Source organism: Lygodium microphyllum, chromosome 12 (assembly GCF_053477565.2).
Source record: "Lygodium microphyllum isolate KBCC chromosome 12, Lygodium_microphyllum_v1.1.10, whole genome shotgun sequence".
Lineage (NCBI taxonomy): Eukaryota > Viridiplantae > Streptophyta > Polypodiopsida > Schizaeales > Lygodiaceae > Lygodium > Lygodium microphyllum.
Window position 1 is genome coordinate 128,284,485 of NC_141146.1, and position 576,716 is coordinate 128,861,200.

General features: G+C 44.2%; 3 protein-coding genes and 1 long non-coding RNA gene across 8 annotated transcripts; 3 read left to right on the forward strand and 1 right to left on the reverse strand.

The window, feature by feature from the left end:
• Window positions 1-83,999: 83,999 nt before the first annotated feature.
• On the reverse strand, window positions 84,000-430,085 carry LOC148028254 (uncharacterized). Of its 5 annotated transcripts, none has more exons than XM_087690038.1 (54): window positions 429,960-430,085; window positions 429,679-429,838; window positions 428,166-428,284; window positions 427,896-427,990; window positions 427,622-427,768; window positions 427,321-427,476; window positions 395,161-395,254; window positions 394,575-394,855; window positions 379,771-380,010; window positions 378,394-378,673; window positions 337,495-337,746; window positions 337,183-337,367; window positions 332,687-332,781; window positions 332,138-332,322; window positions 321,699-321,944; window positions 321,224-321,577; window positions 320,857-321,120; window positions 318,831-319,220; window positions 304,961-305,188; window positions 304,750-304,842; window positions 304,411-304,572; window positions 303,402-303,533; window positions 261,872-262,129; window positions 261,065-261,333; window positions 206,295-206,481; window positions 205,790-206,077; window positions 205,500-205,643; window positions 205,006-205,197; window positions 204,506-204,925; window positions 192,961-194,007; window positions 192,106-192,267; window positions 191,761-191,997; window positions 186,986-187,153; window positions 169,672-169,980; window positions 169,233-169,583; window positions 162,557-162,808; window positions 162,297-162,461; window positions 161,861-162,034; window positions 160,628-160,930; window positions 160,274-160,432; window positions 145,825-146,121; window positions 145,306-145,503; window positions 144,632-144,757; window positions 144,240-144,512; window positions 112,773-112,877; window positions 111,776-111,991; window positions 111,516-111,698; window positions 103,888-104,040; window positions 103,419-103,769; window positions 103,220-103,324; window positions 102,388-102,888; window positions 84,989-85,141; window positions 84,234-84,549; window positions 84,000-84,135 (listed from the first exon to the last, which is right to left on the reverse strand). In XM_087690038.1, exons 2-54 carry the CDS (start codon window positions 429,731-429,733, stop codon window positions 84,014-84,016), a joined length of 12,237 nt encoding a protein of 4,078 aa, XP_087546164.1. In that variant the 5' UTR covers window positions 429,734-429,838; window positions 429,960-430,085; the 3' UTR covers window positions 84,000-84,013. The 5 variants fall into 5 exon arrangements, with proteins under 5 accessions (XP_087546164.1, XP_087546165.1, XP_087546163.1 ...); XM_087690039.1 differs by having other exon boundaries at window positions 337,495-337,599; window positions 429,932-430,068; XM_087690037.1 differs by having other exon boundaries at window positions 429,932-430,068.
• LOC148028255 (uncharacterized) lies at window positions 84,301-103,891 on the forward strand. Its single transcript, XR_015692709.1, has 3 exons — window positions 84,301-84,431; window positions 84,732-84,769; window positions 103,707-103,891. It is a non-coding gene; the product is annotated as an uncharacterized LOC148028255 (long non-coding RNA).
• A 46,482-nt stretch (window positions 430,086-476,567) lies between the features above and the next one.
• On the forward strand, window positions 476,568-539,609 carry LOC148028256 (26S proteasome non-ATPase regulatory subunit 7 homolog A-like). The gene is made up of 10 exons (XM_087690042.1): window positions 476,568-476,864; window positions 491,331-491,423; window positions 491,515-491,596; window positions 493,775-493,871; window positions 538,184-538,259; window positions 538,361-538,419; window positions 538,503-538,625; window positions 538,699-538,756; window positions 538,850-538,935; window positions 539,020-539,609. The coding sequence occupies exons 1-10, from the start codon at window positions 476,573-476,575 to the stop codon at window positions 539,086-539,088; spliced, it is 1,035 nt and encodes a 344-aa protein (XP_087546168.1). The 5' UTR covers window positions 476,568-476,572; the 3' UTR covers window positions 539,089-539,609.
• Window positions 539,610-544,807: 5,198 nt separating this feature from the next.
• On the forward strand, window positions 544,808-545,780 carry YCF37 (homolog of Synechocystis YCF37). The gene has a single exon (XM_087690043.1). It carries the CDS (start codon window positions 544,912-544,914, stop codon window positions 545,431-545,433), a length of 522 nt encoding a protein of 173 aa, XP_087546169.1. The 5' UTR covers window positions 544,808-544,911; the 3' UTR covers window positions 545,434-545,780.
• Window positions 545,781-576,716: the final 30,936 nt, after the last annotated feature.

Sequence of the window (576,716 nt, forward strand, 5' to 3'; positions counted from 1 at the left end):
GAGAGAGAGAAAAGAAAAGACAGTACAACATGTACACGTACAAGAGGATGAGGAAAAAGACGTCGTCTCATCCAATGCCTATCAATCTCTTGAAGGCAAAGCGCTCAGTAGTGAGGCTGTTCGTGAGCAAGTCTGTAGGATTCTGCTCAGTCAGAATCTTGACAAGGTCAACAAACCTGTCCTCAACCACCTCGCGAATGAAGTGATACCTCACCTCAATATGTTTCGTCTTCGCATGGAAGACCGGATTCTTGGGCAATTGAATGGCACTCATAGAATCCGAATGCAGTGCAGGTATAGCATCTATCATACCAAGGTCTGCAATCAAACGGCCTAACCAGATAGCCTCTTTACAAGCCTCTGTAGCTGCAATATACTCGGCCTCTGTAGTAGAAAGGGCCGTACACTTCTGCGCCCTGGACATCCAAGAGATAGCCCCTCTAGCATAAGTGAACACATAGCCAGAAGTGGACTTCCTGCTATCTGCATGTCCTACATTATCAGAGTTAGTGTACCCATGACTCATGTATCTTAGCTGCCATAACAAAGACACATATTTGCTATGCCTTTCAGGTACCTCATGATACCCTTCACGGCATCCCAATGTTTCTTGCCAGATGTAGCCATATAGCATGCCACGACCCCAATTGCAAAAGCAATATCTGGATGGGTGGCTATCATGGCATACATAAGACTGCCCTGATGCATAGGGAATCTTGGCCATCTGCTCATCTGCCTGTAGACAATCGGCCTGTGAAATCTTCACATGAGAAAGTGATGGACAACGAATAGGCTTAACATCCTACATGTGGAAGTGCTCAAGGACTTTATGTACGTACCCCCTCTGTGACAGATAGAGGAGTCCCTCAGATCTATCGCACGTGATGCGCATACCAAGTATATGAGAGGCCTGTCCCAGATCTTTCATCTCAAAGCTCTTCTTGAGCCGAGCCTTAAGAGCATCGAGCTCCTCATGAGCTGTCCTTGCTAAAAGCATGTCATCCACATAGAGTACCAAAATCAGTAAATAACCGTCATGGGCTTTCTTCGTGTACAAGCATGGATCCATAGCACTGTGGCTGTAGCCCTGTGATTGCATGAACGCAATGGTACCATTCCCTAGGTGCCTGCTTTAAGCCATATAGACTCTTCTTTAGCTTGCACACTAGGTGTTCCATGCTAGGTTCTGCAAAGCCCTTAGGCTGCTCCATGTAAATCTCATCATGCAAGTTCCCATGTAGAAAATCTGTCTTGACATCCATCTGGTACAAGTACAGGTCAAGCTGTGCAACCAAGGCCAAGATTAAGCATAGGGTGGTCATCTTGACCACATGATAAAAGACTTCATCAAAGTCAACACCATGCTCTTGCTTAAAAGCCTTAGCAACCAATTGAGCCTTGTATGCCGGCTTGGGGTGTCGAGGGCTACTTTTCAGCTTATACATCCACTTGCATGGCAAAGCCTTCTTACCTTGAGGCAAGGAAACCAAATCCCAAGTCTGATTCTTTTGTAATGAGTCAAGCTCAGACTGCATAGCCCTCTCCCAAGAGTGACAATCACCTCGACGCATAGCCTCATCATAAGTGAGAGGCTCTCCTACATCTATAACCAATACATAATCCATAGAGGGTGAAAAACGGTCAGGAGGTCGTCTATCTCTAGTAGAACACCTCAATCCAAGCTCTGTTGCCTGACCAACATCATGTCTAATATCAGCATGTCTAACATCTGGGCCATGAGCATCAGGTGATACTGCACGCTGTCTAGCTAGCCATGGAGCAGGCTGAACGGGAGCAGGTGGCTCCTCCTGAAAGATAACTTTGCGTACCTCAACCACTTTTTCAGGCTGCATATGCATTTTTTCCTCATGAAAGATGATATCATGGCTATGGATCACTTTCTGCGCATGCAGATCCCATAGACGGTAACCCATCTCTCCTGCATCTCCATAGTCAATGAAAATGCATTTGACACTCTTAGGATCCAGTTTATTGCATTTGTCCTTGGGCACATGGCAGAATGCCTCACAGCCAAAGACACACAAATGATCATAAGAGAGGGGTTTGCCTGTCCATACCTCCTTTGCAACCTGAAAGTCAATGCCACTGCTAGGCGACTTGTTAATGAGATGCACTATAGTAGTAACTGCCTCAGCCCAAAAGTACTGCGGTAAGCCAGCCTGGCTAAGCATGCTACGGATCCTTTCCTGAATGGTCCTATTCATGCGTTCAGCCATACCATTCTAGGGTGGGGTGTAAGGGGCGGTTGATTGACGCTTAATACCCCGCTCATCACAAAACTGCTCAAAAGCACGTGATACACACTCATCCCTATTATCTGATCTTAGACATTTTAGCATTTTCCCAGACTGGTTTTTTGCCAATGCAAGCCAATGCTGAAATGTGTCTACGACATCAGATTTTCTCTTTATGGGATAAGCCCAAACCTTACGTGAGTAATCATCTATGAAAGTAACAAAATACTTTGCCCACCACAAGTGACTGACATGGCATGGACCCATATACATCTGAGTGCACAAGAGCCAAGGGCTCACCCATGCGTTTCTTACCAAACTTTTTATGCGTATTTCTAGTCTACCTGCCATACAAACAATGATCACAAGAATCAAAATGTGAAGAGTCAAAAGGCGGAAGATATTGCAAAGCACGGAGCATTTTCATTCTTTAAGAGACATATGCCCCAAATGAGCATGCCAAAGGGATACATGGGGAATAGAACCCACAGACAAAACATGATCCAATGTAGCTCTAGATACAAGTAAGGGATAGAGACTGCCAGACTTGGCAACTCTTGCAAGTACAAGCCTGCCACGAGTAATCTTCCATGCACGAGTAATCTTCCATGCAAAGTCACCAAAAGACACAAAATACCCTGCATCATCAGGTTGTCCAGCTGACATAAGGTTGCATGTCAACGCAGGTACATGGCATACATCATGTAAAATAAAAGAGCTGCTAGAAGAAAACTGTAGCCTAACATCTCCAATGTCCACAATATCAAGATACATGTCATCACCAAGACGCATAGAACCAGACATGGTACGATAGGTATGAAACCAATCTCTACAGGGTGTCACATGAAAGGACGCACCTGAATCCAAGAGCCAGCACTGCGCATATATCGAATGTATCTCGGAAGTCTGTAAGGCATCACATGCAGAAGCTGCAAGTATGTAATCATCATCTGAATCAGTGGCTTGCATGACATTAACCTCTTCTATCTTTACACTAGACTTTGCAGGTACAATACTGCGCTCCTAAGACTTTTCTTGCACTTTTTCTTTTCCCTTTTCCTTGCGCTTATATAACATCACGCATTTTATGGCACTGCATCCTAATATGTCCTGCTTTCCCACAATAATGATAGGTAAGATCAGACTTCCATCCATGGAACTTACTGCTACCACGTGACTTGGACTTGGACTTCTGAGAGTCCCTACCCTTATGATCATTGTTATGCCTACCATGTTTGCCACCTCTAACAATCAATGCATGTGAATAGCGGAAAGCATCATTGTTTCTCCTGTTGATTTCCTCAGTCAATAAAGCACTCTCAATATCTTTGATTTTCAGCCCATCAAGCTTGTTCATGCATATGGTAGTACAGAAGACATCCGTTGATTCAGGCAAGGTGCCAAGCAGAAACAATGGGTGCAAGGTGTCTTTGAACTCAATACCTTGTAACAATAGACTCTTCCTAATAGCATGAAACTAAATGAAACGAGATGAAAGGGGGGGTCCCCTCCTTCATGCGAAGGTCCATTAACTGCTTCAGCCAATACATCTGTGACGTAGGACTCTGTTGTGCATAGAGCTCCTGAATCTTCTCCCATAAATCCCATACACTCTGATTCTCATCTTCAACAATATTATGATGGACCTCTTCTGAGAGTGACAAAATAATGGTAGACTTGCATAGCTCATCAACTTCCATCCAAACATCATCATCCATATCCTCAGGCTTGACACCTTTGAAACGCAAGGGTTTAATCTGCAACTTCTGCACCAAAACCTGCCATATTTGGAACTTCCAATACCCATAGTTGGTACCATCCAACTTGGCAATGTTAAAGAGAGTTGTGTCTTTCAGATGACTAGCCATAATGTCCCAAATCAATGCAAAAAGGCAAAATTGCAGGTTGTTGTAATTAGCAGAAATGCACTAAAACCATTGCTAAAACTGGTTGAAAGAGTGGATTTTACCAAGAGAAGAACCTATCCACCAAATATAACCAAGATAACATCAAATAGTAAGCATTACCCTCTGAGAAGTGCTCAAAATCTGCATATTTTAGCTTGTTGTAATAAATGATAGATTTTAATAAATGAGAGCTAACTGTGCAAGAAACGGATCCCAAGTCAATCATATATTGCCAAGACCATAACTAGCATCATGTGGGCTAACATAGGCATATGACAGTTGATAAGCATGAATCCAACACCCAAACATGTCATGAAATATTTGCCAGTGAGTAGGCATACCCCCCAGTCAACAAAGCAAAGTGTGCCTGTCACTACCAAGACTTGACACAAGTAGGTGCTCATAAGGAAAGGGACCCAAGTCAAAGAGTCATCTCATAAGCATCGAAAGGAACCAAGACATATGAACCATACATCATCCCAAAGGGTAAGAAATCCCAAATAGTCTCAAAAGCTCAAATAGCATAGATCGCCTGCTCAATGTCTGTCAAGCATCCAAAGATGCTCCCACTGGCACAAAAGCCGTAAATATCAAGCAACAAAGCTCGAAAAAAGCATGTACAAGCACCAGTGACAAGTGTCCAAGATCAAGCATCAATGATACATCCCGAACATGTAGGCGGTAGAGCATCCATAGACATCAAGTACATCCCAAAATAAACTCTGGCAATCCAATAAATAGCCCAAGTAAGCTCTGGGAATCCAAAGTTAAGCCAAGACAAAGCTCCAGTAGCAAGGGGCTCCAAACAATGTAACTAGCATGCATAGGTGACATAACTTATAATGGCGGTCATGCATAGACCAAAGCATACCATAATTGCATCAAAGATGGAGCATCCAAATGATTTCCAAAGCTGAGCTCAAGCTCAATCAATGATCCGGAGTGTAAGCCAAGCTCAAAGTTGGTCCCCAAATGTCAATACATCACTATGTATGCCCAAAACATAGCCCGAATAGCATAGGCATAACCAAGCATGAGTTAAATAGCTTTAGCCCACTTTATTACAACAGTAATTCACTGTGAAAAACTGAATATTTCAGCATCAAAATCAGCTCCAAAATGGTAGCAAATCAATAGGAATGCATCCCGGAATCAATAGGCATCAACCGGGACCAACCGGGCATCAAATAGCAATGCTGTGCAAGCATAAACATCAAATGTCACTATAGCACTATTATAAACTACCTATGGACTGTTATGGCAGTCCCAAAACTTTGCCAAATCAGTCTTGAATCAATGTCAGTGCTCAAACCTTCAATGCCAAGCATCAAAGCATGCTCATATGCCCGAAATGGAGCCTTTGCAAGTGCCCAATGCCTGGGAAGCTGGAGATGAGGAAGACCAAACTGTAGCTATTAGAAAGAGGCTGAAAAGCTCGCACAACTTGATATGGGGTTACTGCAATGCCACGTGGCCTAAATGGCAAGTGTGGGGGGTAGGGTAGGCACCAATGAATCCTAGGAAGAGGCCTCAACAAGCCACCATGAAGGGTGAGCAAGATATGAGCTCCTTGAACCTTGGATATGGCTGCCCTATTGCCTGCACCCTGTGGATTGAATAAAACGCAGTAAAGAATGAAGCAATACCTTTGTGTGAATGCCCTGAGGGTGCCTCAATAGGCCGGGAGGAAGCTCAGGAAGCCAGGGAGTGATGGGAGCTCAAGGGAGTCGGCTATGGCTGTCGAGATGGAGATCCAATGCGAGTAGGGAGTTGATGGGAAGTTGAGAATGCCATGAGCCAAGCTCAAGAGTTGGGAATCCAAGCTCTGATACCAGTTGAAAGGTGAGAAGGATCGAAGCTTGCATGCGAGAGCTATGGTGGGAGAGCAAGAGCAAGAAAGAGAGAGACAAGAAATGGGAACTCCAACAACCACAATGTGTGGCCGGGCCTTCCTTTATTCAAATTGTCACTAAAAGAATAAAGAATAAGTGACAGTGACGGGTGCTCGCCACCTGCAGTGTACAATGGTGAGTAATATGAATGTAGTAATACATGGGCGGCTAGCCGCATGCGCCTTTACCCCCAAGAAGGATAGCTTGGCTATGCAAAGACTCTTAATGCGGTCAGGAAAAGTTACTACTGGAAAAGATTAAAGCATGATGTACTCAGATACGTTATTGAATGCCTAAGTTGCCAATGGGTGAAAGCTAAGCGTGTTAAAATGTCAGGCAAGCTTCGGCCACTTGACATTCCACATATGAAATGGGAGTTCATTAGTATGGATTTCATAGTTGGCTTACCTTCTATTCAAGGAGGGTATAATTCAATCATGGTGATTGTGGATATGCTAACAAAGGTCACTCATCTTATCCTAGCCAAGACCAACTATAAAGCTTTAGATATTGCACGATCGTTTGTGAAAGAAATATTTAGGCTTCATGGATTGCCTAAACGGATCATTAGTGATCACAACTCTCTGTTTACGTCACATTTCTCGAGAAGCCTATTTGAAGTAATTGGAACCCAGCTTTCCATTAGCTCAATTTACCATCCCCAAAATGATGGTCAAACAAAGTGGGTTAATCAGGTCATTGAAGATATAGTGAGAACTTACTATTCGAGAGAATTGATAAGGTGGATATAGGATTTTCCCTTAGTAGAATTTTCCTACAATGCATCATATCACCAGAGTATTCAAATGACTCCATTTCAATCATTGTATGGGCAAGATTGTTTGGCACCATTGAATCTCTTTGATCCAATCCTAAAGGTTGAGGCTTCTAAGAAAATCCTAGAAGACATGGATGATCAAGTCAAAACTATCAGACAAGACATCCAAGTTGCCAAAGACCGTTAGAAACCTTATGCTGATCTAGGATGACAATAGTGTATCTTCCAAGAGGGAGACATGGATTTCATCCATGTACGCCCAAAGAAGAGTTCTCTGTCATTAGGGAAGTTCAAAAAGTTGAGTCCAAGGTATTGTGGACCATACAAGGTTCTCAAATGCCTAGGAGCTGATGCCTACAAGTTGCAACTTCCTAATCATGTGAAAGTCCACAATGTATTTTACGTTACTCTTTTGAAAGCTTATGTGGCAAATCAATATCATATTCTTGATGACCAACAAATTGTAATGCCTAGTCAAGGAGTCCTTGAACTCTACCCTGATAAGATTCTAGATGTAAAAGAGAAACCTCTAAGAAACAGAACCATTAGAGAGTATCTTATCCATTGGAAAGACTAACTTGAGGAGCATGCCACCTGGATAGAAGGGACAACTCTAGAAAAACAGTTTTCCCAGTTCTTTTCGAGATGAGAACATCTTGATTCCTCTAAGGAGGAGAGGATATAATATTCCCACTGCCACAACACTTCATATTAAGAAATGAATTCGGACTTGAGGTGTGTTAAAAATTACTCGTCGAGCTATCACATAAGTAATCGCACGTAATTTTCTTGATATTAAGTCTCGCATTAAATCAATTCCACAATCCGACATAAGAAGATGCCTCAATGTTCCCAGCCAACAAAAAGCAAAGATGCATTGCAAATAATATTACGATGTCTTGGTCATATAAAATTTTTCACATTATATTTGATTTGGTATTCTTGATTCCATATAATGCGTCGAGGATCGTATTGATTTCATAACCACTTTGCAAAAGCTTTAATTGGTAAATGAAGAACGTGCAAGAATGAGCATACTATTGAGTAAGTTAAGTATCAAAGAGTATGACATGACTTTATATACTAGATAAGTCATGAAGTAACTAGGCCAAAGAAAAAGACGTTTTTGGAAAAACATGCCAAAATATATGACATTTTTTATGCCGGAGAGAGAGAAAGCATTAAATAATCATCCCATGCCACCATCCAACAGGTAAGCAATCAAAATAAATATTTAATAAAGCTCAATTAGCTCTTGACAAGTAGCCAAATGAATCAGTTGACTATACACTCCCGCTCATGCCTATAAATACACCTCCTCTCCTTCACAAGAAAAGTAAGAATGAACACCTCTTGATGCATGCAAAATTTCTCTACTTCTCTTATCCATTGAAGCTTTGAGCTGCCTTGAAAGAGAAAAATACCCCCCCTTTCTCTTCATGTAGAGAGAGAGAGAGAGAGAGAGAGAGAGAGAGAGAGAGAGAGAGAGAGAGATTCATAGGTCATCACATAGTGGAAATTGGAGAGTGAGAGAGTGTGGGAGAGAGATAAACCTTCTCAAACGTATGGGTAGAGGCCATTTTGATTCCCTCTTGCTAGACTTCTACCTCATTTTCATTTTTCTCTACTCCCTACTACGCCTTCATCCCATACAACCATATCGCTAGGTGAAACAAATTTTTTTTGGACAACCACCAACTCCCCCTGAACTACCATGTCGATTTCACTTGACATCCGATCTCCGATGGCTCCGCGAGGTTGCAGAAATGCAAAAAGCACATTTGAAGCAAGGGAAGCAAGGAATGTGATCGATGGAGAAAATGACGCTGTAGGAATTGGCGAGACTCCCATCACAACAAATCAAAGAGAGGTAACATCTCATCGTTTGGAAAAAAATAAATATTTTATAAGCTTATTGCTTTATTTGGCTTTAAACGATTATAAACACATTTTAATGAAAATGCATATACACTACCGCTTAGGAAAATAACCTAAGTAATATAATAATTGAATATTCAATGAAAAGACTCTTTCACTTGGAAAATAGTTATATGATGTCATTAAGAAAATATTTTAATTATGATTTATTTTGTGATATTTATTGTTATCTAATTAAAGAGGCATGTGATCATAATAACAGAAAAATGGTAAACATTATTAGGAAAGTGAATATTTTATAAATTTTCCTTGAAAGTGACTATCTTTATTTTATTTTTCTAATGATAAAAAATGCATATAAGTTTTCTAATAATTTATGAAAAATCATTTAGATAATATCATGAATAATCAAGGCATTAAATCAACAAAAAATTATATAGGAAAATATATACTAGAAGTGCATAAATTAGGTGTATGAAAATATAACTCAATGTCTAAAAGATGAAAGAAAAATTGCACTTATGATTTTTGCATTGCTTGGAATAAAATATTCAAAAAAACAATCAGCATTGCAGTTAGGACATAACTAAATGAAAAGTGATGTTTCTAAATAACGTTGAAAGTTCGGGAATGGTCAGCCATCGTAGATTAAGCAACAGAATATGAGTAGAATAAAATAACGTTCAACATTGCACTTAAGACATAGTTAAATGAAAAGTGATCTTTTTAGATAACGTTGAAAGTTCGGCAAATGGTCAGCATCTAAGATTAAACCATAGAATATGAGTAGAATAAAATAAAAATTATTTTCTTGCTAAAAACATACACAATGTTAATATTAATGATTATATTAGTGAGACGTTAATAGCACGAGTTGACCCACGTATGAATCAGTAAGAAAACCTAACCTAAAATATCAAGAATGTTGAAGCGAAAACAACTATAAAATACTTGACAACCTTGAAACTATCGGTATTAAGAAATGAAATAAATATCACAAGTCTATAGGACTTGTTGGACATTGATAAGATTTTGTCGATACAAATTCTAAAGTCTAAACAGACTTGGAAAAGCATTTGAAATCTTGCTAAGCGCGGGTTAGGGCAGGGCAGCGCATGAATTGTCTGCCCATATTATCTTTTAGGGTGGAAATACCAAATTTTTCATAAGGATAAAATAGACTACTCATATTTAATTAGATTTGCGAAATAATTTGCAAATCCTGAAAAAGAGTTGCAAGTAGTAAGCGAAACCCTAAGAATAAGGTGGGGCCTTAAAAGAGAAACCCTAGATTTGGGTGGGGTTGCTTCCCATGCTAAAAACACTTGTTATTGTTTCTTTTTTATTGATGCCTGCATTGATGGTTGCACATGAAAGATTGGTTGTGCTTGCAATTGTTAGATTTGATTGTAAATATATAACCAGGAGAATAATAAAATGAAGATTGTGCTATGCCTCCCCCACGACTAGATGCAAAACCTTGCTCCAAGGGGGATTATTTGTACTGCTGTGAGGAGCTTTGGACCGGCCCCAACAATGAGAGGTTACTCGGTGAGAAATCCGTTAAGCAGGAGGAGGCGACAGTGCTAGGGGCCTCTTGCTGTAAATCTCTCGATCGCTCCTAGGAACTGCCTGACCCTCACACGAATCAGGAAGGGATCCTAGAGTCCCCGGTATTAGTGAAGAGATGGAGATCTTGGAGGGTTTCTTTTCTTTTGCGTAGAAAGAAGGGATTTTCCCATGAATTTAGGTTTTATCTTTTGCGTAGGAAGAAGGAAAAAATCATTGTAAATAACTTTGTGAAATAAAAAATAAATATGTTTTTCCAAAAGACTGTTTTCTCTGTCTTTGTCTTATGCCGTAAAATAGAATCTGTGATGATGGGTTAATTAACGAAGTTGCTTTTATATGTCATAACTTAATGTGATAGGTAATTAGAAAACTAAAGAAAACCATTTGTGGAAAATGGGTGGGCGAGATCCCTGACAGATTCATCCTACGGATGGGTGGTCCCGGTAAGCTGGGAGCTTCTCTCAAGAGATTGAATGAAATGTTAGTTAGGAAAAATTAAGGCAGAGCCAAGCATTGACTTACCTAGGGTCAGGTCTTAAAATTATCATAGGGGAAAGGTGTGGAGGTTGTGCCATAATTGCGTTAGGGTTCCCTGAATCCTAACCAACTACTGGAAAAAAGCATTGCACTCCATGAACCAAGGGTAACTACGATCGCTCCAATCGGATGAAAAGCCCTTGTGGGACACCTTCAATGGAGCTAGTTGATGTATAGAGACCTTAGTTATCAAATTAGGACCCCGAGCTTGCAGGTTGATCCTCACGGGGATGGTCGGTACCATCCATTATGGGGTGGACTTTGGGAAACCTAGACGATAGACCCCCTGCCTGTGAATTGTTAGGTAGGCATGTGACACCAGGGTGCATTGGTTGTTTGCCTTATTGCTAAATGTGTTTGATGGAAAACCCTAGATTGTCCTCATACAGTGTTGGATTACAGAGGTATTAACCATAGGTTGATGTCTCAAGCCATTTTCCATAATGGAGGAATCATGCTAGGCTAAGCATAAGATTAAGTCCCTAGCTTTGGAACTACACATGGGTTGGTACAAGACTCTAGAGGGTTGTTCTAAAAGAACGTGGATGGATTGGATGCACAAGTCTAAAAGGGGACGATTCAATTCAACTCATCCTCATGCTGTCTAAAGATGACCTTTTGGATGGCTTCTCCCCTTATGTGTAGATGCCAAAGAACACATCACTCTCTCTAGCATACTAGAGAAAAGGCCTCTAAAAATGAATTGGCATTTGGAATGATGATAGCCTTTTCTTTTTGTGCTCTAAAGAAATCAAGAATCAATAGGTGCTTCCAACTTTCAAATGGCGAGGCAAGCTGTATTAGTTAGGGCTTAGACAAATTGAGGAAGGAGTGGCCACTTCACATGTTACTTGCATAAAGAATCCTTTCATTGGCCACATGTTTCATATTGGGAAGGCCCTTCGTCAAGATCAAAGACAAGCGAGCCTCTTGATTCCCTTGCCATGGAGGAGATGAGAAAGGGAGGCATGGAAGGCAACTTCTTCATTTAGAATGAACTTGTTCCTTTGGAGGGTGCTGCTGGAAAAGAAAATATGTTAACTTTCCAAAAAGACTTGCTTTGGAGGAGTAAAGGCGAGGAAGTTTTTTTTAGCACATATCAATGAAAAAAGGAATGTTGCAGCTTATAGGGTGCAAGACTATGGTGGGTGGAAAAAGCTACATGTTGTGGTTCTAGGATCAAAGTAATGGAGGAAAAAAAAGGTTGGCAAAAGCCAAGGTTTGGATTAGTCTTAAATAAGGTGGATCCCTTCCTTTGAAAGATTATGTTTATGTGATAATGAAAAAACAAGAATTTATTGATGTTGTACATAACTTCTATGAAAACATGGTGCAAGCATAGGATAAAAATTCAATCACACATTACATGGTGTCCTAAGTTAAGATTTTAGAAGTATATGAATTATATAAATTATTAAGCATACTTTTATTCATGTATATTGTGTGTCTTTGTAGCATATCCTTGAGGCACATGGGCCATAGTTTGCAAAAAAAGGAAGCACATATTTTGGTCCACACAAGGGATGAAAATTTACATTTGATAGAATGTAGTGCATATTAAAGGAAAATCGATCGTGATAGAGGGTGAATGGCAACAATCCAATGATCCAATTGCTATCTTAGTAGTGTAGGATCATTGTTAGCAGATAAAGCTCAACTCTCATAGAAGAAAGCAAAGGAAAGTGTTGATGAATCATCTACAAACATAATTCAATTACATCATGTCACTAAAAGATCTCACTATGATGCCTCTAATGCCAAATAAAACCATGCCAAGTTGCTAGAAACAAGGATTGAGAAGGTAGCAAAATTGATAGTAAGATAAAGAATGCATTCAATGTGAACGCATTTCATTATTTGACAGAGAAAGAGAGAGAGTGTATTTATGTGAACGAGTCTTAAAGTTTAAGGACTATATACTAGGGTTTCACTCTATCTTGTTCATTGAGTTTGCAGATCTCTTGATATGTAGGAAAGATGGCTAGGCCTAAGGTGGTTGTAAAGGAGCTTGCTCTTAGAGCCCCATATCGTTTTAAGCTCAATGGAGTATCTATTGGCTCAGATGTTGTCTTAGACAATGTCACTTCACAGCCTCTTGCCAACGGACCACCCCTTCTCAACCTAACCTACTTTCCTCAACTCACCCTAAGAGGGGTCCTCCTCAACATCTCCACAAGCAATACAAGTGGAGATCAAGTAAAATGGCCCTAGAAGAAGTATTGGTGATCTTTTGATCTCACCATTCTAAAGGATAGTTTCTTATCAGGTACAATGTCTCAGAAAAATTAAGAAGTATCAACACTCTTTTGACGAGCGGATCCATGAGACTTGCTTTATAAGTTTTCTCAAAGATCTTCAACCTTAAACATATACTCTCATCACTGGACCCCCCCTTTAGGTCTTAGAAGACTTTGTGAGTACCATCACCACCTACACATACTCCATTGGGGAATCCAACATGACTTTGGGGCCTTTGGAACAACTCATGGTATTTCAAGTTGAAAATAATCACCAAAAAGTAGTGAATAGGTGTTTGGCACATGTGGATCCTTTGCATAGAGCATACATTATTCCCATGAGGAGTGCATCAGTAGGTATAACACATTTGGAATTCATAAAGCATGATTTTGCATTAGTGATCTACCTCCTTGCAATGAATACACCCATAGAGGAGGAGGAAAAAAGACACAACTCCAAAGGTTGTGGCTATCACATATAGGGGAGAAGAGCTAATAAATAATCAAGAGGAACATCACGTGGTGGGAGAGTAAGGGTTGGCTCTCATGGCGCCATCCTATTTAGAAGAGCCACAAGTTGACAAATCCAAACCTTGCCTCCTTGACACCAATTGAAACAGATGGATCACAATGCTTGCTTCTATTAGATGTGTTATAGTACTTGGAAATGAAGGAAGAAGAGTTGTTTTTTGTCCTAATCAGGGTCTCAATGGAAGGCTTGATTTGTTATAGTTATATGGATGCACATCCAATGATGGGGCAGAGACCAGAAGATATGATGGCAAAAGCTTAGATATAGTGAGTGCTATCATAGTAGCATAAGAGTAGATTACCATGACCGAGAAAGATTACCTTGTACTAGATATTGAGTTTGAAGCACTACAATTTAACCTATTTGGATAAAGACCCCAACTTCCTACCAAGAAATTTGTGGATTTTTTTGCTCAGAGGGGTGACTCCTTTGACGCACGAGAAAATAAATATATAATGTGAGTTAGAAAATGTGAAATTTCTAATTACTATACATTTGCGTGCAATGAAACTTGATTGTAGAGTGCATTAGGTCCTTGGAGTCCACCATACAAATATTGGGTCCAAATGATGCATGTAGTTGCCCTATTCAATGTTTGGGGCCACTTTTCTACCAAAAATATGGCCCCACAAGCCATACTTTAGATAGGGCGTAGTTATAGGCATATTTTTTATCCAACTTTTAACACATGGACTCCTAGGGACTTGATGCACACTAGGATTAAGTTTTAGCACATTTTGATAACTGTAGGTTAGTTACTAATCATGGTGTTGATTTGACCAAGTTATTTAGGGTATACTATATATAGATGAGTTTGCATTGAGGAAAGAAGAATCTCAGCATGCGGATTGATGGAAGGATTCATCTTTGAAGGAGTACATTGGCAAGCTTATTATCGATGTGGTAGTTTTCCACAAGAAATGCTCAGCATTAGGGAAAAAACAATCGTGAAAATTTGAGACTTGTTTGGACCTTTTTGAGCAATACCTGTAACATCTAGCTTGGAGAACATGGTGCTAGTCAAGTGGTCAAAGCTTCTTTGCTTTTTTGATCAAGCACATGGTGGAGCAATATATGTGCTCATTATGTTAGGGGAGCTTGAGAATGTGTTAGACTTTCTTCTATTGGAGGAAGAGTTGAAGGGAAAGTGTGTCATTTTCGAAGCAAAGAAGGAACTTCTATTTTCATCTGAACTTGGCCCCTCGAGGGCTCTTCAACGTCAAAAAATCCAAGGAACGAATGAAATTCCTTATTGGCTATTGGCTCTTTATATCAATCATTGTAGTCAACTACTACATATATGTTTCTTAATGAATGTAAGACATTTTGCAAAATTTATCCCAATAAATATAAACATATTGGAGAAATTTGTGTGTTGAAATGTGGCAATAACGTGTGGCACATGAATGTCACATTTCTATACATTGGCCTAATCAATTTACGGTTGGTTTCACAACAAGACACTAACTAGTTTATCTCCAAGGCTCTCTATCTGCCTTGTTAATTATCTAGATGTCTAAGTTAGTTTCAAATTAGTTCCGATGGACTAGTGGTTATACAGATTATATAATAAGGTCAAAGGTTCCATATGTCGATTCTAATTTTGAGGAAGATAGCCTTCTTATTAGTTGGTCTCATAGACGAGATGTTTACGCATCGATCCATGCCCACCTTGAATTGTGGTATGATCGAATGAGAGCTTGCATTCCATGTTGGATTTTGTGTCTACATCCGACCAGACTTGTGTAAAAGAATGCCAAAACGTAGTTTTTGGATACTAATTGGTCCATTTTAACCCTCAAAGTTATGTCTGGACTAGTTTCTAACCTCCCTTTTGTAAACACATGGTGCATACATTTATGATCATGTATAGATAATAATGTAACTTCTATCCATAACTATTAGTACTTTTAATGCTTGCATATGTTAAATATAAACTAATAGTTGTGCATTTCAAGAAATTGAAAAAAAAAAAACTTAAATTAAAAGAAGTGAGTACACATAGCATAAGATTATATATGTATGTGTGTATGTATGTATGTATGTATGTATGTACAATTATTATGGAGTATACAAAAGTTTTGGCTTTCCAAGCTATCATGCTATAGTGCTCATGGAAAGACCTTGCATCACTAGTGCCATAAGCCTATGGAGGGGTTCCCTTGTTGTGTTGAAGTTGAATAATAAAGTTCATATCTTTGTTGATTATTGTAACTTGCTTTGCATGGATGGCCACTCTAATAGTCCACTTATGTGGCAATGGGCAATCATCAATTCTTACCCAATACTTTCCCAACTCAGTTAACTTTAAGTCCTATATATGATTTTCCAAACCACCTTCTAAAAGGATGTTTTCGAGATAAGAAGCTTGTAGCCACATTGGATATGCCTTATTTTTTGTGGGGTAATAGTGCTTGGTCTCCATCTCCTCTTCTTCTATGGTGGTCTTTGTGCTCTAGGGGAAGCACATGCTGTTGCACCTGAGGAGGCTCTAGAGTGAAGGCCTTTTCCTTAGTAATTGTCCTACAACAAGGAGATTGACATTGAGGTCAAAGTAGTCGACAAGCTTGCACTCAGTTTCTACTGCTCGTATCCCTCAATATTCTGTTTCTAGTGGTCATGCATTGGCTAATGTTAAATTGTAGCACAAGTTGCCTCTAAAGAAGACACGTTCTTCTCTAGTTCCATATAAGCAGGAGAATTGAGCAAGCTCAATCTTGGCACATTGTCCATCTCCTCTTATGCTATTAGTTAACATCTTAGAGAAGTGCTTAAGCCTTATTTACCTAACTTCCTACCTTATCTATTATATCGAATTCTTGCTTGGGATAAGCTAACTCTAGTACTCCTCTTTGAAAGGATGGAGCAAGAGTGGAAGCATAAACAAAAGCAAGAGCTATGGAGATTCAAGCAAGAGAGAATAAGATTATGTGTAGGCACTCCAATATTCACAATGTGTGACTTGCCTTCTCTCATTTTATTGTCATGTAAAGAATAAATAATAAAATGACAATGATGATGAGTGGTGGCCGAGTGTACAAGTGTATGGGTAGTAAGTATAGATAAATATAAACAACTAGGCACATGTAGCCTTTAACCCCTAATAACCTCCCACTTAAAGGTAAATATGCATGAATGTGGAGAGAAAAAGAAAACAAAGTATAAAGTGTACATGTAAGTACAACAAGATGAGGAATAGATATTATCTTATCCTACACCCATCATCTTCTTAAGAAAGGTATAATAGTTCACAAAGAGACTTCAATGAGTATATATGTAGATTTCTTGTTATTGAGATCTTGACAAGCTCTATTTGCTTATCCTCAACCATCTCTTTGATGAACTGATAATAGACCTCAATGTGATCGGTCTTTGCACAAAATATCAAATTACATGCCAATTGAATGACACTCATAGAGTTTAAATGCAATGTAGGAGTCATAGTCATTGCCTCCTTTTGCAAGCCTTAGTGTGGTTAGCTACAATATATTCAGCCTTAGTAGTAGACAAGGTCCTATATCTTTGCACCTTGGCTATCTAAGAAACAACACCTCCAATAAGGGTGAAGATGTAGCCAAAGATAGACTTTATCTACTATCTGCATATCCTACATAATCAAAGTTTGGATAGTTGATAACTCCAATATCCTAGCTACCATAACAAATATGCATATCTATAGTCTCCCTAAGATATCTCATGATACCCTTCATAACATTCCAATGTCGCTTACCAGGTGTCACTATATAACAAGCCATAATTTTCACTACAACTGATATGCCATATGTAGTGGCTATCATGGCATACATCAAGCTTCCCACCATAGATACATACAAGATCTTGGCCATCTTGGCCCTTTCATCATATCTAATTGGGGATAATCTACATGAGAAGGTAACAGGTAGTCAATAGGCTTACCATTATGTATATGGAATTGCTCAAGGACTTTATGAATGTACTCCTATGACAAGTAGAGGAGTCCCTTGGAGTGATTGCACATAATATGCTTTCCAAGCACGTAATGCCAGGAGGCATATTTCACGGTGGATTCCGTGAGGTTTTGCGGTGGATTTCGTAAAATTATATTTATTTATGGGGCTCGTACACAAGGTGGATTCCTTATGCGAAAAGTCGATGGGGACGCTTGTCCTTTTTCGATGTCTCGTTAATTTAATGTGCAAGTGGGTGATTCCATAGCGAGTGATTTTGCAAAATACATATTTAAATTAATGGATGTTTATGAGTTTAGAGTGCGCACTTGTATTAAATTAAGGTTAGGACAGAGTTTCAACCTATTTATTTATTTTGTAGCTGAAGACTGCTAGGTATTCACTTTTGTCGGTTTAATTTTATTATTTTTTAACAATTGTGAATGCTTCAGTTGATGTGTAGAGCACGTGGCGGTGGCACTAGGAAGCACTGGGCAATAGCGTGTATTCAAGTTATTTAGAATTATCATTTTTGATGGGCGTGCATCTTAGGTGTGGCGTCAATATTTATTTTGGCGCGCTTATTTATTAAAGCGCTTGACATATATTTATTATTTTGTATGCACATGGACACACGATTTAAATATTCATTATTGGACACTGTATTTGGGCACAACTTAACCCTTGGGATACCCAACCGCTTTATTCTTTATTTGGAAAAAAGCAAACACAAAAGTTAAAGTGTGCTAATTGTAAATTTGGGCTATTTTTGAGCTTAGAGATGAATAATATATTAAATACATGCTTTGTGGAGCGCTCACACAAGGCATGGGGGGAGATTGTACCCAATTGGTCTTTTTGCTTTATGTCGTGCTAGTCTTCTCTCTTGATTTTTGAGCAAAAAGTAGAGTTCTTTGTTCTTGGGGACCTTCAGGTGCTCGCTACGTATGCATACAACATCCGATTTGCACATCAGTGGTATCAAAGCGAAGTTGAGATCAAGGGTTTCCAATCGCTTACCATCTCGTGCGAAGGCGAAGCTCCTGGAACGATCGAGCTCTACAGTCAATCTCATGACAATCCATCAATACCAGTGCGTTCCTGGCGGTGAAGAACCCCCTATTACGCAGTCGGATCGTGAAGGACCAGTCTCCACAGGCGGAGGACCACCCAGGAAGTTCTAGTGCTAAGTCTACTTCTTCTCAGAGAATTCTAGTTTGTTTAGTGTTTAAGCTTAATACTTAAGCTTTTAAAAAAAGCTTAACACTTGGAATTTCACGATGCTATGGCAGCAGGACACTACCGTTCGATGGCACCATCCGACACATATTGACGTCCTGGTCGTTTCAAATTAGGCAGACGATGTTTTTTTAAAAAGGTTTAAGAGTTAAAGCCTAAAGCTTTCTAAGCTTTAAAGCTTTAAATTCCCAAAGTTCTAAATTCTCCCATAGTTGGAGTTCGCACACAACAAGTCCTGAGCCGGTTTTTAACTTCTCTGCAAGCTCTTGTTCGCACCTGCGTTCTGAGAGACCTAAATTCCAGTACACAGATTGCTATACGCAGTTTACACAGATGAAGTATCTTCTTGGAAGAAGGCCGACATTAATTTCTATAGCTATAAAGAAGAAAGATCATAAAAAGCCACTTTTTTTTAAAAAAAAGCAAGCCTTATACAATCGATGCGACACTTGAAGCACAATCTATTCAGAAAGAAAGAAAGATAAGTAAAAGAAATTTCAAATTTCGTACTTTCAATGGGTCATGCGATGGAAAGATTGTACTTGCTTTTATCAGTCAGTTTGATGATTATTTCCATGAAGAACAGTATGCTGAAAAAGACAAAATTAAGTGTGTTACTAATCATTTAGTGGATAGAGCATCCTTATGGTAGATTGTTGTCCGCAAAAGCATTGATTGTTCTACTACTTGGGAGACTTTCCAAAAGAAATTTTTGCAGAATTTTCTTCCACCTCAATTCCACAAAAAAACAATTAAACAGTGGGATCTTCTGCAATAAAGAGATCGCGAGCCTATTTCTCAATATACCGAGTGTTTTTGGAATGCTTTATTGCAACTATGAATGCTCGACGATGTACTTGAGGCGACCCATAAGTGCAAGTTTATGTCTAGATTACTTGGTCACTTCTATGTGGAAGTGAACATGTTCAAGCCAATGACTCTCGAAGATGCAATTGCCTTGGCCTATGATGCTAAAGACAAAATTTGAGGACGAGAGAAGCGTCCACAACAATTCTCAAACAATGGTAACTTCGGTACAAAACAATTCAATTCTAATTTTGGAAGATTCAATCAAAATCATTTTCTTCCATCTTCATTCCGTAAATCTTGGACACGACCCCCTGCTTTACCATCAAACACAAATCCAAATCCTAAGCCATCTCTTCAGCCAAATCCTAATATTCCTAAACTTTCTGCTATTACCAATAATGTGTCTAAAGCCAAATCCATAGTTTGTTATAAATGCCATCAACCTGGACATCTAGCGGCGAATTGTCAATAAAAAAAGCCAACTGTTTACATCAACTATTTGGGAGTGACTAAAGATGAAGACCATGAAGAAATGTCAGATTTTACGGAAGACGAGGATGATAATGACACTACTTCAGATACTTTACGAGGTATACATAATTCCCATTCTTTATTAAAGATTAAATGTCTTGTGCATGGTAAAGAAAATACTGTTTTACATGATGATGGGAGTACACACGACTTCATTTCTGCAAAATTGGTTAAAGAATTGAAATTACGTACTGTTTTCACTTATTATTGCATCAAGGCTGGATTCTTAGGCACTAGATACAATGGAACACAAGAAGTCCATGACTTAGAAATTAAAATTGGTGATTATGTTGAACATAGAAATTTCCTAGTTGTGCCTCTGTAATCTAGTGACATTATTTTAGGAATGCCTTGGCGTCATTAGTATAATCCCGATATAGATAATTCCACGTATTCAATGAAGATTCATTCTCATGGGAAACAAATCACATTGCATGGTATGTATACTTTTGATAATTTTCCATTACTTAGTCATACACAAGCTAAATGTGCATTAAGAAAAGATTGCAAATCCTTTTTAATCTGGGTGAATGAAATTGAAGTTAAGAAAAATAAGATGCATCCTAGGCACACACAATTTCTTTCACAATTTAAAGACTGTTTTGCTGTTGACTTACCACCTGGTTTACCACCCACATGTCTTGAAGATCATAAGATAGACTTAATTCCAAGTTCTCAACCACCATTTAAAGCACCTTATCGACATAATCAAATTGAACAGAAAGAAATTCAAACTCAAGTTGAAGAATTGTTAACCCGAGGACTCATTAGACCCAGTAGTTCTCCATTTGGTGTACATGTTCTATTAGTTGAAAAGAAAAATAACACTTATAGAATGTGCATTGATTATCGTGCCCTAAATAAAATCACTATAAAAAATAGATATCTGATCCCTAGGGTAGACGATCTTATGGACAAACTACAAGAGTCTGTAATATTTAGCAAAATAGATCTTAAATTTGAATACCATCAAGTACGACTGGACACATATGATATTTTTAAAATTGCATTTAGAACTCAATTTGAACATTATGAATTCCTTGTTATGCATTTTGGATTAACTAATGCACTAGCTACATTCAGTCATATGATGAATCACACATTTTTGAAGCATCAACATTGTGTCATTGTTTTCTTTGATGACATATTGGTTTTCAGTAAGAATGAGAACGAGCATTATGAACATTTATCTTTGGTTTTCAAATTACTGAAAGAGAATCAATTATATGCTAATCCTGAAAAGAGTGAATTTTTCCAAACACAAATTGAATACTTAGGACATATTGTTTCATATGAAGATATTAAAGTTGATCCTAAAGATAAAAGCAATTTTGAATTGGCCGATACCTAAAAATGTGCATGAATTACGTTCTTTCTTAGGTCTTGCTAGCTTTTATATAAAACTTGTGAAAAATTTTCATTGCTTGCATCACCTTTGATAAAATTATTAAAGAAAGGTATTGTGTATCATTAGTCTGAAAACCAGTAAAAGTCCTTTGATTTATTGAAACATGCTTTAACTCATGCTCCTATATTGCAACTTCCTGACTTTACTAGACCATTTTTCCTAGTAGTCACTGATGCTAGTGGATCTGGAATAGGAGCTTTCCTTATGCAAGATTCCTATCCCGTAGCCTACTATAGCTGCAAGCTTAAACCCTTTGAACTTAAGTAGTCTATATATGATAAAGAATTACTAGTTGTAGTACAAGCTTTATGTCAACGGAAACACTATTTAATGGGATCTGAATTCATGATTAAAACTAACCAACAAAGTATTAAACATCTTCTTAGTCAGCCACAAATATCTAACAGACACATTAAATGGGTTTCTTTTATTCAAAGTTTTCATCCACTTATTCAATATCAACCTGGAAAAGAAAATGTTGTTGCTGATGCATTGAGTAGAAGACCAACTATTCATAATATCTTTGTGATATCATTTGATTCTCTTATCCCTATAAAAGATACCTATGACCAAGACCCTAGTTTTCAAGCTGATTGGAATAAATTAATTGTCAATAACTAGATTCCAATTGATTCATTGTCTTATATTGATAGATTTATGTTTTATGAGAAAAAGTTATGTGTAACTGTTCCATTTAGATAATTTGTGTTGCATGAAATTCATTGTCCTCCATATCAAGGCCATAGAGGCATTATTTCCACTTTATGTACTTTGATTGAAGATTTTTATTGGCCATAAATGGAATCTGATGTTTCTAACTTTGTATCTGAGTGTTTAATTTGTCAAAGAGTTAAGCAACACCATGGTAAGCAGTATGGTTTGTTAATGCCTTTACCAATTCTTGAAAGACAATGGGAGCATATCTCAATGGATTTTATTACTGGTTTGCCTAATACTCAAGCTAATCACGATATGATATGAACTATTATAGATCGATCTAGCAAACATGCATATTTCATTCCATGTAAGAAAACATTAATTGCATCTCAAGCTGCTCAATTGTTTCTGAAAATTATTTTAACTAACCATGGTTTACCAACAGTTATTATTTCTGATTGTGATTCTAGATTTTGCAATAATTTTTGGACTACTTTGTTTGTTAACTTAGGAACAAAGATTGTTTTTTCATCTACATTTCATTCTGAAACAAATGGATAAACAGAAGCTATAAATAGCACAATCTTAGATATTTTACGTGCATACACAATTTCAAAACCACAAACCTGGGATACACACTTGCATTTACTTAAGTTTGCATACAATAACACACCATATACAACTACATGAAAAGCACTTGGGATACACACTTGCATTTACTTCAGTTTACATACAATAACACACCACATACAGCTACACAAAAAGCACATATTGAAATCATTTATGGATATAGATTGCCTACACCTCTTACTTCATTATCAAACAAAGTTAAAGCTGTTGATGATATTGCCCACATACATGCTACTATTTTCGATGAAGTTAAAGATATGATTGCGAAAGCCAAGCAATCATATACTAAACAAGCAAACAAGAAAAGAAAAGCTATGAATTTCATAGTTGATGATTATGTCTGGTTACGAATTGGAAAGCGAAGATTACAAAGTGTTGAGAAACACACTGTTGTTAAGTTAGCTCCAAGATTTTATGGTCCTTTCAAAATCATTCACAAAACCAATGACAATGCCTTTAAATTAGAATTACCCCAACACTTTTCATAACAGTTTGTTACGACCTTTCAAAGGCCAATTACCTATTCACCCTGTTTATGAAAATCCTCCTTTGTTAGAAGAAGAAACTAAAATCCTTGAACCTGAGACTATTTTAGATACCGACTTTATGATCACTAGAACTGGTCGTAGGTATTCTAGATATTTGGTGAAATTTAAAAATCATCATGTTGAAGAGGCCCAATGGATGCATGCTTGTGATCTAAGTGCTTATCCCTCACTGCTTGCTCCACATTGAGCTAATACCAATTGAGGACAATTGCTATCCCACCCCGGGGGTATGATGCCATGAGGCATATTCCACGGTGGATTCCATGAGGTTTTATGGTGGATTCCATAAAATTATATTTATTGCCGGGGCTCGTACACAAGGTGGATTCCTTGTGCGAAAAGCCGATGGGGACGCCTGTCCTTTTTGGGCATCTCGTTAATTTGATGTACAAGTGGGTGATTTCGTAAAATACATATTTAAATTAATGGACGTTTATGAGTTTAGAGTGCGCATTCGTATTAAATTAAGGTTAGGATAGAGTTTCAACCTATTTATTTATTTTGTAGTTGAAGACTACTAGATATTCACTTTTGTCGGTTTAATTTTATTACTTTCTAACAATTGTGAATGCTTCAGTTGATGTGTAGAGCAGGTGGCGGTGGCACTAGGAAGCACTAGGCAATATCATGCATTTAAGTTATTTAGAAGAAATTATAAATTTTTATGGACGCGTGTCTTAAGCGTAGCACCAATATTTATTTTGACGCACTTATTTATTGCTTGACATATATTTATTATTTTGTATGCACATGGGTGTACGATTTAAATATTCATCATTGGACATTGTATTTGGGCACAGCCTGACTCTTGGGACACCCAACTGCTTTATTCTTTATTTGGACAAAAGCAAACACAAAAGCTAAAGCGTGCTAATTATAAATTTGGGCTATTTTTGAGCTTGGAGATGAATAATATATTAAATATATGCTTTGTGGAGTGCTCACACAAGGCATGGGGAGAGATTGTATCCAATTGGTCTTTTTGCTTCATGTCATGTAAGTCTTCTCTCTTGATTTTTGAACAAAAAGTAGAGTTCTTTGTTCTTGGGGACCTTCCGCGCTCGCTACATATGCATACGGCATCCGATTTGTGCATCAACATGTGAGAGGCATATTCTATATCTCTAATCTAAAAGCTCTTCTTGAGTTGAGTCTTCAAAGCATCCAGTCATCTCATAAGCACTCTTAACAATTAGTATGTCACTAACATATAGCACCAAAATGATCATGCTACCATCACAATCCTTCTTCATGTAAAGATATGGATGCCTATTACTGTGGCAATGACCCTTTGAATACATAGGCATCAAACTTATGATACCATTCTCTAGTTGCCTACTTAAGTTCACAATGACTCTTCCTAAACTTGGATGCTAGGTGTTTCCTATCCTTTTCCTCAAAGCCCTTAGGCTACTACGTATAGATATTCTCATGCAAGCCACGACGTAAAAAAGTCATTTTAATATCCATCTAGTACAAGTCTATATCCATCTATATAGCCAAGGCCAATACCAAGCAAAGGGTTATCATCTTGACTACAAGGGAGAATGTTTAGGTCACTTTTCTTATTTAAAAACCTTAGCAACCAAATGTGCCTTATATGTTGGCTCAAGGAAACCATGATTGTTCTTTGACTTTTACACCCATTTGCATGGTAATGAATGTTTAGCATCTAGCAAGGAAACCAAATCCTATATACAATTTTTCTATAGTGAGTCAAACTCAGACTACATCACCCTCTCTCAAGAGTGACTATTACCTTTACACATAGCCTCCTCATAAGTGAGGGGCTCACTAGAATCTGTCACCACCATGACATAGTGCATAGAAGGAGTCCCTTCTCTATGTAAAGGACCTTCTATATATATGCCTACTATGGTAGGTAAAGGAGTCCCTTAGAATGATTGGGTGTGATACACATACCACGAATATGTGAGGCATATCCCATGTCCTTCATCTTAAAGCTCTTGTTAAGCTAAGTCTTAAAAGCATCTAGCTCATCATGAGCTCTCCTAGTAATCAATATATCATCGAAATAAAGTACTAAGATAATAAGACTGCCAACATGAGCCTTCTTTGTGTAAAGTCACGTATCCATATCATTGTGAGTGGATCCTTGTGAATGCATGAAAGCATCAAACTTATGGTACCATTCACTAGGTGTTTACTTAAGGCTTTAAAGACTCTTCCTCAACTTACACACTACGTGTTCTATTCCCTTTTCCATGAAACCCTTAAGCTGTTGCATATAGATATTCCCATGCAAGTCCCCATGGAAGAAATTTATTTTCACATCTATTTAATAAAGATCTAGATCTAAATGCACAACCAAGGCTAGAACCAAGAGTAGGGTAGTCATCTTGACTATAGAAGAAAATGCATCATCAAAGTCAACACCACACTCTTACTTAAAACCCATATAGCAATTAATTTGGCCTTATTTGCTAGCTTGGGGCATCCATTGTACTCCCACTTACATGGCAATGCATATTTTCCAATGGAAAAAGGACTAAAACCCATTTATGATTTTTATGTAGTGAGTCACACTTAGATTACATGGCCCTCTCCTAGTAGTAACTATTACCTCTTTGCATGGCCCCCTCATAAGTAAATGGCTCATCGAAATTCATCACAATAACATAGTCCATGGAGGACGATGTAGAAAGCCAGATGAAAGGGAGCCAACTGATTAGGTTGATGTTTATCTCTAGTAGACCATCTCAAAATAAGTTGTGGGGTTTGTACATCTTATTCAACATCATGATCATGGGCCATTGGAATATCAATGGTAGGCCCTCTAGCTGGGCTGGTTGTATAGTAATAGGAGGCTCCTCTTGAAAGATCACCCTACATACCTTAACTACCTGCTCAGTCTACTTATGCATCTTCACATGGAAAACAACATTATGGCAATGGATAACCTTTTCAGCCTGTGGATTCCATAGGTAATAGCACATCTCATATGCATCTTCATAACCAAGAAACATGCATTTCACTGACTTACAATCTAGCTTATTGCGTTTATTCTTGGGTCCATGGCAGAAAGTCTCACATCCAAAGATTCTAAGATGAACATTTGAGGGAGGTTTCCCAAAGAATATATCCTCTACAACTTGACTACCAATAGCAATGCATGTGGATCAGTTTATCAAATGTACAGTGGTAGTAATTGCCTTATCCTAAAAATATTATAGTAAGCCTACTAAATAAGCATACTTCTTCAAACTCTTTCTAGAATTGTCTTGTTCATGTGCTTGCAACACCATTCTAGGGTGGGATGTATGATGCAGTTAGCTAACGCTTACATCCCTCTCATCACAAAACTTCTCAAATGCTTTAGAAACATACTCACCCCCATTATGAGACCTTAGGCATTTCAGCTGATACCCAGACTAGTTCTCAAACAACAAGAGTAAGCCAATGCTGAAAGATAGATAAGAATTTGATTTCTACTTAATAGGATATGCGCAGACATTATGCAAATAATCATCAATGAATGTGAAAAAGTACTTTGTGCCACCCAATGATTGATAGGGCATGGGACCACATATATCAAAATGCACAAGAGTAAGAGGCCCAAGGCAACATGCCATAAACATATATGAGGTATATCAACCACAACCAAAACATGATCAAGGGACCTAGATATGAATAAAATATAGAGCTTGAAATCCTTGGGACCTCAAGCGAAGACAAGATTCCCACAATAATCTTCCATGTGGAATCACCAAAAGATATATTATTACCTGTATCACATCTACCCCATACATAGAAGGCTCTTAGTCAAAGCTAGTATTATACAAAGTAAAAGAGTTGCTTGAAGGAAATATAGCCTTACATCCTTAATACCAATAATATCCAATGCCAAGTCATTTCTCAATTTCAAGGTGGGATTCTATAGCATGATTCAAACCCCTTTTAGGAATGCTTTTGCACATATCTTGAAAAACAGGGTTGCATCAAATGGATTCAAGCTTTGCAAATCAATACGATAGGGTTGCTTGATTGCACCCCTTATTTTTGTTCTAATAACCAGCCCTTTACTTGTAAACATAGATACATTAGTGAGGCAACAAGCCATAAGGGCTCAAACGTGCTCCAGGAAGACAAAGGGTGGGTGGATTCCCTATGGCTCTTTATGATCATTTTGCTTTTGTATCAAGCTCTATGGTAAGGAAAGCTAATATGGAGCTAGTTACATAGCTGTTGTGTTGCCTTTCTTAGGTCCATCTTGGAATAAAATTAGCAAAGTTCTTCAATCTTTTCTTTGTTCCTATGGAGGTAACCAATAGTGGCCTTTCGAGTAGCATGTGATGGTGTGGGTGTAAGTAAAAACCACTAAGTCTAAAGGGGGGAGTTGGCCTAGAAGAGGTGCATGCCAGGTGTAATATTTCTGCCACAACGCTTCATATCAAGAAACGTATTCGGGCTTGAGGCGTTTTAAAATTTACTCGTTGAGCTGTCACATAAGTGATCGCACGTAATTTTCTTGATATTGAGTCTCGCATTAAATCAATTTCACAATCCAACATGAGAAGACGCCTCAATGTTTGCAACCAACAAAAAGCAAAGATGCCTCATAAATAATATTACGACGACTTGATCATATAAATTTTCCATATTATATTTGACTTGGCATTCCCGATTACATTTAATGAGTCGAGGATCGCATTGATTTCGTAATCGCAAGACAATTTACTAAAGCCTCAATCGGTAGACGAAGAACGTGCAAGAACGAGCATGATATTGAGTAAGTTAAGTATCAAAGAGTATGACATGACTTTATATACTAGATAAGTCATGAAGTAACTAGGCCAAAAACCACTAGACGAAGTGGTTTTGAAAAGAAAAAATGGTTTTTGAAAAAATAGACCAAACTACATGACGCTTTCCAACAACTAAGCAATCAAAATAAACATTTAATAAAGCTCAATTGGTTCTTGACAAGTAGCCAAATGAATTAGTTGATTGCATACTCCCCCTCATGTCTATAAATACACCTCATTTTCTTCACAAAAAAAGCAAAAATGAACACCTCCCGATGTTGGTAAAATTTATGTACTTCTCTTATCCATTGAAGCTTTGAGCCTTGAAAGAGAAAAATACCCTCCCTCCCTCTTCATGTCGGCTGAGAGAGAGAGAGAGAGAGAGAGAGAGAGAGAGAGAGAGAGAGAGAGAGAGAGAGAGAGAGAGAGAGAGAGAGAGAGAGAGAGAGAGAGAGAGAGAGAGAGAGAGAGAGAGAGAGAGAGAGAGAGAGAGATTCATATGTCATCACATTGTGGAAATTGGAGAGTGAGAGAGTGTGGGAGAGAGATAGGCCTTCTCAAATGTCAGGGGCAGAGGCCATTTTGATCCCCTTTTGTTAAACTTCTACCTCATTTTTATTTTTCTCTATCCCCTCCTATGCCTTCATCCCATACAACCATATTGCTAGGTGAAATGCCTAGAAAATTTTTATGGATAACTATCAACTCTCCCTGAAATACCATGTCAATTTTGCTTGACATCCGATGGCTCTACGAGGTCCTAGAAATTCAAAAAGCACATTTGAAGCAAGGGAAGCAAGGAGTGCAACCGATGGAGAAAATGATGCAATAGGAATTGGCGATACCCCTATCACAGCAAACCCGAAAGAGATAACATCTCATCGGTTTGGAAAAAAATAATATTTTATAAGCTTGTCACTTTATTTGGCTTTTAACGATTATAAACGCATTCCAATGAAAATGTATATAAACTATTACTTAGAAAAATAACATAAGTAATATAATAATTAAGTGAAAAGACTCTTTCACTTGAAAAAAGATTATATGTATGTCATTAAGAAAATATTTTAACTATGATTTATTTTGTAATATTTATTGTTATTTAATTAAAGACACATGTGATCATAATAATAGAAAAATGGTAGACATTGTTAGGGAAGGAAATATTTTATAATTTTTTCTTGAAAGTGCCTATCTCTATTTTATTTTTCTAATGATAAATAGACACATATGAATTTTATAATAATTTATGGAAAAACGTTTAGATAATATCATGAAATAATCAATGCACTAAATCAACAAAAAATTATATACTAGAGGTGCATAAATTAGGTGAGTGTAAATATAATTTGATATCTAAAATATGAAAGAAAAATTACACTTATGATTTTTGCATTGCTTGGAATAAAATATTCAAAAAAACAATCAACATTACACTTAGGACATGTTAGCTAAATGAAAATTGATCTTTCTAGATAACGTTGAAAGTTCTTAGCCATCATAGATTAAACCATAGAATATGAGTAGAATAAAATAAAAATTATTTTTTTGTTGAAAACACATGTATTGTTAATATTAATGATTATATTAGCGAGAGCATCAATACCATGAGTTGACCGACGTATGAATCAATGAGAAAATCTAACCTAAAATATCAATAATGTTGAAGCAAAAACAACTATGAAATACTCGACAACCCTAAACTATCAGAAGTTTGTAGGACTTGTTGGACATTGATAAGAATTTGTCAATACAAATTCTAAAGTCTAAACAGACTTGGAAAAGCATTTGAAATCCTACTAAGTGTGGGTTAGGGCGACAGGGTAGCGCATGAATTGCTTGCCATAGGCATAAATGCCCAAATTATCTTTTAAGGTGAAAATACCAAATTTTTCATAAGGATAAAATAGACTTCTCCTAATTAATCAGATTTGTGAAATAACTTGCAGATCCTGAAAAGGAGTTGCAAGTAGGAAGCGAAACCCTAAGAATAAGGTGGGACATTAAAAGAGAAACCTTAGATTTGGGTAGGGCTGCTTCCCATGCTAAAAACACTTGCTGTTGTTTCTTTTTTATTTATGCACGCATTAATGGTTGCACACGAAAGATTGTTGTTCTTGCAGCAATTAGATCTAATTGTAAATATATAATCAAGAGGATAATAAAAGGAAGATCGTGCTATGCCTCCCTCACAGCTAGACACAGAATCCTACTCCAAGTGGGATTATTTTGTACCACTGCAAGGAGCTTTGGACTGGCCCCAATGGTGAGAGGTCACTCGATGAGGAACCCATTAGATAGGCAGGGGAGGCGAGAGTGCCAGGGGGCTCTGGCTGTAAATCTCTTGATCGCTCCTAAGAACTACATGACCCTCCCACGAATCAAGAAGGAATCATGGAGTCCCCGATGTACTAGTGAAGAGATGGAAACTTGGAGGGTTTCTTTTCTTCTATGTAGATAGAATGGATTTTTTGGTGAATTGAGGTTTTATCTTTTGCGTAGGAAGAAGGAGAAAATCATTGTTAATAACTTTTCGAAATAATAAATAAACATGTTTTGCCAAAAGATTGTTTTCTTTGTCTTTGTGTTGTGCGGTAAAATTACGCAAAGGACCCTGTGATAACAGGTTAATTAATGAAGCTGCTTTTATATGTCATAACTAAATGTGATAAGTAATTATAAAATTAAAGAAAACCATTTCAGGGAAGTGAGTGGGCAAGATCCCTGACATCCATCCTACGGATGGGTGGTCCATGTAAGCTGGGAGCTTCTCTCAAGAGATTGAATGAAACGTTAGTTAGAAAAAATTAAGGCAGAGCCGAGTGTTGACTTACCTAGGGTCATGCCTTAAAACCTTGATTAGAAATTATCTTAGGGAAAAGGTGTGACGGCTGTGCTGCCAGAACTCCATTAGGGTTCCTTGAATCCTAATCAGCTCTACTAGAGAAAAGTGTTGCACTCCATGAACCAAGGGTAACTATGATCACTCCAGCCGGGATGAGAAGCCCTTGTGAGACACCTCCGATAGAGCTAGTACCCCAAGCTTTTAGGTTGATCCTCGTAGGGACGACTGGTACCTTCTGTTTTATGGGATAAACTCTGGGAAACCTAGACGATAGACCGTGTGTATTCTCCTAAGTGCCGTGTGAAGCCATCTAGGATAGTTTCTCGATGAACCACTAAAATGTGCTACGAGAGAATTGCTATAGGCATGCATGTGACATGTGGTATCATAGTGTAATTGAAATTAAAAATATCTATGGTTTTTGAGAGCAAGTGTTCTAAGTAATAATCAGTCTGCTAATTGTTTAAGTGACAAACTTTGACAAAATAATGAAGCCTAGAACCAGTTCCTTGTTTTTCGAGCAATCTACACATCTGTGCTGAACTCCACGAATGACGAGTGGAGAAGAGAATTGAAGAGGATACTCGATCACCTATACGATCCATCCCCTATGAATCTTGAAAGAAGATGGTTCTGGGATAAGCGTTAATGTTACATCAAGGCCGATCGATTCTTCAAAATGGAGACTAATCTGAAACACTTTGAATGGATGAAAATTTTAAAAGTAGTTAAGACCTTTATATTTTATTCGCATCCAGAAGGAATCCACTTATGATTACCGATGGTCGGGAGATAAGTCTCATTATGTCTATGGCAAGGTACTGAAGGTAATCCTATGATTACCAATGGTCGGCAGATAAGTCTAGACCATTATGTCTATGCCAGGAGGGAATCAGCCCAGCCCCCTAAAAATGCGTCGCATTTTGCGCTAGCTACTTTTGGGGGCTGGGGGATCTCCTACAACCCTCAGGGGCACTTGGCAATGACGAGGGGGCTTCGATGCAGCCCAAGAAGAAGCCATTGAAGGTCCAGAAGCTTGGGGAGGAGACATGAGATCAAAACATACCTGCAAATGAAGATGCCATGACTGCCATTGAAGCTCGAGTTGAAGCTCTTCAAATCCGGGCTGAAGAGAATGCCACGCAAGCTCCAATGCCTTCGCTCTGATACCAATTGAAAGGGAAGTAGAACCTAGGAGGAAGAAGCTTGGCAGTGAGAGCTATGGCGGATGGAGAGCAAGAGCCAATAGAGAGGGAGAGAGACTCAAAAGTGGAAACTCCAACAACCACAATGTGTGGTAGGGCCTTCCTTTATTCAAACTGTCACTAAAAGAATAAAGAATAAGTGACTATGACGGGCGTCCGTCACCTGTAGTGTGCAGTGGTGGGTACTATCAGTGTAGTAATACACGGGCGGCTAGGCAGAGGCGCCTTTACCCCCAACAGGAAATATTGAAGGAGGATGAAATCATGAGTCCTTACTTCTTCTACGATGAAGAGGGAAAAGTATTCCTTAAGGATTTTAGATCCATTTGAGTGGTGATGTCAAGGTGTGGCTAAGGATGAGAAATGATCTCGTGGCTAAGGGTGAGAAATGATCCAACCCCAAGAGACTATTGAGCATTGGCATTGTGGCTAACCAAGACGATTGAGTGTTGGGAATTGTAGCTAACAAAAACATGTGTCATCTAAGTGAACATTGAAATATGAACTAATGTAAGAGAACAAAACAAATCAAAGATGTGATGAATGTAGAATAATCACCCATATATATGAAGATTTCTTGAGGTGTAAAGTTAGCACTAATAAGGCAAACATTTCGTATGTACCTTTGCACTTATTGGAGATAGAAATGATTAATAATGAGGAGACAACCCTGATTCCAATCAATGCAATAACTAGGGTTGTGCAAAGAAGAAAAGAAGGCATTAGTATTCCTAGTCCTTTTATGAATGATGGATTGATGATAAGGAAGAAAAACTCAAATAAGATAAAGAAGCACACAACTATTAAAGTTGCTTTGAAGAGCCATAGTGCTACCATGCTATCTAATAAATCAACCATTTTAAGTGTCAAAAGTGCTATCACAATAAAAAATGAAAAATGCTATGATCCATTATATTAACTTAAAGTGATTGATAAGGTCAAGGGCAAGGTCAATTACAGCTTCAAAATCAAGAGGCAAAAGGAGTTAACATGACTAGAATTGCACCTATGTCAAAATCCATAGATCCAATTGAAGATTTTTCAATTCAAAGAAAGTGATTCAAGCATTATTGAAACCCTAGTCTCAACCAATTTTATTGTACTAAGGAATCCAATTCTTTGGAGAACCTTCAAGGCATGGATCGAGGGAATTGAAGTGGAAGTAGATAAATCAATGTTTCCAAAGCCTTAACTAAGTTGATCCGAACTAAAATTCAACCTAAAACTTATGAACTTTGACCTTCAGGCTTCTAGAAAGGGGCTAAGTGACATGTTATCTTACATGTGAAAGCCCTAAGTAACATATGAAATCATAAAAATAGCTACAAGAGTTAGTATTATATGTCATGATGTGCTTCAAGCTTGGGAAAAGCCATCCATGGAGATTATGTACTTCAATTTAACTCTAGGTGATGATTCCAAGGTTTATCCAATGGGATTGCTTAAAGAATAGCTAGTTAAAATTATAGGAGGCATATTCTTGAGAAACTTTGTAGTCAATGAATAGACTACGATCTATTGCTCGATCAACACACATTTAAATGAAGAATGGGAGAATGGATTAGAATTTCTTGGAAAACCCTGCCATTAATAAGATATTCCAACAATGTTTAATTTCTCAAAACTTTCTCTCATTGCTTACTAACTACTTTTTCTGTCTCATAAATGATAAGAATACCATTGGACGTAACTCTTCCAAAATTGTAATGGCTGGACCCACATACTTCTTCAATTGAGAGACATGAAAGGCATCATGAATGCACGTTGAAGAAGGAAATTCAAGCTTATAATCAAGTTCTCCCACTTGCTTGAGGATTTGGTAAGGATCATAAAATCAATGAGCAAGCTTATTGTTGCCTCCCTTCAAAGAAGCATACTTTGACTTGAAAACTTTGAGAAAAACCCAATTCTTCTCATCAAATTTCAATGGCCTTTGTTTCTCATCAGCATAATCCTTCATGAGGTCTTGAGCTTTACGATATTTTCCTTGCATTGGCTCATCAAAGCTTCCATCTTCTCAAGTTCTGGGTTAACATCATCACGGAAAAGAGTATGAGATATTTGCAATTTGTACTTGTAAAGCACTTCAAAAAGTGACATGCCAATACTCATATTATGAGTGTAATTTTAACAAAATTCAACCAAATATATCCATTGGCCCCCCCAAGAAGTTTAAGTATCATGGCAAAAATAGCAAAGTTAGGCTTCCATACATTTATTGATGCACTCTATTTGTTTATCCATTTGGGGGTAGGCCGTACTAGGAGTCAACTTAGTGCCCATAGAAGAAAAGAGACTCCACCAAAAATTGCCCATTATTTTAGTATCACAAGTGGATACCAACTTTAGTGGCATTCTATGAAGCTTGAACACACACTCCATAAATTGATCAATCACTTGTTTAGTTATAAGTTGGACTTTAGTAGGGATCAAATGGGCGAAATCTGTTAACCAATCAATAACCACATAAATGCTATTCCAACCATGCTTCATTGCTAGCAATCCCATGATGAAATCCCTACTAATATTAGTCTATTTGCCTTGAGGAACAGGTAATGGCTAAAGTTATTCTCCAAGTAGAAGCATGTAATCTTTATTTTGTTGACACAGTTGACATTACATGACATAATCCTTAACATTCTACCAAATTCCCTTCCAATAAAAACTCTTAAGAATAGTGTCAAATGTCTCAAACAGCCCATGGTGACTTGGCAAAGATGATGAATGCATTTCTTGCAAAATGCAATGCTTGAAAGATGTTTGAGGCATCAAATAAACCTAACCTTTGTACCACAATAAACCATTATGCCATGTTAAAATTTGAATACTTTTCACCTCCTCTTTGCTAAAATTCTCTCATCATAGTGATTGCATTCTCATTAAGCAAATATTCTTATTGTATATCACGAACCCACTCTTTATATAAAGTAGAAATAAAAGAAAGTGAACATGCCCATATTCTTTACAAAGCATAAAAAACAACATTGTCTTTACCTGCCATGTAAGAGATATCAAAGTCATAGCCTTGAAGTGTAGACAACCATCACTTTTGTTTAGGAGATAAAATGAGCTGAGATAGAAAATATTTTAACACTCTATGATCGCCCTTAACCTTAAAATGGCTACCATAGATACAATGATATCACTTTTTGTTTGCATGTAGAATGGCCAACATTTTCTGCTCATAAACATGGAGTTGACATTCGTTTTCATCTAGTTTTTTGCTCTCAAATATAATTACTCCATGATCTTAATAGAGAATACCCCCAATACCTCTTTCACTAGTATTCACATATATAGTGAAGTTTTTGGAGAAATTTGGACACACTAGAATGGATGCTGAAACTAACATAGACTTCATCTCATTGAAGCTTTTGTCCATTATGGAATCTAAAAAAAAATATTCTTTTTTCAGCCTACCAATTAATGGAACTACAATATGAGCATAATTTCTTATGGACCATCAATAGAAAGAAGGTAATCCAAGGAAACCTCTCAAAGATATAGAAGTTGTAGGGGGGCTAATTTTTGACATATTGCATCTTCTTTGGGTCCACTCTAATCTCACTCTCACCAACAATGTGGCCTAGCTATTTCAACTCATCTTGCATAAAAGAACACTTGGATTCTTTGGCAAAGAATTTGTGCTTCCTCAATGTGTCAAACACCTCCCTCACATACTATAAATTCTCTTCCCTAGATTTACTATATATGAGGATATCATCGAAAAAAACAAGAACTGTCTTGAACAAGAATGGTTGTAAAATCTCATTCATGAGAGCTTGAAAAGTGGCCAAAGCTTTGAATAGACCAAAAGGCATAACAAGAAACTGATATAATCCCCTCTCAATCTTAAATGAGATCTTATACTCATCCTCCTCTTTCATGCAAATCCTATGGTATCTTGATCATGAATCAATCTTTGTAAATACCTTAGCACCCTTAAACTCATCCAAGCAATCATCAATGCATGGAATAGGATACCTATTCTTTATGGTATACTTATTTAGCTCTTTGCAATGTACATGTGAAAGGTACTATCTTTCTTTTTCACTAAAAGCATTGGAGAGGAAAAAGGTGACCTGACCAAGATGTATCAAACCCATTTGCAGCAACTCTTTAACCTATCTTTACTTTCCACCTCTTTACTCTCAAACTTTGACAATCTATAAGGATGTTTATTTATGGGCTTGGTATTAGGAACTAAGTTAATTGGGTGATAAACCTCTCTCTTAGGTGGCAATGAAGACGGGGGCTGAAATATGTCTTTGTATTCTTCCAAAAATTTATTCAATGCTAAATTCTTTTTTCTTCCATCTAGGTGTAGGCTAATCTTCATTCTCTTTAGAAAGAAGAATGGTGAATATACAAGACTTAGCATTGATTTCTCTCTTTAATTTCTTTATGGGAATGAGCTCCATATGCTTGTGATCCACTCTATGCAAGGTAAATGGCTGTCCATTCCAAGAAAATTCCAATTGCATAACATTTAAATCCATGGTAAATCTACCCATTTTTTTCAACCAATCACATCCAAGTACTCTGTTAACATGTCCCATTTCCAAGGCTATCAAATCAACTTGTACAATGCATAATGATGAAAGCTTGATATAGGAGTGCATGGACACACTTTATGGCTGGCTTCTTTAAAAACCCCATTAGCAACCTATACTCTCAATAGTGGATCCATATCTATAGGTAGTAGCTTCATCGCTTTCAAAGATTTAGTATTCACAAAACTATGTGTGTTGCCCCTATCCACAAGAATATAGACTACCTTGCCATTGATAAGCCCTTTGAACTGAAAAGCACTTTCACCTCTACTATTCATCCCAAGCATCATGAGATATCAAACAAATCATAGAAGGAACACCCAAATCAAAAGGAAACTTGACCATCGGATCATGAACTCTTCATTTCCAAGTTCTTCATCTTCATGTCTCTCCTTGGGTATAGATAAAGCTGAAACTTGAAAGAGTTCACTCTCGTTCACTTCCTCATCCAATCCTTCTTCTATGATTATGTTGATTTTTTCTCCTTTTAACTTGCAGTTTGACTTATGGTCAGGTGTTCATTTCTCCCCACATTTAAAACATAAACCTTTGGTATATATCTGCTTCAATTTGTCATTAGACATATGCCTTACTTGTGAAGTATTGGCTACAGGTTTCCCCCCAAAATCTATCATTTTAAACTTTGATTTAAAATTAGCATTATGCCTTAAATACATTCCCTATTTCGTACCATAAACTGTAGGAAAAGTTGGAACCTTGTTATAAGAACTTTGGAACCTACCCTCTTGTCTAAATGGCTCCCTTTATTGGACTAAATTGCTGTCTCAATCTAGAAGATAAATTTGAAATTGGATTTTCTACAATTTTGGGTTGAAATGATGACATGTCTCTACAATACTTTTAGATGTACTATTCAACAAGTTGAATTGCTTCATGGATATTCTTGGGTTGCATTGACCCACCTTTAAAGAGAGATATAAATTAAGTCTATAGATGTATTTATTCAGCTTGGCTACATTCGTGATACCTTCTACATACGTGGAAAAATTTAAGAACATATTGGAGTAATCCTACACGAACATCCCCCTTTACTTCAAGTCATATCATTTTCTTCATAACTTTTTCTTTTCCATTGGAGATACAAATACATCAAACATTACCCGCTTGAATTCAACCCATGTATCAAACTATTCCTCAATCTTTTGCATATACCTCTACCAAGTGTGGGCATAATCTTCAAGGTGAAGAGTTACGTAATAAATTTTGGCTTTATCACTCCTTGGGGGTAAAGGATAAAGTAAATTTCAAGCTTGTTGATCCATTCTTCTCATTTTGTATGCAAATAATTATCTCCCTTGAAGTTGGTAATACCAATCTTCTCTTTATACTCAGGACCATTGTATGGGGACTCGGTTGTCCAAAAGATTGTTGTCTCCAAGAGTCTTTATTCCATGAATGTTGCTTTTGATAGGACTATTCTTTTTTATTACTACTAAAACCTTGGTGAAACGACTAACTATTTTCTTGATTCGAGGATCTTTTAAATGGGTATCATTCTCTTGGAGGTTGATCATTCATAGATCCTCTTGCACCCTCTTGTCTATCATCATGAATAACCTTTACTCATCTTGGCATGGTAGGGGGCTAAGGATGGAGTGACTTGTAGAAGGGATCACATCAATGCTTTTCATCATCCACACATACATCCTCTTCATGCCTATCATTCCTTTGGTTGAATTGAGATCTTGATTTGTTCTTGGGCTGATATGGACTAGGTTGATATGTATATTCAATTTTAGAAGGTTCCCCTTTCTCAAAAATTCCAGGATCAAAAAGTGGAGTGGATATGGATTGGCATGGACTAAGTTGATATGTATATTCAATTTTAGAAGGTTCTCCTTTCTCAAAAATTTCAAGATCAAAAAGTGGAGTGGATATGGATTTTTTGGGGGTGGAACACCACCACCAACTGTAGGTTGTGTCTCCTCCATTTTGCTTCTTCCCAAGTTCTTATAATAACAACGATCAACTCATCAAATTTATTGTCCATTGACTTGTTAAGCATGTATATACCCCTTAGAATCCCATCATTCATGCTACTCAACTCCTTATATAGTAGTTGGTACTTGTTGCTACATTGAGATATAAGAAACTCTGCATTTTCAAGATGACTTTGTTGAGCATTGATAGCATTAGTGCCCTCATCATCTTCTTGATGCTGGTTTAGTTGTAATATCCCCACGGGGCATAGGAAAACCCCCCTAAATTTTCATTGAAAATAATTGAAATTTTTTTACATTTCCCCCCGTGTCGTCGCCGACAGGTGGCGGGGGGAAGATGAGATAGTTGCCGATGATGTGGGGGAAAGGAAGAAGACGATGGCAAAGTGGAAGAAGGAGGCCATGATGTGGAGGATGACGGGAAGGAAATAGGCGAGGGTGATGACGCGGAGGAGATGATGACGGTGCCAAGGAGGCAAAGGACGACATCAATGAAGAAGGAGAAGAAGGCAAGATGTAGTCGATGGGGGGGAGGGGCACATGTGTACCACCTCTTTTCTCCCCCACTATCTCTTTTCTCCCCTCTAAGCTCCATGGCAATGGCCTAGACTTAGGCCACCCAAATATAGGTTCAAGGCTCCATCACCACCCCCTCGGTGGTAATGGGGAGAAGGAGGCCTTGATACGGCACGCTGAGAGAGAGAGAGAGAGAGAGAGAGAGAGAGAGAGAGAGAGAGAGAGAGAGAGAGAGAGAGAGAGAGAGAGAGAGAGAGAGAGAGAGAGAGAGAGAGAGAGAGAGAGAGAGAGAGAGAGAGAGAGAGAGAGAGAAGAACGTTCTCGAAGGTTCTTCCTCTTTTCCCCTCCTTAGAGGATGGTCACACATATATTCTCCTTTTCCTTTTTCCCGAGCTTATCCCCTACCCCGCAAGCCGATTTCCCCCAAGTTGCCCCCCCTCTTCTCAAGCAAGTGGTTGCTGAAGAACCTATGGGGATTGCGCCTAGCAGCGAGGAAGATTGAGAATGGTCCCCAAGCGTAGAATGTCGAGTGCATGTAAAAAATCCCACAATTCACAATGAGGCCCCAGGCTAGGGCATCACCGCCAATACAATTACGGTACTGGTTGTAAATAATACATTTACTAAGTTGTTAGCTGCTTGCCTTGGTTTTGCATGAGATACATCAGGCCCACACTATGCGCACGAGAATGGGTTATTGAAAATGATAAATTCATCACAAATATTCAAAAAATGGAGTTTGTGAAGTGCATGTATCAAGGGAAGTTAATTGTGCCTAGTTGCATATGGCTTATTTGTTGATAGAGCAATTACAAGGAAGAATCGGTCAAGGGTTATGAATGGCATAATGGTTAGAAGAATGCCATTAAGAATTGTGCATATAAGTGCTAGGCTAAAGCATAGTCAAGGATTACCAATAGCATAATTGCTAAATAAATATCACATAAAGAACCAAGAATAGGAAGTCCTAGTCTAAAGTTTAGATACTTCAAAAGTACTTACCCTAAGAGCCCAAATATTAAGAAAACCTAGATTCTAGCTCAATGAGTCTAGTTACTTGAGATCATCTAGCACTTAAATGATCAAGTATTTACACGTTATTACTATAACATGCTTGATATATGGGAATAATTTCATGTTTGCTTCATGGCTTGATTAAGAGCTAGTATAAGAAATTAATCATAAGGATTAAAAATAAGATGTCTTGAGATCTGTCTGATAACTACGACTTCCACCAATCCAATTTAGGGTTGGGTTATCGATCAATGTAAGTGATCTATAAACCTTACGTCTTGTACAGTATTTGAAACCTTAACATATGCCTTAGCCGAAGAAAGGGAGTGTTAAGTAAATTTTGCATGGAATCGCTTAGATCCCAAGGGGGAGAGCAAATATGTGACGGAAATGTTATTGTGTCGATTCTTGCATTGTTTGGAAAAATGCAATTGGTTTTGTTGGTTAATTAAACAACATCCTAAATGCTTTGACATTCAACTGATGGTAAATTGGTAGGGGTCTGTGATGACAAGTTGCCATGGGGATAAAGGAATGTTTTCTTGGAAGATGATATTAGGCTAATTGCCTTGATTGTGCCTGATTCTTAACTAGATTAATTAAGGAAAGGATATTTTGCGCAGGTGGATCATCTCCAAGGTCACACCGTGCTTCAACCCGAGAAGGGCACTGCTCGATTCACGGGCCGAAGGCACGATCATTGGACTTTCATTGGTCGACCGCAACGACAACCCACGAACGCTAAACTCAGCCCATTTGGGGGTCAATCATATGCACTTTTGGAAAAGTGCAAAGTTGTAGTCTCTATTTGTTGAGATGTTTGCAATCACATCTACTTCAGTCTCTTTGAAAGGAGCAGTGATGGCTCAGGGCAAAAATCCCATAAGCACAGTAGGAGGATGTGCTACCTAAACTTTCCTATAGAGCATTGCACTTGTTTCCTTTTCTTTAATGATATGATAGTACTATTTTCTTTTCAATAAAGTGGCTATGTCATTGTCCACACATAGATTGTGTTTATGAGTCCAAGTCTCAATTTTGGAACCTAATTCACTTGTGTGACAGTTAGTATTGTCTGTGTCTATGTCTTCATGAGTTTGGTCTTCATCTTTCAACCTCCATAGCTTCCACATTGCCATGTCCTAGATCCACGTTTCAACATGGTATCAAAGCCCAGTTAGGCATGGCCTAGCTCAGCTCAGCTCAACTTCACTTATGGTTAGCTCATGACTTTACTTCCAGCTCTATTCTCACTCTACCTTTAGTGAAGTTTCAATGGCTACCATAGCCTGCAAGACCTACCTAACTTGGAGGGATGAGATCTCTTCAATCAAGGCACATCTCCCGTGCTTTCTTCTATGGATATCTTTTCTAGGTCAAGGCACTCCCTTTTGTCCTAAAAATCGACAAGATCCATGTGCGCTAAAACCGACATTGGATTTTTCCTCAGATCTGGCACAATTTTCATCAGTAGCATGTTGCGCAATGAATGCTACGCTTATGCTCAACGATTCTTCCCACAACCATAGGGCAATGGAAGGGCACTACATAAGCCACTCTCAGCTCAAATCTTTTGCAAGATGGCTCACTATATGAGCTACTGTAAGCAAAAAAACCAGGATCTGTTGTCCAAACCCTAACTATGGCAACCATAGCCATTTTCATGTCAAGCTCTTTATTTTAATCACTGTTCCAGTCAACTTAAGTTCCAACCTACTAAATCTAAAGTTCCCAGCATCAAACCAAGGAGGGGAAGATTTGGATTTAGAAGATCTTGAAGTTTTTTTGGAAGATCCAAGAAGATGCAAGCATAGTGTCTATTGACACTCATTCAGTGACTTTTGACAACTTGTGTCCTTTGACACAATTAGCTCATTTGCTAATCTGATCTGAGAATTTTTGTGCTAATTTATTGCTGCTCCAGCCACCCAACATGGGAAAAGACTCTCCAATAGCTCACTTCAAAGGAGTTGGGTTTCACACCTTGCAAACCCACATCAAACTTATCTTGATGAAGAAGGGCCTATGGGCCATTACCATTGGACAAGAAAAGAAGCCTTGGGATGCAAATCTTGTAGTTACTTGGCAAAAAAATGATGACAAAGCACATGCCATCATCAAATTGGAGTTGGATGACAGCTACATCCATCATGTAGATGCTTGTAACACGTCCCATGACACTTGGGATAGATTAGATACATTGTTTGGTGCACAATACAAGTCCTCAAAGTATGGTTTACTGATTGAATTCTTTCGACTTGATATGAAATCTAATACATCCCTGGCATCTCATCTAAACTACATGGAAAGTCTCCTAACCCAACTTGCAGGAATAAATCGCAAGATGGATGAAGATATTTGTATGGGTGTTTTGTTAAAAAGTTTGCCTTCTGAGTATGATAATGTTTCAACCACCTTAATTAACATGACAAACCCTAAATTGGTTGATATTAAAGCTTCTTTGCTAGAGGAGGAAAAGAAGATAAATTCAAAGGAAGAACCAAGCACCTCTAAAGATGAACAAATGTCGTATGTCAGTAACAGGAACAAAGGAAGAAAGGACCAGCTATTTTGTGACTTCTGCAAAAGGACGGGACACACTGAGAAGTTTTGTCATGCTAGGAAGATGTCCCAAAAGGCCTATCTAGTTGTTGTTAAAGAAGAAGAAGACCATGGAGCAAAACAAGAAGAAAAAGACCACTAGGAGAAGGACAAACTTCATCAGTCCTTCTATTCTAATAGACTTTTTTAGCCTTGTATTGCCTAGCCCTAATGCTTGTGATATAAGCTTGTAAACTCCTCATGTAACCTTGTACTATAGCCTCTGTACACTTTGTGAATCCCTTGTTACAACCTCTGATTGTTCATCATGTCTTTGGTACCCACACAACCTTTTCTACGACAACCTTTGGTGTTTACTAAGTTTGTGGTATGCCCACACTTTTCATGTGGTTGCTCACTAAAGCCTCTACACACTTTGTACTTCTGGTTGTGATTAAGGAGTGTTGAGATGTTTGCAATCACACCTACTTCAATCTCTTTAGAAGGATCAGTGAGGGCTCTGGACAAGAATCCCATAAGCACAATAGGAGGATGTGCTACCTAGACTTTTCTATAAAGCATTGTACTTGCTTCCTTTTCTTTAATGATATGATAGTACTCTTTTCATTTCAGCAAAGTGTCTATGTCATTTTCCACACACAAGATTGTGTTTATGAGTCTAAGTCTCAATCTTGGAACCTAATTCACTTGTGTGATAGTTAGTCTTGTTTGTTCAATGTCTTCATGAGTTTGGTCTTCATCTTTCAACCTCCATAGCTTCTACATTGCCATGTCCTAGGTCCATGTTTCAACACTATTGAGTCGTCTAAGAGCATACCAATGGTCTTTTATGTGTTGCCACATTCACCTTTCCATGGGCAACATACGCATATTGACAGCTTTCAACACGGATAGCATAGCTCCATCAAAGCCCATAAAGCCAACCGATAGATAAACCTACAACCAAGTTTAAGGATGGGAATTGTGACTTATCACAACCCCCCCAAGCCTCAATGCCAACAAACCGCTGAGAGTGTAACCAAGGCCAATGAGCCCAAGTTCAAATGGGTGTCTAAGCACCAAGGACCGCCACCTAGAAATAAGTAGGCACCGCCTTGTGCTGCTAGAAACTCATGCTCGAGATCTAGGAAGCAAAGAAGACATTATAGACATAGACGAATGGTCAAGCGATGATGGGTCCCCAAAACCCTATTGCAAGCACAATGCTATTATGAGGACAATATCTAGATATGGGTACCAAAAGCCACGATTGCCAAGGGCACCACTCAAGTGCCACCCTCAAACTTGTCTACTTAAGACTGCATAATAGTTAAGGAACTGAAACCATAGGAGACTCAAGCTACAAAGCCTATAGAGCCCAAAGTCACTAAGCCTGTAGAGCCTCAACAAGTCCATTGTTAGACACTGCAGCTCTCTGCATCCAAATCACCTGAACCTAGCATTGTTAGTGTCCCAAGGACATCACAAGCATCTAATGGCACAACATCAACATCACAAACCACACCTATTGCACAAGAGGCTAAACCACGCCCTTAGGATCAACCGAAGTCACAAACACCAGTTTGCTGAGCTGTCTAGTCCAGTCAAACCCCAACCTTCTGTAGGCCTTAAAGCCTCTTATGAGTGGCAATCCATCCTTAACTTGGCCTTTGACTTAACTGAAAATACAAGGGATGACTTGATCACTCACATTTGACGTTTGGATGCCACATTTACCATGCTTGCTAAAAGCTATAAGTGATTAGACTTAGGTCTTTTAGAAGAGCCTTTAGCAATAAAAGTGTGTACACTACCTTGCACCTAGGAGGAATCAGAATTTGTGTTCATTAAGGCCCCCATGATATTTGAAGAGTTAATTGCCAACAAAATTTCTTGCGAGCAAGCATGCAAACAACGACTCATTATATCTTATGACAAGAGCACGATCTTTGCCATAAACCAAGAAATCGAAGAGTTAAAAAACTAGCCAACAACGACTCCTCTTTCTTGCAAAAATGGTATGGTCCCTCTAGATTCAATGGGAGTAAGAGGGCTGCCAAATTATGACCAACCCTTAGTAGAGATGCGCAATCAAAACCTCTGAGTATGACCCATCTTATGTAGCTCCCACCTCCTATAGGGTATTGGCCATTACTCGCAACCTGACCTCACAAAGAGCATGCCATGACCCACTCCTGTTTAGATCACATCCTTACTAAGGAACAACTACACATTGCCAGCAGAATCAACTCTAGTGACTTCCTTTCTTGAAATGGAGTCATTTGAATACTCTAGTGATATGATGCATTGTAGGAAAATTCCACTAAGGGCAAATACTGTATCCACCTTATTGATTCTCTGGAATAGTAAGCTCTCAGTATGTCTTCAATGACTTAATTAACCCACTTTGTTTGACCATCATTTTGGGGATGGTAAGATGTGTTAGATATGATCAATGCCCCACCCTCATTAGGTACTACCAATGATCCATGGTGCTCAAAGTTGTAAGGCCCCCATTATGAGGAGAAGCCAAGTGTGAGCCCGGACATTGGTGGAGTCCTGACTTGTATATCAGATGAGGTCTATGTGACCGGATGGCAAAAAGGTGACCATTGTGGGTCTAATCTTTGGGTTAGATAGAGTGGTTAAGCTGGTAGCAACTCGAGGCACATTGCATTGAGTTGCGTAGTAAGGGAGTTAAAAGGGGCCCCTATTGTGGGGTCCGGGGGCCGCGGAAGCGGCCCCTGGCTGGGGGGTCCCAGGGGGGCCGGCCCCCCTGGCGGGGGTCCGGGGGCAGCGCCCCCGGCCCGATGGTAAAGGGAATATTCCCTGGAATATTCCCTGGCCAACTAGTGGAGGCTCATATGGTAGGTCGGTCAGCAGGCCGACCTAACGACCTTCGCGGGCTATAAAAGCTAAACCCCTTCGCAGCCATCTTACACTCATCTTTCACCCAGTCAGAGTTGTTGTTCCAGCTAGCCTTAAGCTCTTCACCTATCTTCTGTCTAGATCGCCATCTAAGCTTCATTTAGTTGAAGCGCACGGGTGGACAGAGCCATCTTTGTATCAGTTGTTTGGAGTTAAAGAATTTTACTGATTCTCCTCTTATCTGTTGTGTACTCTCTATCTCTTTCTCAGATTCTGTTCGCTGCGCCGTGTAATATTTTACATGGTATCAGAGCCCAGGGGGCTCTAGAGATCGGAGAGCGTGCAAGAGGCAAAGGCTTCAACAGCAAAGAGAAACGATGTCGACTCCGGGAAGCAGTTCTGGCGCATCAGGAAGCGGTGCAGGAGGTGGTGCTGCTGTACCGGCTATTCAAACACTGAGGATTCGTCCACCAACCTTCAGCGAAGGCAAGTTAGATGGTACAAACTACACCTTGTGGAAGTTCAAAATTACAACTATCCTTGATTCTTATGAGCTTCTGGAGACTGTGCTAGGGACTGACGCAGAACCACAGCCTATCCACGACCCATCAAATCCTAGTGTGATGATTCCTCCGAATGCAGATCTTCTACGAGCTTGGAAACGAAGGAATGCAGATGCATTGTGTGCCTTAGTTACAAGCTGTTCTGACAGTGTTTTGACTCTGATTCAGCATACAACCAAAGCGTCAGAGGCTTGGAATGTACTAAGGAGTCAGTATGAAACACGAAACCAAACAAGGATTCAAAACTTGGAGAATCAACTAGCAGCGGAGAAGTTTGCTGAAGGAGAGACGGTTGAAGCATTCATCACTCGGATTAAGAATCTGCGCGACCAAATGGCTGGCGCTGGGATACAAAAGACTAGCGAAGAGCTAGCTCGGAGGTGTCTTCGGATTTGTCCACAAAAGTTTGATGGACTAGTAACTGCCCTTAATACTCAGGTGAGACCTCAAGCTTTGACTTTTGAGGAGTTTTGTGCATTATTAATGGAGGAGGAGTTGAGGCTGAAAGCCCGAGAAGGAAGCAACAATGGAGATGCTGCATTCTCTGCCAATGCAAAAGGCAAAGGTGTTTCCTCCACCAAAAATGATGGTGACAAAAAGAAAAAGGGCGGCAAGAAGAAGTTTCAAGGAGAGTGCTTCTACTGTAAGAAGAAAGGACATGCAATTGCAGATTGTCGTGTCAAGAAGGCAGATGAAAAGAATGGTACCCTTAAAACTAAAGGGAAAGAGACAGCCAATACGGCTGAAGCAGAGTTGGAATTATTCATGGCGACCATTGAGGAAGTGTGCTCCTCGGCGCAAGAAGAATCTACCACTGACTCTTGGGTGTTGGATAGTGGGGCCTCCCGTCACATGACCAACAAGAAAGGTCTATACAGTTCTATGCAGCCTCTACAAGAATCCATCACTGTGACGGTTGGAAATGATGCTAAATGCCCTGCTGCGGGCACAGGTACTATTTCTTTTGTTGCTGCAAATGGTGAAGTCAAAAAGCTTTCAAATGTGTTGTATGTTCCCGAAATCAGGAGAAATCTCTTATCAGTTGCTGCCATAACTGATCTTGGTCATGAAGTGAGGTTCAAGAAGACAGGTGCAGAAATTATTGATAGTGCTGGCACAATTGTTGGCAAAGGAGAAAGAAGGAACAACCTGTATGAGCTAAGTGCTCTTACAGCCACCGCTGGAGTGGGCACAAGTAAGCTTTGGCATGAAAGGTTTGGACACATCGGATTTGCAGTATTGAAGGAGATGCAAAAGCAAGGTATGGTTGCTCACCTACCTACAATAACTGAATTGAAGGAACCATGTGAAGCTTGTATGATGGGCAAGCAACAGAGAAAGGCATTTCCACAAGAAAGCAAGAATAGAGCACATGCTCCTCTAGAGTTGGTGTATGCTGACTTGTGTGGTAAGATGCCTACACAGGCCTTGGGGGGATCTTCTTATTTTATGTTGATTGTCGACGACTACAGTAGGAAGATGTGGGTGTACTTCCTTCGTGATAAGGCTCAAGCTTTTGGTAAGTTTAAAGAATGGCTAATACTTGTTGAGAATGAAACAGGGAAAAGTGTGAAGAAATTTAGAACAGATGGTGGTGGTGAGTTCAACTCAAAGGAGTTTGAAGGCTTTTGCAAGAGCAAAGGGATCAAGCGTCAATTGACGACGCCTCACACACCTCAGCAGAATGGTGTTGTGGAACGCAGGAATCGTACCATTGTGGAGATGGCAAGATGCATGCTAAAGGGTAAGGGATTGCCTAACCATTTTTGGGCTGAAGCTGTTAATACTGCAGTCTACATTCTAAATCGGAGCTACACAAAGGCTCTCAAGGGAAAAACACCTCATGAGGCTTACACTGGTAAGAAACCATCTGTTTCACATTTCAGAATTTTTGGATGTGAATGTTATGCACATGTTCCAGATGAGAAGAGAAACAAGTTACAACCAAAAAGCAGAAAATGTATCTTCTTGGGTTATAGTGATGAGCAGAAGGCTTACAAGTTATATGACCAAGAGGCAAAGAAGATCATCGCAAGCCGTGATGTGGTGTTCAAGGAGGAGCCGCATACAGTGGAGGAGGAGAAGGCAAGGTCTTCCACTTTATCATCAAGCGAAGAAGTAGTCCACTATGAACCTGTCCCGAGAGCTATCCCTATCCTTAAGGAGGAGGAAGCATCATCTTCAGATGATGAGGAAAAAGTTCACCAACCTGACATCACCCCACCGGAAAAGCCATTGCCGCGCTAGGTGAAGCAGTTCTATGACCACAATAATCCTATGCCTGCATCTGTTGAGGAGAAGGCAGATGGACCAAGGAGGTCTCAGAGAATAGAGGAGCAAAGGAGGGCTTCTACTCACATAGTCAACATGGCCTTGATGGTTGAGATTATGAGAGAAGTAAAGGAGCCAACTGACTTAGAAGAAGCACTTGCAGATCCATCATGGAAGGCTGCTATGCAGGCAGAGTATGACAGCATAATGAAGAATGACACTTGGGAGCTAGTGGATCGGCCAGCAAAGCGGAAGATTATTGGCACCAAGTGGATCTGGAAGGTAAAGTACAAGGCTGATGGTACCTTAGAAAAGTACAAAGCTAGACTGGTTGCCCAAGGATTTTCACAAGTTGAAGGGTTTGATTTTCAAGAGTCATTTGCCCCAACTGCCAGAATGACCACTATTCGCACGGTACTTGCAGTGGCTGCCCACAAGAAGTGGCCAGTGTACCAAATGGATGTTAAGTCAGCGTTCTTAAATGGTGACCTCAAGGAGGAGGTGTACGTGGCTCAGCCACCAGGGTTTGAGGCCCCCCATTCTGAGAACAAAGTGTGTAAACTGAAGAAGGCATTGTATGGGCTGAAACAAGCCCCCAGAGCATGGTACTAGCGGATAGATAGGTTCTTTTTAAACCTAAACTTCAAAAGATGTGCCTCAGATGCTAACTTGTATGTTTACAGGGATGGTAAAAAGTCTGTAGTGATTGTCCTATATGTGGACGACCTTCTTATTACAGGTGACTATGAAGATATGATTAACCAAACTCGAAAGGCTTTGAGTTTTGAGTTTGAAATGACAGACTTGGGCTTGCTGCACTATTGTTTGGGGATTGAAGTCTGGCAAGAGCTAGGAAAGATCTTCATCTCTCAGAAGAAGTATGCATGGGAGATCTTGAAGGCATTTGGCATGACCGAGTGCAAGGAGATAGCTACACCTATGGAGGTGAATGTAAAGTTATCCGTTGAGGATACATCAGCACTAGCAGACATTGGGAGGTATAGGAGGTTGGTCGGCAGTCTAATCTACTTGTGTAACACCAAACCAGATATCAGTTTTGCTGTTGGTGTTTTGAGCAGGTTCTCAAACAAACCTCATGAGAGTCATTGGAAGGCTGGGATGCGGGTGCTCAGATACTTGAAGAAAACTCTTGACTATGGTATCACATACAGTTTCGGAACTTCTCTTGTGGGGAACTGTGACTCAGATTGGGCAGGAGACATTGATTCCAGGAAGTCAGTTTCTGGTTATTGTTTCTCTTTGGGTTCAGGAATTTTCTCTTGGATTAGTAAGAAGCAACCAACAGTGGCATTGTCTTCTACCGAAGCAGAGTACAAGGCAGCTTGTTTTGCTGCATGTGAGGCCGTATGGTTGAGAAGGATTCTATGGCATATGGGAGTGCAGGATGAAGAACCAATTGTGCTGAGATGTGACAATCAGAGTTGCATCGCCATTGCCAAAAATCCAGTGTTTCATGCACGCACCAAACATATAGAGATCCAGTATCACTATGTGCGTGATTTGATGGAGGATGGGATAGTGGAATTGGTCTACTGTCCAACAGAGGAGAATGGAGCAGATATCTTCACCAAAGCACTTACGAAGGATCTGCTTCAAGTTCATCTTCAGCGACTCGGCATTGGGTCGAGGAGATAGTTCACCTATGGGTGGACATTGAGGGGGGGTGTTAGATATGATCAATGCCCCACCCTCATTAGGTACTACCAATGATCCATGGTGCTCAAAGTTGTAAGGCCCCCATTATGAGGAGAAGCCAAGTGTGAGCCCGGACATTGGTGGAGTCCTGACTTGTATATCAGATGAGGTCTATGTGACCGGATGGCAAAAAGGTGACCATTGTGGGTCTAATCTTTGGGTTAGATAGAGTGGTTAAGCTGGTAGCAACTCGAGGCACATTGCATTGAGTTGCATAGTAAGGGAGTTAAAAGGGGCCCCTATTGTGGGGTCCGGGGGCCGCGGAAGCGGCCCCTGGCTGGGGGGTCCCAGGGGGGCCGGCCCCCCTGGCGGGGGTCCGGGGGCAGCGCCCCCGGCCCGATGGTAAAGGGAATATTCCCTGGCCGACTAGTGGAGGCTCATATGGTAGGTCGGTCAGCAGGCCGACCTAACGACCTTCGCGGGCTATAAAAGCTAAACCCCTTCGCAGCCATCTTACACTCATCTTTCACCCAGTCAGAGTTGTTGTTCCAGCTAGCCTTAAGCTCTTCACCTATCTTCTGTCTAGATCGCCATCTAAGCTTCATTTAGTGGAAGCGCACGGGTGGACAGAGCCATCTTTGTATCAGTTGTTTGGAGTTAAAGAATTTTACTGATTCTCCTCTTATCTGTTGTGTACTCTCTATCTCTTTCTCAGATTCTGTTCGCTGCGCCGTGTAATATTTTACAAGATGTGCTAAAGCAAAACTAGGTTCCAAATACTTCAAATAGGCTTCTCAAGAAATGTGACGTAAACAGAGAGTTGCGATCACTAACAATCAGTTTAGGCAATCCATGAAGCCTAAAGATTTCTTTCACAAGCAACCATGCAATATTTGAAGCTTTGTAGTTGGTCTTGATTGGAATAAGATAAGTGACCTTTGTCAGCATATCCACAATCACCATGATTGAATTATATCCTCCTTGAACAGAAGGTAAGCCAACTAGGAAATCCATACTGATGAACTCCCATTTCATCTGTGGAATGCCAAGTGGCTGAAGCTTGCTTGACATTTTGACACGACTCATTGACAACTTAGGCATTTAATAACATATTTGAGTACATCATGCTTCAGTATTTCCCAGTAGTAACTTTTTATGACCGCATTAAAAGTCTTTGCATAGCCAGGGTGTCCTGAGAACAGGGAGTCATGGGCTTTCCATAATATCTTCTTTTTCAGCACACTTGATTGAGAGGAATGCAGAGCCTTGTCCTGAAATAGACAAGTCCATTATCCACAGTGGGATTTTGGTATTTGACTTTGAGCTTAGGATCAATGTCCTTAACTAGGATTTCTCTAAGCATTAGCTAATACTTAGGATCCTTGTCTGCCTCTTCTTTGGCTAGCTCAATGACTGGATTGCTAGGCATCAATATCATGGTAGCTAAAGTCTCTCCTTTAGATGGCTCTTCCATGATAGGTGCATTCAGAAAAGCTTTATGACTTAATGCATTGGCTCTTCCATGATAGATGCATTCAAAAAAGCTTTATGACTTAATGTGTTAGCAATCACATTCTCTTTTCCAAGTCTGAACTTGATTTCAAAAGCTTTATGACTTAATGCATTAGCAATCACATTCTCTTTTCCAAGTTTGAACTTGATTTCAAAATCAAATTCTTGCAAGACTTCGATCCACCGACATTGCCTCATGTTGAGGTTTGGTTGAATAAAGATCCATTTGAGACTTTTGTAGTCAGTGGAGTGACCAAAGTAAACTTGCTTCCAAGAAGATAGTGTCGCCACAATTTGAGAGTATGTATCACAGCTAACACCTGAAGAACATGGGTGGCGTAATTCCTCTCATGGATTTTTAGCTTCCTTGAGGAATAGACTATCGGGATGACCTGTTACATAAACACACAACCTAGTGTAAGAGAACTTGCATCTGTTACGACCTCAAACTCTTGACTTAGGTCAGGTAGTTTTAAAATGGGTATTGTTACTAAACTTTTCTTGAGCTGCTCAAAACTAGCTTGCTCAATGGGCGTCCATACAATAGCAGTTTGCATTTTCAGCAAATTAGTGAGAGGTGCAGCTATTTGGGCATAATTTTTTTTAATGAAAATTATGTACCATCCAGTCAGTCCTAAAAAACTTCTCACTTCCTTAACTGTCATTGGTGATTGCCTCTCTTGGACATCTCTAACTTTGGATGGGTCTACAAAGATTCCTTTAGCAGATACTATGAATCCGATATATTCCATCTGTCTTTTGAAAAAGACACTTCTCTTTCTTCGCTTAGAGCTTGTGCGTCCTCATTATGTCCAACATAATGCACAATTGTAGCTCATGGTCTTCATCTCTCTTGGAGTATGTTAGGATGTCATCAAAGAAGACTAGGATAAACTCATCAAGATAAGATAAAAAAATGACATGTATTAATTTGTTAAATGTAGCAGAGGCATTAGTTAGATAGAAAGATATTACAATAAATTCAAAATGACCATATGTAGTATTGAAGGCAGTTTTGGGGATATCTTCTTTCTTGATCCTTATTTGGTAATAACCAGATCAGAGATCAATCTTGGAAAGGATTTTTGCCCCTTGCAGCCTATCAAGTAGCTCGTCTATTCTTGGGATCAGATACTTATTCTTGATTTTTATCTGGTTTAGTCCTTGATAATCTATGCAAAGGGGGAGAGTATCCATCATTTTTCTTTTGAAACAATACTCAGGCTCCCCATGGCGAATTATTGGGTTTGATGTATCCTTGATCCAATAACTGCTTGAGGTACTCTTTTAGGTCAATTGTTTTAGAGATAGATATTTTATATGGACTCTTGGCAATTGGAGCAGCTCTTGGTTCAAGTCTGATCTCGTGATTGACTTCTCTTCGAGGTGGTAATTCATTCAGCTCTTCTAAGAAGAGGCCATCATATTCCTTCAGCCAATATGGCTCTCCCTCGTCTTGATTATTTTGCTTAACCTTATTTAATTTTATGAGATACACATGTAATCCTTTTCTTAACCCTTTTATCATGCAAGTTTGCAAGTAGATATGATTTCTTTTCCATTGGCAAGTTTCACAAGCAACCTAGATATAGGTATTGTATCTACACCTAATTTCTTGGCCCACTTTGGTGACATGAACGAATGTGTGCTTCCACAATCAATCAAAAATTTAAAGGACTTACCCTAATATTCTGTTGGTGTTTGAATCACAAAAAACTGGCGATTTGGACCTTTCTTATGGAGGATGGCATGAACTGATGCCCTCTCCATACCAATTTTCATAGTTGGGTTTCTCTCTTCTTCAAGCTCTTTAAGAATTATAGCAAATTCTTTTTCTTTTGCAATTGAAGCTTGGTTTTGACCTCTGTACTATCCTTGGCAAGGAATTTTGTGTTAACCCCAAGCCAAGAAGGCGGAAGAATGCCTAAGTTGAGAAGGCGCAAGAATGAATGAAAAAGTAGAAAGAAGATGGAAAAGGAGCAAAGACACGCAGGCGGTCTCTAAAGTTAAGTTGGGGCCAAAAGCGTAGTTTTAAATAAAAGGCACCTCAAAAACTCCAAAAACTCCAAAAACTCTTGTAAAAGAGCGCCAGGCTCCCTCCTGTGCTACTTGTAAAAGCATAGTCGGATATAGGCTTAGGGCACGAAGCAAGAAGAGGGAATTGGAAAAAGGGACCTTGCCACAATGGCTGGTCATGTAAAAAGGGATGGATATCCATGGGGTTTTAGGGTTTGTATATATAAAGTTCAAAAAGTGAATGGAAGCTCATTCTTTGGTGTGTGGCTAACAAGAGCTCTTCTCTTCTTTTCCTCTTCTTGCTTGTGTGTGCTCTTGAGAGAGGGAGTGTGAGAGTGTGAGGGAGTGAGTATGTGAGAGTGAGAGATCAAGAGGGTGAAGCTCTTCACCATCTCCTATTCTCTTCTTCTCCTCTCTTCTCTTCTCTTCTCTTGCGCTCGCGACTATGGTGGATGGAGCTTGGAGATGGAGGAGGCTTGAGGATGCTTGAGCTAGCATCTAGGATCATGGAGCTACTAGTGTGTGTGAGAGATAAGGCAACTCCTATTGGCATCAAGGTAAGCTCACTACACTCGTAGGATCGACGGCGCGTTGGCTATATGAGAGGTAGCCATTAAAGCTCACTTCGAACGCTTGAAACAATAAGTGGTCCGTGGGTCTTGGCGGTTGAGCGAAAGCTTCCATATTTTGGTTCTGCTACTGGGGCCAATAGATTTAAGCTTGAGCGCTTGCGCGCCCCATATCGAGCATTGAAGTAAGGGATTCATCCCCGAAACGGAGCTTGAGATAGGTAGGAAGGTTGGGTGTTTTGATCTTCGAAACAAGTAAGTATTTTGGGTTAGTTTGTCTGTTTGATGATTGGAAAACAGGGAGGAATCATTTCAGTTTGTTGCTTTTGATTGTTGTTGCATTTAGTGTAGGATAGGATTAGGAAATCGAATCGGGCAAGGGTAGGGTTTACTGTTGCAAAACAGGGCATAAATCATGCAAAAAATGGCAAAAAGCTTGCTTGGGATGCTTAATGTCGGGGCTTTACCCGGGAGGGGGTTTAAGAGCCAAGAGGCCAAGGGAGAGCTCCTTTGCAACCATTGCAGAGAGAGAGAGCCCCGAAAATATTCGATTCAATCTCATCATCGGAGAGTCTATCACTCACCCCAAGAATACCAATCACTTCCCTTGGTGCCTTAGCCAGGATCTAGAAGTTTGTGCTTGGAATGATTGCCTGACTCATGAGATTTGATTGAAATTGTTGTCACGTGGCATTCGTCGTTTCGCGTTCGGCCCGTCCGAGCGGCCTTTGTTAGGCCGAGTCCCAGACTTAGCCCTTGGACCTGCCATTCAGACCTCGACCCAAAAACCCTAATCAGCCCTCGGCCCTTTGTCCACTCAGCCCGTCCGAGTGGCGGCACTCGACCTTTTGACCAACTTGACACTCGGCCTGAAGTCCACTCCGCCCCATTCACCAGTTCAGCCCTCGGCCAAGGACCCGACTCGGCCCTCGGCCCAACATTTGACTCGGCCCGTTCGAGTCACACCACTCGGACCTCCAGCCCGTGAAAAACTTTTTGTACTTGGACCAGTGCGATTCGGCCCGTCCGAGTCACCCACTCGGCCCCTGCAATTCTGACCATTTGGGCCGAGTGTGTATTTGACTCAATTTCTTAGAAATTTGACCTGATCGAGTTGGAGCTCAACAGCACAAACTATCGTAAGCCCTCCAGACGTTTAGATACTGATTCTGGCGCATGGAGTAGACAAAATTATAAGGCGCAGTCGCTTAGCAGTTTGAGTGGATTGTCGCGATACCTAGAAACCCAGGGACCTAGAGGCAACTTGCTGAGCCATAAAACCTTGATTGAATCCAAAAACGATAAGGCAACGTAACTGAAAAGCCCTAAATCTCGTCTAGACGGCCAGAGAATTGATCGAAAAAGCCTATCAGGCCCGAAACGAAGCGAGGGTGCGTAAGACGCTTAGAGGCAGTTTGCTACACTCACATTGAATTTCCGCACTTGAAGTGCACTTAAGAAAAACTGAAAGCCTGATTGAATACAAGTGCACCAGAAAGAACACACGCACTGAGTGGAGATAAATTTAGAACTATATTTAATAAGTCAAGGAACTCACTCAGATAAGCCACTCAAGGAATCCACAAATAGGAGAGAATCCACAGACAGAGACAACCATCAACACACAAAGTAGGACCAAGCAAGCGACGCGAGCGAAGGGGATTTGACAAACCCCCTCAACCTGATCGATAGCTTGGAAAAGCACGAGAACTCAACTATGGCAGAGGAAAGCTCAGACCACAGGTCTAACAAGGAACTCAACTTAGGTGTCTTTCCAAAGGCTATTCAGTAGCTGGTCAGCAGCTACGATGCGCACGCTCGGTATGAGCACCGCGGTCGGACAACGGATGCTATCATCGCAGACTTAGAAGAAGAGAGGAAGCTAGCCCACAAGGCATTGCAAAGCATAGCTGCATACAATAGAGACCAGTAGGCCAGGAGTCAAAGGCAAAGCACGGAGTTGCGTGAGGTGCAGTGAGTGCTGAACTTAGCCAGTAGAAACCAAACGGATCAGAGAGAGCCTAGAAGGAGACTTAACGCTGAGCGAGCTTCTTATGAAGCGATTGTTAGACACACCGCAGTAGAGCAAAGTGCTGCAACATTGGCGATGTCACTGCTGGCAGGGTTAGGAGCAACCCAAGGCTCTAAGAGCTAGTCTAAAATTCCAATAGTTGCAAAGCAGCTCGATAAGTACCAACCCCACAACGACCCATACAGCTTTGTAGAGCAGTTTGAGCAAGTCTGCGAAGCTAACGGTCTCAGTGACTTGACTCAGCACTCTCAAGCATTCGGGATCTGCTTAGGTGACAAGGACAGGGCTTGGTATACAAGCTTAGACGCCGCAGAGCGGGCAAACTTCACTAGCCTTAAGAATCTCTTCAATAAGAGATTTGCTGAGCCTGGATACTCCGATAATCTGCTAGTACGACTGATGAATGTCAAGTAGAAAGAGGACATTCTTGAATACTTAATTCACGTGAGGAGCCTCTTCAAGAGAATCCCTACAGGTGAACGATTGACTGAAAGAGCAGTTTCAATTGTGTTTATCAACGGAATTTGAAACGAGGAACTGTATAACGGTTTGGCAGCCAACTCAAGCCTGCAACGAGACACGCTAGCTAGGGATTTTGAGGAAGCTATCAGAGTTGATGATCAACTGAAAGAGAGGAGCTCCAAGAGCTCCAACTCAGAAGAAGCCATCTCGCGAAGTTTAGAAAGAGCATCAGCCTCTGGTGAGCAACCATCCCCATCATCCCAAGATAAGGGGAAGGCCACCGAGATGAACCAAGACTTGGCTGATGTCAAGATGGAGATAGTCAAGCTGCAAGACCTGTGGAGACGACCAACACGGCCACATGTCCAATGTGTGTACTGTGGCAGAAACCATTTTCCGGCCGAGTGTCAAGGCCCTCAGTCGAGACCTTGCGCTCTGCGGCAGGTTCGGTCACAACATTGCTCATTGCAGATTGCCTAGGAGACTTCCATACTCCCAACCATATGGTCAGTCTTACCTGGCGAACAGACCGCAGCCACTTTTTGGAAGGGGAGCCCCATTGGCCCTTCCTACGCCTAACGACATTAAGCCAGCTATCCCTAGGGTGGACATAAACCCTACAGGTATATCTAGGCCGCCCGGTCCCTATGTGACCCATCCCTTGAGTGGCCCTCCAATCCACTACGTGGAAGAGCCAAATGAGGAAGAGACTTACTTATACCCTTACGTATGTCACGACGACGAGGGCAACGCAGTCCTTATGGACTATCGACTAGTACCAGTGATGGTGTTAGGGAGAGGACGAGGTAGAGGCCTAGGAGGGCAGATGCAAGATCCAATGATCTGTTGAACTTGTGGTCACCCGGGTCATGTCTCATCACGTTGCTCCGAGAGGGAGCAGCAGAACAGAGACAAAGCTGACCTAAGGTGCGTTGAGTGTGGAATCACCCATTTCTTCGTCGATTGCCCAAAGCGGGAACCTTCTGTAAGTTCAGCCAATGTACCATATGTTCCATTGGGACTGTTTGGTGTCAAGAACCTTGATGGGGAGGCCATACCCATCCCGTTGCGGGTCATGACCCATGCATAGACAAAGCAGGCCGGCATATCACTACCGGGACCCAGCAACCTCGATGCAGCCTCGATAGGGAAGAAGAGCCACAGGCGAAGGAAGAAGAGGTCGGAGGCTAAGATCGCACTGAAAACTGAGAGTGCTACAACTCTGCATGTTGGAAAAAGAGTCATGGACGCAGAGGCAGAAACTTCATCCCCCAAGATGGCCAAAAAGGGAAGTGCCAAGGTAGACGAGTACCCACATCCAAAGCGCCAACTCGAGGCCATAGAGAAAGTGAAGGACTGGGTGAAAGAGGCCCAAGAGCACTTAAGGGATGCTGAGCCCATCCTAGAGGATGAGATCGATGATCTCACTAGCATGAACACGGCAGTCTCACCCCCTCGACCAAAGTCAAGAGATGCAATCGGACCGCAGGCAGAACCCTTAGGCCAAGCCTTGATGCTATAGGCCCACAAATCAGTCACGGCCGCTGGCCACAACAATCCAGTGCAGGAGAAAGACAAGCAGTTGACAGCCTCCTTACTATGCTAGTGACCACCCCTATGACATTAAGCCTAGGAGACTTACTTAAGCAGCATCCCACCCTATGGCAAGACCTCAAGCAGTGGGTTGAGGGGTCACAAGAACAAGCTACGAATCTGTATGATCAGGATGTAGAAACACAAATACCGAGTCTAACGTTGCACTCTGTGTCGAAATACTTGCATGTTAATGCTTTCTAGGAAGGCACCGAGATGCATGTAGTGTTACTAGTCCTAACCTTAGGCGATACAACGAGAAGAGGGATCATAGACACGGGAGCTAGGATTAGTGTGCTTAGCCACGCAGTACTACAGACCTGGGGAAACCCACCTGTTGAGAGCACTCGGTTTAATGTCACATTAGCAAACGGCATGAGAGTGAAGCCATTCGAGGTACTTAAAAACTGGCCAGTGAAAATTGCAAGTGTCCAGTTCTCTATCGACTTTATAGTCATGAAGGGGATGGACTATGACATTCTATTAGGCCGACCCTGGATGCGCAATGCCAGAGTTATCGAAGATTGGGGTAACGGCTTGATCTTCTTAGGCAAGGGAAGCTGTGAGGGTAGAGATGGACACTTGGAAGACCTCACTAGTCGACTTGGATGCCATCTCTACGACGCTCAAGGGTGATGCTCAAGTCAAGAAGCCCTATGGGTCCTTGACCAAGTATATCCCATGCCCAGAGGATGAGTGAGATTGCATGCATGTCCTTGCTACAGTCGACCTGTCATTCTCGGATTAAGAGAGGTATGAGCAAGCCATCAAGATGATGGGCACAACTGACGGCACGCCCTCTGTACCAGTTTGCATGATGGAAGGAACCCTTCTTGGGAGACCTAAGCCCGTCACCTTCCAAGTGCCAAGCAACAAGGAAGAAATCCAAGAGGCTCTGGAGTACTTAATAGACAAGTTGGTTGATAATTCAACATCAAACTTCAAACCACTCCAAGATCTCTTAGGCGAATCCAAGTGGCAATGGACCAGGGTGCATGACTTGAACCTTATGTACAATTGGGCCCTAGTCCCTGATCAACGACAAGAGATATACCAAGCCCTAGAAGACGATGAGCATTCTGACGTAGAGGACTCTGATAACGAGTACGAAGACTGCCAATCCTTCAGTGATGGAACTGAGGGTGAGATAGACACGGTAGAATACGACACTGAGAGACATGAAATAGAACAAATACGAGCGGACTCCAAGCCACAAAAGAGAAGTGTCTATATGATGGAGTGAGGAATCATGCACATGGATTGTGATCGAGCTTGGTTAGAACATGTAGGAGCCATAGACCTTGAGCAAGCAGGTCTAGCTCAACCAAGAGCGACACCGGTGCTTAGGGCACAATCACCATTTGAACTGTGACCACCAGGGGAGACCCCCTCTTTTAGCGAAGACGGCGAGTTCGACTTTGAGTTGGAGGTAAGCTCGAATAGTGACCCAGAAATACCTAGGCTGCCCAAGACCCGACGCACCAACGGGGACCTACCCGTCCACCTGAGGCATAGACGATTGAAGTAGGAAAGGGCGAACCAACCCAGGGACACACGAACAGACGAACAACGAAAACCACGGGACCTCCCTAAACGATTTATACAATTCAAGAAAGGAGATAGGGTGGTGATCTTGTTGGGTGCCAAACGGCAAGGGCAAATGAGCAAACCCATCGAGGGACTAGCTAGGGTCAAGGAGGTGAACTTAGCTCGGGAAGGGGAGACACTTTGACCAGTCTTCATTGCCGATAACTTGACTGAGAAAGAAGAAATGAGTCTTGTCCCTCTCTTGCGAGAGTACGTAGACGTATTTGCATGGTCCCTGGAAGAGCTTAAAGGGGTAGACAAGAGTGTAGTGACTCATAATATACCTATGACACCAGATGCAGAACTGGTGAAGTAGTGACCATACCCAATGAATCCAAAGCATGCTCATGCTGTCAAGGAAGTGATTGATAAGCTTATGAGAGCAGGATTCATTTACAAAATTGAGCACATGGAATGGGTATCACCTATAGTCATCATGATGAAGAAAAATGGAAAAATTAGAGTGTGCGTCAATTACAAGAAGGTGAACGCTGCTACTAAAAGGGACAATTATTCATTGCCATACACCGAGCACATGCTTGAAAGAGTGGCAAGCAAGGAGGCCTACAGTTTTCTGGATGGCTTCTTAGGATACAATCAGGTGCAAGTGCATCCTGCCGACAGGCACAAGACTGCCTTCGCCACCGAGTGGGGCATCTTTGCTTACATAGTCATGCCTTTCGGGTTGACTAATGCCCCTGCCACCTTCCAACGCCTCATGTGCACCATATTTAAAGACATGCTTCGCAAGGAGATGAAAGTCTTTGTCGATGACCTCTATGTTCACTCGACCTGGATGAAACACTTAAACAAACTCCAAGTAGTCTTTGAGCGGTGTCGCCTATATCGTCTCTCCTTGAACCCCTTGAAATGCCAGTTTTGGGTGAAGCATGGAAGCATCCTCGGCACGTGGTGTTGAAGAACGGCATTGCCACTGACTTCTCGAAAGTTAAGGTTATTGTCGACCTTCCACCCCCAACCAACTACAAGGGAGTTCAATGCTTCTTAGGCCATACGGGATACTATTGGAATTTTGTGTTGAATTACACATTGATAGCTAGACCTTTATACAAGCTGTTGATTGTCTTTGAATGGGCTGAAGAAAGCCAACGAGCATATGAAGAGTTGAAGAAGGCTCTAACCATAGCACCAATTCTACGAGCCCTGAATTGGACCATAACCTTCCACGTGCATATCGATGCTTTTAAATTTGCTGTGGGGACAGTGCTGTGCCAACCTGGCAAGCACAACCTAGACTATCCAGTGAGCTTTGCTAGCAGACAACTCATGGAGATAAAAATGAACTACTCGACGACAGAAAGAGAGGGCTTGGCCATGGTGTTTGCTGTAAAGAAGTTCCGGCATTATCTATTGGCTACACCCTTTACCTTCTTTGCGGACCATCAAGCCTTGCTATACCTAGTGAATAAACCCTGCGCTATAGGACGCATAGCCTGGTGGCTCCTTTTACTTTTGGAGATTGACTTCTCTGTGGTTCACGGAAGGGAAAACAACACTACATGGTTGATCATATGTCACGCATCCCCACAGGAGAATCCGCTAGAGAAGGCATTACCGATGAATTGCTAGATGTCCACCTCTTTAACCTCTCCAGCGGGAGAGATTTATTCAAGGCCGATTTAATGCCATATTGGGCAGATGACATAGTCCAAGTGCTTGAGCACGGACTGCCTGAACGACCAATAGAGAAGGCAAGGCTGAGGCGACTTATTCTCAAAATCCAACCCTACCAGTTGATAGCAGGCTAGCTGTATCTCTTAGGGCAAGATGGATTGTTGCGCAGATGCATGTGCGAATATGAGATGCACAACATGCTCTCGGAGGCACACAGTGGGATTGCTGGTGGACACTTTAGTGGAGACACAACGGCCCGCAAGGTGTTGCAGTCTCAACTATGGTGGCCAACAATGTTCCGTGATGCCGCATGATTTGTTAAGCATCGTGATGAATGTCATCAGATGAAGGTCCGGATTCGCAAGGATCAAATGGAGTTGATCCTAATCATTGCACGACAACCCTTCAAAAAATGGAGAATCGACTTTATAGGACCCATCAGCCCCACTGCACAGTATTCTCAGGCCAAATACATCATTGTGGCCATAGACTACCTAAGGAAGTGGGCAGAGGCGAGAGCAACACGAAAGAATGATGCTTGAACGACTGCCAAGTTCTTGTGGGAGTAGGTGATCTCACGATTCGTATCCATCAGAAATCCTTTCCATACTATCCTCAAGCAAATGGCCAGGCAGAATCCACAAATAAGATTCTTGTCAATGTCCTAACCAAGGTAGTCTCGGCCTCACACAGTGACTGGGATAACAAGCTGATGGCAGCCTTGTGGGCTTACCGTATAGCTTATAAAATGGCTTTCGGGCAGACCCCCTTTAGGTTGACCTACGGAACTGAAGCAATTCTCCCCGTAGAATTCTTTGTGCCTAGCCTTTAGGTTGACCTACGAAACCGAAGCAATTCTCTCGGAGGCACACAGTGGGATTGCTAGTGGACACTTTAGCGGATACACAACGGCCCGCAAGGTGTTACAGTCTCAACTATGGTGGCCAACGTTGTTCTGTGATGCCGCACGATTTGTTAAGCATCGTGATGAATGTTAGCGGATGAAGGTCTAGATTTGCAAGGATCAAATGGAGTTGACCCTAATCATTGCATGACAATCCTTCAAAAAATGGAGAATCAACTTCATAGGACCCATCAGCCCCGCTGCACAGTATTCTCAGGCCAAATACATCATTGTGGCCATAGACTACCTAAGGAAGTGGACAAAGGCGAGAGCAACATGAAAGAATTATGCTCGAACGATTGTCAAGTTCTTGTGGGAGTAGGTGATCTCACGATTTGGATGGCGAGAGCAACATGAAAGAATGATGCTCGAACGACTGTCAAGTTTTTGTGGGAGTAGGTGATCTCACGATTTGGATGCCCCATCGAACTAGTCAGTGACTAGGGGACACACTTCATCAATGAAGTGATAGCTCATCTCATATCCACCTTCCTAATTATCCATCAGAAATCCTCTCCATACTACCCTCAAGCAAACGGCCAGGCAGAATCCACAAATAAGATTCTTGTCAACGTCCTAACCAAGGTAGTCTCGGCCTCACACAGTGACTGGGATAACAAGTTGATGGCAGCCTTGTGGGCTTACCGCACAACTTATAAAATGGCTGTCAGACAAACCCCCTTTAGGTTAGCCTACAGAACCGAAGCAATTTTCCCCGTAGAATTCTTTGTGCCTAGCCTTTAGGTTGACCTACGGAACCGAAGCAATTCTCTCGGAGGCACACAGTGGGATTGCTGGTGGACACTTTAGTGGAGACACAATGGTCCGCAAGGTGTTGCAGTCTCAACTATGGTGGCCAACGATGTTCCGTCATGTCGCACGATTTGTTAAGCATTGCAATGAATGCCAGCGGATGAAGGTTCGGATTCGCAAGGACCAAATGGAATTGACCCTAATCATTGCATGACAATCCTTTGAAAAATGGAGAATCAACTTCATAGAACCCATCAGCCTCGTTGCACAGTATTCTCAGGCCAAATACATCATTGTGGCCATAGATTACCTAAGGAAGTGGGCAGAGGCGAGAGCAACACGAAAGAATGATGCTCGAATGACTGCCAAGTTCTTGTGGGAGCAGGTGATCTCACGATTCGGATGCCCCATCGAACTAGTCAGTGACCAAGGGACACACTTCATCAATGAAGTGATAGCTCATCTCCTATCCACATTCCTAATTATCCATCGGAAATCCTCTCCATACTACCCTCAAGCAAACGGCCAGACAGAATCCACATATAAGATTCTTGTCAACATCCTAACCAAGGTAGTCTCGGCCTCACACAGTGACTGGGATAACAAGCTGATGGCAGCCTTGTGGGTTTACCGCACAGCTTATAAAATGGCTGTCGGCGGACAGACCCCCTTTAGGTTGACCTACGGAACTGAAGCAATTCTTCTCGTAGAATTCTTTGTGCCTAGCTTGCGAATTGCACTTTAGGAGCAATGGGAAGGAAAGGAGACATGGACGCAATGCCTAGTTGAGCTCGAACGCCTCTCCGAGACTCGCCTTCTAGCCACTCATGCACTCATATGTGAGAAGGTACGACACAAGAGCTGGTTTGACAAGCATGTCAAGCAACGCAACTTCGAACAAGGCAACTTAGTGCTCCTATACTCAGTTAAGGAGCACAAGCAAAAAATGAAGTTTAGGGGTCTTGGACCTTTCAGAGTCCGTGCGATCAGCCGAACGGGCAACATCAAACTCGAGACTCTAGCCGGTGAGGGAATAGGCTTCTCCAATGGCAGTTGTGTCAAGAAATACTATCCCCCCACGCATCCTTTGCATGAGCCACCGATGTTGGAACCACCTATCAAGGTACGAGTAGCCACCATCACCAAAATCGATGACGAGGATGAGGAAACCGTGGAGCCTGCATACCTGCACATCACGGTCAGTGCCAAGTGACATGCGTCTTCAATGCCTTAATTGACAAGGGAGCGGACTTCAATGTCTTGACTCACGATCATTGGACCCAACTTGGCAAACCACCACTACAACCCACTAACGCCAAATTAAACCCATATGGGGGCCGCTCCTACACACTTCTCGACAAGTGTAGGACCGCCGTTTCTATTGAGTCTGAGACTGTACCAATGATCTTCTACGTGCTGCCAGACGCCAAGGATGCAGGCACAGAGGCACTACTAGGGCAAACCTTCAAGAAGAAAACTCGCTGTAACATTGATTATGAGTTGCACCGTATTCACCTCCCATAGGCAACACCCGCATTGATACACCTTTCAACAAGGATTGCGCGATGGAACAGTCTGCACGGCCACCGATAGAACTATTAGCAGCCAAATCTAAGGAGAAGGGTAGTGCTCCGGCCACCATCCACCACCTCTCAAGAACCACTACTCATGGTAGCAAAAGTTAAGGCTCAACAGCCTAGTTTCCAATGGAGGCCTAAACAGCCGCAACCGCCGCCTAGGAGTCATTGCACACAACCTCATAAGACCCAAAGCTCTAAACCTAGGACACCAAGGTGCAGTTACAGAAATTGGCGCATAATCAGGCAAAGGTGGGTCCCTAAAGCCCTCTTACACGCGCAAGGCTACTATGAGGGAAATGCCTGGATATGGATCCCTAAAGCTTATATGGCAAAGAACACCACTTGTATGCTACCCCCAAGCCTGATCACCCCCAGCCCCATAGAACCTCAAAACCATAAACCGCAGTGCTCCCCAGGCCCACATCCATCAAGCTCATCCATACACAAGCCCAAGAGAGTTGAACAAGCCTATCGGCCCAAACAGCAAACATCGTCACATGAGCCATCACCCGCTAGAGCCCATCCGACTACAATGATCCACTCTGAAGGCAGCAGTCCATCATAAGTAGCTGCTACTTCCCCAGCCCTAAGCTAGAAAGCCTAACCGAAACCTCAAAAGCACCCGCAACCACAACTATCCATTGTCAAAGGCTCTAGTGCTATCAAACCCCAACCACCAGCACGTCTTAAATCCTCCTACGAGCAGAAATCATTTTTGACACTGGCCTCAGATCTAGCCGAAGATACAAGGGATGACGTGGTTGATTGCATTAGACGGCTCGATGCCACCTTTAGAGAGCTAGCTCTAAGCTACGACCGCTTGTACTTAGGCTTGTTGCCCGAGCCCTTTGCAACCGAAGTTCGTACAATGCCTTGTTCTTAGGAGATGTTTGAACTTGCCTTTGCAAAGGCAGCAAACTCCGCTGCTGTATTGCTCGACAATGAGATCTCTAAAGAGCAAGCCCTCAAACAGCACCTCATCATGTCATACGATCAGTAAACCACTTCTACAATCACCGACCAAGAAATTGCAGAATTATCCAAACTTGCTCAGACCGAATTCCCATTCTTGTAGCATTGGTACACTCTTAGGTTGCAATGGAAAGTAGAGTGATGCCGAGTCATGACAAATGCTAAGCAACGCCACGCAATCAAAACAGTGGAGTACGACCCCACTTATATTGCGCCAACCTCGTAGAGTGTTAACCACTCTTCGCGACCGCCCCCTGGAAGAGCACATCAAAGGATACCCTTACCTCGATCGCCTACTAACTGAGGAAGAGCTACATATTGCTAACCACGGTGCCTTCGGTGACTTTTTAACATATGTTCTCACTTACATTACACATGTTGGCACTCGCCCTTTTGATCTCGACCGCGTAGCTCAGTTAGAGTACAACCCCGATTTCTACACTTGGTTTCTAAGCTGGTAACTCCTAGGCCCATTGCAAAACGTCCTCAACCTCCAAAAGCTTCAATCCTAGGAAGGATTCTTCTCGAGTTGAGAGGGGAAGGGGAGTGAGGTGAATCAATTAAAACCAATGAAAATCAAGCAAAATGCATAAGCACATAAATAACGAGCGAGGTAGGAAAATGTCAAGAAAACTTTGAAATAAATGGCAAAAAGTTAAAGCCGGAAGGGAAGACTCCACATTGGATAGGATTTTAATGCTTTCATTCAATAAACATATAGAGTCTTTCTTTTTAGACTATGACTTTTCTTGTGAATTGTTAATGTGGAAGCACTAATGCAAACTTGGGATTATGACAGGAACAAAAGATGTCGCAGCAAGACCGTGCCCACCGACTTTCGTTCACGGAAGAGGAAAGAGCGCAGTACATCATCACTCTTGAGAGCCGCGCCTACAACCAGCTTAAGTTCCGAACCATTCACAACGTAGAGGATGTGGTGGCCAAGGAGAAAGCGGCCAGGAGAGTCATTGAACAATGCAACTTCACCAAGTATCTCGAAAAATTTGCATTGACCACACAAAGTGTGTGGAGTTTCTCAGGTCTTACGACCTTGACAATGAGTGCGGCACCGTCATGGTAGGAAGGGAAGAAAACACCAAATAGGTACATGTTCACTTAACCCCTACCTTGGTGGAGAAGGCATTGGGACTAGAGTCAAAGATAGAGAAGAAGCAGAAGAGGGATGTGTACGCCATGTTGAAAATGAGAAAGGAGGATGTGCTAACAAACGACGGCATCAGCATCCAGGACATCCTTGATGCGGAAGCCAGATTGCAAGCAAAACTAGTACACGCACTCTTCTCCAGCCAGCGCTACAATACCTTAATGCATCGAATCAGCATGCTTGTGCTGGAGAACGTAGCGGCTCACACCCTGCATGAAGTCGATTGGAACGGTTATGTGCGCAAAACTATCGACTAGGCAGCTAAAGCACTGGCTTTAGGAAGCACACCCGTAGGAGGAGAGTCCCTAGCTTTCAAGGCCACGGAAAGAAACAAGGCCTCGTCCAAGGCCTTGTTTATTGCCTATGGAAGCATTTTGATTGTGCTCATCCAGGAGGCAGTGAAAGAGACACAGGATGCAGAAGAAGGGGAAGAAGAAATGCCCGACAGGTCAGCCCCTCACCAGGACCAAGAGAGGCCCAGCGACAAAATCGACATTGATAAGGAAGGGCAGGGACAAGAAGAACAATCGGGCAAAAAGCAGGCCAAGGAACCCAAGAAGAAGCATCACAAAAGAAAAAGAAGTCGGATGAAGGCCGCAAGAAGGAGAAAGAGGATTTGGAAAAGGCAAAAAGACAATCCCTCAAGGAGACCGAGGAGAGGGAGAAGAAGAAGAAACAAGAAAAAACAAAAAAAGAAGTCAAGAGGGCTAAAAAGGTGTCAAAATAGGAGGCCGAGAAGAGAAAAAGAGAAAAGCAAGAAGAAAAGGAGAAACTGGAGAAAGAGTATAGGAAAGCTGAAGAAGAAAGGCAAAGAAGAGCTATGGAGGAAGAAGAGGAACTAAGAAGGAAGGAGGAGGACTTGGCCGAAGCCACATGACAGTCCATTGAGTAGCAGTGTAGGGTTGATGATCCGGGAGCCTGGAGCCTGCTGAGGGAAGAAGGGCCTAGCTCTAGCACGCAGGTACTAGAAGTCGCGCCGCCCGCTGTTCTTGAAGGCAAAGGCAAGACCCTCCTCCATCCTATCCCCACCCTCATTGTACCCTCCACCGAACCAACCACCCTCACCCCTAGCATCCGCACCAGCATGGAGGTTTCCAACTTCGTGGCATGGATGCAATATTTTATCAATAAAGAAATGGCCCATGGAAAGAAAACAGAAACCATGGCCACGGGGCAAAAGAGACCAGCCGCAGATGCTGAGTTGAGACAGGACCAAAAGCGTTCGAGAGTAGAAGCCTCGACCACCCCAACCCACACAACAATAATGCCACCAGCCAGTTACGACGAGTACGTCGCTGAGTTGCTCTCCCAATTGGAGAGGACGAAGGAGAAAAAGAGGATGACTGTGGTTGAGTTGGTGGTGGAAAAGGAGTCAGTAGCTGCCTTTTAGCTTGAAAAAACCTGCACAATAGCCATGCAACAACGACAAATCTTTGACCTCAAGCAAGAATTAAAGGCCAAGGAAGACATGGAAGAAAGCTACAAGTAGCGGCTCGAGGATGAGAATCAAGAACTGGTGTAGATGCAGTGGGAATATAAGCTCCTCCTGATGCAACATGGAAAATTGAAAGTGAAAACCGTCAACATCGAGCAAATGATGGAGGAATTAAATGCCAAAGAGGAGGAGAGAAAGCAAGAGAGAGAGCAGCAGCAAAAGGAGATCGACGAGTCTATGACCGATCAACTATACTTGGGAAGGAAAGAGCACGAGAATATGAGCAGAGAACTCAAAGTCCAAGAGCAAAAGCTCGTAACCCTGGCACAAAAGCAGGGAGAAAGCATGGAAGGAATGAACAAAAGAGTGGAGGAATGGGCAGCATAGAACGAGAAACGGGTGAAGACATTGGCACGATGCCTCGCTTTGGTGGAGAAAGAAAAAATCATTGCAGAAAGTAAAGCAGACGCCACCAAGACAGCCTTTAGTGCCCAATAATAGGCCTTCCTCAACACATTACTAGACATGACCCTCCTAAAGGGAAACTGAGCATCGCACGCAGAGCCCTGCATACGGGGCTACAGATACCACTCCAACTTGCGGAGGTTAGGCTGAGCTTAGAAGAGCAACGGAAGTACCTACTACTGGTCGGCCTAACTCCCTAGGAATTGGATGCATTGGGCTTTGAAGAAGGAGCGTAACTAGAAGACCGACAGGGGGAGGAGACTGACCTTGAATTCGTTATGGGGAGAATTAGAGAAGAGATAATCCCGCAACCCCCCTCGCTGCATGTTTAAGAACAGCAACAGATTGATCCACCCACGGAAAGACAAGCCGCATTAAGGAAGAGACCGAGAAATTAGTTGAAGAAACCAAGAAGCAGTTAAGAGCCAAACCGGTCGTGCAGCCATCCGCACCCCTCCCACCGTGCCTCGATGACCTTCCTACTGGATTCCACACGGAGCTGGTGATTTAGGAATGGCAAGAAAAAAAAAAGACCCTTTCACCTTCAGCTTCCTCATGCCTAACAGCCTGCGGAGGGTCCTATCGATCAAGGTGATGGAGGAGGTGGTCGCGACTGGCGGTCGACTAGGACAGAAATGACTGCAAGAAAGGGAGAGGACCCCCACTCTGTGGGGAAGGGAAGAAGCAGAGTTTTGGCAAGACAAGGTGTTCGAAATACCACATACTGTACAAGGCTACAATTGCCAACCCCTATGGAGGAGGCGAGTGTATGATATTAGTATGCTTGCCTGGATGGCTTTTTGTAACACCTTGCCCTATGAGAGGAATGACCCCACATTCATGGCGTATCCTCGTAGGGTAGGTGTGGATTTTGTTGCCACCCTCCATGGGCGTCATGATTTCCCCATAATCTACAACTCCAATGCCACCTCCTTCGAACATGCCCTCCTTTTTGACTCGGGAAGCCTAAATGATTCCATGATGCATTTTCTCGTGGACTTCTCTTCATGCCCCGATCCAGCCTTTATAACTACATGTAATTATCTTAGGCTACTTAAGCTACTACTCAAGCAGGACCCGACCCCACAAGAGCGTGGCTTGCCTCCCCTCTTTTTTGACCCTAACGCCATTGACAGCTGTGCCATGGCATGTTTAATGATGAGAGGTAGCCTTCTCCCCTCTTTTTGTCTAGCTCTCCTAGAGGATATGAACGACACAGCCAATTCACTAGGTGCAACCATCCCTTCCTCTCCACCACCTCTCTCCACGTACGCATGAATCTCAAAGGATACATGCAAAGGCATCAATTTTTGAGCAAATCCATCCGACCCCCCTTCTCCGCCTAAATCAGACGAGGAAGATTAGGTACAGGCTGTCGTTCTACTAGTGTAATAGTACTAAAAAAAAAAAGAACGGAGAAAAGAAAAAGAAAAAGCATCCAAGAAAGAGTAAGCGGAACATTACACATGGAATAAACAAAACAACTCACTTACAGAAGCACTTAGCACCACAAAAAGCACGATCACTACACCTAGGGATTCTCAAGTTAGGCGTGCCTGGTGGCTTCGGTCGATTGGCTCCGCCCCTAACCCCCTAGCCCTTTTTGCTCCCCCACTTCACACTTAGGGCCCATCAAGGGCAGGACATACCTAGGGAGGTCACACTTGCCTATGGTTAGACCTGTCACCCTAAGCTACTCGCACTGCACCTCTTGCATGAATGGGAACCCCAAGCGCGGGATATCACCCAGGCTACCCTGTGGTTAGACCCAACTCCCCATTCCACCAGCACAGGCACAATGCACTACACAATAAGATAGACACCCTCCCTTAGGTAGAGCATCGTATCCTTTCCTTTCAAGCATCACAAAGGCGACCAATCACCAGCTTCGGAGGCCCCCATCAACCACTTTTGCTATCCATTTGACTTCTCCAACAAACCTTATTACCAAGCTTCCACGAGTATGCGAGTTTACACGTAGCCTTGCCCTTACACGACTACTTCACCAACTGCCTCTTAAACATCAACAGTCGACAAGAATGCCATGGAACTAGCACCTATCTCTCGGAGGGGGGTAATGTTAACCCCAAGCCAAGAAAGCGGAAGAATGCCCAAGCCGAGAAAGCGGAAGAATGAATGAAAAAGCAAAAAGAAGATGGAAAAGGAGCAAAGACACGCAGACAGCCTCTAAAGCTAAGCCGAGGCCAAAAGCGTAGTTTTAAATAAAACGCGTCTCAAAAACTCCAAAAACTCTTATAAAAGAGCGCCAGGCTTCCTCCTGTACCACTTGTAAAAGAATAGTTGGGTATAGGCTTAGGGCATGAAGCAAGAAGAGGGAATTAGAAAAAGAAACCTTGCCATAATGGCCGGTCATATAAAAAGGGATGGGCGCCCATGGGATTTTAGGGTTTAAATATATATAAAGTTCAAAAAGTGAATGGAAGCTCATTCTTTGGTGTATGGCTAACAAGAGCTCTTCTCTTCTTCTCCTCTTCTTGCTTGTATGTACTCTTGAGACAGGGAGTGAGTGTGTGAGAGTGAGGGATCAAGAGGGTGAAGCTCTTCACCATCTCTTCTCTTCTTCTCCTCTCTTCTCTTCTCTTCTCTTGCACATGCGGCTATGGTGGACGGAGCTTGGAGATGGAGGAGGCTTGAGGATGCTTGAGCTAGCATTTAGGATCGTGGAGCTACCAGTGTTTGCGAGAGAGAAGGCAACTTGTATCAACATCAAGGTAAGCTCACTATACTCGTAGGATCGATGGCGCGTTGGCTATGTGAGAGGTAGTCATTAGAGCTCGCTTAGAACGCTTGAAACAATAAGCGGTCCGTGGGTCTTGGCGGTTGAGCGAAAGCTCCCACATTTTGCCAAGATTTGGGCACTGTCTTTTAAAGTGTCTTGGCTCATTACAGTGAAAATACCTAGGTACTCCGGAATTACTTCTTGTAGGTGTGAAGTTTTTGACTGCATTTGTTTTGGCTCTCTTTCTTTGACTAGGCGGATGCTAGCCTTGGGCTCGCTTAACATAGCCTCGTGAATCTCTTGAACAAGAGGTATTGCACAAATCAAAGCATCGTGCAGATCAATTGGACACATAGATTCAAGGCGTGTGTTCAGAGGAGCATTCAATCCGTGACAAAACTTAGACACCTACTGAGAAATAGTCATGGAAGATGCATATTAAAGTAGTGGGATAAACTTTGAGTAATATGCCTCCAGGCTCATTCCTAGTTGTCTTTAGTTAAAGAATGCATTCATTTTTAGCATGCAATAAGCTAGTAGCAAATATCGACTACGCCGCATAGCTTCTTTCAACTTTTCCCAAGTAATAGTTGTCTTAGCAAGTCCTTGGTCTTTACACCATTGTTTCCACCACAGGTGTGTCTCACATGTCAATTTCAACTTGTTGATCATAGCTTGATTAGCAGGGTAGTTCCGTGGCAGTAAAGTAGTCCTCCACGGTCTCAATCCAAATCTCTGCCCTGGCTTCAACGCCTTTGCCCTTGCCATCAAATATTGGTGGCTTAACCTAGTTAAGGAGATACTTCTTCTCCTGAATTTCAGTCGGACTTGCGATAGTTGTATTATCCTGGGTTATCTCATACATTTCACGAATTACTTTAGAGCTTAAACTTTTCACATTAAAATATAGCTATGATTTTTACAAGTAAGGGATATTTACAAATGGCAAATGTTTACAAGTAGGATACATTAGCATTGATAGGATATGTTGGATGCTATGTACAATTTCCAAAATAGGATATCATTATATCTTTCTTTTTCAAGGATGGATACCAGTTACATTCATGTAGAAGAAAGTAGGCTGATTGTTGTCTGTCTAGAAACCTACATTGTGGAAATGACAGATCTAGAGAACCATGGATATGGTAATCTCGATACTTGCGATGTCCTTGGATTGTAATCATGTCAGAAGCCTTTTATCTTCTACCGTCGAAGCACACGAAAATTGAGGTTCATATAAAATCCCCTTCCTCTACGTTGAAAGGTTTAAGTGATAGGGGGCAACGAAGGATGGGCAGGAGTGGAGTGAGAATCCTATCTTGCATTACGACAATTCACTATAGCCCAGGAATTCTCCTGAAGAGACAAATTTCGCCCACCCGCAAGCGAAGCACGCTCCCCATCACCATGGGAAATGTCCTTAGTTTCATTACGACCATGTTGGGAAAGCTACTTAGGATCAACCACGGGCTTCTAAAACATCTGCTGAGGGAGGTATTACATTTTCATATATGGGTCCATAGGGCATTGCCCTACCTCCATATTTTTGTCGCATTCCGAAATGAAATGGCCCAATTAGCCACATTTGAAGCAGTGTCCTACAAAAGTACCCCATTTCAACTCATACAGTAACGTTTGTAACCCTGGAACCTCAAAAAGCATCTTCGTCGAGCGAGGTTCCTTGTATTCCAAAGCATACATGCCCTATTCTGATTGCGGGAAGCCATTCGAGATTCCACCAAAACCTCCCCAATGGTTCTCAAAACCAGAGGGAGGAGTCTCTAGAGATGTGTAGGAAAATCCACCACCTCTACCCAAATTGGGCATGCTTGTCTCATCACCTCTTGAAACTCAGCCATGGGCCTCCAAGGGACCACATGAACTAGTTGCCCATCCATAAACCAAGGAATGTGTTGCATAATAAGAGCCCATACTTCTACAGAACGAAAAAGAACCTCAAAGAACCCCTTCGGGCCATCATAAATCTCTTCCACTAGGGGGACCTGCATATGCCCTGAAACATCTTTGAAGCATTGATCAAAACTAGCAAGCATAGACTGTAACCAAGCACGAATTGTGGTGATCAAAGGAGTCCTTCCAGCAAAATAAAATAAGGTTGCCCTCTCATGGAAAGCAGCTATTTATTGTAAAACCAAGTTAGTTCCCATGACTGTAACTACTTGATCCCCATCCGATAGTGTGTTAGCTTTATCCTCATTACAATGGACATAATCTGACATAAGATGGTTGGCAATGGCCAACATGAACTGTAAAGATCCATCGGGTTGTGAACACAAAACATGAACCTCTGGTTGAGACAAATTTGAGCCCAAGACCGGTTCTTTGACTGACAACCTACGACATTTGCCCAAGTCTTCACTATCCTGCAATGGCCCGAGTTCATCAGCCGAGGAATCACCATCCAGATCGATGAAGTCTTTGTCATTCCTTGCCCAATCTGTTGATCAAGCAAGGCCATATCGATGCCATTAGATTCTAGAGGCCGAGTGTCGCTTTCCATTTCACCACTGGTAGGAGAAGTCATCCTTACAGGATCAAATCGAAGGTGTAGGCAGTATCAGGGCGGTGCAGGTGGTGTCAGAAATGGTGCAGCCCGATGATGACGATTGGGAAGGAGAGAACCACAGCAGATCAAGAACGAACGCAGCGGGAGTAGAAAGATGATGAAAGAACGAAAATTGGTCGGAAAAACAAGAGGAAGAAGGCCGCTGGCTATGAAGATGATCAGTAGGCCGTCAATACACAATAATATTGTAGGCTGGAGAGGCCTTCCAGTCGATGAATAACCGGCTCTTCGCAAGCGCGATTGGTTCTCTCTCTCTCTCTCTCTCTCTCTCAGTCGAGCGCATAGGGACAGGGACCTGCAATACCTTATGCAAACTGCGCGCAGGTGGCACAGGCTAGGGTTCGTTCAAGTCGGTGCATAAGGCCTAATCATGATAGGTTGCCATCGCTCGGGTCCATTTCTTCACGATTCGTCTCTCGTGTGGCTGCCTCAGCTCTGCGTGCTGACGCAGAGCAGGATTGCGCAAGTGTTCACTTACATAGCTCTCTCTCTCTCTCTCTCTCTCTCTCTTATTCACTCTCTATCATGGTGATTAAGATTGTGATTTCATGTGTGTGTGTGTGCGTATATGCATAATACATAATATATAAATATATATTATTTTTTATTTTATGTTGGTATTATTATATACATTAATATTTATGTTTTACCATTGCAATATAATCATGATTATAAATAATACTATAAAATATATAGATATGTTTTAATACTCTATCTCTTTAGAAAATATTTTTGAATAATGGTTTGATCCATTTTGAATACTTTAATTATATGTTTAATTTCATTTTTCTTTTTTATAGTTCTCTATGTGTGTGTATGTAAAGAATGGAAAGATAAATTATATTTTAATATATTTACTTGGAAAAAATAAAGAAAATACTAACTACACTTACTATAAGGTGTAAAAGACTTAATTTCTCATCATCCAATAATAATATAAGTATCTATCACCTTCATCTGCTTGTCTAAGCTTCCATGGCTACTTTCTCTCACCATTATCTGTCTTTCTCTCTCCTGTAGTCTTCATCTCTCCTCTAGTATCCATTTCACCTCTAAGTTCATTCTTTGACAAGTGGTATTAGAGCTTCAATCTTTGATCAATTTCCAAGTCCATTTTCACCCACAAAACTTCAGGAAAATCTATTTCTTCTCTCGTATAGTGATATAAGCTATGATAGATCTTGGCAATGACTAGCAAGACTTCCACAGGTGGTTGATAGGCCTATTTGAAGGCTCACATGAGCTTTGGACAAATTTAGAGGTGAATGGGCTAAAATGGCAACTCATCCACCAAATTTTAGCCATTTTCAAGGATATCTTGGGCAAAATTGTTGTTAGAGTGGTAAAAAGTTCTCCCTCACCTAGTTTTTCTAAGGAGATGAGCAAGAGAAAATGGAAATTTGCAATTTTGATGGTTTGAAGGTGCAGAACCAACACAAGAAACAAAGTTACCAAATTCTCAAGGCCTTAAATTTGTAGGCAAATTGGGAGATAAGATCAAAATTGGTTGTTGGAAAAAAAAAGTAGAGGTCAACTAGGAGGACGTAGCATGCAAAGCAAAATAGTTTTGAGATATTCGCTTGTTGTAAATGGGAATATTTAAGAAAAGAGCTTTTGTTAGAGTTCTTAAAATGATAGCCTAGCATAATCCTACTTCACCTTTTTTGTATACAAAGTTTTCACCAATAGAATTACTATGTTTTCATGTTTAACTTTTTGAAAATAAGAAAATTGGTATGTTCTTTGTGTGTTCTGTATTTTGAAGTAAGGTCAGGGGTTCAAACCCCCCTTATAGATTCATTGCATGTTTCTAAATTATTAGAGTACACACGTGCACATGTTTTGGAGGCAAATTTCAAGTTATCTATCCTCATGGCTCCAATTTTCCGATAATCTTGTCAAATATCCGATCATCCTAGTTTACTTGCATGCCCTAGTTTACTTACACCATGTGACATTTCGATGAGCAGCCAAGATTGATCTAAAATGTGCCCCTTCTTTCCAACCATTGATCCCAACTCTTCCTCTTAAATGCCTATGTGAGATAGTATTGAGGGCCTACCATGGCGCATGCTTTCTCTCTCTCATGTGGTGTATTGAAGAGGGGTTGCCAATGTTTTGAGAGACTTTGGTCTATCCTTTACATTCATGCACTATGTATGCACCTGCTGAAATGGAAAGCCACTATCTCGACTTTTGCGTGAAGCTCTCACATAAACCAAGTAGCCATGACCTTCACACACATACTCCCCCTCCCTCTTGTCCTGCAATGACACCAAGAAGGCATCAACAAAAGTCGCCATGATTGATAGTGAGTTACATACAACATGAAAAAATTGAGGCAATCAATAGCATGAAAAAGAAAAAAGAGAGATGTGAATGGATTCTCCTGATGGATTGGAAGTCTTGAAGGAATCCTATAGCTAGGAATGTCATGGGTGGACAAGATCCAACTATGTTTTGTTGAGAATGTAAGCTTCGGTGTTTGCGGGTGTGTATATGTGAAAGCACTCTTATGTGCTTAAGATTGTATGGGGCATGAATATGGATGAGAGATGTGGACTAAAAGTATGCCACATAGGGCACATATGTAAAGTGTGGGTTGTATAGTGTCACATGGGGACACACATGGAAAGTGTGAGAGATCATTGATGGAGCATTTCCTCCTTTATATATGTAACTAGTTCATGCAATGAAAAACAAGAAGAGAGCATTTGAGTGTGCATATTGTGTGCCTTCTCTTCATAGCCATGGAGTTCCTTGTCTGTTACAATCCACCATAATTATGTGTTAATCATGTTGTACACACCATTATCAACCCTGCACTGGGATTCTTGACATGGTATCAGAGCCGTGGTTAGGGCTCTTGATCATGGTGTACTTATATATGTAGATATCATTGTATGTGGTTTTCTCGAATTTAGCCCTAGTATGTTTTAGCCATTCTTTCCTTAAAAATCTTGCACACTCATTATTATGTTGTTTCACGATTTCAAGGGAGCTAAAATCTTTTGAGAATAATGAAGAGGCCATAAATGAAGGATCTTGGTATAATGGAAGCTGGAAATGGAGTTTTTCAACACAAGTCGTGGAGCCATTGTCAACAAAGAAGCTGCTAATAGAAGGCAAAGGTATTTGGTCGTTTTTTCTCTTCGGTTACTAATTTTGAGCATGGAAGAATGCTCAAATAAGAGAAAGGTTGCTGTTGCAAGGAGCATGTAAAGATGCACATGCTTGCTAATCATTGGAATGGCAAGTGGTGTTGGGTTGGCTGCAATCCAAGTTGGAACATGGTGGTTGAGGCATGTCTCATGTGTATACTCAAGGATGAGCATGTGGAGTGGAAGCAAGGAAGGCTTTCACATAGTTTGTACCTTAGAGGCTTCTTGAAAAGGAGAGAAGCTTTTGAAGAGCACTCTTGAAAGTGCACGCAGTTTTTACAGTTCTAAGCAAGGCTTAGGAGGCAACACAAATACATTTGGTACCATTGAAAGAAGAGTTCATAAGAGCACTTATAGTGCTAATTTGCCTTGCACCAAGAGAATGTAGATATTGTGTGGCTGAAAAGGAAAAAGAGAGGAAGGTGGAGAGGAAGAAGATATGCTTCAAGCAAAGAGGAAGGCTATGAGGTGGCATTCCTCCTCGAGCCTGGAGTTTTGGCCATGATGTCCCTCAACCCTTGCCCGTAAAATGCCTCCTCTATTGTCCACTCTACTCCCATGTGGCCTCCTTGGCAATACTTGGTGCTTTCTGATGATCAATATTGTAGAAAGCAATGTTGACAACACTACAGGGAGAAAGACAATGCTATGTTAAATTGAGCTTGTGGCCCAATTGCATCGCTGCCATATCCATGTTGCTGATTGATGGTAATGATAGAGAGCAGCCACAATCCACGAGACCTGATGGAAGTGAGAGAGAGAGTAAGCAGATGTGGTAGCTTGTAGACAAAGAAGAATCAGTCCGTTGACAAATTTACATGTAGTAATAGGGTAGCTCCAGAGACAACGTCAACTGCAGGAATATTCCAATGTATAGCAATGTCACGTGCAAGCTATGAAAGCAGGTGGATGTTGCAGGTGCGGCTAGCTGATGGCAGTGTTGTGTAGAGACTACTAAGGCAGTGGCAACAAATCATGCTATTCAAGTAACAGTATTAGATGAAGAACAAAAGGTGCAAAAGCAGCTACTATAATAGGTCAACTTCAAAAATATCAGAGTATCACATCTATGGACAAGAGCTCAGGTAGTTGAGGTACTCTATAGAAGAGTTTGTGCAAAACAATCATATGGCTATGGATGCCGCATAAGATCATGCAACACACAGATCCACTATTACAGGTCAAAATGCCTTATGCCAAAGCTATAGTCCTAGGCATTAGAATACCAAAAGATGTGGTTGTTGGGGTACACACTACATCCTATCGCAGCTGTGGGGTGCATCCCATCGTAGCTAGGGTACATCTTGTTGCATCTGGTGTGCCAGTGAAGCATCAATAATGAGTGCTCCACCTACCTCAACTAGATCTTCTCCAACCTTAACAATGTCCTCGAGCTCCTCATTACCTATCTCAACTCCAACCTCCCCAATGCCATCATCTATGAAGAACACCCAAAAAAACCCAAGCAACACATTAGCAAAAGGAGAAATGAAAGAAAATGATGTGGAAGAAGATGAGAGATGATACGGTGCCACTTGTCTCACAAGGATAAACTCTTATTGTTAGTTTTTCATGAAAATGAATATTTTTGTGAGTAGTCGTTCCCACATGATAAACAAGAGCCACAATGAATTCATATCTGAGCATATATGCTTAGAAACATGCAATTGTACTCACCCATGGTATTAGGGTACTCTACCTGAGACCACTTAGAGGCTCAAAATGAATGTATTAATATGCATGTGTATCTCGACAAAGTGTGTTTGAGACAAGGTTGCACAAGAATTGACTTGTGTTAGGTTCTCTGCCTGAAACCAATAAATTAAGCCGCACCAACCCATAACTAAGTTACAACAATGTACTCTAACTAACCTACCTAATAACTAAAACTAACTAGGCTACTAACAACTAACTAATTAAACAACTAACTAACCAAAAAGTAAAAATTAACTAACCAACAATCAATTAAAAATTAAACTAACCCTAAACCACTAAGAAAACAATTTAAGGTGCCAAACTAGCAATTTAAACTAAACCTACCTAACCATTAACTAACTAAGCTACTAACAACTAACCTACCAACCAAACTAATAACATAAAATAAACAATTAACAACTAACGTTAAACAACTAAAGTAAACACACATTTAAACCACTAACTTAACCTACCTAACTACTAAAAATTTTAGCTGACCCCAAAAATTCTAACCTAACCTACATAACCACTAACTAACTAATATACTAACAACTAACCTACTCTCTCTCTCTCTCTCTCTCTCTCTCTCTCTCTCTCATAAAACAACTAACTATGCTAACAACTAAACTAAACTAACATATCCTACCTAACCACTAAGTAGGTAAGCTACTAACTCACTAACCTACTTACAACTAAGTTACAATAAGCTACCAATTAATTTACAACTAAATAACTAATAACTAATCTACCTAACCACTAAATAAAAACACACACACACACACACACACACACACACACTCTCTCTCTCTCTCTCTAACCACTTACAACTAACCAAACTTACCTAACCTAACCACTAACCTAACCTACCTAACAACTAACTAACTAAACTAACTGAACTAACCTAACCTACCTAACCACTAACCTACTAAGCTACTAACAACTAACTAATTAAACAATTAACTAACCAACGATTAAAAACTAACCAACCAACAATCAATTAAAAATTAAACCAACCTACTCTCTCTCTCTCTCTCTCTCTCTCTCTCTCAACTAAACTAACTTACCTAGCTACTAACAATTTAAGCTAACCCCAAAACAACTAAACTAACCTAACCTACCTAACCACTAACTAACTAAGCTACTAACAACTAACTTACTCTCTCTCTCTCTCTCTCTCTCTCTCTCTCTCTCTAACTACTTACAACTAACTAACCTAACCTACCTAATCACTAACTAACTAAGCTAACTAAACTAACCTAACCTACCTAACCACTAACCTACTAAGCTACTAACAACTAACTAATTAAACAATTAACTAACTAACAATTAAAAATGAACTAACCAACAATCAATTAAAAATTAAACTAACCTACTCTCTCTCACACACACACACACACACACAACTAAACTAACCTACCTAACTATTAACAATTTAAGCTAAACCCAAAACAACTAAACTAACCTAACCTACCTAACCACTAACTAACTAAGCTACTCACAACCTACTCTCTCTCTCTCTCTCTCTCTCTCTCTCTAAAAACAACTAACTATACTAACAACTAAACTAAACTAACCTAACCTACCTAACCACTAACTAACTAAGTTACTAACAACTAACTTACTCACACACACAGACACACACACACACACACACACACACTCTCTCTCTCTCTCTCTCCGCGAGATAGTCGCTGTGCCGTGTGGGACAGTCGCGGCACGCCGCCTTTTGACTTCGCTGTGCTGCAGCCTGCCACCCTGTGACTTCGAGTTGACTTCGCGCCGTGCTGCTGCAGGTTGTGCGTCGCGACTCGCCAGTCCCCTGACCGTGTCGCATGTCCCCTCCCCAGTTCGCGTTGACTTCGTGCCGCTTGTCCCTTGACCGGCTATCCCTGACTGGGCCCTGACCGCCGGCTGCCGCACGTTGCGCGCCGCACTGTTGCTGCGGACTATGTGGCGCTGTCGGATTGCGTGGCGCACCCGGCTGCGTGCCACGTGGTCCTGTCGATTGGAGACCATGCGAGCATGGCAGTAGGACTGGAGACCGTGCCAATTGGAGAGAGAGAGAGTGTGGCAGTGTGCGTGAGAGAGAGAGAGAGAGAGAGAAGACTGACCTGCTCGTGCTTGCTGCCTCCTCTCCTGACTGCTGTCTGCTTGTCCCTTGACCGGCTATCCCTGACTGGGCCCTGACCGCCGGCTGCCGCACGTTGAGCGCCGCACTGTTGCTGCGGACTATGTGGCGCTGTCGGATTGCGTGGCGCACCCGGCTGCGTGCCACGTGGTCCTGTCGATTGGAGACCATGCGAGCATGGCAGTAGGACTGGAGACCGTGTCAATTGGAGAGAGAGAGTGTGTGTGGCAGTGTGCGTGAGAGAGAGAGAGAGAGGACTGACCTGCTCGTGCTTGCTGCCTCCTCTCCTGACTGCTGCCTGCTCTGCTCTCCTGACTGCTGCCTGCTCCGCTCTCCTGCTGCCTGCTGCCTGCTCTTGCTTGGTGCCCATGAAAGTGAAAGTGAGAGTGAGCGGACGAGGTGCCATTAATTACTCACATGATTCAGGATAGAGAAACGTAAGTGGTTTAATCACTCACATGATTGGGTTGCCCACGCATTATCTTATAATTCACAAATTTACCACACCTAATACCAAGCCTACATGGCAAGTGTAGAATGATTCTAAACCTGGCACGTTTTTCTCTAGATTCAATATCTCATGAGTTTTTTTTTCCAGTGAGAAAGGCTTGAATTCAAAAGATGCCTTGAGCGTTTTATCAATGCGTTTCTCTTTTTGTCCACTTGGCATCCACATGTGCATTGTTAATGTGTCTCTCCCTCTCTCCTCTCTCTCTCTTTTCCCCTCCCCCCTCCCAAACAAGTCTTCAATCCACCTCACATGCTTGAAGAGATTCACCTCAACCACAAGCTCACACAGCATGCCTCTCTACCAAGCTACTACACCTCATGACTTTGAGAGCTTCCTCCCCTCGAACATTTTCGTCTTATTGTGTCTTAGTTCCTCAACCTCAAAGCATGACTCTCCTCTAATGATACCATGGCTTTTATGGCCATAAGCTCTCCAAAAAAGATGAGTATGCTAGCACTTTGTAAAATGTGGTTTCTAATCTAACTAATGGGCTACCTCTCTTAGTGAGTTGAAAGTATATTTAAATCATATATTGCTATTGGAGTCTTTGTTCTTATTTATGTCATCTATGGACTTTTCTAAATGCTTTAAAATGTATACATTTGAGTCACTTTTAAGAAAATTCACTTTAGCCCCCATAAATAAAGTGATCCACAACAACATCATCCACATGAACAAGAAGGGAACTACCAAGCTTGAGATATATACTCACTAGTAACAACATAGACCATAGCTAGGGGAATTATAGCATTGCTATTGCAACCTTTTGGGTGTCCTTGATTATTCGTTAAGGGTGGACGATTATGTAAAAAGAGGTACTACCCCACCACACATCCCATTATGTGTATATAGTTGGGTGTTGGCTCCTAGGTCGGTTCTAATGCAGCTCAAGCTAGGGACATCACCTACAATTGCTAGACAATGCATTCATCCACCTCAACATTGATCATTGATCAATTATTACTGGACAATGCATTTATTAACTAGCTAATCTAAACGAATAAATTGAATAATAGAACTACATACATGAGGGTAGACAATGTTCATCGTAGCTCATCATTGTTTCTACTATTTGATCTTCACACAATGCAATTGCTAAGGTTTACTTGAGACATGTTGGTTTTATTCAAGTGGTTTGAATGCTAGCTTGGACCACTTGGGTACTTGACGCGGGTATCTAAATTTCATTGAAGCATGTACCCTTTTGTCTTGCGCTACAATAGTCCTACCACTTTTAAGTGAAAATCATGTTGATAAATGTGAGAGAGAGAGAGAGAGAGAGAGAGAGAGAGAGAGAGAGAGAGAGAGAGAGAGAGAGAGAGAGAGAGCCTAGATGTATGCATGCGTAAATCCTATTAATTGGGTATCCCTGTACTCATATATTCATAAACTAAGGAAAGGATGCTGCTTTTATATTGAACAAAGTATAATAATATAGTGTACAAAGGGTACCATCTATATCCAATGTTTCCACATTGTTATGCATGAAGTGGGACTTCATGTTAGGTGAAATAGATTAATCTAATAGTGGCACATATACTTTGAGTACTCCCTCATTTATAATAAAGACTTTCTCACACAATCATAGGTTGTTAGAGTTACTCTCAAGGCTCACAAATCCATATGGTGTGATATGGGCTATGCCATTTGCAAGGAGAAAACCATGCATTATGCCATCTTCAATGAGAACTAAGACAACCTAAAGTGAGAGAGAGAGCTTCGTTATTAGGGTTTCTTGTCTATAAAAAAGTAATGGCACCCATTCCAACTTGGATGCTATGCACATTAACAATATTCTCCTACAAATGTCGGTGTTCCATAAAGAACACATATTTGAAAAGTAATTATTTTGAGAAAAAGCTTTTTCCTCACAAAAAGTGAAGTGAGCGAGGCGTAACCTTGTGAGCTTTGGAATGATTCACACCATGTGAAGTGCGATAGCAAGCATGACCAGCAACACATTGAAGGTAGGCCGTTTCAAAATTTCAACTTGTTATTGTCCATGGTGAGATCATTCCCTCACTTGAAGTAACTCTTTGACCATTACTACTGGCTAATGTGAAAACCTCATTGTTAACCAGGAAAAAAAAAACTCTTTTCTCTCGCTACACTGTTATGTTGACCGGCCTCGTGATGACATCATCTTGTTTGTTTAGGCCACTACAAGATGGTGATTTGTCTGAAGGAAAATAAGTTGGCTAGTGCTGCGAGGCAGTACACAAATGACCTACTTTACATCTCGCATTTTGCCCTGCAGCCGAATGCTCGTTGAATCTACCATGTAAAGCTAAACCAACTGTATACACGGAAGCTGCCGTAGGAAGTGTGGGTGCCTTGGTTTGTTATTCCTCCGGAGAAACAGATAGAGAGAGTGATCATTTTAATGTTGATTTCGATCCTCCGGACTGTTTTCACTTAATAAGCAAGAGATGTGAAGAGTCCAACTCCTCGATTGATCCAATGGGCCTGAGGTTGGTCACTTGGTAGCTCTATGTGCATCACAAAATTTGTGGAGTGACCAGTTGTGGACAAGGTTCCTGCAGAAGTCCATTTTTGTAAGATATAGCAAGAGAGAGAGGCGTTGTGCGCACATGCGCACGCACAGACAGAGAGAGAGAGAGAGAGAGAGAGAGACCTGCTCGTAGCAATGTCTTGTACACAGGACACTCGTAGATACCAGAATCAGGAGCTTTCCTGAACCGTACAGGTTTCAGCCAAACAATTGGAAGCTCTGTGTACAGCTCCTTAGGTCTTGATTCTGTCAACATATGTTTTTCATAGTCCCAGCGGCATCCTTCGAGATACAAACCTCGAATATAACATCCATCTTCAGGTGGCTTGGCGAGCATCTTAACTGTTTGATTGTCCTTGATAACAAAATTGAATCCAACTGTATCAATTGGATATTTGTATTTTCTTGCAAAGTTCTGCAGTGTTCCTGTTAGGAAGGCCTGCATTGTAAATTGACTCTGTGAGCCGCTCTGGCAGTGAAGGCAGCTGGATGGCTTAAAAACTATATAGGATTTCACACAACTTCCAATCTGTTACCATAGTTGGCCCAGGAAACACAAATACAACAATTTTCATTTATCCAAGATGCATTTTGCAATGACAGTTTCTATGGTATTTGCAGATTAAAGAGAACCTGGGAGTAATGAGGTGCTTTATCAGGTACCTTGTATATTACTTTTCTGTGTGATACTAAAGATGCCTCTGAAATTATTAGTGGAAAAGCAAATCGCTTTGGTATTTGATGCATGAATGGGATCTTCCAACCTAGAAGCAGAAACAAATGACCTATGCTACTTTGATTCTGGAGTGAACCAGGCCTTTGCCTGGGAGATAGTGTACAAAGAAACTAATAAGTTCATGAACTTAATGGAAGCTTACTTGGGGAAAGAAAAATCCAGATATCCAATACACAGCAGGGGCTCCATTGTCAATCCACTTTTGAATAAAATCTGTCCTTTGCAGTAGATCAGCCACCCAGGCGGAGAGAGGCTTCAAGGAAGGATAAGCTTTACTTGCCCATGAGTCTGGGACCTAATCAAATGAAAAATACAGAGAGTCAGATTTGACACATTAACTGGATCTCTACTTTGAGCAATTAAACAAAGATTTGCATATAGAATGGAGAGAGAGAGAGAGAGAGAGAGAGAGAGAGACAGAGAGAGAGAGAGAGCCATCGTGTATCTTGTAATCATGTAAACTTGTACCTTTTTTTCGTAATTAATACAATTACCTTTTACGAAGAGAGAGAGAGAGAGAGAGAGAGAGAGAGAGAGAAGCACGTGGAGATGGCGGTCGTTAGCGTGCTGTCCCTGCGCCGTCTGACGAAGCCCTAAATCGCCTGTATTGTCGCGTCCTGCCTGCGAGCGTCCTCCTGCACGCGGGCGTCTACCTGTGGAGGCTCAGAACTCGCCGTCGACGCCCGTGCCCGCCAGTGCGCAATCGTGTTCTGCCTGTAATCGAGCTGAACAACCCTAGTCGTCCTGCAGTTGTGTGGGATCTGCGTTTCCACAGGGCTGCGGCAGTCACAGATCAGGAGCAACAGTGCCTGAGGAGGGTCGTGCGCAGTCTTCCTTCCTCTTTTCAGTCCTGCAGAGGGTCACACCTGCCCTGCCTGTAAAACTTTACCTGCCCCTGCCGTCCCTGAATATACTACTGGTCGACTTGCAGTTTGTCCTCCTTCCTTCCTGTGGCGTCTTCACTGAACGACTGCGAGAGCCAGAAGACGGTTCACAGCTACTGCACCTGTGCAGAGAGTTTTCACATAGGGCCTGAAGAACGGCATCCAGCTCCTGTAAACCCTAAACCTGACCGTCGTCAGAGAGGCAGCGTCCCGGACAGCATGCCCACTGATCTGTAGAGAGAGAGAGAGAGAGAGAGAGAGAGAGAGAGAGAGAGAGAGAACGGGAGAGTACGATGGCAGGCGCCCTGTCGCGAGAGAGAGCGTGCGCCCTGTCGTGACGTGACCTGCCGCCTGCGCCTGCCCCGTTTCGTCACCTGCCCCCTGTCGTGATGTTACCTGCACCCTGTCGTGACCTGCCGCCTGCACCGCTTCGCCACTCCTGGGGTCGGGGTCCCTGCCGCCGTCGCCCTGCAGTTTCGTCAGGCCTTGTTCTTCGCGTTCTGGTCCTGTGCGCCGTGTTGCCTCGTCCCGGCTTCTGTTGTGCCTGTCTCCTGTCCTGTCACGCTGCCACGCCTGCAGACACCCATTTTGGTTCGACGATTGTCCTGTCCGCGGGTCCGCGTGCTCGCGTTTGTTCTTCTCTGCAGCGGCGCACAGCTGTTGTCAACCCTAATCTCCACAGTCATCAGAGAAGCAACGCCTCGACCAAAGTGCCCCCTGATCTGTACACAGAGAGAGAGAGAGAGAGATGCCTGAACGAGTGCACGCCTGTTCGCCTGTGGTCCCCTGCTTTATGTCCGCGTGCAGAGCTAAGGAAGCAGTATGGCTGGCCTGGATATGGATTTTCTAGACCGGACGGTGGCAGCCCTTGGCCCTGATTCTGATACAGAGGAGCCGGAGGATATGGTGCCCTGCATGGAGGAGATGCCTCCGGGTTCTGAACTGCCGCCTGCGGGCAAGCGCTCCAAGCATACTTCTGACGAGCCAATGGGTCCTCAGGAACGTTCCTATGCGCAGGTTGCCTCTGATCCTGTGGATTCGCAGGAGATTGACTGGGAGCATTTGCTGGACTTTGCCAATACTCTGCTTGGCGATTATGTCCAGCACAACAATGAAACTTTTTCTGACGCGGGAACTGATGATGTGCTGGAAGCCACGGTGGACCCGAAATCAGTCTTGCGGTCCTTCTCGGTGTTTTATGACCGTGCAGTTATACTTTTCTTCACTGGCAAGATCCCAGTGCTTTCACATATTCGCCAGTGGATGCACCATTTATTGCAAGGGGAGTGTGTTGAGGAGATCTTCCTTGGACCTCGCGGCTTTTATGAGGTGCTGTTGAAATCGGAAACACATCGAGCTGAGCTCCTGTCCAAGCTGCCATTATTCTTTGATCGCCGCTTGGTCCATGTTGTACCATGGCGCCCTATGGGTGATTTCCAGCGTCTGCTTCAACGAGAATGCCCGGTATGGGTGGAAGTGGAAAATTGTCCAGCGGTTTTTTGGCCACTGTTGAAGGATGCGATGGCCGTTGTGGGAACAGTGCTGGTGCCCCCAAGCCTCAGGGCTATGAATCGAAACCGTTTATGCATGTTATGGGACACAGCCAGGAAAAGGCCTGCGTGGCTTCCCCTCAATTGTTCTGGCATGCATTCTTTGCATTTTCGCTTGAAATGGGGCAACTTTGCAGGCCACTGCTTTTCATGTGGTAAATTGGGGCATTTCATGGCCGAATGCCCTGAAAGGCAACCCTCTTTCGAGGATGCGCAGGTTGTGCTGCCTAAGGATGACATGGTGCTTGATGCCCCGACACAGGAGGCTCTTCAGCCACCAAATGTCGTGGATAAAGGCAAACAACAGGTCCTGGGTTTGGATTCTTGTAGCATTGATTGGATTGAGGCACGTAAAATAAAAGGTAAAAAGTTGGATACAGGCCTGGCGGATCCTGGGCCTAATACTTCACAGGATTCCGTGCGCACGTATATGCGCAGGAAAGAAATGTTCACTTCACAGCTGGCTGTGGCCCCGTCTGCCCCCCGTAATCAGTCTACAAGGAAAGCCTGTACCGATGGCCCCAAGGGCCCACCTGCTAAGCTGGCGTTTGATACAAAAGGTAATGTGATTATACCCTGGAATCGGCGTTATCCCCGCCCCACTCCCAAGGCAGTGGATTTTTCTTCTACCTCTAAAGCAGGTCGCCAGAATTCGTTTGCAGTATTGGCTGATTTTCTGGATGAGGGTGTCCTAGATGCTCTCGCGGAAAAGGTAAAATCGAGGCAATAGGCGCCTCGTTCCTGACTTCCTTTTTTGAAGATAGCCACGTGGAATGTGCGAGGCATTTGCTTTCACCATAAGCAACATGCCATGTGGACTGTCTTGCACGAGAACCAGTGGAATGTATTGTGTGCAGTTGAACACAAAAGTCACGCTGAAGCAGGGAAAATTGTGGATTGTCATGGCTTCCGTCTGTTTTATGCAGGGACACATGCTATGCACTATTCGGGCGTGCTGATGATTGTCCATGAGAAATACCAGCCTGTTCTTGTAAAAAATGATGTGCAGGGCCGCTTTCTGGTAATCGAAGTCTTATTTGAAGGAGAGATTTTATGGTTGCTGGGTCTCTATGCTCCGAATGATCCCGCATCCCGACGGGATCTTTGGTTGACTTTGCAGGGCTCCATGTCACTTGGTCGAAGGGGGTTTTTGATGGAAGATTTCAATATGTGTGTTGACTCTTCTCAGTCCACTTCAGGGCATTCGGTAATGGATAAGCCGAAAAGCCGGGTGTGGAATTCCTTTGCTTTGCGCGTGCTTAAGCAAGATCTTTGGTCGTGGCTTCACCCTTCTTTTTTAGGCTTTACTTTTCATTCCGCACAATATGCAACTACTTGGTCGCGGTTGGACCGAATGTATATCATGCAAGGGGATGATTTTCTTCCCGAGATGTTGGAAATGAAGGTCTTGCAGCAATATGCGTTGTCGGACCATTTCCCCCTCCAGCTTGAGATGCGGGCACAATCTATTGCACCTTTTATGCAGTTACTGGATAGGCTCCCTTTACGTTTCAACTCTTATTTAAAGCATCCAATTTTTCAGGGCTATATGCAGCAATTGATTGAGAGGTTCTTATTGGACTTCGCCTCTGACGGCTTGGCTACATTTGCACGGCTGCTCTCTAATGTGCAACGGGTTGCTCAGCAGTACGGGATTCATCATGCCTCTCTTTGTCGGCGACGTCGACATGCAGCAGAGGACTTACTGGCTTTGGTCCGTTCCTTGCTCGTGGATTCCCCAGATGATGATTTTCTGTTGTCATTGGAAAGGCGTTTGGCCCATCTTATTCAAGTATTTCAATTGAAATCTTATCAGCAGGCCAAGCTGCATAACTTGACTGACACATTGCAAGATAGTGCCTGCCAGTCTCATAAGTTCTTTCGCGCCTTGCATGCTTCTTCGGCTCGCGAAAATATGACTAGACTCCAGGATTCGGAAAGTCGTATGGTCACTGATCCGCCGACCATTGTCACTATGTGCAGAAATTATTTTATGGAACTTCTTGGTTCTTCTCCCTCGCCTTCTAGCCAGGTTACGCATGCCTGCTCGGTCTTCTATCATCTGGTCCGCCAGCAGGTTCCACTTGATATGCAAGCCACTTTGGAGGCGAATATTTGCGAGGAGGAGGTTATGGATATTTTGTTGCATTTGCCTAAGGATAAAAGTCCTGGTTGGGATGGTCTCACCAATGAATTCTTTGAGAACTCGGCCACGCAGTTGGTGAAGCCATTGGCGGTCATGTGTCAGCAGGTTTGGGAAACAGGGGTCATGCCTTCCTCATGGAAACAAGGCCTTATCAAACTGATTCCCAAGGTCCCTTCGCCGTCAAAGCTGCAACACTGGAGACCAATTTCTTTGATGGGCTCGATGTATAAAATCTTCTCCTAAGTGCTGGCGAATCGGCTTCACAAGCACCTTCCAGCTATTGTGCATCCTCTCCAATATGGTTTCATCAAGGGCTGCAACATTCTGCATAATATCTTGAATATGCAAATGGCTATTGACTATGCGCGGCACTCCAGTTAGGAAGTGGTATTGATTCAATTGGACTTGGAAAAGGCGTTTGACTATGTGGAGTGGTCTTTCATTGCAGATCTCATGTCTGCTATGGGCTTTGGTACCCGGATGTCCCGATTGATCTACACCATTAGTGCTACGGCTTCTTCAAGAGTTATGCTCAATGGTGGGGTTACAGAGCCATTTGTCCTTGCACGTTTGGTCAGACAGGGTTGCCCTTTGAGTCCTCTCTTCTTTGCCCTGGCGACTCACTCGGTCCTTTCAATGTTATCCTCAATGGCGGCTTCTGCTCAGCTGGCAGGATTGTCTCTTCCTTTGGGGCAGCACTTCATTAGCCAATCTTTGGTTGATGACACCTTTATGATTTTGCGGGCAGACAGGGACAACATTCGAAAGGCATTAGATGTTTGGACGCTCTTTGGTCAGGCCTCTGGTCTTCGCATCAATGCCTTTAAGTCGGCCATTCTCAGTTGCACGGAGCTTGATCTACAGTCATTAGGGTGGCAAGGCCAGGTGGTTTCCCGTGGATCCATTGTTCGGCATCTTGGATACCCGTTGGGAGTGGATGTATGGCCAAAGGACCTACTGGAGTGGATTTCACAAAAACTGGCGGCGAAGTTTATGTATTGGAAGTCGCAAGCGTGGCCATTCCATGTGCGCCTCAAAGTGGCTCAGACAATTATGCTACCAATGCTAACGTATTTCCTGCCATTGCTGCCGTGGACGCCTACTACTTTGAAGGCTCTCACTCATCCCATTCGTTTCATGCTATGGAAGAAGGATTCCCTACAGGCAGGCATTTCATGGATTTCATAGTCACATACATGTACCCCTAAACGCATGGGTGGTGGCGCTATTTTGGATGTAGAAACTCATATGCTGGCTCTTCGTTGGTCTCTTTTTCGTGCCATGTGTGTGGATCATCACCCGTGGACCATCATAGCCCGTTATTTTCTTGAGGACAGCGGGCTACGCTATGGTAACACACGGCTTCGGGCCTCCTGGTGGCATGTCCTTAATGCTAACTCTCGATTTTCCAGTCCCTCTTCCTTGTTGTTACTGCACTTGGTCGGCTCTTGGAAAGTGGTGCTCCAAAAGGCCCGTTGGCATCTAGTAGGGGACCGCTTGCAGACTAACTCCTTTCAGCTGGAATTGTTGGCAGTATCCAGATTACTTTCATGGGAAGACAAACATCAGCTCAGACCGAGATTTAACCGGATGGCCCGTTTAGGTGTGACTTCGATTGCGGATGCTACCCTTTCCACTCGCAATGTCCTCGCATCGTTTCGGACTGCTAGGAGACTTTTCAGGATCCCGCGCGGATACTGTGGTTTATGGGAAAAGCTTTTGTTGGAGCTTCAGGGTAGGCAACCCTTTCCTGCCCTGGCTGTGGATCGTCCTTGGCAAGACTGGGACCTTGCAAGCCGGTTGAGTCTGGAAAAGGCCTCTACTAATCAGGTGTATCATCTTCTCATTCAAGATCACCAATGGCTAGGTGTGAAAGCTAATACTGTTTGGGGACTGCGGAAATCGCTGTCATGGTGGCAGGCGACGCTGATGGAGGGTTGGTTGAATAAGGCACCTTTCAAATGCAAAGTCTTTCTTTGGCGGGTAATGATTGGTGGTCTTCCTCTTGCCTCGGCCCTTTCCAAGCGTCGAATCTCGAATGGCAATTGTTTCTTCTGTACCACTACTACGGAATCGGCCCGACATCGTTTTCTTTCTTGCCCGCTCGCCAAGAATATCTGGTTACTCTTGTCGCAAATCTGGCGCGCGGTGGTGGGGTCCTCACTAACTCCTTTCGATTGGGTTTTTGTGCGCCCAAAGTACCCCACACCGCCACAGTTACATATGCAGATCTTATTTCACTTTTTCAGATACTGGGGATGCTGGCACATTTGGACCACGCACAATGCTTTTCTCTTTGATTCGGCCTCTAATGTACTGAGACATATTGCCAGGCTTAAAGGGCTCTTGCATTGGCAGCTAGATCTCATTCGACACTCCGACTTGCTCCCTCGGGAGGATTTGCATCCCTGGCATATGGCAATTGCCTTTGGGTCGTTGCCATGATTGGTGTAACCTTTTTATCGCATTAGTACGGGGATTTCCCACACGTTGGGCTAGGGCCCTCGTGTCTCTTGTAATCATGTAATCATGTAATCTTGTACCTTTTTTCGTAATTAATTCAATTACCTTTTACGAAAAAAAAAAAGAGAGAGAGAGGACAGTAGTATGGCTGGCCTGGATATGGATTTTATAGACCGGACGGTGGCAGCCTTTGGCCCTGATTCTGATACAGAGGAGCCAGAGGATATGGTGCCGTGCACGGAGGAGATGCCTTCTGGTTCTGACCTGCTGCCTACGAGCAAACGCTCCAAGCATACTTCTGATGAGACAATGGGCCCTCAGGAACGTTCCTATGCGCAGGTGGCCTTTGATCCTGTGGATTCGTAGGAGATTGACTGGGAGCATTTGATGGACTTTGCCAATACTCTGCTTGGCGATTATGTCCAGCATAATCATCAAACTTTTTCTGACTCGGGAACTGATGAAGTGTTGGAAGCCACGGTCGACCCGAAATCAGTCTTGCAATCTTTTTTGGTGTTTTATGAACGTGCCGTTATACTTTTCTTCACGGGCAAGATCCCAATGCTTTCCCATATTTGCCAATGGCTGCACCATTTATTGCAAGGGGAGTGTGTTGAGGAGATCTTTCTTGGACCCCGTGGCTTTCATGAGGTGCTGCTGAAATCAGAGACACATCGGGCTGAGCTCCTGTCCAAGTTGCCATTATTCTTTGATCGCCGCTTGGTCCATGCTGTGCCATGGCGCCCTATGGCAGACTTCCAGTGCTTGCTTTAACGAGAATGCCCGGTGTGGGTGGAAGTGGAAAATTGTCTGGCGGTCTATTGGCCATTGTTAAAGAATACGATGGTAGTTGTGGGAACGGTGCTGGTTCCCCCAAGCCTAAGGGCTATGAATCGAAACCGTTTATGCATGTTATGGGACACGGCGAGGAAAAGGCCTGTGTGGCTTCGCCTCAATTGCTCTGGTATACATCATTTGCACTTTCGCTTGAAATGGGGCAACTTTGCAGGACACTGCTTTTCATGTGGTAAATTGGGGCACTTTATGGCCGAATGCCCAGAGAGACAACCGTCTTCCGATGATGCGCATGTTGTGCTGCCTAAGGATGACATGGTGCTTGATGCCCCGGCGCAGGAGGCCCCTCAGCCACCTAATGTTGTGGATAAAGGTAAACAACAGGTCCTCGGTTTGGATTCCCGTAGCAATGATTGGATCGAGGCACGTTCAAAAAAAAGTAAAAAGTTGGATACAGGCCGGATTCTGGGCCTGATGCTTCACAAGATTCTGTGCGCACGTATATGCGCAGGAAAGAAATGTTCTCTTCACAGCATGCTGCGCGTACTATGGCTCCTTCAATCCCCCATAATCAGTCTATAAGGAAAGTCTATACAGACGGTTCAAAGGGCCCACCTGCTAAGCTGACGTTTGATACTAGAGGTAATGTGATTACACCCTGGGATTGTCGTTATCCCCGTTCCACTCCCAAGGTAGTGGTTATTCCATCTACCTCTGAAGCGGGCCGCTAGAATTCTTTTGCAGTGTTAGCTGATTTTCTGGATGAGGGTGTCCTGGATGCTCTCGCGGAAAAGGTGAAATCGAGGCAACGGGTGCCTCATTCCTGATTCTTTTTTTTGAAGATATATGAAGATAGCCACGTGGAATGTGCGAGGCATTTGCTCTCGTCATAAGTAACATGCCATGTGGACTGTCTTGCATGAGAACCAGTGGGATGTCTTGTGTGCAGTTGAGCAGAGTCACGGTGAAGCAGGAAAGGTTGTGGATTGCCATGGATTCCGCCTGTTTTATGCAGGGATACATGCTATGCACTATTCGGGCGTGCTTATGATTGTCCATGAGAAATACCAGCCTGTTCTTATTAAAAGTGATGTACAGGGCCGCTTTCTGGTAATCGAAGTTTTATTTAAAGGAGAGATTTTATGGTTGCTGGGCCTCTATGCTTCGAATGATCCCACATCCCGACGGGATCTTTGGACGACTTTGCAGAGCTCCATGTCACTTGGCAGAAGGGGTTTTGTGATAGGAGATTTCAAATGTATGTTGACTCTTCTCAGTCCACTTCAGGGCATTCGGTAATGGATGCTCCGGAAAGCCGGGTGTGGGATGCCTTTGCTCTTTACGTACTTGAGTAAGATCTTTGGTCTTGGCTCCACCCTTCTTCTTCAGGGTTTACTTTTCATTCCGCACAATATACAACTACTTGGTCGTGGTTGGACCGAATGCATATCATGTAGGGGGGATGATTTTCTTTCCGAGATGCTGGAAATGAAAGTCTTGTAGCAATATGCTTTGTCGGACCATTTCCCCCTCCAGCTTGAGATGCTTGCACAATTGCTATTGCACCTTTTATGCAGTTGCTGGATAGACTCCCTTTACGTTTCAACTCGTCTTATTTGAAGTATCCAATCTTTCAGGACTATATGCAGAAATTGATGGAGAGGTTCTTATTGGACTTCGCCTTTGAGGGCTTGGCTTTCTTTGCACGGCTGCTCTCTAATGTGCGGCAGGTTGCTCGGCAATATGGGATCCATCATGCATCTATTTGTCGGCGGCGTCGACATGCAGCGGAGGACTTATTGGCTTTGGTCCGTTCGCTGCTGGTGGACACCCCAGATGATGAATTTCTGTTGTCACTGGCGATGCGTTTGGCTCATCTTATTCAAGTATTTCAGTTGAAATCTTATCAGCACGCCAAGCTGCACAACTTGACTGACACATTGCAAGATAGTGCCTATCAGTCTCATAAGTTCTTTCGCGCCTTGCATGCTTCTCTTGCTCGAGAAAATATGACTAGACTCTAGGATTCAGAAGGTCGCATGGTCACTGATCCGTAGACCATTGTCAATATATGCAGAAATTATTTCATGGATCTTCTTGGTTCTTCTCCGTCACCTTCTAGCCAGGTTACACATGCACGCTCGATCTTCTATGATCTGGTCCGCCAACAGGTTCCACTTGATATACAAGCTACTTTGGAGGCAGATATTTGCGAGGAGGAGGTTATGGATGTTTTGTTACATCTGCCTAAGGATAAAAGTCTTGGTTGGGATGGTCTCAACAATGAATTCTTTGAAAACTCGGCCACCTAGCTGGTGAACCCATTGGCAGCAATGTTTCAGCAGGTTTGGGAAACAGGGGTCATGCCTTCCTCGTGGAAAGAAGGCCTTATCAAACTGCTTCCAAAGGTCCCTTCGCCGTCAATGCTGTAACACTGGAGACCAATTTCTTTGATGGGTTCGATGTATAAAATCTTCTCCAAAGTGCTGGTGAATTGGCTTCACAAGCACCTTCCAGCTATTGTGCATCCTCTCCAATATGGTTTCATTAAGGGCCGCAACATTCTGCATAATATCTTAAATGTACAAATGGCTATTGACTATGCGAGGCACTCCAGTCAGGAAGTGGTATTGATTCAATTGGATTTGGAAAAGGCTATTGACTATCTAGATTGGTCTTTCATTGCAGAACTCATGTCTGCTATGGGTTTTGGTACTTGGATGTCCCGATTGATCTACACCATTAGTGCTGCGGCTTCTTCACGAGTTATGCTCAATGGTGGGTTTACAGAGCCATTTGTCCTTGCATGCTCGGTGAGACATGGTTGCCCTTTGAGTCCTCTCTTCTTTGCCCTGGCGACTCACCCGGTTCTTTCAATGTTATCTTCAATGGGAACTTCTGCTCAGCTGGCTGGTTTGTCCCTTCCTTTGGGACAGCACTTCATTAGCCAATCTCTGGCTGATTATGATTTTGCGGGTGGACAAGGACAACATTCGAAAGGCATTAGATGTTTGGACGCTTTTTGGTCATGCTTCTGGTCTTCGCATCAATGCCTTTAAATCAGCCATACTCAGTTGCACGGAGCCTGATTTACAGTCATTAGGCTGGCCAGGTTGTTTCCCGTGGCTCCATTGTCAGGCATCTTGGATACCCATTGGGGGTGGATGTTCGGCCAAAGGAACTACTGGAGTGGATTTCACAAAAACTGACAGTGAAGTTTATGTATTGGAAGTCGCAAGCGTGGCCATTCCATGTTCGCCTCAAAGTGGCTCAGACAATTATGCTGCCAATGCTAACATATTTCTTGCCATTGCTGCCGTGGACTCCTACTACTTTGAAGGTTCTCACTCGCCCCATTCGTTTCATGTTATGGAAGAAGTATTCATTGCAAGCAGGTATTTCGTGGATTTCATGGTCACATACATGTACCCCTAAATGCATGGGTGGTGGAGCTATTTTGGATGCTGAAACTCATATGCTGGCTCTTCGTTGGTCTCTTTTTCGCGCCATGTGTGTGGATCATCACCCGTGGACCATTATAGCCCGTTATTTCCTTGAGGATAGTGGGCTACGCCATGGTAATACATGACTTCGGGGCTCCTGGTGGCATGTCCTTAATGCAAACACTCGATTTTCCAGTCCCTCTTCCTCTCTGTTACTGCATTTGGTGGGCTCCTGGAAAGTGGTGCTCCAAAAGGCTCGTTGGCATCCAGTGGGGGAGCGCTTGCATACTAACTCCTTTCAACTGGAATTGTTGGCAGTCTCGAGATTACTTTCATGGGAAGACAAACATCAGCTCAGACCAAGATTTAACCGCATGGCCCATTTGGGTGTAACTTTGGTTGCAGATGCTACCCTTGCCACTCGCAATGTCCTCGCATCGTTTCGTACTGCCAGGAGACTTTTCAGGATTCCGCACGGATACCGTGATTTATGGGAACAGCTTTTGTCGGTGCTTCGGGGTAGGCAACCCTTTCCTGCCCATCGTCCTTGGCAGGACTGTTACCTTGCAGGCCGGCTGAGTCTGGAAAAGGCCTTTGCTAATCAGGTGTATCATCTTCTCATTAAAGATCATCAATGGCTGGGTGTGAAAGCTAATACTCTATGGGGATTGCAGAAATTGCAGTCATGGTGGAAGGCAACTGTGATGGAGGGCTGGTTGAATAAGACAGCTTTCAAATGCAAGGTCTTTCTTTGGTGGGTAATGATTGGTGGTCTTCCTCTTGCCTCGGCCCTTTCCAAGCGTAGAATCTCGAATGGCAATTGCTTCTTCTGTACCACTACTGTGGAATCGGCCCGACATCGTTTTCTTTCTTGCCCGCTCGCCAAAAATATCTGGTCACTCTTGTCACAAGTTTGGCACGCAGTGGTGGGGTCCTCACTAACTCCTTTCGATTGGGTTTTTGTGCGCCCAAACTACCCCACACCGCCACAGTTACATGTGAAGATACCCCACAGTTACCCCATTCCACTTTTTTAGATACTGGGGATGATGGCACATTTGGACCACGCGGAATGCCTTTCTCTTTGATTCGGCCTCTAATGTACCGAGACACATTGCCCGCCTTAGCATTGGCAGATAGATCTCATTCGGCACTCGGACTTGCTCCCTCGGGAGGACTTGCTCCCCTGGCATATGGCAATTGCCTTTGGGTCTTTGCCATGATTTGTGTAACCTTTTTCGTGGATTGGTACTGGGATTTTACACACGTTGGCCTAGGGCCCTCATGTATTTTGTAATCATGTAATCATGTAAACTTGTACCTTTTTTTCGTAATTAATACAATTACCTTTTACAAAAAGAGAGAGAGAGCAGAGCAGAGATAAGTCAGATGATTTGGCGAACATAACCCATGTAATTTGTTGCTACAGCATTCATGTCTGAATTAAACACCACTTTTATTGATTAGGTGGTGGAGGCTTTGGGGCCTGATTCAGATGTTGAAGAAGGGGAAGAAATGGTTCGATGTATTGAGATGGCGGTCCCCTATTCTAAAGTTCAACTCGGTCTTGATGTGCAACCACCAGTCAAATGCAGCAAACATGCTTCTAATGCTTTGATGGAAGACCACGAGGAACCTTTGCTAGATGATCACCTGCCATGCTCCTATGCATAGGTCATGTTTACCATCGAGGAATCACAAGATTTAATATATTACTGGGAGATTATGTCTAGCATAACCGCGAAACCTTCCATGTTCAGGATCAAGACGATGTTTTGGAAGCTGGGCGACGGTCTCTTCTACCCCTTGGACACCTTTTGTAGCGAAAGGTTCTACAGACCATTTTAAAGATCCGCTGGCAAGACTTGCCTTTGACACATGGGATAAGGTGATTACGCCATGGGGTCACCATTATCCAAGGTCTGCCCCAAAAAAGAGAGAGGATCCCTTTACCTCAAAATCGACAAGTCAGAGGATGAACACATTTTCAGTGCTGGGTGATTTTCTTGACAAGGTGACTCTTGAATTGCTAGCACAAAAAGTTAAATTGAGGCAAAACCAGCCTTGGGTTTGATCTTTCCCTAAACAAATATGAAAGTTGCCACTTGGAATGTGCGTGGCATTTGCTTGTGCACTAAGCAGCACGACATGTGGCACATTCTGCATGATAATCAATGAAATGTTTTGTGTCGTTGAGCATAAGAGTCATGATGATGTAGGCAAGATTGTGGACTGCTATAGGTTTTACTTGTTTTATGCTGAAGGCTTTGCACACCATTACTCTGGTGTGCTCATGGTTGTTCATGAGAGATTTCAACCAATCTTGATCAAGAATGACAGGTATGGTCATTTTCTAGTGGTTGAAATCATGTTCGAATGGGAGGTCCTATGGTTGGTGGGCCTATATGCCCCAAATGATTCCTTGTCTAGATTAGGCTTGTGGGATAGATTGGTAGCCTGTTTGGCACTTGGTAGATCAGATTTTTTAATGGGAGATTTCATTATGTGTACTAATGTATCGCAGTCTACCTTGGAGCATTCGGTGATGGATGCCCTTGAGAGTCGTGTTTGGCAAGAGCTTGCTTTGAATATTTTGAACAAGATCTTTGGTCTTGGCTTTGTCCATTGGACCGGGGATTCTAGTATGCACTATTTCAGGTGAATAGATATATGCATAACCCATACGCCATACATTGGCAAGTTGTTAAGTGGATCTTCAGATATTTGCAAGGTACTCAATCACATGCATCATTATTTGCCAAGAGGAAGAGTTGCACTAACAGGCTTACACTGATTCAAATTGGGCTAGTAATGTAGACACTAGGCAATCTACTAGTGGACACTTTCTTTCTGGGCCGCTCATGCATTTCATGGCTAAGCAAGAAATAGCCTACAATGGTTACCTCATCTTGTGAGAATAAGTACAGGGAAACCTTCACGGCAACAGTGGAATTTGTATGGTTACCAAGATTATTGGTTGATCTACATTTACCATTGGATGAGCTCCTCTTCACTAGAAATTAGACACGAATTGATCAAGCAGTTGCTCTATATAACCATTGAAAATAGGATACTTCAAATAAGACACGTTCAAAACACAATGGAAGCTCATCCAATGGTAAATGTAGGTTTCATTGAAATGTAGATCCTCTCAAACACAATGGTTTCAAATAAGACACGTTCAAAACACAATTGGATGAGCTCCTCTCAAACAATGGAACCATCGACCATGCAAGCATCTCAAACTGCATAGGAAAATGGTTCGACAAGGTTTATCTTTGCAAGACTTGCATTCTAAGACTTGTGGCATAAAGACATCATCATGCATGACATAGATGTGATCCAATCTACTGTTAAATCAACCATCAAAGAATCAAAACTGCATGTGAGAAATGCATAGTCCTTCTCCACAAAGTTGGCTAAAGCATCACCATCAGTAGATTTGCTAGGGCTGGACAGCCATTTGATTAAGTTATTGATCAAATGTGCAAGGTTGTTTAGCACATGTGATGTACATGGCAGTTATTTTATGGTAATAGGCCAAGAACCCCGAGGATGTAATGGGTGTCAAAGACAAAAGTTGTAATAAGTTATGCCTGACAAAGTAGTAGATGGTACCTGGTGTCAAATTTGGGCCTAGACTAATTTATTGGCCACCACTAATGTCAATGGTGACATGGAAGACTAGGTATTAAATAATTAAATAATTCTAATCTAAAGGTCAATAATTGCTCAAGGATACTTGGAAGACAAATTGGCCTAGCCAATTCAATTATTGGTTGGTGAAATTAATTTTTTGAGCACTAGCATAATTATTAAAGTAATTTTCAGAATTGAGCTGGATAATGCTGGAAAATTAGATTAGAAGGTTGCTACTTGGGAAAAACTTGCCCATGCAAGTGAAAAAACGTTTTTAAGGGCTGGTGGAAGTCCATTCCAGCCATTATGAGAGGAGTTGTTAGAGAGCAAGTGCAACCACCAAGGATCAGTCCTACAGCATGTGACAATAGTTTGGAGCCCTCTAAAAGCAGATGACAGCAGCCCAATGTCCCTCTAGTGCAGATGATTACATATAGGAGGGGGCAACAGTCTTTCTAGTGGTTCTAAGCTATAGGTTTCATTCCGCACAGTATGCAACTACATGGTCGCAGTTGGACCGAATATACATCATGCAAGATGATTTTTTTCCTGAGATGTTGGAAATGAAAGTCTTACACCAATATGCCTTATCGGACCATTTCCCTCTCCAGCTTGAGATACTTGCACAACCCATTGCACCTTTTATGCAGTTGTTGGATAGACTCCCTTTACGTTTCAACTCGTCTTATTTGAAGCATCCAATCTTTCAGGGCTATATGCAGTAGTTGATTGAGAGATTTTTATTAGACTTCGCCTCTGAGGGCACGGCTTCCTTTGAACGTCTGCTCTCTAATGTGCAGCGGATTGCTCGGCAGTATGGGATTCATCATGCCTCTCTTTGTCAGCGGCGTCGACACGCAGCGGAGGACTTACTGGCTTTGGTTTGTTTGCTGCTGGTGGACACCCCAGATGATGAATTTTTGCTGTCACTGGAGATGCGTTTGGCTGATCTTATTAAAGAATTTCAATTGAAATCTTATCAGCACGCCAAACTGCACAATTTGACTGACAATTTGCAAGATAGTGCTTGTCAAACTCATAAGTTCTTTTGCGCATTGCATGTTTCTCCTGCTCGAGAGAATATGACTAGACTCCAGGATTCAGAAGGTCGAATGGTCATTGACCCGCAGACCATTGTTAATATGTGCAGAAATTATTTTTTAGATCTTCTTGCTTCTTCCCCGTCGCCTTCTGACAAGGTTACGCATGCACACTTAGTCTTCTATGATCTGGTCCGCCATCAGGTTCCACTTCATATGCAAACTACTTTGGAGGTAGATATTTGTGAGGAGGAGGTTATGGATGTTTTGTTACACTTGCCTAAGGATAAAAGTCCTGGTTGGGATGGTCTCACCAATGAATTCTTTGAGAGCTCGGCTACCCAACTGGTGAAACCATTGGTGGCTATGTTTCAGCAGGTTTGGGAAACAGGGGTCATGCCTTCATCATGGAAAGAAGGCCTTCCAACTGGTGGAACCATTGGTGGCTATGTTTCAGGAGGTTTGGGAAACAGGGGTCATGCCTTCATCATGGAAAGAAGGCCTTATCAAACTGCTTCCAAAGGTTCCTTCGCTGTCAATGTTGCAACATTGGAGACCTATTTCTTTGATGGGTTCGATGTATAAAATCTTTTCCAAAGTGTTGGCGAATTAGCTCCATAAGCACCTTCCAGTTATTGTGCATCCTCTTCAATATGGTTTTATTAAAGGCCGCAACATTCTGCATAATTTCTTAAATGTGCAAATGGCTATTGACTATGCAAGGCACTCTAGTCAGGAAGTGGTATTGATTCAATTGGATCTGGAAAAGGCTTTTGACTATTTAGACTGGTCTTTCATTGCAGAAATTATGTCTGCTATGGGTTTTGGTACTCGGATGTCCCGATTGATCTACACCATTAGTGTTGCGGCTTCTTTGTGTGTTATGCTCAATGGTGGTGTTACAGAGCCATTTGTCCTTGCACGCTCAGTGAGACAGGGTTGTCCTTTGAGCCCTCTCTTCTTTGCCCTGGCGACTCATCCGGTTCTTTCAATGTTATCTTTTCTGCCAAAGGAAGACATTGAAAGAACCGGATGAGACAATTTGGCGACTCATCCGGTTCTTTCAATGTCTTCCTTTGGGATATCAGCTCGTTTGTGGATCTTGGGGAAGATGACCTCCATGACCTCTTTGAGTTCAGATTATTCCTGCCTTTTCCATTTCCTTAGATGGATAGCCTTGTGGCATATTTGGCATATTCGGAATGCCTTCATTTTTGATTTTGTATTTGGTATTCATGGTCATGTGGCCCGAATTCCGGGTTTAGTGTTGTGGCAAATCACCTCTATGGTGTCTGCTGATCTGGTTCTTCCTGATATTGCTGCTCCCTGGCTGGATACTGTTCGCTCCACACCAGCTGTACTTTCAGTGTGACATTTGTGTGTTAAGAGTCGGTGTAGACTTTCCTTCATGTCTGTTATTTTCAATGCTGACCTGATGGTCTGATGTAAATATTTACTACTTAATTCAATTATCTTCACGAAAAAAAAAGAGAGAGAGCCAGCGTTGCGACCATGTAATCTTGTACTTTTTTCATAATTGATACGATTAGCTTTTATGAAAAGAAAAGAGAGAATGCTCACTTGATTGTTGAAAACACTGCTGCAAAGCATTTCCAAATCAGGTGACATCATTACCAGGCCTTTGAGTGCTTTTAGTGCTTCTCGAAGAGTTGCTTTCATAGTGACCAGCAAACCATTGTAACGAATGCATTCTTGCGTTAACACTGTGTTCATGCTTTCTGTATACATAGTTGGATATTGCTGTAGAACTGCCTCAACATCAAATGGGGCGGGTAAAATAGCAAGAATTTCTTGACAGGATTTTTCAATAGTTTCCTCTCTTGTCATTCCACCTGTGCTTGAAGCCCTTTCTCTAGGTTGAAATGATAGCAGGGTATGGAAAACATCATATGACTCATTCTGATCACAAGTGATGTCTGCATTTTCATGAAGGCCAAATATCTCTGGTTTTGGTACTAGAGGAAGCTCTTTAATGTAAGATACGAAAGTATTCACATTAGTTGCCTCTGGAATGTAATAGACTCCTGACTCACTGAAATGATAACTTTTCTCTGAAACAATCTGCACTCCGCAAAAGACCTGTCAGTCTCTCTCTCTCTTTTTTCTTCGTAAACAGTCTCTCTCTCTCTCTCTCTCTCTCTCTGTTTTTCTGTAAAAGATAATTGCATTCATTTACGAAAAAAAGTTAACTTTTTTTTTGTGAATAAGTGTATATTAATGTATGGAGATATTTACATCAGGCCTTCAAGCCAACCAAACAAAAGGTGACACGCCACAAAAAAGTTCTCTCTCTCTCTCTCTCTCTCTCTCTCTCTCAGATAAGTACAGGATTTGATCGCTCATTTGTCATATAGATGCTTCTAGTCATTATGTGTTAAGGAAACAAAAAGACCTCAGGGATGATGAACTTAAGCAGAAGATTGTTTATCAGCCGTCTGTCCTTGTCATCTGTTACTCGACCACCATAATTGATCTCCCCACACAAGAATCGGATGACCTGCACATGTGTGATGTTATTGATATTGAGAGATAAGAGCAGACATTTGTCTCTCTGATTGGTCTTGAAGGGGGACAGAGATCCTCTGATGTACCTTGTAAGGGATTTCATCATACTCATTCAAGAACATTCGTGTTTGAGTTTGGCAAATATACAGATCTCCATCTGTGAACTCGTATCTAATATTCCAGCCTAAAGCACCAAACTTTCTTCTCTCTTGGATAACTGCATGAAACAAACATTCTGCAAACACAAACTTCTTCCATTCGTCTGGCTTTGCACAATCATTTAAATATTTGTCTGTGTATCGAAGATAAGACCTCAAAAGGTTAGATTTTAACCCTTTTGGAGGATCTAAAGTCATTTTAACACCATTCTGCAGGATAGACACTGGGAAATCTGGACTGGGCATGCTAGTCAACCAAAGGCGAAAATCCTTGTGTATCTGGATAAAGGAGATGGTTTAAGTAACCTAAACATGTTAAAAATAAGATGTTTCACTAGTGAACATTGGCAAAATTTGTTTTTCACAATCTGCTTTAATTACTTGTACCATCTGTTACCTTCTCAGGATCAATATTGTCAACAATTCTTTCAAGAGATGGCATCCAAGATTGAGACAGGTGACAATTCTGAAGACACACCCACATTCCTCTCTCCATTCCTAATTCAAGAAGCCGTTCAGCTTTGGGTCCTTGACCTTGCCCCAGTGATACCTGAATAATCCAGTCAATGTTAACAAGCCAAAAAGATGCTGAGTGTGCTACAATCTGTTATTAGTATGCGTGTCTCACTCACACTGCAATAGCACGGGTTTGGTTTTAGTTTATTACTTTACAGAACCAAGAAAGAACGAACACAATGTGGTCTTACCTTACCATTCATCTAAAGACAGCCACAATCTAATCAACTGGTGTCGTTATCTGTATCTATTCAGAGGAATCAAAGACATGTTTTCCATGTGCTTGTGTGTTACTTTTGATGGAGGTGTGCATGTAACACAATGGATTTTGTGCCTTAGTGGGAGGTTGCATACGAAATTTGTATGAAGACACTTCTCTGCCAAATGCTGTAAACAAGATGTGTTTTTAATGTTATGTGGTTGTGACATTGTTTAGTGAGTTTCATTGTTGAAGCTACGAAAATACCTGGTGTCATCTAAATTAGGTTATGTGATTTGTTGTATATATGAGAAGGTGTCCTCTACTCAGGGTCGGACGCAAATAACTGACTGCCTTCTCTGATTGGTTTTTGTGGCCCAGACAAATTGACCCATCAACAAACATAGTGGGGTATTTGGAGACTGGATGGAAGGTATCGTATAAGGATGCTATAGCATGGGTTATGGCTAAAGCATAAACTTGCAGGTAGTTGAGTGACCAGTCTATAATTATGGCCCATGTTCATAATAATTTATAATGAAGATTATTGAGCTGCATAGCAAAATGGATGCATATGCTTTGCAATATGGGTTTCCCCACTGGCAATGGAGGTGATTGCTGTGCTGATGCATCACAGAGTCATATTCATCTCAACCTGCATTAAGGATGTGGGAAACTCTTAGTTATCTTATTTTGCATCCTTATTGATAACGCATTTTAAAAACACTGGGAAAAGTGCAAACACTATTGGCGGTCCATCCCATGAAGAGAAATACAGTCAAACAAAGACCGTCAAAAAAGTCAACGGATGACCTCCAAAGAAGTATGATTCTGGGATCTCCACATAGCTCACAATGCGCAGTATCATAGCCAATAAAAGAAATGTCAGCAGGATCTCAAGGCATTGGGAAAAATTCCAAATATCCATATAAGTTTTTCCCCACTGTGAAAGGGTAATCACTTATTTCTCAAATCAAGAGTTCTTCTTATGGAGATGTCTGGATGGTCCATTGCTTGTGCGCACTCTTTTGGCTAAACAAGGCATGATCAAACTAGGTTGCTCCACTGCTTGCACCTTGCTGGACCGATTCTTAGTGTATTTGTGAGCTTGAGTCCATGTAGATTGGTGGATTGGAGCCTGCAATATGCTTCGCTGGTGGCAGGCCATTGCCTTTGCCAACAGTAACTGCTAAAGCAGTTTATTGGCCTATCATTTCTCCTACATGGATTAGGGAGCATGCCACTATTTTCTAGCTGCATATCATCAAATCCTCGAAGTGGTGTAAGCAAGAACAAGATATTTGCTTTTGCTGCATTTGTCAAGGAGTCTATTTGAGATGCAAAAGAATCTTTCTCTGATTGGCAATGAGCTTTGTAATGACAGCTAGGTATTTTTTTCTCAAAGTGGCTGAAAATGCCTTCCAATGAGTAACTGTTGAACAGCCAAAGGCACTTGATGACATTTGTGCACACATCATAGCAAAAACACGACAGGCCAAGGTTGTTTTAAGTGCTGAAACTCTTAACAATGTTGTGGCTTTTCTTGTCAACATATGGTAATGAATGTTCAACAGATTATATGCACCAGATTATGGGAGAATATACTTTCGGAAAAGCCATCAATCTGAGACCCTTCTTGTGATTCTTAGTCCTCCATAAAATCTCCATGGCATTGGACATAAATATATCAATATCTACTTATTGATAAGGGATGGTTGAGATAGAGAAGTGAAACGACTTCTTAAAGCATACCTTGCACTGGTATAGGTGTGTTATTCTCTAAGTCAGAGATCATACAATAGTAATATATGTGAGAAAGTACCGTCATTGGAGATAGAGTCATACTATAGTTGGAGTCCCGTCATTGGAGATAGAGTCATACTATAGTTGGTATAGCAGTAAGACAATGATTTTCCGGGGTCCAAGCACAAGGTATTCACTTTTTCTGAATTTGTCAAAGAGTATTTGAGATGTACAAGAATCTTTCTTTGATTGGCAATGAGCTTTGTGAAAATGGACAGCTATGTTTAAAATAGCTTTCAATGAATGATTGTCCAAGGACCAAAGGCACTTGATGACAGTTGTCTGGACACAGCAGCAAGCAAGGTTGTTTTAAGTGCTGAAACTCTTAAAGTATGCATGGCTGCGAATTGTGAGGCCATGAGAAGAAAAGAGAGAATCCTTCACGGCACAAACCAAGGGGGCTCTCCTAAGCCTAGCCTTTGTCTAATTAAAAGATTCTGACCGGGGTTTTTAGTAGTGTGTCCTTGTTTCTATATTGAGCTTTTTAGACCAAGTGCGGAGACCCCGCAAATCCAAGCCTGGGGGAAAACCAACCTCACCATGGTGCCCTCGAGGAAATCCCAATCCACCCTGTCATAGGCTCTCTCAAAATCCAAGAGTAGTATGGCCAGTCTCTGCCCATTGTACTGGGTCCACTTTGTCGCCTCAAAGAAGGTGAATACATTGTCCAGGATGCTCCTATCCTAGACAAAGCCTGCCTGTGTGTCATGGATGATGTCTAGAAGCAAGGGGCATAGTCGCCTACCAATCATCTTTGCCAGTGCCTTATAGGCCATTGACAATAAGGTGATCGGTCTCCACTGGGAAAGCTCCAACCAGTCTCCCCCTTTGGGGAGAAGACTGATAAGGCTTGCCGATAGACTCCCTGGCATCTGTCCTTAAGTGAAAATCTCTTGAAAGGCCATCAATAGGGGGTCCTTCACCACTTCCTAGAAGGTGGTGAAGAAAGCCTTAAAGAGGCCATCCTCTCCTGGCCATTTCTGCCTCTCCTGTGTATGGAAAGCCTCCTCTAGTTCCTTCTCTATGAAGGGGACTAGGAGGGAGTGTCCCATCTCCTCTGTGGCGAGGGACGGGATGTTATCCCAAACCTCCTGTCTACATCGCTGTCCTCTAGCTGAGGCTGTCTCTTGCTGGAAGAGGCGACTATAGTAGTCGGTGGCAATCTCCATAACCTCGTTTGGGCTAGAACGGGTCCTCCCATACTGATCTCGGAGACTGCGTATTTGCTCTCCTGAGGTGCAAGGCTAGTGCACCTGAAAATATTCCATGCACATTGTGTCTCCCTTCCGCGCCCAGAAAGCTGCTGAGGTGTGGAAAGAGAACTCAGAGCGCTTGTCCTCTAAGCCAGCAATGGCTGCTCGCGCACACATCTCCTGTGCATGGAGAGTGGGATTCCCTGGTGCCTCTTGTAATAATTTTTGTGTGGCTGCAAGGTCCTGCCGGAGTGCTCTCTCCTCCTCCCAACTCTGCTGCCTGGCCTGTATGACTGCCTCTTGGCCGATTTTGCTCGACTCAGCTAGGGCCTCTGCAACCTCTGCGATTTGCACCTCCTGCCCCACTCTCTAGTCCAAATCTGCTCTATCTGTCTCGTTACCTCCTCCCTCCTGTAGATCAAGTCAAGGATCCGACAAGATCTTGTATCTAGGGCAGATGCTGGGGGATCTAGTGTCAGGAGAATCGGGCAATGATCGAACAACGTGGTGCCTGCCAACTGCCCAACCTGGCCTCCCCACTCTCCCACATAAAACTTGTCCAACCGCTCCAACAGGACTCCATCTAGCCGCTTGTATCCCCAAGAAAAGTCCAACGACCTCTCCCTCTTGTGGAAGGCAAGGTCTCTCCAAGCATCACGTGCTCCTACTGCCAGTAGAAACATCTCCCATCCCTCCTGCTCCTCCCTGGACATGCCCTGCTAGTTTCTCCCTCTGCCTTGCTGGTCCTCCAAAGCCTCCATGTTGTTGAAATCTCCTCCAACAATCTAGGAGTCCACCTCTGGGAGTCCTTCCGCGATCTCCACCTAGAACCTGCTGCGTGTCCTAACCTTTGTAGGGGCATAGATATTAAGGACTCCAAGGTATGAGTCTCCAATATCCAATCTAATCCATAGCACCCTCCCTGCTACTATCGTCCCGTGGTCTCGAACACAAGCGGTAAGACTTGGACCAATAGAGGTGTATATGCCTCCACTCGTACCATGGGCACCTATGGCGTGCTCCCAGTAAGTGTGCGAGCTACCTGGGAGAGTACCTTCCCTACCCGCTGGGCTTGGGTAGGGGTGAGCTTGTGCTCCTATAGAAGTAAGATATCGATCTGTTTGGCAAGGGCAGGCTGCAACTCCTGCTTAACAATCAATTTTCTAGAATCATGTGCCCCACTGTAGTGGAGGCTATTCACATTATAGGATGCAAGGTGTAAGCTCATGGGGAAACCTGTGACTGCCCGAACAGGCATATGTTCGGTGTGGAGGCTGCTGATGACGAAGAGGAGCTATGAGGGATGTAGGTACGCTTTGCCGTTGGTCTGGATGGCGAGCTCCATTTCCCCATGGTGGCCCTTGGCGTGATCGAAGTTCTAGGTGGTACTATCAATGCATCTATTAGCTAGGCTAAGAGTCGAGACTCTGTGCACTGGTAGAAACGAGCCGCCTGTGCTAGGGGCCACTCGATCACATCCCTCGGAGCCCTCCACTGTGGAGGGGCTCGAAAGATAATGCTCAGGTGAGGGACCTCGGTACGAGCCCACCAGTTAATGTCCATCATGCAACCAGGCCACTACTGTGCAAACAATGCTAGTCCTTCTTCTCCCTTTCACTGGGAGGTCTGGTCTGCCACCTCACTCTTCAACTCTTCCTCTATCTGTGTTGTCGTCCACTCCCCTGAGTGAGAGGAGTGAAGAAAAAAAGCATAGTTTGGTCCATCCGGTGGTGCTAGTAGATGGACCTTGGCCCTCCTTGACTTACGAACCACGAAGATCCCCACCTCTAGAGGTAGTGGAAACTCTCTGAGCTCCGCAACTCTCAAGTAGGACCATGGGCCACTGTGAAAGGACTCCTGTGGCAACAGGTGTGCCTATCTCAAGAAAGTGTGACGGGCGGCAGGGGTGGATGAGTTGGTGGTTTTATGGGAGGGGGAGGATTGCTGGTGCGAAGAGGATGTAGGCATGTGTGGCTCATCACCTCCTGTGGGAGGAGGGGGGGTGGGTTTGAGGGGGCTCGCCTGAACCAGGTGCGGATCAGGGGGGTGCTCGGTACGGGAGGTGGTGTGGGTGATGATGAGAGAGGGATGGATGGAAATACATAGCGGGTGTGGGGTTGGTGGTTCTAGAAGTGGGGGGCTGTGGGCCAGGGTCAGTGGGGGGGGGGGGGGCATGGGATGTGGAGGGCGGTGGGTTGTGGGGACTCAGGAGAGGTAGTCTATGGCACGGGTGGTGGATGTGGGGGGGACTGCGGTCCTGCCGAGTGGGGTGGGCAGAGGGGGGTTGTGGAGTGCTCTGCCGAGGGGGGGTCACACGCCCACCTACTCCCTGTTTTGCCCGAGGCTGGGTTTGAGACGCTGGCTGCGCCCCCCCTACTGTCTCCCTCCCTATCGTCTCTAGATCCGTGTGAAGCCATCAGTGTCCACCTGCAGGCCTGTTGGCGGAGCCACCTTGGCTCCGAAACGCGTGCAACTTGCTGCCTGGTGCCCAAAGTCGTGGCAGCACAAGCACTACCTTGGCTGCCCCATCACAATGACTTGTTGCCTAAAGGAGTGCCTGCCCGCCTCAATCTCTAGAAACTGTGGAATACTCTTGACCTCTTTCACTGCCACCCGTACCTTTGGGACTCCTACAAGCTGTCACTGCATCCGCGAAGGACGCACAAAGGATAGTGCCGAAAAGCTGTCCAAATTCTTCCACCAACTGGCGATACTCAATCGCCAGGCCGAGGAAAATAAGGGTGATCGGGTGCCGAAGAAACCTGTTGTGGAGTGCAAATGCCTCCATAGTAAAGCCCCTGTACCAGGGGACCATGTGTATGACCCCCTTCGTGGATGCATATGGTGAACTGGCGAGTAACTTGCGAGTTGCGTCCGCCGAGCTAAGTGGGACCATGAAGATCCCTTGGCCCAATAGGACCGTCTCCTCAATCTGCGCTGTCCCGATACGCAACGTGGAGTGTAGCCAGTCCCGAAGCTGGGCGTTGGCTGGGGAATGTCCTACTACCTGACCTTAAATCGCTATTTCCATTAGCTCCAGCTCCTTAGCTTGGACGGCTAAGAGCTGTTTCTCAGAGAGAACTACGCGCAAGGTGTTTGACTGGGGAGGACTTGCTAAGTGCGCTGGCGTCTGACCAGAGGTTTCCATTGCGCGCCCTCCTGAGAGGACTACCAATCACGTTGCGGTGCTACTTGAGGGGGGGAGTTGCTGCAGATGGAGGGAGCCACTGGAGGATGGGGGGATCAATGGCGGGGGGGGGGGGGGGGGGGGGGAAACACTGTTGTGTTTGCTACGGATGGGTCCGAGGTTGCGGATGGGGGAAGCGTGCCCGGGGGGGGAGCGAATTGTTTGGGCTGGGGGGGGCAGAGAATGTTGGGGCGGGATGGGCAAGGTGGCCAGGCGGGCCAGGGGGGGGGGTCGGGTGTGGGCAATCGGGTGTGGTCAGTCGTGTGGGCGACGGATAGGGCGGGGACGGGGCGACAAGGCAGAGCGAGGCACAAATAGGGTGGGGACGGGGTGATGGGTTACAAGCGGGGGCCGCAGGCGAAGAACGGGGGAGCACCAGCCAAGGCGGCGGGCAGGGCGAGCACGGGCGTGAGGGAGTAGTCTGGGGGCGGGGGTAGCACTCAGTCGATATTATAGATAGGCTATTTACATTCTTGTTTCTTCATTGTATCAGATCCATGTTTAATGCATACTATAAATCAAGGAAATTGAACATTTCACAGAATAATGCACTGGGCTTCCACAGAGAACAGCATCTTATGTGATGAATGGCCTAGATACAGGGCTTCTTGTTTCTTGATTGTATCATATTCAAGTTTAATGCAGACTATAATCAAGCAAATTGAACATTTCACAGAATAATGCACTGGGCTTCCACAGAAAGAACAAAAGGGAACATTCCTTCAAAATAGAAGCCAGGCATGTGCAGAAGGTTCATGCTGCGGCTTTACTGTGTAAGTCTCTGAATGATACGAGATGAAGAGAATGCCAAATCACAGTTTAAACTACATGGTTACAAAACAAAATCTGGTTTGCCACGTTGAAAAGGTGATGGTGTAGTGGTTCAAACTTGGTCTCATAATTGCAGGGTTACAGATTCTTTTTTCAAAGAAGAGAACATTCTGTTAATAAGGCCCCTAGAATAAAATATCCCTTAAGAAAGTACAAGATCAATGCTTGGAGTACAGAAAACTAATGGCTGTTGAATGATCAAAGTAGAAGATTGGTATTTTTCTCCTTGGATAGTCGGTAAACATGGTAATGATTGCACAAAATTCTAGAAACCTCGTTCAACTGCTATTGTTTACCTTCTCAAACTTCTTTGTAAAACGGAGCTCTTCTGCAAGTTTTAAGAGATCTGCCATAGGATCTGCTCCTGAAGATAGGACAAATATAAGTGGTGATGAAGGAGATCCATCTTTATAACATACTCCAAGATCAAATGCAGGTGGTTCAATGAATTTTTGGCCAAGGTTACTTGAAACAAAATCCTGATCACAAAAAGTAAAATCAGACATACATTGAGGCAAGTGGTGGATGAGCAAATGGATTATAAACTTCCGTGCACCTGAATTCCCAATAGTGCTTTATCCACACGAAGGCATCGCAAAATCAGTAATTTCTGAAGCTTATTCAACTTTGTATCCCACTCTTCTGGTAGTGGCTCTTGATGAGCTTCTGAACAGTCGAATATCTTCTTGTAGTGTGAAATGTTCTCCACAAAATGCTGTTGAAAGCCTTGAAAGTTCTTCAGCCAGCTAAGATTCAAAATTTCTACCCAAGACTGCACAAGCGAAGTTGATGAAATGTTATGTTCGTACACTAGCTTCTTGGGATTCACTACTCTGTCTAATACCTAGGTTATAATTTGGAAAGAGCAGGTAATTTCCAAGTCATATACTCAATGTGACCAGAAAATGCACTAATCATGTTGGCACTGCTCTAACAGTCATTTTCTGAGTTATTTTTAAGGTACATTATAGTAGTAACACATGATTATGTGTATCTCGGACTTTTTGGTCTCTACAGGATCCAAAACGTTTTGGCAAAACATTTTGCGAGATTGGTCTCACTGATCTACTGAACAAATAGAAATAGTACATCATAAATGCAATGGTTTTATAAATAACCAATCTAGTGGGCTATAATGCCAGACCATATGAGGGGCTAGGTGAAAGAAGGTACAAGAGTCCCAAGTTCACAACAAGGCACCTCTCCTCATCCTCCCAGAACCACCCTACAACCTCTCCATCTCTCCCATACTGATCATATTCTTGGGAATGTTTTACATCAAGGACGACTTTAACATCAAACATGTTTTAAATTCATGAATGTCTTGGAAGTTTGGAATATAAGTCTAAAAGCAACCTGTCCATTGGGAAGAGTTCAACAATGCATATGGATATTCTTTTAATATTTGGCCAATCCTTTTGGATGGAGACCTACTTAGCAAATCGGTGAATATCACCACTTAAATTATCTGGGTTCTGCGATGATGCAGGTTTTGGACTTGAAAAATGAAATAAACCATTTTTGTTCACTTCAAAACTCGTGTGAAAGTTAACCTTGTCAGTTAGCCAGTCTGGTGCTGGATTTTGATGCGTCATAGTTGAGGAGCTTGCCCCTGCTAACAAAAATCGCCATTCACTATGATCTACAGCTTTTTTCTCCTGGATTGTGAAGCAATGTTCATGAGTGTAAATTGCAGCAGATCTATCATTCCATTATTATAACTTTCCTAGGTACAATTTTATCTTCCAAAAAAGAAAAGTTCACTAATTATACTTCAGCTGAACAAGCAGGTAAATGATTTTTTTTTTTTTTTGCAAATAAAAAGTGGCTGATTATATTACTTCAGAAAAAACCCTGAACACAAGTGCTCATGCTCAATAGACTAGCTGGAGCTGATGCAGAGTCACAAATATATCAGATGTACAAGCCTCTCAAGGAGGGGGATGGGGCAAGAAGCCATGAAGGGGGGTGTAACGCCATTTGGGGCTGCCTGCCTGCATCTCGAAAAACAGGTCCTGGCCGCCCCAAGTGTGCATGAAATGACAACACAGGTCTTGAGGAGTCTTGGACTCTCCCTACACCTGATCCCATCGGCCGCGGAGGGAGTGGATGATGGAGGTCCAGAGCTCTGCTAAGGTCGCCTGTATTGAAAGTCTCTCTCTACCAAAAATCTCCTGACACTGTGCCTTCCAAATATGCCATCCAATAAGACTCCCTATGATCTCCCATACTTCAGAGCAGTTTGCTGTGGGCTCCAATACCTGGCAGATGGGTAGAGCCTCCAAACCGACCATTGCGCACGACCCTGCCTCGATAATGAATATCGTGTCTTGCATCTCGGCCTCATAAAAAGGTGACGGGCTTGCCAGATTGCTTGCCAACAGAAAGCTTCCCAAGATATACATCCAAGGTTGAGAGCCATGCGGCGAACAATGCCGCATGCTCCTCTCCACACTTTTTTTTGCAAGTAAAATGTGGTTGATTATATTACAAAAAAAAAAACTGATTACATCAAAGTGCTCATGCTCAACAGACTAGCTGGAGCTGATGCGAAATCACAAATACATCATGTATACAAGTCTCTCAAGGCGGTTTGGGGGGATGGGGGCAAGAAGCCAGGGGGAGGGGATATATCACCAACTGGGGCTGCTTGCCTCCATCACGAAGAATAGGTCCTGGCCGCCCCAAGTGTGCATGAAATGACAGCGGAGCTCCTGACAAGCCCTGGACTTGCCCTGCACCTGATCCCATCGGCCACGGAGGGAGTGGACAATGGAGGTCCAGAGCTCTGCTAATGTTGCCTGTGCTGAAAGTCTCTCTCCGCCGAACACCTCCTGACACTGCGTCTTCTAGATATGCCATCCAGTAAGACTCCATAAGATCTCGCAGATCTTTGAGCGGTCTGCTGTGGGCTCCAGTACCTTGCGGATGGGTAGAGTCTCTAGACCGACCACTGCGCATGACCTTGCCTCGATAATGAATATCGTGTTCTGCATCCCGGCCTCATACAGAAGGTGATGGCCCTAGATGACTGCTTGCCAACAGAAAGCTCCCCATGAGATACATCCAACGCTGGGTGATATACGGCAAACGGTCTCTCTCCTCTTGGTAGCCTGGGGGCTTTGGATTAGGGCCTTACAGAGGACCTACCACACGCGGAGTAAGCTATGAAGGAAAGATGATCTGGGGGGGGGGGGGGGGTGATTTGGGCTGACGTGAAGATCCATCTCAGGGACGGCCTCCACTCATCGCCAAGCCTCGGTCTACAATCCTGAAGACCATCTTGCAGTAGGACCTTCAAGGTTTGCCCTCCTGGTGTGAGGCCGCAAAGTACTAGCTTGCCCAAGAGGGCCATACTCTGATACTCTGGGTCTATGATCCGAAGCCTTCCCTCTGACCGATGTCGTATGATGGTCGCCCACGCCATCTTGGCCCTAGAGCCCTTGGAACCATTTGACCCTAACCAAAGGAAGTTCTACACTAGGCGGTGGAGCTGCATTATGCAGGATGAGGAGAAACACCAACACGAGGCAATGTATGATGCTGTTGCTAGGAGTACCTGGTTGACCACCAAGGCTCGGCCGGCTAGTGAGAGGCGAGCCGTGCTCCAGTAGGTTAGTTTCCTTCGAATAGAATCAAGGATAGGAAGAACTACTGGGCAGGAGTGATGTTGACTCCCACATGGAACCCTAGGTACCGAACGGTCTGCCCTCTGCTCACCTATCTAAATCTCAAGTGGACGCCCCACTTCGTGCTAGAGTCCAGATCTGTGAGGAACCCAATCGACTTTTGCCAGTTGATTTTTGCTTTCGCTGCAAAATAGAACACATCAAGAGCCAACCTCACCCTCTCCAACATCAACTCATCGTCCTCTATGTAGAGTGTTGTGCCATCTGCATACTTTGAGTCCAACAACTCAGTCTCCTATCTCACTGGACGTCGGAGGCCACGTAATCTGCTCACACGTGATCTGAGGAAGTGAGACACCGCCTCTGCAAAGAGTAGAAACAGGTATGGAGCTAGGGGGCAGCCCTGTCGAACCGATCTCTCTAGCCGAAACTCCTCCCCTCGCCTTCCGCCTATGAGGACCTTGTTGGTAGCCGATCTGTACACGGCGGAGACCCCGCGAATCCAAACCTGGGGGAATCCCAAGCTCACCATCGTGCCTTCTAGTGTGGGAGCTTTCGCTCAACTGCCAAGATCCACGAACCGCTTATTGTTTCAAGCGTTCCAAGCCGAGCACTAATGGCTACCTCTCACATAGCCGACGTGCCATCCATATCTACGGGTGTAGTGAGCTTACCTCCATACCGATCGAGTTACCTCATCTCCCACACACTCCGGTAGCTCCACGATCCAAGTGTAAGCTTCAAGCAAGCTCCATCCTCAAGCTCCACGCTCCAAACTCCATAGCCGCGAGCAAGAGAAGAGAAGAGAAGAGAAGAGAAGAGAAGAAGAGAGGAGAAGATAGAGAGCTTCTCCTCCCCGGTCCCTCACCCTCACATACTCACTCCCTCACACTCTCACACTCCCTCTCTTAAGCATAAGCTCAAGTAAGCAAGAAGAAGAAGAGGAGACCCACTTTTGGCCACACACAAGAATGAGCTTCTCATTCACTTTTCAACTTTATATACAAAACCCTAAATCCCTTTCTGGACAGTCATCCCCTTATCCCCTTTTTTACATGGCCAAAGTGACCTAGGCTTTTTTTCCCATTGTCCTCCTATCTTCCTAGCTTCCTTTCCACCGCCCGTCTACATTTACAAATTGCATGGGTGAGAGCCCGACGCTCCTTAAATTAAATCATGATGCGCTTGCACTCTTTTACAAAAATATTCACTTGCGCTTTTCCTTGTGCACCTTTATTTTCCGTTTCACTTTCCCTTGGCCTTTCTCTTCTGCTTTAGCTTTTCCAGATTTTCCACATTCTTTGTCTACCGGTTAACATCTAGGAAGTCCCAGTCCACCCTGTTATAAGCTTTCTCGAAGTCCAAGAGTAGTACGGCCAGTCTCTGCCCACTGTGCTATGCCCACTCTGTCGCCCCAAAGAAGGTGAATACATTGTTCAGGATGCTCCTATCCTAGACAAAGCCTGTCTGTGTGTAATGGATGATGTCTAGAAGCAAGGGGCATAGTTGCCTATCAATCATCTTTGCCAGTGCCTTATAGGCCACTGACAATAAGGTGATCGATCTCCACTGGGAAAGCTCCAACCAGTCTCCCCCTTTGGGGAGAAGACTAATAAGGCTTGCCGATAGACTCCCTGGCATCTGTCCTTAAGTGAAAATCTCCTGGAAGGCCATCACTAGGGGTTCCTTCACCACTTCCCAGTAGGTGGTGAAGAAGGCCTTAGATAGGCCATCCTTCCTCGAGGATTTTTGCCCATCCTGTGTATGGAAGGCCTCCTCTAGTTGCTTCTCTGTGAAGGGGGCTAGGAGGGAGCGTTCCATCTCCTCTCTGATGAGGGACGAGATGTGATCCCAGACCTGTTGTTTGCATCTCTGTCCTCTAGCTAAGACTGTCTCCTGCAGAAAGAGACGTGCGAAATAGTTGGTGGAAATCTCCATCGCCTCATCTGGGCTAGAACGAGTCCTCCCATACTGATCCCGAAAGCTGCGTATTTACTCTCTTGTAGTGCGAGGCTAGTGCACTTGGAAGAACTCCCTGCACATCGTGTCTCCCTTTCGCGCCCAGAAGGCTGTTGAGGTTTGGAAAAAGAACTCTGAGCGCCCGTCCTCTAGACCAGCAATGGCAGCTCGTGCGTGCACCCCCTGTGTGTGGGGGGTGGGATTCCTTGGTGCCTCTTGTAATAATCTCTGCGTGGCTGCAAGGTCCTGTCGGAGTGCTCTCTCCTTCTCCCAGCTCTGCTGTCTGGTCTGTATGGCTGCCTATTGACAGATTCAGCTCGACTTGGCTAGGACCTTTGCAACCTCCTCTTCTATCCAATCCCTCCTATCTCACTCTCTGGTCTAAATCTGCTCTATCTGTCTTGCTACCTCCTTCCTCCTATGGATCGAGTCAGGGATCCGACAGGATTGTGTGTCAAGGGGGGAGCTGGGGGATGCCAACTGCTCAATCTGGCCTCCACGAGAGTGTGAGAGCAGAGGATCGAGGTACAGCAGAGATTCAGTAGACAGTGTAAGAGTGAGAGAGACAGAGTTGAAGCACGACACCCAAGAGAATAGACTGAATGAGTGTAATCTAAAAGTACAAAGTACAACCCTTAAACCTTAGGGTTGTAGGGGGGTGTTCACACCCGACACACACTAAGTGCCCAAATGTGTGTAACATAAGTACATAAATACATACGATAATAAGACCATAAGTCTGGGGGAAAAAACCTCTCCTACCAAGAGTAAAAAGTACCCCAGTGTCCTAATGATCACCGACACTCCCATATGAGCGTAGGCGTAAGTAAGGCGTGCGTGAAATACCCAACAAATCCCCCTGGAGTGAAGAGTGATCAAGAGTACAAGGATCATCTGCCACCAAAGGATATCAAATTTAAAGCATCGCGAAATGCTTCAAATTTGTCACGAGGAAGAGCTTTGGTTAAGATGTCTGCCACATTACTGGTGGTAGGACAATAGACAAGGCTGATATCACCTGCATGTAGCCTCTCTCTGACAAAGTGATAGTGAATCTCAATGTGTTTCGTGCGAGCATGAAACACTGGGTTCCGTGCCACTCAATGGCACTCTTACTGTCAGTGAACAAAGGAGTAGGCTCAGTAACAGATACATCCAAATCAGCTAGCAAGCGTCTAAGCCATACGCATTCAACTGTGGTAGTGAAAGCTGCCTTGTATTCAGCTTCACATGATGATGTGGCAACAGTGGATTGTTTCTTGCTAAGCCAAGAAAGGCAAGAAGTGCCAAGAAAGAAACAATTGCCACTAGTAGAGTGACGTGTATCATAATCACCAGCCCAATCAGAATCACTGTTAAGCATGTAAATGTAGTGGTCTCCCCTTGGCATAAAGCAACCCAAGAGAACGCGTACCCTGTAAAGAACCGAAAAACACGCTTGACAGCTTGCCAATGTGACATCCGTGGCTGATGCATATACCTGCTCAAAGCTGAAACTGCAAACTGTATGTCCGGCCTAGGATTGCATAGATAGATAAGACATCCAACTGCAGGAGCATATGTATGTATATCAAACAAATCACTGTCATCATGTAATGACAGTTTCAGTCCAGGTTCCATGGGAGTAGTAACTGGCTTGCAATCCTGTAAGCCAAATTTCTCAAGAAGCTGCCCAATACACCGTGACTGTGATAACCCAATACCTCGAGCATTATGTATGAACTGGATGCCCAAGTAGTAATGCAAAACTCCCAAGTCAGACATGTCAAAAGTTTGCTGCAAATTTTGTTTGAATGCTGAAATCTGATCAGCATGTGTTCCAGTGAGCAAAAGGTCATCAACATAAAGACATAAAATCAGCATATATCCCCCTTCTTTACATACGTAAAGAGTAGACTCAGATGAGCTGTTTAGAAACCCCTGACCAAGCAAGAAAGCATCTATCTTTTCATACCAAGCTCTAGGAGCTTGTTTTAAACCATATAGTGCCTTTTTGAGCTTGCATACCAAATGTTCTGAGCCTTCAACTGCAAAACCAATGGGCTGCTGTACATAAACTTCCTCCTGAAGTTCCCCATGTAAAAATGCAGTCTTGATATCTAGCTGATGGACTGTCCAACCATAATGTGCAGCCAAAGCAATCATAGACCTGATGGTCGTCATACGGGAAGTAGGAGCAAATGTCTCCTCATAATCAATGCCCTTTTTCTGTGCATAGCCTTTAGCTACCAGCCGTGCCTTGTATTTATCAATGGATCCATCTGCTTTTCTTTTCAATTTGTAGACCCATTTTGTTCCAATGGCTTTCTTCCCAAATGGCAAGGACACCAAATCCCAAGTTTGATTCTTAGTAATAGAATCTAATTCAGCTTGCATGGCTGCCTCCCAATGCACATTGTGTTGTGCATCCTCATAACATTCAGGCTCTTCATTATCAAAAGTACTTGCTGCCATAATAAACTCCATGGTATGTGCTGAATCATGCAAACGAGTTTGCCTTCTAGTAAGACCAGCCATGGGTGCATCCAAAGGACTATCTTGCATAGTCTGCAAATACCATCTAGGTAGCTGTCTAGCATCCTGGCTGTGTGCAAGCTCTTGCTGAATTTCTGTTTCAGCATGATGCTGAATATTCCGATCAGCCAATGGCTGAATTTCTGCACTTTCCATAGGAGCAGCTGGCTGAACATTAGGTTCATTTTGTGAACCTCTAGCTGAATCACCAAAAGTAATGGGCAGCAGCCCTCCAAAAACATCACGGGCAGCCTGATATGTGTCCAAACCAACCAAGGATAATTCTGATTTTTCATCAAAAACAACATCCTTGCTGACAAAAACCTTCTTCGTAACGGGATCATAGAGTCTGTAGCCTTTGCTCTCATTGCTATATCCCATAAAAATGTACTTAACAGCCTTGTTGTCCAATTTTCTTCTAAGTACATGTGGAATATGGGCATAGGCAAGACACCCAAAGGTACGAAAGTGACCAACATAAGGTTTACGGCTGTTCCAAGCCTCAAATGGTGTGATGGCCTTCAAGGCTTTGGTAGGGCATCTGTTCAAAATATGGCAAGTACACATGACTGCTTCCATCCAAAAACTATGAGGCAAGCTCTTTGCCTTCAGCATACATCTGGCCATCTCCATGAGTGACCGATTTTTCCTCTCTGCTACCCCATTCTGCTGTGGAGTATAAGCTGTAGTATACTGATGTACTATGTCCTTCTGCTGCAAAAAAGAATTCAGCATAGAGGACATGTATTCCCCCCCTCGGTCTGAACGGAGAGTCTTAATGTGGCATCCAGATTGGTTTTCAACAAGTGTACTGAAAGCCAAAAATGCATCATACACTTCTGACTTCTTTTTCAAACAATAGACCCAGCAGAAACGTGTGAAGTCATCAATGAATGTCACAAAATAATAACAACCACCCAATGACATGGTCTGCATAGGCCCACAAACATCTGAATGCACCAACTGCAATTTGGTTGTTGCCCTGAAAGCAACATCACGAGGAAATGAGAACCGATGCATTTTCCCCAAAATGCATCCCTCGCATAAGTGCTCAGGAGGTCTCTCCAAGAGAGGTAAGCCATCCAACATCTGAGTACGCTGTAAAAGCATCAAGCTGCCAAAGTTTACATGCCCTAAACGAGCATGCCATAACTCCGCCTGTATCATAGCAGGAGTAAGAGTGGAAGTCAAGTATGCTGACTGATCTATTGAAAGAGCATCCAACTCATATAAACCATAATACAAAGATCCTATCAAGACCAATGTCATGCATTCTTTTTCTCGAACCATGCAACGGTCATCATCAAAGGTGACCTGCATACCACAACGTGCCAAAGAAGAAATAGAAAGCAAATTCTTCTTTATTCCAAGCACAAACAAAGTATCCTGCAGGCGGAGAATGGAGCCATCAATGGCTCTGAGCTGAATCTCCCCAATACCACGAACAGGGTATGATGCATTATTGGCACACTGTACCGATTTCCCAACGGGAGGTGCACTAACTGAAGCAAATAAATCTCTGCGAGATGTGATATGTCTAGAAGCACCACTGTCAAAGAACCAAGTGTCAGCATCCTCTGTAGAGCTAAGTGCTCTATTGGCCCAAGAGATGTCATAACTGCAAGTGTAAAAACAATAGTCTCTATCCACAACAAAGGATGCGGACTCACTAGCAGTGGAAGGAGTAGTAGAAACAGACATTCCTGACTCCTTCTTCTTCTCTTTGGCAATGCGTTTTCTGCACTCAGTGATATAGTGACCGGGCTTCTTACAATAATGACATTTTCCTTTCTTTGGTTGCGTCCCCCCTTGTGACTGATTCTGCGATGTGTCCGAAGTGCCAGAACTCTGTGGAGCATTTTTAACCTTGCTGTTCTTGCCTTTCTGTCTTGCCACAAAAGCTTGCTCAGAGACTATAGCATCCACACCACTATTTTTCCGTGTTTGCTCCTCCTCTAGAAGCAAGCTAACCAGTTGAATAAAAGTGAGTGGGTGCTCAGCAATCCTCATGGTGAGGTTCAATGCAGTATAAAAAGACAAGTACGAAGGAGGTAAGGAATTCAAGGTAGTGGATATCAACTGTGCATCCGAAAAATACTCATCTACATTCATGAGCTGCTCCCTCAAGTCCTGAATCTTGTTTAAGTGATCCTGCATAGAATCACCTTCATGCATCTTCAGAGTTTCCAACTCTTTCTTCAAGAAAGAGATCCAAGTCTCATTCTTTCCTGCAAACATATGCTCCAAAGTCAACCATGCATCTCGTGAAGAAGATGCCGAACGGATATGTGGTATGATGGACCGCTGAACTGCTAGAGCAATCAGCGACAAGGCCTGTGCATCACGGGTATCCCAAGCTTTTTGAGCTACAGTTCTGGGTGGAAGTTGCTGAAGTGGAGCGGGCTGAGGTCTCCGTTGTCCACGTGCTCCTTGGGGAGGAGGAGTAACGGGAGCTACAACTCCCGGTCGAGTTTCCTCTCCACTGACATAATCCCATAAATTCTTGGCCACTAATACATTTTTCATCATGAATGACCAAAGGGAATAGTTGTTTCTGTCCAGTCTGTCCTCCTTGGATACATACGTAAAAACATCACCTCCTTGATTTGCCATGATGACAAATTTCCAAAGACAAAATGAGCAATGTCAAAGTAGTACGAACTGGAAATCTGCAAATTTCCAGAAATTGCAGCAAATACGTTTCTGCAATTAATGTGCAAGGGCATACTCTGTCAGAAAACTGTCTTTTACTGCACGCTTCCCAAGGTGCAAACAGTGCAATGCAACACTGTTATGTCAAAATCTTCAAAATTTTTGCCAAAATTTCTGTAAAAAACAGTCTTTCTGTGATTGTATCAGCAGTCCAAATGCAACTGTCTTCCAAATACACAAAAGCCCCAAAATGTCTGATGATCCAGTCCAGAAATTTGCATGAAATTTATCCCTGCACTTGTTCTGTGCTTGCTGTGTGTGAACCTCCGCTTCCAGAACTGTGTTCTGGGCTGAAATTTAAAAAAAATTGTTGAAAATTTTACCTGACGTGGTCGTCAGACGAGCAGGCTGTACGTGGTGGGCAGGACGTTGACTGGCGGGCCAGCGTAGAAGGCAGCGACTGAGGTAACGTTTTTTTTAAAAAACGGCGGCAGGCGGGCTGCACGTGGTCTGATGGGCGTCGTCTGACGAAGAGCTGCTCGTGGTCAAACAGGCGACGCAGCTGCTGACGTGGCGGGGTGCAGACGGAATGTTTTAAAACGGCGGGCAGGACGGGCTGGACTGTCGTGAGCAAAGTGGCAGGTCGCTGGTCGTCAAGCGGGCGGGATGAACAGTCGCGAGCAGACGTTTACGGTGAGTGACGTCTGCAGCTGGCGGAATCTGATGACGACGTGGCAGTAGCTGACTGCTGACGACGCTGATGTCTGACGAAAGAACAGCGCCTGGGCTGACGTGCAGGCTTTTGCGAGTTGCTGGCGGGTGGCTCGCTGTGCAGAGGAGGCGACGCCTCCAGCTTATAGGTGGCGCGCTGGCCAGGGCACGCAGAGCTGTGCGCTGACGGCTGGAGCTGACGGCACGGGGGCAAAACTGGCGAGGACTGCTCTGATACCAAATGTGAGAGCAGAGGATCGAGGTACAGCAGAGTTCAGTAGACAGTGTGAGAGTGAGAGAGACAGAGTTGAAGCACGACACCCAAGAGAATAGACTGAATGAGTGTAATCTGAAAGTACAAAGTACAACCCTTAAATCTTAGGTTGTAAGGGGGTGTTCACACCCGACACACATTAAGTGCCCAAATGTGTGTAACATAAGCACATAAGTACATACGATAATAAGACCATAAGTTTGGGGGAAAAAACCTCTCCTACCGAGAGTAAAAAGTTCCCCCAGTGTCCTACTGATCACCAACACTCCCATATGAGCGTAGGCGTAAGTAAGGCGTGAGTAAAATACCCAACAAAGAGCCTCCCCACTCTCCCACATAAAACCTATCCAACCACTCCAGTAGTGCTTCACCTAGACGCCTGTATCCCCAAGAGAAGTACAATGAGCTCTTCCTCCTGGGGAAGGCAGGGTCTCTCCAGGCATCGCGTGCACCTACTGCTAGCAGAAAGACCTCCCATGCCTCCTGCTCCTCCCCAGCCATGCCTTGTTAGTTTCTGCCTCTGCCTTGCTAGTCCTCCAAGGCCTCTAGATCGTTGAAGTCTCCTCCAACGATCCAAGAGTCCATCTCTGGGAGTCCATCCACGATCTCCACCCAAAACTTGCTATGTGCCCTAACCTTCGTAGGGGCATAGACATTGAGGACTCCAAGACACGAGTCCCCAATATTCAATCTGATCCATAGAACCCTCCCTGCCACTATTGTCCCATAGTCTCGTACACAAGCAGTGAGATTTGGGCCAATAGAGGTGCATACGCCTCCACTCCTGCTGTGGACACCTATGGTGTGCTCCGAGTAAGTGTGCGAGTTGCCTAGAAGTACCTGTAGAAGTAAGATGTTGATTCTTCCGGCAAGGGCAGGCTGCAGCTCCTGCCGAATAATCAACTTCCTGAAAGCACGTGCCCCATTGTAGTGGAGACTATTCACATTCTAGGATGCAAGGCGCAAGCTCATGGGGAAACCTATGACTGACCAAACATGCATCTGTTCGGTGTGGAAGTTGTTGATGAGGAGGAGAAGCTATGAGGCATGCAAGTACACTATGCCGCCAGTCTCGACGGCGAGCTCCAGTCCCCCATGGCAGCCCTCGGCCAGACCATAGGGGTGATAGATGCTCTAGGTGGTACTATCAATGCATCTATTAGCCATGTTGAGAGTCGTGACTCTGTACGCTGGTAGAAACGGGCCGTCTGTGCCAGGGGTCACTAGATCACATCCCTCGGAGCTCTCCACTATGGAGGAGCTCAAAAGATAATGCTCAAGTGTGGAACCTTGGCACCAGCCCACCAATTAATGTCCATCATGCAACCAGGCCATTGCTGTGCAAATAGTGCTAGTCCTTCTTCTCCCATCCATTGGGAGATGTGGTCCGCTACCTGACTCTTCAACTCCTCTACTTGTGTAGCCGTCCACTCCCCTGAGTGAGAGGACTGAAGAAAAAAGGCGTAGTTTGGTCCATCCGGTGGTGCTAGTAGATGGGCCTTGCCCCTCCTTTACTTACGAACCACGAAGATTCCCACCTCTAGAGATAGTGGGAACTCTTCGCGCTAGGTAGCACCATGGGCCATTGCGGAAGAAATCCTGTGGCAACAACTGTGCCTGTATCGGGAAAGTGTGAAGGGTAGGAGCGGATGAGTTGGTGGTTGTATGGGAGGGGAAAGACTACTAGTATGAGGAGGATGTAGGCGTGTGTGGTTCATCATCTCTTGTGGGAGGAGGGGGGCTGGGTCTGAGGGGAAACATCTGTACCCAGTGCGGATCAGGGGGGGGTGCTTGGTAGGGCGGATGGTGGAAGAGAGGAGGATCAAGGGATGGTGGGATGGACGAAGGTGCATGGCGGGGGTGAGGGAGGGACTAGCAGCCGTGAAGAGGGGGGACTGTGGGCAAGGGTTAGTAGGGGCGGGTCATGGGATGTGGGGGGAGGGGGGTTGGGTGTGGGGGCTATGAGATCTCAAGTGAGGTAGTTTGTGGTGCGGGTGGTGGATGTGGGGGGAATGCGGAGCAAGCTGCGTAGGAAAAGTGATCCGGGCGGGGTGATCTAGGTTGACGTGAACATCCATCTCAGGGACGGTCTCCACTCACTGCCAAGCCTCAATCTGCAATCCTGAAGACCCTCTTGCAATAGGACCTTCCATGTCTGCCCTCCTGGTGTGAGGCCGTGGACAAATAGCTTGGGCAAGAGGACAATACTTGGATACTATGGCTCTATGATCCCCAGGCCTCCCTCTAACCGATGCCATATGATGGTTGCCTATGCCACCTTGACCCTGGCATCCTTGGAGCTGTCTGACCTAGATCAAAGAAAGTTCCACACTAGTAGGCGGCAAAGCTACATTATGCACGATGAGAAGAAGCACCAACACGAGGCGATGTACCAGGCCATCGCTAAGAGGACCTGGATAACTAGGGCTCGGCCTGTTAGTGACAGGCAAGCCGTGCTCCAGTAGGTCAGCTTCCTCTGAATAGAATCAAGAACTAGAAGAAACTGTTGGGCGAGAGTGATGTTGAGTCCCACTTGGAACCCTAGGCAACAGATGGCTCACCCATCTAAATCCCAGGTGGACGCCCCACTCTGTGTTAGAGTTCGGGTCTGTGACGAAACCAATCGACTTTTGCCAATTGATTTTTACTCCCGCTGTAGAACAGAACACCTCAAGAGCCAGCCTTACTCTCTCCAGTATCAACTCATCGTCCTCTATGTAGAGTGTTGCATCATCTACATACTCTGAGTCTAGCAACTCAGTCTCCTCTCTCACTGGAAGTCCCGCGTAACCTGCTCACTCGTGACCTGAGAAAGTGAGACATCGCCTTTGCAAAAAGTAGGAATAGGTACGGGGCCAGAGGGTAGCCTTGCCAGACCGATCTTTCCAACTCAAACTCCTCTCCTTGCCTAGCACCTATGAGAATCCTTCTGGTAGCCGATCTCTAAAGTGTGGAGACCCAGCGGATCCACGCTTGGGGGAAGCCCAACCTTACCATGGTGCCTTCTAGGAAATCCCAATCCACCCTGTCATAAACTTTCTCAAAATCCAAGAGTAGTATGGCCAGTCCGTGCCCACTGTGCTGGGCCCACTCTTATCGCCTCAAAGAACGCAAATACATTGTCTAGGATGCTCCTATCCTGAACAAAGGCTTTCTGTGTGTCATGAATGATGTCTGGAAGCACAAGGCGTAGTTGCCTACCAATCATCTTCACCAGTGCTTATAGGTCACTGACAATAAGGTGATTGGTCTCCATTGGGAAACCTCCAGCCGGTCTCCCCCTTTGGGAAGGAGACTGATGAGGCTTGCCGAAAGACTCCTTGGTATCTATCCTGAGGTGAAAATCTCCTAGAAGTCCATCAATAGGGGGTCCTTCGCCACCTCCCAGTAGGTAGTGAAGAAAGCCTTAGAGAGGCCATCCCCTCCTTGGGATTTCTACCCGTTCTATGTATGGAAAGCCTCCTCTAGTTCCTTCTCTGTGAAGGAGGCTAGGAGGGAGCGTCCCATCTCCTCTGTGACTAGGGATGGGATATGGTCCAAAACCAACTGCCTACATTGTTGTCCTCTAGCTGAGGCTGTCTCCTGTTGGAAAAGGCGTCTGTAGTAGTCAGTGGCAATCTCCATCACCTCGTCTGGGCTAGGGTAATACCACAAGATGTACACAAAACTGCTTTCCGCACTTCATATGGCCTTTATGAATTCTTGGTGGTTCCTTTCGGATTAACCAATGCACCAGCCACCTTTAATCGAATGATGGAGCACATCTTTAGAGAGCATCAACAATATGTCGGTACTTTGTTTGATGATATTCTTATCTTTAGCAAGAATGAAGAGGAGCATCATCAGCACTTGGAGATTGTTCTACAATTACTTCAACAAAATCAACTCTTGGTAAATGGTAAAAAGAGTGAAATTTTCATGCATAAAATAAATTACCTTGGGCATGTCATCTCTTCTGAAGGGATTCAGATGGATCCTGAAAAGATCAAGATAATCCAAGAATGGCCTCATCTTCATGATGTACATGAGGTGCGATCGTTTCTTGGCTTATACTCTTATTACCGCCGCTTCATCAAGCATTTTGCACATATGGCTTCTCCACTTCATGACCTTACAAAGAAGAAGACCTCTTTCCAATGGAAGGAAAAAGAGAAGGAAGCCTTCACAAGGCTGAAAACAGCTCTTACTTTTGGACCTGTTCTTATCATTCCAGATTTGGTAAAAACATTTGTGGTGGAAGCAGATGCTTGTGGTGATTGTATTGGTGCAGTGCTAAATCAAGAAGGCCATGCTGTAGCCTTTGAAAGCCGCCGTCTAAATGATGTGGAGAAAAGGTATGACATTTATGAAAAGGAGCTCTTAGCAGTGGTTCATGCTTTAAAGATATGGAAACATTATCTTTTAGGCAATGAATTCCTTATTAAAACTGATCATCAAAGCTTGAAGTATTTCAAGACTCAAAAGTATTTGTAGAAGAAACATGCAAGATGGGAAAATTTCTTGTCTATGTTTCATTTTCAAATTATGTACACTCTAGGGAAACAAAATGTAGTTGCTGATGCACTTTCTAGAGTGCCTCGCATTGCAACTATTACAGTGGCTCATCATGAAGATTTTCAAAAGATGAAGAATACTTATGATGAAGATACTGATTTTGTAGCAATTTGGTCAAATTTACAGCAAGGAGGTTCTCATCCAGATTATTCCATCAAAGATGGTTACCTTCTCATGAACAATCGCCTTTGTGTCACTCTTCCTGTTTGACAAAAGGTGCTTAAAGAAAGTCATGAACCCCCTTATGTAGGGCATAGAGGGAGAACAGCCACTCTAAGTGCAATTGAGCGCTACTTTTATTGGCCAACATTACGAAGAGATACATATAACTTCATTGAGGCTTGTCTAGTATGCCAAAAATCCAAGTATGATAGGCAAAAGACTCCAGGATTGTTGCAATCTCTTCCAGTGCCCAAAGATCCATGGGAATCTATTACAATGGATTTCATCTCAGGTATTCCAAGAACACCTCAAGGTCATGATATGATTTGGGTCATAATTGATCGATTCAGCAAGCAATCACATTTTATTCCATGTCATAAAACATTGAAATCCGCACAAGCTGCAAGACTTTTCATTCAACATATCTTCAGATTACATGGTATGCCTTCTGAGATCATTTCAGATAGAGACTCCAAATTCACAAGTAACTTTTGGCATGCTTTATTTGAGAATTTGGGAATCACTTTAAAGTTCTCCTCAGCTTTTCATCCTCAAACTGACGGCCAAACAGAGGTGATGAATCTCACTCTTTTGGATATGTTGAAAGCTTATGTTAGTGAACATAAGTCACAACGGGAGAAATATCTTCCATTATTGGAGTTTGCTTACAACAATACAATGCACTCATCCACAGGGAAAGCTTCAAATGAAATAGTACAGGGTAAAGTGATTCCTCCTCCAATTATTTGCACTAAAGATAAGATTTTTGCTGCTGATGAGTTTGCTTTAGATTTAAAAACAACAATGGATCAAGTTCGAGCCACTATCAAAGTTACCCAAGAGCAACAAAAGAAGCAAGCAGATAAACGAAGAAGACCTTTGGCTTTTGAAAAAGGTCAATATGTCTTGCTAAAGTTTGATAAAAGCAGACTCAGACAAGGTTCCGGTCAAAATTCATATTTTCCAAAGCTCTCCAGTAGATACTTTGGACCCTTCAAAGTGATTGAAAAAATAAATGAAGTTTCTTATCGACTTGAGCTTCCTGCTCATTGGAAAATACATAATGCTTTTCATGTAAGTTTGCTAAAACCTTACATAGGACCAGAACCAAAGGAACCCATTACTGAAGATCCTAAAGAAGTTGAAGAAACAGAGCAACTCTTGGAACCTAAACAGATTTTGTTTCACAAGGATCGGACCACGAGAAGTGGCCTTGTGACACGAAAATTCTTACTAAAATTCAAAAATCTACCCACAACAGATGCACAGTGGATAGATGAAAAATTCATGAAGGATAAACCAGACATTCTTCAACCATATCAAGAAGCTTTTCAGCTGAGGACAGCTGAATAAAAGCCAGAGGGCTGTCACAACTCTATAAAAACAGAATTTGTATCCTTTTTCATTAATTTGTATATATAATGATTTATTAAATTTGTTTCCTTTGCACTAATTAGATATAAAGAAAAGTGCATTGGAGCTGGCCACTGATGAGTGGTCACAGGTTATGGTGGACCCACGCGGTGAGAAAAGATAGTTCACACTTCCACCTATATGGCCCGATTGGGTGCCTGTGACCAGAACTCACGCATATCAGGGTTAGACTCGTACCCAGAAAGGATTGATGCCTTGAAGTGGGCTAGATCTGCTAGAACAAACAATTACAATCAACAAGATAGCATGATTATAAAATGCTTGTACAATGTGCATGTGTGGACTGAAAGCTTGAAATTCACATTTCTTTGCATAGGAAAGTCACATGAAGATTCTGATACCGTTTTTGCGATATACACAGAAAATGCTTTCATATAACACCCATATTGGAGGGATCCCTAAATTTTAGGAGGTCCCTAAATTTTAGGAGCCTCGAATTAGCCTAAAAATGCAAGTCCTAAAAAATAGGGATGCCATTCTAAAAATAGTAAATTCTGTACTCTGACTATGCTTACTAAATTTGGTTGTTTCTATTCTTGACAGTATTCAGCCCAAAAAGGAAGGCCATAGAGAAGAGACAAGTGTCAAGACACTTGTCACATCTCATGACATGTGGCTGGACACTTGTCTTGTGCTACTCCACTTTCCCCTTTTGTACTAGCTCTTCCCTCTCCTATAAATAAGAGCTCGTTTTTCTTAATTCAGCATCATTTTTCTTTGCTGTAAACTCATGTACAGCACCCATAGATAGCCAAAAACCGGCCCCATCCATCCCCATCATCATCCCCCACTTCTCCATTATCAAATTCCTCCATATTTCCTCTTCTATCACTGCTGTTTTACAGGACAGCAAGCCTGTAAATTCATTACAGCACCTCCTTCTTGAGCTCTTTCTTCCATTTTAGCAACAAGAAGCAAGCCCTATCCATGTACTGCTAATCAACGATGAAGAAAGGTTGATTTCCCTTCTTTCTTCTCTCATACTGTAAAGAAATCAGTTCTTATCATTGCATAATAGATAATGCATGTGTGTTTGTACATCTTTGCATGATCTTGTGAGAGTGAGAATTACTTCTCCTCACTCTCAGGTTGATTGTAACTAAGCTTTTCCCTAAGGGACTTGGGTTGAGCACAAATACATTCCTGAGAGGGAGGGGGGGGATTGCCCATCTTCAACCCTCAATCTTGTCTCCATTACTTTTACATTTTCATGGCTGTAAGTTTGTGAGTAATTTTCATTTTTAGCTTTAAGTGTTCATTCTCTTTTATATTAAATCTCGAAAACAAGCAAATATCATAATTATTAAGCATACTACGTTGTTCGGGGCGTTTACACAAGGGCCACTCTATCATATCTACTTGCGCTCTCCACTGCGGGGAGGCTTGAAAGATAATGCTCAGATGAGGGACCTCGGCCCCTGCCCACCAATTGATGTCCATCATGCAACCCGGCCACTACTAGGAGAAAAGTGTAAGTGTAGCTCCTCCCATCCATTGGGAAATGTGGTCTGCCACCTGGCTCTTCACCTCCTCTACCTGAGTTGTCATCTAGCCTCTTGTGTGAGAGGTCTGACAGAAAAAGGTGTAGTTTGGTCCATCCGGTGGTGCTAGTAGATGGACCTTGCCACTCCTAGACTTGCGTACCAGGAAGATTCCCACCTCCAGGGATAGTGGAAACACTCGATGCTCTGCAACTCTCAAATAAGACCACGGCCAGCTGCGAAAAAACTCTTGTGGTAGCAACTGTACCTGTCTCGGGTAACTGTGGAGGGGTGGCATGCATGGATGAACTGGTGGTTGTGTGAGGGAGGGGGAGCTAGACTGCCAGTGGGTGGAGGATGTCGACGTTTGGAGCTCCTCACCTCTTGTGGGAGGAGTGGAGATGAGTGGGGGAGCAGTCATCTGTACTGGGTGGGGATCGAGGGAAGGGGGCACTGTCTCTAGGGGAAGAGGGGTGTAGATTGGGGTTAGGGGAGGGGCCATTGGGGGGGGGGGAGGGAGGAGAGGAGTGGGGGCTATGGGTCCTCAGGTGAGGCGGCCTGTGACGCCTTTCTGGGGGATGGATATGTAGACCTGTGGACCTGTCGGGCAGGGCGTAGAGAGGGGGGCCACGTGGTGCCCTGCCGGAGGGAGGAGGGACACTCACTCTCTTGCTCCCTGCCGTGGTTGTGTCTGAGGAGCTCCCTGTGGTCCCCCTTGCCGTGTTCCTCTCTGTCGTCTCTGTACTTGTGTGAAACCGTCCGCATCCTGCTGTGGGCCTGTCGGCGAAGCCGCCCTAGCACCGAAGCGCGTTCACTCTGTTGCCTGGTGCCCAAAGTCATGGCAGCGTAGGCACTGCCTTGGTTGCTGAGTCACAATGACCTACTGCCTCAGGGAGTGTCAGCTTGCCTCAATCTCTAGGAACTGTGGGATATTCTTGACCTCTTTCACTGCCACCCGTACCTTTGGGACTCCTGCGGTTGTCACTACGTGTGTAAAAGAGGCCGGAAGCACAGTGTTGAAGAGCCGTCCAAAGTCTTACATCGGCTGGCGATACTCTATTGCCAGGCTGGGAAAGAGAAGGGTGATCGGGTGCCAAAGAAACCTGTTATGGAGTGCAAATGCCTCCACTATGAAGCCACTGTACCAAGGGACCATGTAGATGACCCCCTTCATCGACGCATAGGGTGAATTGGCTAGTAACTCACGGGCTGCGTTTGCCGAGGTGAGCCGTACCATGAATATCCCTTTGCCCATTGAAACCGCCTCCACGATCTACGTTGTGCCAATGCGCAATGTGAAGTGAAGCCAGTCTCGAAGCTGGGCCTTGGATGGGAAAGTGTTGCAACTCTGTACCACGAACGGCTAAGAGTTGTTTCTCAGAGAGGATGACGTGCAAAGTGTTTGACTGGGGGGCACTCACTAAATGCGACGACGTTTGACTAGAGGTTTCCATTGCACGTCCCTTCTGAAAAACTACCAATCATATTGTTGTGCTACTGGAGGGGGGAAAGTTGCTGTAGATGAAGGGAGAAACTAGAGGGCGGGGAGAGGGGGACTGATGGCAAGGAGAGGGAGCTACTGTTTTTGATGATGGGGGAGGTGTTGGACCCACAGATGGTCAGGCACCACGCGGGAGTGGTAGGTTTGCTGGATGGAGTTGGGACCACAGGGCGAAGGAGACGGAGGAAGTGCGTGGGGGGGAAAGGGGGATCTGGCACAGGGAGTAGCGTGGCGGGGGGAGAGGGACAGTTGGGTGGGGGTAGGTATGGCGGGGGCAGTGCAGGGGATGGCAGTGCAAGGAGGCTAGGCGGGGCAGGCAGCATCCCACAGGGAAGGGAGGTGGTAGGGCAGACGTGCCACGGGGGAGGGAGATGGCGAGGGATAGTGTGCCACAGGACGATGGGTGGGGGAGGGGGCGCGATGGCGACAGACAGGTGAAAATGGGGGCAGGCACGAGGGAGAGGTAGGGGGCTGGCACGATGGAGCAGTCAGGGTGGGGGGGCAGCAGCGCTACGTGATGGGCGGAGCTTTTGGTTATTGGTGGTTCAATATTGAGAGGCATAAGCAAGTAAAGAATAGGAGAGAAAGCACTCTGTCTTGAAGGGGAACACCCTATAAAATGGGGCTGAATGAAAAGTCAATCTTGGACATCCTGTGAGGTCTCCATAGGGGGGAGAATGTATTGGTGTCCCAATTGTGATTGATATTGAAGTGAGGGGAGTCGCAAACAAGCTGTGGTGCATCACTTGCAGTAATGAAATATGCAATGGTAGATTTAAGGATCCTAGCACATGGAAGAGGTCAAGGCAATGCTAGAAAATAATTTTTGTAGCTGTGATGGCGAATATTGAAAGATCAAGCAAAAACAAATTTCAAAATTTCAAAATTGTTATACTCCCAAATTGATCTACTTGAAGTAGGGTGAATGATATTCTGCACCAAGGCTAGGCCTTAGGCTGATCGCCTTTGCTATGATCTTTTAGGCAGCTCCTAGCAATGTGATTGGCCTCCACTAAGTGATCTCCAATTTTCCCCATTGCCTTTCTAGATGAGGTGAATCAATCTCTCAAGCATTGTCTTGGGCATATCTCATGAAAAGTTGCAAGAGCATTGCGCTGAGGAGGTCCCAATAACTGAAGAAAAAGTTATTGTCCAAGCCATCCTCTCTAGGATTCATGTTAGAAGCCAACACCATTAGGGCTTTTGCAACTATCATAGTCTTGAGGGCTGTTGGGTATTTCACTCACGCTTCACTTATGCCTACGCTCACATAGGAGTGTCGGTGATCAGTAGGACACTGGGGCATTTTTTACTCTCGGTAGGAGAGCTTTTTTCCCCCCAAACTTATGGTATTATTTCACATGTGCTTATGACACACACTTACGGGCACTTACCGTGTTCAGGTGTAAACACCCCCCTACAACCCTAAGGTTTAAGGGTTGTACCTTGTACTTTCAGTTTACACTCTTTTAGTCTATCGCATTGGATGTCGTGCTTCACTCTCTACTGTCTACTGGTTTTCTGTGCTAAGCTTCAATCCTGTCCTTCCTCACATTTGGTATCAGAGCATTGGCTTTGTTCATCTCAAGTTCTCCTCAGCTCCGCTCAACCTCTGGGGAGGTTCTTGCTCAGTCCCAGCACAATCCTTCAGGTTTGCCACAGCAGCCACCAGTCCGTCAATAGGTAGCCCTTGACACGCCAGGCCTCTTAAACGCCAGCTGCAACGATAGCTCTGCCAACTGCGATACACAGCCTCTGAGTAAATCGCCCCTATCCTGGTTGCGCCGCCTGTCAGTCATGCTACCTGCGACGTCCAGTTTATCTCTTGCAGCTCCTGCTTGCCAGCGACAGTGCTGCCCACTCCTACAGCCTGTCTATACTCCCGCCACCCCTCACCAGCAACACCCGCTTGCTGAGCGCTGCACACCCGTTAATCTGAAGCGCCGCCTCTGACGTCACCAGCTCCTGAAGCGCCCAACTGAAACGCTGCCAGTCGCGCCCAACTGAAACACCGCCAGTCATCTCGTCTTCATGCAAATTTTTTGGTTTTTATTTTATTTTTAATTTTCTGGAATTCTTGGAAGCAGGGGTTTCCATGCCACAGACACAAAAGTCAACAAACGTGTCTGGGACACCATAAATACAATTTCATGGACATATTCATCAAAATTTTTGGGGGTTTTTATGTTTTCTGGGAACATTGGCATACATATTGTAGTTACAATCACTGACAGACTGTTTTGACAAACCCGAGGCAAGAAATTTTAGGGATTTTGCTGATACAGTGTTGTTGAACACAGATTGCACGTTGGATTGCTTGCGTGCATAACAGAAAGTTTTGACAAAGTGCACCTCTGTACACTAATTGCAGAAAGTTATTTCCTGCAATTTCTGGAAATTTTCAGATTTCCAGTGTAGTCTTGCTTCGACATTGCTCTTTTGCATTTTTTGGTAATTGAAAATCATGGCAAATCGGGGAGGAGATGTTTTCACCTATGTATCCAAGGAGGATAGATTGAATGGAAATAACTATTCACTTTGGTCCTTCATGATGAAGAATGTACTTGTGGCCAAAAATCTTTGGGATTATGTCAGTGGAGAAGAAACTCAACTTGGAGTTGTGGCTCCAGCTACTCCTCCAGGAGGACGGGCACCACGGGCACCTCAGCCTGCTCCACTTCAGCCACTTCCCCAGAGAACAGGAACTCAAAAAGCATGGGATACACGGGATGCATAGGCTTTGTCGCTGATTGCATTGGCAGTTCAGCGATCAATCATCCCCCACATTTGTTCAGCACCTCCTTCACGAGAAGCTTGGCTAACTTTGGAGCAGATGTTTGCAGGCAAGAATGAGACTCGCATCTCTTTCTTAAAGAAAGAGCTAGAGACGTTGAAAATGGATGAAGGTGATTCTATTCAGGATCACTTGAAAAAAAATCAGGACTTGCGAGAGCAACTCATGAATGTTGACGAGTACTATTCCGATGCACAGATGATATCTACAACTTTGAACTCATTACCTTGTTCATACTTGGCTTTTCATATGGCCTTAAACCTCACCATGAGGATTGCCGTGTAGCCAATCACTTTTCTTCAGTTGGTCAGTTTGCTTCTAGAGGAGGAGCAAACACGGAGGAATAGTGGTGTGGATGCTATAGCATCTGAGCAACTTTTATGGCTAGACATAAAGGCAAAGGCAACCAAGTGAAGAATGCTCCGTAGAGTTTTGGGACTTCTGGCACATCACAGGCTAAAAAAAAACAAGGGGGCATGCAAGCCAAAAAGGGCAAATGCCATTATTGCAAGAAGCCAGGCCACTACATCACTGAGTGCAGAAAGTGCATTGCCCAAGAGAAGAAAAAGGAGTCAGGAATGTCTATTTCTGATGCTCCTTCCACTCCTACTAAGTCCGCGTCCTTTGTTGCAGACAAGGACTATTGTTTTTACACATACAGTTATGACACCTCTTGGGCAGATCGAGCATTCATCTCTACTGAGGATGCAGACACTTGGTTTTTTGACAGTGGTGCTTCTAGGCATATTACATCTCGCAGAGATTTATTTGCATATGTTCATGCACCTCTAGTTGGCAAGTCTGTACAGTATGCCAACAATGCATCATACCCTGTTAGAGGTATTGGAGAGATTGTCTTCACAGCCATTGATGGCTCTATTCTCCGCCTATAGGATGCTTTATTTGTGCTAGGCATAAAGAAGAATGTACTCTCTATCTCTTCTTTGGTACGTTGTGGATTGCAGGTCACATTTGATGATGACAGATGCATGGTGAGAGACAAAGAACACGTGACTTTGGTCTTGACAGGCACTTTATGTCATGGGTTATACGAGTTGGATGCTCTTTCAGTTGATCAGTCAACGTATTTGACATCCACTCTTACTCCTGCTATGATACAGGCAGAGTTATGGCATGCTAGGATGACGCATGTGAACTTTGGCAGCTTGATGCTCTTACAGCGTACGCATATGCTAGATGGATTACCTCTATCGGAGAGACCTCCTGAGCAGTTGTGCAAATGATGTATTTTGGGGAAAATGCATCATTTTTCGTTTCCCCGTGATGTTGCTTTTCGAGCAACAATAAGTTGCAGTTAGTGCATTCAAATGTATGTGGGCCTATGCAGACAAAGTCATTGGGAGGATGTTACTATTTTGTGACTTTTATTTATGACTTTACTCAATTTTGTTGGGTCTACTCTATGGTCAAAAAGTCAGAAGTGTATGATGCATTCTTGGCTTTTATTGCGCTTGTTGAAAACCAGTCTAGTAAAATAAAGACTCTCCGTTTGGACCGAAGGGGAGGATACATGTCCTCTATGCTGAATTCTTTTCTGAAGCAGAAGGGCATTGTCCATCAGTACACTACTGCTTATACTCCACAACAGAATGGGGTTGTAGAGAGAGAATCGATCACTCATGGAGATGGCCAGATGTATGTTGAAGGCAAAGAGCTTGCCTCACAGTTTCTGGATGGAATCCGTAAAGTGTGCTTGCTATGTTTTGAACAGATGCCCCACCAAAGCTTTGAAGAAAATTACACCTTTTGAGGCTTGGAATAGCCGGAAGCCTTCTGTTGGACACTTTCGTATCTTTGGGTGCCTCGCATATGCACATATTCCAAAGGTACTTAGGAAAAGTTGGATAACAAGGCTGTTAAATGCATTTTTATGGGATATAGTAGTGAGAGAAAAGGCTACACACTCTATGATCCTGTTTCGAAAAAGGTATTTGTTAGTAGAAATGTACTATTTGATGAAAAATCAGAATTGTCCTTGGTAGGTTTAGACACATATCACGCTGCCTGTGATGTATTTGAAGGGCTGCTGCCCATAACATTTGGTGATTCAGCTGGAGTTTCAGCAAGTGAACTCAATGTTCAGCTAGCTACTCCTTTGGAAAATGCAGAAAATCAGCCATTGACTGATCTAAATATCCAGCAAAGTACTGAAACTGAAATTCAGCAAGAGCTTATGCACAGTCAAGAGGCAAGATAAATGCCTAGATGGTATTTATAGACTATGAAAGATAGTCATCTGGATGCACCCATGGCTGGTCGTACTAGAAGGCAAGCTTGTATGCATGATACTGCACATACCATGGAGTTTGTTATGGCAGCAAGCACCCTTGATGAAGAGGAGCTTGAATGTTTTGAGGATGCACAACAGAGTGTGCATTGGATGGCAACAATGAAAGCTGAATTGGATTCTATCACTAAAAATCAAACATGGGATTTGGTGTCTTTGTCATTTGGGAAGAAAGCCATTGGAACAAAATGGGTCTACAGGCTAAAACGGAATGCAAATGGATCCATTCACAAATACAAGGCAAGGCTTGTAGCTAAAGGCTATGCACAAAAAAAAGGCATTGACTATGAGGAGACATTTGCTCCTACTTCCCGTATGAGGACCATCAGGTCTATGGTTGCTTTGGTTGCTCATTATGGATGGACTGTGGATCAGTTGGATATTTAAACTGCATTTTTACATGGGAAACTTCATAAGGAAATATATGTACATCAGCCCATTGGTTTTGCAGTTGAGGGCTTGGAACACTTGGTCTGCAAGCTGTGAACAAAGCTTTGTATGGCTTGAAACAAGCTCCTAGAGCTTGGTATGCAAAGATAGATGCTTTCTTGCTTAGCCAAGGGTTCATAAAGAGCTCATTTGAGTCTACCCTTTACGTATGTAAAGAGGGGGGATCCATGCTGATCATTTGTCTTTATGTTGATGATCTCTTGCTTACAAGGACACATGTTGATCACATTTCATCATTTAAACAAAATTAGCAGCAAACTTTTGACATGTCAAACTTGGGTTCTTTGCATTATTACTTGGGCATTCAGTTTATACATGATGCTAGAGGTATTGGGTTATCATAGTCAAGATACATTGGTAAACTTCTCGAGAAGTTTGGCTTACAAGATTGCAAGCCAGTTTGTACACCATTGGAACCTGGACTTAAACTGTCATTACATGATGACAGTGATTTGTTTGATATAGACACATATGCTCCAGCAGTTGGATGTCTTATTTACTTATGCAACACTAGGCCAAACATACAGTTTGCAGTTTCAGTCCTAAGCAGATATATGCATCAGCCACGTATGTCACATTGGCAAGCTCTTAAGCGTGTCTTCCGTTACTTGCAGGGTACTAGATCTCTTGGATTGCTTTATGCCAAGGGGGGACCACTGCAGTTACATGCTTACAGTGATTCTGATTAGGCTGGTGATTATGATTCACGTCACTCCACTAGTGACAATTGTTTCTTTCTTGGCTCGTCTTGCATATCTTGGCTTGGCAAGAAACAATCCACTGTTGCCACATCGTCATGTGAAGCTGAATACAAGGCAGCTTTCACTACCATAGTTGAATGTGTATGGATTAGACGCTTGCTTCCTGATCTAGATGTATCTGTTACGGAGCCTATGCCTTTGTTCACTAACAGTTAGAGTGCCATTGTAGTGGCGCAGAACCCAATGTTTCATGCACACACGAAACACATTGAGATACATTATCACTTTGTCAAAGAGAGGCTACATGCAGGTGATATCAGCCTTGTCTATTGTCCTACCACCAGTAATATGGCAGACATCTTTACCAAAGCTCTTCCTCGTGAAAAAATTGAAGCATTTCGCAATGCTTTAAATTTGATCTCCTTTGGTGGCAAATGATCCTTGTACTCTTGATCACTCTTCACTCCAGGGGGGTTTGTTGGGTATTTCATTCACGCCTCACTTACGCCTACGCTCACATAGGAGTGTCGGTGATCAATAGGACACTGGGGCATTTTTTACTCTCAGTAGGAGAGCTTTTTCCCCCCCCAGACTTATAGTATTATTTCGTATGTGCTTATGACACACACTTATGGGCACTTACCGTGTTCGGGTGTGAACATCCCCCTACAACCCTAAGGTTTAAGGGTTGTACCTTGTACTTTCGATTTACACTCTTTTAGTTTATCGCATTGGCTGTCGTGCTTCACTCTCTACTGTCTACTGGTTTTCTGTGTTGCGCTTTGATCCTGTCCTCCCTCACAATGGCCTAGTTGTGGATGCAAGCAAAGTCATGCAAAAGTCTATAGCCACTTGTCCAACCGCCTCAAGGATCTGGGCTATGAAACTATCTACTCTCATGAGTCTCCTAACTGGAGATCAAGAAATCTTAGTTGTACTCCATGCAATTGCAATACAAGTTAAAGAAATGCTGCAATGGGTGCTAGTTTTGGTGCCAATAGGGTGTCCAATGTCCTAAAATGTGTATGGTAAAGTGTGCATTTCAGTTTTATTGAATTTGTTAATTGCTATAATTAAGTGTTTAATCAGGTTTTACCACTCTATCCAAGTAGAAAGGCTGGTTTCATCTTATCTACCACCTTATCTAAGAAGGAAGGCTAGTAAATCCAAAACTAGATCACAAAACTAGATCACAAACTAGATCTGCAACTTCTTGGGCTTATGTTCTTACTACAGAAAGTATGCATGTGGGTTTGTTGAAATTGCATCTCCATTGCATGCTTTAAAGAAGAAGGATGTGCCATTTAGATGGATAGTAGTAAAAATTTCAGCATTTGAACACTTGAAAGAAAAGATGACTTTAGATTCTATGCTTGTGTTGCCCCATCTAGGGAAGTCATTCGTAGTTCAGTGTGATGCATGTGGTAATAGCATTAGGGGCGTTCTTATGTAGAGCGGCTGAGTTGTGGCTTATGAGAGCCGAATTCTCTACGGTGTAGAAAAGAATTTGCAGGTCTATGAGAAAGAGCTCTTGGCTGTAATTCATGCACTGTCTATGTGGAAACATTATTTATTGGGGTTTGATTTTACAGTGCAAACAGACCATCAAACTTTGAAATGCATTTTGACGCAGATAAATTTGTCAGAGCAGCATATGAGATGGGCAAATTTTCTCTCTATGTTTTATTTTCAAATTGTACATATTGATGATAAAAAGAATGTTGTGGCTAATGCAGTATTACGTAAGCCACAAATTTCGGCCATCATCATGGTTTATCACACTTGAGTTCGATCCATTGGCAAAGCTCCATCTGAGGTGATTGAGGATGGCAAGAAGGTACCACCTATCTTGCAAACTAAGGATAAGATCTTTAAGGCTGACTGTTATGTGTAAAACTTGGATGCAGCCTATGCAAAGATAAAGCATGCACTTCAGAGATCACAAGAAAAGCAAAAGAGAAGAGCTGATCATCATAGACATGCTTTGCAATTTATAGAGGGTGATTATGCATTGTTGCGTTTTGAAAAGTTAAGGTTGAAAAAGATGAAAGGAAGAGAAAGACTATATCTAAAGTTAAGTATGAGATACTATGGGCTCTTCCAAGTATTGGAGAAAATCAACGATGTGACATATCAGCTGAAATTACCTCCACATTGGTGGATATACAATGCCTTTCATGTCAGTCTGTTAAGGCCTTTTCATGGTGATGTGCCAAAGGATATGTCTACGGAAATTCAACTTGAGGTTGAGGAGTTGGATGGGATTTTGGTACCCGAGCATATTTTGGCATATAAAAAAAGAAAGGTAAAAGGTAAAGTTTCCAAGAGATACTTCGTGAAATTTCAGAATTATTCACCAATGGATGCCAAATGGATGGAAGAGAATGACTTGACAGACCATCATCAGTTGTTGCAGCTTTATCTAGATGCCTTTCAGTTGGATCTGACTTTAGTTTGGGCTCAATTAACTTGAACAGAGCAAGGGTCCAGAGTATTACTTGATGCTCAAGGGGAAGGTAGCACTTCCACTCCTCCAATTATGGACAACTCTTGCATGTAGTGGATCTCAGATATATTCAATATGCATCCAAGGTCTTGTGCTGACAGTATGTTTGCCATGAGATTACTACTTAGTGTACTAGTCACTATGAGGTGTATGCAGATGAGTATGAGTTTCACCCGGGAAAAGAAACTACACTTTTGTATCATCTTATGATCAGTTTCGCATGAACTTTGCCTCAATTTTGAGACGAATTTTCTAATCAATTTCAACTTAGTTTTTGATTAACTTGAGAACCGTTTATGGTCACTTTTGGGATTAGTTTTGCATTAGTTTTTGCATTGATTATTGGTTAGTTTTTGCAATGAGTTTGTGATCAGTTTGAGGTTACATTTGCAACAGTTTGTGATCAATTCTTAGATCAATAAGTGATCAGTTTATAATCAGATTATTCTTAGTTTTGAATGGTTTACATTTGATTCCATTCAGAACAAAATACGTTATGATGCCATTGATGTTTTAGTCATGGTTTACGTTTGGTTATGCTATGCTATGATTTGGTTTTGCCAAATGGATTGAGCTCATCAGAAATAGACATGCCACATGATAATCTAGCAATGTTTTTGAGATTCTTTGTGAGTCTTATGTTATATTATGTTTGTTGGTAATTTTCAACATGTGTTGGGCATATGGAATGGTTGAGCAATTGTACGCAATGTTGTATTAACTATGATACCTTGTGGAAATTTCAATCCACTATTTTGCTTTTGATGCATCTGGTACTGCAATTGAGGACGATTGCAAGGATTTTAAGAGCGAGGGTTGTCATGAGGACATGTATTTTCGAGCCCTTACTTAAAATGTGGATTAATTTTTAATCACATGATTAAGTAAATGTTGCACATGTGAGGTGTAACTAGGATTAGAGTAAATTTATGAGCCCAAGACCCGAGGAAATTACGGGATGTCAAAGACAAAATATGCTATAAGTTATGTCACACAGGTACTTGCTGGTATTTGGTATCACTTGTTGACCTGGGTCATTCATTTGGCCATAGGTGTCAATTTTTGCTAACACTAGAGAAGTGGCGTTTGATGGTAACCTAATGTAAATCTGATAGTCAAAGATGGCATAGAGACACTCGGGAATAGAAGTTGCCTAGCAAATTTAATTATTGGCCAATCAAATTATTTTTCTCAGTACCGAAATAATTATTAGATCAATTTTTAGTATTTAAAGACATGAAAATTAATATCTAACTATGAATAATGTTGGAAAAACCATTTGAAAAAGTTGCCACTTTGCAATATTGAAAAACGTCTTTAGAGACTAGAGAGAGGCATTTTTAGTGCATTTAGCCTACAAGATAAAGAAAAGAGATACCGCTGGTTTGATCTGCAGCCATTGGAGCACCTTTTGAGACAACCAGGGGCAAGAGAAGACAAATCAGCAACAGGTGATTACATCTACAAGTTGTTGAGACAGGGAGCAATAGTAAATCACTGATTTTCTTTAGTTCTTCGTGAGGAAAGTTTGAATTTTCTCATTTCTACAGCCTTGCTCCGAAGATTACAGCATTGAGATCACCAGAGACTGAGAAATTTCAGATTTCTCTATTGTAAACCCTAATCTGTAGCAAAAATTAGGGTTTAGTAGTAGCTTCAAGAAGCATGCCAGAAATTGGAAGCTCCAAGACTTGGATTCAAAAGGGCTGAAGCATGCCAGAAATTGGAAGCTCCAAGACTTGGATTCAAAAGGGCTGAAGCATGCCAGAAATTGGAAGCTCCAAGACTTGGATTCAACAGGACTGAAGCTGTCTTCAGTCAAATTCAAGTGGAGATACCAACAAATCAATGAATTTGAGGCATTTTCCATCTCCATCAAAGCAAGTGAAGGCCAATTGACTGCCTGAATGAAGAGGCACATCGGATCATTTTGGACAGCAAGGGGAGTTGGATTACTGAAAGGGATTGGGAAAATCCCATTGTACATCAACTTCTTCTTCAATTAAGTTAAAGAAACATGGAAAGGGGCACCAGTTCTGGAGCCAATAGGGTGTCCATTGTCCAAGATTGTAACTTAATTTGCATTTCTTAGTTTTGTAATAAATGTTACTACTGTAACTGGGTTGTCATTAGGGACTAACCACCCATCCACAGAAGGAAGGCTAGTTTTAGAGGCCCACTGGATGGAGCAGCAAGAGGAAAGAGATGGTGAGGAAAAGGAGTGACAGACACTGGGTGGAAATATGATGGTGACTGTGACTGCAAAAGGATGATCACAACTGCAAAGTATGATGCCATGACTGAGAGAGGGGAAGGTTATATAATAGGCTAAATAAGAGCAAAACCGGCCAACTGATATGCAAATAGGTCAGACCTGTAATAAAACTGCCTCCTGCATAAAGATCTGATGACTGGTCTACAAAAGGTCCAAAAGCATCTGCCTGCCTGTAGTGCCATGTGGCAAATGCTGTATAGAGCCTAATAATGATGAAAAGTGGTGACCTGCTGGGCACAGAAAAACGAGCAGATCGGCACCTGAATCACGACCAAGTGCATGATTAACAAGGCTGCATGATAAAGGCTGCCTGGAGGGACATGTGTGCAGATAGTAGACAGATCAGAGCAAAGTGCTGCCTCCATCTAACATGCTGAGGATGATGAGACTGACAGACACGAGTCATACTATAGATCCAAACATCTTGGTCAAACTCAAACTGAGGCTCACAACCTAGAGATGGACACAGAGACACTTAGAATGGCATGATTGCTAACTGTGTGCTCCATGTCCTCTGGGTAACTTGTAAAGAACTATTGAAGCTTGCTCAGTCCATTCGCTTCATGTTTTGGAAGAAGAATGGCCAAAAAACTAGTTTGACTTGGGCAGCTTGGATTGCATGTGTACACCAAAAAGCAATAGAATGGGTATTATAAGCCTGGCAAGGATGGTCTATGGTCAGCCTAGTCTGTCTATTTAATCTGAAATCTTGTTAATGTACATTGTGGGCAAGAGTGGGCACCCTTGTTCCTACCAAGGTGCTGGTCACTGTCTGGAAACACACCAGGAGCAGGTACTATACATGTCACTGCCTCATATACTGTACATATTACCCACTAAGGTCATTACCATTAAGCCCCTTCATGAGGCTGGCCCTGTGCTACCTTATCAAAGGCCTTATGAAAGTCTACAAAAAGCAATATATCCTCTTTTCCATGTGCTCAGCCCTCCTCAATGATAAAGGAGTACCAAAAACGTGAATATCGCAATCATGACACTGCATGATGGAGAGAGAACAAACAGTTCTGTACATTTTGCAAGCAGAGAAATTTTCAGTTTCTGCACAACGTGTTCATAGTGGCAGGAATTTAAAATTAGAGAGAAGGTGAAATTACCAGCAAAATTTTGATACATAACATGAGAGAGAACATCAACTTGTGCTTTTCAAAAAGTGACCGGCACACATTCACATAAAGTGAGTATGTAAAATACTCATTTAGGTTCTGAATCCTCTTTTCTATTATAGATGCTTGTGTGGCACCGTCCATGGCTCTGTTGAACAGTGATATAAACCAAGCTAGACTGTACTGGTACATTGGATCGACAGCTGCCAAGTCTGAGATACAAAAGAATAGTTGTGAAGCTCTTGTAGCCACTTTGCGATAGACCTGCAGGAGCAAATCACTGTCAAGAACACTCCAAATGGTGATAAAAGAATTGGAAAATAAGTCTTTTTTCAGGAGCCAAAAACATGCTCCATGGGTGAAAGAAAGGCCTGTTCTCATGCCTCTCGTGTCTCATCTATTGCCATTTCTGTCTTTTCTGCCTCTGCAACCTTTGATGTAATCTCATCAGATGTTATTTTTGATTGTGACAGTGTGTTAATAAGAACTTCATCATCCAGTATATTGCCCTACAAGGAGGAAATGTTGTTTGAATGTAACAGTGAAGACTATTGCACATTTACATCTGTTCAGTAAAAGATTTCACATTTGAGGCTCTATGCTTCACAACGGTGTGTTAAGGTGAAGACATGACCATATAAAGACAAATTATGCTAATCATAGCCGAAGTTGGCCAAGGTTGTTTGGTCAGGGAAATGAGTTTTTCACATATCACAGGAATCTATTAATAGAATTATTGGTGTCTCTTAAAAAAAGAGAGTGATATTTTTATTAGGATTTGGGATGAGGAGAGAGGCTTATCTCAAGATCTGGGATTCTAGCACTTTCTTTAATTTTGAGACACACATGGTCTGACATTATAAATCTCTTGATTGGTTATTCACTCAGGCTTTGTACTGGATTTCCTTTTTGGTTTATGTTTTAATATTGTGGAAGTCCTTTACAAGGCTAATCTTATACTTGCCTTGGGTTAATTTATTATGGGGGAATTTATTAATTAAATTTCCTTTTCTTTGGAAAAAGAAAAAAACAGAACAAGGGACTGGGAGATGCATACCTGTGCTTTAGACAAAAGGTGAAGAATCTTATTCTCAATCTCCTTGAGTTCCCGTTTCATATTGGCATTTGAAATAGTCAAATGATTTTTCATTTCTGCAAGGTCTGGCCGCTCTTTTGTCACAACCTGCCCTAGAAGTTGCTCTTCCAGTCCTTCTTGGGTGACAAAAAAATTGAGCAGTGTAACCTTGACACTGACCTGTTACAAACTAAAATTGTCTATTTAGTATATATGAGACAAGCCATTTCCGATGCTCTTTTAAAGGTTTTTCTAATCAATAGGATCTGAGTTGCATCGTTTTATTCAGGGAATGGATCAAGACATTTTTTTGTTATCGTTTACTATAGCAGGCCATGAGACTTGTATGTGAACCTTTGTTTCGTAGGTATATACAAAATATATCAATTGACTTGGTAATTTAATATTTTCTTCTTTTTTGCACTTAAACCATAGTTTGATTCACATTTTTAAATTTAATTCAAAATTCACATTAAAGTATTTTAGTCCCAGAGAACTTACTTCTGGTGGGTAGTGGGGATTATGAAGTTTTGTTGTAATGTAAAGCCTGAAATCCTGATGATAAGGAATCAAATTGTCACCTATCTTAATGACCTCTTGACCACCTTGTTTAAACTTTTGCTGCAGCAAGAGAGGCTCCAATGCTGGGTCAAGGTTTTCCATAATATTTTCTAGCAATACAACTCGACCAAATCTAACAGCATTCTCGAGTGTGCGCAAATAGTCTTTGTCAGACAACTTGATGACATCAATACCAGTCTCTTTATACATATTCTTGACCCATTTATTTGCTTGACCCTGCAAAGTGTACACTACGTTCAAAAAGTGTTCACAAGGTACTCTACTGCAACTCTTGAGATCAAGATACTCATTGAACCACAAGATTCTCTCTGAGGGCATTTTCAGAACTTTTAACAGTATGTAAAGTCCGATTAGTTTTACATATTTCAAATCCACATATTTATAGTTTTAGAAAATCCAGCCTTTTCTATTACTTTGTTTATTTATGTCTTTCTGGTGATTGTGTGTGCAAATTTAGTGCAGCAATGAAAGGACTCTGTAGATGACCAAGAAATGTGAGTTCAGCTTACTATGAACTTGGCATACACTTAGGATGGGCTATACTAAGTGGGTACTACTGAAAAGGTAAGGCATTTTGCCTTACCTCCTCCTTAGCTCCAACTTTTACATGTAAAGGCTTTCACCTTCAATGTCTCCTTGCCAAAGGCATTTTGACCACCTGCCATGCTGTGGATCTTTCAAGTCATAACCTTAATGAGGATGTTATGGAGAACTTAGAAGCAGCAACTAGACCTTATTCTCGTGCAAAAGCTTCTTATTGGAGCATAGATAGACTTGTCATCTTCCAAAGCAATGACAGTGGTGGTGGAGGCTAACCAATTACTGCATGTGGCCATGCGGTACATTGCCTTTTCCTACACCTTTTCCAAACCTTATATTGGTACAATGAAGCATCATATATAGAACTTTCATTTAGTCTAGGGGATTTCCCTAGTGCCCAAGACATGTGGAGAACCCTCACGATGGTCTTTTCATGGTACAGCTGAGAGTATGGTAGTCACCTGGTGGGCAGTAGCTTGAGTCAAAACTGTTGGGTTCGACTCATGCCTACGCTCACAGAGGAGTGTCGGTGATCCTCGGTAGAACATAGGGGCATTTTTCACTCTCCTTATGAGAGGTTTTTTCCCCCAGTTTTATTCTCCTTTATTTTATGTGCTTATGTTACACAGTTTGGGCACTTATCATGTTTTACACCTTTCGGGTATGAACACACATTAACAACCCTAAGGGTTAAGGGTTGTACTTTGTACTTGCACATTACACTCTTTTAATTATTACATTGGGAGTCATGTCTTCACTCTTACACTCTCTTCACTGTCAACTGTGTGCTCTCAACTTAGATTCGATCTGTCCTTCCTCTCACATTGGGTATCAGAGCTGAGTTCTCCCTCTCTGTAACCAGCATCATTCGAGTGCTCTCCTCCAACTTCAGCCTGGTCAGCTGCTGCCTCAACCTGCAGAACAGCCCCCACCTGTCTACAGCTCCACCGCCACCAGCAGCGCTTGGTCCCGCCTCCTGTTCTGCCCCGCCGGCGCCATCAGCAGCGCCACCAGCTAACGCAACCACTGCTCCCTGCAACTGCACATGCACTCTGGTCTGCCAGCACTGCCCCAACCCTCGTCTGCCAGCACCCCCAGCAATAGGCCCGCCAGCACCACCACTTGCTGCTCCTGCAGGTCTGCCTCCAGCACCAATTGCACTCTGGTCTGCTCGCCACTCGTTAGCCTTGTCCACCCGTAAAGGAGGTAAATGGAGAAACTTCTTCATTTTTTAATTCAGATTTGATTTTCAGAAAAGGGCTTTTGCCCAGGCAGACTATCTCTGCTTCTGCACGTGTCTGGGACACATTTATTGCAGAGATTTCTTGAATTTTTGGCTAGAAATTTGGGGCTTTTTGGTTCAGCTCAAACATTGGCAAATGTACATCAAGGTGAGTCTGCAATAGACTGAATTTGTGCATTTCGGACAATATAATTTTGGGGCTTTTGCATTTTTTGTACTGCTGAGCACTGTTAGTGCATTGGACAACGTGTACATTGGCCAATGTTGACACAGTGTGATCAGATTTGCTAATTGCAGCATGGTGCTCGGTGCAATTTCTAGAAATTCTGAGATTTCCAGGTCTTGCCTGGAGTTGTGGCTCCTATAACACCTTCTCCAAGAGGACACGGTCAAAGGTCCTCTCAACCTGCTCAACCTGCTCCAGCTCAGCCACTTCCCTAGAGATCAATAGCACAAAAGGCTTGGGACACACGGGATGCTCAAGCATTGTCACTTGACACTGATTGCATTGGAAGTTTAGCCGTGTATCATCCCACCCATACAGTCTGCAGCTTCTTCACGAGAAACATGCTAACACTTGAGCAAATGTTTACTGCAAAAAATGAGACATGCATCTCTTTCTTGAAGAAAGAACTTGAGAATGTGAAGTTGGATGAAGGTGATTCCATGCAAGATCATCCTAACAAAATTCAGGACTTGCATGAGCAGCTAATGAATGTAGATGAGTATTATTCGGATACATAGTTGATCTCTACTACTCTGAATTCATTGCCGCCCTCTTATTTGGCCTTTCATATGGCCTTAAATCTCAATCATGGGAATTTTCCCACAGTCACTTATTTTACTTCAGTTGGTTAGTTTGCTCTTAGAAGAAGAGCAAACAAGAAAGAATAGCGGGGGGGATGTAATAGCCTTTGAACAGGCTTTTATGACGAGGTAGAAGGGCAAGGGTAGCCAGTCTAAAAATGCTCCACAGAATTTTGAGAGTTTAGGTACTTCACAGAGCAGCAAGAAACAGAGGGGCTTGCAAGCCAAGAAAGGCAAGTGCCACTATTGCAAGAAGCCACGTCGTTACATCACAAAATGTAAGAAGCACATAGCCAAGGAGGAGTCAAGGATGTCTGTTTCTGATGCACCATTGCTACTAAGTCCGCGTCTTTTGTTGTAGACCATGACTATTGTTTCTACACTTGCAGTTATGACTCTTCTTGGGCTGGTAGAGCATTTAGCTCTACTAAAGGATGCTAGCACTTGGTTCTTTGATAGTGGTGCTTCTAGGCATATAACATCACGCATGGATTTATTTACCTCTATTGTTGAAAATCATGTTGGCAAGTCTGTGCAATATGCCCACAATGCACCTTATCCTGTTAGAGGTATTGGAGAGATTGTGTTGGTAGCCATTGATGGCTCTACTCTCCATTTACAAGATGCATTATTTGTGCCAGGCATAAAGAAGAATTTGTTGTCCATTACTTATTTGGCAAAGTGCGGTATGCAAGTTACATTTGATGATGACAAATGTATAGTCAAAGATAAAGAACTCATGACTTTGATTTTGACTGGCACATTATGTCATGGACTCACTCTATGAGTTAGATACTTATTCAGTTGATTAGTAGGTCTATTTCGCATCTACTTCTACTCCTGCTATGTCATAGATAGAGTTATGGCATGCTCGCATGGGACATGCCAACTATGGCAGTTCAATACTTATGTTGTCAGATGGGAGAGGATCGAGGTGCAGCTGAAGTGCAGTAGACAGTGTGAGAGTGAGAGACAGAGTTGAGCACGACACCCAATGCAATAGTACTGAATAGAGTGTTAGCTGAAAGTACAAATGATAACCCTTATACCTTAGAGTTATAAGGGGCTGTTCACACCCGAACACAGTAAGTGCCCGTAAGTGTGCACCACAAGCACATACAAAATAGTACACATAATCTGGGGGAAAAAACCTCTCCTACCGAGAGTAAAAAGTGCCCCAGTGTCCTAGTGATCACCCGCACACTCCCATATGAGCGTAGGCGTAAGTAAGGCGTGTGAGATACCCAACAAACCCCCCTGGAGTGAAGAGTGATCAAGTGTACAAGGATCATCCGCCACCAAAGGGCGTCAAATTCAAAGCATCGCGAAATGCTTCAAATTTGTCTCGTGGAAGAGCTTTGGTGAAGATGTCTGCCACATTGCTGGTGGTAGGACAGTAGACAAGGCTGATATCACCTGCATGTAGCCTCTCTCTGACAAAGTGGTAGTGAATCTCTATGTGTTTCGTGCGAGCATGAAACACAGGGTTCCGTGCCACTGCAATGGCACTCTGACTGTCAGTATATAAAGGAGTAGGCTCCGTAACAGATACATCCAAATCAGCAAGTAAGCGTCTAAGCCATACGCACTCAACTGCAGTAGTGAAGGCTGCCTTGTACTCAGCTTCACATGACGACGTGGCAACAGTGGATTGTTTCTTGCTAAGCCAAGAAATGCATGACGAGCCAAGAAAGAAACAATTGCCACTAGTGGAGTGACGAGTATCAAAATCACCAGCCCAATCAGAGTCACTGTAAGCATGTAACTGCAGTGGTCCCCCCTTGGCATAAAGCAATCCAAGAGCTCTAGTACCCTGCAAGTAACGAAACACACGCTTCACAGCTTGCCAATGCGACATACGAGGCTGATGCATGTACCTGCTCAAAACTGAAACGGCAAACTGTATGTCTGGCCGAGTGTGGCATAGATAGATGAGACATCCCACTGCTGGAGCATAAGTATGGATATCAAACAAATCACTATCATCATGTAATGACAGTTTGAGCCCAGGTTCCATGGGTGTACAAACTGGCTTGCAATCCTGTAAGCCAAACTTCTCAAGAAGTTGCCCAATGTACCTTGACTGACATAATCCAATGCCTCTAGCATCATGTACAAACTGGATGCCCAAGTAATAGTGCAAAATACCCAAGTCAGACATGTCAAAAGTTTGCTGTAAATTATTTTTGAATGCTGAAATCTGATCAGCACGTGTTCCAGTGAGCAAAAGGTCGTCTACATATAGACACAAAATCAGCATGGATCCCCCCTCTTTATGTACATAAAGGGTAGACTCAGATGGGCTGTTTACAAACCCCTGACTAAGCAAGAAGGCATCTATCTTTGCGTACCAAGCTCGTGGAGCTTGTTTCAAACCATATAGAGCTTTTTTCAGCTTGCATACTAAATTTTATGAGCCTTCAACTGCAAAACCAATGGGCTGCTGTACATACACTTCTTCCTGAAGTTCCCCATGTAAGAATGCAGTCTTTATATCCAGCTGATGCACTTTCCAACCAAAATGTGCAGCCAAGGCAATCATAGACCGAATGGTCGTCATACGGGAGGTAGGAGCAAAGGTCTCCTCATAGTCAATGCCCTTTTTCTGTGCGTAGCCTTTAGCTACCAGCCGTGCCTTGTACTTATCTATGGATCCATCTGCATTCCTTTTCAATTTGTAGACCCATTTCGTACCAATGGCACGCTCGCCAACTGGCAAAGACACCAAATCCCAAGTATGATTCTTATGAATAGAATCCAATTCAGCTTGCATGGCTGCCATCCAATGCACACTATGTCGTGCATCCTCAAAACATTCAGGCTCCTCATTATCATGAGTACATGCTGCCATAACAAACTCCATGGAATGTGCTGAATCATGCAGTCGAGTTTGCCTTCGAGTACGACCAGCCAAGGGTGTTTCCAAATGACTATCTCTCATAGTCTGCGTGTACCATCTAGGCACCTGTCTTGCTTCCTGACTGTGTACAAGTTCCTGCTGAATTTCAGTTTCAGCAATGTGCTGATTTACTGCATGTTCCATAGGAGCAGCTGGCTGAACATTAGGTTCATTTGCTGAAGTACCAGCTGAATCACCAAATGTGATGGGCAGCAGCCCTTCAAAGACATCACGGGCAGCCTGATATGTATCAAAACCAGCCAAGGATAATTCTGATTTTTCATCAAATACAACATCCCTGCTGACAAAAACCTTCTTGGTCACGGGATCATAGAGTCTGTAGCCTTTGCTTTCGCTGCTATATCCCATAAAGATGCATTTTACATCCTTGTTGTCCAACTTCTTTCGAAGTACCTGTGGAATATGGGCATATGCAAGACACCCAAAAGTACGGAAGTGGCCAACAGAAGGTTTGCGGCTGTGCCAAGCCTCAAAAGGTGTGAAGGTTTTCAAGGCCTTGGTAGGGCATCTGTTCAAAATGTGGCAAGCGCACATGACGGCTTCCATCCAAAAACTATGAGGCAAACTCTTTGCCTTCAGCATACATCTGGCCATCTCCATGAGTGACCGATTTTTCCTCTCTGCTACCCCATTCTGCTGTGGAGTATATGCAGTAGTGTACTGATGGATAATGCCCTTCTGCTGCAAATAAGAATTCAGCATAGAGGACATGTATTCCCCCCCTCGGTCCGAACGGAGAGTCTTAATCTTGCAACCAGACTGAGTTTCCACAAGTGCACTGAAAGCCAAAAATGCATCATACACTTCTGACTTCTTTTTCAAGCAGTAGACCCAGCACAAACGTGTAAAGTCATCAATAAATGTTACAAAATAGTAACAACCACCCAATGACTGTGTCTGCATGGGCCCACAAACATCCGAATGCACAAGCTGCAATCTGGCTGTTGCTCTAAAAGCAACATCACGGGGAAAAGAGAAACGATGCATTTTCCCCAAAATGCAACCCTCGCATAAATGCTCAGGAGGTCTCTCCAAGAGAGGTAATCCATCCAACATCTGAGTACGCTGTAATAGCATCAAGCTGCCATAGTTTACATGCCCCAAACGAGCATGCCATAACTCTGCCTCTAACATAGCAGGAGTAAGAGTGGATGTCAAATATGCAGACTGATCTACCGAAAGAGCATCCAACTCATATAACCCATGACACAGAGAACCTGTCAAGACCAATGTCATGTGTTCCTTGTCACGGACCATGCAACGGTCATCATCAAAGGTGACCTGCAAACCACAACGTGCCATAGAAGAAATGGAAAGCAGATTCTTCTTAATGCCAGGCACATACAAAGCATCTTGTAGGCGGAGAATAGAGCCATCAATGGCTGTAAGTTGAATCTCCCCAATACCACGAACAGGGTATGATGCATTATTAGCACACTGAACAGACTTCCCAACGGGAGGTGCACCAAGAGAAGCAAACAAATCTCTACGAGATGTGATATGCCGTGAAGCACCACTGTCAAAGAACCAAGTGTCAGCATCTTCTGTAGAGCTAAATGCTCTATCAGCCCAAGAGACATCATAACTGCAAGTGTAAAAACAATAGTCCCTGTCTGCAACAAAGGACGCTGACTCACTAGCAGTGGAAGGAGCTGCAGAAACAGACATCCCTGACTCCTTCTCTTTGGCGATGCGCTTCCTGCACTCAGTGATGTAGTGGCCAGGCTTCTTGCAGTAATGGCATTTTCCTTTCTTGGCTTGCGTGCCCCCCTGTTTCTGACTTGTCTGTGAAGTGTTACTACTACCAGAACTCTGCGAAGCATTTTTCCCTTGGCTGTTTTTACCCTTCTGCCTTGACATAAAAGCCTGCTCAGAGGCTATACCATCCACACCACTGTTCCGTCTAGTTTGCTCCTCCTCTAGAAGCAAACTAACAAGCTGAATGAAAGTGATGGGCTCTTTCGAAATCCTCATAGTGAGGTTCAAGGCAGTATGAAAAGCCAAGTAAGAGGGAGGCAGTGAATTCAATGTCGTAGAAATCAGCTGCGTATCTGAGTAGTACTCATCCACATTCATGAGTTGCTCCCGCAAGTCCTGAATTTTGTTGAGATGATCCTGCATAGAATCACCCTCATTCATCTTTAGAGTCTCTAGCTCTTTCTTCAAGAAAGAGATGCGAGTCTCATTCTTTCCTGCAAACATTTGCTCCAATATCAACCAAGCTTCTTGTGAAGAAGCTGCTGAACGAATATGAGGAATGATAGAACGCTGAACTGCCAATGCAATCAGCGACATAGCCTGTGCATCCCGTGTATCCCAAGTTTTCTGAGCTGCAGTTCTTGGGGGAAGTGGCTGAGCGGGGTGAGGTGGAGGGGGCTGAGGTTGCCCTCTTGCACGTCCTCCTGGAGGAGGAGTAGCGGGAGCCACAACTCCCGGTCGTGCTTCCTCTCCACTGACATAATCCCACAAATTTTTGGCCACTAATACATTCTTCATCATGAAAGACCAGAGGGAATAATTGTTCCCATCCAATCGGTCTTCCTTGGACACATAGGTGAATACATCTCCTCCCTGATTTGCCATTATTTCCCAAAAGGTAATAGAGCAATGTCAATGCAGTACGGGCTGAAAATCTGCAAATTTCCAGAAATTGCAGCAAACACAAGTCTGCAATTAATGTGCAAAGGGTACTCTGTCAAAAAACTGTCCTTTCCTGCACGCTTCCCAAGGTGCAAACAGTGCAGTGCAACACTGTTATGAATAAATCCCCAAAATTTTGCCAAAATCTCTGTCAAAAACAGTCGGTCTGTGACTGTATCAGCAGTTTAAATGCATCTGTCCTCCAAATACACAAAAGCCCCAAAATTTCTGACCATTCAGTCCAGAAATTTGCATGAAATTTACTTTTCCAGTAGATCTGTGCCAACCGCGTGTGAACCGCCTCTTCCAGAATTTTATTCTGGGCTGGAATAATAATAATTTTAAAAATTTTACCTGGGCGTGAAGCACGTCGCGAGCTGCTGACGTGACAAAGGCAGGCGGGCAGGCGGGAGCAGGTCGTCAGACGGGCTGACCAGTCGCGATGGGCAGGCGGGATGCACGTGGTCAAAAACGGCGGGCAGGACTGTCGAAGACTGCGCTGTCGAACAGCGCGCGTGCTGACGTGACGTGTCACTGGTCGCTGGTCGTCAGGCGGGCTGCGACTCTGACGCAGGTCGGAGAGCAGTTCGTGGTCACGAGCGCAGGGCAAGCTCGTTTGCAGGAAACGGGCCCTGGCGGATTGAAGCGGATTGCTGGTGCTGCTCGCGAGCTGCTGACGGACGACTACGACTGCTGACGTGGACGACTGTTGACGGGCAGGACTGAGCTGCAAGTGACGTGGCTGCTGACGAAGGTACAGGCTGCACGTGCTGTACCAGACAGGTACTGACGAGCTGTCAGTGCTGACGCAAGTCCTCGGGAACCGAACAGAGCTGCTGACCAGCTCTGATACCAAATGTCAGATGGGAGAGGATCGAGGTGCAGCTGAAGTGCAGTAGACAGTGTGAGAGTGAGAGACAGAGTTGAGCACGACACCCAATGCAATAGTACTGAATAGAGTGTTAGCTGAAAGTACAAATGATAACCCTTATACCTTAGAGTTATAAGGGGCTGTTCACACCCGAACACAGTAAGTGCCCGTAAGTGTGCACCACAAGCACATACAAAATAGTACACATAATCTGGGGGAAAAAACCTCTCCTACCGAGAGTAAAAAGTGCCCCAGTGTCCTAGTGATCACCCGCACACTCCCATATGAGCGTAGGCGTAAGTAAGGCGTGTGAGATACCCAACATATGTGGCGTACACAGATGCTAGATGGCTTACCTCACTTGGAGAGACATCCTAAGCATATATGTAAGGGATGCATTTTGGGAAAAATGCATCGATTCTCGTTTCCTTGTGATGTTGCTTTTAAGGCAACTGCCAAATTACATATTGTGCATTTGGATGTATGTAACCCTATGCAAACAAAGTCATTGGATGGCTGTTATTATTTTGCCGTTTTCATTGATGACTTTACTCGTTTTTGTTGGGTCTACTCATTGGTGAAAAAGTCAAAGGTGTAGCATGAATTTTTTGCTTTTCTTGCACTTGCTGAAAATCAATTTGGCTGCACGATTAAGACTCTTCGTTTGGACAGAGAGGGGGAATACATGTCTTCCATGCTAAATACTTTTTTGAACCAGAAAGGCATTATCCATTAGTACACTACCGCATATACTCCACAACAGAATGGGGTTGCAAAGAGGAAGAATCGGTCCCTCATGGAGATGGCTAGATGTATGCTAAAAGCAAAGAGTTTGCTACATGATTTTCGGATGAAAGCAGTTATGTGTGCTTGCCATGTTTTGAACAGGTGCCCTACTAGGACATTAAAGAATGTTATGCCTTTTGAGGCTTGGAATAGCCGGAAACCTTCAATTGACCACTTTCATACTTTTGGGTGTCTTGCATATGCTCATATTGCCAAAGTACTAAGAAAGAAGTTGGACAAGGATGTCAAATGCATTTTTGTAGGGTACAACAGTGACAGCAAAGGATACAGACTATGATCTTGTTTCCAAGAAAGTCTTTGTCAATAGGGATGTGATTTTTGATGAAAAATCAGAATTATCCCTTGCTGGTTTTGATACATATCAGGCTGCCAATGATGTGTTTGAAGGGCTGCTGCCCATTTCTTTTGGTAATATAGCTAGAGTTTCAGTAAATGAACAAAATGTTCAACCAGCTGCTCCATTAAGCAATGCAGAAATTCAGCCTATGGCTTATCTGAATATTCAACAAGATGCTGAATTTGATATTCAATGGGAGCTTGTACACAATCACAAAGCTAGGCAGATGCCTAGATGGTACTTGTAGACTATAAAAGATAGTCATTTGGAGACTCCTATTGTTGGTCGTACTAGAAGACAAGCTCATTTGCATGAGCATGTTAATACAATGGAGTTCGTTATGGCAGCACGTACACCTGATGATGAGGATCCTGAATGTTTTGAGAATGCACAACAAAGTGTGCATTGGATGGCAACAATGTAAGCTGAACTTGATTCTATCATAAAGAATCAAACATGGGATTTAGTGACATTGCCTGTTGGGAAGAAAGCCATTGGTACAAAGTGGGTCTATAAGTTGAAAAAAATGTAGATGGATCCATTGACAAATATAAAGCCAGGCTTGTGGCCAAAGGCTACACACAAAAGAAAGACATTTACTATAAGGAGACATTTGCTCCTACATAGCGTATGACTACCATTCAGTCTATGGTTGCTTTGACTGCCCATCATGGTTGGACAACTTGATATTAAATTATGCAAGTTGAAAAAGGCTTTGTATGGTTTGACGCAAGCTCCCCGATCTTGGTATGCAAAAATTGATGTCTTTTTACTCAGCCAAGGATTCATTAACAGCTCATCAGAGTCTACTCTTTACGTATGCAAAGAGGGGGGATCCTTGCTGGTCATGTCTTTATGTAGATTACCTTCTGCTCCTCACAGGGAGACATGCTAATCATATTTCAGCATTCAAACAAAGTTTGCAACAAACTTTTGAGACGTCAAACTTAGGGCCTTTGCACTACTATTTGGACATTCAGTTCATTCATGATGCTAGAGGCACGGGATTGTAACAATCAAGATATATTGGTAGACTTCTTGAGAGGTTTGGTTTACACGATTGCAAACGAGTTTGCACACCAATGGAGCCTGGACTCAAGTTGTCCTTACATGATGACAGTGATTTGTTTGACATCCATACATATGCTCCAACAGTTGGATGTCTCATTTATTTATGCAACACAAGGTCAAATATTGAGTTTGCAATTTCAACCCTGACCAAATATATGCAGAGCTCACACATGTTGCATTGGCAAGCTGTGAAGCGTGCTTTTTGTTACTTGCAGGGGACTAGGACTCTTGGATTGCTTTATGCCAAGGGGGGACCATTGCAACTACATGCTTACAATGATTTAGATTAGGCTAGTTATTTGATTCATGTCACTCTACGAGTGGAAATTGTTTCTTTCTTGGCTCATCTTGCATCTCTTGGCTTAGCAAGAAACAATCCACTGTTGTCACATTGTCTTGTGAAGCTGAATACAAGGCAACTTTCACTACCACAGTTGAATGCGTATGGCTTAAACGTTTGTTGGCTGATCTTGATACATCTGTCAGGAAGCCTACTCCTTTGTTTACTGACAGTGAGAGTGCCATTGCAGTGGCATGGAACCTAGTGTTTCATGCATGCTGCAAACACATAGAGATACACTATCACTTAGTCAAAGAGAGGCTACATGCGAGAGATACCTTCACCAAAGCTCGTTGTTTACTAAGCCACAAGTAATGTGGCAGACATCCTCACTAAAGCTATTTCTTGTGATAAATTTGAAGCATTTCACAATGCTTTAAATTTGATCTCGCTTAGTGGATGATCCTTGTATGTTCATTACTCTTCACTCCAGGGAGGTTTGTTGAGTTTGACTCACGTCTACACTCACAGAGTGTCATTGATCCTCGGTAGGACACTAAGACACTTTCTACTCTCCTTATGATAGGTTTTTCCCCCCAAATTTATTCATCTTTATGTTATGTGCTTATGTTACTCAGTTCGGGAACTTATCATGTTTTACACCTTTCAGGTGTGAACACACATTAACAACCCTAAGGTTTAAGGGTTGTACTTTATACTTGCACATTACACTCTTTTGATTATTGCATTGGGAGTCGTATCTTCACTCTTACACTCTCTTCACTATCAACTGTGTACTTTCAGTTGAGCTTCAATCTGTCCTTCCTCTCACAACAAAGAGAGGCCTTGTTGAGCTAAAAATGCATTAGCTTGACTTAAAGAGCCCCAAAACACGCTTAATTAATGAGGAAACCTTCTTATTCTAAAAAGAAATGCGATCCTAGAGAGTTACTATGTCCCACGTGCCCAATCCTAATTTGGGTGTCCTAAACTTTCTATAAATAGGCATGCAACCAACCACTCTTCCCCAATCTTATTTTTGCAAGTTTTAGAAGCCAAATCTCTGTTGTCTACACCCATTCACGCACACCTATCCCACTACAGGTTATGACGCGAGCTCAAATAAGGCAGGTAGGCATCTCTCTGCCAGGACCTAGCAATCTTGACGCAGCCTCGATAGGGAAGAAAAGCCACAGGCGGAAGAAGAAGAGATCGGAAGCTAAAGTTGCACTAAAAACCAAGAGTGCTACTCTGCCTGCTGGAAAGAAGGTCTCAGATGCAGAGGCAGAGACCTCAGCCGCGAAGACAGCTGAGCTAGGGAGTGCCAAGGTGGGGGAATAGCCCTATGCACCTTCACTGACCAAGAAAAAGAGGAGAAAATAGCAAAAACAACAATAGTTACAGGTGGTTGTGGACCCCAAGAACATTGAGATCAAGAGCGCTAGAGAGCTGAGGAATAAAGCATCGAGTCCATCCACCAATGACCCCATTGATGCCTCTCCTAATAGTGGTGAAACCTCAGACACATCCCTGTGCTCTGAAAAATTAAAGCAGTCGTTACCATCAACAGTTGCTTGCAACACTCAATCCACCGACAATAGAACTCGCATTGACCAATCAAGAGTGGATACAACACTGTCACAACAGGGTGATAAATCTATACTAGTCACATCCAAGGAGAACCATGATGCAATAACAAACCCTTAGGAGAAACATGGAAACCCCAAGAGCATAAGAAATCCTAGTATTGACCAATCTTGCTTGTCTAGGCCTGAGCCCCCAGCTATGCTAAAGCCTAGGCAAACTCCCCGATTGGCTACTCCATATACACTTCTTCTTGTAGATCACCATGTAAGAAGAGATTCTTCATATCCATATATGTGGGGTGCTCCTAACCTGTTGGCTATTCCATATATACTTCTTCTTGCAAATCACCATGCAAGAAGGCATCCTTTATATCCATATACTACAAAACTCCTTTTTCTAATGCCAAAACAATCATATATTTGACAATTTTCATCCTAGTATAATTGAAATAAATGTCTCTTTATAGGCTATGCAGTATGTTTGAGAATAGCCTCTTCTAGCTAGCCTAGCCTTATGCCTACTAATAGAAGCATTCGTATTATGCTTTGTCATCTACATCCTGGAGCTCTTGCCTACATCTAGGAGCTATCACCTGGTACCCTAGAGCCATTGTCTACTATTTGCAGCTTGTGTTTGTTGCTGATGTCATCAATTGGGCATGTTGCCATCAGTCACACACTATTGCCATCATCCAATATCTGTGTTTGTTGAGTTTCTCTCTCCTCTAGCTGTCGCCTACACTTCATGCACAATCATCTACAGTTTCTAGATGTTGCCCAGTTTTTCCCTCTCCTCACGTACCTATGTTTTTTGTCTTTCTCTCTCCTCACTACCTGTTTGCATCAAATCCAACCTCTTTGGTTGCATTTGTTGTTGTTCAACACACGAAGGCTGCTTTGTTGCCTTTCGGGATCCATTTGAAGTACAATACACTCTCCAGTTCATAACCGCTACCTTGATCTGAAAGATACGAGAGTTCGAGGTTCAGTATTCATTGCATAGTGTATTTGCTACATGAGCAATGTATATTCAGTAGTCATTCACTTCATTGTTCATTGTGTTCGTTGTCTCTGAGTTACCCTAACCCTAACTCTTCACAGGCCCAACATGCAAATATGAAGATTTTTAGGGAGTCACCTATATTCTCTAGGATCATAAGGATGCTGGAGTTTTGACACACACCTACTTAGTTGCACTATGGAGATTCTCAGAAAAGTATACCATATTATAGTATCATAGGAAGGAGCCAATTTTATGAGTTTTACCTGGGGATCAATCATAAGGGACCATCTCCGAGCTTTGAAAACTATGATGCCATTATCTTCACTGAGGGAATCACTTGGAAGGCCAGCTATATTCCATGAACGCATTTTGACTGGGTCTTTAAGTACAACCTGAAGGTCAACTTCGGGAGTATGTGGCACCTAATGTCCAAGGCAAATAAAAAATATTTGTAGAAATTTTGATGTGCTACAAAAGAAACCATCAGTGCTGCCGTTATGCTGTTATGATCTTGTAGCACATGTAATGCTTTGTTGCCAAGTACGTGAAAACCTCAACTTGTAACAACAGCAAATTTTCCCACAAAAGTTTGCATACATATTAACGGAGCAGCTTACATGAAATTCTAAAAGTTTTTTGTGCCATTCTATGTTGAGCTTTTTCCTATATGATGGTGTGAAAGGTCCAGTATATGCTATTGCTCCTGCTGCAACAGCAACATCTCCCACAACATGCTTAATGTCTGTAGTCAAATTAGATATTGTATCACCCCATCTGGCACGCTCCCCTCCTAGACCACCAATTAACTTTCCAGCGCGTTCTAGCCTTTTCTGACAATCTGTGGCTTTTTTTTGAAGTTCATCCTTTTTCTTAACGGCAGCATCAAGGTCTGCTTCGAGCTTCCTTATTTTTTGCTCTACCTGTACAATCAAATACATTTTATCATCTTAATTTCAAGGTATCTCTGAGCTAACTGCATGAGTGGCACAGACTTATATTTTCTAAGACTTCAAGGAATAAAGCATTTCCACATATGCTTCCCAGTACTGAGCTTTGATGTTGAAAATTTACAATATGGTTGTTTTTAATTTTGCATTTAAACGGAGAAAAACCAAGTTGTAGATGTTGATCAGAACCCAGTAGCATGCAGAACTAGAAGGATGAAGAATGTGAACAACTAAGTCGTGTGGAAAATGCAATAATAGCAGAAATTATCTATGGAAGTAGGACTATCATGATAAAATATCTTGCTTACCTATGTGAACAGGTACAAGGGACTCCATTTTGTATAGATGGGAGTGGCTTCAGTTGATCCATGGACTAAAAAGACCTTGCTAATGAAGTTAGGGCAAGATATTCATTCAGCTGTGATGTATGGTCGAGGGCCTAGATATGTTGGTCTTAGTTGGTCTATCCCAATTTACTTGTTAGTATATTCAAGTTTAGTGAGCCAAGGATACCCACAATGTTTATTTCCAAGGAATTGAATGTCCTTGAATTATGTGACTTAATTTGAGAGAAATAAAAGTAGGTAACAAAAAGATGACCACTATGACTGTAGGATATATGTAAAGTGGGTTATGCCTAAATTCTTAATTGCAACTGCTACATTCTACATTGTTGTGCATATGAATTCACATATAGATCACAACATTTCCACACAGTTAATTCAATTATGTTGCTTTCTTAAACATCTTAAACTTCTCGACTTGTCAATCTAACTTCCACCATGCATCATAGAAATTCTCCTCCCACAAAAGAACTTACAATATCTACATCAACTAGTAGCTGCGGCCATTATGATGTCTTGTTCGTGTTATTGAAATACAAACTTGATATAGAATCCAAACCTCCTTAAGCTTAGATTGAGCGCCATTAAGTTGCTGGAGGGTTGAATCCAGCTGGGCTTGTGCAATCGCAAGTTGAGCTCTTTTTGGAGCGACAACTAAGCACACTAGATAGTAGGCATGCATGGCCCTCACCCACATACAAATCGATGTGCATGCTTTAGAGACCCTTGCAACCTACAGATCGCACAGAAGTCATCAATACAATAACTTTATGCAGATATTGTTGTAAAAGAAACAAGTTCTGACAAAGTTTCCAAGCTTCTAATGAAAATTCTGAATGAATAGAGAACAAGTTATAACATGGCACCTTAACAGTTGACTGATTACAAATGTTTTCAATTTAATAACTCAAAGTGAGTGCTTCAGTGTATGACTGAGCTCTATTTCTAAGCTGCTGCCGAGTGTTGCATGTCCTGCCTATCTTTAAGTTCCGTACCTGCTCGGGTGTGAAAGCTTCCATCTCAATGTAAGGCTCAATTTTTTCGATAGTAGAGGCAGAAATGTTGTCCTTGTCAAACTGAAGCAATGAGTCTAAGAATTTCTGAGGATCAGTAAGCATCTTTGTACTAGGTTCCCAATAGTCAGGTATTTTCTTTCCGAGCTGCTCAAATAAACAAACTTCACTAATCACACACTGCTGTAAGATGAGAAAGGAGCATATGACTTACGTACAAAAATTTAAGTGGATGCTTTGACCTTGTTCGGATCTGGGACCATCTTTGGTAGTACATTGAACATGATGCATGTGGCCTCCATAACCATTTTAACTCCTTCAGGGGGGTTTTTTAGTGACTTCACCTCCACAATATCTGCCTTGGTCAAATTTTTCAATGATGACAGGGCATTTTCAAGAGCGGGCATAGCCTGATCAACATCACGCTGAGCACTTTCTGCAATAGCTTTTGCTTCAGCTGCCTGGACATTTGCTTCAGCTTCTTGCTTCGCAACCTGAAAGAAATAAAGTATAGATAATGCACCAGTGTGAGAAAGAAATGCACACAAAGGTACATAAGTGAGAGGGTGATCTGTCGTGAGAGAGTGATCTGTCAAACAAACACTTGTATGAATTTGAAAACTTTTAGTAACTAACGTATCATCAAAGGAAAATTTCATTGGTTTAAAAATTTGCAAAAAACAACTCGTTCCATAGAAAGTAGAAGACATGTCCATGTATCATCAAAGATAAAACATCCATTGGTTCAAACAATTGGAAAAAGCAACTTGTTGCATAGAAACTTTAAGACTTCTAATTTGATATTTCTATTGCTGCTCATAGTCTTGGGCACTTCATGTGTTCAATCATGGGAGGAATCTGAACCCCATTATGGGTGCACCTGAGCGAGCTGTATAATGCACACTACTTATATGAAGCCTCTTTGTACCAAATCATTTGGTAGTCACGCTCCTATGCTTGTGCTTTAATTTCCTAATGACATGATGAATTGTCATTATGGTGCCACCCATTCTATTGCTCTACTTCTCTTAACTTGTTCATACTGAAGGATAGTGGAACTGATGCCACAACAGTATCCCTAAGACTACCAGAAGTTCTTCATAACCCCTACATCTTCACCCTGGCCACCTGCTGAAGGAGCAGTTAAGCAAGACAGAAGCTACGAGAATACATACCTAGAGAAATGGTTACAACCAATGTGATTGCCACAGACTGAGTTGTACATAAGCATTGCAATCTCTGCATAGAATGATGAAGAACAGTAAGTTGTTTTCATTATATGCATTAGCCAGCCTTGCCCCAGTCATCTATCCTGATTTATTAACATGTATAACAGTTATTGGAAGTCAACAAGTTATTAGGAATCTAGAATGTCTTAAGGATAGCAAAAAGACGTCAATGGCCCATGGATGCATCACCATAAACGCTACTAGACATGCCAAGCATGGGTGTGAGTGGATTTGCACTACTGCTTGGCCTAGCTTGATGACTGGTATCCGAGGAAATGATACTGCATCCAACCTTGTTCAGTGCATTCTTTTGTCTATGTGTTCCATTGGCTGACAATTCTTTAAAGTCAAAATCTGGCTGACTGGTTTGACTTCACAAACCAGAAGGTTTCTGAAGTCCTTTGCTCATTGTGATGCAGGCAACTTCTTAAACATCAAATCCATCATTTGATTCTGTCCTTTGGCAAGCTGATATTTGTTTTGCTGGAGTCCTCAAAGTGCTCTATCGAGTTTTCTAATGTAGTTAAATTCTGCTTATGCAAGCACTTCATTTCTTTCCATATCTCAATTTGAGTCTTAACACTTGACCATGTAATTCTATGCTAGGGAGTGCATGTAATTCCATGTTAGATTTGGAGTAATTTAATCAGAAATGCTTCATTTTGCAAAATCTTCAGAGAGCATAATTTGTCTTCTGTCACAAGTCTTAATGCATGTTGATGCTTATGATTTGACCACTAGATCTCACTTTTCTGGCTATAAGCTAGCACAATCAACTTCATTAACCCCAATTTGGGTGAGTCTTGTCAGTTTAGAAAGGCCTCATAGTCAAAGGGGTTATGGAGGGACTAATGATAGTGCTAGTGATGAAGTGTGATCATCAGTGCAATGGGTAATGGATCTGGTAGTCCCAAAGAGGATAGGTATGTAATAGGGGCTGCTGCTAGGACTAGAATGTGTAGCCACAAGACTGACTATGGAGATCGGGACATATTGCTTAGTATTGGGCACAAGCATCCCCTCAACAGCCGACCTTGTGCTCAAAACTTGGAGAATACACAATTTCTAAGCCCTTCCGCAATCCTAAATTGTAAGCCCTCTTGAATAATATGAAGATGTTGGGTTTGACACATGCCTACGCTCACAAAGGAGTGTCTGTGATCCGCATTAGGACATTGGGGCACTTTTTACTCTCCTTATGAGAGGTTTTTCCCCCCAATTATATTATTTTCTATTTTATGTGTCTATGTTACACAAATTGGTCACTTATCATGTTTTACACCCTTTGGGTGTGAATGCACATTAACAACCCTAAGGTCTAAGGGCTGTACTTTGTACTTTCATTATACTCTTTGGAATTGCATTGCGAGTTGTGCTGTGTCTTCACTCTCACTCACTCTACTATCAATTGTGTACTCTTAGCTGAGAACTTCCATCTCCATTCTCACATTTGGTATATGAACTCAGGTTGCTGAGCTTGGGTGGCACTAGGACCTCAACCAAGGTGTGGCTTGAGGGGGCTCATTTCCTCGTGATGCTGCTTTTAAGGCAATAGTCTGATTATAGACTGTGCATTTGGATGTATGTGGACCTTTGCAAACAAAGTCATTGGGTGGATGTTATTATTTCGTCACCTTCATTGATGACTCTACTCATTTTTGTTAGGTCTACTCATTGGTGAAAAAGTCAGAGGTGTGTGATGCATTTTTGGCTTTTGTTGCACTTGCTGAAAATTAATCTGGCTGCAAGGTTAAGACTCTCCGTCTAGATTCAGGGGGGGAATACATGTCTTTCTTGTTGAACAAATTTTTGAACCAGAAAGGCATTGCCCATCAGTATACTACATCTACTCCATACTAGAATGGGGTTGTAGAAAGAAAAAATCGGTCACTCATGGAGATAACCAGATGTATGCTGAAAGCTAAGAATCTACCACATGGTTTTTAGATGGAAGCAGTTATGTGTGCTTGTCATGTTTTGGATAAGTGCACTACCAAGGCATTGAAAAATGTCACGTCTTTTTAGGCTTGGAACAGCCGGAAACCTTCAGTTGACCACTTTCATACTTTTGGATGTCTTGTATATGCTCATTTTCCCAAAGTACTAAGAAAGAAGTTAGACAACGAGGCTGTCAAATGCATTTTTGTAGGGTATAGCAGTGAGAGCAAAGGATACACACTATATGATCTTGTTTCCAAGAAAGTCTTTGTCCATAGGAATGTGATTTTTGATGAAAAATCAGAATTATCCCTTGGTGGTTTTGATACATATCAGGCTGCCAATGATGTGTTTGAAGGGTTGCTGCCCATTTCTTTTGGTGATATAGCTCGAGTTTCAGTAAATGAACAAAATGTTCAACCAGCTGCTCCATTAAGCAATGCAGAAATTCAGCCTATGGTTGATCTGAATATTCAGCAAAATGCTGAATTTGAGGTTCAGTAGCCAATGATGTGTTTAAAGGGCTGCTGCTCATTTCTTTTGGTGATATAGCTCAAGTTCCAATAAATGAACAAAATGTTCAACCAACTGCTCCATTAAGCAATGTAAAAATTCAACCTATGGTTGATCTGAATATTCAGCAAGATGCTGAATTTGAGGTTCAGTAGAAGCTTGTACATAATTAGGAAGCTACGTAGATGCCTAGATGGTACTTGTAGACTATGAAATATAGTCATTTATATGCTCCTATTGCTAATCGTACTAGAAGACAAGCCCGTTTGCATGATCATGCTAATATAATGGAGTTTGTTATGGCAGCACACACACTTGATGATGAGGAGCCTGATTATTTTGAGGATGCATAATAGTGTGCATTGGATGGCAGTAATGTAAGCTGAATTTGATTCTATCATAAAGAATCAAACATGGGATTTAATAGCATTGCATGTTAGAAAGAAAGCCATTGGCACAAAATGGGTCTATAAGCTGAAAAGAAAAGTAGATGGATCCATTGATAAGTATAGGGCCATTATTGCGGCAAAAGGCTACGGGCAAAAGAAGGGCATTGATTATGAGGAGACATTTGCTCCTACATCCCGTATGACTACCATTCAGTGTATGGTTGCTTTCGCTGCCCATCATGGTTGGATTGTGCACCAGCTTGATATTAAAACTACATCTTTACATGGAAACTTTAAGAAGTGTATGTACAACAGCCCATTGGTTTTGCAGTTGAGCGATCCGAACACTTGGTATGCAAGCTAAAAAAAGGCTTTGAATGGTTTAAAGCAAGCTCCACAAGCTTGGTATGCCAAAATTGATGCCTTTTTACTCAGCCAAGGATTCATTAATAACCTATCAAAGTCTACTCTTTACAGATGCAAAGAGGGGGGATCCTTGTTGGTCATTTGTCTTTATGTAGATAATCTTCTACTCACACGGATACATGCTGATCAAATTTGAGCATTTAAGAAAAATTTGCAACCAACTTTTGAAATGTTTGATTTGGGACCTTTGCATTATTATTTGAGCATTGAGTTTACCCAGAATGCTAGAGGCATTGGATTGTCTCAGCCCAGATATATTGGTAAACTCCTTGAGAGATTTGGCTTCTGGGATTGCAAGCTAGTTAGCACACCAATGGAAACTGTACTCGAGTTGTCTTTACATGATGATAGTGATCTGTTTGACATTCTTACATATGCTCTAGCAGTTGGATGTCTCATTTATTTATGCAACACACACCCAAATATTCACTTTGCAGTTTCAGCCCTGAGCAGATACATGCACAACCCACACATGTCACATTGGCAAGCTATAAAGCATGTTTTTCATTCTTGCACGATACTAGGACTCTTGGATTGCTTTATGCCAAGGGGGTTATATTGCAATTACATGCTTATTGTGATTTAGATTGGGTTGGTGATTTTGTATCACATTGCTCTTTGAGTGAAAACTATTTCTTTCATTGCTCATCTTGCATCTCTTGTCTTAGCAAGAAACAATCCACTGTTGCCACATCGTCTTCTGAAGCTGAATACAAGGCAGTTTTCACTATCACAATGAATGTGTATGGTTGAGACATTTGTTGGCTGATATTGATGTATCTATCACGAAGCCAACTCCTTTGTTTACTGACAGTGAGGGTGCCATTGCAATGGCACAGAACCTAGTGTTTCATGCACACACAAAACACATAGAGATCCACTATCATTTTGTCAAAGAGAGGCTACATGTAAGAGAGATGGGCCTTGTCTATTGTCCTACCACTAGAAGTGTGGTAGACATCTTCACCAAAGCTCATCCTCGTGACAATTTTGAAGCATTTCACAATGCTTTAAATTTGATCTCCTTTGGTGGATGATCCTTGTATGCTAATCACTTTTCACTCCAAGGGGGTTTGTTGGGTTTGACACATGCCTACGCTCACAAAGGAGTGTTGGTGATCTGCATTAGGACACTAGGGCACTTTTTACTTTTCTTATGAGAGGTTTTGTCTCCCAATTATGTTATTTTCTATTTTGTGTATCTATGTTACACAGTTGGGTCAATTATCGTGTTTTACACCTTTCGGGTGTCAATGCGCATTAACGACCCTAAGATCTAAGGGTTATACTTTGTACTCTTTTATTTTGCAAGTAAAATGTGGCTGATTATATTACTCAAAAAGCTGATTACAACAGAGTGCTCATGCTCAACAAACTAGCTAGAGTTGAAGCAAAGTCACCAGTACATCATGTATACAAGCCTCTCAAGGTGGTCTCGGGGGGATGGGGGCAAGAAGCCATGGGGGTTTTTTTTGTTGGGGGGGGGGGGGGGGGATATAGGTATATTGCCAAATGGGGCTGCTTGCGTGCATCACAAAGAACAAACCCTGGCCGCCCCAGGTATGCATGAAGTGACCACAGAGCTCCTGACGAGCCCTCGACTTGCCCTGCACCTGATCCCATCGTCCGCGGAGGGAATGGATGATGGTCGCATGTGCTGAAAGTCTCTCTCCGCCGAAAGCCACCTGGCATCGCGCCTTCTGTACTTTGTACTTTTATTACACTCTTTGGAATTGCATTGGGAGTCGTGCTCCCTCTTCACTCTCGTACACTCTTCAATCAACTGTGTACTCTCAGCTGAGAGCTCCCATCTCCATTCTCACAAAAGAAAGCCCCTTCAGAACACATTTTGTTTTTTTCTTTCCTAGGAGAGAAATTCTACTAAGAAACACCTTCGTGATAATTACTGCCATGGTAAATGTATAAAAGATCCCTCTGCTTTAACGGAATTTACAAAGGAGAACAAAGCAGACACATGCTGTGCATAGACCTGTATTACAGTTGATATGCATGTAAATAACACATTGTGTTGTTTTCTTCCCCAAAAGAGAAACTCTACTAAGAAACACCTTAATGATAAATACCACCATGGTGAATGTATACAGAAGACCACTCTGCTTTAAAGCAAGTGATAAGTACAAAACAGACGTGTGTGCATAAGACCTGTATTAAGGTTGAAATGGTATGATTTACATGCATGTTCTGTTAGTGTGTTATTTACAAGGAACAGGTTGAACATGAAGTGAAACATCAATGAATATGCAAGAAGACCCTGAATGTATGTACAACATGCTGACAGATCCACAGGAGCCTTTATAATTCTTACAGATCATAGCCCCTAAGCTCACTATCATCCAATGCTTGAAGTACCAACTTAAACAAATAGTGTCTAATGCAGTGATTGCTTGCAGTAAAGCTGGCACCTCTTGTTTTGTGATGTCTGCTCTTTTCTTGTCTTCTGATATTGTGATCATCATCTTGTTGGCTTCTTCAACAGTTGATTCCAATACAGGCTGAAGGCGAACCAACTCTTTTTGCATTACTTCAACGTCTTTTGCTGTCATCTCCAATTTATCCAAACCAGCTTCAAGCCTTCCTCGAAGTTGTCCCAATTCCTCTCTTTTTTCAGCTAAAAGTTTGATATATGTAGCAAGAAGCTCAAGGTAACTAGTTGGAGTAACATATACATGGCGTCTTTGTTCCTCATAGAATTCCTTTGCTGCAATTTCGACAGATTGATGGACAAAAACACATACCTCCACTACTGAGTTTACCTGCCAAGTATGCAAATGCATTGATAACTTAGTTGGACCACAAAATACTAAGCCATGTTCACATAGGGAATAATGGTGCACAACATACCTGTTCACTTTCTAGAAGCTGTGTAGCAGATATGTAATTAGTTGCAACGGAACGAAGAGCCTCCTCAGGCCATTCATGAAACCAATCAATGGTACAGCAGTTGACAAGTGATGGAAACATTCGTAACCTTGTACGGATGGCATCGCCAATTGGACTCATACAGATAACTACATGCAGATTTTGCCGAACACGGCTCAAAAATGTTGTTTGAAGAGCAATCTTTGTGGCAGGAATTCCTTTCTGCTGAAGAAGAGGGCGCATGGCATTTGCTATGAGATCTAAATCTTCAATTTTCCAGATATTTGGTACCTGGGTGCATTGGGGCTACTTTTGGCTTCTCTCTTGACTTTCATATGACTTGAAAATAAATGTGACATCATTATCAGATGAATGTAATTACTATCAAATCTCATTCACCAACTGAAACTCTTGACTATGCAATAAAAAGAACCTTTACATTTCTCATGTTGGATGGGAATTTGATATACTTGGGATGACATGGAATGCCTTTATTCTTGACTCAAACGACGGCTTTGACAGAAGTATGGACACAATATAGTTGATTGCCAAGGTCTGATTAACTTGCTCCTAGACAACAGGAGGGCTAGGTGACCTCACAGTTGTTAGCATTCATTGTATTTTGGCTGTCATCTCCTACTTGTGAGCTCTGTCAAATTTTGATGGGGACACGAATCTCTGACATTGTGTCATCATCATGCATTTGTTGTGTGCTCTTACTCCCGGCATTCCAGCAGTTTTCTGCAGCATTTCCAGTCATTTTCAGGTGCAATCCACATGTGTGGAGCTTGGTGGCAGTTTGATGATCAGGTCACCCAGTTTTTGACATATGCGACAGAGTCAGCCCATTTAGGCAGGTCGATTGCAGGTCAGCCCATTAAGGCAGAAAGTCGGCCAGTTTCTCTCCCTTCCACCTATATAGGTGGTTGCCACATTGTGCCTTCATCATCACCTTGATCATTGCCCTTTCCTTCCTTGTCTTCATCTCCTCAACATTGCCTGCATTCTCTTCTCCCTGCTCTTCAGTCCTGCACCCTCAGTGACATGGCCTGTCCACATGTACAGAGGCTGCAGTATTCATCCTTGTGCATTCAGATCAGACTTTTGTTCATTTATCTCTGTGTTCATACTTCTCTCACACTCTTTCTCTTGTTTGTTGTCTGTCATGGTTGCTGAAATTAAAGAATGATCGGATGTGCAAGAGGCCAATACTCTCTCTCTTTCTGTAGATGAATGTCTCTGTAGACACCATTAACCTAGTAGAGACAGCCACCCTGCTAGACGCCCTCCAATCCACACCATGCAGTCACGTTTGACAGAGCCATCACACTCTTCTGAGCACGACAACACCATCTACGAGGACCACAACCGAGGAAGCCACACCATAGTTGGATCAGAGCCATCATTATGAGACACCAAAGAGTCACCACCAGGTACATTAGTTGAGCAGTTAGGGACCGCATCATAGCTGAGTCGTGACATCATGCAAAGATGCCAAAAATCAGCTACAACCCATAGTCTCCACCATAGTAGGACTGATTTTTCATTCCATCAATGAGACAACACTAGGCATGCTTGTACCCTAGCATCGTCTCATTCTACACTTATTTTCAGCATTGTTTCATAGGCCACTTATTTCACCGTTATCTTCACTTTACTGTTGAGACGACATTAGACATGGATGTACTCCGGATTGTCTCATAGGTCACATTGGCCTTACACAGACATTACTATATCCTTCTTTCTTTTAGTGTTCTTGCTATTGTCCTCCGCACTCACATGCTATCATTCCCAAGTGTTCAAAAAGAGAATCCTTCCAGCATGCTGCTTTTTCTTCTTCCTCTTGCATTTTCCCACCCTTCTGCCCTCTTCTCAGCCTGGTCGTGCTTGTTCATGTGGAGGATTTTCTGAGGATACAACTGGTGGTCTATGGTCAGCATGCCTCTTCTCCAAACACAGCTCTCCCTGTAGGTTTGAAGGATAAAGATGTTGGAGCCCAGTTGCAAGAATTGTTGGGATTAAGAGGACTCCCAAGACCATGAGGACTGTCACAAAGACTAAGGAGATCATGAGGATTGGCACAAAAGCTGCCATGATCATGAGGATATCATGAAGACCATCATGATCGTCAGGATCACAATAAATGATGTGAAGACAAATGTGATCGTGATACAGATAGAGATGTGAATTGTGACACTCATCTTTATCCATTCACCCTTCTCTTTGCCCTTTCCCTTCTAAGACTTCATTTAACGTTGGGATGTTATTTTCTTTTGAAGCTCTATTCAAGGCTCTTGTCGTATTTTTGCCTTGGGTCATTTTCGGAGCTGGTCATTAATTTAGAAGTTTCGGTTTTTTGGTAAAAGATAATTGCATGTTGGAAAGCGCACTTTGAGATATTTCATTTGAGTGTACACAAACATGTTCAAATATGATGACATAGCAACAACGATGTGACAGATTTAACACAAAGTTAAAGTTCAACACTAAATGTTGAGTTTGGGCAGCCACTTAAAATTTGATAGTTGGTAAGGCCATAAAAAGTTTTAACAGCCCAAGAATATTTAAATATAAGTAATTTGGAGTGCGGATTTTGCATGCCACTTGGGAAACTAAACTCTTTTTTCATCTGTTCTGATTTGGGGCTACATACAAGCTGGGACAGCCATTATGGGCCGCATACAACCCTAGAAGAGGTCTTTTGGGTCAGGGAAGGCCATTTCTAGCATCATCAAGGTTGAGAACAGTAGCATCAAGGCTGAATAACATCATGGATGCAAGGAGCAGCAACTTGACCAGCAGAACAAGCTTCTGGCACTTGTGACAGTAGTAAGTTGCTGATATGTTCAATAATTGGCTGTCTTATATCTTCGATCTGCTGTTCTAGATCAGATTAGGACTGAATCTCTTCTTCACTCTCCTCTTCCTAATGATTGCGACTGGTAGTGAAAGGCTTTACAATTTCATAAAGCAGGAGGATGGCTGGATTCAGAGAGAGGACTTAGATGAGGCAGAATTTACTGGTTGCTCTTGCTAGTGATCAGAGTAGTGGCACACTGTCATAACAGATGGTACATTGATCAAGATCTAGCCACTTGCTTGATGGAGGGATGGAGGCACTGGACCTATCAAAGGAGACCACTACAAAGATTACAATGGAACCTTGGAGGGCGGGTTTGGAGACATACATTCATTGATAGACTTGTGTGTAGCCTTCTTTGGTTACACCACCAGGTTGCACAGGAGGATATAGTCTACAAATGCGCATGATTGTAGCAAAGCCAACAACCACTCAACATTGGCACCCACAGGGCATGTCAACACTTTTCTTGATAGACAGTTGGAGGAGATTGGATGATGACTCTAAGCCAAGGAAGATTTCTCTCTTTTTGTGTCTTTTAGCCCATAGGAGCTTGGCAGTTGGTACATGGCTCGGGTACCAGGGCCAATAAAGTCACGGCCCCTGATAAGAAAATAATAGCAGTCCAAAAGAGCAACACTAAGGAGTGTTGGTGGTGGGCTGGTTATGCCAAAATGTCAGGGGCTAATTGCATTGACAGGGGTTCAATTGAAGAGAGATGCTATTACCTCATTGGACCCTCATACAGAACTTCTAGATCTACGAGTGTTTTTTTTTTACAAGAAAATGCAGTAGATTTATTAAGAACTGCTCAAGCCCGTCACGTCGCAAGCTCCCCTCCCCCCGTCACATCTGATTGCGCCTGCCAGATCTTTCGCGCTGACGTAGCTGCACACCCCCCCCCCAACCCGCCCCCATCCTGATGGCTCGTGAACGCTCCCGCCCCTCAGATCTGCCTTTCCCCTCCGCCCCGGCGCCACTCTCCCCCCCCCCCCCCCCCCAACCACCAACAGCTTCAGCCGCCTGCTTCGCTTACTCCACCCTCCCCGCCATTCCATCTCCCCCCCCCCCCCCTGCTGGCCCCCCGCCCACCTTGTTGTCCCGGCCCCCCGCCCGCCTTGCTACCCCCACCATATGTGACCCCCGCCCGCCCTGCTGTCCCCCCGCCCCCAACCCGCCCTGCTGTTCCCCCACCCCCCCCCCCCCCCCCGGCCGGTGCACTGCCTCTATCTGCAATCACCGTCCCGTTTGCGGTATCCAACAACCCTCTGCCCCCAACTACCAAAAACAACAGCCCTCCCCCCCTCGCCATTGTTCCTCCCACCCTCCAAGTTGCTCCCTCTCCTGCAGCAAATTCCCCCCTCAAGTAGCACCGCGACGTAGTTGGTAGTTTCCTCAGAAGGGTCGGCAATGGAAACATCTAGTCAGATGCCGGCAAACTCAGCAAGTGCCCCCCACTCAAACACTTTTGCGTGTCATCCTCTCTAAAGAGTAGCTCTTAGCCGTCTGAGCTATGGAGTTGGAGCTAAAGGAAACAACAATTTATGGTCAGGTAGTAGGACATTCCACAGCCAGGGCCCAGCTTCAGGACTGGCTTCACTCCACGCTGCGCATCAGCACAACGCAGATCGTGGAGGCGGTCCTAATGGTCCAAGGGATCTTCATGGTCAGGCTCAGTTCGGCAGACGCAGCTCGCGAGTTACTTGCCAGTTCACCATATGCGTCCACGAAGGGGGTCATATACATGGTACCTTGGTACAATGGCTTTACCATGGAGGCATTTGCACTCCACAACAGGTTTCTTCGGCACCCAATCACCCTTCTTTCCCCGGCTTGGCGATACAGTATCGCCACTTGGTGGAAGACTTTGGACGGCTCTTCGCCATTGTCCTTCCCGCGTCTTTTACGGATACAGTGACAGCAGCAGGAGTCCCAAAGGTACGGGTGGCAATGAAAGAGGTCAAGAATATCCCACAGTTCCTAGAGATTGAGGCATTAGGTGGCAATGTGTACACGCTTCGGAGCCAAAGCGGCTCCGCCGACAGGCCTGGAGATGGACACTGACAACTTCACACGGGTCCAGAGACAACAGAGAGGGAGACGGCAAGGGGGGGCATAGCCTGTCCCTCAAACCCAGTATTGATAGCAAGGAGCAAGTGGGCGAGCACCGCCCCCTTGGCAAAGCACTCCACAGCCGCCCCTACCCGGCCCAACCACCAGGACCACAGACCCCACATCCACCACCCGCGCCACAGACTACCTCACGTAAGATCCCATAGCCCTCAAACCCCACCCCCCCACTGACGCTAGTCCACAGCACCCCCTCTCCAGGGCCACCAACCCCCCCTCCCCAGACCCGCCATGCATCTCCATCCACCCCACCATCCCTCGATCCTACTCCCTAAACCACAACCCCCCACGTCCACCACCCGCGCCATAGACTACCTCACCTAAGATCCCACAGCCCTTAAACCCCACCCCCCCACTGATGCTGGTCCACAGCACCCCCTCCCCAGACCCGCCATGCATCTCCATCCACCCCACCATCCCTCGATCCTACTCCCCCCCACCGCCCCCCCTACCGAGCAAACCCCCTGATTCACACTCGGTACAGGTGGTCCCCCCTAGACCCACCCCCCCTCCTCCCACAAGAGGTGATGAGCCACACATGCCTACATCCTCCTCACACCAACAGTCTCCACCCTCCCATACAGCCACCAGCTCATCCGCCCCTACTGCCCGTCATACTTTCCCGAAGACGACAGATGCAGCTGTTGCCACAGGATTTCATCTGCAGTGGCTCATGATCCTACCTGAGAGTTGCGGAGCGCGGAGAGTTTCTGCTACCTCTAGAGGTGGGGATCTTCATGGTTCGTAAGTCAAGGAGGGGCAAGGTCCATCTACTAGCACCACTGGATGGACCAAACTACGTCTTTTTTCTTTAGTCTTCTTACTCACCCAAGTAGACGGCTACACAGGTAGAGAAAGAGTTGAAGAGTCAGGTAGCAGACCACATCTACCAATGGATGGGAGAAGGAGGACTAGCACTATTTGCACAGCAGTGGCCTGGTTGCATGATGGACATTAACTGGTGGGCTAGTGCCGAGGTCCCACACTTGAGCATTATCTTTCGAGCTCCTCCATAGTGGAGGAGCTATGCGAGATGTGATCAAGTGGCCCCTATCACAAGCGGCTCGTTTCTACCACTATAGAGAGTCACAACTCTCAGCATGGCTGATAGATGCATTGATAGTACCACCTGGAGCATCTATCACCCCTATGGTCTAGCCGAGGGACACCATGGGAGACTAGAGCTCGTCGTCCAGACCGGTGGCAAAGCATACTTACATGCCTCATAGCTTCTCCTCCTCGTTAGCACCCTCCACACCGAACAGATGCATGTTCGGTCAGTCACAGGTTTCCCCATCAGCCCGCACCTTGCATCCTGGAATGTGAATAGTCTCCACTACAATGGGGCACGTGGTTCCAAGAAGTTGATTATTCGGCAGCAGCTACAGCCTGCCCTTACCAGATGGATCGACATCTTACTTCTACAGGAGCACAAGCTCACCCCCACCCAAGCCCAGCGGGTTGGGAAGGAAATTTCAGGCAGCTCGCATACCTACTGGGAGCACCCCATAGGTGCCCACAGCAAGAGTGGAGTTGTATGCACCTCTATTGGCCCAAGTCTCACTGCTTGTGTACGAAAACACGGGACGATAGTGGCAGGGAGGGTTCTATGGATCAGATTGGATATTGGGGACTCGTGCCTTGGAGTCCTAAATGTCTATGCCCCTACAGAGGTTAGGGCACGCAGTACGTTCTAGGTGGAGATCGAGGATGGACTCCCAGAGGTCAAATGTTGGATTGTTGGAGGAGACTTCAACAACATGCAGGCCTTGGAGGACCAGTAGGGAAAAGACAGAAACTAGTAGGGCAAAGGCAGAAACTAGTAGGGCATGGCTAGGGAGAAGCAGGAGGCATGGGAGATCTTTCTACTAGCAGTAGGAGCACGCGATGCCTGGAGAGACCCTGCCTTCCACAGGAGCAAGAGTTCGTTGGACTTCTCGTGGGGATACAAGCGGCTAGATGGAACCCTGTTGGAGCTGTTGGACAAGTTTTATGTGGGAGAGTGAGGAGGCTCTCATGGTGGCCATATTGAACAGTTGGCAAGCTCCACGTTATCCAATCATTGCCCAAATCTCCTGACACTTGATCCCCCAGCATCCGCCATGGACACATGATCCTATCGGATCCCTGACTCGATCTACAGGAGGGACGAGGTGATGAGACAGATAGAGCAGAATTGGACCAAAGAGTGGGACATGAGTGACTGGATACCAGAGGAGGTTACAGAGGTCCTAGCCGAGTCGAGCAGAATCTGCCAAGAGGCAACCATACAGGCCAGGCAGCAGAGCTAGGAGGAGGAGAGAGCACTCTGGCAGGACCTTGCAGCCACGTAGAGATTATTACAGGAGGCACCCGTGGATCCAACCCTCCATGCACAGGAAGGTGCGTGCACAAGCAGCTATTGCTGGCCTAGAGGAGAGGCGCTCGAAGTTCTCTTTCCGAACCTTAGCAACCTTCTGGGCACGGAAGGGAGACAACATGTGCAACAAGTTCTTCCAGGTGCACCAGCCACGCACCGCAGGAGAGCAGATACGCAACCTTAGGAATCAATATGGGAGGACTCGTTCTAGCCCAGATGAGGTGATGGAGAATGCCACCAACTATGATACACACCTCTTTCAGCAGGAGACAACTTCAGCTAGAGGACAGAGATGTAGACAGCGGGCCTGGGATCACATCCCATCTCTCGTCACAGAGGAGATGGGACATGCCCTCCTAGCTCCCTTCACAGAGAAGAAACTAGAGGAGGCCTTCCATACAGAGGATGGGCAGAAATGCCCAAGGAAGGATGGCCTATCTAAGGCCTTCTTCACCACCTACTGGGAAATAGTGAAGGAACCCCTACTGATGGCCTTCTAGGAGATTTTCACTTCAGGACAGATGCGAGGGAGTCTTTCAGCAGGCCTTATCAATCTTCTCCCTAAAGCGGAAGACTGATGGCCTTTCCCAGTGGAGACTGATTGGAGCTTTCCTCACAGACCCGGACTCTAGCACCGAGTGGGGCGTCCACCTGGGATTTAGATGGGTGAGCAGAGGGCAAACTGTCCGGTACCTAGGGTTCCAGGTGGGACTTGACATCACCCCTGCCTAGCAGTTTCATCTTATCATGGATTCCATCCAGAGGAATTTGACCTAGCACGGCTAGCCTCTCACTAGCCAGTCGAGCCCTGGTGGTCAACTAGGAACTCCTAGCTACCACCTCATACATTGCCTCGTGTTGGTGCTGTTGAGCTAAAATATGCATTACTTGTTGATTAGCCTCTTAAACAGCCCCAAAAGACACTAAAAATACTCTTTTAGAGTAAAACCCTAAAACGGGAAGCGGTTCGAGAGAGTTCAATAGAAACCCTAAAATGGGGAGCGGTACGAGAAAGTTTAGTGGAAACCCTAATTTTTGGGGCACCCTTCCACATCTATAAATAGACAGGCTGCCCCCATTCAACCATCATCCTTGTTTGCAGAATACACCAGCCCACACACACTCTGCTGCTGTTGCCGCCCAGTTTACAGCCTCCCGCCTCCATCTGCTGTCCAGCCATCATCGACTACAGCCACATCATCTTCAGCCTGTGCATTGCTGTAGGCGACAGCTCTCAGCTGTTGGCGACTGCTCCAAACTCTCCAGACTGCTGTTTAGCCTGCTGTCCATCATCTCCAGGGTCAGCCAGCCTGCGTTTTCAGCATTGCAGACCCTGACACTCTCAGACATTGTTTCACCCTGTTGTTTACAGCAGACTCTGCACAGTTTCCAGCCCCAAATTGGTGGTACACTGCTGCGTTTACCAGTTTCCAGCCTCCAGACTACTGCGTTTTGGTGACCAGCCTGCTGCCATTCACTATTCAGCACTCCTACACTCCGATTGGTGGTCACAGACTTCAGATCCGTCTTCGGTGGACATCACAATCCGACATTGCTCTGCCCTTGAGCACACTGTACACTGTTACATTCATTTACAGCATTCATTCACTTCAGAGTTGTGTTCTCTCTCTCCCTTCTTCTGCTTGTGTTTGAGTTTTACCCTCTGTGTCTGTGTCTGTGTCTGTGTCTTTGTGTTTCTGTCGTGGTCGTACACTCTGTGTGTCCTCAGTGCAAACCCTAGCAGTCTTCTTAACATGGTATCATAGCCGGTGCTCTTGTAAAGAGTATCCTACAGATATTGTTGAGAGCTAGTCTTTGTGCAAGGCACACAATACGACTCGTAACCGAATCACAATGTCCCAGACACCTTCTCCAGTTTCTATGATGTCTTATCAGGCTTCTCCATCATTGGAGGCCCTGAGACGGCATTATGGACTCGGTAAGGAGGACAACACTCCACCTTCACCAGATTTCACTAACATGACAGAGGAGGACTTTGAGGAGTACTATCGCAACAAGTACGGTGATGTTTACACCCCTCATAGCAGTTTTGCTACCACATTCAGACCGGTTGGTGAGGCTGGCCACCTCTCCAATCATGGAGGACACACAACATTCGAAACGTCTGGCTATCCATCTTGATCATCTCCGCCAGGTCCAATGTCAGATTCGTACAATTCTTTTGTGTTGCATGAATCAAAAACCTCGCATGTTTCTTCTTTTGAGGTACAGGATCCAGTTGGCTTTGCATATGTGAACTTCAATAGAGGGGGCTCACGAAGTAGACGAAATTCAGGTACATCTATAGCTTCTGTTTCATTTGAGCATATCACACACACTTCTCACTTCCCTCCCATCCCACCCTCTTCTATATCACACCTTGATCATCTCTCATCATCTTTCCAAAATCTTGGATTACACTCCACATCTGCATCAAACACCATAGGGGTTGGATCTTTCATCTCCGCTCCTAGCACATTTTCCTTCTCCACCCCATTCTCTACCTCTTTGCACTATGGTACTTCATTAGGGGGAATGCCACCCTTTAACACAGTGCCTCTCACCTTTCAGCAAATGAGCACACCCATAACTCCTGGGTCGACTGTGATGGGCATCCCCCTCACTATCCCCAGCTTCACATCTCCCATGACCACTTTACACAGGGGTTTCCATCCTCAGCTTATGGTGTGTCTTCACACTCTCCTTAGGTTACACCTACGCAGGGATTCCCATCTTCTGCTCCCCGTGTTCCCATCCCACCTCCTTGGGTTCCTCATGTGGCTACCATGCCCATGCGTAGTGAGCCCATCCCTACCTATGGATCCACCTTGCACACTACCCGCATGCCTGGTGGGCACTATGGGGCCCATTTTCAAGTGTACTACGTTCCCCCATCCCACTTCCACTACACTTTTCACACTATCCATCTCCGAGCACTACCACTTCTGTTGCAACGGCCAAGAATGCCTTCATGGATAAGACACCTTTTAACAGGTCAAATTTCACTACTTGGTCGAATTTCATGCGACAAGTGCTTGAGTCTCAAGGTCTTTGGGACCTCGTCATTGGTCTAGAGCCTATCCCAGACCCTCGACTAGCTCACCCTGACTACATCCGTCAATGGAGAGTTCACAATGCTATAGCCAATGTTGAGCTAATGTAGGGATTGCTTCCTGAGTTTCACTCTCAGTAGCAGCACTTCCCGCTCGCGTCAAAGCATTGGAGTCACCTTCTCGACCGCTATGCGGCTCGTGATCGTACTCAATGCATCAATCTCGACTTTAAGATTCAAGAGTTCTCTCTTAAGGAAGGAGATGATCAGAAAGTCAAGTTGGCTGACTATAAGCGGTTACTTGCCGAGTTTGCCACTACTGGCTCTCCAAAGTCAGATGATAATCAGGTGACATTCTTCTTGAATAAGTTGCCCGCAAAACACTTTGATTTCATTCAACACATCATCTCTCAACCTTGATTGCCAACCTTCTACGAGTTTGAGTGCCAGTTCTTGCGTTACGCAAGGCTGCATAATCAACTCCACAAAAAATCCTCATCATAGCCTTAATCAAAGCAGAGGGGGTTGGTTGTCTCTTCTTCGAGAGGAAAAACCACCAGTGGCAAGAACTCGCTAGATGCGAAGGCAAGCCAATCAAAGGGTGACTCCTCTTCCTCAAATGGAACCAAAGAATCAAGACCTATCTGGCAACAACTCCCTAAGAAAAACCTGTTTTGCACACACTGCCAGAGAGTAGGCCACGTGGACGAGGAGTGTCGCTCCAAGGCCCAAGGTCTTCCACCTAAAAAGCCTTAGCAAACCGTTGCGACTTCACAGTCCAGTGGGGCTACGCCTTCCGCTGCTGCCCTATCTGCTCCTCCAGCCTCCACAGCGACTGTTAGACATGTGGCACACGGACAGCCTCAGCGGCCATCCTTCTCTACACCTGAAGGATTGGTTGATTGGTCTGCAACTTCCGATCCCGTTGCACTTCATGCATCTATGTTACCTTCCTCCCCACCTCGTCAGGTGTTCCCTTGGCAAAGCCCTGCTATTGAACGTACGCGATGGTGGCCATCTTCTTAGACTAGCATGTCTCTAGGTCCTTTTGGATACCCTAGGTCAGCCTAGCATTCATTTTTCGCACTCTTAGAGTCAGGTCCATAGGATTTTTGTCTCTACATTTTAAGTCTTCCGCTGTATTTACTCACACACACACACATTTGCATCTTTGCACTTGTTCCTTCAGTTAGCTTTTCATTTTTGTTTTGTTTTGTTTTTGGAGCATCTCACTACTGACCTCTGTGATTGCAGACTCTGATCTCCTTTGCAGGTTTTGTTTTCAGTGTAGGACTAACATGCAGGTTTGCCCAGTCCTACCTGCGCTGGAGACTTGGGATGTGCGCCGTTCCTTCATGGTGTCATCATCCTTGGAGTTTTTCTCTTCTACCACCATGGAGGCTTCCCCTCCCGAGGCAGATCGTACAGCATCTCTTGATACTATCATGGAGGTGACTTCTACCTAGCTCTTCCAGTTGGGATGCTTCATCCTCCTCTTCATTCCTTATGGTTCTCGACACCACAAGAGAACCGACATCAAGCTCCTCTTCCTTCTTCGGTATCGGCATCTAGGTTAAGAGGAGGTTTCTACTCTTGGTATTCTACAAGCTTCAACACTTCGTCTTCGACATCGGCTTCTCCCCCCTGTTGTACCTTACCCTTTGCATTGTATGATTTCATCATCTTTGTATTAGGGTGCTTGGGCAAGTGAACAATTTTTCCCTGAGGGACATTGTCCATGTGGTACCTACTGTATGAGCATTCTTCAGCATGTCGCATACTTTGCATCTCATTTTGCAAATCACCACTTGAGCGGATCCTAATCTATTACCACCGGCAGCTGTTGTTACCACACCACCATCCTTCATCACATGGATACCTCATCACCTACTTTTCCTCGTCATCAACACCCTGAGTGGATGGGTTAGCTTGTACTGTTTTGTGATCTGTTGGGTGTACCCTCCCCACTACTGTCTTCTGGGTCACTATTACTCAATTGGCCACATCCCATTAAATTTACCACACTTATTCAAAAAAAAAAAAACAACACACAAAAGTTCCATGTAGTTCCGTCCGCCTTTGTAGGGCTTGGTAGGCCACAAGGCAACCGACGTGTACTCTTTGTCCGATGCCCTGCCCTCTTTGGGGTAACTACTTGGATTCCCTTGGTAAGATAAACATCGCCTCTGTAGTCTTGGTAGGCCACTGGGCAACTGACGTACACCCTTTGTCCGATGCCTTGGCTGCTTTGGGGTGGGACACCTTGACATACATCAACATCACAATGGCTAGCCTAACCTTTCGGCTCAGTTTTGGGCCTAAGAGGGATTCTTAGGCTAAAATATGCATTACTTGCTAATTAGCCTCTTAAACAACCCCAAAACACACTAAAAATGCTCTTTTAGAGTAAAACCGTAAAACGCGGAGCGGTTCGAGAGAGTTCAGTGGAAACCCTAAAATGGGGAGCGATACGAGAAAGTTTAGTGAAAACCGTAATTTTTGGGGCACCCTTCCACATCTATAAATAGACAGGCTGCCCCCATTCAACCATCATCCTTGTTTGCAGGTTACACCAGCCCACACACTCTCTGCTGCTGTTGACGTCTAGTTTCCAGCCTGCAGCCCCCCTCCGTCTGCTGTCCAGCCATCATCGATTGCAGCCACATCATCTTCAGCCTGTCAATTGTTGTAGGCGACAGCTCTCAGCTGTTGGCGACTGCTCCAAACTGTCCCAGACAACTGTTCAGCCTGTAGGCGACTGCTCCAAACTGTCCCAGATAACTATTCAGCCTGTTGTCCATCATCTCCAAGGTCAGCCAGCCTGCGTTTCCAACATTGCAAGCCCTGACACGCTCATACACTGTTTCAGCCTGCTATTAACAGCAGAATGTGCAGTCTCCAGCCCCCGATCCGTGGTACGCTGCTGCGTTTACCAATTTCCAGCCTCCAGACTGCTACGTTTTGGTGACCAGCCTGCTGCTGCCATTCACTATTCAGCACTCCACTCCGACTGGTGGTCACAGACTTGGGATCCGTCTTCGGTGGATGTCACACTCCGACATTGCTCTGCCCTTGAGCACACTGTATACTCTTACATTCATTTACGGCATCATTCCCTTCAGAGTTGTGTTCTCTCTCTCCCTTCTTCTGTTTTTGTTTGAGTTTTTGTGTTTGAGTTTTAAGTTTTGCGTTTAGGGTTTGAGTTTTGAGCTTTGCGTTTAGGGTTTGAGTTTTGCCCTCTGTGTCTGTGTCTGTGTCTTTGTGTTTCTATCATGGTCCTACACTTTGTGTGTCCTCAGTGCAAACCATAGCAGTCTTCTTAATAGGCGCTTCTCCACATCATGCGTAGTGCAACTCCGCCACGTAGTGCGGAACTTCCTTTGGTCAGGGTCAGATGGTTCCAGGGACTCCAGGGCCAAGGTGACATGGGCGACCATCATAGGGCATCGGTCAGAGGGAGGGCTTGGGATCATAAACTTAAAGTATCATACGGCATCAATCCGTAGCCTCACACCAAGAGAGCAAACATCGAAGGTCCTATTGCAGGAGGGTCTTCACGATTGTAGACCGAGGCTTGGCAATGAGTGGAGGCCGTCCCTGAGATGGATCTTCACGTCAGCCCAAATCAACCCCCCCAGATCATCTTTTCTACGCAACTTACTCCACATGTGGCAGGGCCTCCGTAAGGCCCTAATACAGAGTCCCCCAAGCCTGCCAGGAGGATATAGACCGTCAGTCGGTGATCTGGAACCCCCAGGTCAAAGATCGCGAAGGGGCACAGATCAGTGAGCGCCCCCATATCCAATGGGCTGGTTGGGAGGCCGGCCCGGCTCGCACCATCAGGACATGGCAGCAAGTGTACAGGATGGTAGACGAGGAGGTGTTGCAACGAGTATCAGGCTGCGAGAGAGGAGTGGAGTTGAGAAGGGAGATAGATGCAACCATACCTCTGGAGTGGCTTGCTTTTCCGATACGAGAGCCGATAGAGCCCAAGGAGATATGGGCAGCTAGGTTTTCACCAGCACGCTTCCCCCTATAGGTGGCAGGTAGAGTGGGCGGCGCCCCACAAGGGACTTTCTTCACCATGCAAGAGGGGGGACGTTTGGCCCTTCACAGAGGGCACCAAGATGAGGGGATGGCCACCCTTTCGTGGAGGAGGATTCAAGTGGTGGGCCTTCAAGGGGGGAAGACATGGTGACTGGACCCCTATGTTTTCTGGGAGGAGCTCAAGAAGTGGCGCCTTTGGATCTAGGAGAGCAGACCACTTGATGAGCTAGGGTAGGATCCAAGAGAGTGACTATGGCCGGCCACTGCGGTCGCCAAGAATCCACCCAGGTTTCTAGAGTACACTACCAAAATTGGCAGACACGTACTGATGCAGGAGGATATGGATTGAGCGCCATCACGTAACAGGCACTAGACAGAGCACACCATCACGGAACCTTTCCGACGGACCTTCTACCGTCGCTTATGGGATAGCTAGAGGCCAAGGAGGATGTCGTATTTCTTATGGCTGGTGACACATGGAGGCTTGGTGGTGGGAAGTTGGCTTGACCAGATGCAGAAGGAGGGAGGTTGTAAGCACTGCACACTGCAGCCTCTGGAAACCCCAAAGCACTGCCTTTGGTCATGTAAGGAGGCAGAGCTTGTGTGGAGGAGAGCATGCCGCATCTTTCGCCGCATAGCACGCAGCCTTGGATGTATCTCATGGGGAGCTTTATGTTGGCAGGCAGTCAGCCAAGGCCATCACCTTCTGTAATGAGGCTAGAATGCAAGACATGATATTCATTATTGAGGCAACGTCATGCACAATGGTGGGTCTAGAGGCTCTACCCATACGCCAGGTACTGGAGCCCACAGCAGACCGCTCGGAGGTATGGGAAATCATAGGGAGTCTTACTGGATGGCATATCTGGAAGGTGCGGTGTAAGGAGGCTTTCGGTGGAGAGACACTTTCAGCACGGGCAACATTAGCAAAGCTCTGGACCTCCATCATCCACTCCCTCTGCGGCCGATCGGATCAAGTGCACGGTAAGTCCAGGGCTCGTCAGGAGCTCCGCTGTCATTTCATGCGCACTTGGGGCGGCCGAGACCTATTTTTCGTGATGCAAGCAGGCAGCTCCCAATTGGCGATATAACCCCCTCCCCCCATGGCTTCTTGCCCCAATCCCCCCCAGACCACCTTGAGAGGCTTATACACGTGATGTATTTATGATTTTGCATCAGCTCCAGCTAGTCTGTTGAGCATGAGCACTCCGTTGTAATTAGTTTTTTGAGTAATATAATCAGCCACATTTTATTTGGGGGAAAAAAAATATGTATTTTTTTCCCTTCTTTGTTTTTCAGTTTTTATGTGCCCATTGTTGAATCATGCGAGATAATTTTTCTTTGGCAATGTATCACATCCTTTGTGCCTCATTGTACACATTCGCAACCTCCATTGATGCCCTCATCTCAAGATTGAGGCTCCTCCTTTTTCGTGACACTCTATTGGCCCCTCTACCCTACCATTATAACCTGGAAGATTGGTTGTTCACTCAACCATTGTATTATGATGTACTTAGCAGTCCCCCAATAGGGCTTTTTGTACTTGGTATTTTACGTGTTCTATGTGTCATTAATAGAGATTTCTTTTCTTAAACAAGAATCCATGCTGTCTATGGCTGTATGCAACAACAGAGAACATTACATGTCAGATTTTGGCCATGCATACTGTATTTACAGACCCTGCAATCATGTTCAGGGATGTGTGCTGATTTGATATGCAAGTTAGAGCCTGATAGGGAGTTGGAACAACTTTGTCATCCAAAAGATCACTGTTCATGAGAGAGACAGATGGAAAAGACAATAGGGCATAGCAAGATTGATTTGGAAGTGCATACACTAAAGATTTAAGGGCAAAACAGGACTGATTTGCTATTAGATGAGTAGTTGGGACAGTTCTGTCATGCAAAAGGTCACTGTTCATGAGAGGGATAGTTGCGAAAGGCAATAGAGCATAGCTGGACTGATTTAGGAGAGCATGCACTAAAGATTTAGGGATAAAACAGGGACTGATTTTCTGTTGTGGTAATAAGGGTTTATTATACAGAAACTCGGGTTCAAAGAGCTGTTCAGTAACTTAAAGAAAGACCACAGGGGCGCCAATGTTTGGGGCCAATCCCTGTCATGTCTTTTGTGTCGGAGCATTGCAACTCCCTTGCTGTGAGATGTTCATTTGCTGAATTTCAGTTTGGCATTGGTGGTGGTGGTTTAATTAAATTATCACTGTCCTTTTGTTTCACCAAATGGCAGTTTCACCAGTGTTCCTTGATACTTGTACTAAAGGAAAAAATAACCCTAAGACAACAGCAACGTGACGAGAGAAAATCCTAATCTGAACCTGATCTTTATGTGAAGAAGTTTCGGTCTGAATAATACAACATTTCCTATCTAAATTGCATTGGAGAGTAGACATTTGGCTTAAATTCTTTTATGAACAGTAGCCCAAAAGACGTGACTAGACCCATTTATGGGACGTAATCAACAGTCTTAACCCAAATGGGTAAAGCACACTTGGAAGCAGCACCAAGACAAGGTCTGCAAAGTACATAGAAGGGTGAATTTCATCATAGATACACAATGCATAACGCTGCTTGATGGCATTGCATCAAATATTGTTTTGCAATACTTCATCATTCACATAAAGCATCATATAGTATCTACGTACCTATCTACCATTACAGTCCATGCAGTAGGTAAATATTTTCTGAGGTTTTACACAAATCCTGCCAAATCTAAGTTGAGCTGCAAATTAAGAATCACTACTGGAGCTGATGACACATTTTTCTTTGGGTATATTCTGGTTAACTTGTACAGTGAACCTGAATGACCATGAGAGCTACAGAAATCTTACCTCCCCTGAATTCAGAATATTGTTTATATCCTCAAGAAACGATTCCATGACAATCTGTGTATCAGAAAAGAGGAAGGTTGTTTCCTTGTCATCGACACCTGCTTTTAGCAGCATTCTTTTAAGGTCATCTCTCCATTCATTGTTGCCATAACCTTTTGTAATCTCAATCTGCATTTATGTTGCAATAGAGATGAAGGATTTAGTGACCCTTATAATACTACACAGTTTTACATCTCTTTTGCAATGGTTTGTAATCACAATACTTTATATCGTACATGATGAGAGAGGTTTAATTACAAATAGATTCCCTATAACAGATTTGACAGTAGTTCAGGGTTTATGGGCTTGACTTAAGGCCCATCTTTTAATATCTGAAGGAATAGAGCTGTCAATGAGTGATGTGGCCAAGGGAGAAGCTAATGCAAAGCAGAAGGTGCTGATGATGACGACTTCTGATGTAGTCACTGTAGTAGTGCATGCAGTGTATGCAATCATTCATTCAGAACTATTTGTCTTTCGTATTTGGGAGAATACAACAAGCTAAGCAAGCATGCCATAATTTGATTGGACTTGATAAATATTGAAATTTGAATGATGCTTAACATGAAGTTTTGATGCATGCAAAATATACAGGCCACTGACTATGAGGTGATGAAACAAAAAAAAAAGGATTGAAAAAGGTAAGGACCTATGCCTCCTGTTAGCATGATTCAAATTGAAGAGATACCCCTCCCAGTTGTCAATGTGATCACCTGGTCTGCCATCAAGGCCAACTGGCCCCCACCCAAGGAAAAGCACCCAATCAATTGCGGAGCCCAAAAACAAGTCAAATACCAAGTAGATGGTTGGCTAGCTAAAGTGCCACCGACCATCGAACAGGAAAATGATCTAATCCCAGACCACAAAAAGTCTGATTCCTAGAGCTCCAACTCCAACTTTGAATCTAATCTTGGATACTGACCTCTTAGCCCCTAGATATGATGAATGCAAATTGGATTTATAGATGACTAGAGCAAACACAAGGATGGCACAAGCCTATTGGAAGTTCTTCCAAATAAAATTTCAAATCTTGCATTGGTATTTAGAGAGGAAAGTAAAGAAATTAGAAGAACCTAAGCAATTGTGTCATTATTTGATTCAGGATGTAATATTGAGATTTACATGATGTTGAACACTAAGTTTTGATGCATGCAAAATATGCATTTAATAGAAATGTGCACCTCCAAACAAAAGGGAGAAACAAGGAAGAGCACAGAAAAATAATGGGCAATGCACTTAATTATGCATGAATTGGAGCACCATCCTATGCAATATTTTAAAAAGATATTGTTGCTCCTTGGTTGCCCTTCCATTGACATTTGCATGGTTGGAAATAAATTGTTGCTATCGCGCATGTAGACACCCAACTAAGTCTTAGCATCATAAGTTTCTTTTACTACAATCAAATTGGAAAATTTGTACTCATTGGGTAAATGGAAATCATATGCATTGAATGGCCTTACAATTGAGTGTTTGTATACCTACTATCATTTGTTTGATGTTACTGTGCTCCTTATGATGGATTGAATCTTGCTCAGTATGGTTTTGGGCCAAGAGAATAGACCAATGATTCTATCACAGAATCATAGATTCACATTGAATATACTAATATATAATCCGGGATGTGTTGATTATGCAGGCTATAATGAGAAAGCATTGGATTCTATGAGTTTAGATTACATAAAACAAAACATGGAAAATTTTGATTTTGATTCTACAATTTAAAATGTTGTTCTTTGTTGTATGAAGACAAAGGCTTTTGTTATTCTAGGAGGGAATTTGTCAGAAGCTTGGTCTTGGGAATATCCATGCAAGACTGTCCACTAATTGATTTATTATATGCAATGGCCACCCATAGATAATTTAGAATCCATTGGTGACTTTTATGAGATGGTAATACCTCATAATTGTTCACATTTTTTGGCACAAGGATAGGATGTTGGGATCCGAGTGTTGGAAACTCTGGTTTGAAAGTTGATTTTAGTAAGTCCAAACTACTTATTTATGGAGTGGAAATGGTAAAGTTTACTTTCATCTGGTGAGGTTCCTCTTGTTGATCATATTATTCACTATTTGGGATGGTGAGATTCCTCTTATTGATCACACTATTCACCATTTGGGATATCTGTCGAGATGGAGTATGTCTCACATTATTCATTGTTTGGGAATATGTCTCATATTATTCATTGCTTGGGATATTTGTTGGGATGGAATGTTTCTTGAAAAGATGTCCAACTGGGTTACCCCAAAAATTTGTGCGTTAAGCCTTTCCATTTTGCCTAGAAACCGTGCAATCCATCGTGTTGGCTCATATCCAATGCTTTCTTCCGTTGGCTGTGGAAGCCTAGCATTTGCTGGATTTTCCACATATCAATGGCAAAGAACTAGGGAAGGGATTTGAGATCAGATTTGCAGCTGCCATTATGAGCTTGGGGATCCACATCCTCTAGCCTTGACTTACTAGCCCTGAGCATTGTTGAAGAGAAGTTGAGACAGCCACTTCTTTTCAACAAGAACTTGAGATCAAAGTTTGGTATACCTTGGGCAAAGGAGCCACCTTTCTTGGGGAAGTTTACCACATATGTTGCTACTGCTGTACTGTAATGTTCTGTTTTTCTTGATTTACTAGATGGCACTTCAAGGTAGAGATTTCAGGGTGCATTACACATTAAACCTTCATTAGCTCACTAAACAGCCCCATAACTCAAATGCACTCAATGTGTTTGTGTCCCATTACAAACTCCCCACTTTTTGGTTGGTTCCATCTTTTCTTTTTTTTGTAATAGGTAATCGTGTTAATTATGAAGAAATACAAGTACAAGATTGCAAGATTACAAGACGCAAGATTGCTCTAGTCCATCGTCCATAAATGATACAGAGTCACGGCAAAGTAACAGAGGAGATTGCCGTATGCCAAGGAACTAAATCATCTCTGACCAAGATATCAACATGCTGTAGAAGGTCAAGCTGCCACTAGAGAAGTCCCTTAAGCTTCGCAACATAATGCTGAATGCTGGAGGCAGCATAAAACATGAATGCATTGTGAGTGACCCACATATGGCCACAATGCCAAAATCTGAAAAAGTGAAAGAGGATCTTCATATGAGGCTGTGGCAAACCATTGTACATAGCTTTACCAAAAACCCAATCAAGCGGACGCATCCTTGTGCCCACCACCACAAGGCAAATGTCCAAGAGAAGGGCCCAAATCTTCTAAGCAATAGGGCAGGAAATGATTTGTGATGGGAAGACTCAACCATAGTGGTACAGAAGAAACAATTCCCATTAGAAATACCTCTACGGTGAAGGGCCGTCGTTCCATCTATCAATACTGTGCTAGGTCAGTTGCATCCTAGTCCATCCCCAATGCATCATCATGTGGCTGCTAGCTCCTCCTGCTATTGCCCACTCATTCCTTATCACCTCTAGCTGCTGATGTGGACATCCTTCAGCTGCCCTTCTATCCACAATGGACTATGTTTGTCTCCAGCCAGCTGTTGCCACCAGTCCTGGTCTCTATTCAATTCCTGCAGCCCCTATTTGAGTGTTTCCAGCTGCTGTCCTGATCATTACAACCTGGTGAACTTTTACATTTTCATCCCTACAGGCTGCCTTGCTTCTACTCATTATCTGGAGCACTTTCCAGCATCAGTTGTATTCTGTTTGCATCTATAGCTGGTCGTTTTTAGCACTTTTCTTCATCAGAGAATCTTTCATGGTGTAGTTGAGACTATGATAACTACTTGGGGGACAACAATATGGGTTATGGACAAAAGTCCAAGATGTGGCTACAGACATTTTGAGGGGAGTCTTTCTTTTCTTATTTTAGGAAAACATATGGGAGCTGATTGCTAGCATTGTTGCTTTGTTAATTAGGACAGCGAGATGCAGTCATGGACGAAGATACAAGACAAATCTACCACAAAGACCCTCTTTGGGATTTGGGCAGATATCATCATTCATACAATTCATGGGAGATGGGAGAGACTACAGGTTGGCTTTGAGTGCATGAGGAGGAGAGATGCTTTCTTTATACTTGGAACACATACACTTTCTTCCACCTAGAGGTACTTATGGTTTCTGGATCATAGACCTCTTGACTAGCTTTTCATACGGCCCTTGGAATGGACTATTTATTTGTTATCTTCTGCTGCATCATTGCTCTCTTATACAAGCCTTGTATCATATTTTACCTAGGTCTCATTTGACTGAGGTGGTTATTACTGGAATATCACTTTTCTTAGGGGAAAAAATAGGATTTGTGAAATCACAGAGCCAGCTCAAGAGCTCCAATGGAAACTAATTTGCCATCATTTGTCCCTCTTCAAGACATAGACGTCCTACCATTTGCTACCCTATTTCCAGTACATTTACGAGAGTTTCTTTCTACAATGTTGCTTCCCTATTTCCAGCATAAAAGATCGAGATATTAGCCATTTGAAATAGCAGGTCTGCAAAGTAACAGTCCTGGCAGAATAGCAATTCAAGGTTTCAACCAAAATGAATTACATCCACTCCATCAGAGATGAGATTCACTTATCTATGGGAAATTATCAGTTTATAAGCAGCAAGTCTCCATTCCTATCTGGAGCGTAGCTACACCACATTCACCTCTTTAAAACAGATCATGAACAAAGCAGATGTGAACAAAATGTCATCATTAAGGAGAAAAGGGGAGGCAGGGGGGAGTGGGGGATGTGAATTTTTAAATATTATGCATCATCTTATATCAGTACCTGAAAGAGCTCAAAATCTTCCATAAATGTTGCAAGCTTTGTTAAGCTTTGTCTTCCACTGCCCCCTACTCCAAGCAATAGTGCATTCCCTAGAGGAAGTCGGATCACCCTGCAAATTCGTGCTGCATGCTCTATAGCATCCAAGAACATTACAAGTTTCATAGGTGCACTGCTAACATTATTGTAATCCTCAAGGTATTGCTCAACCACTTGAGAGAGCTTCCCAAAGTCTGTCACCTACAGTAGCCCAGAGTTACATAAGATCCTCTTCTAGTCACACCTTATTTGTCTAACGTTCAACCGTAAGAGCCAAAAACATAACAGAGACAAAAGAGGAAGCTCCACCTCTTCATAGACTGTTGGTTCAGCCCCTGGAGTCATGAAATCGCAATAAAGAAGCCGATCACATGTCACAACATCATTCCATTGCAGTTTAAACTGTTTTTCTAACTGATCAGCTAAGCAGTTAGAAAACCAAGTTCTGTCTTCATCATTGATAAGGCGATCCTGGAAAATGGAAACAGTCAAGTCAGTGACAAAGCTACTTTGGCAAATACATGCAGATTAAACTAATGACATATTAGATGCACTATATGATATGGGCGATCCAAAGCATCAAAGGTCCCAAGGCCACCTATTTATATCACTGGACTAATCTCATTCAAAGATAGATCAATAGGGATTAGCACCATGATTTTTTTGATTTTATTCATTTATTTATTTATTTGTGGCAGTAATTTTCTATATCACATATTCATAGACATTCTATAACTTTTAAAGTTGGATGCAAAGATAAACATATTGGCCTTTAGCATAAGTTTCTTCTTAGAAATACTGAAGCGTGAATCTAATGCTTTTAATTAGGCAACAACACTGACTTTCATGAAATAAAGAAGCTTGTGATTAGTTCAAAGAACCTCTCACGAGTAAAAAAGCCTGTGACTTTCATGAAATAAAGAAGTTTGTGATTAGTTCATAAAACCTCTCGTGAATAAAAAAGATGCACAAATAATAGCAACTGTCTCAGGTACATTTATTCCCCTAACTCCTGGTAAGTTTTCACTTCTGGCATTGTGCAAGTTAATCAAAAAATTCTACAAGAAAAAAAAACTTCATATAGTTAAGATACTTAATTAACAATGAATGCAAAGCCATCCTGCAATCTGACTTGAAATAGTCATAAAAAGGGGTGAAAGAAACCTGAAAGATGCGCATTGCTTCATGTAGCCAAAGTGAGACTATAGAATGCAATGTTTGTGTACGACTAGGATCGGCACGAAGTACACCTTGAATAACTTTGCTCATGTCCCGCAAGTTGAAAGTATAATGTGACTTAAGTGGTGTTGGGAGGAGTTCTTTCCTTATGGAATTGTAAACTCCTATTGTCCCTAAAACAATGTTCTTTCCAGCCTCATGCACTATGTCAGTAAATTTTCCACTTAATGTTGCATCCAATATTGTATTGAAGATCAGAAACAAACTTTCATCAGACATCTCATTGAATGAGAGAAAATTAAAATGACGGAGAAACCGATTTGTTACTGGATTTCTGCCCCCCCCGGGAGGGCCCATGCAACCAACAAACTGAATATCTACAAGGGTGCGGAATGCACATGGTGGCTTTCTCTCATACCATCCTTTGTGGTCCATCCATTGGCGAAGAATTTCGATGGGTGGTTGGGCAAAGTATTTCTCCCTCTGTGGCATATTTACATCATCAACAAAAATCACAAACCTCTTAGTTGGTGGAGGACCAAATACCCCCTTCCTCCTTTTCTCTGTTTTCGAGTCTATTAAATCTTGTGTCTGGTTTGCACTTGTTCTGGCTGAAAAATTAATAAATATTGGCACATACGATGCATCCATATCATTCAAAAGTTTGTCCTGTACCACAAGAGTTTTCCCAGTCCCAGTATCTCCAACACATAGAACATGTTTACCAATTTCAATCAGTGACTGCAATATGTACTTCAACCTCACAGAGTCAGCTGTGGGGACTATAAGCTCAGAAAAGGGCTTGTCTGGATTGCAAACATATTTTGGGATGGTCTGCATCCAGTCTATCCAGTTAAGAGTCTTCTGGTCAAAGAAGTAGCCAAATATATCTAGTTCATCTGGCGGAGGCCTTTCCAAATGTAAATCAGCAAAAGTGTCACGAAGGTATGAATCAAACTTAGCCCGACTATCATTATCGCATGTAGCTCCTGCTGACCAAACTAGAGAGAACATAAATACAGGCTCAATCACCTGCAGAGTATCCAAATTGCATGAACAAGTTTTGAGAATCAAATCATAAAAAAGAAATAAATCTTAATTTCTGATGAAGACGTTACAATTCCCCCAAACTAGTGAACATTTACTTAAATAGCTGATAAAAGTTGTAAACTGGAAATCAAATTGTTATCTCCTCATGCAACCAGTTTATGATGTGAGCAAAATATTGCTGGTTTAGTTGACCATAAGTCCTGTCTTTGGTGGAAAAGAAAGGCCCTTTACAAGGAGGAAGACAAAGTGCTCAAATGCCTTGAAAGAGCAACTTCCCCCTGTTTATGAAGGTGTAAAGCTATCATGCCTTTGGAGTACTCTACTCTCCATCTTAGATCTTCAAGCAATGAATAAATTGATAAATGAGTCGACTACTTCAATTTGGAGTATGTTTTCAAACGGTGTCCAGTTTCCTCTTCAATTATATTCATTTTTCAAATTATACTGAGTGAACACAAGATTTCATTACATAGCTTACTTTGCAACACAATTATTGCTGCAACCTAATATCTATATGATTCTCTATCGAAATTGATTGAACTAACATGACATTTCATTACAAGACCACTTACTGGTTAACTTGAGCTCTTCACCACATTATGGTATGCCTGCATGATGGACATTACATCTCAACATCATCCTTCAGGTTACTCAGAAATAATAGCTCGACGTAAATATACAAGAGTGAGCTGTTCCTACACTGGCACTGTTTATTGTATTGAAAATACACAACTCTCAGCTTGGCTTTTGGAGACTCAAGGCCCAATTATCACCCTTTTTATACATCCCTTGGCTATTGAAGGGGAATGGATGATGCACTCTAAACTGGCAACCATGGAGACTAAATGATCAGGATCTTCTGCAACACTGAGCAAGGACCTGTTTTGCTAACTTTCACCTCAAAGGTAGATGGGAGAGACTTTTTTTTTCCCAATTCAGTTGCACTGCCTTACCAAGAGCTTGTTGCTGAGTTCAGATAGATTGCTCATTCCCATGCAAAGATGGCTTGGCAGGACATCCATCAGGAGGAAAGACCCTTTCAAGCAAGCTTGCACTAGAGGGATCATTTCAGGAGGGCAAGCTTACAAGCTTCTACTTCATGGGGGAGAGTGTGTGCAAGGAGTTCACTTCATCCTTCGAGGAGATTAGAGGCTTTCCTTGTGATGGATCTTAACTATCCCCCATTGACCTTTCCCCACTTAACATTCCTTCTCAACCTCTTGATATGGATTCTACAAGATGTTGGTTCATGAACCAAACGACTGCCAAGAGGATATTGAAATGCAGTCCACTATTTGGATTCGAAATGTCAAAAGGATGGATTGGAGCAGTTGTGCAAGTTCTCATGTGTCCAATGTAGCTTGGGACATCGCCTTTAGTAGGAATTCTTATCAGATTTTGGAGGATAATATCCATCCTCAATTGAAAGGGGACACAAGGGGAGTAATTGGCCATTGATGGAGATTGATGGAAAGCCACTTGGGATGATAGCTTGAAGACAGGGCAGCGTCGTACAAGTGGCACCATAGTTGCTATAAGTTTTGGAAATAGGGAAATGGAAATGCATTTCGAAGTTGCGAACCAAAGTTTCAGCCTAAGTTTGAAACAGCAAAACAAGAACCCACAAACTATAAATACAAATATAAAAGTGGGTGTTTGTGCATAGTTGTACTTGACAAGTTACTACTTAAGCTTTTACATAGATGCTTACATTGCCAAACACACAAAATAAATTTGTTATTTAGAAGCTACTAGCTGCTACCAAGAGTTAAGAGTTAGAATAACCTTCATAGTTATGTAAATCTTTTTGTGACTTCATGCATCCTCCCAATATAGTTGCCTTTAATAAAGAGAAATAGGCAAAGAGAAATAGGCATGCAAACATATGTAAACAAGTAGAAAGTCGAAGGCTAGAAATGAAAGCTAAAAACTTGAACACATTGTGTGTTGGGCAAAAACAAAAACACAGCTAGGTGAGGTTTGAGGCCTCCCCCCAAAACAGCAATTTTGGTTTTCAGAGAATCCTCCAAAAAAAAATTTGATATTGAAATCTAGTTCAAAGTTTCTGAAACTTTGATTACGGCATTTCTGTTTCGGGGCTCTAAACCCCTGTTTCAGATAACTATGAATGGCACACTTCTTACTGCTAGGGATGCAACTTCAATTTCTTGATGTATACTCTGAGACCTCTCCTTTTCCCCCAACCTGCCAAACACCTTTATTATGGTATAAGGGAATAGTAGGGAGTAGTAGGAACACCCCTTCTCACACCAGCCTGGTAGGATTAAAGTGGTGGCTATGGGAGGGAAGACCTTCATGATTAAGCCCCGCTTGGCTTGGAACAAGCTACATGAGTGGCACTTTTTATTTGGAAGGGCTGAGCCTTGGATACAGTTGAAGCTACATGAGTGAACACCTTCTCATTTGAAAGGACCAACGAGTGGGAGTGGCCCAATCTCCTTGATTGCAGAGTCGACAAGGGGGACAGGGGCCAACAAGAGCAGGCATAGGACTCAGCATAACATTTTGAAGCAGACAAGCGTACTTTCTAGATACGCATGTAGTACAATTAATGGCCAAAGCAGTTCTTCTTTTGGTCAATTTCTTGCAAGGGTATGGTGGTGGGCTTAGATCCAAAAGGAGGGGTGTGCCCCAAAGTAGTGATTGGTGACCTGAAGCATTGCCAATGAGCATGTCATGATGTGCAGCTGCTCGAGAGGTGCACATGGAATTGTTCCTTGAGCAGAGCCGGTGTATTACCATGGGGACTTTGCGCTATAGCCTATAGGTCTATATAAACTTATGGCATCACCTTCTAAAAAGGATGAGGTGAAGGACATCGTGTTTATTTATTGCAAGTAAAATGTGGCTAATTATATCACTCAAAAGGGTGATTACAACGAAGTGCACATGCTCAACAAACTAGCTAGTGCTGATGCAAATCACAAATCCATCATGTATACAAGCCTCTCAAGGCGGTCTGGGAGGGATGGGGGCAAGAAGCCATGGAGGAGGGGTGAATCACCATCTCGGTCTGCCCCCCTACATCGTGAAGAACAGGTCATGGCCACCCCAAGTGAGCAGAAAGTGAAGATAGAGCTCCTGATAAGCTCGATACTTGATTTGCACCTGGTCCCAATGGCCGTGGAGGGAGTGGATGATCGAGGTCCAAAGCTCTACCAAAGTCGCATATACGGAAAGGCACTCCCCGCCGTAAACCACCTAACAGTGTGCCTTCCAAATGTGCCATCTTGTAAGACTCCCTATGATCTCCCATACCTCTAAACGCTCTGCTATGGACTCCAATACTTGGCGAATGGGTAATGCCTCCAAGCCAACCATTGCATAAGACCCAGCCTCGATGAGAAAAATCGTGTCCTACATCCCAGCCTCATACAAAAGGTCACGGCCCTAGATGACTGCCTGCCAACAAAAAGCCCCCCACGAGATAGATCCAAGGCTAGGTGCAACACGATGGAGAATACAGCAAGCTCCTCTCCACACCAGTTGTGCCGCCTCACAAGACCAAAGGCAGTGCTTTGGAATTTCCAAGTGTTGCTGTGGGCAGTGCTTATAACCTCCATCCTGCTGCATCTAAGCCAACCAACTCCCAACAGCTAGACCCCCATGTGCCAAAAGCCAAAGGAAATATGACACCCTCCTTGGCCTCCAGCTGTCCCACAAGCGACGCCAGAAAGTCCGACGGAAGGCATCCGTGATGCTGTGCTCTACCCAATATCTACTATGCGAAGGTGCCCAATCCATGTCCTCTTGCATCAGTACATGTCTACCGAACCTGGATGTGTACTCCACGAACCCCAATGTCTTCTTGGCAACCGCAGTGGCCAGCCATAGCCACTCTCCAAGGTCCCACTCCAGCTCAACAAGTGGCTTACTCTCCCATATCCAAAGTCGCCACTCTTGAAACTTCTCCCAAGGCACATAAGGGTCTAGTCGCCAGGTCTTCCCCTGAAGTCCAACCACACAAATCCTCCTCCAAGGACAACAATCTCCTCATCCTGTTGCCTCTGCCAAGAACCAAATGCCTCCCATCCTACACGGCGAAGAAAGTCCTGTAGGGGGCACCGCCCACTCTACCTGCCACCTGTAAGGGGATACCTAAGAGTGAGAATCTAGCAGCCCAGACCTCACCAAGCTCCACCGGCTCTCAAATTGGGGGGTCTAATGTCCCCTGCTCACCCATCTGAACCCCAAGTGGACACCCCACTTCATGCTAGAGTCAAGATCTGTAAGAAAACCAACTCACTTTTGCCAGTTGATTTTCACTCCAACTGTAGTGTAAAATACCTCCAGAGCTAGTCTCACTCTCTCCAACATCAGCTCATCATCCTCTACATAAAGAGCGGTATCATCTGCATACTCTGAGTCCAACAACTCAGTCTCCTCCCTCATCAGAAGTCGAAGGCCACGTAGCCCGCTCACTCGTGAGTGGAGCAAGTAAGACATCGCCTCCACAAAGAGTAAGAACAGATAGGGGGAAAGAGAGCAGACTTGCCGGCCAGATCTCTCTAGCCGAAACTCCTCCCCCCTCCTACCACCAATGCGAACCCTGCTAGTGGCCGATCTATAAAGTGTAGAAACCCCATTGATCCATGCCTAGGGGAAGCCCAACCTCGCCACGGTGCCTCTAAGACATCCCAGTTAACCCTGTCATACGCCTTCTCGAAATTCAAGAGTACTACCAGTCCCTGACCACTATGCTGAGCCCACTGGGTCACCTTGAAGAAAGTGAAGACATTGTCTAGGATGCTCCTATGATGGACAAAACCTGTCAGGGTGTCATGAATCATGTCAAGAAGAACCGGAGCAGAGTCGACTATAGATCATCTTGGCCAATGCCTTATAGGCCGCTGACAACAAGGTGATTGGTCTCCACTAGGACAGCTCCAACCAGTCTCCCCCTTTGGGGAGGAGACTGGCAAGACCTCCCTATAAACTCTCTGGCATCTATCCTGAGCTGAAAATCTCCTGAAAGGTCAATAGTAGGGGGTCCTTCACCACCTCCCTGTAGGTAGTGAAGAAGGCCTTTAAAAAATCATCCTCTCGCGCATTTCTGCCCATCCTATGCATGGAAAGCCTCAGCTAGCTCCTCTGTGAAGGGGTCTAGGAGGGAGCATCCCATCTCCTCTATGACAAGGGACAGAATGCAATCCCAAACCTGCTGTCTACAATGTTGTGCTCTAGTTGAGAGTGCCTCCTGCTGAAAAAACTGTTTGTAGAAGTCAGTGGCAATCTCCATCACCTCATTTGGGCTAGAGCGAATCCTCCCGTACTGATCACCGAGGCTACAAATCTGATCTCCAGAGGTGAGAGGCTGATGCACCTGAAAAAACTCCCATGCAGATCGTGTCTCCCTTCCGCGCCCAAAAGGCTGCTGAGGTACGAAAGGAGAACTCAGAATGCCTATCCTCTAGACCAACAAGGGCTGCCTGTATGTGCACCTCCTACGTGTGGAAAGTGGGATCCCCTGGTGCATCTTGGAGTAGTCTCTGAGTGGCTGATAGGTCATGCCCGCGTGCCCTCTCCTCCTCCCAACTCTGCTCCCTAGCATGTAGGGCTGCCTCCTCGCAGATCCTGCTTGACTCACCTATGACCTCTGCAACCTCCTCTGCGATCCCATCCACCCTAGCCCACTCCCTATTCCAAAGCTACTCAATCTGCCTCCTCACCTCCTGCCTCCTGTAGATCGAGTCAAGGATCTGACAGGATCGCATGTCAAGGGCTGAAGCGGGTGCATCAGGGGTGAGAACCGAGCACTAATCAGAAAAAGTGGTGCCAACCAATTGCCCGACCTCGCCTCCTTGAGAGCACCCCCACTCTCCCACATGGAACCGGTCCAGCTGCTCCAAAAGAGCTCTGCCCAACTGCATATATCCCCAAGAGAAGTCCAACGACCTCTCGCTCCTGTGAAGAGCTGGGTCCCGACAAGCATCATGTGCTCCTACTGTGAGGAGAAAGACCTCCCATGCCTCTTGCTCCTCCCTTGCCATACCTTGGTAATCTCTGCCTTTACCTTGTTGGTCCTCTAAGGCCTCTAGGTTGTTGAAGTCTCCTCCAACAATCCAAGAGTCCACCTCTCGAAGTCCTACTGCAATCTCCATCCAGAACCTGCTATGTGCCCTAACCTCAGTAGGAGCATAAACATTGAGGAATCCAAGGCATGAGTCCCCTAAATCCACTCTGATCCATAGGACCCTCCCTGCCAAAATCGTCTCGTGGTCTCGCACACAAGCGGTAAGGCTCGGGCCAATAGAGGTACATACACCTCCACTCCTGTTGTGGGTACCAATTGAATACTCCCAGTAGGTGTGTGTGCTGCCTGGAAGTACCTTCCCCACCCGATGGGCCTAGGAGGGGGTGAGTTTGTGCTGCTGAAGAAATAAGATATTGATCCATCCAGCAAGGGCAAGATGCAACTCCTGCTGAAAAATCAATATCCTGGAACCACGTGCCCCACTATAGTGGAGGCTTGTCACGTTCCAAGATGTTAGGTGTAGACTCATGGGGAAACCTGTTACTGACCGAAAAGGCATCTTTCCGGTGTGAAAGCTGTTGATGAAGAAGAAGAGCTATGAGGCATGCGAATGTGCTTGGCTGCAAGCCTGGAGGGTGAACTCCATTCCCCCATGGTGGCTCTCAGGTAGACCATGGGTGTGATAGATGCCACCATGGAGGTCTGCCTGTGCGAGGGACCACTCAATCACATCCAACCATCGTTGAGCTCCACTGGGCAGGGGCTCGAAAATAATGCTCAGATATGGGACCTCGACTCCAGCCCACCAAGTAATGTCCATCATGCAGCTTGGCCACTGTTGGAAAAAGAGTGCTAGCCCTGCTTCACCCATTCACTAGGAGACGTCTACAACCTGCCCCCTCACTTCCTGCTCTATCTGTGTCATCATCCAGTCTCCTGAATGAGAGGTCTGAAAGAAGAAAGCATAGTTTGGTCCATCCGGTGGTGCTAGTAAATGGACCTTGCCGCTCCTTGACTTGCGGATCACAAAGATCCCCACCTCCAGACGTAGTGGAAACTCTCCGTGCTCTACCACTCTCAAACGCGACCACGGACCACTGCAAAAAAACTCCTATGGGAGCAACAACGCCTGTTGAGGGAAAGTGCGATGGGCGGCAGGGACAGATGAGCTAGTGGCTATCTTGGGGGTGGAAAAAGGGGGGGGGGGGGGGGGGCGGGGGGTTGGGTGGGGGGGAGGAGGGAAGGTTGCTTGTCAAGAGAAGATATGGGCATGTAAGACACAACACCCTTTGTGGAAAGGGGGGGGATGCATTTTGGGGGGGGGGGGGCACATGTACTGGGTGAGGATCAAGGTGGGTGATCAGCGTGGGAGATGGTGGGAACGAGGAAGAGTAAGGGATTGTGGGGCGATCGGAAGTATAAGGCAGGTGTGAGGGGGGGCGAGTAGCCCCAGAAAAGGGGGGGGGGGGGGGCGCTGTGGAATAGGGTCAAGGGGCAATCCATGAGGAGGTGGGATTGGGGACTAGGGGATCTCGAGTGGGGTAGGTTGTGACACCTCAGTGGGTATTGGGGGTGGAGACCTATAATCCTGCTCGGTGGGAGGGCTGTGGGGTGCTCTAACGGGGGCCCATCACCCGCCCTCTTGCTCTCTGCCACCGTGGCTGTGTCTAAGGGGATGGCTGAGGCCCCCCTTGCTGTCTCACTCTGTCGTCACTGGACCCGTGTAAAACAATCAGCATCCACCTGCAGGTTTGCCGGCTGAACTGCCTTGGCTCCGAAACGCGTGCAATCTACTGCGTGATACCCAAAGTCATGGCATCGCAGGCACTTACCAAGCTACCCTGTCACAATAACCTACTACCTTAAAGAGTGTCTGCCTACCTCAATCTCAAGAAACTTAGGTTTGTTCTTTGTATCTTTCACAACCACTCATACCTTGGGGACTCCTATGGCTGTCACTGCATCCACGAAGGAGGAAGAAAAAACTGTGCTGAAAAGCCGTCCTAAGTCCTCCACTAACTGACGATACTCTACCGCTAGTCCGGGGAATAGAAGGGTGACTGGGTGTCTAGGAAACTTGTTGTGGAGCGCGAATCCCTCCATTGTGAAGCCACTATACGAGGGGACCATATAGATGACCCCCTTCATGGAGGCATAAGGTGAGCTATCCACTAGCTCACGAGCGGCATCCGTAGAGGTGAGTCGAGCCATGAAGATCCCCTAACCCATGAGAACTGCCTCCACAATCTACGTTGTGCCTATGCATAGCGTGGAGTGAAGTCAATCCCAAAGCTGGGTCCTCAATGGAGAGTGTCCTATGACCCATCCAAAGATTGTTGTTTCTTTCAGTTCCAGCTCTATGGCATGGACGGAAAGGAGCTGTTCCTCAGAAAGGACAAGGCACAAGGTGTTTGATTGGGGGGCACTCGCACAATGCACCGGCGTCTTGACCAGAGGTTTCCATTGTGCGTCACTGCTAAGGACCTACCGAGCTAGCTGCTGTGATACTGGGGGGGAATGTTGCTGTAGACAAAGGGAGCAACGATTGCTAGTGTTATCACGTCTCCGCTGACGCAAGCAACTCCTTCTGAACTTGCAGAGGAGAAGCAATTAACGGAGCAGACGAACATGCAGCATAAGATGGAGGAACAAGAGTAGGTCGACTTGGGAGGTCTTTTCGTGTGTGAGGCAGAGGACAGAGCTGCCACAACAAGGTTGATGGTGGACAATCGTTGACGCAAAGGACAGAGCCTGGTGAGAGGCAGACGCAATGGCGCTGACGCAGTCGGGCAGTCGCAAGCAAGGTAGGCGCGAGCGGGGCAGGCGTGAGCAGAGCCGCGAGCAGGGCGGGGGCAGTCGAACGCACTAACGGCACGTTGATTTTTTGTGTAGACATCATGATTATCATCAAGGCTGCATCCTAATAGCAGCTTGTATATGGGCCTACAGCTACATAATCTACACTTAAGGGCACATAATCAAAACATTGCATGTAACATGTACTTAAGACTGTAAGAGAGAAAAAAACAACATGATAAGGGAATACATCCGATTTAAGGATCTACTCTTGAACCTGGATCATGTTAAACTAGCTAGCATAGTCAACTCTCGTATCTTCTATGTCAGGTGCCAGAAATCAAGAGTTTGCAAATAGGTTTCCATGATGTGATCCATGTTTGGATCATCAGTCATATGGGGTTTAGATCTTAAGAAGTAAGCTGTGCTTTGGAAGGAAATTTTTGAAGAACTGCAGGAGTAGAGAGTCCTTAAGAAAGGTAGTTCCCTATTGTAGGCAAATCATATTCCATAAAAGCTGAACCAACCATCCACATAAAAGCAGCCAATGTGTGAGGAAGTGCTGAATCCTAACATTGACCTAAGCTAAGAAAGCCTACTTGAAGTTTGTTCAACTCCATGGGTCTTGAAATTGAAGATGAAAAAGAAAGTTTTCCAAGCATCCATTTCTTCAACATCCATGGAATTTGAAGAAAACCCCCAAAAAACATATGGAATTTCCACCAGAAACTCAGATCCTATTCAGCCATGGTCAGGAAGATGAAGATTGTGGCAATAGCATGCCAGGAATCATTGACAGTGCATTTGGCACATACCATCACTTTCTACTATTATAAAAAGACACCAAGCCATCCTGAATACCAGGCTGCTACAGACCAAATATCCGAGTCCATCTAGGTAAGATCTTTTGGCACATGTAGGTTCAGCAGTCAAGTGGTATTCTTGGAGAGTAAATATTGGCAATAGCTCCGGCCACGATATGCAAAGCTCTTGTATCATCTTAAATAACTGTATTAAGCAATTGATATTCCAAGAAACAATCTTCATCATGAAGAGATGGTGTTATCTATAAAAAATCTCACTTCAACTGCTTATATGATGACATAGAAGAGATCGGATATTGATGTTCTAAAACATGTTTTGGATGATGCCAAAAGCAGATGGATCCTTGCTGATAACCTCAAAGAAAAGGAAAGGATACGCTTTTTGCAGCAGTAGGAGCAGAAAACCCTTTAGCAGGAGCTGGAGGGCAACCAAGCACTGACCTGGAACTTATATGGGGGATTCGTTAAGTTCAGAAGGACTTTCAATAGCTGTAGAAGGAAGAGAAACAGGATGGCTCTCATGCAAGTAACAGAAACTCCAATGGGGTCATAACCTCCTCCAGTGTTCATGGCAGGATGTTCTGTGACATTAATAGCTGCTTAATAGCCTCCTCTGAGGAATAGACTTGCATTTCCAGGTCATGGAACATCTACTTCTGTTAACTAATTGGTATCCTAATGGCCACATTATGCATGAATGTTAGCAAACTGCTGTATGTTGCCCTGTGAAAGCCTTGATTTGTAAGGCCACATTAAATTCACGAAATCAATGTTGTTAAAACCAAACAGTGGACGATAAGCTTTTGACATGCACAACAAAAAATTGTGAAACAACTAAGAGGTGAAGAGGCTTGTGCAACCTTACTTGAGACAATGCTTGTCTCTCCTCCTCATTCAGCTGCCCATTCTCTTTGTTGAAGCCAACTAGAAGACTATCCATGACATTGAATAAGCTTAGCACCAAATTGTCCTCTGTTGTCGCCACCGTCTGCTTCAGGCTCTTCTTCACCAGCCTGATAGTACCCACAACAATTTCCTTGAAAAGAAACTGAAGTTTATCTTTATGTGCTTGTATTGCGGGTTGTACACGCTGCAACCAGGATGTGAATAGCACATCTAAGCCTCTTGCACTAGGTTCCATGTATACCATGCCACATCTACTAACTGTTGCTGGTGAAGCAACAGCCAGATCTTCAACCTCAAACATCATGGTCATTGTTGGTGACATTTGAATGATTTCACCACTAACAAGACATAGCTTCTTATTATCATCAAGGACTGTGTTCTGCAATAGGAATCGTGGCGTTAGCTTTACACTTGTAAGAAACTATAAGAGGAAAAAGAAATGAGGGGAAAAGCACATACCATATTCTCTATCCATATAGCATCAACAGGCCCATCAAACATTAACCACTTTTTATCTGGAGAAGGATCCCCTGCAAGCTCACGCATGTAGCAGGCCAGAACTCCATCCGTCCATTCATGGGTGTTTTCATCAAAATCTCCATATAACTGACCCATTGTAATTGATTTGGGATTCAGACACACTGTTTTCACCTGCAATATATAACTGGTCAACATAGTGTAGTATGTTGACACACACTACTCAAAAACAATGTGAGGTTACAGCACATATGGAGAAGAATGACTGTAAAACCACCTCTCCAAATTTTCATGAATGGTCATTACTTTCATCAGTCTTTTCTGTTCATGAAATTTGGCATCCTGAAAGTTGATTCTTAATGCTTGGTATGGCTTTCAGCCTTGAAGTAAGATAGACATAGAAGACATGTTTTGATGCTTTAAATAGCACAAATGTACATTAATTTCTCTTAGGTTCTATGGCACATTCTGCAAACCTTCTGATATGTTGTTGATCCATCCTTATTGAGTAAACCCATTGCCATAGCTAGCGAGCGATAGCACATAGTTTTTCCACCACCTGTTGGTCCAACTAGCATGAGGCCATGCCTTACTAGTGTAGTCTCATAGAGTTGGATAACCTGAAGTGCACAAAGTGCACCACATACACTTCAATCACACTACATATAAGACATTCAATATCCAAACCATTGTCTATGTCAATGATATCAAGAATAGCAACAACAATTCATATATTATTGGGCATCCAAATGAAATGATAAAAAACCTTTGTTGTAAATGCTTCAGCAGGCTGGATGTTCAGTTCTGAGCAAACTCTTGACAAAGCCTGAAGAAGATCATCATAGCTTATCTTTGGTGGTTGCACCCCTGGAAATAGATCCGTAATAATACCAGCAAAAAGGGGAAGGTCTTGACTCAAAAACTTGGGGACATTGACATCCCGCAGTCCTCTCAGCAACAAAACATCCTCATTCTCATCTGGGTAGGCACGCTTTAAATTTCCAGCTGCCACAATCACACTCTTAACTGCCCTCATACCATAGTCATAATGGTCCTGATAGATGTGCATACAAATTTCTGTGGGGTTCAGCATTTGAATATACCACATTATGCTTACAGAACCTTGAAAAATAAGACTGTCATTTTATGCAAATATCATAGAATCTAGCATTTACGCAGAACCCTCTCTCCCCCCGACCAAAAAGAAAAAGAAAAAGAGAGATTTTATTAATGCTGTGGACTAATGAACATAACAATACAATACAGTCCACCTGAGATGATAGCTGCTCTGAGCAAAGCTTGAATGTTGTAACCATCTTTCGGGCAAGAGGCTTTGCTTGACGGAATCCAAATGAGAAAAGACTGATCTCTCCTATGAGTGCATAGTCAGGAACCATCATTGCACACGGCCTAAATAAAGCCTTAAGATTATCTGGAAGCTCAGAACGTCCAGCATAGCTGTGTGGAAAGACATAAAAACATCAACATGCTTACCAACACAGTTATGTTTGAGTTGAAAACTAACTAATCTCAGGAAAGGTAATTTATGAAAATTGCCAAGATGTCAGGACTTTCAGTTGCCATTGATAGTGATGGGAGTTTTATGTGGAAAATTAGCCCTACATGGCATGTCTTTAAGTCCCAATATATGTTCTTCCAGTGTCATTCCCTACCAACTTGATTTCATGCAGAGTTTGGTGGTAAATTTCATCCTAAATGGCATGGTTAAGTCCAAATCACAGCGTGTTCATAGAACTCTGAAAAGGAGCGCAAGACATTTTTGAGGTCCACAGTGGCTTCCAAAACATCTTCAGTTCCAAAGTCAGAAAAGACTTCCTAATTATGTTGAACATAATCACCAAGCAGAGTCTTGGCAAAATCCAGCAAATGCTCCCAGTCAACGTCCTGAGAGTCCACAGAATCAGAAGCAACCTGAGCATAGGAACGATCCTGACGATCCATTGTCTCTTCCGAAGTATGCTTGGTGCGTTTTCCCGTAGGTTGGAAGTCAAGACAAGGCGCCATCTCTTCTGTGCACGGAACCATATCCTCTAGTTCCTGGGTGTCAAAATCCGGAGCAAGAGCGGCCACCGTTTGGTCTATAAAAGCCAGATCCAGACCAGCCATATTGTACCACTACGTATGCCGGTCAGACGCCCAGTGAAGAGCTCACGGCAGGCAAAAACGCACAGGCCTCTCTCTCTCTCTCTCTCAGGCTGAACAGGCCCTGCACTGGACTAGCGGCTTCAATCGTGGCCTGTCCCAATAACGCGAGTGACAGGGCACAACCCTCACAGCGCAGGTGCAAGAGGGCGAACCACAAGGCGAGCAGACAACGGCAGGGCAGGACAGTCAACCGCGCAGCAGGGCAAGCACGAGGCCACGTTCAATAGGGCCCGGTTCAAACGGACGGACGCAAACCAGGGCGGACGGGCGCAAACCGTCGCGAACCAGGCATAGGGCCAACAGTTCAAACGGACGACAGCGGGATGCGATAGATAACAGAGGCGACGGGCCAGACGACCGATGACAGGTCGCGCAAGGGGCCAGATAGGCGCAGAAACGACCAAGACTGACAGGCAGGGCCGACAGCTCAGACAACCGTAAGCAGGGCCGCACGAGCAGGCGGCACCATCTCTCCCTGCCTCCCTCCCTCCCTCCCTCTCTCTCTCTCTCTCTCTCTCTCTCTTTCTTCGTAAAAGGTAATCGTATTAACTACGAAAAAGGATTCAAGTTTACATGATTACATTATACACAATGGCTCTGCCCCATCATGTGTAAAGCACACACTGTCTCTCTAAAGAGAACTAGACGACCAAAGAGTTACAAAGTCATGGCAAAGACGTATAGGAAATTGCCATATGCCAGGGACGTAAGTCCTCCCAAGAGAGCAAGTCAGAATGCCGGAGAAGATCTAGCTGCCAATACAAGAGACCCTTAAGCCGAGCAATATGCCGCTGAACATTATAGGCGGAATCAAAAAGAAAAGCATTCCGAATGGTCCAGTTATGCCAACAGCCCCAATATCGAAGAAAGTGAAACACGATCTTCATATGTGGCTGTGTCAGTGTGGGGTATTTGGGCTGGACAAAAACCCAATCAAAGAGGCGTAGCGAGAAACCAACCACTGCTCGCCAAACGGCTCACAAGAATGACCATATTTTCTTAGCGATGGGACAAGAAAAAAATCGGTGACGAGAAGATTCCACACTGGTGGTGCAAAAGAAACAGTTGCCGTTGGAGATTCGTCGCTTGGAAAGAGCTGAAGCAAGTCGAAGACCAACAATCATCACCCTCCAAAGAAAGACCTTATATTTGAAGGGTGTCTTGTTCAACCAGCCCTCCATCACAGTTGCCCTCCACCATCACCGGGATTTATACAATCCCCATAGAGTATTAGCTTTAGTAACCAAAAATTGATGATCTTTAATCAAAACATGATACACCTGGTTAGCTGAAGCTTTGCCTAAATTCAGCCGGCCTTCAAAGTCCCAATCGTGCCAGGGACGATCCAAAGCAAGGGCAAGAAACGGTTGTCTGCTCTGGAGCACCCTCAAAAGCTGTTCCCATAAATGCCTGTATCCATGAAGGATCCTGAAAAGCCTCCTGGCTGTACGAAACGATATTAACACATTGGGACTAGCAAGGGTGGCTCATCCACGACTGAAGTTAAGCCCAAAGGTGCCATGTGGTTGAATTTTGGTCGAAGCTCGTGTTTACCTTCCCATGAAAGTAACCGCGAGACTGCCAGCAATTCCAATTGAAAAGAATTAGTAGCTAAGCGATCCTCCGCTGGATGCCACCGAGCCTTCCGGACGACCAGTCTCCAAGGACATACTAAATGGGCAGGCAGAGATGATGACGAACTGGAGAACCGACAATCGACATTAAGAACATGCGAACAAGAACACCGGATTTGAATATTACCATGCAGAAGCCCGTGATCCTCAAGGAAATAACGGTTGATAACGACCCAGGGGTGACGATCCGACCACATGTCGCAGAAAAGAGACCAACGGAGTGCCACCATGTGAGTTTGTGCATCAAAAATAGCTCCTCCACCCATGCGTTTGGGGGTGCACGCATGCGACCAAGAAATCCAGGAAATGCCTGCATGTAAGGAATCCTTCTTCCATAGCATCAAACGAATAGACTGAGTAAGAGCATTCAGTGTAGTAGTAGTCCAGGGAAGCAATGGCAACAAATATGCGAGCATTGGCAACATAATTGTCCGGAATACTTTGAGGCGAACATGGAAGGGCCAAGCCTGAGACTTCCAATATAGAAACCTAGCCGCCAGCTTGTATGAAATCCACTGTAGTAGCTGCTTTGGGGGAACATCAACACCCAAAGGGTACCCAAGATGCCTGACAATGGACCCACGGGGAACAACCATACCCTGCCAGTCCAATGACTGCAAATCCAACTACGTGCAGCTAAGAATGGCTGATTTCAAAGCATTGATGCGAAGACCGGAAGCCTGACCAAAGAGAGCCCAAACATCTAATGCTTTGCGAAGGTTATCCTTGTCCGCACGCATAATCATAAAGTAGTCATCAGCCAAGGATTGGCTAATGAAATGCTGTCCAGAAGGAAGCGACAATCCAGCCAACTGAGTAGAAGCTGCCATATGAGATAACATCAAAAGAACTAGATGAGTCGCAAGGGCAAAGAAGAGAGGGCTCAAAGGGAACACCTGTCTGATAGAGCGGGCAACAACAAATGGCTCAGTAACACCTCCATTCAGCATCACTTGCGACAACGCCTCAGCACTGATGGTGTTGATCAAACGAGACATCCGAGCACCAAAGCCCATAGCAGACATAAGTTCTGCAAGGAAAGACCAGTCAAGATAGCCCAAAGCCTTTTCCAGGTCCAATTGAATCAGTACGACCTCCTGATTAGAATGCCTTGCATAATCAATCGCCAATTGCGCATTTAATACATTGTGCAGAATGTTTCGGCCCTTAATGAAATGATATTGGAGAGGATGCACAATGCCAGGAAGATGCTTATGGAGCCAATTCGCCATTACTTTGGAAAAGATTTTATACATAGAACCCATCAAAGAAATTGGGCGCCAATGTTTCAACATAGACGGCGAAGGAACATTTGGAAGCAGTTTAATAAGTCCTTCATTCCAAGAGGAAGGCATGATCCCTCTTTCCCACACTTGCTGAAACAGAGCCATCAATGGTTTCACCAATTGGGTAGCAAAAACCTCAAAGAACTCATTGGTGAGACCATCCCAGCCAGGACTTTTATCCTTGGGCAAGTGTAACAAAACATCCATAACCTCCGCCTCACAAATATCTAACTCCATAGTAGCTTGCAGATCCTGCGGAATCTCATTGCGGACCAGGTCATAAAAGACTGAACGGGCTTGCGTAGTTTGGCCTGAAGGTGGAGAAGTGGAACCAAGAAGATCGAGGAAATAATTCCTACACATATGCACAATAGTCTGCGGATCAAGGACCGTGTGACCTTCTGCATCCTGGAGTCTAGTCATATTCTCTCGAGCAAGAGAGGCATGGAGAGCTCGAAAGAACTTATGAGTCTGACACGCACTATCTTGCAAAGTCTCCGTCAGATGTTGCAATTTGGCCTGCTGATAAGATTTCAACTAAAACTCTTTAATAAGATCAGCCACACGCATTGCCAGTGACAACAAAAATTAATCATCTAGAGTATCCACCAGCAGAGAACGAACCAAAGCCAGCACGTCCTCCGTTGCTTGTCGACGCCGCCGACAAAGAGAGGCATGATGGATCCCATACTGCCGAGCAACCCGCTCCACATTAGAGAGCAATCGTTCAAACAAACCAGTGCCCTGAGAGGAGAAGTCCGATAAGAATCTATCAATCAATTGCTGCATATATCCCTAAAAATTTGCATGCTTCAAATAAGACGAGTTGAGACGCAAATGGAGTCTCTCCAGGAATTGCTGAAAAGGTGCAATGGGTTGTGCAAGCAGCTCAAGCTGTAGAGGGAAATGCTCCAACAAGGCATATTGCGGCAACACTTTCATTTCGAGCATCTCAGAAAGGAAATCATCATTCTGCATGATGTATATGCGGTCCAACCGCGACCATGTTGTTGCATACTCCGCAGAATGGAAAGTAAACCCTATAGAAGACAAGTGTAGCCAGGACCAAAGATCTTGCTTAAGAACATCAAGAGCCAACTCATGCCACATACGACTTTCCGGCACGTACATTACCAAATGCTCCGATGTGGACTGGGAAGATCAACACACATATTGAAATCCCCCATCAAGATGCCCCGTCTGCCAAGTGACAAGGAAGTCTGCAAAGTATGCCAAAGCTCCCGGCGAGATAAAGGATCATTCGGAGCATAGAGGCCAACTAACCATAAGATCTCCCCTTCGAATAAAATTTCAATCACTAGAAAGCGGCCATGTACCTCATTTTTAATAAGAACAGGCTGATATTTTTCATGTACAATCATGAGCACACTCGAATAATGCATGGCCTGTGTCCCTGCATAGAACAAACGAAAGCCATGGCAATCCACAACTTTTCCGGCTTCTCCGTGACTCTTGTGATCAATAGCACACAAGACATCCCACTGATTCTCATGCAATACAGCCCACAAGGCATGTTGCTTGTGGCGAGAACAAATTCCTCCCACATTCGACGTGGCTATTTTCATGTGTATTCAAAACAAAATCAGGTACGAGGCACAGCTTGCCTCGATTTGACTTTTTCTGCGAGAATGTCCAGGACTCCCTCATCCAAGAAATCCGCCAACACGGCAAAAGAGTTCTGAGGACTAGATTTGGAGGTAGACGACATATCTGCTGGCTTGGAGATGGGACGGGGATAACGACGATCCCACGGGGTAATGACATTGCCTCTGGTATCAAAAGCCAGCTTAGCAGGTAGACCCTTTGGACGATCCGAATACAATCTCCTAGCGGGCTGTGGACGGGGGGCAAAGGAAACCATAGCACGAGCCGCGTGCTCGGAAGACAACATTTCTTTCCTGCACATATAAGTACGCATGGAATCTTGTGAGGCAGTAGGCACAGTATCCTCCGTGCGAGCAACAACCCTGTTGCCTTTTTTTGCGCATACATCAACCCAGTCAGTGCCACCGGAATCCAAACCCGAAACCTATTGTTTACCTTTGTCCAAAACATTAGGTGGGTGGGTACCATCCTGCAATGGAGCATCACACACCATATCTTCCATGGGCAGCGCAACATGCTTAGCATCTGAAGTGTGGTGCTACTCTGGGCATTCGGCCATAAAATGCCCCAGTTTTCCACACGAAAAGCAATGTTCTGCAAAATTGCCCCATTTCAAGCGAAAGTGTAAAGAATGCATGCCAGAGCAATTGAGACGTAACCAAGCAGGCTTTTTCCTAGCAGTGACCCATAACATACACAACTGATTACAATTCACGGCCCTTAGACTTGGAGGAACCAAAACAGTGCCCACAGCGGCCATGGCGTCCTTCAACATTGGCAAATAGATAGCTGCGCACTTTTCCACTTCAACCCACACAAGGCATTCACGTTGTGCCAAGCGTTGAAAATCTGCCATTGGGCGCCATGGCACAACATGGACCAAATGGCGATCAAAGAACAAAGGCAGTTTAGACAGCAGCGTAGCACGGTGCGTCTCAGATTTCAACAGCACCTAAAAAACGCCTCGGGGCATAACAAAAATCTCTTCAACACATTCCCCTTGTAGCAAACTCTGCAGCCACTGGCGAATACGGGAAACCTATGGGATCCAACCACTGAAGAAGAGTATCACAACGCGTTCATGAAACACTGAAAAGGAGCGCTAGACATTTTTTGGGTCCACAGTGGCTTCAAGAACATCTTCAGTTGCAGAGTCAGAAAAGACTTCCTGATTATGTTGAACATAATGACCAAGCAGAGTGTTGGCAAACTCCAGCAAATGCCTCGAGTCAACATCTCACGGAAGGCAGAAACGTGCATGCCTCTCTCTCTCTCTCTCTCTCTCTCTCTCTCTCTCTCTCTTCTTCTTTTTTTCGTAAAAGGTAATTGTATTAATTACGAAAAAAGTACAAGATTACATGATTACACGAGTACAAGAGACACGAGGGCCGTAGGCCAACGTGTGGGAAATCCACGGACTAGTATACTAAAAAGGCTACACCAATCACGGCAAGGACCCAGAGGCAATTGCCAAATGCCAAGAATGCAAATCCTCCCGGGGGAGCAAGTCAAAGTGCCTGATGAGATCTAGCTGCCAATGCAAGAGCCCTTTAAGCCTTGCAATATCTCGCGGTACATTAGAGGCCGAATCAAAGAGAAACGCATTTTGGGTGGTCCAAATCTGCCAGCATCCCCAGTATCTGAAAAAGGGAAATAAGATTTTCATATGTAACGGTGGCGGCGTGGGATACTTTGGGCGCACAAAAACCCAATCGAAAGGAGTCAGTGAGGACCCCACCATTGTGCGCCAGATTTGGGACAAGAGAGACCAGATATTCTTGGCGAGCGGGCAAGAAAGAAAACGATGTCGGGCCGATTCCGCCGTAGTGGTGCAGAAGAAACAATTGCCATTCGAGATTCCACGCTTGGAAAGGGCCGAGGCAAGAGGAAGACCACCAATCATTACCCGCCACAGAAAGACCTTGCATTTGAAAGGTGCCCTATTCTGCCATCCCTCCATCAGCGTTGCCTGCCACCATGACAGTGATTTCCGCAGGCCCCAAACAGTATTAGCTTTCACACCCAGCCATTGGTGATCTTTAATAAGAAGATGATACACCTGATTAGTAGAGGCCTTTTCCAGAGTCAACCGGCCTGCAAGGTCCCAGTCCTGCCAAGGGCGATCCATAGCCAGGGCAAGAAAGGGTTGCCTACCCTGAAGTTCCGACGAAAGCTTCCCCCATAAATCATGGTATCCGTACGGGATCCTGAAAAGTCTCCTAGCAGTCCGAAACGATGCGAGGACATTGCGAGTAGCAAGGGTAGCATCCGCAATCGAAGTCACACCCAAACGGGCCATGCGGTTAAATCTTGGTCTGAGCTGATGTTTATCTTCCCATGAAAGTAATCTGGATACTGCCAACAATTCCAACTGGAAAGAATTAGTCTGCAAGCGGTCCCCTACAGGATGCCAACGGGTCTTTTGGAGCACCACTTTCCAAGAGCCGACCAAGTGCAGTAATAAAGAGGAAGAGGGACTGGAAAATCGAGAGTCAGCATTAAGGACATGCCACCATGAGGCCCGAAGCCGTGTGTTATCCTGGCGGAGCCCGCTGTCCTCAAGAAAATAACGCGCTATGATGGTCCACGGGTGATGATCCACACACATGGCACGAAAAAGAGACCAACGAAGAGCCAGCATATGAGTTTCTACATCCAAAATAGCTCCACCACCCATGCGCTTAGGGGTACATGCATGTGACCATGAAATCCAGGAAATGCTTGCCTGCAGTGAATCTTTCTTCCATAGCATGAAACGAATGGGATGGGTGAGAGCCTTCAAAGTAGTGGGCGTCCATGGCAGTAGTGGCAGGAAATACGTCAGCATTGGTAGCATAATTGTCTGAGCCACTTTGAGGCGGACATGGAACGGCCAGGCTTGCGACTTCCAATACATAACCTTCGCGGCCAGTTTTTGTGAAATCCACTCCAGCAGGTCCTTTGGCCGTACATCCACCCCCAATGGGTATCCAAGATGCCTGACAATGGAGCCATGGGAAACCACCTGGCCCTGCCAGCCTAACGACTGTAAATCCGGCTCCGTGCAACTGAGAATGGCTGACTTAAAGGCATTGATGCGAAGACCAGAGGCTTGACCAAAAAGCGTCCAAACATCTAATGCCTTGCGAATGTTGTCCCTCTCCGCCTGCAAAATCATAAAGGAGTCATCAGCCAAAGATTGGCTAATGAAGTGCTGCCCCAAAGGAAGAGATAACCCTGCCAGCTGGGCAGAAGCCGCCATGGAGAATAACATTGAAAGGACAGGGTGAGTCGCCAGGGCAACGAAGAGAGGAATCAAAGGGCAACCCTGTCTGACCGAGCGTGCAAGGACAAATGGCTCTGTAACCCCACCATTAAGCATAACTCTTGAAGAAGCCTCAGTACTAATGGTGTAGATTAATCGGGACATCCGGACACCAAAGCCCATGGCAGACATAAGATCTGCAAGGAAAGACAAGTCCACACAATCAAACGCCTTTTCCAGGTCCAATTGAATCAAGACCACTTGCTGATTGGAGTGCCGCGCATAGTCAATAGCCATTTGCACATTTAAGATATTATGCAAAATGTTGCGGCCCTTAATGAAACCATACCGGAGAGGGTGCACAATAGCTGGAAGGTGCTTGTGAAGCCTATTTGCGAGCACTTTGGAAAAGATTTTATACATCGCGCCCATCAACGAAATTGGTCTCCAGTGTTGCAACTTTGACGGCGAAGGGACCTTGGGAATCAGTTTGATAAGGCCTTCTTTCCATGAAGAAGGCATGACCCCTGTTTCCCAAACCTGCTGAAACATGACCACCAATGGCATTACCAACTGCGTGGCCGAGTGCTCAAAAATTCATTAGTGAAACCATCCCAACCAGGACTTTTATCCTTAGGCAGGTGCAACAAGACATCCATAACCTCCTCTTCGCAAATATCCGCCTCCAAAGTGGCTTGCATATCAAATGGAACCTGCTCGTGGACCAGATGATAGAAGACCAAGCGGGCATGCGTAACCTGGCTAGACGGCAAGGAAGAAAAACCAAAAAGATCCATAAAATAATTTCTGCACATATTGATAATGGTCTGCGGATCAGTGACCATGCGACCTTCCGAATCCTGGAGTCGAGTCATATTTTCGCGAGCCGGAGAAGCATGCAAGGCGAGAAAGAACTTATGAGACTGGCAGGCACTATCTTGCAATGTGTCAGTCAAGTTTTGCAGCTTGGCCTGCTGATAAGATTTCAAGGTAAATACTTGAATAAGATGGGCCAAACGCCGCTCAAGGGACAACAGAAAATCATCATCTGGGGAATCCAGGAGCAAGGAACGGACCAAGGCCAATAAGTCCTCTGCTGCATGTCGACGACGGCGACAAAGAGAGGCATTATGAATCCCATATTGCCGAGCAACCCGCTGCACATTAGAGAGCAGGCGTGCGAACGAAGCCAAGCCCTCAAAGGCGAAGTCCAATAAGAACCTCTCAATCAATTGCTGCATATAACCCTGAAAAATTGGATGCTTCAAATAAGAGGAATTGAAGCGTAAAGGGAGCTTATTCAGCAACTGCATAAAAGGTGCAATGGATTGTGCCCGCATCTCAAGCTGGAGGGGGAAATCATCCGACAACGCATATTGCTGCAAGACCTTCATCTCCAGCATCTCGGGAAGAAAATCATCCCCCTGCATGATATACATTCTGTCCAATCGCGACCAAGTGGTTGCATATTATGCGGAATGAAAAGTGAAACCTGAAACAGAAGGGTGAAGCCACGACCAAAGATCTTGCTTAAGTACGTGCAAAGCAAAGGAGTTCCACACCCGGCTTTCTGGCGTATCCATGACCGAATGCCCTGAGGTGGACTGAGAAGAGTCAACACACATATTGAAATCTCCCATCAAAAACCCCCTGCGACCAAGTGCCATGGAGCCCTGCAAAGTCGACCATAGATCCCATCGAGATACGGGATCATTCGGAGCATAGAGTCCCAGCAACCATAAAATCTCTCCTTCAAATAAGACTTCGATTACCAGAAATCGGCCCTGCACATCATTCTTAACAAGAACAGGCTGGTATTTCTCATGGACAATCATCAGCACGCCCGAGTAGTGCTTAGCAGGTGTCCCTGCATAAAACAAAAGGAATCCATGGCAATCCACAACTTTTCCTGCCTCACCGTGACTTTTGTGCTCCACTGCACACAATACATCCCACTGGTTCTCATGCAAGACAGACCACATGGTATGTTGCTTATGGCGAGAGCAAATGCCTCGCACATTCCACGTGGCAATCTTCATATATTTTCAAAAAAGGAAGTCAGGAACGAGGCGCCTGTTGCCTCGATTGCACCTTTTCCGCGAGGGCATCCAGGACACCCTCATCCAGAAAATCAGCCAATACTGCAGACGAATTCGGGCGACCTACTTTAGAGGTAGAAGGGAAATCCACTGCCTTGGGAGTAGGGCGGGGATAACGCCTATCCCAAGGTGTAATCACATTACCTTTTGCATCAAATGCCAGCTTAGCAGGTGGGCCCTTGCGGCCCTCTGAATAGACTTTCCTTGAAGACAGATGACGGGGGGCGGACGGGGCCACAGTACGCGCGTCCTGCTGTGAGGTGACCATGTCTTTCCTGCGCGTGTACGTGCGCACGGAATCCAGAGAAGCATTAGGCCCAGGATCTGCCAGGCCTGCGTCCAACTTTTTACCTTTTTTTTGTCGTGCCTCAATCGAGTCAGTGTTAGGAGAATCCAAACCCCGGACCTGTTGTTTGCCTTTATCCATGATAGTAGGTGGCTGAAGGGTCTCCTGTGCCGGGGCATCGAGCACCATGTCATCTTTGGGCTGCACAACCTGCGCCTCCTCAGAAGACGGTTGCCGTTCCGGGCATTCGGCCACAAAATGCCCTAATTTACCACATGAAAAGCAGTGTCCGGCAAAATTGCCCCATTTCAGGAGAAAATGCAAAGGATGCATGCCTAAACAACTGAGGCGAAGCCACGCAGGCCTTTTCCTGGCCGTATTCCATAGCATGCATAAATGGTTTCGGTTCATAGCCCTGAGGCTCGGGGGAACCAGCACTGTGCCCACAACCGCCATCGCATCCTTCAACAATGGCCAGTATACCGCTGGACAGTTTTCCACTTCCACCCACACCGGGCATTCTCGTTGAAGCAGACGCTGGAAGTCAGCCATAGGGCGCCATGGTACCACATGGACTAAGCGGCGATCAAAGAATAGTGGCAACTTGGACAGGAGCTCAGCTCCATGCGATTCCGATTCCAACAGCACTTCATAAAAGCCGCGAGGTCCAAGGAAGCTCTCCTCAACACAGTCCCCTTGCAGTAAATGGTGCATCCATTCTCTCTCTCTCTCTCTCTCTCTCTCTCTCTCTCTCTCTCTTTTTCGTAAAAGGTAATTGTATTAATTATGAAACAAATACAAGATTACTGGATTACAAGATACATGACGACAATCCAAGCCATCATGTGAAAAGGTTCTAAGTACTACAAGTTACAATGTCATGGCAAGGATGCAGAGGAAATTGCCATATGCCAGGGACGGAGGTCCTCCGTAGAGAGCAAATCAGAACGATGGAGAAGAGCAAACTGCCAATACAAGAGGCCCTTAAGCCTCACAATATGCCGCTGAACATTGTAGGCGGAGTCAAACAGAAAAGCATTCCTCATGGTCCTGTTATGCCAACAGCCCCAGTATCGAAGAAAGTGATACATGAGCTTCATATGGGGCTGTGCGGGAGTAGGGTATTTGGGCTGGCCAAACACCCAATGAAAGGGACGTAGGGTGATACCAACCACCCCTCACCAAACAGCCGACAAAAATAACCAGACTTTCTTAGCAACCGGGCAAGAAATAAATCGGTGGCGAGCGGATTCCGTAGTAGTGGTGCAAAAGAAACAGAAGCCATTGGAGATTCGTCGCTTGGAAAGAGCCGAAGCAAGCGGAAGACCCCCAATCATCACTCGCCAAAGAAAGACTTTATATTTAAAGGGTGTCTTGTTCAACCAGCCCTCCATCACAATTGCCCTCCACCACGACCGGGACTTACGCAATCCCCATTAAGCATTCGCTTTAGGAACTAGCCAGTGATGATCTGTAATCAGAAGATGATACACTTGGTTAGCAGAAGCTTTGCTCAAATTCAGCCGGCCTTGTAGGTCCCAATCCTGCCAGGGACGATCCGAAGCAAGGGCAGGAAAGGGTTGTCTGCTCTGGAGCGCCGTCAAAAGCTGTTCCCAAAAAGGCCTATATCCACGAGGGATCCTGAAAAGCCTCCTAGCTGTACGAAACGATATAAGCACATTGCGACTGGCAAGGGTGGCATCCGCAACCGAAGACAAGCCCAAACGTGCCATCCTGTTGAATTGTGGTCTAAGCTCATGTATACCTTCCCACGAAAGTAAACGGGAGACTGCTAGTAATTCCAATTGAAAAGACTTGGTAGCCAAGCGATCCTCCGTTGGATGCCACTGAGCCTTTTGAAGGACTTGTTTCCAGGAACATACCAAATGAGTAAGCAGCGATGAAGAAGTGGAGAACCGCGAATCAGCATTAGAACATGCCACCAAGAACTCCGGATTTGGGTATTGCCATGCAGAAGCCCATGGGCCTCAAGGAAATAACGGGCTATATCGACCCATGGATGATGATCCGAACACATGGCGCGGAAAAGAGACCAACGGAGTGCCTGCATGTGAGTTTGGGCATCTAAAATAGCTCCGCCACCCATGCGTTTGGGGGTGCACGCATGCGACCACGAGATCCAGGAAATACCTGCATGCAATGAGTCCTTCCATAGCATGAAGCGAATAGACTGAGTAAGAGCATTCAGAGTCGTAGTAGTCCAAGGCAACAATGGCAAGAAATAGGTGAGCATTGGCAACATAATGATCTGGGCTACTTTGAGGCGAACATGGAAGGGCCAGGCCTGAGACTTCCAATACATAAACTTAGTCACCATTTTCTGAGAGATCCACTGTAGAAGCTGCTTTGGGGGAACATCAACACCCAAAGGGTATCCAAGATGTCTGACAATGGAGCCACGAGGAACAACCAGACCCTGCTAGTCCAAGGACTGTAAATTCGACTCGTGCAGCTTAGAATGGCTGATTTAAGCGCGTTGATACGAAGGCCGGACGCCTGACCAAAGAGACCCCAAACATCCAATGCTTTTCGAAGGTTATCCTTGTCTGCACGCAAAATCATAAAGGTGTCATCCGCCAGAGATTGGCTAATGAAGTGCTGTCCTATAGGAAGCGACACTCCAGCCAACTGAGAGGAGGCGGCCATATGAGATAACATGGAAAGAACTGGATGTGTCGCCAGGGCAAAGAATAGAGGGCTCAAAGGGCACCCCTGTCTGACGGAACGAGCAAGGACAAATGGCTCAGTAACACCTCCGTTCAGCATGACTCGCGAAGACGCCGCAGCACTAATGGTGTAGATTAAACGCGACATCCGAGCACCAAAGCCCATAGCAGACATAAGTTCAGCAATGAAAGACCAGTCCAGATAGTCAAAAGCCTTTTCCAGGTCCAGTTGAACCACTACTACCTGCTGATTAGAATGCCTGGCATAATCAATGGCCAATTGGGCATTCAAAACATTGTGCAGAATATTTCGGCCCTTAATGAAACCATACTGGAGAGGGTCCACAAGGGCAGGGAGATGCTTATGGAGCCGATTTGCCATTACTTTGGAAAAGATTTTGTACATTGAACCCATCAAAGAAATTGGGCGCCACTGTGTCAACTTAGATGGCGAAGGAACTTTTGGAAGCAATTTAATAAGTCCTTGTTTCCATGAGGGAGGCATGATCCCCGTTTCCCACACCTGCTGGATTAAAGCCTGCAATGGTTTGGCCAGTTGAGTAGCGAAAGCTTCAAAGAACTCATTGGTGAGACCATCCCAACCCGGACTTTTATCTTTGGGCAAGTGTAACAAGACGTCCATAACCTCTGCCTCACCAATTTCTGACTCCATAGTAGCTTGGATGTCCTGCGGAAGTTGATTGCGGACCAGGTCATAAAAAACCGAACGGGCCTGAGTGATTTGGGCTGAAGGTGGAGAAGCGGAACCGAGAAGGTCACGGAAATAATTCCTGCACATATGCACAATAGACTGTGGATCCAGGATAAGGTGGCCCTCTGCATCCTCGAGTCTGGTCATATTCTCGCGAGCAGGAGAGGCATGGAGAGCTCGAAAGAACTTATGGGTCTGACATACACTATCTTGCAAAGTGTCTGTCAGATGTTGCAATTTGGCCTGCTGATACGATTTTAACTGGAATTCTTTAATAAGATCGGCCACCCGCATGGCCAGTGCAAGCAGAAATGCATCATCCGGAGTGTCCACCAACAGAGAGCGAACCAAAACCAGCAGGTCCTCTGCTGCCCGTTGACGGCGCCGACAAAGAGAGGCATGATAGATCCCATACTGCCGAGCAACCCGCTGCACATTAGAGAGCAATCTGCCAAATGACGCAGTGCCCTGAGAGGAAAAGTCCAAGAAGAATCTGTCAAGCAATTGCTGCATATAGCCCTGAAAAATTGCATGCTTCAAGTAGGACGAGTTGAAACGCAAAGGGAGTCTCTCCAGAAATTGCTTGAAAGGTGCAATGGGTTGTGCAAGCAACTCGAACTGCAGAGGGAAATGATCCCACAAGGCATATTGCTGCAACACTTTTATTTCGAGCATCTCAGGAAGAAAATCATCATTCTGCATGATATACATACGGTCCAACCGCGACCATGTTGTTGCATACTGGGCCGAATGGAAAGTAAACCCGGTAGAAGACGGGTGTAGCCAGGACCAGAGGTCTTGCTTAAGAACAGCAAGAGCCAATTCATGCCACATACGACTTTCCGGCACATCCATGACCGAGTGCTCCGATGTGGACTGGGAAGAATCAACACACATATTGAAATCCCCCATGAAGAAGCCCCGTCTGCCAAGTGACAAGGAAGTCTGCAACGTCTGCCAAAGCTCCCGGCGAGATAAGAAATCATTCGGAGCATAGAGGCCAAGTAACCATAAGATTTCCCCTTCGAATAAAATTTCAACCACCAAAAAGCGGCCATGAATATCATTTTTAATAAGAACAGGCTGATATTTGGCATGTACAATCATGAGCACACCCGAATAATGCATGGCCTGTGTTCCTGCATAGAACAAACGAAAGCCATGGCAATCCACAACTTTTCCGGCGTCACCGTGACTCTTGTGCTCAACACCGCACAGGACATCCCACTGATTCTCATACAATGCAGTCCACATGGCATGTTGCTTGTGTCGAGAACAAATTCCTCGCACATTCCACGTGGCTATTTTCATGTGTATGCAAAATAAAATCAGGTACGAGGCACAGCTTGCCTCGATTTGACTTTGTCGGCGAGAATGTCCAGGACTCCCTCATCCAAGAAATCCGCCAACACCGCAAAAGAGTTCTGAGGACCAGATTTGGAAGTAAACGGCATATCTGCTTGTTTGGGGTTGGAACGTGGATACCGCCGGTCCCATGGGATAATGACCTTGCCACTGTTATCAAAATCCAGCTTTGCAAGTGGACCCTTTAGACGATCCGAATACATTTTCCTGGCCGGCTGAGGACGGGGGGCCGAGGAAACCATAGCAAGAGCAGAGCGCTCGGAAGACAACCTTTCCTTCCTGCGCATATATGTACGCATGGAATCTTGAGAGATAGTAGGCACAGTACTCTCCATGCCGGCAACAATCCTGTTGCCTTTTCTTGCACGTACTTCCACCCAATCAGTGGCACGGGAATCCAGACCCGAAACGTGTTGTTTACCTTTAGCCAGAACTTGGGGCGGATGGATAGTATCCAGCGACGGAGCATCACACACCATATCTTCCATGGGCGGAGCAACATGGCCCGCATCTGAAATGTGTTGCTGCTTTGGACATTGTGCCATAAAATGCCCCAACAGTCCACAGGAAAAGCAATGGCCTGCAAAATTGCCCCATTTCAAACGAAAGTGTAACGGATGCATGCCAGAGCAATTGAGGCGTAACCAAGCAGGCCTTTTCCTTGCAGTATCCCATAACATGCACAATCGGTTGCGATTCACAGCCCTGAGACTGGGAGGGACCAGAACCGTGCCCACAGCGGCCATAGCATCCTTCAATAGCGGCCAATAAACAGCCGGACAATTTTCCACTTCTACCCACGCAGGGCATTCACGTTGCAGCAGGCGCTGAAAATCTGCCATCGAGCGCCATGGAACCACATGAACCAACCAACGATCAAAAAACAAAGGCAGTTTAGACAAGAGAGCAGCATGGTGCGTCTCAGTTTTCAAGAGGACCTCAAAAAAACCCCGGGACCCAACAAAAATCTCTTCAACACATTCTCCTTGTAGCAGACTCTGCAGCCATTGGCGAATACGGGAAAGCAGCGGGATTCGACCAGTGAAGAAGAGGATCACAGCGCGTTCATAAAACACCGAAAAAGATCATAGGACAGTTTTTGGGTCAACGGTAGCTTCCAGAACATCATCAGGTGCAGAGTCAGAAAAGGTTTCCTGGTTATGTTGAACATATTCACCAAGCAGAGTGTTGGCAAATTCCAGCAGATGTTCCCAGTCCACATCCTGAGAGTCCACAGAATCCGAAGCAACCTGCGCACAGGAGCCATCCTGAATAACACCTATCTCTGCCGAGGTATGCTTGGTACGTTTACCCACAGGCTGGATGTCAGGACCCGGGGGCATCTCTTCAGTGCATGGAACCATATCCTCCGGTTCCTCAACATCAGAATCTGGGCCAAGTGCTGCCACCGTTTGGTCTATGAAATCCAGATCCAATCCAGCCATCTTGGATGACGAGCTGATCTCGAAGGAGGACTGACGCACAGGCGAGGGGGGCGACCGACAGGCGAGGGCGGACCTCAGGCGTGGGTAGAAATCAGGCGTGAGCAAGAGGCCGGACGCACATGGTGGACGGGCGTGAACCAGGCGCAGAGCCCGCAGTGCATGCGGGCAACAGCAGGGCTCGAGGCGCAACTGACGGGCCGCCAGATGCAGGCGAGGAACCTATGGGTGACGACACGTGAGCGGTGACAGCCGACGGCAGGGAAACAGGGCGGCTGCAGACGAGGTGACACGTCTCTCTCTCGCTCTCTCTCTCTCTCTCTTGTACGCCGTGCAGATCAGCAAGCAGTCAGGTCGAGACACTGCCTTGCTGACGACTGTGGGGCTTAGGGTTGACCGCCGCCGGACGGCTCTGCAGAAGGGAGGCGAACAAGCAGTCGTACCTACGGACAGCAACGTAGGCCAAAGTTGACGGACGTCGCCCGGCGTGGCAGCGGGAGTGGTCAGGAAAACCCGAGAAGGAGCAGGACGGCGCTGCAGAGCCAGTCGCGTGACACGAACGCGATCGGTACAAGCGAGCGACGGCAGGGACTCCAGAGGCGGGCGACGGCAGGGACGATCCAGGCGGGCGACGGCCTATACCAGCTGAACGCCGGGGGAACCAAGCCACGGACGTCGACGGGACGCGAGGTCGCGAGGAGGCGCCCTCTCTCTCTCTCTCTCTCTCTCTCTCTCTCTTTTCGTAAAGGGTAACTGTATTAATTACGAAAAAAAAGTACAAGTTTACTTGATTACAAGATACATGAGGGCACTAAGCCATCATCTGAAACAGTTCTAGTTCTAAGAGTTACAAGGTCATGGCAAAGATATAGAGGAAATTGCCATATGCCAGGGATGCAAGTCCTCCCGGGAAAGTAATTCAGAATGCTGAAGAAGATCTATCTGCCAATACAAGAGGCCCTTAAGCCTAGCAATATGCCACTGAACATTATAGGCAGAATCAAAAAGAAAACCATTCCGAATGGTCCAGTTATGCCAACAGCCCCAATATCGAAGAAAGTGAAACACGAGTTTCATATGTGGCTGTGCCGGTGTTGGGTATTTGGGCTGCACAAACACCCAATCAAAGGGCCTTAGCGAGAAACCAACCACTGCACTCCAAACGGCTGACAAGAACGACCATATTTTCTTAGCGATAGGGCAAGAAATAAATCGGTGATGGGCAGATTCGACACTGCTGGTGCAAGAGAAACAATTGCCATTGGATATTCGTCGCTTGGAAAGAGCCAAAGCAAGCGGAAGACCCCCAATCATCACCCTCCAAAGGAAGACCTTATATTTGAAGGGTGTCTTGTTCAGCCATCCTTCCATCACAGTTGCCCTCCACAATGACCGGGATTTACGCAATCCCCATAGCGCATTAGTTTTAGTGACCAGCCAGTGATGATCTTTAATCAGAAGATGATAGACCTGGTTAGCGGAAGCTTTGTCTAAACTCAGGCGGCCTTCAAAGTCCCAATCCTGCCAAGGATAATCCGAAGCAAGGGCAGGAAAGGGTTGTCTGCTCTGGAGCACCATCAAAAGCTGTTCCCATAAATGCCTGTATCCACGAGGGATCCTAAAGACCCTCCTGGCTGTAGAAATGATATCAACACATTGCGACTGGCAAGGGTGGCATCCGCGACTGAAGTTAAGCCCAAACGTGCCATACGGTTGAATTGTGGTCGAAGCTCTTGTTTACCTTCCTATGAAAGTAACCGCGAGACTGCTAGCAATTCCAGTTGAAAAGAATTAGCAACTAAGCAATCCTCCGCTGGATGCCACTGAGCCTTCCGGAGGACCAGTTTCCAGGAACATACCAAATGGTTAAGCAGTGATGAAGAGGAACAAGAGAATCAGGAATCGGGATTAAGGACATGCCACCACAAACTCTGGATTTGGGTATTGCCATGCCGAAGCCCCTGCTCCTCAAGGAAATAATGGGCTATAACGACCCACGGATGATGATCTGAGCACATAGCACGGAACAGAGACCAACGGAGGGCCAGCATGTGAGTTTGGGCATCCAAAATAGCTCCTCCACCCATGCGTTTGGGGGTGCACGCATGCGACCAAGAAATCCAGGAAATGCCTGCATGCAAGGAATCTTTCTTCCATAACATGAAACGAATAAACTGAGTCAGAGCATTCAGAGTAGTAGTAGTCCAGGGCAGCAAGGGCAAGAAATATGTGAGCATCGACAACATAATTATCTGGGCTACTTTGAGGCGAACATGGAATGGCCAAGCCTGAAACTTCCAATACAGGAACTTAGCTGCCAGTTTCTGAGAAGTCCACTGTAGAAGCTGCTTTGGTGGAACATCAACGCCCAAGGGGTAGCCAAGATGCCTGACAATGGAACCACGAGGCACAACGATACCCTGCCAATTCAATGACTGCAAATCCGACTCCGTGCAGCTGAGAATGGCTGATTTCAACACATTGATGCGAAGGCCGGAAGCCTGACCAAAGAGACCCCAAACATCCAATGCTTTGCGAAGGTTATCCTTATCCGCCCGCAGAATCATAAAACTGTCATCAGCCAAGGATTGACTAATGAAATGTTGTCGAGAAGGAAGCGACAATCTAGCCAACTGAGTGGAAGCTGCCATATGAGATAACATCGAAAGAACCGGATGAGTCGCAAGGGCAAAGAAGAGCGGGCTCAATGGGCACCCCTGTTTGACAGACCGGGCAAGGGCAAATGGCGCGGTAAGAGGATGCACAATAGCTGGAAGGTGCTTGTGAAGCCGATTCGCCAGCACTTTGGAGTAGATTTTATACATGGAGCCCATCAAAGAGATTGGTCTCCAGTGTTGCAACTTTGACGGCGAAGGGACCTTTGGAATTAGCTTGATAAGGCCTTCTTTCCATGAGGAGGGCATGACCCCCGTTTCCCATACTTGCTGAAACATGGCCACCATTGGCTTCACCAACTGCGTGGCCGAGGTCTGAAAGAATTCATTAGTGAGACCATCCCAGCCAGGACATTTATCATTCGACAGGCGCAACAAAACGTCCATAACCTCGTCCTCGCAAATATCCGTCTCCAAAGCGGCTTGCATATCAACTGGAACCTGCTGGCGGACCAGATGATAGAAGACCGAGCGGGCATGCGTAACCTGGCTAGAGGGTGAGGAAGCGGAACCAAGAAGTTCCATAAAATAGTTTCTGCACATAGTGACAATGGTCTGCGGATCCGTGACCATGCGACCTTCCGAATCCTGGAGCCTGGTCATATTTTCGCGGGCCGGAGACGCATGCAAGGCGCGAAAGAACTTATGAGACTGGCAGGCGCTATCTTGCATTGTGTCCGTCAAGTTGTGCAGCTTAGCCTGTTGATACGACTTCAACTGAAACACTTGAATAAGATGGGCCAACCGCCTCTCCAGAGACAGCAGAAAATCATCATCAGGGGAATCCAGGAGCAAGGAACGGACCAAAGCCAGTAAGTCTTCTGCTGCATGTCAACGACGGCGGCAAAGCGAGCCATGATGGATCCCATACTGGCGAGCAACTCGCTGCACATTAGAGAGCAGCCGTGCAAATGAAGGCAAACCCTCAAAGGCGAAGTCCAATAAGAACCTCTCAATCAGCTGCTGCATATAGCCCTGGAAAATTGAATGCTTCAAATAAGAGGAGTTGAAACGTAAAGGGAGCCTCTCGAGGAATTGCACAAAAGGGGCAATAGAGTGTGCCCGCATCTCAAGCTGGAGGGGGAAATGGTCCGACAACGCATATTGCCGCAAGACCTTCATTTCCAACATCTCGGGAAGAAAATCATCGCTCTGCATGATATACATTTTGTCCAGTCGCAACCAGGTAGTTGCATATTGTGCGGAATGAAAAGTAAACCCTGGAAAAGAAGGGTGAAGCCACGACCAAAGATCTTGCTTGAGCACGTCAAAGCAAAGGAACTCCACACCTGGCTTTCCGGCGTATCCGTTATCGAATGCCCTGAAGTGGACTGAGAAGAGTCAACACACATATTGAAATCTCCCATCAAGAACCCCCTTCGGCCGAGTGACATGGAGCCCTGCAAAGTGGACCAAAGATCCCGTCGGGATGCGGGATCATTCGGAGCATAGAGGCCCAACAGCCATAAAATCTCTCCTTCAAATAAGACTTCGATCACCAGAAAACGGCCCTGCACATCATTTTTAACAAGGACAGGCTGATATTTCTCATGGACAATCATCAGCACGCCCGAATAGTGCGTAGCATGGGTCCCTGCATAAAAGAGACGGAATCCATGACAATCTATCACTTTCCCGGCTTCACCGTGACTTTTGTGCTCAACTGCACACAATACATCCCATTGGTTCTCGTGCAAGACGGTCCACATGGCATGTTGCTTATGGCGAGAGCAAATGCCTCGCACATTCCACGTGGCTATCTTCATGTATCCTCAAAGAAGGAAGTCAGGAACGAGGCCCCTGCTGCCTCGATTTCACCTTTTCCGCAAGAGCATCCAGGACACCCTCATCCAGAAAATCAGCCAATATTGCGAAAGAATTCTGGCGACCTGTTTTGGAGGTAGAAGGGAAATCCACTGCCTTGGGAGAGGGGCGGGGATAACGCCGATCCCAGCGTGTAATAACATTTCCTTTGGCATCGAACGCCAGCTTGGCAGGTGGGCCTCTGGGGCCGTCGGTATAGGCTCTCCTTGGAGACTGATTGCGGGGGCCCGACGGGGCCGTAGGACGCGCAGCCTGCTGTGGAGTGGCCATTTCTTTCCGGCGCGTATACGTGCGCACGGAATCCTGGGAAGCGGAAGGCCCAGGATCCGCCAGGCCTGCATCCAACTTTTTACCTTTTTTAGGACGTGCCTCAATCCAGTCAGTGCGACGGGAATCCACACTCAGGACCTGTTGTTTGCCTTTATCCATGACCTGAGAAGACTGAAAGGCTTCCGGGGGCGTGGCATCAAGCACCATGTCGTCCTTGGGCAGCACAACCTGCGCATCCTCCGAAGACGTTTGCTTTTCAGGGCATTCGGCCATGAAATGCCCCAGTTTACCACATGAAAAGCAGTGGCCTGCAAAGTTGCCCCATTTTAAGCGAAAATACAAAGGATGCATGCCCGAGCAATTGAGGCGAAGCCACGCGGGCCTTTTCCTGGCCGTGTCCCAAAGCATACATAAACGGTTGCGGTTCATCGCCCTGAGGCTTGGGGGAACCAGCACTGTTCCCACCACTGCCATCGCATCCTTCAACATGGGCCAATAGACCGCCGGACAGTTTTCCACCTCCACCCACACCGGGCATTCGCGTTGAAGCAGACGCTGCAAAGTCGGCCATGGGGCGCCATGGCACCACATGGACCAAGCGGCGATCAAAAAATAGCAGCAACTTGGACAGGAGCTCAGCTCGATGCGTTTCTGATTTCAGCAGGACCTCATAAAACCCGCGAGGTCCAAGGAAGATCTCCTCAACAGACTCCCCTTGCAATAGATGGTGCAACCACTGGCGAATGTGCGAAAGCACTGGGATCCTGCCAGTGAAGAAAAGTATAACTGCACGGTCATAGAACACCGAGAAGGATCCACCGTGGCTTCGAGCACATCATCCGTTCCCGCAACAGAAAAAGATTCGGTATTATGCTGGACATAATCACCAAGCAGAGTATTGGCGAAGTCCAGCAAGTGCTCCCAGTCAATTTCCTGCGAATCCACAGGATCAGAGGCCACTTGCGCATAGGAGCGTTCCGGAGGACTCATTGGCTCATCAGGCGTATGCTTGGAGCGTTTATCGGCAGGCGGCTATTCAGAACTCGGCGGTAACTCCTCCGTGCAGGGCACCATATCTTCCGGCTCCTCTGCATCGGAATCAGGGCCAAGGGCTGCCACCGTCCGGTCAAGAAAATCCAAATCCAGGCCAGCCATACTGCTGTCTTCACACGCGTCCTGGCAGAGGACGAGCTAGGTTAGGTGAGGTCGATCCTGCGGAGGGACGTATTGCTGGTCCCGCGCTTCGCGCAGGATCCAGTCAAGCCTGCGCTGCCCTGGACGAAGAGGCCAGGCGGCGCGCAGGGCAGGAAGGCGAAGAAATCACAGGGCAGGGCGGCGCAACACGCAGGCGGGTGAAAAACGAACGGCGCGCAAGGGGACGACGAAGGGGCGCAGTGGGTAGCGACAGGCGAGAGGGCAGGGCGGCGCGCAGGGCGGTGCGAAGCCCGCAAGTCAGAGGGGCGGCGCCAGGAGGGCCAGACGGGCGCAAGAGGGCAGACGGGCGCACGCAGGGCCAGACGGGCGCAGGTTCGCAGGCGCAAGGTAAGACGAACTGGCAGGGCCCAGAAGGAAGCGGAGGGCGGGACGGGCAGGTCAGACGACCTTCCGCAGGTCGTCAGACACAGGCGGCGCCAGCGCAGACCAACTCCCCGCCATCGCGATCAGCTTCAGCGTCGCGTCCTAGCGCTCTCCGGGTGTTCTCTCTCTCTCTCTCTCTCTCTCTCTCTCGCAAAAGGTAATTGTATTAATTACGAAAAAAGTACAAGTTTACTTGATTACAAGATACATGATGGCACTAAGCCATCATGTGAAACGGTTCTAGTTCTAAGAGTTACAAGGTCATGGCAAAGATGTAGAGAAAATTGCCATATGCCAGGGACGCAAGTCCTCCTGGAAAAGTAAGTCAAAATGCGGAAGAAGATCTATCTGCCAATACAAGAGACCCTTAAGCCTAGCAATATGCCGCTGAACATTACAAGCGGAATCAAAAAGAAAAGCATTCCGAATGGTCCAGTTATGCCAACAGCCCCAATATCGAAGAAAGTGAAACACGAGCTTCATATGTGGCTGTGCCGGTGTTAGGTATCTGGGCTGCACAAAGACCCAATCAAAGGGCCTTAGCGAGAAATTAACCACCGCTCTCGAAACTGCTCACAAGAACGACCATATTTTCTTAGCGATAGGGCAAGAAATAAATCACTGACGAGCAAATTCGACACTGGTGGTGCAAAAGAAACAGTTGCCATTGGATATTCGTCGCTTGGAAAGAGCCGAAGCAAGCGGAAGACGCCCAATCATCACCCTCCAAAGAAAGACCTTGTATTTGAAGGGTGTCTTGTTCAGACACCCTTCCATCACAGTTGCCCTCCACCATGACCGGGATTTACGCAATTCCCATAGAGCATTAGCTTTAGTGAGCAGCAAGTGATGATCTTTAATCAGAAGATGATAGACCTGGTTTAGCGGAAGCTTTGCCTAAACACAGCCGGCCTTCAAAGTCCCAATCCTGCCAAGGACGATCCGAAGCAAGGGCAGGAAAGGGTTGTCTACTTTGAAGAACCATCAAAAGCTGTTCCCATAAATGCCTGTATCCACGAGGGATCCTAAAGATCCTCCTGGCTGTACGAAATGATATTAACACATTGCGATTGGCAAGGGTGGCATCCGCGACTGAAGTTAAGCCCAAACCTGCCATATGGTTGAATTGTGGTCGAAGCTCTTGTTTACCTTCCCATGAAAGTAACCGCGAGACTGCCAGCAATTCCAGTTGAAAAGAATTAGCATCTAAGCGATCCTCCGCCGGATGCCACTGAGCCTTCCGGAGGACCAGTTTCCACGAACATACCAAATGGGCAAGCAGTGATGAAGAGGAACAAGAGAATCGGGAATCGGCATTAAGAACATGCCACCACAAACTCTGGATTTGGGTATTGCCATGCCAAAGCCCATGCTCCTCAAGGAAATAATGGGCTATAACGACCCACGGATGATGATCTGAGCACATGGCGCGGAAAAGAGACCAACGGAGGGCCAGCATGTGAGTTTGGGCATCCAAAATAGCTCCTCCACCCATGCGTTTGGGGGTGCACGCATGCGACCAAGAAATCCAGGAAATGCCTGCATGCAAGGAATCTTTCTTCCATAACATGAAACGAATAAACTGAGTCTGCTGCTTACCGACGCTGTCGACAAAGAGAGACATGATGGATTCCATACTGCCGAGCAACCCGCTGCACATTAGAGAGCAATCGTTCAAACGAAGCAGTGCCCAGAGAGGAGAAGTCCAATAAGAATGTATCAATCAATTGCTCCATATAACCCTGAAAGATTGCATGCTTCAAATAAGACGAGTTAAAACGCAAAGGAAGCCTCTCCAGAAATCGCTTAAAAGGTGCAATGGGTTGTGTGAGCATCTCAAGCTGCAGAGGAAAATGGTCCGATAATGCATATTGCTGCAACACTTTCATTTCAAGCATCTCAGGGAGGAAATCATCATTCTGCATGATGTATATGCGATCCAGCCGCGACCATGTTGTTGCATACTGGATAGAATGGAAAGTAAACCCTGTAGAAGACGGGTGCAGCCAGGACCAGAGATCTTGCTTAAGAACAGCAAGAGCCAACTCATGCCACCTACCGCTTTCCGGCGCGTCCATTACCAAATGCTCCGATGTGGACTGCGAAGAATCAACACACATATTGAAATCCCCCATGAAGAGGCCCCGTCTGCCAAGTGACAAAGAAGTCTGCAAAGTATGCCAAAGCTCCCGGCTCGATAAAGGATCATTCGGAGCATAGAGACCAACCATAAGATTTCTCCATCGAATAAAATTTCAATCACCACAAAGCGGCCATGCACATCATTTTTAATAAAAAGAGGTTGATATTTTTCAAGTACAATCATGAGCACACCAGAATAACGCATGGCCTGTGTCCCTGCATAGAACAGACAAAAGCCATGGCAATCCACAACTTTTCCAGCTTCACCGTGACTCTTGTGTCCAACAGCACACAAGACATCCCACTAATTCTCATGCAATACAATCCACATGGCATGTTCCTTATGGCGGGAACAGATTCCTCACACATTCCACGTGGCTATTTTCATGTGTTTTTTGTAAAAGAAAATCAGGTACGAGGCACAGCTTGCCTCGATTTGACCTTTTCTGCAAGAATGACTAGGACTCCCTCATCCAAGAAATCAGCTAACACAGCAAAAGAGTTCTGCGGACGAGATTTGGAGGTAGACGGCATATCTGCTGGCTTGGGAATGGAGCGGGAATAATGACGATCCCACCGGGTAATGACGTTGCCTCTAGTATCAAAAGCCAGCTTAGCTGGTGGACCCTTTGGACGATCCGAATACACTCTCCGAGTGGGCTGAGGACGGGGGGCAGAGAAAGCCATCGCAGGAGGAGACTGCTCCGATGGCAACATTTCTTTCCTGCGCATATAAGTACGCATCGAATCTTGTGACGCAGAAGGCAGAGAATTCTCCATGCCAGCAATCCCCCTGGTACCTTTTTTTGCACGTACTTCAACCCAGTCTGTGCCACGGGAATCTAGACCCGGAACCTGTTATTTACCTTTATCCAGAGCTTTAGGTAGGTGAATAGCATCCTGCAACAGGACATCACATACCATATCTTCCATGGGTAGCGCAACATGCCCAGCATCTGAAGTGTGTTGCTGTTATGGGCATTCGGCCACGAAATGCCCTAATTTTCCACAGGAAAAGCAGTGTCCTGCAAAATTGCCCCATTTCAAACCAAAGTGTAAAGGATGCATGCTAGAGCAATTGAGACGTAACCACGCAGGCCTTTTCCTGGTAGTGTCCCATAACATACACAAGCGGTTATGATTCACTGCCCTTAAACTTGGAGGGACCAAAACAGTGCCCACAGCAGCCATGACGTCCTTCAACAGTGGCCAATAAACAGCCGGCCAATTTTCCACTTCAACCCATATAGGGCACTCCCGTTGCAGCAGGTGCTGAAAATCTACCATTGGGTGCCATGGTACAACATGGACCAAACGGCGATCAAAAAACAGAGGCAGTTTACACAGAAGAGCAACACGGTGCGTCTCAGATTTTAACAGCACCTCAAAAAAACCTGGGGGACCCACAAAAATCTCTTCAACACATTCCCCTTGTAGCAGACTGTCCAGCCCCTGGCGAATACGGGAAAGCTGGGGGATTCTACCAGTGAAGAAGAGTATCACCGCGCGATCATAGAATACTGAAAAGGAGCGCAAGACAGACTTGGGGCAACAGTGGCTTCCAAAACATCTTCCGGTGCAAAGTCAGAAAACTTTTCCTCATCATGTTGAACATAATCGCCAAGTGTTGGCAAACTCTAGCACATTCTCCCAACATCCTGAGAGTTTGCAGAGTCCGAAGCAACCTGAGCATAGGAACGATCCTGATGATCCATTGACTCCTCCGAAGTGTGCTTGGTGTGTTTGCCTGCACGCTGAAAGTCAGGAGCAGTGGGCATCTCTTCATTGCACGGAACCATATCGTCGGGTTCCTCGGTATCAGAGTCCGGACCAAGCGCTACCACCGTTTGGTCTATAAAATCCAGGTCTAGGCCAGCCATGGTGTATCACTGCGTATACCGGTCAGAGGCCGAACGAAGATCTCACGGGAGAAAGGAATGAGCAGGCCGCTCTCTCTCTTTCTCAGGCCAAACGGACCCGACACTGGACTCTCGAAGAAGTTTGGGAAGCGCGTGCGCAGAAACAGAAGGCCGCTCTGCAGAGAAGGCACGTCCGCACGCAGAGAAGGGCTTGTTCCCTTTCTTGGCTCACGCTATCGCGCGCTCTGTGTGGCAACCCGGGTGTGACTGGCTACTGGCCCTTGGTGGCAAAACGGGCACATCAGGGCGGGCAACAAGCAGGGGGCGACGGAACGTCCAGGCAGAGGGCGAGCTCTCTCTCTCTCTCTCCCTCTCCCTCTCCCTCTCCCTCTCCCTCTCTCTCTCTCTCTCTCTCTCTCTCTCTCTCTCTCTCTCTCTCTCTCTCTCTCTCTCTCTCTCTCTCTCTCTCTCTCTCTCTCTCTCTCTCTCTCTCTCTCTCTCTCTCTCTCTCTTTTTTCGTAAAAGGTAATTGTATTAATTACGAAAAATACAAGATTACTTGATTACAAGATAGTTGATGACACTAAGCCATCAAGAGAAGAAGTTCTCTCGCTCTCTCTCTTTCTGATTACAAAAGGCACGAGGGCCCTAGGCCAACGTGGGGAAAATCCCAGTAGTAGTGTACTAAAAAGTTACACGAATCATGGCAACGACCCAGAGGCAATTGCCATATGCCAAGGAAGCAAATCCTCCCGAGGGAGCAAGTCAGCATGTTTGATGAGATCTAATTGCCAGTGCAAGAGGCCTTTAAGCCTGGCAACATGGCGCGGTACATTAGAGGCCGAATCAAAGAGAAAAGCATTGCGCGTGGTCCAAATGTGCCAGCATCCCCAGTATCTGAAGAAGTGAAATAGTATCTTCATATGCAACTGTGGCAGTGTGGGATACTTCGGGCGCCCAAAAACCCAGTCGAAAGGAGTTAGCGAGGAGCCCACCACAGTGCGCCACATGTGCGACAAGAGTAACCAGATATTCTTGGCGAGCGGGCAAGAAAGAAAACGATGTCGAGCTGATTCCGCCGTTGTGGTACAGAAGAAGCAAGTGCCATTGGAGATGCAACGCTTGGCAAGGGCCGAGGCAAGAGGAAGACCACCAATCATTACCCGCCAAAGAAAGACCTTGCATTTGAAAGGTGCCTTATTCAGCCAGCCCTCCATCAGCGTTGTCTGCCACCATGTCAGCGATTTCCGCAGTCCCCAAACAGTATTAGCTTTGTCACCCAACCATTGGCGATCCTGAATAAGAAGATGGTAGACCTGATTAGTAGAGGCCTTTTCCAGACTCAATCGGCCTGCAAGGTCCCAGTCCTGCCAAGGGCGATCCATAGCCAGGGCAGGAAAGGGTTGCCTGCCCTGAAGCTCCGCCGACAGCTTTCCCCATAAATCACGGTATCCGCGCGGGATCTTGAAAAGTCGCCTAGCAGTCCGAAAGGATATGAGGACATTGCGCGTGGCAAGGGTAGCATCCGCAACCGACGTCACACCTAAACGGACCATGCGGTTAAATCGCAGTCTGAGCTGATGTTTGTCTTCCCATGAAAGGAGTCTCGATACTGCCAACAATTCCAGCTGAAAGGAGTTAGTCTGCAAGCGGTCCCCTACCAGGTGCCACCGGGCCTTTTTGAGCACCACTTTCCAAGAGTCAACCAAGTGCTGTAACAAGGGGGAAGAGGAGCTGGAAAAACGGGAATCAGCATTAAGGACATGCCACCAGGAGGCCCGAAGCCGGGTGTTACCATGGCAGAGCCCGCCGTCCTCAAGGAAATAACGGGCTATGATAGTCCACGGGTGATGATCCACACACATGGCCCGAAAAAGGGACCAACGGAGAGCCAGCATATGATGTTCTGCATCCAAAAGAGCTCCACCACCCATGCGCTTAGGGGTACATGTATGTGAACATGAAATCCAAGAAATGCCTGCCTGCAGAGAATCCTTCTTCCATAGCATGAAACGGATGGGGTGAGTGAGAGGCTTCAAAGTAGTAGGCGTCCAGGGCAACAATGGCAAGAAATACGATAGCATTGGGAGCATAATTGACTGAGCCACTTTGAGGCGGACATGGAAAGGCCACGCTTGCGACTTCCAATACATAAACTTTGCCGCCAGTTTTTGTGAAATCCAGTCCAGCAGGTCCTTTGGCCGTACATCCACCCCCACTGGGTATCCAAGATGTCTGACAATAGAGCCACGGGAAACCACCTGGCCTTGCCAGCCTAATGACTGTAAATCAGGCTCCGTGCAACTGAGAATGGCGGACTTAAAGGCATTAATGCGAAGTCCAAAGGCTTGACCAAAAAGCGTCCACACATCTAATGCCTTGCGAATGTTGTCCCTGTCCGCCTGCAAAATCATAAAGGTGTCATCAGCCAAAGATTGGCTAATGAAGTGGTGGCCCAAAGGAAGAGACAGCCCTGCCAGCTGAGCCGAATCTGCCATGGAGGATAACATTGAAAGGACCGGGTGCGTCGCCAGGGCAAAAAAGAGCGGACTCAGAGGACAACCCTGTCTGACTGAGCGTGCAAGGACAAAGGGCTCAGTAACCCCACCATTGAGCATAACTTTGGATGAAGCCGCAACACTGATGGTGTACATCAATCGGGACATTCGGGTGCCAAAGCCCATAGCAGACATGAGATCTGCAATGAAAGACCAGTCCACATAATCAAACGCCTTTTCCAAGTCCAATTGAATCAATACCACTTCCTGACCGGAGTGTCGCGCATAGTCAATAGCCATTTGCACATTTAAGATATTATGCAGAATGTTGCGGCCCTTAATAAAACCATATTGGAGAGGATGCACAATAGCGGGAAGGTGCTTGTGAAGCCGATTCGCCAGCACTTTGGAGTAGATTTTGTACATGGAGCCCATCAAAGAGATTGGTCTCCAGTGTTGCAGCTTTGACGGTGAAGGGACCTTTGGAATCAGTTTGATAAGGCCTTCTTTCCATGAGGAGGGCATAACCCCCGTTTCCCAAACCTGCTGAAACAAGACCACCAATGGCTTCACCAACTGAGTGGCTGAGCTCTGAAAGAATTCATTAGTGAGACCATCCCAGCCAGGACTTTTATCCGTCGGCAGGTGCAACAAAACATCCATGACCTCCTCCTCGCAAATATCCGCCTCCAAAGTGGCTTGCATATCCAATGGAACCTGCTGACGGACCAGATGATAGAAGACCGCACGGGCATGCGTAACCTCGGTAGAAGGGGAGGGAGAAGAACCAAGGAGATCCATAAAATAATTTCTGCACATATTGACAATGGTCTGCGGGTCAGTGACCATGCGACCCTCCGGATCCTGGAGTCTGGTCATATTGTCACGCGCCGGAGACGCATGCAGGGCGCGAAAGAACTTATGAGACTGGCAGGCACTATCTTGCAATGTGTCAGTCAAGGTATGCAGCTTGGCTTGCTGATAAGATTTTAACTGAAATACTTGAAGAAGATGGGCCAAACGCCTCTCCAATGACAGCAGAAAATCATCATCTGGGGAATCCAGGAGCAAGGCGCGGACCAAAGCCAGTAGCTCCTCTGCTGCAGATCGACGACGGCGACAAAGCGATGCATGGTGGATCCCATACTGCCGAGCAAGACGCCGTACATTAGAGAGCAACCGAGCAAATGAAGGCAATCCCTCAGAGGCGAAGTCCAATAAGAACCTGTCGATCAATTGCTGCATATAGCCCTGAAATATGGGATGCTTCAAATAAGAGGAGTTGAAACGTAACGGGAGCCTATCCAGCAACTGCATAAAAGGTGCAATAGATTGTGCCCGCATCTCCAGCTAAAGGGGGAAATGATCCGACAACGCATACTGCTGCAAGACCTTCATTTCCAGCATCTCGGGAAGAAAATTGTCCCCCTGCATGATATACATTCTGTCCAGCCCCGACCAAGTAGTTGCATATTGTGCAGAATGAAAAGTAAACCCCGCAAAGGAAGGGTGAAGCCAGGACCAAAGATCCTACTTAAGAACATGCAAAGCAAAGGAATTCCACAACCGGCTTTCCGGCGCATCCATGACCGAATGCGCTGAAGTGGACTGAGAAGAGTGAATACACATATTGAAATCTCCCATCAAAAGCCCCCTTTGGCCACGTGAAATGGAGGCCTGCAAAGTGGACCAAAGATCCCGTCGGGATGCGGGTCTCTCTCTCTCTCTCTCTCTCTCTCTCTCTCTCTCTCTCTCTCTCTCTCTCTCTCTCTCTCTATATAAAACAGACGGAATCCATGACAATCCACAATTTTTCCTGCTTCACCGTGACTTTTGTGCTCAACTGCACACAATACATCCCACTAGTTCTAATGCAAGACGGTCCACATGGCATGTTGCTTATGGCGAGAGCAAATGCCTCGCACATTCCACGTGGCTATCTTCATGTATCCTCAAAGAAGGAAGTCAGGAACGAGGCGCCTGCTGCCTCGATTTCACCTTTTCCGCGAGAGCATCCAAGACACCCTCATCCAGAAAATCAGCCAATACTGCAAACGAATTCTGGCGACCTGCTTTAGAGGTAGAAGGGAAATCCACTGCCTTGGGAGAGGGGCGGGGATAACGCCGATCCCAGGGTGTAATAACATTACCTTTGGCATCAAACGCTAGCTTAGCAGGTGGGCCTTTGGGGCCGTCGGTATAGACTCTCCTTGGAGACTGATTACGGGGGGCAAACGGGGCCGTAGTACGCGCAGCCTACTGTGAAGTGACCATTTATTTCCTGCGCGTATACGTGCGCACTGAATCCTGGGAAGCAGTAGGCCCAGGATCCGCCAGGCCTGCATCCAACTTTTTACCTTTTTTGGGACGTGCCTCAATCCAGTCAGTGCGACGGGCATCCACACTCAGGACCTGTTGTTTGCCTTTATCCATGACATGAGGAGACTGAAGGCCTTCCTGGGGCGTGGCATCAAGCACCATGTCATCCTTGGGCACTACAACCTGCGCATCCTCTGAAGACGGTTGCCTTTCAGGGCATTCGGCCATGAAATGCCCCAATTTACCACATGAAAAGCAATGTCCCGCAAAGTTGCCCCATTTTAAGCGGAAATACAAAGGATGCATGCCTGAACAATTGAGGCGAAGCCACGCGGGCCTTTTCCTGGCCGTGTCCCATAGCATGCATAAACGGTTTCGGTTCATCGCCCTGAGGCTTGGGGGAACCAGCACTGTTCCACAACCGCCATCGCATCCTTCAACATGGGCCAATATACCGCCGGACAATTTTCCACCTCCACCCACACCGGGCATTCTCGTTGAAGCAGACGCTGGAAGTCGGCCATGGGGCGCCATGGCACAACATGGACCAAGCGACGATCAAAGAATAGTGGCAACTTGGACAGGAGATTAGCTCGATGCGTTTCCGATTTCAACAGCACCTCATAAAAGCCGCGAGGTCCAAGGAAGATCTCCTCAACACACTCCCCTTGCAATGAATGGTGCATCCACTGGCGAATATGTGAAAGCACTGGGATCCTGCCAGTGAAGAAAAGTATAACTGCACGGTCATAAAACACCGAGAAGGATCACTAGACTGATTTGGGGTCCACTGTGGCTTCCCGCACATCATCCGTTGCCGCATCAGAAAAAGATTCATTATTATGCTGGACATAATCGCCAAGCAGAGTATTGGCAAAGTCCAGCAAATGCTCCCAGTCAATTTCTTGCGAATCCACAGGATCCCAGGCCACTAGCGCATAGGAGCGTTCCGGAGGACCCATTGGCTCATCAGAAGTATGCTTGGAGCGTTTGCCGGCAGGCGGCAGTTCAGAACCCGGAGACAACTCCTCCGTGCATGGCACCATGTCCTCCGGCTCCTCTGCATCTGAATCAGGGCCAAGGGCTGCCACCGTCCGGTCGAGAAAATGCATATCCAGGCCAGCCATACTGCTGTCTTCGCGTTCGCGCCCTCTCTCTCTCTCTCTCTCTCTCTCTCTCTCTCTCTCTCTCTCTCTCTCTCTTTTTCTCTCTCTCTCTCTCTCTCTCTCTCTCTCTCTCTCTCTCTCTCTCTCTCTCTCTCTCTCTCTCTCTCTCTCTCTCTCTCTCTCTCTCTCTTCTCTCTCTCTCTCTCTCTTTCTCTCTCTGTGCAAGTCCCGCAGACATGGCGGCCTCAGCCGTGGCCTATCACGAGGGAGCTCTCTCTCTGTGTGCAAAGCAACGAGCACACTGCACGGGACACTGCCTCTCTGACGTCTGTGGGGCTTGGCGGCCTCAGCCGTGGCCTATCACGAGGGAGCTCTCTCTCTGTGCGCAAAGCAACGAGCACACTGCACGGGACACTGCCTCTCTGACGTCTGTGGGGCTTAGGGTTGACCACAACTGGGCACCTCCACAGAAGGGAGCAAAACGACCAAGCGCACCCGCGAACAGAAGAGAGGTTGAAGGCAGAGGGGCGTCTGCAGTCGTGGCAACGCAAGCGGGCAGGAAGTCAGCGCAAGGAAACTCATGACGTACCAAAAGGGCGCCGAGGAGCAGGATGAGCGAAACGACGACGAGACGGAAGGACGACAGCGACGACGAGACGGAAGCACGAGACGGAAGGACGACAGCTGGAACCCCAACCACCAAGACGGGCGACGGCCTACGCCTTCAGCACACAGGGGGAACCGGGCTACGGATGACGCTGAAGCTGCACAGGCGGCAGGGCACGAGCGGGCGCCATCAAAGAGCTCACTTCCCCTCGCATCTCTCTCTCTCTCTCTCTCTCTCTCTCTCTCTCTCTCTCTCTCTCTCTCTCTCTCTCTCTCTCTCTCTCTCTCTCTCTCTCTCTCTCTCTCTCTCTCTCTCTCTCTCTCTCTCTCTCTGCAACGCGCACTATAGGGCGACCAGCTGTTCGCAGACAGGCAAGGGAAGGAGTCGAGCCGCAGGGTCGAACAAACCCCACGCTGGTCTGAGGGGAGAACGGAGGCAGCGCGTGAGGCAGAGGAGCACATCTGCGGGTCAGGAGAGGCGCGTCAAATCCTCTCGCTCTCTCTCTCTGACGGGCACGGACGACTGCGACGGCGAGTGACACACACGGGCACAGGCAGACGAGCACGGCGACGAGCACAGGCGGGCGAGCACGAACGACGGTGACTGACAGGCACGGACGAGCACGTAGACAGGCAACAGCGTGTCAGGTGACAACGTGTCAGGCAACGGACAAGACAACGGGTCGACGGTAGGGTTTCGATCCCACTCCCACCATCCCGATTCTCTCTCTCTCTCTCTCTCTCTCTCTCTCTCTCTCTCTCTCTCTCTCTCTCTCTCTCTCTCTCTCTCTCTCTCTCTCTCTCTCTCTCTCTCTCTCTCTCTCTCTCTCTCTCTCTCTCTCTCACTCTCTCTCTCTCTCTCTCCCTCCCTCCCTCTCTCTCTCTCTCTCTCTCTCTCTCTCTCTCTCTCTCTCTCTCTCTCTCTCTCTCTCTCTCTCTCTCTCTCTCTCTCTCTCTCTCTCTCTCTCTCTCTCTCTCTCTCTCTCTCTCTCTCTCTCTCTCTCTCTCTCTCTCTCTCTCTCTCTCTCTCTTTTTTTTCGTAAAAGGTAATTGTATTAATTACGAAAAAAACAAGATTACTTGATTACAAGATACATGACGACAATGAAAGTCATCATGTGAAGGGGTGCTAAATACTACAAGTTACAATTTCATGGCAAGGATGCGGAGGAAATTGCCATATGCCACGGACGGAAGTCCTCCGTAGATAGCAAATCAGAACGATGGAGAAGATCTAACTGCCAATACAAGAGGCCCTTAAGCCTCACAATATGCCGCTGAACATTATGGGCGGAGTCAAACAGAAAAGCATTCCGAATGGTCCAGTTATGCCAACAGCCCCAGTATCGAAGAAAGTGATACATGAGCTTCATATGTGGCTGTGCGGGAGTAGGGTATTTGGGCTGGCCCAAAACCCACTCAAAGGGGCGCAGTGTGATACCAACCACCCCTCGCCAAACGGCCGACAAAAATAACCAGACTTTCTTAGCGACAGGGCAGGAAATAAATCGGTGGCGGGCGGATTCCATACAAGTGGTGCAAAAGAAACAGGTGCCATTGGAGATTCGTCGCTTGGAAAGAGCCGAAGCAAGCGGAAGACCCCCAACTATCACTCGCCAAAGAAAGACTTTGTATTTAAAGGGTGTCTTGTTGACCCAGCCCTCCATCACAGTGACCCTCCACCACGAGCGGGATTTACGCAATCCCCATAAAGCATTTGCTTTAGTAACTAGCCATTGATTATCTTTAATCAGGACATCATACACTTGATTAGCAGAAGCTTTGCTCAAGGGCAGCCGGCCTTGTAGGTCCCAATCCTGCCAGGGATGATCCAAAGCAAGAGCAGGAAAGGGTTGTCTGTTCTGGAGCACCGTCACAAGCTGTTCCCATAAAGGCCTATATCCACGAGGGATCCGGAAAATCCTCCTAGCAGTACGAAACGAGATAGGCACATTGCGACTAGCAAGGGTGGCATCTACAACTGAAGAGAAGCCCAAACCTGCCATCCGGTTGAATTGTGGTCTAAGCTCGTGTTTGCCTTCCCACGAAAGTAGACGCGAGACTGCCAGTAATTCCAATTGAAAAGAGTTAGTAGCCAGGCGATCCTCCGTTGGGTGCCACTTAGCCTTTCGAAGGACGTGTTTCCAGGAACACACCAAATGAGTAACCAGCGATGAAGAAGAACTGGAAAACCGTGAATCCGCATTAAGAACGTGCCACCAAGAACTCCGGAGTCGGGTATTGCCATGCCGAAGCCCATGAGCCTCAAGGAAAGAACGGGCGATAGCGACACACGGATGATGATCATCCGAGCACATGGCGCAGAAAAGGGACCAACGGAGTGCCTGCATGTGAGTTTGGGCATCTAAAATAGCTCCGCCACCCATGCTTTTGGGGGTGCACGCATGCGACCACGACATCCAGGAAATGCCTGCATGCAATGAGTCCTTCTTCCAGAGCATGAAGCGAATAGACTGAGTGAGAGCATTCAGAGTCGTAGGAGTCCAGGGCAACAATGGCAAGAAATATGTGATCATTGGCAACATAATTATCTGGGCTATTTTGAGGCGAACATGAAAAGGCCAGGCCTGAGACTTCCAGTACATAAACTTGGCGACCATCTTCTGAGAAATCCACTGCAGAAGCTGCTTTGGGTGAACATCAACACCCAATGGGTATCCAAGATGCCTAACAATGGAACCTCGAGGAACAACCAGACCCTGCCAGTCCAAGGACTGCAAATCCGACTCCATGCAGCTTAAAATGGCTGATTTGAGCGGATTGATACGAAGGCCTGACGCCTGGCCAAAGAGACCCCAAACATCCAATGCTTTTCGAAGGTTATCCTTGTCTGCACGCAGAATCATAAAAGTATCATCCGCCAAGGATTGGCTAATGAAATGTTGTCCTGTAGGAAGCGACAGTCCGGCCAGCTGGGAAGAGGCAGCCATATGTGATAACATGGAAAGAACTGGATGTCTCGCAAGGGCAAAGAATAAAGGGCTCAAAGGACACCCCTGTCTTACAGAACGGGCGAAGACGCCGCAGCACAGATGGTGTAGATCAGACGAGACATCCGAGCGCCAAAGCCCATAGCGGACATAAGGTCAGCAACAAAAGACCAATCTAGATAGTCAAAAGCCTTTTCCAGGTCCAGTTGAATCAACACCACCTCCTGATTAGAATGCCGGGCATAATCAATGGCCAATTGGGCATTCAAAACATTGTGTAGGATATTTCGGCCTTTAATGAAACCGTACTGGAGAGGGTGCACAAGGGCAGGAAGATGCTTATGGAGCCGATTCGCCATTACTTTGGAAAAGATTTTGTACATGGAACCCATCAAAGAAATGGGGCGCCAGTGTGTCAACTTAGATGGCGAAGGAACTTTTGGAAGCAGTTTAATAAGTCCTTGTTTCCATGAGGGAGGCATGATCCCTGTTTCCCACACCTGCTGAAATAGAGCCTGCAATGGTTTCGCCAGTTGGGTAGCGAAAGCTTCAAAGAAGTCATTGGTGAGACCATCCCAACCCGGACTTTTATCTTTGGGCAAGTGTAACAAAACATCCATAACCTCCGCTTCACCAATATCTGACTCCAGAGTAGCTTGCATGTCCTGCGCTAGCTGATTGCGGACCAGGTCATAAAAGACCGAACGGGCCTGAGTAATTTGGGCTGAAGGAGGAGAAGCGGAACCGAGAAGGTCACGGAAATAACTTCTGCACATATGCACAATAGTATGTGGATCCAGGATAAGGTGGCCTTGTGCATCCTCGAGTCTGGTCAAATTCTTTCGAGCAGGAGAGGCATGGAGAGCTCGAAAGAACTTTTGAGTCTGACATGCAGTATCTTGCAAAGTCTCTGTTAGATGTTGCAATTTGGCCTGCTGATACGATTTTAATTGGAATTCTTTAACAAGATCAGCCACCCGCAGGGCCAGTGCAAGCAAAAATGCATCATCCGGAGTGTCCGTCAGCAGGGAGCGAACCAAAAGCAACAGGTCCTCTGTTGCCTGTCGACGGCGGCGAGAAAGAGAGGCATGATAGATCCCATATTGCCGAGCAACCCGCTGCACATTAGAGAGCAAACTTTCAAATGACGCAGTGCCCTGAGAGGAAAAGTCCAAGGAGAATCTATCAAGCAATTGCTGCATATAGCCCTGAAAAATTGTATGCTTTAAGTAAGAGGAGTTGAAACGCAAAGGGAGTCTCTCCAGAAATTGCTTGAAGGGGGAAATGGGTTGTGCAAGCAACTCGAACTGCAGAGGGAAGTGGTCCGACAAGACATATTGCTGCAACACTTTTATTTCGAGCATCTCAGGCAGAAAATCATTATTCTACATGATATATATACGGTCCAACCGCGACCATGTTGTGGCATACTGGGCCGAATGGAAAGTACAGCCTGGAGAAGACGGATTTTGCCAGGACCAAAGATCTTGCTTAAGAACAGCAAGAGCCAACTCTTGCCACATACGACTTTCCGGTGCATCCATGACCGAGTGCTCCAATGTAGACTGGGAAGAATCAACACACATATTGAAATCCCCCATAAAGAAGCCCCATCTGCCAAGTGATAAGGAAGTCTTCAAAGTCCGCCAAAGCTCCCAGCCAGAGAACGAATCATTCGGCGCATAGAGGCCCAGAAACCATAGGATTTCCCCTTCGAATAGGATTTCAACCACCAAGAAGTGGCCATGAACATCATTTTTAAGTGATATTTGGCATGCACAATCATGAGCACACCCGAATAATGCATAGCCTGTGTTCCTGCATAGAACAAACGAAAGCCATGGCAATCCACAACTTTACCGGCGTCACCGTGGCTCTTGTGCTCAACAGCGCACAAGACATCCCACTGATTCTCATACAATGCCGTCCACATGGCACGTTGCTTGTGGCGAGAACAAATCCCTCGCACATTCCACGTGGCTATTTTCATGTGTATACAAAACACACTCAGGTACGAGGCACAGCTTGCCTCGATTTGACTTTGTCGGCGAGAATGTCCAGGACTCCCTCATCCAAGAAATCTGCCAACACCGCAAAAGAGTTCTGAGGACCAGATTTGGAAGTTGACGGCATATCTGCTTGCTTGGGGTTGGAACGTGGTTAACGACGGTCCCACGGGGTAATGACGTTGCCTCGAGTATCAAAAGCCAGCTGTGCAGGTGGACCCTTGAGACGATCCGAATACATTTTCCTGGCGGGCTGATGACGAGGAGCTGAAGAAACCATCGCAGGAGCAGGGCGCTCAGACGCCATCATTTCCTTCCTGCACATATATGTTCGCATGGAATCGTGTGAAGTAGTAGGCTCAGTACTGTCCATGCCAGCCCCAATCCTGTTGCCTATTTTGGCACGGACTTCAACCCAATCAGTAGCACGGGAATCTTGACCCGAAACCTGTTGTTTACCTTTGGCCAGAACGTGGGGCGGGTAGGTAGGATCCAGCGACGGAGCATCACACACCATATCTTCCATGGGCGGAGCAACATGAGCTGTATCTGAAACGTGTTGTTGCTCGGGGCATTCAGCCATAAAGTGCCCCAACTGTCCATAGGAAAAGCAATGGCCAGCAAAATTGCCCCATTTCAAACGAAAGTGTAACGGATGCATACCAGGGCAATTGAGGCGTAACCATGCAGGCCGTTTCCGTGCGGTATCCCATAACATGCACAAGCGGTTGCGATTCACCGCCCTGAGACTGGGAGGGACCAGAACCATGCCCACAGCGGCCATAGCATCCTTTGATAGCGGCCAATAAACAGCCGGACAATTCTCCACTTCTACCCACACAGGGCATTCACGTTGCAGGAGGCGCTGGAAATCTGCCATCGGGCGCAATGGAACCACATGAACCAACCGACGATCAAAAAACAAAGGCAGTTTAGACAGAAGCGCAGCACGGTGCATCTCTGTTTTCAAGAGGACCTCAAAAAAACCGCAGGATCCAACAAAAATCTCTTCCACACATTCCCCTTGTAACAGACTCAGCAGCCATTGGCGAATACGGGACAACAGCGGGATGCGACCAGTGAAGAAGAGTATCACCGCGCGATCATAAAATACCGAAAAGAAGCGTAGGACAGTTTTTGGCTCGACGGTAGCTTCCAGAACATCGTCTCGAGCAGAGGCAGAGAAGGCTTCCTGGTTATGTTGAACATATTCACCAAGCAGAGTGTTGGCAAATTCCAACAGATGCTCCCAGTCCACCTCCTGAGAGTCCACCGGATCCGAAGTGACCTGCGCATAGGAACGATCCGGAGTAACGCCTATCTCTTCCGGGGTGTGCTTGGTACGTTTGCCCGCAGGCTGGATGTCAGGACCCGGGGGCAATTCTTCAGTGCACGAAACCATATCCTCGGGTTCCTCAGCATCAGAGTCCGGGCCAAGTGCTGCCACCGTTTGATCTATGAAATCCAGATCCAAACCAGCCATCGTGTATCACGAACTGATCTCACAGAAGGCCTGACCGACACTCTCTCTCTCGCTCTCTCTCTCTGTGTACAGAGCAGAGGGCACGCGATCCCGGACGCTGCCTCTCTGACGAAGGTCAGGTTCAGGGTTTTCACAAGAACTGGGCGCCTCTGCACGAAAGGAGGAGCACACGCAGGCGGCGCCTCGAGCCACAGCAGAGGTGAAGTTGACAGGGCGGCTTCAGATAATTCAGCGAGACAGGCAGAGGCCGATCCGCTGACTCACGGCGTCAGGGGTAGGCTGCCGTGGATAGGGCGGCAGAAACAGGGCGGCGGGACAGCTCCGTGAGAAGGCGCGACTCTCAACCAGAGGCAGCAATGTAGCCCTCGACGATGGACAGCGCGACCTACCAACGAACAGAGGTTGGGCGGGCGCGAACGAGGGGTGGCGTCTGGCAGGGCGTCAGGCAGCGACAACGCAGACGAGGACCACAGCAGGGCGCGCCAGATCATTCGATGGCAGGGCGGGACGACGCAGGAGCACCATCGCGACCACCCTCTCTTCTCTCTCTCTCTCTCTCTCTCTCTCTCTCTCTCTTTTTTTTTCGTAAACGGTAATTGTATTAATTACGAAAAGCACAAGATTACTGGATTACAAGATACATGACGACAATCTAAGTCATCATGTGAAGAGATTCTAAGAACTACAAGTTACAACGTCATGGCAAAGATGCAGCGGAAATTGCCCTATGCCAGGGACGTAAGTCCTCCCTAGAGAGCAAATCAGAATGCCGAAGAAGATCCAACTGCCAATACAAGAGGCCCTTAAGCCTCGCAATATGCCGCTGAATATCATAGGCGGAGTCAAAAAGAAAAGCATTCCGAACGGTCCAGTTATGCCAGCAGCCCCAATATCGAAGAAAATGATACACCAGCTTCATATGTGGCTGTGCAGGCGCGGGGTATTTGGGCTGCCCGAAAACCCAATCAAAGGGGCGCAGGGTGAAACCAACCACTCCTTGCCAAACAGCCGACAAAAAGAACCAGACTTTCTTTGCGATGGGGCAAGAAATAAATCGGTGGCGGGCGGATTCCACAGCAGTGGTGCAAAAGAAACAGTGGCCATTGGAGATTCGTCGCTTGGAGAGAGCCGAAGCAAGCGGAAGACCACCAATCATCATTCTCCAAAGAAAAACTTTACATTTGAAGGGTGTCTTGTTCAACCAGCCCGCCATCACAGTTTCCCTCCACCATGACCGGGATTTACGTAATCCCCATAAAGCATTCACTTTGGTGACGAGCCATTGATGATCTTTAATCAGAATATGATACACTTGGTTAACAGAAGCTTTGCTTAAAGTCAGCCGGCCTTGTAGGTCCCAATCCTGCCAGGGATGATCCGAAGCAAGGGTAGGAAAGGGTTGTCTGCTCTGGAGCACCCTCAAAAGCTGTTCCCATAAAGGCCTGTATCCACGAGGGATCCTAAAAAGCCTCCTGGCTGTACGAAAAGATATAAGCACATTGCGACTGGCAAGGGTGGCATCCGCCACTGAAGACAAACCCAAACGGGCCATCCGGTTGAATTGTGGTCTGAGGTCCTGTTTACCTTCCCAAGCAAGTAAACCCGAGACTGCCAGCAACTCCAATTGAAAAGAGTTAGTAGCTAAGCGATCCTCCGCTGGGTGCCACTGAGCCTTCTGGAGGACGTGTTTCCAGGAAGACACCAAATGAGTGAGCAACGACGAAGAAGAACTGGAGAACCGAGAATCAGCATTAAGAACATGCCACCAAGAACTCCGGATCTGGGTATTGCCATGTTGAAGCCCCTGGCCCTCAAGGAAATAACGGGCTATATCAACCCATGGATGATGATCCGAGCACATGGCGCGGAAAAGCGACCAACGGAGTGCCTGCATGTGAGTGTGGGCATCTAAAATAGCTCCGCCACCCATGCGTTTGGGGGTGCACGCATGCGACCACGAGATCCAGGAAATACCTGCATGCAATGAGTCTTTCTTCCATAGCATGAAACGAATAGACTGCGTAAGAGCATTGAGAGTCGTAGTAGTCCAGGGAAACAATGGCAAGAAATATGTGAGCATTGGCAACATGATAGTCTGGGCCACTTTGAGGCGGACATGGAAAGGCCAGGCTTGACATTTCCAATACATAAACTTAGCCACCATTTTCTGTGAAATCCACTGGAGCAGCTGCTTAGGGGGAACATCAACGCCCAAAGGATACCCAAGGTGCCTGACAATGGAGCCACGAGGAACAACCAGACCCTGCCAATCCAAGGACTGCAAATCCGACTCCGTGCAGCTGAGAATGGCTGATTTGAGGGCATTGATGCGAAGGCCGGACGCCTGACCAAAGAGGCTCCAGACATCCAATGCTCTTCGAAGGTTATCCCTATCCGCACGCAAAATCATAAAAGTATCATCCGCCAGGGATTGGGTAATGAAGTGTTGTCCTGTAGGAAGTGACAGTCCAACCAACTGAGAAGAGGCTGCCATATGAGATAACATCGAAAGAACTGGATGTGTTGCAAGGGCAAAAAATAGAGGGCTCAAGGGGCACCCTTGTCTGACAGAGCGGGCAAGGACAAATGGCTCAGTAACACCTCCGTTCAGCATGACCCGCGAAGACGCTGCAGCGCTAATAGTGTATATGAGACGAGACATCCGCGGACCAAAGCCCATAGCAGACATAAGTTCAGCAAGGAAAGACCAGTCTAGATAGTCAAAAGCCTTTTCCAGGTCCAGTTGAATCAGTACGACCTCCTGATTGGAATGTTTGGCATAATCAATTGCCAGTTGAGCATTCAATACATTGTGTAGGATATTTCGGCCCTTAATAAAACCATACTGTAGAGGGTGCACAATGGCTGGGAGATGCTTATGGAGCCGATTCGCCATTACTTTGGAGAAGATTTTGTACATTGAACCCATCAAAGAAATTGGGCACCACTGTGTCAACTTAGATGGGGAAGGAGCTTTTGGAAGCAGTTTAATGAGGCCTTCCTTCCATGAGGAGGGCATGATCCCCGTTTCCCACACCTGCTGGAACAAGGCCTGCAATGGTTTCACCAGTTGGGTAGCAAAAGCTTCAAAGAACTCGTTAGTGAGACCATCCCACCCCGGGCTTTTATCCTTAGGCAAGTGTAACAAGACGTTCATAACCTCTGCCTCACAAATATCGGACTCCATAGTAGTTTGCATGTCCTGCGGAAGCTGATTGCGGACCTGGTCATAAAAAGCCGAACGGGCGTGAGTAGTTTGGGCCGAAGGTGGAGGGATGGAACCAAGAAGGTCACGGAAATAATTCCTGCACATATGCACAATAGTCTGTGGATCTAGGATAATGTGGCCTTCTGCATCCTCGAGTCTGGTCATATTTTCTCGAGCAGGAGAGGCATGGAGAGCTCGAAAGAACTTATGGGTCTGACATGCACTGTCTTGCAACGTTTCCGTCATATGTTGCAGTTTGGCCTGCTGATATGATTTCAACTGGAATGCTTTAATAAGATCAGCCACCCGCATGTCCAGTGCGAGCAGAAATGCATCATCCGGAGTGTCCACCAGCAGAGAACGAACCAAAGCCAGCAGATCCTCCGCTGCCTTGCGACGCTGCCGACAAAGCGAGGCATGATAAATTCCATACTGCCGAGCGACCCGCTGCACATTAGAGAGCAATTTTTCAAAAGACGCAGTGCCCAGAGAAGAGAAATCCAAAACGAATCTGTCAATCAATTGCTACATATAGCCCTGAAAGAGTGCATGCTTCAGGTAAGATGAGTTGAAGCGCAAAGGGAGTCGGTCCAGAAATCGCTTGAAAGGTGCAATTGGTTGTGCAAGCAGCTCAAGCTGCAGCGGGAAATGGTCTGACAAAGCATATTGCTGCAACACTTTGATGTCGAGCATCTCGGGAAGAAAATCATCATTCTGCATGATATACATACGATCCAGTCGCGACCATGTTGTCGCATACTGGGCCGAATGAAAAGTAAATCTTGTAGAAGACGGGTGTAGCCAGGACCAGAGATCTTGCTTAAGAACAGCAAGAGCCAACTCATGCCACATACGACTTTCGGGCGCGTCCATTACCGAATGCTCCGATGTGGACTGGGAAGAATCCACACACATATTAAAATCCCCCATGAAGAAGCCGCGTCTGCCAAGTGACAAGGAGGTCTGCAAAGTTTGCCAAAGCTCCCGACGAGATGACGAATCATTCGGAGCATAGAGGCCAAGTAACCATAAGATTTCCCCTTCGAATAAAATTTCAATCACCAAAAAGCGGCCAAAAACATCATTTTTAATAAGCATAGGCTGATATTTGGCATGTACAATCATGAGCACTCCCGAATAATGCATGGCCTGTGTCCCTGCATAGAACAGTCGAAAGCCATTGCAATCCACTACTTTTCCGGCTTCACCGTGACTCTTGTGCTCAACAGCGCACAGGACATCCCACTAATTTTCATGCAATACTGTCCACATGGCATGTTGCTTGTGGCGAGAACAAATTCCTCTCACATTCCACGTGGCGATTTTCATGTGTAGTTAAAACCAAATCAGGTACGAGGCACAGCTTGCCTCGATTTGACTTTGTCAGCAAGAATGTCTAGGACTCCCTCGTCCAAGAAATCCGCCAACACAGCAAAAGAGTTCTGAGGACCAGATTTGGAAGTAGATGGCATATCTGCTGGCTTGGGGTTGAGTCGGGGGTAATGACGGTCCCACGGGGTAATGACATTACCTCTGGTATCAAATGCCAGCTTAGCAGGGGGACCCTTTGGACGATCTAAATACATTTTTCTGGCGGGCTGATGACGGGGGACAGAGGAAACCATAAAAGGAGCAGCGCGCTCGGAAGACAACATTTCCTTCCTGCGCATATATGTACGCGTGGAATCTTGTGAGGGAGTAGGCACAGTATTTTCCATGCCAGCAACAACCCTGTTGCCTTTTTTTGCACGTACTTCCACCCAATCAGTGGCGCGGGAATCCGGACCCGAAACCTGTTGTTTACCTTTGGCCAGAACTTGGTGCTGGTGGATAGCATCCAACGACGGGGCATCACACACCATATCTTCCGTGGGCGGCGCAGCATGGCCAACATCGGAGGTGTGTTGCTGCTGTGGGCATTCAGCCATAAAATGCCCCAACTGTCCACAGGAAAAGCAATGCCCTGCAAAATTTTCCCATTTCAATCGAAAGTGCAACGGATGCATGCCCGAGCAGTTGAGGCGCAACCAAGCAGGCCTTTTTCTTGCAGTGTCCCATAGCATACACAAGCGGTTGCGATTCACTGCCTGGAGACTGCGAGGGACGAGAACAGTGCCCACCGCGGCCATACCATCCTTCAACAGTGGCCAATAAACAGCCGGGCAATTTTCCACTTCGACCCACACAGGGCATTCACGTTGCAGCAGACGCTGAAAATCTGCCATTGGGCGCCATGGAACCACATGAACCAACCGGCGTTCAAAAAATAAAGGCAGTTTAGACAGGAGAGCAGCACGGTGCGTCTCTGATTTCAACAAAACCTCAAAAAACCCCCGGGAGCCAACAAAAATCTCTTCAATACATTCCCCTTGTAGCAGACTATGCAGCCACTGGCGAATACGAGAAAGCAGCGGGATTCGACCAGTGAAGAAGAGTATCACCGCGCGATCATAAAATACTGAAAAGGAGCGTAGGACAGTTTTTGGGTCAACAGTGGCGTCCAGAACATCTTGACGTGCGGAGTCGGAAAAGGCTTCCTGATTATGTTGAACATAATCGCCAAGCAACGTGTTGGCAAATTCCAGCAAATGCTCCCAGTCAACATCCTGGGAGTCCACAGGATCCGAAGCAACCTGAGCATAGGAACGATCCTGAGGAACGCCTATCTCTTCCGAAGTATGCTTTGTACGTTTGCCCGCAGGCTGAATGTCGGGAGGAGGGGGCATCTCTTCGTTGCACGGAACCATGTCCTCAGGTTCCTCGGCATCAGAATCCGAGCCAAGTGCTGCCACTGTTTGGTCTATGAAATCCAGATCCAAACCAGCCATCGTGTGACAATTTGATCTTGAAGGAGGACTGACCCTGTCTCTCTCCCGCTCTCTCTCTCGCCCGCTAGTCTGGACAGAGGCGATGTCCCGGGGTGTACTCTGCAAAGACGGCTAATAAAAGCTGAGCTGTACCTGTCACCTTGCAGGGGCAGAAGGGCGAAACAGAGCCTGTCGGTCGCAACAGCAGGACGGGACAGGCTGAGGTGCCGGGCAGGGATCCGTCAGGTCAAGGGACAAGGCGGCAAGGGCGGCCGTGGACAGGGTGTATGAAGCCGAGCGTCAGAGGCGGCTACAGACAGGGCGCCAGGCGAAGAAAGCGTGGGCGGCGGCAGGCGTAGGGCGTCAGGAACCAGGCGCGAGGGGGGTCGTCGGCGGCGCACGGAGCAGGCAGGACGAAGGTCTGGGCTGAACGGAACTGCAGGCGGCGACGGGACTGAGGAGGCGCAGGTACGCGGCGAGCAGCAACGGACCGGCAGGTGGGCGACGTCACGTCGGGCAACTGTCGAGCAGAAGCGAGCGCGCGAGGAAGAGGGGGCTTCACTCCGCGTCAACGCAGGCGACGCGAGGGCGTGCAGGGCCAGGCGAGGGCAAGGCGGCACGACGCAGTCTCGCCATCTCCCGCCATCGCGCTATTCTCTCTCTCTCTCCTCTCTCTCTCTCTCTCTCTCTTTTTTTCGTAAAAGGTAATTGTATTAATTACGAAAAAAAGGTACAAGATAACTTGATTACAAGATACATGACGCCAATCCAGGCCATCATGTGAAAAGGGGCTAAGTGCTACAAGTTACAAAGTTATGGCAAGGGGGCAGATGAAATTGCCATAAGCCAGGGACGGAAGTCCTCCCTAGAGAGCAAATCAGAATGCCGGAGAAGATCCAACTGCCAATACAAAAGGCCCTTAAGCCTCGCAATATGTCGCTGAACATTATAGGCGGAGTCAAAAAGAAAAGCATTCCTAATGGTCCAGTTATGCCAACAGCCCCAATATCGAAGAATCTCTCTCTCTCTCTCTCTCTCTCTCTCTCTCTCTCTCTCTCTCTCTCTCTCTCTCTCTCTTTCTCTCTCTCTCTCTCTCTCTTTCCGTGAAGATAATTGAATTAACTAGTCAATATTTAAATCAGACCATCAAGTCACATTCTCTTTGTATGTCTTACTTCCTACTATATTAGACCGCCAGGTCATTCGAGAAACTGAGGAAAGACTATCACGACTTTTACATAAAGAAAAAATCACACGGAATGGACAGTTGGAGTAGAGCGAACAGCCAGGGAGCAACAATGTCAGGAAGAACAAGGTCAACTGATATCATAGAAGAAATCTGCCATAGCACTAAACCTTGAACATGGGCCACATGACCATGGCCAGAAACTGAATCAAAAATAAAGGCATTCCGAGTGCGTTGAATATGCGAGAGGGCAGCCCATCTAAGGAAATGAAATAGGCAGGAATAATAAGAATGCAAGGAAGAAAGAGAGGGCAGCTTTCCCATAAACCATAAACGGGCCGTTATCCGGCGCTGAGTCATCGAGAACCACACTGGGAAATAGAACTCCGAATCTGTCGAGCAGCCGGACAAGAGACAAAAAGATGAAGCAATGTTTCATCACATGTAGTGCAGAATACACAACAACCGCCAGAGGTCTCTCAAGCACGCAACACCTCTCTAGTTGAAAGACCACCAATCAACAGTCTTCATAAGAAGACTTTACCCTAATAGAGAACCTCAGACTTCCAAAGCTGAATGAATCTTTCCCCCCACATCATTTTTCCATCCCCTATATGCCATAATTTGTTCACCTTTCTAGTTACCCATCTCTTGGCCTCCACCATCTGATGATATATCTAGTTAGTAGACCTCTTCTCAAAATCATCTGGAAGCACAAACATCCAATCACGCCATGGATATAATGGTTGTAGCACAGGCAAAGGAAAGAACCTCTGAAGTCTGGCATGTATGGATGACCAAATGTCACAATATCTACGGGATACCTAAAAGTGCTGACAAATACACCGAAAAGAATAAAGACGAGACTGCGCGAGAATAACACCATCAAAAACTGTCTGCAACCCCAAACGAGCCATTTGATTAAACTTGACTTTCTGCAAATCTTTGTTCAGCCAATCCAACAACTTGGAGGATGCCAGTACTTTTACTTGCACGGAATTCACCTCCTTACAAACATCAAGGGGGCGCCAAACTGAAAAACACAAGATCTCCTGCCAAGATGCAATCAAATGAGAAAGGAGAAAAGACTGGGGAGACCTTAATAGGCCTCAAGGAATTCCACCAAGGAGCATGAATAACCGTGTTTCTATCAGAGATACTAGTCTTTTCAGTAAAAAATTTAGCAATGTCTAACATGGGATGACTCTGTACACATAAGCCTACAAAAGGGCCAACCTCAAGGCTATCATATGCACCACCCATCCGTTTAGGCATAGTCACATGTTGCCACGAAATCCACACCTATCCCAAACAATTGCCTTTCTTGTTCCAGAGCATTAATCTGATAAGCTGAACCAAATCCAATATGAACCTCTTAGCGCAAGGAAGCAATGGCAAAAAGAATGCGATCATACTAATCATAATGCATTGGGCCACTTTTAGTCTAACATGTAGAAGCCAACTCTGGGATTTCCAGTACATGAACCTGTCATGAATTCAAGAGGCCATCCAATCCAGCAAGGCTCGGGAGCAACCTCCATACCAATAGGATATCCCAAGTGTTTGGCAATATTACCCCTCGTGATCACAATTCCATTCCAGCCCAAGGCCTGCAAATCATTCTCCTTCCAAGAGAAGGGTGGATTTCTAAGTATTAATGTGATGACCCAATCCCAACGCAAAAAGATTCCAAGCCACCATTGCTCGATTAACATTAATACGATCCGCCTTAAAAACATAAAAGAATCATCTTCCAAAGATTGACGCAGAAGCTGGTTACCGCCGGGAAGAGTTAAGCCAACTATCTCACCTTCAGCTGCCAACTTATCCAATAATGAGAGCATGAGGTGAGTTACAGACTACCTCACCAAGAAGCATGAATAACCGTGCTACCATGAGAGATGCCAATCTTTTCTATGAAGAATTTGCCATTGTTTGACCAAGGATGACACTGAAAACATAGACACTACAAGAGGGATAGCCTCAAAGCAGCCATATGCAAATTGACATCTAGCAAAGCTACACCCCCCATCCTTTTCCAAGTGGTCACATGTTGGCAGGAGATCCATACCTGCCCCAAACGATTGCCTTCTTTTTCCAGAGCATAAATCTGACAGGCTGAACCAAATCAAAAATGGACTTATTAGTCCAAGGAAGCAACAGCAGAAAGAATAAGATCGTACTAATCATAATGCATTGAGCCACTTTCAGACTAACAAGTAGTGGCCAACTCTGGGATTTCCAATATATAAACCTGTCATGAATACGAGAGGCCATCCAAACCAGCAAGGCTCGGGGAACAACCTCCACACCAATAGGATATCCCAAGTGTCTGGTTATATTACCCCTTGTGATAACAATTCCATTCAAACCCAAGGCCTATAGATCATTCTCCGTACAGGAGAGAAGGGTCGATTTCTGAGTATTAATGTGAAAAACCGATGCCAAACCAAAAAGATTCCAAGCCACCATTGCCCAATTAACATTAATATGATCCGCCCTAAGGAAAATAAAAGAATCATCTGCCAAAGATTGACCCACAAGCTGGTCAGCGCCGGGAAGAGTTAAGCCAACGATCTCACCTTTAGCTGCCAACTTATCCAACAATGAGCGCACAGGGTGAGTTACCAAACCAAACAACGAAGGGCTGAGAGGATAGCATTGCAAAAGAGATCGAGATAAGGCAATTCCCTCCGTAATCCCTCCGTTAAGAGCAATATGGGCCACAGCACCCCAACTGATGGTATCAACTAGAGAAATCATACGCGGGCCAAAACCCATTGTAGACATTAATTGCCACAAAAATGACCAACTAACATGATCAAATGCCTTCTCAATATCCAGCTGAAGCATAACAACCTGCTGGCTAGAAGCTTTGGCATACTCGATTCCCAGCTGGACATTCAAAATGTTGTGCATTATATTCCGACCTTTAATGAAACCGTATTGACGTGGATGAATGAGGTGCGGAAATACTTTCTGCAATCTATTGGCAATGATCTTGGAGAAGATTTTATATAACGATCCCATAACTGAAATGGGTCTCCATTGTTTCAAAGAGGCCGGAGAGGGAACTTTGAGCAACAACCTGATGACTGCAATCTTCCAATCTGAAGGCATCATACCTGAGTTCTACACCTGCTGACACAATCGAGTTAATGGGTCCTTCAGTAGCTGCACATTAGCTGAAAACAGCTCATTAGGAAGCCCGTCCCAGCCTCCACTTTTCCTTCGATGCAAGTGAGATAGCACTTCTTCAGCTTCCTCTTCAGAAATATCGGCCTCCATTAGATTCACCCATTCTGGTGCAACCTGATTACTAACCAGGCCACAAATGTATGTTCGAGCAGAGAGAACAGCATCTGTAAGGATCTCTTGCAGACCCAACAAGGCCCTATAAAAGTCAACCGTCATCTAAATAATGGAGGCAGGATTAGTCACCATATCACCTTGCCCATCCTTTAAGCGCACAATATTTTCCCAGGCATATTTCTAATCCATACAAGCAAAAAATTGATGAGTTTGACTGTTGTTATCATGTAAAGCTTCGGCTTTGGCTAGCAGTTTGTATTTTGCATACTCCTCTTCCTGAAGAGTTGGACCCTGCCTTCAGCCATTCAATGCAAGTGAGCAAGTCATCATCGGAATCCCCAATCTGACACAAAGCCAAGGAATGGGCTAATAAAGCTTGAGCATGTTGCAATTCAGCTCGAAACAAGGAAGCATGCTGAATACCATATTGTCGAGATAAGGCTCACGCATTATCCCTAAAAACCGCCCATGCTTCCATTCCTATAGATAGAACCTTCAAGCTGAAAGAAGCTATCAGGTGTTGAACACCTACCAAAAACTGATTTTCCTGCAAAAAAGATTGATAAAACCGAAGAGGCAAATGGGCATGGAGAGCCTTGAATGCATGGACACCTCCGTGGCTCATTTCCAGGACCAAAGTGTAATGATCTAACAGAACATGTTGTCTTTCCACCTGCATATCAATGACTACAGGAAGAAAGGAATCACTTTGGCAGATGTAGATTCTATCCAGTCTGGCCCAAGTATTTGGATGCCAAAAAGAGTAATAAGTATATCCGGCTTGTGATGGATACATCCAGGACCACATGTCTTGTTTCAAAGATGCCGCTGCAAGAGTATCCCAAGCCTGCCGCTCAGGATCACAGGGCTGTCCATCTAAGGAAATGAAATAGGCAGGAACAATTTGAACTCAAAGAGGGCCTAGAGAACATATTTCCCATAATCCACGAACAAACTTATAGGCGGTGCTGAGTCACCGAGAACCACACATAGGAAATAAAATTCTAGATCTGTCGCGCAAGACGGTAGGAGACAAAGAGGTGAAGCAATGTCTCATCACACGTAGTGGAGAAAACACAATGCCCAGCAAAGATCTTTCGGGCACAAAGCACTTCTCCTATTGGAAGACTCCCAATGAGCAACCACCACATGAACACTTTTCCCTGATACGGGACTTTAGACTTCCAAAGCTAGATAAATCTTTCCCGCCACTTCTTTTTAGTGTCCCTACGATGCCATAACCTATTTACTTTCCCCATGACCCATCTCTTGGCTTCCACCATCCGATGATATATCTGCTTAGCTGACCTCTTCCCAAAATCATCAAAAAGCACAAACATCCAATCACGCCAAGCATCCCATAGCTGTAACGTAGGCAAAGGAAAGAATCTCTGAAGACTCTCCACCAAAAGTCCCTATATCCATGACGCACGCTAAAGTACTGACGAATATACCTAAAGTACTAAAGACAGAGCTGCCCAGGAATAACACCATCACGGACTGTCTTCAACCCCAACCTAGCCATCTGATTAAACTTGTCTCGCTGTAAATCTTTTAATGGCCATTCCAAGAACCTTGAAGAAGCCAGTATTTCTCCTTGTAGCAAATTTTCCTCTTTACAAATATCCGGGGGACGCCAAACTACAAAACGAACCATCTCTTGCCAAGAAGCTATCAAATGAGAAAGGAGAAAAGACTGGGTGACCTCTCTCTCTCTCTCTCTTTTCTTTTTTTTCGTAATGGATGTTATATTTATAAAGTACTAAACGAGAAAAGAGTTACAAAAGTCATGGCAAAGACGCAAAGGAAATTGCCATATGCCAGGGAAGTAAGTCCTCCCGAGGGAGTAAGTCAGAGTGCCAAATGAGATCTATCTGCCAATGCAAGAGACCTTTAAGCCTAGCAATATGTCCCTGAACATTAGAGGCTGAATCAAAAAGAAAAGCATTCCGAATGGTCCAATTGTGCCAACAGCCCCAGTATCTAAGAAAGTGAAACAAGATCTTCATATGCGATTATGCCGGTGTGGGGTATTTGGGCCGCCCAAAAACCCAATCAAAAGGGCTTAGAGAGAAACCAACCACTACTCGCCAAACCGTTGACAAGAGTGACCAGATTTTCTTAGCGAGAGGGCAAGAAATAAATCGATGACAGGCCGATTCCACACTGGTGGTGCAAAAGAAACAATTGCCATTCGAGATTTAACGCTTGGAAAGGGCTAAAGCAAGAGGAAGACCACCAGTCATCACCCTCCAAAGAAAGACCTTGCATTTGAAAGGTGTCTTGTTCAACCAACCCTACATCACAGTTTCCTTCCACCATGACTGAGATTTACGCAATCCCCATACAGTATTAGCTTTAGTAACCAGCCATTGATGATCTTTAATCAGAAGATGATACACTTAGTTAGCTGAGACCTTTTTCAAATTCAGCCGGCCTGCAAGGTCCCAGTCCTGTCACGGACGATCCAAAGCAAGGGCAAGAAAGGGTTGTCTACTCTAGAGCACCATCAAAAGCTGTCCCCATAAATCACGGTATCCAGGAAAGATCTTGAAAAGCCTCCTGGCTGTACGAAATGATATCAACACATTGCGACTGGCAAGGGTAGCATCTGCAACTGAAGTCAAGCCCAAGCGTGCTATGCGTTTAAATTTTGGTCAGAGCTCATGTTTGCCTTCCCAAGAAAGTAATCGCGAGGCTGCCAACAATTCCAGTGGAAAAGAGTTAGTAGCTAAGCGGTCCTCCGCTGGATGCCACTGAGCCTTCTGGAGAACCGATTTCCAACAACATACCAAATCAACAAGCAGGGATGATGAAGGACTAGAAACCGAGAGTCTGCATTAAGAACATGCCACCAAGAGCTCCGAATTTGGGTATTACCATGCACAAGCCCATGATCCTCAAGAAAATAACGGGCTATAACGACCCACGGGTGATGATCCAAGCACATGGCACAAAAAAGAGACCAACGGAGTGCCGGCATATGAGTATCGGCATCCAAAATAGCCCCACCACCCATGCGTTTGGGGGTACATGCATGCAACCAAGAAAAACAAGAAAATGCCTCCATGCAAGGAGTCCTCCTTCCATAACATGAAACGAATGTACTGAGTAAGAGCATTCAATGTAGTAGTAGTCCAAGGCAGCAATGGCAAGAAAATTGTGAGCATTGGCAACATAATTGTCTGAGCCACTTTGAGGCGAACATGGAAGGGCCAAGCCTGTGACTTCCAATACAGAAACTTAGCAGCCAGTTTCTGTGAAATCCACTCTAGTAGTTGCTTTGGCCGAACATCAACCCCCAAAGGGTACCCAAGATGCCTGACAATGGAACCACGGGGAACAACCATTCCCTGCCAGTCCAATGAACTCTCTCTCTTTTTTTTCGTAAAATGAACTCTCTCTCTCTCTCTCTCTCTCTCTCTCTCTCTCTCTCTCTCAACCAAATGGATTTATGATACGGAATCCAAAACACGATTTCTGTTACACCAAGAAAACCACTCTTGTATCAAACCAAAATGATAAGTCAAACAATGTGGGTATTTGGGATTCATAGTCATTCATTTTCTCGCTCCTCAGAACATTAGATTAACCAGAATCCATAGTGATAAATACAAAGCAAGCAGGATCAAGAAGAAATTCAGATATTTGATTAACTGCTTACCCAGGATTCATGGTAATAAAGACAGAGCAAGAAGGATCGAGTGAAATTTCAGTGTCTTCAAAAATAAACCGTTTCAGCTTTTGTTGTATAGCCAGCTGTATAGTAAGAATCTGCTGGGCAATCACTGAAAGCACTTCCAAATCAATTCGATTGAACTCATCAAAACAAGCCCATGCACCACTGCTGGCAAGTCCTTTAAAGAACTTTCCCATGGCAATATAATCTAGTCCATCTGAGCAGTTAAAGACGACACACTGTTTTGCAATTGCCTGTGCAGATTAAAAGCCACGAGATGTAAAAGCATCCAGATGTAAGTTCATCACAATTGTTTCTAGTTTAAAGTTTCACTAAATTTCAAGCCTTGAACATGACAGAACAGATTCTGTTTTCAACTTTTTGACTCCAACTTGATCCTAACGATCTTCATTGTCTTAGTTCTGGGGAATTTTTATCAAGTCTACCATTAGAAATTGACCATACTGAAAGCGCAAACATGTTAGACCTAGGTATCACTCTATATTGAAATAGAATTTTCACACAGCTTCCACAGTGCTGATCCTGTACATCAGACTCAATAGATACATGTTTAAAGAACTTTGCATGAATCAGGGAAAAACGAGTCCATGTAAAAAAAAAAAACTCTCTTGGGTTAAAGATGTGAACTTTTTGTATAACTGTTAATGTCTTGAAGACTAATGTGGACATTGCTGAGCATGCTTAAAGTGCAAATAATACATGTTACTTGAAGTTCACTCAAATTTACCAGGATGACCTTGACTTTAAACACAGTAGTAATAAGGGTATAACCTTTGCCAGGTCCTTTGTTGTTTCTGTTTTCCCAGTTCCAGCAGGTCCAGCTGGAGCACCACCAAGATTCAGGTGAAGAGCACCCATAAGAGTCATATAGCAGCGATCTGTCAATGGAGTGATGACTAACCGAGGGGTGTTTCCCAAGTACTCATAGCCATAACAAAGAGATGCCTGAACCATTCGTACAATAACATTTTCATTCTCCCAGTAATATCGCAGTTGGCTGACCCATTCAAAGTCTGTAACTGCTTTTACCTGGTCATTGATTAAGCTTCAGTGCAGCTAACTTTGCGAGGGTTAAATGACATTCAGCATGTTTATCACTTTTGTTTGATTACTATGTTGCTATTTCAGGTATGCTTCTGAATATTTCATCGAATATGATCCTAGCTATTTCAGTTGAGCTAAAACATTTAATACCCCCCCTTTCACGTGATTAGAATTCATACATCCAAATGAGGACTACGCAGATAATCCATCTTGTTGTCAACAGCGTGTAAACCAAGTATTCACAATATATTTTTACTCAAGGTTTGAATTAGTATAGACTATTCTTACTACCATCTTTTTTTTTTTTTTGGAAACTGCAGTACTTTTCTGCACCTAATATGCAATTTCGTTTGGAGTGGCCATGCTTGTAGCTATTATGCTCCTGAAACCCACCATCAGTATCATGACTCTTACCTTGAAGTACTAGAACCTCCTTGTTCGCTGACTGGCTGGTGTGCAGTTTGCAGCTAGCTTGTTTCTTGCCTGGTCATTTTGCTCCTGAGCTCTCTCTCAAGAGCATTCTTCCTTACCTATGAAGAAACACCACTTCTTTCTAATAGTGGTCAAATGAAACGATCACACCCTTACACATTTCTGAGAAAGCCGGTTTCTGTGCTACCCAATAGTCGTCTTTGTGATATAAATTATTTCTATTAGTTAACTAGTATTGTACAATCAGCAAAGGACAGAGGAGCCTCTGGTTGGATACTCTGCAGGAACCACATACGTAAAAAGCAAGGTTTACAAAAGAGAAGAAAGAAGATTAAGGGATGGAAGGGATGGAAGGGATGTAAAACGGGGTACTCCCACAGATGCTTTAGGATGTTCATCAAAAAAAGGTCTAGAAATGTTCCTATTTAAGCAAGGATCATGACACCATTATATCTAGTCTCAATGGCTTCAAGGGTATGTATGAGATGTACATATACAGCACAACAAATCCGTGGATTACTAGTTGTGCAACAGCAAGGTGTCCATATGTTTCAAACAGTAAGACTTGGATAAAGTCCAATCTTTGACAGGGATGTTCTAGCAGGGTGTGTAGGACATGAGGTAAGTGGGTTTCATCCCATGTGATAGGAGGAAACTCTGAGATTGAGGGATGAAGGTTCATAAAGCCAACATCTATAAGCGAAGTGAGTGCACCTCAAGTGATGTGTAAACACCACTTTATCCCAGAAATGAAGCTTAAAACACCCAACAATAGACTTACACAACATGTGGAAAATCTCATAAATGAATACAGGCTCAAGAATGTCTTGTCCTAGCATAAGCTAGCTACCCATTGCAGTGATGCACTGCATGAAAACAGCCAAAAGAATGCAGAAATTTGTGTGGTCGATATCTTTTCCACAATGGCTACTAAAACTGTTACATTGGATTATGAGAAAAATGCTGTGTGTCTAAGTGATGCAATGGTGTTGAGAATCCAGAAAAGGAAAAAGACCAAGTCCACCGTCATAGCTAAGTAGAGTACTGGACATGTTTAGGGAAGATATGAAGAATTCTCTAGAACAACTCATCTAAAGGAAGCATCTTAAAAGTACCAAGAATAAGATGGTTTCTATACACATTTGCTCCTGAGCTGGACTTTAACTGATAAACTGCATCTTCAAACTTGGCAAATCAAAAGGGGGATATAGCTACAAAAACAGGCAGAACTAGACAGAGTACTAGTGTGTAGAATGCTAGATGTACCTCGAAGGCAGGAATACAGTACAAATCAATGACCCCGGCAGCTAACTGAGACAGATAGCGGCCTGAACATCCATGATCATTTGAAAAAGACTAGAAATGTATCAAGAGGTTCCGGACGTGCACCCTGGTCCACCAATCACCTCTGTCACACCACTAAGCTAGCACGGCGATTGTTTGCATCAACTCAACCAATAGTGGTTTTACCCATTCCGCCTTGTGGTATCGCAATTAATACTTGGATGGCTGCTCTAGCAGAGGCTCTATTTCCAAAGTTTGCTAGCTCATTAGATAAGGACCCAAATGCCTTCCTTCGGCAATTCGAGGTTGATATATTCGCCAACGGTATTGGGTGAACAATGCAATAATTATGGCGAAGGTAGTCCCATGCTTTGATATGATTGAAACTAACCTATCTTCTTGGTGTATGTAAGATTCATCATCACAAATGCTGAAGAACCAATCATTTTAGGGCAACCAAAGACCTCCTAGAAGGAATGCAATCGAGTATATGGGCAAGAAGGATCTTTCAAGGATTGTACCACAAATAAAAATTGTAATGTACCCATTACTTAGTTTATTTTAATCAACAATGTACGTGTATATTCCAAAGAAAATTGATTTATGTTGCACATTCTTCTTTTCTTTAAACTAGCTCTAATTATGAAACTGGCTCTACTTACGATGATAATTGTTATTATTAATGAGGTATTATATGCCAATTAATGGAAAAAAAACTTGGGAAACCCTCCCAAGACTAACTTATTAAAACTATATTTGTAGTATAAAACAGCAAAAAAAACTAGCCTCGTGGATAGTCACTAGGCAGTTAAGTGCACTTGGCTGATGACACTGCCGGGATGGGTGACCTCTTGGGAAGATTTTCCTACAAGCTAGTGTGAGCTTCTCACACGCAACCAACGGCACCAACGAAGCCTTCGTGGCCCATTGCCAAGTATGCCAAGGCCAAGATACCAAGGTCTATACCTTAGTCGTCGCCTTAGTCGTATGCCTTGGAGTGACGCTCGCCCAACAACGACATATGCACGGTGTGTCCTCACCCATATATTCGTCAATTTTTATCTTCACGATACAAAAATGGCGCCCCTTCTTGACATCATCAATAATGTCGTCAAAAAATGTTAAAAGAAATCATTCCCTCTTTGTCGTCGATGACGTCATCAAGAAATGCTAAAAAGCAAGCGTTCTTTCTTTACCTCCCCCCCTCCCCCCAATTACTATATAAACACGGGTAGAGCGTCACGTCTAGCAAACACTGACACACAAACAGACACACACAACGATCCGTGCAGAAGTCTCTCTGCTGTTGTTGACAGGATGAAGCTCTGTTGCAATCAGCCTCCCTTTTTTTTTTCGTAAGAGGTAATTGTATTAATTACGAAAAAAGTCCAAGTTTACTTGATTACAAGATACATGATGACACTAAGCCATCATGTGAAAAGGTTCCAGTACTAAGAGTTACAAAGTCATGGCAAAGACGCAAAGGAAATTGCCAAATGCCAGGGACGTAAGTCCTCCCTAGAGAGCATGTCAGAATGCTGGAGAAGATCTAGCTGCCAATACAAGAGACCCTTAAGCCTAGCAATATGCCACTGAATATTATAGGCGGAATCAAAAAGAAAAGAATTCCGAATGGTCCAGTTATGCCAACGGCCCCAATATCGAAGAAAGTGATACACGAGCTTCATATGTGGCTGTGCCGGAGTGGGGTATTTGGGCTGCACAAAAACCCAATCAAAGGGGCGTAACAAGAAACCAACCACCGCTCGCCAAACGGCTGACAAGAATGACCCGATTTTCTTAGCGATGGGGCAAGTGATAAATCCGTGATAGGAGGATTCCACACTATTGGTGCAAAAGAAACAGTTGCCATTAGAGATTCGTCGCTTGGAAAGAGCTGAAGCAAGCGGAAGACCACCAATCATCACCCTCCAAAGAAATAAAGACCTTATATTTGAAGGGTGTCTTGTTCAACCAGCCCTCCATCACAGTTGCCCTCCACCATGACCGGGATTTACGCAATCCCCATAGAGTATTTGCTTTAGTAAACCAGCTATTGATGATCTTTATTCAGAAAATGATACACCTGGTTAGCGGAAGCTTTGCCTCAATTCAGCCGGCCTTCAAAGTCCCAATCTTGCAGGGATGATCCGAAGCAAGGGCAAGAAAGGGTTGTCTGCTCTGGAGGACCATCAAAAGCTGTTCCCATAAATGCCTATATCCACGAGGGATCCTGAAAAGCCTCCTAGCTGTACGAAACGATATTAGCACATTGCAAATGGCAAGGGCGGCATCCGCGACTAAAGTTAACCCCAAACGTGCCATCCGATTGAATCGTGGTCGAAGCTTCTGTTTACCTTCCCATGAAAGTAACCGCGAAACTGCCAGCAATTCCAATTGAAAAGAATTAGTAGCCAAGCGATCCTCCGCTGGATGCCACTAAGCCTTCCGAAGGACCAGTTTCTAGGAACATACCAAATGGGTAAGCAGCGATGAAGAAGAATTGGAGAACCGCGAATCGGCATTAAGAACATGCCACCAAGAACTCCGGATTTGAGTATTGTCATGCAAAAGCCCATGATCCTCAAGGAAATAATGGGCTATAACGACCCACGGATGATGATCCGAGCACATGGCGCGGAAAAGAGACCAACAGAGTGCCAGCATGTGAGTTTGGGCATCTAAAATAGCCCCTCTACCCATGTGTTTGGGGCGACCACGAAATCAAGGAAATACCTGCATGCAAGGAATCCTTCTTCCATAGCATCAAACGAATAGACTGACTAAGAGCATTCAGAGTCGTAGTAGTCCAGGGCAACAATGGCAAGAAATATGTGAGCATTGGCAGCATAATTGTCTGGGCTACTTTGAGGCGAGCATGGAAGGGCCAAGCCTGAGACTTCCAATACAGAAACATAGCCGCCAGCTTGTGTGAAATCCACTGGAGTAGCTGCTTTGGGGGAACATCAACACCCAAAGGGTACCCAAGATGCCTGACAATGGAGCCACGAGGAACAACCATACCATGCCAGTCCAATGACTGCAAGTCCGACTCCGTGCAGCTCAGAATGGCTGATTTCAATGCATTGATACGAAGGCCGGACGCCTGACCAAAGAGAGCCCGAACATCCAATCCTTTGTGAAGGTTATCCTTGTCCTTACGCAAAATCATAAAGTTGTCATCAGCCAAGGATTGACTAATGAAGTGCTGTCCAGAAGGAAGCGACAATCCAGCCAACTGAGTAGAAGCTACCATATGAGATAACATCGAAAGAACTGGATGAGTCGCAAGGGCAAAGAAGAGAGGGCTCAAAGGGCACCCCTGTTTGACAGAGCGGGCAAGCACAAATGGCTGAGCAACGCCTCCATTCAGCATGACTCGCGAAGACTACGCAGCACTGATAGTGTAGATCAGACGAGACATCCGAGCACCAAACCCCATAGCCGACATAGGTTCAGCAATGAAAGCCCAGTCCAGATAGTCAAAAGCCTTTTCCAGGTCCAATTGAATCAGTACGACCTCCTGATTAGAATGCCTTGCATAATCAATCGCCAGTTGCGCATTTAATACATTGTGCAGTTTCGGCCCTTAATGAAACCATATTGGAGAGGGTGCACAATGGCAGGGAGATGCTTCAGGAGCGGATTCGCCATTACTTTGGAAAAGATTTTATACATACAACCCATCAAAGAAATTGGGCGCCAATGTTTCAACGTAGACAGCGAAGGAACCTTTAGAAACAATTTAATAAGTCCTTCTTTCCATGAGGAAGGCATAATCCCTGTTTCCCACACCTGCTGAAACAAAGCCTTCAATGGTTTCGCCAGTTGTGTAGCAAAGGCCTCAAAGAACTCATTGGTGAGACCATCCCAGCCAAGACTTTTATCCTTGGGCAAGTGTAACAAAACGTCCATAACCTCCGCCTCACAAATATCTGACTCCATAGTAGCTTGCATGTTTTGCGGAACCTGATTGTGGACCAGGTCATAAAAAACTGAACGGGCCTGGGTACTTTGGGCTGAAGGTGGAGAAGTGGAACTAAGAAGGTCGAGAAAATAATTCGTACACATCTGCACAATAGTCTGCGGATCAAGGACCAGGTGGCCTTCTGCACCCTGGAGTCTGGTCATATTCTCTCGAGCAGGAGAGACATGCAGAGCTCGAAAGAACTTACGAGTCTGACACGCATTATCTTGCAAAGACTCCGTCAGATGTTGCAATTTGGCCTGCTGATACAATTTCAACTGAAACTCTTTAATAAGATCAGCCACCCGCATTGCCAGTGCTAGCAGAAATGCATCATCTGGAGTGTCCACCAACAGAGAACAAACCAAAGCCAGCACATCCTCCGCTGCTTGTCGACGCCGCCGACAAAGAGAGGCATGATGGATCCCATACTGCCGAGCAACCCGCTGCACATTAGAGAGTAATCGTTCAAACCAAGCAGTGCCTTGAGAGGAGAAGTCCCATAAGAATCTATCAATCAATTGCTGCATATATCCCTAAAATTTTGCATGCTTCAAATAAGACGAGTTGAGACGCAAATGGAGTCTCTCCAGGAATTGCTGAAAATGTGCAATGGGTTGTGCAAGCAGCTCAAGCTACAGAGGGAAATGCTCCGACAAGGCATATTGCGGCAACACTTTCATTTCGAGCATCTCAGAAAGGAAATCATCATTCTGCATGATGTATATGCGGTCCAACCGCGACCATGTTGTTCCATACTCGGCAGAATGGAAAGTAAACCCTATAGAAGACAAGTATAGCCAGGACCACAGATCTTGCTTAAGAATAGCAAGAGCCAACTCATGCCACATACGACTTTCCGGCGCGTCCATTACCAAATGCTCCGATGTGGACTGGGAAGAATCAACACACATTGAAATCCCCCATCAAGAAGCCCCGTCTGCCAATTGACAAGGAAGTCTGCAAAGTATGCCAAAGCTCCCGGCGAGATAAAGGATCATTCGAAGCATAGAGGCCAACTAACCATAAGATCTCCCCTTTGAATAAAATTTCAATCACCAGAAAGCGGCCATGTACATCATTTTTAATAAGAACAGGCTGATATTTTTCATGTACAATAATGAGCACACCCGAATAATGCATGGCTTCTGTCCCTGCATAGAACAAATGAAAGCCATGGCAATCCACAACTTTTCCGGCTTCTCCGTGACTCTTGTGCTCAATAGCACACAAGACATCCCATTGATTCTCATGCAATACAGCCCACATAGCATGTTGCTTGCGGCAAGAACAAATTCCTCGCACATTCCACGTGGCTATTTTCATATGTATTCAAAACAAAATCAGGTACGAGGCACAGCTTGCCTCAATTTGACTTTTTCTGCGAGAATGTCCAGGACTCCCTCATCCAAGAAATCCGCCAACACGGCAAAAGAGTTCTGAGGACCAGATTTGGAGGTAGACGGCATATCTACTGGCTTGGGGATGGGACGGGGATAACGACGATCCAACGGGGTAATGACATTGCCTCTGGTATCAAAAGCCAGTTTAGCAGGTGGACCCTTTGGACGATCCGAATACACTCTCCTAGTGGGCTGAGAACAGGGGGAAGAGGAAACCCTAGCAGGAGCAGAGTGCTCTGAAGACAACATTTATTTCCTGCGCATATAGGTACGCATGGAATCCTGTGAGGCAGTAGGCACAGTATTCTCCATGCCAACAACAACCCTGTTGCCTTTTTTTGTACGTACTTCAACCCAGTCAGTGCCACGGCAATCCAGACCCGAAACCTGTTGTTTACCTTTATCCAAAACTTTAGGTGGGTGGATAGCACCCTACGAGAGGAAGCATCACACACCATATCTTCCATGGGCAGCACAACATGCCCAGCATCTGAAGTGTGTTGCTGCTCTGGGCATTCGGCCATAAAATGCACCACTTGTCCAGAGAAAAAGCAATGTCCTGCAAAATTGCCCCATTTCAAACGAAAGTGTAAAGAATGCATGCCAGAGCAATTGAGGCATAACCAAGGAGGCCTTTTCCTTGCACTGTCCCATAACATACACAACCGGTTGCAATTCACGGCCCTTAGACTTGGAGGGACCAGAACAATGCCCACAACGGCCATAGCGTCCTTCAACATTGGCCAATAGACAGCCGTACTGTTTTCCACTTCAACCCACACAGGGCATTCACGTTGCAGCAGACGCTGAAAATCTGCCATTGGGCGCCATGGTACAACATGGACCAAACGGCGATCAAAAAACAAAGGCAACTTAGACCGGAGAGCAGAACGATGCATCTGAGATTTCAATAGCACCTCAAAAAAACCTCAGGGCCCAACAAAAATCTCTTCAACATATTCCCCTTGTAACAGATTGTGCAGCCACTGGCGAATACGGAAAAGCAATGGGATTCTACCAATGAAGAAGAGTATCACACCGCGATCATAAAACGCTAAAATGGAGCGCAAGACAGTTTTCGGATTCACAGTGGCTTCCAGAACATCTTCAGGTGCAAAGTCAAAAAAGACTTCCTGATTATGTTGAACATAATCGCCAAGCAGAGTGTTGGCAAATTCCAGCAAATGCTCCCAGTCAACATCCTGAGAGTCCACAAAATCAGAAGCAACCTGAGCATAGGAACGATCCTGATGATCCATTGTCTCTTCCGAAGTATGCTTGGTGCGTTTACCTGCAGGCTGGAGGTCAGGACCAGGGCGCATTTCTTCAATGCACGGAACCATATCCTCGGGTTCCTCGGTATCAGAATCCGGACCAAGCGCTGCCACCGTTTGGTCTCTAAAATCCAAATCCAGACCAGCCATATTGTATCACTACGTATACCGGACAGAGGCCGAGTGAACATCTCACGGGAGGCAGAAACGCGCAGGCCGCTCTCCCTCTCCGTCTCCCTCTCCCTCTCCCTCCCTCCCTCCCTCCCTCCCTCCCTCCCTCTCTCTCTCTCTCTCTTCTTTTTTTTTTGTAAAAGGTAATTGTATTAATTACGAAAAAAATACAAGATTACTTGATTACAAGATACATGACGACAAGCCAGGCCATCATGTGAAGAGGTGCTAAGTACTACAAGTTACAATTTCATGGAAAGGATGCGGAGGAAATTGCCATATGCCAAGGACGGAAGTCCTCCGTAGAGAGCAAATCAGAACGATGGAGAAGAGCTAACTGCCAATACAAGAGGCCCTTAAGCCTCACAATATGCCGCTGAACATTATGGGCGGAGTCAAACAGAAAAGCATTCCGAATGGTCCAGTTATGCCAACAGCCCCAGTATCGAAGAAAGTGGTACATGAGCTTCATATGTGGCTGTGCGGAAGTAGGGTATTTGGGCTTGCCCAAAACCCAATCAAAGGGACGCAGTGTGATACCAACCACCCCTCGCCAAACGGCCGACAAAAACAACCAGACTTTCTTAGCGACGGGGCAAGAAATAAATCTGTGGCGGGCGGATTCCATAGTAGTGGTGCAAAAGAAACAGGTGCCATTGGAGATTCGTCGCTTGGAAAGAGCCCAAGCAAGCGGAAGACCCCCAATCATCACTCTCCAAAGAAAGACTTTGTATTTAAAGGGTGTCTTGTTGACCCAGCCCTCCATCACAGTTGCCCTCCACCACGACCGGGATTTACGCAATCCCCATAAAGCATTCGCTTTAGTAACTAGCCATTGATTGTCTTTAACCAGAAGATGATACACTTGATTAGCAGTAGCTTTGCTCAAATGCAGCTGGCCTTGTAGGTCCCAATCCTGCCAGGGATGATCCAAAGCAAGAGCACGAAAGGGTTGTTTGCTCTAGAGCACCGTCGAAAGCTATTCCCATATAGGCCTATATCCACGAGGGATCCGGAAAATCCTCCTAGCAGTACGAAACGATATAAGCACATTGCGACTGGCAAGGGTGGCATCCGCGACTGAAGACAAGCCCAAACGTGCCATCCGGTTGAATTGTGGTCTAAGCTCATGTTTACCTTCCCACGAAAGTAAACGCGAGACTGCCAGTACTTCCAATTGAAAAGAGTTAGTAGCCAAGCGATCCTCCGTTGGGTGCCACTGAGTCTTTTGAATGATGTGTTTCCAGGAACACACCAAATGAGTAAGCAGCAATGACGAAGAAATGGAAAACCGCGAATCCGCATTAAGAACATGCCACCAAGAACTTTGGAGTTGGGTATTGCCATGCCGAAGCCCATGGCCCTCGAGGAAATAACAGGCGATAGCAACCCACGGATGATGATCATCCGAGCATATGGCGCGGAAAAGGGACAAACGAAGTGCCTGCATGTGAGTTTGGGCATCTAAAATAGCTCCACCACCCATGCGTTTGGGGGTGCACGCATGCGACCACGAGATCCAGGAAATGCCTGCATGCAATGAGTCCTTCTTCCATAGCATGAAGCGAATGGACTGAGTGAGAGCATTCAGAGTCGTGGGAGTCCAGGGCAACAATGGCAAGAAATATGTGAGCATTGGCAACATAATTATCTGGGCTACTTTGAGACGAACATGAAAAGGCCAGGCCTGAGACTTCCAATACATAAACTTGGCCAACATTTTCTGAGAAATCCACTGCAGAAGCTGTTTTGGGGGAACATCAACACCCAAATGGTATCCAAGATGCCTGACAATGGAACCTCGAGGAACAACCAGACCCTGCCAGTCCAAGGACTGCAAATCCGACTCCGTGCAGCTTAGAATGGCTGATTTGAGCGCATTGATACGAAGGCCTGACGGCTGACCAAAGAGACCCCAAACATCCAATGCTTTTCGAAGGTTATCCTTATCCGCCCGCAAAATCATCAAAGTATCATCCGCCACTCATTGGCCAATGAAGTGTTGTCCTGTAGGAAGCGACAGTCCGGCCAACTGGGAAGAGGCGGCCATATGTGTTAACATGGAAAGAACTGGATGTGTCGCAAGGGCAAAGAATAAAGGGCTCAAAGGGCACCCCTGTCTGACAGAACGGGCAAGGACAAATGGCTCAGTAACACCTCCGTTCAGCATGACTCGCGACGACGCCGCAGCACTAATGGTGTAGATCAGACGAGACATCCGAGCACCAAAGCCCATAGCAGACATAAGGTTTGCAACGAAAGACCAGTCCAGATAGTCAAAAGCCTTTTCCACGTCCAGTTGAATCAATACCACCTCCTGATTAGAATGGCGGGCATAATCAATGGCCAATTGGGCATTCAAAACATTGTGTAGAATATTTCGGCCCTTAATGAAACCATACTGGAGAGGGTGCACAAGGGCAGGGAGATGCTTATGGAGCCGATTCGCCATTATTTTGGAAAAGATTTTGTACATTGAACCCATCAAAGAAATGGGGCGCCACTGAGTCAACTTAGATGGCGAAGGAACTTTTGGAAGCAATTTAATAAGTCCTTGTTTCCATGAGGGAGGCATGATTCCCATTTCCCATACCTGTTGAAACAAAGCCTGTAATGGTTTCGCCAGTTGGGTAGCGAAAGTTTCAAACAACTCATTGGTGAGACCATCCCAACCCGGACTTTTATCTCTGGGCAAGTGTAATAAGACATCCATAACCTCTGCTTCACCAATATCTGACTCCAGAGTAGCTTGCATGTCTTGCGGAAGCTGATTGTGGACCAGGTCATAAAAAACCGAACGGGCCTGAATAATTTGGGCTGAAGGTGGAGAAGCGTAACCGAGAAGGTCACGGAAATAATTCCTGCACATATGCACAATAGTCTGTGGATCCAGGATAAAATGGGCTTGTGCATCCTCGAGTCTGGTCATATTCTCTCGAGCAGGAGAGGCATGGAGAGCTCGAAAGAACTTATGGGTCTGACATGCACTATCTTGCAAAGTCTCTGTCAGATGTTGCAATTTGGCCTGCTGATACGATTTTAGCTGGAATTCTTTAATAAGATCGGCCACCCGCATGGCCAGTGCAAGCAGAAATGCATCATCCGGAGTGTCCACCAGCAGGGAGCGAACCAAAACCAGCAGGTCCTCCGCTGCCTGTCGACGGCGCCGACAAAGACAGGCATGATAGATCCCATATTGCCGAGCAACCCGCTGCACATGAGAGAGCAAACTTTCAAATGACGCAGTGCCCTGAGAGGAAAAGTCCAAGGAGAATCTGTCAAGCAATTGTTGCATATAGCCCTGAAAATTTGTATGCTTTAAGTAGGATGAGTTGAAACGCAAAGGGAGTCTCTCTAGAAATTGCTTGAAAGGGGAGATGGGTTGTGCAAGCAACTCGAACTGCAGAGGGAAGTGGTCCGACAAGACATATTGCTGCAACACTTTTATTTCGAGCATCTCAGGCAGAAAATCATCATTCTACATGATATATATACGGTCCAACCGCGACCATGTTGTGGCATAATGGGCCGAATGGAAAGTAAAGCCTGGAGAAGACGGATTTTGCCAGGACCAAAGATCTTGCTTAAGAACAGCAAGAGCCAACTCTTGCCACATACGACTTTCCGGTGCATCCATGACCGAGTGCTCCAATGTAGACTGGGAAGAATCAACACACATATTGAAATCCCCCATGAAGAAGCCCCGTCTGCCAAGTGATAAGGAAGTCTTCAAAGTCCGCCAAAGCTCCCAGCGAGAGAACGAATCATTCGGAGCATAGAGGCCCAGAAACCATAGGATTTCCCCTTCGAATAGGATTTCAACCACCAAGAAGTGGCCATGAACATCATTTTTAATAAGAGGCTGATATTTGGCATGCACAATCATGAGCACACCCGAATAATGCATAGCCTGTGTTCCTGCATAGAACAAACGAAAGCCATGGCAATCCACAACTTTACCGGCGTCACCGTGGCTCTTGTGCTCAACAGCGCACAAGACATCCCACTGATTCTCATACAATGCCGTCCACATGGCATGTTGCTTGTGGCGAGAACAAATCCCTCGCACATTCCACGTGGCCACTTTCATGTGTATACAAAACACAATCAGGTACGAGGCACAGCTTGCCTCGATTTGACTTTGTCGGCGAGAATGTCCAGGACTCCCTCATCCAAGAAATCCGCCAACACCGCAAAAGAGTTCTGAGGGCCAGATTTGGAAGTAGACGGCATATCTGCTTGCTTGGGGTTGGAACATGGGTAACGATGATCCCACGGAGTAATGACGTTGCCCCAGGTATCAAAAGCCAGCTGTGCAGGTGGGCCCTTTAGACGATCCGAATACATTTTCCTGGCTGGTTGATGACGGGGAGCTGAAGAAACCATAGCAGGGGCAGAGCGCTCAGAAGACATCATTTCCTTCCTGCGCATGTATGTTCGCATGGAATCTTGTGAGGTAGTAGGCACAGTGCTCTCCATGCCAGCACCAATCCTGGTGCCTTTTTTGGCACGTACTTCAACCCAATCAGTGGCACGGGAATCCAGACCCGAAACCTGTTGTTTACCTTTGGCCAGAACTTGGGGCGGATGGATAGTATCCTGCGACGGAGCATCGCACACCATATCTTCCATGGGCGGAGCAACATGACCCGTATCTGAAACGTGTTGTTGCTCAGGGCATTCAGCCATAAAGTGTCCCAACTGTCCACAGGAAAAGCAATGGCCAGCAAAATTGCCCCATTTCAAACGAACGTGTAGCGGATGCATGGCAGAGCAATTGAGGCGTAACCAAGCAAGTCGATTCCTTGCAGTATCCCATAACATGCACAAGCGGTTGCGATTCACAGCCCTGAGACTGGGAGGGACCAGAACCGTGCCCACAGCGGCCATAGCATCCTTCAATAGCGGCCAACAAACAGCCGGACAATTTTCCACTTCTACCCACACAGGGCATTCACGTTGCAGGAGGCGCTGGAAATCTGCCATCGGGTGCCATGGAACCACATGAACCAACCGACGATCAAAAAACAACGGCAGTTTAGACAGGAGAGCAGCACGGTGCGTCTCGGTTTTCAAGAGGACCTCAAAAAAACCTCGGGATCCAACAAAAATCTCTTCTACACATTCCCGTCGTAGCAAACTCTGCAGCCATTGGCGAATACGGGAAAGCAGCGGGATTCGACCAGCGAAAAAGAGTATCACTGCGCGATCATAAAATACCGAAAAGGAGCGTAGGACAGTTTTTGGGTCGACGGTTGCTTCCAGAACATCGTCTGGAATAGAGTCGGAGAAGGCTTCCTGATTATGTTGAACATATTCACCAAGCAGAGTGTTGGCAAATTCCAACAGATGCTCCCAGTCCATCTCCTGAGAGTCCACAGAATCCGAAGCAACCTGCGCATAGGAACGATCCGGAGTAACACCTATCTCTTCCGATGCATGCTTGGTACGTTTACCCGTAGGCTGGATGTCAAGACCCGGGGGCAATTCTTCAATGCACAGAACCATATCCTCCGGTTCCTCAGCATCAGAGTCCGGGCCAAGTGCTGCCACCGTTTGGTCTATGAAATCCAGATCCAAACCAGCCATCGTGTATGACGAACTGATCTCGAAGAAGGGCTGACCAACAGTGCAGAGCGGGACCGCTCTCTCTCTCTCCCTCTGCCTCTCTCTCTCTCTATGTACAAAGCCAGGGACACGCTATCCCGAAAGCTGCCTCTCTGACGATGGTCAGGTTTAGGTTTTTACAGGAGCTCGGCGCCTCTGCACGAAAGGAGGAACGCACGCAGACGGAGCCTCGAACGGCAGCACAGGCGAAGTAGACGGGGCGGCTGCAGACGTTTCAGCGGGACAGGCAGTAGACAGGGTGGTGACTGACAGGAGCGGGTAGCGTTCGACAGGCGATGGCGGCGTTTAACAGGCGAGGGCGGATAGGTCTGGCGGGCAATGGCGTCTGCCAGGCGAGGGCTGGTCTGATAGCGAACAGGACGACGTGCAGGTCCCGCGATGGGTCGGACAGGTCAGACGGGCGGTGCCGCAACGAGTCAGGTTGGGGCGAGAGGGCGCAGGCGAGACGGGGCGAGGGGACGCAGATAAGGGCGATGCCTGGGGGCGCGGGTCGCAGGTGGCGCAGGCAGCGGCAACAGATCACGCACGACGGGACTTCGTCAGGGTTCCTGTCGAGAGGGCAAAACGGCGGCGCGTTAGGTCAGGACAGCAGCAGCACAACAGATCACGCACGACGGGGCTTCGTCAGGGTTCCTGTCGAGAGGGCAAAACGGCGGCGCGATAGTTCAGGACAGCGGTAGCACGACGCGCAGGCGACGAGCGTATCTCCATCGCCTCTCTCTCTCTCTCTCCTCTCTCTTTTCTCTCTCTCTCTCTCTCTCTCTTTTTTTCGTAAAAGGTAATTGTATTAATTACGGAAAAAAGTACAAGATAACTTGATTACAAGATACATGACGCCAATCCAGGCCATCATGTGAAGAGGGGCTAAGTGCTACAAGTTACAAAGTTATGGCAAGGGGCCAGATGAAATTGCCATAAGCCAGGGACGGAAGTCTTCCCTAGAGAGCAAATCAGAATGCCGGAGAAGATCCAACTGCCAATATAAAAGGCCCTTAAGCCTCGCAATATGTCGCTGAACATTATAGGCGGAGTCAAAAAGAAAAGCATTCCTAATGGTCCAGTTATGCCAACAGCCCCAATATCAAAGAAAATGATACATGAGTTTCATATGTGGCTGTGCAGGAGTGGGGTATTTGAGCTGCCTGAAAACCCAATCAAAGGGGCGCAGGGTGAATCCAACCGCTCCTTGCCAAATAGCCGACAAAAAGAACCAGACTTTTTTTGCGACAGGGCAAGAAATAAATCTGTGGCGGGCTGATTCCACCGCAGTGGTGCAAAAGAAACAGTTGCCATTGGAGATTCGTCGCTTGGAAAGAGCCGACGCAAGCGGAAGACCACCAATCATCACTCTCCAAAGAAATACTTTACATTTGAAGGGGGTCTTGTTCAACCAGCCCTCCATCACAGTTGCCCTCCACCAGGACCGGGATTTTGGTAAGCCCCATAAAGCATTGGCTTTGGTAACTAACCATTGTTGATCTTTGATCAGAATATGATAAACTTGATTAGCAGAAGCTTTGCTTAAAGACAGCCGGCCTTGTAGGTCCCAATCCTGCCAGGGATGATCTGAAGCAAGGGCAGGAAAGGGTTGTCTGCTCTGGAGCATCCGCAAAAGCTGTTCCCATAAAGGCCTATATCCCCGCGGAATCCTGTAAAGCCTCCTGGCTGTACGAAAAGATATAAGCACATTACGACTAGCAAGGGTGGCATCCGCGACCGAAGACAAGCCCAAATGAGCCATCCGGTTGAATTGTGGTCTAAGCTCATTTTTGCCTTCCCATGCAAGTAAACGCGAGACCGCCAATAATTCCAATTGAAAAGAATTCGTAGCCAAGCGATCCTCCGCTGGATGCCACTGAGCCTTTAGAAGGACCCGTTTCCAGGAACATACCAAATGATTGAGCAGCGACGAAGAAGAACTGGAGAACCTCGACTCAGCATTAAGAACATGCCACCAAGAAGTCCGGATTTGGGTATTGCCATGTTGAAGCCCATGGCTCTCAAGGAAATAACGGGCTATATCGACCCATGGGTGATTATCCGAGCACATGGTGCGGAAGAGAGACCAACGGAGAGCCTGCATGTGAGTTTGGGCATCTAAAATAGCTCCGCCACCCATGCGTTTAGGGGTGCAAGCATGCGACCAAGAAATCCAGGAAATACCTGCATGCAATGAGTCCTTCTTCCATAGCATGAAGCGAATAGACTGAGTGAGAGCATTGAGAGTCGTAGTAGTCCAAGGCAACAATGGCAAAAAATATGTCAACATTGGCAACATAATTGTCTAGGCCACTTTGAGACGAATATGGAAGGGCCAGGCTTGAGATTTCCAATACATAAACTTAGCCACCATTTTCTGAGAAATCCACTGCAGAAGCTGCTTTGGTGGGACGTGGACACCCAAAGGGTACCCAAGGTGCCTGACAATGGAGCCACGAGGAACAACCAGACCCTGCCAGTCCAAGGACTGCAAATCCGACTCCGTGCAGCTGAGAATGGCTGATTTGAGCGCATTGATGCGAAGGCCGGAGGCTTGACCAAAGATGCCCCAAACATCCAATGCGCGCTTGAGGTTGTCCTTGTCCGCCCGCAAAATCATAAAAGTATCATCCGCCAGGGATTGGCTAATGAAGTGCTGTCCTGAAGGAAGCGACAGACCGGCCAACTGAGAAGAGGCTACCATATGGGATAACATGGAAAGAACTGGATGTGTCGCGAGGGCAAAGAATAGCGGGCTCGAAGGGCATCCTTGTCTGACAGAGCGGGCAAGTAGAAACGGCTCAGTAGCACCTCCGTTCAGCATGACTCGCGAAGACGCCGCAGCGCTAATGGTGTAGATTAGACGAGACATCCGGGGACCAAAGCCCATAGCCGACATAAGTTCAGCGACGAAAGACCAATCCAGATAGTCAAAAGCCTTTTCTAGGTCCAGTTGAATCAGTACTACCTCTTGGTTAGAATGCCTTGCATAATCAATAGCTAGTTGAGCATTCAATACATTGTGCAGAATATTTCGGCCCTTAATGAAACCATACTGTAGAGGATGCACAATGGCCGGGAGATGCTTATGAAGCCGATTCGCCACTATTTTGGAAAAGATTTTGTACATTGAACCCATCAAGGAAATGGGGCGCCACTGTGTCAACCTAGATGGCGAAGGAACTTTTGGAAGCAGTTTAATAAGGCCTTCTTTCCATGAGGAAGGCATGATCCCGGTTTGCCACACCTGCTGAAACAAGGCCTGCAATGGTTTCGCCACTTGGGTAGCAAAAGCTTCAAAGAACTCATTGGTGAGACCATCCCAACCCGGGCTTTTATCCTTGGGCAAATGTAACAAGACGTCCATAACCTCTGCCTCACAAATATCGGACTCCATAATAGCTTGCATGTCCTACGGTAGCTGATTGCGGACCAGGTCATAAAAATCCGAACGGGCCTGAGTGATTTGATCTGCAGGTGGAGAAGTGGTGCCGAGAAGCTCACGGAAATAATTCCTGCACATATGCACAATAGTCTGCGGATCCATGAGAAGGTGACCTTCTGCATCCTCGAGTCTGGTCATATTCTCCCGAGCAAGAGAGGCGTGAAGAGCTTGAAAGAACTTATGGGTTTGACATGCATTATCTTGCAACGTCTCTGTCAGATGCTGCAGTTTGGCCTGCTGATATGATTTCAATTGGAATTCTTTAATAAGATCCGCCACTCGCATGGCCATTGCGAGCAGAAACGCATCATCCGGAGTGTCCACAAGCAGAGAACGAACCAAAGCCAGCAGGTCCACGGCTGCCTTGCGACGCTGCCGACAAAGAGAGGCATGGTGGATCCCATACTGCCGAGCAACCCGCTGCACATTAGAGAGCAATCGTTCAAATGACGCAATGCCTTGAGAAGAGAAGTCGAAGAGAAATCTGTCAATCAATTGCTGCATATAGCCCTGAAAGATGGCATGCTTCAGGTAAGACGAATTGAAACGCAAAGGGAGTCTCGCCAGAAATTGCCTGAACGGGGCAATGGGTTGTGCAAGCAGCTCAAGCTGCAGAGGTAAATGGTCCGATAGGGCATATTCCTGTAATACTTTTATTTCGAGCAGCTCAATAAAAAAATCATCATTCTGCATGATATATGTACGATCCAATCTCGACCATGTTGTTGCGTACTGGGCAGAATGGAAAGTATACCCTGTAGAGGACGGGTGTAGCCAGGACCAGAGATCTTGCTTAAGGACATCAAGAGCCAATGCCTGCCACAAACGACTTTCCGGCGTGTCCATCACCGAATGCTCCGATGTGGACTGGGAGGAATCCACACACATATTGAAATCCCCCATGAAGAAGCCCCGTCTGCCAAGTGACAAGGAGGTCTGCAAAGTTTGCCAAAGCGCCCGACGAGATAAGGAATCATTCGGAGCATAGAGGCCAAGTAGCCATAAGATTTCCCCTTCGAATATAATTTCAATCACCAAAAAACGGCCATGAACATCATTTTTAATCAGAACAGGCTGATATTTGTCATGGACAATCATGAGCACACCCGAATAATGCATGGCCTGTGACCCAGCATAAAACATTCTAAAGCCATGGCAATCTACCACTTTTCCGGCTTCATCGTGACTCTTGTGCTCAACAGCGCACAGAACATCCCCCTGATTTTCATGCAACACCGTCCACATAGCATGTTGCTTGTGCCGAGAGCAAATTCCACACACATTCCACGTGGCGATTCTCATGTATACTCAAAACAAAATCAGGAACGAGACACTGCTTGCCTCGATTTGACTTTGTCAGCAAGAATGTCCAGGACTCCCTCGTCCAAGAAATCTGCCAACACTGCAAAAGAGTTCTGCGGGCGAGATTTGCAAGTAGACGGCATATCTGCTGGCTTTGGGATGGAACGGGGATAACGACGGTCCCACGGGGTAATGACATTACCTCTGGTATCAAATGCCAGCTTAGCAGAGGGACCCTTTGAACGATCCGAAGACATTTTCCTGGCGGGCTGATGAAGGGGGGCAGAGGAAACCATAGCAGGCGCCGAGCGCTCAGAAGACTGCATTTCCTTCCTGCGCATGTATGTACGCATGGAATCTTGTGATGTAGTAGGCACATTGTTCTCCATGGCCGCAACAACCCTGTTGCCTTGTTTTGCACGTACTTCCACCCAATTAGTGGCGCTAGAATCCAGACCCGCAACCTGTTGTTTACCTTTGGCCAAAGTTTGGGGCTGATGGGTAGCATCCAGTGATGGGGCATCACACACCATCTCCTCCATGGGCGGAAGTGTGTTGCTGTTCCAGGCACTCGGCCATAAAGTGCCCTAACTGTCCACAGGAGAAGCAATGCCCTGCAAAATTGCCCCATTTCAAACGAAAGTGTAATGGATGCATGCCAGGGCAATTGAGGCGTAACCAGGCAGGCCTTTTTCTGGCAGTGTCCCATAGCATACACAGGCGGCTGCGATTCACAGCCCGAAGACTGGGAGGGACCAGAACAGTGCCCACAATGGCCATGGCATCCTTCAATAGTGGCCAATAAACAGCCGGACAGTTTTCCACCTCGACCCAGACCGGGCATTCACGTTGCAGCAGAGCTGAAAATCTGCCATTGGACGCCATGGAACCACATGAACCAACCGGCGTTCAAAAAACAAAGGCAGTTTCGACAGGAGAGCAGCACGGTGCGTCTCTGATTTCAACAGGACCTCAAAAAAACCCCGGGAGCCAACAAAAATCTCTTCAACACAGTCCCCTTGTAGCAGATGTTGCAACCACTGTCGAATACGGGAAAGCAACGGGATTCGACCAGTGAAGAAAAGTATCACATCGCGATCATAAAATACCGAAAAGGAGCGTAGGACAGTTTTTGGGTCCACGGTGGCGTCCAGCACATCTTCAGGTGCAGAGTCAGAAAAGGCTTCGTGATTATGTTGAACATAATCGCCAAGCAAAGTGTTTGCAAATTCCAGCAAGTGTTCCCAGTCCACTTCCTGAGAGTCCACCGAATCCGAAGCAACCTGGGCATAGGACCGATCCTGAGAAACGCCTATCTCTTCCGAAGCATGCTTGGTACGTTTACCCGCAGGCTGGATGTCGGGACCAGGGGGCATCTCTTCCTTGCACGGAACCATATCCTCAAGTTCCTCCGCATCAGAATCCGGGCCCAATGCTGCCACTGTTTGATCTATGAAGTCCAGATCCAAACCAGCCATCGTATATGATGATTTGATCTCGAAGGAGGACTGACCCTCTGTTTTGCCGGCTCTCTCGCTTTCCCTTTTTCCTGTCTCCGTGCAGGGGCAGACAGGAGAAACACAGGCCGGGCGGTCTCCACAGCAGGACGCTCTCTCTCTCTCTCTCTCTCTCTCTCTCTCTCTCTCTCTCTCTCTCTCTCTCTCTCTCTCTCTCTCTCTCTCTCTCTCTCTCTCTCTCTCTCTCTCTCTCTCTCTCTCTCTCTCTCTCTCTCTCTCACACACACACACACTCTCTCTCTCTCTCTCTCTCTCTCTCTCTCTCTCTCTCTCTCTCTCTCTCTGTGCAGAATCCGCAGCCCTGCAAAACCAGGGCACCATAGGGCTACAGCTACAGGGCCGCAACTGGGCGCCGGTACAGAAGCGGGCAGACTCGAGCAGGTGAGTCCCAGATCAGCAGGGCAGGCGAAAGCCGCGGGAGTAGGCACAGGAGGTAGGCGCGTGCATCAACAGGTCAGGCACGCGCAGGTGAACCCCCGACCAAGGGTGCGTGAGCGAGCAGCGGGCGGCCACAGCGCTGCTCAGGCGGCGCGAATCTGGACGAGATAGTCTTCGTCTGACACCTCGTCACGATTAGGGTTACAGCAGGAGATCAGCCCCTCTGCAAAAACGAACGGACGCGAGCAGGAGGGCCAGCAGACAGCAGGACGATCGCGTCAGGGCAGGCGTCTGCGAGGTGGCAACGAGATGGGGCAGTAGTAGATAGGCGTGACAGGCGACAGGTCCCGCAGGTCTCTCAGGCGACAGCAGCGACAGGCAACGGTCGCGAACACGACCCGCAGGTCAGATTGGCGGCGGCAGGTCAGACGGGCTCTCCTCCCGCCATCGCGTACTCTCTCTCTCTCTCTCTCTCTCTCTCTCTCTCTCTCTCTCTCTCTCTCTCTCTCTCTCTCTCTCTCTCTCTCTCTCTCTCTCTCTCTTTTTCGTAAAAGGTAATTGTATTAATTACGAAAAAAATGTACAAGTTTACATGATTACATGATTACAAAATACACGAGGGCCCTAGGCCAACGTGTGTAAAATCTCAGTACTAAGCCACAAAAAGGTTACACTCTCTCTCTCTCTCTCTCTCTCTCTCTCTCTCTCTCTCTCTCTCTCTCTCTCTCTCTCTCTCTCTCTCTCTCTCTCTCTCTCTCTCTCTCTCTCTCTCTCTCTCTCTTTTTCGTAAAAGGTAATTGTATTAATTACGAAAAGCACAAGATTACTGGATTACAAGATCCATGACGACAATCTAAGTCATCATGTGAAGAGATTCTAAGAACTACAAGTTACAACGCCATGGCAAAGATGCAGCGGAAATTGCCCTATGCCAGGGACGTAAGTCCTCCCTAGAGAGCAAATCGGAATGCCGGAGAAGATCCAACTGCCAATACAAGAGGCCCTTAAGCCTCGCAATATGCCGCTGAATATCATAGGCGGAGTCAAAAAGAAAAGCATTCCGAACGGTCCAGTTATGCCAGCAGCCCCAATATCGAAGAAAATGATACACGAGCTTCATATGTGGCTGTGCAGGCGCGGGGTATTTGGGCTGCCCGAAAACCCAATCAAAGCGGCGCAGGGTGAAACCAACCACTCCTTGCCAAACAGCCGACAAAAAGAACCAGACTTTCTTTGCGATGGGGCAAGAAATAAATCGGTGGCGGGCGGATTCCACAGCAGTGGTGCAAAAGAAACAGTGGCCATTGGAGTGGCCATTGGAGATTCGTCGCTTGGAGAGAGCCGAAGCAAGCGGAAGGCCACCAATCATCATTCTCCAAAGAAAAACTTTACATTTGAAGGGTGTCTTGTTCAACCAGCCCGCCATCACAGTTTCCCTCCACCATGACCGGGATTTACGTAATCCCCATAAAGCATTCACTTTGGTGACGAGCCATTGATGATCTTTAATCAGAATATGATACACTTGGTTAGCAGAAGCTTTGCTTAAAGTCAGCCGGCCTTGTAGGTCCCAATCCTGCCAGGGATGATCCGAAGCAAGGGTAGGAAAGGGTTCTCTGCTCTGGAGCACCCTCAAAAGCTGTTCCCATAAAGGCCTGTATCCACGAGGGATCCTAAAAAGCCTCCTGGCTGTACGAAAAGATATAAGCACATTGCGACTGGCAAGGGTGGCATCGGCCACTGAAGACAAACCCAAACGGGCCATCCGGTTGAATTGTGGTCTGAGGTCCTGTTTACCTTCCCAAGCAAGTAAACGCGAGACTGCCAGCAACTCCAATTGAAAAGAGTTAGTAGCTAAGCGATCCTCCGCTGGGTGCCACTGAGCCTTCTGGAGGACGTGTTTCCAGGAAGACACCAAATGAGTGAGCAACGACGAAGAAGAACTGGAGAACCGAGAATCAGCATTAAGAACATGCCACCAAGAACTCCGGATCTGGGTATTGCCATGTTGAAGCCCCTGGCCCTCAAGGAAATAACGGGCTATATCAACCCATGGATGATGATCCGAGCACATGGCGCGGAAAAGCGACCAACGGAGTGCCTGCATGTGAGTGTGGGCATCTAAAATAGCTCCGCCACCCATGCGTTTGGGGGTGCACGCATGCGACCACGAGATCCAGGAAATACCTGCATGCAATGAGTTTTTCTTCCATAGCATGAAACGAATAGACTGCGTAAGAGCATTGAGAGTCGTAGTAGTCCAGGGCAACAATGGCAAGAAATATGTGAGCATTGGCAACATGATAGTCTGGGCCACTTTGAGGCGGACATGGAAAGGCCAGGCTTGAGATTTCCAATACATAAACTTAGCCACCATTTTCTGTGAAATCCACTGGAGCAGCTGCTTAGGGGGAACATCAACGCCCAAAGGATACCCAAGGTGCCTGACAATGGAGCCACGAGGAACAACCAGACCGTGCCAATCCAAGGACTGCAAATCCGACTCCATGCAGCTGAGAATGGCTGATTTGAGGGCATTGATGCGAAGGCCGGACGCCTGACCAAAGAGGCTCCAGACATCCAATGCTCTTCGAAGGTTATCCCTATCCGCACGCAAAATCATAAAAGTATCATCCGCCAGGGATTGGGTAATGAAGTGTTGTCCTGTAGGAAGTGACAGTCCAGCCAACTGAGAAGAGGCTGCCATATGAGATAACATCGAAAGAACTGGATGTGTTGCAAGGGCAAAAAATAGAGGGCTCAAGGGGCACCCTTGTCTGACAGAGCGGGCATCTCTCTCTCTCTCTCTCTCTCTCTCTCTCTCTCTTTTTCGTAAAAGGTAATTGTATTAATTACGAAAAAAATGTACAAGTTTACATGATTACATGATTACAAAATACACGAGGGCCCTAGGCCAACGTGTGTAAAATCTCAGTACTAAGCCACAAAAAGGTTACACAAATCATCGCAAAGACCCAGAGGAAATTGCCATATGCCAGCGACGCAACTCCTCCCGAGTGAGCAAGTCCGAGTGCCGAATGAGATCTATCTGCCAATGCAAGAGACATTTAAGCCGCGCAATATGTCTCGGTACATTAGAGGCCGAATCAAAAAGAAAGGCATTCTGCGTGGTCCAAATGTGCCAGCATCCCCAGTATCTGAAAAAGTGGAATAAGATCTTCATATGCAACTATGGCCGTGTGGGGTAGTTTGGGTGCACAAAAACCCAATCGAAAGGAGTTAGTGAGGACCCCACCACCGCGCGCCAAACTTGTGACAAGAGTGACCAGATCTTCTTGGCGAGCGGGCAAGAAAGAAATCGATGTCCGGCCCATTCCACAGTAGTGGTACAGAAGAAACAATTGCCATTCGAGATTCTACGCTTGGAAAGGGCCGAGGCAAGAAGAAGGCCACCAATCATCATCACCCGCCAAAGAAAGACCTGGCATTTGAAAGGTATATTATTCAACCAGCCCTCCATCACAGTTGCCTTCCACGATGACTGAGATTTCCCCAAACCCCATACAGTATTAGCTTTCACACCCAGCCATTGATGATCGTTCATGAGAAGATGATACACTTGATTAGCAGAGGCCTTTTCCAGACTCAATCGGTCTGCAAGGTCCCAGTCCTGCCAAGGATGATCCACAGCCAGGGCAGGAAAGGGTTGCCTACCCCGAAGCACCAACAAAAGCTATTCCCATAAATCACGGTATTCGCGTGGGATCCTGAAAAGTCTCCTTGCAGTACGAAATGATGCGAAGACATTGCGAGTGGCAAGGGTAGCATCCGCAACTGAAGTCACACCCAAACACGCCATGCGGTTAAATCTCGGTCTGAGCTCATGTTTGTCTTCCCATGAAAGTAATCTCGAGACTGCCAACAATTCCAGTTGAAAGGAGTTAGTATGCAAGCGGTCCCCCCCACTGGATGCCAACGAGCCGTTTGGAGCACCACTTTCCAAGAGCCGACCAAATGCAGTAACAGAGAGGAAGAGGGACTGGAAAATCGAGAGTCAGCATTAAGGGCATGCCACCAGGAGCCCCGAAGTCGTGTATTACCATGGCGTAGGCCGCTGTCCTCAAGAAAATAACGGGCTATGATGGTCCACGCGAGATGATCCACACACATGGCGTGAAAAAGAGACCAACGAAGAGCCAGCATATGAGTTTCAGTATCCAAAATAGCTCCACCACCCATGCGTTTAGGGGTACATGTATGTGACCATGAAATCCACGAAATACCTGCTTGCAATGAATCCTTCTTCCATAACATGAAACGAATGGGGCGAGTGAGAGCCTTCAAAGTAGTAGGAGTCCACGGCAGCAATGGCAAGAAATATGTGAGCATTAGCAGCATAATTGTCTGAGCCACTTTGAGGCGCACATGGAATGGCCACGCTTGCGACTTCCAATAAATAAACTTCGCTGCCAGTTTTTGTGAAATCCAGTCCAGTAGTTCCTTTGGCCGAACATCCACCCCCAATGGGTATCCAAGATGCCTAACAATGGAGCCACAGGAAACAACCTGGCCTTGCCAGCCCAATGACTGTAAATCAGACTCCGTGCAACTGAGTATGGCTGATTTAAAGGCATTGATGCGAAGACCAAAAGCATGACCAAAGAGCGTCCAAGCATCTAACGCCTTGCGAATGTTATCCTTGTCCGCCCGCAAAATCATAAAGCTATCATCAGCCAGAGATTGGCTAATGGAGTGCTGTCCCAAAGGAAGAGACAATCCGGCTAGCTGAGCAGAAGCTGCCATTGAAGATAACATTGAAAGAACCAAGTGAGTCGCCAAGGCAAAGAAGAGAAGACTCAAAGGGCAACCCTGTCTGACCGAGCGTGCAAGGACAAATGGCTCTATATCCCCACCATTGAGCATAACTCAAGAAGAAGCCGCAACACTAATGGTGTACATCAATCAGGACATCGGAGTACCAAAACCCATAGCAAACATGAGTTCTGCAATGAAAGACCAATCTAAATAGTCAAAAGCCTTTTCCAAATCCAATTGAATCAATACCACTTTCTGACTGGAGTGCCTCGCATAGTCAATAGCCATTTGCACATTTAAGATATTATGCAGAATGTTGCGGCCCTTGATGAAACCATATTGGAGAGGATGCACAATAGCTGGAAGGTACTTGTGAAGCCGATTCGCCAGCACTTCAAAGAAGATTTATACATCGAACCCATCAAAGAAATTGGTCTCCAGTCTTGCAGCATTGACGGCGAAGGGACCTTTGGAAGCAATTTGATAAGGCCTTCTTTCCATGAGGAAGGCATGACCCCTATTTCCCAAACCTACTGAAACATAGCCGCCAATGGCTTCACCAGTTGGGCGGCCGAGTTCTCAAAGAATTCATTGGTGAGACCATCCCAACCAGCACTTTTATCCTTAGGCAAGTGTAACAAAACATCCGTAACCTCCTCCTCGCAAATATCTGCCTCCAAAGTAGCTTGCATATCAAGTGGAACCTGCTGGCGGACCAGATCATAGAAGACCAAGTGTGCATGCGTAACCTGGCTACAAGGCGATGGAGAAGAACCAAGATTCATAAAATAATTTCTGCACATATTCACAACGGTCTGCGGATCAGTGATCATGCAACCTTCTGAATCTTGGAGTCTAGTCATATTTTCTCAAGCAAGAGAAGCATGCAACGCGCGAAAGAACTTGTGAGTCTGACAGGCACTATCTTGCAATGTGTCAGTCAAGTTGTGCAGCTTGGCCTGCTGATAAATCTCTCTCTCTCTCTCTCTCTCTCTCTCTCTCTCTCTCTCTCTCTCTCTCTCTCTCTCTCTCTCTTTTTCGTAAAAGGTAATTGTATTAATTACGAAAAAAATACAAGATTACTTGATTACAAGATACATGACGACAATCCAAGCCATCATGTGAAGAGGTTCTAAGTACTACAAGTTACAATATCATGGCAAGGATCCGGAGGAAATTGCCATATGCCAGGGACGCAAGCCCTCCGTACAAAGCAAATCAGAACGATGGAGAAGAGCTAACTGCCAATACAACAGGCCCTTAAGCCTCACAATATGCCGCTGAACATTATAGGCGGAGTCAAACAAAAAAGCATTCCGAATGGTCCAGTTATGCCAACAGCCCCAGTATCAAAGAAAGTGATACATAAGCTTCATATGTGGCTGTGCGGGAGTAGAGTATTTGGGCTGCCCAAAAACCCAATCAAAGGGGCGCAGGGTGATACCAACCAGCCCTCGCCAAACAGCCGACAAAAATAACCAGATTTTCTTAGCGACAGGGCAAGAAATAAATCGGTGGCGGGCGGATTCCATAGTACCGGTGCAAAAGAAACAGGTGCCATTGGAGATTCGTCGCTTGGAAAGAGCCGAAGCAAGCGGAAGACCCCCAATCATCACTCTCCAAAGAAAGACATTATATTTAAAGGGTGTCTTATTCAACCAGCCCTCCATCACAGTTGCCCTCCACCATGACCGGGATTTACGCAGTCCCCATAAAGCATTCGCTTTAGGAAGTAGCCATTGATGATCTTTAATCACAAGATGATACTCTTGGTTAGCAGAAGCTTTGCCCAAATTCAGCCGGCCTTGTAGGTCCCAATCCTGCCAGGGATGATCCGAAGCAAGAGCAGAAAAGGGTTGTCTGCTCTGGAGCACCGTCAAAAGCTGTTCCCATAAAGGCCTATATCCACGAGGGATCCTGAAAAGCCTCCTAGCTGTAGCAAATGATATAAGCACATTGCGACTGGCAAGGGTGGCATCCGCAACCGACGACAAGCCCAAACGTGCCATCCGGTTGAATTGTGGTCTAAGTTCATGTTTACCTTCCCACGAAACTAAACGCGAGACTGCAAATAATTCCAATTGAAAAGAGTTAGTAGCCACGCGATCCTCCGTTGGATGCCACTGAGCCTTTTGAAGGACGTGTTTCCAGGAACATACCAAATGAGTAAGCAGCGATGAAGAAGAACTGGAGAACCGTGAATCAGCGTTAAGAACATTCCACCAAGAACTCCGGATTTGGGTATTGCCATGCAGAAGCCCATGGCCCTCAAGGAAATAACGGGCTATAGTGACCCACGGATGATGATTCGAGCACATGGCGCGGAAAAGAGACCAACGAAGTGCCTGCATGTGAGTTTGGGCATCTAAAATAGCTCCGCCACCCATGCGTTTGGGGGTGCACACATGCGACCACGAGATCCAGGAAATACCTGCATGCAATGAGTCCTTCTTCCATAGCATGAAGCGAATAGACTGAGTAAGAGCATTCAGAGTCGTAGTAGTCCAAGGTAACAATGGCAAGAAATATGTGAGCATGGGCAACATAATTATCTGGGCTACTTTGAGGCGAACATGAAAGGGCCAGGCCTGAGACTTCCAATACATAAACTTAGCCACCATTTTCTGAGAAATCCACTGCAGAAGCTGTTTTGGGGGAACATCAACACCCAAAGGGTATCCAAGATGCCAGACAATGGAGCCACGAGGAACGACCAGACCCTGCCAGTCCAAGGACTGCAAATCCGACTCCGTGCAGCTTAGAATGGCTAATTTGAGCGCATTGATACGAAGGCCTGACGCTTGACCAAAGAGACCCCAAACATCCAAGGCTTTTCGAAGGTTATCCTTGTCCGCACGCAAAATCATAAAGCTATCATCCGCCAGGGATTGGCTAATGAAGTGCTATCCTGTGGGAAGCGACAGTCCAACCAACTGAGAAGAGGCGGCCATATGTGATAACATGGAAAGAACTGGATGTGTCGCAAGGGCAAAGAATAAAGGGCTCAAAGGGCACCCCTGTCTGAAAGAACGGGCAAGGAGAAGGGGCTCAGTAACACCTCCGTTGAGCATGACTCGCGAGAACGCCTCAGCACTAATGGTGTAGATTAGGCGAGACATCCGAGCACCAAAGCCCATAGCAGACATAAGTTCAACGAAAGACCAGTCCAGATAGTCAAAAGCCTTTTCCAGGTCCAGTTGAATCAGTACAACCTCCTGATTAGAATGCCTGGCATAATCAATGGCCAATTGGGCATTCAAAACATTGTGTAGAATATTTCGGCCCTTAATGAAACCATACTGGAGAGGGTGCACAAGGGCCGGGAGATGCTTATGGAGCCGATTCACCATTACTTTGGAAAAGATTTTGTACATTGAACCCATCAAAGAAATTGGGCGCCACTGCGTCAACTTAGATGGCGAAGGAACTTTGGGAAGCAGTTTAATAAGTCCTTGTTTCCATGAGGGAGGCATGATTCCCGTTTCCCACACCTGCTGAAACAACGCCTGCAATGGTTTTGCCAGTTGGGTAGCGAAAGCTTCAAAGAACTCATTGGTGAGACCATCCCAACCCGGACTTTTATCTTTGGGCAAGTGTAACAAGACGTCCATAACCTCTGCCTCACCAATATCTGAATCCATAGTAGCTTGCATGTCCTGCGGAAGCTGATTGCGGACCAGGTCATAAAAAACCGAACGGGCCTGAGTAGTTTGGGCTGAAGGTGGAGAAGCAGAACCGAGAAGGTAACAGAAATAATTCCTGCACATATGCACAATAGTCTGTGGATCCAGGATAAGGTGGCCTTCCGCATCCTCCAGTCTTGTCATATTCTCTCGAGCAGGAGAGGCGTGGAGAGCCTGAAAAAACTTATAGGTCTGACAAGCACTATCTTGCAAAGTCTCTGTCAGATGTTGCAATTTGGCCTGTTGATAGGATTTTAACTGGAATTCTTTAATAAGATCGGCCACCCGCATTGCTAGGGCAAGCAGAAATGCATCATCCGGAGTGTCCACCAGCAGGGAGCGAACCAAAACCAGCAGGTCCTCCGCTGCCTGTCGACGGCGCCGACAAAGAGAGCCTGATAGATCCCATACTGCCGAGCAACCCGCTGCACATTAGAGAGCAATCTTTCAAAAGACGCAGTGTCCTGAGAGGAACAGTCCAAGAAGAATCTGTCAAGCAATTGCTGCATATAGCCGTGAAAAATTGCATGCTTCAAGTAGGACGAGTTGAAACGCAAAGGGAGTCTCTCCAGAAATTGCTTGAAAGGTGCAATGGGTTGTGCAAGCAACTCGAACTGCAGAGGGAAATGGTCCGACAAGACATATTGCTGCAACACTTTTATTTAGAGCATCTCAGGCAGAAAATCATCATTCTGCATGATATATATACGGTCCAACCGCGACCATGTTGTTGCATATTGGGCCGAATGGAAAGTAAACCCGGGAGAAGACAGGTGTAGCCAGGACCAGAGATCTTGCACATTCCACGTGGCTATTTTCATGTGTAGGCAAAACACAATTAGGTACGAGGCACAGCTTGCCTCGACTTGACTTTGTCGGCGAGAATGTCCAGGACTCCCTCATCCAAGAAATCTTACAACACTGCAAAAGAGTTCTGAGGACCAGATTTGGAAGTAGACGGCATATCTGCTTGCTTGGGGTTGGAGCGTGGATAACGACGGTCCCACGGGCTAATGACGTTGCCTCTAGTATCAAAAGCCAGCTTTGCAGGTGGACCCTTTAGACGATCCGAATACATTTTCCAGGCGGGCTCAGGACAGGGGGCAGAGGAAACCATAGCAGGAGCAGAGCGCTCGGAAGACAACATTTCCTTCCGACGCATATATGTATGCATGGAATCTTGTGAGGTAGTAGGCACAGTACTATCCATGCCAACAACAATCCGGGGTAATGACGTTGCCTCTAGTATCAAAAGCCAGCTTTGCAGGTGGACCCTTTAGACGATCCGAATACATTTTCCAAGCGGGCTAAGGACGGGGGGCAGAGGAAACCATAGCAGGAGCAGAGCGCTCGGAAGACAACATTTCCTTCCGGCGCATATATGTACGCATGGAATCTTGTGAGGTAGTAGGCACAGTACTGTCCATGCCAGCAACAATCCTGTTGCCTTTTTTTGCACGTACTTCAACCCAATAAGTGGCACGGGAATCCGGACCCGAAACCTGTTGTTAACCTTTGGCCAAAACTTGGGGCGGGTGAATAGTATCCAGCGACGGAGCATCACACACCATATCTTCAATGGGCGAAGCAACATGGCCCGCATCTGAAATGTGTTGCTGCTCTGGGCATTCGGCCATAAGGTGGCCCAACTGTCCACAGGAAAAGCAATGGCCTGCAAAATTGCCCCATTTCAGACGAAAGTGTAACGGATGCATGCCAGAGCAATTGAGGCGTAACCAAGCAGGCCGTTTCCGTGCAGTATCCCATAACATGCACAAGCGGTTGCGATTCAAAGCTCGGAGACTGGGAGGGACGAGAACCGTGCCCACAGCGGCCATAGTATCCTTCAATAGCGGCCAATAAACAGCCGGACAATTTTCCACTTCTACCCACACAGGGCATTCACGTTGCAGGAGACGCTGAAAATCTGCCATCGGACGCCATGGAACCACATGAACCAACCGACGATCAAAAAACAAAGGCAGTTTAGACAGGAGAGCAGCACGGTGCGTCTCAGTTTTCAAGAGGACCTCAAAAAAACTTCGGGACCCAACAAAAATCTCTTCAACACATTCTCCTTGTAGCAGACTCTGCAGCCATTGGCAAATACGGGAAAGCAGCGGGATTCGACCAATGAAGAAGAGTATCACCGCGCGATCATAGAACACCGAAAAGGAGCGCAGGACAGTTTTTGGATCGACGATAGCTTCCAGAACATCGTCAGGTGCGGAGTCAGAAAAGGCTTCCTGATTGTGTTGAACATATTCACCAAGCAGAGTGTTGGCAAATTCCAGCAGATGCTCCCAGTCCATCTCCTGAGAGTCTACAGCATCCGAAGCAACCTGCGCATAGGAACGATCCTGAATAACACCTATTTCTTCCGAGGTATGCTTGGTACGTTTACCCGCAGGCTGGAGGTCAGGACCCGGGGGGATCTCTTCACTGCACGGAACCATATCCTCCGGTTCCTCAGCATCAGAATCCGAGCCAAGTGCTGCCACCGTTTGGTCTATGAAATCCAGATCCAAACCAGCCATCTTGTATGACGAGCTGATCACGAAGGAGGACTGACGCACACGGCAGATGACTGTCGGCTGAGTTAGAAAACAGCACCCCAGTAAGCCTGTTTCGCACACGGTGGAGGATGACCCTCAAGACGTCACACGATCAGGTTGCAGGCGTTAAAAGTCGGGGGCGACCACCACGGTGGCTGACTGGCGAGGGCAGCATCCGACAGGCGAGGGGTGCGACCGACAGGCAAGGGCGGACAGCAGGCGTGGGCAGAAGCCCTGGCGCACAAGGCGAACGGGCGTGAATCAGGCGCAAAGCCCGCAGTGCCCGCAGTGAATCAGGCGCAGTGCCCGCAGTGCCTGTGGCAGACGTCACACGGGCGGGTACAGGCGAGCCTGTGGCAGACGTCACGCGGGCGGGTACAGACGAGCCTGTAACAGACGACACGCGGGCGAGTCGCCGGATGCAGGCGGCGAGTCTGTGGCACGATATGCAGCCGACAGGGCAGGACAGAAGGCTCGATGAAGCAGAGCGACGCGCAGGGGCGAGACGACCGAGGCACAGGGCCAGGTGGCGGAAAGGCGACGGAAGCGCAGCCGACGAAGGACAGACCCAACAGGTCGAGCAAGACGGAGCAACGTCACGGGCCCTTGGCGATAGGTCAACACAACGGCAGCAGGGCATGACGCACAGGCGACGACCCCATCTCCATCGCATCGACTCCTCTCTCTTTTTTTTTCGTAAAAGGTAATTGTATTAATTACGAAAAAAAGTACAAGATAACTTGATTACAAGATACATGACGCCAATCCAAGCCATCATGTGAAAAGGGGCTAAGTGCTACAAGTTACAAAGTTATGGCAAGGGGGCAGATGAAATTGCCATAAGCCAGGGACGGAAGTCCTCCCTAGAGAGCAAATCAGAATGCCAGAGAAGATCCAAATGCCAATACAAAAGGCCCTTAAGCCTCGCAATATGTCGCTGAACATTATAGGCGGAGTCAAAAAGAAAAGCATTCCTAATGGTCCAGTTATGCCAACAGCCCCAATATCGAAGAAAATGATACATGAGTTTCATATGTGGCTGTACAGGAGTGGGGTATTTGGGCTGGCCGAAAACCCAATCAAAGGGGCGCAGGGTGAATCCAACCGCTCCTTGCCAAATAGCCGACAAAAAGAACCAGACTTTTTTTGCGACGGGGCAAGAAATAAATCTGTGGCGGGCTGATTCCACAACAGTGGTGCAAAAGAAACAGCTGCCATTGGAGATTCGTCGCTTGGAAAGAGCCGACGCAAGCGGAAGACCACCAATCATCACTCTCCAAAGAAAGACTTTACATTTGAAGGGGGTCTTGTTCAACCAGCCCTCCATCACATTTGCCCTCCACCAGGACCGGGATTTTCGTAAGCCCCATAAAGCATTGGCTTTGGTAACTAACCATTGTTGATCTTTGATCAGAATATGATAAACTTGATTAGCAGAAGCTTTGCTTAAAGGCAGCCGGCCTTGTAGGTCCCACTCCTGCCAGGGATGATCTGAAGCAAGGGCAGGAAAGGGTTGTCTGCTCTGGAGCATCCGCAAAAGCTGTTCCCATAAAGGGCTATATCCCCACGGGATCCTGTAAAGCCTCCTGGCTGTACAAAAAGATATAAGCACATTGCGACTAGCAAGGGTGGCATCCGCGACCGAAGACAAGCCCAAACGAGCCATCCGGTTGAATTGTGGTCTAAGCTCATTTTTGCCTTCCCATGCAAGTAAACGCGAGACTACCAAAAATTCCAATTGAAAAGAATTCGTAGCCAAGCGATCCTCTGCTGGATGCCACTGAGCCTTTAGAAGGACCCGTTTCCAGGAACATACCAAATGATTAAGCAGCGACGAAGAAGAACTGGAGAACCTCGAATCAGCATTAAGAACATGCCACCAAGAAGTCCGGATTTGGGTATTGCCATGTAGAAGCCCATGGCTCTCAAGGAAATAACGGGCTATATCGACCCATGGATGATGATCCGAGCACATGGCGCGGAAGAGAGACCAACGGAGTGCCTGCATGTGAGTTTGGGCATCTAAAATAGCTCCGCCACCCATGCGTTTGGGGGTACAGGCATGCGACCAAGAAATCCAGGAAATACCTGCATGCAATGAGTCCTTCGTCCATAGCATGAAGCGAAGAGACTGAGTAAGAGCATTGAGAGTCGTAGAAGTCCAGGGCAACAATGGCAAAAAATATGTCAGCATTGGCAACATAATTGTCTGGGCCACTTTGAGACGAATATGGAAGGGCCAGGCTTGAGATTTCCAATACATAAACTTAGCCACCATTTTCTGAGAAATCCACTGCAGAAGCTGCTTTGGTGGAACGTCGACACCCAAAGGGTACCCAAGGTGCCTGACAATGGAGCCACGAGGAACAACCAGACCCTGCCAGTCCAAGGACTACAAATCCGACTCCGTGCAGCTGAGAATGGCTGATTTGAGTGCATTGATGCAAAGGCCGGAGGCTTGACCAAAGATGCCCCAAACATCCAATGCGCGCTTGAGGTTGTCCTTGTCCGCACGCAAAATCATAAAAGTATCATCCGCCTAAGATTGGCTAATGAAGTGCTGTCCTGAAGGAAGCGACAGACCGGCCAACTGAGAAGAGGCTACCATATGGGATAACATGGAAACAACTGGACGTGTCGCGAGGGCAAAGAATAGCGGGCTCAAAGGGCATCCTTGTCTGACAGAGCGGGCAAGTACAAATGGCTCAGTAACACCTCCATTCAGCATGACTCGCGAAGACGCCGCAGCACTAATGGTGTAGATTAGACGAGACATCCGGGGACCAAAGCCCATAGCCGACATAAGTTCAGCGACGAAAGACCAATCTAGATAGTCAAAAGCCTTGTCCAGGTCCAGTTGAATCAGTACTACCTCCTGGTTAGAATGCCTTGCATAATCAATAGCTAGTTGAGCTTTCCATACATTGTGCAGAATATTTTGGCCCCTAATGAAACCATACTGTAGAGGATGCACAATGGCCAGGAGATGCTTATGAAGCCGATTCGCCATTATTTTGGAAAAGATTTTGTACATTGAACCCATCAAGGAAATGGGGCGCCACTGTGTCAACCTAGATGGCGAAGGAACTTTTGGAAGCAGTTTAATAAGGCCTTCTTTCCATGAGGAAGGCATGATCCCGGTTTGCCACACCTGCTGAAACAAAGCCTGCAATGGTTTCGCCAGTTGGGAAGCAAAAGCTTCAAAGAACTCATTGGTGAGACCATCCCAACCCGGGCTTTTATCCTTGGGCAAATGTAACAAGACATCCGTAACCTCTGCCTCACAAATATCGGACTCCATAATAGCTTGCATGTCCTGCGGTAGCTGATTGCGAACCAGGTCATAAAAACCCAAACGGGCCTGAGTGATTTGATCTGAAGGTGGAGAAGTGGTGCCGAGAAGGTCACGGAAATAATTCCTGCACATATGCACAATAGTCTACGAATCCATGATAAGGTGACCTTCTGCATCCTCGAGTCTGGTCATATTCTTCCTAGCAGGAGAGGCGTGGAGAGCTCGAAACAACTTATGGGTTTGACATGCATTATCTTGCAACGTCTCTGTCAGATGTTGCAATTTGGCCTGCTGATATGATTTCAATTCGAATTCTTTAATAAGATCCGCCATTCGCATGGCCAGTGCGAGCAGAAATGCATCATCCGGAGTGTCCACCAGCAGAGAGCGAACCAAAGCCAGCATGTCCTCGGCTGCCTTGTGACGCTGCCGACAAAGAGAGGCATGGTGGATCCCATACTGCCGAGCAACCCGCTGCACATTAGAGAGCAATCGTTCCAATGACGCAGTGCCTTGAGAAGAGAAGTCGAAGAGAAATCTGTCAATCAATTGCTGCATATAGCCCTGAAAGATTGCATGCTTCAGGTAAGACGAATTGAAACGCAAAGGGAGTCTCTCCAGAAATTGCTTGAACGGGGCAATGGGTTGTGGAAGCAGCTCAAGCTGCAGAGGGAAATGGTCCGACAAGGCATAGTGCTGCAACACTTTTATTTCGAGTAGCTCAGGAAGAAAATCATCATTCTGCATGATATATATACGATCCAATCTCTACCATGTTGTTGCATACTGGGCAGAATGGAAAGTAAACCCTGTAGAAGACGGGTGTAGCCAGGACCAGAGATCTTGCTTCAGGACGTCAAGAGCCAACGCCTGCCACATACGACTTTCCGGCGTATCCATCACCGAATGCTCCGATGTGGACTGGGAGGAATCCACACACATATTGAAATCCCCCATGAAGAAGCCCCGTCTGCCAAGTGACAAGGAGGTCTGCAAAGTCTGCCAAAGCGCCCGACGAGATAAGGAATCATTCGGAGCATAGAGGCCAAGTAGCCATAAGATTTCCCCTTCGAATATAATTTCAATCACCAAAAAACGGCCATGAACATCATTTTTAATTAGAACAGGCTGATATTTGTCATGGACAATCATGAGCACACCCAAATAATGCATGGCCTGTGACCCAGCATAAAACAATCTAAAGCCATGGCAATCTACCACTTTTCCGGCTTCATCGTGACTCTTGTGCTCAACAGCGCACAGGACATCCCACTGATTTTCATGCAATACAGTCCACATAGTATGTTGCTTGTGTCGAGAACAAATTCCACGCACATTCCACGTGGCGATTTTCATGTATACTTAAAACAAAATCAGGTACGAGGCACTGCTTGCCTCGATTTGACTTTGTCAGCGAGAATGTCCAGGACTCCCTCGTCCAAGAAATCCGCCAACACTGCAAAAGAGTTCTGCGGACCAGATTTGGAAGTAGACGGCATATCTGCTGGCTTTGGGATGGAACGGGGATAACGACGGTCCCACGGGGTAATGACATTACCTCTGCTATCAAATGCCAGCTTAGCAGAGGGACCCTTTGAACGATCCGAAGACATTTTCCTGGTGGGCTGATGAAGGGAGACAGAGGAAACCATAGCAGGAGCTGAGCGCTCAGTAGACTGCATTTCCTTCCTTCACATGTATCTACGCATGGAATCTTGTGATGTAGTAGGCACATTGTTCTCCATGGCCGCAACAACCCTGTTGCTTCTTTTTGCACGTACTTCCACCCAATTAGTGGCGCTGGAATCCAGACCCGCAACCTGTTGTTTACCTTTGGCCAAAGCGTGGGGCTGATGGGTAGCATCCAGCGATGGGGCATCACACACCATATCCTCCATGGGCGGCACAGGATGGCCATCATGGGAAGTGTGTTGCTGTTCCGGGCATTCGGCCATAAAGTGCCCCAACTGTCCACAGGAGAAGCAATGCCCTGCAAAATTGCCCCATTTCAAACGAAAGTGTAATGGGTGCATGCCAGGGCAATTGAGGCATAACCAGGCACGCCTTTTTCGTGCAGTGTCCCATAGCATGCACAAGCGGTTGCGATTCACAGCCCGGAGACTGGGAGGGACCAAAACAGTGCCCACAGCGGCCATAGCATCCTTCAATAGTGGCCAATAAACAGCCGGACAGTTTTCCACCTCGACCCAGACCGGGCATTCACGTTGTAGCAGACGCTGAAAATCTGCCATTGGACGCCATGGAACCACATGAACCAACCGGCGTTCAAAAAACAAAGGCAGTTTAGACAGGAGAGCAGCACGGTGCGTCTCTAATTTCAACAGGACCTCAAAAAAACCCCGGGAGCCAACAAAAATCTCTTCAACACATTCCCCTTGTAGCAGATGTTGCAACCACTGTCGAATACGGGAAAGCAACGGGATTCGACCAGTGAAGAAAAGTATCACAGCGCAATCATAAAATACCGAAAAGGAGCGTAGGACAGTTTTTGGGTCCACGGTGGCGTCCAGCACATCGTCAGGTGCAGAGTCAGAAAAGACTTCCTGATTATGTTGAACATAATCCCCAAGCAAAGTGTTTGCAAATTCCAGCAAGTGTTCCCAGTCCACTTCCTGAGAGTCCACCGAATCCGAAGCAACCTGAGCATAGGACCGATCCGGAGAAACGCCTATCTCTTCCGAAGCATGCTTGGTACGTTTACCCGCAGGCTGGATGTCGGGACCAAGGGGCATCTCTTCGTTGCACGGAACCATATCCTCAGGTTCCTCCGCATCAGAATCCGGGCCCAGTGCTGCCACTGTTTGATCTATGAAATCCAGATCCAAACCAGCCATCGTATATGATGTTTTGATCTCGAAGGAGGACTGACCCTCTCTTTTGCCGGCTCTCTTGCTTTCCCTTTTTTCTGTACAGAGGCGCTGTCCAGGGGTGTACTCGGCAAGGAGAGCTAATGAAAACGGAGGTTTACCTGTCACCGTGCAGGGGTAGACAGGCGAAACACAGGCCGGGCGGTCTCCACAGCAGGACGGGACAGGCTGGGGTGCCGGGCAGGGGTCCGTCAGCAGTGTCCGGGAACAGGGCGTCAGGAGGATGCTACCATGGATAGGGAGTCAGTGACAGGGCGTCTGGGTGTGGACAGGGCGGCCGGAACAGAACACGCTGGCGGCTCTTGGACAGGACACGCTAGCGGCTCCAGAACAGAACACGCTGGCGGCGCAGGACAGGACACGAACAACGGGCGAAGGCGGGCGGAACTGCAGGCATCAACAGTGCAGACAGGACGCGAACGCCAGACGGGCTGAGGCAGAACGGCAGGCGACGAGGATGCTGACGCGAGCGATAGGTGACGACAGGTGGGTCGTCAGTCTTCGACGGCACAGGGCGACGCGACGGCAGGGCGTGCAGAACCAGGCGACCCCAGGGCGGCAAGAACCAGCGGCACCATCGTTCCTCCTCCCTCTCTCTCTCTCTCTCTCTCTCTCTCTCTCTCTCTCTCTCTCTCTCTCTCTCTCTCTCTCTCTCTCTCTCTCTCTCTCTCTCTCTCTCTCGTAAAAGGCAATTGTATTAATTACGAAAAAAAGGTACAAGTTTACATGATTAGAAGATACACGATGGCTCTAAGGCATCGTGTTACAAAAGTTCTCTCTTTTTTTTCATAAAAGGTAATTGTATTAATTACGAAAAAAGTACAAGTTTACTTGATTACAAGATACATGATGACACTAAGCCATCATGTGAAAAGGTTCTAGTACTAAGAGTTACAAATTCATGGCAAAGACGCAGAGAAAATTGCCATATGCTAGGGACGTAAGTCCTCCCAAGAGAGCATGTCAAAATGCTTAAGAAGATGTAGCTGCCAATACAAGAGACCCTTAAGCCTAGCAATATGCCGCTTAACATTATAGGCGGAATCAAAAAGAAAAGCATTAGAAATGGTCCAGTTATGCCAATAGCCCCAATATCGAAGAAAGTGAAACACGAGCTTCATATGTGGCTGTGCCGGAGTGGGGTATTTGGGCTGCACAAAAACCCAATCAAACTCTCTCTCTCTCTCTCTCTCTCTCTCTCTCTCTCTCTCTCTCTCTCTCTCTCTCCACCCCTATGTGGAAGCGCTGTCCAAGCCCATCAAGCTTCTTCCATGGCTCCCAAGAGACATCGAGATGCTAAGCGAGGTCACGCTCAAAGGACTCCCTAACATGAAAAAGTAGTCGCTGCCGAAACACAAGTGGAAGTTAATCTCGAATTCATTCAGCCTGAAGAACGGATTATTCCACAACAAACCGAGATTGCGATCATAAACCATAATCATGATGGATGGCCGAACGGAGATAATCAGGTTAGTACATAAAAAATGAATCATGATTAGATAGAACTTACTTAAACTTACAAAAGCATATTAGTATTATCAAATGCTTTTTAGGAAAGAACAAGGAAATTGATGAAGGGGATAGATTCTCTGCATCACATTCATTGACAACTATGTTAAAAATGTTTTATGGTTATGACTGCTTTTGGATTTGTGAATGATGAATTATCGCTCTTATGATTCCGGGCTTGCACAGTCAGACGAGTTGTGGATTGTGGTGGTTCGAGACATTGGGGTCCCCAATCCAAAGCTCCCTAATCACTCTGCGGAGTGTGAAAAAACTCACCTTAGCATTGTGTCCTACGCTCCTAAGGAAGGTAGGTGTTTTTGGAAAAACTCACCTGCAGGTGGGGATCCTATGCTCCTAAGGAAGATAGGTGTTTTTGATATTTGATCACTCGAGCACCTGAGAAGGACCGAGGGATAAATGCCCTTGTTATGTAGGACAGCTCCGAAGGCTCAAGGAAGCTTAGAGGGACTCTGAGCCAGTAAATTCCCTCTTGACCTGGATGGAGTGCGATCACATACAGCCCAATCCCGAGGGATTGAAAGGTCCTATCCTAGACTGGACGGTATCTTTCTGCAGAAAAACAATTTTGTACCACTTTGTGGAGTGATGATGAAATAAAGTATCTCATTTCCGAATTGTTTGTTATGTGCTAAAGATTGAGTTTAACAAATCCCGTTTAACGGAGTAATAAAAGAAATCTGGTTTTATATGTCCAAACAATGTAGTAGTATGCTTTGCTAATTAAAAAACTAAGCAAACCCCATCGAGGAAAGTGAGAGGCTTCAATCCTAAGATGATTGAATGCCTATGGCTGGGAGGACCCGATAAGTCCCAACATTAGATAGAGCTGATTAAATCGTGACCTTCCCAATACCAGTAGAATTAATTACCAGGTTTAACACCGTTATAGGGGACCGGAGCTAGGATTTTACCTTATGGATAGGAGGATTGATTTACACTCACCCTCGTCTCTCACTCTCTTTGAACCAAGTGCAGTGTTAACCTCACTCCTGCCTTTGATTGATTACAAAGTGGTCTTTCTTAAGTGGGCGTTAGAATGCTATTAGGGGTGACCTTTCCACACTTCCCTTGTGAAGTAGAACTAAGATTCCCATGTTCAACTAAGTCCAAGGTTTCCCGTGGGGAGACGGGATGGTGATGTGTATGGATATGAATTTCAGTCGACTACTAAGAGGACTCCTCCGGGTCTGTTGGAGGAGGCACCTCACAAAAATTTGATGAAACTTCTCAAACAGTATACATAGCTGAAAGAATCTGCGTGAAGGAAAGCAGGGCAAAATAAGTCTTCCTAACAGTTCCACCTGAGAAATCCAATTGGCTGGTCTCATCTGCTCCAGTGCAATGAGTACAAGCCAAACCCACTGCTGGTTCACCAATGTTCTTTTCTGCTATTTGTCCATCATCCACTCATGATAATGGAAGTGGGCTGTCAAAATAGAACCAATTATACACCACATCACCACATTTTGAGTTTACAAATGTGGAGTTGACTGGATCTTTAGTGATTTGGGTATTCCTCAATAAGGAAACAAGTGGTTACAAAATAGTAGTACTTAAAGAAACATTGATAAAACACCAGCATCAAAAGAAATGTCTTGTAACTATTTTTTTGCTACTATGCTGGCATGACCTTCAAAAAAATAGGTAATGTTCATGCTTGTGTTATGATCAACTTGTTGCATTTGTTCAAATACACACCATAAACAGTAAAATCTTATGTTGCATACAGATTGTAGAAACATGAAGCTACCTTTTCATCCAGTAACTTTTGCACCACATCACGCGCATGCACATCAATAACAATAAGGGCCCCTAGTGTTAATCTTGCCAGTCGCGTCAATGGCTTTCGAACAAGGTCAGTCAAAGCCAAGAGTTGTACTACCTATGCCAGTTATAGCAAAAATTTATGAGTGAGCGATATGGGGATTCACTATCGAAAACATAAACAGCAGTTGGCAAAGAACATTACAATCACAAATTTACTGCCTTTCATTTTTCAAAAAGTGAAATAACTTACTTTTTCTTATAATTTCTCTGGAGCCAGAGCTTCCACACCAGCATTCCAGCAGTCTATTCAAACTAGTAGCAAAGTGGGCACATTCGTCCACACCACTTACACCCTTGAATCCCTATGATGAATGTCTCCCTGTCCATCAAGAAGACACTCATAGCCTCTGCCACAAAAGGAAGAGGAAGGGGGCTAGTAGACACCCCCATCTGACCAATCTCTCCATGCTGAGTAAATCCCCTCTGGCACCACTGGCAAGCACTTTGCTATGCACTGAAGCACCTCTAGCCAACTGCTCAGACAGCAAATCTGAAACACTATACCCTCGAGAAACTCCCAATCAACTCTATCATAGGCTTTCTCAGAGTTAGGAGAAAGTCAAGGTGATCATATCTCCTATATCCAGCTAGGACTGTAATCTCCCAAAGAGCAAATAAAATCCCAAGGATGCTAAGTTCCAGGGCAAGTTCCGTCTGAGTAGAATGGATCATGGTTAAAATCTTTGGAGATAGCCCAAGACTAATCACATTTGCTACGGTCTTATAAGCAGTTCATGGCAAGCTCTTTGGTCTCCACTGAGTGACTTTTAATCTATTCTCACTACCCTCAGTCCTCAGATAGTGCAAGGTTGGCCATCAATAACTTACAAAACGATTTTGTGATTCTGAGAAAGCTGTACGTATTAAGCAAATATCATTTGCCAAAATAAAATGTAAACAGCCAAATTTTGAAGTAGGATTGTTTGGCAGACCTGAACATTGTCAAAGTACTCTTGTAATTGGTTCACAGTGATTGCAGCTTCTACTTGCTCAGTCCAATAAACTGAGCTTCCACACAATACCACTTGACCTGGCCATACTTGGACCCAATCTGTCCTTGCTACAGTCTTATATGCAGCCAATGCTAACCTTATCTGCTTAGTCACAAACAAAAAAAAGCCACTTTGACTTGCTGACAGCAGTAACAGACTGCATAATATTGTTAACTGAAAATGATTTCCATTGCAGCCTTATCCTCTTGCAAGGATTTATTTTGCATGCATGTTCTTAGAATTTGCGGGGGCGAAGGGGTGCCAGGAAAGAGAGAGGACCTGCTGAAGGATACTCTCCTTCATCTTTTTCTCCACTTCACTAAGCCAATTCTCCACATTTCCAAGTGGTTGCATTGTAGTTGCGAAAGGGACCTGCATGTCAAAAATATGAAGAATTGTGTGCCTGAATATTTCTGCTTGTTGATGAAACTCCCCCACCAACATAAAAAGAGGAACAATAGACCTATTTCATATCAGTGCCAAAACTTGCCTTTTCACCTTCAGCTGAGTTCATGGCTACTATCTCCAAGTCTGGCTTGAAATCTAATTCAGATATTGCCTCGAAGCATTTACGTAAGTGTGGCTGAACAGCTAGTGGATTTTTTGCTTGGGAGAGAATTTGTAGCAGCTCATCATTGGAAAGGAAGAAGAATCGGCTAAATGCCAGACGTTTGGTCTCCAAGTAATCTGCTAATCCTTTCTGTACCATATCTATCATCTGCAACCAAAGATAATCGTAACAACACTCACGAATTATTGTGATCAAATATGTCCTCAAAAAGGTGTTCAGTTCAATGATAGAATTTCAAGTAGGGGTAGGCTGTCCTGTTCTATAGTACCCTTCAATTATCAAGAAAAGAAAGCAAGCTTCTTTAGGAATGAAAATGGATGCTCTACCGTTGAATCATACTGAAAACTGGAAAAGGCAGTGACCTTGACCACCTTGAAATAACAAAAAGTGGCCTACCATTGATCTGACAGAATAGTGAACCCTGAAAATTCCCAAAATCTAGGAAAAATGTGGTCACACTTTCTCTCACTGAGATTGCAGTCATGTTTGATTAAATCACACTGGATCTTTGATTTTACTGCTTCGGAAGGGAAAGCAACCTGATAATATGGCAAGGGTCATCCGCCGTAATGCTAAAGTGGAAGCAAACTACTTCTGCTTGAAGGAAGAACCAAACTCATGGCACTACTGAATCTGATGTCCCTTTCTGCTGCACAGCCTTCATATCCTAGTTATGCCCCTTGTGCAGGTATTTCAACAGACATTGAAAGTCCTACCACTAGATTTGAATATGTTGAAGTAAACTAAAGAAGAAGTTAAAGAAGAAATAAGAGAATAAGTAGAAAACTTGAAATAAATCCTCCACTGAATGGGTAATTAAATCTAAGAAACTAGACTCAAAACTGGGGCAGCAGGACAAATGCAATTGCACTACTTCTCAACCATCATTATGGAGGATGGTCCCCCATCTTGAGCCCAAGGTTGCCATCTGGATTGAAAAACTTTAACTGTGATGACTGTGCTGAGGGTTACATCCTTAGACATCATGGATGGGCACTGGCAGCTTTTGCCATTGACCATGTCCCAAATGGTCAATGAGAGTCTTGTAGTTTGAATGTGATCAGGGCACTTTAGGCTTAGCTAAAGGAATTTTTTTTGTGAACATGTTCAGCGCACTGTAGGGTTTTGCTGGCTAGGTTCTATAAAAGCAAAGGGTTCTATGGTTGGGAGATGAGCACATCTCCATCTCCTTTATGCTTGTTTAGTGGGCTTGTATGACTTGTGCTGTGTCATATGTGCAAGATGAATCCTAGATGGGCATTACATTGGTATCACAGCTAGGTTGCACCCGTAGGATTGATATGGTTAGCATCTAGCTCTTTACACAAGCAACACATTACATAAGTCGGTGCAAGACATGGGTAGGTACATCAATAGTAGGGATTGAATAGTTGAGAGCCATAGATTAACAATTTATTTTATGTGTATGAAAATTATGATATGGTGTGGTACAATAAAATTCAGTAATAAATGGCACCTTAGGATTTTAATAGGTATGGTACAATAAAATACATTATTTTCTGTTAAAAGCTACTTGAAACCTAATATTGTTTTCACAAAAAAAGGTAGAGAAGTTGTTTGAATGTTTGAAATTTGAATCTCAAACCTAATATTGTTTTGACAAAAAAAGGTAGAGAAGTTGCTTGAATCTCAAACAACATAATTCCATGAGAGAATCATATTACTCTATAAGAAGCATCTAGCTTATCCCAAAGTGTGGATCATACATGGTACTAGTGCAACTATGCCACCATTGGATTCTTGACCTACTGCCACCACCATTGAGCTCTCAGCTCACTGCTCAGGCATCCATTTGGTCTTTCAGCTGTTGCCACCAGCTCCTCTCACCATCTCCAGTCAACCAGCTATGCCGTCAGTTACAGGCAACCACTGCCTGCACTTAACCTCCACCAGCTGCTATGACTTCACCACCTGCAGTGGTTGCTGTTGACACCTCGGCCTTCCTGCAGCACTGCCTGCAAGCCATCATCACTCACTACGCCAACAATAACACCGCCCTGTTTGCCTACACATCGCTCCTGTTAACCTCCAGCGCACCCCCTGTCCACATGATGTGTGCTGCCTACAGCTCCTGTGTGCTCCCCCAAGGGAACAATGTCATTCTACTCTGTGCATCTAGTTGTGCAGCCCCAGTCCTAGTTGCTGCACGCTGCTAGAGTCTCTATAGCATGCCACCCTGTCCAACCTATCTGCTTGCAACAAGCTTCCTTCATCTGTAGTTGGACACCACCTCCTACATAGCCTTCACTTAATCAACTAATGCATCCCTGGTGTGCTACACATTGCTGCCATTACTGCCACGGTCAACTCACCTCCCCATCTGCCACCTCAATCACAATTGCTAACTGCAGCACTAACCTTCAATACGTTGCTGGGTTTGGCCCAAATTTGAGGCTCTCTCCTGTACATTCCAAATGTCTAGTCATCATAAAATCGAGGCTTTTCAATTTTGAGTAAAGTTTCTCCAAATTTCTTCATCAAACATTGGGCCTTTTGTAAGTCTTGCTGAGATTCATCAGAACTAAGGTTCAATTCAACATCTCAGGTGACAATGGGAGGCATTGGCAGTAGTTTTCCTCCACATTGGTAGCATCTTTGTCAACATTCAGCTACTTTATCTTCAATTCAGCTGAAATGAGTAAGTTTTTGAGGTTTGCATTACAACTCTAATGTTGTACCTATACAAATTTTTGGACAGCATTTGTCCAACACATGCAGTAAGCAAAATGGCAACTCAAAGTGACTTGCTTAACATGTTTGGGGACAGTGACAAGTTGGATGGCACCGACTATCCAATGTAGGCATACATGATGCACTATGTGCTGGTTGCAAAACAGTTATGGGGATATGTATGTGGCATTGAAGTTAGGTCAGCAGATACTTGCCAGTTTATCTGATTTGTCCACTATTCCTAGTGGCTCATTTGCTCCATCTCCAGCTGCTCGTCCCACAACTAGCCAATTGAGATGGGATGGGAGAGATGCCTAGGCAGATGGTAGCCACACGCGAGAAATTAAACTCCAGATCTGTCATGCAACCGGACAAGAGGCAAAAAGATGAAGCAATGTTTCATCACATGTAGTGCAGAATACACTATCTTGCAAGAGACAAGTCATATTATACATTCATTCGTGCACAACGGTGGCATGGGATGTACTTGCTTCTCTCTATTAGACCACCATGAGGCAAGTGTTGCTACTTCTGCAAGCAGCTTGATATAGAGCATATGACATACGGCAATTCAGTTGCTGCTTACAATACATTAATAAAGGATCTCAAGGAGTAACTACTGAGCATTATTAATTATTTTTCTACAACTATCGATAAGCTCAAGCCCCCCCCCCCTCCCCCGGGCTCCATCTGATTGCGCCCACCCCCCAGATTGATCGCAGCCCCCCTGTTCCGTTGATCACGCTCACCTTGTTGAGCGCCCACCCCCATATCGTTCGCGCCTCTCCACCCCACCTGTCTGGCCCGCCATTTTGCAACTGTCCCCCCCTGCCCCAACAGCTCGCTGCCCCCCCCCCCCCCCCCCAACCCGCCTTGCTGTCTCCCGCCACCTGTTGTCCCCCCCCCTCCCCCCCCCCCCCCCTGCTGTCTTCCCCCCACCCCCGCCCACCCTATTGTCTCCCCCCTATCTCCCCCCCACCCCACCCACCGCCCTGCTGTCCCCCCCCCCCCCCCCCCGACCAATGCCAAGCCGCCCTCTACTCCAAACTCCCCTCCCCCCCGGCGCATTGCTTCCGTCTGCAATCTCAGCTCTGTCCGCGGCATACACCCCCATCCCCTCCACTGCCAAAAACAGAAGCTCCCCCCCCCCCCTCTAGTTGCTCCCTCTATCTGCAACAACTGCCCCCCCCCCCCCAAGGTAGCACCACGACGTGATTGCTAGTTCTCTCAGAAGGGACATGCAATGGAAACCGCTAGTCAGACGCCGGCACACTCAGCGAGTACCCCCCAGTCAAACACCTTGCGCGTTGTTCTCTCTGAGGAGCAGCTCTTAGTTGTCCGAGCTAAGGAAATGAAGCTCAAGGAAACAACGATTTATGGTGAGGTAGAAGGACATTCCCCAGCCAAGGCCCAGCTTCGGGACTAGTTTCACTCCACGTTGCGCATCAGCACAAGGCAAGTCATGGAGGCGGTCCTAATGGGCCAAGGGACCTTCATGGTCCAGCTCAGTTCGGCACAACGCAGATCATGGGGTCCTAATGGGCCTAGGGACCTTCATGGTCCGGCTCAGTCCGGCAGACGCAACTCACGAGTTACTTGCCAATTCACCATATGCGTCCACGAAGGGGGTCATATACATGGTCCCTTGGTACACTGGCTTTACTGTGGAGGCATTTACACTCCACAATAGGTTTCTTCGGCACCCGGTCACCCTTCTTTTCCCCAGCCTGGAGATAGAGTATTGCCAATTGCCGAAAGACTTTGGACGGCTCTTCGGCACTGTCCTTCCCACGTCTTTCACGGATGCAATGACAGCAGCAGGAGTCCCAAAGGTATGGATGGCAGTGAAAGAGGTCAAGAATATCCCATGGCTCCTAGAGATTGAGTCCGGCGGGCACTCCTTTAGGGAGAAGGTCATTGTGATTGGGCAACCAAGGCAATGCCTGCGCTGCCATGACTTTGGGCATCGAGCAGCAGTTTATAAGCGTTTTGGAGCCAAGACAACTCTGTCGATAGGGCCGCAGGACGACGCTGACGGCTTCACACGGGTCCAGAGACAACAGAGAGGGATACGGCAGGAGGGGGCGCAGCCAGCTCCTCAGACCCAAGTTCGATAGCAAGGAGAAGGTGGCCAAGTGACACCCCCTCGACAGAGCACTCCGTAGCCCCCCCCCCCCCCCCCCCCCCCCCCGCCCGTCTCACCAGGCAAGACCACAGCTCCCCACATCCACCAGCTGCACCACAAACTACCTCACCTGAGATCCCACAGTCCCCACATCCACCCCCCCATCCCATGGCCCCCCACCTCACCATGCCCCACAGCCCCCCCTTTCCAGGACCACCATCCCCCCCCCCCCCCACACACCCGCCATGCACCTCCATCCATCCCACCATCCCTCGATCCTCCTCCCCCCCACCACCTCTCCTACCAAGCACCCCCTCTAATCCACACCCGGTATAGGTGATCCACCCCAGACCCACCCCCCTCCTCCCATAGGAGGTGATGAGCCACCCACGCCTACATTCTCCTCGCACCAGCAGTCTTCCCCCTCCCATAAAGCCACCAGCTCATCCACCCCTGCCACCCGTCATACTTTCTCGAGACAGGCACAACTGTTGCCACAAGAGTACTTCCGCAATGGCCCATGGTCCTACCTAAGAGTTGCGGAGCGTGGAGAGTAACCACTACCTCTAGACATGGGGATCTTCGTGGTTCGTAACTCAAGGAGGGGCAAGGTTCATCTACTAGCACCACCGGACGGACCAAACTACACCTTCTTTCTTCAGTCCTCTCACTCAAGGGAGTGGACGACTACAAAGATAAAAGGAGTTGAAGAGTCGGGTGGCAGACCACATCTCCCAATGGATGGAAGAACTAGCATTGTTTGCACAGCAGTGGCCTTGTTGCATGATAGACATTAACCGGTGGGCTGGAGCCAAGGTCCCACACTTAAGCATTATCTTTCAAGCCCCTCCATAGTGGACAGCCCCGAGGGATGTGATCGAGTGGCCCTTGGCACAGACAGCCCGTTTCTACTAGTGTACAGAGTCTCCACTCTCAGCATGGCTGATAGATGCATTGATAGTACCACCTAGAGCATCTATCACCCCTTTGGTCCGGCCGAGGGCCACCATGGGGGACTGGAGTTCGCCATCCAAACCGGCGGCAAAGCGTACTTGTTTGCCTCATAGTTTCTCCTCCTCATCAGCACCCTCAACACCGAACTGATACATGTTCGATCAGTCACAGGTTTCCCCATGAGCTTACACCTTACATCCTCGAATGTGAATAGTCTCCGCTACAGTGGAACATGTCGTTCCAAGAAGTTGATTTTTCGGCAAGAGCTGCAGCCTGCCCTTGCCGGACAAATCAACATCTTACTTCTATAGGAGCACAAGCTCACCCCCACCCAAGCCCAACGGGTAGGAAAAGTACTTCCAGGCAGCTCACATACTTACTGGGAGCACGCCATAGGTGCTCACGGCAAGAGTGGAGCCGTATACACTCCTATTGGCCCGAGTCTCACCGCCTGTGTACAAGACCACGGGACGCTAGTGGCAGGGAGGGTTCTATGGATCAGATTGGATATTGGGGACTCCTGCCTTGGAGTCCTCAATGTCTATGCCCCTAAGGAGGTTAAGGCAAGCAACAGGTTTTGGGTGGAGATCACAGATGGACTCCCAAAAGTGGACTCCAGGATTGTTGGAGGTGACTTCAACAACTTGGAGAGGATTTGCGGAGGAGCAAGAGGCATCGGAGGTCTTTCTGTTGGTAGTAGGACCACGCGATGCATGGAGAGACCCTGCCTTCCACAGGAGGGAGAGATCATTGGACTTCTCTTGGGGATACAGGTGGCTAAGTGGAGTCTTACTAGAGCAGTTGGACAACTTTTATGTGGGAGAGTGGGGAGGCTCTCGTGGAGGCCAAATTGTGTAGTTGGCAAGCACCACGTTGTCCGATCATTGCCCGGTTCTTCTGACACTTGATCCCCCAGCATCCGCCCTAGACACAAGATCTTGTCGAATCCCTGACTCGATCTATAGGAGGGAGGAGGTGACGAGACAGATAGAGCAGATTTGGACCAGAAAGTGAGACAGGAGCTACCACATAACATAGGAGATTGTAGACGTCGTAGCTGAGTCGAGCAGAATCTGCCTAGAGACAACAATAGAGGCCAGGCAGTAGAGCTGGGACGAGAAGAGAGCACTCCCGTGAGACCTTGCAGCCACGCAGAGATTATTACTAGAGGCACCAGGGGGTCCCACCCTCCACGCACATGAGGTGCGCGCGTGAGCAACCATTGCTAGCATAGAGGACACGCGCTCGCAGTTCTCTTTCCGAACCTCCGCAGTCTTTTGGGCGCCTAAGGGGGACATGATGTGCAAGGAGTTCTTCCAGGTGCACCAACCTCACACCGCAGGAGAGCAGATACGCAGCCTTCGGGATCAACATGGAAAGACTCGTTCTAGCCTAGACAAGTTGATGGAGATTGTCACCGACTATTACACGCGCCTTTTCCAGCAAGAGACAGCTTTAGCTAGAGTACAATGATGTAGACAGCAGGTCTTGGATCGTATCCCATCCCTCGTCACAGAGGAGATGAGATGCTCCCTCCTAGCCCCCTTCACAGAGAAGAAACTATAGGAGGCTTTCCATACACAGGATGGGCAGAACCTGCGAGAGGATGGCCTCTCTGAGGCCTTTTTCACTACCTACTAGGAATCGGTGAAGGACCCCCTACTGATGGCCTTCCAGGAGATTTTCACTTGAGCACAGATGCCAAGGAGTCTTTCGGCAAGCTTTATCAGTCTTCTCCCCAAACGGGGAAATCGTGGTTGGAGCTTTCCCAGTGGAGACCAATCACCTTATTGTCAATGGCCTATAAGGCAGTGGCAAATATGATTGTTACGAGACTACGCCCTGTGCTTCCAAACATCATCCATGACACACAAACAGGCTTTGTCTAGGATAGGAGCATCCTAAACAATGTATTTACCTTCTTTGAGGTGACAAAGTGGGCTCAGCACAGTGGGCAGAAACTAGCCGTACTACTCTTGGATTTCGAGAAAGCTTATGACAGGGTCGACTAGTATTTCCTAGAGGGCACCATGGTGAGGTTGGGATTCCCCCAGGTTTGGATTCGCAGGGTCCCTGCCCTTCACAGATCGACCACCAGTAGGGTTCTCATAGGTAGAAGGTGAGGGGAGGAGTTTTGGTTGGAGAGATCGGTTCGACAGGACTACCTCGTGGCCCCATACCTGTTTCTACTCTTTGCACAAGCGATGTCTCACTTCCTTAAGTCACGTGTGAGCGGATTACGCGGTCTCCGACTTCCAATGAGAGAGGAGAGTGAGTTGTTAGTCTCAGAGTATACGGATGATACAGCACTCTACATTGAGGACATGAGTTGATGCTGGAGAGAGTGAGGCTAGCTCTTGACGTGTTCTATTTTATAGCGGGAGCAAAAATCAACTGGCGAAAGTCGGTCGGTTGCCTCATAGTCCCAGACTCTAGCACGGAGTGGGGCGTCCACCTGGGATTTAGATGGCTGAGCAGAAACCGTCCGGTACCTAGGGTTCCAGGTGGGACTCAACATCACTCCTGCCCAGCAGTTTCTTCCTGTCCTTGACTCTATTCGGAGGAAACTTACCAACTAGAGCACGGCTCGCCTCTCACTAGCCGGCCGAGCCTTGGTGATTAACGAGGTCCTCCTAGCGACGGCCAGGTACATCGCCTCGTGTTGGTGCTTCTCCTCATCGTGCATAGTGCAGCTTCGCCGCCTAGTGCGGAATTTCGTTTGGTTGGGCTCAGATGTTTCCATGGATTCCAGGGCCAAGGTGGTGTGGGCGACCATCAAACGGCATCGGTCAAAGGGAGGGCTTGGGATCATAGAACCAGAGTATCAGAGTATGGCCCTCTTGGGCAAGCTAGTTGTCCGCGGCAGGCGGGGGCAGACCTAGAAGGTCTTATTGCAAGAGAGCCTTCAGGACTGTAGACCGAGGCTTGGCGGTGAGTGAAGGCCGTCCGTGAGATGGATCTTCATGTCAACCCAAATTACCCCTCCACATCACCTTTCCTACACAGCTTACTCCGCGCGTGGCAGGGCCTCCGGAAGGCCCTAACCCAGAGCCCCCCAGGCTGCCAAGAGGAGATAGACCGTCAACCGGTGATCTGGAACCCCCAGGTCAAAGATCGAGAAGGAGCACAGATCAGCGAGCACCCCCACATCCAATGGGCTTGTTGGGAGGCCGGCCCGGCTCATACCATCAGGACATGGTGGCAGGTGTACAAGATGGTGGACGAGGAGGTGCTACAATGAGTATCACGCTGCCAGAGAGGAGTGGAGTTGAGGAGAAGGGAGATAGATGCAGCCATACCTCTGGAGTGGCTTGCTTTCCCGATACGAGAGTCGATAGAGCCCAAGGAGGTATGGGCAGCTAGGTTTTCACCACCACGCTTCCCCCTATAGGTGGCAGGTAGAGTGGGCGGCCGCCCAGAAGGGACTTTCTTCACCGTGCAGGAGGGGGAATGTTTGGCCCTTCACAGAGGGCAGCAAGATGAGGGGATGGCCGCCCTTTCGTAGAGGAGGATTCAAGTGGTGGGCCTTCAGGGGGGGAAGACATGGCGATTGGACCCCTATGTTTTCTGGGAGGAGCTCAAAGAGTGGCGCCTTTGGATCTAGGAGGGCAGACCACTTGATGAGCTGGGGTAGGATCCAGGACAGTGACTATGGCCGGCCACTGCGGTCGCCAAGAATCCACCCAGGTTTCTAGAGTACACTGCCAAAATTGGCAGACACGTACTGATGCAAGAGGATATGGATTGAGCACCGTCACATAGCAGGCACTGGGCGAAGCACATCATCACGGAGCCTTTCCGACGGACCTTCTACCATCGCTTATTGGATAGCTAGAGGCCAAGGAGGATGTCGTATTTCTTATGGCTGATGGCACATGGAGGCTTGGCGGTGGGAAGTTGGCTTGACCATAAGCGACGGACCTTCTACCGTCACTTATGGGATAGCTAGACGCCAAGGAGGATGTCGTATTTCTTATGGTTGGTGGCCCATAAGCGACGGACCTACCGTCGCTTATGGGATAGCTAGAGGCCAAGGAGGATGTCGTATTTCTTATGGCTAGTGGCATAGGGAGGCTTGGCGGTGGGAAGTTGGCTTGACCAAATGCAGAAGGAGGGGAGGTTGTAAGCGCTGCACACAGCAGCCTCTGGAAACCCCAAAGCACTACCTTTGGTCATGTGAGAAGGTGCAACTTGTGTGGAGGAGAGCATGCCGCATCTTTCGCCGCATAGCACGCAGCCTTGGATGTAACTCATGGGGAGCTTTCTATTGGCAGGCCGTCACCTTCTGTATGAGACTGGGATGAAAGACACGATATTCATTATTGAGGATGGGTCATGCGCAGTGGTCGGTTTGGAGGCTCTACCCATCCGCCAGGTACTAGAGCCCACAGCAGACTATTCGGAGATATGGGAGATCATAGGGAGTCTTACTAGATGGCATATCTGAAAGGCGCAATGTCAGGAGGCTTTCGGTGGAGAGAGCCTTTCAATACAGGTGACCTTAGCAGAGCTCTGGACCTCCATCATCCACTCCCTCCATGGCCGTTGGGATCAGGTGTAGGACGAGTCTAGGGCTCGACAGGAGCTCCATTGTCATTTGATGCGCACTTGGGGCGGACAGGACCTGGTTTTCGTGATGCAAGCAGGCAGCCCTAGTTGGCGATACATCCCCCCCCCCCCCCCCCCCCCCCCAAATGGCTTCTTGCCCCCATACCCCAGACCGCCTGAGAGGCTTGTATACATGATGTATTTGTGACTTTGCATCAGCTCCAGCTAGTCTATTGAGCATGAGCACTCCATTGTAATCAGTTTTTTTGAGTAATATAATCAGCCACATTTTACTTGGAAAGAACAAAGTAACTACTGAGCATTAATGAGATCATCCCAGATGCATCCCTTGTATCCACTATCTTGACTGGTTTGCTGAAATCTTACCAAAGTTTTGCCACCACTGTTTGTTTGATTGCAAAAGGTAATGCAAATGTGTAATCATTTGATGAGTTGCTATCCTTGATGTTCCAAGAGGAGTCCCAAATTAACCACTTGAGCCTAGTCATGGATAATCATGCATTTGCAACCAGCCAAAGGCAAGTACAAATCATGGCAGCAATCTAGATCTAAAGCAAAGGGCAAGGGCGCCCCACCTTTTGACTCTCATGTCACGAAAGAAGAGGGTATGGACCAGAAAAATGCAACTATTGGAGGAAAAGTAGCAATGTAGAAAGCATATTGCTGGTGGGGAAAAGAAGCAACCAGGCATGACTGTTACTAAGAATTCAGCAACTGCAAAGGATGTAGAGGCACACATGGAATGGATAGGGACATGATTTAAATTACTTTTTTTTGGGGCTGCAAACTACCTATGAGTCTGGGTAGGGACGCAATACAATGCACAATAGGGGAGGCTGCAAACTACAAAATGCAATGGGAGGTCTGGGTAAGGACAAAATACAAAATGCAATGGAAGGGGCTGCAAACTACCTGGGGACACTTCACAAAATGCATTAGGAGGGCTACAAAACCTAGTGACATGGTATAGAAACGCAATCTGGGGTTGCAAAGTACCTATAGGTCCAGGGTAGGGACATGATACAAAACACAATAGGGGGGCTGCAAACTAGCCATGGATCAAGGTTAGGGACACAATACAAAATGCAATAGGTCTTGAAAACACAATGGAGGGACCAAAAACTAATGAGGGCAGGATAGGGACATGACACAACACAACTAGGGGGGCTACACAAACTATCTGAGTCTGGGGTAGGTACACAATATGGAAGCGCTAGGGGAGTCTGGGTAAGGATGGGATACAAAATGCATTGGGGGGGGTGCAAACTACCTATGAGTCTGGAGTAGGGACATCATACAAACCGCAATAGGCAGGTCTGCAGACTGTTGCAAAATGCAGCCTTCTGCTGCAATGAACAAGCCCAGAGATTATGGGGAGTGCCATATGAGTCCAGGGTAGGGACACAGCACAAAATGCACTACAAGGTTCTACCAACTGCTGCAAAATGCAGCCTCTTGCCTGCCACAAAAAACGTTGGGGATTATGGCAAGCACCAATCGCTGCTGCATCAGAAAAAAAATCAGCTGTGTCACCTTGTTGTTGCAAGGACATGCAAGTCTGGACTCCAATACTCCTACGAACAAATGGCTGCACCTTTCACAATGACTCTTAGAGTGGTGAGGATGAAGTGGGCACTCTAATACCATGGTGAAACCAAAGGTGCAGTGCCGAAGAAAATAGAGCAGACAACAAAGGACTGAGAGAACACAATGAAGGCAGATGAAAAAGGTCCTAGACAACGAACACAGGAGAGAGCAAAATACTAGATACTAAAGGGAAATGTATGTATAATCATGGAAAAGCTGGCTGGCTTGGAAACTGGCCTAAAATTGGTCACCCCTGCATTATTAACTCGTCCAATCTAAAATAATCTATCACTGATACGTGGAAAAAAATCATTCGACTGCACACAAAATACAGTGTACCTGATATGGAGCTAGACACATGCTCTCAACAATCCGTGCATATGTCCTCCACTAAGAATGCACTCTCTCTGCTACTATCTCTATTATAGCTCTATCATCCACTAAGAATGCACTCTCTCTGCTACTATCTCTATTATAGCTCTATCACCCTAATGCCCTCGAGTCTGTCTCTAAGCACATCTAGCAAATCCTGAAAATGAGGCCCTCTCTTACTATGGAAGCAACTTGTGTAGAGAATTTCTCCCCGGAAAGGTGAGTTCTCAATTACAAGGTGACTCTAAGCACATGCGGAGGAGAGACGCCTTCCTTCATTCACACTCGGGATTTTGGCAGCTTCTTCCACTGTCACATATGGTTCACTATTACAAACTGCTTCATTAACTATTTACTCAGCCATTACATTGACTTCTGCTTTGTATATCTTTTGTAGTACCATTGAAGTCCTGGCTCAATTTGTAAACATACTTGCGGAAGCTCTTCTTTGAGATATTCATTGACCAGTTTTTCTTTTCTTTGACAAAACAAACAATGGAGATCTAAAATATCTTAAATTATTGAGTAAGGACTTCATGTGAATGGAAAGAAAATGGCTTTTTGACTTCATGTGCATGGAAAGAAAATGGCTTTTTGATGAGAAAGACAAACTAGAACTGTTCCGTGGAACACAAGACTCCAGCAACCCATATCAATCTTTGATGCGTCAAAGGTTTCCATGGATAAATGCTCTAAAGTTCACATGCCATACAAGTTTTCATACGGACAGTGATTCTGACACATTTCACCTAGCCCCTTACACAATCTTACCCCTCATAGGGATTGGTTGTTCATGCAACCATTGTACTTATGATGCACTCAGTTGCTCTTTACAAGGCCTTATTTGTACTTTGTATTTTTACCTCAGGGAGTGTTATCTAAGGTGTCATGAATAGAATTTTCTTTTCTCAAAAAATAACAAATAAATAAATGCACACCTTCGACCAAACCTTTAAATTAAGTTCATCAACTCACTTATGCCTCTCCATTATGTGGATATACGTTATAGTGTATGCAAAAATCTATATCCAACCGATCAGTTGAAATGTCATTGACTCATTATTGCCTCCTCATTATGCAGGTATGCATATTATAGTGTATAAAAAGATATTTGTATTTCGCACATCAGTTGGCCTGTGAATATGACTCGTGGCCTTAAGGCCTAGGTAAGCTAGGTTAAGACTTTGGGAACACATTGATTCTTTAGTAATCAAGTACTTTAGAAGGATCTTTTCCTTGTTATATTTTGGGCATATGCCTTGGTCTATTTCCTTAGAAATGCAGGATAAACCTACTACATTTGCAACTTAGGGCTGCAAACAAGACAATATCATGTCATACAGTTCTAAAAGCCTTAGTGTCTTTTTCTTTAGCTATATTTAAAGCAATCAAGAAACAAACTATACTATCTTTCTTCTTATATAGCTCTAAACAGCCTTAGGTCTAATTCTTAAGCTGTATGTTAAGGCAATTAAGAAACAAATGATACACCTTATTGCTCTCTCTCAGCTGTTCCAATAGTTTTTTGCTTGAGCACATGGCTAGAATATTTGGAGTCATATGAGCTTGGTTCAAAAGCTTTCTCCATACAACATTAACAGTATTAAACCTTTTGCTTTCGATTGGAAGTTGTGTTTGAATGTCTGAGCTGCTGAAAATGGGCTCCAGATACATCCATTGCCTTTGCAGTGCAAACCACTCATCAATGGTCTCAGACACAAGGACAAGTTGTGCCTCCCATTTCAACAATCTCTCTTCAAAAGGTTTCTTGAAAGGAGAAAAGCTCATTGACTGGGTCATTGCAATGTGGTCATCTAACTGTTGTAGATATGCTTCATCGATCTTCATAATGTAAGTACCAGTTTCTTTATACTCCATCACCTACGTAGCAAAACCATACCCAATTATGTTATTAGTATGATTCATTGATCTTCATGATGCAAACTCCAGTTTCTTTAAATTGCATAACCCATGCAGCAAAACCATGTTCAATTATGTTGTATATGACAGGAAAGTTTTATTTCCTCTGCATACTTCTTGATGTACCCTGTCAGATGCTTAAAAACAAGATTGACAGCAGGTTTGAATGGTTGTAAGTCATTGATTGGTAGAATTTTATTTACACTTATGGAAGAGAGACAGGAAGGTTGACTATAACTGTGTTCAGAACAAAGAACAAACGTCCTCTGAAAGGATTTTGTTCATGTTAAATGAGCTATCACACTACAAATTCAAAATCCACAGGTCATTTGAACAGACTTAACGTAATTTACTCATCGTTCCCAGGAAATTATTGTATTATTTTGGAAGATTCGGTCTCACCACTATTCAGTATATCCATCTCCCTCATTCCAGCACTTTTTCTACCTTGCTAACCTGATTTCAGGTGCTAGGGTGTTTATGCCCTCAGTCGCTCACTTTCTATCTCCACCAGTCATTGAAATTCAATTCAACTTCTGAATCGAGCAGTTCCAGGTGACACTCACTTAAGTCTCTCTGATTCATAATCTCTGCCACATGGGCAGGAGCTTACAGTTGGTATAAGAGTGGTTTCACCAGCAGACTTTCCCCAGTTTCTTCATTTCCCAGCCTCACACCCTCATCTGCAAGATGGGAGCAGGGACTTCATAGGCAGAAAAAACACCATCAAATTGCAGCAGCCTCTGTGAGTGTTTGCAACTTTCCAAACCCCAACTTGTACCAGCAAGTCAACAGTGTTACAGAGCTTCCAGCACAGTGTTTTAAATCAGACCATCCCCTGAATACTAGAGATCAGACATTTCCTGCTTTGATTCTATCTCAGGACAGAGCCAGGCAGTTTCTTCTTGATTTCCTCCCCTAATTCACATCCAATCTCCCACATTTTTCCACCCAAGCTTGCTCTAGAGCAATCTTTCTGAGTTCCTCTTTTCTAATAAGGCTGTGCTTCCATGTTGGGACAGACTGACAGCATTAGGAAAGGGTTCCTTCCAGCTGCTCGCCAGTAGACTTCTGACATGACAGCAAGATGGAATCACCAAATTCAAAGCACCTCTCCAGTGGTTAGTCTGAACGTCTTAATTGAGACAGCCTATCAAATCAGGCAAAGTGTGTGACTTCAATGGAGGTTGTGTGAATGCTTGCAGAGCTAAGACAAAGCTTGAATACAAGTCTCATAAAAGACCACATCGGCTCTTGGAGGTTGAAGTAGTATGATCTTTGAGAATTGAGATTACTCAGTGTGTTACATATTTCTGGAAAGACTACACCTGAGAAATCTCCGAACAAGTGTTCACCAATCCTCACCATTCACTGGAGAGAGTGCTCATGTCAGCTCCAGCCCCAATTTATTAGTGCAGTCCCTCCTTGAGTTCTTGTGTAGGGAATCCTCTTTCAAGAGTGTGACATCAAACCTCATGAATTCAGACTCTAGTTGTTGTTTCAGTACACTCTTCTTGATATCAAAAGTGAGCAAAGTCAACTGCAAGCATGATCAGCATGATGGTCAAAGAATCAAGAAGATGATAAATTGGTATACCTGCACTTCAAGGTTACTCCAATCAGCTTCCATTTTTGCCAGTGTCATTTCTATTCCATACTCCTTGCTGGCAGTGTCAGCAACGCTTGTAATCGTATCTAGATAGTTCATTAGACCCATTTCCAAACCTTTTGCTAAGGTGAAGTCCTCCTTCAAGTGCATGTCTATCTGCAACTCTCTAGTCAGTTGGTCCCAATGGCGGGCCCGCATACCTGCCTGTCGTAAAGCTGCAATCAAAGGGACATATGGCTTGAAATCACCAACCTGCAAGTAGAGAATCGGTTACTTACATACAGCACCAAACAGCAAACATGCTATGTGGTGTGAATAAGTAGTTCCTGGGAAAGTTGAGAACTAAAGTTTTTACCTGTTTACGTATCTCATCACAATCACCTGCGCAAGCAGTAGCCTCTTTCTGGGCAAGTACGCGACCTGCTCTGAAAAGGCCCTTGTACCAGCTTGTAACATTCTTCTCTACCTCATCCGGATTCAGATTCTGGAATGGCCCATTCATCCACAGTTGATAGCTCTTTTTCCAACTGTCCGCTGTGGTCCACAGGTAGCAATAAGGCTCAAAGTTCTCAGAAGTTTTCCTCAAGCAAGCATAATCAGTTGGAGGAACACCAAATAAGTTTTCTCTTGAATTGAATAAACGTGCTTTTGTTTCAGCTAGCCGAAGTTGCTCATCAATTTTGTGGGCTTCCGATGCAACAAAATCAGACTGCAAGTAAAAAGCCATGACACAACAATCTCTTAGACTTAATCACAAAAGAAAAGAAGGATAATTATAGCATGTGATAATAAAAAGACGGAAAACATCAAAATGGATGAAGACTACAGACCTGATTCAAATCTGTATGACGGGAAAAGGCTGACACAGCGGTTGCAAGGTTTTCTAGAGTCACCAAGAATGCTATCTGCTCTTCTTCCATTTCCCTTTGGTAACGCTCATTATCAGCAGCTAAAATCTTTTCTGTCTTCTCAACCAGCTTTTCAATTTTGGAAGGCCAAGATTGTAGTGCCCATTTCTTATTAAAATCGTTGTCACTTAGTGCATAATTCAGATCATCCAGAGCATCATACCAAACCTGCATATTGGTATAACTTCAGAAAAGAGTAACCATAAAAATACACAGTATTTAATCAAGCCAAAAAATGAGCAGTTGTTTTTTTCCTTGATTTATTCACAACTCTAAATGCTTCTCTCCATAACCCTTGTACATCTTCAACTTTATGAGCTTTTACTGCCAAGGTGTTACTCAGATCAAGCACAACCAGAAACACATTGAAAATCTGGGGTCACCTTCACTAGTGCCTATTGTCCAAAGAGAGAATCACCACTATGAAAATATAGAATTACAAATGAATTCCTTCCACACAAAATGAAGAAAATGCGAGAGCGTGCAACAGAATGAGGAAAGTGAACACGGACAAAAGAAGGAGACAAAGATAGAACACGGGAGAAAGAAATGGCACCCTCCTCATCTTCATGAGGAGAATTCGCTGCAAGGAGAAGTGCTGGCCACTTCTAGGTTGTTGGATTGGCCTGATAAAGATTTGTTGCGAGATGAGTTTAATCGCATGGCTCGTTTGAGGTTGCAAACAGTCCATGATGGTGTCATTCTTGGGCAGCCCCGTCCTTATTCTTTCCGGCGTATTCGTCAGCACTTTCGTGTGCCTCGTGGCTATCATGACATTTGGTTGTCCATAGAAGACAAGCTTCAGAGATTCTCACCTTTGCATACTTTACAACCATCGTCTCCTTGGCAAGATTGGATGTTTGTGATTCCTAATGATTTTGAGGAAAGGTCAGCTAATCAAATATATCATCAGATGATTGAGGTCAAGAGATGGATCACTAGAAAGGCTAATAAATTATGGCATATTTGAGATAGCAAAAAGAAGTGGCAAGAAAGATTCCTCCAAATCCGGAAGTCTAAGGTAGGATACTTATCAAGGTAAAGTGATCATGTGGAGGTTGCTTATTGGGGTTCTTCCAACTACGGATGTGTTATTTTGCACTACATCTGATGAGACGTTGCTTCATCTCTTTGTCTCTTGCCCTTTTTTTTTTTCTACAAGTAAAATGTGGCTAATTATATTAAACAGAAGGTTGATTACAACGAAGTGCACATGCTCAACACATTAGCTAGAGCTGATGCAAATCACAAATCCATCATGTATACAAGCCTCTCAAGGTGGTCTAGGGGGATGGGGGCAAGAAGCCATGGAGGGGGGGAGTATCGCCATCTGGGGCTGCCCACATGCATCATGAAGAACAAGCCATGGCCGGCCCAAGTGCAGAGAAAGTGAAGACGGAGCTCTTGACGACTGGTCGTGCACCTGGTCCCACCGGCCGCCGCAAAGGGAGTGGATGATGGAGGTCCAAACCTCTGCCAAAGTCGCATATACTGAAAGGCACTCCCCGCCAAAAACCACCTAACAACCTTCCTTCCAAATGTGCCATCCTGTAAGACTTCCTATGATATCCCATACCTCTAAGTGCTCTCTTGTGGGCTCCAATACTTGGCGGCTCAATAAAGCCTCCAAGCCGACCACTGCAAAAGACCCAGCCTCGATGAGAAAAATCGTGTCCTGCATCCTGGCCTCATACAAAAGGTGACTGCCCCGACTAGCTCCCTGCCAGCAAAAAGTCCCCCCCACGAGATACATCCAAGACTAGGTGCCACACGACGGAGAATACACCACGCTCCTCTCCACACGAGTTGTGCTACCTCACAAGACCAAAGGCAATTCTTTGGAGTTTCCAATTACTGCTGTGGGCAACGCTTACAACCTCCATCCTGTTGCATTTAAGCCAACCAACCCCCACCAGCCAAACCCCCATGTGCTAAAAGCCAAAGGAAATACCACACCCTCCTCGGCCTCCAGCTGTCCCACAAACAAAGCTGCCTAAGAGTCCGACAGAAGGCATCCATTGGACTCTGTAATGTTGTGCTCCGCCCAATATTTGCTACGCGAAGCCACCCAATCCATGCCCTCCTATATCAGTACATGTCTACCAATCCTAGCTGTGTACTCCAAGAACCTTAGTAACTTCTTGGCGACCGCAGTGGCCGGTCGTAGCCACTCTCGAGGGTCCCGCTCCAACTCATCAACTGGCCTCATCTCCCATATCCAAAGGCGCCACTCCCGAAACTCCTCCCAATGCACATAAGGGTCCAATCCCCAAGTCTTACCCTAGAGTCCAACCACACGAATCCTCCTCCAAGGACAACAATCTCCTCATCTCACCCTTCTAAACCGCAAGTGGACACCCCACTCCGTACTAGAGTCCGAATCTATAAGAAAACCAACGGACTTTCACCACCTGATTTCTGCTCCAGCTGCAGTGCAAAATACCTCCACAGCTGGTCTCACTCTCTCCAACATCAGCTCATCATCCTCTACATAAAGAGCGGTATCATCTACAAACTTTGAGTCTAGCAACTCAGTCACCTCCCTCACCGGAAGTCGAAGGCCACATAGCCCACTCACACATGAGCGGAGGAAGTAGGACATTGCCTCCGCAAAGAGTAAGAACAAATACAGGGCAAGAGGGCAGCCTTGCTGGACAAATCCCTCTAGCCGAAACTCCTGCCACCTATGAAAACCCTATTAGTGGCCGATCTGTAAAGTGCACAAACCCCACTTATCCATGCCTAGGGGAAGCCCAACCTCACCATGGTGCCCTCTAAGAAGTCCCAGTCAACCCTATCATGGGCCTTCTCGAAATCCAGCAGGAGTACAGCCAATCCCTGACCACTGTGCTAAGATCACTCGATCGCCTCCAAGAAAGTGAAGACATTCTCTAGGATGCTCCTATCCTGGACAAAACCTGTCTGGGTGTCATGAATGATGCCTGGAAGCACGGGGCAAAGTCGACTACCGATCATCTTGGCCAGTGCCTTATAGGCCACTGACAACAAGGTGATCGGTCTCCACTAGGACAGCTCCAACCGGTCTCCCCCTTTGGGGAGGACACTAACAAGACCTGTAGATAAACTCACTACATTCGTCTTGAGCTGAAAAATCTCCTGAAAGGCCAGTAGTTAGGGGTCCTTCACCACCTCCCCGTAGGTAGTGAAGAAGGCCTTAGAAAGACCATCCTCACTGGGGCATTTTTACCCATCCTATGCATGGAAGGCCAGTAAGACTCCCTATGATCTCCCATACCTCCGAGCGGTCTGTTGTGGGCTCCAATACATGGTGGATGGGTAGAGCCTCCAAACCGACCACTGTGCACAACCCTGCCTCGATAATGAATATCGTGTTCTGCATCCTTGCCTCATACAAAAAGTGACGGCCCTAGCTAACTACCTGCCAGCAGAAAGGCTCCCCATGAGATACATCCAAGGTTGGGTGATATACGGTGAAGGATCCGGCATGCTCCTCTCCACACGAGCTGTGCCCTCTCACACGACCAAAGGCAGTGCCAAAGGCAGTGCTTTGGGGTTTCCAAAGGCTGCTATGTGCAACGCTTGCAACCTCCCTCCTGCACCTAAGCAAGCCAACTTCCCACCGCCAAGCCTCCATGTGCCAGCAGTCATAAGAAGTACGACACCCTCCTCGGCCTCCAACTATCCCATAGGCATCGCCAGAAGGTTGGTCGTAAAGGCTCCGTGATGGTGTGCTCCGCCCAGTGCCTGCTACATGACTGCGCCCAATCCATATCCTCCTGCATCAGTACATCTCTACCAATCTTGATAGTGTACTCCAGGAACCTAGGGGGCTTCATGGCAACCACAGTGGCCGGCCATAGCCACTCTCTTGGATCCCACTCCAGCTCATCAAATGGTCTGCTCTCCCAAATCGAAAGGTGCCACTCCCTGAGATCCATCCAAAAAACATAGGGGTCCAATCACCATGTCTTCCCTTGAAGGCCCACCACCCGAATCCTCCTCCACGAGAGGGCAGCTATCCCCTCATCCCGTTGCCCTCTGTCAAGGGCCAGAGGCCGCCCCTTTTGAACGGCGAAGGAAGTTCCTTGCGGGGCGCCGCCCACTCTACCTACCACCTGTAGGGGGAGCCCATACCTCCTCGGGCTCTATCCACTCTCATATCAGAGGAGCAAGCCACTCCGGAGATATTGTTGCGTCTATCTCCCTTCTCCTCAACTCCACTCCTCTTTAGCAGCCTGATACTTGCTGCAACACCTCATCCGCCATCCTATACACCTCCCGCCATGTCCTGATGGTATGAGCTGTGTCGGCTTCCCAACCAGCCCACTAGATGTGGGGGCGCTCGCCAATCTGTGCCCCTTCCCGATATTTGACCTGGGGGTTCCAGATCATCGGCTCACGGTCTATCTCCTCTTGGCAGCCTAGGGGACTCTGGATTAGCACCTTACAGAGGCCCTACTACACACGGAGAAAGCTACATAGGAAAGGTAATCTTGGGGGGGTGATGTGGGCTGGCGTGAGGATCCATCTCAAAGACCGCCTCCACTCACCGCCAAGCCTCGGTCTACAATCCTGAAGACCCTCCTACACTAAGACCTTCCAGGTCTGCCGCCCTGGTGCGACCGTGACCAAAGGAAGTTCCGCACTAGGCTGCGAACCTGCAGTACGCAGGATAAGGAGAAGCATCAACGCGAGGCGATGTACCAAGCCTTCGCTAGGAGGACCTGCTCAACCATTAGGGCTCCGCCGGCTAGTGAGAGACAAGCCGTGCTCCACTAGGTCAGTTTTCTCTGAATAGAATCAAGGATAGGAAGAAACTACTTCTAGGCATAAGTGATGTCCAGTTCCACGTAGAACCCTAGGTACCGAACAGTTTGCCCTCTGCCTACCCATCTAAATCCCAGGTGGATGCCCCACTCCATGCTAGATTCCGGGTCTGTGAGGAAACCAACGAACTTTTGCCAATTGATTTTCGCTCCCGATGCAGAACAGAACACGTCAAGAGACAGCCTCTCTCTCTCCAGCATCAACTCATCGTCCTCTATATAGAGAGCACTATCATCTGCATACTCTGAGTCTAACAACTCAGTCTCCTCTCTCACTGGAAGTGGGAGGCCGTGCAATCTGCTCACACGTGACCTAAGGAAGTGGGACATCGCCTCTGCAAAGAGCAAAAACAGATATGGGGCCAGGGGGCAGCCCTGTCAAACCTATCTCTCCAACCGAAACTCCTCCACTCGCCTTCCACCTATGAGAACCCTGCTGGTGGCCGATCTGTAAAGTGCGGAGATCTCGCGAATCCAAACCTGGGAGAAACCCAACCTCACCATGGTATCCTATGGGAAATCCCAATTCACCCTGTCATAAGCTTTCTTGAAATCCAACAGTAGTACGGCCACTCTCTGCCCACTGTGTTTAACCCACTCTGTCACCTCAAAGAAGGTAAATACATTGTGTAGGACGCTCCTATCCTGGACAAAGCCTATCTATGTGTCATCGATGATGTCTGGAAGCACGAGGCGTAGTAGCCTACCAATCATCTTTGCCAGTGCCTTATAGGCCACTCACAATAAGGTGATCGGTCTCCACTAGGAAAGCTCCAACCGGTCTCTCCCTTTGGGGAGAAGACTGATAAGGCCTGCCGAAAGACTCCCTAGCATCTGTGCCAAAGTGAAAATCTCCTGGAAGGCCATCAGTAGGGGGTCCTTCATCAATTCCAACTAGGTAGTGAAGAAGGCCTTAGAGAGGCCATCCTCTCTCGACCATTTATGCCCATCCTTTGTATGGAAAGCCTCCTCTAGTTCCTTCTTTGTGAAGGGGGCTAGGAGTCCCATCTCCTCTATGGCAAGGGACGGGATGTGATCCCAAACCTATTGTCTACATCTCTCTCCTCTAGCTGAGGCTGTCTCCTGCCGGAAAAGGTGCGTGTAATACTCGGTGGCAATCTCTATCACCTCATCTGGGCTAGAACGAGTCCTCCCATACTGATCCCGAAGGCTGCGTATCTGCTCTCCTGCGATGCGAGGCTGGTGCACCTAGAAGAACTCCCTGCACATAGTGTCCCGCTTCTGCGCCCAGAAGGCTGCTAAGGTGCAGAAAGAGAACTCCGAGCGCCTATCCTCTAAGCCACCCACGGCTGCTCGCGTGCGCACTTCCTATGCGTGGAGGGTGGAATCCCCTAGTGTCTCCTATAATAATATTTGCGTGGTTGCAACCGCTAGAGTGCTCTCTCCTCCTCCCAGCTCTGCTGTCTGGCCTGTATGGCTGCCTCTTGGCAGATTCCGCTCGACTCCGCAAGGACCTCTGCAACCTCCTCTGCAATCCAGTCCCTCCTACCCTCTCTGGTCCAAATCTGCTCTGTCTGTCTCATCACCTTCTCCCTCCTATAGATCAAGTCACGGATCCAACACGAACATGTGTCTAGGGCAGATATTGGGAGATCAAGTGTCGTGAGAACCGGGCAATGATCGAACAACGTCATGCCAACCATCTACTGAATCTGACCTCCACGAGAGCCTCCCCACTCTCCCACATAAAATTTGTCCAACCGCTCCAGCAAGACTCCACCTAGCTACCTGTATCCCCAAGAGGAGTCCAGTGACCTTTCCCTCCTGTGAAAGGTAGGGTCTCTCCAGGCATCGCATGCTCCTATTGCCAGTAGAAAGACCTCCCATGCCTTCTATTCCTCCCCAGCCATGCCTTGATAGTTTCTGTCTTTGCCGCCCTACTGGTCCTCCAAAGCCTTTACGTTGTTGAAGTCTCCTCCAACGATCCAGGAGTCCACCTCTGGGAATCCATCCGCGATCTCCACCTAGAACCTCCTGTGTGCCCTAACCTCCGTAGGGGCATAGACATTGAGGACTCCAAGGCAAGAGTCCCGAATATCAAGTTTGATCCATAGAACCCTCCTTGCCACTATCGTCCCGTGGTCTCGCACACAACGGGTGAGACTCGGCCCAATAGAGGTGCATACGCCTCCACTCCTGTCGTGGGCACCTATGGCGTGCTCCCAGTAAGTTTGCGAGCTGCTCGAGAGTACCTTCCCTACCCGGTGGGCCTGGGTGGGTGTGAGCTTGTGCTCCTGTAGAAGTAAGATGTCGATCCGTCCGGCAAGGGCACGCTGCAGCTCTTGCTGAACAATCAACTTCCTAGAACCACGTGCCCCACTATAGTGGAGACTATTCACATTCTAGGATGCAAGGTGTAGGCTCGTGGGAAAACCTGTGAATGACCAAACAAGCATCTGTTCGGTGTTGAGGCTGCTAATGAAGAGGAAAAACTATGGGCCATACAAGTATGTTTTGCAGCCCATCTGGATGGCGAACTCCAGTCCCCCATGGTGGCCCTCGGCCAAACCATAGGGGTGATAGATGCTCCAAGTGGTACCATCAATGTATCTATCAACCATGCTGAGAGGCATGACTCTGTACACTAGTAGAAACGGGCCACCTATGCCAAGGGCCACTCAATCACATCCAGCGGAGCTCTCCAGTGTGGAGGGGCTCAAAAAATAATGCTCAAGTGTGGGACCTCAGCACCAGCCCTCAAGTTGATGTCCATCATGCAACCAAGCCACTGCAATGAGAATAGTGCTTATCCTACTTCTCCCATCCACTTGGAGGTGTGGTCCACCAACTGATTCTTCAGCTCCTCTATCTCTGTCGTCGTCCAATTCTCTAAGTGAGATGACTGAAGGAAAAAAGTGTAGTTTGGTTCATCCGGTGGTGCTAGTAGATGGACCTTGCACCTTCTTCACTTACGAACCACGAAGATCCCCACCTCAAGAGGTAGTGGAAACTCTCCGGGCTCCGCAACTCTCAGGTAGGACCATGGGCCACTGTGAAAGAACTGTGGCAACAGCTATGCCTGTCTTCGGAAAGTGTGATGGGCAAGAGGGGCAAATGAGCTGGTGGCTGTGTGGCAGGGAGAGCACTGCTGGCGCGAGGAGGATGTAGGCGTGTGTGGCTCATCACCACCTGTGGGAGAAGGGCGGGTGGGTCTGAGGGTGATCACCTCAACCGGATGCGGATTTGGGGGGGTGCTCGACAAGGGAGGTGGTGGGGGGGAAGAGGGGGGTCAAAAGATGGAGGGATGGTCGGAGGTATGTGTCGAGTGTGGGGGGGGCTGGTGGCCCTCGCAGGGGGGGCTGTGGGCCATGGTCAGTGAGGGGGAGCATGGGAAACGAAGGGGAAGGGGTGTGGGAGCTGTGGGATCTCAGGTGAGGTGGTCTGTGGCGCAAGAGATGGATGTAGAGGACTGCGGTCCAATCAGGTTGGACGAACAGGGGGGGCTGGGGTGTGCTCTGACAAGGGGGCATCACTCGCCCTCCTGTTCCCAACTCAGGAGGCTAGGTTTGAGGAGCTGTCTCCGGCCCTCCTGTCGTCTCCCTCTCTGTCGTCTCTGGACCCGTATGAAGCTGTTAGCGTCCACTTGTGGGTCTGTCGATGGAGCCGCCTTGGCCTTGAAACGCGTACAATTTAGCCATAGGAAGAGGTATACCTTCCTGGGACTCAAGCTATCATCTAGCCTCCTCCAATAGTCTAATAGGACATGATATGGGATGCCCTACCTCTGCCAATTGAAGGTAGCTACTAGCTATACTTTAATCCAACTCATTTGAATTCTCCCACCCAAGCTGATGCTGTAACCAAAGAAGGCTACTTCGCATGGCCTATCAAGGAATGGATCCCTCCATGCTCACTCTCGTGAATCCCATTATAATCTTTGAAGGGGTCTCTTGTGAACAGCCCACTATCTAACAAGAAAGCAGCTCTGTTCAGGTTGATGTACCATTTCCCTTACAATGTGCCACTACTCTAATCGTTTGTCTAGAGCATCATGTGAACTTTGTCTGCTCCAAGTTCTAATGCTGCAGACAGCCATGCTCCTTAACCATAAAAGCAAATATCATGTCTCAGCTAGTCGCAACAACCGCAAGGAAGATGTCCCCTCTAGAAAAAGATCAAGTGCGGTCCGAGAAGTCTCTCTATCTGGAGGAACTTCTTCTGCCATAGCCTCACTCATATTGTGATTCCCCCGAGACCCTGTAGTCTCTACCTTTGAATCTCCTGTGGCAGCCCCTAAAATCCAAACCAGTAAAAAAGCCCCCATGCCTTCTATAAGCATGGTTGAATTAGGGGAGTTTTCGGATCTTGCTATCAATGTGATTACCTACTTGGGGAAGAGAAGGAAGCAGCAATCACCCAACAATCCTCTTGGAGTTTCTTGGCTTGAGTAGGAAAACTTTTGTTATCAAGTAGTAGTGGTTTGCTCCAGAACCCACTCAGACCTCAGGCCAATGCCAGTTTTGAAAGATATTCTAATGTTGACACATGAGGAGAATGCACCCTCACAATAGGCCTCGGTAGAAATTTTCAACTCACGAGTTTGTGTGAAAAATGTACTAGCAACAGAGAAAATGCTATCTAGGTGGGATTAATATGAAGAGGGGATCATGTAATGCAGAAACTTGTATAGAGAACCTCCCCCAAGATAAGCAGTCCTCTGTCCAAGATTGGCTCAACTCTGATCCGCAAATAGTGATTTTGACAAGATGAGGCTGCCTTATCTTCTCTTCAATTGTAGTCTGTGTAACTAATCGAGGCTAGATGAAGTAGATTTCCATGCTCTAAAGGTAGCAGCTGCAAGTTTGACCTCAAAACTCCTCCCTAGGTCTTTGGTCCTGATCTCCTGAAAGATCCATTGAGCTGCCATGTACCTCCATGTGCAGGTGCAATAGACAAAAGCCTCCCTATCAAAAGTTTCTTCTAGGGCTCCTTGCCTAGAAGCAGACCCCTAGCAATGAGCTTAGCCAATAAGGCTTTGCTCTGGCTATCTGGGTCTATGATCCCCAATCCTCCTCTAGATCTAGATTGTATGATGACATCCCAAGCCACCTTTTTCTCTGGCCAGGATCTCATCTCTTCTCGACCAAACAACATTATAGATAAGGCAGTTCACATGACCAATGCATGACATGGAGGATACCCGATGAGAACTCATTTATCACATGGTCGCGAACGAACCTAGTTGGTAACCACCCCTAATGAGAGCCTTGCCAAGCTCCAAAAAAGGAGCTATGTGATGCTCTAAAGAAGAGGTCACAAGTACTGCTCTAAAGTAGTATCAATCCCCACATGACATCCAAGACACCTTACTGTGGTCCCAAGGGAGATCCAAGTGAAGCCCCCGTGCAGTCGCCATTCCAGCTGCCTAGTGTCACAAGTCAATTAATTAAGGCATCTCCTACTCTGGAGTCTGCTTACATTGCTCCAGCTGAGCAACCAATACACAATACTTGCTCTCTAGTTGCAATAGAAAGATTGTTGAAATTTATATAAGTGGCATTTGGTGAGTTGAACTGCTTTATTTCACATTACCTCGGTCATCTCTATTTCAGACCTAAGTTCATTAACTGCTATCGGTAACTTTGCAATGTGTTCCCTTTGGGCAGCCACATCCTCAGGGGTATGTGTCTTAACTTTAAGTTGCCGCTCCTTTTCTTCAAACCGACGAGAAATATCTTCTCCCATAGCCCTTGGAACGTTTGCAATCAATGATACCACTAGCAATTTGCAGGAACAAAATCATAAAGTGAGAATTCATGTTTCAAATTTCCAAGCTTTTCTTGATCCAACTTTCACAGATTCTCTTATGTACCAGATGCTCAAAACCATACACAATCAGGAGCTCTTGGAAATTGGGGCTCCATCCTATTTTTCACATTATTCTATGATCAACAGAATCGAATCCTTTGAATTGAAACACAAAGGAGAAAAGAAAACAGACATTTCCAGAAAAAGTGAACAAACAAACCAATACGGTTCACAATTTAAACAAGTACAACACATAAAATGCACGCCATCATTACGGAAGACTTCCTGAGATTAAAAAAATATGCATATTTCAGAGTTCCAGTCAAGACCTACCAATGTCGCCCATCTGTGATTTTCTCTGGATCAGCAGAGTGCGGACCTTCTTACACATGACAATAAATGAACCAAAACATATGCTTGATGGTATTCTGTGCCATAAAGAGACCATCGTAAACAGACCAACAATTTGTTTTTGATGGTTTTAGAGTTTACAACAATGATTTAAGACAGCCAAACTTCGAGCTAAGAATTATTGGAAAAAGTTGCAGAAGTTGAAAAGCATTATAAATGGCAAGAAAACCTAAAATTGACATTTTGTGATCAACACTTTCAACTGCATTCAGCTAACTTACCAGGATAATGAGTCTATGTATCTTTCACATTGCAAAACTTTATCAAACTTGCTGATTAAAAGCAGAGGTTTCTCTTGAATATGATGTGCAGCATCTTAGAAAGAAGCTGGATGTGGAACAAGGAAAGGAAAAAGAAGAGAATACATGATGGAAATATATGATAGTCCCATCTGTAACACACACAGATCAGGACTATAGGGGTATAATGTTCCACACCATGACTAAGAACATCTTGATCAGCTTTGCATGCACCCGTACTCTCACCTCCTCAGTCCTGCCTCTACCTCCCTCCTGCTGCCTGCCTTCTTGCCCGCCGCCACCTCCCTGCTCGCTTCCCATCCCCAGCCTACAATCTATCTCCGTTTACCCTCTCTCTCGCTTTCCACCTTTATCATCTCTGACTTCCCAGTGATGTCAAGACCAATAAGGGTACAACTTTCCACACCACGGCTGAGAACACCTTGATCGTCTTTTTCTGCACTTTGACTCCCACCTCCCCAGCCCGGCATCTACATGCCTCCTGCAGCCTGCTGCGTGCCTTCCTGCCTGGCACCCTCCTTCCTGCTCACTTCCCATTCCCCACGCCAACAATCTATCTCCCTTTACCTCTCTATCACTTCCCATCTTTATCCTCTCTCACTTCCCACCCTGCACCCCTCCTTCTCCCCCTCCTCAACCTTGGCATCTAACCCCATTTCTTCACCCCCTGAAGACCTCCACCAGCTCCTTTCTTTCTTAATATCTTCCATCCCGTCTTCAATATTTTAATCGCTCCTAGGGTTGGAGTCCACTCAGCAGAACAAGGGAGCAAACAGGATCCCCATAACTGCTTTCCAATTTGCATCTACTGCCTCAGGACACTAGTGTAGGCCATACCCCAACTGACAGAGCTTCTTTGGCTGATACTATCACATGCATTCTATTTTCTCTTGGTGAAGGCCTGGTATTAGAGACAAAGTGGCAGCCCACTGGTGGGTCATTGTCCACCACTTTGCGAACTGAGAGATATAATCCATGCGGCTCTCACAAGTAGTACCCCGAGGGAAGGGGTGCTTCATGGTCATCAACAGTATTTTCTGAAAAATGGATCAAGGGCAAGCTCAAGAGATAACAACTAAAACATGACTCATAGGCAAAGGGAGGATGCAAGAATCACCCCAGAAAGTAAGATCGACAGAGAAGGCAAAAAACCAACCAGAGGAAGAGAAAAAGATGGGGGGACAAAAACAAGGAAGAGAATAGACATTGGTTAGAGACCCTAGACATTGATAGTAATTTACTTTAAGGGGGATGAAAGAAACTTTGGAGCTTTTGTAGCAGCAATTGAGATCTTTTGCAGAGCAGTTACTAAATGATCCTACACACCAAGGATGTTGCATCCAAGCTGGAAACCCACTCTCTGACCTCCACCCCTATCTTAGAAAAGGCTGAAGGCTGAAGCGAGAAGAAGATACACAAGAAGTAAGGGCTAAGTAGAAAGTGGAGGAGGGAATTGTGGAAAGGCAAGGTAAGAGAAGCCAAAGAAAGTAAGGAGGGTGAAAAAAGTTTGGTGGGAGAGGGAGGAGTTGCTACATATGGGAGATATTGAGCAAGAGGCTAGCAAGAAGAGCTGCAAAAGAAAGGGAAGAAGAAATAGGCAGGAGACAGAGGAATGGTAGCCCAGTCATGAGCATTTACATCCTTGGACATCCAGATGGGTGCCAGCAGCATTGGTCATAGCCTCGGGTCATAAAGTGACCTAGTGCAAATGCATTAGAGTCGCTTTAGGGTTAGGGAAGCTGAGTCCTATTTATAGGACTCAAGGCCCATCATGGATATTATTGTGTGATCCCAACTCTACGACTTCAGGCCCTTCAGCCGCCATAACCATACACTGAGATGGTGTGGGCCGGTGGTATCAGGCAATAGCTCTTGGGATGTGGTTGTGACCCAATACATTGCTGGCCCCAAGCTCAAGGGTGAGCTTGTTTGAGAGTCTGATGTCCATTCCCTTTATGTCCTATACTGTAGATATTGCTTGTGCCATGTCTTGTGTGCAGATTGGATCCTCAGGGGTTCTTTCATTAGACCATCCTTGGACATCCAGTTGGGCAGCAGCAGCATTGGTCATAGCCTTCAGTCATAAAGTAGCATGCACTAGGGGCGCTTCAGGGGCAGATCAACTGAGTCCTATCTATGGGACTTGAGGCCCATTGTGCACATCATTTTGTGATCACCATTCTTAGATTTTAGACCCTTCAGCTGACCTGTCTTAGATTTTGTGATCACCAGTCTTAGAGTTTAGACCCTTCAGCTGACCTGTCTATACCGGGATAGTGTGGGTTGGTGGTGTCAGACACTAGCTCTTGGGACATGATGCTAACCTAGTATTAGATCTAGGCCAAGGGGTGAACCCGTTTGGCTCTATGGCTGGAAAGTGAGTCTGATGCCCATTCCCGTTATGTTCTATGTCATGGGTACAGCATGTATCACGTCTTATGTGCAAGTTGGATGCTAGGAGGGACGTTTCACTGAGGGAACAAGAGAGGTGGGAGAGGGTAGGAGCTAGCAAGCATTATATGCAAGTTGATGAAGAAAGGGAGGATCAAGCAATAGTAATAGATGGAAGACAAGGTAAGAAAAGGTAAATACACTAGCAGAGAAGAACTGGAAGAGTTCAGTGGCAACAATTAATGGGTTAGCAGTGATGACACAAGGGCAGGATCTATGGTAGTCTCGTATCTTAGTAGGCCTCTGAATTGTTCATTCTTGGTGTACTTCCTAAGGACAATCATGAATTGGTAAAGGCGCTTGTTGTTTATTCACTCATCTCTATTGAGGAGTTGTTTGGTGAAAATTGAAGGGAAGATGCAAGTGTACAAAAGTGGTGGAGCTGCATATGTGTTGAGCAGTTGGATCTCTGGGGCCTAACTTCAAAGGGGATATCTCATCAAAGAGTAGCATCACTGGTACCCATAGGAGGATTTGTTTGCTTGTGAGTGGAGTTGTGGTGAAGTGGCTCATGGGGTCTCTTGTGCCAAGGTTGACTTTTCTTATCATCATCGTGGCAGGTTTAAGGTACATCCATTTAAAGGGAATAGGGATTGGTGTTTGAAAGGGGACAGTCATGTCCTCATAAATATTTGACATCCATTTTCAGGATGTAATTTCCTTTTGCAAGAACTCGGTACTAATGCTCAGGAGGTCATTCATGAGTCGAAATCTTGCCATAATCAGTGACTTGGGATCATCTACAAAATCTACATCCTAAAGCTCAACAAAATCCAAGATGGGAAGTCGATCCCTATGATACCAAATCAACTTGTCTGCAAAACAGATCTCATGGCCTCCCAAACACAGGGAAAAAAGAAGGGAAAGTGGACATCCTTATCTCAACTAATACCTAATGGATAATCTATTGCCTCTAGCATCACTAGCTCAAACCTAGCTTTGTGAAAAGGAATAGAAGACTGCCATACCCTGACCCACTGCTCTAGAGATCCTATTGTAAACACAGTGCCTTTCAAGAACTGCCAGTCTTCCATCTCATAGGTTGCCTAAATTTTGAGAAGGAACAGGATGAGATTCTGGTTAGCTTACAATGTTTGGAATTATGACCCCTTGATGATGATCCAGTCGTATCAGTTAGCAGTACCCATTCTTATGGTTCTTCTCTGAATGCTCATCATAAGGGGCAGGAAATCACTACTAACCTCCATCTTCAAGTGGAAACTAGTAATTCTCATATTCACAGATGAGGTGGCATGATTTATTATAAAATAGATAAATGCTAGTGGTGTGACAACTAGATATAGCAATGGAGGAGGTATTGGAGCAAAAAAATGAACATTCAGGCAAGACAGAAGCAACAAACACTGAGGGGAAGAGTGAAGTGACAAGCAGATAGGCTGCACAAGAATTGATTCCACAATCCATCACATGCAGGCCAAGGACCAGCATACAGTGAAGGAAAAAGGGAAGTGAAGACAAGAGAACATGTAACATGTCTTACAGGTTGCAAAGAAGTTGATTTCAGCATGAATCACAGACATGATTCCCGATTATCAGTCCTCACACTAAGATACTTAAGAGGAGAATAAGGTATATGTGATACTATATTGGCCTACTTTGCCCCTTGCACGTTTTCGCACACTTCACACAAAGAGTCAACTAATAAAATAAAGAATTATTTCTAGAAGAAACTGAAAGAAGACAAACCGTTTCTCGATTGCATCCTGATCAGCTTTATGACCATGAACTTCTGCAAGTAAATCTTTCAGTGGAAGATTCTGTTTTTCCAAATCTATCCTGTACTTGCCAACTTCAACCTTAAGAATTGCTTCAAAAGTTTTGAATTTCTCTAAATATGATTGTGCAGTAGCCATTGCCTTCTTAATTGCCACCTAAAGAAAGGTTGACAAGATTGACACGACTAAAATATATAAGAATGCATTTTAATGCACCTTGGATTAGTAAAAGCTCTCCATGTACTCAATATAATTACAGTCAAGAACAACTGGCAATGCAAACCTGTATTCGGTTTTTCAAACTCAAGATTCCTTCTTCAGTCAGATTTACACATCCAATCATTGGAATACCATTCCAAAAGAGGTTCTCCATGATGGCTGGCTCTAACTGCATAATTGCTTGCACACAACAAACTGCGTTGTCAAATGCTTTACAAACCACCTCTTCAAAATTCTTTAGGGCAGTGTTATAGTCAAATACACCTTGCTCCAGATTCACAATTTCCAATGCAAAAAGCGGAGGCTTTTTAACAATCTGTATGAAGTTCGCAATAGGACCTCTCTGTATTCTCTCTCTCTCTCTCTCTCTCTCTCTCTCTCTCTCCGTGAAGATAATTGAATTAAGTAGTAAATATTTACATCAGACCATCAAGTTAGTAAAGAAAATAACAGGCATAAATGAAAGTCTACCAAGACTCTAACACAGAAATGTCACAAAGAAAGCACAGCCCAACGCTGAATCAAAAATAAAGGCATTCCGAGTATGCCAAATATACGACAGAGCTGTCCATCTAAGGAAATGGAAGAGGCAAGAATAATCTGAATGCAAAGTAGACATAGAAGTCATCCTTCCCATAATCACAAGCGAGCTGATACCTGCTGCTGAGTCATGGAGGAAGGACAACACAAGGGAAACAAATTTCCAAATCTGTCGAGCGAGCTGATACCTGCTGCTGAGTCATGGAGGAAGGACAACACACGGGAAACAAATTTCCAAATCTGTCGAGCAACAAGGAAAGAGACAGAGATGAAGAAATGTCTCATCACATGTAGTGCAAACTACACAACCACCACCACAAATCTTGCGACCACGCAACACGTCCCCAGTTGAAGACCCCAATAAAAAACCACCACATGAACACTTTGCCCTGATAAGGAACCTTAGACTTCCAAAGTTGCATGAATCTTTCCTGCCACTTCTTCTTGCTATCCTGAATATGCCATAATTTATTAGCCTTTCCAATGATCCATCTCTTGGCCTCAACCATTGGATGATATATCTGATTAGATAACCTATTCTCGAAACCATCAAGAAGCACAAACATCCAATCTCGCCAAGGAGACAATGGCTGTAAAGCAAGCAAAGGAGAGAACCTCAGAACCATGTCCTCTATGGATGACCAAATGTCATGATATCCTCAAGGCACCCAAAAGTGCTCACAAATACACGGGAAACAATAAAGACGAGGCTGCCCAAGAATGACACCATCATGGACTATCTGCAATCAGGAGGACACCTGACTGAAAAATATAACATCTCCTCCCAGGATGCAATCAAATGAGAAAGGAGAAAAGACTCAGAGACCTTAATGGGCCTCATGGAATTAAGCACATTCCACCAAGAAACTTGAATAACCGTGCTACCATGAGAGATGCCAGTCTTTTCTATATCACACACAGATATCACACAGAAAGGACAGCTGGTGTGGAGCGAACAATAGCCAGCCAAGGAGCACCAATGTTAGGAAGAACCAGATCAGTTGACATCATAGAGGAGATCTGCCATAGCATTAAACCACGAACAAAGGCCACATGACCATGGATACCCGAGGCTGAATCAAAAATAAAGGCATTCTGAGTACGCCAAATATGCCACAGAGCTGTCCATCTAAGAAAAATTGAAGAGGTAGGAGTAATCTGAATGCAATGTAGACATAGAACTCATCCATCCCATAATCCATAAACGAGCTAATATCTACTGCTGAGTCGCTGAGGAGCGCACACGGGAAACAAAACTCCAAATCTATCAAGCAATAAGGCAAGAGACAAAGAGATGAAGCAATGTCTCATTAAATGTAGTACAAATACACGCTGACCACCGGAGATCTTGTGAGCACACAACACATCCCCAATTGGAAGACCCAATAAGCAACCTCCACATGAACATTTTACACTTATAAGGAACCTTTGACTTCTAGAGTTGGATGAATCTTTCTTGCCACTTCTTTTTGTTGTCTCAAATATGCCATAATTTATTAGCCTTTCCAGTGACCCATCTCTTGGCCCAACCATCTGATGATATATCTAATTAGCTGGTCTTTTCTCGAAATCATCAGGAAGCACAAATTGAAGAGAATGGCTGTAAAGCAAGCAAATGAGAGAACCTCAAAAGCATGTCCTGGAAGGACAACCAAATGTCAAGAAATCCTCAAGGCACCCAAAAGTGCTGACGAATACGCCGAAAAGAATAAAGATGGAGCTGCCCAAGAATAACACCATCATGGACTCTCTGCAACCCCAAACAAGGCATCCAATTAACCTTGTCTTGCTGCAAATCAATATCAAGCCAATCCAATAACCTGTAGGTAGCCAGCACTTCTCCTTGCAGCGAATTCTACTCCTTACAAAAATCAAAAGGGCACCAAACTGCAAAATGTAACATCTCCTGCCAAGATACAATCAAATGAGAGAGTCAGAAAATGCTTCATGATTATGTTGGACATAATCGCCAAGCAGAGTGTTGGCAAACTCCAGCAAATGCTCCCAGTCAATATCCTGAGAATCACAGAATCAGAGGCAACCTGAGCATAAGAACGTTCGTGAGCGACCACGCAGGCGATTCAAGGACAAGGCTTCCGCAGGTGGCTTAGGGACAGGGCATGATCATCCGCCATCGTCACTTCTTCTCTCTCTCTCCAGTTACAAAATCTCTCTCTCTCTCTCTCTCTCTCTCTCTCTCTCTCTCTCTCTCTCTCTTTTCGTAAAAGGTAATTGTATTAATTACGAAAAAAATACAAGATTACTTGATTACAAGATACATGACAACAATCTAAGCCATCATGTGAAGAGGTTCTAAGTACTACAAGTTACAATGTCATGGCAAGGACGCGGAGGAAATTGCCATATGCCAGGGACGTAAGTCCTCCCTAGAGAGCAAATCAGAATGGTGGAGAAGAGCTAACTGCCAATACAAGAGGCCCTTAAGCCTTGCAATATGCCGTTGAACATTATAGGCGGAGTCAAAAAGAAAAGCATTCCGAATGGTCCAATTATGCCAACAGCCCCAATATCGAAGAAAGTGATACATGAGCTTCATATGTGGCTGTGCCGGAGTGGGGTATTTGGGCTTGGCAAAAAACCCAATCCAAGGGGCGCAGGGTGAAACCAACCACCCCTTGCCAAACAGCCGACAAAAAGAACCAGACTTTCTTAGCGATGGGGCAAGAAATAAATCCGTGGCGGGCGGATTCCACAGTAGTGGTGCAAAAGAAACAGGTGCCATTGGAGATTCGTCGCTTGGAAAGAGCTGAAGCAAGCGGAAGGCCACCAATCATCACTCCCCAAAGAAAGACTTTATATTTAAAGGGTGTCTTGTTCAACCAGCCCTCCATCACAGTTGCCCTCCACCATGACCGGGATTTACACAATCCCCATAAAGCATTCGCTTTAGTAACTAGCCATTGATGATCTTTAATCAGAAGATGATACACCTGGTTAGCAGAAGCTTTGCTTAAATTCAGCCGGCCTTGTAGGTCCCAATCCTGCCAGGGATGATCCGAAGCAAGGGCAGGAAAGGGTTGTCTGCTCTGGAGCACCCTCAACAGCTGTTCCCATAAAGGCCTATATCCACGAGGGATCCTAAAAAGCCTCCTAGCTGTACGAAACGATATAAGCACATTGCGACTAGCAAGGGTGGCATCTGCAACCGAAGACAAGCCCAAACGTGCCATCCGGTTGAATTGTGGTCTAAGCTCATGTTTACCTTCCCACGAAAGTAAACGCGAGACTGCCAGTAATTCCAATTGAAAAGAGTTAGTAGCTAGGCGATCCTCCGTTGGATGCCACTGAGCCTTCTGGAGGACGTCTTTCCAGGAAGATACCAAATGACTAAGCAACGATGAAGAAGAACTGGAGAACCGCGAATCAACATTAAGAACATGCCACCAAGAACTCCGGATTTGGGTATTTCCATGCAGAAGCCCATGGCCCTCAAGTAAATAACCGGCTATAGTGACCCACGGATGATGATCCGAGCACATGGCGCGGAAAAGAGACCAACGAAGTGCCTGCATGTGAGTTTGGGCATCTAAAATAGCTCTGCCACCCATGCGTTTGGGGGTGCACACATGCGACCACGAGATCCAGGAAATACCTGCATGCAATGAGTCCTTCTTCCATAGCATGAAGCGAATAGACTGAGTAAGAGCATTCAGAGTTGTAGTAGTCCAAGGCAACAATGGCAAGAAATATGTGAGAATGCGCAACATAATTATCTGGGCTACTTTGAGGCGAACATGAAAGGGCCAGGCCTGAGACTTCCAATACATAAACTTAGCCACCATTTTCTGAGAAATCCACTGCAGAAGCTGTTTTGGGGGAACATCAACACCCAAAGGGTATCCAAGATGCCGGACAATGGAGCCACGAGGAACGACCAGACCCTGCCAGTCCAAGGACTGCAAATCCGACTCCGTGCAGCTTAGAATGGCTAATTTGAGCGCATTGATACGAAGGCCTGACGCCTGACCAAAGAGACCCCAAACATCCAATGCTTTTCGAAGGTTATCCTTGTCCGCACGCAAAATCATAAAGGTATCATCCGCCAGGGATTGGCTAATGAAGTGCTGTCCTGTAGGAAGCGACAGTCCGGCCAACTGAGAAGAGGCTGCCATATGAGATAACATGGAAAGAACTGGATGTGTTGCAAGGGCAAAGAATAGAGGGCTCAAAGGGCACCCCTGTCTGAAAGAACGGGCAAGGACAAATGGCTCAGTAACACCTCCGTTCAGCATGACTCGCGAAGACGCCGCAGCGCTAATGGTGTAGATTAGACGAGACATCCGAGCACCAAAGCCCATAGCAAACATAAGTTCAGCAAAACAAAAGACCAGTCCAGATAGTCAAAAGCCTTTTCCAGGTCCAGTTGAATCAGTACTACCTCCTGATTAGAATGCCTTGCATAATCAATTGCCACTTGAGCATTCAATACATTGTGCAGAATATTTCGGCCCTTAATGAAACCATACTGGAGAGGGTGCACAAGGGCAGGGAGATGCTTATGGAGCCGATTCGCCATTACTTTGGAAAAGATTTTGTACATTGAACCCATCAAAGAAATTGGCCGCCACTGTGTCAACTTAGATGGCGAAGGAACTTTTGGAAGCAGTTTAATAAGTCCTTCTTTCCATGAGGAAGGCATGATCCCCGTTTCCCACACCTGCTGAAACAAAGCCTGCAATGGTTTCGCCAGTTGGGTAGCAAAAGCTTCAAAGAACTCATTGGTGAGACCATCCCAACCCGGACTTTTATCCTTGGGCAAGTGTAACAAGACGTCCATAACCTCTGCCTCACAAATATCTGACTCCATAGTAGCTTGCATGTCCTGCGAAAGCTGATTGCGGACCAGGTCATAAAAAACGGAACGGGCCTGAGTAATTTGGGCTGAAGGTGGAGAAGTGGAACCGAGAAGGTCGCGGAAATAATTCCTGCACATATGCACAATAGTCTCTGGATCCAGGATAAGGTGGCCTTCTACATCCTCGAGTCTGGTCATATTCTCTCAAGAAGGAGAGGCGTGGAGAGCTCGAAAGAACTTATGGGTCTGACATGCACTATCTTGCAAAGTCTCTGTCAGATGTTGCAATTTGGCCTGCTGATATGATTTCAATTGGAATTCTTTAATAAGATCAGCCACCCGCATGGCCAGTGCGAGCAGAAATGCATCATCCGGAGTGTCGACCAACAGAAAACGAACCAAAACCAGCAAGTCCTCCACTGCCTGTCGACGCCGCCGACAAAGAGAGGCATGATATATCCCATACTGCCGAGCAACCCGTTGCACATTAGAGAGCAATCTTTCAAATGACGCAGTGCCCTGAGAGGAAAAGTCCAAGAAGAATCTATCAATCAATTGCTGCATATAGCCCCGAAAGATTGCATGCTTCAAGTAAGACGACTTGAAACGCAAAGGGAGTCTCTCCAGAAATTGCTTGAAAGGTGCAATGGGTTGTGCAAGCAACTCGAGCTGCAGAGGGAAATGGTCCGACAAGGCATATTGCTACAACACTTTTATTTCGAGCATCTCAGGAAGAAAATCATCATTCTGCATGATATATATACGGTCCAACCGCGACCATGTTGTTGCATACTGGGCAGAATGGAAAGTAAACCCTGTAGAAGACGGGTGTAGCCAGGACCAGAGATCTTGCTTAAGAACAGCAAGAGCCAACTCATGCCACATACGACTTTCCAGCGTATCCATTACCGAATGCTCCGATGTGGACTGGGAAGAATCAACACATATTGAAATCCCCCATGAAGAAGCCCCGTCTGCCAAGTGACAAGGAGGTCTGCAAAGTTTGCCAAAGCTCCCGGCGAGATAACAAATCATTCCGAGCATAGAGGCCAAGTAACCATAAGATTTCCCCTTCGAATAAAATTTCAATCACCAAAAAGCGGCCATGAACATCATTTTTAATAAGAACAAGTTGATATTTGTCATGTACAATCATGAGCACACCCGAATAATGCATGGCCAGTGTTCCTGCATAGAACAAACGAAAGCCATGGCAATCCACAACTTTTCCGGCTTCACCGTGACTCTTGTGCTCCACAGCACACAGGACATCCCACTGATTCTCATACAATGCAGTCCACATGGCATGTTGCTTGTGTCGAGAACAAATTCCTCACACATTCTACGTGGCTATTTTCATGTGTATGCAAAACAAAATCAGGTACGAGGCACAGCTTGCCTAGATTTGACTTTGTCGGCAAGAATGTCCAAGACTCCCTCATCCAAGAAATCCGCCAACACCGCAAAAGAGTTCTAAGCACAAGATTTGGAAGTAGACGGCATATTTGCTGGCTTGGGAATGGAACGGGAATAACGACAGTCCCACGGGGTAATGACGTTGCCTCTGGTATCAAAAGCCAGCTTAGCAGGTGGACCCTTTGGATGATCCGAATACATTTTCCTGGCGGGCTGAGGACGGGGGGCAGAGGAAACCATAGCAAGAGCAGAGCGCTAGGAAGACAACATTTCCTTCCTGCGCATATATGTACACATGGAATCTTGTGAGGTAGTAGGCACAGTATTCTCCATGCCAGCAACAACCCTGTTGCCTTTTTTTGCACGTACTTCAAGCCAATCAGTGGCACGGGAATCCAGACCCGAAACCTGTTGTTTACCTTTGGCCAGAACTTGGGGCGGATGGATAGTATCCAGCGACGGAGCATCACACACCATATCTTCCATGGGCGGCGCAACATGGCCAACATCTGAAGTGTGTTGCTGCTCCGGGCATTCGGCCATAAAATGCCCCAACTGTCCACAAGAAAAGCAATGTCCTGAAAAATTACCCCATTTCAAACGAAAGTGTAACGGATGCATGCCAGAGCAATTGAGGCGTAACCAAGCAGGCCTTTCCCTTGCAGTGTCCCATAACATACACAAGCGGTTGCGATTCACAGCCCTGAGACTGGGAGGGACCAGAACCGTGCCCACAGCGGCCATAGCATCCTTCAATAGTGGCCAATAAACAGCCGGACAATTTTCCACTTCTACCCACACAGGGCATTCACGTTGCAGCAGACGCTGAAAATCTGCCATCGGGCACCATGGAACCACATGAACCAACCGGCGATCAAAAAACAAAGGCAGTTTAGACAGGAGAGCAGCACGGTGCCTCTCAGATTTCAACAGGACCTCAAAAAAACCTCAGGTTCCAACAGAAATCTCTTCAACACATTCCCCTTGTAGCAGACTCTGCAGCCATTGGCGAATACGGGAAAGCAGCGGGATTCGACCAGTAAAGAAGAGTATCTCAGCGCGATCATAAAACACCGAAAAGGAGCGTAGGACAGTTTTTGGGTCCACGGTGGCTTCCAAAACATCGTCAGGTGCAGAGTCAGAAAAGACTTCCTGATTATGTTGAACATAATCGCCAAGCAGAGTGTTGGCAAATTCCAGCAAATGCTCCCAGTCAACATCGTGAGAGTCCACAGAATCCGAAGCAACCTGCGCATTGGAACGATCCTGATGAACACCTATCTCTTCCAAGGTATGCTTAGTACGTTTACCCACAGGTTGGATGTCATGACCCGGGGGCATCTCTTCGGTGCATGGAACCATATCCTCAGGTTCCTCAGCATCAGAATCCGGGCCAAGTGCTGCCACCGTTTGGTCTATGAAATCCAGATCCAAACCAGCCATCACGTATCACGATCTGATCTCGAAGGAGGACTGACGCACAGTGCAGATCACTGTCGGCTGAGTTAGAAATCTGCACCCCTGTAAGCTGGTTTCCCACACGGTCAAGGACGACCCTCTACTGTATCACAGAATTCTTTCTGTTATGCCAGAAACCTAGAAGAGGTGAATTGTGCAGTGCAGCCGCCTGAGTGGTGGGGCAGAGTGCGCGCAGGACCTGACCAAGACGTCACACGAACAGGTTGCAGGCGTTGACCGGCCGAGGTCGCAAAAGGCAGGTACAGACGACAGGTGGCAGGCGTGCAGGGACAGAGCTCGTGGAGGACAAGGCCAGAGCTCGCCGAAGGCAGAAACGGCACAGGCGAACACACAAAAGCAGGGACCCGCAATGCCTGTTTCCGTCAACGCCCAGGAAAATTGGCCGAAGTGCAACGGCAGTATGGCGAAACGAGACGGTGGCCTGCGTCAAGCGTGGCGCAGTCCAACGACAGCAGCGGAACAACAACACGGGTGGCAGTTCGCACGAGCACAGGCAGGCGAGCACGGCGAATGACGATCACAGGCGGACGAGCACGGGCGACGGCGACTGTCGCGGCGCAGACAGGCGACTGAGGCGGCGGACAGGCGATGGCGTGTCAAGCAATAGCGGCGACAGACGCGATGGCGTGTCAGGCAACGGTGGCTAGAGACGCGACGACGGAGTGTCAGGATTTCGGTCCCGCTCCCGCCATCTCTCTCTCTCTCTCTCTCTCTCTCTCTCTCTCTCTCTCTCTCTCTCTCTCTCTCTCTCTCTCTCTCTCTCTCTCTCTCTCTTGTAAAAGATAATTGTATTAATTACGAAGAAAAGGTGCAAGTTTACATGATTACAAGATACACGAGGGCTCTAAGCCAACGTGTGTAAAATCCCAGTACAAAGCCACGAAAAAGTTACACAAGTCATGGCAAAGACCCAAAGGAAATTACCATATGCCAGGGAAGTAAGTCCTCCCGAGGAAGCAAGTCCGAGTGCCGAATGAGATCTATCTGCCAATTGAAGAGACCTTTAAGCCTGGCAATGTGGCTCGATACATTAGAGGCCGAATCAAAAAGAAAGGCATTCCGAGTGATCCAATTGTGCCAGCATCCCCAGTATCTAAAAAAGTGGAATAAGATCTTCATATGCAACTATGGCGGTGTGGGGTATTTTGGGCGCACAAAAACCCAATCGAAAGGGGTTAGTGAGGACCCCACCACCGCGCGCCAAACCTATGGCAAGAGCGACCAGATATTCTTAGCGAGCGGGCAAGAAATAAATCAATGTCGGGCCGATTCCACAGTAGTGGTGCAGAAGAAACAATTGCCGTTCGAGATTCGACGCTTGGAAAGGGCCGAAGCAAGAGGAAGACCACCAATCATCACCCGCCAAAGAAAGACCTTACATTTGAAAGGTGTCTTATTCAACCAGCCCTCCATCACAGTTGCCTTCACCATGACTGAGATTTCCGCAATCCCCATACAATATTAGCTTTAACACCCAGCCATTGATAATCTTTAATCAAAAGATGATACACGTGATTAGCAGAGGCCTTTTCCAGACTCAACCGGCCTCCAAGGTCCCAGTCCTGCCAAGGACGATCCACAGCAAGGGCAGGAAAAGGTTGCCTGCTCTGAAGCACTAACAAAAGCTGTTCCCATAAATCACGGTATCTACGTGGGATTCTGAAAAGTCTCCTGGCAGTACGAAACGATCCAAAGACATTAGGACTGGCAAGGGTGGCATCCGCAACTGAAGTCACACCCAAACAGGCAATTCCATTAAATTTTGGACTGAGCTCATGTTTGTCTTCCCATGAAAGCAATCTCGAGACTGCCAGCAATTCCAGTTGAAAGGAGTTAGTATGCAAGCGGTCCTCCACTGGATGCCAACGCGCCTTTTAGAGCACCACTTTCCAAGAGCCGACAAAATGCAGTAACAGAGAGGAGGACGGACTGGAAAACCAAGAGTCTGCATTAAGGACATGCCACCAGGAGCTCCGAAGTTGTGTATTACCATGCCAAAGCCCACTGTCCTCAAGAAAATAACGGGCTATAATGGCCCACCGGTAATGATCCACATACATAGCGCGAAAAAGAGACCAACGAAGTGCCAGCATATGAGTTTCGGCATCCAAAATAGCTCCACCACCCAGGCGCTTGGGGGTACATGTATGTGACCACGAAATCCACGAAATACATTGGTGCAATGAATCCTTCTTCCATAACATGAAACGAATGGGGCGAGTAAGAGCCTTCAAAGTAGTAGGAGTCCACAGCAACAATGGCAAGAAATATGTGAGCATTGGCAGCATAATTGTCTGAGCCACTTTGAGGCGGAGATGAAAGGGCCACGCTTGCGACTTCCAATACATAAACTTAGCTGCCTGTTTCTGTGAAATCCACTCCACTAGTTGCTTTGGCCGAACATCAACACCCAACGGGTACCCAAGATGCCTGACAATGGAGCCACGAGGAACAACCTGACCTTGCCAACCCAATGACTGTAAATCGGACTCTGTGCAACTGAGAATGGCTGATTTGAAGACATTGATGCGAAGACCAGAAGCATGATCAAAGCGCGTCCAAACATCTAATGCCTTGCGAATGTTATCCTTGTCCCCACACAAAATCATAAAGCTATCATCAGCCAAAGATTGGCTAATGAAGTGCTGTCCCTAAGGAAGAGACAATCCGGCCAGCTGAGTAGAAGCTGCCATTGAAGATAACATTGAAAGAACCGGGTGGGTCGCCAGGGCAAAGAAGAGAGGACTCAAAGGGCAACCCTGTCTCACCGAGCGTGCAAGGACAAATGGCTCTGTAACCCCACCATTGAGCATAACGCGCAAAGAAGCCGCAACACTAATGGTGTAGATCAATCGGGACATCCGAGTACCAAAACCCATAGCAGACATAAGTTCTGCAATGAAAGACCAGTCTAAATAGTAAAAAGCCTTTTCCAGATCCAATTGAATCAATACCACTTCCTGAATAGAGTGCCTTGCATAGTCAATAGCCATTTTCACATTTAAGATATTATGCAGAATGTTGCGGCCCTTAATGAAACCATATCGAAGAGGATGCACAATAGCTAGAAGGTGCTTGTGGAGCCGATTCGCCAGCACTTTGGAAAAGATTTTATCCATCGAATCCATCAAAGAAATTGATCTCCAATGTTGCAACATTGACGGCGAACGAACCTTTGGAAGCAGTTTGATAAGGCCTTCTTTCCATGAGGAAGGCATGACCTCTGTTTTCCAAACCTGCTGACACATAGCCGCTAATGGCTTCACCAATTGGGCAGTCGAGTTCTCAAAGAATTCATTGGTGAGACCGTCCCAACCAGGGCTTTTATCCTTAGGTAGGTGTAACAAAACATCCATAACCTCCTCCTCACAAATATCTGCCTCCAAAATAGCTTGCATATCAAGTGGAACCTGATGGCAGACCAGATCATAGAAGACTGAGCGTGCATGCGTAACCTGGTCAGAAGGCGACGGAGAAGAACTAAGAAGATCCAAAAAATAATTCCTGCACATATTGACAATGGTCTGCGGATCAGTGACCATGCGACCTTCTGAATCCTGTAGTCTAGTCATATTTTCTCAAGCAGGAGAAACATGCAAGGCACGAAAGAACTTACGAATCTGACAAGCACTATCTTGCAAATTGTCAGTCAAGTTGTGCAGTTTGGCTTGCTGATAAGATTTCAACTGAAATTCTTTAATAAGATCAGCCAAACGCATCGCCAATGACAGCAGAAATTCATCATCTGGGGTGTCCATTAGCAGCGAACAAACCAAAGCCAATAAGTCCTCCGCTGCGTGTCGACGCCGCCGACAAATAGAGGCATGACAGATCCCATACTCCCGAGCAACCCGCTGCACATTAGAGAGCAGTCGTGCAAAGGAAGCCGAGCCCTCAGTGGTGAAGTCCAATAAAAACCTCTCAATCAATTGCTGCATATAGCCTTGAAAGATTGGATGCTTCAAATAAGACGAGTTGAAACGTAAAGGGAGTCTATCCAACAACTGCAGAAAAGGTGCAATGGGTTGTGCAAGTATCTCAAGCTGAATAGGGAAATGGTCCGACAAGGCATATTGCTGCAAGACTTTCATTTCTTGTATCTCAAAAAGAAAATCATCATCCTGCATGATATACATTCGGTCCAACCGCGACCATGTAGTTGCATATTGTGCGGAATGAAAACTAAACCCTGTAGAAGAAGGGTGGAGCCAAGACCAGAGATCTTGCTTAAGTACCGCAAGAGCAAAGGCATTCCACACCCGACTTTCCAGAGCATCCATCACCGAATGCCCTGAACTGGACTAACAAGAGTCAACACACATTGAAATCCCCCATCAAAAAACCCCTTCTGCCAAGTGACATGGAGCTCTGCAAAATCTTCCAAAGATCTCGTCGGGATGAAGGGTCATTCGGAGCATAGAGGCCCAGCAACCATAAGATCTCTCCTTCAAATAAAACTTCGATTACCACAAAGCGGCCCTGTACATCCTTTTTAATAAGAACAAGCTGGTATTTCTCATGGACAATCATAGGCACGCCAGAATAGTGCATAGTATGAGTCCCTGCATAAAACAAGAGAAACCCATGGCAATCCACAACTTTTCCTGCTTCACCGTGACTCTTGTGCTCAACCGCACACAAGACATCCCATTGATTCTCATGCAAGACAGTCCACATGGCATGTTGCTTATGGCGAGAACAAATGCCTCGCACATTCCACGTGGCTATCTTCATATATCTTCAAAAAGAGAATCAGGTACGAGGCACCGCTTGCCTCGATTTAACCTTTTCCGCTAGAATGTCAAGGACACCTTCATCCAGAAAATCAGCTAACACTGCCTTGGGAGTGAAACGGGGATAACGACGATCCCAGGGTGTAATCACATTACCTCTAGGATCAAACGCCAACTTAGTAGGTGGGCCCTTTGGACAGTCTATATATGCTTTCCTCGTAGACTGATTACGAGGAGCAGAAGGAACCATAGTACGCGCAGCATGTTGGGAAGAGAACATTTCTTTCCTGCGCATATACGTGCGCACGGAATGCTGTGAAACATTAGGCCCAGAAACCGCCAGGCCAACATCCAAATTTTTACATTTTTTGGGACATGCCTCTAGCCAGTCATTGCTACGGGAATCCAAACCCAGGACCTGTTGTTTACCTTTATCCAAAACATTAGGTGGCTGGGTGGCCTCCTGTGACGGAGGATCAAGCACCATGTTATCCATAGGCAGCACAACATGCTCATCATCTAAAGACGGTTGCCTCTCTGGGCATTCCGCCATAAAATGCCCCAATTTTCCACACGAAAAGCAGTGTCCTGCAAAGTTGCCCCATTTCAAGCGAAAGTGCAAAGGATGCATGCCAGAGCAATTAAGGTGAAGCCACGGAGGCCTTTTCCTGGCAGTGTCCCATAACATACACAAACGGTTTCGATTCATGGCCCTTAGGCTTGGGGGAACCAGCACCGTTCCCACAACGGCCATGTCATCCTTTAACAATGGCCAATAGACAGCCAGACAATTTTCCACTTCAACCCACACCAAGTATTCACGTTGAAGCAGGCGTTGAAAGTCTGCCATAGGGCGCCATGGCACAACATGGACCAAATGGCAATCAAAGAACAATGGCAATTTGGACAGGAGCTCAGCCCGATGCTTCTCCAATTTCAGCAGCACCTCATAGAAGCCTCGGGGCCTAACAAAGATCTCCTCAACACATTCCCCTTGTAGTAAATGGTGCAACCACTAGTGAATATGGGAAAGCACTGGGATCCGGCCAGTGAAGAACAGTATAACCGCACGGTCATAAAACACCGAGAAAGAGCGCAAGACAGTTTTCGGGTCCACCCTGGCTTCCAGAACTCCTTCAGTTCCCGAGTCAGAAAAAGCTTCATGATTATGTTGGACATAATCGCCAAGCAGAGTATTGGCAAACTCCAGCAAATGCACCCAGTCAATCTCCTACGAATCCACAAAATCAGAGGCAACCGGCGCATAGGAACGTTCCTGAGGACCCATTGTCTCGTCGGAAGTATGCTTGGAGCATTTGCCCGCAGGCGGAAAGTCAGAACCAGAAGGCATATCCTCCGTGCAAGGAACCATATCCTCCGGCTCCTCCGTATCAGAATCCCGACCAAGGGCTGCCACCGTCTGGTCGATAAAAGGCATATCCAGCCCAGCCATGTCTCTCTCTCTCTCTCTCTGCCTGCTGCCTGCTGCCTGTGAGTTGCCTGCAAGTCTCACCTAACGTGACCTGTCCTTGCAATCAGATTTCTCTGTCCTTGCAGATTCCTGTATGCAAGCTTTTTGACCGCAGGTCTAAGCCTGTTAGTCTGGGGGCCTGTAACTGTCTGCGTCTATACCCTGCAGGAAGTTGCCCAAGCGTGTATTGAACTAAAGCAGCAAAATGTGTGCCTGACTACCTGCAGAAGGGCGCACAGGGACTGTGCTGAAGTCTGGGCTGCTCGCACAACAGGTCTGTACCTGACTGGCAGTGAGAAGGCTGTTCATACAGGGGTAGGGCAGAACTGCACTGGCGTAAGGCCGTCTGGTGCAATCGATTTGTCTCTCCTCAACAAAGTCGTCCCTGCAGATTCAGAGTAGGGTCGCAGCAGATCTGGAGGTCCCGCAACAGCAAAAGCCCGATACCCAGAACGGCAGGCAGTTCCAGTAGGGATGCAGGGCCCACGAACAGGGAAGAAACGCTGAAAACGTGCCCTAAATCAGGGCAATTAGGCAGCGCTCATCTCCACACAGGCTGCGATGGGAGGGGTTGCTGCCATGACATGTTTACAAACACGGATCGTGACTCTCCTGCGCACGCCTTCTTTCAGAAACGAGAGTCTGGAACTGCACAGAAGCTGGAGTTCGGAACTGCACAGAACTTGCAGAACAAGCCGCATGTGTGTGCTCCTGACGATACCCACGTCAAAGAAAAACGCTCAGAACGCAGTTCGCCATCCATGCGAGTCTTCTCTCTCAAGCCTTCTCTCTTTTTTTTTCATAAAAGGTAATTGTATTAATTACAAAAAAGCTACAAGTTTACATGATTACAAGATACACAATGGCTCTACCCCATCGTGTGTAAAGAACACACTGTCTCTCTACAAGAACCAGACGACCTAAGAGTTACAAAATCATGGCAAAGACGCAGAGGAAATTGCCATATGCCAGGGACGTAAGTCCTCCCGAGAGAGCATATCAAAGTGCCGGAGAAGATCTATCTGCCAATACAAGAGACCCTTAAGCCTAGCAATATGCCGCTGAACATTATAGGCGGAATCAAAAAGAAAAGCATTCTGAACGGTCCAGTTATGCCAACAGCCCCAATATCAAAGAAAGTGAAACATGATCCTCATCTGTGGCTGTGTCGGTGTGGGGTATTTCAGCTGCACAAAAACCCAATCAAACGGGCGTAACGAGAAACCAACCACCGCTCGCCAAACGGCCAACAACAATGACCAGATTTCCTTAGCGATGGGGCAAGAAATAAATCGGTGACGGGTGGATTCCACACTGCTGGTGCAAAAGAAACAGTTGCCATTGGAGATTCGACGCTAGGAAAGAGCTGAAGCAAGCGGAAGACCACCAATCATCACCCTCCAAAGAAAGACCTTATATTTGAAGGGTGTCTTGTTCAACCAGCCCTCCATCACAGTTGCCCTCCACCATGACCGGGATTTACACAATCCCCATAGGATATTAGCTTTAGTAACCAGCCATTGATGATCTTTAATCAGAAGATGATACACCTGGTTAGCTGATGCCTTTTCTAAATTCAGCCGGCCTGCAAAGTCCCAATCCTGCCAAGGACAATCCGAAGCAAGGGCAGGAAAGGGTTGTCTACTCTGGAGCACCATCAAAAGCTGTTCCCATAAATGCATGTATCCACGAGGGATCCTGAAAAGCCTCCTGGCTGTACAAAAGGATATCAACACATTGTGACTGGCAAGGGTGGCATTTGCAACTGAAGTTAAGCCCAAATGTGCCATGCGGTTGAATTTTGGTCGAAGCTCATGTTTACCTTCCCACAAAAGTAACCGCGAGACTGCCAACAATTCCAATTGAAAAGAATTAGTAGCTAAGCGATCCTCCGTTGGATGCCACTGAGCCTTTCAGAGGACCAGTCTCCAGGAACATACCAAATGGGCAAACAGAGATGAAGAAGAACTGGAGAACCGAGAATCCGCATTAAGAACATGCCACCAAGAACTTCGGATTTGGGTATTACCATGTAGAAGCCCGTGATCCTCAAGAAAATAACGGGCTATAACGACCCACGGATGATGATCCGAGCACATGGCGCGAAAAAGAGACCAACGGAGTGCCAGCATATGAGTTTGGGCATCTAAATAGCCCCTCCACCCATGCGTTTGGGGGTGCACGCATGCGACCAAGAAATCCAAGAAATGCCTGCATGCAAGGAATCCTTCTTCCATAACATGAAACGAATAGACTGAGTAAGAGCATTCAGTGTAGTAGTATTCCAGGGCAGCAATGGCAAGAAATATGTGAGCATTGGCAACATAATTGTCTCGGCTACTTTGAGGCGAACATGGAAGGGCCAGGCCTGAGACTTCCAATGCAAAAACTTAGCCACCAATTTTTGTGAAATCCACTGTAGTAGCTGCTTTGGGGGAACATCAACACCCAAAGGGTACCCAAGATGCCTGACAATGGAGCCACGGGGAACAACCATACCTTGCCAATCCAAAGACTGTAAATCCGACTCTGTGCAGCTGAGAATGGCTGATTTCAGAGCATTGATGCGAAGACCGGAAGCATGACCAAAGAGAGCCCAAACATCTAATGCTTTGCGAAGGTTATCCTTGTGTGCACGCAGAATCATAAAGCTGTCATCAGCCAAGGATTGACTAATGAAGTGCTGTCCAGAAGGAAGCGACAATCTAGCCAACTGAGTAGAAGCTGCCATATGAGATAACATCGAAAGAATTGGATGAGTCGCAAGGGCAAAGAAGAGAGGACTCAAAGGGCACCCCTGTCTGACAGAGTGGGCAAGGACAAATGGCTCGGTAATGCCTCCATTCAGCATGACTCGCGAAGACGCTGCAACACTGATGGTGTAGATCAGACAAGACATCCGAGCACCAAAGCCCATAGTAGACATAAGTTCTACAATGAAAGACCAGTCCACATAATCAAAAGCCTTTTCCAAGTCCAATTGAATCAGCACAATGGCAGGAAGATGCTTATGGAGCCGATTCGCCATTACTTTGGAAAAGATTTTATACATAGAACCCATCAATGAAATTGGGCGCGAATGTTTCAACATAGATGGCGAATGAACTTTTGGAAGCAATTTAATAACTCCTTTCCATGAGGAAGGCATGATCCCCATTTCCCACACCTGCTGAAACAAAGCCGTCAATGGTTTCGCCAGTTGGGTAGCAAAAACCTCAAAGAACTCATTGGTGAGACCATCCCAACCAGGACTTTTTTTCTTGGGCAAGTGTAACAAAACATCCATAACCTCCGCCTCACAAATATCTGTCTCCATAGTAGCTTGCATGTCCTGCGGAACCTGATTGTGGACCAGATCATAAAAAACTGAACGGGCATGAGTAATTTGGCCTGAAGGTGGAGAAGTGGAACCAAGAAGGTCAAGGAAATAATTCCTACACATATTCACAATAGTCTGCGGATCAAGGACCATTTGACCTTCTACATCTTGGAGTCTAGTCATATTCTCTCGAGCAGGAGAGGCATGGAGAGCTCGAAAGAACTTATGAGTCTGACAAACACTATCTTGCAAAGTCTCCGTCAAATGTTGCAATTTGGCCTGCTGATAAGATTTCAACTAAAACTCTTTAATAAGATCAGCCACACGCATTGCCAATGACAGCAGAAATTCATCATTTGGAGTGTCCACCAGCAGAGAACGAACCAAAGCCAGCAGGTCCTCCGCTGCTTGTCGACACGACAAAGAGAGGCATGATGGATCCCATACTGCTGAGCAACCCGCTGCACATTAGAGAGCAATCGTTCAAACAAAGCAATGTCCTAAGAGGAGAAGTCCAATAAGAATCTATCAATCAATTGCTGCATATAGCCCTGAAAGATTGCATGCTTCAAATAAGACGAGTTGAAACGCAAAGGGAGTCTCTCCAGAAATTGCTTAAAAGGTGCAATGGGTTGTGCAAGCAACTGAAGCTGTAGAGGGAAATGGTCCGACAAGGCATGTTGCTGCAACACTTTCATTTCAAGCATCTCAGAAAGAAAATCATCATTCTGCATGATGTATATGCGGTCCAACTGTGACCATGTTGTTGCATACTGGGCAGAATCGAAAGTAAACCCTATAGAAGAAGGATGTAGCCAAGACCAGAGATCTTGCTTAAGAACGGCAAGAGCCAACTCATGCCACATACGACTTTCCGGCACGTCCATTACCGAATGCTCCGATGTGGACTGCGAAGAATCAACACGCATATTGAAATCCCCCATCAAAAAACCCTATCTGCCAAGTGACAAGGAAGTCTGCAAAGTGACAAAACCATATTGACATGGATGAATGAGGTGCAGAAATACTTTCTGCAATCTGTTGGCAATAATCTTGAAGAAGATTTTATATAATGATCCCATGATTGAAATGGGTCTCCATTGTTTCAGAGAGGTTAGAGAGAGAACCTTGGGCAACAACTTAATGATTGCAATCTTCCAATCTAAAGGCATCATACCGAAGTTCCACACCTGCTGACACAATCAAGTTAATGGGTCCTTAAGCAGTTGCACATGGGATGAAAACAGCTCATTAGGAAGCCCATCCCAGCCTAAACTTCTCCTTCGAGGCGAGTGAGACAACACTTTTTCTACTTCCTCTTCAAAAATATCGACCTCCATTATTACTAACCAGGTCACAAATGTATGTTCGAGCAGAGAGAACAACATTTGAAAGAATCTATTGTGGACCCAACAAGGCCCTATATCAACAATCATCCGAAGAATGGAGACACGATCAGTCACCATATCACCTTGCCCATCCTGTAAGTGCACAATATTTTCCCAGGCATATTTTTTATGTAAACGACCCAAAAATTGATGAGTTTGACAATTGTTATTAAGTAAAGCTTCGGCTCTATCTAACAGTTTGTATTTTCCTCTTCCTAAAGAGATTGGACCTTGCCTTTCAACCATTTAATGCAAGTGAGCAAGTCATCATCGGAATCCCCAGTCTGACACAGAGACAAGGAATGAGCTAATAAAGCTTGAGCACGTTGCAATTCAGCTCAAAACAAGGAACTATGTTGAATACCATATTGTCGGGATAACGCTCGCACGTTATCCTTAAAAATCGCCCATGCTTCCATCCCTCTAGATAGAACCATCAAGCTAAAAGCTATCACTTGTTGAACACCTTCCAAATATTGATTTTGCTGCAAAGAAGATTGATTAAACCAAAGAGACAAAGGGGCAAGGAGAGCCTTGAATGCATGAACAGATCCGTGGCTCATTTCCAGAACCAAAGGGTAATGATCTAACAAAACATGTTGTCTTTCCACCCGCATATCTATGACTGCAGGAAGAAAGGAGTCATTTTGGCACATGTAGATCCTATCCAGTCTGGCCCAAGTATTTGGATGCTGAAAAGAGTGATAAGTATATCTAGCTTGTGATGGATACATCCAAGACCACATGTCCTGTTTCAAAGATGCCATTGCAAGAGCATCCCAAGCCTGTCGCTCAACACCATCCATAACCGAATGCAAAGAGGTCTCTCGATCTGCAAAAACACAATCATTAAAATCACCCATAACAAAGCCTTGACGAGCCAAGGCCGCAGTGTAGGACATCCCAAAGCTGACAACGATCCCTTGCATTAGAAGGAGCATACACGGCTATAATCCACAAAACCTCCCCCTCATAACATATTTCCAAGATCAAAAATCGACTGCGGGTATCTTGAGAAACCAATGATAGTTGCAGGGAGGATTTCACAACCAACATAACTCACGATTTATGTCAAGTGCGACCACTAAAAAAGACTGTATAATCCTTATACACATAAGAAGATCCAATCAAAAAATGTTGTTTGTGCTCCACAACACAAAAAACATCCCAATTTCCGGCAAACACAACTTTCCACAACCAATACTGCTTGATGCCCCAAGAAATACCTTTCACATTCCACAAAGCAAGTTTCATGATCAATCAGAATATAAGAAAAACTACTGAACCATCGCTTTCCCTTTCCCTTTTACATCAATAGGCTTGGCAACCTAGAATCTCTCCATTTCAGTACGTATAACATCTACAAGATCTGCTCTCTGCAAACCCGCAATCGAAGATCTCTCTCTCTCTCTCTCTCTCTCTCTCTCTCTTTCTCTCTCTCTCTCTCTCTCTCTTTTCGTAAAAGGTAATTGTATTAATTACGAAAAATAAAAGATTACTTGATTACAAGATAGTTGATGACACTAAGCCATCAGGTGAAAAAGTTCTCTCGCTCGCTCTCTCTCTTTCTGATTACAAGAGGCACGAGGGCCCTAGGCCAACGTGGGGAAAATCCCAGTAGTAGTGTACTAAAAAGTTACACGAATCATGGCAACGACCCAGAGGCAATTGCCATATGCCAAGGAAGCAAATCCTCCCGAGGGAGCAAGTCAGCGTGTCGGATGAGATCTAACTGCCAGCGCAAGAGGCCTTTAAGCCCGGCAACATGGCGCGGTACTGACTGAGCGTGCAAGGACAAAGGGCTCAGTAACCCCACCATTGAGCATAACTCTGGATGAAGCCGCAACACTAATGGTGTAGATCAATCCGGACATTCGGGTGCCAAAGCCCATAGCAGACATGAGATCTGCAATGAAAGACCAGTCCACATAATCAAACGCCTTTTCCAAGTCCAATTGAATCAATACCACTTCCTGACCGGAGTGTCGCGCATAGTCAATAGCCATTTGCACATTTAAGATATTATGCAGAATGTTGCGGCCCTTAATGAAACCATATTGGAGAGGATGCACAATAGTGGGAAGGTGCTTGTGAAGCCGATTCGCCAGCACTTTGGAGTAGATTTTGTACATGGAGCCCATCAAAGAGATTGGTCTCCAGTGTTGCAGCTTTGACGGTGAAGGGACCTTTGGAATCAGTTTGATAAGGCCTTCTTTCCATGAGGAGAACATAACCCCCGTTTCCCAAACCTGCTGAAACAAGACCACCAATGGCTTCACCAACTGAGTGGCTGAGCTCTGAAAGAATTCATTAGTGAGACCATCCCAGCCAGGACTTTTATCCGTCGGCAGGTGCAACAAAACATCCATGACCTCCTCCTCGCAAATATCCGCCTGCAAAGTGGCTTGCATATCCAATGGAACCTGCTGTCGGACCAGATGATAGAAGACCGCGCGGGCATGCGTAACCTGGCTAGAAGGCAAGGGAGAAGAACCAAGGAGATCCATAAAATAATTTCTGCACATATTGACAATGGTCTGCGGATCAGTGAACATGCGACCCTCCGGATCCTGGAGTCTGGTCATATTGTCGCGAGCCGGAGACGCATGCAGGGCGCGAAAGAACTTATGAGACTGGCAGGCACTATCTTGCAATGTGTCAGTCAAGGTATGCAGCTTGGCCTGCTGATAAGATTTCAACTGAAATACTTGAAGAAGATGGGCCAAACGCCTCTCCAATGACAGCAGAAAATCATCATCTGGGGAATCCAGGAGCAAGGAGCGGACCAAAGCCAGTAGCTCCTCTGCTGCAGATTGACGACGGCGGCAAAGCGATGCATGATGGATCCCATACTGCCGAGCAACACGCCGTACATTAGAGAGCAACCATGCAAATGAAGGCAAGCCCTCAGAGGCGAAGTCCAATAAGAACCTCTCGATCAATTGCTGCATATAGGCCTGAAAAATTGGATGCTTCAAATAAGAGGAGTTGAAACGTAACGGGAGCCTATCCAGCAACTGCATAAAAGGTGCAATAGATTGTGCCCGCATCTCCAGCAGAAGGGGGAAATGATCCGACAACGCATACTGCTGCAAGACCTTCATTTCCAGCATCTTGGGAAGAAAATCGTCCCCCTGCATGATATACATTCTGTCCAGCCGCAACCAAGTAGTTGCATATTGTGCAGAATGAAAAGTAAACCCCGAAAAGGAAGGGTGAAGCCAGGACCAAAGATCCTGCTTAAGAACATACAAAGCAAAGGAATTCCACACCCGGCTTTCCGGCGCATCCATGACCGAATGCGCTGAAGTGGACTGAGAAGAGTGAATACACATATTGAAATCTCCCATCAAAAGCCCCCTTCGGCCACGTAACATGGAGGCCTGCAAAGTGGACCAAAGATCCCGTCGGGATGCGGGATCATTCGGCGCATAGAGGCCCAGTAACCATAAAATCTCGCCTTCAAATAAGACTTCGATAACCAGAAAGCGGCCCTGCACATCATTTTCAATAAGGACAGGCTGATATTTCACATGGACAATCATCAGCACGCCCGAATAGTGCGTAGCATGGGTGCCTGCATAAAACAGACGGAATCCTTGACAGTCCACAACTTTCCCTGCTTCACCGTGACTTTTGTGCTCAACTGCACACAATACATCCCACCGATCTTCATGCAAGACGGTCCACATGGCATGTTGCTTATGGCGAGAGCAAATGCCTCGCACATTCCATGTGGCTAGCTTCATATCTCTTCAAAAAAGAAAGTCAGGAACGAGGCACCTGTTGCCTCGATTTCACCTTTTCCGCGAGAGCATCCAGGACGCCCTCATCCAGAAAATCAGCCAATACTGCAAAGGAATTCTGGCGACCTGCTTTAGAGGTAGAGGGTAAATCCACTGCCTTGGGAGTGGGGCGGGGATAATGCCGATCCCAGGGAGTAATCACATTACCTTTGGTATCAAACGCCAGCTTAGCAGGAGGGCCTTTGGGACCATCAGTATAGACTTTCCTTGGAGCCTAATTACGGGGGGCCGACGGGGCCATAGTGCGCGGAGCCTGCTGTGAAGTGACCATTTCTTTTCTGCGCGTATACGTGCGCACGGAGTCCTAGGAAACAGGAGGCCCAGGATCTGCCAGGCCTGCATCCAACTTTTTACCTTTTTTGGGACGTGCCTCAATCCAGTCCATGCGACGGGAATCCAAACCCGGGACCGGTTGTTTGCCTTTATCCATGACTTCCTGGGACGGAGCATCAAGCACCATGTCGTCCTTGGGCAGCATAACCTGTGGATCCTCCAAAGACGGTTGCCTTTCAGGGCATTCAGCCATGAAATGTCCCAATTTCCCACATGAGAAGCAGTGCCCCGCAAAGTTGCCCCATTTCAAGCGAAAATGCAGAGGATGCATGCCTGAACAACTGAGGTGAAGCCAGGCGAGCCTTTTCCTGGCCGTGTCCCATAACATGCATAAACGGTTACGGTTCATTGCCCTGAGGCTTCAGGGGACCAGCACCGTGCCCACAACCGCCATGGCATCCTTCAACATTGGCCAATAGACCGCCGGACAATTTTCCACCTCCACCCACACCGGGCATTCTCGTTGAAGCAGACGCTGGAAATCGGCATTGGGAAGCCATGGTACAACATGGACCAGGCGGCGATCAAAGAATAGTGGCAACTTGGACAGGAGCTCAGCTCAATGCATTTCCGATTTCAACAGCACCTCATAAAAGCCGCGGGGTCCAAGGAAGATCTCCTCAACACACTCCCCTTGCAATAAATGGTGCATCCACTGGCGAATATGTGACAGCACCGGGATCCTGCCAGTGAAGAAAAGGATAACTGCACAATCATAAAAAACCGAGAAAGATCTCAAGACTGATTTAGGGTCCACCGTAGCTTCCAGCACATCATCCATTCCCGCTTCAGAAAAAGATTCAGTATTATGCTGGACATAATCGCCAAGCAGAGTATTGGCAAAGTCTAGCAAATGCTCCCAGTCGATTTCCTGCGAATCCACAGGATCAGAGGCCACTTGCGCATAGGAACGTTCCTGAGGACCCATTGGCTCATCAGAAGTGTGCTTGGAGCGTTTGCCAGCACGCGGCAGTTCAGAACCCGGAGGCAGCTCCTCCGTGCATGGCACCATATCCTCTGTCTCCTCTGCATCGGAATCAGGGCCAAGGGCTGCCACCGTCTGGTCGAGAAAATCCATATCCAGGCCAGCCATACTGCTGTCTTCTCGTTCGCGCTCTCTCTCTCGCTCTTGCTCTCTTTCTTTCCTATACAGCGGCGCTGTCCAAGGACAGATTCCACAAACACAGCCAATGAAATCGGAGCTTTACCTGTCAGCCTGAGTCGTGGCCTGTCCCAAGAGCGCGTGGCAGGGTGCAACCCTAACAGTGCAAGGGCCTGAGGGTGGAACACAGGTCTGGCAGTCGACGGCAGCGCGGGATAGTCGAGGGCACAGGGCAGGGGCCTCGCCAGCAGAAACCCTAAACACAGAGGGCAAACGATCAAAGTGCTGGTGCAGAGGCCGCCACTCAGGCAGGCGACAGCAGGGCAAGGGCCGCTGACGATGGGCCGACCCGCAGCGGGGCGGGGGACTCAGTCGCGCCCAACCGGCGTGGGAGCTACGGAACAGGGCGCCAAGGGCAGCCGCGGGCGACGGAACTGCAGGGGCGGGCGACAGGCGACGGGCGATGGAACTGCAGCCGCGGGCGACAGGCGACGGAACTGCAGGGGTGGGCGACAGGCGACGGAACTGCAGGGGCGGGCGACGGACGACGGCGAAACAGCAGCTACACGCGACGACGTGGACGCAGACGGGCTATGGCGGCGCGACAGGCACAGGCGACGCGATCTCCATGGCCGCCTCTCTCTCTCTCTCTCTTTTTTTTTTTTTTTTCGTAAAAGGTAATTGTATTAATTACGAAAAAAAGTACAAGATAAGTTGATTACAAGAAACATGACGCCAATTCCAGGCCATCATGTGAAAAGGGGCTAATTGCTACGAGTTACAAAGTTATGGCAAGGGGGCAGATGAAATTGCCATAAGCCAGGTACGGAAGTCCTCCCTAGAGAGCAAATCAGAATGTCGGAGAAGATCCAACTGCCAATACAAAAGGCCCTTAAGCCTTGCAATATGTCGCTGAACATTATAGGCGGAGTCAAAGAGAAAAGCATTCCTAATGGTCCAGTTATGCCAACAGCCCCAATATCGGAGAAAATGATACATGAGTTTCATATGTGGCTGTGCAGGAGTGGGGTATTTGGGCTGTCCAAAAACCCAATCAAATGGGCGCAGGGTAAATCCAACCGCTCCTTGCCAAATAGCCGACAAAAAGGACCAGACTTTTTTTGCGACGGGGCAAGAAATAAATCTGTGGCGGGCTGATTCCACAGCAGTGGTGCAAAAGAAGCAGTTGCCATTGGAGATTCGACGCTTGGAAAGAGCTGACGCAAGCGGAAGACCACCAATCATCACTCTCCAAAGAAAGACTTTACATTTGAAGGGGGTCTTGTTCAACCAGCCTTCCATCACAGTTGCCCTCCACCAAGACCGGGGCTTTCGCAAACCCCATAAAGCATTGGCTTTGTTAACTAACCATTGTTGATCTTTGATCAGAATATGATAAACTTGATTAGCAGAAGCTTTGCTTAAAGTCAGCCGGCCTTGTAGGTCCCAATCCTGCCAGGGATGATCTGAAGCAAGGTCAGGAAAGGGTTGTCTGCTCTGGAGCATCCGCAAAAGCTGTTCCCATAACGGCCTATATCCCCGCGGGATCCTGTAAAGCCTCCTAGCTGAACGAAAAGATATAAGTACATTGCGACTAGCAAGGGTGGCATCCGCAACCGAAGACAATCCCAAACGAGCCATCCGGTTGAATTGTGGTCTAAGCTCATTTTTGCCTTCCCATACAAGTAAACGCGAGACTGCCAATAATTCCAATTGAAAAGAATTCATAGCCACGCGATCCTCCGCTGGATGCCATTGAGCCTTTATAAGGACCCGTTTCCAGGAACATACCAAATGATTAAGCAGCGATGAAGAAGAACTGGAGAACCTCGAATCAGCATTAAGAACATGCCACCAAGAAGTCTGGATTTGGGTATTGCCATGTAGAAGCCCATGGCTCTCAAGAAAATAACGGGCTATATCGACCCATGGATGATGATCCAAACACATGGCGCGGAAGAGAGACCAGCGGAGTGCCTGCATGTGAGTTTGGGCGTCTAAGATAGCTCCGCCACCCATGCGTTTGGGGGTGCAGGCATGCGACCAAGAAATCCAGGAAATACCTGCATGCAATGAGTCCTTCTTCCATAGCATGAAGCGAATAGACTGAGTAAGCGCATTGAGAGTCATAGTAGTCCAGGGCAATAGTGGCAGAAAATATGTCAACATTGGCAACATAATTGTCTGGGCCACTTTGAGACGAATATGGAAGGGCCAGGCTTGAGATTTCCAATACATAAACTTAGCCTCCATTTTCTGAGAGATCCACTGCAGAAGCTGCTTTGGAGGAACGTCAACACCCAAAGGGTACCCAAGGTGCCTGACAATGGAGCCACGAGGAATAACCCGACCCTGCCAGTCCAAGGACTGCAAATCCGACTCCGTGCAGCTAAGAATGGCTGATTTGAGCGCATTGATGCGAAGGCCGGAGGCTTGACCAAAGATGCCCCAAACATCCAATGCGCGCTTGAGGTTGTCCTTGTCCGCACGCAAAATCATAAAAGTATCATCCGCCAGGGATTGGCTAATGAAGTGCTGTCCTGAAGGAAGCGACAGACCGGCCAACTGAGAAGAGGCTACCATATGGGATAACATGGAAAGAACTGGATGTGTCGCGAGGGCAAAGAATAGCGGGCTCAAAGGGCATCCTTGTCTGACAGAACGGGCAAGTAGAAATGGCTCGGTAACACCTCCGTTCAGCATGACTCGCGAAGACGCTGCCGCGCTAATGGTGTAGATAAGACGAGACATCCGGGGACCAAAGCCCATAGCCGACATAAGTTCAGCAACGAAAGACCAATCCAGATAGTCAAAAGCCTTTTCCAGGTCCAGTTGAATCAGTACTACCTCCTGGTTCGAATGCCGTGCATAATCAATAGCTAGTTGAGCATTCAATACATTGTGCAGAATATTTCGGCCCTTAATGAAACCATACTGTAAAGGATGCACAATGGCCGGGAGATGCTTGTGAAGTCGATTCGCCATTATTTTGGAAAAGATTTTGTACATTGAGCCCATCAAGGAAATGGGCCGCCACTGTGTCAACCTAGATGGCGAGGGGACTTTTGGAAGTAGTTTAATAAGGCCTTCTTTCCATGAGGCAGGCATGATCCCGGTTTGCCATACCTGCTGAAACAAAGCCTGCAATGGTTTCGCCAGTTGGGTAGCAAAAGCTTCAAAGAACTCATTGGTGAGGCCATCCCAACCCGGGCTTTTATCCTTGGGCAAATGTAACAAGACATCCATAACCTCTGCCTCACAAATATCGGACTCCATAATAGCTTGCACGTCCTGCGGTAGCTGATTGCGGACCAGGTCATAAAAACCCGAACGGGCCTGGGCGATTTGATCTGAAGGTGGCGAAGTGGTGCCGAGAAGGTCACGGAAATAATTCCTGCACATATGCACAATAGTCTGCGGGTCCATGATAAGGTGACCTTCTGCATCCTCGAGTCTGGTCATATTCTCCCTAGCAGGAGAGGCGTGAAGAGCTCGGAAGAACTTATGGGTTTGACATGCATTATCGTGCAACGTATCTGTCAGATGTCGCAGTTTGGCCTGCTGATATGATTGCAATTGAAATTCTTTAAGAAGATCCGCCACCCGCATGGCCAGCGCTAGCAGAAACGCATCATCCGGAGAGTCCACCAGCAGGGAACGAACCAAAGCCAGTATGTCCTCGGCTGCCTTGCGACGCTGCCGAGAAAGCGACGCATGGTGGATCCCATACTGCCGAGCAACCCGCTGCACATTAGAAAGCAATCGTTTAAATGCCGCAGTGCCCTGAGAAGCGAAGTCGAAGAGAAATCTGTCAATCAATTGCTGCATATAGCCCTGAAAGATTGCATGCTTCAGGTAAGACGAATTGAAACGCAAAGGGGTTCTCCCTAGAAATTGCTTGAACGGGGCAATGGGTTGTGCAAGCAGCTCCAGCTGCAGCGGGAAATGGTCGGACAAGGCATATTGCTGCAACACCTTGATTTCGAGCATCTCAGGAAGAAAATCATCATTCTGCATGATATATATACGATCCAATCTCGACCATGTTGTTGCATACTGGGCAGAATGGAAAGTAAACCCTGTAGCAGACGGGTGTAGCCAGGACCAAAGGTCTTGCTTAAGAACGTGAAGAGCCAACGACTGCCACATACGACTTTCCGGCGTATCCATCACCGAATGTTGCGACGTGGACTGGGAAGAATCCACACACATATTGAAATCCCCCATGAAGAAGCCCCGTCTGCCAAGTGACAAAGAGGTCTGCAAAGTCTGCCAAAGCGCCCGACGAGAGACGGAATCATTCGGAGCATAGAGGCCAAGTAGCCATAAGATTTCCCCTTCGAATATAATTTCAATCACCAAAAAACGGCCATGAACATCATTTTTAATTAGAACAGGCTGATATTTGTCATGGACAATCATGAGCACGCCCGAATAATGCATGGGCTGTGACCCAGCATAAAATAATCTAAAACCATGGCAATCTACCACTTTTCCGGCTTCATCGTGACTCTTGTGCTCAACAGCGCACAGGACATCCCACTGATTTTCATGCAATACAGTCCACATAGCATGTTGCTTGTGCCGAGAACAAATTCCCCGCACATTCCACGTGGCGATTTTCATGTATACTCAAAACAAAATCAGGTACGAGGCACTGCTTGCCTCGCCTTGACCTTGTCAGCGAGAATGTCCAGAACTCCCTCGTCCAAGAAGTCCGCCAACACTGCAAAAGAGTTCTGCGGACCAGATTTGGAAGTAGACGGGATATCTGCTGGCTTTGAGATGGAACGGGGATAGCGACGGTCCCAGGGGGTAATGACATTACCTCTGGTATCAAATGCCAACTTAGCAGAGGGCCCCTTTGAACGATCCGAATACATTTTCCTGGCGGGCTGATGAAGGGGGGCAGAGGAAATCATAGCAGGGGCCAAGCGCTCAGAAGGCTGCATTTCCTTCCTGCGCATGTATGTACGCATGGAATCTTGTGATGTAGTAGACGCATTGTTCTCCATGGCCGCAGCAACCCTGTTGCCTTTTTTTGCACGTACTTCCACCCAATTAGTGGCGCTGGAATCCAGACCCGCAACTTGTTGTTTACCTTTGGCCAAAGCTTGGGGCTGATGGGTAGCATTCAGCGATGGGGCATCACACACCATATCTTCCATGGGCGGCACAGCATGGCCATCCTGGGAAGTGTGTTGCTGTTCCGGGCATTCGGCCATAAAGTGCCCCAACTGTCCACAGGAGAAGCAGTGCCCTGCAAAATTGCCCCATTTCAAGCGAAAGTGTAATGGGTGCATGCCAGAGCAATTGAGGCGTAACCAGGCAGGCCTTTTTCGTGCAGTGTCCCAAAGCATACACAAGCGGTTGCGATTGACAGCCCGGAGACTGGGAGGGACCAGAACAGTGCCCACAGCGGCCATAGCATCCTTCAATAATGGCCAATAAACCGCCGGACAGTTTTCCACCTCGACCCAGACCGGGCATTCACGTTGCAGCAGACGCTGGAAATCTGCCATTGGACGCCATGGAACCACATGAACCAACCGGCGATCAAAAAACAAAGGCAGTTTAGACAGAAGAGCAGCACGGTGCGTTTCTGATTTCAGCAGGACCTCAAAAAAACCCCGGGAGCCAACAAAAATCTCTTCCACACATTCCCCTTGTAACAGATGTTGCAACCACTGGCGAATACGGGAAATCAACGGGATTCGCCCAGTGAAGAAGAGTATGACAGCGCGATCATAGAAGACCGAAAAGGAGCGTAAGACAGTTTTTGGGTCCACTGTGGCATCCAGCACATCATCAGGTGCAGAGTCAGCGAAGGCTTCCTGATTATGTTGAACATAATCGCCAAGCAAGGTGTTTGCAAATTCCAGCAAATGTTCCCAGTCCACTTCCTGAGAGTCCACCGAATCCGAGGCAACCTGAGCATAGGACCGATCCTGAGGAATGCCTATCTCTTCCGAAGCATGCTTGGTACGTTTACCCGCCGGCTGGATGTCGGGACCAGGGGGCAGCTCTTCGTTGCACGGAACCATATCCTCAGGTTCCTCCGCATCAGAATCCGGGCCCAGTGCGGCCACTGTTTGATCTATGAAATCAAGATCCAAACCAGCCATCGTATCTGATGAGTTGATCTCGCGGGAGGACTGACCCTCTCTTTTGCCTGCTCTCTCGCTTCTCCTTTTTTTCTGTACAGAGGTGCTGTCCCGGGGTGTGCTTGGCAAGGAGAGCTAATGAAAACTGAGATTTACCTGTCACCGTGTAGGAGCAGACAGGCTGGGGTGCGGGGCACGCAGGCCACGGGCGCCAGATGCTGGCGACGGCAGGACAGGTGGCCAGATGCTGGCGACGGCAGGGCGGGGCACTCAGGCAACGGGCGCCAGGCAGGCAGCGGCAGGGCGGGGCCCGCAGGCAACAGGCGCCAGATGCTGGCGACGGCGGCGGGGCCTGCAGGCGATGGCGGCGGGGGTTGTAAGCGAGGGCGACAGGGCATAGGCGACGAGGGCTGCAGGCGAGGGGGCACAGGCGACTGTGGCACAGGCGACGGGGGCAGTAGTGACCGGGGCTGCAGGCGAGGGCAACGGGGCGTGGCGGACAGGGCGGCGACGAACAGGTCCCGCAGGCGATGTCGATGGCTGCAGGAGACGACGGGCTGGCCGGGACGAGCAGGCGAAGCAGTCGCGGCCGCAGTCAGGTCGGAGACGGGGTCGCCATCAGATCATCTCTCCTCTCTCTCTCTCTCTCTCTCTCTCTCTCGCTCTCTCTCTCTCTCTCTCTCTCTCTCTCTCTCTCTCTCTCTCTCTCTCTCTCTCTCTCTCTCTCTCTCTCTCTCTCTCTCTCTCTCTCTCTCTCTCTCTCTCTCTCTCTCTCTCTCTCTCTCTCTCTCTCTCTCTCTCTCTCTCTCTCTCTCTCTCTCTCTCGTAAAAGGTAATTGTATTAATTACGAAAAAAGTACAAGTTTACATGATTACAAGATACACGATGGCTGTACACCAGTGTGTGTCAATTGTCAGTACAAAACCCGGACAGAGATACACAAGTCATGGCAAAGACACACTGGAAATTGCCATATGCCAGGGAAGTAAGTCTTCCCGAGGGAGCAAGTTAGAGTGCCGAATGAGATCTATCTGCCAAAGCAAAAGGCCTTTAAGCCTGGCAATGTGTCTCGGAACATTAGATGCCGAATCAAAAAGAAAGGCATTCCGAGTGGTCCAATTGTGCCAACATCCCCAATATCTAAGAAAATGGAACAAGATCTTCGTATGCAACTATGCCGGTGTGGGGTATTTTGGGCGTACAAAAACTCAATCGAAAGGGCTCAGCAAGAAACCAACCACCGCTCGCCAAACCGCTGACAAAAGCGACCAAATATGCTTAGCGAGGGGGCAAGAGATAAATCAATGACGGGCCGTTTCCACCGTGGTGGTGCAGATGAAACAATTGCCATTAGAGATTCGACGCTTGGAAAGGGCCAAGGCAAGAGGAAGACCACCAATCATCACCCTCCAAAGAAAGACCTTGCATTTGAAAGGCGTCTTGTTCACCCAGCCCTCCATCACAGTTGCCTTCCACCGTGAGTGAGATTTCCGCAACCCCCATACAATATTGGCTTTAGTGACCAGCCATTGATGATCTTTAATCAGAAGATGGTACACCTGATTAGCCAAGGCCTTTTCCAAATTCAACCGGCCGAACAAGACCCAATCCTGCTAAGGGCGTTCCACAACAAGGGCAGGAAAGGGTTGCCTGCTCTAGAGGACTGACAAAAGCTGTTCCCACAAATCATAGTATCCTCGAGGGATTCGAAAAAGCCGCCTAGCAGTGCGAAACGATATGAAGACATTACGACTGGCAAGGGTGGCATCTGCAACAGACGTCAAGCCCAATCAGGCCATGCGGTTAAATTTTGGCCTGAGCTCCTATTTGCCTTCCCATGAAAGTAATCTCGAGGCTGCCAACAATTCCAGTTGAAAGGAGTTAGTATGTAAGCGGGCCTCCGCCGGATGCCAACACGCCTTCTGGACAACCAATTGCCAGGAGCCGACCAAGTGAACAAGCAAGCATGAGGAAGGACTCGAAAACCAAGAGTCTGCATTAAGAACATGCCACCAGGAGCTTCGAATTTGTGTATTACCATACAGAAGCCCGCAGTCCTCAAGAAAATAACCGGCTATAACGGCCCACAGGTGATGCTCCACACACATGGCACGAAAAAGAGACCAACGAAGAACCAACATATGAGTTTCGGCATCCAAAATGGCCCCCCCACCTAGGCGTTTGGGAGTACATGTATGCGACCACGAAATCCACGAAATACTTGCCTGCAATGAATCCTTCTTTCATAACATGAAACGAATGGGCTGCGTGAGAGCATTCAAAGAGGTAGGAGTCCAAGGCAGCAATGGCAAGAAATATGTGAGCATTGGCAGCATAATTATCTGGGCCACTTTCAGGCGAACATGGAAGGGCCAAGGGCCAAGCTTGGTACTTCCAATACAGAAACTTCGCTGCCAATTTCTATGAAATCCACTGTATAGTTGTTTTGGCTGAACATCAACACCCAAAGGGTACCCAAGATGCCTGACAATGGAACCATGGGGAATAACCTGGCCCTCCCAGCCCAATGACTGTAAATCGGGCTCCGTGCAACTGAGCATGGCTGATTTGGAAACATTGATACGAAGACCAGAAGCCTCGCCAAAGAGCATCCAGACATCTAATGCTTTGCGAATATTGTCCTTGTCCGCACATAAAATCATAAAGCTGTCATCAGCCAAAGATTGACTAATCAAGTGCTCACCAAAAGGAAGAGACAATCCGGCCAATTGAACAGAAGCTGCCATGGAGAATAACATCGAAAGAACCGGATGAGTTGCCAGGGCAAAGAAGAGAGGACTCAGAGGACAACCCTGTCTCACAGAGTATGCAAGGACAAAGGGCTCTGTAACACCACCATTTAGCATAACTCGCGAAGAAGCCCCAGCACTAATGGTGTAGATCAAGCGGGACATCCGAGTGTCAAAGCCCATGGTAGACATAAGTTCTGCAATGAAAGTCCAGTCTAAATAGTCAAAAGCCTTTTCCAGATCCAATTGGACCAACACCACTTCCTGACTAGAGTGCGTTGTATAGTCAATAGCCATTTGCACGTTTAAGATATTATGCAGAATGTTGCGGCCCTTAATGAAACCATATCGAAGAGGATGCACAATAGCTGGAAGGTGCTTGTGGAGCCGATTCGCCAGTACTTTGGAAAAGATTTTATACATCGAACCCATCAAAGAGATTGGACTCCAATGTTGCAACAGTGACGGCAAGGGAACCTTTGGAAGCAATTTAATAAGCCCTTCTTTCCATGAGGAAAGCATGAACACGGTTTCCCAAACCTACTGAAACATAGTCGTTAATGGCTTTACCAGTTGGGTAGCCGAACTCTCAAAGAATTCATTGGTGAGACCATCCCAACCGGGACTTTTATCCTTAGGCAGGTGCAACAAAACATCCATAACCTTCTCCTCACAGATATCTGTCTCCAAAGTAGTTTGCATATCAAGTGGAACCTGATGCCGGACCAGATCATAGAAGACTGAATGTGCATGCACAACCTGATCAAAAGGTGCCTGAGAAGAACCAAGAAGATCTAGAAAATAATTCCTGCACATATTAACAATGGTCTGAGGGTCAGTGACCATTTGACCTTCTGAATTCTGGAGTCTAGTCATATTTTCTCGAGCAGGAGAGGCATGCAGAGCGCAAAAGAACTTATGAGTTTGATAAGCACTATCTTGCAAATTCTCAGTCAGATTTTGCAATTTGGCCTTCTGATAAGATTTCAACTGAAACTCTTTAATAAGGTTAGCCAAACGCATTGCTAGTGACAGCAAAAATTCATCATCTAGAGTGTCCACCAGCAGCAAGCGAACCAAAGCCAGTAAGTTCTCCGCTGCGTGTCGACGCTGCCGACAAAGAGAGGCATGGTGGATCCCATACAGCCGAGCAATCTGTTGCACATTAGAGAGCAATCGATCAAAGGAAGCAGTGTCCTCCGAGGCAGAGTCCAATAAGAATCTCTCAATCACTTGCTGTATATACCCTCGAAAGAGTGAATGCTTCAAATAAGACGAGTTGAAACGTAAAGGGTGTCTATCCAGCAATTTCATAAAAAGTGCAATGGGTTGTGCAAGCATCTCGAGCTGGAGAGGGAAATTGTCTCATAAGGCATATTGCTGCAAGACTGTCATTTCTAGCATCTCAGGAAGAAAATCATCATCCTGCATAATGTATATGCGGTCCAACTGCGACCATGTAGTTGCATACTGCACCGAGTGGAAAGTAAACACTGTAGCAGAAGGGTGTAGCCAAGACCATAGGTCTTGCTTAAGTACAGCAAGAGCAAACTCATGTCATACCCGACTTTCCGGAGCGTCCATCGCCGAATGCCCTGAAGTGGACTGCGAAGAATCGACACACATTAAAATCTCCCATCAAAAAACCTCGTCTGCCAAGTGACAAGGAGGTCTTCAAGGTATTCCAAAGATCCCGACGGGATAAAGGGTCATTCGGAGCATATAGGCCCAACAACCATAAGATCTCTCCTTCAAATAAAACTTCAACGACGACAAATCGGCCATGTACATCATTTTTAATAGGAACCAGCTGATATTTCTCATGTACAATCATAAGCACACCAGAATAATGCCCGGCGTGTGTCCCTGCATAAAACAAGCAAAACCCATGGTAATCCACAACTTTTCCAGCTTCACTGTGACTCTTGTGCTCTACCGCACACAAGACATCCCACCGATTCTCATGCAATATAGTCCACATGGTGTGTTGTTTATGGCGAGAACAAATGCCTCGCACATTCCACGTGGCTAGCTTCATGTGTAGTCAAAGAGAAGATCAAGAACGAAGCCCCACTTGCCTCAATTTAACCTTTTCTGCTAGAATATCAAGGACACCCTCATCCAAAAAATCAGCTAACACACCAAAAGAGTTCTGACGACCAGCTTTAGAGGTAGACGGAATATCCACTGTCTTAGGGATGGAATGGGGATAACGAGGATCCCATGATGTAATCACATTCCCTTGAGAATCAAAAGCCAACTTAGCGGGTGGGCCCTTTGAACCGCCGGTATAGACTGTACTAGTAGACTAATTACGGGGAGCAGAAGAAACCATAGTACGCGCAGCATGCTCGAAAGACAACATTTCTTTCTTGCGCATATATGTGTGCATGGAATGTTGGGAAACATTAGGCCCACTAGCCGCCAGGCCAACATCAACCTTTTTACCTTTTTTGGGACGTGCCTCTACCCAGTCAGTGCCACAGGAATCCAAACCCGAAACCCGTTGTTTACCTTTATCCAGAACTTTAGGTGGCTGAGTAGCATCCTGTGATGGAGCATCAAGCACCATGTCGTCCATAGACAACACAACATGCTCAGCATCTGAAGACGGTTGCTTCTCTGGGCATTCGGCCATAAAATGCCCCAATTTTCCACACAAAAAGCAGTGTCCTGCAAAGTTGCCCCATTTCAAGCGAAAGTGCAAAGGATGCATGCCAAAGCAATTAATACGAAGCCAAGCAGGCCTTTTCCTAGCACTCTCCCATAACATACATAAACAGTTGCGATTCATGGCCCTTAGACTCGGGGGAACCAGCACAGTTCCCATAGCGGCCACGGCATCCTTCAACAAAGGCCAATAGACAGCCGCGCAATTTTCCACTTCAACCCACACCGGGCACTCACGTTGAGGCAGGCGCTGAAAGTCTGCCATCGGGCGCCATGGCACAACATGGACCAAACGGCGATCAAAGAACAAGGGCAACTTAAACAGAAGATCAACCCGATGCTTTTCAGATTTCAACAACACCTCATAGAAACCTCGGGGTCCAACAAAAATCTCCTCCACACACTCTGCCTGTAGTACATGGTGCAGCCACTGGCGAATATGGGAAAGCACTGGAATCCTGCCAGTGAAGAAGAGAATAACCGCCCGGTCATAAAACACCAAAAACGAACGCAAGACAGTTTTCGGGTCCCCTGTGGCTTCCAGAACATCTTCAGTTCCACAGTCCAAAAAAGCTTCATGATTATATTGGACATACTCGCCAAGCAGAGTGTTGGCAAATTCCAGCAAATGCTCCCAGTCAATGTCCTGACAATCCACAAAGTCAGAGGCGACCTGAGCATACGAACATTCCTGAGGACCCATTGTCTCTTCGGGCATATGCTTGGAGCGTTTGCCTACAGGCTGAAAGTTAGGAGCAAGAGGCATCTCCTCTGTGCAAGGAACCATATCCTCCGGTTCCTCTATATCAGAATCCGGACCAAGGGCTGCCACCGTTTGGTCGATAAAAGCCATATCCAGGCCAGCCATGCTTCTCTCTTCTGTCACAAAATATTGATTCGCGCTGAGGCGAAGAAGAAATCCGTTTACCCTGCTCTGTCACACTTGAGCTATTACCTGCGCTGAGACGGGACGATGACAAAGGTGAAGGGGCAGGTCCGGAACTGGGCGTCTCTCTCTCTCTTTCTCTCTCTGTCTCTCTCTCGCTCGCTCTGCAGGTCCCGCAGGCCTACAAAATGATGAGACCGCCCGGCTGCAGCAATAGGACTGCAACACGGCTCCTGTGCTAAACCGGCCGGACGCGAGCAAGTGAACCCCTGACCAACAGGACATACGAACGCAGGCGAGTAGCTGAGGGCAGAGATCCAGGCGACTGTGCAGCGTCCGAGGGGAGACGTCAGGCAAGACTCCGCGCAGTAGGGCAGAGTCACACCGCAGAGGGAGACCAGGTTGCGACCTGATGGCTACGGCAGACGACGCGACGGCAGCAAAGAAAAGAGGGACGACGCAGAACTGGCAGGCACGGACGTCGACGGCGAATTCTGAGCCTCCACAGGTAGGCTCCCGCGTGCAGGATGATGGTCACAGGGAGAAAACAACGGCGCAGGCGATTTAGGGCATCCTCTGATGGCGCAAGGACACGACACCATCGTCGATCTTCACGCTCGCCTCTCTTTCTCTCTCTCTCTCTCTCTCTCTCTCTCTCTCTCTCTCTCTCTCTCTCTCTCTCTCTCTCTCTCTCTCTCTCTCTCTCTCTCTCTCTCTCTCTCTCTCTCTCTCTCTCTCTCTCTCTCTCTCTCTCTCTCTCTCTCTCTCTCTCTCTCTCTCTCTCTCTCTCTCTCTCTCTCTCTCTCTCTCTCTCTCTCTCTCTCTCTCTCTCTCTCTCTCTCTCTCTCTCTCTCTCTCTCTCTCTCTCTCTCTCTCTCTCTCTCTCTCTCTCTCAAGGATACTTTTCGTGGGATAGATATGGCTATGTATACAAAGACACATCAGTGTACAAATTCTAGATTACCCGATGTTGGGGGATACAAATGGGAGAGTGTATATAGACCTCAACCCCATAGACCAGGAGGAACCAGGGGGTCATGAGGGGTGGCTATTCTTTATCGTAAGAGCCTCTAAGACATGATTCACCTGGTGTCACAAGATGTGCATGCTAGATACATGTGGGTAAGGCTAAGGATAGGGCACCTGAGGGATCTATATAATATGGTATGCTACTTCCCACCTGCCTCTTCAACATTTGCTACTGGGGAGGGATCACCATTTGAAGTACTACATGAAGATATTATGAGATGTGCAAGTATTGGGGACATACTACTAGTGGGAGACTTTAATGCTCAAATAGGAAGTGAGCAGTCGGCCTTTTATGATATTGAACATGAAATATTTAAGGAATTGGCATTGGATGAACTCGAGCTTACTAGGACATCTCAAGATAAGGAGGTGACAGAATATGGATCCCATCTGCTAGCTTTGGGAAGTGCCCATAAATTGGCTATATTCAATGGCCTATTAAGATGGCCGAGAGTGGATGCTTTCACTTATTGGACGAGCAAAAAAGGGGCCAATGTGGTGGACTATGTAATGGGCTCACCAACATTAATTCTAGAAAATTAAGGATTTTGAGGTATCTAATAAGCCAATCAATATAGCGACCGACCATGCAATCCTAAAATTTACTCTAGCATGTAGTTAGAGACAAGAAACATGCACAGAATCACACACATTCCCACATTATGAATTTCTAGAGAAAATGTCGCATATCTATAGTGATGCAGTATGAGATGGCTTAAATCAGCTAGACCAACATGAACCACTAGAAGATGTCACTAGATCTCTAGCGAAGGTTTTACATGTTACAGCTTCAGAGGGATTCCCATGTAACATGGGCCCTACTGTAATACGCAATTGTACTACCCCTCAAAATGCTTGGTATGATGATGAGGGCAAACAGACTAGGACCCGCCTATAGAGGGATATTACACTAGGGACATGCACATATAAGCAAGCACGGAATGTCTTGTCGTCTTGTGCGGAAAAAGAAGAGAGATTATTTAGCCAAACTAGAGTCAAATATATATCAACTCTTTTTAGCAGAGACTGCAAGAGGGCATGGAGAAAATTTCACAGGAGACAATCCCCAATTCAATTGACATCACCTATGGTTTGGCATGAACATACTAGGGCACTATACGATGTTCCATCACAAGAGCAAATACCTTGTCCATCAAACTCTAGGCCAACATAGTGTGGTTTCTTTACAGAAAAGATAGTGAGATATACCATTTGGAGGTTGAAGAATGGAAGAGCATATGATCAAGATGACCTTGTGGCAAAGCATTTTGCACATGCATGTTATCCACTGGCCCCTATCTTGGCGAATCTCTTCAATAGAGCCGTATTTTAGGGGTTTCCAATAAGTTGGTGTGACCACACAATAGTGTGCCGATTTTTAAGAGCGGAGATCCATTGGTCGCTAACAACTACCGCACTATTATGATTGGCCATATGCTAGCAAAGATATATGACTCTATTGTGGAGCAAGAGTTGAGTTGGTGGGCTCAAACAAAGAAAATGAACCACTCTCTATGAGGGGCCACATGAAAGGAAGCCCTTGATCTATCAACCAACACTGAGTATACCTTGATAAAGCATCACTCAACTATGAAGTATCAAGAAAATACGTTGCAAGTATGAAATCATCATCAAAATCAATCTACACAACATTAATCTCTTCAATCTTAATGCTAGACGTGCTAGGGACAATGCTGCGATCAACCCTTTTCCTTGCACTTGCCCTCGCGCATTTTATGACCTTGTGGCTGAATACATCCTACTTTCCCACAGTAATGACAAGTCAATGAGGACTTACGGCCATGGGACTTACTGTAAGACTGTCCACATGACTGAGAATGAGACTGTTGAGAGTCTCTCCCACGGTAGTTATTACAACTTTTGCCATTATTTCCTCTAATTGTCAAAGTATGAGAGGTGTGGAAAGCATCGATATTCTTTCTGTTAACCTCTTCATTCAAGAGTGCACCCTCTACATCATGTAACTTCAGCCCATCAGTAGGCATATTTACACACATAGCAATACGAAATGTATCCTATGATTCAAGAAGTGTAACCAAGAGGAACAAAGAGGAAAGATTACCCTTGAATTCAATCCTCTACAAAGACAAATGGCTGAGAATAGAATGAAACTCATTTAATTGGGCTTACATGGAAATGTCATCCTTCATGTGAAGGTCCATGAGTTATTTCAACCAATACATCTAAGAAGTAGGGCTCTGCTTGTCATAGACATTGTGAATCTTATCCCATAAGTCCCATGCAGACTACCCATCAGAGACAACATTATAGAACACCTGCTTAGAGAGAGACAAAATAATAGTGGACTTATATAGCTCTCCAATTTAGCCCAATCCTCTGCAGCAATACTTTTGGGCTTGACACCCTCATGTTTCAAAGGCTTAACCTGCATTTTCTGCACTAAAACTTGTCAGATTTGGCGCTTCCAATAGCTGTAGTTGTGCCATCCAACTTGTCAATGTTAAGGATAGCACTATCATTGGAACAACCAGCCATAAAGAGGGAAGGGTACAAGGCAAGAAGATCTACAACTATTATGTGACATCCACAAGTCCTTTGATACTGTAGTACAGTCAAGGCTCATGAGAAGACTAAAAAACATGGGAGTATCAGAGCATAAACACCTTGTATGAGTTGGAAATAGGAAGAGTAAGGGACCAAAAAGGCCTAGACTTGACATCACCATCCTACTACCACCCCTTGGAATAGACATTGGCACACTTCGAACATCAAGAACATGCCGTCTGTCCTCTATACTACTCTCCACTATCAACTTTGACCTTGTTTATATCTGTAATATGTTATACATATAGAGTTTGTATAACTGTCAGTATTGACCACCTGGTCTTGCCTCACCAGGCTCTGCACTAAAAATGTGTGAGTGCTGTTTACTTTTGTGAACCAAAAAGGCTGGTGAAAAAGGATGGGAAAGAACAGGTTCAGAAAAGATAGACCAATTTTAGTCTTTTATTACGATGCACCATCACTATGAAGTGAGTCTTGGAATTGAATCCAGGCAATAAAAGTTTTATCAGGGAGGAGGCCTACTGCAACATTCTGGACAGCTTTCATGGCAAAAGCATAAAGTATGATTCTCACCTTATGATCAGAAGGCGGCCAAATTGTATTTACACAATCAATGTCTAGAATCTCAATCACTGGATTTCCGCAATGCCTTTCCACAAAATTGCAATACCTGGACAATGTATCCTCAACCAGGTACCTTACAGAATCCTCCATCATATAGCGTACCATCCTGAGGAATCGTTTCATTTTGCTTGCTTCATAGGCATCCCAGCTTCTCTCTTGTAAATTAAACCATCCTTTTCCCACATCTTTGAATGAGCTTCTGATAATATTTTTCAAAACCGAAGTCCAACTGCAAAACACAATGACCGTTTCTCATTAAAGAATGATCTCAACATTGCAGGTTCACAGAAACCTCCAACTGCAAAACACAATTATTTTTTCTCATTAAACAATTATCTCAACCATCCAGGTTTACAGGAACTTTAAGAAATTTAATCCACTACAAAAATACAAAAATACTTGTCACCCAACTGCAAAAATATCATATGTTTCATGAAGTAGATATTCCAACAATCTAGGAAAAACTGGTCCAAATTATCAGTAAAGTAACCGAGCCTTATCCCTGAACAAGTTCAAAGGGTCATAAGACTGTAAGTGCTAAGTATAAGCAATCGTATTTGCTTTTGAGCCTTAATGAAAGTGCATGTTGCAGACACCGTTGCTCAAACATTCAAAAACCATGTACCACAAAATATCTGATTTCATTCATGGCATAGACACTCCATCAACACAATGAGTCACATGGTCTCCAATTATCTTCTAAACTAGGATTTAGTGACTAGACCATCTTATCCAAGAAATTCCCTCTATTAACCAAGGGTGGTAAGAACTTCAAAGAAATGGTTTTGTTGTTTCATCCACACTAGGGACATCAGGCGCACACATCACAACTCCAACTCAGCAAGGCCCAGGTGAGTTGAACTTAGGTAGCATAATTGAGAGGATGACATAGACAATCACTGCAACCTGCCTAGTGCCCACAAAGTCAGAGAAGCTGCAGATGGAACTCTAGGAAAGGACTAGAACTACATCCACTGCAAACACTATGAGTAATACAGGTGAACCCATCCCAAAAAGGGGGAGAATGTCTGTACTGATGGAGATCAGAGGGACTTGAACCAAAACCTTTTGGGTAAGCTCAAACATTAACCATCTAGGTTACCATTGTGGAAACTAACAGACTAAGGTTTGCCAAGAAAAATGAATATACTCATCCTTGACGCCATCCGATAATATTTAAACGAAGGGCCTGCCTTCTAAACAATTGATAGAACTTTACTTTTCCTTTCAATTTTCTGTAAATTTCCAAGTCAGGATCAGATTTTATCATTATATTTTCTGTATCTGCATGTTAGCATGAACATTGGGCTACTTAGTCTGAAGTACCTGTCTTTTAAATGTAATGATGTCTGTTCAATACATTGTGCTTGCATTTGCAAAAAGTCTTCAAGGCGTAAACTTTTATTATAGTGTGTATTGAGAAGATTCAGCTTCAACACTTTGTTGCACTCTGCTCTAAGCCTGACTGTTGAAGATATTACTTCCCCCCAAGTAATGCACGACCAAAAGTGAAATTCACTGCATCTCTCCTCATAATCATATTTTGGAATCCTCACACATCCAAACCTGGCATACAATCCTGTCAGCTACTTGAAAGAAACTTTTCTAAAAGCATAGTTTAAGAGCTAATTATCCTCAGCAAGCAGATGTGACAGCATAGAATGAAAAAGATCAATAAAACATAAGTGAAACTGAAATAACTGGCCGTCAGCTTTCTGATTTTTTTTCCCAAGAAACAAATATTCTCTTAATGAAACCTCGGAGAAAAAATTTCCTCAAGGTAAAAGTACATAGTACAAACAAGACCTTGTAAAGACCAACTGAGCACATCATAAATCCAATGGTCATGTGAACAACTCATATGAGGGGCTACGTCAAAAAGTGCAAGAATCCATGTCTACATGTAAGGATCTCTTCTCCTCCTCATCCGCCCAGAACCACCCTGCAGCCTCTCCCATCTCCTGGTGGAATATGTATAATCTTTGTTCCAAATCCTAGAAAGACAATAGAAAAATCCTGGAGATCCATAGCATAGCTACACCGCACAGTCCAAATGAACTGAGCAGCAATACTTCCAGCCTCTCTTCTCCACCGTCAATACTTTCTGCCCACCACTCACCACCTGCCGCTACTCTGCATCCTGCCCACTGCCCACCTGTCCTAGATCTTGCCACCTGCATCTCCTGCCTCCCACCCCCTACATGCACCCCTTGCCTGCAAGCTCCACCCCTGCTCTCATGCCAACTACCCTACCTGTAAGGTCCTGCCGGCAATGTTACAAGCTCAGCAATGCTTAAAGACTCAAGGAATGCAAGAATCGGCACAGCAGCAAGGGGAAGGAGACAACTCAATTCACAAGACAATAGCCAGTCCCACTTATTTTGCACGCTCCCTTTGCTAAGGAAAATGTGGTCCACCTAAGCAACTCTGAAGGTAAAATGGTCATAGGGATGGGTATATCTTGGATCTCCTGGCACCATGTTTGAACTACCAAAAAGATGTGTGGTGGGCTGTTCTGGACTTGGAGACACATACGATTGCTCTCTGTTGGTCAATGCTCCATGCTTTGTGCAAGGGTAGCATGTCAAAAATAACAGGTATGCTCTGATACCATGTCAAAATAAGCAAAATCTTCCACCCCAAATTGATTTCAAGGGTGTTCAGTGCTTCTTAGGACACACAGGGTATTATCGACGGTTCATGTAGAGATAATAGGGTTTGCGGGGAGTAACACAAAGTGTGTACGGCAAACATGGAGAAGAGAAACTCAGATTCACAAGAAGAGCACAGTGATGATGCATTGAATCGTCCTATGAGAAGAAAAGCTGATGCAGCGGAGCCAAAACTCAAAAGACAACTGCACTGTCCTGTCTGAATTAGGCAACAGCACCTGTGGGAAATCTGCACGATGAAGGGAGCAAAACGCAATCGCCCAAGTAGTGCACTATCGAAGTAATCACTAGAAGGTGAAGGACAGCTCTTGAGGGAGCGAACTGCAGTCCTCTGATGCTATCGGAGATGTGGAAGATGATCACCAGTTGTCAAGGGAGCAAATTGCAATACTCCGATGTCGAGGTGTGACCTGGACAGCAAAGCACAAATCCCACAATGTCGGAGTTATCAAACGCAAGGAGAGTAGCCCAGATGCTGACAGCAAGTGGATAATGATAACACTGGATAATGCAAGATGAGCTGGGCTGCAAAAATGCAGGTCCCAGTAGCCTCTATGACGGACACAAAAGATGGAGGAGAAGCCAAGCTACGAAAACGTAGGTCGTAGCAGCCCCTATGATAAATGAGTTATGCAACGCGATGGAGGAGGAGCCAAGCTGCAAAAACGCACATCCCAACAGCCCCTCTGATAAACGAGTGACATCAAGTGACGAAGGAGAAGACAGGCTGCAAAAACGCAAGTCCCAGCAGCCCCTATGATAGAGTGATGAAATCATTAATGCTCAGTGATGTAGACTATCGCCAAAGGCTAGGATGTTGATGCCAAATTGGAGATGATGACACCAAGAAAGGACAAGATCTCCATACTGAAAAACGCAGGTGAAGGTGGAGCCTGATGGAGAAGGGTGTTGATGCCAAGCAGAGGATGGTGACGCATGAAAGATGCTCCAAACGCCACGCATAATGATGGAACAAGGCACCTAAAGCAGAAGAGCAAGGGTGAAGGATGATTGAAGAGTGGTGGTAGAAGTGATGAATGAATGAAATAACTGCCTATTTATGGGCATAAGCTGTCTAGGGTAGTACACCACTGTGTGGGAAAACAGAAAAAGCGGCCAAAATGTGAACACCAACCCTTTTTGGGGTTGTCAGTGCGAAACCCTAAATGAAGTGAGTGAATTGAAAAAGTGGTTTCTCAACACCTCCCCTCAAACCCAAAAAGGGATGAGGAAAGAGGAGTGAAGAGAGATACGATGAAGAAGAGAAGGATCTCGAAGATCCAAGATTTCCACCCAAAAGGTAACTTGTAGTAAGGAACAATAGATGGGATGAAATGTAGAACCTAACTCCACCTCGGGAGAGAAGCCACTAGCTCCATAACTCCATGTTAGAAGGGATTCAAAGGCCTCGTCACCAAGTCAGGCTGAACCTCCAAGGCCTTGACCTAAGCAATCTCTGGAGATCTTGGGTATCAGGAGGAGAAATGACTGCTCGAGCAAAGCCATCCAAAAGAGTAAAGGGTGGGTGAGGAACGTCGTGAGGAGGTGCCCCCCCTAAGAATGGAGGTATACAAGCCCCCTCTTAAGCCGAACCAGTAGAAGTCCCCCTCTGAGGGCAAAGAGAGTATGTCCCCCTCTAAATCCACCTCTATGAGAGTGGGAATCTAAAAACTCATGGATCACGGACTCCAAATCATCTGATGACAAAGAAAAAGCCATCGATCATGCCAAAAAAGGTATCTAGGGCTCGAACTCCCACAGGTGGCCTCTCAAACCTAAGTAGTCGAGGGTGGAAAAGGTGAAGCTCATGCGGAGCCAAGGGTGGGAAACAATCACTATCTCTTAGTGGACGGACAATGGAGCCGAATTGATAAAAGGAGTCGAACAATCACAGTCTCTCAAAGCAGCCCATTGCCGAGGGGACAGTATCCAAGTATCATTGTCTCTTGATGGAGTGGATGGCAAAGCCAAAGTAATGGAGGGTGTTAAACAATCACTCTCTCTAGCAGGATTAGACTGCCGAGAGGACAATATCCAACAATCACTGTCTCTCAAGGGAGCGGACTGCAGAACCGCGAGTTATCGAGGTGGCATTCCAAAAACCCTAGAAAAATTAGAAACAATCTTCGTAGCACACTGCAGCAGTCGCACGGAGACCATGGTATCAGTCAATCCTCCTGTGACTCGAAAGGGGTTAGTGCGTATCGGATGTGTCTTAATGCCTTGAGCATAAAAATCTAAAAGCTAGTACAGAATCAACTCTATGGCCTAGAAGGGAGAGGTGGCACAACGAGTGCCTAGGGGTACACGCATATACTCCGGCAAGGTAGGGAGCAAAGGTCCATGGCGGCAAGCATCAATGGGGGTTCTGGTGATACACGAACAGGAGCACCCAGTGGTCTATCCATCTACCTCTGTGGAGAAGTCATAGCACCTGAGTGTCAATCTGTAAAAGGGCGAATGGGTGGGAGAGAAAGAGAAGGGTATCTCTGTCTAATACCATGTCAAAAATAATAGGTATGCTCTGATACCATGTCAAAATAAGCGACTGCAGAGAGACAATAGGGTTTGTGGGGAGTAACACAAAGTGTGTACGGCAAACACAAAGAGAGAGAGGAGAAACTCAAAAACAAAAGAACATGGTGATCATACATTGAATCATGCTATGAGAAGAAAAGTTGATACAATGGAGCCAAAGCTCAAAAGATAACTGCACTATCCTCAAGAGGTAGCACCTGTGGAAAATCTGCACACTGAAGGGAGCAAAATGCAGTCCTCCAAGGAATGGGCTATCGAAGTAATCACAAGAAGGTGAAGGACAGCTATTGAGGGAGCGAACCGCAATCCCTTGATGCTATCGGAGATATGGAAGATGATCACCAGCTGTCAAGGGAGAGAGCCGCAATACTTTGATGCCGTGGAGTGACCTAGACAGCAAAACACAAATCCCAGAACGTCGGAATTGTCAAACACAAGGAGAAGCAGCCCAGATGTTGACACCAAGTGGATAATGATGATGCAAGATAATGGAAGATGAGAGGGGCTGCAAAAACGCAGATCCCACCAGCCTCTATGATGACAGACAAGTGACACCAAGTGATGGAAAAGAAGCCAAGCTGCAAAAACGCAAGTCCCAACAGCCCCCATGATAAATTAGCGATGCAAGGTGATGGAAGAGGAGCTAAGCTGCAAAAACGCAAGTCCCAACAACCCCTATGATAAACAAATGACGCCAAGTGATGGAGGAGAAGTCAAGCTACAAAAACGCAAGTCCCAACAACCCCTATGATAGACGAGTGATGAAATCATTGACACTCGATGATGTAGACGACACTAAAGGCTAGGATGTTCATGCCAAGTTGGAGATGATAATGCCAGGCAAGGAGAAGATCTCTGCACTGAAAAACGCACGTGAAGGTGGAGCCTGATGGAGAAGGGTGCTGACGCCAAGCAAAGGATGGTGATGCCAAGTGAAAGATGCTCCAAATGCCAGGCCTAATGACGGAACAAGGCACCTAAAGTAGAAGATAAAGAGTGAAGGCAGCCACGAACCACGAGCCGCAATGTCCTAAAGGGCCTTGAGGGCAGTGGAAGGGGCTAGGGAGAGAAGGGTGTCTAATGACAGAGGAAGAGGGGTAAAGAATGATCGAAGAGTGGTGGTAGAAATGAAGAATGAATGAAGTAACTGTCTCTTCATAGGCATAAGCTATCTACAATGGCAAACCATTATGTGAGTGCCCACTGGAAAAGCGGCCAAAATGTGAATATTGGCCCTCTTTGGGGCTGTTAGTGCAAAACCCTAAATGAAGTGTGTGAACTAAAAAAGTGGTTTCTCAACAAGGCATCCCTGGTCTTTGGTTGCTAGGTTTCTCCTTGAGACTCAAGATATTAAGCATGGGAACACTAGTATTTCTCCCTCATGGTGGCACGTGGTTAATACTGAACAACCTTTTCATCTTAAGTCTTCGATGCTTTTGAATCATCTGATCAACTCTTGGAAATCAATCCATGCTAAATCTTTTGGCATCCACCTCCGAACTGGGAGACGGTAAACTCCTTGAGAGCTGAAATGTGGGATGTTTCAAAGCTTCTCATTTGCCAAGGAAAACAAGAACAAAGGCCAATGTTGAATAGGAGGGCACGCATGGAACTGATCTTTGTCACCGATGCTCTTGTACTTGCAAATGAGGTTTTCATGTCTTTCACATCAATTTGACGTTACTTTCATGTTCCTCAAGGCTATCATATTTTGTGGGATGCCATCTCGACCTCTTTATGGGCCGTGCAACCTCTCCCCCCTTTGGACCAAGAGGCCCTTAAGAAGGATTGGATGATTAATGATTAGTTGCATTTGGGCTATGTAACCAACCTTCCTCCTCGGATAGAGTGGTAAATCCCTGACTACAACTTAATTACAGCAGCAAACAATAAATACAAATTTAGCTACTAATCTTGGCCAATGCACACTCCATTGGCCCCAAAATTCGCGGCCCTTTCGGTATTTCTTTACCTTTATTAAAGAAAAAGTTGACTTACAATGGGATTCTGCCAATCCCTTTTGGTATTTCAACTCCCCTTGCTGTCCAAAGTGACCAGCAAGTCTTCAATCTATTTTGCCCCTTCATTTGGACACTTGATTGGCCTTCACCCACTTCATAGACGATGGAAATGCCCCAAATTCAATGGCTGGCTAGTCCTCCACCTAAATTCAGCTGAAGTTGACCTTCAGCCTTGTTGAATCCAAGTCTTGGAGCTTCCAATTTCTAGCACACTTCCCAAGGCTGGTGGTAAACCCTAATTAGGGTTTACAGCAGAGAAATTTGGAATTTCTCAGCCTCAAAGGGTCCAAATGCTGAGATCTTCAGAGCAAGGCTGTGAAATAGCTGGGAGATGAGAGGGAAAGCTGTAAAGAGATAAAATTCAAGGTTTTGCCACGAAAAATGACTGAAAAATCAATCAAATGCAGTTACTGCCTTGCCACAATAGCTTGTAGATGCAAAGAACTGAAAAAAAATTATCAGTTACTGCTGCTACCGTGTCTCAACAGCTTGTAGATGATGTCTCTTGCTGTTGATTAGTCTTCTTTTGCCCCTGATTGCCTCAAAAGATCCTCCAATGGCTATAAATTAAACCAACAGCCTTCTCTCCCTCTCTCTTGCAATATGAAATTATAAAAATGACTCTCTCTAGCCTCTAAAGACGTTTTCAATCTTGCATGGGCATTTTTTACAAGTGGCAACATTCCCAAATGGTTTTTCTAGCATTTTTTATCATTAAATATTAATTTTCAACCTTTAAATACTGAAAATTAATCTAATAATTATTTCAATACCCTGAAAAATAATCTGACTGGCTAATAATTAAATTGGCTATGCAACTTTCATTCCCGAGTGTCTCTACACCATCTTTGACCATTAGATTGGCATTACGTACCATTAAACGCCACCTCTCTAGTATCGCCAACTAACACTTCTGGCCAAATGGATGACCTAGGCCAACAACTGACACCAGATACCAGCAAGTACCTGTGCGGCATAACTTATAGCAACTTTTGCCTTTGACATCCCGTGATTTCCTCGAGTCCCAGACTTGTAAATTTACTCTAACCCAGTTACACCTCACATCTGCAACGTTTACTTAACCATGTGATTAAAAATTAATCCACATGTTAAGTGCCTTGAATAATAAGTGTAGACCACCATTGCAATGCATTTCCCGTCAAAAATGTGGTTACCTTGCGTATCTTAGATGTCTCTATGAAGTTGCCTCCAAAATAGGATGCATCAAACTGTTGAATAAAAACAAGTGCTTTCAGCCTATCTTGTGCACCACTGAAAGACTCAAACTTCACAATTTTTCCACCTTCATCATAGTCATTTGACGGACCTATGAGAGTCAAGTTATCATAAATAGGCTGCTGCAAAAAGGGTGCATCGGTTGTATTTGCATGAAAACTAGTACTTTCTGAAGCATCTACATGACCATCATCAAATCCTTGTGCTCCAACAGTCCCTAGGGGTGCCAATACATATCCATATGGCCCACTTTGTGCCCCAAGCATAATACTTATGCTGCCATAAATGGGATTAGGGATTCCACTTGCATTACCCGGATACATTGGGTGTTGTGAGTCATGCATTGATTGCTACATACCATAGGGATTTGTACCATACATTCCCGTATCTGGTGCATGTCCAACCATAGCATGAAAAATGGTACCACCACCAAAGTATCCTTGCTGTCCCATGCTTGCCTGTGCATAATTGTCTTGTTGCCCGTGTTCCCATGTATTGGCACTACCAAGTTGGCCATGCATTTACACTTGTTGCCCCACGGATACTAACTGTTTGTGCTCATCAGGAATTATGGGCTCTTCTAAAGAAGGCTTAGGCATTTCCTTCGGTTCTTGAAGGCCCAAAAGAAAGACAGCTAAGGCAAAGAGAAGAAGACACCTTAGAGGTGCCAATTTTGGGGCCAATCTGGTGTGCATTGTCCAAGATCAATAGGTAAATTCGTATTTTCAGATTTGAATTTATTGTTTGCTGCTGTAATTAAGTTGTAATCAGGGATTTTACCACCCTATCCGAGGAAGGCTGGTTACATGGCTGGGAGATAAGGCGAAAAGCTGTAGAGAGAGAAATTTCAAAGTTTTGTCGCGAATAATGACTGAAAATCAATCAAATGCAGTTGCTGCCCTGCCACAATAGCTTGTAGATGCAAAGAACTGAAGAAAATCAGTCAGTTACTCCTGCTACCCTGCCTCAACAGCCTATAGATGCTGTCTCCTACTGTTGATTAGTCTTCTTTTGCCCCTAGCTGCCTCAGAAGGTCCTCCAATGACTGCAAATCAAATCAACAGCCTCCTCTCCCTCTCTGTTGCAAGATGAATTTATAAAAAAGCCTCTCTCTAACCTCTAAAGACGTTTTCAGACTTACATGGGCATTTTTTACTAGTGGCAACCTTCCCAAATGGTTTTTCTAGCATTTTTTACAATTAAATATTAATTTTCAACCTTTAAATACTGAAAATTAATCTAATAATTATTTTGATACCCTGAAAATAATCTGACTGACCAATAATTAAATTGGCTAGGCAACTTCCATTCCCGAGTGTCTCTGCACCATCTTTGACCATTAGATTGGCGTTAGGTACCATTAAACGCCACTTCTCTAGTGTCGCCAAGTAACACTTTTGGCCGGATGGATGACCTAGGCCAACAAATGGCACCAAATACCAGCAAGTACCTGTGCAACATAACTTATAGCCACTCTTGCCTTTGACATCCCGTGATTTCCTCGAGTCCTGGGCTTGTAAATTTACTCTAATCCCAATTACACCTCACATGTGCAACGTTTACTTAACCATGTGATTAAAAATTAATCCACATGTTAAGTGAGGTTTCAAAAATACATGTCCTCATGACAGGCTGTGCCTTAACCAATCAAATATACCATTTGTTTATACGCGATAAGATTTGCCTTGGTGTTGCCTACAAGGGCAACACCACCTAGAGTCTCCAGAAAGGTCAAGCGTGGTGGAAATCTGTGCTATTTGTATGCTCGCTTAACAAAACACCTTTTCGATTCCAAGTTCTTCATTTTGCGAATGTTAATTGGTGCTCTTTCTCTTGCCTCTACACTCTCCAAGTGAAGGATTTCCAATGGTTGTTGCTTCTTTTGTCAGACATCTCTAGAAACCCCCCACCATCGGTTCCTTGCTTGCTCGATGGCGTAGAAGATTTGGTCACTACTATCGGGCATTTGGTTTTGAGTGGTTGGGCTATCGATGTTTCAAAAAGACTAGGTCTTTGGACATCCCAAGTTTATGGATTCTATGCAAACCGATATGAAAGTGCTCTTTCATTTCTTACATTTCTCGAATTGTTAGTATAAATGGACTATGAAAATGCATTCATCTTTGATGCTTCATCAAGAGTGCAAAATCATAAAGTCCACTTGAAAGGACTACTTAATTGGCAGCTTGACTTGATTGAGTTGGCGGATATTCTTCCTAGATAGGATTTGCTTTCTTGGCATGCTGCAGTTTCTTTTGCTCCCCTCTAGTCTATCTACTTCCTCTGTACTTTGATTGTGATGTCTCAAAGAGTATCTATTGAGTCTATTGTACCCACTTCATGCTCGATGGCCTAGAGCCATCTTGCATCTTGTAACCTTGTACCCTTTTCGTGATTAATACAGTTACCTATTACAAGAGAGAAAGAGAGAGAGAAGCAACAAGTTGCGCCATGACAAAGTTGAATGTTGATTTCATTGATGAGGTGGTGGAGGCTTTGGGACCTGATTCTGAGACTGATGAGGGGGAAGAAATGGTTCCCTGAACTGAGATGATGATACCATGTTTTGAGGTTCAGCCCTGTTATGATGTTCAGCCACCAGTTAAACGTAGAAAGCACACTCGTGACGCCTTGATGGTGGATTCTAAAGAACCCCAATAGCCTGAGCATCAGGTGCACTCTTATGCACAAGTCATTCCTGCTCCAAACGAATCTCAAGATTTGAACTAGGAGCACCTGCTGGAGTTTTCCGACACATTGCTAGGTGACTATGTCCAATACAACCGTGAAACATTTCCTCACCAAGACAAAGATGATGTTGGTGCTTTCTTGGATCCGCCAATAGTTGCACTGAATGTTGTTGCGGGATCATGTGGATGAAATTTTTGTGGGACCACGGGGCTTTTATAAGGTGCTGCTAAAATCAGTAATATACTATGATAATCTCCTAGCAAGGGTGCCCGTTGTAGCTAGAAGTGGAAGCATGTCCTGCTGTGCATTGGCCTCTGCAGAAAGATGCTATGGCAGCTGTTGGCACTATCTTGGTGCCCCATAGTTTGAGGGCTACCAACCCAACTATGTGTGCATGTTGTGGGACACTTCTCACAAAAGGCCTAGCTAGTTGTGTCTGAACTACCCTAGAATGCCTTCATTGCATTTTTTCTTAAAATGAGGCACTCTTTCTGGCCATTGTTTCTCTTTTGGGAAGTTGGAGTATTTTATAGCCAAGTAGCCGAAGAAAAATGCAACTCCGGATGCTAGAGAATTGGAGTATTTTATGGACAAGTACCCAGAGAAAAATGCAACTCTGGAGGCTGGGATTGCCCCACTTATCAATGGGGATGTTATGGTTGAAGACCTTCAGCATGATAAGGCTGCTCCTACTTTGATAAATATGGATAAAGGGAAACACACCATGCAGCCTTCGGACCAACCTGAACGTGGTTGGGTTCACATTCATTCTAAAAGAGGCAAAAAGGCTAATGTTGACATGGCAACCATTATGCCCAGCACTTCACAAGACTCCATATGTACCTATGTACAGCGGAAATATAAGCCATTCGAGGTGTGTACTGCTAATGAAATGGTTTCTTCTACCCCTAGAAAACCTTCCACTATGAAGGTCTTTGTTGATCATTCAAAGGATCCACTTGCTAGACTTGCTTTTGATACAAGAGGTAAGGTGATAACCCCCTAGGATTGTCATTATCCACAGTCTGCTCCAAAGAAGAGGATAATCCCTCCACCTCTAAATTTGAAAATCAGGGTATAAACTCCTTTGCGGTGCTAGCTGATTTCCTTAAAGAGGGGACCCTTGAGATTTTAGTAGAAAAAGTTAAATCGAGGCAAAATCAGCCTCAACCCTGATTCTTCTTCTGCGGATGTATATGAAGATTGCCACTTGGCATGTGTGTCGAATTTTCTCTCGCAACAAGTAGCATGACATGTGGCAGATTTTGCATGATGATAAATGGGATGTATTATGTGCTCTTGAGAAAAAAAGTCATGGCGAAGTAGGGAAATTTATGGACTGCCATGGGTTTTGCTTGTTTTATGCCAGGGATTCTGCATGGTATTACTCCTATGAGCTCATGGTCGTTCATGAGAAATTCAACTTATTCTTGTTAAGAATGATGTGAATGGCCACTTTTTGGTAATTGAAATCTTGTTTGAAGGGGAGGTTCTATGGCTGATTGGGCTCTATGCCCCAAATGATCCCTTGTCTAGACGCAATCTATGGGATAGACTCAAAGCATGTTTGTCTCTTGGTAGACCATGTTTGCTGATGGGTGATTTTAATGTGTGTGGATCCAAAACCTGAAATTTGGAGATGATTTAATCTTGTTGATAACATTTCATTAAGTTATTAATCAAATGTGCAAGGTTGTTTAAGTGCATGTGATGCAAATACCAATTATTTCATGGTAACAAACCAAGGATCTCGAGGATGCAATGGGTGTCAAAGGAAAAAGTTGTAATAAGTTATGCCAACTGGGCTTTGGGGATCAATTAGTGTCAGTTTTGACCCTAGGACACTTATTTGGCCAATAAGTATTGGTGGTGACACTAGGGACTAGTCTAAGGGACAACAGAGGTCGGAGACCACTCCAAGTTACAAATGGCCTAGCCAATTTAACTATGGATAGGCACATTTAATTTTGAGAAACGTCAAAACGGCTGAAATTCATTTTCACGATTATTTAATTGTAAAAATTAATTAAATGGCTCGATAATGCTGAAAAATGGGTTTAGAAGGCTGCCACTTGGCAAAAATGCCCATACAAATTGACAATACATCTTTGGGGGCTGGGTCTCAGCCATTCAGTTAGTTTACAGCTTGGGGGAGAGAAAAAGAGAGAGTTGTTATTGGAATTGTGATCCCAAGGAGCTAGGTGGGGATTTTGTGGCAACATTTGGCTACTCCTAAAAGGATAGGGGGAGCAGCTTTATTGGATGTTAACTTGCATATGGCTGCTTTGAAACTAGCACTTTTGCACGCACTCTGTGTAGAGAGTCATCCCTAGTCAGATATTGCAAAATTTTTCATAGAATGGATTGGCATCTCTCATGGTAGCACGGTTATTCACACTTCTTGGTGGCATATGCTTAATTACACAAGGCCTATTAAGGTCTCCCAATCTTTTCTCCTTTCTCATTTGATTGCATATTGGCAAAAGATGTTACGTTTTGCAGTTTAGCGCCCTCCTAATTTTGTAAGGAGAATTCATTGCAAGGAGAAGTATTGGCTACCTCTAGGTTGTTGGATTGGCCTGATAAAGATTTGCGGCGAAACAAGTTTAATCGGATGGCTAAGCAAAAAGAAGTGGCAAGAAAGATTCATCCAACTCTAGAAGTCTAAGGTTCCTTATCAAGGTAAAGTATTCATGTGGAGGTTGCTTGTTGGGGGTCTTCCAACTGGGGATGTGTCGTGTGCTCGCAAGATCTCTATTGGTCGTTGTGTATTTTGCACTACATGTGATGAGACGTTCCTTCATCTCTTTGTCTCTTGCCTTGTTGCTCGACAGATTTAGAGCTTTGTTTCCCATGCGTGGTCCTCGACAACTCAGCACCGGATATCAGCTTATTCATGGATTATGGGAAAGATGACCTCTATGTGTACTTTGCATTCAGATTATTCTTGCCTCTTCTATTTCCTTAGATGGACAGCCCTCTGGCATATTTGATGTACTCAGAATGCCTTTATTTTTTATTCAACTTCGGGCATCCATGGTCAGGTGGCATGTGTTCGTGGTTTAGTGTTATGGCAGATCTCTTCTACAGTGTCAGCTGATTTCGTTCTTCCTAACATTGCTGCTCCCTGGCTGGATATTGTTCGCTCCACGCCAACTGTCTTTCTGTGTCATATTTCTATGTTAAGTCTTAGTAGACTTTCATTTGTGCCTGTTTTTTCTTTGTTGACCTGATGGTCTGATGTAAATATTTGCTACTTAATTCAATTATCTTCACAAAAAGAAAGAGACAGTTAATCAGACAAACAGACCAGTCACAATCAGCAGAGAGTTCGGTTAACAGGTGCTCAGCACAGATTGATATTATGCATTCAAAACAGGGAAAGGGAACTTCTGCCCAGATTTGCAGTCCAGACCGGAGCATACTGTCACAGACTCAGCATGTCTGAGCTCAATACGGCATTTATAGACTAGGTAGTTGATGCTTTGGGGCCTGATTCAGAGGGCGAGGATGAGATGGTACCGTGCATGGAGGAGATGGCTGAGGAAGTGGCTCCAAGCTCCTACAGTGAAACGCAGTAAGCATAATAAGGATACTCCTATGATGACTGTTGATAGCTCGGCACCTTTGGAATACCCGCTGCATTCATATGTGCAGGCTGCCGATGCTTCCGATGATTCCCAAGAATTGGATTGGGAACATCTCCAAGAGTTTGCTAACTCTTTGCTCAGAGAATATGTTCAACACAATCACACTAATCTTCCAAATTGTGATGAGCAGGACATCGTGGATGCACATGTTCATACACAAAAAGTGCTTCAATCATTCTCTGCATTTTATAAACGTGGCATCATACTTTTCTTCACGGGCAAGATCCCAATGATCCCTTGGATCCGGAAGTGGTTGGTTTCCATTCTTAGGTGTGATTGTGTTGACAAGGTTTTTTTGTGGACCCCGGGGGTTTCTATGAGGTCATTCTCACATCGGCCACAAATAGAGATGATCTTCTAGGCAAGCTGCCCCTCTTTTATGATAGACAGTTGGTGCATGTGATACTATGGAGACCGATGGCCAATTTTCAAAAGCTACTCAAACAAGAATGTCTAGTGTGGGTTGAAGTACAAAGCTGCCACGTGGTTTATTGGTCTCTGTCAAGGGATGTAATAGCGGCGATTGGTACTATCTTGGTGCCTCCCAGTATGAGGGCAGCGGCGCACACGAATCATTTATGCATGCTACGGGACACCTCGAGGAAAAGGGCCAATTGGCTGCACCTGAATTGCAATGGCATGTATCCATTATGGTTTAAGCTTAACTATGGCACCTTTGCAAGCCACTGTTTCACTTGTGGCAAGCTTCATCATTTCATGGCCAGGTATCCGGACCAAAAGGATGCTACTGTTTCAACTTTCTCGTAATGGGGATACTAAAATGATGATGAAGCCACTGCTCACTCAAGAACAACCTCCGTAGAAGGACGTGGTTCAGCAAAAGCAACATGTGCTTTCCTCAAACCGCATGATTCAAGATGGGTTGATGTCTAGTGTAGAAAGGGTAAGAAGGTTGAAATTCAGCTGATGATGGTTTCATCGTCAAGTACTCAAGATGCCTTTCGTACATATGTGCATAGAAAGGATAACTCTTCTAAGTTGCCATGTTCAACTGTCATGGACCCCTCCAGTTCAAAGCAAACTGCACAGCAGAGATTGCAGGTTGAGCACCCTCGAGAAAACCCCAGCTATCCTCTGGCACACCCTGCTTTTGATCATAGAGGCAAGGTGATCACCTCGTGGGATCATCGATATTTTTCTAGGTAGGTAGGTAGGTAGGTAGGTAGTCCCTTACATGCCTATTTTTGTACTTTGCCTCAAGATACGTTGTCTCAAAAGGAGTTACTAATAGAATCATTCTTTCTTTGAAAAAATAACAAGCACAAAGTTTAAATGCTCTTCACTTCAAGTTTGGATCTTACGGTGGTGCACGAGGAATCGGTTTTCTGATGAAATCCATGTCAAGCTGAAGCGTAAACTCTCTAGAACAATGTCTTTGATTCTTGAGACAGTCATCCAAAACAATTTGATTCATAACCCTCGCATACTCAAAATTCACCTCATCAATGTATCTACTTAAAGCAAAAGCTCGATCGCGATGCTCTTTAACACATAAAGTGAGATCTCTTATGTGCTCCAGCTGTTCAGGCTGAAGTGGTGGGATGTCTTCTTTAGGCATGCTATCCACATACAGGTTTAACTTCTGTAGAAGCATGGTAAGGTTACTGAATCAACAAAAACTCGTGCATTCTTTGATAGTTCAGTTATGTGTCTTCTAGCTGCATCTATTTAACAGATTGTTAATAACATCATTAATATAGCCTTTCATATTTTCCTCACATCTAAAGAACTTTTCTTGATTTTACAATAATTTGGCAAAGACCCACTGCAACAGATGCATATATACTTGCTCGGTTTGTTGGAAGTGCCTTTTTCACTTTTGGAAACAATTGGCATGTTGATAAGTATCTTTCAAGTGTACAATGGTTTACATAAAGAACAACTTACCATTAGCAACTCCATCTGGTCTCTCAGCTTACAAGCTTCAGTGAAACGCTTTACAAAAATAAAGGGGGACTCTGCCTTGAAATGTAAATGTAATCTGCAAAAGAATGGTTTAGCACCATAACATATTCCAGTGTTTTTACAAATTTGAATGCAGATATGCCTCCTCTAGAGTACAAAAAAAGATAGCCCTTTCTGATGGAACGAACGCTAAAAGAAGTCTCTCCTTTGATATATTAGTTATGATCAAAACATGGAAAATATCATGCATATGCATGCACACAATTACATGACTCAAGTAAAAATACTTCATTAGTAAAAGATGCAATGGAAAATAGCTCCTTGTATTTCATGAATATACATCAAACATCCTCTAGTCTCATTTACACCTTTGCATCATTTGTTTAATTCAAGAGCATCCTAGTATTGACAATTGGGCATCATTTCATCATGATTGAAGGGCAAGTTACTACAAGGCTTGAATCCACATATTCCCATGTTTTTCCTTGAGTAATATTATTGACCATTACTTTTTCCGGGAAAAACAATTAAGGCAGCTGTAATGCACCTGGGCACTGCCCACATATACATACTCATACACCAGGCAGACAATGGGATATGTGGGGGTGAGTGATATGGCAAGAGAGCCATGTGGGAAGAAGGATCACACGAGTCAGATTGTGTGTCCAGCCACCAGCGAAACACAGCGAGACAGTTTATGACAATGGCATGTAGGGCCATAAGCGGCAGTTCTCAGCATTAATTTGCATCAGGCAGCAGATCGTAGCTTGTATCAGCACAAATACAAGACATTTTCTCCAACAACAAAACGTTTCTGATGACGTGGAAAAAACGTTGGGCTGTTTGCAATTTTTGTATTTTTCTTTAAAACAGTCATCTGCACATTTTCTGTGGCTGCATAAATGCCAACTTGCAAACTGCAAGGATCATCATGGTGCGGATCAATGTGATCAGAAAACGCAATCTTCTTCTCCTTCTCTTCGTACCTACTGCGAGGAGCAATGAAGACATCTTGCCATTAAATTAAAGTGTTACAAAGATCAGCGATTGTGAGTGTTTGTGGCAAATCACAGCTGAAGACTGATAAAGGATGAGCATGCGATGTAGAAAAGTTGTGTTGGATTGGACAAGAAGGCAGCTTCTTGAAATCAAAGTAAAGAACGTTGGTTCATCCTCAGACTCTCAAAGCCGATACTTGTACAATCTCCAATAACAAGTGTAAGAAAGACTTAAGGAAATCATAGTCACAAATGACGCAAAATGGGATAGGGACGGGGGTGGGGAACGGGCAGGAATTGCCATCACTTGAGACTATATAGTGACATTGAATGGGACATGGGACGAAAAGAAGCTTCCATCCAATTTCTCAGATGGACAGCTCTCTGGCACATCTGGTGTACCAGTGATGCCTTTATTTTCGTTTCAACCTCAGGTATATGTCATCATGTGGCCCGTGTTAGAGGATCTTATGGTAGATTTCTTCCATGATTTCAGCAGATGTGATCCGCCTTGATGTGGCTGCTCCTTGGTTGGATATTGTTTGCTCTACTCCAATTCTGCAGTCAGCATGAGATTTGTGTGTCGTTTTATAGTAGCTTTTTGGCTTTGACTTGTGCTTGACAGGATTTTCATGGCTAGCTAGAAGGCCTTATGTAAATATTCCATACAATAATATACACTTACTCACGAAAAAAGAGAGACGATCGCCAAAAGCACATTTGTATAACCTACTGTAGAGAAGTGGAAATTTTGGAATCCTCCAATCCAATCGCACCTCTTTGTCATTGAGAGTTCACTTTAATACCAAGTGTAAGGCACAAAATCCTATTTTTGCAACTCAATAGAATGTGAGAAAACCCAAAAAGGCAGAAGATTTCCTTCATAGTCACAAGTGACAATCATTTTTGGACTTGAGGATTGTGTCATAGTAGCATTGAATAAAGGCAAGGCTGCCCAAGAATGACATCATCATGGACTTTCTGCAACCCCAAGCGAGCCATTCAATTAAACTTATCTCACTGCAAGTGTTTATCAAGCCAATCCAACAACCTAGAGGTAGCCAACACTTCTTGCAACAAATTCTCCTCATGAAGATCAAGGGGGCGCCAAATTGCAAAACACAAAATATCTTGTGAGGGTACGATCAAATGAGAAAGGAGAAAAGACTGGGAGACCTTAATAGGCCTCGTCGAATTCAGCACATGCCATCAAGAAACTTGCATAACCATGCAACCATGCCAGATACTAGTCTTTTCAATGTAAAATTTTGCAATATCTGTCCAAGGATGACTCTGCACACATAAAGCCTGCAAAAGTGCCGCTATCAAAGCAACCAAAGGGAAATTAACATCCAATAAAGCTACTCCCCCCATCCTTTTAGGAGTAGTCACATGCTTCCAAGAAATCCACACTTGGCCAAAATGATTGCCTTTCTTTTTCCATAACATGAAACAGATAGGCTAAACTAGTTCCAAGAGAGACTTCTCAATCAAGGGAAGTAAGGGGAGGAAAAACGAGACCGTACTGATCAAGATGCATTGAGCAACTTTAAGTCTCACATGAAGAGGCCAGCCTTGAGATTTCCAATACATAAACCAATCATGTATATGGGATGACATCCAATTAAGCAAGGGGCGAGAAGCTATATCCACACCAATAGGATAACCCAAGTGTCGGCTAATGTCTCCTTTAGAAATCGCAGCTCCTTGCCAACCCAAAGCTTGGAAATTACTCTCCATATAGGAAATCTGTGTAGATTTCTAAGCATTAATATGAAGCCCTCAAGCTAAAGCAAGGAGATTCCACATAACCATTTCCCAATTCACATTAGTCCGATTAGCCTTGAGAAACATAAAGTAATCATCAGCCAAAGATTGACCCAATAGTTGGGCTCTACTTGGAAGAGACAAACCAACAATCTCACCTTGATCAGCCAACTTATCCAATAAAGAGAGCATTGGGTCAGTGACTAAGGAAAATAGCAAAGGACTGAGAGGGAAGCCTTGCCAAAGAGGACAAGACAAAGCAATTTCATTAGTGATCCCCCCATTAAGTACAATACATGCCATAGCACCATGACTAATCGTATCAACAAGAGAACTCATGCGAGGACCAAAGCCCATGGTAGACATGAGCTACCACAAGAATGACCAGCTGACATGATCAAACGCCTTTTCAAGATCAAGCTGAAGCATAACAACCTACTAGCCAAAAGCTTTGGCATAATCAATCCCTAGTTAAACATTTAAAATGTTATGCATGATATTCCATCCCTTAATGAAACCATATTGACGTGGATGAACCAAGTGCAGAAATACTTTTTGCAATCTATTGGCAATCATTTTAGAAAAGATTTTATACATACAACCCATAACAGAAATGGGTCTCCATTCTCTCTCTTTTTTTTTCGTAAAAGGTAATTGTATTAATTACAAAAAAAAGGTACAAGATTACATGATTACATGATTACAAGAGACACGAGAGCCTAGGCCAACATGTGGGAAATCCCCATACTAATGCACGAAAAAGGTTACACCAATCATGGCAACGACCCAGAGGCAATTGCCATATGCCAGGAAAGCAAATCCTCCCGAGGGAGCAAGTCGGAGTGCTGGATGAGATCTATCTGCCAATGCAAGAGCCCTTTAAGCCTGGCAATATGTCTCGGTACATTAGAGGCCAAATCAAAGAGAAAAGCATTGCGCGTGGTCCAAATGTGCCAGCATCCCTAGTATCTGAAAAGGTGAAATAAGATCTTCATATGCAACTGTGGCGGTGTGGGGTACTTTGGGCGCACAAAAACCTGATCGAAAGGAGTTAGTGAGGACCCCACCACTGCGCGCCAGATTTGCGACAAGAGTGACCAGATATTCTTGGCGAGCGAACAAGAAAGAAATCGATGCCGGCCGATTCCGCAGCAATGGTACAGAAGAAACAATTGCCATTCGAGATTCTACGCTTGGAAAGGGTCGAGGCAAGAGGAAGACCACCAATCATTACCCGCCAAAGAAAGACCTTGCATTTGAAAGGTGCCCTATTCAGCCAGCCCTCCATCACCGTTGCCTGCCACCATGACTGCGATTTCCGCAGTCCCCAAACAGTATTAGCTTTCGCCCCTAGCCATTAGTGATCTTGAATGAGAAGATGATACACATGATTAGTAGAGGCCTTTTCCAGACTCAACCGGCCTGCAAGGTCCCAGTCCTGCCAAGAACGATCCACAGCCAGGGCAGGAAAGGGTTGCCTACCCTGAAGCTCCGACAAAAGCCGTTCCCATAAACCACGGTATCCGCGCAGGATCCTGAAAAGTCTCCTAGCAGTCCGAAACGATGCGAGGACATTGCGAGTGGCAAGGGTAGCATCCGCAATCGAAGTCACACCTAAACAGGCCATGCCGTTAAATCTCGGTCTGAGCTGATGTTTGTCTTCCCATGAAAGTAATCTCGATACTACCAACAATTCCAGCTGAAAGGAGTTAGTCTGCAAGCGGTCCCCCACTGGAAGCCAACGCGCCTTTTGGAGCACCACTTTCCAAGAGCCAACCAAGTGCAATAACACAGAGGAAGAGGGACTCGAGAATCGAGAGTCAGCATTAAGGACATGCCATCAGGAGGCCCGAAGTCGTGTATTACCATGGTGTAGCCCGCTGTCCTCAAGAAAATAACGGGCTATAATGGTCCACGGGTGATGATCCACACACATGGCACGAAAAAGAGACCAACGAAGAGCCAGCATGTGAATTTCTGCATCCAAAATAGCTCCACCACCCATGCGTTTAGGGGTACATGTACGTGACCATGAAATCCACGAAATACCTTCCTGCAGTGAATCCTTCTTCCATAGCATGAAACGAATGGGATGAGTGAGAGCCTTCAAAGTAGTAGGCGTCCACAGCAGCAATGGCAGGAAATACGTTGGCATTGGTAGCATAATTGTCTGGCCCACTTTGAGGGGGACATGAAATGGGCACGCTTGCGACTTCCAATACATAAACTTCGCCGCCAGTTTTTGTGAAATCCACTCCAGTAGTTCCTTTGGCCGTACATCCACCCCCAATGGGTATCCAAGATGCCTAACAATGGAGCCACGGGAAACCACCTGGCCCTGCCAGCCTAATGACTATAAATCAGGCTCCGTGCAACTGAGTATGGCTGATTTAAAGGCATTGATGCAAAGATCAAAGGCCTGACCAAAGAGCGTCCAAACATCTAATGCCTTTCGAATGTTGTCCATGTCCGCCCGCAAAATCATAAAGGTGTCATCAGCCAAAGATTGGCTAATGAAGTGCTGCTCCAAAGGAAGAGACAATCCTGCCAGCTGAGCAGAAGCTGCCATTGAGGATAACATTGAAAGGACCGGATGAGTCGCCAGGGCAAAGAAGAGAGGACTCAAAGGGCAACCCTGTCTGACCGAGCGTGCAAGGGCAAATGCCTCTGTAACCCCACCATTGAGCATAACTCTTGAAGAAGCCGCAACACTAATGGTGTAGATCAATCGGGACATCCGAGTACCAAAACCCATAGCAGACATGAGATCTGCAATGAAAGACCAGTCCACATAGTCAAAAGCCTTTTCCAAGTCCAATTCAATCAATACCACTTCCTAACTGGAGTGCCGCGCATAGTCAATAGCCATTTGCACATTTAAGATATTATGCAGAATGTTGCGACCCTTAATGAAACCATATTGGAGAGGATACACAATAGCTGGAAGGTGCTTGTGAAGCCGATTCGCCAGCACTTTGGAGAAGATTTTATACATCGAGCCCATCAAAGAAATTGGTCTCCAGTGTTGTTGCATTGACGGCGAAGGGACCTTTGGAATCAATTTGATAAGCCCTTCTTTCCATGAGGAAGGCATGACCCCTATTTCCCAAACCTGCTGAAACATAACCGCCAATGGCTTCACCAGTTGCGTGGACGAGTTCTCAAAGAATTCATTAGTGAGATCATCCCAACCAGGGCTTTTATCCTTAGGCAGGTATAACAAAACATCCATAACCTCCTCCTCGCAAATATCCGCCTCCAAAGTGGCTTGCATAATAAGTGGAACCTGCTGGCGGACCAAATGATAGAAGACCAAGCGGGCATGCGTAACCTGGCTAGAAGGCGAGGGAGAAGAACCAAGAAGTTCCATAAAATAATTTCTGCACATATTGACAATGGTCTACGGATCAGTGACCATGCGACCTTCCGAATCCTGGAGTCTAGTCATATTTTCGCGAGCAGAAGAAGCATGCAAGGCGCAAAAGAACTTATGAGACTGGCAGGCACTATCTTGCAATGTGTCAGTCAAGTTATGCAGCTTGGCCTGCTGATAAGATTTCAACTGAAACACTTGAATAAGATGGGCCAAACGCATCTCCAGTGACAGCAGAAAATCATCATCTGGGGTATCCACGAGCAACAAACGGACCAAAGCCAGTAAGTCCTCTGCTACATGTCGACGTCGCCGACAAAGAGAGGCATGATGGATCCCATACTGCCGAGCAACCCGCTGCACATTAGAGAGCAGCCGTGCAAATGAAGCCAAGCCCTCAGAGGCGAAATCCAATAAGAACCTCTCAATCAATTGTTGCATATAGCCCTGAAAAATTGGATGCTTCAAATAAGAGGAGTTGAAACGTAAAGGGAGCCTATCCAGCAACTCCATAAAAGGTGCAACAGGTTGTGCCCGCATCTCAAGCTGGAGAGGGAAATGGTCCGACAATGCATATTGCTGCAAGACCTTCATTTCCAGCATCTCGGGAAGAAAATCATCCCCCTGCATGATATACATTCGGTCGAACCGCGACCAAGTAGTTGCATATTGTGCGGAATGAAAAGTAAACCCTAAAAAAGAGGGGTGAAGCCACAACCAAAGATCTTGCTTAAGTACGCGCAAAGCAAAGGAATTCCACACCCGGCTTTCCGGTGTATCCATTACCGAATGCCCTGAAGTGGACTGAGAAGAGTCAACACACATATTGAAATCTCCCATCAAAAACCCCCTTCGGCCAACTGACATCGAGCCCTGCAAAGTCGACCAAAGATCCTGTCGGGATGCGAGATCATTCGGAGCATAGAGGCCTAGCAACCATAAAATCTCTCCTTCAAATAAGGCTTCGATTACCAGAAAGCAGCCCTGCACATCATTTTTAACAAGAACAGGCTGGTATTTCTCATGGACAATCATCAACACGCCCGAATAGGGCGTAGCATGTGTCCCTGCATAAAACAGACGGAATCCATGACAATCCACAACTTTTCCTGCTTCACCGTGACTTTTGTGCTCAACTGCACACAATACATCCCACTGGTTCTCATGCAAGACAGTCCACATGGCATGTTGCTTATGGCGAGAGCAAATGCCTCGCACATTCCACGTGGCTATCTTCATATATCTTCAAAAAAAGGAAGTCAGGAACTAGGCGCATGTTGCCTCGATTTCACCTTTTCCGCGAGAGCATCCAGGACACCCTCATCCAAAAAATCAACCAATACTGCAAACGAATTCTGGCGACCTGCTTTAGAGGTAGAAGGAAAATCCACGGCCTTGGGAGTGGGGCGGGGATAACGCCGATCCCAAGGTGTAATCACATTACCTTTTGTATCAAACGCCAGCTTAGCAAGTGGGCCCTTGGGACCGTCTGTATAGACTTTCCTTGTAGACTGATTACGGGGGGCAGACGGGGGCATAGTACGTGCAGCATGCTGTGAAGTGAACATTTCTTTCCTGCACATGTACGTGCACACGGAATCCTGTGAAGCATTAGGCCCAAGATCCGCCAGGCCTGCATCCAACTTTTTACCTATTTTTTTACGTGCCTCAATCCAATCAGTGCTACGGGAATCCAAACCCAAGACCTGTTGTTTGCCTTTATCCACGACATTAGGTGGCTAAAGGGCCTCCTATGCCGGAGCATCAAGCACCATGTCATCCTTAGGCAGCACAACATGCGCATCGTCGGAGGACGGTTGTCTTTCGGGGCATTCGGCCATAAAATGCCCCAATTTACCACATGAAAAGTAGTGTCCTGCAAAGTTGCCCCATTTCAAGCAAAAATGCAAAGGATGCATGCGAGAACAATTGAGGCAAAGCCACGCAGGCCTTTTCCTGGCCGTGTCCCATAACATGCATAAACGGTTTCGATTCATAGCCCTGAGGCTTAGGGAAATCAGCACTGTTCCCACAACTACCATCGCATCCTTCAACAATGGCCAATAGACCGCCAGACAATTTTCCACTTCCACCCACACCGGGCATTCTCGTTGAAGCAGACGTTGAAAGTCTCCCATAGGGCGCCATGGTACAACATGGACCAAGCGGCGATCAAAGAATAATGGCAACTTGGACAGGAGCTCAACTCAATGTGTTTCCGATTTCAACAGCACCTCATAAAAGCCGCGAGGTCCAAGGAAGATCTCCTCAACACACTCCCCTTGCAATAAATGGTGCATCCACTGGCAAATATGTGAAAGCACTGGGATCCTGCCAGTGAAGAAAAGTACAACGGCACGGTCATAGAACACCGGAAAAGACCGCAAGACTGATTTCGGGTCCACCGTGGCTTCTAGCACATCATCAGTTCCCGCGTCAAAAAAAGTTTCATCATTATGCTGGACATAATCGCCAAGCAGAGTATTGGCAAAGTCCAACAAATGCTCCCAGTCAATCTCCTGCGAATCCACAGGATCAGAGGCAACCTGCGCATAGGAACGTTCCTAAGGACCCATTGGCTCGTCAAAAGTATGCTTGGAGCATTTGCCCGCAGGCGGCAGTTCAGAACCCGGAGGCAGTTCAAACCAAACATCTTGGTTAAGAATGGCAAGAGCCAACTCATGCCACCTACGACTTTCCGTCGCGTCCATTACCGGATGCTCCGATGTGGATTGCGAAGAATCGACACACATATTGAAATCCCCCATCAAAAAACCCTGTCTGCCAAGTGACAAGGAAGTCTGCAAAGTATGCCAAAGCTCCCAGCGAGATAGAGGATCATTCGGAGCATAGAGGCCAAGTAACCATAAGATCTCTCCTTCAAATAAAATTTCAATCACCACAAAGCAGCCATATACAAGCAAATGAACTGCAATGTGAACTATAACCTAGATTGCATCCATCTTGCTATAGGCAATGTGCGCATAGTGACTACTTTCAGCAAGGGTTATCTTGATCCTTCTACAATTGCAAAGCCGCCGATAGAGACCCCTACGACCACGCCTATGACCAAGCCTAGGGAGAAGGGCTGTGATATCCCACCCCATGCTCAAACTGCTAGAACCAAGCCCACCAAGGCCATTCACAAGGCCAAGGAACAGGCTGATATTTTTCATGTACAATCATGAGCACACCAGAATAATGCATGGCATGTGTCCCTGCATAGAACAAACGAAAGCCATGGCAATCCACAACTTTTCCTACTTCACCGTGACTCTTATGGTCAACAGCACACAAGACATCCCATTGGTTCTCATGCAATACAATCCACATGGCATGTTGCTTGTGGCGAGAACAAATTCCTCGCACATTCCACGTGGCTATTTTGATGTGTATTCAAAAGAAAATCAAGTACGAGGCACAGCTTGCGTCGATTTGTCCTTTTCTGCAAGAATGTCCAAGCCTCCCTCATCCAAAAAATCAGCCAACATGGCAAAAGAGTTCTAACGGTCAGATTTGGAGGTAGACGGCATGTCCGCTGTCTTGGGGATGGAAGGGGGATAACAACGATCCCATGGGGTGATGACGTTACCTCTAGTATCAAAAGACAGCTTAGCAGGTGGACCCTTTGGACCATCCGAATACACTCTCCTAGTGGGCTGTTGACGGGGAGCAGAGGTTATCATAGCAGGAGCAGAGTGCTCTGAAGCCAACATTTCTTTCCTGCGCATATAAGTACGCATGGAATCTTGTGCGGCAGTAGACACAGTATCCACCATGCCAACAACAAGCCTGTTGCCTTTTTTGCGCGTACATCGACCCAATCATTGCCACGTGAATCCAAACCCGAAACCTGTTGTTTAACTTTATCCAAACCTTGAGGTGGCTAGGTGGCATCCTACGACAGAGCATCACACACCATATCTCCCATGGGCAGCGCAACATGCTCAGCTTCTGAAGTGTAGTGCTTCTCTGGGCATTCGGCCATAAAATGCCCCAGTCTTCCACAGGAAAAGCAATGTCCTGCAAAGTTACCCCATTTCAAACGGAAGTGTAAAGGATGCATGCCAGAGCAATTAAGACATAACCAAGCAGGCCTTTTCCTAGCAGTGTCCCATAACATACACAAACAGTTGCGATTCACGACCCTTAGGCTTGGGGGGACCAGAACAGTGCCCACAGCGGCCATGGCGTCCTTTAACAGTGGCCAATAAACAGCCGGACAGTTTTCCACTACCACCCACACAGGGCATTCACGTTGCAGTAGGCGCTGAAAATCTACCATTGGGCGCCATGGCACAACATGGACCAAACGGCGATCAAAGAACAAAGGCAGTTTGGACAGGAGAGCACCACGGTGTGCCTCAGATTTCAGCAGCACCTCAAAAAAGCCTCGGGGCCCAACAACAACCTCTTCAACACATTCTCCTTGAAGCAGACTGTGCAGCCACTGGCGAATACGGGAAAGCTGTGGGATCCTGCCAGTGAAGAAGAGAATCACAACGCGTTCATAAAACATTGAAAAGGAGCGCAAGACATTTTTCGGGTCCACACTGGCTTCCAGAACATCTTCAGTTGCAGAGTCAGAAAAGACTTCCTGATTATGTTGAACATAATCGCCAAGCAGAGTGTTGGCAAACTCCAGCAAATGCTCCCAGTTAGCATCCTGAGAGTCCACAGAATCAGAAGCAACCTGAGCGTAGGAATGTTCCTGAGGATCCATTGTCTCTTCCGAAGTATGCTTGGTGCGTTTGCCCGCAGGCTGAAAGTCAGGACTTGGGGGCATCTCTTCTGTGCACAGAACCATATCCTCTGGTTCCTCGGTGTCAGAATCCGGACCAAGAGCGACCACCGTTTGGCCTATAAAAGCCAGATCCAGACCAGCCATATTGTACCACTACATATGCCGGTCAGAGGCCGAGTGAAGAGCTCACGGGAGGCAGAAACGCACAGGCCTCTCTCTCTCTCTCTCTCAGGCAAAACAGGCCCTCCACTGGACTAGCGGCTTCAGTCGTGGCCTGTCCCAATAACGCGAGTGACAGGGCAGAACCCTGACAGTGCAGGTGCAAGAGGGCGAACCATAGAGCGGGCAGACGACGGCAGGGCTGGACAGTCGACGGAGCAGGGTAGGAACGAGGCGACGTTCAACAGGGCCCTTAGTTCAAGCGGATGGGTGCAAACCAGGGCGGACGGGCACGAACGGGCACGAACCAAGCACAGAGCCCGGAGTTCAAGCGGACGACAGCGGGACAGGTCAAGTGACGGAGACGATGGGCCAGACGACCGACGACAGGTCGCGCGACGGGCCAGAAAGGCGTAGAAACAACAAGACTGACGGACAGGGCCGACAGGTCAAACGACCGTCGGCAAGGCGGCACGAGCAGGCGGCTCTCTCTCTCTCTCTCTCTCTCTCTCTCTCTCTCTCTCTCTCTCTCTCTCTCTCTCTCTCTCTCTCTCTCTCTCTCTCTCTCTCTCTCTCTCTCTCTCTCTCTCTCTCTCTCTCTCTCTCTCTCTCTCTCTCTCTCTCGCGTGAAGATAATTGAATTAGATACTGAATATTTACATCAGACCATCAAGTCAACATTCTCTCTGTACCTCTTACTTTCTATTACATCAGACCATCAGGTCAGCATACTGTCTCTCTCACTCTCTATGTAACTAATATTTACATGAGGCCTGCAAGCTCTGAGAACAACGAGAACCACCTATTACATGAACAGTAGTAATAGGTCACACAAAAGGAGAAGCTGGAGTAGAGCGAACAATCACCAGCCAAGGAGCAGCAATATCCGAAAGAACCAGGTCAGCTAACATCATAGAGGAGATTTGCCATAACACTATTCCACGCACATCGGCCACATGCCCATGGATGCCCGATGCTGAATCAAAAATAAAGGCATTGTGAATACGCCATAAATGCCACAAGGCTGTCCATCTAAGGAAATTTAATAGCCAGGAACAATCTGAACTCAAAGAGGGCATAGAAGACATATTTCCCATAATCCACAAAGGAACCAATAGGCGGTGCTGAGTCACCGAGGACCACACACAGCGCAACAGTGTAGGAGACAAAGAGGTGAAGCAATGTCTCCTCACACATAGTGCAGAAAACACAACGCCCAACAGAGATCTTTCAGGCACGGAGCACTTCTCCCATTGGAAGACCCCCAATGAACAGCCGCCACATGAACACTTTTCCTTGATACGGGACCTTAGACTTCCAAAGCTGGATAAATCTTTCCCGCCACTTCTTTTTACTATCCCTACGATGCCATAACCTGTTCACTTTCCCCATGACCCGTCTCTTGACTTCCACCATCTCATGATTTATCTGATTATCTGACCTTTTTCCAAAATCATCAGGAAGCACAAACATCCAGTCACGCCAAGGATCCGATTGCTATAACGCAGGCAAAGAAAAGAACCTTTGAAGACTGTCCTATATGGACAACCAAATGTCCCTGTATCCACGAGGCACCTTAAAATACTAACGAATACGCCTAAAGGAATAAAGATGGGGCTGCCCAAGAATAACACCATCATGGACTGTCTTCAACCCCAATCTAGCCATCCGATTGAACTTGTCTCGTTGCAAATCTTTTTGTGGCCAATCCAACAACCTTGAGAAAGCCAATATTTCTCCTTGTAGTGCATTTTCCTATTTACGAATATCCAAGGGATGCTAAGCTACAAAACGAAGCATCTCCTACTAGGAAGCTATCAAATGAGAAATGAGAAATGACTCAGAGACCTTTAAAGGCCTCGTAGAATAAAGTGCATGCCACCAAGAAGCATGAATAACTGTGCTACCATGAGAGATGCCATTCTTTTCTATGAAGAATTTGGCAATGTCTTACTAAGGATGACACTGAATACATAGACTCTGCAACAGGGATAGCCTCAAAGCGGTCATATGCAAATTAACATCTAGCAAAGTTGCGCCCCCCATCCTTTTCGGAGTGGTCACATGCTGGCAGGAGATCCATACCTGCCCCAAACGATTGCCTTTCTTTTTCCAAAGCATAACTCCGATAGGCTGAACCAAATCTAAAATGGACTTCTTAGTCCAAGGAAGCAATGGCAAAAAGAATGAGATCATACAAATCATAATGCATTGAGCCATTTTAGTCCCACTTTTAGTCTAACATGTAGTGGCCAACTCTCGAATTTCCAGTACATGAACCTGTCATGAATTCGGAAGGCCATCCAATCCAGCAAGGCTCGGGGAGCAACCTCCACACTAACAGGATATCCCAAGTGTCTGGTTATATTACCCCTTGTAATCACAATTCTATTCCAGCCCAAGGCCTGCAGATCATTCTCCGTACAAGAGAGAAGGGTGGATTTCTAAGTATTAATATGAAGACCCGATACCAAAGCAAAAAGATTCCAGGCCACCATTACCCAATTAACATTAATACGATCTACCTTAAGGTGCATAAAAGAATCATCTGCCAAAGATTGACCCACAAGCTAGTCACCGCCGAGAAGAGTTAAGCCAACTATCTCACCTTGAGCTGCCAACTTATCCAATACCACTCTCTCTAGGATCGAGGATGGAGTTTTACAAGAGTCATTTCTTGTGTCTCTCTGATGATGGTTTCACTATTCAGCTAGCATAGATGGGCACCCATCTCTCCCATAGTGTACGGGTTGCTATTTGAACAGATTCGCACCTCCTCACACAGGCTTCAGATGGAGACAGGCAGATGGACAAATACCCTAGCAAACGATAGGACTTACCACCTTTGTGGTCGAGAGCCTGAGACGGAGAAGCACTACATGTGCAGATGCACAGTATACTATGACATACGAGCACGGTACCACTGCCTCTTCCGTGATGGATTTGGACCCCTTCGTCGCGTCATGGAGTACGAGGACCAGAGATGCCTAGGCCTTTTCCTCCTGGAGCTCGAGAGGCGCCGAACTGCACTACTATGAGACAGGAGGCCAGCTCATCCAGAGGGACACACACAAAGCAATGACAAACTTCTTCTACAGAGCCGACCCTACTGACACTACCAACCTAGCAAAGACAAAGCCACCCCGCCAGACACCTTACAAGCCACGCCATGGAGTCACATTCGATAAAGCCATTTCCCTTTGTCAAGAACGGTGACCCCGTCTACCAAGACCACATCCGAGGAGGCCACACCACAGTCGGATTAGAGCCATTATCACGAGACACCGAAGACTCACCACTAGGCATATCAGTGAAGCAACTAGGGACCGCATCATAGCTGAGATCATGTGTAGATCTTGAGATCAGCTACAACCCATAGTCTCCACCACACTTTTGTACATGGTTCTACCAAATCTGGTTCTCCTTTCCTTTCCTTTTCTTTTCTATCGATGAAACGCTACACATGGTTCAACCCTAGTATAGTCCCATCGTATAGTTATTCTCAGTATAGTTTCATAGGCCACCCACTTATTTGTAATGTTATCTTTACCTTACTAATGAGATGACATAGACATGGATGTACTCTGGATTTTGTCTCATAGGCTACATTGGCCTTACATTTTTTTTGTGTATGTAAAAAAATGTAGACGTCTCTTTTTTTTTTCCCGTAAAAGGTAATTGTATTAATTACGAAAAGTTTCCATGATTACAAGATACACGATGGCTCTACCACATCATGTGTACAAACTGACTGTTTACAAGAACCAGAGGGCCAAATAGTTACAAAATCATGGCAAAGACGCGGAGGAAATTGCCATGTGCCAGGGGCGTAAGTCCTCCCGAGAGAGGATGTCAGAGTGCCGGAGAAGATCTGTCTGCCAATACAAGAAACCTTTAAGCCTAGCAATATGCCGCTGAACATTATAAGCAGAATCAAAAAGGAAAGCATTCCGAATGGTCCAGTTGTGCCAACAGCCCCAATATCGAAGAAAGTGAAACAAGATCTTCATATGTGGCTGTGGCGGTGTGGGATATTTGGGCTGCGCAAAAACCCAATCAAACGGGCGAAGCGAGAAACCAACCACCGCTCGCCAGACGGCTGACAAGAATGACCAGATTTTCTGAGCAAGGGGGCAAGAAATAAAACGATGACGGGCGGATTCCACAGTGGTGGTGCAAAAGAAACACTTGCCATTGGAGATTCGGCGCTTTGAAAGAGCTGAAGCAAGCGGAAGACCACCAATCATCACCCTCCAAAGAAAGACCTTATATTTGAATGGTGTCTTATTTAACCAACCCTCCATCACAGTTACCCTCCACCATGACGAGGATTTATGCAATCCCCATAGAATATTAGCTTTAGTAACCAGCCATTGACGATCTTTAATCAGAAAATGATACACCTGGTTAGCTGAAGCCTTTTCTAAATGCAGCCGACCTACAAAGTCCCAATCCTACAAGGACGATCCGTAGCAAGGGCAGGAAAGGGTTGTCTGCTCTGAAGCACCCTCAAAAGTTGTTCCCATAAAAACATGTATCCACGAGGGATCCTGAAAATCCTCCTGGCTATATGAAACGACATGAACACATTGCGACTGGCAAGAGTAGCATCCGCGACCGAAGTTAAGCCCAAACGTGCCATACGGTTGAATTGTTGTCGAAGCTCATGTTTACCGTCCCACGAAATTAACCGCGAGACTGCCAACAGTTCCAATTGAAACGAATTAGTGGCTGAACGATCCTCCGCTGGATGCCACTGAGACTTCCGGAGGACCAGTTTCCAGGAACACACCAAATGGGCAAGCAGAGATGAGGAAGAACTAGAGAACCGAGAATCTGCATTAAGAACATACCACCACGAACTGCGGATGTGGGTATTACCATGCAGAAGCCCGTGATCCTCAAGAAAGTAATGGGCTATGATGACCCAAGGATGACAATCCGAGCACATGGCGCGAAAAAGAGACCAGCGGAGTGCCAGCATATGAGTGTGGGCATCCAAAACAGCCCCTCAACTATCACAATAAGATACTAAACACTGCCGTTTCCCAAACAAATCAGCTGAGAAATGCGTTTTGGGGTGCATGCATGCGACCAAGAAATCCAGGAAATACCCACATGCAAGAAATCCTTCTTCCATAACATGAAACGAATAGACTTCGTAAGATCATTCAGTGTCATAGTAGTCCAGGGTAGCAATGGCAAGAAATATGTAAGCATTGGCAACATTATTGTCTAGGCTACTTTGAGGCGAACATGGAAGGGCCAGGCTTGAGACTTCCAATACAAAAATTTAGCCGCCAGTTTCTGTGAAATCCACTGTAATAGCTGCTTTGGGGAAACATCAACCCCCAAAGGGTACCCAAGATGCCTGGCAATGGAGCCACGGGGGACAACCATGCCCTGCCAGTCCAGTGACTACAAATCCGACTCCGTGCAGCTGAGAATGGCCGATTTCAAGGCGTTAATGCGCAAACCAGAAGCCTGACCAAAAAGAGCCCAAACATCTAATGCTTTATGAAGATTATCTTTGTCCGCACACAGAATCATAAAACTGTCATCAGCCAAGGATTGACCAATGAAGTGTTGTCCAGAGGGAAGCAACAATCCAGCCAACTGAGTAGAAGCTGCCATATGAGATAGCATCTGTTAGATGGCGGAGAGTCAGAAAACTCAAAATCGATGGAAAGCACGAGTGTCGTTCTCCTCCCAGCCACGCCTAGATAAGTGCTGGCCCTCAACCTGATCCCTTTGCCAGCCGTCAACTTCCTGGAGTCCTACTATTCCTGGACTCCCTTACTCTCTAGGCTCCCCTTAACCCCGTTCGGTTGCCCAAGAGCCCGGACGGTCATTCTCGTGCATGTTCCCCTAAATTTACCTTAATGTGACATTAAATATCACTTTTAATGTCACATTCCACATTTATGACCTTAATGTGACATTAAATATCACTTTTAATGTCACATTTCCTTCCCCTTAAGAATTGGTTTCATCCTCGAAAACGATACTTGGAAGGTCTAACTGTAAATCGGGAAACCTTTTCTTTAAAGTATTTACTCGCTCCCATGTTGAGCTTTCTTCTGAACAATCTTTCCACTTAACCAAACATTCTTGATAAATAGTATTTCTCGTTCGCCTATTACAAACATTTAATATTTTTTCTCGTTCATGTGGATCAGATTGGTCATAGAATAACTCCTCAATATCATCATTTAAGATTAGATTATCCAAATCACCCAGCTTCTTCCTTAATTTGCTTACATGAAAAACTGGATGTATTTTATTACCAGCAGGTAATTGGAGCTTGTAAGCCAATTCTCCCACCCTTTTAAGTATTATGAAAGGACCACAATACCTTGGTGAAAGCTTTGGACAATGTCCCTTTTTCATAGTTTTAGTTTGTTCAGGCACCTTAAGATAGACCAATTCTCCTTCTTTAAAGGAGATGTCTCTTCGGTGAGGATCTGCATATGCTCTAGCTCGATTTTGAGCTTTTTTAATATTTTCTTGAGCAAATTTTAACATACTATTCATATCCTCCAAAAAGTCTTTAGCTGCCTGAACCTTTTCCTTATGCAGTCCTACTGCAAAAGGAGCTCTGGGCTGAAACCCATACATCAACATAAATGGACTATATCCAGTGGAAGAGTGCTTGGCACTGTTATATGCAAACTCTGCTATCGGTAAATACTCTTCCCAATTAGTTTGCCTTTTACTTACATATGCCCTAAGCATATCTTCAAGAATTTGGTTAACCCTTTCAGTTTGCCCATCTGTTTGCGGGTGATCCGCCGTACTCATGCTAAGTTTAGTATCCAATTTCCTAAATACCGCACGCCAAAAATGGCTATCAAATTTTCTATCCCGATCAGAAACTATATTTGCCGGAAGGCCATACAATCGGTATATGTTCTCTACGAACAATCTAGCCAATTCTGGTGTTTTAACATCAGTTGAAGTTGGAATGAACCTAGCCATTTTGGTTAACCTATCCACAATTACCCACACAGAGTCGTGCCCCCTCTGTGTTCTAGGTAGAGCAACAATAAAGTCCATGGAGATACTCTCCCATTTTCCCGAAGGAATTTCTAATGGATGGAGAAGTCCTCCCATTTTTAATTTTTCAGCTTTATTAACCTGGCATTTATTACATTTGACCACATAGTCAAGGACGTCCTTATTCATTCCAAACCAATAGAACTGCCTTTTAATAAGACTATAAGTCTTATTAACTCCTGGATGTCCCGCACTAGGGGTATCATGACACTCAAAGAGTATCTGGCGCCGTATTTCTATATCTTTCAGGACACATACCCTACCCTTGTAGAGTAAATAACCATTATCAATGGTAAAATTCTTCCACTTGAATCCAGTTTGAGCAACCCCTGATGCTCCATTTCCTTGTTGAACATCCTCAGATATTCCTTCCTCAGTAGAAGCACTTTCATTTGGATCCCCATTTTTTATTGCTTCCCATATGTTGGAATATGCCGGATCAACCTGGCATTTCCCTTTTAAAGATTCAAGCAAGTTGGAAGTGAACTGAGTAAAACTCAATTCATTAATGATGGGCATTCTGCTGAGTGCATCAGCTACTATATTATACTTTCCTTTTCTATATCTTATCTCATAATCGAACTCTTGGAGGAGTTCGGCCCATCTAGCTTTACGCCCGTGTAAATCTGGTTGATCATTAAGCCACTTAATGCTTTCATGATCCGATAAAATCAAAAGTTTGGCACCATACAAATAGTGCCTCCATTTCTTCATTGCATGTACTATTGCATACAGCTCCCTCTCATACACAGAATAATTCTGTTTTGCACGATCTAATTTCTTGCTTTCAAAAGCAACTGGTCGACCTTCTTGTAATAAGACCGCGCCTATTGCCTTATCACTGGCATCAGCTTCAACCACAAATGGTTTGTTGGGATCCACTATTAATAATACTGGAGCTGTAGCAATAGCTACCTTAAGTTTTTGAAAACTTTCATTTTGATCTCTTCCCCAATTAAAACTTTTCCTTTTCCCTTTAAGTTGGTCTGTCATTGGAACAGCTATTTTGGCATAATCTCAAATGAATCTACGATAAAATCCAGATAAACCTAGGAAGATCTGCAGCTCTTCCAGGTTCCGTGGAGGTGGCCATTCAATAATTGCCCTTACTTTTTCTGGATCCATGTTGATTCCCTCTTTCGAGATTATATGCCCTAAATATTTGACCTCTTGTGCAAAGAATTCACATTTAGTTTTCTTCGCATAAAGGGAATGTGTTCTTATTCTGCAAAGAATTCACATTTAGTTTTCTTCGCATAAAGGGAATGTGTTCTTAGCAGTTGGAATACTAATTGTAAGTGTTCCAAATGTTCTTCTCTTGATTTACTAAAGATCAAGATATCATCCAAAAAGACTACTACAAAATGTCCTAGATAGGGCCGTAAAACACTATTCATCAGCTCCATAAAGGTAGCTGGTGCATTAGTGAGGCCAAAAGGCATCACCAAAAAATCATAATGCCCGTATCTAGTACGAAATGCCGTCTTGGAAACATCTTGTGCCTTAATTCTTATTTGATGATAACCTGATCTTAAGTCTATCTTTGTGAAGAATTTTGCCCCTTGCAATTGATCAAAAAGATCTTCCATTCTGGGCATAGGAAATTTATTCTTCACCGTTATTTTATTAAGTGCTCTATAGTCAACACAAAGTCGCATAGAACTATCTTTTTTCTTGACCAATAAAATTGGTGAAGCCCAAGGTGAATTACTAGGTTGAATAAATCCTTTATCCAGGTAATCCTTAATTTGTCTTTCAACTTCTTGATGCTGTGTTTCACTTAACCTATATGGTGGTTTTGAAATTGGATGTGTATCCTTATTTATATCAATTGGGTGATTTATATTACCCCTATCTGGTGGAAGGCCACTTGGTAAATCAGAAGGAAACACATCTTTAAAATCATCTAACAAACTGTTCAATTCATTATTAACATTCAACTCACAAACATAAGAAAATTGTTGCTTTATATTACAGAAAGTAAAAGTATTCTGTACAGGAAGAGACCATAACATATATACCTCACAAACTTCCTTCTTTATCAGCTTCTAAACTTCAGTAGAACACAGCAAAGGATTATCAGATACTTCATGTTCACCTTGAATGACAAAAGTCTTACCATCCCTTTCAAATTCCAGTGTATTATGGTGATAGCTACGTTTTAAGGATGGTTCCAATCCCCATAGCCACTCCCTCCCTAGAGGAATATCAGCTCTTTCCATGTTCATTATTTGGAAATCAAGCTTATCTTTATATCCTTAAATTTCAATTTCCAAATTGGATACCATTGTATCCCATATTTTATTGTCTTGGCCTTGCATCATACGAACAACATATTGATGCTCACTGGTTTGTTGGGGAAGTTTCAATTTTTTGACAAGTGCATAATTTATAAAATTATGTGTGGCAGAGTCATCAATCATGACTCTAACCCGTTTTCCAGCTATCAATCCATGTACTCTAAGTAAATCATGTGGCCCAAAAGTAGGCTGCCACATAGAAGTTGACATACAACACTTATGTTGTACATCCATGTGCAAGACCTCTAAAGATTTATACTTTTCATGGCCCTTTAATTCTAAGGTCTGCACTACATGGATTTGTTTTTCTTTTCCCTTGCCCTTGTCCTTATCTTTTCCTTTATCTTCCCCCTTTTTCTTTTGAGGGCAATTCCAAGCCGCATGGTTAGGGGATAGGCAATTAAAACACAATTTTTCTTTTTTGGCCTTATCAAAGTCATCAGGACTTAACTTTGGCCTCATATATGGTTTCTTTTCAAAAGGTTGTTTTCTACCCTTTAAAAATGGCATTTTCCTTTTAAATTTGCCCACAAATTTTGAGGTTTCTAATTCCTTAGACTTGGGCTCCGTATCGGTGGGACTAGTGAGTGTACCTGGACGCGTACTATCTTCATAGATTAATGCAAATTTAATTGCCTCTTCAAGCGTCTTAGGTAAACTCCGTTTTACTTCCTTTTTACAGGCTTTATCCAGTCCCCTAATGAATCCTCTTGTTTTTTGGAATTCATCAATTCCTTCCAGTTTGAGGATTATCTCACAATATTCCTCCAGATATGTCAGCAGGGGTCTTCCCTTTTGTCTGACATAATCCCAATCTTCCCAATTTCTTTCCATTTCATTTTCAGGAAGAAATTCTTTTAAAAAGACGGATTCAAATTGAGCCCAAGTTTCAGGTATTTTATTCGCCTCCTTTAAGGTTCGCCACCACTTATATGCTTTGGGTCCTAAAGTTAAACTGGCCTCCACTGCTTGGAGATGTGGTGGGGTATTTTTTAATTTATGTAAATCTTCCCATTTTTGGAGAAAATTAAAGATTGTATCTTTATTCCTATCTTTTTCCTCCCCCTAAAATTGAGGTGGTTTCATATCCTTTAAAACCGGATTATCCCTCAATTTATGGTAAGTTTGGGGTTCCTTAGAATCTCGCATAGTCACATCTAAATCTTTCGATAAAGATGGGACATCCGAGATTTCTATCTTATTTTTATCTCTTTCCAACAATAAAGTTAATTGAGATTTTATTTCAGTAAGTGTTTGAGTTAAAATTTCCATTTGAACCCCCTGAGTTTGCACACGAGCAGAAAGATCATCAAATTGCTCTCGCGTGGCAAAAAATTCTTCCCATTGTTCTTCTTGTATGTCTGGTTCATGGGGATCTACCATAGGTTGATCCCCGGAACTAGAACTTTCCATTACCCTTTCTTTCCCTTTTTCTGCCATTAATACACTGGAATTGGAAAGCAAAAATAAGAAATTTGTATACAAGTAAAGTACTTCCCTGATTTTTAATGGCAGGCTGTGGCTTCAATTGTGTATGACATTCTTCTGTCCTTCTCACAGCAGTCACAGTTCTATCCGTCTCAGGAGCAGTCGGATTTACCCGTCAACAGCAATCATGACAGAATCACGTTTTTTCATGACCCACGTCTGATGCTGGCGGCTCCACGCCTGATCTGGTCCTTGCCTGGTCTGGTCCTCGCGACCGTAGTCCTCACGACCCACGTTTTTTTTTTTCTTTAACTGCTCGTAACGTAAGATGTGTCACTTACGTGACATGGCGCTGCACTTCTTTTTGTTTTCCTTCACGGCGCGTTCCGACGGCCCGTCCCGTCTCGTTTTCAGCGATGTGACGTGGCGCCTCTCCTCCTCGTTTTTTTCTTCTCGGCCCGTCGCCTGGTGCTCACGCGACGTTACAAAGATTGACGGCCTGACTGGTGGCTGACAACTTGACAGATTTCTGACAGTTTAATGGATCTGATCGTTGAACCATAGGCTCTGATACCAATGTTAGATGGCGGAGAGTCAGAAAACTCAAAATCGATGGAAAGCACGAGTGTCGTTCTCCTCCCAGCCATGCCTAGATAAGTGCTAGCCCTCAACCTGATCCCTTTGCCAGCCGTCAACTTCCTAGAGTCCTACTATTCCTGGACTCCCTTACTCTCTAGGCTCCCCTTAACCCCGTTCGGGCGCCCAAGAGCCCGGACGGTCATTCTCGTGCATGTTCCCCTAAATTTACCTTAATGTGACATTAAATATCACTTTTAATGTCACATTCCACATTTATGACCTTAATGTGCCATTAAATATCACTATTAATGTCACATTAATGTCACAGCATCGAAAGAACCGGATGAGTCGCAAGGGCAAAGAAGAGAGGACTCAAAGGGTACCCCTGTCTGACAGAGCGGGCAAGGACAATTGGCTTGGTAACTCCTCCATTCAAGATGACCTGCGAAGATGCTGCAACACTAATAGTATAGATCAGACGAGACATCCGGGCACCAAAGCCCATAGCAGACATAAGTTCTGCAATGAAAGACCAGTCCAGATAATCAAAAGCCTTTTCCAGGTCCAATTGAACCAGTACGACCTCCTGATTTAAATGCCTTGCATAATCAATTGCCAGTTGCGCATTTAAGACATTGTGCAAAATGTTTCTGCCCTTAATAAAACCATATTGGAGAGGATGCACAATGGCAGGAAGATGCTTATGGAGGCGATTCGCCATAACTTTTGAAAAGATTTTATATATAGAACCCATCAAAGAAATTGAGCGCCACTGTTTCAACATGGATGGCGAAGGAACTTTTGGAAGCAGTTTAATAAGACCGTCTTTCCAAGAGGAAGGCAGAATCCCCGTTTCCCATGCCCGCTGAAACAAAACCGTCAAAGGTTTCGCGAGCTGGGTGGCAAAAAACTCAAAGAACTCATTGGTAAGACCATCCCAGCCAGGACTTTTATCCTTAGGCAAGTGTAGCAGAACATCCATGACCTCCGACTCACAAATATCTGCCTCCAGAGTAGATTGCATGTCCTGAGGAACCTGATTGCGGACCAGATCATAAAAAACTGAACGGGCATGAGTAATTTGGCCTGAAGGCGGAGAAGTAGAACCAAGAAGGTCGAGGAAATAATTTCTACACATATTCACAATCATCTACGGATCAAGAACCATTTGACCTTCATCCTGGAGCCTCGTCATATTCTCTCGAGCAGGAGAGGCATGGAGAATGTAGACGTCTCTCTCTTTTTTTTTTCGTAAAAGGTAATTGTATTAATTACGAAAAAAGTACAAGATTACATGATTACACGAGTACAAGAGACACGAGGGCCGTAGGCCAACGTGTGGGAAATCCCCGGACTAGTATACTAAAAAGGCTACACCAATCACGACAAGGACCTAGAGGCAATTGCCAAATGCCAGGAATGCAAATCCTCCCAGGGGAGCAAGTCAGAGTGCCTGATGAGATCTAGCTGCCAATGCAAGAGCCCTTTAAGCCTTGCAATATGTCGCGGTACATTAGAGGCCGAATCAAAGAGAAAAGCATTTCGGGTGGTCCAAATGTGCCAGCATCCCCAGTATCTGAAAAAGGAAAATAAGATTTTCATATGTAACAGTGGCGGCGTGGGATACTTTGGGCGCACAAAAACCCAATCGAAAGGAGTCAGTGAGGACCCCACCACTGTGCGTCAGATTTGGGACAAGAGAGACCAGATATTCTTGGCGAGCGGGCAAGAAAGAAAACGATGTCGGGCCGATTCCGCCGTAGTGGTGCAGAAGAAACAATTGCCATTCGAGATTCGACGCTTGGAAAGGGCCGAGGCAAGAGGAAGACCACCAATCATTACCCGCCACAGAAAGACCTTGCATTTGAAAGGTGCCCTATTCTGCCATCCCTCCATCAGCGTTGCCTGCCACCATGACAGTGATTTCCGCAGGCCCCAAACAATATTAGCTTTCACACCCAGCCATTGGTGATCTTTAATAAGAAGATACACCTGATTAGTAGAGGCCTTTTCCAGAGTCAACCGGCCTGCAAGGTCCCAGTCCTGCCAAGGGCGATCCATAGCCAGGGCAGGAAAGGGTTGCCTACCCTGAAGTTCCGACGAAAGCTTCCCCCATAAATCACGGTATCCGCGCGGGATCCTGAAAAGTCTCCTAGCAGTCCGAAACGATGCGAGGACATTGCGAGTAGCAAGGGTAGCATCCGCAATCGAAGTCACACCCAAACGGGCCATGCGGTTAAATCTTGGTCTGAGCTGATGTTTATCTTCCCATGAAAGTAATCTGGATACTGCCAACAATTCCAGCTGGAAAGAATTAGTCTGCAAGCGGTCCCCTACAGGATGCCAACGGGTCTTTTGGAGCACCACTTTCCAAGAGCCGACCAAGTGCAGTAATAAAGAGGAAGAGGGACTGGAAAATCGAGAGTCAACATTAAGGACATGCCAACATGAGGTCCGAAGCCGTGTGTTACCCTGGCGGAGCCCGCTGTCCTCAAGAAAAGAACGGGCTATGATGGTCCACGGGTGATGATCCACACACATGGCATGAAAAAGAGACCAACGAAGAGCCAGCATATGAGTTTCTGCATCCAAAATAGCTCCACCACCCATGCGCTTAGGGGTACATGCATGTGACCATGAAATCCAGGAAATGCCTGCCTGCAGTGAATCTTTCTTCCATAGCATGAAACGAATGGGATGGGTGAGAGCCTTCAAAGTAGTGGGCGTCCATGGCAGTAGTGGCAGGAAATACGTCAGCATTGGTAGCATAATTGTCTCAGCCACTTTGAGGCGGACATGGAACGGCCAGGCTTTCCAATACATAACCTTCGCGGCCAGTTTTTGTGAAATCCACTCCAGCAGGTCCTTTGGCCGTACATCCACCCCCAATGGGTATCCAAGATGCCTGACAATAGAGCCACGGGAAACCACCTAGCCCTGCCAGCCTAACGACTGTAAATCCGGCTCCGTGCAACTGAGAATGGCTGACTTAAAGGCATTGATGCGAAGACCAGAGGCTTGACCAAAGAGCGTCCAAACATCTAATGCCTTGCGAATGTTGTCTCCCTGTCCGCCTGCAAAATCATAAAGGAGTCATCAGCCAAAGATTGGCTAATGAAGTGCTGCCCCAAAGGAAGCGATAACCCTGCCAGCTGGGCAGAAGCCGCCATGGAGGATAACATTGAAAGGACCGGGTGAGTCGCCAGGGCAAAGAAGAGAGGGCTCAAAGGGCAACCCTGTCTGACCGAGCGTGCAAGGACAAATGGCTCTGTAACCCCACCATTAAGCATAACTCTTGAAGAAGCCTCAGTACTAATGGTGTAGATCAATCGGGACATCCGAATACCAAAGCCCATGGCAGACATAAGATCTGCAAGGAAAGACCAGTCCACACAATCAAATGCCTTTTCCAGGTCCAATTGAATCAAGACCACTTGCTGATTGGAGTGCCGCGCATAGTCAATAGCCATTTGCACATTTAAGATATTATGCAAAATGTTGCGGCCCTTAATGAAACCATACTGAAGAGGGTGCACAATAGCTGGAAGGTGCTTGTGAAGCCTATTTGCGAGCACTTTGGAAAAGATTTTATACATCGCGCCCATCAACGAAATTGGTCTCCACTGTTGCAGCTTTGACGGCGAAGGGATCTTGGGAATCAGTTTGATAAGGCCTTCTTTCCATGAAGAAGGCATGACCCCTGTTTCCCAAACCTGCTGAAACATGACCACCAATGGCTTTACCAACTGCGTGGCCGAGTGCTCAAACAATTCATTAGTGAGACCATCCCAACCAGGACTTTTATCCTTAGGCAGGTGCAACAAGACATCCATAACCTCCTCTTCGCAAATATCCGCCTCCAAAGTGGCTTGCATATCAAATGGAACCTGCTGGTGGACCAGATGAAAGAAGACCGAGCGAGCATGCGTAACCTGGCTAGACGGCAAGGAAGAAAAACCAAAAAGATCCATAAAATAATTTCTGCACATATTGATAATGGTCTGCGGATCAGTGACCATGCGACCTTCCGAATCCTGGAGTCGAGTCATATTTTCGCCAGCCGGAGAAGCATGCAAGGCGCGAAAGAACTTATGAGACTGGCAGGCACTATCTTGCAATGTGTCAGTCAAGTTTTGCAGCTTGGCCTGCTGATAAGATTTCAAGCTAAATACTTGAATAAGATGGGCCAAATGCCGCTCCAGGCACAGCAGAAAATCATCATCTGGGGAGTCCAGGAGCAAGGAACGGACCAAGGCCAATAAGTCCTCTGCTGCATGTCGACGACGGCGACAAAGAGAGGCATTATGAATCCCATATTGCCGAGCAACCCGCTGCACATTAGAGAGCAGGCGTGCGAACGAAGCCAAGCCCTCAGAGGCGAAGTCCAATAAGAACCTCTCAATCAATTGCTGCATATAACCCTGAAAAATTGGATGCTTCAAATAAGAGGAATTGAAGCGTAAAGGGAGCTTATTCAGCAACTGCATAAAAGGTGCAATGGATTGTGCCCGCATCTCAAGCTAGAGGGGGAAATGATCCGACAACACATATTGCTGCAAGACCTTCATCTCCAGCATCTCGGGAAGAAAATCATCCCCCTGCATGATATACATTCTGTCCAATCGCGACCAAGTGGTTGCATATTATGCGGAATGAAAAGTGAAACCTGAAACAGAAGGGTGAAGCCACGACCAAAGATCTTGCTTAAGTACGTGCAAAGCAAAGGAGTTCCACACCCGGCTTTCTGGCATATCCATGACCGAATGCCCTGAGGTGGACTGAGAAGAGTCAACACACATATTGAAATCTCCCATCAAAAACCCCCTGCGGCCAAGTGCCATGGAGCCCTGCAAAGTCGACCATAGATCCCGTCGGGATGCGGGATCATTCGGAGCATAGAGTCCCAGCAACCATAAAATCTCTCCTTCAAATAAGACTTCGATTACCAGAAATCGGCCCTGCACATCATTTTTAACAAGAACAGGCTGGTATTTCTCATGGACAATCATCAGCACGCCCGAGTAGTGCTTAGCAGGTGTCCCTGCATAAAACAAAAGGAATCCATGGCAATCCACAACTTTTCCTGCCTCACCGTGACTTTTGTGCTCCACTGCACACAATACATCCCACTGGTTCTCATGCAAGACAGACCACATGGTATGTTGCTTATGGCGAGAGCAAATGCCTCGCACATTCCACGTGGCAATCTTCATATATTTTCAAAAAAGGAAGTCAGGAACGAGGCGCCTGTTGCCTCGATTGCACCTTTTCCGCGAGGGCATCCAAGACACCCTCATCCAGAAAATCAGCCAATACTGCAAACGAATTCGGGCGACCTGCTTTAGAGGTAGAAGGGAAATCCACTGCCTTGGGAGTAGGGCGGGGATAAAGCCTATCCCAAGGTGTAATCACATTACCTTTTGCATCAAATGCCAGCTTAGCAGGTGGGCCCTTGGGGCCCTTTGAATAGACTTTCCTTGAAGACGGATGATGGGGGGGCGGACAGGGCCATAGTACGCGCATCCTGCTGTGAGGTGACCATGTCTTTCCTGCGCGTGTACGTGCGCACGGAATCCAGAGAAGCATTAGGCCCAGGATCTGCCAAGCCTGCGTCCAACTTTTTACCTTTTTTTTGTCGTGCCTCAATCCAATCAGTGTTAGGAGAATCCAAACCCCGGACCTGTTGTTTGCCTTTATCCATGATAGTAGGGGGCTGAAGGGTCTCCTGTGCCAGGGCATTGAGCACCATGTCATCTTTGGCCTGCACAACCTGCGCCTCCTCAGAAGACGGTTGCCGTTCCGGGCATTCGGCCACAAAATGCCCTAATTTACCACATGAAAAGCAGTGTCCGGCAAAATTGCCCCATTTCAGGCGAAAATGCAAAGGATGCATGCCTGAACAATTGAGGCGAAGCTACGCAGGCCTTTTCCTGGCCGTATCCCATAGCATGCATAAACGCTCTCTCTCTCTCTCTCTCTCTCTCTCTCTCTCTCTCTCTCTCTCTCTCTCTCTCTCTCTCTCTCTCTCTCTCTCTCTCTCTCTCTCTCTCTCTCTCTCTCTCTCTCTCTCTTTTTCGTAAAAGGTAATTGTATTAATTACGAAAAAAATACAAGATTACTGGATTACAAGATACATGATGACACAAAGCCCTCCCTCGATAAGGACGAGATAAGCCTCCGGGCTTTTCATTTCAACACATGGTTAAGGTTAACCTCCTTCGGGAGGATCTTCTCTCTCTCTCTCTCTCTCTCTCTCTCTCTCTCTCTCTCTCTCTCTCTCTCTCTCTCTCTCTCTCTCTCTCTCTCTCTCTCTCTCTCTCTCTCTCTCTCTCTCTCTCTCTCTCTCTCTCTCTCATGAAGATAATTGAATTAAGTAGTAATTACTTACATCAGACCATCAGGTCAGAAAAGAAAACAAACAAAAGTCTACCAAGACTTTAACATAGAAAAGTCACATAGAAAGGATAGCTGGAGTAGAGCGAACAATATCCAACCAAGAAGCAGTAATGTCAAGAAGAACCAGATCAGCTGACACCATAGAAGAGATCTGCCATAGCACTAAACCACAAACACGGGCCACATGACCATGGATGTCCGATTCTGAATCAAAAATAAAGGCATTCCAAGTATGCCAAATATACCACAGGGCTGTCCATCTAAGGAAATGGAAAAGGCAAGAATAATTGGAATGCAAAGAAGACATAGAGGACATCTTTCCCATAATCCACGAAGGAGTTGATATCGAGTGTTGTCGCCGAGGACCACACGCGGAAAACAAAACATCAAATCTGTCGAGCAATAGGGAAAGAGACAAAGAGATGAAGCAATGTCTCACCACATGTAGTGTAGAATACACAATCACCAGCAAAGATCTTTTAGGCACTAAACACATCCATAGTTGGAAGACCCCCAAAAAGCAGCCTCCAAATGAACACTTTAACCTGATAGGAGACCTTAAACTTCCAAAGCTGGATCAATCTTTCCTACCACTTCTTTTTGATATCCCAAATAAGCCATAATTTATCAACCTTTCCAGTGACCCATCTCTTGGCCTCCACCATCTGATGATATATCTGATTAGCCGACCTCTTCTCGAAATCATCAAGAAGCACAAACATCCAATCATGCCATGAAGACAATGGTTGTAATGCATGCAAAGGAGAGAAACTCTGAAGCTTGACCTATATGGATGTCCAAATGTCTTGATATCCCTGAAGGCAACTAAAAGTGCTAACAAATACGCCGGAAAGAATAAAGATGGGGATGCCCAAGAATGACACCATCAAGGACTATCTACAACCCCAAACGATCCATCTGATTAAACTTTTCTCGCTGCAAATCTTTGTCAAGCCAATCCAACAACCTGGAACCACTACTTCTCCTTGCAGCGAATTCTCCTCCTTATGAATATCACGAGGGCACCAAACTGCAAAACATAACATCTCCTGCCAGGATGCAATCAAATGAGAAAGGAGAAAAGACTGGGAGACTTTAATAGGCCTCATCAAATTAAGCACATGCCACCAAGAAGCATGAGTAACCATGCTACCATGAGAGATGCTAATCCTTTCTATGAAAAATTTAGCAATATCTGACAAGGGATGACTTTGTACACATAGTCCCTGCAAAAGGGCTAGCCTAAAAGCAACCATATGCAAATTAACATTGAATAAAGCTGCACCCCCCATCCCTTTAGGAGTAATCACATGTTGCCACAAAATCCACACATATTCCCAACAATTCCCTTTCTTTTTCCACAACATGAATCAGATAAGCTGAACCAATTCCAAAAGGGACTTCTTGGTCCAAGGAAGCAATGGCAGAAAGAACAATAGCATACTAATCATGATGCATTGAGCAACTTTAAGTCTCACATGAAGAGGCCAACCTTGAGATTTCCAATACATGAACTGATCATGAATCCCGGAAGACATCCAATCCACGGGGAACTACATCCACACCAATAGGATAACCCAAGTATCTAGTTATATTTCCTTTCGAAATCACAATTCCATACAAAGAATCCATAACAGAAATGGGTCTCCATTATTTCAAAGAGGTTGGAGAGGGGAACCTTGGGCAACGACCGAATGACAACAATCTTTCAGTCTAAAGGCATCATACCAAAATTTCACACTCGCTGACACAAGCAAGTTAATGGGTCCTTAAGTTGCTCAACATGGGCTATAAACAGTTCATTAGAAAGCCCATCCCAGCCAAGACTTTTCCTTCGAGGAAAATGGGATAGCACCTCTTCCACTTCATCCTTTGAAATATCAGCCTCCATTAAATCCACCCATTCTGGCTTAACCTGATTACTAACCAAATCACAAATATATCAACGAGCAGAGTGAACAGCACCAAAAAGAATCTCTTGCCAACCCAACAATGATTTATAAAAGTCAATACACATCCGAATGATGGAAGCAGGATCAGTCACCATAACACCTTGCTCGCTCACTTTGCAATCAATGCATACGTCTCCAAGTTCCTTGGCATTGCTCCTTTATGCAAAGACAATCAGGAAGGGAGATCTAGCAAAGAGGGGAGAGAAGTCTAGAAGGAAAGGGGAGTTTGGAGGAAAAAGGGGCAATGCTACAAAGAAGTTCGGGTGCAAGAAAGCCAAAGACAGAGACGTCTAGAAAGGGTGAAGCCTGGAGACAGAGGTAGAGAAGTCTAGAGACGAGATAGAGAGGTCTAGGAAAGAGAAGAAGCCTGAAGCAAAGAAGTCTGAAGATGAGACAAAGAAGACTGGCAAAGAGAGAAGACTGACATAGAAATCTGGAGACAAGACTAGTTATTTGAAGTCCGGGGAACAAAGGAGAGAGAAGTGAAGTCTGGTGAAGGGGAAGGGTGAAGAGAAGTCTGGAGACACAATGCAAAGAGAAAGACAACGTCACTTGAGTGGTGAAGAGAAAGACAGTGTCACCTGAGTGGTGAGAGACAGAAGTACACAAGTTTGCAAGAGCACACTTCTATTAGCATAAAATGATTGCTTGATACATTGGTAGCCTCCCCTCTCTTTTTATAGCTGCTTTTTATAGCTGAAGAGAGGGAAGGGCAAAAGATCTTCATACAATATCAATATCTAAAGATGAAGTAGTGGAGGAGGTTTTCTCCAACTGTCGCCAAAATATCTCTGGGTGTCAAGAGCTTGCAATTGGGTCCAATGTGCCTTCATAAGTCTCCAAACAAACATCCCTGGCAAGGGCGGGTGTTGAGACAGGTCCATGGCCGGTTTGCCAAGGTCCAAGAAGTCTCCAAAGAAAGTTAGTCTAGAGAAAAGTCCAAAACTCTCTCTAGAAAAAAGATATAAGTCAATCGAGTAAAAGGTAACCTACTAAACTACCTTGTACATGATAAAGATTGTTCCTATGCCATAAAGTGAGTACAACTCAAACACTTGCTGCTATATACAAGTGTGAAATATAGCTCAAATCTTTTACAAAAGAGCTCAAGTGTGGTGTTCCCATGCAATGTACAGGATGGCAAAATGAGCTGCACGATCAAGGGGGAGCCCCAACAGTCTAATCAGTCCCATGCCAAACCATGATCACATTTGGAGGAGTTACCTTTTTTCAGCACTCTTCTAGGAAATACTTTCAGATGGAAACATGACATTTTGAAGTCCTTAGCAGTAAAAATGTAATAAACTTTTTGTTCCCAGATATCTAGAACTGCATTACTCTAGCCAAATGAGCAATTCTCCAATAATAAATGGCAAAGCAACATTGCAACCTTGGGATCCATGATGTTTGACCAGTATCAATCCACTGCACCAGGTATGAGTGACCGTCGTCAGTATAATCCAAAACTTCGCACTCCTTCCAAATGCACTTCATTTGTGAATCTGCAAATGCAGCCCGTGCAGGAACTTTCACCACTTTGTTGACCCTAAAACATTACATCAAAAGCAAAGAAACATCATACTTCAGAACTAAATTCAGTTGTTATTGAAAGCATTTATGTACTGATGTGTTTCAAGCTAGAGCCCATCTAATCTAGAATTGAACTCAATTAGACTACTGTAACTCCATACCATTGTGAAGGTTGCCGTGTTTCATAATCAGTGTTGTCAAATGCATGTAGAGGCAAGTTGCTCTTGCTCAGCTGTACTTTTTCCAGAGACAATCCTGCATTACTCATTAGTTCTGCAATATTCTGGGACTCATAAAGCCTCTTCCTTCTGCTCAACAGACAATACCAAATAGAATGAACCTTATTATGGTCTCATTGAGGTTACTTCTAAGCTTGCCTAGGTGTAATTTGAGATGTTGTAGAAATTCAGAGAATATAGAATGAAGGTGATTGACCTATCAATCTGCACTTTACGAGGTACTTCTCCAACTTTCGTTTCATAAGGGACCATCACTCTAGGATCCAAAATATCATCCTCATGAAGTAAGACCTGGAAGTCCGTGATATAAAAACTAAGTCCATAAAATATTATATGTATACTGCCCAAATCAATAGGTTTAGGCAGGCAGTTTTTGCAAGCCTCCACAGTCTACCAGGACAAAAGTGATGCATATATAAGCAAAAATGAGTGCACTTGAGCTTATTGGGCTCTTCAACCATTGTACCTCTGAGGCCAATCTCTTTCGATTTGAAGAGAACTCCACATTTCCTTGGGCAATATCTATTGGGTAGTCTTCCTCCATTCCACATGCTTTCTCCAAGACTGTAACTGGCTTTATTATGGCTGCATCACCCAAAATATGGTTTACTAGTCTAATGATGACCCATAGTTTGAGAATGAAATTTATCAATGCCATTTGCAAGCTTCCAACACTAAACAAAATAAAAATTTTGTGCTGACAGTAAGTTTTGTTGATTGACAGTAGCCAAGTCCATTTCATGAGTGGAGTATAGCACAAGTTGCAGAAAAGACATATAACTTCCAGGTCTTATCATGTTGAAGAACAAAGCCCTTGAAGAAGCTGATGTCTCAACTTTATCTTCAGCAGACAAGTTAGAAAGATACTGATAAAAGTTGAACTGTGTGAAAACTGAAGGATGTCTTCAATGCACATGTTGAAGACCTTATCATATTTCTCTACGGAGGACCTCATCTTGAGATTGTGAAAAAAATTTGTACTGGAGTAAGCCAACCTGCAAAGCAGCAAGGATAGCTCTGTTTGCTTAGAGTGAAGGCAGCCAAACTTGACAAGCCTATATACGGTCACTAGTAGCTTGCCCTTCACCTGGCCATCAGTACCAAAACATATAATGTTTAATTTCTCCCATTATATTCCTCTATAAGGAACAATCAAATCAGCCTTGGCTAAAGTGGACTCGATGCCAGTAACTTTGTTTTGAAATTGCACGACCCACATATGTATTTTAACTGTCTATCTCTTGAAAAACTAGAAAAAACCAAGGAATAGTTGGAGTCCATGATACAGGACACATACACCCAGAAGCCCACAAGAGCGCACCTCCCCTCCAAATATTAGCTGAGAGAGTGAACAAAAGCTATTATGACATTTTTCCTATGCATAGATAGTATAGCTCACAAGCCAAATGAGGAGTGGAGCAGCTTTACTGCACTCCTCGTGATCTTCAAAGAGGAGGATCGACCATTCTTCAAGTGGGGAAGATCCCAGATATACATGGGCACACCATGAGAACATGCAGCCAGCAAGACTCGAAAGGATCATAACCCCAAGTGTCAACCAGTAGGCCATCACCTTTGGGATAAAGTCAACTTCTATCTAAAGGAATAATTAAGGAACAACCATGGACTTGGTGTCATCTCATTGCAATATTTGTCCTCGTCGATGGCAAATCTCCATGACTCCAACAAGCCCTTGCTGCAGATAATACCCATTCTATTTAAATGAATAATTAAGGAACAACCATGGACTTGGCGTCATCTCATTGGGATAGTTGTCCTCATCAGTGGCAAATCTCCATGACTTCAACCAGCTCTTGCCGCATAATTCACTTGGTTCAACGATTTTCCTTGCCAGACGATACGATTTCGACCACTTTGTGTGCATGCGGAGCTTGTCAAGATTGACCTCTTTAATCACAGTGATGGCGGCATGAGAGACAACAAGAGCACATCCTAGAAAAATGAGAGGATCGACAAACCTGGAGGTTGCGGCTGCAGGTGGCGAGGGGACACAGAAATCTCCCGTGGAAGCATTTTGATGATCGCTTAAGGTGCGCACAGTCAGGGAAGAAGACGAAGACGGAGGCACTGCTTCAGTTCAAAGCCTGCTAGAAATGGCATATATACATGCGAGCATGCCTGCACCATTGATGACGAAGCCAGTTCAATTCTCATAAAGTGCTTGATATCCATGCATGCACGAATTTTCAATCGAATAATCATACATCATACATTAGGAGAAATCGATTACGAGGAGTACCGGCGCAGGGTGGCGCCGTGTCATTTGAGATTGTGAGCGGGAGAGAGGGAGAGAGAGGAGGGCGAGGCACAGGAAAATACGAAACGGCATTATATTGATAGCAATTTTGTAAGGTATCGCTGTTATTCTTTCGATAAGTGATCATAATAATAACACGCGGCCCTTATTAATGTGTTCCCTTCCCACCCGCCGTCCCGACTCAAGAAAATTTGAAGGGATTTGAACCTATTATTACCTCACAAATATAATGCGAACTTTCTTCAAGAATCAAGAAAGGGGTTCGAAGAATATGTTTTCCTAAACAATACTAAATCTTTCTTACTTCACACTAAGAAAGAATTTGGACACTTTGTAATGAGTTGTGTGTATTAATTATATAATGATAAAATTTATATCATCGATGAATAGTCCCAAAACTTAGCCATGTCTAGAAAGGTGCTTGTAGGCTATTTTATACACAAGAGCTTTGTTTCTCAAAACTCTAAAACACATCAAGCTATCCGCCTTACAAGCCCTAAATACACCATTTACTTTCTTTCTCATCAAGATCTTGTTCCTATTGGCCCTGATATGCTTTATGGCCATCGCATGTACAATGTTCTGCAATGTGAAGCTATGTTCGTCCAAGGTTACTTCATCCCCAAAAAGGACACATCTCATCTTGATCGAATCATTCAAGCCAGTTGCCCAAAACCATTCTCTCAACCTACTCCATAACTATCTAGTTTCTCTATAATACCAAAAAGTTGCGCCATAAACTCCTTATGGGTTGCGCAAACCACACGATTTGGATTGATCTTCTTTGAGTTACACACTTTATCTTTTGTGGGCAACTTTCTTGGGATCACCTTCCCAAATAGTAGGTTTAGTTGTCTACTTGGAGTGGCCCACCATACTCTAGCTACTCTCTAATTCTGCGTGCCCTCTAATGATGGGGGTAACTATGCTTCCATGCTAGAGCAAATTCTTTTGTGCTAGTTCTCACAACTTTTTGGAAATCTTCCCTCTTCTTCATCTTTATCATTGGTTTGCCTTTGTGATTAGTAAGGTAGTTCCACACACTTGTATGCCCTCTTTTAGAAGATGGTGGCCTTTGACTATGCTAAATTTATGCTAGCCTAAATTTGTTTTTTCTACAAAATGTTCTATTAGAGAACATGGATTTAAACAAAGCCTATGATAGGCTACGGTGGGATTTCTTATTGGCTATTATCGAGAAATTCCGTAACAAGTTACACACGAAGAAATAAAAATAGAAAATATCATGTGAACAAGCATTATGACCTACAAAAGGGAGAAGTAGAATATAAAAGTGGATCTAAGTAAAAGGAAAATATTAATAAAAAGCATTCAATGAAAAGGAGAATGAGAAGACAAAATATCACCTCTATATGTAAGAGTACTCTATGGTAAGCCTTACATGTAAGAGTAATGATTACCTTTTTAGGAGACCTTCACCATGCATGGCTTCACTATCGCATATAGTATATCCAAGAAAGAGAGACATCATAAAAGGTCTCTAAACTCGTACACAAGTCCCCAATATTGACATTGTAAATTATGCCAAATTTATCAATGGCGTGTGGTTAAGTTGTAGATTCTTCCACAATTAGACACCTATAACACAACACTTTTAGGCAAGCACAATATTTCACTCAAGTTTAGAAGTGCACACACACCCCTATTAGTGTGCATGTATTTCTTCTCCTTGCCATTTATAAAAGTACTAAAGATGTACCAAAGAGTTATGTTAATATATAGCAAATATAAAATGGTTAGGAAATCTAAGCACATTAGATGAAAAAGGAGATGAATAACAAATACAAAATAAGATCTCTACTCATGATTTCATTCAATGGTAAATCCTTTAGTAAGAGCAATTGAAAACCATCCCATTAGATTGTTAGCAAAAGACATAGGATGGAAAATGAGAATAAGAAGACAATATTTTACTTCTACATGTAAGAGCATTCAATGGCAAGTGGTACATGTAAGAGGAATAACTAGCAATCTATTTAAAAACTACGAAGAAACTAAAATCCAAGCAAAATCCCATAAGTACATACATAAATATTTTCACAAAGAGAGAGAGAGAGAGAGAGAGAGAGAGAGAGAGAGAGAGAGAGGGAGGGCATTTGTTGCAAAGATAAATAAGACAGCCAACAACCTAACTGTAAATTGCAACATTAGACATCTCTTCACCATCATGTATAGACATCTTTAAGCCTGGCTCCATAGGAGTGCACATAGGTTTGCAATTGTGCATATTAAACCTATGTAACAGCTTATCCACATATTGTGACAGTGACATGATGATAGTAGGCAACCCATATTTGACATATCAAATGCATGTTTTTATTCAATCTTAAAATTTGCAATTTTTCCTTCTATGGGTTGAATGACCAGCATGTCATCTACATAAAGAATGATAATTAGCAATCCCCCCTCCATTATTAATGTACAAAGTGGGAGGAGTTGGACTATTTTTGAACCCTTTGCTGGCAAATGAGCATCAAATTTAGAACACCATGCACAAGCAGCCTTTTTGAGACCATAGAGAGCTTTATGCAACTTGCATACCATGTGCTCTTTCCCCTTAACCACAAACCTTGGAGGTTGTGTTACATAAACATCCTTGTGCAAATCCCCATTCAAACATGCTGTTGTCCAATTGATGGATGTTCCAACTATAGCAATCACACATCTCATCGTACTCATATAGGATGTAGGAGCAAAAGTTTCCTCATAATCTATGCCTTTCTTCTACACATAGCCTTTTGCTACCAACCGTGCTCTATACATGTCAATAGTGTCATCAGCCTTACATTTGAGTTTAAAAACATTTTGTGCCAATGGCCTTCTCTCAGAGATACACACACACACACACACATAGAGAGAGAGAGAGAGAGAGAGAGAGAGAGAGAGAGAGAGAGAGAGAGAGAGAGAGAGAGAGAGAGAGAGATTGAACATTTCTAATTGAGATGAAAACCAAATGCCATGGATTCATTCAACATCACTCCATACTTTGGTGTAAGCATGAAAATGGATTTCTTAAGGCTTTTGTACACTCCTTGCCTTTAATCCTATATATGCAATTTAATGTGGCCCATAGGAGTGTAACGTATATAACATGAACATGCTTCCATGTGGGTGATAATTGAGAGAGAGAGAGAGAGAGAGAGAGAGCTCATCTCCTTAATACCCCACCTAATCTCCTTTATACCTACCTAAGTACTGCTCATTATTAAGAGTATATTGGTTTGATAAATGAACGATTGTGTTGTGCTACAAAAAAAATTCAAGTGTCAGTAGACTTGATTATACTAAACCAAGCTCATAAGTAAACATGTATGTAGAATTGAATTTAATTGAAGTGTTCAAATGTTCCTTTTTATAATTGTTATGCCCTTTTCATTTCTAGGGTATATCAACAATATGAATAGTTATTTCCTTTCATGCATAGGCAATCGAAATTTCAAGCTTACAATATTAAACAAATTATTTTGATTGGTTTGATCAATTTGATGACTATAAAACATGTCATTCTGATTGGCTCAATCATTTTGATAAAGACACACAAAAACTCAAAGCTCTACAAAACTAAAGAATTCTATCCCAAACACTTGGGATGTACAAATTAGTTTCAAATGTAATAAAATAATCTATATTATCATATGATCTAAGAGTAATATACTCTTAAGATACAAGTCATACTCTTAAGGATACAAATTGTAAGATGTCAATCATGCTTAGCAATACAAATCTAATTCCATGAATTGCTATAGTGCATCCTCATTCTCTCTATCACATGCTTTACATATTTTCTTTTTGTCATCAAAAGGATTGTATCCTCATTTTCTTTTAATTATCAAGGCAACCATAAGCAATCATATCAAAGAGAGAGAGAGAGAGAGAGAGAGAGAGAGCGATCAAAGTATCTTGTTTTTCACCTTCTTCCTCATTGGTTGCATCTTGCAAGCTCCATCAAATTGAGCATTGTATTGAGCTCCCTCAAAGCCAATGCTACAAAATAGAAACAAAGGCTTGATCATATATTTCATATGAGCAACTCTAACAAGATATTGGGTGTCTAATTTGATATGGTGAAGGGGATGGCAACCAAGTTGATTCATTGACACGTGCATTACATGTTCGTCTACATTAGTCCTCACTAATCAACTATCACTGGTTTTGCAGGTACTAGGAGCAAACTCTCTATATCTTTTGATGTTGTCGTGACACACTATGTCCATTTAGTAAAAGGTACAAATTATATAGAAATACAGTGATTTAATCTATGTGTTGTGACCAAGGTTGTGGCATGGAAAATGAAAATTGATTATGTCTTAGATACTATACAAGAGTACAAGTGATAGTTCTAGATACATCAAATCCTTGTCAAGTGTAAGACAAAGTTTACATATGATATACGTGTCAAATCGATGACTATGTACTTTCAAAGGTTGTAAATGGTTAGCACCAAAAGTGTAAAGAATAAGTGAATGCCCAAGGTAATGTCCATTACTCATGTGGCAAGGGCAATGTGTCCAAATATAGTGAACATGCAAAGGGTAAGAAGGAGAAAAGTGGGACTTTTGTGTGAAGGCAATCGTGGATAGCTTGCTTCTGGAAAAACGTAGATAGGTTGGGAAGGAGAGATATATCCTTCTTATGCTCAACACGAAGCTCCTAAGACAATGCAAAAGGGGAAGCCATTAAAGCTTATGTGACAAAAGGACTTGAAGGAGGGTTTTAGGAGTGTTTCTGAAGTGTCTTTTACTGTCCACAAGGGCAAACAAGGCAACATGCTATCTATGAAATTCATGAGCTTCAAACAGACTTCAAAATGCATCTATTGATGGAATTGGACTCTTTGATACTAGAGAAGGTTTGAGTACCACCAAAACTCAAGTTTAGAGTGGATTTATGGAGTATTTTCTTCTTGCGTAATAATTCTGTCATACAAGCCTAAAGTGGTTTTTGAAGGTGGCCCATAATGGTTAAATAGTGGTTTCGATGGATTTTGGTGCTTGGTATCACTTGCTAGTATTAATATCCATCATCTGCTATAGAGATTTAGATGTATGTATGGATTTATGAGACACATGACTTAGATTTTAGTCTATGTATAGCAGAGATCTTGATGCATGTCAAAGGATTTATTAGCTATAGCCTTGGAATGTGTGAAATTGTCCCAAGTGTGTTTGCATTCCTAGGATTTGGGCATCCTATATGGTTGTATTGAGATATATTATTGGACCATATATGGAATAGAATCATCATTTTGCACCTCTATCATTATCTTTCATTTCATCTCAACACATAATACTTTTTCTTTATTCCCTTATCCTATTTTACTCTCTCTAAACCCTTGTTTCTCATACCCATGCGGTAGACCTTCTACCTTGTATGCTCTGATATTGGTGAATCCAATGTGAAGGTCGATGAAAGGAGTATCGAGATGGGTGATTCTTTAAGAGCTTCAAGATCAAGTGGGATGATGTATTGTAGCAAATGGCTCAACATTTGACTTTGTTGTATCAGATATAGCAGCATCGGTATCAACAACAATAGCAACAGTGACAACAACAACAAATAAGACACGATTCTGAGAAGCTTGAGGCTATAGCTATGAATGCTTTGCAAGTAGTTGAACAAGAAATGAAGCAATTTAATAATGGTTAGAATGCATCAGCTTATGTACGAGTATATACATCAAAAATGCATTTTTATGGGGTTCCTCAATATGCATGGAGCTAGTATTTACTTGTCTTACTATGCAAACATTGAAAGAGAGACTTAGGGACTTGTATAGAAAGGATTTGAATTGGACTGTATTTAAGAAATCTCTTAGGGAAGAGTTTTTCCCTGAAAACACTAGTTTGGTAATACATAAAACTTTCATAGATTGGGTAGATAGCCTAATAAAGGGCTTATAGCTACAACTTTATTGCATGAATTTGAAAACCATTATGAACAGTTGGAAATTAATATCAAGTAGTTGTTAAATAGTCTAAAAATTGAATTGTTCTTGAAACTTGTAGATCCATTCTTCCATGAGAAATTGATTGATCGTTTGGAAGATGAGATATCAAAGACATGGCTAAAAAATGATTGGGCACATATAATAGGAGTTGTAAATACGATTGTAAAGAGAGAAATAATGAATTTGTGGTTAGGTTCATGGACTATACATGCTATCTCTGTGAAAGTAGTGGAAATTGCAACAAAGCCAATTGTTTCTATGTTGATCTGCCAGTTATGCATGTTGATCCATCTATAAAAGAGGATGTAATGGACGAGTTAGTGAAGGGATTGTGTGATCTCAATCTAAAGGTTACAAAATTGGATGAAAAAGTGGAGGAAAGGTGATGAAAGGCCTATTAGAGAAGGATTGAAATGCATATGTATACGGTGTGATGGTCTTTAGCATGAAAAGTGTGACTGTGTGGTGTAGCAAGGTAGAGTTTACACTTGGTGAGGTACTTGGCATTGCTAAGTGAGAATTACATGATGAGATAATCGATATCATCAAAAGAAAATAACTGTTTGTGGAAGACCCTAGCCAAGCATTAATGCATGTTGATGAGGAACATGATGAACTTTATGCTGCATGCCCTAATGTACGGGTGACTATTGGAGATGTACATGATACTTATAGTTATTCGATTACCTTAGGGCAACCATATATTGTGGCAACAAGTATGGAGATGAAAGTGATTGATGATGGATATTCATATGCTTATGTTAGGAGTAGAGATGGCAGAAGAGAGGTACAAATCTCATTATCCACATAATAGAGAGACTCTTAGGGATTATCTAATACCATCAAATGCCAATGAATTTAAGGGTTTTTAGGTAGCACTGCTATAAAAGGAGGCTATGGTAGTGCTACTTAAAGGATGTTTGTGCCTCCTAATAAAGGGGAAAAGATTTTTACTTCTAGTTTTCATGTGTGGATAGCAAATCTTTGAGAAGATTCAAGAGAATTGAAGCTATTTGTAGGGAAAAAAAGGAGGTATATGCATAAATCTTAAAAAGAGCTTAAGAAATATGGAATTTTGGCTAGATGGCTACATTTCAAGGCTATTTGATGGGTTGATTTTGCTAGTACTTTGGCTAAAATTAAAGCAATCACTAATGCTAAAAATATGGTTGAAAACTGTGTCACACATATATGTACTTTGGATATGTTTGAGATCATAAAACAATTTGCTGAATAGGAATGTAAAGGACTACAAGATCAAGTTGAAGTACTTGTAGAGGAATGAGAAGACCATGATGAAAATTTTGGAGCCACCCTCAACTCTGTATTCTAACTATTGGTTTACTGTATAGAAGAAAAATGGGACATTGTGGTTCATTCAAGATATGCAGCCAGTCAACAAAGTCACAATAAGGAATGTTGGTGCATGGCCTATTGTAGATGAGTTTGCTAAGGCATTTGCTGGCGAGGCGATATATTCAATGGGATTTATATTCAAGATATGATTAGTTTCAGTTGGCACTTGAAAGTTGAGATATTACTACTATGAAGTCACTATAGGGTTTGGTATGCATGTGTACCCTTCAACAAGGAGAAAAAATTCCATTGCCCACATGATGAATGCGATGAATAAGGTCTTGCAAGACTTTGTTCCCTAGCTTACTATGCCATTTCTTGATGATGTATCGATCAAGAGATGTGAAGTGTAAGAGAAGAATGAGGAGTTAAATGAGAATGATTGGAGGATATTTGTTGCAAATCATATTGTAGATTATGAGAAGATTTTGACTCACTTGGAAGAAGTGCATTTAACTCTATCAAGTCAAAAATATGTGTTTGGTGTTGATTGTAGGTCACACATGTGGCCCATATGGCAAAAAGCCCTCATTGACAAAGATTGATAGAATCGATAGGCTTGATGAGACTTGCTCTAGTGTGTCAAAAAACGCAAAAGGTTTTTGGGGACATGTGTCTTCTATCTCATATGGATACCTCACTTTGCACATGTGGCTGGTGACCTTTGTCAATTATTGAGGAAGAGGAAAAAGCTCCATTGGAAAAAGAAGCATACTAAAGCAATGAGGAAATTGAAGAGACTGTTAAAGTGTGAACCTATATTGAGAAAGGCAAATTACCCAAATGGAAGGCCTATTATTCTTACACTGGGGGATATGAGCCCGATCAGAATTGGGTGGGCAACTAGACATAATGATGATGAGGGAAATAGGTATACCATCAGATTTGGTGTGAAGGTGCTTAATGAGAGCCAAATATGATATTTGCAAGTTAAGTGGGAGCTTCGGGACATTGCGATAGCCCTTAAATGTGATAAGGAATATTTTGTGGGTGCTCATGTGATTATCTAGATAGATTGCTTGCCACCATTGGGATGATTTTCAATTGTGCCACTCTAGACATTACTATGTTGTGGTGGATAGCATATATTAAGTGATTAAATCCTAAATTATTGCATATTGCAGGAAGGGATAATCTAGTTGTTGGCATGCTATCAAGGGCATGGTTTGATGATGATAGACATGATAGAAGATGAAGTGGATGATGAATTAGATACTAAAAATGCTTAGTTTATTGCAAGGGCTGATTGAATAGCTACTATAAATACAAGTATATCTTAAATGATGGTATAGCTATCATAAATGTAGGGATAACATTAAAGACAACAAGTACAATAGGGAGATTGAGAAAGGATGTATCTATAACAATAAATTTAGCAACAAATAGAGTGCTTCAGTAAGGGAAAATGCATGGAGAGTAAGCATTATAGATGCAAATTATAAAAGAATACAAAGAAAGACATATGGATTTTTCTTGAAGGATAGTTATCTCTAGAAGCATGTGAGAAAAAAGAATGAGGCCCTTGCAAGTCATTGGGGATAGATGTAAGAAAGCAATCAACCATGGAATGAAATCTAATTGAAATTGAAAATTAACTAAGCTACAACAAAGAATTAACAAATCTATTGCACCAAGACATCCTCATCATGTATTAATGGTTGGGGATTCAAGAATACATGACGGCCATGGCTGAGGGCTTCATAGGCTAAGAAGAAGCTAACTCCAAGAAAATTGGTAAAGCCAAGATTATTGAATGATCAAAAGATGTCTTGCCTTTGGCCTCTAGTCCCTTTTATTCTAACCCTCTTTCCAAACTTAAGGGCTATTCACACATGTACACATAGGCTAGGGCTAAATTTACAAAGGCTGGAATTAATCCAAGGTGCAAATATTAATGTTGTATTTTCCTTCATGACAATAGAGCTACTCAATTGCAAATTATGTAAGAATTTAATGAAAGTATATAGGCTAGCTATCGAGATGTTTGGGGCATTTTTGAGAAGATCAAGGAAAAATATTAGTGGTAGAGTATGTACAAGGATATAGCACACTTTGTGGAGTCACGCAGTACTTGCTAGGTATACTCTGCTGTGAGATATAAAGATGGATTGTACCCAACTTATACATTGTCCATGTACTACAAATGGATGGTTGATTTAGTGACAATGACCACATGTCTTAGCAAATGTAATATATTGTACTTGCATGTGGGAGGATCTAGCAAATTATGTGGAGGGAAGAGTTCTTAGTACAAAGACTACACATGCTATCTATAGATTTCCTTTAGAAGGGATGTTTTGTAGATATGGATGTGTTGGCACGATTACAATTGATAGAGGGGAATTGGATGCTGATGAGGCTCATGAGTTCTTCTTACGATTGGGAATTAAGTTGGCTCTGATTATTGCATACAATGGCAAGAGCGAAAGTAGACACCCACTTATCATTAAGGCACTAGGAAAAGCATGCAAAGACTAGACAAAAGAGTAGCCAAGGATGTTATTGCTTGCATTATGGGTTGATAGAACGATGCACAATACAGTGATAGGTTCTATGCCTATCGAATTAATGTATGGTAAGAAACCCATTATGTCAATTGAGGAGATGGTTGGTACATGGAGTGTGTTTCCCTTGGCAAAAAGGGTTAAGTAGAGAGGAATTGTTGACTCTACACATTAGACAATTGGAGAGAAGGGCAAAATACATTGAGGCAATAGTTTCCAGGTTACGGGCAATAAGGCTTCAGAACAAGAAGAGGTTTGATGAGGGACATTAAGATCGAGGGTAATATAGAAGGGTGATTGGGTATCAATTTATGATAGTAGCTTAAAGAACCAGCACAATGTTATTTGCAAGGCTTTGAAGTAGTGGTTTGGTCCATACGTTGTGCCATATGTACATGACAATGTTACCTATTCACTAAGTGAGTTAGATGAGATTGCATTGCTCCTTCCTAATACAATATATAGGAGTTGGAGTTAGGATTGATTATTCATGATGTTGTGGAAGAGGATGACATGGAGATGGAGATGGATGATGAGGACTCCAAACCTACAGATGCTTAATACAACTATAATAGATAGGTTGGGGAAGAATTGAAAATCTTAAAAAATGCTCTATTTAAATGAGGGTTTGTGATGGCCAACAATCTGAGGATGGGCTTTTGATACCTGGAGAAGACCAAGTTTGCTTATCATCCATTTTGATATGTGAAAGTTACAAGGACAAGAAAGTCGATGTCTAGTTGGGACTATGCACAATAAAAGATAGTCGCAAGCTACGCAGAAAGTTTTAGGGACTAAAATCTTCAAATTTTGGTTTTGACATATTGAAAATGAGATCACAAGCAAGCTACAACTTTATAGAAGAAATCTTAGAGATTGGAGTTATGGATCAAGAGATCTGTGCAATTTTCTACGAGGTGGTCCTATAGGACAATTTTCGAAGCAAAGAGAGACAATTTGATACATGTAAAGTATTGTATGTGACATATGCTTTAATTAAGTGGATAGGGCTGACTTATGGATATCCAGGGCACATAAGAGGACCAATATAGTCAAGGAAAGAGATCCAAAAGCATAAGTTATAAAGGATGAAAGGCAAGATGATAGAGCAGATGAAGAAGATATTTCAGAAAAAAAGAAGAAGAACTTGAAGCAAAAGACGACGACTTTGAGCAGATAGTTGAGCTAGGGATGATGATGGGTAGATGTGACCCGTCCAAAGGGTGTGCAAGTTTGAAGAGGGTGGATGCCATGACACAACACATCCATTTGGTAAAACTTACAGATTATATAGAAATATTATGATTTCATCTATGTCGTGACCAATCTTTGGTGGGGAAAATAAAAGTCGATAATGTCTTAAAGACTCTATGAGAGTATGAGTGATAGTTTGAGATACATCAAAGACTTAGTAAGTGTAAGATTGAATTTACATATGATATACATGTCAAGTTGATGATCATATAGTTTGCAACGGTTGTAAATGGTTAGGACCGAATGGGTAAAGAATAAGTGAGTGCCTAAGATAATGTCCACTACTCATGGGACAAGGGCAATGTGTCTAAATACAGTGAACATGCAAAGCATACAAAGGAGAAAAGTGGAACTTTTGTGTGAAGCCAATCATGGATAGCCTACTTGTGGTAAAAACATGGAGAGGTTGGGAAGGAGAGGTGTATCTTTCTTATGCTCAATAAGAAGCTCCCAAGATAGGGCATAAGGTGAAGCCATCAAAGTTTATGAAAAAGGACTTAGAGAAGGGTTTTAGGAGTGATTTTTGAAGTATCTTTACTGTCCAAAACAAGGATAAAATAGGGCAGCATGTTGTCCATGAAGTTAATGAGCTTCAAATAGTCTTCTAAATGCATATGCTTTGATGGAATTGGATTCTATGACGCTAGAGAAGGTTCAAGTACCATCAAAACTCAAGTTTAGAGTGGATTTATAGGCAGTAAGGAGTGTTTTCTTATTGTGGTAATAAAACTATCATACAAGGTTAAAGTGGTTTTTGAATCCCTATAATGGTTAAATGGTGGTTTTGATGGATTCAAATGCTTGGTATTGTTGAGGATCAAGCTCATTCTATTCACACGACTCTCCAATTGTAGCTTAGCTATGTGGCATGTGTAGTCAATATGTTGAGTTAATAACTCAACTATGGTTAGAACTATGGTCAAAGGTAGACCTAATTACATTCACTATTGTGTGTTAAATTGAAGTGTGTTAGCCTATGAAGAATAATGAAGAAGAGGATGGCAATGAGCACACTACTTTGCTCTTGCTCCACCTCCTTGTCCTCGTGTCTCTCTTAAACTCCTAACATGGGATTAGAGCTTGCAAAGCTTGCTTGAAGGATCTTCACACGACTTAGCTTATTCAAGATTGTTATTGTGTCAAGTGGAAGCATCGTGTGTAGTGGTACATGACTTCAGTGAAGACCACTATCCTGTGTGATTGACTCATGAAAAAGATTGAGTGTAAGTGTTCCCAAGGGTGCCTTCTTGTGCTGCAAGTATAATAGTCTGTTTTCTCTAGCATCCATTGTGATTTCTTCTAGAAAGAGTAGTAGCAAGTACTTCAAACAAAGATATGGTTGAAACTCCCTATCAAGCAACATGGAACACACACCATGAACTTGTGGGAGTGAGCTAGAAGATGGCACAATTAGCAAGAAAAATGCACCTGGTTTAGGATGAAAGTATAGATAACATTAAAGCATTAAAAGGTGCTATTGTATTTGGCCATTGATTGGTAGATATAGTACTTATTTTGTATTGCATCTTGGGCTTGGCATTATTTGTTGCATTTTGGGCATCATTGGGTGCTAGATATAGCAACAACGAATAGTAGCAAACACTTGGTTTTAACCAAGTGTACATTACAAAATGCACCTGCTTTCTAGGCACTGAAAGCACCTATTTCTTGGGTATTGAAGGATCAAATAGTAGCTCAATTGAGAGCTAGTTACATTCACAAATTGGAAGATACTTTTTGGGCATTGGAACTAGATGTTATTGCCTTGGCTTGAGCATCCATTGAGTTGACTAATGAATAGCAAGTATGCATGTGTTGATTAGAGAAATTTCTGGGAAAATGCTCCTTGTCTCTAGTAGTGCTGATAAAAATTTTCAGCCATCTACTACTTGATATTGACACATTTGAACAATGAGGAACGATTGGAAATGAACTTGGCATTATACTCATGTATCTGTATCATTGGAAGTGATTGAAAGTGTGAGTAACAAACAAGTAATTGCAATAAACTTGGGACTCTGCACCTTGATTTCTTCAAACTCCTCAAAGCTAGTGCTAATTATGCATGCTTGGATAGTAATATATCTTTATGAAATGGCGTTTGAGTAGCTATGAACACTAAATGCTCAATTCTAAACTAATTTGCTATTGGTATAATAGCCCCTTGTCTAGTCACTAGTTTTTCGAAGGTTTTTTAATCATGTTTGTATAAGATCTATGCAGTCTCAATGATGTCTACTTGGTTATGATACAACACCTAGATGCTTTGGAAAATGTTTGGAGATGTATGGCATATTTTTGAGCTGAAGTATCACTTGTTAATACAAAGATATCAGTGCAAATAATATAGGACTAAAACTATCATATTTTGAAAAGTGTATATCTATGCTGGTTAGTTGAGATCCTTGGGATTCTGTCTAATGTACGAATGTTGGATTTATGTATGGATGGGCTAAATTGCATTGAATGCGGTGTAGCTACCAAATGTACATGTGCTACTTGGATGTTAGGCAAGTATCGTCTTTGAAAAGACTATTTGGTTTCCAGGAAGTTAGGCATTGTTGGCATAAAACTTGGATATTGTAGTAAACACTTTCAATTGTGCAGATATGGCAAATGCAGATAGGTTAGAGAATATCACATAGATTGTTAATGAAAAGTTGATAATAACAACTATGCAACAAGGAAATTTCGTATGGAGAATTTCTTGATTGGAAAAGGACATTGGGATCTTATTATAGGTGATGAGGTTGAACCTAAGCTTCCAAAAAGAAATCCTACTGCTTTGAATAGCAGAGAGCACATCCTGCATAGCTTGAATGAGCTTGTAGAGTCTTGCATTGGCTTCTATAATGTATTTTCGATGCAATGGTCATGCAGATCATGAATTGCAAGTCATCGAAAGGTGCACGGGAAATCTTGATGCGGTATTATGGTACTACTACCAGTGCACAAAAGATCCAGCTAAAATAGATGTTTAATACCATGGATAGGAAAGGACGGTCAATACAAAACTATGTTTAATACCATAGATGCTTAATGCACTGAGGAATCAGAAATTAAAGTCAAAGGGCTCCCAACTAGTCTCCTTTTTCTTCCACATTATAAGTTTTGCATTCCAATCCACTGGGAAGTAGTCTTCTCTTGGAAGGATGGGCGCTACTGGGGTCCTTCCTGGTTGAGCTTGCAGCCTTTTTCATGCCTATTTGAGCATTCTTGTTCTCTTCTTTTTGAGCTCAGCTTTCCTCTCAGCAGAGATGTCTACCTCCTACTGTACTTCAGGCTGTGGAGAGGGTGGTTGTGGAACGAACTCTTCATCATGCTGCCCCATTTCCAGGCTTGGCCTTACTTCTGCAGTTGGGCTTTACATCTCCTCTCTTATGTGCTCTTGTGGCCTTGCTTTCTCGGGCCCTACTGCTTGTGCTTGGGTATGTAGTATGTATCTAAAATCCTTGTGAGCGATTTCCAAATTTTTACTTAATGATTCAATAGCCTCCTCCTCTTCAAGTTGCATGGCGTCTAAGAGAGTGTTGAGGAAGGCACGTTGTTGGGCTTCCAAACTTATTTGTGCAGCCTTTGCCTTACTTTCTGCTAACACATTGTCACCTTTTGCAAGGGCTAGCCAACTCGCTAAGTCTCTCACCCTTCCTTCACTCCTACCCACCCATTCATCCACTCTTCTCTTCATCTCCTCTAGGTTTTCATTATGCCTTTGGGCTAAGGCCCTTATTCTCCTCTCTTGTTCCTTAGTTTCTCTTTCTAGTCTTTTCTAGTCCTCTAGCTCCATATCCATCCTTATTCTTCCACTTGTCCATGTTTTCGTGGTACCGTTGGGGTCTCTCTTCTTCTCTGGCTGCTATGAGCTCCTCCATGGCATTGTGGACCCTCTTCATTTGTCCTTGCAACTCTTCTTGTTGTAGGATCAGGAGCTTATACTCCCTTTGAAGCCCCATCAGCTCTTGATTTTTTTCTTCAAGTTTTCTTTGCCAGCTATCCTCTTGCTCCTCCTTAGCCCTGAGGTCCACCTTTAGCTCACTTTTTTTGCATTGATACTTGGCTACTTGGCAGGTTTTCTGGAGTTGGAAAGCTGCAAACATATCATTTTCGGCTTCTAGCAGCTTAGCACAACTACCACCTTCTTTTCCTATTTCACTCTTTCCAGCTGTGAAAGGAGTCCCTTAATATAGTCATCATAGTTTCTAGACCATGATAGTGTTGTAGGAGTGGTCGTTGTGGATGCTTCTATCTTCTATCTTTTGGGATCTTGTCTAAATTTCACATTCGCACAGTTGTCAGTCTTTTTGCTCCAGTCACTGGGTCCCTCCACTGCCACCTTGAATTATTTCTTTATTGACCAGAAACTACACCCAAGCAACAAGGGTATTGGCATCCAGTGTGGTAGAAGTGCCTTGGGTGTACTAGGGTGGTGGGCACTAGGACATGTGGGATGGGGTCAATTAGACCCTTGCCCTTGTCATCTACTACTAGGGGTGGCATGCTTTTGGTTGCCTAGGACCTTGTCCCCAGGTGTTTTTCTTCACAAGGGCTCATGGCAGCTAGCTCCTCCTCTCTAAAGGGCTGCTCCACCAATAGGCGAATGGCTAGGGCTATGTCTTCTTTTTATTTCCTCCTGAGCTCTTCATCTTCTTCATCTACTTTCCTCTTTCTCTCCTCTTCGGCTCTCTTGGATTTCTCTTTTCTCCTTTTCGACTCCTCCTTCTCTTCTCTTTCGTTTTTCTTTAGTGCTTTTGAACTCTCTTTGGGCTCTTTGTAGGTCTACTCTCTCTTTCTTCCTACTCTCTTCTTCATCACTCATCACCATCCTCTCATTGGATTGTTCCTATTCTTAGTGGAGAGGGGACCCGTCTAGTGTTTTGCCAACTCCCTCGTCTTCTTATGCTTCCACCAATGCCTCTTTGATGATGACCCCATCAATAACCCTTCAAACCTAATGGTTGAGGCCTTCGATGATGACTCCTTCCTTGCCTTGGCGGCCAAGGATTCTCCACCCATCGCAAGTCTTTTGCCCGTAGCTAGTGCCTTAGTCGAGGTGGTCTTCTGTACAAAGTCATTCAAGTTTACCTCATCAAAGGATTTGGGTGCGATGCTTTCCAGCATTGGCACATTGATTTTTCTCATCAATGCGTTGTATCTTTGGCAGCTGGAGAACAAGGCATGCACCATTTTGGCATGTAGTTGGACTTCAAGGTCAAGGATATCATCTAAATGGATGCCATTGCTGGTATGGACCATTACTTTGTCCATTCCTAGTATGTTATACATGTCTCTTTTTGTGGTCTTTTAGCCTTGTTGACCAAGCCCAACAAGCTCTCCACTAGCTTCACTTCTACTTGGCGGGTGGCCTCTCCTTGTCATACAGTTATTGTGCTGCGGTTCCTGTTGAAGGTACGAAGGAACTTCGTGCACTTTCATAGTCCACAGCTTGGCCAACCTTCTCCACATAGTTCTGTAGCTTGCACTGCTTCACAATTTTCCTTATGGCTTGCTCCTTCATGACTATGTCTTCCAAATTCATGATGTGCCTGAACTTGAATTGGTTGTACACCCTCCTCTCCAGTTAGAGGCCATATTTTGCTTGCTTTTCCTTCGAGAATGGCAGCTTGTTGGTTTTCTCTTGTCCTGCCACGTATAGGTGCCTCTCATGAAGCCATAGCTCACCATTAGTATTCTTTAGATACTTTTTGCAGAAAGACATGTAGGAAATTGAAAAAATGCTTATGGAAACTGAAATCCTTAAATAGAGAAATATATTTTTTCTTTAAACAATCCATTCATTCCACAAAAAATTCATGACACTTTTCCTAACTCATAACTTGATTTTTATCCATTCTTTTCCACTTTTGGATATTGATCAAGGTTTAGGGTTTGTTTTAATGTTCCACACCTTTTATGCTCCACGCCTTACCCCCTCCCCCCAGGAGATGAGAAGAATCCTTCCTAGGATTTGAAGGGTTAAGGTCATTCAACACATGCTATATGAGCCAAGCGTAGAAGTTTGGGTTGTACTCCATATTAGCATAGTGGTCCATCTCAAAAGGCCGAATACCTACATGAGTGATGTAGGTGAGGACATCCATTAGGAAATCACTGGAGTTTATTCTCCTAGCAATGTGTAACTCCTCCTCTGTCAAAATGCAATTTAAGTACATGTGAGTCATGATATGCTATTCTAGGGGGCCACTTGCGAATGGTGGTCAACACCCTATAGGAGGTTGGAGCTACATAAGTTGGGTCATATTCTGAGGTCTTGATTGCATGTCTCTGCTTGGTGTTGGTCATGGTTTGGTAGCCCTCTTGCTCCCATTGAAGTCGGAGATCATACCATTTTTGCAAGAAATAGGAGTTGTTGTCAGCAAGTTGTTTCAACTCCTCAACTTCCTGGTCAGTGGCAAGGACTACGCCCTTGTCGTAAGACGTAATGAGGCGGTGCTTGCATGCTTGTTTGCAAGAAATCTCAGTCGCAATGAGTTCCTCAGTTGCCCCTGGTGAGCCTCCACGAACACAAATTTTGATTCTTCCCATGAGAAAGTAGCATGCATACCTCTGTTGATGCTAAAGGCTCGTCTAAAAGACATAGGTCTAATCGGTTATAGCTTTTAGGAAGTGTGGTAATGTGGCATCCAAAACATTGAAAACACAATATTAGTAAGTTAATGGGAATCTCTCAATTCCCATTTTTTGAATACTAAATAGGTGGCAGTCAGATAACATGCCCATATAGCGTTCGATTTGGAGTTATAGTGTTCAGATTTGACCACATATCCCCAACTTATGGGAAATTCCCATATTCCTCAATATGGTGAAGGTAAACCACCAAGTCATCCCCTATATTTTCAACTACATTTGAGGCCAAGGTAAGAATTGATCATCATTCGTAGGAGGGTTTAAGGCCTACCAGAGACTGGGACTTGGCAGCTCAGTAGTTAGCTAATGTCTACAGTTGCAGCTTCTTCTAAGTGTGTGGTCTAGCCTCTTGTGTGTTATTCCTTACCAGCATCGTTTGTATTTGGCAACACATAAAAAAGTATGGGTATGCTTTCAGACTCGATAAAGACTGTGACTTTGCACTTTCCTGAAAGTGTATACGATCGGCCCCTGGGCCAAGTCTAGTGTTTGTGGGTTGTAGTTATGGGTGGCCAATTTGAGTCCAATGATCGTGAGTTAAGATATTAAAATCAACTCCCTCATCGATTAATGCATCGAGGGTATGTGTTTGTTAGGCAGTGACCACTATGCGTAAGTAAGCAAGTACTAATGCCTCTTCATCATCCTCACCAATTTCTATTATTGTGGCAACTCGAACCTTCCTAGGGGACTCTAGCATGGGGGCCTTGTACATTGGATACATGGGGGAGATAGCACTTCTTTATGCGGCTACTATTGAAGAAGCATATGCCCTCTCCATCTAGGATCTCGAGCTCTGCATTGCTGATTCACCTAATAGTGCGGACTTGGAAAGGCCTTAATCCCCTAAACTTCATATTTTGTTTATGGCCTTTTACTAAGTACAACAATACTAAGTCACCTTGCTTGAATTCTTGCTGCTTGACATGCTTGTCAAACAAGCTCCTCTTGCATCATGCCTTTTCCCAAATTAGTGCACAGGTGGCTAGAAGTCGAGTCTATCATAAGCATTCTAGCTCGATTAGGCGCTCTGTCCATACCTCCTTTCCATTCCATCTCTCTTGGATGGCTACTCTCAGGCTTGGAACAAAGAACTCTACAAGTAGAATGGCTTTAGTCTTGTAGGTTAACTTGAAGGGAATCTGTCCTTCCACTATTTTATAGGCTGTTTGATAGGCCCATCAGGCTGCCACCAGTTTGTTATCCTAATCATGCATGAGGCAAAGACCACTTTGAGGGTAGTAGGGCGAGGATTTTCGATGGATGATCAAAAAGGTCGACAGGAGGTGAGCAATCACTTCATTAATGAATTGTGTGCCTTGATTACTCACTCGTTCAATGAGGCAGTTGAATTGTGAGATCACATGCTCCCAAAGGAACTTAGCAATGGTTCTCGTACTTCTGTCGTTTCGTGAGATAATTTGTGGCAACTATAATGTACTTGGCTTGTGAGTATTGTGCTGCAGGGCTAATCAACCCAATGAAGTCAATTTCCCACTTATCGAAAGGTTTTCTTGCAATGATTGGAGTTAGCTCCATTTGGTCTTTGCGGACAGGTACCTTAGTCCATTTTGGCACTCATCATAGTGCTTTACGAATCGTGTAGCATCTCGAAAAAGAGTAGGCCACCATAGTTGAGACTGCAGCACCTTTTGGGCTGTCGTATCTCCATTGAAGTGTCCTCCAACAATTCCGTAGTGTGCTTCCACAAGTACGTCATGCATCTCATGTTCGTACATGCATCTACATAGCAATCCATCTTGCCCTAGCCTATAAAGATGGTCTACTATCAACTGATAGGGTTGTGACTTGAGGATGAGTCACCTAAGTCAAGCCTTCTTGATAGGTCATTCAAGTAGCCCGTGTTCCACCACTTGGACTATGTCATCTGCCCAATATGGCGTAAAATCGGCTTAAATAAAACCCTCTCGCTAGACAGGTTAAACAAATGTGCAGCAAATCATCCGTGATACCTTGTCCAACAGCTTCTTCTGTGTGTATGCAAGACATATGGTCAGCCATGTAGTGTTGCTTTCCTTTGCTACAACCATAGAGAAGTCAAATTCTAATAGCAGAAGTAACCATTGAGCAATGCGCTCGATATTACAAAGTTGATCAACGAGATAAAACAAGGCTTGGTGGTCAACAAAAAAGGTAAAATGTGTAGCCAAAAGATAATCCCAAATTTTCTTTACAAAGCAAACACCATGGCTAACCCCTCTCTCTCCATCATAGAGTAGTTCATCTTTGTGTCAGTGAGTTGTCTATTAGTAAAGCTCACTAGATAGTCTAGATTATCTTCACCAAGTTGGCATAACACATCACCCACGTCAAACTTCAATGCATCAATGTGAATGTGGAAGGTTGTGGTCTAGTTTAAGGCTCTAAGAATTGGTGCGGTGGTTAGAGCCTTCTTCAATTCTTCATATTTGCTTTGGCATTCCTCAGTCCATTCGAATATCATTAGTAGTTTGTATAGAGGTCTAGTAGTTAATACATAGTTCAACACAAATCGCCGATAGTATCCCGTATGGCCTAGGAAGTATTAAAATCCCTTATAATCGATTGATGGTAACAGGTTGACAATAACCCTAACTTTTGAGAAGTCAGTGGCAATGTTGTTCTTAGACACTGCATGCCCTAGGATACAACCATGCTTCACCCAAAATTGGCACTTCAACTGGTTCAATGAGAGACTGTATAATCTGCACCATTCAAAGACCCACTCGAAGTTTATCTAAGTGTTCCTTCCAACTTGAGTAGACACACAGGTCATCAAATGAACACTTCTAACTCTCACCTACGCATTTCCTTGAATATAGCACACATGAGCAGCTAAAACATGGTTGGTGCATTTGTTAGCCCAAAGGGCATAACTATGTAGGTGAAGACACTTGACTCGGTAGTGAATGTAGTCTTATGCCTATCATCAAGATGTACCTGCACCTAATTGTACCATGAGAACTTGTCCAAAAAGCTGTAGGCCTCTTTACGAACTACTCTCTCGAGTGTATGCTCAATGTATGGAAATGGATAACTGTCCCTTCTTGTAACAGCATTAACATTCTTATAATTGATGCACACTCTAATCTTTCCATTCTTCTTTAGTATAATCACAATGGGAAAAACCCAGTCTGAGTATTTAATTTCATAAATGAATCCTACTCTCAATAGCTTATCGATTTTCTCTTTGACAACGTGAGCGTGTTTGGGATTCATAAGATACAGTCACTGCTTAACCGACATTGCATCAAGTGTCATGGGGATGCTATGAGTCACCACGCTCAGATCTATCCCTTTCATCTCATCGAGAGACCAAGTGAATATGCCTATGTACTCTCATAAAAGAGCAATGAGACTCACTTTTTCTTGCTCTCTCAAGTCATCGGCTATGAATGCAAGTGGGGGTGTTTCCCCTTCCTTAGCTAGATTGACCTCCTTCACTTTGGCAAGTCCTTCTATCGGCTCGCTTGCCCTTGTCACTTGGCTCCTAGCAAGATCACTACTCTATTACCTTTCTTAAATTTAGTGAATCATTTCGGTAGGTCTTGTAGCTTTCTCTACTCCTTAGCTTTTGTGATTCCCTAAGCCATCTCCTTCTTTCCTCCTTTAACCTTCAGTGCCTTAGGTGGACTCATAGGTCTCCCTTGGCGTGTTTGTCAAGGTATCTCAATATCACTTTTCGAGCTTACTTTCGATTGAAAATCGAACTCTCCATCTTCGCTAGAAGAGGGAGTCTCTCTTGGTGGTCGTAGCTTGGATGGTGATTCCATTCTAAACAATGGCATGACACTTGGTTGAATGAGACCTTCTTGTTCGTAATCAATCACTCCTATGTGCTCCAACCATATGCAATCGCAATACATACGCATGACTCCTTTCTCAATTTTAAAGACGTACTTCTTCTATGGTTCGGAGTCTGCCTGTATTTGTTTGATCACATGTCCCTCGGTGTCGTACTCCATTGTGTCGATTTCTCCTTCACTCTCACACTGAAGGAATAGCAGTCCTCGCACTCATCGTCTGAATCGTCCTCATTTGACTGCTTGCCATTCCCTAGGTCATCTTAATACTGCATTTCCTTGTTCTTGGTGACTAAAGCCCAATTGTACATCAAGTTCAGATCGTGCACCTTGGTCCATCGTCACTTAGGTTCGTCCAAGATATCCTTGAGTGGTTCAAGATTTGCAACTGGATTATCGACTGACTTGTCTGTCATGTGCTCTAAGATCTCATGGAGCTCTCGTTTGTTGTTTGGAACATGGAGCGTGAAGGGGATGGGTCATCTATGAGAGCTTGTAGCCATCATATAGACGGGTATGAAGGGTTTGTTCTTGGGCTTACCAGTTGCCTTGGTGGTAGCTTGTTCATCTCTGAGAATGGCAGATCCATTGTGGCTAGCACATGCATTCGATCTTGCTCATCCTCAAGGTAAGGGATATACTTGGTCAGCGATCCCTAAGATTTTCTAATTTGAGTATTGTCCTTCAACATGGCTGAGATGGTATCTAGGTCGATTGATGTAGCCTTCCAAGTAGCTTCCATTCGATTGCGTAGGAAGATCAAACCGTTTCCCCAGTCTTCTATAGCTCGTGCATTGCATATCCAGGGTCGGCCTAATAGGATATCGTAGTCTACTCCTTTCATTACTATGAAGTCTATAGAGAACTAGACTCTTGTGATCTTCAATGGCCAAATTTTTAGTACTCTGAATGGCTTTACTGTTGTTGCATTAGCTAGTGTGACATTGAACCTAGCATTCTTGACAGGGCGGGTTACCCTAAGCTTGGAGCACTATGTGGCTAAGCACATTGACTCCTGCCCCCATATCTATAATCCCTTTTCTCATGGTATCACCCAAAGCTAGGATCGACAAGACTGTGTGCATCTCTGTGCTTTCTTAGAAAGGACTTGAGCATTGAGTGCAATGTCAAGCTTGGTATTTGCATTACTGCATCGTGGTCTCGCAAGTCAACTATTGTTTGCTCTAGCGATCCTTCTACCCATTGCTTTAACTCTTACCTTAGCATCCAATGTTGTCTAAGCAAGTCTCCTAAGCTTGGAGTTACAAGCATAGCCACTAGCATTGTCAGAAGATTGTTGGCTGCTTGCTTCTTTCCTAATTTTGTGCTCCTTGGCTAATGGCCTTGACTAGTTTTTGCTAGCCTGTGGTATTTAAGCTCTGTCTAGGTGGCAGTACTTACGGTGCAAATACGTCTCTTAGTCGGGTGGGAGAAATTGGTGTGCTTACACTGTTGGAGAGGTCATCGATCTCATCCTCCAAGATGGGCTCTACATCCTTTAGGTGTTCTTGGGCTTCTCTCACCTACTCCTTGATCTTTTCTATGGCTTCAAGTTGGTGCTTTGAATTGGGGTACTCCCCTACCTTAGCACTCCCTTTCTCAACTGTCTTTGGAGCAGATGTCTCTGCTTGTGCATTCATGACTTTCTTTCCAACAAGTAGTGTCATTGCGCTCTTGGTTTTAAGTGTGACCTTTGTGTTGGTTTTCTTCTTCCTTTGCCTACTATGGCTCCTCTTCCTTATCGAGGCTGCATCTAGGTTACTAGGCCCTGGTAGTGATATGCCAACTTGCTTCGTCTGTGATTGGGTCATAACATGCAATGGGATGGGCGTAGCCTCTTCGTCGAGTGTCTCGACTCTGAACAAACCCAATGGTATTAAAGGTACGATTGTCGAGCTAGAGGGTTGTGACCACCTAGGGCAATTTGCAAAGGGGTGAGAAATTCCACACTCTGCACATCTGAGGTCAGTCTTATCTCAATTGGCTTGCTCTTTCTTGGGGGAATGCGAAGAGATGTGTCTTGGATGATCGCAGATCCAACATGAAATTGGCTCTTGGGTTTTCGCTCCTAAGCCTATGCTTCTTCCTCTTCCTAACGCCATCACTTGCACTGGTCTATAGTCCATGAGAATTGGATTGCCATCTTTGTCGTACGAGACGTAAGGGTTCACATAAGGCTCCTCACCATTTGGCTCCTCCACATAGCAAACTGGAGCATCGCTCAATGGATGGGTTATGAAAGGTCCATGCTGCCTAGGTATGCTAGTGGGATTGATCTTCATCTTAGGACTGACTGGCTTTACGTTGTTTGGTGCTAGAAGAGCCAATGGGACTCCTCTCCCCAATAACTTTAAAGGCCCATTCTCTAAGTACCGTTGGTCATAAGCCTGTGAGTATGGAAGTCTCCTTGGTAGACTCAGTTGGAAGGTGGTTTCCACCACAATACATGGATAGACCCTAGTTAGCACATCTCTCTGCAGGCTCGAGTTGGCTACCAAGGCCTTGTAGAGTTCCTAGCTACAAATTTTGTTGATGAAAATTGTAGACACCGCTCTCTCAGTGGGTCGTTTGTTAGTCGAAATTCTCTTAAAGAGACTCTTCACATGGGTAACATAGTCTCTAATGTCTTCTTTGTCCTTTTAATTTACGTTCATCAACCACACTATGAGATTATCGGAGTACCCAGCCTCAAAGAATCTCTTAATGAAGAGACTCTTGATGAGGTTGTTGAAGTTGTTGTGCCCTACAGCGTCTAGGCTTGTGTATCATGTCCTACCCTTATTCCCTAAGTAAAAGACGAAAGCTTGTGAGTGCTAAGCAAGATCGGTGAGGTCATTGGTCTTGCAAACCTGCTCGAACTGCTCCACAAAGCTATAAGGATCGTTGTCTGATTGGCATTTATCTAACTGCTTTGCAACTATAGGGATTTTCGATTGGCTATTGGATTTATGGGTAACTATTAATCCTACAAGCAATGAGGTCACTAGTGCTGCTGCGTTTTGTTTTGCTGATGTATTGTCTATGAGCTGCTTCGTGAGAAGCTCGCTCAGAATCACGTCTACCTCAAGCACACGCATGCACACACACACACTCTCTCTCTCTCTCTCTCTCTCTCTCTCTCTCTCTCTCTCTCTCTCTCTCTCTCTCTCTCTCTCTCTCTCTCTGTTCATCCCTATTCAATTCCTATTTGCTAGGGCTAAACACTTATTGCTGGACTTTCTGCAGCTCTATGTCCTGCCGCAATTTCCTAGCTTGTTGCTCCTAGTTATATGCTGCTATGTTTTGCAAGGCTTTTTGCACTAGTTTCCTCTCCTATGTAAGGTCCACTATGATATCCTCTGTGACAACCTGTCGTGGTGGTCCATCCTAGTGTGTGCATCATATTTATTCACCATATGTTGGATTTCGATTCAAAAATCTTTCAAGTCGGCGAGCTCTTCATTTTTGCAGTTCGTATTGGTTTCTGCCATATCTGCAATCTCTTGCTCCACTAAGCTATCGATGAAGTTGATTAAGTTGGGCAATGTTGCACCTCCAATTGTGTTGATCCTTCTATGCATGCATCTGACTCTCTGTGTCGGGTCTCTTTCCTGGTCCTATAGATTGGGGTGTTCGATTACCCGTCTAGGTCTAAGGGTCGTCTCATATTAGTGGGTTCATTATGCTTGTTAAGTCTCTGTGGGTTCCTTCTTGTTTACAGATAGCCCTCAATTTACATTCATCCTGTGTGTGTGTGTGTGGTGCACTTCCCATGCACAGTATGAAATTATGCTTTTAAATTTTTTAAGTGCACTTCAAGTGTCAAACAATGTGGGGTGCAATGTCGAATGGTAAATGTAGCTTCTGCACTCTTGTTTATGTTCTCAACCAACTATAGCTTTAGGTTCAGTTGCCAGCCACTCTCATTGGTCTCTAGGGTCTATGCTATGTCCCTTTGGCTCAGTCACAGTCTATTGGGATCTGTAGGTTAGTTTGTGGCTCTAGGAGGGGCTAAAAGCTGACGTGACTATTAGTGATCATTTCTAGCTACCCAGTTGTGATTTATAAGGTAAAATGCACGTGTAAGGCTTTCATAGGATTCCCCTATTGCAGGAGGTGTTTTCTTTCGCTCGAGATGTGCAAGATTTGTCAATTTTTCTGCTGTCAAAATTTTGGTCTGATTCTCAAAACCGGACGTCTGAGTGAGGATGGTCTGATTTTCATTTGTCCGCATCCGATTCCCAAGTGGTAGTCCGATTGTTGAGTGTCTAATTGTCTGAATTGGACAAGCCACATGTCCGATCGGACGGGTTGGGTGGTGTTTGAGTGTTCGAGAGATGGTTTGATTATTTGGAATTGAACAGTCCGAGTAGTATATGTAAAGTATCTTTTATGTTGATTCATAGCAATTCACAAAGCACACGATCATCTAGGTCACTTATAATTTAAGCATGTTACCATCTAGGCTAATTATATAACCATAATCACTCTTGATGCACCTACATTTACCCATGCTTCACTTAAAGGCTAAATGTGGCCACATGGACTTGTGTATTATCTTAGTAGGAAAATGACCAAAGGGGGCTTGATATATATCCCTAGCCTTCAACTAGTCCCTCACATCAAGTCAAAAGGCAACCATGTCTAGAGGGATTTAGCTCAAGATAGCTCAATGTGTAGCCTAGGATTTTATCCTCTTTTCTTTTTTAGAGGCATTTTTAGCATGTCACTTGCTACGATCTATAGTGTATGGCATGATCCATTAACCACCTTTGGTCACAAATGTTGTCATTGCATGCAACCAAGAATTGGTGGCAATTGTTGGTCCAACTTTATTCTTGGTGGGATGTGCATCTTGAAAGAGAATATTATCCAAGCAATACAAGCAAACTATGATAAATATCATGGATCCTTCAAAGAGGTACAAAAGAATGAATGGGAGTCACTCTTGCTATTAACTCAATTTAGAAACAAAATTATGAGCAATGTTCAATCTACTATTCTTAGCATTAGGTTCAATTTAGAAACAAAGTTGTAAGCAACTTTCAATCTACTATTCTTGGCATTAAGAAATGATGTTGTGTGGTGCAAAGTGCTTCATCTCATCGAAGTTTATACACTAGTTCATGGGAGTTAAAAATAGCAATTAGATATTTAAGTAAAGTGTGCATATAGTCTCAAGCATGATGATGGCAATATGTGTTCACCTCACTACACATTATTGCTCAATTGAGCCAATGACATCCTTTTTAAAAGCATCAATTGACCAACCAAATCCTACAAGGCTAGTGTCAATTTGATAGGAATGCTATAATTATAAAATCACCACATGCATGCATCAACATTGTTTTCCACATCCTTTATTTGTAAACCTCATACACTATTATAAGTTTATTCCTACTCAAAACAAGAAGGAGAATGACATCCTTTTTAAAAGCATCAATTGACCAACCAAATCCTACAAGGCTAGTGTCAAATTGATAGGAATGCTATAATTACAAAATCACCACATGCATGCATCAATAGTTATTTTCCACATCCTTTATTCATAAACCTCATACATTATTATAAGTTTATTCCTACTCAAAACAAGAAGGAGAATGACATCCTTTTTAAAAACATCAATTGACCAACCAAATCCTACAAGGCTAGTGTCAAATTGATAGCAATGCTATAATAACAAAATCACCACATGCATGCATCAGCATTTGTTTTCCACATCCTTTATTTGTAAACCTCATACATTATTATAAGTTTATTTCTACTCAAAACAAGAAGGAGAACTAGGGGTTGTGGCATAATAGGTGGACAATTTGCCATTTAGTTTCCAATATTGCTCTCCCTTGACCACCTTGACCAATATCATGTGTATGGAGAACCAAATGTGTGTAAGCGTTTTACCTCCATTCTAGATGACTTGAGTCATACATGGGATTCTAGCAACATATGTGTAAGTATATGGGATTAGCTTTAGTGCATCAAGTTAAACCATGTAGATCAATCTCTACAATAGCCATGCATTCTAATATATAATCTAAACCCAAGGATAGGAATACCTATTGTCTTATAGTATAACGGTGATGGAAAATGATGCATGGACTCATAAGGTTCTCACGCTTCACATATATCTTCCACCCATGAGAACATTGCAACAAAAATTTACCCCAAGTGTTTTATATGTTCAACTTGTACTTATTAGTTGAATCTCATTTTGAGACACCAAGTAGAGCCTTTTTTCCTTTAAAAATCTTTCTCCTTTACACATTTTGTGGTTGATTGTAGTTATTTATGTGAAAACCAAAAACCTATTATTTCCTTGCCTTAAATATTTAATACATTACAACATATTCTAGCCAAGCTCTTTGATGGCAAGTCCAACTTTTGATATCTTTGATGACTTGTAGTTTGTTGTGTTTAACAACCTTTTACTATCTCAATTTACTTTTTTCTAGTGTGTGCAAACATGGAAGCATCATGGTAGTGAATTATATAATTTGTGATATCCTCTCTAGCTGCAATAATCACAAATGATGTGTGTGAATGCTTGCTAACCAACCAACTCATTGACTAGGTAGGAAACAATCCAAGTGCAAGGACCAAGATGTGGGTGTGGACTAACTACTAGTAGGTCCACTATGATCTGCAATGTCTTGATAAAAAGGGTAGAAGTCCAAATTAGTGGACATCCGATCACAATATCTACTGAGTCATTACTCACTTAGTTGGGTAGGCCATACTATACTAGGTTGGGCTCAAACTTGATGTGGTCTATCTACATTTCATATGTTGATATAATGGGTTGGACCCAAAATTCAAATGGATTAGATACATTTCATGTGTGGATAGGTATCAATTTAGAAGTGGGGGTTAGCTTGGTTTTGGGAGAGAGGGCAATGGAAGGGGTGGAGAAGGAACCACTTCTTTTTCTTTTTTTGTTTATTTTCATGACTATGGTCACGGCCAAAGTGTGTGTTATTGGGTTGTTGATTGTTCCTAGGTGAAGCATATTTTCAATTACTACAAACTTTGTGCTTTTTTTTTTTTTTTGCCTCTTTCTATTTGTTTGACTTGTTGTCCTCTTCCTCTTCTTGTGTTTTTCTTTCTCTTCTTTTGCTTCTTCCTTTTCCTCTTCTTCACTATTGACCATGATGTTCAACAATAAGGGAGCTCTTATTCATATATATTATTGGTAGATAATTATTCTTAATTTTTATTTCCATCATCTTCCTCTTTTTCTTTCATATAAACAACAATAAAAACCAAGTATATTTAGGGTTACACTTGCTTTTGGCAAAATGTTGCAACTGTATTGCATCTTTTTATCTCAATCTTCTACAAATTAAGATTTGAGAAGCTCAAATAGATCTAGTGACTCCTATTTTTTCACAATTTTACAACGGTATGCCGTTGGGATGCTAAATTGTTGACCCAACTATAGAAATAGAACATATAGAAGTAGAACACACAGAGGTTAGTGGACATGAAAATTCAAGTAGGCATGGTGTTGGTGATGGTAGGTGTTGCAAATGCAAGAATTGGCTAAAAATAATAGCTTGGCTCTTTTGTAATTGTCCTTACAATTGAGTGTATGGACTAAATATTTAACCACTGAATTGTTCTTAATAGTAAGGCCTTATAAGGTTTCTAAACTAAACCATGATATTTTTGTGGTTTTCTTGCACTTGGAACAAATTGTGAATAATCACTTTATCAAACATAAAGCTTGGCATGATATTATAAGTTAGGTTATTGTGTTTTGAATCAAAGTTGGATACAAAGAGAATTCTAGCAACTTTAGGATACATATATGTTAAGAGTAATGATTCATTTTCCATCCTTTGTTACTCCAAATCAACCACAATGATATTTGAAGATGATAGATTTGATATCCATGAAGACGAACCTTACATATGGATTTATCACTTGTCTATGCCTAGGCCATCATGCCTCCTTGTCTTTAATAAAGCAACCAAATTTGTAATGCTAAGTATGTGTATGTGCCTCTGTGTGTATGCACGTGCATGTGTGTGTGCATGTGCATGTGTGTGCATTTTATTTGATCTATTATATAGAAATTTTTGCAAAATTTTGTGCATTTTTTAAATGTTTCAGGTTAATATATGAAGAAAAGTAGAGTAGTAGGTTATTTAATATATGTGAATGTGGTGGGTTTAAGAGGAGCACATGGAATGTGAAAGAAGGAAAAGGACAAGCCAAAATAAGTAATACATTTTTAAGGGGGAATCAAGGGAGACCAAATCTATTTAAACCTATAGTTCATTACTTCTTGTTCAAATTGACTAACCACCTCCTTGTTGACCAAATCATGATTGTTTGTGAGGATCTAAAGGAGTGGCAAATTGCTAGAATGCCTTCTCCATGTGTAGGCTCTAGGATTGATTGGGTAGCTAAGTTGAATGAAGAGGGGGCCTAGATCCTTCTAGAGATCTCTCCTTTGCAACCAAACATCAACATCTTAAATATTGAGCTTGAAGTTTTCCTTGTGGGAACAAATTGACTTTCAACCTTTGGAGATTGTGTCCCACCAAGTTTGTTAGCACAAGATTCCTAATTAAAGAATTTAGCAACATGCTTGTAAAGGCCAACTTGAATGCCTGAAACTAGTCATATTGATCCACATAGAGCCTTGATTGGCACATACTTACAACTCTTAAGTGCAATAATAAGTTTATATAGCCAAGCTCTTAATGGCTGGTGGGGGTGGGAGAGATACTCATTATATTAGATTTAATAGAAGCTATCCTATCATGAGTTTCTATAGGTCCCAAGCCAGAATTGAGGGGGAGTGTTCTATCTTAAAAGCTAAACAATCAACACACCCATAATTTTTTTTCGAGGGGGGGTGTTGAATGGAAGGGCAGGATAGATTCAAATGGTTCAATAGAACCTTAAGAACAAAGCATGATTGAGTGTTAAGCCAATGATGCAAGTGTTGACATAGTACATGAAAATTTTGAGGGTAAATAGAACTCTAAGAGGCCACCAACACTTGGAGAAAATCAAGAGTGCTACTACCACTTTAGAAAGGTGGACACGTGACTATGTCCTAACCTTTGGGAGGACTTGAACAAAACCCTAGCTCATGTATTAAAACCTACTTAAAGGCATTGAGAAAAATGGAAGAATAGCATTTGTCTAGTGATCAAGTGTCTTTCTCATGACAATCTTTAACCTCAAAATTCTAATTGCACTTGAAATTTAAGCAAAGGGTTCTTTTCATCCTTATAATTGCTACAGCAAAGCTATAATGGGTCTTCCACTAGATGTTTAGTGCTTAGAGCTAATTTCATTCGAGTTACACAAAATAGCTTTAATCTCTTGTAGACCAATGAAGGATGGATTGAGATTTTCTTAGAAAATCCAATCTTTGATTACCTTGGGTCTAAGAGGGTTATTGAGACCCTTCGTGTCTTAAGACATGATACTTAACGTCTGCATCATTCCTTTAGATAGAGTGGATTTTGAATCCTTCGTGAGTCAAAGTGGATTCTCCATGTTCAAGTCAAGCTTGGAGGGCCATCTCTTACTTTTTATAGGTTGATAATCTAAGTTATTATGGTTGGAAGCAGATTTACTTGGGTTGTTATCTTTTACCTCACAACATGCCTACCCCTAGCTAGGCTAGGGGAGGAAATGTTTAGTGGTCACTTGGGCACCTTACTTAGGTTATTAGCTTTTACCACCCAATACACCTTCCTCTAGCCTAGAGGTAATGTTTAGTGGTCATTTGGACACCTTTCTATGAGAAACATTGTTTGGTGGACCTTGGTCGTCGGGCCAATTTTCAAGTCTACCTTATAGGGAAACATCAAGGCCTCAACGTAAAATAATTTACCTAAGGGACCTGATACTCTTATTCTTGTATGCACTTGATAGTGGGATGGATTCACGATGAGGAACCAATCTCTTGTTTTGGCACCTTGCATAATCCAAAACTTGTGTGGCCAAATTAGAAAACTAGAAGAATGAGGAATCATGATTTGATTTCTTAGAATGGAGTAAACAAGGTCAAGAAACTTTAACATACAAAAAAGTCTTATAAACTTTTCAAAAGAATTTACAAACTCTCTAATCTTCTATAGCACAGGTTATGGTTGCAATGTTTATTGGTTGCTTTAGTGGATTAGTTGTGCTTCATGGTTGATCTCATTTGCAAGCACTATTTTGTGTGTTAACAAAGGATCAATGATACTTTTTAGGTCGCTCATAGCACCAAATGACTTTGATTCTCCCTTCCCATAATCAAGTGCAACCATTCAAGTGTAAACTCTATTCAAGTGCATTCAACTCCACTTGAGTATCATTGATTGGATAAACTTGAGTTTACTTATGACTTGACTCTCACAACCACTCAATTCTGTGGTGATGCATGAGGAAATTATGAGAGTAGAAAAGGATAGAGCTAACATTTAGGACTAGTTAGAGCTAAGGTGTGAGAGAAGATCAAGAGAGAAGAGAGAGGGTACATCATGTGATATTCCACCCCCAACTCAATGACACCCTAATTGCATTAAAGCATAATGCACAATCAGCCATAAGAGGTGCAGGTATCCTTGCATGGGGTCTTTAAGGTAGCTGCCACTTTGGCATCCCAACAGATTTTTCAACGTGAGTAGAATAGTTGAGTTCTATACTTGAGTAGCCAAATACATGGCCTCAACTAGAGAAGGGTGAGAAGAAAATAAAGAAGGGTAAGAAAGGTTTAAGAGGATGCATGCACTCGAGTCAACACAAAGGAATTTCATAAGGAGGATGTTTCTAGATGCCATCCATTAGAACCATCAAAACATACATGACATCAATAGTAACACCCAAAATGGAACACATGCCATTTAAGTTTTGCTTGATTTTCAAACTAAGCATTGACGAAGACTTAATTGGCCTTAGCACTCAAGTGGCACACTATAGAGGCGAGCTCAAGCTCAACCACCAAGACCTATAGATCGCTTATTGTTCAAGCGTTTCAAGCCGAGCACTAATTGCTGCCTCTCATATAGCCGACGTGCTATCTCTCTCTAGGAGTGTAGTGAGCTTACCTCCATGCCCGATTGATTTGCCTTCTCTCCCGAGCACTCCAGTAGCTCCACGATCTAGGTGCAAGCTTCAAGCGAGCTCGATCCTCAAGCTCCACGCTCCATTGCCACGAGGAAGGCAAGAGAAGAGAAGAAGAGAGGAGAATATGGAGAGCTTCTCCACCACTGTTTCTCACCCTCACACACTCACTCCCTCACACTCTCACATTGCCTCTCTAGAGCATAAGCTCAAGCAAGTAAGCAAGAAGAAGAAGAAGAGGAGAGCTACTTTTGGCCACACACAAGAATGAGCTTCTCATTCACTTTTCAACTTTATATACAAAACCGTAAATCCCTTTTGGGCAGTCATCCCCATACACCATTTTTTACATGGCCGGCCTAGGCCATTTTTCCCATCGTCCTCCTACCTTCCTAGCTTCCTTCCTACCACTCATCTACCTTTACAATTTACATGGGTGAGGGCTTGGCACTCTTAAAATAAATCACGGTGCACCTTGCACTCTTTACAAAAGTATTGACTTGTACTTTTTCTTATGTGCTTCTCTCCTTGATTTAGGACTTTTTTGCACTTCTTGTGTTTCCAAATTTTTCTTGGTGCACCTTCATCTTTCGTTTCACTTTTGCCTTGGCCTTGTCTTCTGCTTTAGATTTTCTAGATTCTCCACCACCCTGTTTGTCTAAGGGTTAACACACACATATTGTCACCTTCTCAAGTATCAACTCAAGGTTTACCACTCATATGTTGGGGGTAATGACACCTATGCTTATACCACACTATATTTACTTCACACATTATGACCACTCATCTCTACACTACGGGTGGTGGGCACCCATCACTATCACTTTATTCTTTATTCCACGACTATTGAATACGGGAAGGTTGGTTACACATTGTGACTATTGGAGCTCCCACATATGGTGCCTCTCTCTCTTGCTATCTTGCTCCATCTACCATAGCTCTTGCTTCCACTCAAGCTCTACCTTTCAATTGGTATCAAAGCCAACCATTTGAGGAGCTTCCACTCGGGCTCTACCTTTCAATTGGTATCATAGCCAACCATGTGAGGAGCTTCTTTATCTTTTACTCCAGCCCAGATTCAAAGCTTTAGCTCACTCTCCTAGTTTCTTCTAACTTGCTCCCCGCTTGTCAATCAGCTTTCTGCAACTTAACTAAGTCTTGTCGAGTGCTTATTGAGCTAAGGATCAACCATTCTATCCATTTTGAGTGGATACAAAGCATTCTATAAAAGTTGTGGACAACTATGGCAACTTGATAGCATTATCATCTTTTGGCCATAACTTTTGTATACGGTATCAAATTCAAGCCTTCTATAGCTAGAAACGAATAGTTCGATGAGAGCTATAAATTTGAGCACTCATAGAGTTGATTTTCCATAGTTTTTTACTCTTTATTTCACATAAAATAGAAATGTTCTAGTTTGGATAGCAAAGATAAATTCCATAATGTAAGTTCGATACTTAGGGGATCCTATTTTGGTACCTAAATGGTATGTTATGATTTTGGGATGCTATTTGAATTGTTTAGAGCCTGAATAGCTCAATTTTGCAAAGTTTTATTGTTGCCATAGCAGTTTGGACAACAAGCATACAATAATGAGCTTCATGCTTTAAATGCCTATTGTGCTTACATATTATTTTGGGTATGCTACACGTCTACAATGATGTCTAGCATTGATGTATGAGCTCGGATATCGTTATGATATGCTTTGACACTTGGATTTGAGCTATATGTAATGTATGTGGGCTTTGGTTAGTTGCTTTGAACCTTTATACTTACTCACTTGTATATATTAACGTTTCATACATTTATGCTCTTGAATGTATTTGTGATATGCATGGGCTTCTCGGATTCTTTGATATATATGTCTTCAGCTTTGCTTGCTCACTTTACATTCTAGATTTACTTCTAGTGGGAGATGCTTGTACTTTCTTAGTAGAGCTTGGTTCACTTTACATTCTAGATTTACTTCTAGTGGGAGATGCTTGTACTTTCTTAGTAGAGCTTGGTTCTTTGAGACAATGGGACTCTTGGTTTATATACGTGCTTTCTTGTATATTATTGGATGCAATTACCTCTAGAGGCTTGTGGGCTGATTTGATTTCATATGCTTTGGACACCGGCATTTACCTCTGTCAATAGTTTGTTCGTGATATATATGCTTATGGGATTTATGCCTTACTAAAAATTTAAGTTTGTGACAATCTTTAGTACCAATAGCATATGCTTAGTCACTCCTAGTTTTTTTCTTTGTATCTTGGCTCCTACTCGGATATCCTTGGCAATGGGAGCTTTCTTTCTTGCCTATTTACCCACAATTTGATTCACATATATAGTTATCTTTATTTCCATTTTTTCAACATTGCTCTAATTACAATTGTTAGCATTATCTTAAACATCAAACATTGTACTTTGGCAATCTATTGCTTGTATTTGGTGGATAGCTCTATACTTTGGTATTCCGTCCTACTTTGCCTATGTTTTGGCTAAGTTTTGGGGGCTTATTTGCAATCATTTATAGTAGTCCATTCTTTTAGATTTTACATTGATATATTGTCATTGTGGCTAGTTCTTCAAATGATAGTTCTATTTTTAGTATTGAAAAGCTTAATGTCACAAACTTCACGTATTGGAAGACGCAGATATGGTAGGTAGTAGTTCAAAATAAGCAGGTCAAGCCTTTGAAAACTTAGAGTGTAAAGCTTGAAGGCGTTGACCAATATACTTGGGATGAGTTGGATGAGCTATATAAATACATTATTACATTATCACGATCAAAATAGATTTATTTTAATGTTGTTACACCTGAGGATAATGCTTGGCACTTTTGGAGAAGATATATGATCTTTATGATAAGCAAAGTCCTGCTTCACAAGCAATGTGTTGATTGAAATAGCTCATGGGTTTTTGCATGAAGGAAGGAACTAGTGTATCCACACATTTGAATGAGTTTCGTTGAATTTTCAGCTAGTTGTCTTTGCAGGGCATTGAGTTTAGGGATAATCTTCCTCCCTTCTTATTGCTTGTGACACTTCTTGAGTCATGGAATACTTTTTGTACTACCATGTGTGCTAATATATACCTAAGGATGGTTTGAAACTCCAAGATGTTGAGGGTTTCTTACTCACACAGAGGAGATAAACAGAAAGAATGTGGATATAGTCCATACTTTTTATGCATTGACTATTAGGGGCAGTCATGATGGTAAGAGCGATACTGATAGCCATGTAGAGACTCATCAAGGTCTCAATCTCGCGAGTAGTCTTGCAATAAGTCTGTGGTCATAAGACCTCTCTTGCATGTCAATATTGTGGGAACTAGGGTCCTATTACGTCATAGTGCCATAAGATGCACGATAATAAGTGTCAGGAGAATGGCAAGGGCAAAGTGCATGATAAGTCTGATGATCATAGCATTGTTTCTAATAAGTCCAGTATGAAAATTGAGGAGATAAATGCATTGGAGCCTGAGTTTGATGATTATTACATCTGGGTATCTTCTTCTCTTGATGCTAGTCAATTGGTTGGTATCTTGCCCACTTTTTCTGTGTTAGTTGCTTGATTCGAGGGCTTCCTTTCATGTTACCTTGCATAAGGATTGGTTTCATTTCTATTTGTAGTATGATAGGTTTTGTGAGACTAGAAAATGACTTGGCATTGGATATTATTGGCATCGATGATATTAGACTACTGCAGTCTCCTTCAGGGAACACTTTTGTTTTGCATTATGTATACCTTGTTATGGCTTTGACCAAAAGCATACCTTCTCTCGATATTTGGATGATATAGGGTATCATGTATCTTTCGGTGATTCCATGTGGAAGATTACCCATGGGAATCTTATCTTTATTTGAGATGCCAAGGCTGATACCCTCTATCCCTTACTTGTATCTGGCTCTATTGGCCATTTTTGGTTGTGGCTGATATACCACATGTATCTTTATGGCATCATCACCTTGGGCAAATGTCCTTTAAAGGAATGAAAATGTTTTCTCAATTGTCGTATCTTCCACCCCTTGACTACAAATCTTTTGATTTGTGTGATCATTGTATTTATGATAGGCAAACACACATTTCTCATAAAAAGTTTGGCATTATGTGTATAAGTGAGCCTCTAACTCTTGTTTATTTTGATATATGTGGCCCCATGCCTTGTCGATCACTAGGTGGTGTGAGGTACTTTGTGACTTTCATTGATGATGATTTGCATAAGGTCTGGACATATCCCATAAAGTATAAATCGGATGTATTGGCTACCTTTGGCTTGCTCTTGTTGAGAATAAACTTGGGTAAAGACTAAAATACCTAAGGTCAAATAATAGGGGTGAATATGTCTTTAAAGCATTTAAATAGTTTTGTGATAAGTGAGATATTAAGTGTCAATTTACCACCCTTTAAACCCCACCCCAAAATGGCATTGCAAAAAGCACATGAATAAGATGATTCAAGAGAGAGTCCATAGTATGCTTAGTTAAGCAGGCTTACCACAATAGTTTTGGATTAAGGTAGTTATTGCTATTGTACACTTGATAAAGACATCCCCATGCATTGCTATTGGTTGTTAGGTTATAGAGCAGGTATGGTCTAGAAAACCTATATTATATGCTCATTTGCATGTCTTTGGATGTGAGGCTTTTTGCCATGTTCCCAAGGACAAATGCAATAAGATAGATCCTAAATCAGTAAAATGCATCTTTCTTGATTATGGGGATGCAAGTGAGATGGGTTATTGCCTATGGGATCCATAGGCTAGGAGGATCTTGCATAGCCGTGATGTTATTTTCCATGAGGAGAAGATGTAGAAACAACCTAAGCAGGTAGTTGAGATACACATAGTGATATTTCAGGAGGAGCCTCTTGTTATCATACAACTAGCTAGACAGACTATAAAGCTAATGTTCCAATGGCCCATGATCATGATGTTGGACAAGATGTACAGGGCCCACAGCTAGTTTTGCACGATGATCTACTAGAGATGGATGTCAGCTTGATTATTGATTTGCACCCTCCATGAACTATGTTATGGTAACAAATGTTAGTGAGCCTCTTACCTAAGTGATGAAGCCATGTGTAGAGGTGATATTCACTCTTGGGAGAGGGCCATGTAATCAGAGTATGACTCTTTGCAAAAAAATCATATGTGGGATTTGGTTCATTTGCCTAGGGAAAAGCATGCGTTGCCATGCAAGTGGGTATATAAGTTAAAAAGTGCCCTTGGACACCCTAAGCTGGCATATAAGGTCGCATTGGTGACAAAGGATTTGAAGCAGGAGGACGATATTGACTTTGATGAGGCATTCTCTCATGTGGTCAAGATGAGTATTCTATGCTTGGTATGGACTTTGCTTGCTTAACGATTTGGACCTTTATCAAATAGATGTAAAGATGGTTTTCTTACATGGGGACCTGCATGATGAGATTTATATGCATCAACCTAAGGGCTTTGAGGAAAAAGGGTAGAGAACACCTATGAAAGTTGAGAAAGAGCCTTTATGGCCTTAAGCAAGCACTTACAAAATGGTACCACAAGTTTGACGCTTTCATGCATTCACAAGGATATACACATAGTGATATGGATACATGTCTCTACATGAAGAAGGCTCATGATAACAACCTTATTACATTGGTACTTTATGTGGATGATATATTGATTGCAAGGAGAGCTCATGATGAGTTGGATGGCTTGAAAAGTCAGCTCAAGAAGAGCTTTGAGATGAAGGATATGGGATAGGCCTCATATATTCTTAGCATGTCCATCATGTGCGATCTCTAGGGGGGGGCCTTTACTTGTCACAAAAGGAATACATATAGAAGGTCCTTGAGTGCTTCGATATGCAAGATATTAAGTCTATGTGGCTATGGTTTACCTTCCCATGTGAAGGTTAGTCAGATAGGTTATCCCCAATTAGATGAGTAGAAGACTGATATGGCTAAGATCCCTTATGCATCCGCAGTGGGTAGTTTGATGTATGCCATGATAACTACTCATCCAAACATAGCATTTGTAGTGGGAGTTGTGACACTATATGGTTACACCTTATCAACGACATTGGAATGCCGTGAAAGGTTTTGTGAGGTATTGAAAAGGCACTACTGCAGATATGAGCATTTACTATGGTGGTTTGGATACTACAATCATGGGTTACATTGCCTCTGCTCACACAGGACATGCAGATAGTAGAAAGTCCATCTCTAGGTATGCCTTCACTTTTACTGGAGCTATTGTTTCATGGATATCCAGGGTGCAAAAATCTATAGCCTTGTCTACTTGTAAGATGACAAAGTATGTTGTAACGATTGAGGCTTGCAAGGAGGCCCTTTGCTTGGATGTATTGGTATTACTATTACTCCTACATTGCATTTGGATTCTATGAGTGCTATTTAATCAACCAAGAATTCGATCTTCCATGCGAAGAAAAAGAGCATTGAGATGCACTATCACATCATTAGGGAGGTGGTTAGTCTATTGAGCTTATCTTGGACTAATGAGAATCCTGTAGATCTGCTCACTGAAAGTCTCTCAATGGAACGTTTTGTTTTCCTTAGAAAGATGATGGGCATAGGATGAGATAATGCCTATATCTCATCTTGTTGTACTTTATGTACATTTGTACTTTGTTACTTTTTCTTTTCCTCTCCTCACTAAAATGAGTCGCATTTGCTTTTAAGTGGGAGGTTACTAGGGGTAAAGATGCCTATGCCTATGCCACCTATATTTACGTCACACACTGTGACCACACACATGTGCACTGCAAATAGCAGACACCCATCATTGTCACTTTATTCTTTATTCTTTCAGTGACTAATGAATAAGGGAAGGCTAGTCATACATTGTGATTGTTGGAGTTTGCATATACAATGTCTCTCTCTCTCTCTCTCTCTCTCTCTCTCTCTCTCTCTCTCTCTCTCTCTTGCTCCATCCACCAGAGCTCTTACTTTGATGTTGCTTCTGCTTGTTGTTTCCACTGGAGCTCTACCTTTGATCAAACACACAAACCTTGTCCATACTCCATCCCAAGCTACATCACACATAATCGATTCTCAACTAAGTGTGAGGATCCTAACAAAGCTCTACAAATTTCCTCCTCTCGAACCCCACCAACTCAATAACACACGTCCCTCAACTCATGAGTACTATGTTGTTACCACTAGCATGGTGTCAAGGTGAGTGGCTTGTGTCCATGTCAACCACTAGCCACTTGATGGATTGCCACCAACTACAGGTTGTATACTTTGTACCAAAGACCAATTACTTTTGGAATGTCCTAGACCCAATTGAATTTGGTCCAATTGCAATCACATTGGTCAATAAGTAATCTATGACCAATCCCCAAAATGGCTCCCATATTCTACTCCACAAGTACATAAAGTAACCAAATAGAGACTCTTCCTATTAAAGAACCCATCACCTAGCTCCACCCAATCAAGGACCAATGATTCTAAGGGTTGAGATTAGTATTTTATGGATACTAAAACCTAATCAAGAACCAAAGATTAGGGTGTATCAACTATCCCTAAAGACATACAAGGAGCATCAACATCAAGGCCCTAGCTTCATCGAGCAAGGTGTACCTTGGCTTCTATATAGCTTCATAGAATTTGACTTCTTAAAAAAGAATGCAACTTACTCTTCTAGGAATATAAATCTTCCCTAGTAATTTTGATTCTTCATTAACAATATTTTCTCTAACATCAAGGCTTGTACTTCAAACATATTGGCTCAACATTGATTGTACATGATTCAACGCCACTAATTGTTATCTTAATTAACCTTCTAATCTATAGTATTTCCTATTTACTCTATGTAGGGCTAAAAGTCTTATTGTAAGGCACTCTACATATCTATCCAAAAACAAAAGAGACACTCTATGAAAAGATAATGCACTCATGGGCACAACATTGCACCTAGACATCCTTAAGTTGGGAATGTCATGTGACCTTGATTGGCCAACTCCATCTCTAACTCCCTAGCCCTTTTTTCTAAATCCCCCACATTCACTCACAACCTATCAAGGGTAAGACACACTTAGGAAGTTTTGACTTGCCTATACTTAGACCTATCTCCCTAAGTCACTTGCATTTTTCTCCCCCTACTTCTCATTCACCCCAATGCTAGCAAACCAATTATGAAAGGAAAGTGGAAAAAGCACTCAAAGAAGAGACGAATTAGTCCAACTACCACTTGGAATCGGCCCTCTAAAAAGCACTCAAAGAAGAGACGAATTAGTCCAACTACCACTTGGAATCGGCCCTCTAAAGACCTCATCCTTTGTGAATTAATTAGATTGGCTTCAACACTCTTGTCAAATTCACTGCATGTGCCTCCCTAGGATATTCCCGTTTCCTTAGCACAAAAACTTTCTCCCATCAAGTTCCTTGGTTTATCAACCACCATCAATGAGGAAACCAATGCAAATGTCTTCTAACTATGTAATAGCCTATGTAGGCACGTGCACACACTATTAATTGCACCATAATCTATTTGTGGTTTGGGTCCTCAAGTGTGGAGAAACACTCCATGCTTGCTTGCACCATCAATAATGACACGATCTTCAATAGCCTTGTTATCACCAACAACTTCAATCACTTACTGCCCAGTACTAGATAAGCATCCTTCAATATCTCCATCAACAAGTACTATCACTCCTTTGAGGAAGACATCATGACATCCCAAGCATTCCACATCTATGGTGTAAGGTAAAGCATGTTACCTACGATAGTAAGTGTTAAGGAATTGGCATTTATCTTGAATGGGTACAATGTTAGCCTTAAGAAGAAGAAGGATGCAAACTTAAAGCGCAAACATGTAATTCAAAGCATTGAAATTAATTCAATTTTTGGATCTTTGGGCTTCAACATATTATGTTTGACACTTACATTTGCAATATGCATTTTGATTGTTCTTGCAGTTGCATTTCTATTTTTGTAACATCATGTGAGAACTAAGTTTGCTCCCATGTAAATAGTAACATCTCTCAAGGCTAGATTAGAAGGTCTACAATGGATGTGATGTTACACGTATGAAAAATCTATTCACTTTGGTTTGTAATAGGTCCATATAGCCTAAGATGTATGGAATATTGAAAAGGACCAACTAAAAGCCTCAAAAGTCGATAGGGTACCCAATCTTGGCGGAAATCCTAATTCTAATCCCTATCTATAAAAACCAAAAAGTGAATTGAAGGGCTCATTCTTTTGTGTACAACTTCGAGAGCAACCTTTCTCCTTGCTTCTATCTCATCCTTTTGTGCACCTTGTTAAGAGTGAGAGACAATGAGAGAGCAAGAGTGTGAGAGTGAGCAAAGGACTTGAAAGAGTGAAGCTTTCCTCTTTTCTTGCTTTCATCCTCTTCTTTCCCTTTTTCTTCCATAGCTTGGAGGGTGAGAGGTAAAGTTTGAGGTTGAGATGGAGTGAGAGTGTGTATGAGAGAGAGTGAGGGACCTATTGGAGAAGCTCTTTTTCACATCTTGCTTCTTCTCCTGTTCTCTACATTTCTTTTTTGCAAAGGAGCACCTGCAGATGATAAGCATATATAACAACTTCTCTAAATAGCTCATTACAAATGGTTGATGACTATCCTTTAGACATGTATCCAAAAACAATTGGAAACAATCCTTCTAAAAATTTATTATTTATTAGCCTCATTATGTAGCTTGTACAACCTGTCCCCAAATATCCAATCATCGAATATTCCAAATCTCCTCCGGTTCATATCCCAATCCTTTTTGGACTAACACCAAACCATTTATCTAGAATTCTTCCAACGTCATCAGCTATTGGGCCCATGGATATGATTTCCCCAAATGTCAAGAGCCATCCTACTTCTCAAGTTGCCATAAGAGTAAACCTTCATTTGAGGGGGCCTTTTCATAACTTTCCTGTCGGCTATTGCAATGCCCTTCTAGGATTTATTGTCGTCTCATTAATGCCATGGCAAAGGACCTTGAGGGTGATTCCATGGTCATACGACCAACACTTAGTTGATCCATTCATAGCCTTAGACCAAGTGAATACATCTTCAAGGAGTCAATTTAATCATCATAAATAGCAATTAAAAAAACCAAGACAAATCCAAAAGCAATCCTTTTAAGGCATTGAATCTTGTTTATTACAATTGCATGATTTCAATAATTGCATAGTAATGCTTGACATAAGCATTAGGTGCTATCAAACCAAACAATGTCATTATCATGAAGGAATGGACATGTGCTTTAATCTCAATTGCTCCCTTTCAAAGGGTCTAAAAAAGCCTTTACGATAGCCTTTTACAAATTCATATCATTGGTTCTTGATGATGACTTCCCTTTTCTAACAATGGTAAGCATTTTTCCTTATTTATCATCAATATATAAAAATCCTTGAGAATTTCTAAATTACACAATTCCTAGTCTTTAATTCATTCCATCTCCATGTTAGGTTCTTCTTGGGAGACCCTAAGGATATGCATACACATTATCTCTCTTTCTCTCTCTCTCTCTCTCTCTCTCTCTCTCTCTCTCTCTCTCTCTCTCTCTCTCTCTCTCTCTCTCTCTCTCTCTCTCTCTCTCTCTCTCTCTCTCTCTCTTCGCAACATGGCCAAAGGGTGAGGGGGGAGGGAGGGTCTATTGCCGAGAGTGTGAGAAGGGGGAAGAGGGGAGGGGGGACATGAGGAGGGGTGAGCATGCATGGTGGTGAGAGGCATGGATGATGTGAGGGGTGAGGTATATGTGGCAAGGAGAGAGAGAGTGTGGATTCCCATTGATGAGTGAAACGGTGGGGAGTGTGGGGTCACATGGGGATGGGCATCAAGGGAGGTGACCTAAATAGGTGGGGGGGGGGGGGGGGAGGCTTGGCAAGCAAGATTCGGGGGGTTTATATAAGGAAGGTTCATAGCGTGATCCGTGGAGAAGCTATTTCTCTTTTCTCCTTTTTTTTTCTTTGTTTTTCTTTAATAGGATGGGGGTTCACACAAAGGAAAGGGTCTTACATGCTCTCCTCCTTAAAGAAATCAACATGTCCTCATCTTGACAAGAGTTGGGATATTGTCTTGGAAGTGCAATTTATTCCACCCAAATTGCTTTATAATATGCTTAACATCTACTACATGATTCATGCTAGATATATATGATACCAAGGAACTTTCCTAGGGTTTTGAAGGTGATGAAGTAAAATTCTGTTATCTTTTCAAATGTTGGATTATTCTATAGTTCACCATGAATTGTCGAGCGCGTGCACCACACATCGTTTCTATAGTTTCTTTTGTATGCTTGCTTACCATGTCCTTGAGTAAGTGTAGGGCAATCTTTTGTGTCTTGTCCCATCACATTGGAACCATCAATAATTGGGACATCTCCTTTGAAGGTGCCCCAACTCACCACATTCAAAGCATTTATGGTCTCGACCATTCTAAGCATCCTAGTAGTGTATCTCAACATTTTCTAAAATAGGGATCTCTTATCCCATTAGCTCTTATCAAGGGCTTAGCTTGTACTAGAGCATCTTTCAAATAAGTTAGCCTCATGGATTCAAGGTAAGTACCCAAATGTGCATTTTAACCCTTGGCAAACCTCAACAACTTGTGAATGAATGGACATATGGGTTGCATGCTTCACAAGGGTTAAAAATTGGGTGTAACAAGCATCCAACTCTAAGCAGAACTATCTCGAATTGAAAAACTCATCGATCTTTATTAATTTAAATGAAGGTAGGAGATATCTTCCTTGCACTACTTCCTTAATTTATTCCCAAGTCCACCACGTTATTGTGGCACCACTACTTCCATAAAAGATGGGCTTCACCCATTAGACATTGGTGTGAAATCATATGTTTGTTGTGGTAGTGCTTGCTGCTAAAAAAGAAACCTCCATCATTTCAATCTAGACCTCACCATCAATCTCAACCTTAGATCCTTCGCATTTAAGTAGCTTAACTTTCATTAAGAGGAATTCCTTCTCTTGGAGGTTGACATCATTATTTGCAAGCGATATCTAACAATCAAGGTCACAACTTAAACTTAGATTTGCAACACACCTCTACTTCCTTGGTCACAAAATCAATAATATTAGCCAACATATCGTTACTTTTTTCTCTAATATAATGATATTGTACTTGCACCTAGCTAGGCTAGGGGAGGCAACATTCATAGTGACTCATATATCTTTCCAGGAGCAATTCGAAACCCCATAAGATTCATGGACTTAGCTAGTTGAGTGGTCTCCAAGTCTACCTCAAACAAAGTTTGAAGGCCTCAATCCAAAAGGATTAACACGAGTAGGACATGATGGACCCTATACTTGTGGGCCTAGCCTTCTTAATGAACAATTTAATACCCATCCTAAAGAGACCTCTTCATAGCCTCTCAAGGATAGGAGTAACCAACATTACACTTGCTTCACAAAGAGTGTGGTAGTCCTTTTCACCTTCCACAAGTACTCCCACAATGTTTTTACTAAAACAATGTTGGTTTTGGTTTCAACCTAACACTTAAGCAATTACAATCAATCAGCTCTAGCCCTAAATTATCATGAGAGAGCTACATGACTAATTAGGTCCACTTACCTTATGATAAGGTCATGGAGATTATCATCCACTCACTTCCTACCCACACAACTAGCATCTTTAGCCTTTATTAAGGATCCTTCCATATTTCATGTACGTATAAAAATGTCTTCCTTAATTAGTCCATTACACAAGTTTCATTGACTATCCTTTAGACGTGTACACAAAAGCAATTGAAAACAATCATTTTAAAAACACTTATATGGAAACAATGTATTGTAGCTTGTATAGCTTTTCCTTCTTAGTTGGATATTCGACCACCATATAACCCAACCCTTCTTAGACTCATGTATAGTCCTCTTTAGACTAATATCCATTTATCTTGAATTGAATCTTCTACTGTCCTAAGACATTGGGACCATGGAAATTCTATCCCCATCATAAGGCAAATGTGAGAACATCTAGGGCCCTTTTTATTCTCAGGCTACCGTAGGACTAAAGCTTCCTTTGCAATGGGCTTTTCACCACTTGACTATCAACGAGTGTCCCAAGTAATACCCTTTTGGGATTTATCATTGGTTCATCAAAGGCAAGGCAAAGAACCTTAAGGGCGAGTCTATCATCATACAACCAACACTCATCTAATCCATTCACAACACATCAAGTGGATACTCTTCTCTTCAAGGAGTCACTCTAAGCATCACAAACAGCAAACCAACAACCACCGAGCTAAATCCAAAAGCAATTTTTATAAGGCATTCGATCCACTTCAAGATAATACAATTGCATGATTCCAATCATTGCATAACTATGCTATCACTCAAGCACTAAGTGCTATTTAACCAACAAAGTCCCTATCATGAAGGACTAAATACATATTTTAATCTCAACTACTCCCGTCCTCTCACTTCTCTCCTACTCCTCCAATTAGATTGATTAATTACCACTGTAACCAGTTAAACATAATAATTAAACTAATGCAATATTGACTTAGTTAAACTCTAATCGTCCATTAAACTTGATAAATTGTTGCAAATTGCATTGCTCCTTGTGCAAAACATAAACTACATTGCCGTCACATGATTAGACACTAGCATGAACTTGCAAATTTTATTTTTGCCACATGGACAGACACCACACATGCACATCAATTAGGCTTACATGCCACTTGTAACAAAGCATCAATTCATAATTCGTTAATCGTCAAACAATAGATTGCCCAATCATGAGTCAATGCTTCCACAATGACTCAAATAGTGGGAAGGAAAGCAATAAAGCAAGTGAACACAAGAATAAAGCAAGAAATCAACACAATAAATTTCTTTACACAACGTAATATACCAATGTCCTTCTTCTTCTTCTCTTCATTGTAGTTAAGATTTTGATTTCCTTTCATAAAAAACCAGATAAAAGATAAAATTTAAAACGGTCATTAGCTGCACTTGTAACAATATGCATCAAAGGCCCTCTAACGCCGGCTGAGATCTAGTAGGTACCCTAACTAGTAGGTATCCTAACTAGTTACATTTTGAAGTAAATGGACGTGGCTTATTTGGGGAGGAAACTCGGGGGTGTAGAAGAGAAGCTACCGGTTTTACCAAGTACGCATACAGACCCGCCGCGAGCGAGCGAGAGAGAGAGGATGGACATCGTGACATCTAGCCAGGTAGGGGAGCGGCCCATCGAGAGGGTGGTGGTGCATCCTTTGGTTCTGCTGAGTATCGTGGACAACTACAATCGCGTCGCCAAGGAAACCCGCAAGCGCGTCGTCGGAGTGCTTTTGGGGGCTACCTTTCGTGGCCAAGTCGATGTGACAAACAGCTATGCAGGTATCTCTATAACACACACGAGAGAGAGAGAGAGAGAGAGAGAGAGAGAGAGAGAGAGAGAGAGAGAGAGAGAGAGAGATTTTACACCTTAGATCGCGTTCGCTGGAGACTTTTCCTTTGCCAACTGCAGCTGAACACACTGAAGTCTCATACGGAAAGACATTGTACACTTTTTTAAGATCAAGAGTGCCGATCTTTCCTTTACCAAGTGCAGCTGAACATGCTAAACTTCTTACGACGGAAGTCAGCTAAAACAAAGTTGGTGGAAAATCATGAATCCATAGAAAATTGAAAGGTCGTAGGTTTGTTTTGGAAAGGGGACCTGTGGTTGTTTCTGTCAAACTTTTCCATGTTCACTCCATTATTGACGGCACTTGAAAGGATGAAGAAAGAACAACCTGGTAGTTCTTGGATCTCTATCTCTAAGTATTGATTTCAAAATTTCATATAGCTTGACGACGTGTGCTGTGCGGAGCTTTAATTGTCTTCCCATCGGGATGAAATGAGCCATCTAGCTGAACTTCTTGTTCACAGTAATCCATATAGCATCACAAATCTGAACTACATTGTGCTCCACATTTACTGAAATAAACATAATAAATGTGGAGGTATCTTGTTTGCCTTCATGATAAGGAGGATACAATAGAGAGGAAGAAGGCACAAATGGCAAAGTGAATCAATCCATTAAGTAAATTTGTCATAAAAAACAGCAAATGTCAAGATTACTATGCATCATAGAGGAGTGAGAATGGAGAGAAGAGAGTTGGATTTTGCCTTGCATTATTTACAATTATAAAGCTGCATGAGTATGGGGGGGAGAAGAATAGGAAAGAGATTGTCAATATCCTTTACGGCAGCTGATGGTTAGGATAATGAACAAGACATGAAGTGATTCACATTCATGTAGCGGAAAAAAGTATTACGGACACTATTGTTGTATAAATCCATCTCTGCTTTATAATCTTGCAATCAAGAGTTACGGGGTTGGATAAATTTGTCTATTCCCCATAAAGCACAAGACGTTTGTTAATCATGTTTCTGCTCAACGTCGGACAACAAACACTCCATAGATACTCTATCATTGGGTGTACTTGCCAATGCTAGATGCACCTTGAAAGAAGCACCCAAGTCAATGTTGATCATACTTCAACCCCTATCATGAAAATAGGTAATATCATAATCTCAATGTTTGTCATGCATAGCCTTGTAGAAACTCAACATGTACGATGGATTCTCCTTCAAACTTGAAACATCATTCCAAAGTGTGCCCCCATGTGCATTGTGGATACAATACATGGGCCAAATTTGTTGTTACTAATCTATCATGGACCGATAGTCAAAATTCAAATTGGTTTGTGGGTTTTCATGATTGCTAGATAATTGATGAATGTAGAAAGCTAGACGCAACGGTTCGCCACATCATATACTAGTGAAGCATGAATATGCAACTGCCGCTATATCACTTGTTCCCCTTTGGCTTAGGAACATGTAAAGAGCACCAATATACTACTATGAGACAAGAGCAACCCCTCTAGCCAGGGAATCTACCACAGTTGTAGAGAAGACTAGGAAAGAGCAACACAAAATAGTATCAAGCTGTCAAGAGCTAGACATGCATAGTTGTGTCGTAGGAGATGTATCCATCCCTTTGCATGGAACCCAACATGACATGAAGCACTGACAAAGAATAGCAAGAACTTAATTCAAAGCGAGGAGTCAAAGTTGTTGTGGCATCAATTTGTCTAGCATTTAAAAAGAACTAGCCATGCCACAAAACAACTTGGCAAGCCTCCTTAAAGAGATCACTATCATTGTTCTAGCTACATTATCATTAGCAAGGAAGCAAGGTAACAACTCATTATAGCCAAGGTAGACCCCACCACCATTGAAGAAGCATTATCAAGAAGCCTTGATGTCTTACACAAAAAACCATGATTTTTAGGAAAGGCCTTTGAAAGCACCAAAGATGCATTGTTTGGAGAGGATTGACAAAGTTGTAGCCTTGGTTTAAACATGAGGAAAGATACTTGTAGGTTAAAAACACAATGTCTCAAATGGAATTTTAGCTATCCAAGGAAGAAGGTCAAGCCATGGCAAGTGGTATCCAAAGCAAACAAATAGAAATGCCATAATGAGAAGATATATGAAGTAGGAATTAATGAAACAGAGGACAAAAAATTAGAGATACTTGGAGTTGTAGAGGTCGTAGATGATACAATGTTCTACATTGAAGTTCAGTAATGAGGCGAGATCCCAGATACATCATGACATTCATATACACCAAGAACAAGAACAAGATCAAGATAAAGACTGTAGGGAGTTTAGCAATAGCAATCCTCTCTTGAGATACAAGCACAAAGTGAAACCATATGAATTGAGACTTGAAAAGTCAAAACTTATGGTCTTGCAACTTAAGATCAACATTAAAATGCACATGATGATGCAAGAGCATAGGGTACTCTTGAAAATCAGTCATTAGAGTAAAAAAGGCCAATGTGTAGGGTAGCTACATCGGATCGTACATGTCAACAAGTTATTGATGGTAGGTCAAAATTGCTGATTGTCAATCAAAGCATGTGTTAATAATGCCAATAATTTGCATAAAATGCTAATTTAAAGATCCTTCAGGTTATTGTCCAAAAGATTCTCTCTCTAGTTGGATTTCTATCTCATTTCTTGATATTTCTTCAGTAGTTCTCAGCATATTCCAGCCCTTGGTGAAGAGTAGCAATGATTTTTGCTGCTGAAACCCTAATCTACAGCAACAACTAGGGTTTCTCAGCCACCTCGGGACTTGTGGCCAATAGTTGAAGATCTTGTGCTTAGAGTAGCAATTGTGAATTGAGAATTTACAGCCGATATAAAGGGGTGAGCCCATTCCCATTTGATTTGGCTTGCATGCAAGAGCGCAAGGATCAATTTGTGTCCAAAAGCAACTAGGGTTTCTCAACCACCTTGGGATATGTGCCCAATAGTTGAAGACCCCGTTCTCAGAGTAGGAGGTGTGAATTGAGAATTTATAGCTGATATGAGTGGTGAGCCCATTGCCATTTGAATTTGGCCTATATGCAAGAGCCGAAGGATGAATTTGTGTCCAATCTTTAGTGAAATGAAGGGGCAAATTGATTATTGTTGTTATTGGCCATTTATAACAACTATTTGTGTTGAAGATTGAAGGAGATTAGTCCATATCTTAGTGTACTTTAACTTAGAGCAATAAATACAAGATAAAGAAGTGCCACAAGGATCTTCGGTTGTTGGGGCCAATCGGGTGTTAGCTGTCCAAGATTAATCAATAGTGTGTACATTTCAAATTTGTGAATTTGTTGCTTGTTTAATTTGTATTGAATCAGGTGATAGAAATCAGGTCATCTATCACCCTATTCAAGAAGGAAAGTTGGTTTCACAGGTTGCTTGTTAGTGTTAGCAAGATTGTTAGCTTGTTTATGAGTCTGTGCATGCTTGTTAGGGCTGGGAACATTGTCCTTATTTTAGGCCTTGTTATTGTGATTTATTTGTAGCATTTTAGGCATTTTATGCCAATTAAGCCACAAGTTGCTTTTTATGGCTTATTTTGTGCCTATTTAAAGTGGGGCTCCTCCTCCTCTTTATATATAATCATTCATCAAGTGGACTTTCAGTTGGAGAGAGGAGCCGGTGCCAGTGCCCACGTAGCCAGTGTGACTACGTAGCCAGTGACTCACTATTGTATGTGACAATCTCGTGTTTGGTATATGGATTCCATTTCTCGAGCACATCTTTGAATTCTCTTTTTCTGTAATGTTCTTTTGTGTTCTCTCCTTTTTGTTCTGTCTTGCGTTCAACAATTTATTTCAGTACTTGTCTATGCTTTCATTGTTGCACCACTTTTGACATGGTATTAGATTGCCGGATCTAGGTTCCTGTTGTTGTTTTTTTTGCTGATTATAGGTCTTTCCTCCCTTTGCTGATAAGGCGACTTGTTGCTGATCATTCTCAGCCTATGTGAGGTCAACTGCTGCCTGCGTTTTCAGTCCAGCACCTTGCGTTTTCAGCCTGTGATAGTGTTTTAGCCTGTAACCATGAGTTTGTTGCATTAATTGCTCAATTAGCATGTGTTTTTGGTTTTTTGCTCCTAACTGTGGCTAGGCGGCTGTTCTTATAGGCCGTTTTTACTGTTTCTCTTAGTTTGTGACTAAGTTTTCATCATTTTGCAGCAATCACCCTTCGTTTCTATTCAGATTTTTGGTTATACTGCAAGTGAACTATCATTTTGTGACGTCTTTGCTGTAGGTTTGGTTGTATTCTCTCTCCATTCCTTCACTCCTCTATCTTCTCTCATTATCCTATTTGTATGGCTCCTCTGTGCACTTTTACGGATGATAAGTTACATGGACTTGACTATCTAACATGGAGTGTTGTCATGAAAGCATGGTTAATGTAGAAGTGTTTATGGTACATTGTTTGTTGAGCTATTCTCTGTCCTCAGTGTCCTTTTCCACTTCCTAAAGATTTTGATGAGAACAACCATGTTGAAGCTGTGCTTACATGGGATATAGATGATGTGTGTGCCTATTTTGCTCTTCTTTGTAATATTTCTAAAGTTCTATTGTTAGTCACCCGTCTGTACGAGATCTCCAGAAGTATGGTTGAAGCTTCAGATGTTGTACGAGGCACCTTCCACCATGCATGCAATGACTCTTTATGGCCAGCTTCAACAGATAAAGTTTGAGCCTAAGGACACCATTCAATCATTTTTACTTCTTGTTACACAGGTACATGACCAACTTCGACACATGGAGTCTGCCCTTCCAGAGGCACATCTTGTAGGGACAGTACTTTACAAGCTCCTCACGGAGTTTGATGAAGTGGTGAATGCTTTGAGGGTGCAGACATCATCTACACGTGCGAGCTTCACCTATATGTCCTTGATACTACTTGAGCATGAGGCATCTTTGTGTTTACAGGGGACACTTTTATCTCATTATGGAGGTTCCAATTCCTTCTCTCTTTTATCTTGTGTTCAGCAGTTTATTTCAGCACTTGTCTATGCTTCCATTGTTGCACCACTTTTAATGATTAGTAGGTTGTAGATGCTTGGAAATGCAAATACAATGGTGGATACCTCTTCCACCCTAATGATGGAGCACCCAGGTTGCAACTAAAGACACAATCATAGTCCAAGTGAGTCAAAAGGAATATGAGGCAATCGGGGACTATGTGGCAAGTGTCCAATTTTAAAAAAGTATCAAGTATGAGAAATAATACAATGCCCTAGTTGGAAACTCAAGGGTCTTTATTGAGGCTATAAGAGTTGATGGCCTTTGGAAAGAGAAAAATAAGGGTAAAGCTCTAATATTTAGCATTATCAACTTTTAGATCAACAAGGGTTAGAAAAAGGAATCTAATCCAACCCAAGAAGTAGTCCATCTTGGTCAAGGCACACACAAAGAGACCCAAAAGGCAGGTTTGAACTTGAGTACACAAAGAGACCTAAAATGGAGGTTTGAATGCTTAAAGTGCAGTAATCAAAGATCAAGCAAGTTCCCAACATTCGATACCATGACAACGAGTGAAAACATAAGGAGTAACCATGTGAGACAAGTTTACAACAAACATGTGAACAATGAGTGAAGCTAAGGAACACGAGATCCCAATGAAGGGTTATGGAATCTATATCGAGGAATGCAAAGTATACTAAGAGAAGGCACATGGCTCCAAGGGTGGATCTCTTCCAGTGCTTCGAGCTTTTTCCTCTCCAATGATGTGATAATACAAACATATATATAGTGTGAGAGATTGGGACACCACTTGAGAAGACTAAGGTCAGCTTGCATAAGTGGTACTAAGGTGTCAAAAATTGGCCACATACCTTTATATACAAGCCAATAAAAGGCCTTATATACATGATATGGACAATGCTAACAATTCAAAGATATTGATCCTACATCACCAAAGCACTCCCTTTCAGACCTTGCCTTCATCAGAAGTGGATGCAACAATGGAAGCATAAATAGGTGCTATAATAAATAGTTGAACACAAGGATAGAGGAGAAAAACACAAAAGAACAGTGCAAAGAAGCGAACTCAGATAATGCTCGGGAAATGGAAACTGTATATCAAACACGAGAATGACGCGCATAACAGTGAGTCACTAGCTTGTAGTCATTGGCACTGGCTCCCTCTCTCCATAGAACCTGTAGGCGATGATGTGATTAACTGAGGAGGGAGCCCAATATATAAAGGATAAAACAATGCCGAAATAGGAGTAGGTTGGAGCTCTAATACTATATCAGAAGTGGATGTAGCAATGGAAGTATAAACAGATGGTGTAATAAATTGCTAAACATAATGATAAAAGAGAAAAACACAAAAGAATAGTGCAAAGAAAAAAACTCAGAACGCTCGAGAAATGGAATCCATATACCAAACACGAGAATGACGCATACAATAGTGAGTCACTGGCTCATAGGCATTGACATTGGCTTCCTCTCTCCATAGAACTTGTAGGTGATGATGTGATTGATCGAGGAGGGAGCTTGGTATCTAAAGGATAAAGTAATGCCAAAATAGGAGCAAGTCAGCCAACATTTAATGTTGGTCGACCAATATAAAATGCTCCAAATAATCGTCATAAATGCCACAATAAAATGGCTAATGTGCCTAGTCATACTCCGCATAACTTAGATTCACACGAGTTGTCTAGACTCCTAACAACCTTAACCTTGTTTCCCTATATCTATAGGCTTTTAGGCCTAAGGAAACAATACCATAGTCATGTTCAGCCATAAAATTGAAGGACTCGATTAACATGAAATGATCTTGTATTTAGTCTTAATTTAACTTCGTAAAGGCAGTCCCAAAAAGATTTATTTATGAAGAAGGCATTTATTTTTGACAGTATGACGAATACCAAAATTCCCCTACATAACGACATGTTGTAAGCATCCATTCTATCCTTGCTCTCTCATTTTTACATCCAAACTAAGCTAAAGCTTTGCATCGCATTCCCTTATCATCCAAAGTATCCATGCTTGCTACCAGTGTTGTTGCCAACCTATTGGAGATTCTACTCAATTATCTATTGGTTTTGCCCTTGCTGCTACTATTATTGCTAGCTGATAGGTATTGTTGCCCTCCTCTCAAGAGGGCCTTAACCTACTCTGTTTTGGTTCTTAAATGACCCTTTGTATCACCTACAATTGTCATTATAGTTTTTTCTCTTCATGTGTCAGCCGATAGTGTTGAGGTTGCCACCTAGTCTAAAGACATCACATATCTTGATCACTTATCTATCTTGATCCTATGTAATGCTAGATATGTGCTCATGTTGGCATACCAGTAGCAAGTATCACTCTATGTAGCCAACTCTTTTCCCTTATTTGTTGGCCAGTAGTGTCGACGTCGCTACCTAGTCCAAAGACATCACATATCTTGATTGCTTATTTTTCTTGATCATTTATAACACTAGATATGTGCCCATGTTGGCATATCAGTAGCAAGTATCACTTTATGTAGCCAACTATGTGGAGCATATAATATAAATGCTAGATGTGGATACCTGTGGTGTGAGAGATCCCACTATTTATGAAGGAGGATCATTGCTTGAAAGAGAGCCTTTGTGACCGTGAATGCTACACCTAGCTTTTGCTTTGATAATCTCACAACAAGGAATTGATGGCTTGATGTGAGTCATTTGGGCTACTTCATCACCAATGGTCTCTTTATATGCTGCAGTCATTGTAATATGCTCTTTCCTCCATTATGTGCACAATTTTCTGCATTTTGAAACCCTAATTTGTGATAGAAATCAAGGTTTTTTGTCACGAGGATGTGAAAATTTGATACTTTGCTTATGTTTAATTTACATTGGATTAAAGGATTAATCAAATGTGCAATTAAAAGATGCACATGTGTTGCACATGTGAGGTGCAAGCTACTTTTTCACAGTTGAAGGCCGAAGGACCCTGTGAAAAAGATGGGTGTCAAGGGCAAAAGTTGTAACAAGTTACACTTGTTAGATTCTAGGTGAATTTTGGTGTCAGTTTGCCCCTACGACCATTAATTGGCCATTAAGTGTTAGTGGTGACACTAGGGACTAGGCATTAATTAATGGATTAATGCTTGTCCAAGGGTGAATCAATGCATGGGACCACTTTGAGTTGCAAATGGCCTAGCCAATTAATTTTTGGATGAGCAAGGTCAATTTTTTGGGCATGGATTAAGGGCTGATTAAAATTAATTAAATGATTGGAAATTGTTGAAAATGGAGTAAGAAAGCTGCCACTTGGCAAAACTTTCCCATGCAAGTGGAGGAAAGGTTAAATAGGGCTGAAGGGAGAGGGAAATCTTGTTTTTATTTTTTTGGAGCTGTTGGAAAGATGTGTTGGACTGTTGCTGCCAGCTTTTGGGGCCCATTCCTAGCCATTGGAGACCATTTTGGTGATGGAAATTGCATATTCTTGAGCTTGGGAAGCTGGCAATTGTTGCTGATGCACTTTCTCTTGAAGATCACAGTCTTTGATACTCCTATTGTTGTTGGTGCATCCGTTTGGGGCTGGTACAGCAAGGCAGCAGTTGATTTTCATCAGTTCTTCGCGACAGATCTCAAAATTTTCTATCTTTACAGCATTCTCTCATCTCCTTCAGTCTATGCTCAGCCATTCTCAGCAATTCTCAGTCATATGGAGGAGATTTCAGCCATTTTTGGTGGGCTGATCTGTAATTTCTGCAGTAAACCCTAATTTAGAGCAGAAACTAGGGTTTAGCAGTCACCTTGGGGTCTGTGCCAGAGATTGACGGCTCAAGGGACTGAAATCAGCAGCTGATAATTGAGGATTATCAAGGGATTTCACGAGCCAGCCCATTCCGAATCGATTTGGGGCAGGATTTGGCCAGCCAAGGGTCAAATTGGAGAAGAAGTCCTGGGTGAATCAAGGGGCAAATGACCCAAAAGGCTTTCTGGTCATTTATGACAGCAAGAGCAATTGGTTAGCAGGAGATTGAAGAATCTTAAGTTGTACTCCTTCCAATTGAATGAAAGCTAAAGAAATACCGCAAGGGGCACTTGTTTTGGGGCCAATAGGGAGTCTACTGTCCAAGAATGTTATCGTAAAGTGTGTAATTCATTTTATGTGCATTTATTTATTGCTGTAATTAACTCTTAAATCAGGTTATCACCACCCATTCCAATAAGGAAGGCTGGTTTCATGGTTCCATTGCCGGGATACATCAAATCTCTTGATTTGGTGGGCCCGAGGCACCTGATTGCAAGCCAAAGCTTTGTGCTCAGCTGAGAAATTACAGCAAGATGTCTTCATACAATGGGATGCAATCAAGCAGTAATGATGCCTCTCATGATGCACATTCACATGGGGAAGGAGGAAATGCAATGCCTGATCTTGGACAAGGCACGAATCATGGACAACATGCTGAAAATGTGGCTGAAGGCCAAGATGTTGGACCCTCAATGCAGAAAGAGGATGATGATCAACAAGGGGAAATGGAATTCGATGTTGTATTCAAGAATCGAATGAGGGCATCGGCCAATATCTTTGCTGAATTGGGAAAAGATGCTCAGTTTACTCAGTTTTTGAACACTCCTATGGAGGACAACAAGGGCAAGAAGAGAAAATCCTCTTCTAGAACTTCGGGACAATCAGATGCACCAAAGAACAAGCCAAAGCCTTCTCAAGATGCTCCTAAAGATGATCATGGTCAAAAGCAGTTGGTGCCAGTTGGGCTAGAAATGCATATGCAAGTTCATGATATAAATGCTAATCCTATGGTTTTTGGACAGCAAGGTTTGCATGAGAATTTAGGGCAGCCAGCTTACTTTGGTGGTAGCACAAGTTATCATGCTATGGTGGGTGAGCGATCGAATGTGGGAATGTATGACACACCTCCCCATAATTTTCAGCAACCAATGCATGGCTTGCATAACCCAATGCACTCGGTTATGGCTCATGGAATGCATAATCTGATATATGGCGGCATCGGTATGATGCCTGGTGTGCAAAATCACGCATATGGGCAAGCATCGGTACCTCGTCATGCTTTTGGGGCTCAAGGAATAAGTGCTGGTCATGCAAATGCTTTGTTTAATGCCTTAGGGAGAGTAAAAAGAGAGCAACTGATCGCCATGGATGTGTTTTGTATTTTCCAAAGGGTGATTATATATTGTTGCATTTTGGGAAGGCAAGGTTGACAAGATGAAAGGGCAAAAGGGAATGTATCGGAAGTTCAGAATGAGGAACTATGGGCCTTTCCAAGTGTTAGAGAGGATCAGCAATGTGGTATATTGGTTGAAATTGCCTCTACACTAGCGGATACACTATGCCTTTCATGTGAGCTTGTTGAGGTATTTTTATGGTGATGTGCCTAAGGATGTATTTGCTGAAATTCAGTCCAATGTAGAGGAGCTGAATAAGATATTGGTATCTAAGCAGATTTTGGCATATAAAGAGAAAAGGTCAAAGGTAAAGCTTCCATAAGCTATTGGGTGAAGTTTCACAATTGTTCACCAATGGATGATAAATGGATGGAAGAGGATGACTTGGCAGAACATCCTCAGTTGTTGTAGCTTTAGCTTGATGCCTTTCAGTTAGAGCCGACTTTGGATCGGGCTCTTTCAGGTTCAGCAGGGCAAGGGTCTAGAGTACCACCTGATACTCAAGGGGGAGGTAGCACTTCCACTCCTCTAGGAATGGACTGCTCCCGTGTATAGTGCATCTCGGATGCATTCAGCATGCATCCAAGGTATTGTGGTGGCAGTATGTCTGCCATGAGGTCACTATTCAGTGTACTAGTCACTGTGGTATGTATGCAGATGGGTATGGTTTTCACTGCAGCTCTGAAATTATACATTTGCATTAGGTTACGATGATGAGAGACTGATTACCGAGTGCTGGTTTTCAGTGTATGATCATTAGTTTCAGTGGTACTCAGCTGGTTCTATGGACAGTAGCATGTGTATTGAATGCCATTGATAATTCAGCCATGGTTTCGGCTCGGACTATGCTTTACTATGGTTCTGTAGTCAGCACTGTTGAGAAACAAGAGTTTGGGATGCATTCGATGAGTTTTTGGCAATAGTTCTGGACTATTGTTTAGCTTTATGCTATGTTTATGCTGGCTGGAAATTTTCAGCAAATGGTGGGTATATGAGATAGTTAGCCAACAGTGGCCAATGTTGTGTTTACTATGATGCCTTGTGGAAATTCCAGTGTAGTATTGTTTACTTTGACACATTACAGCGCAATCGAGGATAATTGTAAGGATTTCAAGGGGGTGGTCTATCACGAGGACGTGAAAATTTGATGCTTTGCTTATGTTTAATTTACATTCGATTAAAGGATTAAAAGATGCACGTGTTGCACATGTGGGGTGCAAGCTACTTTTTCACAGTTGAAGGCCGAAGGACCTTGTGAAAAAGATGGATGTCAAGGGTAAAAGTTGTAACAAGTTATACTTGTTAGATTCTAGGTGAATTTTGGTGGCAGTTTGCCTCTACGACCATTAATTGGCCATTAAGTGTTAGTGGTGACACTAGGGACTAGGCATTAATTAATGGATTAATTCTTGTCCAAGGGTGAATCAATGCACGGGACCACTTTGGGTTGCAAATGGCCTAGCCAATTAATTTTTGGATGGGCAAGGTCAATTTTTTGGGCATGGATTAAGGGCTGATTAAAATTAATTAAATGATTGGAAATTGTTGAAAATGGATTAAGAAAGCTGCCACTTGGCAAAACTTTCCCATGCAAGTGGGGGAAAGGTTAAATTGGACTGAAGGGAGAGGGAAATCTCGTTTTTATTTTTTTGGAGCTGTTGGAAAGATGTGTTGGATTGTTGCTGCCAGCTTTTGGGGCCAATTCCCAGCCATTGGAGACCATTTTGGTGATGGAGATTGCATATTCTTGACCTTGGGAAACTGGCAATTGTTGCTGATACACTTTCTCTTGAAGATCACAGTCTTTGATGCTCCTATTGTTGTTGGTGCATCCGTTTGGGGCTGGTACAGTAAGGCAGCAGTTGACTTTCATCAATTCTTCGTGACAGATCTCAAAATTTTCTATCTTTACAGCATTCTCTCATCTCCTTCAGCCTATGCTCAGCCATTCTCAGCAATTCTCAGTCATATGGAGGAGATTTCAGCCATTTTTGGTGGGCTGATCTGTAATTTCTGCAGTAAACCCTAATTTAGAGTAGAAACTAGGGTTTAGCAGTCACCTTGGGATCCGTGCCAGAGATTGAAGGCTCAAGGGACTAAAATCAGCAGCTGATAATTGAGGATTATCAAGGGATTTCACGAGCCAGCCCATTCCGAATCGATTTGGGGCAGGATTTGGCCAGCCAAGGGTCAAATTGGAGAAGAAGTCCTGGGTGAATCAAGGGGCAAATGACCCAAAAGGCTTGTTGGTCATTTATGACAGCAAGAGCAATTGGTTAGCAGGAGGAGATTGAAGAATCTCAAGTTGTACTTCTTCCAATTGAATGAAAGCTAAAGAAATACCGCAAGGGGCGCCTGTTTTGGGGCCAATAGGGAGTCTACTGTCCAAGAATGTTATGGTAAAGCGTGTAATTCATTTTATGTGCATTTATTTATTGCTGTAATTAACTCTTAAATCAGGTTATCACCACCCATTCCAAGAAGGAAGATTGGTTTCATTTTCACAGGCAGTGTTACTAGAATGAGAAAATGAACTTAGTGATTTAATTAGATTTCATGAAGACTTTGAATTAAAATGAACTTTAATTCTAGTACTCCTAGCTTTTAGCATGGTGACCATTGCACTAGTAGTGAAGGATTTGACATTGGGGCATGCGGTGGATAAGTATGTGGGCAGGTGGTACATAGCCAAGGCAAAATGAACAAGGTGCAATGTGAAACTTTCATTAAATTGAAAGTTTGCACCTTAGAATTATGTTACATTGAAAGTTTCCCTTAGTAAGCAACTCACTTAGGGCACTTAAGTTATTAAGTAGCCCCTAAGCTAAAGTTTTGCCTAGTGAGCAATTCACTTATGATTAATGATAGCCATTAATTAGCCCTTAATAAAAAACGTGATATGATTAAGGAGTAGCTGATTACTCATTTGGAAAGCTTACCTTGGCTATTTGGGGCTTCTTCTCTCTCATTTGGAAAACCTCAAGTTTGGAGTCAGTGATTCTTTTATTTCTTTTTGTAGAAAATTGCAAATTTCAGCCATGGAATGAGCTTACAGCATAGATGGAGTGTGCATAACAACCAATTTTTTTCCTTTTGGCATGGAATTCTATTGGGCAATCTCGTAACTACATATACAGCAAGGTATGCTACTATTTTTGAGCTAAATATTCTATGGACTAAGATCCTTTCTTCTTTTTTTTCAAGATCTCAAGCCTACTGTACTTTCTGGGCAGTTTTGTCTCAAAGAAAGCGACATTCTCATGGTTTTATTGCGAGAAATCGCTTGTTTGTGAGAGGAATGACATAGGACTGCATGGGGACTATGCAGGAGAGTAATCTCAGCAAATCTCCATGAAATTGGGTCCAAATGCTTGTTGTCATTCTTAGGGTTTGGTAGGTTGAAGAGTTCATTCGTAGTGAACACTCTACAGCTGGTTGGAGGCTAGTATTGAAGGTGTCAAGGCCATTGTGCACCCGTGGATTGGTTATGTTGCGAGAAATCACTGAAATACAGCCATTTGTAACCTATTTTGAGCATATTTCAGTAATCTAAAGAAATACCAAAAGGGGTGCCAACCTTTGGGGCTAACAAGTGTGAATGTGTGGTGCAGGAACACTCCAGCTCGAGTTGTGTGTGGAGTTTTCTTGCTGAATTTACTGTTAAGCTGAATTAAGTGTTTGCTAAAATGTGGTTTACTGCCCTTTGGGCTTCCAAAAGCCAGTTTCAGCCACCTCTAGATCCATGCTCTAGATCCATGCCCAATTACTAAGGATCTAGAACTTGGAGAAGCAGTTCAAGGCAAGATATTTTCAGCTGAACCAAGGGGCAGCCCATTCTCTAATTATTGTGGCACGCATGCAAGAGATTGTGATCCAATTTGTGCTCGGATTGTAGTACTATCAAGGGGCAAATGGTGCGCAAGCAGTGCTGGTCACAACTGCCCATTGTATTGTATTGAATTCGAAGAGGGATCAGCCTATATCTCCTTGTACTTCAAATTAGAGCATTACAGTCAAAGAAATACCACAAGGGGCATTAGTCCTTGGGGCCAATTGGGTGTTTGATTGTCCAAGATTAAGTTGTAAAGCGTATATTTCCAGGTTTGTGTACTTAATGCTTGATGTAATTTGAGTTATATTAGATTTACTCCACCCTTGCCAAGAAGGAAGGCCATTGTCATTCCAGGTGCTTGGGAAGCCTTCCACACACACACACGCACACACAGAGATATATATATATATATATATATATAGCGAGAGAGAGAGAGAGAGAGAGAGAGAGAGAGAGAGAGATTCTTTTCTTTTGTTGTGTGTAGTCCCATTTGAGGAAGATGACAAAGATCCTAGCATATGGTTTCTTGATCACAACTATCATGAATCAATGTTTGATATGTTCAAGAGGATCAATGGTAAAAGCTTTCTATTTTTATTTCTATCTACAACTTTTTCTTTGTTGCCTTTCTGATAAAAGCTAAACAAGTTTTATGTGAAATTATGCAGCTAAGGAACATGTTGTTGGCTGGTACAGTACTGGGCCAAAACTGCGGGAAAATGATTTGAATATACACGAGCTATTCAGAGAGTGAGGATTCATCTCTTTTTTGACCTGCGCCATATTTTCATGCTGGAATACTTAGGAGAAACATGGATGATTGGATGCAACATGAACTCCTCATATGTTATCTTGTGGGAATTGTTTTCTGCTGTGCATGCTTTCTGATTTTGTATCTCTAGGATGTAGTTATTTGACATCCACTATCAGACTATGAATGACAATCACATATTTCAAAAGATTAACATACAAAACCAATAGTTTAGTCCATCTGCTTGCTTGTAATACATGTTTAAATGCTGAAATTTACCTGCATGCAGCCGTGGGTTTACAAGCATTTTTAATAAACATAGAGGATAAATCATGAATCTACAATCAGATGACTGAATTCCATGATGGTACTATCTATCTGGATTATGGGCAAAAAGCTGTATTTTATTGAAACATAAGTAAAACGGCCAGCTAGATGCATAAGCTGGCACAATAACAATGGTCAAGGTTGAGGGAGTCAGTGAGCAGGGTGATACATAACAGTATGGAATGTCTGAACTCTAAGCCAGTAACGGTGTGTTGATGATGGTCGTGACCATCATTTTTTATTTTCCAAAAACGACATTGAGGGCCGATGTTTGAAACTATCAGCCGATGAAGCTGCCCATGTTCACTGTGGTGATTGCACAAGATGTGGGACAACTGAGCCTCTGAGTCTGTTTTATATGACTCCTTAACGATCATAGCTTTAAGCTGTGCTAACCCTGACTGACCTACTGACTAATGGTTTGCAGGCACCCAACCCATCTTGGATGTCCCAAGGATGTGACAAACCTTGCGTACTCCTTGGTAACGTTGAGTTTACCCAAATTTTTAGTCAATTTTCCGTGTGCTTATCATCTTAATGGATGGACCAATGCCTCTATCTCGAGGAACTACATTTGCAACAGGTGTGGATGCAGCATATCATTTTGGATAGGTGTCCGGTCATCATCCTTTTCCATGCTTGTAATAAGTGTACATTTGAAACAAATTGGCTTTTTTAGCCCGGCATTGTACAACGGCAGTGATCAAGTGGGAAAAGATTTCAAGGGCATCCAAGAACAAGTTAGAAAACCTAAAAAGTTATGGTGAAAATCGCCAGTCAGTCTCTCTCATTTTGGTTCCTCTCAATACCTTTAAACGACAATAGATTAGGATGGATAGAAAAGCAAAAGTGAAGATGGACTTTGATTTCCACAATAGGTGTAATGGAATATCTCTAATCCTTTTGACAAATTGATTGAAAAACAAGATAGACCTAGTGAGGTAAGGCCGATAGATATATCATGATACTGATGGAAATTATGAGATAACAGATATATGGGAAGTGACTCCAATGAAGAAGACTTATACTACTTAGCTGGTGCTACATCCAGCTCTAGTCATCAATGTTCTGCATTACTAGGAGCAAGGGCCTACTAGTATGCTTATTCAATAAAGTGGAGGATGACACTCTAGTTATATGTCAGAGTGAATTTTTGCAACCTTCTCACACTTACAGAGATAAGGGCTACATGTAATCTTTCTCGTGTGTGAGTGGTTGCACAGTATATCATAAATTGGCAGTACGTGATGTACACAAGACGCTTTTTTGAGGATGCTTTGACCATGGAAGTGGGGAAAATGCTTATCCCTGCATTGTTATATCACCTTTCTTCGTTTTAAGGAGCATTGGTGTATATTTGATGTTTGCACTTACAGTGAGCTAGCTTTTAAAAAATCATGAAGATAGCTTTTCTCTATTCATGTAATATGGCAGAATCATCCTAATGTGAATTAAAATTTGTATGACATTCCAAGTTCTATTCATTTTCCTTATAACCAGTTTCTTGCCGTTTTTAAAATCTTATACAGAACTGTTTTGTATGTATGATCTCTCGTTTCCAAAACTTTTGGCTACAGTATTTGTACATATATGTGGATGCATGTATTCATGCATGCATATGCTTGCATGTATGTGTGTGCATTTTATGTATGGACCATTATTTGTTATTTTCAATCATGCCATTAAATTTGTTTCAGAACTCTCGTTGATATAGAGTATAATTAGACATCATTTCTGAAAGTTTGTGCTGATATGCATTTCTTTAATTCTTTGTAAACATACTTAAGGAGATGGGTATTAATGCCACACACATTTATGGAGATGTGTACTGAGTTTTTGGGTTGTTGCAGTTATGTACCAAACCCTGTGCTTGTGATTATCGATGTACAACCAAAAGAACTGGGAATACCAACCAAGGCCTACTATGCTATTGAGGAAGTCAAAGAGGTATGAAGCCTGTCAAAATCGACTATCTTGGGTTTCTTAACCATGCAAAGTTTGACATAGTGAAACTAACATGAATCTTCTTTCTTTTATACTTACATAGAGCATTGGTGTAACATTATTGGTTCTTAGTTTAACAACATGTTTGACTTCCGATGTATAAGTTTGCCACTACTAGTACAACTCTACTGGTAGTTTCAAGTTGGAGAACGTTTTGTCTTTATGTATGGAAATGCACATTGATAAGCAAGGCACTTTTAAAAAAAGGTTGACTTTAAATCATGCTTTTAAAGAATATAATAAAGTCACTATTTTTCCTAGCATAGGGAGGTTATTTACCAGGGTGTAGCACACTTATCTACCTTTCCAACAATACATTTCACATGAAATATACATGAGGACAACATGATCATATGTTGCAAGTCCCACTTTAAATGGCTATATATTCTTAAATTCTGTCATACTAGGGTGCACAATGTTTTGCAATAAGATGTAAGATCAAAGTGCAAACAGACACTAGAATTTCGAGGAGTTGCTGTTTCTAATCACAATGTTTCTATCTCAGACGGTTGTATTGTTGTTATAAAGCTATCATGGTGATATTTATCTTCCGATCTAGCTGCGGTTTTCTTGTGAGTGCTCTATTGGTAGATGCATGTGGTTAAAATGTGCAGTAATTGCTTCATGGTGCTTGCAAATGATTGAAATGTTCAATGATTGTTGATGATGGCAAGTGGTAACCATGATCAAGCATTGAAAGGTGGAGGTTTGATACCTTCAGCTGTAGACCCTTGTCAAGCTTGGCTAGAAGGACCTATTAATCAGCGAAGCAGTTACTGCAATGAACATGGGCTGAAATGTCCACATGATTGCCCCTTGCATAATGCTCGGAGTAGTAATACATTTTCTGTAAAACAATAACAAAAAGATGGAGAAAGATAGCCGGCCCACTGTGAAGCAAAGCTAGTTCATTTGGAGTTGAGCTATTGAGATGTTTTGTCTCATGTAAAAATCAGCTCAATTTTCTTGTTGGATGGCCAAAATTGAGTATTTGTTACATGCACAAAGTACCATAGAGATCTGACGGAGAAGACTACGACACATGGTATCCTTCATAATGTGGGTGACATGACATTCATGAAATCATTTGTTCGTTGCAATTCAATTTTCAGACTTTGGTTATTTATAAGTGGTGTAATTGTGTAAATCTTTCCAAGTTCCAAAGTGCTGAAAGTTTCCCCAAGCTATACTTGTCTATTGGACTTATTAGACATTATCATATTGGGCTTACATGGCCTTTAACTTATGTGGATAGTGTTACTAGCAGCTATGACATGTGGTCTACAAATTTAAGGAACACAATCAACTGATTGACGTCTATGCATTTCTAAGGGACTGCTGATTCATTTCTCTTACTGTTTTCTGAAATCAAGTTGTTGGAAGTCGTGAGGAATAAGGCTTCAATTTTAAGAAGCAGATGAGAGCATGTTGTAGGGCACTATTTGATTTGTAGAAAGGTTGGTTGGAGTTGCTATGGGGCAAGGGAAACATGTTATGGAGGTTTAAAGATGCGTAACTGATGTATGTATTTTCTTTTCACTGGGTAGATAATGAAACACCAACCTATGATTCAAGTTGGAAGAGGACTCACATGACAACTCTCCCATGATGACACTTGCTGAAAATGCTGGTACGAAGAGGATCTTGACACTGATCAGTTTTATGACTCACCGGACGGGTTCCCTTTTGACCCTGGTAGCTGCCCCATAGATGGTATGCTTGGGAATGACCTTTTGCACCCCACACTTACCACTATATCAGCTTGCTCGATCCCCATGGATGCATGGACCGGCTCTAGGAGCCCGAATACCCTACGGATACATGGTAACATTGATGGCAAGAATGTATACATTCTTATAGATAGTGGCAACACACACAGTTTTGTGAATATATCGACTCTTGCCCGTTTGACATGTGTTCCTACTGAACTACAGCAACCTTTTAGGGTTTAAGTGGCCAATGGAAGTGAGGAAATAAGCTCCCATGTATGCACACAAGTGTCTCTTACGCTGGCCTAGAATTATACAGCAAAGGTGGACTTAATTACCCTTGATATGGGCCCCGTGGATGTTGTTTTAGGTTATGATTGGCTGCAGCAGTTGGGAAAATCTCTATGGACTTCTCTCAGTTGTATATGAAGCTTGTAATGCATGGCCAGCTTGTACATTTGGAGGGCATCAAAGAAATTGCAGATTTTCAGCTTATAACAGCAAGACAAGTCAAAAAGGAATTCAAAAAACGCTCATAGATCTTTGTCTTCCATTTGCATAAGGATAATGATGACCAGCACACCTTGGGGAAGCAAAATGCAGCACTAAAAGCACTTTTGGCTGAATATGAGAACCTATTTCAGCCCCCCACCACTCTTCCACCTCAGAGATCGGTGGATCACTTGATTAACTTGGAGCCCCATGCCAAGCCCATCAATAAACCTCCATATTGGCTCTTTAAATGTGAGCGAGAGGAAGTAGCTAAGCAAGTCAAGGAGCTCATTGAAATGGGATTCATAGAGCCTAGCTCTTCCCCTTATGCCTCCCCGGTTCTATTGGTTCAGAAAAAGGACGGATCCTTCCGGTTGTGCATTGACTACCGTGATCTCAATAAGATCACCGTAAAAAATTGGATACCCCATCCCTCGAATCGATGACTTGCTTGATGAGCTCAAGGGAGCACGCTACTTCACCAAGATTGATTTGCGATCCGGCTACCACCAATCAGAATGAGAGTGGGTGATGAAGTTAAAACAGCCTTTCGGACTGATCGTGGCTTGTACCATTTCCTTGTCATGCCGTTTGGGCTCACTAATGCGCTTGTCACGTTTCAGAGCCTAATGAACAAAATATTGCAGCCATGGCTTTTCCAGTTTGTGTTGGTATTCTTTGATGATATACTCATTTACATTAAGTCACTACATGAGCATTTGAAGCATGTCAGACAAATTTTTGATATACTAAGAGAGCACCAAGCAAGTGTGTCCATGCAAACAGAGGTTGAGTACTTGGGACACATTGTTAGTGAAAAAGGCATCCAAGCTGACCCTAAGCAAGTGCAGTGTGTTCGAGATTGGCCCACACCTACTACCACTACCTCCTTGTGTGGTTTTCTTGGCCTCTCCTCTTTTTATCGGAGATTTATTCGCCATTATGCCATTATTGCAGCACCTTTAATTGACAGGCTGAAAAAAGAGGCCTTCTTATGGGATGATTTGGTTGATCGCAATTTTCAGCAGCTGAAGGAATTGCTCACTTCAGCCCCTATCCTCGTATGCCCCGACTTTTCAAAGGATTTTACCATCCAGTGCGATGCTAGTGGACGGGGTATTGGTGCAGTCTTGCTGCAAGAACACGGTGTAATAGCATTTGAGAGCCGGAAATTGGATGATAAAGAGAGAGAGTTGCATGTCTATGATTAGGAGATGTTGGCAGTCATTCATGCTATTAAAAAGTGGCACCACTACTTGTATAACAGTAAATTTAAAGTGAAAAGTGACCATCGTGTGCTCAAATACTTCTTGACTCAGCCCAACCTCACTCCCAAACAATGTAGATGGGTAGCTATCATGCAGAACTATGACTTCGAGATTACCCACACCCATGGCAAGGACGATGTAGTGGCTGATGCACTGTCTCGGATGTGGGCATGCAAGGTCTGTTAGAGATCATTGCCTGGTTGGACTGCACAGTCCAGTCGGCTGCATTTATTGCAGCCGACCTGCATATTTTATGCGCCCAGATCCTGGCTATTTATAGCTGAGTTTTCAGCAGTCTGCCCGCATACTTCTGCTCGCAGATTACAGGCTGGTGGCTCGTGCGGATTCCGTCTCTGTTCGCAGATTTTTGACAGGAGACAGTGCAGACTGCAGCGGACTTCGAGGTGAACAGCAGGTTGCATCGTCAAGGTGGAGACACGCAGTTCAGCGCACTGCGCCCGTGTACATATCTGTATATCTTTGTATACAGCACACTTTATACAGCAGATCTTCATCTTCCATTGTCTCTTTCTCTCTCTTCTCTCTGCATTCTCTCTCTCTCAGTCCTACGCTTCCGCACCGCTGCACTTTGACATGGTATCTGAGCACTGTTGAAGGACTGACTGAGTGCAAAACCAACCTGAAGAGGAGTTTCTATCGCGACACAAGGCTGCTTTTTCAGCGTTTGAGGGCAGGCAGGAGGGCTGCGCCTCGGAACAAGGCTGAAGCGAGCGTGGGCGCGCGGGAAAGGAGTCCAAGTGGTGGATTTGCTGCTGTTTACTGCTGTTTGATGAGGAGGAAGTTTGAGTTTTCAGCTTTCAAGTGCAGGTTTTGCTTTTTCATTGCCTCCGGCGGGTGAAGAAGTTTTGGGACGCAGAAGAGCCCTAGCAGGCTGCGTTTTCACAGTCAGAGGGGGCTGCTTTTGCGTTTGTCAAGGCATTACAGGTGAAGATGTCTACAGAGATTGACTTGGAGTTCGAGACGATTATGGACCGGAAGGTGCCTGTCTTACCGGCTCTTCCCGCAGATTAGAAGCTGGATGGCGACAACCACCGCATTTGGCGTGTGATGATGTTGGCCATCCTTGAGTCCTACGATTTGGCGGAGCTTGTACAGGAGGAGATCGACCGGCCCTCGATTAGAGATGAGTCCAAACTCTCTTCCGATGCTCGTGCGGAGTTGGCCAAGGCACAGTCTCACTGGGACAAATTGAATGCCATGATTCGTTCCTTTCTTTTTCTGTCTTGTACTATAGCCGTGATAGCTCACATCGAGCACTTGACGGTGGCTCGGGAGATATGGCTGGAGCTTGATCAGATGTATAACCGGATGACCCTTATGAAGCGGGTTTCTTTGAAGGTTCAGATGCGGATCTTGTCCATGAACAAGTCTTCTTCGTTGCGGGAGCACATCAACAAGCTTAGACAGCTTCAGATGCAGGTTTAGAATGCGGGGAAGCCGATTTCCTCCGAAGACATGGCGATCACACTCTTGTCCCAGTTGCTGCCACGATTTGGTGCTTTCTACTCTGCCCTTATTGCTTCGGGGCGAGAGTTGGTTCCTATGGTCTTGGACCAAGAGGAACAACTGAAGGGAAAGAATGCTTCCAAGTCGGAGGCACTGACAGGTCAAGCCTCTTAGAAGAAGGGGAAGAACCAAAAGAAGAAGAAGGGGGATAAGAAGTCAAAGAAGGATAAGGACAAGGACAAAGAATCCACATGCCATATTTGTGGAAAGACTAGCCATTGGAAGAAGGATTGCCCTGACAAAGACAAGAAGGACATTAACAAGAAGGACATGAAGGATTCTGGAGCGGTAGCTGCACCCTCATCAGCTGCATTTCTTCATCTAGTTGTCATTGAGGACTCTGCACCGAATGCTTCAAATGCTGCGATGATAGCTCTCCAGGCTCGAGAGTGGATCGTTGACAGTGGTGTCTCCCTTTACATGACTCCTTCATCAGATGGTGTTGCCCAGTTGCGACCCTCGTGTGGGCAGATTCTCATTGGAGATAGCTCTTTAGTGTCTATTGCAGGACGGGGTGAGATGCAGCTTATTCCAGATGGACGCGGCGGTATCCATACCTCAGAGGTCTTGCATGTACCAGGTTTAGGATATGATCTTTTGTCAGTTCATAAGATTTGCTCCCTTGGACTTTTGGTGGAGTTTGATAGTGATTCGGTGCGAGTCCTTGATCGTGGGTCAAGGAAGGTTCTCTCATCCGGATATGAGGAGAACGGCATCTATAAATTGAAGTCTTCCACCGCCCTCTCTACTTTTCTTCTTACCTCTCAGACATAGTTAGAGTTATGGCATGCTCGGTTTGGTCACCTCAACTATGATTATCTTCGGAGGGCGTCACGTGGACAACTTGTTCGAGGGTTGCCGGATATAGTGGTGAGCTAGCAGCCATGCATCTCCTGCATTCGTGGGAAGCAGCATAGGGATGCCATTCCCCCCCAAGCTTCGCGGCGGTCTACTTCATCGATGGAGCTTGTATCTATGGATCTTTGTGGCCCTATGAGGAACAAGTCCTTGCGAGGGAGCTCGTACTTCATGTTGATCGTAGATGACTACAACAGGATGACATGGGCCTATTTCTTGGCATTGAAGTCAGAAGCTTTCTCCCACTTCAAAGATTGGCTTCTCTTTGAGGAGGATCGATCAGGCCGGAGATTGAAGACCTTGCAATCCGACAAGGGTGGTGAATTTGTTTCTAATGAGTTTGCTCGTTTTTGTGCAGATAAAGGTATTCACCAGGAGTTTGCTAATACCAATACTCCTCAAGAAAATGGCATTCTTGAACGGAAAAACCGCAGTGTGATCGAGATGGCGCGTACCATGATGGAGCACCAACAGACACCTCAGTTTCTGTGGGTCGAGGCTATGGCTACTGCAGTCCACATCCTTAACCGATCCCCCACTTCGGTCGTTGATGGGATATCACCTTTTGAGGCTTACTTTGGGACTAAGCCCGATGTTTCTTATTTTAGGGTCTTTGGGTGTGATGCCTATGTTCACATTCCCAAGGCTCATTGTGATAAATTTGAAGCAGCTTCCAGTCCCAAGGCTATCGTTTGTATGATCCCGTAAAGTGGGATGTGTACACCAGTCGAGATGTGCGGTTTGTGAAGGTTCCGGCCATAACAGCGGGTGAGGAGCATACCGTTCTTGGAGATCTAGGGGAGAGTTGGGCTTCCGCTATAGTTCCTTTGGAGCCCGCGCCTTTTGATTTTGATTCTGTTTCTGACACAGTCTCTACTATTCCACCGGTCACCCCTGAGGAGTTAGCACCGGTCGATATCTCAGAGTCTTCAGCTGATGGAGAGAGACGAGGGGAGGTCCGGCCTCCTCGTTGGGCTCGTGACACACTCCGTGATTCAGGGATCGAGGGGGTTCCTGAGGAGTGGGGACCGCAGGATGGTCCGCGGCGGTCACGGAGGCACCTAACCACACACATTCTACGGAGCTTGTTTGCTCTAACTATTGTTTGATGACCTGTGTTATGCAGGATTGAGAGTCCACCTCCGTGAAGGAGGCTTTGCAGTCCGCACCATGGAAGAAAGCTATGGAAGCCGAGTTGGAGGCTATTGAGAGGAATGACACTTGGTCACTCGTGCCACGCCCCCCGAATAAGAAGGTGATTGGTGTCAAATGGGTCTTCAAGACCAAGTACCTTAGCGATGGTTCTTTGGACAAGCGCAAGGCTCGTCTTGTTGCTAAAGGTTTTGCATAGTGCCTGGGGATTGATTGTCATGATACTTTTGCCCCCACTGCTCGTATGGTGACTATTCGAGCTGTTCTTGTCTTGGTTGGCCATAGGAGATGGCCTGTCTACCAGTTGGATGTGAAGTCGGCCTTCCTCAATGGTGATTTGAAGGAGGAGATCTATGTCGAGCAGCCTCCTGGCTTTGGATCTTCTGATGGGAAAGTCTACAGGTTGAAGAAGGCCTTGTATGGCCTCAAATAGGCTCCGCGTGCATGGAACGAGAAGCTTGATTCGTTCCTTCAGTCATAGTTGGAATATCGGCGTTCTAAGGTCGATCCGCAGCTTCATGTACACACTTCCGAGGCTGGTTGTGTGCTTTTTGTGTTGGATGTTGATGATTTGATTGTCACAGGTGATCATGCACAGAAGGTCCAAGAGACGAAGGCAGCCTTACATTGGATGTTTGAGATGACGGACTTGGGTCTACTCCATTTCTTTTTGGGCCATGAGATTTATCAGTCTCAGAGGGGGATCTTCATCTCTCAACAGAGATATGTACAGGAGCTCTTGGTTTCTTTTGCGATGGAAGATTGTCGGACCCTTTCTATTCCTATGGATCCGAATTGGAAGGCCACTTCCCATTCAGCTTCTCCCATGGCGGATACTTCCCGCTATCGTCAGTTGATTGGATCATTGATTTGGCTCCTCAACACTCGTGTTGATCTTTGTTTTGCTGTTGGGCTCTTGGCAGGGTTTATGAGTGAACCTCAGACGGTGCATTGGCAGGTTGCTCAGAGGATACTTCGGTATTTGCGGGGACGTCTGATTTAGGGATTCATTATTCAGCAGGCACAGGTGGTTCAGATCTTGTACTTGCAGGTTGGAGGGACTCGGATTGGGCCGGTGATGTGGACCACAGGCGGTCTACTACAGGTTACTGTTTAACCTTGGGTGCGGGTGTTATTTCATGGAGTAGCAAGAAGCAGCCCACGGTAGCCCTTTCGTCTACTGAGGCGGAGTATCGGGCCGCGTCTTCCACCACATGTGAGGCTGTGTGGCTTCGGAGATTGTTGGAGAAGCTTGGTTGCCCCCAGACTCGTCCTTCTTTGCTGCAATGCGACAATGAGAGTTGCATTGACTTGGCACGGAACCCTGTTTTTCATGCTCGGACGAAGCACATAGAGATCCAGTACCACTTCATTAGAGAGAAGCTTCTGGATGAGACCATCACCGTGGAGTACTGCAAGACGGAGGACAATCTTACAGATTTGTTTACGAAGGCGCTACCCCAGGCGCTACTTCGGAGACATGCCAGATCCCTCAGGCTTCTGCCCCGCCTAGGCTCTGAGAGGGGGTGTTAGAGATCATTGCCTGGTCAGACTGCACAGTCGGACTGCCACGTGGCAGTCCGACTGACTGTAGTACAGTCGGCTGCATTTATTGCAGCCGACCTGCATATTTTATGCGCCCAGATCCTGGCTATTTATAGCCGAGTTTTCAGCAGTCTGCCCACATACTTCTGCTCGCAAATTACAGGCTGGTGGCTCGTGCAGATTCCGTCTTTGTTCGCAGATTTCTGACAGGAGACAGTGCAGACCGCAGTGGACTTTGCGGTGAACAGCAGGTTGCATCGTTGAGGTGGAGACACGCAGTCCAGCGCACTGTGCCCGTGTACATATCTGCATATCTTTGTATACAGCACACTTTATACAGCAGATCTTCATCTTTCACTATCTCTTTCTCTCTCTTCTCTCTGCATTCTCTCTCTCTGTCCTACATTTCCGCACCGCTGCACTCTGACAAGGTCTCATCTATCATTGAACTCCACCATGATTGGATTGAAGAGCTCCAAGAGGCCTACTTGCTTGATGTTGAATTCAGCCTTCTTTTTCAGAAATTACAGCAAGGTGTTATGGATGACAACTCTCAATATCAGCTCCACAATGGCCTCATTTGGACCCATGGCTGTATCGTAATTCCCCATGCCTCTCATTTTACCCAAAGGATACTTGAAGAGATGCATTCTTTACCGATTGCTGGCCACTTAGGGGTGTTCAAAACATATGACCGCATTTCAAAAAGCTTTCATTGGAAAGGCCAATGGCGAGATGTTAAAGACTTTGTGTTTAGATGTGTGCCTTGTCAACAAAATAAAGATAGCACTTTTAAACCGGGTGGATTGTTGCAGCCCTTGCCTATCCCTGAAGGAAAATGGACCCACATTACCGTGGATTTCATCACCCGTTTACCTACAACCAAGAAGGGTTGGAATAGCATCTACGTGGTAGTTGACCGGCTCACCAAAGCAGTCCATTTCATCCCTACAAAATCTCAATTTACAGCATCTCAAGTTGCCACTGAGTTTATGGAGCATGTATTTAAGTTGCATGGCTTGCCCCACGTCATAGTACATGATCGGGACACCAAATTTATGAGTTAGTTTTGGCAGACAGTTTTCAGCTCCATGGGGACCAAATTGCCTCCGTTTACAGCCTATCATCCCCAAACGGATGGGCAGACCGAGCGAGTCAACAAGTGGCTTGAGACTTATTTGCGACATTTTTGTCATGATGTGCAAAATTCTTGGCATGTATGGCTGCATTTGGCTGAATTTTCTTACAACAACTCCACTCATTCGAGCATTGGAGTCTCCCCCTTCGAAGCATTGTATGGTTATCGGGTACCCCTCCCCACAGTGATCTTCAATGAAAAGCTCAACCCCCTTGGAAAAGAAGAGTTAAACTGTATGCAAGCTTTACTTCAACAGTGCAAGGCAAATCTCTAAAGGGCTCAAGAACACATGAAGCTCCACGCTGATGCAAAAAGGAGACCCCTTGACTTTCAAGAGGGTGAATTGGTACTCCTCAAGGTCCCCAAGTCCCGTTATGCTACACTGAAGGACGGTTCTTGCAACAAGTTGGCACACTGCTACTATGGTCCCTACATAATCATTAAGAAGGTTGGGGAATTGGCCTACTGTCTCCAACTCCCTCCCACTACTAAGATCCATAATGTCTTCCATGTGAGCCAATTGAAACCTTTCATTGGCACTCCCAAAGATCATGTAGAGGAGCTACCCCCCATAGATGAGGAGGGCCTTATTCAGTATATTCCTGAAGCGGTCATTGGGCATATTCACCCATCAATAAGGACTTTGTTTCTTTTGGGAGTTGGCCTACAGTGCCCAATGTCAAGGAATGTGTCTCTATTTTCTTGAGAAAGAAAAGCAACTCCGTACCTGTTCTATTCATGAATACTGATCAAATGGCAAGGCCTACCAAACAGAGGAAGCTTCTTGGTGCCCAGCATGAGTTTCCACACCTCAAGGAGGCCGTATTGGCTGGAACTTAACCACACTTGACCCCTGTTTTGGGCTGCAGTCTGTGTCTGGACAGCCAACTGTTTTGCACCAGTTTTGGTCCTGACACACTTTCAGCCCCATTTTCCATACATGGGCTGAAAGTACACCTCAAGGGCTCCGCGCCGATACCTCACTTGCCCCGATCGGGGTTTCCTAGAGGAAGTTATGGCTGTTTTTCTCTAGCCATACTATCTTGGACAGTACACTAGTTACTTCTGGACAGCCATCTTTTTTGCAACAGTTTTGGTCCTGACGTATTTGCAGCCCCCCTTCACCCACATAGGCTGAAAGTACACCTCGTGGGCTTCGTAACGACACCTCACTTGTTCCGTTCCGAGTTTCTTACACAAAGTTATGGCTGATTTCCTACAGCAAACCCCTACGGGACAGCATCCCTTGTTTTTGAGGACAAAAACTCTATGAGACAGGATGGTTTGTAACAAGCGGGGAACACAGGAACATGGCATGGGAACATACCGGTCACATTGACGGTATATAAGGTGTAAGAGGGTATTCTGAGGCATTACAGAATTATCAAGAATCTCTCTTTTTCACTTTCACAAGCTTTCATGGCTTTTTCTTCTTCTTCTTCTTCTTCTTTTTCCTCCCTTTCCTCTCTTTCTCTCTCTTCTCCGTGTCTTTCTCTCTCCTCTTTTTCTTCTCGTGCAGTCCTCTCTCTTCTCTTCCTTCGTTAGGCTAGTTAGGTCTCTTTCATTATACTTGAATGGCTGGCTGCCAGCCTTCTCTAGCTTGTGGGTGTGTACACTATTTCAAGAGGACATGAAATTTTGAGATGCTTTAATCTTGCTAATAACATTTGATTAAGTTATTAATCAAATGTGCAAGGTTGTTTAGCACATGGCAGTTATTTCATGGTAACAAGCGAAGGACCTCAAGGATGTAGTGGGTGTTAAGTGCAAAAGTTGTAATAAGTTATGCTAGCTAGGCTTTGGGGGTTAGTTGGTATTAGTTTAGACCCTAGGATAGTTATTTAGCTAATAAGTGTCGGTGGCGACACGGGGGATTAGCATTAATTAATTAATTAATGCCAGTCTAAGGGTCAAAAGAGGTTGAGGACTACTCCAGATTGCAAATGGCCTAGCCAATGTAATTATGGATGGGCACATTTAATTTTGGGCAGGGTCTGAAGGGTTGGATTAATTTTCAGGGTTATTTAATTTTGAAAATTAATTAAATGATTGGATAATGTTGAAAAATGGGTTTAGAAGGTTGCCACTTAGCAAAAAATGACTATGCAATCTGAGAAAACGTTTTTGGGGGTTGGGTCTCGGTCATTCAATTAGTTTATAGCTTGAGAGAGAGAGAGAGAGAGAGAGAGAGAGAGAGCTCTATTTTCTGATTAGAGAACAACAATTGGTATAGAAGATAGCCATTTGGGGGCCTCAACAAGGAGGGGACAGTAGGGAGTCACCTTCTAAGGGTTGTTAGCAGCATTGCTGATCAGGTGATAGCATTTTCGAGGTGCTTGGTAGAAGATGACTTCATTAAATGCAGGTTGGAGCAGACAAAAGGCTGAATTTAGGGTCTTCTCGCGAAGAAAATGAGATTTCTTTCTCATCTTGGCTTTCGCTCAGCTTCTCCAACCCATTCTCAGGAGATCTCAACCTTTGTTAGCCATTTTGAACATATCTCCACCAGATTTGGTGGATAGCAAAGAGATCTCTATTGTAAACCCTAAATTTTTGTAGAAATTAGGGTTTGATAGCCACCTCGCGACCCGTGCCAATTGGTGAAGGCATCATATTGAACTCAACACCTGAAATTTGTGTAATCGTTTGGGAATTCAGATACCAACCCATTCATTATATTTGGGACAACATTTGGCTAGTTCGTGGTTCCATTTGTGCAAGTCTTGGGTGAAAAATCAAGGGGCAATTGGCCCAAATTGATTGCTGATTGTTGCTATAGCAAGGGGGCTTTTGGAACAACAAAGGAAATTGTGAATCTTAGCTTGTAGTCATTCCGTTAGGAATCAAGTTAAAGAAATACTGAAAGGGGTGCTAGTTTTGGGGCCAACAGGGTGTCCAATGCCCGAAATTGTGAAGGTAATTTGTGCAATTTAAGTTATGTTTGTTTGTTGATTGCTGTAACTAAGCGCTTGATCAGGGAATTACAACTCTTTCCAAGAAGAAAGGCTAGTTTTATGGTTCCATTGCTGGGATAGCACTCAATCCCCTGATTTGGTGGGCCCGAGGTACTTGATTGCAAGTCAAAGCTTTGTGCTAGTGTTGATTTTTGCTCTCAGACGAGAAATTACAGCAATATGTCTTCATACAATGAGATGCAATCAAGTAGTGATGATGCCTCTCGGTATGAACATTCACATGGGAATGAAGGAAATGCAATACTTAATCTTGGACAAGGCTCAGACCATGGAAAACAAGCTGAAAATGTTGCTATTGGGCGAGATGCTGGGCCTTCAAGGCATAAGGAGGCTGATGGCCATCAAAGTGAAGAGGAATTTGATGACGAATTTAAGAATTGGATGAGGACAGCAACAAATCTCTTTGTTGAATTGGCAAAGGATTCTCAATTTACTTGATTTTTGAATGCTCCGAAGAAGGACAGCAAGGGCAAGAAGAAGAAGACATTTTCTACACCTTCAGGACAGCAAGGTGCACTGAAGGTAATGCTAAAGCCTTCATTTGAAGCATCCCAAAGATGCAACTAAAACAAAACAATTGGTACCTATGAGGCAAGGAATGCAAATGCAAGGCCATCATGGAAGTGCCAATCCAATGGATTTTGGACAGCTGGGTATGCATGCTATGATAGGGCAGCCGTGATACTTTGGTGGAAGCACAATTTTTCATGCTATGGTTGGGCAAGGACTGCATATGGCAATGTATGGCACAAATCCCTATGGTATGCAACAGCCAATGCATAGTGCGCAAGGCCCAATTTATTTGGGTATGGCTGGAAATGCGCAAAATCCTATGTATGGCAGCATTGGCTTGATGGCTAGGACACAAAGTAGTATGTTTGGTAATGCATCTGCACCCCCAAATGCTTATGGGGCTCAAGGAATGAATGCTGGTCATGCAAATGCTTTGTTTGGTGTTGGTTTTAATGTAAATTCAGCAAATGCACCCTTTTTGCATTAGCTAGTGTATGACAACTTGACACCCAAAGGGGCAGCAAAAGACTATGATGAGGGTGGAAAAGCAGTGAAGTTTGAGTCTTTCAGTGGTGCACAAGATAGGCTGAAAGCTTTTGAATTTCATTTGGCAGTTTGATGCAGTGTATTTAGGGGGGAACTTCATTGAGTCCTCGAAGATTCGAAAGGCAGCCACTTTCTCGAAAGGGAATGCATTGCAGTGGCGGTCCACTCTTTTGATACAAGGTAGAGCATCGTCAACTTGGGTACAATTCAAGCAAATGTTTGTATCGAATTGGTTGACACGTACCTTTGAGGTGGATATCATGACAACTTGGAATAAGCTGGATGCGAATGAATGTAAGAATTAGGAGCAATATAATAAGAAGTTTTGGGATGCATTGCTGCCTATTACTTCTTATTGCCTCGATTGCCTCGTACCCCTTCATGAGCAAGTGGAAAAATATGTTTGTGAGCTGTCCAATGGAATCGAGGATTTTTGCATTAAGTCCACTGTGTCTAGCATGTCTCAACTCATAGAAATTGTTTTTATAGCCAATGCTTGGAATAAGTTGGATGCTAACGAATGTAAGAATTTGGAGCAATATAATAAGAAATTTTGGGATGCATTGCTGCCTATTACTTCTTATTGCCTCGATTGCCTTGTACCCATTCATGAGCAAGTAGAAAAGATGTTTGTGGGATGTCCAAGGGAATCAGGGGTTTCTGCATTAAGTCCAATGTGTCTAGCATGTCTCAACTCATAGAGATTGTTGCTACAGCCAATGCTTTGTTGCATAGGAAGGTATCGGGCTTCCTAGAGAGTGGGGAGAAGCTGAATAAAAAGTTGTTTAAGGTTGAGAAAAGGGGCAGATTTGAAAATTGGTTCATAAAGAGGCCAAAACAACAAGGAAAGAGCTTGAAAACATTGGTACAACGTAGGGAATTGATTATTGCAAACAAATGTTTTATTTGTGAATAGGAGGGTCACATTGCAAGGGACTAGGCAGGAAACTAGAAAATTAGAAAATTAGGGAGATTTTAAAGGAAAGAAGCCCAAATCATCAATAGGATTGGTGCTCGATGTTGTTAGTGATCAACCCAATGATGATGCTACTGAGTAGTGCAGACTATGGGTCAAAATTAGGGATTAGTTGTGAGAGTGCGCAATGTAAGAAGGAACACACACACACACACACACACACACACACACACACACACACAGATGAAGATGAAGGAAGAAATATTGCACTGACTAAAATGAATGCTGAATACAAAGGTGTGCATTGATCAGTCCTTGCAAGCAGCGCGGACCGTCAATGAGGGTACCAAATCAGGTTGAAATGTGTGGCAACACCAATGTTGGAGAGGAGTGGGAGCAGTGTGTGCTGAATCTGTAGGAAAGAGTGAGTGAGAGTGACTAAGAGGGCTGCTATAAATAGCCCTCTCCTCCTAAACCTGGCCAACTAGTTGGTGGCCTGCTAGAAACTGGCCGATTTCCCTATAATGGATGGATTGGGAAAATGTACACTAAAATGGGCCGGCAACCACTCGAGAGTGCACAAACACATAATAAATGCTGAACAAACTGACAGAGCTTCTTTGTCTCCTGTCAGACTCTAATAGGAGCTCACAACAAGGAGATGATAGATTGACATATAGAATAGGGTAGGCTAACACCCCCTCTCAGATGTTGGGAGTGTCTAAAGACCTAAGAATCTCATGTGATGAAGCAAAGAAGACTGAGGCAAAGGTTCGTGAAGAGATCGGCTGCATTGTCCTCCATGGGATAGTAGGTCACTACGAACTCCGACCGAATCCACGATCCACTCTTGAACATGGTGGTATTGAACCTCAGTGTGCTTCGTGTGAGCATGAAACACTGGGTTCTTGGCTAGAGCAAGGGCACTCTAGTTGTCCATGCGTAGCTCCGTAGGTCTTGTTTGTGAAAAGCCAATTTCTGCCAACATACGACGGAGCCAAACTGCCTCCATTGCGATCGAACATAAGGCCCAATACTCAGCCTCTATAGAAGAAAGAGCCACAATAGGCTGCTTCTTGTTGCTTCAAGAGATAGCTGCCGATCCAAGGGAGAAAGCAGAGCTTGTAGTGGATCGTTGTGAATCCACATCACTTGCCCAATCAGAATCACTCTATCCAAAGAGAGCGACCCTCTCTCTATACATGATCCTGTAGGATTGAGTCCCTTGGAAATATCAAAGAACACGCAAGGCTACCTTTCAGTGATCTTGGGTAGGAGTCTTCATGAAAGAAGACAGCAAAGCCACCACAAAAGAAATATTCAGCCGAGTGTGAATAAGCCAGATAAGAGAGCCAACAAGGCACTTGTAACAGGTGGGATCTGTAAGCGGAACTCCATTTGCCACAAACTTGGACTCAGGGTCCATGGGGCAAGAAAGAGGCCGACACTCGGCCATACGAAACTCTGAAAGAAGCTCGAAGATGTACGCCTGCTGCAGAAAAAAAATGGCCTTTGCCATCTGATAGATCTCCAATCCAAGAAAGAAGTGAAGGATCCCAAGATTTGTCATGTCAGACTCTTGCCTCAGAATAGTCCGAGTGTGATCCACCTCCTAAGTGTCACTCCCTATAATGATAAGATCATCAACATGCAAACTCAGCAAAACACAATAGCTACCTGCAACTCAAAAGTATAGGTTGGGGTCATGATCGGAGCAATGGAAACCACTCTGTACAAAGAAGTGGTCAATCCTCTGGTACCAAGCACGAGAAGCTTGCTTCAGGCCATGAAGGGTCTTCCGCAATGTGTAGACATGATCCTCCTTTCCGTGCACAAGAAAACTTGGAGGCTGTGAAACATAAATCTCCTCCTGAAGGACGCCATTCAATAAGGCTGGCTTGACGACTAATAGACAGGCCACGGTGGTGGGTTGCAAGAGCCAAAAGAACTCGAATAGTAGACATTCGAGCTGTAGGAGCAAAGGTCTCAAAATAATCCAATCGTGCCCGCTGTGCAAAACCATTAGCAACGAGCTTAGCTTTGTGATTGTCCAAGGAACCATCGGCAAGGTACTTGGTCTTAAAGACTCACTTCACACCTATCACTTTCTGCTTCTTAGGACGTGGTACGAGCTCCCAAGTTTGATTTTGCTTGATGGAATCGAGCTCAACGTGCATAGCCTGTCTCCAAACATCCTGTGCAAGAGCCCTGCGATCGTAGAAGGCTTGGAATCCTAAAGAATCTGTGATAGAAGAGCATAGTTCACACAGAGTGAAGTATCCCACTGGGTCTGTAATTGGGCTGATTTGCAAGGTACTTGGTCTTAAAGACTCACTTCACACCTATCACTTTCTGCTTCTTAGGATGTGGTACGAGCTCCCAGGTTTGATTTTGCTTGATGGAATCGAGCTCAACGTGCATTGCCTGTCTCCAAACATCCTGTGCAAGAGCCCCGCGATCGTAGAAGGCTTGGAATCCTAAAGAATCTGTGATAGAAGAGCATAGTTCACACAGAGTGAAGTATCCCACTGGGTCTGTAATTGGGCTGATTTGCATGGACTTGAAGGAGTAGCAGGAAAGTGAGTGACACCAATGTCGGAGAGGATACACTCCACCTTGCACGACGTGCCATAGGGAATATTTGGAACCATCCAACTTGTCTTCCTTGGGAAAGGAAGGGAGGGTGGGCACTTGTATGGAGTGAATTAGGGAAGGCATGTGAACATTCGATGGAGGCTTCTTCAACGGGGCCTTCATAGTAGATGGAACCCTTTGAGATACATGAACAGAAGAGGGATGGGTTCAAGGAGACTCCTCTTGTTGTCGATGATGAAACTTCCGATAGTTTCACCTCTACTCGGAAGAGTGTTGGGAAAGAAGCTGCTTCTCCGAGTCATCAAAGCCTGAAAATTGGTAAGCCATCTTCCAATCTGCAATCACCAAACAATCAACACCAAACAGTAGGAATATGTGCCGTGTGCACAGGAAACTGTCTTCCACCACTAGATATGCTGCCGCCAATAGCCAGAAGGTGCCGCCATATGCAAATGCATTGCTAGAAGATTTTGTGGGTTCGAGGAGACTCCTCCCATTGTCGATCACGAAACTCCCAACAGTCCCATCTCTGCTCGAAAGAGTGTCTGGAAAGAAGCTCCTCCTCCGAGTCATCAAAGCCTGAAAAGTGGTAAGACATCTTACAAATTTGCAATCACCAAACAATCAATACTAGACAGTAGAAATATGTGCCGCCTGCACAGGAAATTGTCTTCCACCACTAGATATGCTGCTGCCAATAGCCAGAAGTTTCCGGCAGATGCAAATGCATTGCTAGAAGATGTCACCTCTACCAGATGTGGCTGTTTGATGCAAAAGGCATTGGTTAATGGGATTGTCTCCTCCAGAAACAGTAAAACACAGAGTATTTGATGTCGTTCCTCTAGAAAATGGTCGCTAGGGGCTGAACGCAAGTGTGAAAGATGACATTTTTCCTGCATTTGATGATGGATGGGTGGGGTTGATGGTTGATGTCTCCTTGAAATGAATGCTCTTCTCCATGCTCTCAGTTAGGCGATGATACCATGTGAGAGTGCGCAACGGAAGAAGGAACGCACACACATACACAGAGCAGAAAATGAAGGAAGAAATACTGCGTTGACTGAAATGCATGCTGAATACAAAGATTCGGACTGATCAATCCGTGCACACAGTGTGGAGCGTCAGTGAGGGCACCAAATCGGGCTGAAATGTGTGGCAGCACCAATGTTGGAGAGGAGCGGGAGCAACATAGAGGATTTGTGGGCACTTTCTTTGATGATATGATTGTCTATTCAAAGAATGACGCAGAGCATAGAAGACACTTGGACACTGTGTTCAATGAACTATGTGAACATAGTTGGATTATCAATTACAAGAAAAGTGAATTTTTTTTGCATGAAGTTCACTTTTGGGACATATTGTATTTGCTAATGGTATTCGCATGTACCTTGCAAAGGTTGAGGCTATACGATAATGGCCACCTTTGAGAAATGTGCATGAGATCTGCAGCTTCTTGGGTTTATGTTCTTACTAGAGGAAGTATTTACTCAAGTTTGCTTGCATGCTTTGCAAAAAAAGGATGTGTCATTTAGATGAACAATAGTGGAAATTTCGGCAGTTAAAAAGTTGAAGAAAAAGATGACTTCAGATCTTGTGCTTATGTTGTCCGATTTGAGAAAGTCATTGGTAGTTCAGTGTGATACATGTGGTAACAACATTGGGGTCATTCTTGTGCAAGATGGTTCAGTTGTGGCCTACGAGATCCGAATTTTCCATGGTGCAGAAAAGAATCTGCACGTTTATGAGAAAGAGCTCTTGGCTATAATTCATGCATTGTCTAGATGGAAACATTATTTGTTGGGGGTTGATTTATAGTGCGGACAAACTATCAGACTTTGAGGTTCTTTCTAATGCAGACAAAACTATTAGAGAAGCATATGAGATGGGCAAATTTTCTCTCTATGTTCCATTTTCAGATTGTACATGTTGAATTGATTTTTCAAAAGATTAAAATGATTTCTTTATGTATTTTTGAGTTTAATGATTTGATATGCTTCCCTACGGTTTTTGTTCTTTGATTTTGGGTATTTGCATTTCTTTTCTTTGTCCCATGTTTTTATGCTCTTGCCTTGCAACTCCAAAGAGAGTCATTTTGGGAGCAAACCACAACCAGATTGGGATGACTAGCCATGAGTTTTAGGATCCAATACTTAGATCCCCCTAAGCACTATTGAGAAACATGAAGGGAGTGGCTCTCTTAAGTTTCTATGTCACAAAGTTATGAAATATTTGAATTGTTTAAGCTAATATAGCAACTAGTTGGACAATGTGGAGTGAGGGATTAATCAAGAGTTTGCAAAAATAACAATACTTAGAAGAGAATGGTGTCTTGGAATGAAATAATAGAATAATGGTTAAGATGGCAAGCACGATATTGGAGCTTTGAAGGTGTAACAAACCTTCTCTATATCAAATGTTACCAATATGTATTAACTCAATGATTCAAATTAATTTGATGCTTATATACTATAAAAGGTGATATGCATATGATTTTAATATTTTGAAAATTTGGTTAAATGTTTTATCTTTTCATACAAGGGTGGCCAATGGTTAGAATGCCCTTTAATTATATTTGGGTTGTTATCAATGAGATGCCTAAGAGAAATCACAAGTTTAGTTGGGTAGTTAAATTGATGTAAAAGCCCACATGACTAAGACTTTTGCACTTGGGTGGTTGCATCGACTAGAAACTTGCATAATGAGTGGTTTTAAAAAGCAAAACCAAGTACTCATGATCAAAGGAATAAACCATGAATTGGTGAATCTATACAATTAAGCTCTCTCAAATCTCAAATTGGTAACGCCTAAAATTTAGGATGTTGCTATTTTTGGAATTTAGTCAAATGGAAATTCTCTTTGTGTAAAAGGCTTCGGAATTTCTCAAGGAACAATTTTGTCTTCAATGGCTATCTCAAATTCTTAACTATTTTAGAGATTTATGAGAGTAAAAGTTTTAGAAGCTTTATTCTCTAGAAATTTGACATATGGCATCTAGAATGGGACGCATGTTATTTTGAAAGAGACAAGTGCCCTTGCACTTTTCATTTTGCTCAACACTTGTTATTTTCAACAAACACTTGTCATTTGTATTGGAGAACAAAACGGTGAAGAGTTGGGTTGAATTAGCTTTTTCTCTAATATCTCATTCAATTGGCTCATACTGTCATCCTATTGGGTTGCAGTGATACTTTACGGTGGCTTATTAGGTGGGCTACTTTTTGGGATAAGATTTATGCTATGATCTTTAGACCTTTGAGGTGGTAGTTGCCCTGGAAGTGACTGAGAGAGGCAACCAACCTACATTCTCACAAATGAAATGCAATTCTTCTCTAACTTTGACATGTTCTCAACATTTTCATTACCAATCTTATCCTTAGTAAAAACAAAGTATGTTGAAAGGTGATTTTCCATGACTTTTGAAATTGCAGTAGAGCCGATACAACAGGGACATATTTTCCTTTCAACTTAACTTTAAGTGTATGGGTCTTGCCCTTATGCTGAAGGTTGATCACTTTCACATGTGAATCAATCACTAAATGCATACGATGGCAACATGGTATACCAAGCAAGCAATCATAACCCTCAAGTGAAGCAATAAAGAACTCTTGGCTGTCCACATATTTGTGAATGTGCAATCGAAGCTTTCCAATGAGCGGTGTGACAGGTTGTGCATGGCCTTTGCATGCCATTTCAACTTTACCTATGGGTTCCATCTCATCCTTTCTGATGCCTATGCAGGCTGCCATGCCTGTGGAAATGAAGTTAGCTCGTGTTCCATTATCAAAGAAGATCAAAGCATGTTGATCTCTAATTTTGCCCCATGCTCTACATAACTCAGTAGCTTCATCATTGGGCCGATCATTAATAATCGGGCACCAATCCAATTGATGTTTTGGGCTTCTTACCCTTAGGATCCCTTGATTTTCTAAATTTTCAACTTGGTTGCCTATTGGGACAGTCCTTTGCAATGCGACCCTCTTGTTTACAAATTAAGCATTTATTTGTAGCCGCTTCTTTGTTGTTTTGATCTCTTTTCAGGTTGATTTTCAGATTTGTCCTTTTCTCAAATGAATTCCCTAAGTTGTGTCAATGATTTCCAGCCCTTTCTTTGCTGTTTTGGCCTCTTTTCAGGCTGATTTTCAGAATTGCCTCTTTTTTCAACCTTTGACAAGTATTTATTCGGCTTCTCCCCACTCTCTTCGAATCTCGAATCCTTTCCACGCAGCAAAGCATTGGTTGTAGCAGGAGTCTCTATGAGTTGAGACATGCTAGACATGGTGGATTTTATACAAAAATCTTTGAATCCTTTGGATAGTCCACGTACATACTTTTTCACTTGTTCATGAAGGGGTACTGGATGATAAGAAGTGATGGGCAGCAATGTATCACAAAACTTCTTATTGTATTGCTCTAAAATCTTGCATTCTTGTGCATCAAGCTTATTCCAAGTTGACATGATGTTCACCTCAAAAGTGCTTGTAAACCAATTCAATGCAAACATTTGCTTGAATTGTATCCATGTGGATAGTGCTCTTCCTTGTATCAAGAGTGTGGACCACCATTGCAATGCATTTCCCTTCAAGAAAGTGGCTGCCTTTTGAATCTTAGAGGATTTGGTGAAGTTTTCTCTTGCATAAGTTGCATCAAACTGTTGAATGTGAGTCAAAGCTTTCAGCCTATTTGATGCACCACTGAAGGACTTAAACTTCATTTTTTTTCACCCTCATCATAGTATTTTGCTGCCCCTTTGGGAGTCAAGTTATCATACACTAGCTATTGGAAAAAGGGTGCATTTGCTTTATTTACATCATGACCAAGTCCAAAAGAAGCATTTGCATGGCCAGCACACATTCCTTGAGCTCCATAAGCATTCGGGGGCGCAAATGCATTACCAAACATGCCACTTTGTGCCCTAGGTATCAAAACAATGCTCCCAGACATAGGATTATGCACATTTTCAACCATACTCAAATACATTGAGCTTTGGTTACTCCCTGGCATCAAAGGAGTGCGGTTCACTCCCTCGACAACTGGTGATCATCTTCCACATCTGTGACGGCATTAGAGGCGAGCTTCCTTGATAGTTATCCTTCACCTTCGAGTGATTACTTCAATAGTCCACTGCCTGGGGAATTGCGTTTCACTCCGTTTAGTGTGCAGATCCCCACAAGTGCTGCTGCCTGATTCAGACAGGATAGTGCAATTATTTTTTGAGCTTTGGCTCCGTTGTATTAGCTTTTTTTCTCATAGCATGATTCAATGCATCATCACCATGTTCTTTTTGTGTTTTTGAGTTTCTATTCTCTATCAGTGTTTGCGTACACACTTTGTGGTACTCCGGCAAATGCTACTGTCTCTTTCTTTTACAGGTTGATACTCCACAGCTGCACCATACATTCTTGTATACGATCCTTGACCAACCGTTGCATGAAAAATCATGCTACCACCAAAGTATTGTGGTTGCCCGATCATAGCATGCATGCTCGGTTGTCCAAAATCCATTGGATTGGCATTTTCATGATGGCCTTACATTTGCACACCTTGCCCTGTAGGTACCAATTGTTTCTTTTCATTGCCTTCCTTGGGAGCTTCAAGTGAAGGCTTTGGCACTATCTTTGGTGCATCTTGTTGTCCCGAAGGTGTAGAAGATGACTTCTTCTTCTTGCCCTTACCGTCTTTCGTTGGAGTATTAAAAAATCGAACAAATTGAGGATCCTTTGTCTATTCAGCAAAGAGATTTGCTATTGTCTTCATTCCATTCTTGAAGTGATCATCAAATTCCTTTTCCTCTTGCTAATCATTAGTATCATTTTGCCTTGAAGGCCTTATATCTTGCCCAACAATAACATTTTCAGCTTGGTGTGCATGATGTGAGCCTTGTCTATGATCAAGCATTGCATTGCTTGATTCCATCTCATTGCTTGATTCCATCTCACTGTATGAAGACATCTTGCCATAATTCCTTAGCTAAGCACAAAATTCAACTCTAGTAGAAAGCTTTGGTTTGCAATGAGGTGGCTCGGTTCCATCAAATCAAAGAAGTGAGTGGTATCGCGGTGATGGAACCATGAAACTAGCCTTTCTTCTCAGAGAGGGTGCTAAAACCTTATCAAGCACTTACTTGGAGCAATTAACAAATGAACATAAATTGAAAATGCACACACTACTATGATAATCTTGTACATTGGACACTCTGTTGGCCCCAAAACTAGCGCTCGTTGCGGTATTTCTTTAGTTTATATTGCTATTGGATGGACTACAATGCAGATTTCACAATCTTCTTTGTTGATCCAAACGCCCCTTGCTATCACAACCAATCAACAAGCAGTTCTAGCAAATTGCCCCTTGATCTTCACCTAGGACGTGTATAAGTGGAACCACAAATTGGCCAAATGTTGGCCCAAATCAATTTGGATGGGATGGCATCTAAAATCTTGGACAATTCTTGTGAATTTTAGGTGTTAATTTTAGCGTGCGATGCCTGTACTGATGGCACAGGTCCCAAGGTGATTTCAAAACCCTTATTTTTGCAGTTGTTGTTTCTTAGCCCCAAATAACCTTCTATCCCATTGCATGGGCATTTTTGCCAAGTGGCATCTTTCTAATCCCAATTTTCAGCAATTTTTAGCCAATTAATTACTTTTTAAAATTAATTAAATCTAAAAATCAATTTCATCCCTTTCGATTTTGCTTAGTCCCTAGTATCACCACACACACTTATTGGCCAATTAACTGTCCTAGGGCCAAAACAGACACCAATTGACATCCAAGTTCGAGTTGGCATAACTTGTTACAACTTTTGACTTTGACACCCATTGCCTCCTCAAGATACTTGGCTTGTTATCGTGAAATAATTGCCATGTGCATTGCAACCTTGCAGATTTGATTGTCAAATTAATCAAATGTTACTAGCAAGAGCAAAGCATCTCAAAAATTTCATGTCCCAAGGATAGTAAGATGGATTTGAAGCCACTAAAGAGGTGTTTGTGGGCTATAATTCTCAGTTGGTGAGATATTGCTTCTATGATCAAGATTCCCAAGATGTCTACATTAGTTGAGATGTTCGGTTTGTAGAGCTTCCAACCATTGAGGGGGGTGAGGAGCACCCGATGCTTGGAGATCCAAGTGATAGGACAGTGGAGCCATTAAGAGTCTTAAGGCTCCCAAAGGGGAGATTGCTTTGCTATCAAATTCCTAGCCAATGGTGTTTGATGCAAAGATATTGATAGAGACCTAGGATTAGGGAAAGTTTCAGCCTTCTCCTAGGTGGATTCACCAAACCCTTCATGGTGGAGACTTTGAGGGTATTCCCAAGGAGTGGGAGTGGCACGAAGAGCCACAACTTGCTCATCTTAACTGGGTGCATATAGGAGAGCTTCTATACGATGGTTTGGGAATACAAATTTATTGGAGAGGCATTTCTTTCTGATCATTGGTGTAGGGCCATGGAACAAGAGGTGGAGGTTGTAGGGTAGAATGATACTTGTTAGTACCTAGGCCCGCTCATCACAAGATGATAGGAGTGAAGTGGGTTTGCAAGACCAGACACCAAATAAATAGCACATTGGACAAACACAAGGCCTGCTTGGTGGCGAAAGGATTTGCTCAAAAGCTAGGATTGAATTTTAATGACATGTTCAATCCTATTGTGTGTAACTGCACGTATAACCACCATTTGTGTTGTGCTTTATGAGTCATAGAAGATGGCCAATTTACTAGTTGGATGTTGAGTTTGTATTCTTGAATGCGGAGCTAAAGGAGGAGATCTATGTAGAGTAGCATCATGGGTTCTCTAGCTGAAATGGTAAGGTGTACATGTTAAAGGAGGCTCTTTATGTACTCAAGTAGGCCCTTTGGGCTTGGAAGGTTAGACTCCAATTTATAGTGTATCCACACTTTAGTTGGTATGCACATGTCAGAAAAGTGTGGACTAATGGAAGTAAAGAGACGTTGCTGATATAAACCGCAATGAACACAAAGAACAAAAAAGAAAAACAAGAATACAAGAACTTAGAGGGTAGACTTCAGAAATGGAATCCAAATACCATGGCTCAGGAACAACACAATGACATGGACTGAGTGTGCAGCAGCAAAGTGTAGACTAACACGACATGGACTGAGTGTGCAGCAGCAAAGTGTAGACTAACACTCTCTCTCCACGAGAAAACAGACGTGGTGCAGGATGAGTATCCAATGAATAGCTAAGAGTGAAAAAGGGCTGCCTCTAAATTGGGTGTATTAAATGCATCAAAATGACATGCCAACCAACATAAAATGGTGCAATAAATGCAATGGGTCAGCCAAAATGGCATTGTCTCAGAAATGAAATGCAACTTGGTGTTAGCCGATTAGTAAGTTCTTGGCTGAGTCTGTGCATGTGGTTCAGCAGGCTGGGCACCAGAGATATTTTAGGCATTTTATTTGCCAACATTTATTGTGATTTGGCATTATTTGCTGACAGTCGGCCAACATTTAATGCTGGTTGACCAATCATATTTTATGGCATTTATTTGGCCTATGTATTCTTAGGCTCCCTTCTCCATAGTCATTCATTCATCACTTGATAGTTCTTGGGGAGAGAGAGTAGGTGTCAGTGCCCCTACAGCCGGTGACTCACATTGCTTCTATACTGTCTCATGTCTTGGTATATGGATTCCATTTCCCGAGCATGTCTTTTCTTTTGAGTTCTCTTGCAGTGTTTCTCTTTTCTCTTTTCTCTCTCTTGTGTCAGCAGTCTGTTACAGCAGTTTCCCACGCTTCCATCGCTACATTCACTTTTGACACAGTATCAGATTTCAGGTTCTGACATTGTTTCAGATTTTGGATCAAGGTTTTTGTTACTGTTTTCTACTGTTTCAGGTCTGACTTTTCGATTTTCTGCTGCTGATCTGACCTGATTCTGACTGCTGCGACTGATCTACAGCTTGGGCGACCATATCCTGGCAGTTTTCGGCCTTTTTTCTGCATTTTTCTTTAGCAGCTGTAGTCTGTCATTTTTCGTTTTTGCTGTTTTGGGACTGATTTCAGGGTTGGGTACTTTATTTTGACCCTTCTTCATCAGCGTTTTGGTGGCTGCAGGCTGAGGCAACTTGTTTGTGGCCAGTCAACTTCATTAAATGTAGTTTTAGTCTGCAATTTTGTCATCAGCCTGTGCGTTTCATTCGTCCTTGTTTGTGCAAGGCTGGGCGACAGTATTTTTGAGGCCGTTTTTTGCAGGTTTTGGCTGTATTTTTTATCTTGTGATACACTGCTCAGCTTTAGCGAGGGTTCATGTGCATGTAGTTGTCGTGTTCTTTTCACTACACTCTAGTTCCTGTTGATTCTTGCTCTATGTGCTTTATCTACTCTTGTTGCTCCCTTGCCTTTATTCATCTTTTGCCATCTTTTGCCTATCCTCATCTCATTATGGCATCTCTTGATTTTATCTACTCATCAACGATTGTTATGTTGGAGCAATGTTGTGTTTAGATTTAGGCTGGAATGAGGATGCTATCTCTTGGTACTATTTTGTTCCAGTTTCCAAGATGGGTGACATTCGGCCCAAGAAGAAGCGTCCTTAGTGCTATTATTGTGGCAAGAAGGGACATCCTCAGAAGGGCTGTAGGACATTAGCAGCTGTTCGGGAGCGACTATCTTCAATGGGTGATGCCTCTCTGTGGGTCTTTCTCATCTACTAGTTCAAGCACGGGCTCCAATTATGCAGCTAGGGTGATGGTGGCTGCAGGGGCTTCCCTTCTAGCTTGCTAATGTAGGTGGTGTGAACATCCCTCACGATCTCCTTGTGGTAGAGAGGGAGTGTGAGAGGGTGGTGTGATGGGGCAGTCAGACCTCATCTATACTTCTATACAGGTGCATAGGATCTAGAGAGGGTTTGCTTGACGCATCGACCAAAGTTTGGCGGGCACAAATCCTAGAGCTAGGATTGACATCCAGGTTCATGATGAGTTGTTCTTTTCTTGCTAGAGAGCGGGTGGCGTTCATCTGGAGCTCACATGAGGGGATACTTTGGTGGTCTGATCAAAGGAGAGGAATTCATGGTCATTTATGCAGTGCAGCATTGGTGACAGGATGGTCATGTGTGCGTGCTACATTAGAGGTATCGTTGACAAACATGAGAGTTGCTATGATTCTTCTCTATTTTCAGGAGTTGGTATGATTGACATTGACATCAGGTTCTCTTCGAGGCACCTTGGTAGTGGCTTGCGCATCCACTACTCGAGTATCCATGGTTCTACTCTGGTGTACATTGTTGTATGTACTATGATGAGACATTATTATTGTATATTGTATTGTTTGAGATCACCCATGATCTGAGAGAGGGTGTTAGTAGATTAGTTAGTTCATGGCGACATTTATTCATCACCTGACAGTACTTGGGGTAGGTGCTAGTGCCCCCACAGTTGGTGACTCACATTGGTTTTGTACTGTCTCATGTCTTGGTATATGGATTCCATTTTTTGAGCATCTCTTTTCTTTTGAGTTCTGTTGCAGTGTTTCTCTTTTCTCTTTTCTCTCTCTCTCTCTCTCCCTCTCTCGTGTTCTACAGTCTATTACAACAGTTTCCCATGCTTCCATCACTCCATCCATTTCTGGCACTTGGTTGTGGATCTTCGCATCCAGAATAACCTCTTTGGCACCCACTATACATACATTGCTAACACCATCTCTCAGATCATGGGTGATCAATACAATGGAAATATACAATGATAAAAGGATTCATTATAGTACATATAACTATAACAATTAGATAGGACTATGGACATCTAAGCAATGAGTAATCATGCCACCATTAATGTGCCTCGGAGAGACATCAATGTTGATGTCGATTGTATCAATATGTGATAATAGAAAGTGAAAATACGAGGATCTCATTGTGTGTCACTAACGGCTTGCATGGATTCCCCCATACTGCCAAAGCTGTAAGCTTAGATTAAGAGCAAATATGGCTCATTATGAACTAAGAAGTCTAACTAGCTCCAATATGTGAGATTGCCAGGCTTTTACAATGGGTATGAGAAGCCTCAATTCGTAGTGCATTTGTATATATATGAGGGTAGGATGTCCCACCACCATTAGTCTCTTACACTCTCTCTTTGGCATTGGAGAGTTGCGAGGGATGCCAACACCACTACGGCTAGAATGTTGAAGAGGAGGCCTTAATTGCCTTTGCCTTTGCTATAGAAGAGGTGGTCTTCACGGCCTTCACCTTCGCTGAAGTGCTTGATTTGGAGTATGATGACAACTTGTTGGAGGAGTCCTTATCTTTCTTCTTCTTTTTCTCCTTCTCCTTCTCCTTCTGTTGTGCAACTAGTTCCTTGCAATTCTTTGGAGATGCTTCTTCTTATCTCAATGATAGCATTGACTTTTCTTCTTTTGCTGGTCACCTTCCTTGTAAACACAAAGAATCATCATGCTCAAGTAGCATAAAAGTCATCTAGTCAAAGTTAATAGGTGTCAATGATGTCTGAGTTCGTAAGGCATTGGCCACACCATCAAACTTTGGATGTTGCTTGTAGAGGATAGTGCCCAAAAAACATGCTTTTGGAAGGGTGAATTGCATGTGTCAAAGTTGATTCTGTATTTGTGTCACTCGAAGAAGGAATGATAGAATCATATTGGTTGCATGCAACTTGATAGTTTGAAGTTGACCATAGAGGTGTGAAGATATGCTAATTTGCACTAAGAATGCACGAACACAACTCAAACACAAGAACTCAGAAAATAACACAAGAATTGCAAAACACAAAAACACAAACGCCAATAGAGAAGAAAGATAACTTTGAACTGAATGAATCAATATTCTAAACGATGGAAAGAGTGTGCAAGATGTTCAAAGGTAGAGCAATGAGAGTAGATGGATTGTGATGTCCATTGGAGATGGTCATGAGTACTATAACCACTAGTCAGAGCTGAAATAATGCTGAGAATGGAAGGGCAGCAGGCTGGCTAACCAAAACACAGCAGTTTGCAGGCTAGATCTGGTAGAATGCAGCAGTGTACCACTCAGAAGAGCTGGAAATTGATCGTTTGAGGTTGATAACAGTCCGGCGACAGCTGGGAGAGGGTGCACTACTTTAGAGTGGCAGGCATAGGCTGAAAACACAATTCAGCGTAGGTGCAATGATGATGTCAGCAGCTAGCAATGGCTTGTTGGCTGAAGACATTACAGTCTGACACCTCTTGGCAGCAGAGTGGCAGCCTGAAATTGGGTGCCATGGGCTGGAGTTAATGTGGCTGCAGTTGGCAAGGCCTGGACAACTAATGAATGTGGGCTGAAGGCTGAAAATTGGGGGCTGACAATAGGAGAGAGAGTGTATGGATGTGACCTACAAAACAAGAATTGGCTGAATGGTGTGCAGCTTGTGTATTTATAGATGAGTGGATTCTCTTAAATTGGGGTTTTGATTATAGACACAAAAACTCTCTAGTAATGCATTTCTTTTTTAATGAGAGTTTTAGTAATTATATGTTTTGGGGCTATTTAAAAGAGCCAATTAGTTTGTAATGCATATTTAGCTCAAAGAGAGAGCGTGGACTGATGTGACCTGCAAAACAAGGTTTTGCTGAATGTTGGGCAGCTTTATAGATGAGTGGATCCTCCCAAATTAGGATTTTGCTTATGAGTCACAAAAACTCTCGAGGAACACGTTTCTTTTTTAATGAAAGCCTCAATAATTGCATGTTTTGGGCTATTTAAAAGAGCTAACCAGTTTGTAATGTATTTTAAGCTCAACACCCCCTTTTAGGCCCAAAATTGGAACGAGAAATAGACTATAATAAAAACTCAAGGCCATTTTCACCCCGAGGCATCCAATCCCAGAGTAATTAGGGCATTGGACAAAGGGTGCACATTGGCTATCTAGTGGCCTACTAAGACTACAGAGGTATTGGTTATCTTACTAAGGAAGCTTGAGTGATCAACCCAGAGAGGCTAAAGTATCGGACAAATGATGCTGTGTAGAATACCAATGAAGGGTAGAATCCCCTCTCAACCATGGATTGTTGATGTCAAAGGAGGAGGAGCAGCTTAATGTTGATCTTCGTGTGGTGCTGAGAACCATAGAGAAAGGATGAAGATGAAGCACTCCTAGTTGGAGGAGCTAGGGAGAAGCTACTGTTGTGATAACACGAAGAGATATTGCATTCATATTGTTAGAAGAGTAAGTCTCCAAGGATGATGAAGCCTGAAAGGAATAGTGAGCTTCCCATGTCTCTAGCCTAGGGAGGGTTGGTGCAAAACCTATATTCTAGGCATAGATTGAAATTTGCAAAAATAGGAGCTTCATAGTGAGATGCTTCAAAGTAGAGAGAGAAAAAGGAAAGCTTAAATGAAGAAAAGAGATATGTGTAAATGAGTGAGTGTGTAAATGTAATAGAAGACAAATGAAGAATATCCTAAAGCCTATGTAGCCTAAGGACAAGGTAGCCTTTGGACTTGACTCATTACCTTGAGGAACTAAGTAGGAACTAGACCAGCCTAGAGTATCCTAAGCGTGCTCATTGCCATCAATAGGTCACTGCCAATCAAACCTATGTTGAGGCGAGAGATTGTCCTAGGTGGAAAAAATGGCCCTAGTTGCGGGTGGAGAAGACTCTAGAATGGATGCAAAGAGTGCAAATAGAGTGATGTTAGTAGATTAGTCACTCACTTCTTTAGGAGTACTGAAAGGTGGGGACACGTGAGGCTTTATGTGCCATACGTCTAGTTGCATATGTGCCAGGAGAAGCAGACGGGGATAGCGGGAGGTGTAGTCCCACTCAACTATCTAGAGGAAGTATTGCTCGAAGATGCAGTTGCGGCCTGCCATGGTTTCTTTGGTGGGAGACCTTGGGCCTTAGTAGGACTCTCCTTGTCTACGCCCGATCTCTAGTAGTGTGTGCAAAACCTATTCTTTTCAAGAAGTTGCTACCACATGGGTTTGGTTCCTTTGGTGTGTTTAGTATGTTTGACAAAGGGGTGTCACCCTTCGTTCGATTTACCTTCCTTGCTTGATTGTTCTTGCCACCTCTAGTGTTCCCCTTCTAAATAGGAAAATGGGGTTTTCTTGGGACTTGGTCATGCAACCTCTTGTAATGTAAGAATCGGTGTTTGAACTCATAGAAGGCTAGCAATTGGGGCAACAAAATGATTTGCTGCATAAAGTGGAAGTATTTAGAAGGCAACTTATTTAAGACAAATGTAACTTGATCATCATTTGACTTTGGTGAGTTGGTAGTGGCGAACTCGACGAGTAACCCCCTATATTCGATCAACTTGACTTTCAAATCATCCCCTTCCTTAATAGAAAAGCCTTGTAGCTCATCATGGAGATTGATCTCTTGTCACATAGTGGTAAAGGAGATGACTCCAATGCTTGGATACTAGGGGAAAGTGTTGGGGCTAGGAATGAAACTCAAGAAAAGAGAGGAATACGGTAGGCAGAGGATGGAAATCCTTGTGTGGGAGTAACTCATGGAATGTCTAAAGGCATACCATAAGCAAAGGATGGATATCCCTACGCATGAGAGTCCAATAGATGGAGTGGTGAGTGTCCAAGGGGAGTGAGGGGAACACCCATCACAACTGTCCTAGGATAAATAAATGTGCTCACTTGTAGGTGTGTGTAATGCACAATGTGAGTGGGTGGCATTTCTATAAATGATGTACTAAGGTGTAGCGTTGTCAACTACTTGTGGATAGGTAACATGTGTTGTGGGAAAAGAAAAAGTGATAGAACAGACGGGAATATTTGATGCGTATGAACTCATTGAACTCCTCCATCATGAGCTTTTCATCTGGTCAAGAAGAAGAAAGTGATGATGGTTGTCTTCGTTGTTGAGTCCATGATGCCTCCTAAGACCTCTAGTGATGGAGAAGCTTGAAAAGACATTGTGGGATCCCAAGAAGGTGTCTGAGGATACTCTTTACAAGAGCACCAACTTTGATGCCATGTGTGTCAAAAGATGACGTACCGGCAAGACAATAGGGTTTGCGGGGAGGAACACAGAGTGAACTTGGCAAACATGGAGAAGAGAAGAGAGAAGAAACTTTGATAAATGGAATGATGAAGATCTGAATCATGGAGTGAATGTGATACAAGGGAACAAGGGTGTTGAGCTAAAACATGCATTACTTGTTGTTTAGCCTCTTAAATAGCCCCAAAACACACTAAAGAATGCTCTTTTAGAGTAAAAACTTTAAAACGGGGAGCGGTTCGAGAGAGTTCAGTGGAAATCCTAAAATGGGAAGCGGTTGAAGAGAGTTTAGTGGAAACCCTAATTTTTGGGGCGCCCTTCCACATCTATAAATAGACAGGCTGCCCCCATTCATATTCATTCTATCTGTGCAGGTTTCTCACTCCATGTGCAGATTTCAGCCATGAGCCTCCTCCCATGTGGCTGTCCAGCCCTCGAGACTGCTGCCACTCCATCCGTGTTTGCTCCTGCTCTGCTGGCTCCTTCTTCTATGCTGACGTCCACTGCTGGCGACATCATCATCTGCTGCGATCTGATCATCCAGTCATCGCCAGCCACATCAAACACTGTTTCCGCTTGCTGTTTACAGCAGACTGCGCACAGTTTCCAGCCTCTGATCGGCAGTACACTGCTGTGTTTACCAGTTTCCAGCCTCCAGATTGCTGCGTTTTGGTGATCAGCCTGCTGCTATTTACTATTCAGCACTCCTACACTCCAACTGGTAGTCATAGACTTGGGATCCATCTCCGGTGGACGTCACAGTTCGACATTGCTCTGCCCTTGAGCACACTGTACACTCTTACATTCATTTACAACTTTCATTCACTTCAGAGCTGTGTTCTCTCTCTCCCTTCTCCTGTTTGTGTTTGAGTTTTGCGTTTAGGGTTTGACTTTTGAGTTTTGCGTTTAGGGTTTGAGTTCTGCCTTATGTGTCTGTGTCTATCTCTTTGTGTTTTTGTCGTGGTCGTACACTCTGTGTGTCCTTAGTGCAAGCCGTAGGAGTTTTCTTCACATGGTATCAGAGCTGGTGCTCTTGTAAAGAGGATCCTGCGGATTTTGTGGAGAGCTAGTCTTAGTGCGAGGCACATAATACGACTCGTAACCGAATCACAATGTCCCATACACCTTCTTCTCTAGTTCGTATGATGTCTTATCAGGCTTCTCCATCATTGGAGGCCGTGAGACAGCATTATGGACTCAGTGATGAGGACGACACTTCACCTTCACCAGATTTCACTAACATCATAGAGGAGGACTTTGAGAAGTACTATCGCAATAAGTACGGTGATGTTTACAGCCCTTCTATTTGTTTTGCTACCACATTCGGATCGGTTGGTGAGACTAGCCACCTCTTCGATCATAGAGGACATACAGCATTCGGAACGTCTGGCGATCCATCTTCATTATCTCAGCCAAGTCCGATGTCAGGTTTGTACAATTTTTTTGTGTTGCATGAATCAAAAAGCTTGCCCGTTTCTTCTTTTGAGATACAGGATCTGGATGTCTTTGCGTATGTGAACTTCAATAGAGGGCGACTCAGGAAGCAGACGAAATTTAGGTACCTCTATAGGTTTTGTTTCATTTGAGCATATTACACACACTTCTCACTTCCCTCCCATCCCACCCTCTTCTATATCACACCTTGATCGCCTCCCATCATCTTTCCAAAACCTTGGATTACACTCCACATCTGCATCACACAGCCTAGGGGTTGGATCTTCCATCTTCGGTCCTAGCACATTTTCCTTCTCCACCCCATTCTCTGCCTCTTTACACCATGGTACTTCGTTAGGGGGAATGCCATCCTTTAACACTGTGCCTCTCACCTTTTAGCAAATGAGCACACCCATAACTCTTGGGTCGACTGTGATGGGCATCCCTCTCACTATCCGTAGCTTCATTTATCACATGACTACTCATATGCAGGGGTTTCCACCCTCAGCTTATGGTGCGTCTTCACACTCTCCTTGGGTTACACCTACGTAGGGATTTCCATCTTCTACTCACCGTGTTTCCATCCCACCTCCTTGAGTTCCTCATGTGGCTACCATGCCCTTGCCTAGTCAACCCATCCGTATCTATGGATCCACCTTGCACATTACCCGCATGCTTGGTGGGCTCTCTGTGGTCCATTTCCAAGTGTACTCCACTTCCCCATCTTACTTCCACTACACTTTTTCACACTATCCATCTCCGAGTACTACCACTCCTGTTGCAACGGCCCAAAATGCCTTCACGGATGAGACACGTTTTAATGGGTCAAATTTCACCACTTGGTCTAATTTCATGCAACAAGTGCTTGAGTCTCAGGGTCTTTGGGATCTCGTCATTGATCTAGAGTCTATGCCGGACCCTTGACTAGCTCACCGTGATTATATCCGTCAATGGAGAGCCCGCAATGCCACAACCAATGTTGAGCTGATGTAGGGATTGCTTCCTGAGTTTCACTCTCTATTGTAGCACTTTCCGCTTGCGTCAGAGCGTTGGAGTCACCTTCTCGACCCCTATGCGGCTCGTGATCGTATTCGGCGCATCAATCTCAACTTTGAGCTTCAAACATATCTCTATTAAGGAAGGGGACGATCTGAAAGTTGAGTTGTCTGAATATAGACGGTTACTTGCCAAGTTCACCACTATTGGCTCTTCAAAGTCATATGACGATTAGGTTACATTCTTATTGAATAAGTTGCTCGAAAAATACTTCAATTTCATTCAACACATGATCTCCCAACCTCAATTGTCAACCTTCTACGAGTTTGAGTGCCAGTTCTTGCATTATGCAAGGCTGCATGATTAAGTTCACAAGAAATCCTCATCACAGCCTTGTTCAGAGCAGAGGGGATTGGTTGCCTCTTCTTCGCGAGGGAAAACCACCAGTGGCAAGAACTCGCAAGATGTGAAGGCAAGCCAATCAAAGGGTGACTCCTCTTTCTCAAATGGAATCAAAGAATCTAGATCTATCTGGCAGCAACTCCCTGAGAAAAACCGGTTTTGCACACATTGCCAGAGAGTAGGCCATGTGGACGAGTAGTGTCGCATTAAGGCCCAAGGTCTTCCACCTAAAAAGCCTCATGAGACCGTTGCACCTACACAGTCCAGTGGGGCTATACCTTCCGTCCTGCTTCATGTGCTCCTTTAGCACGCACCGTTACTGTTGGACATGTGGCTTGAGTACAGCCTCAGCAGCCCATCTCTGTCACTTTCCCTGAGAGACTGATTGATTGGTCTGCAAGTTTTAATCCAGTTCCACTTCATACATCTATCTCACCTCCCTCCCCACCTCATCAACGCCCTTGGCTGAGCCCTGCTATTGAACGTACGCGATGGTAGCCACCTTCTTAGACTATCATGTCTCTAGGTCCTTTCGGATACCCTAGGTTAGTCTATCATTCATTTTTCACTCTTAGTGTCGGGCCCATAGGATTCATTGTCCTTAGCTTTTCCATTCTTTTGACTTTCAGTGCATTTACTCACACACATACACATTCATTGCCTTTTTTTTTTAGTTAGATTTTCTTTTTGTTCTGTTTTGCTTTGGAGCATCTCTCCATTCACCTTTGTGTTTGCAGATTTTCATCTCTTTTGCAGGGTTTTGTCTTTCAGTGCAGGTTTACTTGCAAATTGCTTTGGTTCTACCTGGGTTAGAGACGTGGGGATGCGCACCGTTTGTTTCATGGTTTCATCATCGTAGGAGTATTTGCTCTTCTTCCAATATGGCAGTTTCCTCTCCCGAGGTCGATCGTGCAACATCTCTCTCGATGCTATCATGGCGGTGACTTTTACCTTGCTCTTTTGGCGGGGTGCTTTATCCACTTCATCTTCTTTCATTCCTTATGGTTCTTTGCACCTTCCAAAGACTGATATCAAACTCCTCTTTCTTCTGCGGCATCTACATCCAGGTTGAGAGGGGGTTTCTACCCTTCTTGGTATTCTACAAGCTTTAGCACTTTGTCTTCGACATCCGCTTTCTTCCCCTGTTGTACCTTACCCTTTGCATTGCATGATTTCATCATCTTTGTACTAGGGTGCTTGGGTAAGGGAACAATTTTCCCATGAGGAGAAGATGTAGAGGATCCCTAAGATCCAAGATTTTCACTTGAAAGGTAACTTGCAGTAAAGAACAGTAGACAAAGTGAACTGGAGAACTCGAAACCCAACCTTGGGAGAGAAGCCACTAGCTCCGTGCTGTCAAAAGGTGACGTACCAATGAGACAGTAGGGTTGGCGAGGAGAAACACGGAGTGAACTCCGCAAACATGGAGAAGAGAGGAGAAGAGAGAAGAAACTCTGATGAATGGAATGATGAAGTTCCGAATCATGGAGTGAATGTGATACAAGGGACCAAGGGTGTCGTAGCACAAGGAAGATAATGAAGACAGCCACGAACTACGAACCGCAATGTCCTCCTGAAGGGGTGTGAGGGTAGTGAAGAGGCTGGAGAGAAGAGGTGACATATTGAATGAATCAGCCGTAAGAAATGAACGAGAGAGTGGCCTATAAATAGGCACAGTCAGTCTAGGATGGCGCCCCTTTTTGGGGTTGCAAACCCTAAATGCAAAACGCAGAAATGCAAAAACGCAAACTGCGGGTGAACGGTTTCTCAACACCCCCTCTCAGGCCCAAAAAGAGGAACAAGAGAAGAGTGAGGTGGAGATACAATGCTACATGTTGAAGAATGCTCATGCAGCAGGGACCACTTGGACAGTGTCTCTCGCGGTGAAATTGTTCACTTCCCTAAGCGTCCTAGTACAAAGATGATGAAAGCATGCAATGCATAGGAGGAATGTTGGACTTTGTGTGGTGCTGAGAACTATAAGGATATGCCTATACTCGATCTCGGGAGGTGGCTCCATGCTAACCAAGTGACCAAGGCAAGAAGAGAAGAGGAGGAAGAAGATGTAGAGGATCCCTGAGATCCAAGATTTCCACCTGAAAGGAAACCTGTAGTAAAAAACAATAGACAGAGTGAACTGGATAACCCGAAACACAACCTCGGGAGAAAAGCCACTAGCTCCGTGCATCCATGCTGGAAGGAATACGAAGGCCTCGTCACCAAGTCGCGGCTGAACCTTTGAGGTCTCGATCTAGGTGGTACCTGAAGATCCTGGGTATCAGTAGAAGAGATGACTGGTCGAAGACAGCCACCCCAAGAAAGTAGAGGATGGGTGAAGAACTTCATGTGGAGTAGGTTCCCTCTCTGAGGTGGGAGGTGGAGGGGCCCCTGCTGAAGTCGAAGAAGAAGTAGATGCCCCTTTGAGAGCAAAGAAATAACATTCCTCTTTGAAGTAGAGAGGGAATCCAAAAACTCATGGATCACGGACTTCGAAATGTCTGATGACGAAGAAAGTGCCGCCAGTGGTGTTAAAGAAGATATCTGGGGTGCTGAAGAGCTCCGAGAGGTAGCCTCTCGAACTTGAGTAGTCGAGGGTGGGGAAGGGTGGGGCTTAGAATGAGGTGGGCAACAGTTGCTGTCTCTCAGTGGAGCGGACTGGGTAGCCGAAGAAGAGGAAGGAGTCGAGTAGCCACTCTCTCTCGAAGGAACGGATTGACGAGGGATGGTATTAAACAATCACTGTCTCTTGGTGGAGCGGATTGCAGAGCCGTAGGTCATGGAAGCCATTGTACTTGAAAATAAGTGGGAGAAGACTGCTGCTGGCATTGCGACGATCTTCAAGAGGTCATAGTGCCAATCAATCCTCCATGTGCTCGAAAGGACTTAGTGCACATCGGATGTGTCTTATTGCGTTGAGCATAGTACTTTGATAGCCTATGCAGAACGATCTCTGTGGCCTAGAAAGGAGAAGTGGCACAAGGAGTGCCTGGTGGAAGACGCATGTACTCCGGAGGGGTGGGGAGCAAAGGTCGAAGTCGGCAAGCATCGGTGGTATGTCCGGTGATGCCACAATAGGAGTACCCAGTAGTTTGGCCATCTGTTGGTAAAGAAGCCACGGATACAAATGTGCCTTGTTGAAGAAGGAAGAGGTCAGCCACCATGAACCACGAACCGCAATGTCCGCCTCAAGGGGTGGGAGGGCAGTGGAAGGGTTGGATGTGAGTTGCCAGTGGGAGGAGGATGCGACCAACAATAAGAGATTGGAACTAGTAGAAAAATGCAGGTGAGGAGAGAAAAAAACTAAAACGCAGGCAGGATAGCTTGCAAGAGAGAGAAAGACTAAAAACGCAGTCAGCAGGAGAGAGACTAAAAACGCAGGCAGGACAGCTTGCAGGAGAGAGAAAGACTAAAAACGCAGGTAGTAGGAGAGAGAAAGACTAAAACGCAGGCAAGACAGCTTGCAAGAGAGAAAGACTCAAAACACAGGCAGCAAGACTGTGATGATGTGGCAGGTTGTATGACAGCAAGTCTGCACAGGAACAGCAGTTGTCTGGGTGGAATCAGCTCCTAACTGCATGAAGAGGGCTGGAAATTAGGCGCCAATTGATGGAGACAACAATGGACAGCTTCGGCTGAGATGTCCTCCACGAACGGGGTGTGGGCAGCAAGTTGAAACACCTGAAATCTGCAAAAACGAGATTTTGATGCAGCGGAAGAAGAAGAGAAGTGGATGCCAAATCCACCACCGGTTTTTGCCTTCACTGGAGTGGAGGATCTTTGTTGCTAGGTGAGCAGGTATGGCTCTGATACCATGTCAAAAGGTGACATACCAGCGAGATAGTAGGGTTGGCGGGGAGGAACACGGAGTGAACTCGGCAAACATGGAGAAGAGAAGAGAAGAGAGAAGAAACTTTGATGAAGTTCCGAATCATGGAGTGAATGTGATACAAGGGACCAAGGGTGCCGTAGCATAAGGAAGATGATGAAGACAACCACGAACCACGAACCACGAACCACGAACGGCAATGTTCTTTTGAAGGGGTGTGAGGGTAATGGAGAGGCTGGAGAGAAGAGGTGACGGATTGAATGAATCAGCCATAAGGAATGAATGAGAGAGTGGCCTATAAATAGGCATAGTTAGTCTAGGATGGCGCCCCTTTTTGGGGCTGTAAACCCTAAACGCAAAACGCAGAAATGCAAAAACACAAACTGTGGGTGAAGGGTTTCTCAACACGTACATCCACGCAAGAAGGAATATGAAGGCCTCGTCACCAAGTTGCAATTGAGTCTCCAAGGCCCCGATCTAGATAGATCCTCGAGATCCTGGGAATCAATAGGTGAGATGACTGTTGGAAGGAAGCCACCCTACCCAAGGGTAGAAGAAGAAGGTAAAAGGCTCCGGTATGGTGTGCGAAGGATTGAGCGGTGGGTGGAGACCCTCTTTGACCCTGGAGGAATAGGAGTCTCCTCTGAAGTCTCAGTAGATGTAGATGCTCCCTCTGAGGGCAAAGAAAGATCATCCCCCTTTGAATCCCCCTCTGAGGTAGATAGGGAATCCAAAAACTCATGGATCACGGACTCCGAAATGTATGAGAATGAAAAGAGTGCTAATGGTTGTGCCAAAGAAGGTATTTGGGGTGGTGAAGAACTTCCAGAGGTGGCCTCTCGAACTTGAGTAGGCAAGGGAGGAGAAGAGTGGGGCTTAGACTGAGCAATGAGTGGGCAATAGTCGTTACTTCTCAATGGAGCGGATCGGGAAGCCAAAGAAGAGGAAGGAGTTGAACGGACTAATAAGGAGACGGTATCAAAGAATCACTCTCTCTTGATGGAGGAGATTGCAGAACCGCAGGCCGTGGTAGCCACTGTACTCGAAAATAGGTGGGAGAAGATTGTCGCTGGCATTGCAACGATCTCCAGGAGGTCGTAGTGTCAATCCATCCTCTATGTACTCGAAAGGACTTAGTGCGCATTGGATGCATCTTATTGCCTTGAGCATAGTACTTTGATAGCTGATGCAAAACGATCTTTGTGGCCTAGAAAGGAGAGGTGGCACAAGGAGTGCTTGGTGGAAGATGCATTTACTTTCGGGGGGGGTGGGGTGGGAAGCAAAGGTCGAAGTCGACAAGCATCGGTGGTGTGTCCGGTGATGCCACATGACGAGCACCCAATAGTTTGGTCACCTGTTGGTAAAGAAGCCAAGGGTACTAGTGTGTCTTACTAAAGAAGGAAGAGGTCAGCCACGAACCATAAACTGCAATGTCGACCTCAAGGGGTGTGAGGGTAGTGTGAAGTTTGCCGCAAGGGGTGGGAGGGCAGTGGAAGGGTTGAAAGCGAGTGTTAGTGGAAGGAGGATGCCACCAGCAGTAAGAGGTTGTAACTAGTAGAAAAACACAGGTGAGGAGAGAGAAAGACTAAAGACATAGGTGAGGAGAGAGAAACTAAGGAGAGAGAAAGACTAAAAACGCAATTGAGGAGGGAGAAAGACAAAAAAGGTAGGAAAAACCAGCAATAGCAGTCAGCATGCTAAAATCAACTCCGAATAATGTGTGACAGGTTGGAAACAAATGCCAGACTGTTGTAGACAGCAATGGCCAGCTTGGACCGTGATGTCCTTTGCATCAGGGGTGTGGGCAGCAAGCTGAAATACCTGAAATCTGCAAAAACGAGATTGTTTTTTGAATGGAGACTGATTAGCAATAGTGGCTTTGCGGTAAGCAGTTGCAAATTGCGGGTGGAAGGCTGGAAATAGGCGCCAGACTGTAGATGACAGCAAGGGATAGCTGAGACTGCAATGTCCTCCGTGAAAGGGGTGTGGGCAGCAAGCTGAAAACACCTGAAACTTGCGAAAACGAGATTTCGATGCAGCGGAAGAAGAAGAGAAGTGGATGCCGAACCCATCACCAGTCTTTGCCATCACTGGAGTTGAGGATCTTTGCAGTTGTTTGAGTAGATTCAGCTCTGATACCATGTCAAAAGATAACGTACCAGCGAGATAGTAGGGTTTGCGGGGAGTAACACGGAGTGAACTCGGCAAACATGGAGAAGAGAAGAGAAGAGAGAAGGAACTCTGATGAATGGAACGATGAAGATCTGAATCATGAAGTGAATGTGATACAAGGGAATAAGGGTGCCGTAGCAGAAGGAAGATGATGAAGACAGCCACGAACCACGAACCACAATGTCCTCTTGAAGGGGTGTGAGGGTAGTGGAGAGGCTGGAAAGAAGAGGTGATGGACTGAATGAATCAGCCGTAAAGAATGAGTGAGAGTGGCCCATAAATAGGCACAATCAGTCTAGGATGGTGCCCCTTTTAGGGGCTGCAAACCCTAAACACAAAACACAAAAACACAAACTGTGGGTGAAGGGTTTCTCAACAATGTGAATATATGTTAGGGTTTGCACTTAGAAAACACAAAATGTATTAACGAGACTAAAACAAAATAATTGAAATAATAATGCAGTAAATGCAAAACACAAATGCAAAAAACAAAAACACCAACACAAACAGATAAGAAAGAGAACTTTGAAGTGAATGAATCAATACTGTAGATGATGGAAGGAGTGTATAAGATGCTCAAAGGCAGAGCAATGAGAGTAGTTAGACTGTGACATCCACTAGAGATGGATCTTGAGTGTTGTAACCATTAGTTAGAGCTGAAATAATGCTGAGAGTGGAAGGGCAGCAGGCTGGTCACCAAAGGGTAGTGGTCTCTAGGTTGGGTTTGGCTGACACAAATAATGTACCACGGGAAAGTACTGGAAATTGATCACTTGAGGCTGATAAGAGTCATGCGACAACTGGGAGAGGGTGAGCTGATGCAATGTGGCCTACACAACTTGAAATTGTAGGTAGCATAGGTGCAATGATGGCTGCATGGAAGTTGTCACTTACAGCTTAAGACCACAGAAAGGCTGTTGCCCCCTTTTGTATGCTGTCACCTGCATCAGAAGGACCTTGGGCTATTGTCACATGCACTTGGAGGGCTCCAAACTATTGTTACTTCCTGTAAGATTTTGGTCCTTGGTGGTTGCAAATCATATCAACAGTATCTTCTTGCTCTCTATCAGCCTCCTTCTCTCACAATGGCTGGAATAGACTTCTACCAACCCCAAAAAGGTTTTTCCAACTTGCATGGGCAAGTTTTGCCAAGTGACAGCCTTCTAATCCCATGATATTCTGAAAATTCATTTAATAATTATTTTAGTGTTAGAAAAAATAATTCTACCAGCCAATAATTCAATTGGCTAGGCCAATTTGTTTTCCAAGTATTTTGAGCAGTTATTAGCCCTTAGACCGACATTAATTAATTAATGTTTAGTCTTTAATGTTACCATTGACATTAGTGGCCAATAAATTGGTCTAGGCCAAAATCTGACACCAGGTACCACCTAGTGCTTGTTAGATATAACTTATTACAACTTTTGCCTTTGGCATCAATTGATATCTCGAGGTTCTGAGTCCCACATTTTGAAATAATTAACTTGCACCTTACATGTGCAAGTCACATTAGCACATTGGATTAACTTTTAATTAAATGTAAGCAAAGCAATAAAATTTCACATCCTTGTGACAATTAGGCCCCCTCGTCCTTTTTGTTATATTTGAGGCTTGAAACCATTGTGAGGTTAAAGAATGCTAAAAGAAATTCTGCTTTCTAGGCTTTAGGCTTCATCTCTCTTTTTGCTATATTTGAGACTTCTTATGAATTTATAACATTTTTTGTTGCTATTAGTGAAAATATCAAGAATTGATCTTGTATACTTAGTGTAATTTAATTTAGTTGACCATTATTATTTGATGATGATGTTCATCTCCATGGAGTGCTAACTACTAATCTCAGCTTTGAGTTGAAATTCTGAAGGCACAAGTCAATGAATGATGAATGATGAATGATTAAATTTTAGTTGTGGACTGTTGTGTCTTTCCATACATGCATGTATACATGTATGCTATTAATTGTGGACTGTTGTCTTTCCATACATGCATGTGCACATTTACACTTATGTATTCTTGTTTTGCATATTGCCATTTTATGCTGAGGGTGAAATGCTCTCACATCGGATAGATGCATAGCTGCCCATTGTTGCCTGCTTGCGAAGATGCTTGCAATGTGATGGATACCATGTCATGAGTCACAAGCCAGACACTGCATTAGTTGCATGCCATGCCAAGCAACCTAATGAGCCTTTTGTGTAATCCACATGACTTTTACTGAAAATACCATACAACCCGAGATATTTGTTTCATGAACCTCTTTGTAGCGGTGGTTCATAATCTGTACCCAATTTGTGACACAAGAAAAAATAAAGCGAATCTTTCAATACAAGGACATAGATCATAATGAAGTGAAATGACTTTGATTGTTACTGGTTGTGGAAAGAGTTGCAAAAGGGGAGGGGGTATTACCTGCAAACCACCAACCCACCCCAAAAATCAAATCACTACCAAAAAACACACACAAAACCCCTCTCTTCCCCTCCCCCCCCCCCCCCCCCCCCCCCCCCCCAAACCCCCTTCTCTCTCTCAAGCTCGAACAAATGTGACAACACCTGCATGAGTGAAGACCGCTATTATCTCATGCTGCAATGTTGTGCACTTGTGGTTGACCTGCCTGCCACATTGGTCACTATGGTTGCTAACACCTACATGAGTGAAGACCACTATTATCTCATGCTGCAATGTTGTGCACTTGTGGTTGACCTGCCTGCCACATTGGTTACTACGGTTGCTAGTTTTGTTCATGTCATGTGAGTTGCCCACTGGTTGTGCAACCTATGTCATTGATCCTTACCTCTAGTTGCTATTATGCCACACCCAAGGTTGGTGGTTTGACTTAGTAGCCTCCCCTTTGGCCTTGGCTCCATCCACTTTGGTCATGCCTGCCACATGCTGTAAACGTGAAGGGATGGCTTGGGCTCCTCTGAAGTGTGTATAAAGTGGCCTGCAAATCATCACACAAGTAGGGGTCCAACACTTTTTTATTTTTTGTTTTGAGGTGTACAGTATAGTGAACAGTGAGGCTTCTTTAGTTCATGGATGGAAAGAACCAAACAGTGGGTTTACAACATGAAAAAAGGAGAGTGGGTGTGGGTGAGGATAGGGGTGAAATTTGAATATTGGTATGTGTATGTCAAGCAGACAGTAGTGCTTTTTTTCGTTTCTGCTGTCTGTATGGTCCTGGTTCATACTGTCTTCGAACTGTGTAATCTGGCTTTACTTGTTTTTGGACTCAGAATGCCACACAGAAAAGCCAAAAAGTCTTTGTGCATGTGCCCTCTGAAATAGGAGCTTATGAAGCTGAAGAAATTGGTGAGTTTTTGTTTACATGCAAAAGATGAGATAATTACATTCATCTTCCTTTCCCTGTTTTGGAACCAGTAATTCAAAAAGTGTTTCCTATTCTTGCTCAGGTGTTGAGCATTTGCTAAGGGATGTGAAAGATACCACCATCAGTACGCTTGCAACAGAGGTAACTATGCTAATAGTATGCAAGTCAGCAAGAAATTCCCTTATCAAAATCTATGGCCAGCACTTGAAGGATTTTTCAAATAGGTTAGTGGAAAGCTCATGGCATTGAAAGGTCTTGAAGCGAGATTGAAGGAGATCCATTCGTACCTAGATTTTGTGATAGAGGAAAAGCTGCCGCTTAACCACGAAATCCTATACCATTTGCAGGTTAGCTATTGTACCAAATTAAACACTGCTTAAAACCAAATTAGGTGGCTGACTCAATTCACTTCTTCTGCAGGATGTTTTCAATCTGCTACCCAATCTTAATGTGAATGAGCTGGTCAAGTCTTTTGCAGGTCTGGCCTCTAAATTTCTCTGCTTGTCTTTGACTCTATTCGTTTAGACAATCCCTTCAGGTACGGGTACTCATCTTCTGTTACTGTAAACAGTGAAAACGAATGATATGATGCTTGTCATTTATCTTGCCTCACTCATCAGGAGTGTGATAGCTTTGCACAACCTTATAAACAATAAGGTAATAGTGCTTGTAGCAATCAAACAGGTATGGTCAATCCTGTAGCTTCAGCTCAATATGCTAATGAAAAGCATTGTTGTGTAGGTTTTGAACAAAGAACATGAGAAGCTTTCAGATACATCCTCTGGGCCAGCTATCTCAGCTGCAGGGTAGAGTCCTGACACCGGAATGTTCATGCCTTGATTCATAACTGGCTTCTACTGTAATTCCGTTTCCCAGCAGTGCCATGCTTTCTCACATGCAGAATCTGTGCTTGGCCACTTAAATGCCCAAAATAGTCTGTTGTAATTTGAAGCTCGACAGACATTAGCTGCTATCTCAAATGTCGGCTTGTGTGCTATTGGAATTCTGAAGAGAATCTTTCGACAGGCGTGCCCTGTGCACCCTGTGCGTGCCTCTCTGCAGTTAATTTCAAAAATGGATTAAGCTATTGATTGTAGTGTCTGACTGTTGATGCGGACCTCCATTTGATTCTCGTGTGCATCTTAGCCTGGTGGAAGATGTTTTGAGGATTAGAACTTAGAACAAAGTTTATGCTTGTATGCGATGTGATTTTGGCCAACCTGAGAGCAACTGTCTTTTGAGAGAGAGAGAGAGAGAGAGGAAACCTCACAACTGTGTACCAACTTTCATACAGTATATTCTCATTTTCTAGTAGTCAAACTGTTTATTTACTTCTTTGAGCATGGTTCATCAGATGTAGCAGCTTGGAGTGGAAGTGTTGAAATCTTTACTGGTTCCTTTGTTATGTGTTTCAAATTTCAATTTTGGTGGTCTAAAAGACTAAATAGTTTAAATAATCTTTAGCATGAATTGTTACCAATTTCAAGTGCTGTCAAAGTATGAATGGCCAAATGACTGAATGCTTGATATGGCAGACATGACTAGTGACATTTGAAATTTTGATGTCATGTCTGCATGCTTACACTTTCCAGTTGAAAACCTTTCGTTTATTTGGTTCATTTGTATTCGCAATCCTTGTGTCCATTTCATAAGTGGTAGGAACTCTAATCTCTTTAGTCACAAGGATTTGTATAATTGAATGTGAGGGCTTACATTAAGAGTAGTAGTGGAGGGGTGCCTAACCCTTGACTAACAACTCAACATGTGGTCTCATTACAACATTCATCTTGGTGACCCAGCCAAGCAGAACCATCGTCTCATTTTACATTATACAAGGTGCCTTCATGATTGCTTTTGAGAATGGAACCCTTGACCTTGTGTTTATCACACCAGCTCACTACTACTTGAGGTAGTAGGGCTTGGTGAAACTCTACTCTTTTTAAATATTGTGAGAGATTAATAAAATCATTGTTCATCAAACACCAATTTCAACATTTCAGAGTTCTAGGTTCCTTTTGCACAATGTTTAGTAGTAGTTAATTAGTGGTTTCAATTTTAAGTTGGCAGCATTGAAGATGTTGATGGAACATAATAACCATTTGCTAAGTCAAGATGGCATCACAAGCTTGGTGAAAAGAAAGTTGGCCTATTAGGCACCCTAATAGATTGAGATAATTAAAGAGTTGCCACATTGTATAGCTTAATCATTTTGACATTTGCTTTGGTTGGAGCTTTAGAGTTGACATGGTATGATTCATATTTGCTATTCGGTGTGATAGGAGGATTTTTATTTTAGGTTAGAGGTGTTTTGAGGGGACATGGCTTATGGTATGGTGGCCTTTGGCAACTTGGGTGAAGTTTTGGATGGGCTAGCCTTGTAAGCACTTGGAGGGATGCTTGCAAGTAGTGGGAGAATGATAGCCCAAGGGTAGCCCAAGGGTGGAATGGTCGATTGCATTCATACCTACAAGTTTTTTAGGGGTAGTGATCTCTTTAGGGAACATTAACTAGGTTTTCATAGGTTATATCCCAACAATGAACATTTTTTAATGCTAGAAAGTAATTATTGTAGTGTATGAGCACCTAACGGATGTTCAACATGCCAATAATTCAATGTTTATTATTGTTGGTGTCTTCTTTCCTTAAAACTTATAGCTTCTATTGTTATTATGGCAAATAAAGCATTACAATAATGATGTTAAAGCTCATTAAAACATACATACATCACTTATGGAAGAGTAAAATATGTAGTTGTCAAAGGATGTACTAACCTAGAAGGCATATTACTCATTGAAAGGGAATGATAAGAAATTGGATCTTCCTTAATAGTAATGTAGAAGCTTGTGAAAGTATATCATTCATCAAAGTGAAGATTGTTAAAGGAGAGAGCTTAAGAGCCATGACATGCCTAGGCAAATCCAATTTTGTAAGTCTATGTAGTTAAGTTGAATAATGTGTGGATGGTTTGATGGTTTTCTTAACTACACTTTTAACTTTTGTGTCAGAACTTTTGTGTCAGAACTTTTGGAGTCAATGTACATCTGAAAATGGAGTTACTCCATGAACTAGCTAGAATTTGAATGACATGGTGGTCATTAATTGTTAGGTTTTGCATTCTCACTCCTCAAGTCTCCTTTCTCTCACCTCTCTCTAAAAAGGTTGCATATAGTCTCACTCCTAGTAGGTGGTGGGGTCTAGGTTAAGTTTGGAATTGTGTGGTTGTGATGTACTCTAGTTATTGTACATCCAAGTCAATGAACTTGGACTTGGTACGATCCTAACTTTTCAAAGCATTGAATGCCAATGAAATATAAAATGAGAGAGAGAGAGAGAGAGAGAGAGAGAGAGAGAGAGAGAGAGAGAGAACAAAGTGAAAATCCTTGCGGGCATTTAAGGCAATAAATGTCCTATTACTCCCATGGTCATGCCTTCATTGAGACATGGGAGTGCCCCATGTGGCAAGCTTCATCAAAGAATCATCCTCTTGAGGATTGGATTGAGAAGGAGAGTTTCGATTTGTAAAGCTAGACACAGAGAAATTGGAAATCTATGGAGCTCGCTATTGCTTTACCATCTTCCTCTCATGATGATTGATACCAAAATGAAACAAGGAGAACTAAAGGATCTTCCACTCCCAAGTGGATTTTCATTTTGTACCCAAATGCTTGTTGATGATAGCTTAAATTTTATCTTAGGTGCTAATAAAGCCAACATTAACAAATTCTTGAGTATTTATAAGCATTATTCAGTAATCTTGGGTTCAATCATCAAGAAAACTAAAATTGAGCTTGTGAACTTATCTTTTAAAGAGCCAAATATTGATTGCAACAAATAGACGATTGTCAAATATTTAGGCATTTGGGTTGCCCTTTGGGAGTTTGTGTAACTTCTTATTAAAAAGTCAATTACCTATTTCAAAAGTTGGAGAATAAGATTCTCGAATGCGGAGCTTTTTTGGTAAGATGGCAATCTTGAACATCAAATTACTTCCTTTGCTATGCTTTGGTTCTTCATGAAAAAAAGAGGAGTTATGCAAAAATTGTTTATGGAGCTTTGATTTGTGCCAAAGTGGTATTAGATATGTTCAATGCCTTGCCCTCATAAAGTGATGTCAATAATCCATGGTGCAAAAAGTTGTAAAGCCTTGATTATGAGGAGAAGCCATGTGCAAGCCCAGACATCGGTTGGGTTCTAACTTATATGATGAGGTCTATGTGTAAGCCTAGTGGGTCGTAACTCGTATGTCAAATGAAGCCATGTGTAAGCATTGGTTGGGTCAGATGATGTCTATGTGATCGGATTGTAAAAAGGTGATCAAGGCACATTGCATCAAGTTGAAGGGTGTGGGAGCCATTAGGGATTTGTATTTTGGGCCCAAGGGGCCATGGAGGCAGGTGTTGTTTGGGTGGTTGTGGGGGTCTAATACTCCTGCCTAGTGAAGATGAATAAATATTGTTGTTAGGCCGATTTGACCACATTGGAGGGCTATAAAAAGGAAACCTCCTTAGAATTATGATCATCTATCTTTCTAGTATTTAGAGTTGTTCTAGTTAGCCTTAAACTCTTCATTTAGATTCTATCTAGATCTCCATCTAGGCTTCATAGTGGTAATGCATGAGTGGACAAAGCCATCTTTGTATTTGTCTATTTGTACTTAAAGAAATTGTTATTATTCTCTAATTTGTTGTGTACTTTCTATTCCTTCCTCGAATTTGTACGGAACTCAATGTAATTTTTACAAGTAGCACAGTATATTTTGATATTCTCACTTTGGCTAAGAGCAGTGCTAGAGTTGGTGCTAAAGCTTCAAGTTCTAAGATTTGGAGGCTGCTCTATTCCTTCCTTAATAACATTGAAAGCTCCCACCCTTGGGTTCACATTTTAAGGACAGTGCATTTCCAATCATGTGGCTTTGAAGTTTCATGTAGTGCATTTCCCCATTCAAACTTCCAATCATGTGGCTTTGAAGTTCTCAATACGAATTGAAGTGATCTTCTTAAGGAGATGCAGTGTATTAAAATGTAATTGAGATCAGACATGACATATTATTGCAATATATTAAAAAACATAAAATCAATATGCTAAAGTTTCAAGAATGATACACGTAATATGTAAGCTTAAACCATTGTCAAGTACTCTCCTTAGAAGTATTGCTAATATGTTAACTCTATATGGTGTGATCCTACATAATAACAATGTAGTAACTTCAATACAAGTGGCATCTATTTTACATGGTGCATGTAATACAACATTATGTAAAGTGCACACATGTGCCAATTAAATCACACTTAAAACCATCCAACGCTTATAAATAAACATTCGGGTAGTGGAGCTAGTCACATGGCAAATTCAATTTGCTAATTGCATCATTTTCTCATAAATTGTTGGTCATAGCTTGAGCATTGACTAGGTGAACAATCAAGATGTGTGTAGTTATTGGGTATGTTTTGGGGGAAAATTTCATTTTGAGGTCAAAGCAAAGTTTGAGTAAACAATTAGTTCCCCAAGAATAAGATCCATTCGATGAGCCCAATTTGAATAGTCTTATCATGTTATTTGATTATTTATGAGATATTTCCATTTCTTAGATTTATGCTTCATAATCAAACCAACAATATGGCACTCCTTAACATATCAACATAATGATACCTAAGCAATATTTTAGACAAGACCTCTTTTTTGTCCTAAAAATTTCGTATACATGCCTTGCTATATTAGGCCTCACCTTGTTATTCATCTCTTGCCATGTGATGCACAACGAATTGCATGCCTTTATGCGTTAATGGTGAAGTCTAACACTTGATGGCCTTGGTAAGTTGGTTAATGGAGAGACCATGTAGCCTTTTAACACATAGTCATTTGCTGGCATTGTATTAGCACCCTACATTTTGGTAGTTGTAGTGCTAGAAGGTAGAGGTTATGGAAACACTCCACCCCACACTAGGGTGAAGGGGTAAATAAAGTGGCACGCCCCAAAAGGAACAGGCACCCCATCGCAATCGAGTGATAAATTTGCAAAAAAAAAAGGCGGTTGTTAAAGCTACTTAACATTACTATAGACAGTTTTTAAAATCACAAATGAGTGAAATAATTGAACCATGTATTTTTTCATATTTTAGATTTTGTAAAACCTTGAAACAATGCATCCTTTGGGTATCACTTTATTGGCCCCCTCATTGTTGCTCTTTTTTGAACCTTTTATTTATAACTAAGGCTACTCGATAAAAATATCAAAATGCCCCAATATTTTTTCTATGACCTCCATATGATATAGTAGTTTGACCATTTAAAAATATTTATAAAACTCACATGAAAAAATAAATTTCAATGGAAGATTGTTAAATCGCAACCACGAGCCGTTGGGGTCTAAATGCGGCCATGCAAACATGCGGTGTGACATGACCCTACCCTCATCGCAAGTACTCCTACCTAGAGGTAAGGTGTGTGGGCCCTTGGAAGGTCCTGCGCGATTGTGAGCCACATGCTGAAGAGGGAGAAAAACCTTCGAGGATTGTAGGCATCTTCATACAAGGCAGCATCATTCCTTGTTCATTCCTTGTTCTTTCATTCACAGTGAGAGGGCAAGTTGGTTCTCTCTCTCTCTCTCTCCCTGTGCATGCGTCTGGCGCTGCCATGCCGTCAATGACAGCCTCCTCCTCACTAGCCACATCGATGGCTGTCGCTCCCACGGAGAAATGTGGCGCGGCTGCGGCGGCGCCGATCACAGGCTCCCGACCGCTCCCGCCCACAGCCTTGCCGTCGCCGTCGCCGTCGCCTCCCCAACAATTAGGGTTCTCGCGGCGCCTGGCCCTGCCCCTCTTTGGTCTCTCCCTCCTCGCCGGCCCGGTGCGGCCCGCCCTCGCGAAGGACATCCCACTGTTTGGCATCCGGAAGCGCGTGGAGCAGGCTGAGAAGGAGGTTATACAGGAGGTGAAGGACCTGGTGAAGGAGGGCGAACAGCTGGTGGTGGAGGGCGAGAAGGAGGTCGCGGCTGCAGTGAAGAGGGTGGAGAGCGCAGTCCCGAGCGTGAGCAGTGGCGCAGGCAGTGGCACGAGCCTGCCACCATTGTATCAAGCAGGCGCTGTGGCTGGGACTGAGGTTGTGGCAGTCCTGGTGGCTTCTACTGTGGTCAATGGCCTGGTTAGCGAATCATAGAGCAGAAGGAGACAATGTTGCTGATAAATATGACCACGATGATGATGATGGTGATGATGATGTTGATGACAGTAAGAAGCATTCAGGATGGAGTCTGTGCTTTGGTCTCATCAGAATTTCCCTTCACTTACATTATTTCTTTTGTCGCCCCTTCCCAATCCTGTAAATCAGGCTTTTCTGCCTAGTTAAGTAGGATCTGTATGGTTGATGATGATGAGGATGATGATCCTAAGCATAGTCTGTGCCTTGGACTCGTGAACACTTCACTCCATTTAGATGTATTCCGCCTATCGACATTTTCCTTCTGTATATCATAGCAATATGTTGTAAGATTTTGTTGCCCAAAATTTAGTCGATTTGTAAAATTGTACGTGAAAAGGGGTGAATTCAGCCTTAATGGGAGTGCTTAATTTGTCTAACTTCTCTGCTTCTGAGGCGTAAGTCAATGCCTCTTGGTTTTTCAAGTAGTTTCGTCATCGTGATCATTGGAAAGCCACGGTCGTGTGATTCGTGTGAGAGTGGTAGGCTGGGCTTGGAACTGATACGGTTGAACACGTGATGTAATGTGCCAACTCGAGGAAATGGGGGATTTAGGGAGTGGTTTAGTTCTCGTATTTTGAGTCTAAACCATAACTCGAGTGGGATTGGGACCTGGGGACAGCGGTTTATTTCACGTCCAAAAGCATAGCTCTTTAATGCGAAAGAAATATATATCAGATTAATATATCAGCCTTGTGCACAACCACTTGCTGGCGAAGAATCGCCAATCTGTACTGGATATTACAATTGAAGCCAATTGCTTCAGTCCATTGTTTCATGTTCCTCCACATCACTGCTGACTCTATATTGCCAAAGCGAGGAACAGCCTCTTCCTTCAAAGGGTGGCTCATATAAGACATTCCATACTTGAGCTAGGGAATACCAAAGCAGGAAGCTTCCACATAAGTGTCTGCAATCTTTGGCGATGGAGCGGTCCATGCCAAAAGGTTTAAGCCTTGGTGATGGAGCGGTCTTCCATATGCATCTGAGTCGACGTTTCCCTGTTCTCCCATTGTCATGGGGACATCTTTTTACTGCTTGCAGAAAAGTATAGTTATCCTTCTTGCACCAATCCTTGCGATGCTTTCAAGCAAAGTAAGGTTTCCTAGAAGGGCCAACCGTGTACCTACTGCGGATGTGTCATGCCTCATAAAAGGTGATGTTAGCTAATGTTCTTACTTTGTGTTCAGAATAGACCTTACACAAACAAGCTCATGAAGGCTTTAAGTCAAATTCTTGAGCGATTAGACCGGGCAAGATTGTTGCCCTGAAGCGTGTCTTTATCCCACATATGAGCCCATTTCATAACTCTTTATCATGTAATGCTTTAGTTAGGTTCGGTCGAGCAAGGCAGCCAAATGATCGGTCAGAGAAGCATTTCTGGGCTCATGCAACCCTCTTAGTGAAATGCAAAGGAAGCTTTGATAAAGGAGATCAAGAAGTGAGTGGAGGGAGGAAGGTTTGAATAGGATACGAGGATTGGAATGGCGGTGAATTATGCGAGTGCTACCAAGTGAGTGGAGGGAGGAAGGTTTGAATAGGATACGAGGATTGGAATGGCGGTGAATTATGCGACTGCTGTCAAGTGGTAGCAGGTCGATATGGAGGAAGTGGAGAAGGAGCTTTTCAACAGTTGCTGTACCCACAACGAGAGATGGAAACATGAAGCTAGTCCTAATCGGAAGACCGAGCTACTAGCGCTTGCGATGTTCTCTCTTGCCAAGCTCAAGAGCTTGTATTCACGTTGTTCAACAGTTGGTGTTTCCTTTTACTTCATGGGCAGAGATATCCTAAGCTTTAGTGATACAGGTCCGGAGTGAGAGAGACTACTATTGGCGAGGCTCTTTTTCGAGGAATTGGAATTCATAGTTTTGAGGATGAAGTCGCCGGGCTTGGACGGCTTACGAGATCGAGTCGTTTGGCCTAGCGTCGTGAAGGACGAGTGTAAGCTGCAGAACTATCTCAGGGATTCAGGTGAGATCTTAGCCCCTGTGAATAGCGGTCTAATTAAGGTGAATCTTAAGTTTGTCGAGAGGCAGAAAGCCGTGTGACATTTTGGCTTCGAGGAGGATAAAGTTTTTCCTTCCTGATCTTATTCACCCTAGGCAGTATGGTTTTCTCTATAGTTGAAGGATTCATGATCCAATTCTCAATATCGTCACATTCATTGATCTTACCTTACCACAAAGAAAATGCTCTTCTGAATATAGAAATTGAATAGAAATTGAGAGCCATACGATCACCTTTGTTCGGAGATTTTTGAACTAATGCTCCGGGCTCTAAGCTTTCGTATCACCTGCAGTATGGAGAATGTTCTCTTCATCATGAATGTGTCAACCAAGGTGGCAGCCTATGGCTATCTTTCTAAACACTTTGAACATAAAGGTATTAGTGCGCCAAGATGTGCCATTTCTTTTGAGAGCAATTCAGGTAGGTTGTGGAGCAATGCTTGTCAACACATAACGACTACACTATGGTAAGTACGCTCTGTACATTTGACTCGAATCGATCTATTGTTTGGTTGGTTAGTTCGTTGTGCTTGTGCGCACCAGTAGACTAGGGGTGAGCCCCTTAAAATAATGAGAGAATGTCCAACAATCCCATGTTGAGCTCCTAGAGCGCCATATGGGTTTTGGTTCTGTTGTCGAAACCGAGGATACTTCAACCACAAAGTTGCTTATATGCTTTGCTTGGCAGAATAGGAGAGGGGTGCATGTACCCACTCTGAAACACATGTCGATAGTTTCACTCTTATCGTTTCGAAGAAAATGCATTGATTTTACTTTTTCGTGGCATGGGATAGAGTTTTTTCGTGTCTCATTTTTATTAGAACACAGCATCAATGTGAAAACGTTATGGAAGCTTAAGTAGCACACTTGCAATAAGGAAAAACAAACCAAGACCTATTAGATTTTGATTTTTGATGAAATGTTTGTAAGACAAACTGAAAAGATTGGGTGGAGCACATGCATGTCATGTTGAAAAAGGGGGGAGATAGAATGTATTGAACATGTTGAAACATTAAGGGAGAATTGGCATTTTTGTGTAGTAAGGGCCTTCTCCTAGAAGGGAAGAACAAAAGGCAAAACTAAAACAAGCTTCTACGTGTGAAGGGCCACATGGTGGTTAGAGAGAAAGAGAGGGTTCTCCATATGAACAATAAATAAGTTAACTTCATTTCTAAAATTAGTTTATTTATAATTTTTATTTTAATAAAAAGGCAAGAAGGGAAAGAAAGTGAAATGTACCTATTGCATAGGGAATTCTTTTTGTTTACTGCCTTTGCCTTCATACTATCCTCCCTTCTACACCCCTCTTTCGGGTCATATAACATCTCCACCTCCCACCCCTTATTTGAATATCCCTTTCTAATCCCCTTATCTACCCCATCAATACCCCCCACAATATTGCCTCCATCACCACTCTCATCCCATCCCTTACACCAACGCCCTTTGCCTTCATCCCTACCGCTTCTCATACTCATGCTCGCACCACTCTTTGCATCCAATGTACTAGCATCACCACCACTTCAGGAGGAGCAACCACTGGCCCAAAGAGGAACCACTGCCAAGCGGCGAGAGGAGTAGCAATTGTCACATCGACCAACAAGGTGCATATTTATTACAATGTGCTTCTCAATCATTAAAGAATGTAGGCTTGTCATCATTGATTAGTTTGGGAAATTTGTACCTTAAAGAGGAGAGAAAAAGGGGGGCCACCTAACACATTGGCTTCTCTAAAGGGAGAAGAGTTATAAGAGTGGAGGTCAGCTGTTTTAAGTCATTTGGTGGTTTGATAAGATGATTAATTAAGAATATTTTTTGAATCACCAATGCTTTAATTGCTTGATATTTTCGGGTCACATCATTAGAGCACACTATAGCGCATTATGTACTGTGCATCACTGAGCATGGGGGCACTGCACACCAACCTTGTATCCACACATTACATATGACAAATTGACACTCTGAAGTACCTTGGAACATGTGCACATGTTCCCCTCTTGCCTTGTATGCACTTGGTGTGCACTAAAACCCCACATAGTGCACTTGTGTGTACTTAAACCACGTACTAGTGCACTAGTGTACACCCACCACAATGCACTAAGCTCATCTCTCTAACCTCAAGACAATTCCACATCATTGTATACTAGCGCCTTGCATATTACCTTTAGTGCACTACACCCTTGTATACTACACTCTCGTGCATTAACCATTGTGCATTGCACCTACATGCACATGCACTACCCTAGTGGACATGCATTGTGTATGCATAGTCCACCTATAGCATCCTAGTGTACTACTGGTATACACATTCCTACATCATGCATCATGCACGTGTGCATCAATGTAGCTTGCATATCCCATGCTCATCATCATACACATGTACAAAATACCTTAGTCTAGGATATGCTAGGGTTTGGTATAAAAGGTGGGGATGTAACATGTGAATGATCTTTTTTCCATTTCAAGAATACAAGATTGAGGGATGCTTCCTCCCACCTATCATAGGGGTGTGTACCTATGTCCACCATAGCAAGAGGTGAGTATCTTGTTGCAGCATTCATATTTAATTCTTAGCCATTCATGGCAATACATTTTTATGCCTAGCCACATTGGCTATGGTTTCTTTGGCATATTTTGTATATTCTTGTATTTTCTAGTTATTTTGTTTGATGTGAGAATTGTGTCTTTTACATCAATGACCTTCTCTCTAATGAAGTAATAGTGTACTTCTATGTGTTTTATCATGGCATGGTAGGTTGGATTCTTTATCGACATAATGCTGCTAATGTTGTCACAATATACGATGAATCCACCATCAATTTCAATCCCCATGTCACATAAAACCAATTTCAGCCATGTCTGCTCACATGCTGCCAATGCAATACCTTGATACTTAGCTTCTGTACTTGATAAAGTAACCGTAGTTTACTTTTTGTTGCTCCAACTTACCATGGATAATTCAAATGAAAATGCATAACCATTGGTGGATCTTCTATCCATAAAATTATCTACCCAGTATACATCAATATACCCAAACAAGGTAGGCTTTATTCCCTTCTCATAGAATAAGCCAAATCCAGTTGTCTTCTTCACATACCTTAGAACTCTCCTCACTACATCCAAATGTGATTTACATGGTCTTTGCATAAATTGCTAATCAATCCAACATCATAACTCAAATCTGGCCTTGTAATGGTTAAGTAGATAAAACTACCAACCATCTTTCTAAACATAGTCATATCTTCCACATATTTTCCATCATCGATCATTTTGATATTCTAATCTAAGGAAGTATCCACACTGGCTTACATCTTGTCATGCCATACTTCTCCAACATCTCCAAAGGAATATTGTCTTTGTATCAACCAAATACCATGAGGTGTATCAATGACCTCAATGCCCAAAAAATATCTCAACAAACCAAGACTTTCCTTTATGTCAAATTCCTTATGAAGACCATGCTTAACTTTAGCAATCTCTTTCTTAAGTGTATCTGTAATAATGAGGTCATCAACATAGATGACAAGCACAACCATACCATCCTTTGTATGTCTCACATAGAGTGAGTAATCAGCCATACTTTGTTGAAATCCCATGCTACACAAGAATCCGCTAATCCTCTCACACCAAGCTCTTGGTGCTTGCTTAAGTCCATACAATGCCTTATTCAACTTGCATACATAATGCGGGTATTTAGGATTCACATACCCTTTAGGCTGATCCATGTACACTTCTTCTACTAAATTCCCATTCAAGTATGCATTTTTCACATCCATTTGATACAATTTTCTGCCATATATAGAATCCAAAGCAATCATTGATCTCACTGTAGTCATATTTGCCACTAGACTGAATGTCTCCTCATAATCCAATCCATATTTTTGTGCATAACCCTTTGCAACCAGCCTTGCTTTATACCTTTCTAGAGAACCATATGATTTGCACTTGACTTTGTACACCCATTTGCAACCAATTGATTTCTTTCCATAAGGTAACTGCACTATATCCCGTCTTGTTTTTCTTCAATGCATCCATCTCCTCATCCATAGCTTGTCTCCATTCTTTACTTTCCACTGCTTCCTCAAAGCAAGTAGGTTCCACATGATGTACATAAAAAACCATATAAGCATAATGCATCTTCATGAACCCATTATATGTCAATCTATCAACAGGATATCTAACCCTTTCTAATCTCCTCAACTGAGGTGCACTACTTGGAGTCTCAACTGCTCTTGCATGTGGTGGCACATATTTTCCTGCACTTCTAATACCTAGAGTTTTCACATGAGGAATGCCATACTCATCATTGATAGATTCATCCTCTGAACTTTCAGCCATAGGCCTCTTGGCTTTTGCAATTTTTGCACTCTTTTGTGAAATCCTCAACCTGCCACTCCATGGACTATAGCTGCCACTGCTTTCTGCATTCTCTTGAGGTCCAGACATATCTTCTAAGTGCTAATTTCCAAGCCTACCATTTGCTAAAATTTTCTTCCAATGAGCATCATCATCACTACTTTCATAAGAATCCAAGTTCACTGCAATCTTGGGCTTGTACCATGATTCATACTCACTAAATTTGGCATCCCTGATAATGTAAACTTCCTTAGTCATTGGATCATAGCATTTGTAATCCTTCTTCTAATCAGGATATCCAAGAAAGATGCATTTTATAGCCTTTGGCTCCATCTTTTTCTTCAAATCATCAGGAACATGAACATATCAACAAACACATCCAAAAACCCTGAAGTAGGCAATAGTGTGTGTCCTACCATACATCTTCTCATATGGTGATACATGATGAGTCAATGCTGTAGGTGTCCTGTTCATGATATGTACTGTAGTATGCACTGCCTCTGTCCAATATGTCAATGACATATTCATTTGGTTCATCATTGCCCTAGCAATCTTTGCAATGATATGGTTCTTCCTTTCTGCCACACCATTCTGTTGAGGTGTGTACCTGCATGTCACCTATCTTTTGATTCCATGATCTTTCAAAAAATCTAAAAATTCATATGATATGTACTCTCCTCCATTATCAGACCTCAAACATTTTATGTAAAAACCAAATTGTTTTTCAACCATAGCTTTAAACTCCAAAAATCTTTCAACAAGGCTTCACTTTTATGCTGCATGAAATACACCCAAGTCATTCAGCTAAAGTCATTAATAAAAGTGATATAAAACTTGCATCTCCCACTCAATGAGACATTCTGACATGGATCCCAAATATCAGAATGCACCATTTCCAAAGGATAAGTGCTGATTCTCCCTCTCTTTGGAAATGGTAATCTAGCTTGCTTGCCAAACTGACAAGCCGTGACATACATGATCATAATTAACATAACCAAAATGGGGCAAACCATGAACCACCTGTTTAGTTTGCATTTATTTCAGTCTTTGAAGGTCTATATAACCAATTCTTCTATGTCATAATTCAACATCCTTATCTTTACAATGCCCACTTTCAGCATACATAGAATTGTGAATGACAGGAGTACTTGCAACATAAAGTACATCCCTAAGCTCATTTTCAACTCCATCTCGCGTGACAAGTAGCACACTACCAATATGAGTAATTTTATGCAAATTATCATCCCCATTAGGCATATATTCTTCATTCTATATTTGTCATTTTGTGTCAAACCACTCAACATAATGAGACATGTGTCCCTAAGTCCAAAAACCAATCATCCTCACTAGGAGGGTGTGTCATGCTCCCTAATACATGTTCCATGGCAAAAAAATGGCCTCTAGCAGAGCCACCTCTAGGTCCATAACCTACACCTGCATAGCCACCTGCATAATGGTTATACTGAGTCCTTCCTCGATCCATAGGCATAACATTTTCCTTGTGATTAAATTCCCATTCAAAATGTCCATACTGCCCACAATAATTACATGCACCATCTCTATGTGGATATAAAATAGCTAATTCTCACAACAAGCAAAATATCAAGAAATACACCATATGTGCCAAGAAACCATAGCCAAGGTGGTTAGGCATGAAATTATATTTCCATGGAAGGTTGAGAATCATAGATGAATGCTACAACATGAATACTGACCTCATTCCAAGGTGGGACATGGTATGCATCCCATGATCTTGGTGGCTAAGAGTATGCACCCTCTTAGATGGTGGGAGGAAGGAAACCTCAAATCTTGTATTCTTCAAAATGGAAAAAGATCCTTCGCATGTTACATCTCCCTCCTTTTATAATTAACCCTAGGCTAAGGCATTTATGCTTTATTACAAGCCATCGCGGCCTAAAAGAGCTTTGTCCTCAAAGATGGAATTGGGATAATTTACAAGGAAAGATTACAAGGATAGCTTTGTAAGTAATGGATCCATACTGAAATGAAACTCCAACTTGAAGAAGATCTCATATGTCAATGAAGTACAAGTATGAAATCTGAGTATACTATTGAAAACTATCCAAAATAGGCTACTTCACAAGAATAGCCATAACTTGAAGAAGAAATGTCCAATTACCATGTATGAGCTATAGAAATGTAGAGGACAATCCCTAATATCCATCCATGTCATAAAAATCTAATTTTGATGATAGTAGAGCAATTATTTTTATGACAAAATTTTTATATAGCAAGGTATCCTATTCTAATTTTACTCTATATCCTACAAAAGCCATGGAAAAGAATCAAGGTATGATTATGGTTTCCAAGTAAACTCCATGGGAAAACCTCACCATTTAATAAGGTATTGCAGCAGTGAACAGTTTCTTAAAACCTTTTCTCTTTTTCCAGTAATCTTTCGGGGTCAAATGATGAGATCATCGTCATCTATGGGAGGTAACTCCTATAAAACCTTTATGGATGGACCCACATATTTCTTAAAGTTGAGAAAATGGAAGCTCTTTTATATCAATGCAAAGAAAACATTAGAAAGGCACAAGATGTTATGAAGGCTTATGCTAATGAAACCTGTCTTTGGAGTTTGAAGGAGGAGATTGGGTATTTCTTCAAGAAATACAGCATATGTGCCAAGAAACCATAGCCAAGGTGGCTAGGCATGATATTATATTGCCATGGAAGGCTGAGAATCATAGATGAATGCTGCAACATGAATACTCACCTCATGCCAAGGTGGGACATGGTATGCACCCCATGATCTTGGTGGCTAAGAGTATACACCCTTTTACCTTTCCTCAATAAATCACATCATAAAAATAAATGAGTTCTTTACCTTGCGTTAGTTGGGATTGAGCTTGGAGGTTTATTACTCAAAATTCATTACTCTTGAGAAATACATTATACCCATGGACAATAGCCAATAGATGGCCAAGTTTAAAACCCGCCATTGGATACCCAACGTGAAGTGATGCAACCTACAAATCTTTCGAATGCATTTCTTAAGCCAAGTCTTTGTATAAGAGATCCAATCCAAGCCAAAGGGTAGAAGATATTGGGGAAAATATGCCCCAATAAAGGACTATGTGAGTTCATTAAGAGATCTCAAGGTCAACATTAGGCCAATTCAACGAAAAGAGATAAGATAAGTGCAACATGAAATGTTGTTTTTGTAGTTAGAAACAATGACACTCAATGGTGCTTCCATTGCAATGAGCTTGGGAATTTTAAGACGGAATGTCCAAAGTTGAACTAGAACTTTTGTCAAGGACAATTTTGCAATCATCAGAACAAGAAGACAATAATGGCCAAAGGGAAAGGAACATTTGCCACACTTGCTTTCAGGGAATAAGAAAAAGGGAAACCCACTATATGGACAGAAATTAGGAAAGGATTAGTTCATGTTGCTCTCAACAAGGAGGACTAAATCACCAATTTTTGATGACTCAAATCCCCACAAACTATCAAGGCAAAAATTTCAAAATTCTCATGATTGTGAAAGCACTCATTTCTTCATCTCACCAAAATGTGCAAGAAGATTAGGAATAGAAACTGCACTGTATTCAAGCTCTTGATTGAGTTAGCTAGTGGAAACGAAGTCACCTAATAAAAGTCTAGAGAAGTGGGATTTGATCTAGGAAATGACCTTATCAATATAAGGTTTCATGTCATGAATTTGGGTGCTTATGAGTTCCTTCTAGGGATGGATTAGCTAATTCCCAATGATGCCCACATCCATTGTAGGAAAGGCCAAGTCACATTCCAAAATGCAAAAGGAATCCAAGTGACTACATAGAGCAAAGTTGGAAGATTGAATATCCAACTAGCAAAAGCTTCATGCATTACCCAAGGCTTAAGAAAAGCATTACTAGTCTACATAATCAAGCTTAACAAGATTGATTAGGGCAAAGAATAAGAATAAGAACCTTCTTGGATGAAGGAATATATAGATGTTTGTCCTATAGATTTAACTAAACTTCCTCCAAAAAGGAAAGTTAACCATGAGATCAAGGAGCTAGACTAGTGGCAAAGCGATCTTATTGATGTCAATCCTTGAGGAGATTGAATTGTAGGAGCAGCTCAAGTAGTTGCTAGACTAAGGCTACATTTGAGCAAGTAATTCACCATGGGGAGCCCTAGTCCTATTCCAAAAGTAGAAGGATGATACTCTTTGTTTCTACATAAATTATTGCAAGCTAAACCAAGTGATGGTCAAAAACACACATCCAATTCTGAAGATTGACAAGCTCCTTGACAAACTTCAAGGAGAAAAAATATTCTCAAAGATGGATGTAAGATAAGGCTATAACATGATCAGGATCAAAGAGAAAGACATCTCAAAGGCCACTTTCAACACAAGGTATGGACAAGATGAGCTCATTGTAATATCCTTTGGGTTGACTAATGCCCCATCCATTTTCAACAAGATGGTATAATACATTTTCAAGCCCTATCTTAATGAGTTTGCTTTAGTCTTCTTTGATGATATTTTAACTTATTCCAAAGAAGGAAGAACCATGAGGCACAACTTAGAATTGTGCTAGAGACATTAGGAATGCATAAGCTTTATGCCAAGAAGAGCAAGTGTGCATTCTTTAAAAGGTAGATAGAATACATTGGATTTATATTATACGAGGAGACCATGAAGCATAACTTAGAGTTGTGCTAGAGACATTAAGAACATAGAAGACTTATGTCGAAAAGGTAGATAGAATACCATTGATTTATAGTATCAGAGAAGGAGACCATGAGGCACAACTCAAAATTGTGCTAGAGACATTAAGAATGCATAAGCTTTCTGCCAAAAAAGAACACATGTGCATTCTTTAAAAGGTATAGAATACCATGGATTTATAGTATCCGAGAAGGGAATTGTTGTAGATCCATCTATAAGATCAAAGATGTACAAGAATGGCCACCTCCAAATTTAGTTAAAGAAGTATAAATGCATAAGATTTTTGCCTCCAAATTTAGTCAAAGTTAGATAGAACGCCCTAGATTTATTCAAGGAATTCATCAGCTTTATGCCGAAAAGAGTAAGTGTGTGTTCTTTAAAAGGCGGATAGATTATCATGGATTTATAGTATTTGAGAAGGAGACCATGAGAATAGCTTAAAATTGTGCTAGAGACATTAAGAATGCATAAGATTTATGCCAAAAATCCATATAGAATACCATGGGAATATAGTGCCTAAGAAGGAGACCATGAGGCACATCTCAAAATTGTGCTAGAGACATTAATAATGCGTAAACTTTATGCCAAAAAGAGCAAGTGTGCATTCTTTAAAAGGTAGATAGAATACCATGCTAGAGATATTAAGAAGGTGTAAGCTTTATGCCAAAAAGAGCAAGTGTGCATTCTTTAAAAGGTAGATAGAATATCATGGATTTATAGTATTCGAGAAAGGAATTGTAGTAGATCCATCTAAGGTCAAAGATGTACAAGAGTGGTTGCCTCCAAATTTAGTCAAAGAAGTATGAAGCTTTTTGGGCTTAAGTGGATAGTATAGAGTTTTTATCAAGGACTATTCCTTGATAGTCACACCTCTTACTGACCTACTTAACAAGCAAGTTTCTATTGTGTGGACTCAAATTGAATAGTCTAGCTTTGAGAAACTCAAGAAAAGCCCAATGACATCTCCTATAGATCAAAGCTTCTTGACTTAAGCCAATAGTTTGAAGTTGTAAAAAATGAATGTTAGTTCCCTAGCATTGGGCTGAGTACTAATGCATGAAGGTCATCTAGTGCCCTACTCTTCAAGGAAATTGAAGACACGTGAGGAAAACCATACTACACATGATTTGGAACTCTTGGTAGTGATTCATGCTCTCAAATTATGGGGACACTATTTGCTTGGGAAGAAATTCACCTTAGTCACAAATCACAAAAGTCTCAAATGGATCTTTACCCAACCAAATCGAAACATGAGACAACGACAATGGATTGAAGTTTTACAAGAATATGATTTTGAGATCAAGTACATATCAAGCAAGGAGAATGTAGTTGCATATGCGTTAAGCTACAAAGCATTCCTTAGAACACTCATCTCAAAAGAACCTACAAGAGAACCATCCCTAGCAACCATTGTGTCAATGCAAAGAAATCCTATCATCCAAATGGCAAAAGAAGAAGTATCTAAATATCCAAAGCACCAATAGTTGAGTGCCCAAGCTAAGGAGCAAGATCCTAAATTAAATTTTTAAGTGTATCAAGACTTCTCCATTGAGGAAGGACTTGTCTACTTCAAGACAAGGTTGCGCATTCCATTGACTCAAGACTTTACGAAGAAGATATTTTGGAAAGCACATGATTCCCCGTTATTAGGACACTTGGGCTATGATAAGATGCTTAATGCTATAAGGAAGAGCTACTTGATGTACTTAAGTATGTCATCAAGTATCTAAATTTCCAAGGGGTGAAAGCTAAACATGTCAAGATGCCTAGCAAGCTCTAGCCACTCGACATCCCTCAAATGAAATGAGAATTTATTCTTATGAATTTTGTGGTGGGTTTAACCTCAATTCAAGGTGGATATAACTCCATTATGGTAATTGTGGACATTTTGACAAAGGTTTCTCATATCCTCCAAGTCAAAACAAATTATAAGCCTTCAGATATTGCAAGGCTCTTTGTAAAGGAGGCTTCATGAATTACCCAAGAGAATCTTCAATCATCAGAATAATATGCCCTATTAGGCCAATGGTATTGTGCATTTCTTAGAGAGAGGTTACTAGAACACCCAATAAAAACACCGACTCACTCACCTTCTCTTTAAGGTTGATCCTATTAAACGATTGTTGGACAATCCTATAAATTAGGAGGGATGGTCTTTTGATAGTATACATGTGTGAGCATGAAATGAAGGATGTGCCTCAATGAATTACCCAAGAGGATATTCAATAATCAGAATATTATACCCTATTAGGCCAATGGTATTGTGCATTTCTTAGAGAGAGGTTACTAGAACACCCAATAAAAACACCAAGACTCACTCACCTTCTTTTTAAGGTTGATCCTATTAAACAATTGTTGGACAATCCTATAAATTAGGAGGGATGGTCTTTTGATAGTATACATGTGTGAGCATGAAATGAAGGATGTGCTTCAATGAATTACCCAAGAGGATTTTCAATAATCAGAATATTATACCCTATTAGGCCAATGGTATTGTGCATTTCTTAGAGAGAGGTTACTAGAACACCCAATAAAAACACAAAGACTCACTCACCTTCTTTTTAAGGTTGATCCTATTAAACGATTGTTGGACAATCCTATAAATTAGGAGGGATGGTCTTTTGATAGTATACATGTGTGAGCATGAAACGAAGGATGTGCTTCATAAAGCATATGATGGGATAATAAGAGGCAATTTTAATCTTAGTACTACGACCAAAGAAGTGTTGTAATTGATGCCTATCAAAAAAGATAAAATGAAGCCCATATTGGTTTGTCACCCAGCAAACATTTGAGAAACAAGTTATAGACTTTATAGGACCTATTAGCATAGTGGCTCAATAATTGCAAGCACAATACATCATTGTCACTAGGAAATACATGTCTAAATGGGTTGAGGCTAAGACCACTAAAAATAATGATGCAAGAACCATGACTAAATTCTTATGGGAGAAGGCATCTCTAGATTTGTGTATCCCATCAAGACTGTGAGTGACCAAGGAATACACACTAACAATCAAGTCATTGAACACCTACTCTCTACATTCCTACCCATTCATAGAAAATAGGCTCCATACTATCCTCAAGCATTATAATGATCAAGCAAAATCCATGAACAAAACATTAATAAAAATTCTCACAAAAATAGTATTTGTCTTTAAGAGTTTGAAACAAAGCATCAGTTTTCCATAATAAGGCCATGATAATCACTAGCCATGACTCTGAAATTGAATTGATAATACCATGTGCATCCCTTTGAGTTTGATTAATTGTAGAAAGAGAGGTTAATATGGATTCTCTCATTGATAAAAGGTATAAATTTAATACTTTACCATACCATGTTTGGGAACAAGTTAGACAACCAGAATTAGTGCCTACAAATGTAAAGCTAAGCTTAAATAGAGGCACCCCCTTACATTGCTAGGGAAGTGTAGAGTCACAATAATCATAAAGATAGAAGATATTATTGTACTCTTCTATCTTCTTCCAAATAGAGAAGATGGCAATAAAGAGATTTTGTTAGGGTGGCTATTCAAGTATCAAGTGAAGTGCATTGTTGACTAGATTGAAAAATATATTCATTTGAAATTCTAGGAGTTGATTGATCTATACTTTTAGTTTTGGAGAAATTACCAAGAAAGAAAAATAAGGAAATAAGTTTTATCCCAATATCCACAACCCAAACTAACAAGGGGGGTAATGACTCATTGCAAAAACTACCCAATATGCAATAGAGCAAATTGCAACTAGTGGGCAAGTCCAATGGATTAAAAAAAATAAAATCCCACTAGATATCAATGATAGCCCAAAATAGATCCAAAGGTGGCACCAAAAATTAATTACGAAAATCCTATGGTTGTTAAACCAAAGCATAGAATGCATATCAGGAGGAAAAGAAACAACAAAAGGTGGCATACCTTGCCATGATGGGTGCCTAAGGTCTTTGCTCAAAGTATAGGGATACTATTAAGGCAATTGCTTGTTGGGACTTTCCAAAATAATAAATTACCTATGTTATAGGAGATTTGGCCTAAATTATCATAGAAGGAACATCTTCCAAAGCTAGCAATCAAGACTCGAATCATGGAACTCGCAACCTCAAACAAGATTCATTCCTATGAAGCCTACAATGATATGCATGTTACAAGGAACTACCAATAATATATTTGGAGTAAAAATAGGCCTTGATTATTGGTTAAAGCTTGTAACTCAAGCCAATTGAACAAACCAATAAGACTACTAAACTTACAACTTGAGACCCATAAATAATAGATCCAATGTCCAACGATTGTTGCTCCATCAATTGTTACTAAACTTCCCATGACAAAGGATGATAGTGCACAATTATGGACCATTGCAACACCAAATCAATAGTTTAATTCTTGTGATCCTATGGTCAAAGATGCCCAATGATCGAAAAAATCAAAAGCAACTAGGTTGAAATAGAACTTAGATATATTTGGAGGTTAAAAATCAAACTCATCATCATGTGAGTATATCCAAACTAAAGCACCTAATGAGCCAAAATCCTAAATACACCCACCCAATACTCAATTTATAGATAATTGAGGAACTAGTTGGAGGGAACATACCTAATAGTGACATAATGCTTCATCCCACTTGATACTAGATATGTGTGAGGTGCCGCCTCCGACAGACCTGGAGGAGTTCTCTTAGTAGTCGACTTAAATTCATATTTATGCACATGACCATCCTGTCTCCCCATGGGAAACCTTGGACTTTGTTGAACATGGGAATCTCAGTTCTACTTCACAAGGGAAGCATGGACAAGTCACATCTAATAGCAATCTAACACCCACCTAAGAAAGACCACTTTGTAATCAATCAAAGATAGGAGTGAGGTTAACACCGCACTTGGTTCAAAGAGAGTGAGAGATGGGGGAAAGTATGACTCGATCCCTCTAGGGGACCCATAAGATAAAATCTCAGCTCTGACCCCCTAAAACAATGTTAAACTTGGTAACTAATCCTACTGGTATTGGGAGGATCACGATTTTATAAGCTCTATTTAGTGTTGGAAAGTTACATACTGACTTATCGGGTCCCCCCAGCCATAAGCGTCAAATCGTCAAGATTGAAGCCTCCCACTTTCCTTGATGGGTTTGCTTAGTTTTCTAATTAGCAAAGCATACTACCACGCTATTTGGACATATAAAATCAGCTTCATTTTATTACTCTGTTAAACTAGGTTTGTTAAACTCAATCTTTAGCACATAACAAACAATTCAGAAATCAAATACTTTATTTCACCATCACTCTGTAGAGTGGTAAAAAATCATCTTTTCGTAGAAAGACACCGTCCATCCTAGGATAGCTCCTTCCAATCCCTCGAGATTGGGCTATATGTGATCGCACTCCATCCACAATCAATAGGGAATTTACTGGCTCAGAGCCCCTCTAAGCATCCTTGAGCCGCTAGAGCTATCCTACATAATAGGGGCACTTACCACTAGGTCCTTTGCCCTCATGTGCTCGAGTGATCAAAAAATAAAAACACCTACCTCCCTCTAGAGCGTAGGACCCCTGGGGGACCCGCATGTGAGTTTTTCCACACTCCGCGTAGAGTGTTAGGGAGCATTGGGTTGGGGATCCTAATGTCTTGAATCACCACAAACCTCAACTCGTTTGTCTGTGTAAGCCCGAAATCATAAGAGCCATATCTCATAATTCACAAATCCAAAAGCAGTCATAACCATAAAACATTTTTAATACAGTTGTCAATGTGATGCATGGAATCCATCCCCTCCATCAATTTCTGCATTCATTCCATAAAAATAATTGATAATACAAAGATGTTTTTGTAAATTTAAGTAGTTTTAACCGATCGTAATCTATGTAACGGACTAGCTTATCCCTCGTTAGGAAATTGTGGAATTAATAGCTTAAAAAGTAATCCTTCTTTTATGTACTAAACCTGATTATCTTCATTTGGCCATCCATCGAGATTACGGTTTATGACCGAATTTTTGATTTGTTATGGGACGGCTAGTTCTTTGGTTTGAATGGTTTGAATGGGAGACCCTCCCAAGACTAGCTTATTAAGACTTGGGAGAGAGAGAGAGAGAGAGAGAGAGAGAGAGAGAGAGAGAGAGAGAGAGAGATGTTCAACTAGTTACAGCAAAGCTCGTCGTGTCAACCAAGCAGAGAGACTTTTGCATGGGTCGTTGTTGTGTCTGTGTGTATTCCTGATGTGATGCTCTACCCCTGTTTATATAGTAACCAAGGGGGATAAAAAGAGGACGTTTGCTTTTTAGCATTTTTTATGACGTCATTGATGATAAAGAGAGAACACTTTCTTTTAGCGTTTTTTACAACGTCATTGATGATGTCAGGGAGGGCCTCCATTTTCGTAGCATAAGGATACAAATTTAATGAATATATGGGCGAGCACTGCACATCTCATCGTCGGGCGATGTCACTCCAAGGCATCTTGGCCTTGGCATACTTGGCAACATGCTATGAAGGCTTCGTTGGCGACATTGGCTGTGCATGAGAAGCTCCTACTAGCTTGTAGGAAAATCTTCTCGGGAGGTTACCCAACCCGACGGTGTTGTCACCTAAGTGCACTTAATTACCAAGTGATTATCCACTAGGCTAGTTCTTTTTGTTGTTCTATACTACAAACATAGTCTTAATAAGCTAGTCTTGGAAGGGTCTCCCAAGTCTTCATTCCACGAACTAGTATATAATACCTCATTAATAATAATAATTATCTTCATAACGAGAGTCCATTTCATAATTAGAGTTACGTTTTAAAAATTATGCAACATAAATCAATTTTCTTTGGATTGTCTACTCACATTAAAATAAACTAAGTAATAGGGACATTATATTCTTCCCTCCTTAGAGAAATCGAGATGTCCTTATCTTGAGAGAAACTGATGCTAGGAGGCATATTCTACGATGGATTTCGTGAAGTTTTTATTCCATGATGGATTCCATGAGGTTTTGCGGTGGATTTCGTAAAACTATATTTATTTGTCGGGGCTCCTACACAAGGTTGATTCCTTGTGCGAGAAGTTGACAGAGACGCCTATCATTTTCGAGCATTAGATTAATTTAATGTGCACATGGATGATTTTGTAAAATACATATTTAAATTAATGGACATTTGTGAGTTTAGAATGTACTCATATTAAATTAAGATTAGGATAAAGTTTCAGTCTATTTATTTAATTTATAGATGAAAACTGCTAGGTATTCACTTTTGTCGATTTAATTTTATTATTTTCTAAGAATTGTGAATGCTCCAGTTGATGTGTAGAGCAAGTAGCGGTGGCATTGAGAAGCATTAGAAAATTGCGTGTATTCAGATTACCTAGAAGAAATTATCATTTTTGATGGGCGCGCATCTTATCATTAAAGGCGTGGCACTAATATTTATTTAGACGTGTTTATTTATTAAAGCACTTGACAAATATTTATTATTTTACATATTCATGGATACTCAGTTTAAATATTCTATTATTAGATATTTTATATTTGGGCACAACTCGACTTTTGGGATGCCCAACCGCTTTATTCTTTATTTGGAAAAAAGCAAACACAAAAGCCAAATTATGTTAATTGTAAAATTGGTCTATTTTTTAGCTTGAAGATTAATAAATTTATAAATACATGCCTTGTGGAGCGCTCACACAAGGCATGGGGAGAGATTGTATCCAATTTGTCTTTTTGCTTCATATCGTGCAAAACCTTCTTCTTACTTTATAAGTTTTAGTAGAGTTTGTTGTTCTTGGGGACCTTCCGGTGTTCACTATGTATGTTTTCAGCATCCGATTTGTGCATCAATGGTATCAGAGGGAGGCTAAGATCAAGGGCTTCCAATCGCTTACCATCTCGTGCAAAGGCGAAGCTCCTGGAATGAACGGGCTCTATAGGCAGTCTCACGATGAACCGTCAATACCAATGTGTTCCTAGTGGTGAAGAACCCCCTGCTGTGCTGTCAAATCGTGAAGGACCACTCTTTGGTGATGGAGGACCACCTCTGAAGATCTTTCTCCCTCTCCTCGTTCCACCTACTACTGTCGAGCCTTCCTCCCATGCTTATTATCTCCTCCACCACTATGGTCAATAGCACTCTACATAAGGTGGAGGGGAATTTGAAGGTGAAGTCGAAGGATTGACGACCATTTTTTTCTGCCCCCACACTATGAGCTCTACATTCCAATCCATTGGGAAGCAATCCACTTGTGGTGGAATGGGTGCTTTAGGGGCTATTTTTGGTTGGGCTTTCAATCTTCTCCTTACCTGCTCCAACATCCTCATTGTTTTCCTCTTGAGTTCTGCTTTTCTCTTGGCAATGGTATCCACCTCTTGCTACATTTCTGGTTGTGGAGAGGAAGGTTGCAGGACTAGTTCCTCTTCTGTGGCTGTCCCATTTCAAACTCCTACCCAGCTTCTAGGAGTAGTCTATGCCTTTCAGCTTCACTCCTGGGCTCTTTTGGTTCTCCTTCCTTGAAGCTTAGTAGGTCCACCTCTTCGACTGTTAGCCCTACCCTTAGTAAATAATCTCTTTGATCTTGTTGGGTTAGGCTAGTCCTTTCTTTTTACGGTTGAGCACACAACCCATGCCTTACGGCTTTGCGGGCGATCTCTAGCTTTTTCTTTAGTGATTCAATGGCCTCCTCTTCAGATTGCGTGGCATCTAAGAGAGTGTTGAGCTTGAGGCACATTGTTGGGCTTCTAAACTTATTTGTGCGGCCCCACTGCCCTGCTTTCTGCTAACACCTTGTTGCCTTTTGCGAGGAATTCCCAGCTCGTTAAGTCTCTCACCCTTCTTTCGCTCCTGTCCACCCATTCATGTGCTCTTTCCTTCATTTTCTCCAGACCCTCATTATGCTTTTGGGCTAATGCCCTCAGCGTCTTCTCTTGTTCCTCAAATTCCAAGCGTTTTTGCTCTTCTAGCTCTAAGGCTACCCTCTTTTCCAAATCCTCTATGTGCTTTTGGTACCTTTAGCTTCTCTCTTCTTCTGCTCTATTAGTTGATCCATGACTTCTTAGATCTTTTCGTTCTCCTTTTGCACATCTTTATAAAATGTTGCTAGCTCGTCATAGTGGCATTTTAGGCTCATGAGGATTTGTGTTTGAGCCCTGAGCTTTGCTTGTCACCTTTCTTCTTCTCCTCCCTTGGCCTTGAGCTCCTTCTTTAGCTCCTTTATCTCTCTTTGATACATGGCCACTTGGCGGGTTCATTCTAATTGAGAGACTGCCATTGTCTCCTTTTCAGCCTTGAACTTAGCAACGGCTATTTATTTTTGCCTTTCGCTCTCTCCAGTTGTGACAAGAGTTCTTGAACATAGTCATCGTAGTTTATAGACAATGGCAATGTAGTTGAGGTAGTGGTTGTAGATGCTTCTATCGTTTGCCTTTTAGGGTCCTGTCGTCTTTGGACTCCACAATTGCAAGCTGCCAGTCTTTTTGTTCTAGTCTCACTAGGGTCCCTCCACTTCTACCTTGAACTTTTTCTTTGTTAACTAGAAAACTGCACCCATGCCACAAGGTTATTGAGGCTTGGGTGGGTCCAAAGACTAGGGTGGTGGGCACTAGGACAAGTCGGATGGGGTTAATTAGACCCTTTGCCTTGCCCTCTGCTACTAGGGGTGGCATATTTTTGGGTACTTGGGAGCTTGTGCTTGGGCATTCTTCTTCATGAGGGCTCATGGAAGCTAGCTCTTCTTCCCTTGAAGGCTGCTCCACTGAGGAGCGGATGGCCAGGGCTATGTCTTCTTCTTTCTTCCTCAACTCCTCGGCCTCTTGCTCTACTTTCCTCCTCTCCTCTTCAGCTTTCCTCGATTCCTCTTTTATCCTTTTTGCCTCCTATTTTTCTCTTCTTTTTCTTCTTTCTTCGAGGCTTTTGGACTCACTTTGGGCTCTTTGTAGATCCACTTTTTCTTTCTTCCTGCTCTCTTCTTCGGCGATTTTCTGTGGAGTCTTTTTCTTTGACTTCTTGGCCCCTCCTCGACTAGATTGTGATTTCTGCTATCCTTTTTTATCACTCACCGTCCTCTCATTGGATTGCTCCTGTTCTTGGCGCGGGGACCTGTTTGTGGCATTTCCCTAACTTCCTCATATTCTTGCACTCCCCTCAAGGCCTCTCTAATGATGGTCGTCAAGACCCCTCCAAACCCAATGGTAGAGGTCTTCGACTGTGACTTTTTCCTCTTGGAGGCTGGGGGTTCTCTCCCCACAAGTCTTCCACGTGTGGCCAATGCTTTCACCGATGTTTCTATCATCTTCTGCACAAATCCGTTCGGGTTTACCTCCTTGAAGGACTTGGCAACGATGCTTTCCAACATTGGCACATTGATTCTACTCATCAATGCATTGTACCTTTGACTAGAGAACAAGGTGTGCGCCATTTTGGCCTGTAGTTGGACTTTGGGGTCAGGGATGTCAGCTATAAGTCGATGCCATTGTTGGTGTGGACCATCACTTTGTCCATTCCCAACATGCTGTACACGTCTCTTTTTGGCTGTCTTTCAATTTTGTTGGGTAGGCCCAATGCTCTCTGCACCAACTCGGGACTCGCCTTGATTTCCACCTGGTAAGTTTCATTCTCTTGATGCACCATGATGGTTCCGCAGTTCCTATTGAAAGTTCAGAGAAATTTCGTGCACTTCTTGTATTCCAAGACTTGGCCCACCTTCTCCACATACTTCTATAGCTTACACTACTTTACGATTTGCTTGATGATTGGCTCCTCCATGAGTATGTCTTCCAAATTTAGGATGTGCCAGAATTTGAATTATTTGTAGGTCCTTGTCTCCACTGAGAGGCCATACTTTACCTGCTCTTCCTTCAAGAATGATAACTTGCTACTTTTTTCATGTCCACTATCATGGAGGCGTAGCCCACCATCAATATTCTTCAGATAATTTTTACATAGGAGATGGAAGAAATGCTTATGAAAATTGAAATGCTTAAATATAGAAAGAGGATTTTTCTTTAAACGGTCCATGCATTTCAGAAAAAAATTTGACACCTTTACTCAATCAAGAGTATGTTTTTATGCATTATCTTCCATTTTTGAACGTTGATTGAGATTTTAGTGTCTTTTTTAATGTTCCATTATGTTTCATACAATTCACACCCTCCCCCTTAGAGATGAGAAGAATCCTTCCTAGGATGAGAGGTTGAAGGGTGGAGACCATTCAATGCATGCTCATTGTGTTTCCCTCTCACATGAGCCAAGCGTAGAAGTTTGGGTTGTATTTCATTTGAGCATAATGATCCATGTTGATAGGTTGGATGCTTACGTGGGTGAGGTAAGTGAAGAGATCTGTGAGAAAATCATTGGAGTTCATTTGGCTGGCAATGTGTAGCTCCTCCTTGGTCAACATGCGATCTAAGTAGGGGTGAGTCATGATGTGCTCTTTGAGGAGCCAATTGTGGATGGTGGTTAAAACCCTATAAGAGGTTGGCGCTACATAAGTTGGGTTGTATTCTGAGGTCTTGATTGCATGCCTTTGCTCAGTTTTGGTCATGATTTGGTAGCCTTTTTGCTCCCATTAAAGTCTAAGAGCATACCATTGTTGCAAGAAAGAGGAGTCGTTAACAGCCAGCTGTTTTAGCTTTGCAATTTCTTAGTCGGTGGGGCAAGGGTGTGCCCTTGGCGTAAGACATAATGAGGCGTCACTTGCATGCTTGTTCCTAGAAAATCTCAGTGTCTATGAGTTTCTCAATTGCCTGGGGACCCTTAATGAATACAAATTCTGATTCTTCCCATGAGCAAGGCAGCATGTATACATGCATTGCTAAAGGCTCCTCTAAGAGACCTAGGTCTAATCAGTCATAGCTTTTAGCAAGTGTGGTAAACATGGCATCCAAATGCCGAAGGCAACCAACCAAGTCATCCCCTATATTTTTAGCTAAATCTACAGCTAAGGCAAGGATCGATCGTCATTTGTAAGAAGGTCTAAGGCCTGCTAGGGGGGCAAGGGTTTGACTAGACTCGACAGCTTAGCACCTGATGTCTGCGATTGCAGCAGCGGTTGCTCCAAAAGTGTGGTAAACATGGCATCCAAATGCCGAAGGCAACTAACCAAGTCATCCCCTGTATTTTTAGCTAAATCTGTAGCTAAGGCAAGGATCAATTTTTGTTTGTAAGAAGGTTTAAGGGCTGCTAGGGGGGGCAAGGGTTTGACTGGACTCGATAGCTCAGCACCTGACGTCTACGATTATAGCGGCTGCTCCAAAGTGTGTGGTTTGGCCTCTCGTGCTCTAGACTTGGTTTGGGATTCTGACTTTGTGCTACTAGATGTTTGTGAGGATTGAGTAGCACTAACAATGCTGGGTTGAGTTTGGTTTGGAGTCAGTAAGTTGCAGTTTTGGTCGTCGATAGACTCGTTGAGGTGTTGTAGGGTCAATAGTGTTGGGCTCTAGGGGCTTTGCAGCTTGAGCTTTTTGCAATTTTAGTGCTTGATTTGTCATGTGGCTCTGTATAGTCAGCTTGAGGGTGGTGTTTGAATAGAGCTGCTAGCTCTCTTGGTTTTAGGCACCCATATCCAGGCATTGCCCTCGTAATAGCCTTGCGCTTGCTGTAAGGTTTTGGAGACCCATCTCGAGTTGACTATTCATATGTGGCTATAGTTTTTCCATTGCCTCTTGGGTTTCGAGTGTGAGTTCCTAGGCTTACAAGGTCGTGGCACCCACTTGAACTGTGGTTCAGGGGCCTTAGCTTTGATCTCAGCAATGTGTTGATGGTGTGGCATGGTGGGTTATGACAATTCTCGACCCCCCTCCTTAGACTTGCTGGTGGGTTTCTCTACCAGTGACCTTGCGAGCCTTGATGAAACTGCGTTACCCTTGCTAAAAGCTGTGCATTACCGATAGCAAGATGAATACATTGTGACTCATAGTTGACATTACAATGTGCTTGCTTTTAAAATAAGCGTCCTAACAGCGATTCCTGACCAACATCTTTTGTGTTCGGCAACATGTAAAAGATTATGGGTATGCTTTCAAACTCGATAGAGTTTGCTACTTTGCACTTTCCTAGAAGGGCATACGATCGACCCCCAAATGGGCTAAGTTTAGCATTGGTAGGTTGTAGTTGTGGGTGGCCAATTTAAGTCCAATGATCTTGAGTTAAGATATTAAAATTAGCTCCCTCATCAATCAATGCATCGAAGGTATGTGTCTGTTGGGCAGTTTGACCATTATGCACAGGTAAGCAGGCGCTACTGCCTCTTCATCTTCCTCCTTAATTTCCATTATTGTGGCGACTTGGACTTTCACAGGGGAATCTAGCATGGGAGGCTCATGCAATGGATGTGTGGAAAGGTAGTACTTCTTTATGCGGCTCCTGTTGAAGAAGCCTATGCCCTCTCCATCTTCGGTCTCGAGCTCTACATTGCCAGTTTGGCTGATAGTGCAGACTTGAAAAGGCCCTAATCCCTTGAACTTTATCTTCTGTTTGTGGCCTTTTATTGAGTACAACAACACTAAGTCACCTTGTTTGAATTCTTACTACTTTACGTGCTTGTCAAACCAACTCTTGTGACATGCCTTTTCGTGAATCAGTGTATAAGTGGCTAAAAGTCAAGCCTCTGATAAGCATTCTAGCTCAATCAGGCGGTCAGTTCATGCCTCCTTTGCATCCCATCTCTCTTGGGTGGCTACTCTCAAGCTTGGGACAAAGAACTCTACATGTAGAATGGCTTCAATCCCGTAGGTTAACTTGAAAGTTACCATTAGTTTGTTGTCTGAGTCACTATGTGAGGCAAAGACCGTTCACTAAGATCTTCTTAGTAAACTCAACCTGGACATTCGCTTGAGGGTACTAGGGTGAGAATTTTTAATGGATGATTAGAAAGGTTTGAGCGATCACTTCATTAATGAAGTGTGTGCCTTGATCACTAACTAGTTCAATGGGGTAGCCAAATCGTAAGATCACTTGCTCCCAAAGGAACTTAGTAGTGGTTCTAGCATCATTTTTCTTTGTGGCTTGCACTTTTTCCCACTTTGTGAGATAGTTTGTAGCAACAATTATGTATTTGGCCTACAAGTACTGTGCTATAGGACTAATCAGCCCAATGAAGTCAATTCCCCATTTCTCGAATGGTAAGTAGTTCATAGTTTTTAAATATAATAGAGCAGCCTTTGGTGCTTTGTGGTGACTCTTTATGGTCTATGTTTTAGGGTTTGTGGTAGGGATCCCTCCTATAGAAGGTGTAGAAGATATCAAGCTTAGTGCATAGTTCTTAGGAAGTTATGCAAGATAGAGACTCAAATATAGCTTGCAATACCATGCCTATCAAAATTGGTTCGAGAAATCTATGATCACTAGGCCATAGATATGTAATGTACCTTCTCAATAGTTCTCACACTTCAAGAGGTTTTCAAAGACTTTCTCATTAAAAAAATTTAAGATGCATATTCTCTTGCAACCCATGCCTAGAGGGTGACAATCATGCCCAAAGATTTCTACAGCTTGTGCCACTTGTGACTCTAATATGATATACTTCTAAATACTGTGGAGATCTTAGAATATCACATGTAGGAAATTATTACTATTCCACCTCTTCATCGATTGATGAACTAGGCCGAGATCCCTTCTCTCCCATGAGAGGGATATACACTTACAAAGAGTATGAGCAACACCCTAACCCAAGGATTGGAAGCCCTAGATAGAGTCCACCAAACCCCATTGGCTTGAGATTGAGCTCAAGCCCAAGTGACCCCTAATCCTAGCCCTAGCTCCAAGTACCCCCAACTGAGCCCCACCAGACAGACCCCCACCAGATCAAGTATGAGTCTCTCCAACCTAAGACCCAACCCTAGCAAATCAAGTGTGAACCCCAAACCAAGCCCTACCAGCCCCATCGAGCCTTGCTAGCCACCAACCCGTATCTCTTCCTCACTTTCTTTCTCTTGTGCCTTCACAACTCATCCTAGCAAATGATAGAGGAGAAACTTGCTCTTGATAGAGAGCTCGACACCATCCTCAATGAGTGTATGGTTGACTTGGAGCATGTGTGGCTCCCACCTAGGCTCTTATAGCCTTGAGATGGTAACAATAAGTGGTTGAGGTTAAGAATGTTAACACTAGGTGCTTTCTTAGCCTAATGAAGAGGTGTTGATTGACTCCATTATGGTTTCCCTTCAACAATAAGTTCTTACTTTTTGTTGTCTGGGCATCTTAATCCTTGATATCATTAGGTATGTTGCTTTAATCATCTTTTTTAATCCCTCTTGTTTTTGATAGCTATATAGTATCTTTGCTACTACCATGCCTAGCAATTGCCATATATTCTCTTGACTACTAATGTTTAGGGGTCTACAAGTTTAAAAACATTCCACCTCATATCCCTAAAATTTGAGGTTATTTTCTTACATGAGGGTTGATGATGTGCGAAGTATTTTCATTTTTTATGATAGCAACAATAAGTGCTTGATCAAGAGCATTACTTGTTTGTGTTAATTGTATTCTTCTATCCTAGTTTTGGTACTAGAGCTTTGTAATTCTTACCTTGTTTGATGATTGAATAGGGATTACTAGAGTTTGATAATGTATGATATTCTTACAAACTTCTATTATTTTACAAATACTGTTGGCAAGGGCTACCACAAAAGAGCCTGACAATAAGTATCTATCTCTCTCCTTTGAGGTTGGTTTTTACTCCTTGAAGGTGTCATCATTAGGAGATTAAACTTGGCTTGTGTCTCTAGAGTTGCACCAAGATTTTAAGCTACATACAGAGCCTTATAGTTCATCCGAATAAACTTGTAAGTACCATGACTATACAGATTATGTGAGTTGCACAACAACCCAATCAAGTTATAAATTGTGGGTACCAAACATGCCTTAATGTGTTTCTTCTCCTAAATGTTATATACGATCTTCCAAATGTAAGTGGTTTTTAAATGCAAACTTATTTTGCCAATCAAAGCTCACATTTTGTAACTTTTTTTTGTGTGCAAAAAATTGATGATATATGAAGGTACTCTAATTTTTAAGTTTAAAAAATCAAATTCATGGCCCTTCAATATATTGTAGCTTTAATCATCGAACACTTCAGGGAGGAGGTGCTAGATAATTGCCCATATAGAATGGAGAGGGAAGAGCCAAGATTAGAAGCTTTGTGGCATGATATGGAGAAGGTGGCATGCCAATCCTTTAAATCCCAACTACAACCTCACCACCAATGACAATCTCGCCACCTTTGTGCTTGAGCTTTTGGCCCCTTCCATCAAGGAAACTCTTGACCATGACCTTCAAGGTATTTACACTATAATTTTACAATGGCTTATGCATCACTTTGTACATGACACATGAGAAAATGAAAATGGTTTTAAAAAAATCCTCATATACATTGCTAGACCCGTTGATTACAAATTTTTGGTAGTATTGTCTTTCTTGTGTACAAAAGATTCTTGAAATGTTTGTCTTTCTTATGTGGAAAAGGTGTGTGTAATGGCCTCTACTAATATAGGTGTATAAGCTAAACTAATGGCTTTCTAACACAAATGCACAACATCATTTATTATCTGTTTACATGCAAAGATCTTTTCTTTTCTCATTGGAACTTAGTAAACATCAAAGAAACTAATTAGAGATAATGTGATGCAAACAAATTCTTTGATCATGTGAATGTAAAGAAAAACAAACAATGTGCCTTTTTATTATCAACGTAGAAGTTAAATGAAGTAAGTAGTTGGATGTCTTCATTGTGTAAGTCCCTTCTTAATTATTATAATATGCACATTGACCCTACTTTCATAATGATCAAAAGTCTAGTATTCAGCTAAATATCAATATTTGTATTGAATTTCTAGAAAAGTTCCTCGTGTCTTAGTCTAGTGGCACCAACTTCTTGCAAACATGGTACCATCTTCTATACCAAAATATCATAATGAAGTTTTGAGTGGCAATCATATACTTGCAGATAATAGAATCTAGTTGCATCTTCCAAGAGATTTTATCTTGTGCCATTGTATCCTAGCCTGCATCCACAAACTCTAGGATACTATTACATGCACTTCACTAAGAACATGGTTCTTGAGTTTTGTACTTCAATGCCAAAGAAATACAAAAAAATGGATATAGACATAAAAGTAGATATTTTTCTTTGCCTACTTGAAATTTTGGGCTTTAGGCATTTCTGCACCGTGTGAAAAAGTTTGCACCTATAGCTCTGCTTAACATTGAATTTGGCAATGACCAGTCTTTACTCTTTAATCTAGAAGGGGAAGGTTGGACAAGGTTCCCCATTGCTTATTAGAGAAAGCTTATATGTAAAAGTGGTTGCAAAAGAATATGCTCGTCTTAGCAAGTGTGGCTTTGGTCTTCCCCTTGTAAAGCCCTTCATCAATGAAGGTGTGCATGACATCTAGAAATCTACCATACATTCCACTAGCTAGCCAATTCTCAAGGCTTGATGGAAACAAGTCTATTAACATCAAATGGTCTTAATATTTATGAGATGAATATGAAATATGGACTTTCATTCAAACCAGAAAGTAGATGCAACCAGATTGCACTAATAGTTGGGTATATGTAGAAGAGGGAGATTAGAGGAATTGGTGGTCTCAAGATGAAGCTCCTTATGCATGAAAACATGTTGCACATGCATTTCTTTGATTGTTCTCTTGGATCCACCAAGCCTAAAATTTATTATCCTAGCCTTCCAACACAATAAGAAAGGGTTTGTTGTCGAGGATTTCTTATGATTTTTCTCTTGCATAATTATTAAACTTCCCTTTGTTATGGGGAACCCACATGTCTTGCTCATTGAGTGTAGTATAAGTAACTATGGACTCAATGGAAGTACTAGGCTTTCTGCACCAAGAAGATGCCTCCATGGAGTAGAAATATTGAGAGCAAAAATGTAGGATAGAGTGGAGAGAAAACAAAGAGGAACTCCAAGGGCTATGGAGTGGAGGAAATGAACATTGAAAGATTTTAAACAAGAGGGTTCCACCACCTTTTGTTTCCCTCAAAAACAGAAAATTTTGAAATGTGATGGCAAATCATTGCCATTGAAAAATGACAATCACTCCAACCTATCTCAGTAAAACTAACAATTAATCCACTTTATCACTGGAAAATGACAATTACTCACGCCATTTCAATAAAACCGATAATTTTAAAAATACTAAAATTATTTGTTAAAAGTACAAAATGATTTTTGAAAAAACAATCATAATGGAAGCCTTCTCCTCATTGGTGGAGCGCACTCTCTCTCTACATGCTAAAAAGCCAAAATGTGACCTCAAACTCTCATTAATGATCATGGCTTTGATAGTGAGGAAGAGAGAGAGTTTATCCTTCTATAACATTCCCAATCAAGGAGGATGATTTGCCTTGGAATTTCGCTATGCATGGAAACCTTGGGGTAAAAGCAAGGACAAGAAAGCATTAGAAAGTGATTTATTACTTTAAATTAAAAAATTTTAAAGAAATAAATAATAAAAAGGAAGAAAAGAAAATGATTTTGTTCAGAAGGGAAAACCTTAAAAAGGGTTAGACCCCTTGCGATGTCAACGGCCCTTGAGGAAGAAGCCCATAGCTCACCCTTCATGTCATGTCTTGCTACTAGTGGTTGTAGTATCTTGCCCATTAGCCTTCCACAATCACAACTTCCATGCAACCAATGGCATATTTTCCTACTCTCCTAGCATCTGCCACCCTTCGTGGTAGCGAGTTGCTCACATTGTAGTGGTAGTTTCCTAGTAGAAATTGTGAGCTTCCACAGCAAGGTGCCCACATAGCCCTATCTAGACACTAGTAGTCATTCTGTACAAGAATTGTAAGCATCATCCTCCCTAGTGTGTACAATTTATTCCTCATGATAGTGGCTGTTTGGGTTAATAATGCTCTTTACATGATTTCTATTGTTTGGGTTGATGATACTCCATTAACACATTTTGCATCATACAAATTTCTTACGATGGGGTCCTTATTTATGACATCATGATCATTAACCTACATGTGCAAATTTCATGGTATTTTATTGGTTATGGTTTTCACCTAGCCTCAAGGTGGTGGAAACCCATCCATGTGACTACATGGTGAACTCTAGAGTTGATATTTTGTGTCACTAATTGCATTGGTTGTACCATTGTTGGGAATAGATGTGACACAAGTACTAGTTTTTTGTGTCTCACCTTTCACTTTCTCCTTTGTTACAAGACATGTCACGGACATGGACCATACAACCAAAAAGAAGCAAATGAAGACTAAGGAAACCAAAGTCAAAAAGTGAATGAAGAAGCTTATTCTGCCCAGGCAGGAAAAGTGGAGGAGAAGGCAAGCTCAAAAAAACATGGGAGAGCATCGAATATTCTAGCAAGGCTCTCTCAAGGATGAAGGAGAGCTTGTGAGGGCTCTTGCAAAAGGAAAGCACAAGGCGCAATGTGATTCATTTTATAAGAGCTCCAGGCTCTCTCTCTTATGCAAGTTATAAATTCTAAACAGACATAGGTGAAGGGATAAGGAAATTAGAAGGGAATAGGGAAAGAGAACCTTGGCAAAATGGCCAGTCATGTAAAAGAAGGGACGGCTACCCACGGAGTTTAGGGCTTGTATATAAACTTGAAAAGTGAATGAGGAGCTCATTCTTTGGTGTGTGGCAAAAGTGATCTCTTCTTGTTCTCTTCTTCTCTCCTTCTTGCTTGCTTGTGTATGCTTGAGAGAGGGAGTGTGAGGGTGAGGGATCCTGGAGAAGAAGCTCTCCATCATCTCCTCTCTCTCATTAGGAGAAATATGGACTCTCATTTTTGCTCCTTAAGGGGTTTCTCTTACCTCTCTCTCTCTCTCTCTAAAAAGAGATTCCAAAATAAAATTAGAATAAGAGATCTTCTACAATCAAACAAATCTTGTATTTGTATTTTCAATAGATTTCACCTATTATTTTATTCTCAAACTGTAGAATGATGTCACTTTTTCTCAAAATCCTCATAAATAAAAAAATACAATTCTATTTTTTTGTAAAAACGAAGCCAATCATTAATATACGACTCTTTAAAGTCCTCATGACTTTTCAATATGAAAATATATTAGAATCATTCTCATTCTTTCTTCTTAAAAGAACGGAAGTTAAAAAATGATATAAAATTATGTACACATCATATTTTAAGATTATTTTTTACCCAGAGATACCTTTTTGACTCGTGAGTTTTCTTGTAAATTTTTATTAGTTTTGGACAAGTATATACCTATTTCTAGG

Bases quoted from the DNA above. Each gene is read 5' to 3' on its own strand.
- LOC148028254 (XM_087690038.1), bottom strand. From the start codon at position 429,733: ATGCTTCCACGGGAGATTTCTGTGTCCCCTCGCCACCTGCAGCCGCAA. The intron at 380,011-394,574 runs GTAAGATCCAAA...ATTGTATGCCAG, and splicing joins CCGATTCCTCGTGCACCACC to GTTTGGATGTGTGAGGATTC. The intron at 262,130-303,401 runs GTAGCTTCATGT...ATCAATGACCAG, and splicing joins AAAAGTTACTGGATGAAAAG to GTAAAAGCAGTTACAGACTT.
- LOC148028256 (XM_087690042.1), top strand. From the start codon at position 476,573: ATGGACGTGGCTTATTTGGGGAGGAAACTCGGGGGTGTAGAAGAGAAG. The intron at 476,865-491,330 runs GTATCTCTATAA...TGTTGTGTGTAG, and splicing joins TGTGACAAACAGCTATGCAG to TCCCATTTGAGGAAGATGAC. The intron at 491,597-493,774 runs GTGAGGATTCAT...GGGTTGTTGCAG, and splicing joins ATACACGAGCTATTCAGAGA to TTATGTACCAAACCCTGTGC.
- YCF37 (XM_087690043.1), top strand. From the start codon at position 544,912: ATGCCGTCAATGACAGCCTCCTCCTCACTAGCCACATCGATGGCTGTC.